Raw genomic sequence first — 500,969 nt, forward strand, 5'->3', positions numbered from 1 at the left:
CGCGGCTATGAGGAGAGAGGGAGAAACGTTTAACAGGTCTTGATTCCAGGTATGTTCCGGGGGAGCTCATCTGTCTCTAGGCCAACTTCGTGTGGACGCGGGAGCCAGAACTATGGAGACAGAGGAGCCAAGTACCAGGATGATCACAGCCATCAGTTACTGAGCAGTTATCTGTGTGCCAGGCAGCATGCTTTCCACTCTGTGTACTGTGGCTCCTAGATCCACATGGTGACCCTGAACTTGTAGGAAGGAAATTGGACACTCAGAGAGGCTGCGACTAGTCCTAGGTCAAGTCACTACCGAGCTGGGATTTGAACTCAGGCTGCTTACATAGAGCCTCTGACCATCCAGTTGGGGGCCAAAAAAAAAAAAAAAAATCGTAGGCATTTTCACAGACTTTCAAGCATTGTGGGGAAGAGGAGGTAACTGGAGGTTTCTGAGATTTGTAAATAGGCAGTTGGGGGAAGAACGGGCATCCTTCTATTTAAAAGTCCCTCTGACTTATAGATCTGCTCCCCATCATCCTGATGCCCTGTTCCTTCCTTGCCACACTCTGAACTCAGCACAAGCCCTGTTTCTATGAGCTCTTTCCCATCCCTCCCACCCCTCCCCTAAGCACACCAGCATCTGCTGAATTCTAGTGACTTCCTGAGATGATCTGTTCTTTTTCTCCACAAAGAGTAGGAGCTCTGCGCGCAGTAGGAGCACCGCAGTATTGCTGTGCTGACGATGAGGACACGCAGAGAGCCCTGGGTGGGGAGTGGGCAGGTGGTGTAGGGCCGAGTCCTCGCTCTGCATTGGTTTGCTGCCTGCGCTTGGGCAAGCCTCTGACTCAGAACCTTATCTGTGAAATGAGGAGTAGGTGGCCCCTGCAGCCGCTTCTACCTGGAGGGGTCTAGGTTCGGTGGCTCCCACATGCCCATGTGAAGGGCAGACACAGAGTCTGGACACAGACTCTGGGCAGGGCCTCTGCGTCTCTCTCCTGTGAGCCAACTTCCATCTGCCTGGTGAGGAAGGCAGCGGTGTTCTCTGTGGGCTCGCGATCATCCATGTCCTCAACAGAAGAAAACTGAGAAATCTCCTTTTAAGGGCAAAGCAGGAATCACCATTTCCTAACGTGCCAAGAACACTGCACAACTAATTAGAAAACTTGAGTTTCTCCCACAGGATGGCTCAGCGAGGCTCCCTGACATACGGCAGCCAGCAGTCCCTTTAACGGCTCCCCAACCACCGGTGGTCAGACTCTTCCAAGAGAAAAACTAGCTAATGACTAGAATATTCATGCTCGTATACAAATGGGGTCCTGGAGAGAACCACCCTCCATTCTCAGGTGGCGTGTGCATCGGATGGTGGCGCGCTATTGCTCTGGCCCAAATCAGAAGAGTCATATGGATGGTGGGAAGTTTCGGACAGATAGGCAGGCAGCACCATGGCAAGCCCAGGGGGAAGGGTTTCTGGGCAAATAGAGCCTGGCGATGGCCTCTGAGAGTAATGATGGGAAAGACCACACACTTTGCCGAGACAGCAGATCCATCCTCATGCAAAACACCGTTGAGAGTCCAGTCGGCATCCTGGATGTTATTTGGCCGGCAGGTCTCATGTTTGCTGCGCTATGGGGTCAAGAAGAGTGAGGGTTGGAGGATATCAAGGGCTTCGCCCAGTCAAACAAAAAAATCCAATTGGTGTTCCAGCCTCTGCCACAGATGCCTCACAATTACCCTGAGTTTCGGCAGCCACACAGATCTGAAAACGACCTCTCGCGTCTGTTCCTTGGCCAGGCCACAGTGTAACTCCCCAGGAGAAAAGAAGTAAAGAAACAAATTGGCCCTGGCCAGTGTGGCTCGTTGGTTGGGCATCAGCCCTCTGTACCGAAGAGTTGCCGGTTTGATTCCCGATCAGGGCACATGCCCGGATTTCCAGCCAGGTCCCTGGTAGGGGGCAGGCAGGAGGCAGCCAAATGATGTTTCCCTCTCACATAGATGGCTTCTCTCTGTGTCCCTTTCCCTTCCTCACTCTCTAAAAATTGGAGAGAAAAATAAAAAAAGGGACAAATTGAAGAGCTAACATGAACCAGAACAGCTGTTAGAAAGCATGTGGTTGGTTAATTATATGATTATTAAACAGAAATCCACAACCATCATTTAATCAGTACAACTTGACTCTGCGCATCAAATGTTTTTCAAGAACCTACAGAGGCCCTAGCTGGTTTGGCTCAGTGGATAGAGCATTGGCCCGCGAACTGAAGGGTCCCAGGTTCAATTCCAGTCAAGGGCATGTACCTCGGTTGCAGGCTCCATCCCTAGCCCTGACCAGGAAGTGTGCAGGAAGCAACCAATCGATGTGTCTCTCTCATATCAATGTCTCTCTCTCTCTGTCTCTCTCTCTCTCTCTCTCTCTGTCTCCCCCCTCCTTTCCACTCTCTCTAAAAATCAATGGGAAAATACCCTCAGGTGAGGATTAACACAACAACAAAAGAACCTACAGAGTATGCAACATCATGCTATAGGTGCCATGGGGGATACAAAGTTAAGCAAAGCATGTTTTTTTCCTTTAAGAGCCTCATAAGGCAAGAAGAAAACATGTCTGGTTTACAAAACACCTGAGCACCAGAAAGATTATGATTAGTGTTAGAAGGCAGGGACCTGGGCAGAAATGTAACCTGAGTCCATAGGCTCCCCCAACAAAATCAACTGTGAGATGTGTGTGTGCCTACGGGAGCGGAGAGAGCACCCATAGCTTCCATGAGATTCTCAAAGTGGTCAGTGATTTTTCTGGCCAAAACTGTTTGAATTTAAATTCACTGTTTAAGAAATTAGAAGATTTGGGCTGCAGGTGAGATGGAGAGTAGAGATGAGGCTTTGGGAGGAAAAGGTACATGAGACAAACCTCCAAGAGTGGGCAGAATTTCAGTAGGTGGGACCTAGAGAAGGCCTGGCAGGGAAACTTTGGTCATAGTCGGAAAGCATGGGGGTATCTTCAAGGAATCAGAATCGATCAGTCTGCTGGGGCATCAGAATAGGTCGAGGTGAGACTGCAAAGAAAGTAGAGGTGGATTCGAGATCACAAACTGAATCAATAATTTGCGGTTGATTCAATACTTGCCAGGGGCCTACTCTGCGCCTGCCTCAGAGCTGGACGATGTCTTCTATTTTAATTTAGAGGGGAAAGTATGCACAGGCAGGAAACAAAGTAATTTTAAGTACAACAGAAATTTTGGCTGGAGTGTTCCGAGAAGCTCCAGGGAGGAGGTGAACTTGGAGCTCAGCCTTGACGAGTGGGGAGGCGTTGGCCAGGTGAGCTTGTGAAGAAAAGGCCTTCCAACGGGAAATAGCACAGACTAAAGGGAGAAGATGGCCAGAAAGGAACAGGCAGATGGAGAAGACGGAGGAGAGGTGACTGGGAGGAACATGTGTGCTGAAGGGACAGGAAACATGAATTTGAGGAGGTAGGTTGAGACCACATTATGTAGGATTGTGACAATCAAGCTGAGGAATCTCTTGTGGGTTTTTTTTTTAAATCTCATTTTCTCTTCCCTAGAATCCAGCCCTCCCTGTAGAAATCATTATAACAAAAAATAATGTTTAAATTTTCTGTTATAGAGGATTTCAAATAGATGCCAAAGTAGAGAGACTGGAATGAATGTTTCCGTCCCCCCACATGCATGTTGAGCCTCTGGGAGGTGATTAGGTCCTGAGGGTAGAGCCCTCCTGAATGGGATTAGCGCCCTTCCCCATCCTCCCCGTCCTCCACGTGAGGACACAATTTGCCTTTGCAAAGATTGTCTTATTTGATTCTTAAAACAATCCCATTCGGTCTGTGCTGTCACCGTCACCATTTATAGATGAAAAACTTGGTCAAGGTCACATAGCTGTCAGTGGTAGAGCCAACTGACATTTACCCACTGTGCCTTCCTACCTCTGCAGAGGGCTCTGCGTGTCCTCAAGGCGCATTGTGAATATTGGGATTTCCCCCGAGCCTTCCCATTTATCTTGCTTAGAGATACAGAGCAAAGGCTCCTGAGTTCATAGAGGAATCTCTTTATCTATCAGAGTGGACCTTTCTAGGAAGGGCTATTCGCGAAGTTATATATGAATATAACTTCCAGTTTGCATTGCTTTTCTAGCTTATATTCTTCTTTATTTTTATAAGGACTTTGATGGCCTTAGGTGATTTTTTTCTGCAGGTTATGTATTTTTTGTGTATCATTTAAAACTCTAAACCAGGAACCACACTCTGATTAATATACATCTGTAGAAAATAACGGAAGAGCACTATAAATTTCCTGTGCAAGACTATGCATAAGTCCTTTTGAAAAGGGAATGATACTGATGATTAATATAATAGTGTTGATAAAAAGGAACACGTACTGATTATTAATTTGTGTAATTATTATCCCTGTTTTGCACACAATTAAATTAAGGCTCAGAGGGGTAAGGACTTGCCCAATATCATGTAGGAAGAACATATATATATATATATATATATAATTGATTTTTTACAGAGAGGAAGGGAGAGGGATAGAGTTAGAAACATCGATGAAAGAGAAACACCGATCAACTGCCTCCTGCACATCCCCTACTGGGGATGTGTCCACAACTAAGGTACATGCCCTTGACTGGAATTGAACCTGGGACCCTTGAGTCCGCAGGCCGATGCTCTATCCACTGAGCCAAACCGGTTAGGGCAAGGAAGAACCTTTTAAACAAGAAGAACCTTTGATAGAAAATACCTTTCAAGAATAGACTGATGTAGATTTTCAAAACAATGAGATACCCACACAATTTTTTGCCTGAAAAATTATATTTATTTTCAGCAAATCTAAGGCAACTTCTTGATTTTCTCTCCACCTGGTGAATAGAACTGATGCAAAGAAAAGCACACCAGCCAGACTCCTTAAAGACCAGGTGGCAACAGTGCGGTGTCATGTAACAACGGAGATGCTTGATTTGAACCTTGGGCCCTCTACGCCAACACATGGCTCTCCACGTCCCCACCGGGCCTGATCTACCAGGGCCAGCAGATACTCTGAGCCGGACAACCCTGCTTTCATTTCTAAACGCTGAGCGACTTCAGACTTCTCCGACTGTTTGCCTCCAATAACCTGTTCCTCTTTCCACCAACCACCAGCAGGGCGACAACCTGGATCCTATAAACTTTTCTATTGTTTGTTATTTGCCAACATTAACGCCGGGGATCGTTGACCGCTTTGCCAACATTTTCCTTTCTTTTTGTAATCCTTTCCTGCCTTCTGTTACCTTGTCCTCTTACTTCTCTTTTCAATTGTTCTTTAAATATTTACTGATGAAAATTACACTAGACGCGTGAGAATCCCCAGATGTATAGAGAGTGTGGTGTCAGCTTTCAGGAACCTCCAGGGTCACATCCCACCTTCTTTTCTGCGGCATGTATTCCATACTGTAACCAAACGTTATTTCATCTCACTGTTGCCTGGTATCCCTTTTCCTCGCCTTTGCCCATGATTTGGTTCCGTGCAGCCCACCATCCTTTATCATCACCTGTATTGTAATCCTGCTCACTTTTCAGGCTCAGCTAAAATGATGGAAATCTGGATGGGACCTCCTCATCCACCTACCCATCCAGCCATCTTTCTACCTGACAAACATTTGATGAGCAGCTGCTATGTATCGAGCACTGAGATAGTTCCCTGGGATACAAGTTGAACACACTGGCCTTGCCTGCAAGGCGTTTATGGGCTAGAACTCTGTGGTGGCCACCAGCTACATAGAGCTGTTGAGCACCAAAAATGTGGCCAGTCTGAAATGGGATGTGCTCTGAGCCTAAAACACACATGGATTTTGAACACGTAGCATAAGAAAAAGAATGTGAAACATCCTATTGATGATTTTTAACTGGTTACATGGTGAAACGTAATATTCCTTTTATGTTGGGTTAATATGTTAAAATTAATTTCAATGATTTGTCTTTACTTTTTAAATATAGCTCCTAGAAAATTTAAACCTATATATGTGGCTTGCTTTGGTAGCTCACATTCTATTTCTCTTGGACAGCACTGGTCTTAAAGGAGGTAAGAAAAGAGTGGGAAAAAAAAATAAAATGATGTCATGTTAGTCAAGCTGCTAAATTAGTGAAATCAAGTGGCCTGAAGCATGAGGAAATGAGTCCACTCTTGTTTTAACTAGCCTGGGAACTTGAGCTTTTGAACTCTCCAGCTATGCCTGGAAATGAATACGTATATGCATGTGTATATGTATATAAACCCTATAGTTAGCCCTCTGATTACCCCCTGAAGGACTTAGGGAAGAATATTCATGTATCCAGACCGCCTGACATCCATTATCCAGAACACCAGGGATCTGGAAAATTATCATTTTAGACCAATCCAGAAGTTAAGAATGTAGGACTGATTCTCCTTAAGAATGAACTTTTCACTATAAGAACTCCAAGCTTTTCTTTCTTCTTCAGGGCACTCTGGGTTTTGCCTAGTTGTGTTTCTGGTTCGAAAACCGTAAGACCCCCAAATAAATATCATTTCAATTCTAGCCAAATGCTCCTGATTCAGTTGCCATAGGACACAGGGATGGATTTGAAAATGTGTAAGGAATGTTTATAGGTGCTTTTATAAAAGTGTGTACAGGATACACTGAGGGATTTTTTTTTTTAAATTCAGGAGGCCATGAGAAGGAGGAGGAAGGGAATTGATTTGTACAGTGTCAAGCTTTGTGTTAGGCATTATAGACATCCTTACACACTTTACTAGGCACTTTACTATCTTCATGCATTGGTTTGGTACCTTACTCACTCCCTTAATCCTCGCAGCAGCAATCACCACGATCTGCCCAGGTCTTTCCAGCCTGCTGTCCCCTTCCTAGACCAAGTCACCGTCATCTCTCATCTGGACTGTTTGACAGCGGCCTCTTAACTGGTCTCTGCTGGCCTCACTTCACTCCGTTCTCCACATTATGACCAGAGTGATTCTTCTAAAACGCAAACCTGGTCATGTTACTCTGCAAATTAAAACTCTTCCACTGTTCCCCATTGTCGTCTGGATAAAATCTAAATTCTGCCTCCTGGTGAATACATACATCTGGCCCTGCGGACTGCCTCCAGGCCCCTCACCCTCCTTCATGCTCTCTCTTGCTCTCAACCTTCTGGCTACTCTGAATTTCTTTCTGATCTTCATTCTCCCTTCCATATCCTGTTTTTTTCTGAAAGATTTTTCCTCTTGTTTGTCTGGTTAATGTCTTATTCTTCAGATTATATTTTCAAGATAACTTTTTCTAAGATAACTTTTTCCGGAACCCTCTCCCACTCCTGCCACATTCTGGGTGAAGGGTCCTCTTATATGTCCCTGGATCTTGCTGTCCTTCCCATAATGTAGTACTTACCATATTGTATTGCATTCTCTCAGCCTTCTTGGATCAGAGGTCTTTATGAGAATCTGCTAAAAGTTGCAGATCTTCCAGAAAAAGAGTGCACCATGCATACAGTTTCAGAGGTTTTATAGAACCCATAGAGCTCTTTAGGTTTCCATGGACTCAATTTAAAAAAAAACAACCCTACTTTATTATAATTATCTGCACATTTCCTTATATTTCTTTTTTTAAAAAATATATTTTTTTTATTGATTTTTTACAGAGAGGAAGGGAGAGAGATAGAGAGTTAGAAACATTGATCAGCTGCCTCCTGCACACCCCCTACTGGGGATGTGCCCGCAACCAAGGTACATGCCCTTGACAGGAATCGAACCTGGGACCCTTCAGTCCGGAGGCTGACGCTCTATCCACCGAGCCAAACCGGCTAGGGCTTCCTTATATTTCTTGCTAGCCTGTATGCATCTGAGGGTAGGGACCCTGCTGTGTTGGTATCGGTATTTCCTCAGCACCTGGCACAATCCCCAGATATAAAGGATACTCAATAGGCATTTGCCGCAGTTATGGCTTGTTCTAAGACATGAGGATGCAAGGAGTATCGCACCTTTATTTTTCTAGATCAACTTAAATCTGACTTAGTCTTATCCCATATGGTTGGCAAGAGGCTTACATTAGTAATTTTCAGGAACTTCTTCTCATGGCTGTTTCCCCAGAACTCCAGAGCTTACAGGGTCCAAGGAAATTCTGGAAGGTTCCATGTTTCTCAGCTCCTTGAGTCTCTGCTTTAACCGTCACTCCTTCTATTTCGAGATTCCACAGTTGAGCACTGACCCTTCTGTAGGTCAGGTACTACTGTCCTGGGTGAGCTGTGAGATGCTTATCACAGGCTGTGCCCCAAGGTCCTTCCACATCCGGGAATCATGTTGAAAGGAGGAGCCCTGTCTATACTTCTCTACGACACTCCAAACCCCTGCTCCTTCACCACTATCAGGGAAACAGCTCTTAGACTCAAAAATACTACCTTTCTTCTTATCTTTTTTGGATCATCTGACATGAAACCCCTCAACAGGCATGACAGGGACTGAAAACGAAAATAAATGCCTAAAAAGATGAGGCGAAGAATGTCAACGAATAAAGCAAATGGGCTTTAAGAGACAATACGGCCCATCCAATGTGGCTCAGTGGTTGAGCGTTGACCTATGAACCATGAGGTCACGATTCGATTCCTGGTCAAGGCACATGCCCGGGTTGTGGGCTCATTCCCAGTGTGGGATCAATGATTCTCTCTCATCATTGATGTTTCTATCTCTCGTTCCCTCTCCCTTCCTCTCTGAAATCAATTGAGAAAGAAAAAAAGAGACACCAGGAAATAGGGGCAACTGAGGTATACTGGAGAATATAGGCCTTGTTTAAAAAGGAGCAGCAATTAAGGCATCAACCAATTGTTGCTGAATTTGCAGATCTTCCGATTTTTCAAGGGAGCCGGAATTCGGGAATTTATGTGATAGCTTTTTTCTTTATCTGAAAATGTACATTATCAAGGTATATTTTGTGAATCGTGTAATTCACAGTATAAAATCCAATAATTTCTAAAGTAAGTTTACCAAGTTGTGCCACCATTACCATAAATGGCTTTAGATTATTTTCCTCATCCCAATAAGATACCTCATGTATATTTACTGTTAATTCCTCTGCTTCCCTCCTCTCCAGGCAACTACTATCCCCCTTTCTGTCTCTTTCGCATAGACTTTATGGCCATTTCATATAAAAAAAATATGTGGTCTTTTGTGAGTGACTTCTTTGGCTGAGCACTATGTTTTCAAGGTTTGTCCATGTTTTTGCACTTATCTGCAGTTCATTCCCTTTTTTAATTTTTATTTTATTAAATCTTTATTGTTCAGATTACATTTGTCCCTCTTTTTTCCCCCCCCCATAACTCCCCTCCTCCCAGTTCCCGCCCCACCCTCCGCCCTCACTCCCCACCCACTGTCCTCATCCATAGGTGCACGATTTTTGTCCAGTCTCTTCCCGCATCTCCCATTCCCCTTTCCCCCCCAAGAATAGTCAGTCCATTCCATTTCTATGTCCCTGATTCATTATAATCACCAGTTCATTCTGTACATCAGATTATTTATTCACTTGATTCTTAGATTCACTTGTTGATAGATGCATGTTTGTTGTTCACAATTTGTATCTTTACCTTTTTCTTCTTCCTCTTCTTAAAGGATACCGTTCAGCATTTCGTATAATACTGGTTTAGTGGTGATGAACTCCTTTAGCTTTTCCTTATCTGTGAAGCTCTTTATCTGACCTTCAATTCTGAATGATAGCTTTGCTGGATAAAGTAATCTTGGTTGTAGGTTCTTGGTATTCATCACTTTGAATATTTCTTGCCATTCCCTTCTGGCCTGCAAAGTTTCTGTTGAGAAATCAGCTAACAGTCGTATGGGTACTCCCTTGTAGGTAACTGACTGTCTTTCTCTTGCTGCTTTTAAGATTCTCTCTTTGTCTTTTGCTCTTGGCATTTTAATGATGATGTGTCTTGGTGTGGTCCTCTTTGGATTCCTTTTGTTTGGGGTTCTCTACGCTTCTTGGACCTGTAAGTCTATTTCTTTCACCAGGTGGGGGAAGTTTTCTGCCATTATTTCTTCAAATAGGTTTACAATATCTTGCTGTCTCTCATCTTCTGGCACCCCTATAATTCTGATATTTGTACGCTTGAAGCTGTCCCAGAGGCTCCTTACACTATCTTCGTATTTTCGGATTCTTTTTTCATTTTGCTTTTCTGGTTGGGTGTTTTTTGCTTCTTCGCATTTCAAATCTTTGACTTGATTCTTGCGCTCCTCTGGTCTGCTATTGGGTGTCTGTATAATATTCTTTATTTCAGTCCGTGTATGCTTAATTTCTAGTTGGTTCTTTATCATAGCATCGAGGGTCTCATTAGTTTTCGTGAGGCTCTCATCAGGTCTATTGGCTGCTTCTAGCACATTATTGCAAACCCTCAATATTGCGTTTTTTAGCTCTATATCCTCCATTTCTGTCATGTTTTTTTGTCTCCGCATTTTTTATGCTTTCTTGGTGCACCCCCTTGTGGCCTTTGTGCGCAGTCTTGTTCTAGTTGAGCCTTGATTGTTGTAGTTAATACTAGAGGGATTTGACCACCAGGCCGACTGGCTGTGAGAATCAGCTGCGTCTGCCAGCTGGAAAACCTCTGTCCTCTGGAGAGGTGCTAATCTAGCCTTTGCCTGAGGTTATCCAGCAAATGGCTCTGCGCAGGGCTTGGGCGGGGCGGGATCAACAGGGTGGTCGGAGGGAGCAGTTATGGCTGCTCTCAGTCCTGTTCCCAGAGGCTCTGCTTCTCAGAACCCCAGCAAGGGCTGCAAACCTCAGAGAGAAAGCTGCCCTCACGTTTTAACTGATGCCAGACAATCCCGCTTCTCCCGTTTGAGTCTGAGTCCCTAGAGACTCGCCCGGATCTGGAGCTCAGAGTCTGAGACTCCCTCCTGATTGAAAACGACAACCATGCCCTCAGCCACCAGCCCGCGCCGGGCGCGCACCTCCTCACCTTTGTATTTTCCACACTGCGCTTCCTCTGAGCCTTGGAATGCTGTTGTCTTTCCTTCTAGTTGAAGAGTCTCTCCTCCGCCAGCCTTCCTGTGGTTCTGGGTGATGTCCATTCCATCTTTTAGTTGTATTTTTTTTTAAAATATATTTTATTGATTTTTTACAGAGGGGAAGGGAGAGAGACAGAGAGTTAGAAACATCGATGAGAGAGAAACATCGATCAGCTGCCTCCTGCACACCCCCCACTGGGGATGTGCCCGCAACCCAGGCACATGCCCTTGACCGGAATCGAACCTGGGACCTTTCAGTCTGCAGGCGGACGCTCTACCCACTGAGCCAAACCAGTTCCGGCTAGTTGTATTTTTGAAGTGGTTGTTTGCGGCAGCAATCTCAGGTGTTTACCTATGACACCATCTTGGTCTCTCCCAGTTCATTCCTTTTTATTGCTGAATAGTATTCCATGGTGTGGAGGTAGCACGTTTTATCTATCCGTTCAGCAGCTGATGGACATTCTTTTTGCTATTATGAATAATGCTCCTATGAATATTTGTGTGCAAGTCTTTGTGTCCATATATGTTTTCCTTTTTGTTTGATTTCTGGTAGATACCTCTGGGTAGAATTGCAGATTACATGGTAAATTTGTTTAACTTTTTAAGAAACTGGCAAACTATTTTCCAGAGAGGCTGTACCATTTTGTTTTTTAAAATATATTTTTATTTATTTCAGAGAGGAAGGGCATGTGACCTTGACCTAAACAAACCCAGGATCCTTCAGTCCGTAGGCCGACGCTCTATCCATTGAGCCAAAAGGGCTAGGTCTATACCATTTTAAATTCCCACCAGAAATGACTGAGGGTTCCCGTTTCTCTGCATTTTTGCCAACATTTGCTATAGTCTGTCTTTTTTTTTTTAAAGTATATTTTATTGACTTTAGAGAGGAAGGGAGAGGGAGAGAGAGATAGAAACATCAATGATGAGATAGAATCATTGATTGGCTGCCTCCTGCACGTCCCCTACTGGGGATCAAACCTGCAACCCAGGCATGTGCCCTTGGCCGGAATCGAACCTGGGACTCTTCAGTCCACAGGCCAAAACTCTATCCATTGAGCCAAACCAGCTAGGGCTATAGTTGGTCTTTTTTTTTTTTTTTATGCCCCTGATTCTATTATAATCATCAGTTTATTCTGTTCATCAGATTATTTATTCACTTGATTTTTAGATTTACTTGTTGATAGATGTGTATTTGTTGTTCATAGTTTGTATCTTTACCATTTTCTTCTTCTTCCTCTTCTTAAAGGATACCTTTCAGCATTTCATATAATACTGGTTTAGTGGTGATGAACTCCTTTAGTTTTCCTTATCTGTGAAGCTCTTTATCTGACCTTCAATTCTGAATGATAGCTTTGCTGGATAAAGTAATCTTGGTTGTAGGTTCTTGGTATTCATCACTTTGAATATTTCTTGCCACTCCCTTCTGGCCTGCAAAGTTTCTGTTGAGAAATCAGCTGACAGTCGTATGGGTACTCCCTTGTAGGTAACTGACTGTCTTTCTCTTGCTGCTTTTAAGATTCTCTCTTTGTCTTTTGCTCTTGGCATTTTAATGATGATGTGTCTTGGTGTGGTCCTCTTTGGATTCCTTTTGTTTGGGGTTCTCTGTGCTTCCTGGGCTTGTAAGTCTATTTCTTTCACCAGGTAGGGGAAGTTTTCTGTCATTATTTTTTCAAATAGGTTTTCAATATCTTGCTGTCTCTCATCTTCTGGCACCCCAATAATTCGGATGTTGGTAGGCTTTATAGTTTGTCTTTTTTAATTATAGTCATTCTACTGGGTGTGAAGTGGTGTCTCATGGTTTTGATTTGTGTTTCCCCAATGGCTAATGATTTTGGATAGATCTTGATTCTTAAATGTTGGAATTCATTCAGATTTTTAAAATGCCCTGTACAGATGGAACAAACCTGTTTAGAACAAAACCTGTTCACGGGCAGGACCTGCCCTAAGGGAACGAGTTCGAACTTCTGACCTAAATTCTGAAAAACAATGGTCTGTGAACTGTTCCTTTTAGGGGTAAAAGCAGCCGAGACTGCCAGCAAAAATTACTATAGAGAGAGGGGAAAATTTTCTCACTCTTTTGTAATGAACTCGTGGACTAGAAAAAAAGACAATTTTTAATCTACATATTCATAGTGCCACTTTTTCCTCCAGTAAATCATCCTGTTACACAGGCATTGAACTAGTCCTTTATGTACATATTTGTGTCCCTTTTTCAAAGATGAGGTTAAGAAATTTGTCAAAGGTTAAAGACCAAGAAAGTGTCAGGGATAGATTAAAGCCAAGGCCTATCTAGTTTTACATTCTAGTTTTTCCACATCAAAATGGCAACAGATTCTGGGATGGAGCTACATGGGGTGAGACTGGAGTCAGAGAAGTCTGGCTGAACGGATGATAGAGGTGGAGGGAGACATGATGTAGGAGCAAGGAGCCAAAGAAGTTTCAAGACAAAGGAAGTTGGGAATAGGGTTTGGGGGTGGTAGGATGTAGTGGAAGTGGGAAGAAATAAGGTTTTGGACTAGTTGCTTTTGCAGTTTCCCTCCCATCTAGGGAGAGATGTCTAGTAGAGAGTTGGATGTAGTGCTGGAGAGATGCCAGGGCTAGTGATACATTTGGGGACATTCTCTTTATTATTGCCTTCTCATCAAGCCTACCACCTTTGTGATGTTTAATTCTGGTGAGCTTCCTGCCCTCCTCTTCTGATGGTCCACTGAGTTTGTTTTAAAAATTATGAAAACCCACAGACGTGGTGGCTAATGGGGCTGTATTTGTACATAGATGCTCTAAGCACGGGACACCGCGTTCAGAAATGACTTTGGTGGCTCACAAAGCTGAGCTTCACGCCCTAGAGACAGTCTTTGGTCTTCTCTAAGAAATGTTTTTAAACTTATTTAAAAACACCATTCACATATTTTGTACCGTTCACTCATACTCCATTGCAGGCTGCACTAAGGACAGACCTCTTGATGGAGCCAAGTCACAAGACACCTGGACAAGGGGCAGCTCACCCAGCAGGCAGGCGGGGGAGGGGGTCCAGATGCGCTTGGACAAAGGACAATACAGGACCTGATTCGGATTTCCCCAGGAAGGACTCTGCACTTGGCTGCCCTGGAACCTTCTCTGAATTCCACCAACCCGCCCTTATCTTTTCCTGCCTTGTTTTGTTTATTGCTTTATTCCTTTTTTTTTTTTTTTTTTTTTTTTACTAGACTGGAAGTTTCCTAGGCTTAGCCACTTATATCACATCACCCGTATTAAAATGCACCCATATCCAACGTGAAGTAACTATCTCTTGCTGTAATTTTTTGGTGAAGAACCTTGATAATTTTGTTCTTGTTAAAGTAAGTCATTCACTTTATTTTTGTGACTTAAGCAATATTCTGTTTGTATGTAAGCATTTGAGTCGTGTTGAAGTGGACTAAATTCTGCAGACATTCCATGAAATGGTTATTAACTTTGATTTTTTCCAGTTTCCTCATTTTGGAGCCATTTTCTTTTTTCAGGTCTCAGGCCTCAGGTTTCTAAGGCTTTTGGAAAGCTGATCAGCCCGAAGGTGATGTAACAGCCCAGCAGCACCTCCTCACAGCCCCCTCTCACGTAGGAAATTCCATTTGGTGAAAGACGAACGGATGAATGAGGTGAACGAAGTCCTTTCTCCAAGTGTCCTCTCCAAGGCCGGCTGGGTTCACCTTCAGGAACCCAAGCCCAGCCTGGAGGCAGGGTAGGAAGGCCCCTCCCCTCGCACACACCAGAGCTGCGGCGGCGGAGGAAGCCGTCCCGCGTCGGCGCTCAACAGACCCGGGTAGGTTGAACCGGGGATCCCACGGCGACCACAGTGGCCCGACCGCAGAACGCACTCCCCAACGCCCTGTCCCCCCGCCCCGCAGAGCCAGTGCGCATGGGCAGAGCTGCACCCCGAGCGCGGCCTCTCCTCCCCCACTGCAGGTGAGCAGCGGAGCCCCGGTCCCCACCCCCCCGCAGCCAGGGTGACGTAAGGCCTCTGGACCGCGCTCCCGCCCCGCCCCTGCCGGCAGCGCTAGGGGCCCGCGACTCTGCGGTGGGAGCGGTATCTCTGCGGGACACGCCGGCGGCTACAAGCAGTGTGAGCATCAAGGCGCTCGAGGGGGTTGTCGCGGCGGCCGGACGCCAGGGCGAGGCGCGTCCAGGCGGAGCTCGGTGCTCCTGCGGCGGCACACCTGCCCCGCCGCCCGCACCGCCGCGGCCCCAGCAGGGCTTGCATCCGCTGCCCCGCGGGATCGCGGGGCGCGCAGCCAGCCTCAGCTGTCCATCTCTGCCCGAGCCAGCCAATCGCGCGCCACTGCTCCGGCCGCACCTCCCGGAATCGATGACGGGCGTGCGCACCACCCTATGAGCTTGGGGCCTCTGCGGGCCGGGCTGGGAGCGGGAGCCAATGAGCGCAGTTTCAGGTGGGTGGAGGGAGCGGACCTCGGGAAGGTAGCTTCGTTCGCGTTGCTAACGTCTTCCCCTGGAGATGGGCGCGCAAACGGACCAGTGGGTCTGGGGGCGGCGGTGACGGGCGTGGGGCTGGCCCAATGAGGGCGGGGGTGGGAGGGGCCGCCCGGAGCAGCAGTGCTAAAGGAGCCCGGCGGAGGCAGCGGTGGGTTTGGGACTGAGGCGCTGGATCTGTGGTCGCGGCTCAGAACGTGCGCCGGCGCCACCATCTTCGGCTGAAGGTGAGAGGTGCGGCTGTCGGGGGCCGAGGGACGGTTTGGGGGGGACGGGAGGATCCCGGGCCGGGCACCCGTTGGCCCCGGACGACAGGAGCGGAGCCCGCAGTGGGAACGGGGGAAAGGTGAGGGGCTCTGGGCAGAGGGCTTGTGTGCAGGGATCTAGGTTCATCTGGGGAAGGACCCAGGAGTAGGGGAACGGGACCCCAGTGGGTGGAGAGACCCCGAGAAGGGCGGGGAATGAGGTCCTTGAGCGTGAGACCCCTGCAGGGACCAGGGCCTGGGTGTGCGGGAGGACGACCCCTCGGGGGCTGGGGATGGAGACGTGGGTGTGGGAATGAGGGGAGCTGGTAGTCGGTCTGTGGGGTCCGAGCGCCCCGGGGATGGGGGTGGGGGCTGGTGCGCTGGTGCCCTGGTAGGGGTTCCGGGGGGTCCCGCGAGTCTCTGTCTCCCTGGAGGGGTGGGAGTCCGGGGCGGGCTGGGAAGCGCGATCCGGTTGGGGGTGGGGAGATGCTGGACAGGAAGGGCCCCTGGTGGGTTCCTGGGGGTTAGGCCGGGTCGGGCGGCGAGGGGTTCGCCGAGGGTTCGGCAGGCGGACGGAGCGCCCAGACCCGTGGGTTGGAGGGACCGGAGGCAGGGGCTCGGCGCCGCCGGGAAAGCGCGGGGCGGCTGAGGGTCGGAGGAGCCGGCCGCCGGCACGGGGCGGGTCGGGCTCTGTGGTTCGCGGGCAGGAGGGCGGGAGGGGGCGTCCGACAACGTGCTCTGCAGCCCGCGGGGGCCGAGGTGGACGCGGGCGAGGCCCCGGCGGTTTGGGGCGGGGGGCGGAGGGTGGGGGCGAGGCGGGAAATGTGGCGGGGGCGCGCTGCAGCAGGGCGGCCGGGGGGAGGGTCCGCCCTGGCTCCGGGAGCCCTTTATTGTGTGGGGGACCTGGCAGTGGCCCGCCACCGAGCCTTCCTGGCCTTGTGCATCTGGGGGTCACACCCGGATCCCCTCGAATCAGCCTGGAATGGGGTCAGAGGGAGTGCGGGGCTTTGTGGGCCTGTGGTGGGCGGATGCGGCCCGGGGACCTCGGAGGCCCCCCGGCCGGGCCTTCCCCGGGAACGAGGGCCCCGGGAAGGAGGTTGGCGACTCGGTGGGTCGGGGCTCAGCCCGGGAGGTTTGGGCAGCGCGGCCCCTGCCTGTGGCCTCTGCCCGTGACCGTTATCTGTTCGGCGGGGCCTCTGCAGCTCCCGTCCGGATCACTGCGGCTGGTGGAAGGGGGTGGGGTGGGTGGGGTAGGGGAGAGCAGGCGGGGAAGATCCAGGCTGCAAATGAAACAAAGACGGCTGTTTTCGCTGAATAATATAATACCAAATATAATACTTGGGGTTTGCCGAGATTTTGTGTGGTTTTTTTTTTTTTTTTTTTTTTTTTTAACATGGAAACTGAGGATTCTTTGAGGCAGGCTTCATTATTCTTGATATGGTATTCACTCTGGAAAACTTGAACCTATTTATTGTTTCCTTCCCTTCATCAGTCCGTCCTTATTCATTATTCTGTTTAGTCCCGTGCTTTTGGTGTTGATGTATATGCCCTGTCTGTCTCCGATTCTGGAAAAGTGGCCATTTTATGCTTCTCCTTACTTCTGCATCTTAAATTCAGTTCTTGCCCGTTTTCTTATCTGGAGAAAGCAGATGGTGTCATTGTGCGATATAGCACGAGCTCTTACAGCAAAGGGATGTGACCCGAGAGCCGGGCTTTTTATTTGGGCTCCTTGGGGAAATGGTTACAAATGAAGACAGGCTGGATGGAAGGTGAGATGGAGGAAATTTTGAAGGGCACGTTGTGTGGTGGAAGGCTATATGCGGCTGTGGTTTGATGTACTTTCTCATCATATAGAAATGGAAATTCCTGGTGTTGGGTTCACATTTCAGAAATAATGTAACACAAATATTAACTGAGAGATGGTGCAGGCCATGGCTAGCCATAGTGTCCTTTCGCGTTTGGTTTGTATCTGTGCTCATTTGATTAAGCAGAATATTGGTAAATTAACAGACTTGCAGGTCTCTGTAGTGCAAGTGACCTCTGAGATAGTGTTACACAAATTGGGACAATTTCTGTTTTAGTGTATCTGTCATAGAGGGATGCACTATCGTGGAAAATTTATCCATTTTTGTTTGGCTTTGTATGCAAGATACTCATAAAATTTAATTGTTTCCCTGTATTCATACTTTGGTACGTGCTGGATGGCAGTTGAGAAATGTTCTGGGTGGCGTTTTATTGGAAGTCAAAAATGGTCTAGTGGGAGGGAGTGCCCCTAAAGCCAATGAAGGACATAGGGCTTTGACTCTGTAGGGGGTTAATTCATACACATATAAATGATTTAACTATAATTAGACAGTTATTTCAAATGATACCAAGAACCTTTGTGTCTCCTGCAAAGTGGTTCCCATTTATTCGTTTTTTTCCCCTAAGTATAGTTATTTTTTAATATAAAATATAAAGCATTTCCCAGGTTGTGTGAGTGTGTTTATTGGCCGAGCCTGTACTCTTGAAGCCATAATCGATAGGGTTTTTATTTAGTAGAGAGAGGCAGTATATAGTGCACATCATGCCCTTCAAAATTCCCTCCCTGTCACCTTCCACTGTTGTAGAATGAACTCAGGAACTGAACTCTGGGTTTACGCCCAGCTCTGCTACTTGTTAGCTGGTTTTTGGCTTTCTCTGTGCCTCAGGTTCCTCATCTGTATAATGAAGATATAAATAGTACCTACTTCATAGGGCTTTTGTGAGGATTAAGAGTTGATGTATGTAAACTGCTTAGAATAGTGTCTGGCCATAATTAGTGATATATAACAACAGTATTTGCTATTTTAAATATTGTGATATTGTCCTTTCCACAAGGCAAAGCATTTGGGAGTGGTTCACTTTAAATACCAGTATTATCAAGATTGGGTCCCAAATGTACAATGGAATGAAAAAAAATACAACATATTTGGCAATCACAAGTGAAGAATTAAAGTGAACAAAAAAAATCCTCAGTGGCCTCATGAACACTATCAACTAAAGAATGATTTGAGTACCTACTGCCTGCTAAGTTCTCTTGGCCAATGCACAGGAGGGCAAGAAAAATGCCAGAAGAGCAGCACAAAATGTTAAGGGAAGGAGAAGGATTCAGTTGCCAGATTGACCTGAAAAGAACTTGTGAAAGGGTGTCATTTGGGTCAGGATTTGAAGGAATGGTAGGTTTTTGGTTGTGGAGGAGAAATGAGGGTAGGACCACTGATGTAATATTTGATCAGTAGGTATAGATTCCCTCCTTGGATCAGGGACTAGGCTGAGTGCTTACCATATAGTAAGGAATAGTGTTTAGTTGTAGAAAACTCTGGGAAAGTAAAAATTTTTAATCCTACTTCCCAGTGAAGACCCATGAGTAATTGTTACCTTTTTTTAAAGTATATATGTGTGTGTGTGTGTGTGTGTGTGTGTGTGTGTGTAACTTCCACCCACAAAACGGAACATTTTGTAATTACACTTTTGTGATGTATTGGATTTTTTGTTTTGTTAATTCTCACTTGAGAATATTGTTCCATTGCTTTTAGATAGAGTGGAAGGTAGGGAGGGGGTTGGGGAGAGAAACATTGATGTGAGTCACATCAATTGGTTGCTTCCCCATGCTGAGGATTGAACCTACAACCCAGGTATGTGACCTTGACCGGGAATCGAACCCGTGACCCTTCAATGTGTGGGCTGATGCTCTAATCACTTAGCGATATCGGTAGGAACTATTATAAGCACTTCCCCACCAAAAAAAGTACTAATACATTTAAAATGTACAATTCGATAAAATAATTCTTAAATACATAATTTACTTAAAAAAAAAAGAACCTGCTGTAGAAATGATCAGTTATTCTAACTTATAGTAAAAAATTTAAGCATACCCAAGGTAAAAGTAAAGAAATGTGTGTGTGCCAACTGGCAGCAAGACAGTTTTCCAAGTGTTATATGGGACATATAGTTAATACCTAAAAAGAATATTAAGAATAACATCATATTTTGTTAGAGTTGGATTTTTTTTTTTTTTTTTTTTGATAGACTGTCCTTTAGGCAGAGTGTGTGTCTGATTGTCTCTAAATTCATCTGGGTAAGTCCCACTTCAAAGCCATGCCTCCTCCTTAGCAGTATATAAGTTGGAAAGACAGAAAACTTGTTAATGATCTTATAGAGTAGTCCCTAGAGGTAATGGTCTTTTGAAACCATTCTTTATATATATATATAGTTGATTTCAGAGAGGAAGGGAGAGGGAGAGAGATGAAATCAGTGATAAAAATCATTGATTGGCTGCTTCCTGCACGCCTCCTACCGAGGATCAAGCCCATAACCCAGCCATGTGCCTTTGACCAGAATCGAATCCGGGACCCTTTAGTCTACAGGCTGATGCTCTATCCACTGAGCCAAACCAGCTAGGGCTGAAACCATTCTTTGGATTGTACATGTGTCCATGAATATTTTCTGTAAGAAGGAAAATGCTAATTAAAAAACAGGTTAGCAATTTTATTTATAGAAGTCTTAATGTTACATGTTTTGTGACGTTTTTTCATTTTGTGATTTTTGTTTTGTCCATGTCTATTATCCTTCAAACATTAGCGTGGTCTTTAAATCTTGGTATGAATTAGTCTAGAACATTGGTTTTCAACTTTTTTTCCTCCCCCCCCTCAAATACCTGTTAGTATCAGTGGCTCACCATGGCAGCCAGAGAACTTTGGAGCAATGATTCTCAAAGTGTGGTCCAGGATCGGCAGCATTAGCATCATCTGGGAATTTGTTACAAATGCAAGTTACTAGGCTCCACCCCAGATTTAACTAAATCAGAAACTCTGGGATGGGGCCCGGCAGTGTGTAGGTGCTGCTGGTGCACATGTCAGAGTTTGAGAACCACGTTCTAGACCAGTGATGGCGAGCGAACCTTTTGAGCTCGGCGTGTCAGCATTTTGAAAAACCTAACTTAACTCTGGTGCCGTGTCACATATAGAAATTTTCTGATATTTGCAACCATAGTAAAACAAAGACTTATATTTTTGATATTTATTTTATATATTTAAATGCCATTTAACAAAGAAAAATCAACCAAAAAAATGAGTTCGCGTGTCACCTCTGACACGCGTGTCATAGGTTTGCCATCACTGTTCTAGAGCATGGGTGTTCGTGATGCATTACTTTATAACAAATAATGTCTGAAGAATCTTAGCTATTTGATTCTAGTACATTCTCACTAGCAGTGAAAGGGGTAGTATCAGTGATTAATTTTTTAGGGCACAGAATCTGAAGGAAGTCCTGAGTGTTCTCCTTTTAGAATAGCACACATACATGTATAAAGTGAGTGTACAACTTTTTTATACCATTTGCGCTTGAAATCTGTCTACGGAATCAAGGTTAAGAACCTCTTTAGCAACCTTGGGCTTTTTTATGGTTAACCTTTCAGCCTTCTATCTTGCCTATAAAGAATCCCCATCAATTCGGGGGCTGGGAGAAGTTGGGAAGATTTGATAGAGCAAGGGTAGGTACTCAGTTGGCTCCTTGTCTTGATTTGGATGAAGTCATGGATGGAATCCATGCTTATGAAATTTGTAACCACCTGGAATTTGGAGTAATAACAAAAGTGTTTAATGATGGTATTGGATTCCAAAAAGATACTGTAAAGGAGATAAGTGAGTCTCATCAGAAAGGTGAGTGGTGAATATAAAATCTTGTCATTTGATTCAAGAAGCCAATTGCAGCCGAAACCGGTTTGGCTCAGTGGATAGAGCGTCGGCCTGCGGACTGAAGGGTCCCGGGTTCGATTCCAGTCAAGGGCATGTACCTGGGTTGCAGGCACATCCCCAGTAGGAGATGTGCAGGAGGCAGCTGATCGGTGTTTCTCTCTCATCGATGTTTCTAACTCTCTATCTCTCTCCCTTCCTCTCTGTAAAAAAAATCAATAAAATATATTAAAAAAAAAAAGAAAGAAGCCAATTGCACAAGTATAGGAGGGGAGGTAACTTAGAGCAGCATGTATGGAGGTTTGGCTGACAGCTCATTCTGAGCCAACAGTGAATGAGTACAAATGCACCGATTAGGTCTTGAAATACATTAACAGCTTTCCCTAGTGTGGCCCTATGGTTGTTAGCGCTTCCTTTTTCTGTGGTACCGGTGGAACTGTATCTGGAATATTATGTTTGCTTCTGGTCACACACTCTAAAGGGGCATAAGCACATGGAGTCTGTTTGGAGGCAAGAGCTCAGGGTAGTGGAATGAGTCTTGATGAGTGATGGAATGCTGAAGAGGAACAGAGGGAGTAGGAGCAGCTGCAGGAAGGGGAGTGGAGACCTGAATAGCTACCATCACATACTTGAAAGACTATTACGTGAAGCCAAGTTACGTTTTTCCTCTGTGGCCTTATTTGATCACATTAAGACCACACTGACCATAGACAAGCTATAGGGAAACTGGCGGGGTATTTGTAAGGAAGAACTTTGAATCTGTTGTCTGAGGATGGAATGGAAGGCCTGCTGTAGACCGATGCTTTCTCTTCTCTCATTCCTCATGTGTTCTGTAGCTATATCCTGGTGGTGAAACCAATTCTGGTACCACTCCATAGGCTTTTTATTATGAATTTTTGTTTTCTTTCTCTTCATTCTCCTTTCCCTTCTTAACTCTCTTTAATTTGTGGTGAGGGTGAAAGAAGAGATGAAGAGGGGTAAAAGTCAAACTAGAACTTGGCTTTGCCCTTCTGCTTGTTTTTCAGCCCTCAGTAACTGAGGGCGTGTCTTGAGTGGTCTTCAGACAACCAGTCATAATTTGTGGTCACCCCTGAAATTTACCTTGGAAACTCAGTTAATATGGCCATAAAGAGGAATACCCCAGCTTTTTAACTCAAAGTTTATGCTTTCTGTTTACCAAAGGAGTAAAATTTGTGAATTTTATATATAAATATAAGTAATTTTATATGTGTGTGTGTTTATTGAGAGAGAGGAAGTGAGAAGGAGAGAGAGAGAGAGAGAAACATCAATGGGAGAGAAACATTGGTCAACTGCCTCCTGCATGCCCCCTGCTGGGGATCAAACTCACAACCTGGGCGTGTGCCCTGACCGAGAATTGAACTGGCAACCTCTCGGTGCACAGGATGATATTCAAACAACTGAGCCAACATCGGCCAGGGCTCATCTATAATAATAAAAGCATAATATGCTAATTAGACCGGACATCCTTCCGGACGTCCTTCCGTCCTTCCAGACGAAGCCAGGGCTACGAGGGAAGCCCGGGTCCCGGGTGCCAGAGGGAAGGAAGGCCTACTCCTGCACGAATTTCGTGCATTGGGCCTCTAGTTTTATATGTTTGAGTATCTAACTTTACCCTCCTCCTCTTTCCATAGAGGCAATTGCTCTTGGATCCTTCTGTTTACAATGGCGCAGAGAAGTGGACTTGAAGATCCAGAGAGGTATCTCTTTGTGGACAGGGCTGTCATCTACAACCCTGCCACACAGGCTGATTGGACGGCGAAAAAGCTCGTGTGGATTCCGTCAGAACGCCATGGTTTTGAGGCAGCTAGTATCAAAGAAGAGCGGGGAGATGAAGTTATGGTGGAGTTGGCAGAGAATGGAAAGAAAGCAATGGTCAACAAAGATGATATTCAGAAGATGAACCCACCTAAGTTTTCCAAGGTGGAGGATATGGCAGAATTGACGTGCTTGAATGAAGCTTCTGTTTTACATAATCTGAAGGATCGTTACTATTCAGGACTTATCTATGTAAGTATTCCCTCTAATTACGTGAAGTGCGGTGACTGGGAATTAATGTAAATTATACATACTGTCCTAATCAAATGAGAATGTGGACTGTTCACATTCTCTGTTTAACACTGTTATTTCTATTAAAGATAGTCTCTTGCTTACCCTAAGTCTTGCTTTGCTTTAAAATTTTTTTTTAATGAAATATACTGAATGGTATGTGAAGACTTTTGTGGTGGTGCTCTGGAATATAATAAGATAGGGGAAGCATGTGGCAGAAAGACCTGGGAGTTTAATATGGGACTAAGGTGCATTAATAGTAGGAGACAGACAGCAAGTTGGTAGGGAATGCTGGGTAAATCCAGAATTGTAAAGTGGAGGGCAAGAACCAGTTCACTGGGTGCAGGGAAATGGGAAAGATGAGACTGAGGTTTTTAAGAGGAAACAGTTCAGGGTGAGATTGAGGCTGGGGTTGTCCTGTGGTTAGCAGTTGACACATCCAGATGCTGTAGTCACTGACCCTGTAAAAGTCATTGAAAATAATAAGGGGTAAGGAAGAGGGAAAATGCAAGCCAAGTCCTGAAAAAACCTAGAATGACAAAACAGGTTTGAAGGGATGGTAGATGCAGTTGGCAAAGATTTAAAGAAGGTGGTGTAGGTAGAACTTAGATTTAGAATGAAGAGAAGGAGACAGGAAAGTTGACATTGTAATGGTCTGAATTTGGAAAAGAATTTTATGCAAGAGGTGTGTCACTGAAGCTCATACACAGTTCAGAACTTCAACAAATCAGAACTAGCTCTACCATAGGAACTAGTTTATTGGGTGAATATGTACCGAGCACCTCCCACAGGGGAGAGTGTGGTGGACAGGATAGGTTCCTGCCTTTGTGGTACACCCTCTAAGGCAGTGGTTCTCAACCTGTGGGTCGCGACCCCTTTGGCAGTCGAACGACCCTTTCACAGGGGTCGCCTAAGACCATCCTGCATATCAGATATTTACACTACGATTCATAACAGTAGCAACATTACAGTTATGAAGTAGCCACGAAAATAATATTATGGTTGGGTCACAACAAGAGGAACTGTATTTAAAGGGCCAGAAGGTTGAGAACCACTGCTCTAAGGGAATGAAACGGGATAGAGTAAGTAGGAGACTTTCCACAGCAGGTCAGTGAAGGGCTCTGAGAAGGTAGCATTTGAGCTAGAATCTGACTGATAGGAGGGAGCTAGCCATGGGAAAATCTGAGAAATGAATAGTTCATTCATGACCTTTGCCAGAGAAATTTCAATGAAGCCCGAAGGTCTCTCTCTTACTCTCTCCCCCCACCCACCCCTGCTATGAGGTAGGATGGAAAGTAAGTGAGTAAGAGGCACCAGGGTTGGGAAGGTGGCTCCAGGAGAATGGGAAAGGTTTGGAAGATAAGCCACAGATAAGGAGACGATTGGAGAGTAGCACTGAGGATCTGGCTGAGACTGAATAACAGAATATGTATGGTGACCACATTTTTGTCTGGCTGTGTGGTTTTGCCATTATTTTTTTAAATCTTTATTATTGAAAGTATTACATATTTCCCCTTTTTCCCCCCATTGACCCCCTCTAGCCCACCCCCATCCCCCTGCCCACCCTATTGTCTGTGTCCATGGGTTATGCTTATATATGCATACAAGTCCTTTGGTTGATCACCTCCCACCCACCCACCCTCTCCAGCCTTCCCTCCAAGATTCCGCACTCTGTTCCATGCTTCCATGTCTCTGGATCCACTCTTTATCGATTTATTTTGTTAATTAGATTCCACATATAAGTGAGATCATGTGATACTTGTGATACTTGTCTTTCTCTGACTGGCTTATTTCACTTAGCATAATACTCTCCAGGTTCCTCCATGCTGTCTCAAAGGGTAAGAGATACTTCTTTGTTCACTGCTGCATAGTATTCCATGGTATAAATATACCACAGCTTTTTTATCCACTTGTCTATTGATGGGCACTTGGCTCTTTCCAGATCTTAGCTATTGTAAATTGTGCTGCTATGAACATAGGAGTACATATATTCTTTCTGATTGGTATTTTGGGTTTCTTAGGATATATTCCTGGAAGTGGGATCACTGGGTCAAGTGGCAGTTTCATATTTAATTTTTTGAGGAAACTCCATACTGTTTTCCATAATGGCTGCACCAGTCTGCATTCCCACCAGCAGTGTAAGAGGGTCCCCTTTTCTCCACATCCTCGCCAGCACTTGTCATTTGTTGATTTGTTGATGGTAGCCATCCTGACAGGTGTGAGATGCTACCTCATTGTCGTTTTAGTTTGCATCTCTCTGATGATCAATGACTTTGAGCGTTTTTTCATATGTCTCTTAGCCATCTGTATGTCCACTTTGGAGAAGTGTCTATTGAGGTCCTTTGCCACATTTGTAGGCTTGCCCCCAGGTCTATGAAGGCAGGAGAGCCTGACCACTGTGTGTCTCCGCTGCTAGCACAGTTCCTTTCTCTTCTCTCTCTCGTCAAACAAATCAAAGGGGTCTGGAGTGAAGGTAATGGCCATGAAGGAGAGAGAAAACTGGAAAACTAAGAGATTGTGGTCAGATCGTAATGGTGAGCAAAGATTGGAGCGGTGGGTCAATTTTGGATGATGCCTGGTGCAGTGACTTGCGAAAGGCTCCATGTGATGACACAACCAAAACGTTGTGGAATGGAGCCAGACTCTTTCTGCCAGTCTTCACTCTATTCCCCACATTGTACCCTGTAGGCTCCTGCAACTAGGAGAGGAAAGGGAACTAGAAAGGGGAAGATTGTGGGATAAAGAGAAGGGGTGAAAGAAAAGATATTTTATTTATAGCCATGCTTTATAATACTTCTGCAACTTTGCAAGAATCTTTTATTGTGTTTGAGTTTTCCCCACTTATCTCAGGTATAAATAACCTGAGTGACTTTCTGAGTTTCCTTTCAAACCATGGTCCCCTTGGTCTTTAAAGAAGGGAAATCTGAGTTTTTCTGTAAGTTTTAAGGTCACAGCAGAAGTGGGGGTCTGGGAGGATCTTGTCCACAATTTTCAAAAATTGATTACTCACAGGTTTAGTTTCCTTATATTTTCTTTGTATTTAATCTCCCTGACATACAACTTCTGATCCAATATTAATTTTTTTCCCTAGTAAAAACCATTTAAACACTGTGAATATCTCCCCTGGTACTGTTTTAGCTCACCTCGTACTTTTTTTTCTGTAGTATTTGTATTATTTAGTTCTAAATATTTTCTAATTTCTATTATGATTTCTTCTTTAATCTATGAACCTTTTAAAAGTATACTTTTAAAACTTCTAAATGTTGGTTTTTAAGTTATCTTTTTATTATTTATTTTTATTTTTTTAAAAATATATCTTTATGATTTCAGAGAGGAAGGGAGCGGGAGAGAGAGATAGAAACATCTATGATGAGAAAGAATCATTGATTGGCTGCCTCCTGCATGCCCCCTACTGGCAATCAAGCCTGCAACCTGGGCACGTGCCCTTGACCAGAATTGAATCCGGGACCCTTCAGTCTGCAGGCCGATGCTTTATCCACCGAGCCAAACCGGCTAGGGCAGTGGTCGGCAAACCGTGGCTCTTGAGCCACATGCGGCTCTTTGGCCCCTTGAGTGTGAGTGTGGCTCTTCCACAAAATACCAAGTGCAGGCGCGCACATACAGTGCGATTGAAACTTAGGGGCCTATGCGCAGAAGTCGGTTTTCAGCCTGGGCCAGTCTATTTTGAAGAAGTGGCATTAGAAGAAGTGGGGGTATGTTCACTGAGGTCGACCCCTCAGATTGAGGACGTTTCTAGCAAAGGCCAGCTTAGGTGTACCCTAATTAAGTTAATAACAATGTACCTACCTATATAGTTTAAGTTTAAAAAATTTGGCTCTCAAAAGAAATTTCAATCGTTGTACTGTTGATATTTGGCTCTGTTGACTAATGAGTTTGCCGACCACTGGGCTAGGGCTATCTTTTTATTATTTTTAAATTAATTGCATTGCAGTCAAAGAATATAGTCCATATGATACATTCTTTGTTTTTGTTGAGACTTGCTTTATATAGATATTGACAGTTCTATATGTGTTTATAAAGAAGGTCTATTCTGTATATGACTAAGATTTTTAATTGTTTAAATCTTCGATAGCCTTATTTTTGTCTGCTTGGTCTATCAATTACTGAGAAGTATCTTAAAATCTCTCAGTGTGTTTTATCAACAAGGTATACATTCCTAAATAATATAATTATATAGTTGAGTTTTACCTGTTTGTGAATGAATCATACCTAGCCTTTTCTGCCTCTTTTTTATTATTTATTATTATTATTATTATTATTTGCTCAGCATTACCTTTTAAAGATCATCCATATTGCTTTGTGTTGGAATAATTTAGTAGTTTTCAAATTGTGGTCTATGGACTCCAGGGTTTTCCCCCAAGCCTCTTTCCCAGGATCCGTGTGGTCAAAACTGTTTTCATGATTATTTGCCCTTTTCACTGTTAACATTGGTAGTGATGTCAACAGTGAAAAGACAATGGTAAGAAAATCCATTGACACGTTGTCATGAATTAAGATGGTGACCCCAAACTGTACCTAGTGGTCATTTTAATTCAGTTTCACTCAAGAATGTCTTTGCTAGTGCTCTCCCTCCTGGGAGCACGCCATGCCTTCCCTCTCAGACGTGCACCTCTTCAATTCTAAGGGTGCCCATGAGACTTGCAACCAGGAGAGCTATGGACAGCTCTGCCTGGCCCTGGGCTAACCCCCCAACCTGTCTCCAAGGCCCCCTTTTCTCCGACTTTCCAGAGCTGACAGCAGCCCTGCCTCCGCTCATTTTTTTCCTGTAACATTTCTGGAGACCCAAAGCAGCCCTGTCTAGGCTCTCCTGATGCTTCTTCTACCCTAAGCCCTTCCTTGTCTCATTGTCCCCAGCTTTAATAAAATAAAAAAGTAACAATAATAAAAGAAGAATGTCTTTGATAAAGCAGATAAATTATTGATTTTATTAATTCTCAACCCTTGTGTCCATGTCTTTTGAATATTCCATGTGATGAAATGGTGAGTATGTATAAAGCACTTCTGCTGCGTGTTGAACTACAGTGGTCGCCCTGAGGAAAGGCATGTCATTATTTAAGTTGCAGACTAAATTTGCTACTTTTAAAATAGAATACCGTTTTTATTTTATAGAGTGGCTGATAGATAAACTCTGGTTACTCCCACTTCAGTCTTTGGCAGATATTTTCTTAGAAATAAAGTGAGCCTGTCACTTCAAAGAAAACAACTGATTGTATTTGTTGCCAATGATAAAATTTAAATTTTCACATGAAAATTAAAATTTGGAGAAACTCGTGTCTACTACTGTGAACTCGATATCACTACTTAACCTTTCTGTTTCGATAGACAAATGTGATTATGACATAGAGTGGTGCAATGTCATCATTGAGAAGATTTGCATAATTCAGTGAACCAATGTTTTGCAAGTGATGTGTGTAGATATTACAAAGTCATGCATAGGTAATAGCTTTCATTCAGCATGCAAGATAAGACATTGGATTTTAATGAAAACAGTATGAAAAGTTCATTAATAGGGTTTCAGAAGCTACATTGCCTCTGATCTTTAAGAAATTATCACTTGTTGAGTTTGGGTATAGTATCAAAGAAGAATATCCACAATCACTTGAAAAGAGTGTAAGAATACTTCTCTCATTCCAACTATATATCTGTGTAAGGCTGATTTTCTTCATACTTCAACCAAAACAAAATGTCACAACAGATTAAACGTAGAAACAGATATGAAAATGGGGTTTTCTATTAAGCCAGATAAGATTTGCAAAAATATAAAACTGTCCGTCTTTTTACTTTTTAGAAAACATAGTTAATTTTATAAATGTTACTTATATTAACACATATTCATTACTATTTAAAATGAATACATGTACATTTTAAAAGCTCAGTTATATAAAACAAAAGATCTTCGTAGTCATTTTCTAAGAGTATAAAACGGCCCTGAAATAAAAAAGTTTGAATATTTTGTTCATTTTTGTTTGAACGTAATATTCCATTTCAGATTTTTGACCCTTTTCTTTAATCCAAATGTTTTTGGACATTTGTTTTTTCCAGTTTGGAAACTGGAACATCATGAACATTGATTGCTTCAGTGAACAGCTTTGGACATGTACCTACTGCACATAAGCATGCCTTTCTGTGAGGTATAGAACTAGCGGTGGGATTCCTGGATTAGAGAATATGCATATTTTTAACTCATATCTTGAGCTTTTTTAGATAATGCCTGATTTAGTCAGAGTCTAGCAGGAAACAGAAGGCCCTCAAACTAGGTATTTTGAGAGTTTACTAAGGGGACGATTTAGAAACACGTGGATAGAGTTTAGAAAACATGTTAGTTGTACAGTATCCAGCACTAGTGATGGCTGAGAGTCCTTGACACAGCTTGGTGTTTAAAAAAGCAATGGGAAAGCCCTGACCGGTTTGGCTCAGTGGATAGAGCGTTGGCCTACGGACTGAAGGGTCCCAGGTTCGATTCCAGTCAAGGGCATGTACCTTGGTTGCAGGCACATCTCCAGTAGTGGGTGTGCAGGAGGCAGCTGATCGATGTTTCTCTCTCATCGATGTTTCTAACTCTCTATCCCTCTCCCTTCCTCTCTGTAAAAAAATCAATAAAATATATTTAAAAAATAAAAAAAAGCAATGGGAAAGAACTTTACCTCAACTGGGAGAGGATAGTTGTATGGAAAGGGCTTCCTGATAGGAATTGTGGCCCCTAAAGAGGGATGCCCAAAACTCATGACAACTGGCAGGGAAGATCCTGGGGAATAAATTACCTGTCTTTACCTCCTCCCATCCTCAGTCTCCTGCTAATGTCTCCCATGGGTTGAACTCAGTTTGAAGCCAGAGGAGAGAGGAGTTTGATTTTATATATATATATATGTATAGAGAGAGAGAGAGAGGGAGAGGGAGAGGGAGAGGGAGGGAGGGGTGCCGGGTGCACAAAATTCGTGCACTCGGTCGGGGGGGGGGGGGGTCCCTCAGCCCAGCCTGCGCCCTCACAATCTGGGAGCCCTCGGGGGATGTCTGACTGACAGATTAGGCCCGCTCGGCCTAAGCTGGTAGTCAGACATCCTTAGCACTGCTGCAGAGGCGGGAGATGCTCCTGCCACTACCACTGGGCTCGCCAGCCGTGAGACCAGCTTCTGGCTGAGCAGCGCTTCTCCTGTGGGAGCGCACTGACCACCAGGGGGCAGCTCCTGTTGAGCATCTGCCCTCTGGTGGTCAGTGCACATCATAGCGACCGATTGTTCTGCAGTTCGGTCAAATTGGATATGAGCCTTTAATTATATAGGATTTTATGTTTAGATTTTTAAATTTATTTTTAGAGAGGAAGGGAGAGGGAGAAACAGAAACATTGATGTGAGAGCGAAACATCAATTGGCTGCCCCCTGCACACCCCCTACAGGAGGATCAAGCCGAAACCTGGGCATGTGCCCTGACCTGGAGGTGAATCGACAATCCTGCCATGCTTCATCCGTGCACAGGATGATGTCCAGTCAACTGAGTCACACTAACCAGGGCAATGATATATATATATTTTTTAATTAATTTTTTTTAGGTCAGCCTCAGATCCATTTGGAATTGAATTTTGTGGACAGTGTAAGACTGATTTTTATTTTTTTTTTCCAAATGGCTCCCCAAGTGACCAGTGTTGTTTACTGAAACAGTCCTATCTCACTGCTCTGAAGTGCCACCTTTGTTATAAACCAGGTGTTCATGAGTTTGTTGACTCCTTAGTATGTTTCATGGGTCTGTGTGCCTGTCCATGAGCCAGTAGATATTGTCTTGGTTTTTATAGTTTTATGTGTGTGCATACACACACACACACTTATTGGAAATTTGATTGGGAGTTGTTGATTCTATAGGTCAATTTGGAGGAAAATGAGATCTTGTAGTTTAGGGGTATACCTATTTATTTATTTTTAAAATTTTTCTCAATATATTTTATTTCCTTTGTAGAGACCATGTACATCTTTTGTTGAATTTATTTTTGTGTATTTGATTTTCAGGTACTATTTTAAAATGGTGTCCTAAATATTGCTTTTTAATTGTTACCATTATGTACAAATACAGTTGCTATGTTTTTTACAATTAATTTTTTAACTTTATAATCACTAACCTAATAGTTCAGCTGGATATTCTTTTGGATTTTCCATGAATGCACTCAGTGTTGTCTGCAAATACTGACAGTTTCCTTTCCAATTCTTATATAGTTCTTTTGTCAACAAAAGTAGGTCAGAACCTATAGATAAATTTTATAAGAGTTTGAGCCAAAAAATTGAGGACCGACCCACAAGCAAAATCTCAAAGGAGTGACACTCTGGAGAATGACACTTTTGCAGTTCTTTTTTCTACTTTAGAATCAAAGGAGAAGGCTCCATGCAATCCATTAGTCATTAGTGGTAGATTAAAGAGGTGGGAGAAAGCCAGGGGGAGGTGTCTCTAGGATTGGATGAAAAGCAAAGTGGAGAGATACATGCTTGTTTTACATCAGTGGGCACAGGATAGTTAGCATTTAACTTTTACAGTAAATAGAGATGGTACGGACAACAAGAAAATGAGTTTTGGGGTTGTCCTGTGAAGGTGGGTGGTTATAACTCTGAGAGGTCTGGAAAAGATGGTGACTGATATTCCAAGGGTATGTTATCTTAGATGCACAAAAGCAATAGACAGGGCTCCCTTAAGGCAAAGATTGACCTTTGATTAAGGAATCTATAACTCACAGTGTGACTATGCCTCATGACCTGCCCAGTTAGGACATGTATGATCAGATCATCCTATGTGGTTAGGTTACACGGTCCCTGAGCTTGTCAGGCTTGCTACAGAGCCCCTCTCCCATTCACACTTTAACTTGCTATATTGTGCTGTCCAGGACCTTCATTCAGTAAATGTATGTTGAATAGAAGTAGTGATTGGAGGCATCTTTATATCATTCCTGTCTCAGAGGGAAAGCTTTCAGCATTTCATCATTAAGAATGATGTTTGCAATGGAATATTACTCAGCCATTAAAAAAAAAAAAAAAGGAACTCTTGCTATTTGGGACAATATGGATGGACCTAGAGCAGCCGTGGGCAAACTACGGCCCACGGGCCGGATCCGGCCCGTTTGAAATGAATAAAACTAAAAAAAAAAAAAAAGACCGTACCCTTTTATGTAATGATGTTTACTTTGAATTTATATTAGTTCACACAAACACTCCATCCATGCTTTTGTTCCGGCCCTCCGGTCCAGTTTAAGAACCCATTGTGGCCCTCGAGTCAAAAAGTTTGCCCACCCCTGCGTTAGAGTCTAGAGAGCAATAGACTGCACCACATAGCCTAGGTGTGGAGTAGGCTATACCACTTAGGTTTGTGTAATGCACTCTATGATGTTTGCATGAGGATGCAGTCGCCTAACAACACATTTCTCAGGAGTATCCTTCTCATTAAGTGGCCACAGCGGTACTGTTAACCTAAAAATAAAGGCCAAAGCGAGAGGCAACAAGCATTTCTTTTAAGATCAAAAAAGAATAGCTATTTGGAAAGCACTGACTTAGGCATTAGCCCAAATAGAATTCCCGTTAGGAGACAAAGGCAAGGGGCATTTATTAGAAAGGGACAGGGAACAGTCACACCAAAAGGCGGAAGGCATTTCTGTAGGCGCAGATAAACTAACTAGTGGCTCTAATTCTAAAAATGTTTTTTACTTTTCAGTCTGGAAGTCATCAGTCTGGTAGTCATATCAGATTTCTTGTTATCTTTATAAACAGTTGTTGGAGATAAGTGCTGGTTATTTGCCCTATTTTAACATTCCAAAGGGTTGAGGCAGAAGACCTTCAGCTCCTCTGGGATGTAGCTGACGCCATTTTAAAGTGGCTCTGTTTATATTATACTAGGGGCCCAGTGCACGGATTCCTGCACCTTGAAAGGCACTGTGGGTCACAAGGCTGTGCTGGGCACAGGGGCAGGTCTCAACCCGTCCTCCGTGGCCCCTGGGTCCCCTGTCTGCCGGCAGGGCAGCCCTGCTCCCACTGCCACCACTCCCACGTGCTGACCACGTTGGCCCTGCTTGCACCTACTGACGGCGCAGAGCAATTGGGGACGGCACCAGCAACCGGGGTGTGCAAGGCTGTCATCATCAGTGGGTGCAAGTGGTGACTGCTGCCCCAATCCCCCCTCAGGAGCAGAGGGAGGTGGAGAAGCCCTCAAGGGTGATCGGGGCCAGCAGCTACTGCTTGCACCCTCGAGCGATTGGGACTGGCGCCGGGCACTGGCGGTGGGTGTGAGCAGCGGCTCCAGCACCGGCAGTAGGTGTGAGCGCCCAGCGGGACCATGACGTGCAGGAGCAAAGAATTTTCAGTAACCATCAGAGGTTTGCCCTGATGACAGCGACTGCCCTGCCTTGGTCTGGCACTCTCGCTCACCTGCTCCACCATCCCACCGTGGCTGATGCCCACCATGGTCCACGCTCTGCTGCCTGCTGCCGACACCTGCCATGTTCCGCGTGCACCTCCTGGTGGTCAGCACATGTCATAGTGACCGGTTGTTCGATTGTTCCGCATAATAGGGTTTTATATAGAGAGATTTTTACAATACTTTCTGTGGGTTTAATTTGTTCATTCTCATTTTTGAGATGGAGATTTAGATCATTTTTTTTTTCAGCTAGTCATTTCTAATATGTACTTTAAAGGCTATACATTTCATGCTAAGGTAAAAGCTTTAGCACTATTCTACAAGTTTCATTATGTGTTTTTATTGTTCATTCGGTTCAAAATAATGAGGATGTCTTTGTTGCTTCCATGGGTTATTTAGAAGTAAATTGCTTAATTTCCAAACATAAAGGGATTTTTAGGTTTATTCCATTATTTCTGATATAATCCCCCCTTGGTCAGAGAACATAACTGGAATAGTTGTAGTCCTTTGAAATTTGTTAGACTTGCTGTATAGTTCATCATATGATCAGTTTGTATAAGAGGTCATCATGCCCTTGAAAAACATGTATGCTGCAGTTACTGGATGCAGTGTCTCTTGTATGTGCAGTGTCATTCAATCTTGAATGTTCTCAGATTTTTTTATCTGCTTGTTCCTTACTACCGTTAAAATCTTTGCTTCTCTGTTTAGTTCTGTCAGTTTTTGCCATATGCTGTTGAAGTTACGTTATAAGATATGTACAAATGTAAAATGTTTATATCTTTCTGGTGAATCATCATGATTTCCATTTTTAGTAATGCAGCGTTGTCTGACATTAGTGTTAGCTTAGACCTCAGAGCACTTGAACTCCACTTACTCCTCCCTCACAAAATTATGTGCCACTGCTGTTTAATTCTCTGTATTTTATTTTATTTACTTATTTATTTTTTATTGATTTCAGAGAGGAAGGAAGAGGGAGAGAGAGAAAAACATCAGTGATGAAGAGAGAATCATTGATCGGCATGCCTCCTGCATGTCCCCTACTGGGGATCGAGCCCACAACCTGGTCATGTGCCCTGACCAGAATCCAACTGTGACCTTGGTTCATAGATCAATGCTCAGCCACGGAGCTGCACCAGCTGGGCTAATTCTCTGTATTTTAATCCCACAAGAGGCTTATTCCTTCTTGGTTGGCATCCATTTAGGTTTATTCACTTACTTCCTATTGCTTTTTTCTTTTTTCTTACGTCTCTTAGCTTCTATCTTCCTTTTAAAAAGGGGTCTCTCTTTGTCTGACTGTCTGTATTTCATCTTCATTTTTTAAGTTCTTTTCCCCCCTGGATTTGGAATTTCAAGCTGGCAATTATTTCCTTTCAGCCTATGAAGATGTTCTCCCTTCATCTTTTTTTTTTTTCTGTTGAGAATTCAGCTTAGAGTTTTATTGCTATTTCTTTTTGAAGATAATCTCTTTTTCCCCACTGGCTATTTCTAAAATTTTCTCTTTGATTTTGGCTTTCAGCAGTTTTACTCTCATGTGCTAAGGTAAGGTTTTTTTTTTTTTAACATATTCTGATTGGAATTCATAGCATTTTTGAATCTGTGGCTTGATGTCTTTTGTTAGTTCTGGAAAATTCTTAGCCTTTATCTCTTCAGATACGCTTCTGCTCCATTCTCTCTTTTCTTCTTGGAATCAGATACCTCGTCTTTCAGACCTTTTCATCATGTCCCATATATCTGTCACATTTTTCTATATTCCTGTTTTTTTCCCAGGCTTTCGTCTGGATATTTGCTTCTAAATAAAATGTCAACTAACTCTTTCTTCAGCTGTATCTCATTTGCTGTTAAACACATCTATTGAATTCTTTATTTCAGTTATTCTGTTTTCTAATTTTAGAATTTTCATTTGAGTTTTCTTTTAATAGTTTCCAATTCTCTGTCAGAATTCTCAATCATGTCTTAATTATTTGAAAATACATATTATTATCCAAGGTAATAATACACGGCAATAAAAATAGGCTCACAGGGGATCCAGATTTTGTCTTGTATTTTACTATAGTCATAATTGTTGCCTTCCCTGCCAGTTATTGTATAGAGAAATTGTGAAGGTAATTTGAGGCTCTGGAGGACAATAAGCTCATTCTAGAACTCTTTGGGCAGGCCACGGGAGCTAGCACCTGTAGACAATCAGTGATTGCCATCCTTCCCAACGAGGTGCAGGCTGGTCTGTTTCTGGTAACTCTGAGGATGTAGCCACCAGGACATGAGCTGAAAGCCCAGGTGTTCACCTTCCTCGTGGGTTACCCAAACTGCATTTTCTCCTCCCAGCCTTGCATTCTGCTGAAAGCTCTGCTCAGCTTCTTGCTTCTCAGCATTAGTTTTTGGGATTGGTGACTTACTAGCTGCCTAAAAAAGAAAGAACACTACTTCTGTATCATCAAATATTCATTTTTCAGATTTTCCTTATGTTTCATAAATGTTTATTATAGTTGGTCTATTCATTTCAGGATCCAAACAAGGTCAATGTATATCGTAATTGGTGGTTATGTCTCTTCTAATCTATATGTCCCCCCCCCCCCCCTTTTTTTTATTTGAAGGACAAGGTCAATTGTGCTGTAGAATTTCCCATATTTTGGATTTTATTGATTCATTCCTGTGGCGCTTCTTATAAAGTACTGATTGGTTCTAGAGGCTTGAACAGGTTCGGGTTCAGGAGGCAATAATGCCAGGGTGTCTTTCACTTTGTGATGTTGAGATTGACCAGTGAGTTAGTGGTCAGTTTGGATTTTGGCAGCCCTGTTTGTGTATTGGGAATGTCCTCGTCTGCCATTCACCTAAGGCTTTTAGTAGCCAGTGGTGAGCGCTGTCCAGATCTATTATTTTATTAGGGGCTGCAAAATAATGCCAGTGTACCGCCACCACTCCTTGTGTGTTTATTGTCTCAATGGATTCTTTTTAATCTATATATACACCCTTCCTCTCATATGCACACAGAGTTTTCTAGTTTATTATTCTTTTTACAGTTTTAACCTGTTTCCCTCCAAAGGAATGATAGTAATTAATATTTATTTATCCTTTCTCTTCTCTCCATATTCATCTGTCTTCTAAATATTTTTATTGGTTTTATCTATCTGCTTCTTTTTATTATTTTACACTTGTTCTATTTTTCTTTAAGAAAGACACCCTCTGAGGGAAGGCCAGGAGGGTGGGGGAGGGGCCAGAGACCAACCAAGGACTTGTATGCATGTGTATAAGCATAACCAATAGACACAGATAGTAGGAGGGTGAGGGCGGGAGCAGGTGGGAAGAGGTCAATGGGCAAAAAAGGAGACATGTAATACTTTCAACAATAAAGAATTTAAATTAAAATAATAATAAATAAAAATTAATGGAAAGAAAGAAAGACACCCTCTGAGAATGTGTCCATTCTATCACTTGATTTCCTGATATCCATTCGGCCCTTTTTTCTCCACTGTGAATTTTAACTTTTTTAAATTTCAGATTATTCCTTACAGTTCTTCCTTGCTTTAGTCACCTCTTTTTTCCTTATGCATTTCTGTTCCGGTATGTAGAATCCATATATATTAAATTTGGTTGCAGCTATAACACTGTTTCCTAAAGTTTCCTTTTAGCTGATTTTGTAGATAATTTCCACAGGTAATTTCTTTCTCTGAATCCTCTGGATAATGATCTCCTTATTAAATAGGGTTGTTTGTTTTCTCTTAAACACAGGTGAATTGTTTGTTTTCTCTTAAACACACCGGAATTTTATCTAGGTGCGATGTTTGACGTGGTGTGAGAGAATTGTTCTTCCTTTCTTTTCTGTGGGTGGTTTCTTCTGAGAGCTGCGGCTGGGGTGTAGGTTGTACAGTGCTCCCAGGTCAGTTCCCCATTCCTGACTCCTCTCCGCTTAATATCTTGTGTATGTCTTCAAAAAAATGTTTTTTTAAACAATTTCACTGACATGCTCCTGCCTCTTTTCCTGGCCCTCCAATACTCTGAACTATGAAATAATGTGTACACTATCCCTGCTTTCTTAAACAGAAGCCTGACACTGAAGGATGAGTGGAATTTCCCAGTACTAAACAAGAGGTGCACGTTCCTGGCAGAGTGACCAGCATATATAGAGGCCTAGAGGCATAGAGCAGCATAGCCTGTTTGAAAATTGCTAACTATTTTGTGCAAATATTTTTGTATTTCTCTTATGTATATAATGTTACTTGGTGTCTTAAAGACCACGCACACTTACCCCTCAAGCCTTTGCATTTCTTCAGGTTTTTTTTCATGGCTTTAGCAATTCAGTATTTCCAACTGCTCCTAGGCCAGTGGTTGGCAAACTCATTTGTCAACAGAGCCAAATATCAACAGTACAACGATTGAAATTTCTTTTGAGAGCCAAATTTTTAAAACTTAAACTATATAGGTAGGTACATTGTTATTAACTTAATTAGGGTATCCCTAAGCTGACCTTTGCTAAAAACGTCCTCAATCTGATTGAGGTACATTCGCTGAGGTCGACCCCTTCCAACTCTCCCATCCACACTCGTCTTGTATACTTGTTTCGTCTATCTCCTTTTGTTCATCCTCTCTATATGTCCGCCCCCCACTTCTAACGCCACAAACTGCAATCTCAAAATGTTAAAAGGGGATTCATTATTTTTCCCACAAATCAAATCATTTTTCTTGTCCAACAGTAACCTTTCCAGTCTCTCAAGCTTGGAGTCTTTAACTTGTATCATAAGTGGTTTTCCTCTATTCCGAGTTACTGAGTACATTGCCTTTCCATTCAGCTTTCCCTGTGACTCATACCCCCTCCGTTTTTATATTGCCTTTCTCTCATCTCGGCTGTTATCGGGCCAGGACTGTTCAGCAGGCTCCATTTCCTGCTTCTCACCTCTTCCCCCTTCACTCTTTCCCACATGGCTGCCAGGTTTATACGTTTTCAAAAATGCTTCTTTCTTTCCATCACTTATCTCTGCTGAACCTCTGGTACCTAATCATTTATAGAGGACAACATCTAAATTGTCCAGTTTGACTTTCTGGGTTCATGCCTCTCACCTTCTAGGGTACAAACAATTTGTAGCTAGACTGGACTTCTCACTCTGCCTTGGGTATATCCCCCCCACCTAGTTTTATGCTCTTAATATTTTAATAGGGACTCCTTTATCCCCCACTTTTGACCTAAAAGAACATCAAAGACCACTAGGTTTGATACAGTTTCTGACAGGATGGCCCTGACTTTCGGTGCCTGGGGCTAGTGTGTTCCACCTCAGTAGAGTTTCTCTACTATTTATAATGTCTCTAAATCTTTCTCTTTCTCTGTGCCACTCTCTTTTTTTAGTGCCATATATTGTCTTGTTTATTTAATGAATACTTACTGTCATCATGTCTAGAGTGTAAGCATCATGAAGATGCTTAATACTTTGTGTATGTCTTTAAAAAAATTTTTTTAAAACACACCTTTATTTGACGTTAGGGAGAGGAAGGGAGAGAAACATCGATTCAGTGTTCTACTTTATGCATTCAGTGGTTGATTCTTGTATGCGCCCTGACCAGAGATTGAACCCACCATCTTGATGCATCAGACAACTCTCCAACCGAGCTACCTCGCCGGGGCCTGTGTACGTCCTTAGATACTTCGGTGGCGTTTAATTTAAACTTTAAGATATCAAAGAAATTACTTTAACATATCGCCCTCTTACCGAGTGACTTAGGGAAGGACAAAAGTGATAGAGTATCAGTTCAGTTATCACTTATGCAGGAGCCCAACATTTGAGCTAATTTTCTAGATGTAAGTTACCTCTTTAAGCACTTAAATTTAATGTTTCCACTTAAATATTTATTACTGCCCTTTGGTAAGCACAGAACACTGATGACTATTTAACCTTGTTTTTTGATGACTTACTCATATTTGTGAGACTTACTCATTTTTTTTTAATCCTCGTCCTCAGAAACACATGGTAGACACATGTTGGAATTATTTCTTTATTTTTAATTTTTTAAAATATATTTTGATTGATTTCAGAGAGGATGAGAGAGGGAGAGAGATAGAAACATCAATGATGAGAGAGAATCATTGATCAGTTACCTCCTGCACGCCCCCCACTGGGAATCCAGCCCACATTCGCAGTCTGGGCATGTGCCCTGACTGGGAATCGAACTGGTGACCTCCTGGTTCGTGAGTTGATGTTCAACCAGTGAGCCACGCAAATTATTTCTGATTAAAAATGTCATTGTTATGATTTGTTACTATGTCATATATATAGAATGTATGTTTCTGGGAGGTTTTTTGTTTTGTTTGTTTTTTGCCAGTCTAATTATTTGCCTCTTATAAAAGTAAAATACATCATCTGTAGCTTCATGATAGACTATTATCTAATTTTGAATGAAAAAAATGAAGTTATATATTTAAAAATGCATTAAGATGTATAATTATGATTTGTTAACTTTATATAAATAAAACTCAATAACAAAATATTCGGATCACCTCTCCTCAGCTTCCTCACCCTTAGTACAATCTTTGTTTTTATTATCTCTCAATGCCTTTTTGTCATATGGGTGGCAGAGAGGCTGGGCTAGATGAGAGACTTGATTTGGGAGAAAGAGCCAAGTTGATGGTGTGAGAAGCCCAAGAGTTAGCCAGGGTTGTCTGAGCTCTGTGCTCTACTCTGAGAGCCAGCAGTCTGGGGACCTACGTGATCAGCAAGGGAGGGCAAGTGCTCTGGCTCCGGCTGTAAGGCAGACAGCCCAGATCAGCGACCTTAGGGCAGGGTCTTTCTGCCTTTGGCCCACCCCCTGTACCCCTGAGCCAGGTGAGGAAGGGCATTCCGTGTTAGAGCCTACAATTGTGAGTTTCAGAAAGAGAACAGCTACAGAGATAGTTCTGACCACTTAACCTTTTCTGGCAGGATTTCCTTCTCTTGTTTTAGCGCTAGTAACTGCAGTATTCAAAACAGAGTAGTCTCTAGAGTGCCTTCTGGTGGCAACTGCCAAGGGTTTCAGCCCTTCCCAACACAGCTGCTGGTTAGACGCTCCCTTAGGCTCCCTGGGGAGCTGAACACGTCAGTTCTCAGCCGCCTGTCGTGTCCTCTTGCCTTTGGATTTGGTCTACCCGAGTCACCTTAAATAAAAGGTCTGCTTCATAGTGTGACTGAGTGTCCTTTCCAAATACCTCAGTCCCTCAGAGGCTTGGAGCATTTGGCAGCAATCCTAACTGCTCTTGCTTTTCTCTAATTCCCAGGATCAGTTTTGTAGATTATTCTCAGAAATCATTCCATGTGAACTTAAAAACCCCAAAGTCAAAAGTGTTAGTATCAGTTTTGTGTACTGATTACTGATCAGGCAGGCCTGTGTCTTCTAGACGAGTGGCTTTAAACATTGAGGACCCCCAAGAGCTTTTGTTTACGTGGCTTACATTTATTGATATTTACTGTATTAGAAATTAAAGCAAAATTTTAAAATATTTATCAATTCATTTAAAAATAATAAACCATTTACTTAAATAAATTCACTTAAATATATAACAAGTTAATGTAAATTATTTTTTATGGAAAAAATATATTTTCCAAAAAAGAAAAATTAGAAGAGTGAAAAGTTTACATATTTGTAAATCTTTTTAATAATCTCCTTTTTAGATAACTGTGGCTATTTTTCTTTGATAGTATACTCAAACTTAAATGGTGTTTTCTTAAAGATTAGTTACACTGTGGAATCTGAAACTACATTAATGAACTTTTCATACCTAGTACTCTTGGGAAAGAATGTGTGAAAAGACAACATTGTTTGAACCTTACGGTAGCCCTGTGACGTCATGAGGCATATATTGTTATTTCCATTTTACAGATGAAGTGATTGATCCAGGAGAGAGCCACTTAAAAATCTCTCTGTGACAGAACTACTTGTGGTTTAGAATTGCCTCTCATGTGCTAGATTTAATTTTGGGACTAGACTAATTATCCAAAGAATAATTGAAAAGTCTCCCTGTTCAGATGACTGTGTGATTTCTATTTGTCCGATATATGCCTTTTTAAAAACACTGTATTTTATTTTTATTCTAGACTTATTCTGGACTCTTCTGTGTAGTCATAAATCCTTACAAGAATCTTCCAATTTACTCTGAGAATATTATTGAAATGTACAGAGGGAAGAAACGGCACGAGATGCCTCCACACATCTATGCTATATCTGAGTCTGCTTACAGATGCATGCTTCAAGGTAACTGGAAACGTTACAATACGAAATGCTTAGAGCTTCTTAAATGTCATTAGGTATCTTATTAGATGCTACATTTATCAAAAAAATATTAACATTTTTAAAAGGTTAGAAATTAAAGTAATAAATGTTTATTGTAAAAATTATGAATTCTTAAAATTAGAATGGGCAAAATGGACATTTTTATAGGAAGCTGGTATGTACCTTGCTTCATAAATACTCCATGTTAATTTTTATGTTCAAAAGCTCCTAGGCTGTATATACATCTGATCCACACCATAAGCCAGTATAAGCAAAGGTCTGTTGCACTAGGTTTTAAAACCAACAGGAAGAGCCAGCAGGAAGAATAATAAACAGAAAAGGTGAATGTTTCATTGGGGAAAGAAAGATTATAAAATATTTCTTCTTTAAATATGTGTAAAAGCGACAGCAAAAGTTAAAAAATGTGTTGAGTTGGTTGAGTTTTGTTTTCTTTTGGATTTAGAATGAAATATAAATGTAAGGAGTCATTCATTTGAATCATGGCTTTAGACACAATGGTTTGTGGAAGGACATGTTTTAAAAAACCAAAATGTAGTAGTTTTTAATGCACTTAGCATTGCTCAAAAAGACTACATTATACATGGGACTTGCTAGTGCTATGTGAAGTATAACTCCCCCTCTATCTACTTTTATTTTTTTTAATAAATTCGATAAGATATATTAAAATCTATATGGTTCTTATAAAGTAGTTCCATTATCAGAAAACAGGACATGCTATATCCACCTATCATCAAAGTTTGTAGGTCATGGAAAGGCTGCCTTGGTGACTGGGTCTGAAGGGGAGTGTGAGGGAATTAATAAATTACAATACCCATTTCCTCCTTCAGGTTTTGTTTGGATACTTTTATGTACCAGGTCCTCTGAGGCAAATAGGAAGTACTTCAAGATTAGAATAGTGTCATAGATTGGTAAGGACAGGTTCAATATCCAAAATCAGCTTAGGCTTAAAAAAAGATTCTATTTAATAACCTTTCAGAGCCAAAGAATACTGAGAATGGCTATGGCAGTGATAAATTACTACTAGATAATGGAGAAAGAAGAATTGTCAGCTTCTTTGTTTTTGGTTTTGTGTCTCTGTTAAGAATAATCTTTATTTACAGAAAAGCATGTAATGTATGAATGAGCAAACTTTGCCTTATATGGGAGAAGAAATTAGGGAAGGTACACTTCTTCCCTAATTGAAACCATAGTTCCTCATTTAGACAAATATGTTCTGCCCTAGCCGGTTTGACTCAGTGGGTAGAGCTCCGGCCTGCGGACCAAAGGGACCCAGGTTTGATTCCGGTCAAGGGCATGTACCTTGGTTGCAGGCTTCTCCTCAGCCCAGGCCCTGGTCAAGGCTCATGCAAGGAGGCAATCAATTGCTGTGTGTCTCTCACATCGATTTTTTTTCTTTCTGTCTTTCCCTCTCTCTTCCACTCTCCCTAAAAATCAGTGGAAAAATATCCTCAGGTGAGGATTTAAAAAAAAACAAAAAAACAAATACATTCTTACAATTGAGATTGTAACTCTGGTCTTTGAACTAAAAGGGGAGTTTCCAGAACACTGGGATGGGCTCACATATATAATTCTAATTTTTTAAAGGGAAGAAGCATCCTGGCCGGTGGGCTCAGTGGTTAGAGCATAAGCCTACACACCAGAGGGTCCCAGATTCAATTCCCAGTCAAGGGCCATGTACCTGGGTTGCAGGTTTGATCCCCAGCCCCAATCGGTCAGGGCACATGTGGAAGGCAACCAATCAATGTGTATCTCTCACATCAATGTTTCTCTCTCTTTCTCGCTCCCATCTCCCCTCCCTTCCACTCTCTCTAAAAATCAATGGAAGATTAACAGAAAAAAAGGAGGTAGGGGGAGAGACACTTCAGACTGCTGAGCTTAATACACCTGCCAGGAAAAATTCTGGACTGTATTGTTAACAGTCTAAAAACAACATGAAAATACCACGTTGCTTTAGCTTAGTAGGAAGGGAAATACAGTAGACAGTGTAAACAGAGAGACTCTACATGCATTCCATAGTCTGCCATGATATCCTTGTGGCTATAACTGAAAAGTTGCACTTGAAGTGCTTTTTTTATATATATATTTTATTGATTCTTTACAGAGAGGAAGGGTGAGGGATAGAGAGTTAGAAACATCGATGAGAGAGAAACACCGATCAGCTGCCTCCTGCATACCCCCCATTGGGGATGTGCCCACAACCAAGGTACATGCCCCCGACCGGAACCGAACCTGGGACCCTTGAGTCTGCAGGCCGACGCTCTATCCACTGAGCCAAACCGGTTAGGGCTTGAAGTGCTTTTAATGATTGAGGTTGGCCAGGTTTATCAGGGTGTGCACAATGGGTTTGTGCCCTTCCCAACATCTTTATCAGTATACTTAACGATGGGGGATGCATGCCCATAAAATTCGTAGATGACACAAAACTGGGAGGGAAAATAAATATATCTGATGAAAATAAACAGAATTTTTAAAATATCTTGACAGGTTGAATGGGGAATTAGAGCTAACAAAATAGTTAATGGGTAAATGTTAATGTCCCAGCGCAGAAGGAGCAAGATGTGGCTCTCTGACTGCAGGAGGCCTGAGGTAGATGGCGCCAGGACCCTGAGAGTAGGGGACTTGACTATCCTCATCTGTCAATAAAGCTGTTGTCTTTTAAAAAAAAAGAAAAAAATATGTGGCTTATCAGCACATCATAGTCTTAATACCATCATTAATGCTCAACGAACATTTATTGAATATTACTGTGTGCCAGGCACTGAGCTCATTGCTTTTATGTGTATTAGTTAATCCACAACAACAACCCTGAAAAGTAAGTATGATCACTTATCCCTATTTTATGTGGCACAAAAGTTAAAAATGTAACCAAGAAAATGTAACTAGTAAGAGGTATGAGCTAGGATTCAAAACCAAGGCAATGTGACACATTCTTATCCACAAAAATAAACTTCACTGTAAAAGTTAAAAGGAATTATAGTGATTTATAGCTTTTATTGCATAATAATTTACAAATTGATACAGGAAATTGAAAAAAATGCTAAACAGTTCTGTTGTATTCCATTGTGTAAGCAGGGGGCTACCTGCTAATGTACTACATACACAGCACAATTGGGTTGGGACATCTGATAGGAGTTCATTGCATATGCGGTGACTGACCAAGCTCAGGCTACCTTCCAATGCTGATCAATCCAGGTTTTCAATTACAAATGTGAGCAAGTAACTAAATGTAACTGGGCCTCTGAAGGATCTGCTGCTAGAGAAGAGGGTACCATGCAGAGGATTCAGAGCATGTGGTCCCACTCAACGGTTCGTTTAATGCAAAATAGAAGAAAACTTAATTTTTTTCTTAAGTTTCAATAAAATGCTCAATACGTATTTATTGAATGAATGAATGAAAGTAATGTTGTTAGACATAAAGTTTATTACAAAAATTACAAATTTAGTTTTTGTTAAATATATACCTAGACATGATATATACTCTAATAATAACTAGGCATTTCATGTTTTTAGTATTAAATGGAACTTAAAATTTTTAAGTTTCTAATTGTTCACTGTTAATGTATAGTAATATTCTTTTTTAAATATACATTATATTGACCTTGTATTTTGCAACCTTGTAAAACTCACTAATTCGGGGAGGTTTTTTGTAGATTGTTTGGGATTTCCTGTATTGACATTCATGGCCTCTGGAAATAGAGACATTGTTATTTCCTCCTTTTCAATCCTATGCTTCTAATTATTTTTCTTGCCTGTGATGCTGAAAAGCTATTGTGAGAACAGACATCCTTGCCTGCTCCTCATCGTAGGGGGACAGCATTGAGTTTTTCACCTTTGAAGATGATATCAACAAAAGGTTTCTTTGTAGGTGCCCTTTATCAGGTTGATGAAATTCCCTGTGTTCCTAGTTTGCTGAGGTTTTTTTGTTAGTTTGTTTAAATCATGAATGGATATTGAGTTTTATCAAATGCTTTTTCAACATCTATTCAGATGATTACATGGCTTTCCTTTTAGTCTGTTGATACAGTGAATTAGATTGTTTGCCTTTTGGATGTTGAGCTAACCTTGCATTTCCAGGATAAACACCACTTGCTCCTGTACATTATCCTTTTCATATATTGTTGGATTTGATCTGCCAACCTTCTGTTAAGAATTTTTGTGCCCTTGTTTATGAGAGATATTTGTATGTCATTTTCTTTTATTATAATGTCTTTTTCTGATTTTAGTATCAGGGTAAGGCTTGTCTTTTAGAATGGGCTGCGAAGTGTTTTTCCTCTTCGGTTTTTCTGATGAGTTCATATAGAATTGGTATTATTTCCTTAAATGTTTTGTAGAATTCACCAGTGAAGCTGTGTTTCTGTGTGGGAAGGTTTTTTTGGTTTGTTTTTTAATCATCACCCGAAGATATTTTTTTCTATTGATTTCAGAGAGTGTGGAAGGTTTGACTCCTGCAACCCAGGTATGTGCCCTTGACCAGAAATCGAACCTGTGACCTTCTGGTGCACAGGATGATGCTCCAACCCACTGAGCCACGCTGGCCGGGCTGTGAGGTTTTTAATTGCGCATTGAATTTATTTTTTTATTGCGATATAATTGACATATAATATCATACTAGTTTTACCAATTCAATTTCTTTCTTTTTTAAATTGATTTAAGAGGGAGAATTGGCTGCCTCCTACATAACCCCTACCAGGGATTGAGGCTGAAACCTGGGCATGTGCCCTGACTGGGAATCAACTGGTGACCTTTTGGTGCACTGATGACATCAACCCACTGAGCCACACCAGCTAGAGCTCAATTTCTTTAATAGATATAGGACTGTTCAGGTTATCATTTCTTCTTGAGTGAGCTTTAATAGTTTATGTCTTTCAAGAAGCTGTCCCTTTAATCTTAGTTATCAAAAGTTTTTACATAAAGTAATTCCTAATATTTCCTTATTATCCTTTTAGTATCTGAGATCTGTAGAAGTGTTGCCTCTACCTTCTTTTAAGGTAGGAGCTGAAGGCATTGATTTAAAACTATTTTCACTGTTGAAAATATGATTTAATTTGTATGGATTTATTGAGTATCTCCATAAATGGTATGTGATTTTGGGGAGGTACTTTGGAAAATATGAGTTATCAGATGAGTCCCTAGTCTTCAGAAGGCTATTTGCATTTTTTAAAATTAAAATTGTTTCCTTTAAATATCAATATACAGTCTAGCCAGTTTGGGTCAGTATTTGAGTGTCAACCTATGAACCAGGAGGTCATGGTTCAATTCCTGGTCAGGGCAGATGCCCAGGTTGAGGGCTCGATCCGCAGTGTGGGGAGTGTAGGAGGCAGCCGATCAATGATTCTCTCTCATTGATGTTTCTCTCTCCCCCCTGCTTTCCTTTCTGAAATCAATAAAAAATATTTTTTTAAAAAATACCAATATAAGGCTGTGTCTGGTCACATTTATAGGTTTTTCAAGATCAGTGTATAAATTGCCATAGTGCTGCTGAAGTTGGTCCTTGAAGGATGTAAAGAACTGAGTGAAGCAGAAGGGAGGAGTAGGGGTGGGACAGTCCTAGTTGGAGAGAATCTTGGAGATTATCAAGCCCCTCCCCTTACTGTACTGCTAGTGACACTGAAGCTTAAAAGTCAGACAGATGAGTAAGAGAATAAACAAGTCTCACTTAGAAGACAGTTGTTTTGTTTTGTTTTTGGCTGGGGGGTAGAAGCATGGGAAATGAAGGATTGCGCAGATTTGAAGGATAGATTTGGGTTGTCTAAGTCTCAAATTTCAGACAATGATAATAGCATGTACAGATGCGGGAAGAAAACCATTCTCATGGATTAAGGATGGAATGCAATTTAATTTTGGTTAATTTTTGTGTTTCAGTTTCTTTACATCTATAAACCAGTTTACAAAAGCCATTAAAAACACTTGGTGTAGTGGAGTTCTATAGAAATTGCTCAGAACAGAAGAATCTCAGGGTCTGACAGTTCATATTTATAGTGAACTAGAGGCCTGGTGCGCAAATTTGTGCATGGGTGGGTGGGGTCCAGCCGGCAGCCCTGATGGGGGTGGGGTTGGCCGGGGGGAGGGGCCTCAGGCAGTTGGCCAGCCGGCTCATCCCCTGGTTGAACTCCTGGTCAAGGGAACAGTTTGCATATTAGCCTTTTATTATATAGGATAAGCAAAGACCTGTTAAAACCTAGTTTTATAGGTAAAGAAGTTGAAACCAGCAGGGAATCAATGTGTCATCTATAGCTATATTAGTCCGTTTGCAGCAGAGCTGGAGTGAGAACAAAAGATTCCAGATCCCACTACAGTGGAGCCTTGACTTACGAGTTTAATTCGTTCCGTGGTGGAGCTCGTAACTCAAATTACTCATATATCAAATCAAGAAGTGAACGAGTGAGACACGTTATGCTGGGCTGATGTTGTGGCGTTCACTGTGACGTTTGCTGCGCCAATTAGCGGTGGGGTATCTGAAGCTGGCTCATAACCCGAATTTTAGCTCGCAACTCAAAGCAAAAAATCGGCCGAGAGACGGCTCGTATCTCGAAAAACTCGTTAGTCGGGACACTCGTAAGTCAAGGCCCCACTGTATTTTGCCAGTGCCCAGCATGGTACCCAGGCTGAATTTCTCTCAGCAGGCCTTACCATTAATTCTGTGGATGAAAAAATAAGAGTTTCTGACCTCGGGCAGCGCATTCTACTGGGCAGGAGTTGGCACTATTGTTTGTCTAACTTGAAAATATGGCTCAGAGAAGGAAACAGGGAGGAGTCTGAGGGAGTGTCTGGGTGGTTCCCAGAGGAGATACAGCGGAGCCGAGCAGGAGAGGATTCGTGGAGACGGCCAGGTAGTTGTGGATCTGGACGGAGCGTGTTGAAGAAAGGATATGGCATGACCTCTGGGAAAGTGAGCCGACAGAGGAGGTGCACATCAACTGTGTACTCTGAACGCTGCCTATGGCAACCAGAAGGAAGGGAAAACTGGTAGAAGCCACAGGCATACCTTGTTTTATGCACTTTGCTATGCTTCACAGATGTAGGGTTTTTACAAATTGAAGGTAAGACCCTCCACCAACAGAAAAGATTACAACTTGCTTAATTACAATACTCGCTTTATTGTGGTGATCTGGAATCTCTGAGGAGGTATGTCTATATTAGGAGGTAAGCTTTCTGGGCCGGGCAGTAATATAATTCAGTTTATACATAGAATATATGAATGGATTTGCTTATTTTACCAATAGAGGAAAAGGTATGGCATAGTGAATGAACTCTTTATTTCTCCTTCATGACACGAATTTATGCCTGAACTTCTGTGAGATTATCATTGGGCACCTGATGAGGGAAGCAAGCCCAGCATAAGGTAGTGACAAAGAAGCTGTCTAGGCAGGCCTATGATGTTGCGAAACAATGGTGAGCTTGGTCAGTAGTGTGGAGAACACAGGCACTAGAGGCAGACCTGGCTGGTCCTCACCCCAGCACCTTGCCCTTCAGTACTGTGTGACTTGGGAGGATTACCTGGCCTTCTTGGGGAACATTTCTCATCTGTAAAATAGAGACAGTGATGCTCATTCATAAGTGATCGGAAGTCATACTTCCTACACTGGTGGTTTTGTCCATGGGCCAGATGTGGATTTGAATTTCATCTTTTCATTTGAAAATTGAGTTGAATACTTAAATCATTGATCACTTTAAAATCATGTTAGACTGTTTTCATTGCTCTTGCTTTCCTTATTTTTGTTATATATAACATTTGACTTGAGACAGTGGCTAAACATCACATAGAGATATATCCTTCTTAAACCTTCTTTTCTATTCAGTGTTTAATGCTAGTTCTTTTCTCCTTTAAGGTCACATGGTCACATGGTCACGTTAATAATGGTTGTGGGTATTCTTGAAGCCATTCTGAAAGGCATTGGTTTTCCAAACTTGGCCTTGCCTCAGAATCACTCAGGGAATTTACTTAACGTGGGATTTTTCAATCCCTACAGCACTTGAAAATAATTTAGCAAAGATGGCGCTCCAAGAAGTACATTGTTATAAAACTTCCCAGCTGAATTTGATAAGCAAAAGCAGCTGAGAATCAAGGTTGATAGGCATATAAAGTTTGCCAAGCCTGGGCTGTTATTTATTCCCAGAGAATCTGTCGAAAGAGTAAGTGAACTTGACCGGATTTGGGACTGTCTAACAGGTTGGGGAAGTGTTAACTTGACCTGAGAGGTGTACAGTTACTATTTTAGAGGCTGTTATTGTAACTTTATTATATCAGATACTTTAAAAATCAGGCAAATGGTCACTTTCTGTTTGTTTTGTCTTATAGATCGTGAGGACCAGTCAATTCTTTGCACGTAAGTAAATGTTGCATGTTCAGATTCATTTTTTATTCTGTTGGAAAGTAAAGCAATTAATTTTTTTGTATGGAGGGCGGGGTATAGTAGAACGGTAATTTTTTGAGTTTGTTGTAAACCTTGTAGTTATTTTTAAAGCTAAGATTATATAAGTTGCTTAAATTTGGTATTACTGCAAACTGGGTTTTTCATACATTTCATAATGTTAATCTGTGAAACTTCCATCTTTAGTTGTATTTCCAAATGTTGATCTACTAAACGTTTCAGTAATGTAGCCATGCTCCCCAAAAGGCGTTATTGATTATTATGTGCCTGGTGTTCTGTGCTAAGTACGAGAGAGTCAAGGTTGAATAAAACAGTATCCATAGAAGGAAGTGAGTAGATTTGCACATTCGAGAGGCCACTTTGGCTGTTGTGTGGAAATGGGCTGGAGGAAGAGTTAAAAGAGGAAGAGCAGTGTGGAGGCTGGCTGTTCAGTTATCCAGGCAAGAGACGGTGGTGACTCCAGGTAGAGGGGTGGCCACGAGCCTGGAGGAAATGGACGAATTTCAGTGGCGTTCACTTCGGGAGACAGACTCGCCAGGATGTGGTGATTTATCCGCCTAAGAAAGAGCTGAGAGCAGAGGTGGGGTTACGCTGATTTCTGGCTGTTTCCTGACCTGGGACGATGAGAGAAAGAACAGATTTGGAGAGGAAGATAATGAGTTTGGTTGAAGACACGTTGACTTTGAGATGCGTACGGCTCATCTAAGTGGAGCTGCCCACTGGGCCATTGGATATGTGGGTGCAGCTCAGGGGAGAGAGCGAGCGAGCTGATGAGCCAGCAGCCTGGATGGTAATGGACGCCGTGCCCGTGAGTGAGATGCCCCAGCAGAATGTGTTGAGAGAGCAGGCCGGGGAGGCAATCCTGGGGAAAAGCGACAGGTGAGGGTCAGGCAGAGGACGAGGAGCTGCAGAGACGGCTAAAACCGTCAGATGTTGCTGAGATGCTTCCAGACCACACAGTCAGTCGAGTCAGAACCTTTTTCCTGGTGGAGGGTCTTGCCTTCAGTTTGTAAAAAAAACTCAACACCAGTGAAGTGCAGTAAACAAGGTCTGTGTGTAGTGAGCAGCTAGAGAGAGAACATTTGTTGTTGGTGGTGGTGTTTTTAATGTGGGAGAGATGAAATGCTGATGAGAGGGAGGTGGGGGCGGGAAGGAGGGAACTGAGGGGGGAGGAGGATGGTGAGACCAGAGCGGGGCTGGGTGTCTGGGCTGCGGGGGACCGGGACCCCTCTACACGCCCCGGAGGCAGACAGGTGCTGAGGTAGGTAAGTAGGGAAGGGGAGGCTGGGAATTGAAAAAGTTGTCAAATAGTCTTTCTCTTCCACGAAGTGAAGAGTATTTGTTATCTGGTAGGCAGAGTGGGTTTGAAGGGAGAAGAGAGGTAGAAATAGCTGACACCAGTCTGCTCTGTTCTGTAAACTTCTTTCCAGCATTGCTTAGCCTCTGGGTTATACAAATTAGCTCTTCCTAACCAACAAACCACCCAGGAATTCAATGCCTTAAAACCGTTTTCCCAGGGATTGGGTTGGGCTCAGCTGGTTGGGTCTGCTGATCCGGGCTGGCTGAGTGGTCCCAGGTGGGGCTCACTCCTGCGCCTGCAGTCACCTGCTGGGAGCCGTGCTTTCTCCTCCACCTGTCCCCTCGGTGTGCAGCTGGCTAGCCCTGGTTTAACCTGGTGGCAGGGTTCCAGGAGCAGCGTGAGAGCCAGTGTGAAACGAAGTCCAGGTTTCTGCTTGTGTCACATGTACCTCTGTCCCATTCCCAGGCAAGACACAGGGCCACGGCCAGGGTCCGTGTGGAGACACGGCCAAAGGGAGTGGACACAGCGAGGTGGGACAGTTGGGGCCATTGCTTAGCCACCACGAGTGTGTGGAATGGAACCAGATCCAGTCCACCCAAGTCCAATCCCAGTTTTTGCAAGTGGGTGCAAATGGGCGACAGTGGAGCATAGGAATTGGGGAGATTGGCAAGAGAAACTGTCTTAATGGACCATGGGAAGTGGGCAAAGAGGAGGGGTTTGAGAGGGAGGAAGTAGCTGCATCAAAGAACTAGAGGTCTTGATGAAATGGAACAGGTAATCTTGGGGATACTGGAGTGCCAGGCAGAAAGCGTAGGCAGTGTGGCCGCAGAAGGTGAGATGGGAACACCTCGGGTGTGGCAGCAGGAGTGGGTAACTGAAGAGAGGAGGAGGTCATCGGAGTTGAGGGTATCACGTTGCCAGGTCCGGGATGTCAGTCACATGAGGAGTGGGACTTGGCAACGTACCCAGCCCCTGCCCCAGGCCTTCACCACACTGTGGTCTGAGAACATGGGTTATGCCTGTGTGCAGATGTCTTTTCAAAATTATCTGTTGCAGTGCAATTCTGACACTGACTTCTCACCTGGTGCCCACACTATAGACACCAGCCACAAGCTCAGGGGCTCCCAAGGCCTGGGGACTTCTGACAAAGTAACACAAATTTGGGTGTTGCCACTACCCTTCAGAGGGTCCCAAAGACACAGCCTCCATGTCTCTGGACACTTCCTTCCCAGCACACTCTTGTCTGTCACCAGCCAGGAAGCTCCCCTAAGTGTCCAAGTCCAGGGTTTTTATTGGGATTCATATGTCGGCGTGATTGAACCACTGGCCACAGGGTTGAATTCACTCTCCAGCCCTCTCCCCTCCCAGATCTGGCTGGTATTATGTGATTCAGGAGCCCAAACCTCTAATCACCCTTTTGGTCTTTCAGCTTGGCCAGTTCCCATCCTGGAATGATCTAGGTGCCCACTATGAGTCACCTCGTTAGCATAAACTGTCAGGGCCCACGTGAATAGCACAGACATTCCAAGGACTTAGAGGCTCCCTCCCAGGAACCGGGGACAAAGACCAGCCAAATTCTTTGTTATGCAGCATGAGTTAACAAAGCCGCAGCCAGCATCTAGTCCCTGAAACTCTCCCGGAACCAAGCATAGAGAGCTGCATGTTTCTGCGGGTGAGCTAGGGAGGGACAGAGCTGTGTTGCCCATCTGCAGGGCTGCAGTCGGTAACCCTGCAGACAGAGCAGGGAGTCAGGTGCAGGGCATGCACTCTCTTTGATTGGGGGGTTGGGAGCTTGGATGACGTTTGCTGATGACTTTGGAATGTCTGGCAGCAGGAAACACTTGGGGAGAGAATGACTGCTGTTTGACCTAACGAGAGGTCAGTGAATACTAATTTACTTCCAGCACCAGAGTGACCATTACAGGCACTAGCACTTGTAATTAGATGGTTATTTCCATTTTAGACTGACGGCTGTCATCGATTAATAGGCTTGGGTATGAGGTAAGTCTCCCTAGCAGCTGGCTACCTCTTGGGCACAGAGTAGCAATCAAGTGCCATGTCTGTCTGTTTTGTTTTTCTTTCCCTCCCTCTCTTTCCTTCTTTTTTCTTTCAACTTTTCTGAACATCTTATTTATACTTTTACACAAAGCTGCAGTCAAGACCCATATATCGACCACCTACATTCTTTCATTAATATTGTTCTGTACTTGCTTTATTATATATATCTATATTAACGGGTTCATTCTTTTATTCATCCATTAATCTATTTTTATTTTTGTTGGGAGGAAAACTAACTTTTCCAACTTGGGTCCAGAGTTTGGAGGGTCTGAAAATTAACTGATAACAGACAAAGCTTCTTTACACAGGCATGTGATGAGTAAGTTGCTGAATAGCCAGAAATAAAAAGGCTTATAAACTATACTAAACTTCAGCAAAAAGGGGAGAGTAGGAAGATTAGGGCTTTCTGGGGAAAGTATGGAAGGGTCTATTCGGCTTTGTGATGTTAATAGACAGCTGAATTAACACTCCTTGGTGCTAAGGGTCAGTCTTTTCCCATCAGGCAACTGCCTGGGTGGGGTCAGTGGCAGCTGTATTTTCAGGAGGCTCTGTTAAGGTTAGAGAATGTTTCTTTCTGTGGCTGCTGATTGTTCAGATGTTTTCAGTTTAAGTTTTTATACCACTTTGATGAACTATTAATCCCTAAATTTGATGCATGTCAGTACATTTCCCCTTGAATAACGTCAACATATATAACAGTTAATAAAGTCCAGAATTTGCATCTTTAACTTTTGAGACAATTTATGTGTAATAAAATGCATACATCTTAAGTGTACATGTGCTGAGTTATTTAAGTAACCAAAATCCCTATCAAAATAGAAAACATTACTATCACCATCACCCCAGAATTCCCCCTGTGTACTTGCAGCAAATCCCGCCCCTCACTTCTTTTAGCATCGCCACATTTTCTTAATTCTTAGATACCTCTAGTTATGATCATTAATAACAGCTTTTCGTATTTCTATCTATTATAAGCTACATTGTGACTTGAGAAACAGGAAAATGTGAAACAAAGTATCCTAGGTTTAAGAAAATATTATATGTTCCTTGGTGCCTTTGAGAACCTACCAAATGAAGAATTCCACGAGTGTATAACGAGGGTCTTCTTAAATTTAGTGCACAGCCAACCTAATGAACTTTCTGTATAAGAATAATTGTTCAGTCACGTTTATTTAATAGTTATTTTATACTAAGTATCTATGTCTGCATTGTATCATAAAGAAAAAATATAATAGGAAGCAGCATTTCCTTCTGTTTAAGTTTTGTTTTTTTAGTCATTTACTCTGTAGTTTACTTTTTCTCCCCAAAATGATGAGCATGTAATTTACCCTCTGGCCTCATCTGCCTACAGCCCCCAACCAGCCTTTATTCCTGCAGACTCGGGAGGCAGTGGGAGCTCCCAGTTAAGGACCCCGGACCCCTGCTCAGTCTTAGTCTAGTATCCTGACAGTCTTTGGTGAGGACAGTCATGATTTCCTTTATCCTCAGAGAGCAAAGTCCTTCCCACATGCCCTCCATCTAATTGGAAGTGAAATCCTGTTGAGAGGATAAGCCTCGGGCTGACTTTCCTTCTTGTTAGAATTAAATTCACACTTGGTGAGGAATTGACTTTGTTGTCTAAGCCTCCCTTTTAAAGAATTCTGTTTACGTTTATGAATAACTCTGGTTAACCCAAGTTTTTTTTCCCTATAAAATATTTTTAAATATAATGCAACAATTGTAAAGCAATGGTTACTTCAGCGTTCTAGCAGGATGTGACAATAGATTTCTTTTGTTAAGGAATTTTATCTATCATATACAAGTATTACACTAAATGGTGATGACCAACCCAACCTGGATTTAGAACAGTTGATTCTTGCTATGAGAAACATGCCTTAAAAATGTTAAGATAATCGATTCAATAGAATTGATTAAATAGCTACGGCAGCCGAGAAATAGGCCCTATAAATGTAGGCCAACTGATCTTTGACAGAGGATCCAAGGCCACGGAGCAAAGGTAGTCAGTCACTTTAACAAATGGTGCTGGAACAACAACAAAAAATGAATCTAGACCCAGATCTTACTCCCGTCACAAAAATAAGCTCAAAATGGATCATGGACCTAAATGTAAAAGACAGAACTATAAAACTCCTAGAAGGTAACATAGGACAAAACCTAGATGCCTTTTTACATACAACACTAAAGACACGATCCGTGAAAGAAATAATTGATAAGCTGGACTTCATTAAAATTAAAAACTGCTCTGCAAAAGACATTGGCAAGACAATGAGATAAGCCACAGATTGGGAGAAAATATGTGCAAAAGATAACATCTTATAAAAGACAGTTATCCAAAATGTACGAAGAACGCTTAAAATTCAACAGTCAGACTCCTCACCAAAGAAGATATGCAGATGGCAAAAGAGCATGTGAGGAGTTGTTTCACATCCTGTATCATCATCACTACACACCCACTAGAACGGATGAAATCCGAAACATTGGCAACAAATGCTGGTGAGGCTGGAGCAACAGGAACTCAATTGTGTTATAAACCTAAAACTGCTATTTAAAAAATTTAAGTCTTAAAAAAAAGCCAAGGCAACAGTGTGGTGTAGTTGAAATATTATGTTGTCAGATAGGAATCTGGAATTCTTTCTTCCCTAGCTCTACCATGAACTAGCTCTGTGACCTAGGCCAGACAGCCAGTTTTTTTAGACCTCAATTTGCTTTTCTAGGACTCTGTTAGCTGTCCTCAAGTCTCAACTATAGGAATTTTTAGGTTATTGTAGCTGTGTCTTACTGGAGGGGTGGGGGGCGGAGAGTATGCAAATCAACTTGTAATTCTAAGTTTAAAATGTTCTAGGCAAATCTGCCAAGGAACTGACTTTGCAAATATCTCCATTAATCTTTGCCCTGACCGGTTTGGCTCGGTGGATAGAGCGTCAGCCTGAAGACTGAAGGGTCCCAGGTTCGATTCCCGTCAAGGGCATGTACCTGGGTTGCGGGCACATCCCCAGTAGGAGGTGTGCAGGAGGCAGCTGATCGATGTTTCTCTCTCATCGATGTTTCTCTCTCATCGATGTTTCTAACTATCCCTCTCCCTTCCTCTCTGTGAAAAATCAATAAAATATATTAAAAAATATATATATATATATATTTTTTTTATTGATTTTTCACAGAGAGGAAGGGAGAGGGATTTTTTATAAAATCAATAAAGTATATTAAAAATATATATATATTTTTTTTAATTGATTTTTCACAGAGAGGAAGGGAGAGGGATAGTTAGAAACATCGATGAGAGAGAAACATCGATCAGCTGCCTCCTGCACACCTCCTACTGGGGATGTGCCCGCAACCCAGGTACATGCCCTTGACCGGAATCGAACCTGGGACCCTTCAGTCCGCAGGCTGACGCTCTATCCACCGAGCCAAACCGGTTCCGGCAATAAAATATATTTTTTAAAAAATCTTTGCAACACCCCTGTTACATTTACATGTGTGATGGAAAACTTGAACACAAGCCTCTTTTAAAAAAAAAGTCTTTATTGTTGAAAGTATTACTTATGTTCCCTTTCTTCCTCCATTGACCTCTTCTAGCCCACCCCCGCCCCCTGCCCCAGCCAAACCTATCTTGACCATAAAATGTCTGTTCTTCCTAGTAGACTACTTTCTAACAGTTTTGAAACTATAAGAAATTGACTAATGTTTTATATATATACTAGAGGCCTGATGCACGAAATTTGTGCAAGAGTAGGCCTTCCTTCCCTTGGCTGCTGGCACTGGCTTCCCTCTGGCACCCGGAACCTGGGCTTCCCTCGCAGCCCCAGCTTCATCCGGAAGATCATCTGGAAGGACATCCAGTCCAATTAGCATATTACGCTTTTATTATTATCTATATCTTAAAAGGCCTGTGGTTGTGACGCCGTAACAGCAGAATGACCAAACAACCAGTCACCAGGAGGTGCATGGAGGACCTCTCACGGTTCGGGACTCAGGCTCGCGAAGGGCTGGCGGAGCTCTTGCGAGGCTGGCGTGGCTGGCGTGGCTGAGGCGGTACCTGCGGCTCGCGCAGGGCAGGTCTGGGGTCCTGCCAGTGCGGCGAGTCTAGTAGATTGAATAATATAAATGTTGTTTTTCAAATTGAGATCATCTAAAGCAAGAACTTCAGGCAAAGGGTGTTTTTAAAGCTAGGCTAAATTGAATTTTATAAATAGCCAGAGAGAATAAAAACAAAACTAGTGAAGATCTGGGCAAGGGGTTTCTCATTGGGGAAACACCCCTGGTCTAGAGGGAATCAGAGAAAGATCCTGGAACTGATCATTTATCAATGATCTGCTTTACTGCTTCCTTCCACTCTTGGTTTTTAAGCCTTTGTTTTGAATTGCACATCCTTTTGAGGAGCCGAGAAAGCCATAGACCTTTCTAGAAAACACAAATACCTTCAGATTAGGAATTCCTGATCTTTTATGTCCGGAAGCGCTGCAGCAGACACAGGCACCCCACCCAGCAGGCTCCTTGTTTTGTTCTGTTAACCTTGCCCTTGAACCAGGAGACCAGCACAGAAACAAGCAGTCACTCACAGCACAGAACTCCTGGGTCAGCAGACCGCGTGTTGTTGGTGGAAATGAGGTCAGATTCCCTTTGTCCTCCTTCTCTTTGAGATCTCGTCCTGTTGTTCTCCTCTCAGAATTCTCATTTTCTTCAAGAGAAGTCTGCTGAACTATCTGGTTGGTTCCCTTTCCTGTGACTTTTGTTCAAGCGGCTTTATTTTCTTTGCTTCCATCTAGGACAGATGTGCCATTGCCCATTTAAAAAAATCTTTTCCAAGAATTCTATTCCTTTGACCCTCCATCTCTTTCATATTCAAATTGAAGGTTTTTATAAAACTTGGTAATATATTTATCATCATCATTATTGATCATCATCATAGCTGTTACTTCTACTGCAGCCATTTATTGAGAGACTTTGCCAGGTGCAGTGTTCGGCTCCTACATGCATTCTCTCAGTCCTGGGAAATAACTCTCTCTTTTTAAAGCAGATAAACTGAGGATCAAAGAGCTCAGGAACTTGCCGGAAGCGCCATAGCCAGGAAGTGGTAGGTGGGATTTGAACCCAGGTGGGTCACTTTGACACCAGAGCCACACTCTTACACTATCGATTCAGGGATTCATTTGGAGGTTAGTCATTCACATGACCTCTTGTATGGTGGGTGAACGGTTGTGGGGCCGGTAATGGTAACGATTATTGAATGCTAATCACGTGCTTTAGATGGATGGTACTTTTTCTTCACAACCACCTCACACAGCAGAGGCTGTGGTCCCCTGCTAAGATGGAGGATGTAAGGCCCATCATCCCCCCTCTTGGTAACTCAGCAGGCAAGTGTTGAATACACCCAACTTTGAAACTATTTTCTACAGCGAAGTTACCTTAAACTGAAGTGTGTGAAATGTAGCAGAGTTCCTAAACAGTTGTGTTTATGCTAATAAACGGCCCAGGAAGTGTGACGGGAGGGGAGAGTGCTTTAAGGACAAACTGAAGCATGTCCAGGTGAGAGGGGTTCGCTGAGAAACCAGGGGCAAACTGAGCTGAAAAGCCCCAGTCATAACTGTACACACGAGTCATCATCGGTCAAATGAGACGCTCATTTCTCAGCATAATAAACATTGTTTGAAACCGACAGCCAACATCATGATTAACCTTGAAACACTAAGTATGTTGAATAAAGTTAAGAACAAAACAGAATACCTCTACCATAGCTACTAAGAAATTATACTTGAGTAAAACCCACATTTTTTCCCCTGACTCCTGAGCGCATACATCCACCTTGTTCCTACATCGTCAGTGTCTCCTGCTGTTCTCTGCCTTGCTGGTTAGTTACATCAAATCCTACACACAGGCTGCTGGTTCCTAGAATTTAACAAGCTTTTTCCTACTTTGGGGCTTTTAAAAAAACAACAAGAAAACATTTTTATTGATTTCAGAGAGAAAGGGAGAAGGGGAGAGAGAGAGAAACATCATTGATGAGACAGAATCATCAATCGGCTGCCTCCTGCAGACCCCCTACTGAGGATCAAGCCCGAAACCCTGGCATGTGCCCTGACCGGGAATCAAACCGTGACCTCCTGGTTCATAGGTTGACCCTCAATCACTGAGCCACGCCGCGCTGGTGGGGCTTTCGTGTTTGTCTTTCCATCTGCCTGAACACTCTGCCCCCAGCTCTTCACTTGCTAGTTCCAGCTCATCTTTCAGGAAGCTCTTCCCAGATCCTCATCCTTTGTAGCATTCCTCACATTCTGTAATCATCTTATTTTTCTTGCTTATTTTCTGTCTCTTCTCCTAAACTTGAGCTCCATAAGGACATGTATTTTTTTTCACAGCTCTCTAGCACTGAGAAGAATGCCCTACACGTTGAAGTAAACTTGTAAATATTTGTGGAGTGAGTGAATGAAAATTATTAACCTTATCTAGGTACCAGTGGTAGCCAGGTAGAAAATAGAATGGTGATGAAAGGACATTAATGACAGGAACAAAAAATATTTTCAAAGAGCCTAGGAGTAAACTTAACAAAACATGCGTAGGACCTGTATTCAAAGGCACTTACTGTGCTAGGCACTATGATTTAAAGATGAATAAGATAAATGGTCCTTGCTTGTTATGAACTTAGAAAAATACGAAGTTACCTGAGAGACAGAGGTGAAAACATCATTTCTCCTAAAAATAGCATACATGTTAATATTATTATTATTTAATTCAAAATTCCACCTGTTAATTTGTGGGAGCAGGAGATGGGGGAGACATAGCAGAACAAAATTATTTGAAGTTTATCTGACAAAACAAACCCCGGAGACAACTTGGTTTGTGTGCTTTTTTAAGAAGAAAAATGATGTGTAGTTTGATTAGTCATATTTCAAAACGACTGCAATATGGTACCAGCTTTGGAATAAGCCATATGTGTAAGAAGTGAGTATGAGATAAATATAACATTTCATATCACTGGAGAATTAATGTCTTTGTGAACCATTGATATTGGGATATAGGTTGAGTTATTTGGGGGGAAATTAGTTTAAATCTTTACCTCCAACCATAAATTATTTTTTCAGGTTGATTAAAGATTTAGTTATAAATGAGAATATAGCATGGCTGGTGTCGCTCAGTGGTTGAGCATCAACCCATGAACCAGGAGGTCACGGTTTGATTCTCAGTCAGGGCACATGCCCAGGTTGCAGGCTCCATCCCCAGTGGCGGGTGTACAGGAGGCAGCCGATCAGTGATTCTCTCTTATCATTGATGTTTCTCTTTCTCTCTTCCTTCCTCTCTGAAATCAAGAAAAATATATATTTTTAAAAAATGAGAATATAGATGGATGTAATCTTGGTGCAGAAAAGGCCTTACAAGAAAGGTTATCAATTTGAGTACCTAAGATTTAAAACTTCTACATGGCAAAACAAAGAAGGGGTTGAATTTTAATATAACAACAGGTGGTGATTAATATATTCTCATAAAGTAATAAGTAGGTTATATCTAGAATTATCGAATCTTGGAGCTAGAAAGGATCTAATCCAATTCCTACGCTTTACAGATGGTGGTGCTGATGCCCAGAAAAGATAATTGCCTTACTCAAAGCCATACAGCTAGTTGGTCACCCCCTCTGAGATTGTGGGGATCTGGGTACAGAGAGGTAGGAAGATAATGCAACTAGTAAACCTACTGAAAAATTTAAGTTGTGGATAGTTCATAGTACAGCCAAGAAAGGGTCAAAGTTTGTTGGAACAAAACAGATTTTTCATGCCTTAGATAAGACAGGAATCTTAGTTGGCAATGTGTCAAATAACATTTTTGAGTTTGGTTTTTTAAAAATAATCTAGCCCTACCCGGTTTGGCTCAGTGGATAGAGCATCGGCCTGCGGACTGAAGGGTCCCAGGTTCGATTCTGGTCAAGGGCATGTACCTTGGTTGTGGGCACATCCCCAATGCGGGGTGTGCAGGAGGCAGCTGATCGATGTTTCTAACTCTCTATCCCTCTCCCTTCCTTTCTGTAAAAAATCAATAAAAAATATATTTAAAAAAATACTAATCTAATTATATATTAAATTTTACATATTTATTTAAATTGATATTTTGATTGTCAAGGTAGGTTTGCTTTGATTATATCCTAGGGAGCCTTAAACATTTGAGCAGAGAGACCCCAATTCAGGAGTCACTGCATGCTAGCAGCCTTTACCTGACTTTCAAGTTTAGCACTGAGTAGATATAAGCAAAATATGCCAGTCTTGTTTGAACATATACATCATATAAAGTGATGGCTTTTGTCTCACCTCCTTCATAACAAAAATCAGACTATTCAGTTTCTCTACAAATTGTGTACTGGCCATGTATCAACACAACACAAGGCTATGAAAATTCAAAAGAAGCAACACAAATAAATAAACACATATGTACAAATAAACAAATGCGCAGACTCTCTGAAGGTGTGAGCTGAGAGGTGCACGGTGCTGTGTACTGGTACCCGGGAGAGAACCATCATTCACCTGCGATGAGGGATGAGCTCAGAACACTTCGGCTGGTTTAGGAAACGAATGTCAGTAATCGGTGGGCATCCCCGAGTTCACTCAGTTCCTTCAGATTAAATTACCTTCATTTCATTGTTTTAGGAATTCCATCTCCAGTGCTGGGTACGTTTCTGGTGCTAAGGGATTTCTTTGCGAGCGTTCTAATAAATTTCACTTCCATGCCAGAACCCTTGTGCCAAGAACAAAAAGTGCTGTGAGCATTTTCCTATGGCCCCTTACCAAAAAACATTTGGGTTAATTTAATGCCATTTAAAAACAATAACTTTCTAACTACCGCTGATAGATTTTTTTCCCTTTACTTATTTTTTTATTTTCTAATTCTTGTTTCCGCTCAGTTTAATTTGTTGAGTGTAATTTTGGAATGTGAACTGTGCTTCCTTCAAGGCGGCCTGTGTTACTTTCTCTTCCAGGGGCGAGTCGGGTGCCGGGAAGACGGAGAACACTAAGAAGGTCATCCAGTATCTTGCTCACGTCGCTTCCTCACACAAAGGACGCAAGGACCATAATATTCCTGTAAGTTCTTGCTCTGTGGCTGGTGTTTTACATCTTAGATTTATTCTTTCATAATTTCAGAAACACTGAGGAAGCGGGTCCACCCAGTGTGCTGCTCTCTGACAGCGCCCTTGTCCCCCCTCCCCGCCCAGCAACTCTCTCCTTCACTTAAAAGGGAGCCGATGATCAGGAAATGGCTGTCAATCATGGCTGTGGCTTGAAGCCTCATTCCTTGCAAAGATTTGGTGAGAATTGTTAAAAACTGGTGAGCAGTGCCTTTGAAGACTTATTTTCCACCAAAAGAAGAGCCCCAAATATTTTTAGCAGTTCTTTCTGAACTTTGCAAAGCAGCCGGTTGCTACTGCCCATAGCAGCTTGACGGGAGGCTAGGAATTTGGGAAGAATTAGAGATAGAAAAGGGGTAAGGATATAAATGTCCTTTATCCTTACTTTGTAGATTGCAAAACTGTTAGTTAATGTGGCCTGAAAGAATGCCAGCCATCCCAGCCCTCCCAGTTCTAACTGCAGGGACCGGGCGCTGTGGAGGTGGCTTACTGCTCTAGGGGAGAACCACTCTTGCTAACATTTGCATTTGTCTGTTTGTAACGAGCAGCAGGAATCGCCTAAACCCGTGAAACACCAGGCAAGTGCTTTTCTTTATGCTTCTTAGTCTTGAGTGTGCGCACTAATTTCTGTCTTTAGATTGAGTCTCTACTAGAAACAATACCGTTAGTTCTGAGTGAAATCTATTATGAAGAACATTTTGATTTTGAAAATTTCTTGCTTAGAGGCTTGTTCTTTTCATCAGAAGCAGCATGCCGTTTTGCTTTAAATTTGTTTTCTAGATGAACTTTAGTAATTACTCTTTTATCATGACATTGAATCGCACATTTCTGAAGCCTATAACCTCAGGGTTTCATATGCCAGGTACTAGGTGGAATTATATTAATGCTTTTTCAACACATGGAAGCCTGGCCTTGTGCCATATATTAAATTTTGAATCTGGGGCTGCAGCTTTAAATTTCAAATCTGTTAAAATGTTATGGCCATATGTGTTTTAACCTAAAGGTCTGCTTATATTTTATAAAATTAGAATTTTCTGTCTGTGGCATGTCTTCCCAGCTCTCAGATGCCACCTCTTTAGCTCCGCAGAGCAGAGCAGTGAACACACTGCGAACCGGAGCACTTGCTGCCCCGGGGATGAGGGGCGGGCAGAGCCGAGCCAGGGCCTCAGGCAGAATGGGCCATCCATCCTTGGTCGGAACCTTTCCTAGCATGGGAATGGTCTTGATTTGTCTGTCTCCCCCAAACATAATGCTACAAAGCTCATATAAAGCAAGAAAGGGTATCGCGTTATGGAAATCAACTATTATTATAAAGAAACCGTCACAAGTTTCTATTCTAAATAGAACAGAATAGAAATAAAGGAATAGTCACAGATACTAAGATTTTTAGATGTCTTCCTTAAAAATGTAAGAAATTCTCACATCCAGAGCTGTACTATACCTCTGAAGGCCTATGGTGCCTTTCAGCTCTCTTAGCTGCAGACCAGACCATTCAGACAAATTGGAGGGTTAATGAAATGATCATCATCCTATAGGATATTTAAAGAAGGAACCACTAGACCAGAAACCAGCTTTTGTCCTTTTAATAGGTACTTAGATCCCTACTTAAACGAAGTACAGATTTAGGTTTTCCAGCCCTCTATGGAAAACATAAGTCATGGTTGTTTGCATTTTGTTTCGATGTCATTTTAAACTACCGAGTGGATCCCTGTTGTATGTGAGTAGCATGCCTCCCCCCAGATTTAACTTTGGGTCAAATCAATCCCCGGGTAGCAAGTTCTCCCAAAGAAGGCAACCGCTTCTCTAGGCCGCGCTTCGCTGTCGTCATTGATTTGCATGTCTTCCTGCATGGATTTCCTGTGCACCGCATCGTCAAGGCTGCTTTTCCCAAGTTATTTCATAATAGTCTAGTCGAGGAGTAGCTGCGATTATGTTTTTAGAAACATGAGAACACTGGTTCTCTATTAATTTTTCTTCCCCAGCACACTTAAGGGATATGAGCTACTCGTGAGTAGTAGGGAATGCACACACCCTGGAGAGGGTCCTAGCAAGTAATTACTTCTCAGTCCACACTCCCTTCCCCCTCCGGGGGTGCCCCTAGTTGTGATTTCCATGCCCCATTTTGAGGGTGACTGCCATAAAGTAACCATTATAATGTTGAAAGTCTAGACTTCTCAAGTCAGTGTTTCTTTTGGCTTGATATCACTGGTTTGTTAATTTACATTGATGAACTTCATAGGCAAAACTTAAGTTCCCAGGAACCATTTGTATAAATTTCTAGCATATTATCATTAGTATGATTTCTAAGCTCCTGATTTTGTGAGTCTATTATTATTTGTCTATTTGCTTATTCTTAAAAATCAGCTTTATTTATTGAGGTTTAACGCATGTACCATAGCATTCACTCATTTAAAGCATACTGTTCAATTTTTTAAAGGATATATAATTATCACTGCAGTTAATTTTAGAACATTTTCATCGCTCCAAAATGAAGCTCCAGCTCCGTACCTATTCGGAGTCACCTTCCATTTCCACCCAGTCCCTGGAAATCACTAAAATACTTTGTCTCAAAGAATTTGCCTGTTCTGGATATTTTATATGAATGGAATCCTATAATATGTGGTTCTCTGTGACTGTTCTTTCACATAATGTTTTCCAGGTTCATTCGTGCTGTAGCATGTACAAATATTCCAGTCCTTTTTATGGCTGAATAAAATTCCGTGATATTAAATATGGCGCATTTCGTTAATCCATTCATCAGTTGATGGAGATTGGGGTTGTTTCCATTTGGGGGCCATGACGAATATGCTGCACTGAGCATTTGCAGACAAGTTTTGTGTGGACATAGGTTTTCAGTTCTCTTGGGTGTATGCCTAGAGTGGAATTGGTGAGTTGTGGTAACTTTCTGTTTAACATTCTGAGGAACTGCCAAACTATTTTTCAGAGTGACTATACCATTTTTGTACATTTTCACCAGCAGTTTAGGAGGGTGCCAGTTTCTCTATCCTCACCAACACTGTCAATGTCTTTATTGTAGCCATTCTGGCAGAGCAAAGTGATCTGTCCTTTTTATATATGCCTTTGAAACTACGGAAACATGAACAAATACATGACATCAATTTTTAAAATTGAGCTCACAATATTTAAATAAACGTCAAACATTTGCCTATAAACTTTTGATAGAGTTTTTATAATAAAATTACATCTTATTTGGCTTTGCCCCCCAGCCAACTGAAAGTACAGTTTCCACCCCCTCTTCCCTCGTCATCGGTCGCTGTCATAGGCCTCAGAGCCTCCACGGTGTTCAGTGCCACACCAGAGGCGGAGCTCAGCTCAATTTCAGAGAAGGTTTAAAACAACCAGTTTCTAAAACTTGACCATTCCCTAAGGGCGATCCATCCAGCCCGCTCACCTGCCCCAAAGCCAGGCAGCATCTCAGGCTACCATTATATTTACTGGTCTAAACGGCCTTGAACTATAGGACACAAGGTGATAGCAAGTACAGAAATTAGACCTGCCAGCTGTGATTAGAGTCTGTTTCTCAACATTGTGACTAGCTGCTGCCACCTCGTTTCGTCCCTCCTCCTATGGTCAGTGCGACACCACGCCTCTGCCCTCTCAGCCTGCAGGTGCAGGGTGATCTCAGCCTGAGCCCCCTTGTTGGCTGAACTGAAATTTTGAAAGGGGGATATAGTTTTACCGATTTAAAGTCATCCTCTATCTATCATATAGCAAGTGTATATTATACACTATGTAATAAACAGGGTTTTCATCACCATTGGTAAATCTTTAAACCATACAATTCTAAATACTTAGAATTTAAAAAATAATGTCAATAGCTAATGCGGCTGTTTTCCACATTCCCAAAAACTCCACTTCTCCTTATATTGGATAGAAATAGGGGCCACTGCCCATCCAGTTCTAGCAGAAGGGGTAACAGCTAGTCACTGCCCCGATGGTTTACCAGTGGCTTTGACATTTGGTTGAGAGATCTTGGCACTGTTTAAATATGAAATTGCTCAACACAGAAATGATCAAATTTAGTGGTAACTTCTTAATGTAAGACCATTTTTGTATGTTTCGTGTCACGTTTTTTGTGATTCATTGATGAGTTTTTGAGGTCTTTGCCCGGACTCACTGAAGCCACAAATCCATCAGGTCAGAAGTAATACCACAAGGCTATTACGGTAGACATGGAAGAGGGACATGGAAGTGCCAATGTCTACAGCTACTTCCGTGACTTTGGGGACCCTTACCCAAATCTTGTTACCACCTTTAGCTCACCACCATCCCTTCCCCAAATACTATTAGAATGTTCTAGGATCTCTGATTATACATTTACTCGGGAAATAGTCCCGGTGCATCATTTTGACTCGTTACTGACTGAGCTAGGTGCAGGGAATACAGTCAATGACTGTAAGCCAGCCATTTTCAGCCGGTGTGCCACAAGAATGTTTACAACATGCAATACCTGACTATATAAGTCAGGGGCTCTGAACTCTTTTCCCTTAGGTTATCAAATTTAAAAAGTGACAACAGCCAACAGAACAATAGTGGTCCATTGTGAATGAATCAGAATTATACTTTTTGTTTTTGTTCAGGTCAGGGGAAAAATCCATGTTTTTTGGTGTACTGCAGGATTTTGGTAATTAGTGTATATGTGCATGAGATGAAAAAGGTTGAAAATTGCTGCTATAAGCCAGCAGGAGAGAATCTCTCTCTCTCTCTCACACACACACACACACACACACACAAGAAAGGAAAAGAATCAATAAACTTAATCCAAAGAATTCTTGTAGCCATGCCTAGGAAATATTAAAATGAAATATGCAACACTTGTATTACCTCCCAAGTTAGGAAAACATTTTAAAGGTGCATTACTTCTTAAAGTATTTTCATTACGGTTTTATTTGGCAGAATAGTGTGTAATTTTGAGGAATCTATTCTAATTCCTTGATCTAACAGATGTTCGGTGTTGTAAAGGTAATGCCTCACTTATAAAAAGCTGGTTTTTTCTAACAGTTTCTACATTCTGGTTACATGTTCTGAGTGAGGTCAAAGGATTCTAGAGCCCAAACAACTACTGCAGAGCCAGCATATGAGGGCTTTTGTAGGATGTTAGCCCTGGGCACACTGCTAGACGTGACCTCAGGAGAAGGGCACTCTGTTATTCACAGAATGATACTAACAATATTTTAAAATATATTTTAATTGATTTCAAAGAGGAAGGGAAAGGGAGATAGAAACATCAATGATGAGAGAGAATCTTTGATCAGCTGCCTCCTGCATGCCCCCTACTGGGGATCAAGCTCACAACCTGGGCATGTGCTCTGACCAGGAATAGAACCGTGACCTTCTGGTTCATAGGTTGACGCTCACCCACTGAGCCACACAGGCCAGGCAGATACTAACATTTTTAATGATGACTCTCAGTCATTAAAATTGGCTCAGGATGCCATGTTTAAGAAATTTTGGTAGCATATAATATTTAGAAAGGTTTACATCAGAAATAATCTGGTGTTTTGAAGTTAATAAACTAGATGATTCACTGTACAAAGAGCATATCATCTAGTGCCAAGAAAGTATTTCAGTACTTGGTAGCATGAAATTCATGCAGCTTGGGGTTCTGACAAGGACTGGTTCCTGACTGGTCTCAATGGGACACAATCGTAGACTGGAATTAGCACCTGTAAAAGTCTGAACAATCCAGATAAGTGCTGCAGAGTAGACATAAGGAGCATATTTCCTCACTGTGTCGTGTGCCTCAGAAAAACGTCCTCACCCTTTCGGCTGAGTACAGGAGTCTATTTGGCATATATTTGTTCCTGGTTTTGGATTTGATTATTGTATACTTAGTCACATAGCAACTGACCATTACGTAACAAATCTTATGTGAGGTTCCTTATATTCCTTTTTTCCCTTGCAGCGGTTCTCAACCTGTGGGTCACGACCCCTGAAAATACATCCTGCATATCAGATATTTACATTACAATTCATAACAGTAGCAAAATTACAGTTATGAAGTAGCAACGAAAATAATTTTATGGTTGGGAACCACCACAACATGAGGAACTGTATTAAAGGGTCCCGGCATTAGGAAGGTTGAGAACCACTGCTTAGAGAATCACATTTGCTAGTGGTTGTTTGTTTTTTATTGATTTTTGGAGAGGAAGGAAGAGAGAGAGAAACAGCAGTGTAAGAGAGATACATCAATCGGTTGTCTCCGGTACAAACCTGCAACCTAGGTATGTGCCCTGACGAGGAATCGAACCTGTGACCTTCTGGTGCATGGGATGACGCTCCAACTAACTGAGCAACACAGGTCAGGGCTGCTAGTGGTTTTTAGTCCTTTCTTAGGTCTAGAGTGCTTGTGGGTATTTTAAAATATAGGGGTGAGATTTGTGTTTGGAAAAAGCAGAGTTACTGAAATCATACAATATAATTCTGAAATTACATTCCAGGAACAAGCATAAAAACTTTCTAGAGTTTTTATGGTCAGAAATGACATTATGCTTTCTCATACAGCTTTCTATTGTGTTTCATGATAAAACACATATTAATATACTCACATCTTTTTGTAAAATCTGTTTTATTTGCATATATGAGTAAAACATATCCAAAAACCCCACATACATTATATCAAATACTCTATACTTAAGTCTTTTACATTTGAGCAAGAAGTCAATAGTATCACCATCTCTGATCATGGAGATGGATGAGGATATTGCCTGGTCTACATTATTAAAATATTATGTGAATATTGGGAAAAATGGCAAGCTTTATACCAGTAATTATAACATGTAAGTAAAATATTGGGAAAATGGCAAGCTTTATACCAGTAATTATAACATGTAAGTATTAATATGTTCTTAATTGAAGTGTCCTGCTAAATTTTATTTTATGAAAACCAGTTACTTTGTTTTATTTTCAGAATTCTCTGCCTAATTTATGTGCCCTGTCCTTAAATGTGTCTTCTCTGACCACTGTGACATTTTCTTCTTTATAGATGCTAACTCTTTTCCTTCAGTAGAGCCTCTTATGACCTAGAATAAGAAGCCAACAAAGGTTGCTGATGACAAACTAGATGAGAGGACTGAGGGAAAGAGGCAGTTTTTTGTTTTATTTTGTTTTTCCCCCTGAGGACTGGAATAAAGACACTAGATTAACACACATCTGCTTTTATTTGTGTGTATGTGTGTATACATGTGTGTATGTAAATGTCTTTTAGGGGGAACTTGAACGGCAACTTTTGCAAGCCAATCCAATTCTGGAATCGTTTGGAAATGCGAAGACTGTGAAAAATGATAACTCATCTCGTTTTGTAAGTTGAAAGTATCAGAAACTTAATTCCTCAGATTTCTAGTTAAGTGTCTATTATGATTCATTATACAGCACTGTATAGATTTTCGGAAGAGGCTAATCAATATAATATAGAATAGTACTATCAATAGAAATAAAATGCAGGTAACCTGTAATTTAAATTTTTCTAGTAGGCACAATTAAAAAAAGCAATTGAAAAATTGTGAAATTAATTGTAATCATATACTACATAAATAGATTAATTACATATTATTATATGGATATATAATTCTGTAACTTCTCTGAACTTATTTTTTCATCTTTGATTGGGGATGATATGTAATACCTGTTAGGGGGTTGGTATGGAGACTTAAAGATGCGTGTTTGCTATTTAACACAGCACTGGGCATAATAAATGCTCAACGCATAAGGTTGGTATTCAATATAGTAAATTATCCTTCTCATATCTTGCTGTTCCCATGTCATGGACTTCAGAATAAGTTGTCATTACTATTATTTCTCTTTAAAAATTCTTCCGTTCACCTCTCTTGATTCATTAAAAGCTTTACTTTCTCCCTCAGTTGGATCAACTGTAACAGTTCACCTGAGGATATTATCGTAAGTGGTAGCCAAATTAGTATTAGTATGAGGATCCTGTCCTCCCCATTCCACCTGCTCAGAGTCAAGACTTTCATGGCAGATCATCTCTGAACCCATATTCAACAAAGTGGGTGTTCCTTCAGCAAATCTTTTGCCCTGGATTATAGTCATCAAGAGTCTGTAACCCTTTCCACAGTCATTTTGGAGAGGGTCTTCGGTTCCATTATATTTCTACTTCAGTGGTTGGAGTTAATTGTTTCTTCTCCCTCTTCCGATATTAGACGTGTTGTAAAAGTCAAGAAGGCCAGGATAAGTGAGGCTTCAATTCAATGGCTAATTTGGGGGAATCTGAAAACATTGTCACATACTTTTTTATTCTGGGAATGTAAAGCCATGGTCTGCATGTTAATTTTCTGGTGACATGGTCTCTGCGATCAGTGGAAATAATCAGACTCAGGGTCACAGAGGACCTGGTAAACACGAAGGCAGCCAGCCAGGTGGCCCTCCGAGTTTGCTAGGGCTGCCATAACAGACTGCCACCAACTCGGCGGCTGAAACCACAGGAATTAACTGCCGCACAGTTGGAGGCTAGATTCTGAGATGAAGGGGTTGGCAGGGTTGGTTTCTTCTGAGACCTCTCTCCTTGGCTTGTAGATGGCCGCCTTCTCCATGTCTTCACATGGTCTTCCCTCTGTGTGTGTCTGTGGCCTATTTTTCTCTTAAAGGACACCCATCATTTGGGATTAGGACCCTCCTGGTGACCTCATTTGAACTTAATTACCTCGGTAAAAACCCAGTCTCCAAGTATCATGTTCTGAGGTGCTGGGAGTTAGGACTTTGGCATATGAACTGGGGGGATGGCACAGTTTAGCCCATAACACCACCAGATATTTTAAGTACAAGAGGCTTCCAAGTTAAGTAAGAAATAAGCATCTATTTGCTTAGAATATTGTTTATTCCGAATCACTTAATCCGCATTCACTTAGTAATTATTTTATTTGTTTACGTACAAAGTGGGACAAGAAATGTGCCTATGGCAGTAGGAAGCCTGGCTGAGACTTGGCTATACAAGACATCTGGGGAAACTGAACTTTGTTTGCAGAGTTTCTGTCATTCCATGGATCATCACCATTGACCCTGAGCCACAATTAAATCTTAAATTCTTCCTACTGAAAGCCCTGTGTTTAGTGGCTGTATCATGGGATAGAAGACACTGAGCTACCAACTTAGGTATGCGATCTCTGAAGATTTTCAAGGACTTCTTAGTGGAAAATATTTTATTTTACCACATAAATCCAGTTACCCGTCTGTTCTGATGTTCTCCCTTAAACCACACTTTAAATTCAGGAGAAACAGTTTTGAGCCCATTTGTCTTATTTTTGCTTAGAAAAGATAAATTGCTACGAATCAGTCATTTGTGTCCTTGATAAACAATGTAGTGATTCTGTTACTAAGCAGTAAGGGTTCGTATACTTGCCAGGGTTTTTGTGTTTGAGACAGAAGTACAGTTCTGTATTGGTGACCTATTGCTATGTAACAAGTTGCCCTAAAACCTAGTGGCTTAAAACATTGATTATTTCATCATTTCTGTGTGGTGGGTGGCTCTAGCTCAGGATCTCTCATGAGGTTGTCATTAAGATGTTCTTGGCTAGAGCTGCAGTCATCTGAAGACTTGAGGCTGGAGGATCTTCTTCCAAGCTTACTGTCAGGAGGCCTCACTTCCTCCTGGTGGCTGCTTGGAGGCCCTCGTTCCCCACCTCAAAGGCCTCTCCATAGAGTTGCTTGCTCCTGACTTGGCAGCTGGCATCCCCCCAGAGCAAGGGATCCAAGAAAGAGCAAGACAGAAGCCACACGGTGTTTTTTATGACCCCACCTTGGAAGTCACATACCATCCCTTTGATATATTTTATTGGTCACACATAATGACGTATCAAAAGGTGGGGATTGTTGAACTCATCTTGGAAATTGGCTGCCACAAATCATTAATAAAATAATCATGCTGACGTGTGGGTTATAAGCTGTAATTTGCATTACTTTAGACCAGTGCTTCTCAATTAGGGTGCCCCCAGGGGACATTTGGCCGTGTCTGGAGACAGTTTTGGTTGTTCAGCTTGGGCGATGGGTAGTGATGTGCCGCTGGCATCTGGTGGGTAGAGGCCAGGGATGCTGCTAAACACCCTGCAGTGTACAGGACAGTCAACGAATCATCCAGCCCCAGTGTCAGTTATGTTGAGGTTGAGAAACACTGTTCTAGCTTGTTCCTTACTTTTTGAAATTAATTTGCAAAGTAAATACTATACATGAGTCTCATTATTTATACAATGTTTAATAATTCTGGTAGGAACTTATAAATTCTACTGGTAGGAAGAATGCCTTAGATTGTTTGCTAGCAAGATTGATTCTAGCAGGAATCCGCCATCCAATCTAAATTCTCAGCAAACCCTGTTTCAGCTGATATTCCACCTTCCAAAGTGCTTGTGTTACTGTATAATAATCTTTATGCTTAATCTAATACATTAAAAGCTAATCATTTTAGAAAAAATATTTTGATGAAAGCAATACTCTTAGACATAGCTATTCATTCAAACAAGAAACAAAAGTATCTTTAATTACTGGCTTTTGGCTTTTTTATTTTTATTTTCATTTTTATTTTTTAAATATTTTTTATTGATATCGGAGAGGAAGGGAGAGGAGGAGAAAGAGAGAAACATCAATGATAAGAGAGAATCATTGATCAGCTGCCTCCTGCACGCCCCACACTGGAGATCGAGCCCACAACCAGGCATGTGCCCTGACTGGGAATCGAACCGTGACCTCCTGGTTCATAGGTTGATGCTCAACCACTGAGCCACGCTGGCTAGGCTGAGCTTTATTTTAGAAAGTCAACTTTACAGTCTGTTCAATGCTGCTCTGCCGGGGAGGGTTGGGGAGGGGGGGCGGGCGGTAAGAGATCAACTGAAGGACTTGTATGCATGCATATAAGCATAACCAATGGACACAAGACACTGGGGGGTAGGGGAGGCTGGGGGAATGTCAAGGGAGAAAAAAAAAGGAGACATATATAATACTCTTTGTAATACTTTAAGCAATAAAACAAAATTTAAAAAAATAAAAACAATACAAACCAAAAAAAAAAAAAAAACTACTGTACAAACCAACAATCCTAATTCTGGGTATATATCCAAGGAAATGAAATTACTATCTCAAACATAACAAATGATCAAGCACAGTCCACCCCTTTATTTTCTCAGCAATTTTATGCACCACTGTTAGCCACATTTAACTCCTGAATAAAGACAATAGCAACATAAAAAAAAGTCAACTTTATATTGATAGGTATAGTATCTTTTTAAAAGAAATAGTTTATTAGCTAGCTACTACTATCATAAGGCATTACACAATACTGTAAGTAGTTGATTTTAGTGGTTCCATAAAATAGCAAAGTGGTTAGTTCCATTGATTGATTCATGTTCAGTTCAAACATCCCGTTAGCAGTTGTCTGTGGGTGTTGCCAACACTGGTTCTCATGGGTTTAGAGAGTAGCCAGTATTGGCTCATTTTTAAAGTAAATTTTATATAATTTATATTTTTTGTTGTGTAGTTAATTATTAAGTACCTATTCTCTGCTAGGCACTGTGCTGCTTACCTGTTATCTTCATTTGGATGTCTAATAGATTTCTCAAATTTAACATATTCCAGATGTAATTTCATCTTTTCTGTTCAAAATCTAAGTCTTAGGTCAGTATATGGTATCATCAAATCATCCACCTGCTTAAGCATAAAATAAAATAAAAACAACCAAAAAAAAAACCTAGAGAAACAAAATATCTATGAAACATCCTGGATTCAGCTTTTTTTTTTCATGGCCCAAGTCCAGGTCAGGAGTAAACCCTATTGGTTATTTCCAGCATGTATTTCAGATCTGTCCACATTTCTCTTCTGTCTCATTTAAACACCTAGTTAGTCTAACACCCTGTCTCAGGAATTTCCTCTGTTGTCTATCAGTGTCCTATTGATTTCCCTCATAGCATTAATCACAACGTATAGTTAATTACTCTGCTTACTTATGGTCTCTCCTGCTAGAATGTAAGCTCTCTGACAGTAGGGACCTCATCTACCTTGTTCTCTGGCTCCTTAGTCTCTGGCTGTGCCTTTCACATGTAAGTACATAGGAGGTGTGTGATCCCTTTATTGAAAGGTGGTTGCCTACTAAGTGCTAAACACACTCTAAGCCCTGGGAATATATCAGTGGACAAAAACAAAGTCCCTGGACAAAGCCTCAGAGAGCTCACCTTCTTTTGGGTTTAACTTTAATATACTTTCAAAGACACGCCACAACGTACAGTTGAGCTCAGGGAGCGAATGGCGTGTGCTAGACCCCCTGAGAGTGTGCCTGCCCCAGTTTCTGAAGGATGAGAAGAAGATACATGGGAGGCGGTGGCTCCGTGGACGGGCCAGGCCTTGGGTTGGTATTAGTGTTGTACCTCATACTGGAAGAGCGATGTGATACTAAAAAATGAGTTGGGTGTACAGTGGAATTTCATGTAGTCAGTATTTACAAACCACATGCTCACAGTGAAAAATATTTGAAACTGTAAACTCCATAAGCTTTAGAATCCTTTTGTTTCCATTTCTTTGATCTGAAATAGACAAGTAATTTCCTGAAGAATATCTTTTCTTTCAAAGATGCTAACATATGGTTTGTGTTAAAGGGGATTCTTTAGAAGAGCATTACCCTTGTGAAAATAATCGTTCACAGTTACTCCAGTTCGCTGTTTATGGAGAAGTAAAATGTGTTCCAGATGGGGGAGGTTTTACGTAAAATGAATCTCTTGTAATGAAACTTTAAAAACAGGGATTTCAATTTCAAAATGATCGTATCAGCAGATACATCTTCCCTCAGAAAGTTTTAGTAGGAAGCACTTTCTGTATTTGCTCAAATCGTTTTTTTCCCCAAACTTATTTAACACGTTAAGCGCCCAGCTTGTTTTGTCTTCTGGACGGAAAGTATAGTGTCAGTCACTGGTGACTGACTGGGCGCTTAACGTGTTAAGCCAGTTTGGCAATTCCCCAGTTGATGTACCTTTTGGTAATCTGCTTCCAGTAGTTACAGATAGATAAAGACTCTGGGTATGCGCCCTCCCACCAGGCTAGCAGGTTACAATGAAAGCAAGCCAGAGCCTGCGCCCTTGCAGAAATAGTGAAGGCAGCCCCTGCTGTCTGTCTTTACTCCTCGCACCTACCTGACCCTAAAGATGTACTGAGGCAGATGTGACGGTCAGAGACAGAACATGGTCTGAACCAGGCCACCAGCTTCTTCAAATAAGTGGCTGCACAGAGTCGTTTACCATAGAGTCTTCTTTCTTTTTCCATTTTAAGTTTCTAATGAAAGTTGTGTATAAGATTACTTTATTCCTGCATCTTCTCAATTGTTTCTTCCTTATACTTGCTCTTCGCCTTTCCTACTTGGCGAGATTTGGCTTTACGTTCAGGGTCTTTTTGCGGCCTTTGTCCAGCTTTAATCTTGGTAACCAATGTGTTGGGGGTAAATACACACATGGAAGTTGTACTGTTCACCTTCTTCGCTGCACTCGTTTAGTGTCGCTGGCATAGTTCTTCCTGTAAACCTGGACGACTGTTAATTTGCTGCCCTTTGTAATATCCTTGAGCAGCCTGAACCTCATTGTCCTTGCGGTGGGCATGGATCGAACGTTGTACTCCTGTCTCAGCTTTTTGGAAAGAGGAGACATAATCTTGCTGCGAACATGGGAAAGTGCATCGAAATGCCTTTTACGGATCTGGTCAGAAGTCAGAGTGATTAAACTTCATTTTGACCGCTGGCACTTCTGCGGGGACCACCACTAGAGTCTCAAATACCTTGTTCACACCAGAGTGGGGGATTATCTGTGTATTTCCAATCGGTCCATGTCTCCTAATGCCACTCATTTTATCCCAGGAATTTCTAATATCCATGATTCTAAGTAACAAGGCTGCTTAGTTTACATGCGGCACAGTGATGGCGAACCTATGACACACGTGTCAGAGGTGACACGCGAACTCATTTTTTTGGTTGATTTTTCTTTGTTAAATGGCATTTAAATATATAAAATAAATATCAAAAATATAAGTCTTTGTTTTACTATGGTTGCAAATATCAAAAAATTTCTATATGTGACACGGCACCAGAGTTAAGTTAGGGTTTTTCAAAATGCTGACACGCTGAGCTCAAAAGGTTCGCCATCACTGGCTAGAATAACTAAGCATGTAAAATAGCCATCTGGCTTGTAGGTCAAATCGTAGCTTAATTACTCCTCGAATGGGTTTTCCCGCTTAGGTTCAATAGCGGTCTCTAGAGGAGGGGCGAGGAACCTTTCTTCTGCCCAGGGCCATGTGGATATTATAACATCATTCGAGGGCCATACAGCATTACCAACATTAGCTGCTATATTCGGTCATTTTATTAACTCACCCCTAATGCCTTGGCAGGGCCAGAGCAAATGATTTCTCGGGTCTTATAAGGCCCGAGGTTCCCCACCCCTCCTCTAGAGCAGGGGTCCTCAAACTACGGCCCCCGGGCCACATGCAAATACAAATATTGTATTTGTTCCCGTTTTGTTTTTTTACTTCAAAATAAGATATGTGCAGTGTGCATAGGCATTTGTTCATAGTTTTTTTTTAAACTATAGTCCGGCCCTCCAATGGTCTGAGGGACAGTGAACTGGCCCCCTGTTTAAAAAGTTTGAGGACCCCTGCTCTAGAGTGTAGATTTTTAGTGGAGTAACTAACACACATACATAGCACACTGTACTGACGTGTCTTAAAGTAAATTACAGATTTTATAACAACTTTAAATATCAAGTTAGGAAGGGGAAAATATTTTCAAATGAAACAAACCTGTACCCCTGTAGTAAATTGCTAACCATCTAGGTGTAATTACTACAGATATATTGTAAACAGCAGAGAAAGATCTAGAAAATCAATGTCGATTCACAAGGAATAACATTTTTTAAATAAAACATTTTTCTTATTACTTTCTTGATAATATCAAAATATCCAAGTTGTCCAATTGCACCTTTTAAGTGAAAATGTACGAGAGGGGATTTTAGTCTTTGCTGCCCAGAGCTCGTGCAAGAAGTGTGGGGTCTCGGTGGTTCTTGGATTGGTATTGAACATGTATATGGCATTAAAGCGCATGCTCTATAATCCATACGTAATGTACTGGTCATATTTTGAGGGGTTTTCTTTGCTTTTGTTTTTATTGGTGAAATTCGGGTTCAATATTCTGAGTGCCATAATCTGACATGGAAATCAAATATGGAGTGGGCATTTTTACAAGTTTCTTCACATAATGTTTTAAAGATTAGAGGACCACTTGAAAGTAAAATTCTTTTCCACTTTAGTCTAGATTTGTATTTTAATAAAAATGTTAACTCTGAAAGTATTTATTACTGTGAGAAAAAGACTTTTTAACTTAACAGATTTTATTCCGTCCCCTTCCTCCTCCTCCCCCCAAGACTGAAGTGATTTCATATTTCATGGCCTGCTGCTTGCCTAGTTTTTCAGGATATCCAGCATTAAGGAGAATCTGTGAATCCTGGGCTGTTGGGGGATGTGCAGGGAAGTAGTTCTCTTTGGTTCTGAAATTTCACTTTGTCATGTTGGCAACATGTGTGGGTAGATCTTGTAATACAGCTGAATGTGAATGTCACTTAGCATAGAGAGTTGATAATTTTCAACTTTGTAAGGTTTTTGTTTTGTTAAAGTGTTTTCAAAATAGAATCAATGCTAGAGCTTTGGATTATAACCAGTATTTATTAGTGACTAAATATGTTTTCAGAGATACTAGTTTCTTTGGGGTGTGTATAAGAGAAGTCGGTGGACGGGGGTGGAGAGGAGGGGTGGAGGGACACCTAATCCACTCTGCCGCCTCCCCCCACAGCAGGCTTCTACTGCCCCATCTCTTTCCTCATTCTGTCCCTTTATTTCATTACTTTTTGCCTAACCATTTTTATTTAGCCAGAAGATTTCTCTGCGCTAGCTATACTGGCTAGAACAACTATGAACACCAGTTATGAGAAAGAAAGGGAACTAATTTGACCAGGGAACTGATGAGACAATTACTAGTAAATGTTGTATGTTGTGGTTTTGTTTATCCAATTAAGGGACCACATGCCTAAATTATTTTGAGAAACTTCTTTTTAGGTTACCTGTTCAGAAGGCCAAAAACCTTTGTTTCTTCCATTTCTCCTTTACTTTCTTTCCTATTTTATAATTTTCTAAGAAGTAAGGGCAAAATAAGTTTACTAAATATACAGTGGGTAATTTTCTGTTTTATATTTTTAAGTTATTAGAGTTTAAAGTTATCAATATAACAATTTTACCTTATTTCCCAAGTTAAAAAAATACCTTATTTAATGAATATGAGCTTCTATTGGGGTGATCAAGAAAAAGAATAGGAAATAGCATAAGAAACTAAAAGCTTAAACAGCACGTTGATATAGACATAATAAAGAAGTTAAACAGACATGTTGAAATCTGAAAGTTTGTTTTTCTATGTAACGAGTTTTTTGAGTGAAATATTTTCTTCAGTGAGAATGACGTGATACCATATGATTTTGATTAAACTTTCTGCAGTGTTACAGTGAGAAGGTTGAGAAAGTATTTTCTTGAACAGTATGTTGGCAGCGTATTCTCTGCAGCTTTGAAGGAATAACATTGTCTTTTGACTACTGTCTCTAAAATAGCAATTTTTTATTAACTCGATGAGGTATTGTATAGATAATACAGCTGTTTAAAATTTGAACATCAGGACCCGATTTTAGTTTTTTTAGTTTCTTTCTTGAGGCATTCCAACTATTTATAAGGACTAATAATTTTTTAACTTTATTCCTTCTTAGGGTCTTCTGAAGAACAAAGACACAATTTCCCTTTTTTGGGGGGTTAAACAATAGATTTTAGATCTCTAAGGTAGCTTCAATTTTCTCACAGTTATGGAGGCTGGGAGTCTGAGATTCAGGTTCCGGCAGGTTGGTTTCTATGAGGACTCGATTCCTGACTTGCAAGCAGCTGCCCTCTCACTGTGTCCTCACACAGCCTTCCCTGGATGCCCAGAGAGCAGGCGCTAAGACGGTGGTTGGGAGGGCCAGGCTCTGCCCTGGGGGTTATAGGGGTCTGGTCATTGGCAATGGCCCTGGATATGGATGCCGGTGAAGAGCCCGGACGCTGTGAGATGGGGGCAGTGGGCAGAGGTCCGGCACTGGACAGGCATCCGGGAATCCAGACAGGGATGTGATGACAAGTGCAGGAAGGAGACCCCAAAATTTACTTATTTTAAAAATAAAATTCATTTTCTCTTATAATTATTATGTGAGTCCATTGGATAATTTTCTAGATCTAAGATACATTATATGGGGTATCAGTGATCATACTGCACTATCTTTCAAGAAGGTATGTCAGAAGACTAGAGACACCATCTTTGTGGTCTACTTTTAGCTTTTCAGGGAACATAATTGGAAAGTCAGAAGTTTGTGGGGTTTTTTAAAGACTAGTTTATTGGTTTTTACACAGGAAGAGAGAGAGAGAGAGAAACATTAACGTAAGAGCGAAACATCAGTGCTGAGAAAGAATCATCGCTCGGCTGTGTCCTGCACACCCCCTACCGGGGAAGGAGCCCACAACCCAGGCACGTGCCCTGACCAGAATCAAACCTGCTACCTTTCGGTGCATGAAACAATGCTCCAAATAACTGACCGGCCAATGCTTTTTCTTTTTTAAATCCTTACCTGAGGATATGTTCTTGTTGATTTGAGAGACCAAGAGGAAGAGAGAGAATGAGAGAAAAAACATTGATGTGACAGAGAAACATCAATCAGTTGCCTCCCTGAAGCGCCCCAAGCAGGCATTGAACCCACAACCTGGGTATGTGCCCTCACCTGGAATCAAACCCGAGCGTTTTGGTGTAAACGGGATGACACTCCAACCAACTGAGCTACACCGGCCAGGGCAAAGAGTCAGAAGTTTTCATTTTCTATCCATAATGTCAAAGAGAAGAAAAATAATAAGGGAAAGCATTTAAAAAACATTAGGTGAGCCGTGGCCGGTTTGGCTCAGTGGATAGATCGTCGTCCTGCGGACTGAAGGGTCCTGGGTTTGATTCCGGTCAGGGGCATGTACCTTGGTTGCGGGCACATCCCCAGTGGGAAGTGTGCAGGAGGCAGCTGATCCATGTTTCTCTCTCATCGATGTTTCTGACTCTCTATCTCTCTCCCTTCCTCTCTGTGAAAAATCAATAAAATATATTTTTAAAAAAACACACAAAACATTAGGTGAGTCTGAAGATGAATGCAGAGGGACAGGTAGCGCTATAGACTCTGATGATGACAGTGGAATCGATTCTGTAAGAACACGTTTCTGAGGACAGGAAGCATGGCGTTAGCATTCAGCAGGAAGGACTTCCTTACTCATTGTTTTGCAACAAGAACCTGGACCGTTGTTTTGTTAAATGGACATGTAACAGTATTCTTATGTGATGCTTATCCACCACAGTTTATCTGATGTGGTTTGTAAGTGGACCAATGCTGAAGGCAGATGTGTATATGAAAGTTATTGGAAGGAAAGAGATGATATAGAAATGAAATTCATTGGATTGGCCATTCTAATTGGTGATTGTAAATCTAACAATGAAAATATCTTACAGTTATGGAGCAAAAAAGTCCTTCCACTCTAATAAAATTATGAGCTGTCAAACGTTTCAAATATTCTTCAAGTATCGCATTCTGACAACACAAGGACAATAGTGAGAACCTATTGGCAGAAGAGAATATAGGTGCCACTTGGAACCGCTGTTAGCCCAGAATGTTGTCTCTCTTGAAAATAATGTCTCACACCTTAGGGGTTGAAATCAGATTGCAGTATATCGAGGATGACTCTTTGTAGTAGTTTTATTTTAAGAACTTAGAAATAAAGAAGGAGTTACACTTGAAGCCTACATAATTTTATTAACCAATATCATCCCATAAATATAATTTTTTAGAGAAAAAAGACTCATAGAACCTCCCTTTAAATTACCAGTTAGCTTGCAGCAAACTAATATACTTGATAAACCGTAATCAGCTTGAATGGCATTCTTCTCTGCGATGCCTTCCTGTGTGTGCCCATCCCACCTCGTCCTTTGGAAGCACCCGCACCACTGTGCTCACGTGTTGAAAGAACACAGCCTCACAGTTTGACTAAGTTTGGGGGCGTTAGGTCAGCATCTCTCAATGTCACAAATATATTATATTTATATGGTTATATGTATAAAACTTGTGCTTATATGACATCACGAGACCCTATCTCAAAAGAGAAAATGTTTCTCCCATTTAAGAAAAAATGCAAACAAAACTTTTTTTTCTCTCCCATAATACAAAACTAACCAAAAACCCCACATAAATTGTCATTTTTGGTTTTGTGCCTCTTAATAAGTTCTTTATAAAAGAAAATGCTAAATGCTTACTACCCATTGTTAAGCAGCCTCGTAAAGATACATTGTCATCGATGGAATTTAAATTGTTCAGGAAGTTTGGGTGGTCTGAGAGCTTTTAGACTAGAGGACATGGCAGGGATTGTGACTGACACCATCCTAGTTTCCCAGATATGTTCCATTTTGGTATATTCTGTTCCACTCACATACACTCAGTTATAAATGTAAGACCATGTCCAGAGATTTTTTTTTGGTTTAGCCAATGTTTTGATCATTTATTATGCAGAGTGTATACATGCCTGTGTCAGAGGTGATAAGAGGCTATTTGTCACAAAATGCCTTTTCTTTGTAGTCATACTCCCTTTTCCCTCTAAATTCTGAGGTTTAGTGGCATCTGAAACAGGTCTGTAATGGAATGCATGTTTGTTGTTATGATGGCATGACACCTTAGGTGTATCAAACTAGCTATGCATTTTCTGTCCAGAGCAAGGCTTTATTGATTTTTAGAGAGAGGAAGGAAGAGGAATAGAGACAGAAACATCAGTCGGCTGTCTCCTGCATGCCCCCTACTGGGGATTGAGCCCACAACCCAGGCATATTTCCTGACTGGGAATCAAACCCATCACCTCTTGGTTCATGGATCAACACTCAACCACTAAGCCACACCACCTGGGCTCGGATGAGTATCTACACTAATAAAAGAGAAACATGGTAATTAGCGTATGACCGCTACCCTTTTCATTGGCTAATCAGGGCGATATGCAAATTAACTGCCAACTAAGATGGCAGTTAATTTGCATATGTAGGCACAATGCAGGGAGGCGAAAGGGAAAGCAGGAAGAAGCCCTCTGCCACTGACAGTGATCGGAAACCCAGGGGGGGAGCTAAGAGCCGGGGGGCAGGGCAAAGGTGGCCCTGGGGGCCGCCTTTGCCCTGCCCCCTAGCCATGATCGGAGAATCGGGCGCCTTTGCTGCCCTGGCCAGTGATGGCGGGAAGTAGGGGTGGAGCCAGTGATGGGAGCTGGGCATGGGCGAAGCTGGCAGTCCCAGGAGCTAAGGGTCCCTTGCCTGGGCCTAAAGCGGAGCCCGCGATCACGGGGCCGCTGCCCGGGCCAGACCCTGCGCAATCGCGGCGCCGCTGCCGCTGCGGGTCCCCGCTGCCCGGGCCGGACGCCTCTGCCGGAGGCCTCAGTCCTGGGCAAGGGGCCAATCCAGTGATCGGCGATCAGAGGGTGATGAGGGTCAATTCCTCTGGCCGAGGCATCAGGCCTGGGCGGGGGGCGGAGCCAGCAATCAGGGGGGGCTGGGGGTCCCCTGCCCAGGCCTGATGCCTGGGCCAGAGGCATCAGGCCTGGGCGAAGGCGGAGCTGGTGATTGGGGGGAGAGGGGGGTCCCCTGCCCAGGCCTGAATCCTGGGCCAGAGGCATCAGGCCTGGGCGGGGGGCAGAACCAGTGATCGGGGGGAAATGAGGGTCCCCTGCCCAGGCCTGACACCTCTGGCAGAGGCATCAGGCCTGGGCAAGGGGTCAATCCTGCGATTGGAGGGTGATGGGGGTCAACCCCTGAGGGCTCCCAGTATGTGAGAGGGGGCAGGCTGGGCTGAGGGACCCCCCCCCCCAACCCAGTGCATGAATTTCGTGCACCGGGCCCCTAGTATATATATATTAGAGTCCAGAGCATCACATAAGAATATTGTTACATGTCCATTTAACTAAATAACGGTCCAGGTTCTTGTTGCAAAACAATGAGTAAGGAAGTCCTTCCTGCTGAATGCTAACACCATGCATCCTGTCCTCAGAAATGTGTTCTTGCAGAATCGATTCCACTGTCATCATCAGAGTCTATAGCGCTACCTGTCCCTCGGCATTCATCTTCAGACTAATATGGATTCATGCACCAGTGAGGTCCCTTGGCCTGGCCTGCACCCTCTCACAATCCAGGACCCCTTGGGGGATGTTGGACTGCCGGTTACAGCCTGATCCCTGCAGGCCAGGCCCGGGACCCCACCAGTGCACAAATTTGTGCACTGGGCCTCTAGTCCTATATAATAAAAGCCCAGCAACTAAACAGCAGAACAACCAGAATGACTGGTCAACCAGTCACTATGACACACACTGACCACCAAGGGGCAGACGCTCAATGCAGGAGCTGCCCCCTGGTGGTCAGTGTGCTACCACAGTGGAAGCGCCACTTGGCTGACCGGAGGCTGGGAGGCGGGTTTGTGGCCACTGTGCGACTGAGGCCTACTCCACTGTCTCTCAGTGCTATTGTCCCTGGCCTGGCCCTGACCGGGTTCCATGGAAAGGCAAGTGCTCCAGCTCCATGGGAGATGCCAGACCAGGGAGCAGCCGCTCGGTAGACCAGGATGAGCAACACTCCCACAGCAGGCCATGCCCCCCACCAGTGCATGAATCCCATGCACCAGGCCTCTAGTATGCATGTAAGATATTTGGTTAATCTCTTCCCTCCTCCCCCACTTCCCTCGAAATTCATCAGTCTGTTCCATGTTTCCATGCCTATGCATTAAGCATCTCCCCACTGGTGGACAGTGCACATCATAGCTACTGGTTGAACAGTCACTTAGGCTTTTATATACATAGGTGTGTGTGTGCGCTCGCGCGCGTGCTTGTCTGTGTGTGTGTGTGTGTGTGTGTTGATTTCAGAGAGGAAGGGAGAGGGAGAGAAAAACATCAGTAATGAGAGAGAATCATTGATCAGCTGCATGCCCCACACTGGGGATCGAGCCTGCAACCCGGGCATGTGCCCTGACCGGGAATTGAACTGTGACCTCCTGGTTCCTAGGTCATCAACCACTGCGCCACGCCAGTCAGGCTTGGATGAGTTCTAATGAATGCTCATAAAATTAGACAAAAAAATAATAGATCATACATTTTTAGTAAATTACCCTCTTCAGTTTTGAAAAACAGTATTATTGAGGAACAATGTATATGTAATAAAATGTAGTTCAAGTTTTTCTGTGGTAGCATTCCAGTACTGAATACTCATCTTTTTCTACTTAAAATATTTCTACACTAAAACAACATTGAAAAGACGAGAAGGGGCCTAAAGTAGTGGATATAAGAATAAGCAAGTTGAGTGGAGAAATAAGTACAAGAGTGTAAGCCAAGATTTTTCACTTTAGTGAGAAAGTAACATGCTTAATGTTTGTAGTAAATACAAAGAATAAATGATTAATTATATTTTTAAAATTGGCATTTATTTAAGGGGTCCTAAAGTATCAAGATATCTCCCTTGAGTAGTTTTCAAAATTAGGTTTATTGAGTTATATTTTATATGCAATAACATTCACCCTTTTTAAGTGTACAGTTCGATGAGTGTTGGTGAGTATTTAATATAGTGGTATAACTAGCACCAGGATCCAGAGAGAATATTTCCATTACCCCAAAAAGTTTCCTTTCGCCTAATGCAATCAGCCCCCTCCTCCTGCTTCTACCCCCTAGCCCTGATAACCATTGATCTATTTGTCTCTATAGTTTTTCTTTAGAATGTCAAATAAATGGAATCATATATTGTGTAGTTTTTTTATGTCTAACTTCTTTCACATAGCATATCACTGATTCCTTTTTATTGCTTAGCAGTATTTCATTGTGTAAATATACCATGATTTCTTTTTTTTTTCTTTTTTTTAATATATTTTATTGATTTTTTACAGAGAGGAAGGGAGAGAGATAGAGAGTTAGAAACATCGATGAGAGAGAAACATCGATCAGCTGCCTCCTGCACATCTCCTACTGGGGATGTGCCCGCAACCCAGGTACATGCCCTTGACCGGAATCGAACCCGGGACCCTTCAGTCCGCAGGCCGACGCTCCATCCACTGAGCCAAACCGGTTTTGGCATTAAGATTAATTTTATAAGAAACTAGCAAACCATTTTCCAAAGTGGCTGTATCATTTTGCATTCTTACCAGGGTTTTGTGAGAGTTCTAATCCTATATCCTTGCTAATCTTTCTTTAAAAATGTAGCCATACATATCGTTGAAATAATTTGTTTAAATCTTTTATCCAACTTTTTAAAAATTTGGTTGGTCGTCTTATAATTGAGTTGTAGGAGTTCCTTATGTATTCTGGGTACAAATCCTTTATCAGATAATGTGTTCCACAAATATTCTCTGCTAGTCTGAAGTTTCTTTTTATTTCTTTACAGTGTCTTTTGTAGAACAAAAGTTTTAAATTTTGATAAAATCAATCAGTGCTTAATTTATGGTTCCTACTTTTTTGCATTTTGTCTAAGAAATCTTGGTCTAACTTAAGGTTGTAAAAATTTTCTTCTGTTCTTATAGAAGTTTTATAGTTTTACCCCATACGTTTAGGTCTGTGATCTACTTTGACTTAATTTTTGTATATGGAGTGAGGTAAGGGTCCAGTTTTGGCATTTATTTTGTTTTATTTTACATCTTTTTAAGCTTCATTTGTTGAAAAGATCCTTTCACTGTTAAATTACCTTGGCACCTCAGTTGAAGATGGATTGGCCGTACATGTCTGGCCTATATCTGGACTCTGTCTCTATCCTTACCACACTGTCTCAATACATTTGTAGCTTTTTGAAATTGAATAGTTTGAGCCCTTCAGCTCTGGTTCTTGTTCTCTTTCTCAAAATTGTTGTGACTACTCTAGGTCCTTTCCATTTCCCTATAAATTTTAGAGTCACTTTGTTCATTTCTTGGAAGAAAGCCCTTCAGTCCCTTGACTACTCATGTGATGAATGATAGTATGTATATTAGTATCAGCCCTTCTTAGCTGTCGTGGAATACACCATTCTTGATCATTGTTGTGTTTCTTTGTTTTGCAGTGTTTAATTTGGCATATATATATATATATATATATATATATATATATATATACACACACTTATCAGTAAGATATTCGGTTTTATTTTGCTTTCCTTTTTTTAGTCTATCTTTACCTGTTTGGGTATTCAGTGTTGTGATAATTTTTTAAAGTGAATTATGAAATAATCACTGGGTTCTGTTTCCCTAAAACAGTTATGTAGTAAGGCAATTACATATTCCTTAGGAATTTGCCAAATGACTTCATTACTTTTTGTGATTATGGTCCATTCAAGTTTTCTCTTGTTTTTTTCTTAAATGGATTTCTATTTTCCTAGGAAATTGTCTATATTATTCAGTTTTTCAGGTCTATCATTATAAGGCTGGGTGTAGTGTTCCTTTTATACTATTGAAATTGCTTATATCTCAGGTTATTTAGAAGAGCTTTTTAAAAGTTCTAAATGATTAGGGTATCATTTTTATTATGTTATAGTCCAAGAAGGTAACCTATCCTATTGCTACAGTTTTGGAATTTATTGAAGCTTTTTTTTTTCCCTTTCTTTTTATTTGAGGCAATATTTAAGGTTCATTTTTATAACAAATTTATGGATACTTGGCAGGACACATTGGCTTATTTATGATGGTGCTCAGATCCTTTCTGCCTTATTTATTTTCAATTTTTTCTTTGTAATTTATTTTCAGGGCAAATTTATTCGGATCAACTTTGATGTAACTGGCTATATTGTTGGGGCCAACATTGAAACATGTATCCTTTTTCAGAATAATATAATCTAAAATAAAGAATCATTTCCTCTTCCTATGGCCTCAAAGAAACCCTTTGTGATATCACTCCTGTTATCAAGATGGTAAAACTTGAGTCCCAAGAGATTGTGACTTGGTCTTATAATACCAGGTCACAACCTGATCATGTGGCTGGGGAAGTGGAGAGTCGCACTGAGGTGAGGATCACCTGTATGTCATCAGCCCAGGGAATGTTTGTGTGGTGTAAGGACCGTTAGGTGAATACTGTTAAATTGAACTACTCTTCAATTATGGTTGTGTTAACTTACTTATTTTTTACCACCTATTTCTGCCATTTGTAGGATGGGCGTGTACCCATTGAAACAAGCCTCATAAAAGTACAGTTAAAGCCGTTTCAGTTAGTTTTAAGCAGAACAAAACTAGAGGAAAATGTCAATACATACACTAGTCCTAAGAAATGGTAGGTCTATATGGAATGAATTTGGGTACAGATAATAAAATAGAAGTGTTTCTGAACTGGTAGTGTGCCAGTTAGGAAGGTTACAGATGACAGTTCTCTGATTCTTGTTAGAATAATCTCCAGTGATAGAAATACAGTTCTTCGTATAGTGCTGTATTCTTTGAATATAATCCAAGTTAAGAAGGGGGGGGGGAGGGGGCGTGAGGAAAGCACTCCGAGGTTTTAAGTTCCCTACTAGCCCAGTGGATCTAGCAGATTAGTGGGAAACATAAATCGCATACATTTTCTTTTCTCTCTTACAAAGTTTAACCATTTAGAGTGGTTAATAGCAGGATACCTGACCTATATCAGAGAGAAAAAATGTTTTATAATTAAATAGACATGGAAAAAGGACCAACTTAATCCTTAACCGTCTTTGCTCAGACCTTCTGGAAAAATCTCGTGCTGTTCGCCAAGCAAAAGATGAGCGTACTTTTCATATCTTTTACCAGCTGCTATCTGGAGCAGGAGAACACCTAAAGTGTAAGTTACAAAACTCTAGCTGGTCAGATGATGAAAGTGAAATGGAATTTCCATGCCAATGGGATAAATACTTTTAAGTGGTAGGTGCATGGGTGGTGTTATATTATCTCTATTTCTTTTTTAAATTAGAAGGCAAATGGTGTGTTTTTATAAAGTTTTGTTTCAACATTTATAAATATACAAGTAAGAAAAAATAAACTTACTTAATAAAATTAATGAACAAACATTTTTATTTCTAGATTAACAACTAAATATATATGTTATGTTTCCACTAGTCCTGGGAAAAGCCTATGGTGGGTTTTTCTTGAATCACAAGGACTGGAAGCTTAGGCCTGGGCAGGGTAAAAGCACGTTTCTAAGTATATGAGGGGGGAGAAGAGAAACAACTTTCCAATTTCTCAAACTCAGTGCTTCTGTGTGACTATTATAAACATACTCCGTAGATCTCACAAGAAATAATACATGCACAGTAATGCTTTTCTCACTGGGGTATAGACTTTTGCAATGAAATGCTTTTGCTGTGAAAGCATTGAACCCAGAAATTGATTGGAAATGACCTGCAAGGAAAAAAATAAGTAACAAAAATAAAGAGAGCCAACAAGAGACTGAAAATTCAGGCTTCTGCACATACAGTATGTGATGCTAACGAGAAGAAAACTCTCAGGCTTCCCGACTGGCAATAGTAATGATCAAAAAACATAATATCAACTTATTCAAGATAGAGAAAAAGAAAGCAGTCAGTACCCAGTAGAGTTAAATGTGATGTTGATAAGAATTAAGTAAGGGATAGGAGTGATCAGAAATTCTCTGCAGGCTGGGAGCATGTGATGGCATCCTTTCTCGGGATAAGTAGCCCTGTCTGTTTTGATCCCTCCTGAGAAACAGCCTTCTGCTCTCAAAGAACAAACACATTTATCGAAAGAGGGAGTTAAGTTGTCTCTAACTCACGGCCCCTAGGGTACAAGTAGGCAGTGGGGGTATTATCCATTATAATATTCTGTCATAATATTTTATGTTGCACATCACTCTCAAAAGCACATTTACCACTAAATAGACTGCCTTGGAGAGAGGTTTCGGGGTGGCTGGGCTGAGCACACACCTTCTACATCTGGGTGTTTATCTTAGGTCCACTTAGTCTTCATATTGACCCCATAGTGTTTGCTCTAAACTACTTGCTAAGAAAGGAATAGAAGATGGGTTTAAAAGCTTTCTAAAATATTTAAATCTGAAAACAGTAAGGTTTTAGTTCTCTGGAAAAGTTACATCATTTTCCCACGATCCGATTTAAAATATATAAACCACTGTCCCCAACGCCCGTTGAGATTTGAGCAGTTTACATTATCATTTTCCTTCCTGGTTGCAGACGATGGGAAACTGTATGTGTTTGTGTATTTAGCATGAACATATAAAGAAGGAGAAAGTGTGGGGATGAGAAGTATGTGGGATGATGGTTGGTGGGGAACCACTGGCCTCCTGGGGCGTCTGTGCCGCCTGGATGTGGGCATGCTCAGTCTGCTGAGGAGTGTTGCTTGAAGGCATTCCGTTCTGTTTTCTTGTAGCTGACTTGCTGCTTGAAGGATTTAACAACTACAGATTTCTCTCCAACGGTTATATTCCCATTCCGGGACAGCAAGACAAAGATAACTTCCAGGAGACGATGGAAGCGATGCATATAATGGGCTTCTCCCATGAAGAGATTCTGTGTATGTGGGATTTCTCTAAGATTCTGATACTCATTTAAATAAGACACACGTTGGGGGGTCAATAGCCTAAATTAGAAAATGATCGAGGAACTGAGAACTGCCTGTAATTTTATGAAATCCTGAGAGATATCCTGAAAAGTTTTGTCCAGCTAATTTTTAGTCAAAATAAATTAGAATACATCTCTGCTATATGTCGATGCAATATTCTTATTAATTTTTTTCTCTTTAATAAAGCTATGCTTAAAGTAGTGTCTTCAGTGCTTCAGTTTGGAAACATTTCTTTCAAAAAGGAGCGAAACACTGATCAAGCTTCCATGCCGGAAAATACAGGTAATTGACGATGCTGATTTTATTTCCGTTTAAGTGGTTGTTAGTTGGTGCTCTCCAAGAACATGTTAGCGCAGGCATAGACAGTACTCCCGACGCAGTGCCACAGACTCAGGAGCAGAATGCGTGAGGGCCACTCTGGTGTCACCTGAGGGAAGAGATGTGTGTAGGACACAAGGCAGCACTGGAGACCCCGCCGTGGCCTGGGGAGGCCCTGGGGATGGGGGCATGCGGAGACCTAAGCTGCAGAGACCACACAGCTCATCGGAAAGGGAGCTGCAGCTACTGAGACCTACCAGTGTTGACCTTACCAGGAACATAGGCCCAGTCTCTGTCTTTCGTGGCCTTGACTTTTGAAGAAGAATGCTGGCCGGTTGTTCTGGAAAATGTCCCTCCATTTGGGTTTGTCTGAGGTTTCCTCCTGATTAAATTCAGGTTACGCGTTTTTGGTAAGACTAGCACAGAAGTGGTGTGGCCTTCTCGTGCATCATATCGGCAGGCCTATGTGAGTTTGTCTCGTTGGTGAGGTTAACTTGGTTAAGGAAGTGTCTACCGGGTTTCTCCGCTACCGGATTACCTTCTGCCTTTGGAACAAGTATCTAGGAGAGGAGGGAGACACTGAGACTAAGGAAGTCCAGGCTCTCATCAGGCTCTTGGGCTACTAGTTGTAGCATCTGTTTATGATTCTTACCTGAAATGAGTCTTGCTTGTGGTGTATGTCAAGTGGTGACTTCTGTCTACTTCGTTCTTTTATATTTACTCCCTGGAATTCTCCTGTAAGGAAGGGCTTTCGCTTTTTCATTCCTATCAGTATAGACACATGGGCCCTTCTTTAAATAATGGTATGGTTTATGATCCATTCCATGATTATTTATTTATTCCTGTCCTGGATGTGGCCATGAGGAGTTGGAGTCCCTTCAGGCTAGTGCTCAGGTCACTTTGACATGACTCTGTCACTTTTATTTTAAAGCAATTTCTTACTTTATGGCAACACAAAATGTTCAGACTCATTTTGTATTTGTCCAGCCCTGGCCCTGGAATTGGCTGTTTCGCTACCGTTTCTTCATATTGAAGAATGGGATTTAGCTGCCAAAACCTGGTTGTTCTAGGGTCTCATTGGTTTCTGACTTCTCTCAGAGGACAGAGCAAGGGAACATGCACACACATGTACTCACTCCTATTTTCATTTCTTTGTATGTATATTAAAAACCATGGATTTATACTGATACCTCTAATTTTGATCCGACACTACAGGTTTTATGCTAGCCATTTCCTTTTCTTTATTTGAAACTCCTTTCTCTGACAGTAAGAAGTCTTATCTACGGTATATTTGTCTATTTGTTCGATCCTAGAATACCCATAAAAGAGCTTCAGAATTACTCACCTGTACTCCTCCGGAAAACAAACCTGCTAATTAATAAACACTATTTGTGTACGGTTCTTTAGCATTAGAGTATAGAGTCAAAATACTGTGGGTGTTTGTTTGTTTGTTTGTGTTGTTTTTTTTTCTTTATTGATTAAGGTATTACATATGTGTCCATATCCCCCCATTGCCCCCCACCCCCCCACTCATGTCCTCACTCCTCTGGTGTTTGTGTCCATTGGTTAGGTTTATATGCATGCATACAAGTCCTTTGTTTGATCTCTCCCCCTTACCCCCGCCCTCCCCTACCTTTGCTCTGAGGTTTGACGATCTGATCAATGCTTCTCTATCTCTGGATCTGTTTTTGTTCATCACTTTATGTGGTTCATTATATTCCACAAATGAGTGATATCATGTGATATATATCTTTCTCTGACTGGCTTATTTCACTTAGCATAATGCTCTCCAGTTCCACCCATGCTGTTGCAAATGGTAAGAATTCCTTCTTTTTTACTGCAGCATAGTATTCCATCGTGTAGATGTACCACAGTGGAGAACAGTATGGAGTTTCCTCAAAAAACTAAAAATGGAACTCCCATTTGACCCAGTAATCCCACTTCTAGGAATATATCCCAAGAAACTAGAAACACCAATCAGAAAGGATATATGTAGCCCTATGTTCGTAGCAGCACAATTTACCATAGCAAAGATTTGGAAATAGCCTAAGTGCCCATCAGCAGATGGTGGGTCAAAATACTGTTTTACTCTTCCCTCCTTCCACCTTCGAGTGGCTACGCTTTCATTTGTAATGTAGGTAGCTTCATTTATTTCTGTTTGTATCGCATTTTGCCCCCCCCCCCCCCCGCCATTAACCCTTTTTGCTTATATTTTAGTATATGCAACATATAAATAATTCTAAAAGTCAGAACTACAGAAAAATGTGTACTTCTCTGATTTTGTTCCCACCCACCCCATCTCTTCCACTCTGTTCCCTTTCCCCATTCTTTCTGCCCTGTTTCCACCTACCCCTGTCGGAAATCAGTCTCACCCGTTTCTGTTTTATTCTTCCTTGAGCAGCACTCAGCCCTGCAGTGAGTGTTTGCCACCCACGGTGCCAGCTCTCCATAAGATAGATGAGTTCTAATAGGTCTGTTTAAACATTTAGCCACATTTCTTTACTGTAACATCATAAAACCAAAGTTGTACTTGCCATGGCTAGATGGCCAGTAAGTTTTCTATTCCCTAGCTTTAATTAATTACTGTGTTTTATTTAACTTCTGGAACTTTTGTACTAAGCTTGGCTCTTTGAAGTAGTCTCAGGAAGGGGAATAAGAGACAGACAGAACACTTATCACACAGAAAGATGTATGCAATGGCAACAAGGGAGCTACCTTAAATATCCAATAGAATGAAGTAAGCCAAGGTATAGCCCCACTATGAAGTATATATTTTAGCTGCTGAAATGATATTTGTCATGGTACAAAGCAAAGGAATGTGGGTAATTTGCCTTTTGTACTTCTTTGTATTTTCTAATTTCCTATCCAATACCTACACTCATGATCCACTCATTAACTAAAGGGAGCCACGACCTAGCAGCTGAGGCAGAGCCATTGGTAAGAGCCAGTGAGAAGAGCCCCAAAGCACAGGAAGTACTCTTGAGGCACGGCCTGCCCTGCAGACAGGGCTCCTGCAGGCGGCCAGCCGTTGGCCTGGGTTAGGGCGGTAGGATGCAGGTCTTGAAATGACCTTGGTAGGTTATACCTGTAACATAATTCAAAATGTGCTTACCCTTAGAGAATATTATTGTTATTTTTAACACTCAGTTCAAAATTAATTATAATAATTCGTATACTTGTTGGACCTTGGGGGATATTAGACAATGAACTTCTAGTGAGGCAGGTGCCCTAATGCTGCTGAGAATCAACAATAACAAAAGCAGCAGTTATGTATTGAGTGTTTCATGTTAGCCATGTAATCAAATAACTTTTTTTAAGCTCATAGATTTCTTGCCCATTAAAATATTATTAGGATCATTATATGATCATGGCCAGTTATCTTGGTAGCACTGTTTTTCTCATTCTGTGTGTTATGGCTTCCAAGACTCAGTAACTTGCATTGTTAGCCATAATAAGTAATTGCTGGCTAGCCGTCTCTTATAAATAACCTCAGGAGGAGTGCTATTAATTTGAAGGGGTTTTCCATCAGACCTAAAACTTGTTATTTCTTAATACAATTTAATGATGACTCAGGGTTTTCCAGTGTTTATTGCATGTATTGTGACTGGATCATAAGGAGGAGTCCACTATTTAGGAGATTTTTCTACACTCTAGTTGCCCAGAAGCTGTGCCATCTTCTTGGGATGAATGTGATGGAGTTCACTCGGGCCATCCTTACCCCCCGCATCAAGGTCGGCCGAGACTACGTGCAGAAAGCCCAGACCAAAGAACAAGTACATTTACCATTAATTATTCTACATTTGTTTGAATGATAAATTGTGGTCATAAGACCTTCTGATTGGTATGTGACAAACTGAATCAGATAAAGCTTGATAATATGGATGTTTCCTGGGACTAGTTGAGTGGGGGTTTTCTTGTGTAGTTTTTTAAAAAGGAAATTTGAGTTTTCCCCAGTAGATAGATTATCCAGGAGGACAAAGTTATGTCCTTGTAGAGCCCACCCGCCAAGAATATAGGAGTTGGGCTCCCCTGTTTCAGGGTGGACTCCTTTCAGACTCTAAGCCAGCCGTGGGCAAACTACGGCCTGCGGGCCGGATCTGGCCCGTTTGAAATGAATAAACCTAAAAAAAAAAAAGACCGTACCCTTTTATGTAATGATGTTTACTTTGAATTTATATTAGTTCACACAAACACTCCATCCATGCTTTTGTTCCGGTCCTCTGGTCCAGTTTAAGAACCCATTGTGGCCCTCGAGTCAAAAAGTTTGCCCACCCCTGCTCTAAGCAAATAGGCTCACAGAACCCCCAGGACATAGGGAGGGGTTCTTCTTTACTGGCCACCTTCACCCTTCCCTTAAATTGATTATCTCTAGTTTACATTTAATTGTACTAACACCCTTTGTTGATGTGTAAACTTGAGACATGACTAAGCAGTACATGCTATTTCAGGATTTTTGTAGAACATTGAACTATATATAATAGCCATGAATGCCTCCTTGAGATCATTCCCAGAATAAAGCATGGTGTTGTGTAATTACAGGCGGACTTTGCAGTGGAAGCATTGGCAAAAGCTACCTACGAGCGGCTCTTTCGCTGGCTCGTTCACCGGATCAATAAAGCTCTGGATAGGACCAAGCGTCAGGGAGCATCTTTCATTGGAATCCTGGACATTGCTGGATTTGAAATTTTTGAGGTGTGTCTCTCCCTCCTGCTCTTCCTTCAAATTATTATTTCTTTATTTTTATTGATTTCAGAGAGGGAAAGGGAGAGGATAAGAGGGATAGAAACATCAGTGATGACAGAGAATCATTGATTGGCTGCCTCCTGCGTGCCCCCAACTGGGGATTGAGCCTGCAACCCTGGCATGTGCCCTAACTGGGAATCGAACCCTGACCTCCTGGTTCATAGGTCGATGCTCAGCTGAGCCACGCCGGTCGGGCTCGTCTTATTCTTTTAAGATATTAATGAAGGCTCACAATGTACACTCACTGCTGTGCTAGGCACGGGGACATAGTGGTAGAGAAGCAGGGATAATCCCTGCCATTCTAGTGGAGAGTCAGACCATAAAAGAGCAAGAGCCACTACATTCTCGGAACTGTGAGTGCTGCTGTGATGGAAGACTGGGGAGGCCGGCTTTAGACACCTGAGTCTTGGGAGGTGTCTCTGCAGTGCTGACCTTACTGGTACATGAAGGGGGAGAAGCCCAGCCTCCATAAGTTCTCCAGGCAGCAGTCCTGTATGGGAGGGGATTTGTTAATGTTAGAAATTGTTGGAAAGCCAGAGTGACTAGATGTAGCTGCCCAATGGGAACTGGAGTGTGGTGCGGAGCAAAAGCAGAAGTAGGGAGACCGTGAGGCCACTGGCCTTTGTCGTGGCCCAGGGCCCAGGGGATGGTGGCCGGCTCAGGAGTCAGGAATAAGCAGTGTGAGATGGAGAAATGAGGAAAGGTAATGATCTCTGTTTTGAAGATAAAGCCATAGGATGGATTTCAATGTCTTTTATTCTTGATCTGACTAGATTTTTCCATGTATTCAACATCAATCCATCAAAAGTTTGTAGTTATACGCCTGCAAAAAAAGTTGATAACATTTTGATCTCTTAAATATTTATATCTTTATCTCTCCTTTGATAGGCTAACTGTGTATATGTAAGGAACAAATAATAAAGTACTTCTTGGGATCAGTGTGCTACTTTGGCCACTTTAAAATTACATCTGTTTCCCTGCAGTCTGAACTGGTACCGTATACGCTGTTTTGCCTGCTCAGCTGCAACTGCCACAATAAGAAATTACTTTAATGTGCATTGATTTGTAAATAACTTGAGAAATCATGAAAGGTGGCCCGGTAAATGGGCAGAGTTCACAGAGAAGGACACAGAAATGTCTGTAACTTAAAGTTACATTTTTAAAATCATTTGCCACCCTATATATAAACAATCAGAAGATGTAATAAAAGAAAAGAATTATAGTCACAACTGCAACAAAAGCAGATGAAATATCTAAGAATAAATTTAAGAAGAAATGGGCAAGATTAAGTTGAAGACAATTTTATAAGGCTACTGTGAAAACATAGACTTGAACAGTTGAAAAAGCATACCTTGTTTTTGGATAGGAAAATGTAGTACTGTAGAGGATAAGTCTTCACGAGGGTATTAAAGGATGTAAAAGAAAGCTATACATGTAAGTACACGGACAGTAGAAAAATGTGTAATGCTAAATATGCAAGGGTGGTATTGATCGTTATTTATCATGGGAAAAGCTAAATACCCACCATTAGGAGATTGGTTCAATTACTCTAGAGATACCCATAGAGTGGAGTGCTTACGCACCCATTATAAAGAGTAGGGTGGCTTTATTTACTGATATGGAAAGACTCCAAATACATTATTGAGTTAAAAAATAAAACAAGATAACACATTTATAAGTGCATAGACTATTTCTGGAAGGATCACAAGAAATAAGTGATAGTAATTGACTCTAGGGAATGAGACAGTGCAATTCTTTGTACATTTTTAATTTTATACCATGAATTACCAATGTAAATATTGCTTATTTTAACATATAGTTGATAGCTTGAATATGGAAGAGAAATAAAAAAATTATTAAAAAAAAAATACCACCACACATACTAGTAAGGCTAAACAGAAAAAAAGGTCTCATAATCCTAAGGCAGAGCAATGCCATTGACACAAACATGAATAAGCACCATCGAGCAGTCTGTAGATGTTCATGTGGTTCACTAGAAATGTGTTTGAGCAAGCAAACACTGCCCCTGCCTTCCTAGCCTGACCTCATTCCAAAATGGTGAGTGTAACACCTCCCTCCGTAAGGGGTGGGGGACTAGAATGTCTCTCAGACTATAAATTTATTCCTCGGAGATTGATTGTACCTGCCCTACTTGAGGATCACTTTTTATAACGAAAGAGGTTATTTATGGGCACTTGCTACTTGTGAAGGCAGGGAAAAAGGTTCAGTGCCTCTAATATAGAAAGTGATCGCTTTAAGAATATTGTGGCTATTAATTCATCCATTTGGTCGTTCACCCCATCAACAGCAAAATAGAAAAACAGGCAGAAATCGCAGAGAAGGAAACGAATGTCTGTAACTTATGCAAAGATGCTCAAGTTCACTTCCTGGGAGCAATGCAGTGTCACTCTTAGTATTGGCAAAGGTCAGACACTTGATAAGAAGGGATGCCTCGGGAAGCAGCCTGGAGCCTCACACTGGGTTTAGTGCATTTTGCTCGTGAGGCCTGGCTAGGATCTCAACAACATCCCTGTGAAGTACACATTCGTTCTTTCTGAGCCTCCTCTGAGCTGGCAGCTGAGTGAAGAGTAGATGGGACCGCACCACGTCCATTCTCTAGACCCCTCAGAGCTTATGGAGTGGTGCTTGCTTCCCCAAGTCTCTTTGTTTTTCTTCTCTTTCTCATTTATTTCATAATTTATACTCATTAACCATTCACTAATAAGCTTTGTTTTATTTGTAGATTATTCACTTAGCATACTGAGTTTATTATTTTCTCACTGTAGCAGTTCAGTAATGTATATATATGTAGTGTGTGTGTGTGTGTGTGTGTGAGAGAGAGAGAGAGAGAGAGAGAGACCCCCCTCGGTTCAGTCGCTATCATTAGCTACAAGCAATAATATAGTTGACACCTAATTGACCTTAATGAATTGTTTGATAACTAGATGACTATTTCTGCTTTTCTGTCCCCTCCCCATGTTTGGAAACCTGTTCTCTCAACCTTGGCAGCTGAACTCCTTCGAGCAGCTGTGCATCAACTACACGAACGAGAAGCTGCAGCAGCTGTTCAACCACACCATGTTCATCCTGGAGCAGGAGGAGTACCAGCGAGAGGGCATCGAGTGGAACTTCATCGACTTCGGGCTCGACCTGCAGCCGTGCATCGACCTGATAGAGAGGCCTGTGAGTGTTTCCCTGCCGTTGGCTGTCAGAGCTGCTGCAGGCGGTGCCTTGAGTTTTTCTTGGCTTAATCTGATCCGTGTGAATTATCCTGTCTGCTCAGTGTTAATTTTCTAATCTAAATGTTCTAGGAAGGTGATACTGTGATAAAGTACCTATTGAAAAAGTAAGTAGCATGCCATTCAGACCCTTCTTTGGCTCATGTACCCGGTCTTCCCAGGCTGCAGGTGCCCCGATGGTGGTGGCAGTCACGTTTACCTCCAACCCTCTGCACCTCGGGAGGGTGGAGGGCTCCACCTGACTCGCCTCCTAGGCCCGTGGTCAGCAAACCGCGGCTCTCGAGCCACATGCAGCTCTTCAGCCCCTTGACTGTGGCTCTTCCACAGAATACCACGTTCGGGCGCGCACGTACAGTGTGATTGAAACTTTGTGGCCCATGCGCAGAAGTTGGTATTTTGTGGAAGAGCCGGTATTTTGTGGAAGAGCCACAGTCAAGGGGCCGACGAGCCGCGGTTTGCCGAGCCGCAGTTTGCCAACCACTGTCCTAGGCAATACAGGGCACTTCATTTGGCCAAAACTAAGACTTGGCGTGTAAATCTATTTTTCAGATAACTAAAGTTTATCCTGATAAGTACAAGGATGTTTTTATTCTGACAGATGTTTTTAATTAGAAGTTTTTATTTTTAAGGTTGAGGCAGGTATATTTTTATAGCAATCTTAGACCATTTTCTTTTGGTTCAGTATCATGTAGAAATAATGGAACATGTATAACTCTCGAATGGAACTGTATGATCCCAAATGAATGTTGATTGGGCTGTGTATTCCCTGGAAGCTACAGCAAGGTCGTAGCTTTGCTTATTTTACTTTGCCAACTACCAGAACCTAGGAAAACTAAAGCGCAGTTAAGCACCGATACCAGTCATTTAGGTCAAGGTCTAATGCTGGTGCAGTAGGTGTGTTCCCACGAGGTGTGTTCTGTGAGGCGCTCTAGGCTGTGGAGCAGTTCTTGTGCTACTCAGTCTGCACCCGTGTTCCCGTGTTTGAGGGGTTGGAGGACCAGTGCCTAAGCCTGGATGCTCAGTACCTGGTTCCGAACGAAGGACAGGAGCCTAGAGGACACGCACCTGTTAGAGACGTACTTGTCGCACATTAGAAGTTTGGGTTTAAGGGAAGGAACATTGTTTTCCTTTGGCTCATACATGAGAGATCATTTTACCTTTCAAGGCACTGCAGCCGCTTGTTTGGGGCCGAACTCTCAAATTACTGCACTTGGGAGGACTCTGCTCTGTGTACCCTGCAGCATTGTTGAGGAGTAACATCGAAGGCATTACTCATAGTAACTTCCAGTGTCCACACAGACGTGTGACTCTATTTCCTTACAGTTTTGTTGCCCAAAAAATTGTTTGGGAATTTATATAAATAAGGGAATAGAACATTTAATATTGATATTGTCAGCAATCATATGATTTGAGATGCTCGCTTATGTGTATCTGTAACACTGGAAGCTCTATGTGTTAAGAAAGTATTAACTATGTATCTGCACTTTCAGTTGTTTTGTTGACTATTATTAGATTAGGATAAGATCAAGGCCACAAAATTTTATTAACTCCTCTATTACAGCCTGGAAATAAGAAGATTGGGGTGCTCTGTGGGTGTGGGGAGTAGATAGCATGGCCCTGGTCCTAGGAGACCTGATCTTAAAGCCAGAGAACAGAACAGAACAGAACATGGTGGTAGTTCACTGGGTAGTGGTTCCTGGTCAGTGACGCTCTGAATTTGGAGACCAGGACGGCAGTGGGAGAGCGTTCCAAGGGCCACATTCCAGAAATTGGGAGGATAGTGGGATTTTAGGAAAATTGTCCAGTCAGGGTGTTCAGAAGCTATTGGCATGGGGAGGATATGCCAGCTTTGTCCACATACTTAAGGACAGTGAGCAGAATGAATTCTTCCTTTTTTCCTCACTCCTTCCCCGCTCCCTCCCTCTACCCCTTCCTTCCTTCCTCCTTCCTCCTTCCTCCTTACTTTTTGTACTGGCATCTCTAGGCTCTTCCCCAAAAGACTTTAGAATGTACCATTTTATTTCTTGCCTGACTGGTCCCAACTTAAAGGAGAGGCGGCTCAGAAAGGGGAGGGAGGGAGTTTAGGATTGAATGCTGACTCACTCTTTAAGTCCATTGTTCTTTAGGATTACCTTTTTCCACTTATCCATAGAAACACAAAGATTTTATAACAGTAGGAAATTTAACTATGGCCAGTACAATATGGGATAATGATGCTATTGATGGTTCTTTCAAAATGAAGAGTGAGAACATTTTCCAGAAGGAAAATAAATACCTCGAAAGCTACGGGCCAGTCTTTGCCTCCTCTCTCACAAACCCAGCCCCACCCAGCGGGGGTAGTTGGGGGGGTGGAGGGCAGTGGGTGAGCCTCTAAGTTCAGAAAGCTGCTTACAAACCTTTGAGAGTGCCTCTGGCCTTAGGCAGGAAATGGTCTCTCATACTTACAGCTCCAATTAAAAGAAGTGCTAACAGTGAACTTGACGTTGAAGGATGACGCAGGAAAAATAACAAGGAGACACCATAACGGATATTCATAATTATGCTGTCACTGAGTCATTTAGAAAAGATTACATTATATTCGGGATCCTATTTCAGAAGTTAGAGATCCCGGTCTCTTGGATCACAGTCTTTTTTTAGCTGCTCGGGAAAGCTCTTTCATGTAGTTCTTTCAGGGGGAGGACGTGGGCTTAGCAGCGTGGGCTTAGCAGCGTGGAGGGAGGGCTCAGTCTGGGCTCACTGCAGAGGAGTCTCAGCTTCTGCTGCCACCTGCCCCTGACCATGTTATTACAGTATTTCACTCACATTTAACTGTAGCCTCTAGTTACTCTTTCTTTATTTATTTATTTATTTATTTGCCCGACGGCGCGACTTCGCCTGGGGCGCACTGGGGACAGTCTGCCCTGTGCCCCCCCCCCCTCCCCCACCCACACCCCATCGTGGGGGCCGGAGCGGTGGGGGAGCGGTCGCGCCGTGGAAGAGGCAGCCCGCCCCCCACCCCCCACCCCCACTAGTTACTCTTTAAGCAATATTTGTACACAGCCTTCTCTTCCCAAGTAAATAGAAAGGCCTTATGAGTTGAAGAAAACTGATCCTAGAGATTTATTCAGGAAACTGATAGGCCCTGGAATTGAAGCATTCAGTCTTGGATCACAAGTTGCTGTATTTGCAGAGTGGCAATGACTGCTGATCCAGAAGCTATATAAAATAGACCACCGAGAACCCCACCTTCCTCCAAGAAAGAAGTCAGGCCACTGAATTTTGAGCTCCCAGAGAATGGCAAGCTGTAGGCACAGACCCTAAAACTCACTCTTTTAAAGTATACAATTCTTTACACTCATTTATGGATAATAAAGAACATTACAAACTATTGAACAAAAATAGACAGAGGCAAAGAAGCATCGAACAGACTGTCAAACTGCAGCGGGAAGGTAGGGGAGGGTTGAGGGGGTGGGTAAGAAATCAACCGAAGGACTTGTAGACACGCATATAAGCACAACCAACAGACACAAGACACTGGGGGCAAGGGGATGAGGGCAAGTGCGGGGCGGGGGGGCGTAGGGGAGGCCATGGGGAGGTCATTGGGGGGGAAAAGAGAGACATATATACTATTTGTAATACCTTAAACAATTAAATAAATAAATAATAATAATAAAATATACAGTTTAGTGGGTTTCAGTATATTCACAAAGTTGTATAGCCATTACCATTGTCTGATTCCACATGCTCATAATCCCTGAAAGAAACTCCCTCCCGTTAGCAGGTGCTCCCTGCTCCCCTCCCCCAGTCCCTGGCCACACTAACCTACTTTATGTTTCTGTGTCTCTTTTCAGGGAATTAATTGTGTGAAATAAAATAGGCTCTCAAATGTTTGTTGAAACAGATATATAAAGTAACTGATAAGTTTTTTCATCACCTTCCATCTACTCTACTTAATAATAGTTTAAAATATTTCACCAAGTGTGAAGCAGTACATTTTATTTCATCGTTACTTAACCAGAAAAATGGATTAGGATATAAAATCTCTGAAGCATTCCACCTAGTGGGGGTTTTGGGGGACTATCTGCTTGGAATTCGTTCACCTACAGTTTACACGTGTGTGTTTATGAGAAAGTGACCCACCCGCTGTCTCCCCTGTACTTGCTTAGCACTCGGAGACCCGGGTGCTTGGGGCCTAGGGTTGGGCTGGGCATGGCCTCCTATCCCAGCAGTTGGTGTCCGTGGTCTGGATCAGACCCGATGGGATTACATGCAAACTCGCCATTCTCGTTGCCTCTCGTTATCAGGCCAACCCTCCCGGTGTGCTTGCCCTTTTGGATGAGGAGTGCTGGTTCCCGAAAGCCACAGATAAAACCTTTGTTGAAAAACTAGTTCAAGAGCAAGGTTCCCACTCCAAGTTCCAGAAACCCCGGCAGCTGAAAGACAAAGCTGACTTTTGCATCATACACTACGCAGGGAAGGTAAGAGCTGGAGAACTGGATTACCTGGTAAAAGTACTGTTTGAAACTTTGCTTCATGTGATGGAGTTTATAAGAAAGGTGCCGATAAACATTTGTAAATCCCTAAATATAGTGTGCATTGCACTTGAGGGCCTTTAAGACAACCCACTCCTTAGGTTGCTCTGTGAACGTCTGGGTAAGGCTAACTGTTTCTGGGTTTTGTTTGTTTTTCCGTCTCGCCTCGTTCGGCTCCGGGCGGGCCAGGTGGACTACAAGGCGGACGAGTGGCTGATGAAGAACATGGACCCCCTGAACGACAACGTGGCCACGCTGCTGCACCAGTCCTCGGACAGATTTGTGGCCGAGCTCTGGAAGGATGGTAAGCGCGCCTTACGTTCGTCACTCGGGTTGGCCAGAGTCGTTTACGATGAAGGATTGCCTGTGGTTCTCTTACATATCTATGTGCACATGTATTTTACTGTAAATCTCTTTCCCTAGAGCAGGGCTGCCATTATCTCGGGATTTACCCACTTTGAGAATACTTGGGTCACAAGACATCTGCCCTCTTGGTCAGATGCTGTGGGGAGTGTGGGAACCTTCTAGGCTCAGAGCCAGAAAGAACTGCATATCCTCGGGCCACCCTGGCCTAGTTAGACTATAATCCAAGGGCTAGGGGACATGAAACCCGAGAAGCCCTGTGCATTTTCTCTGTGCCACACGCAGGTCATGCATCCTAGCCACTGCCAGCCTCTCTCTCTCTCTCACACACACACACACACACACACACACACACACACACAGGGGCTGGTGAGCACACTCAGATCCCCTGTGTGTAGACCACTTTCTGTTCCCATCAGTCCTGAGTGCTTTTCTTTACATGAGCCTCAGGGAAGGTCTTGGCGATGTTGTGTCATAGACTAGAAAGTTGCTAGTACAGCACACCTCTGTGTACCTATGCAGTGGGCACCATATCTTCTAGAGCTTAGCTCTCCCTCCTGCATCTCATCCTGACTGTGTCCTACCTCTGTGCTTGGCCTCAGGTCATGCAGCACCTTAGCCCTGGACCTGCCCCTGGCTAGGCCTTGAACCCGAGGCCGTCTTGTTCAGGAACCTGGCTCACCTCTGCTTTTCCTGTAGCAGATCAAGAGCTTGTGATGCTGTCTTCTCAGAGGCAGAGAGAAAGAAACAGAAAGAAGGGTGTAGGCAGTTTGAGCAAAAGGAAAGAGGTGGGAAGAGCAGAGTGAATGCAGAGAAAGTGAGCAGGGGAAGATAACCGTATCAAAGCTGATCTAGTCAGGAATGATCACATACATCCGCCGGAGATGCGAGGAGCCCCAGGGCTGGCGCGCTGCACACATGCATGCACGTGTCCTGGGACAGCAGTGCCTGGGACAGACTGTGTAAAAGGCGGGACTCGGAAAACAGATCAGGTTCCCAAAGCGTAACACGGAAGCTTTTGATCTTGATGCCTTTGGATGAAAGTCTTCAACCAATGTTGCATGTTCCCTGATGCTTGCTGTGACCGGTCAGCCAAGGGTGCTGCGTGAGGGCTGAGAGCAGAGACTCAGTGGTATTCGCAGTGCCATCGCTGAGGGACTCCCAAGCCTGCTGCTGTGAAATGTTAGATGGAAGATGAGGAACTAGAACCGGGACTGTGAGCTCCAGTTGTGCTAAACAGCGTGTCCACGGTGCTAGGAAACCCAGCACTGGAGCTGGAACTGCACGTGGGAAAGGCCGCAGAGAGAGGAGAGGAGCAGAGCTGCCCGCCTGGACACTCGTGTTCTGTTAGGAGTCAGTCCCGCTGTGACTGTGCTGGGCACGACGTGGGCCAGCATCCCGTGGCCCCTCCTCCCGGCCCTCCTTAGGTCTCAGTGCACCGGAGCGGGGCGGGATGAGTAGGCGGAGGTCTGAGGACCAGACGTATCTGGTGATGCTGTGTGAAGGGGACGCTACAATGCCATGAAGGAGGAGGCAGTTTTCCTTGTCCTTGAAGGAGAATGATTTGTTAAATAAATAAAGAAAACTGACGTTTACCAAATAGTGACTAAGTGCCGGGCAGTTCTCAGCACTAATATGTGAGCCTCCGTGTCATGATTGGGCCTTAAACATTGAGCATGAGCAGGTTTGCGTTGAGCTAGCTCACCAGGGGAGCGGAGCGTTTCGGAAGTGAAGTTGGCATGGGAGAAGGAGGCCGAGCAGGTGGAGTGAGTGAGCAGAGGATAGAAGTGAGGGAATCGCAGCTCAGGACTCATGGTGCCTTTGGGCGTTAGAGTGGGGCTGGGGTGAAGGGTACAGGCAGGGAACGAGGCCAGGTCACAGGTTGAGAGCAGACGATGGAGAGGCCTGATTGCCGGTCTCAGTGGACTTGACTCCACTGAGTAAGTAGCTCCCGTAGGTTGTGAGCCAGGGCAGGTGAGACATGGCCTGAAGTAAACGCAGTGTTTGGCTGTGGGTTGGTGGGAAAGAACCTCGAAGTGGGCATGGAATGAACAGGAAGAAAGGAACAGAGGAAACTGGCATTTTTACTTTCCTGAAGCCTCAAAGTCCGATGTTCTCTTCATTTTGAAGGAGAAGAGAAGCAGGTATTTGGGAATTAATGACAATAGTAAAGAAGAGTGGGTCCTGAGTTACATACTAGTTCTGAGATTGTGAACCACTTTGACTCTTTAGTTTCTTAACCGAAAATGATATTGTGGGGAACACCTAGTGAGCACCTGACCATTCATATAACAAACGCACATGTGTAACTGTGCACCATGGTTACCATCTGGGAGAGTCTCAGGGGAGTGAGGAAAGATGCAGCCCGGCCCCAGGAGCTGGTAATCCAGTGGGAAACGCAGGATATGCAGATGCAGCCTGGGACAGAGCCAGCCTGTCTCGCCTCCCGGATGTGGGAGAGCCTCTGGCAGCAGTGGGTCAGAAGTTGCAAGAAAATAAGGTTTGGCCGGCAAGGGTGGAGGTGGGGGCTCAGTGATCCATGTCACAGGTGATGTGCCTTGTGGGCGGGGCCATGTCTAGAGCGTGCTCCCTGCCTTTTTTTTTTTAATCCTCATCCATGGATATTTTTTCCATTGTTTTTTATTTTTATTTTTTTTAGAGAGTAGAAGGGGGAGAGAGAAGCATAGACTCGAGAGAGACACAGTGATTGGTTGCCTCCCAGGGCTGGGGATTGAACCTGCAACCAAGGTACATGCCCCTGACCTGACCTGACCTGACCAGGGGATGGAACCCGCAGCCCATAGTTCACAGGCTGGTGCTCTAACCACTGAGCAACAGCGGCCAGAGTTCCCCTGGCTTTTTGTGCTTTCCATAGCCACAAAGAACTTCCTTGGTTCCAGAAACGCTGAGAGAAAACGCTTGCAGCCTTGCTGAGCTCCTTCAGTCCTGGCCCGAGGCCTGTGCGTCTGGATTTAGTCCACAGCTCGGACCCACAGCCCGCACAGCCCCGCTGTGACCCTTGCCTTTCTGCAGATAGGCGCTTGGGCGCACGTGTGGTCCCTTTTGTCAGAATGGGCTGCTGGCAGTCTCACCAGCCCCGGATCTGACTCGGCTGTGCTGGCATCCACTCTGGAATATTCCCCGAGTCTGCTCTCCTCATGATGCTGCTGTAGGAAGGCCTGTCGTCCATCAGCGTAGTGGACAGTTATTCAGTGTGATCTGAGAGCCAGGATCTCAGAGGTCACCCACTGTCAAGGGAGCGGCAGGGGGAGCAGCAGGACTGAGTTTCATCCAGAAAGTCAGGGCAGGCCCAGGAGTTGGAAGAGGGTGTGCGAAGGTGGAGAATTTGTCGCTGCTCACTCTGGGTGTAAGAGATCTCTTGGGATAAGGGTAGCTTTATCTCCAGGAAAAGAAAAGAACCCTGGAAAAACATGTATTTTTCTATTTTTTCTATTGTTACAGCCACATAAAGGCAAAAGCAGAAAATAATAAGTGGACCAAAAATGTATGAATATGTGTTGTATGAATACAGTTTCCTGTGAAGGTGCAATATCTTGACTAGGAAACACTATGTATTAAAATAGACTTTGTGTTAGGGTGTTAAAGATTTTTCTCAAGGCCAAACCCGGAGAAATAAGATTTTTGGTGGCAGCCCTGCCCTAGAGACTCATAGTGCCCTACTTTCTGCTAAGAGATGTTTGGGGATCTCTCTCCCAGCTGCACGGGACTTCTCAACACATTTCGGGGCTTATAGACCAAAAGAGCCAAAGATTGCATTTCTTATGTAAATGTGCCTCGGGGTACCAAGTGTCATCTTACTTATGATTTGAAGTTATTTTTAACATTTTGCTAAGCAGAACTTGAATTTTGTTTTCCTTAATGGTAATTACCTATGTATTAATAATGTGTATTTGGAGTAAATTATATTTCCAGAATCTGTATTGGAAGTAAAGTTGCACAGCAGTGTATGTTTTTGACAGTAAAAGTTACTAATGCGTACACTTATCAGAATGTAACTTACTGCCCCTTGTCCTAATGAGCTAATTGCAAGATGATTTTATGAAGGACAACTGGAGTAGTAGTACCTTATTACTCTTAACATTTCATCCTGCATTTACTCGGGGTGGTCATTTAACACTGTGTGATAAAATGCTCACACCTGGAGTGGGGAATAGGCATTTTCATTCAGATTAAGTCTATTTTATAAAGAACTTTGTCCAAATGTGCAGATTCTCTAATGAGTAATGTTTGCATGGGATCTTCCCAGGATTAGTGACTCTCGTACCCGATTTCAAAGTTTACTTGTGATGTCGAATGTCTTTCACACTAACTGAAGTGTTTGTGTATTTGCTCTTCTGTCCTGTTTTTGCTGTTTCTCTGCTTTAGAGATTCAGAATATTCAGAGAGCTTCTTTCTATGACAGTGTTTCTGGTCTTCATGAGCCACCAGGTGAATGTATAAAGCCTGTAGGTCTTCCAAAACGGAAGGGTCCTAAGCCCACAGGAAGAACTTGCGGGGGGCTGGCAGGGCGGCCGGGCGGGCAGGGTAGAGGGATGCGGCTGGTTTCTGTTTTTGTTTCGCTCATAGACCTGCATGAACCTTTCATTTCATGCTCAGTTTTATTCTACTTCAAGGCAACTGTTTGAGTGCATAAACAATTCAATTGCTACTGCCTACACATTGCTTCTTATTTTATGCATAGCACTTGCAGCACTGCATATAAAAGGTATGTCACTACCTTTTCCAGTAGTGCCGTTTTGATACACAGTCCTCCAAGGGAATGGTTAGGAATTGATCTATTAGTAATGTCTTCTTTGTCTCTGAGTTACCGTTAAGTTTTCAACTCTAAGAAATTCCAAAGAGGAGTTTTTTCTGTAAGTCATTAACATTTATGAACAAATAAGTGCATATTTATCTCACAGGTGTTGGTCTCATCGTTATGCCTCTTGTTTGAGATTTATGTGCATAGCTAGCTAGTTGGCTTCTTTTGAACTGGAGATCGTGAAACTATCCACCAGGCTTGATATTTGCAAGGCGAGACTAAGATAGAGTGCATCGGTGGTAGAATTTGTACCTTGAACGTGAAATTGAGCTCCAGATGGGCCTTGTGGTCTGAATCCTTAGCCCTGTTTTAAAATACTGCCTAACCATGCTAGAGGTCCCCCAAAACCACAATATAAAATGAATATTATCCAGCCTTCCAATTATTTAGTGATGTTACATGTAGTGAAATTAAAAAATACAGTCAAATTCATCTTATAAAATTTCCTTTATACTTTTTAGAACATAATGCTGAGATCTATACCCAAAAGGTTTTTAGAAACTATGTTGAAGGAATTTGCCCATTTTTATCCAAGCCCAGATTCCTGCCATCAGTTCTAGTTGATGAAAAAAGTAGATTGCAGTGATTGAGAGATGCAATCTCTCAATCTTCAGGGGGGGAGGGGGGGTGGGAAATCATGCCAAAGATGATTCCCTGAGTTGGAATGGATATTCCACAGAACTGCAGAGGAAGAAGTCCTCCGGCAGCCTGGGCCTTGGGGGTCCTGACCAAGTTGAGGACGTGGGGGAGGAAGAGAGCCAGGAGGTAGTTGTCAGCCGTGGCCTGCCTGAGACTTGAGCTTTGTTAAAAGGTTAGCGCTTGATCTCCTGGACTTCCTCCCAAGCTGGAGTGCCGTCTCTAAATCCATTTCCTTTCATCTTTGGGATTCCTGATATTTAAAGAGAATTCCAGGTGTGAGCTCTTTGGGAGCCGGGACATTGCCTGTTTGTGCTCACTGTCGTTTCCTCAGCACTTGGCACAAAGGTGGCCCCATCAGTACGTCCCCGAGGGAGGGGGCTGGTGGGTGCGTGGGGACTCCACGCCCACTTTCATGCACAGCAGCTTTGCCCGCTGGGCCTCTCCTCCCCTACGGTGCGCATGCTCTTCCTGTGGACCAGGTGTTCTCTGTGCCCACAGGACAGGGATAGAGCCACTTCGCTGGCATCATTCTGGCGGGGAGTAAGCGCAGTCACCTCCCCACATTCTCACCTGAAATGTGCGGTTCTCTCTCATGCCAGGTGTCCTTTGTTTGAGTTACGCAGCTGAACCAAGTATCCGGGGGGTCTCCGTCTCTGCCTCTCCTTAGAGGGCCTCCTTCCCCCACAGCTAAACGTGGTCTTGAAGTTGTGTATCGTGTTTCTACAGCAAAGCGTTTTTCTCCTCAATCTGTGTTTATGGATTCGAACCCCCGATAACAGGTTTGAAATGAAAATGTGAGGCTTTAGCATTTTCCGTGATTTCTCAGAAGACAGTGATGACGGGGTTCCTGGGGATCCAAGTTGTGATGGCCTCTGACATGCTACCATGCAGTGAGCATCTCTCTAAGAAACCACAAAGAACGTTCATACTGTTAGGAAAACGGCATTATGGGGGACTGAAGACTTTTGAGGATGAAGATGAGAGCCTGGGATAAAGAGGGGTTTCCAGAAGCATCGGGGACCAGTGCAGAAGAGAGAGGAGCAGAATCCCTAGAGACAAGATGAGGAGGCCATACAAGTTTGTGCTGCCAAGCAAAGGACTGTTTTCCTCCAAATATAAGATACTTTGGAAGTCTGGACCTCTGAGATAGCTAGTCATGGAAGATGCAAGCACAGTAAACCAGCAGAGAGGGATGGCGACCTCAGAGCTGTGGGCAGGGTTCTCAGATTCACAGGGTCTGTGATAGGGCCTCTGAGTTTAGTTCTGAGCCTGGCTGTGCTGGAGGGACAGCGTGAGCTCCCCCGCGGGTCGTACCTGCAGCCTCCAGAGTAGGACCAGCTCAGTTTCTCTGATCACTCGCCAGTGCTGGGTGGCAGCTGACATCTGAAAGGTGCCACCAGAGAAAATGTGAGAAGTCCATGCAGCAAATGTTAATTATTGATAGAGAAGTCCCTCACTCCTTTCGGTCCTTCATAGAAGCAGGACTTGCAATACAGTAGCAGCAGTTGAGACAGAACCACCAAGGAGGGGCTGGTCACTGCTATAGGAGGGTTTCCTCAGTGTCACACACTCTTTGGGGTCTTCCTTCATCTTCTGATGCCCACAGAGTTCTTACCTGCCTCCTTGTCATTCGGGGGAAAGGCTTTACTTTAGCCGTGGTTCACACTAAGAAATAATGAAGTTCTGACTTCTAAAACTTTGAACCAGTCTTCCTTTTTTAAAATATATTTTTATTGATTTCAGAGAGGAAGGGAGAGGGAGAGAGAGAAACATTAATGATGAGAGAGAATCATTGGTCAGCTGCCTCCTGCACGCCCCCTCCTGGGGATCAAGCCAGCAACCCAGGCATGTGCCCTGACTGGGAATCGAACCGTGACCTCCTGGTTCATATGTCGATGATCAACCACTGAGCTACACCAGGCAAACCAGGAAGTCCTACTTAGATTCAGGTAGCATGACTGATAAAATGATAATTGTGTAATCTCCTTGTAGATTATTATGTCCGTTGGTCATAAACCTATTTTTAGTGCCATTTTAGGAGCTGTGGTTTAGTGCTTTCACATGGTTTAGTGCTTATTTCAGTTGTCATCCCTTCAGTAGACGAAGGTTTCATTGTTGCAGTGTGGTCTCCTCCTCCATGTTTTTTACCTGGAGTCTCAGCAGCAGTTGGGAGCTCCAGGAGAAACAGCCTTGGGGACTGCAGCTGGAGTTCCTGAGGTCAAATGGGGACAGTGACACTTGGTTCTCAGGGCTCTTGTATCAGACGAGGCAACCTGAGCCTGCGCCTGGCACACGGGAAGTGCCCGAATGCCTGGCGTCTGGCACTGCACTTGCCGCTGCCTCCGCAGCTGCTGCAGTGGCTGGTGCGCCCTTGTGCTGGTGCAGTTGGAATGGTGCAGAACAGAAATCGATTAGCGTCTACCTCCTTGGCTAGTACTTAATGCAAGTCCACTTTTACTCATGGTGCCCCGAGGCCAAGCTGGTCAGCAGCCCTGCTCTGCTGCCCAGTGCAATGCGTTAAACGCACGGGCCCTGCCCAGGGGAGACACAGAGAAGTGCGGTAGGAGCTCTGCAGGATGAATGGGCTTCCTGTTTGCCCAGCACTGTGGTCGGCAAACTGCGGCTCGCAAGCCACATGCGACTCTTTGGACCCTTGAGTGTGGCTCTTCCTAAGCCTTAGGAGTACCCTAATTAAGTTAAAAACAATGTACCTACCTATATAGTTTAAGTTTAAAAAATGTGGCTCTCAAAAGAAATTTCAGTCGTCGTACTGTTGATATTTGGCTCTGTTGACTAATGAGTTTGCCCACCACTGGCCCAGCAGCTTTGGCTTCTGTGGGGGTGGGAAGTACAGAGGAGGCAGGTAGAGGAGGCAAATTCAAGTTCAGCTTGCACTGGTGCTCGGAGAAGGAGCAGTGCTGTCACCCTCTGGACTTTCTGCAGTTTCCCTAAAAATTCCCAAATACTGTAAAATAACTTATGTAGCCACTGTAAATTTGTTATTACTGGGGATATAACAAGTGGAGGTATATTATGAAGGTATACTAATTGATGTTAGGGATATTATGGAGGTATACTAATTGATGTTAGGATGGTTGCTGAGAAGTCATAGCAGTTACATATCTGTGTCTGAATTTGTTTTTAACTGTTAGTATCATTTCAGTGTGCATCAGTGTGGAATTGTCTCAATTTGTTTAAATGAGCATTGAGAACATGCGCATGCCTAGCCCGAGGCATGTAACAGTGCCAGGTGCCCGAGGCCTTTTGCGGGAGTACCTGATAGGGTTCTAATTTATTACCATCTGGCTATTAAATTAACATTAAAATAAGTTTCTCCCCTTACTGTGGTTTTTAGCCGTATTAACTGCAGTGAGTTTCTAAAGTGCTGGCCTAAATAATTAAAGTTAAATGTAGCGACACCAGTGTTTGGTCCGTGCACAGACTGGAAGAACGTGAAAATCTCACATGCCTCTCGTCTCCTGAGGTTGTCCCCTAGAAGAAGGGCCGGTTAAGAGTTCTGGCACTAGACAGTGTCATTCTTTTATCTTAAAAAATTATTCATGCAGTTTTATGAGATAGATGATTACAAATTGCATTTTTCTTCTCTTAAATAATAAATATGCCCTTACAGATGGCAGCTCTGTGGAGCTCATCTCACTTCTCACTGTCCAAGTAAGCTTTTAGAGTAATAAATTGTCTGTGAAAATACTTTGAAATCTTTTCAGGCTACTGGGCAGCCAGCTGGCAAATTACAGTGCCCACGCGCAGCCTGGCCAGGCTCTCCTGGCACCTCGGGGAGGAGAGTTTGTAGCAAGAGGATCAATGGAGACCAGAAACCTTGGGCTCTGCACGTGGAGATTTTGTTTTAGTGGCTGTGAAGGTCTTAGAAGGAGCAGAGATGCTCATTTCAAGGAGCTGCTAGAATCCTGTCTTCCTCATTTTCTGCCTTTCTCTGATTCCTGCTCTAACCATTTTCAACAAGAAAATGTCTTTGTAAAATGGAGTTTTTTATAGGTCTTGATTGTTTAGTGAAATTGTATTTTATTAGTGTGGCCCAAGTCATTTAATGCAGTTCCCAAAGTGTCTCTCTTACAACATAAATTTGTTCATTGGTGGAAGCTAACCCTGATTTTAAATTTTTGAATTAAGGGAAAAAAAAGAACTGAAAGTCCGAAGCATGCTGAATGTTTAGCTTTGGATTACCTTTATTAAAAAGAGCATCAGCCTGCGGACTGAAGGGTCCCAGGTTCAGTTCTGGTCAAGAGCACATGCCCAGGTTGCGGGCTCGATCCCCAGTGGGGGGTGTGCAGGAGGCAGTCGAGCAATGATTCTTTCTCTTCATTGATGTTTCTGTCTCTCTCTCCCTCTCCCTGTCTCTCTGAAATCAATAAAAATATATTTTAAAAATAAATAAATAAAATAAATTTGAAAACTAGTTCATTATGAGTGTTTTGGGGTTGTTTGTGTCAAAGGGACTCCTGCTGGGGACAGCACTGTGACCGCTGTCACGCGTGTAAAGAGCAGCTCAGAAATCTGGGGGCCAGTGTGTGGAGTTCCCCGCACAGTGAACACCGCGCCTCCTCTTTCCTTGTTTGAGGTGTTGTCTAAGCCGGTGGTCAGAGGGGTGCAGCGACAGCAGGAAAGGGCTCCCCGGGCCTTGCATGTGTTAGACGCTGGACAGACGTCCCTGGGGAAGCCCAGCCCGAGAGGGGATACACAGAGTAGAGGGAGGTGCCCCAGGGATCTGGCCGTGGGGAGTTGAAGCCTGGAGGAGGGAGGAGCCTATTTAGTCTGGAGGCAGGTAGGATCCGGAGCCTGAGAAGCACCAGGTGAGGAACTGCCAGGCTGCAAGCCCCAGCAGAGAGAGCAGGACAGAGACTCGAGGACCTGCGTCTCTCAGAAAATGCACCCGGTCTGTACAGCTGGAGCTTCGGTGTGTGTGGGAAATGCCAGGGAGGCTCCTTCATTGGGCACCTGAGTGTTTCACAGGCGCCTGTAGGGCAGGTCACACCACAGAGGGGACGCTGAGGCTGGAGGAGTTGGGAGGCTGGGCTCCAGATCACGCTCAGGGTGGGCAGTGCTTCTGCCTCTTGGAGCGGAGTTCCTATCACTGTTACTTGACTCCTTGGACCATATCCTATAAGCGGTAGGAGAAAGTGATCTTAAGTGGAGGTATAGATAACTCGTTTAGCTTTATCTTTCAGAACTTCTTGTTAGTCATTACACATGGACAGAGGCATAGCAAGAACCTGTGTGGCAGGGGGAGAGGACACAGGGAGACTGGGGCCGAGGAAGGAACCAGGTAGGAGGTTGCAGAATCCAGGTGAGGGGTTAGAGCCCCCGCGAGGGCAGCGAAGAGGAGGGATGGATGGAGGATGTTTGAAAGTTTGGTGAGCAGCTGATGTGAGAGGAATGGAGTCTGACCCCTGGTTTCTGGCTTGAATAAGTTGGTCACGTCTGTGGGAAACACAGGAGGGACAGGGTAGCAGCGGGGACAGAGAATGTGCTTGCATTTAGGATATTGATCTCTGCCGCTCCTACCGCCCATTCTCCTCACCCAGCTCTTCCTCCCCAGCGCTGTGGGGCTTGCTCCCCTGCCCTCACCTCTTCTCACCCCCCCTCAGATGGTCCATCCAGTCTCCTAACTGTAAACACTAAGTCAGCAATCCCAGATTTACCTCGCGGTCCAGACCTCTCTTCGCAGCAGCCTGGGATGTCCACTCAGCTTCTCAACTCCACCTTAATGTCCCACAGGCACCCCAGCCTACACAGTTTGGACCCCATTTTCCTACCCACAAAGCCCACCTCTCCCCCATCTTTCCGATGGCACCACAAGCCACTCAGTTCTCAAGCCAAACTCCTAGGAGTTATTCCTGACAGGCCCCTTTCCCTTACTTTCTGTCAAGTTAATCATTAAAGTAAGTCACGTCTCCCACCAAAATAGGTCCTGAATTTTCCTCCTCTGTCCCTCTCCTCTAAGTCTCACAAGTTCAAGCTGCTGTCATCTTTCTTAGAACCTGGACCCTACAGTGGCCCCTGTCTGGTCTCCCGGGCTCCTCCCCACCATCTACACACAGTGGCCAAGGGAGGGTCCCTCATGCTGCTTCACTGGCACTAGCCTCTCGCACTTCTTCCTGCCCCTGGTCCTTAGCAATGCTGTTCCCCTCTCTGGAATATTCTCTCCACTGGCTCGTTCTTTCCCTCTTGGCATTAAGTGTAGTTTCTCCAGAGAGATCTCTAACCACCCATCTCTCTCACAGCATCTTGTTGTTTTTGTCAGTGCATTTCTCACTTTGTAGTTGTAAATGTTTTTTATTCCATTTATTCACTAACATCCGTGCATCGAGCCTGTTATGCCAGACATCATGTTAGGGGCAAGGGTGCAACGTTGAGTAAAAGCACACATGACAGGCGCTTAGCGAGAATGTGGAAGGCAGAGGGGCCTCTGTGACTTCTGGGTGGAGAGGAGAATATAGGTGTTTGGCGACTGATGCTGGGAGTCGGGTATAGGTCATTGAAGTCACAAATGAGATCACCCGGGATGAGGCTATGGCTTGGGAAAAGCAGGTCAGTGTGTGCCTGGACTTGCATCCGGCCTTATCCTAGAAAGGCTTCCAGGGGTGTTGAGTTTGCACCCCTTGTGAGTGCCCCGGTGTACGGGAAAGGCAGAGAAGTCGTCATCGGGGAGACTGGAGTAGCTAGAGAGGTCGATAGAGGTCACGGACAAGGTGGGGTTCATGAAAGGAGCCAGGAGTGAGGAGAGGCTTTAGGATGCCGCTCTGTGGTCAGCAGGAAAATACTAGTATATCAGGGTCAAGTAGAACAGATGTTGGACAGCCTGCTCTTAACACTTGACCGGTGGTTGCCTGAGTGTCAGGTGGAGGAAGGAGGGCAGGCTAGCAGCCAGGGCGCTGGGCAGCGGGAAATGAGTGGAGAGGATGCGGAGGGGTCCACGGATGAACTACTCGGGAAAGAAGCTTGGCTCTGAGGAGACAGAGAAGTGGGCGGGCGCAGGTTAGAGGAAGCTCATTGCTTCGTGGCACACGCAGGGGTGGGGTTCGGTGGGGTTTTTGCCGGAGCGAGTAAGAGGGACAGGTTGAAGGCCAGGGAAGAAAGGTGGCCTCCGAGGTGGATGGAGGCAGAGTCCTGAGCACAAACAGGTAGCTTTGACCTGAACCCCTGAGTCTGGTGGCTTCGCTAGGAGAAATGGTGTGTGCAGGCTGGGCCTGGGAATCGATCCGACTTCAGCCCCCTTCTCCCCACTTCCATGTAAGACATGCATGACTTGAAAAGTTGCCTTACCTCCTGGGTCATGGTTTTCTCTTCTGCACAAAGCTCATTGAGATCTTGAGGTCCCCCCGTACCTTCTATTCTGGGGAACGGATGAAAGAAATGCAGGTGGCTGTTAAGATTGACAAGGGCGTTAACAGGGCAATTAAATCGATATTTTGATTAAAATATTTCAGTAGTGTGTTTCATTCATGTAACAGTTTTTTCAAATGAGAGCGTATTGTGCACCAAGTGTGGACGGTGCCCTGTGTTGGACTTCTGTTTAGAATCCCATCATTAGAGGTGTTAGGTCTGTGTGGACAATGTGGACCCTCAGCTGAAGGATCTGACAAATATAACCATCATTAAGCGTAGCTTAGGCGCTGATTCTTTTTAGGAGGCTCCTTCCAAGTTTGTGTTCTTGCCCTTTAATAAGTTTATTCACGCTTTGAGGAGAGAGCTGAAGTTTACTCATTCCCACAAATCTGAACTAATGCCATCTCTCCCTGCAACTTGAATGACTTTTTTACTAAAATCCTAATGACTGATGAGAGATGGCTCTGGTCCCTAGTTCCTGAGCCATATTCGTTAAGTGGATTTGCTTTGTACAGTCTTATATTTTTACGTATATCTTTATAAGCCTTTCCTGTTTTGAGACTTGTCATAATATCCATTTGTGTATCAATAATGCCAGCCAATGATCTCTCATATACCAAGTAATTGTGTATGTAACAGGCAAATGTTATCGGGCAGTGAGTCCCTGAAAGTAGCGCAGCGGAAGGCATCTGCTGGTATGTGGTCTGAAGCTGTCAGAGCTACACTACCCGCCCTTGAAGTGTGTGGCTGTTGGTCCCACGGCTTGTGCAGTGTCTCCGTATGTGACTGCCTCCCTAGATGGCATCTCTCCTCATCTGTCCACAAGCTTGTGCTGCTGCACTCACTGTGTCTTGTCTTCCCTGCGGGAGAGTGGGTTTGACTCGTTGTCCTCTTCCTCTTTATGTTCACCAGTGGATCGTATTGTGGGCCTGGATCAAGTCACTGGGATGACGGAGACAGCCTTTGGCTCTGCCTATAAAACCAAGAAAGGCATGTTTCGTACCGTCGGCCAGCTCTACAAAGAGTCTCTCACCAAGCTGATGGCGACCCTCCGCAACACCAACCCCAACTTCGTTCGCTGCATCATTCCAAACCACGAGAAGCGGGTATGTGTCCAGCACGTGCTGGGATCGGACACTGAACGAGGTCGGGGTAGAGCGGTTCAAAGATAACACTCTCCTTTGCTGGTCAGGCTGGGAAACTGGACCCGCACCTCGTGCTGGACCAGCTGCGCTGCAACGGTGTGCTGGAAGGCATCCGCATCTGCCGCCAGGGCTTCCCCAACCGGATCGTGTTCCAGGAGTTCCGGCAGAGGTATGGGCCGCGCGCTCACCTTTTCCACGTGCCTCACAGCATGAGGGTGGGAGGCATTCTTTTCCTGTTCCCTGCAGAGTCCGATTTCTTCACATGTAGGAAAGGCTAATCCTTATTACCTTCACTTTTGGTCAAGACTATTGAGGGCCTGCTTCATGGGGAGGTCGTGCTGTGACTGCTGTGGTGCTTCAAAAACTGCTGTCTGCAGGGTCCGCTGAGGCTTACAGTTGCTCACTTAAACAGTTCTATTTGGGGCTTGAACTTTTTTTTTTTTGGTGTTTTTTGTTTGTTTGTTTTTTGTTAATCCTCACCTATCAGTATTTTTCCATTGATTTTTAGAGAGAGTGGAAGGAAGGAAAGGAGGGAGGGAGGAAACATCAATGTGAGTGAGACACATCGATTGGTTGCCTCCCATACTCACCCCCACCAGGGCTGAGGATCGAACCTGCAACCCAGATATGTGCCCTTGACCTGGAATTAAAGCCGAGACACTTCAGTGCTCAGGCTGATGCTCTAATCATTGAGCAACACCTACCAATGCTAAACATAATTATATTTTTTAATATATATTTTTTATTGATTTCAGAAAGGAAGGGAGAGGGAGAGAGAGATAGAAACATCAATGATGAGAATCATCGATCAGCTGCCTCCTGCACACCCCCTACTGGAGATGGAGCTCACAACCTGGGCAAGTGCCCTTGATCGGAATCAAACCCAGGACCCTTCAGTCCACAGGCTGATGCTCTATCCACTGAGCCAAACCAGCTAGGGCCATAATTATTTTTTAAGCTGATATTTTAAAATACAGTCATGCCCCCATAACAATGTTTTGGTTAAAGACAGGCCACACCCTAGTCAGTTTGGCTCAGTGGACACAGCATTGGCCTGCAGAGCAAAGGGTCCCAGGTTCGATTCTGATCAAGGGCACGTACCGTGGTTGTAGGCTCCTCCCCGGCCCAGGCCCTGGTTGGGTCACGTGCCAGAGGCATCCAATCAATATGTTTCTCCCTCTCTTCCACTTTCTAAAAGATCAATGGAAAAATATCCTCAGGTGAGGATTAACAATATATAAATAGATAGATAGATAGATAGATAGATAGATAAAGACAGGCCACATATATGATGGTGGTCTCATAGATTATAATGGAGCTGAAAAATTCCTGTCACCTGGTGACCTCACAGCCATTGTAAGGTCACAGCACAACGCATTCCTCATGTGTTTGTGGTGCTTCTGGTATAAACAGACCTGCTGAGTTGCCATTCATATGAAAGTACAGCACTTAAAATTATGTACAGTATATAACAGTGGTTGCCAACCGGTGGTCCGTGAGGTCCGAAAGGTTGGCTACCGCTGGTGTATAACACTTGATAATGTAATAAATGACTACAGATTTATGTATTTACTGTACTACACTGTTTATCATTATTTTAGAGGGTACTCCTTCTATTTGTTAAAAATGTTGTTGTAAAACAGTGTGCCATTTTTTATTGGCAGCAGCCTCACTATCTCATGTTTCCCACATGTCTGATTACATCATCTTCTCTGTGCTTCATTTAACTCATGTTTTGTACAGTAACATGAATAGGCTTATAGCCTAAGAACAACAGGCTATACCATACAGCCTAGGTGTGCAGTGGGATATACCATCTAGGTTTGTGTAAAAATAGCAGAAATGGATGCAATAGAAATGAATGAAAACTTATGGTGGGAAATTGGTTTTTTTAATGTATTGCATAATTTTCTTTAATATTTAGTTTGCTTTTTTCTCCTGGAAATTGGATTTTCAATTATGGCAGCCTTTGTTGTTCCATAAAATAAACAAGCTTGCCATCATAGGATGGCCCTTTCTCCCACTGTTCCAGAGGGAATTCCGTTGAGCAACTATTCCAGCTCTTATGCATTTGGGGGAACCTGTATTGTGGCCTCATTGTATGATAAACAGTCGGGTAGACTCCTTTTTTATGGGTAGGAGAAAAAGGAACATAATTGACATCCAGAGGACAAAGTTGATGGTGTAGCCAGGATTCATCTTTAATATAGCCAACTACCTATTTGCTCCACTTTATTTTTATTGAGGTGTAACTACATAAAGCGCACAAATCTTTTTTTTTCCAATTACACTTTACATTCAGTATTATTTTGTATTAGTTTTAGGTGTATAGCATAGTGGTTATGCTCTACCAAGTGGTCCCCTGATATATCCAGTACCCACCTGGCGCCATACATTTACTAATATATATATAAAAGCTTAAGCAACCATTCGACCGATTGCTATGACATGCACTGACCACCAGGGGGGCAGATGCTCAACACAGGAGCTGCCCCCTGGTGGTCCGTGCGCTCCCACAGCGGGAGCAGCGGTCAGCTGACCGATGGGCGCCAGTCGCAGGGCTCACGGCTGGCCGCCACAGCCCAGAGATTGCATCGGGCCTACCAAGCGGCAGCAGCAGGTGCAGTGGGGCCTGGATGGGCAGGAGCGGCAGGCGGCGTTGCACTGCCAATTTCAGCCCAATCCCCGCAGGCCATGCTGAGGGACCCCACGCACCAAGCTTCTAGTAGTTACTATAAAGTGCACAGTCTTCATTGTGCAGCTTAGTGAATATATGTACACCCAGACCATTGCCATTTTGAATGTCACCCTGATGCTTTCTCTTCTCAGTGGAGGCCTCTGGGCATTGTTGTCACGGCCTTTTCTATGATCCAACAGATGCCCACAAATCGGGCACAGAGAGCCGATTCTCCTGCATCTTGGGCATGTGAACATTTTGGGGAAATAAAAAGCAAAAGGTTTTTAAAACACCATGCTTTTATTCTGCTCTGCCACAATTAGCCTTATGTTCATTTGTTTAAGAAATAGAAAATCTGATTATCACTTGGTTACTCCTTTACGCTTAATTTGACATGATTACCTATCATATTGCCTCGTAGAGAAAGCAGAACTCACAGTTAGTAGGTAAACATTTTCACAAATTTTTACCAAAACCTTTTGGCTGCTTTTCTTGCAGATACGAGATCCTTACTCCAAATGCTATTCCTAAAGGCTTTATGGATGGCAAACAGGCTTGTGAACGAATGGTAAGCTTTTCTTGATTTTCCTGCTTTGTGGACTATTGATACAATCTTTTCCCACAGCAAAAAATAAATGAACTCTTTCGCTTTTAGATCCGGGCTTTAGAATTAGACCCAAACTTGTACAGAATTGGACAGAGCAAGATATTTTTCCGAGCTGGAGTTTTGGCACATTTAGAGGAAGAACGGGATTTAAAAATTACCGACATCATTATCTTCTTCCAGGCCGTTTGCAGAGGTTACCTAGCGAGAAAGTAAGTGGGCAATCATAAAGCGGGTGGGAGGTGTCTCTTCTGTGACAGATCAAAAGAAGGACATAGTTAATAGAGCAGGACTACAGACCGCCAGCCAGGGAACGGGAGGGACCCTGTCGCACTGTCGGCATTGTCTCAGACCCGCGGTGTGGGACGTGGGCAGCACGTCAGGCAGCATCTCTGAAGAAAGGGGAGGGCGTCCGTGATGGGTGCCTGAGGCTGGCTGCGCGGCTCATGAACTGACCTGGGCTCCAGCAGCAGCCAGTTCCCGTGGTGTCACTGAGGGCTTGATTTGATACATGGACCCACTCCGTGTCGTAGCCAAATAAGAATGGTTGCCTTTAGGAAGTGGTCTCATGACAACCACCGTTAAGACGGGCTTTTCTTTATGTGATGAGTTTTTCCTGCTGTCCTTCAGGGCCTTTGCCAAGAAGCAGCAGCAGCTCAGCGCCCTGAAGGTCCTGCAGCGGAACTGCGCCGCGTACCTGAAGCTGCGGCACTGGCAGTGGTGGCGCGTCTTCACGAAGGTGGGTGCGGGCTCTCCACGGAGCGGCCGTCGCCCAGGGACCACCCTCCGGCAGGAGACGTGATGATAAACTGCTTAATTTTGTCCCAGGTGAAGCCGCTCCTGCAAGTCACTCGCCAAGAGGAAGAACTTCAGGCCAAAGATGAAGAGCTGCTGAAGGTGAAGGAGAAGCAGACCAAGGTGGAAGGGGAGCTGGAGGAGATGGAGAGGAAGCACCAGCAGGTGTGTGCGCTGGCTTCTTACAGGGGCACACGTCCCAGCTGACGTGAGCGCCCCCACTGGCAGGAACTCACACACGTTTTATTGTGGTCGCTGTACCCGCATACCATCTTAGTTGATGCGTATCTTTCACTCCTTTCCAAAGCGTAGGCATTCGAGAACAGACAACACATCCGTTATGCCATGCATTTGTCTTTATATGAACCAAAGTCAGCCTTGCCTCTTGCATTTTGTCTTTGTCGTATTTGGACACGCAGATGAGCATGTCTGCTTATCGGACATGTATTTGCACCTGTTTTCAATGAGACTCCCAGTGTTATCACCGTCCTGTCACTGCTCATGGGGGAAATAGAAAAGGGTGAAAGGATGAGATGGTGCAAGGTCACCACCTGCCTCTTGGCAGTGACAGTGGTCTCCAGTCCATGTCCCTTCCCAGGCAGTGGTGCTTCGTGACAAATAGAGGCTCAAGAACTGTTTATAGATGACAGGGATAGAACTGGAGTGTTCAAGGCCAAAAAGATTAACAATAAAGGCCAAAATGTCACTTGATACCAAGCAGCTTTCGCAGTCACCATAAACTTTATTACACTTGAGTGTTTTCCCTCTCCTGTTTTTCTGTCCCTTCATAAATTATCTTAATAGAAGAATGGGAGTTCTTAAAATAGCATGAGTTTAATATGCTACAACTTGAGACAGCAGAAACAACTAAAGTGTTTTCATCTGGCTTATTTTGCTACAGCCAAAAACATACTTGGAAGTTTTGCCAGTGGCGGTAATATATTTGTAACTTTCCATTTCTTTGGTGTATTGACCACTGAGATCTCAGTGACTGTATCTTGGGTGTGTGCTGAGGGCAAGTCCTAGTCCTGGGCGCTGTGTTGTGATTGCAGCTCTTAGAAGAGAAGAACATCCTTGCAGAGCAACTGCAGGCGGAGACTGAGCTCTTTGCTGAGGCAGAAGAGATGAGAGCCAGACTCGCTGCTAAGAAGCAGGAGCTGGAAGAGATTCTGCATGACTTGGAGTCGAGGGTGGAAGAAGAAGAAGAAAGAAACCAAATCCTCCAAAATGAAAAGAAAAAAATGCAAGCGCATATTCAGGTATCTGTGATCGCTTTTATTTAGAATTCTATTTTGGGTTTTCCAAGTGAATCTATTGAATGAATAGAAGCTATGGGTTTAGATTCTTAATGTGTATTTTTTTATTGTTAATTCTCACCCGAAGATATTTTTTCCATTGATTTTTAGAGAGCGTGCAAGGAAGGGGGAGAGACAGAGAGAAACACTGATACGAGAGAGACGCATCATTTGGTTGCCTCCCACACGTGCCCTGACTAGAGTATATCCTTGACCAGAATCAAACCCAGTACCCTTCAGTCCACGGGCCAATGCTCTATCCACTGAGCCAAACAGGCTAGGACTTTTAATGTGTATTTAGGGCAAGAGGAGTCTAGGTTATAAGTACCTACTCTTAAAAGATGACCATCGTTCGGAGTACACAAGTAATAGATTTTCTTCAAACACAGATTTATTGTTTTGAAGAATCTTTTTCACGTTCTGATGTGGCATCTTACAGTATGTAAAGTGACTCAGAGTAGAACTCCCAAGGTGTGTAGCCTTTTGTAGGGAACATAATTTGTCCTTTGTGTTGTCATTAATAATTGTGCACTCACTCCATTCATTAGATAGGCATCTATGAGGTGGTTTGGCTCATAAGAAATGCTTAGCACTGACGTAGGAGGTGGCCAGGAATCAGAATAAAATACTCAGTCCTTGCTGGTGGCTACTTTCTTACAGATACAAACTGTACAGGAAGCACAGCTATCGCTGTGGGTGAATTCTCACACAGATGATACAGACAGTAGTTGCTCTGCGCGTGCCCTCGGACACACCCCCCTCTCTTTCCCCTCCTCCCTCCCTCGGCCTATCCAACCTGCTCCGAGTGTCAGGGCATCTGTATCTGCCACCTTCGCTTAAAACTAAGCTCCCTTTCCTCCATGTCTTCCCCTTAATATTTTCTTACCCCATAACTTATTACAAAACACAGATAATTCAGATGTTTGTCAAAACCACAAAGGATATGTTAGTTCCTTGGCAGATACCCCATACAGTAAATCATCGGGACACTTTCCATTCTTCAACGTACACAGCTTTCAGATATCCCATAATAAGTTAAAAGAATATCACAAAAGCTGTAAAAAGTGAATAACCTTTAATTATCAAGTCTAATCCTAGACTTTATTCAAAGAATCAATCAATGGAAGCCATCTAGTTACCTAACATTGGGGGGTTATTAAACCAGGGCAATGCTATGCTGTTCTAAATGTTAAGATGTTTATTTTCATGGGCACTTACAATATCTTGATAGAGATAGCTGCAAAATAGTATACACAATGGATCTAATTTAAGGTATTTACGTGACATAAATTTATATGTAGGATTTTATATGGGAATATGCAGATCTAGAATAACATCAACAACAGTGTTTCCCTGGGGGCATTACCAGCAGTTTTGATTTTCTGTTCTCTTTGTTCATTTCAGTAATATGTTTTACTCATGGGGGAAGGACCCCAAATTCACCTCTAATCCCCCCAACCTACTTTTTAATATAAACTCTACATTTTAACAACTTCTAATAAAATACTTGCATTTCTCTACTTTACTTAGAAAACAAATAGGTCCTTGTAGAAATAGGGTGTTTTTATTTTGGTTTGGTTTTTCAAGGCTTTTATCTTTCCGTTCTTTACCAGACTCTCTTATAATTCTAGGGTTTTGCACTGTTAACCTATTCTCTCCCTTTGTGACATGTAAACTCATTCAAACACATTCTAAAAATATTTACGGTAATATTGTTAAGTATTCCTGTTTTTCCTCATGAAATACCAGAGGTTCATGCTATTAACTGCATGAGCCGTGGGAAGATCCAACCTTGTTGCCCCCTTACTTTTCTTTTTTTCTCTGAGGTTTGGTCCCATTGTGCAAACCTTATTTGGATTTTAATTCAAACAAACTACTGTATGTTTAAGTGGCCTTTATCTTTTAGTGATACCTACCGCCTGGTTTTCCAAATGAAATGTGTTTGGGATTTGCTTCAAAATAATGCTAAGGGAGAAGGTGGAGGCAGAGAGGAGGTGAGGTTGGCCAAGAGCTGATGCTTGTTGAGGCTGGGCTGCTGCATCTGTGGGGCTCACTGTGCTGCTCTGTGTCCTTCATATCTGTGTCTGAGGTTTACACAATAAAAAGTTCGTCTTTCGCAAGGGTTTCGTTTCAGAATCAACCATGAGTAAATTATTTAACCAAAGTTATCCTTGACACTTTCTTAAATTGACCGTACATTGCTTTGTATGTACAACCTTGTGCAATCAGGTATATGTTATTGCGTACAATAATGTCAGCATATGAAATAAAGAGGAGCCTGTTATGATAAAAGTGTGTGTAAACACCAGAAGCCCACCCAGTTTGGTGACGTGCTTCTGTGGTGAAAGGAGACAGCCCACTGCCAGGCCCTCTCCTCTTTCAATTGTTCTATGCTGTTCTCAGCTTGTGGCCAAACATATAGAGTAGAAACAGATAAGTATGTGTTTGATGTAGTTCTATATTATTCATATTTCCCTGTGTTACTAATTCAGAAATAGGAAGTTTAATTACTATATGTTATCCTATTTTATAAATAAAATGCCAACTTTTAATTACCAAGACTTTTATGTAGTATGTTCATAGTTCCTCAATATTACACATATTTAGCTCTGGCTGGTGTGACTCAGTTGGTTGGAGCATCACCCCAGACTCTCTTATATTTCTAGGGTTTTGCAAAAGGTGGCGTTCAATTCCTGGTCAGGGCACATACCCAGGTTGCAGGTTCCATTCCTGGTCTGGGTGCATATGGGAGGCAACAGATCAATGTTTTTCTGTCAATGTTTCTGTCCCTCTGTCTCTCTCCCTTCCTCTCTCTCTAAAAATCAATTTTTTAAAAAATTTCACTTTTTTATATGAATCACATCTGTTACTATTTCCTGACATTGCTGGCTTAACAGAAATGCTTGTTTTCAAAGCTTGCTGCACTTTCTCATGCTGGCTTCCAGAAGGGTTGACCCAGTTTGTACGTTAACCTGTGGTTCATACAAATGTCTGTTTCACATAACTGCATTTCATATTTTTAAAAATATCCTTGCCAGCCCTAGCTGGTTTTCTCAGTGGTTGCAGGCTCATTCCCCAGCCCCAATCGGGGTGCGCACGGGACGCAACCAATCGATGTGTCTCTCTCATAGATGGTTCTCTGTGTCTCTACCCTGTCCTTCCATTCTCTAAAAATCAATGGAAAAATATCCTTGGGTGAGGATTAACAAGTAGATACATATGTATACATATATATCCTTGCCATCTGAGCATCACAAATTGGTGTTTGTTTGTTTGTGGGTTTTTGTTTTGTTTTTTCACGAATCGGCATTTCACGATGCGTCCCTTGGTTATTCATGGCCGGGTTTGGTGGGAAGATGCAAGCTGACCATGTGTTCACAGGACCTGGAGGAGCAGCTGGACGAGGAAGAAGGGGCCCGGCAGAAGCTCCAGCTGGAGAAGGTGACGGCCGAGGCGAAAATCAAGAAGATGGAGGAGGAGATTCTGCTTCTTGAGGACCAAAACTCCAAATTTATCAAAGTGCGGATGTTTCCCTCCCAAGCTGCTATAGAATACGGGAATGTTTCTGTGGATGCTGTCATGAAAGGGGCTTTAACCAAAAAATTCTACAAAGATTTCAGATTCGTTCATCTTCTCCCTCAGTCTCTACCTGTATAGGTTTCTAAAGACACAGGCACAATGTAATGTTTTAAATCCACTCAGCATCCTTATAGTCCTGTAGACTTTCACTTGTGCCCTTTGTGCAAGTCGATCATTCATCGATGACTTGTCCCCTGGGGCCCAGCATTCATTCGTCAGCGCTGGTTGTGGGAATCTGAAGGCGGGCCGGCGGCTGGGCCAGCCCTGAGGGGTCAGCACCGAGATGATGAGCCTCCGCCTCTTTGGAGGATGTGACCTGTTGGGAGGCAGGGCCGGTTGTGTTCTAAGTTATACCAAACCCGAGTTGTTACTTTGAATGCCTTTTCTGAGGCAGTTTTTTCTGTTCAGGAAAAGAAACTCATGGAGGACCGCATTGGTGAGTGCTCCTCTCAGCTGGCTGAAGAGGAAGAAAAGGCAAAAAACTTGGCCAAAATCAGGAATAAGCAAGAAGTGATGATCTCGGATTTAGAAGGTTAGTGTTTGGGGCTAGAAAAATGTAGGACCGGGACATAGGAATGTTTAGATTTTACTTTAATCAGAACATGATAACAGAGGATGCATGGTGATTACTAATAGCCTTCTGTTTGTGTTTATTAAAACAGATCTAGTCACCACAATTTGTGATAGAATAGCAATAGATTATTCTTTTTAATTCACTTTGTAATATTAGATCCCGTGGTGAAACACGGTGCCCTTTGTGGCCATACTTGGGATCAAAGACATGTTTGAGCTGTTCAGGCCCTTGGACTTGGTGGGTCTGATCCAGAAAGTGCACCTGGGCTCCGCTTCACGACGGGACCGCTTCCTGCAGGGACAGAAGGGCCGAGGGTGACAGTGCCCATGCCAGTGGCAAAAGATAGTCAGGAATCCTGGGGGTTTTTGCAAAATCAGTCATGGCTTTCTTCAAAGAGAGAGAGAGAAAGAGAGAGAAAAGGGTGGGTGTTGGGAAGAGCATAGGAAACCTTCCCTTCGGCGAGCAGCTGCGGGCGGTCTCCCCACGAGGGGAAGAGCCGACGCTTAATGCCCAGCATCGTGAGGGCCGTGGGTCCTGCAGGGCGTGATCGCTCTTTCCAATGCATTGCTTCTATAAGGGGGAGAAAGGAGTTTGTTTGTTTGTTTTTAATATTTAGGGCTTTGCGGTCTTTTTTTTTTTTTTTAAGTATAGATCAGAGGTTGGGGAACCATTTTCCTGCCAAGGGCCATGTGGATATTTATAGCATCATTCACGGGCCATACAAAATTATCAACTTAAACATTATCCTGCTATATCCGGTCATTCACTTAACTAACTCACCCCAATGCCTCGGCAGGGCCAGAGCAAGTGATTTGGTGGGCCTTTCACGGCCCGCGGGCCAGACGTTCCCCACCCTGGTATAGACACAAGAAGGGCTGCCGTAGGAAATTACTTTCAGAGGCCGTTTTCCCAGTGTGTGGTCCCTCCTGGGGAAGGGCACCCGCAGCAGAGGTGCTGCTCCCTGTGTGATGGGCCAGCGATGCTCGGTCTCACCTCCTAGCATTGGGTTCCCGCTGCAGAGCACAAAGGCTTCCAGGTTCCGTTGTTGTGAGAAGGCATCCGAGTGGAACAGGTCGCTGCTGTTGATTAAGGAACCATTGCCAAGTCCAAGAGGGGAGGGCAGAAAGCTGCAGAGCCCTCTGCCCTCTCTCCCTCACGCGTGGGAACGGCTGTCTTGGTTCAACCAGGGATTCCCCATGAAAGGGAGTGGGTGACAGGCCGTTGCCCACACTGCCAGCCTCGGCCGGGCCCCTCTGCAAACCTGGGCACAGCGATGGGCGCACCATGAGAAGCTTTCTGATCGCTTCGCGCTAATAGCGTGCCCACTTCCCATGAAAGGGCGTCCTTAGAACCCACCCAGCTTCTTCCTTAAAATACCTTCCTCCCACCAGTGATCTGCCTTCAGTTGGGTTTTGAATGACTCATTGGTACAGTGTTATCAGTGTTATCAAGGCAAGGACATGCTTTTAAATAAAATAGGTTCTTTTCGACTTTAATCCCTTTGATTTGGAGTTTTTCATGTGGCGTGTCCCTCAGTGTGTTGAAGGTCTGTGTCTTGCCTTAAAGAACGCTTAAAGAAGGAAGAGAAGACCCGTCAGGAGCTGGAAAAGGCCAAGAGGAAACTGGACGGCGAGACGACTGACCTGCAGGACCAGATCGCTGAGCTGCAGGCCCAGATCGACGAGCTCAAGGTGCAGCTGGCCAAGAAGGAGGAGGAGCTGCAGGGCGCGCTGGCCAGGTCCGCCCCCCAGAGCCCGTGGGGATGTGCTGTGTGGGCTTTCTGTCCGTGTCGGTGCAGACCCAACCCTGGGAGGGAGCACGTCATTTCCGAGTTGTTGGGTGTGGCATCCGAACCTAAAAACCCAGGAGCACGTCATTTATGTCAGGGCAGCAAGAAAACCTAAGCCGTTCTCAGAATCCACACTGAAACTCACTAGTCTCCTCAGGAAATCCTTGGAAATTCACAGCAGAAAAAATGACTGTGTCACAGCAAATGTTTGGTTTCTGTCCACGTCGGTGTGTTTGAGAAGTTTAGAGAAATCACGTCAGAAAGGATACCCACCCCATACACTTGAAGCATGATTTGCTATTCAGTTCTAGACCATTAGAAGCCATATGTAGTAAACATATTTATATCTGATACTTTCATTTCGTTATAAAGAATAACTATTTGGCTACATGGTCATAGGACTTAGAGTTTATAATTTATTCTTTTTTTTTCTTTTTTTATCTTTAAATTTTTTATTAGTTAAGGAATTACAAATGTGTCCTCATCCCCCCCCCCCCCCCGCATTAACCCTCATTATAATTTATTATAATCAAAATCTATAACAGACATTTTTCTGTCCTCTACCACTGTTACTCTTACTTTGGCCAGATTTCTGCCTTTTCATTTACAGAGGTGAGAGCTAGATTCTAAAGTTAAAGTTCTCACCACTCACTGTCATGGCTGTCAGCTTCCCTTCGCTCATCACAAACATCCCAGCTATGCCCAGTCAGGTATCTACCACATCCAACCACACCAGCAAGAAGATGCGGATGGGAGGGCGAACGTAGGTGGGAGGCCTGGCGGCGGCGTGTCTCCTCTGCTGTGTGTTCTAAGAACGTCTTTGAATTTGCCGGTTAATCATGAAAGTGATTGTCTTATCTCTTAATGGAGATAGTTAGCCCTTTGCAAAGGGGGCTGGGCTCGATTCTGATTCTGGCTTTGCCAACCAGCTTTCGGGCCTGCAGGTCACTGCCTGTGTGCCTCTGTGCCCGCCGGGCAGGCCCTGTGCCGCGCCAGGCTCGTGCCAGGGCAGAGGCTGGGTAACCGGGTCTCCTGTGGAGAGGTGCCGGGGCGCCCCGACTGAGTGCAGCCCCCAGGCCTGCTGTTCCCCGGCTGAGTGCGGCCCCCGGGCCTGCTGTTCCCCGGCTGAGTGCGGCCCCGGGCCTGCTGTTCCCCGGCTGAGTGCGGCCCCGGGCCTGCTGTTCTCAGGGGCGACGACGAGACGCTCCACAAGAACAACGCCCTGAAGGCGGTGCGGGAGCTGCAAGCCCAGATCGCCGAGCTCCAGGAGGACTTTGAGTCCGAGAAGGCTTCACGGAACAAGGCAGAGAAGCAGAAACGGGACCTGAGTGAGGAGCTGGAGGCTCTGAAGACCGAGCTGGAGGACACGCTGGACACCACCGCCGCCCAGCAGGAGCTTCGGTGAGTGGGGCCGGCGCCCGCGGGGCTCCGCACGAGAGCAGGCTGACACGGCGGGTTCGCTGGCCTCTTCAGGAGGTGGTGTGCATTCTTTAGGTTGTATTGTAAGTGTCCCCTCTCCGTCCTGGAAATAATGGCAGGTAGAACAGTAACAAAGTAACAGAGGTTAGAAGCAAGCCAGCCAACGCGGGTAGGTGGATGGACCGACAGACTGAGGTGCCCAGGGAGCCGTGATCAGAAAGCCTGTCAGTGCTGGGTATCTAAGGGAAAGACGGACAGACACACCCGCCGAGGCTGGAAGAGACTGGCTTAGACCACGTGAGAGAGAGAGGATGGAGGACTAGCTGGGACAGACCCAGAGGAGGAGGTACAGGGGTGGCACGCATCTGCTGGCAGCGCCACTGGTGAGCGAATAGATGGGGGGGAGGGAGGTACGTGTTCAGGACAAGGAGAGGAAGGTGAGGATAGGCACTCGGGGCAGGGGCTGTCACAGATGAGCCAGCCGCCAGGTGCGGGCAGAAGAAAGTGACAAGCACAGGCGAGGGAGCACAGCTGGAGACGTTGCACGCGGCCTCCGCGTGTCAGCCAGAATCGCAGAGAGCGATAGCCGCGAGCTGTGAGCAGAGGCAGCCTGTGGCTCTTGCTGGCGAGAGAGAGAATTCTCCTAGAAGCCGAGGTGTCGTCTCCCAGATGGCTGTCTTGGCCTCTTTCTGACCATCTGCTTCCCCCTCAAGACTCACGCGGCCAGGTGCAGGGGCCCAGCTCAGGGAGCCCCAGCTCACTGTGGCTGGCAGGTTTGGCTGGCTGCTTGCAGTGTGCACGCGTGCTCGCACACACACACACACACACACACACGCACACGCCTGCCAGCTGTTCCAGGGTGTAGGAGCCCATCGTGCTAAGGAGGAGGCTATGGGCAAAACAAGGACAAGGAATCGTTGGTGAAGTCGGGCTGTCAGAGAGGTGGGAGGACCCGAGGACCTGGGGAGGCGGTGTGCTGGGGGAGCCAGTGGTGCCCTTCCCTGGAAGACGGAGCCTGCACCGTGCTCGCCTGGGTGCTGGGACCCGGAGAGAACCACGTCCCCATGTCTGCAGAGCAGGCTTCCTGGTCGGGTTGCAGGCGACAGGAGAGGGTTCAGGGGTGGAGAAGCAGTGGTGGGCCTCGAACACGCCAGGGACCTGCCACGGATCCCTAAGACGGCAGCGAACGGAGGCTGTGTCCCCAAAGAGGGCCCTGTCTCGGTTGGAGCCCATCTGAGGCTGGAGGCTCCCTGCCCAGCTCAGCGAGTGACCCTGCTTGTAGGAGTTCTCAGTCCCGGCCTTCTCTAAATGTCTGCTTCCTTTAAATTCGGAAACCACAGAACTAGACTTGGTTGAAATATTTCTTCTCAGCTAGTCTTTTGAGCACAATAGAAAAAGGCGTTCTGATCACTTCTTCCATTCAACTCTTAGAAAAGACATATTTTTAAGACAGTACAATTGATGCATGCATGTTAATTAAAGCCATGGCTATCCTCAAATATAGATTCTGCTGTGTGAGGAATGACCGCGGCCTGCAGCTCAGATGTGCTAGTGTTCGTGTCCTCCTCTCTGGCTGAGGCCCCCCACGCCCTGCCTCTCCAGCTGTGTATCACATGATTGGCATAAAGGGAACGGGCTCAGCAAGTCAGGACCGTCACTGGGCTCCATCTTCATTGGCATTTTAGCTCTTTAGGACTTAGGATGAAGATTGGCGGGGCGGGGGCGGGGGACATGCCACACAGATGCACATTCACTGCCAGGCACCGTGGCTGAGCGAGGCTGGACCACAAGGAGTCTTCGCGGATTCCTTTTGTCTGGCTACCTGCCACCCCAGAGCTGGCAGCTGCCTGGGCCCTTCTCTCTCGGCCCAGCTGACCTCCGCCCTCCAGATCCCACCACTCCACCAGCAACGACAGGACAGGGTGTCCACACGGGAGTCAGCGTGCAAGTCACTGTTCTAACTGTTCCTGGTTTAGTGTGGAGAGTGAAATGGTTTTAATATAGAGCAAGGTTGCCAGAGCTGTGCTTCAGGATGATTGTAAGTTAAATTCTTGGTGTTAATATGGCACTTAGCTTAGTGGTTTCAGTCGTTGACAAGCTGTATGCTCAAAGACAGCGTTCAGATCCACCCACTTAGAGTGACTTGGGCCCTAGTCGGCTCAGTGGACAGAGCATCGGCCCGCGGACTGAAGGGTCCTGGATTCGGTTCTGGTCAAGGGCATGTACCTAGATTGCAGGCTCGATTCCTGGTCCTGGGTAGGAGGTCACCAATCGGCGTCTCTCTCACATCAATGTTTCTCTCTGTCTCTCCCCCTCCCTTCCACTCTCTCTAAAAAATCAATGGAAATATATCATCAGGCGAGGGTTAACAAAACAAAAAAAGAGTGACTTGGGGTGAAGGCTTTTCTAGTTGGTGAAATAACATTGGTTTTTCAAGTTACCCAAATGTTATAACAAATTATAAAAAAGTCAGAAAGCCAACTAAAAGCATTTGATACTAATGTGACCTTCATATGGTAGCTGCAGGTTGGATAAAGCCGCCGGGCCTCTCGGGCTTCCCAGGTCTGTGATCTGGGACCTGCTGTATCTCCTCTCAGCTTCCAGAGACCCTTGAGCCTGGCGTGCGGCCTCCGCCTGCCTCCTGCCTCCTGTCCCGCCTCAGCGTGGCCGTGCCGGGCGGACGGGAGGGTTAGTGACTGCAGTTCCCACGCTGTCAGAGAGGCTCCTGCTTCTCTCAGGTGCAGCGTCCGGACTGATTTGACCTCCAACCCCCTGAGCCTTCGAAAGCCTCTTGGACTCACCTTTCCAGCCTCACTGAAGTGTGGCTGGCGCTGCAGCAGGCAGCCTGGCGCCCGTGTCAGCCGCTCCTGCCCTGTCTTGCGGCAGGGCTGCCGGAGCACCGTGGAGCCCTCAGGGATGTCCACTGGGTCTCCAGCGCAGTCAGCTGTGGAGGGGAGCAGGCCGCTTCCGGAAGGTTCCCCACACCACAGTTAGGGGCGCACCAGCCTATTGGAAAATAGCGCCACAAATAATAATCAAAGTAATGGATGTAGCATTTTTTTAAAGCGTCACTTCTTTTTAATGTTTTCTTGATTTTTTTAAAAATAAGTTTGTATTGATTTCAGAGAGGAAGGGAGAGGGAGAGAGAAAGAAACATCAATGATGAGAGAGAGTCATTGATTGACTGCCTCCTGCACACCCCCCACTGGGCATCAAGCCCACAACCTGGGCATGTGCCCGACGGGAATCACCATGACCTCCTGGTTCATGGGTTGGTGCTCAACCACTGAGCCACACAGGACATAACAAATTAATTTTTAATTTAATTAGCCAGCTAATTCTGAGCTGCTTTCTCTAAAACACATTTCTCCAGTACAAAACGTGAACAGGAAGTGGCAGAGCTGAAGAAGGCTCTGGAGGAAGAAACTAAGAACCATGAAGCTCAGATCCAGGACATGAGGCAGAGGCACGCGTCGGCCCTGGAGGAGCTGTCGGAGCAGCTGGAGCAGGCCAAGCGGGTGAGGGCGCCCTGCCCCCGAGAGCCGGGCCGGCCAGACCCCCTCCTCCCCACCCTCCCCTGCAGTGTCCACTCCCCGCCTCTGTGGGCGCTGGGCGGCTGCTTTCTGACGGCACCTGCTTTCTTCCCAAGAGCGGTGGGCCCAGCCACCATCTCCAAGCACATTTCCTCCCAGGGCCACCTCTCACTCACCATCCTTCTCCGACGTCTCAGCTCAAGCACCTGAGCAGTTTGAGGTCTTCCTCCCACTCATGTGCTGCCAGCGTGTCATCGTGTCCATCTGCCCCACCCCCACCCCCACCCCCACCCCGATATTTCACGTGTTCCTTATTCGTGTCTCTCCCTTGGCCCCCCTGCCTCTGACCTCAAGCCGCTGTACACATTGCTCCCTCTTGTGTGTCTCTAACACAGGCTTTCCCTCCTGATGAAACTAATTTCATTTACCCTCTGACTCAGCCTCCCTGGGCAGCGTTTCCCAGTTGTCCTTTCCTCCACGCTCTGTGCCTTTGCCCGACTTCCCCAGTGCTCTCTCCTCCCGCCCACATACCACCTTCCAGTTTATACAGGGACAACAGTAGCAGGTACTGACATTCCCCTCAGTATGTGTCCGTCGCTGCTAAGTGCTGTCACAGTGTGCGTCAGTCACGTGCACTGCCTTCTTAACCTTCATTACTGTCCTATAGGTTAGTCTCTGTCATTTTCACTCAAAGAGGAGGAAACTGAGGCCCAGTCTTGTTAGAAAGTTAAGCCAGGATCACACAGCTAGTAAGTGGAAAGGCAGGTGGAGGCCAGGCAGGAAGGCCACAGAGCCCCATGCCACCCCCAACTAGAGGGCTTTGAAAGCCTATCCCATGTCCCATGTCGTCCACGAGACACCAGCCTACTGTGACCACCTTGCACCAACACACACTGCTCACTCGTTTGAAATAACCACCTGAGACTCACTGAGCTCGCTTCAGACAAGGAGGACGTGAATGACTCGTTACTCTTTGGACAGGATGTGCTCAGGGTGTCGCCCCCCCAGCCTGCACTGACAAGGATAAATTACACAGTGCAGTGAGCCCCTAAATATCTGCACCCACTACCCCAAGCAGCGTGCACACGTGTGTTCCTTCTACAGCACTCTCCACACAGCACAGCGGATGTCAGTCATTCATTCAGTGTGGACTCAGGCTCACTGTGTCAGGCGCAATCCGACAAACCAGCAAGCGGTGCCTCTCCTGGCGTGTAATGAAGATACTGTTTTTCCCTCCCCCCTCCTAGTTCAAAGCAAATCTGGAGAAGAACAAGCAGGGCCTGGAGACAGACAACAAGGAGCTGGCGTGTGAGGTGAAGGTGCTGCAGCAGGTCAAGGCCGAGTCTGAGCACAAGAGGAAGAAACTGGATGCCCAGGTCCAGGAGCTCCACGCCAAGGTCTCCGAGGGGGACCGGCTCCGCGTCGAACTGGCCGAGAAAGCGAACAAACTGCAGGTGAGCCCCGGCGACCACCGCACATGTCCCACATGCCCCAGCTCGACACACAGCTACCCCGCACCCCGCGGCCCTGAGAGACCGCAGCCGATGTGCTGTTCAGAGCCTGGCGTCGCATCACCTAAATGTCCCAGCGTAGGTCCCTCGGGTGCGTTTCTGTGGTTGGGTTAAACTACTTAGGAATGAGACGGCATGAATTGGCCTGAGCCTAGTGAATTCACAGTGAATCATGGACATAGTGCTTTCACTGGTTTCAGGTACAACTTCAGCTTCTCCATTGGTCTAGTCAATAAGAGAGCAGGAACAATGGGCAAAAAAAATTGCACCTAGTCTTGGGGAAGGCTTGTGAAACTGGGATTTTTACACTGTGGTTAAGTGAACGTTAACACAGCCTTCTCTGGAGGACAGTGGCAGTTTTGGTGCCAGGAGCCTTGAGAATATGATACCCCTGCCCAGGGACTTCACAGCTAGAGGTCTGTCCCAGGGAGACCATTAAGGATGTGCACGCAGACTCCAGTCAGACTGTCCACTGCAGAAGTGTGCATAGAAGAATATAGCTGGAAGTCTAATTGTTTTTATTGTTTGCAAACAATAAAAACAATTCAGTAGGAGTGTCTGTTGGTGCGAAAGATGTAATTACGTGTGCTGCACTGCAAACAATCAGAGCGTGTGGCGTGGAGACCCGGGGCCCGGCGTGCGGCCCTATAACAGCGGTGACTGGCCACGGTGAAAGGGCACAGGAAGGAAAGGGACGGGTCCCTGCGAGGCCCTCAGAGAGCAGTGCTGGCCCCTCAGCTGCACGGGAGCCCAGAGACAGCGCCCGGGTGGTGACTAGGGGCCGGGCACGGGCGCCCTCTGCCTGGCACAGACCAAAATGCCAGAGCCAGAGGGAAGCAGGTGTTCGGCATAGACCAGTGTTCACACGAATGTGTGAAGTGGGAGGCCCGCCCGCCTCACAACTCATCACAAGGGCCGCCTCGCGAGCGCCTCTCTGTAGCGGAGTCGGGAGTGATGCTCACTTAGGTGCTCACAGACCCACGCTTTCCTCCGAGATGTCAGAACCGCGTGTGGTGGGGAGGCGAGGCGAGGGGCGCTCCCGGACCAGTGCTGCGCCAGGCATGCATCCGGCTCCTGTCCGTGCTCTCGGGTCATTGCTCCATCACCTGGGCCGGGCCAGTCCATGAGCAATGAATGTGAGGCTCAGGGAGGCCGAGCTGCCTGCCTGCCTCGGTGGCTCCCCTCGCAGGTCACGGGCGGGCGGTGTGCTGGGACCAGAGCCCTTCTCCACGCTGTTGCCAAGACTGATGGCGTGTGGCTCTCTGAAGGACGTGCTAAGATGAGAAAAATGGAAATGCCATTCACTTAGGAACTTGTTTAACTTGTCCCTCGGCTAATCTGACTGGAGGACCAGCTAGAACACAGGGGCCCTACTGTCCCTTCCAGATCCCTCTTCCTCTTTCTTACACCCCCGTCCCCAGACCTGTGGAAGGTCTTACACCGAGGGGACTTATAATGGGGGGAGGGGTATTTTAGAGCTAGCATTAATTGATGAAAAAATTTTTTTGACCACATTATTCATAAAATTTGACCATAAAAGGTAACTAAGTATTCATGATAAATATATAATACCAATTAATACCAGTGTTTTAAATGTATTAAGGTATGGTTCCATACAATATTATATTTGTTTCAACATGCAATACCTTAGGATGTCATCGCCACACTGAGTCTGGTAGCCATCTGTCACCGTGCAGTCATCACAACCTTATTGACTGGATTCACGGAGTGAATACCAGATGTTTTAAAGCTTAAAGAGAACTACTAGAATCTAAACTCTGAATCTCTATGATAAAACTTCCAAGTTCTGTAAGAATAGTAATTATACTGCCCCCCGCCCCTCGCACATGGTCACTGCTTCTCAGTGTGAAAGAGGATGGAGTAGCCGCCTGCTGCCCTCAGGCCCCTCACAGGCCGGCAGCCCTGGGCAGCTTGTAACTGCCTGTTCACTATAAACCGGGCAGTAGCGGCTGGGAGAGCCCCCATGCGTGCGCCCTGCAGTTCCAGGCTCCCTGTCCTCTCCGTGGGGAGAGACGACGTCCTTGTGTGTGGCGGCTGGGACAGTGCCTGCCCACGTGGGCACTGTTGGGAGGTGACAGGCTCTCGGTGAGAAAGTCCTCCTTAACCGAGTTGGCGGTCCTCCCCCAACGCTGCCTTATGCTCATGTGAGAGGTGGTTCTGGGCTGTTTATCTCCTCACTGACAGGTTGCATGTAACTTTGCTCCTCCTTGCAGAATGAACTGGATAATGTCTCCTCTCTCCTGGAAGAAGCGGAGAAGAAGGGCATTAAATTTTCTAAGGATGCAGCTAGTCTCGAGTCTCAACTGCAGGATACACAGGTATTCCAGGGGGCGCGAGGGGCCTTTAATAACGCGACCATTTCCGGAATCGATGTGTGAATTGCCTTCGGGTTTCCGGTGACTTCTGTCTGGAGCCACTTGCACTGTGACAGCCATGACATTCGGGAGCCCCTGAAGCTCAGGCTCAGTGCAGAGCCCAGGTTCTGGCGCACGGGCACGCAAGCCAGGCGGGGGCGCTGCCTGGGGCGTGGCTCGCCCGCAGCGTCCTGTTGCACACACGTGTGTCACTGGCCAGTTCAATAGGTGGTTTTGTTCTAGTTGAAATGTCAATACGCTGACCTCGGAGAAATCCATTTTGTAAAAGGGTGTGTTGAAGCTTCTTATCGTACTTTCATAAGACTCGTGTTAAATTACTGGTTAGGATGGCAGTTAGGTTAACGACCATGATAATATGAACATAATGTAGCAACTTTCTTGGAGTTTTACATCTTATTTTTGTTAAATTTTCAAACTTTCTATGGAGCGTATTTGCCAGGTTCTGGGCTGGGTGCTGGGGATACAGGTTAAAGATCGAGACACACAGGAGTGGCATCCGGAGGTAGTGGGACAGGGCCATTGTACTTGGGGCTTACACCAGTGATGGTGAACCTTTTGAGCTCGGCGTGTCAGCATTTTGAAAAACCCTAACTTAACTCTGGTGCCGTGTCACATATAGAAATTTTTTGATATTTGCAACCATAGTAAAACAAAGACTTATATTTTTGATATTTATTTTATATATTTAAATGCCATTTAACAAAGAAAAATCAACCAAAAAAATGAGTTTGCGTGTCACCTCTGACACGCGTGTCATAGGTTCACTATCACTGGCCTACGCTGTGCCAAGGCCCCTCCTGGCTGGTGAGGGACAGAGGGCCGCTCACAGAAAGCTGCCTGTGCCTCTGACGGTGTTAAGTGGGAAGGACCTGTTTGCCCTTACATTTTAGAAAAATTACGCGGGCAGAAAGTATAAAGGAGAAGCAATTGAAGGGTTGCCCAGTCCTGGAGGTAGTCATCCTCCTGAGAAATGCCATTGCCGGGGCGGGGCAGGGCATGGACAGGAAGGGGGTCTAGAAGTGAGGAGGTGCCGGAAGGGGAGGCGTCTTGGCCACGTGCAGGTTCCTGGCCTGGGCTCTGGGTGGACAGAGGATGCTGCCATTCCTCCTGAATGAGTTTGAAGCAGAATTTGTGTTAAGAGCTTTTATAACGTGATCACGCGTGTCTTTAAATCTTTTCTGTTTGTTAATATCACTGGGTATTTCTCATACACTGAGGCTCTCTGTGCTTTATGACATGCATTTTTAATGAGGTCTTTTGTGAGGGTGATTAAGGTAACTGAAGTATCGACCTTTTATAAAATAAACAGGAGCTTCTTCAGGAAGAAACACGCCAGAAGCTGAACCTGAGCAGCCGGATCCGGCAGCTGGAGGAGGAGAAGAACAGCCTGCAGGAGCAGCAAGAGGAGGAGGAGGAGGCCAGGAAGAACCTGGAGAAGCAAGTGCTGGCCCTGCAGTCCCAGGTGTGTCCTCAGGAGGCGGTGGTGGCCTGGAGTGCGTGTTAGCAGCTCGTGTCCCCGCTGTGCTGGATTGCTGCAGCTCACGTGGGACCGTAATTAGGTTGCACTAAATAAAGCCCATTAAGTGGTTTTTCTTTGACCCAGCCAAATGCCGATGCTGTGCTGGCTCTGATATTGGAAGCATTTAAATTAAAGACACAGGCCCTGGCCAGTGTGGCTCAGTTGATTGGGCGTCGTCCGCGCACCAAGGGGTTGCTGGTTCGATTCCTGGTCGGCACGCCCATGTCGCAGGTGTGACCCCAGTGGGGGCCGTGCAGGAGGCAGCCGGTGGATGTTTTGCTACTGTATCTGTGTTTCTCTCTCCCCTCCACTTCCTCCCTCTGAAAATGAATAAAAAATATTTTAAAATAAAATAAAGACACAGGACTGTGTCAACTATGTAAGGTTTTAATCCCATCATCACTTTGTAGATTATTAGCTAAGAAATTAAGTTACAGTCTGAGATTAATTTGCTCAAAATCCAATAGCATTGATTTGTTATTTCTTCCCACAAAATACTGAAAACACATTTTTTCTTTTTTCCTCAAATGTGAAAATCAGTTGACTTCTTTACTATTGATCTTTTTTTCTTGACGTAAAACCTAGTTGACTGACACAAAGAAGAAAGTGGATGATGACTTGGGAACGATTGAAAGTTTGGAAGAAGCCAAAAAGAAGCTTCTGAAAGACGGGGAGGCGCTGAGCCAGCGCCTGGAGGAAAAGGCGCTGGCCTACGACAAGCTGGAGAAGACCAAGAACCGCCTGCAGCAGGAGCTGGACGACCTGATGGTGGACCTGGACCACCAGCGCCAGATCGTCTCCAACCTGGAGAAGAAGCAGAAGAAGTTTGACCAGGTGGGCTCTTGCTCTGCGTCCCGTCTCCCTGACTCCAGAGCCAGTGCCACCGTCCTTTCCTCCGGGCAGAGCTCTCGGTCCTATTTTAGTTTAAAATAATGTTTTCCTATTGGGAAGCAATATACACTTACAGCAGAATTGGAAAAAGCGGAAAAGGAAAAAAGGGAACACCCATAATCTTGCAGCAGTGTTCTCAGCACCAGGTCAGACATGATGGGTGCGTCCACGTTGCTTTTGAACTTGTTTTTAACCTTTCCCGATGCCATTCCGTGCAGTTGCTGGCAGAAGAGAAGAACATCTCTGCTCGCTACGCGGAAGAGCGGGACCGCGCCGAAGCGGAGGCCAGAGAGAAAGAAACCAAAGCCCTGTCGCTGGCCCGCGCCCTTGAGGAGGCCCTGGAGGCCAAGGAGGAGTTCGAGAGGCAGAACAAGCAGCTCCGGGCAGACATGGAAGACCTGATGAGCTCCAAGGACGACGTGGGCAAGAATGTGAGTCCCTGGGCTGGTCCCTTCACAGGGGAGCAGGCAGCTCCTTGGGGGGCCGGGGGGACCTGCGAGGGCCTGGCCCATGGCTAAGCACGGGGTTAGAGTCTTCTGGAACAAACGGCCAGGTTTCCTGCCGCCCGTTCCTGGTGTGGCGTTCCTGTAGCAGCACCTGCGGGTGGTGGAGACTTGTTGATTCTTGTCCCTTTCACGGGCCCTCCCGCCCTGACCTGCTCTGGCGGCCCTTTCACTGGAGGGGCTCGGTTCCTGAGTCAGCAGGTGGGATCTCCGCCCCGAGCGGGGCCTGGAGGCGAGCGACTGGGCCTTCCCAGTGAGCCCATGTCTTCCCTGAAGACCTCAGGTGCACCGGGGACTTGCTCAGTCTGGGAATCTCGGGGAACTGTTTCTCCTCCCCCCACCACCTCGCCCACAGGAGCCACGCTGGATCCTATCCCCCTGCACACCCCCCCCATGCCCCCCAGTGTACAATGTGAGGACAGTCAGCGAGCCTGGGCCCAGGAATCAGAAACAGGTTCGGGACGTGGCTTTCCCGCCAGCGTCCGTCTGCCCAGCAGAAGCCAGAACCTCTCTCAGCCTAAGCTTCCTCACCTGTCAAACGCACATCACATTGCCCGGTTGAGTGAAGCGACTGCAGGTGCTTCGCAAAGCACCATCCTCTACAAAGTCTCCTTTCCATGGGGTATGGGCTCCCCGCCACAGCGGAGGGGAGGGAGACTGTCCACCTTTCTCCCGGGTCTCCTACAGCCTCGGGCCCAGGGACCAGGAGAGGCCACCTGGGGTCGGAACGGCTGTGGTCACAGTGAGGCGTGGAGAGAGCTCCACAGTGACTCCCTTTCCTTGCTCCACATTCGCTTTCTCTAGACCAGTGGTTCTCAACCTTCTGGCCCTTTAATACAGTTCCTCATGTTGTGACCCAACCATAAAATTATTTCCGTTGCTACTTCATAACTGTAATGTTGCTACTGTTATGAATCGTAATGTAAATATCTGATATGCAGGATGGTCTTAGGCGACCCCTATGAAAGGGTCGTTCGACCGCCAAAGGGGTCGCGACCCACAGGTTGAGAACCGCTGCTCTAGAATAACTGACGGTCACACATTTATTCCCAAAACATTTCTGTTGAGCCTGTGACGGGCCAGACTCTGCTGAGACCGAGGCCCCCGAGGTGTAGTCTCCTCACCGGCCCCCGAGAGCGGCATAGCACGGACCCCAAAGCGGGGAGGCAGGACCTGCGCTTGCCGGTCTGCGGGGAAATCCCGTCAGAGAAGGGCGGCCTCTAATGGTGCCCTGCCTCCCGGCCTCACACCCCCTCAGATTCAGAAGTTCCCACGTGAGCGTTTTCAGTACAAATGACCTTCCCCAGCGGGAGTGCTGTAGGGCCGCTCCCAGACGCGGGGAGGCAGGCAGCGGGCTGGCGTCTCTGGCCCGTGCGCTCTGCATTGTTCTTTGGCTTTAAAGACCTCTCAGCGTCCAGGTCACCAGAGAATCAAGTGCTGGTTACCAAGCAGGTGTGAGCAAAGGCGTCGGTGCTGTCCCTCACATGGCAGACTGGCCTGAGGACTGGCAGCAGCCCAGGGGGAAGGGAGGGATCGCGGGGGCCCGGCAGCTGGCCCGGTGCCTGCCGTCCACCACGCCGGGGGGCCTGGAAGCAGGAAGGCACTGGCCGTGCTGCGCCCCTGCTGGGGGTCAACTCTCGATGCCGCCTGTGGTTTAGGTCCGTGGTCGGCAAACTGGCTGGCGAGCCACATGTGGCTCTTTGGCCCCTTGAGTGTGGCTCTTCCTAAGCCTTAGGAGTCCCCTAATTAAATTAATAACAATGTACCTACCTATATAGTTTAAGTTTAAAAAATTTGTCTCTCAAAAGAAATTTCAATCGTACTGTTGATATTTGGCTCTGCTGACTAATGAGTTTGCCGACCACTGGTTTAGGTTCATGAACTTGAAAAATCCAAGCGGGCCCTGGAGCAGCAGGTGGAAGAAATGAGGACCCAGCTGGAAGAGCTGGAGGACGAGCTCCAGGCAACGGAGGACGCCAAGCTGCGCCTGGAGGTCAACATGCAGGCCATGAAGGCCCAGTTCGAGAGAGACTTGCAGACCAGGGACGAGCAGAATGAAGAGAAAAAGCGGCTGCTGATTAAGCAGGTGGGTGGGGGCGTGGGGCCATTCTGAAGCCCCGCTCTCACGTTAGAGCACGTTAACTGGAGTCAAATCGTCATGTTTATTCTTTACAATTTAATGTAATTAAATTCGTTCTCAGGCAGTATCGGTGCTGCTTACAAGGCATAATCATCGATAGAAAGGCCCTCCCTCAGTGAAATCTCTGGGGAATATGGTGTAAATTCATGTTCTGTGGGTCTTAAAAGTACGGGTGAGGAAAGAATCTAAACGCATTGACAGGTGGTTCAGCTCATTGCTGACGTTCCAATCACGTGTCCTCATTAAACCACTCTCTAAAGGAGAAAAAACAGATATTTACATTTTTTTAACTAAAATAGTGGTTAGGCGCTTATGATTTATGTTCTTTTTAAAATGTACATTAAATTTCTAAAAATTTACTTTAAAAAATTTTTGTGAATATTGTGACACTCCCTTGGAGTTCATGGTATCAATTCTTAGATATTTAAGTTGTTTATTTTCATTCCACTAATTTTATTACATTAGTCACTTATTGATAGATAACAGATTAGCTCAGATTTAGTGGCTTGAGACAACACTGTTACAGCCTCTATAGGTGGGGAATTCTGGACTCGGCGGGTGCATTTCCTGGGGGCCTGGTGGGGCTGGGGGACCCTGTCCGACAGGCTCACCCCCGTGGTACTGGCCCGAGACCTCAACACCTGGAACCTGGGCCTCCCCCAGGCTGCTTGAGTGTCTGTCCCTGGAGGGAACTCCCCCAGGAAATCGTCCTGTCTTTCCATTTTGTTGCATCACCTGGAACATGAACTTGGGATCAGGGACGCAGCCCTGGTAGGTGCCTTGTAGCAGTCGGTGGAAATGGTGTGTGCCAGGTGGTGTTTTTTAAAGATCTGTGAACAAGATGCCACTACTGTGGCTTCCTGTTAATAACAGTAACTGCTTGGTGGCAGGGGACCTGTGCAGTCACCAGAGCCCTGTATGGCGCCAGGCTGCCTGTCCTCTGTGCCAGGATCCGGGTCTGACCGGCACACGGTGCTGTCTCTTAGGTGCGGGAGCTCGAGGCAGAGCTGGAGGACGAGCGGAAGCAGCGTGCGCTTGCTGTTGCTTCAAAGAAGAAAATGGAAATAGACTTGAAGGACCTTGAATCTCAAATTGAGGCTGCAAACAAGGCTAGGGATGAAGTCATCAAGCAGCTTCGTAAACTCCAGGTATGTGCAGCCAACCAGAGGTGCTCGGTGGTGTCGTCCTGCCCGGGAGGAAGGCCTGTGCGACACCCAGCCTGACATCTTACCGCCAAGAGCCGTCACCTTGGCTGTGGGGGTGCAGCAGCCCCAAAGGTGGCACGCCGCTCTCAGCACTCAGCGAGCTTGGGCAGAGCCGGGGTGGGGTCAGCAGGTGGAGCACCCACCAGTAGGAATGCTCTTCGGGCTCTGAACAGCTTCTGTTGGTGCTTCGCCAACGGGGCCGAGGAGCCACCAGAGCGGAAGGTGGTGTTGACTCCCCCGCTGGGTTGCCGTGAGCGTTAGTCATCTTCTCAGTCTGGTTCAGTCATCACTTCTGCTGCTCCCAAGCCGTGCTGGTTTCACTATCACATGACCAAGTCGTTTCTGCAGTGACCTGGTGCGGGCAGGATGTGACGGTCCCTCCTATACCCAGGCACTTCTTGGTGGGTATTTGTTGTGACGAAAAGCTTTAGAAAACCTCCTTCCCTTTGACCTTGGTGATTCCACATCTTGAAAATGTGTTCTAATAAAATATACAGATGAGAAGAAATGTTTATACCAAGGTCACAGCTGAAATGTTCCTGATAGCAAAACTGGAAACAACATAAATGTCAGTGGACTGACAGCCGTTTAAATGCTGGAGATGTGAATGCAGTGATAGCAGGGCTCACATGAGCACAGGAAGATGCTGTGGAGAGCAGTTTAGTTTATAATCCTGCACGTGTGTGTAGATGTTTGCATACCGTCATGTAGATACACATTCTTAGAGAATTTAGAAGGAAAAGTCATCCCTGGATGATATTATGTCTATGAAACCACTGCCTGACCAAGGTCATGTTTTCTCCTGAGAGTTTTAAACCTTAGTCCTATACTAGTTATTGTTATGTGGTTTTATATATAAACTCACCTTTATTCATTTGGATGTGGGTATCTAGTTGTCCCAGAACCATCTGTTTAAAAGACTATTCTTTCCCTCACTGAATTAATTCTATCCCACTGATCTGTGTGTCTGTCCTTGTGCAAATGCTACATAGTCTTGGCTACCGTAACTTTGTAAAGTGTAATTTCTCCAACTTTGTCCTTCTTTTTCAAGATTGTTTAGCTATCCAGGTTTTTTGCAATTCCATATGAATTTTAGGATCAACTTGTCAATTTCTGCGAGAGAGGGAAAAAAAAGGCCAGCTCGGGTTTTGATATTGTGTCGACTCGATAGATCAGTTTGGAGAGCATTACCATCTTAACAATATTGTCTTCCAGTCCATGAACATGGCCATCTTTCCGTTTATTTACCTATTCTTTACCTTTTTTCAATGATGGTGTATAGTTTTTGGTGTATTGGCCTTATACTTCTTTAGCTAAATTGGTGCCTAATATTTTATTCATTTTGATGCTATTTTAAGTATAATCATTTTCTTAATTTTTCGAATGTTTATAATTAGTGTACAGAAATAAAATTGACTTTTGTGTATGGATCTATATTCTACAACCTTCCTGGACTTATTTGTTCCAGTGAGTTTTTTTAATGAATTCCTTAAGATTTATTGTACACACGATCTAGTTTTATTTCTTCCTTTCCAATCTGGATGTCTTGAGTATCTTGTTCTTGGCCTAACTGCTTTGACTAGACTCTCCATTACGATGTTAAACAGGAGTGGCAAGGCCAGATATCCCTGTCTTGCTGCTGCTTTTGGGTGGAAAGCATTCAGTCTTTGACCATTAAGTATTATATTATCATAATAGCTGTCAGTTTTTCCCTCATTGAATTAATTCTATTCCCTTGATCTATATGTCTGTCTTTATGCAAAGATTGTAGTCTTGATTGCTGTAGCTTTGTAAATTTTGAAATTTGGAAGTGTGACTTCTCCATCTTTGTCCTTCTTTTTCATGACATATAGTTCTATGGGATAGAATAATTCAATGAGGGAAAGACTAGTCTTTTTAACAAATAGTTCTGGGACAACTGGATGGCCTTTCTCAACGTTGAGGAAATTTCTTTCTATTCAGCTTACTGTTTTTATAATGAAAAAGGGTGTTAGATTTTGTCAAGTACTACTTCTGAATTTTGAGATGATTATATGACTATATTAATTCTTTTTCGTTATCAAGCCAACCTTGCATTGCTCATATAAATCTCAGTTGGATGGTGGTATATAGTGGTGTATAAATTATATGTATGGTTTTTTTATGTTGATGGATATTATTTTGTTGAAGATTTTTGCATATATACTCATAAGGGCTATTGGTTTGAATGTGTTCTTGTGATATCTTTGTCATTTCTATATACTTTTATTTTTTAATGAATGTATATTATTTTTATAATCTGGGAAAAAAAAACTGTTTAAAGACAAAGAATGAAAACTGCCCAAACCTGCTTCCTATTTATCTTTAGGCTCAGATGAAGGATTACCAGCGTGAGTTAGAAGAAGCTCGTGCCTCCAGGGATGAGATTTTTGCTCAATCCAAAGAGAGTGAAAAGAAATTAAAGAGTCTAGAAGCGGAAATCCTTCAATTGCAGGAGGTTTGTTTGCTTATTCATCCACTTGTTCAACAAATATTTGTCCTTGCAATTCTCTGAGATCAGATAACTATCTTAATGTCGTCGTAGCCGTGTGTAATTTCTGTCCATTTTTACTATGACTGGACCATCTTATTGCTTCAGTTCAGTAGAGTGGTCAGACTTTGATGCTGTTCGTATCTCCCTCTACCTGGCTGAAGGCAGAGGAGCTGACTACTAGCTTTTCAAGTCTTGTCTCCTGTGTAAGAAACAGGAGTGATGTGTACTTAGTGCTGGCAAGCATCAGGACCACGTAGCTGAACTCTGACCTCAGTGATAGAAGATTGCCTTGTTTTACACAGAAGCACTATGTGTGAGGTTATGTTTCATTGAATTTCTAAGTGAATCATCTTGTAATCCAACAAGTGTTACCAAGAACAAATAAATGCGGAGTTGAGCTTGCGAGAAAGAAAGGGCGCTAACTCCCGAGGTGTCAGAAAAGTAGAAGGAAAGGAAAATCCGTAAGTAAACACTGAGCAGATCCTGAGATTACCTGAGAACCAGCTTCCGGGCTAATCCTTCTTGGTTTCTATTCTGTTCATTTTTGCTCGCACCTTTATTTCCTTTGGATTTTTTCTTGAGTTGGGCACTCAATAATTTCCAAGCTTTCCTCTTGTCTAATATGTTCATAGGACACTATAAATTCCCCTCAGGGTACTGTTTTCACTGTATCCTTCCTATTTGTTGTCATTTAAATTCCAAATTTTCCTAATTTCTATGGTTTCTCTATCCTATGAATAGTTTAAAAGTGCGGTTTAAATTTCCAAATGTATGGCATTTATTTTTTCTTCGTTGATTTCTAGTTTTATGGTTAGAGAACACTGAGAGGCGAGCAGCTCTAGGGCCATGTGTGCTTAAAAAGAAAGTGGATTTATCACTGAAGCAGCATGTCAAGCTCTATGTACGTCATCATGTAGTTGACCAGTGATGCCGTCCCCAGAGGTGATGGGCTCTGGAAGCCGGTGTCCTGGAGAGCGCCTGGCATGGCCTCAGTGTCCACACACCCTGCAGGCCAGCGCTCTGTGTCTTCAAAGCTGCAGGTCTTTAGACCTTCAGACAGGGGCTCACTACCTCGTGGAGGGGACTGACTGGAAAGCTAGCCTGTCCTCCCGTCTGTTTCTCTGTTTTTCCTTACCTCCGTCACCTTTGTTCATTAGGTTACAGGCCCTCGGGTCCTCCCCTTCCTCCCCGGGGCCCCACCCCTGTCTGTCGCACACCCAGCCAGTGGTCGGGAAGGAGCCCTTGCCGGGCCCAGGAAACTCGACTGCAGAGGCCAGATGGCAGAGCTGCGCTTGCACAGTGTGTTCGACAGAGGCCTTCGGGTCCGGCCCTGCATTCCACCTGCTGCTGTCACAGCTGGACTCGTGCCCTGCCCCACGTGCTAGTTGTGTGTGCTGGAGCCAGGCCTTTCGGGGGGCCTGCGTCCTGTGCTCTAACTAGACGCAGGTGCCCTTGCACAGCACAGAGGAGCTCTTTATGCAGCCCTGCTCACAGGCATCCTGAGACGTGCTCCTCCAAACACAGCACCATGTGGAGGGGCAGCTGGTGGGAAGCGGCTCTGGGCAGGGAGGGTCAGGACCCTGAGTGTCTGCTGTTGGCCAACCTTGAGGCTTTGGGCAAGGCCCTTCATCGACGGCCTCGGTTTCCTCCATAAAATAAGGGTTCTGATCTTGATCTTGACCCAGGGGGGTGAGAAATGCACACGGGCACCTGCCTGGGGGAGATCCGCTCCCCAAGGAAAGTGCGAAAGCTGCCATCGGGCAGCTCTACCCCAGAGGCGGCGGCACCGGCGGCCCCTTGCCCTGCCCAGTTCTCCGAGGCCCTGCAGAGCCCAGGAGCCTGACGGCCAGGCTCCCATCTCCTCAAGGAAGAGGCCCTGCGCACCACCCAGGCCCTGCCTTGAGCTGAGGTCATACCCCACCCTTCCCAGGGGGCTGTGCTCCTCACTGTGCTGCACCAGGACCTTGTTTTCGGTCTGTCTGGTTAGTGTGCTTTACCTCCACACTGTACTCCTTGTGTGTGCAACAGATACTTCACGACCATGAATTGCCATAGTCCTGGGTTTGCATAAAGCTTCGCTCAGTTCATGATTAAGAAACACCAGCTTTCTCAGGAGGGCAGGAACATAGCCACCTCTGACACTAGGGCAGCCACGCCCTTACAGAGAGTAGGCCTTCCCTCTGTGGGCACCTTTGTGTCCGGATGGTGACACGGCACAGCACCTGGCTGACCTGCACCCAAATACTCCCTCAGCAAACCTCCCAGTGTTATTCCTCAGATCTAATTGCAGTTTCAGGCACACACAGATGCCTGAGCAAGGTGGCTGCAGCCTGCGGGCTTCATCAGATTTCACATTTGACGAAACATTAACAGCCAGAGCTTAAATCCTATCTGACTTCATTTAGGAACTTGCCTCGTCCGAGCGAGCCCGCCGACATGCTGAGCAAGAAAGAGACGAGCTGGCGGATGAGATCGCGAACAGCGCCTCTGGCAAGTGAGTCTCCTGTGGCAGTGGGAGGGGCAGGCTCTGGAAATGAGTGGCGGCCCACTGGTTCTCTTGGCACCTGGGCCTGCTGCACCGAGAAGGCCGTGGCGGGGTCCGGCAATCAGGGGTGAGTAGATGCTGGGGCTCCGGACTGCCTGGGCTACAGCGGCCGCCCGCCCCAGGCAGGTCCCACTATGCCAGTCATGCCCACAGGTGGGGAGGAAGTACATTCAGAATGAACCCTGTTCCGCAGACTGTACATACAGCCTCTCAATGCAATCTTCACTCTTAAATTCACTAGGTTTGGCAAGTAGATGCCTTTACTTACCTTTTCCTGAATGAGTTTTCATTAAAAGATCTTTCTTTTCCAATTAGGAAGTTGCTTTCTCTATTCAATTACCATCTGCGGGTCCATCACGGTCACTTTGTAGGTGCCATGAGGAGGAGTAGCGTTTTATCTCAATGCACTGGGAAACCAGTGGAGTTTAAAGCAGAAGTGCCAGGGTCTTTTTGCCCTTTGAAAGCTGCTGGCTGTGGAGAACAGATGGAGGGGCCGTGGGGAGGCCACTGGGAGAGGGGAGGGGCCTAGAGGGGGCAGGCGCAGGGCACAGGCAGTGTGTGTGGAAGTGTGATCAGCAGGACTTGACAGATGCGGACGGGTGCAGGGGACAGAAAAGTCGAGTGGGGCTGTTTGTAGCCTCCAGGTGGGAGGAGGAGCCCTCTGAGCGTGCCCATGCTGCACGGAGCTGGCGTTGAGCTGTCCGCCTCCTTGCCCCACAGGTCTGCTCTGCTGGATGAGAAGCGGCGCCTGGAGGCACGAATCGCACAGCTCGAGGAGGAGCTGGAGGAGGAGCAGAGCAACATGGAGCTGCTCAACGACCGCTTCCGAAAGACCACGCTCCAGGTGGCTCAGGCGGCAGCCCGTCACCTGGGAGGGGCCGTGCTGCCCGTCTGGCACGAGTGACTAAACCGTCTCTCCTCTCCAGGTGGACACACTGAATGCAGAGCTGGCGGCCGAGCGCAGTGCTGCCCAGAAGAGCGACAATGCGCGCCAGCAGCTGGAGCGGCAGAACAAGGAGCTGAAGGCCAAGCTGCAGGAGCTAGAGGGTGCTGTCAAGTCCAAGTTTAAGGCCACCATCTCGGCCCTGGAAGCCAAGATTGGGCAGCTGGAGGAGCAGCTTGAGCAGGAGGCCAAGTAAGAGGTTTTTGATGCACTAAACCAAAACTCACTGCATCTCTGCGGGCCAGGGCCAGGGCCAGCCTGCAGCCAGGCACTTGCCCTAGAGGGAGTCCCTGTGGCAGGGGAGGTGGCAAGGACACATGTCATCAGAGAGAGAGAGAGAGAGAGAGAGAGAGAGAGAGATGGTGTGAGCCTCCAGGAAGGCTGGGCTCACCTGTCCGCTGTGCCAGGATTCAGCTGGTCAAACTGTGCCTAGGATTTTCTAGGTGCCATAGTTTAATCCTTTTAGCTAACTCCACCACGGTCCATTTCTGTATAACATTTGTCCAGGAACAAATGGACTTTTTGTTTGTTGGGGAAAAGGTCAAAAAGTCTAAAATTCGGGACTCAGACCAGACACGATTCAGAAGCACTGACACGCGGCCTTATTCAGACTCATAGGAGCTTTAATAGGAGAAACATACACCAAGAGTCACAGGTTCAAGAGGCCCACATTTCCCAGGCGCCTTTACTGCTGGACATAGTGCATCTCTGAGCTCCCGCACGCTGTTGTCAATGGGGTTCACCCAATAAGCTCGCTCTCCTTCCTAAGGAACAGTGTAGGCCTGTCTAGAAACATGGTGATTTGCCTTCTAACTAAAGGGTGAGTGTGGGCGGTCCCCTCCCCCATTAGCTGCCATAGCCTGAACATCACAATGGGTCTTTGTTCTGGTCTCCAGGCTAAGAAGTTAGGTGATTAGAATAACCAACCAAGGTTTTTGTCTTCAAAAAGTCCGCACTCCGTATGGCAGGTAGCTTGCGTGTAACGTTTGATCTTTAGGAGATCCCTCAATTAATACCTGCATGTGAAGGAATACGCTTTATCTACCCGTCAGTGTTAGAATACGTTATTAAGGCCCCTCATGACCAGAAGGGAAAAATTTCTGGGCCGTATTTTCATAATTTATTCTCGTCAGAGAGGCCCTGGAAAACACTCCCAACATTTGTCATCTTCCAGAGAAAAGGGACTTTAAAAATTATTGCCTCAATTCGAATTATCATGTCAAGAATTACAAAGGCTAATTAATGGTTGATCATCTTCACAGGGAACGAGCAGCAGCCAACAAACTGGTCCGACGAACGGAGAAGAAACTGAAAGAAATCTTCATGCAGGTCGAAGATGAGCGTCGACATGCAGATCAGTATAAAGAACAGGTAAGGGAAGAAAAGAAGGTGGGCCAGGATGAAATGTCTTCCATCTTAGAAATGCTTTACAAGGAGACGATGCAAATGAGCCACGTGTTACCATTTGGTGACTAAATTAGGAACATGCTCTCTGAGGCCCGGGTTGGGTTAGCACAGTTGGTTAGAGCATCGTCCTGATACACCAAGGTTGGGAGTTCGATCTCGTCAGAGCACATACAAAAACAACTGATGAGTCCATAATAAGTAGAACAAGTCAATGTTTCTCTCTGCAAATAAAAAATTGAAAAAAGAAAAAGCTGCCCTAGCCGGTTTGGCTCAGTGGATAGAGTGTTGGCCTGTGGACTGAAGGGTCCTGGATTCGATTCTGGTCAAGGGCACATGCCCAGGTTGCGGGCTCGATCCCCAGTAGGGGCTGTGCAGGAGGCAGCCAATCAATGATTCTCTTATCATTGATGTTTCTCTCCCCCTCTCCCTTCTTCTCTGATATCAATAAAAATACATTTTTTAAATGCTATTTTAAACTCTTAAATTCTAATATTTTAACACACTTGGGCTGTTCCTGCCAGGCACTCCTGGGTGCTGGGGACACAGGTAACTAAGACTCAGTCCCCACCCCTCGGGCTCCCCCAGCACCAGAAATACAGAGGAGGGGCGGGTGAGAGCACACTGAGGGCTTTGAAGTGTGAGGCCGATTTCCTCCGCGAGGTGCACCTTCATGAGTGCAGTGATCTCTGCCTCGCTGTCAGTCTCCCTCCCCAGCACCTCAGATGCCTAGAGTAGTTCCTGGGCAGTGTTAGCAGTCACTGTGTGTCGGCTGAAGCGGGGTGGATGCAGAATAGAAAGCAGAGAGAAAACAAATGTACTGCATGCAGGACCTGAATGGTTTTCCTTGTCTGCATCCAGGCATCTTTTTTTTAAGTATCAGGAGAATCTAATAAGACTGCGGCCAGGTCTGCATAGACAATAGCCTAGGTAGCTGAGGTGGACGGAGGTGATTCTACTGCCTTTGGCCCCAACCCCCCTTCCCTGTTCTTCCCCTGCTCATGAGGCACCCAGCCTTCCCTTCTTACCCCCGCCCTCAGCATAGAGCATGGGGCAGTTCTGGGTGGGCGTGAGCTGCACGAGCGTGACCAGGTCAGGTCTTCACGTGAGGCTTTGAACTTGAAACACCCATATTGAAAGGAGGCATAAACATGAATGTGCCATCTCCTGGGGTTGGAGACTCACGTTGCTGGCTCTCCCACAGGTTTAATACCTTATGTGAAGATACTGCACTCATTTTCTGTTAAAAACTCGGGGAGAAAATAGGGTTTTAAGTTTTTAGAGATTTCCTTTGGCGTAGTTTGCTCTGTACACACTGGCTTTGCTGACAACAGCAGATCAGGCCTGAGACCAGCCCCCCTTGTAAGCACACGCACTCACGTGGCTGGCGGGCACTCAGGATGCGGTGGGACTGTATCTGGACTCGCCAGTTTGGTTTGACTTGATTCATGTAACTTCCCCAAGATGGAGAAGGCCAATGCCAGGATGAAGCAGCTTAAACGGCAGCTGGAGGAAGCGGAAGAAGAAGCTACACGTGCCAATGCATCTCGGCGTAAACTCCAGCGGGAACTGGATGATGCCACCGAGGCCAACGAGGGGCTGAGCCGTGAGGTCAGCACCCTGAAGAACCGGCTGAGGTGAGCGACCGAGGGGACTCGGAGGCGCTGGGTCTCGTGAAGTCTGTGCCCAAAGCTCCCCAAAACAGCCGGATTTCTAGGCTTAGGGCTTGATTTTTCTGGTTTACTTAGTTCATGTAGAGTTACTCGTTCTTGCTCTTAAGTTTATCCACTCGGGATTTCTGACCTTTCGTAGTCCTTAAGGAGAACAGGAGGAACAACCCCCCCACCCCACCCCCCACACACACACACCAAGCTGGGACCAGGTCGCATCCATCCATGTCCCAACATCCATGTGAGGAAAGGTCCCAGCCTCTTCTCCCAGGACCTGGCACCATTAGCCCCTCCCCGTCCTCACCCCCACCAGGGAGAGGCCCGAACATGAGCACTGAACTTCCTCCCCCAGAGGAGCAGGCTGGCACAGAAGCTGACAGGCTGGCCCATGGCCAAACTCTGATGTGCCCTGCTTTTGTCCAGCAGTGAGCCAAGAATGGTTTTTACATGCAACAGAGACCTGATATGGCCCACACAGCCTAAGTAAAATATTTACTATCTGCCCTGGGTGGTGTTTCTCAGTGGTTAGAACACTGGCTCAAGCACCAAAGGGTTGCAGGTTCAATTCCCGGTCAAGGGCACATACCTGGGTTATAGGTTTGATCCCTGGCTCCGGCCGGGGCTCGTGTGGGAGGCTGTTTCTCTAACATCAGTGTTTCTGTGTCTCTCCCCCTCCCTCCTTCCCTTCCGTTATGTGCCCTTTATGGAAATACCCTTGGTTAGCAAGCACAGCCAGCCATAACTGGATCAGGTACACTGAGGACCTCCTGCCCACTGCACGCTTGTGCTGGCCAGGATGGCAGTCAGGCGTGGTGACAGCAGAGGTGGAAGGCCCAGAGCCTGTCCTGATCGTGCCACTCACACCCCCAGGTGGTGTGTCCTGAGGAAGGGGTGGAAGTTTGGTGACTGGACAACTTGACTGCCACATGTTCTTACGTGTTTACCCACGTGTCTACTTCCTATTCTTGCCAGGCGAGGCGGCCCAATCAGCTTCTCTTCGAGCCGATCTGGCCGGCGCCAGCTGCACATCGAAGGGGCTTCCCTGGAGCTGTCAGACGATGACACCGAAAGCAAGACCAGTGATGTGAATGAGACACAGCCACCCCAGTCGGAGTAGGGTCACCGGAAGCCAGTGGAGGCAATACAGTGGGACACGAAGGAACGCACCCGGCACCAGCCTGCCTCGGGCCTCCTACAGATGAGGAAGTTGGCAAGCCACGGGACTCCTTACTGCAAGATCAACTGTGTCTTAAGGCTTTCCAGCCTACACATACTGTATCCTGCTTCAGATTTAGGTACAATTGCTCCCCTTTTTATATATATACATACACAGAACATGCACATATTAAACAGACTGTCTCATCATTGCATCTATTTTCCATATATTCATCAAGAGACCATTTTATAATACATGTTAAGAAGAGAACCCTTTTTCAAACCAACTCCAGACCCTTGTTGCCAGTCGCTGGGTATTGGGGCAGCCCCGTGGTTGTTGCTCGGTCGCTCTGCATGCTCTCTGTCATACAGACAGGTAACTTAGCTGTGTTCATGTGGCCCCCGACTCCTCAGCCACATCAATTCTCTTAGGACATTGTGGAACCTAAACTGCACTTGTATCTCATTTCCTTCAAATAACGATCAACACTATTTCAGCGAGCAAACTGTGAAAGGGGCTTTTTGGAAAGATTAGGAGGGGTGGGATGGATTGGGGAAGCAGCATTCATTGGGGATTACCATGCCGTCTCGCTCGAGTTGGTGGTATCCCCTCGTCTCTTCGTGTGAACTGTCCTTGGCCAGGGCTGGTCTGTGCATAGAAAGGATAGGAGCCGCCATGCCGCTGAGGCCCCAGTGGCAGCAATCACGTCGACGCCCGGATGGTCTCCTGAACCCCTGGCTCTGCCAGTGTGCGCCTCGCTTCAGGAACAAGAGCTGTGGGCGCCTAAGCAGGAGTCAGTGGGAGGCCCTCCCTTGCCAGCCAGGCCCCCGTGCTGACCTTACAAATTCAGCCGCTGCTTTGAGCCCAAAATGGGAACATTGGTTTTGTGTCCAAGACTTGTTCCAAGTTTGTTGATGAGGTTACCGACCCTCAAGAACAGATGCCATCTGCCTGAATGTTGACATGCCAGTGGATGTGAATCCCTTTTCATTTTCCCGTTCCCTCCCCTCTGGACAGTGTTAACAGTGAACATTTAACATTCTGTTTTTGGTTGATAGGTAAGCAAACTGACATTACAGAAAGTGCCTTAGACACTACAGCACTAAGACAACGTTAAATATATTATTTGCCTCTGTAACAATTTAATGTATTAAGTTTTGACTGTGCTTCATATCATGTACCTCTCTAGTCAAAGTGGTATTACCAACATTCAGTGACAATGAATCAGTGTTAAGTACAAATCCCTGATCCTCTGCAATGTGCTTGAAAACACAAACCTTTTGGGTTAAAAGCTTTAACATCTTTAGGAAGAACTTGTCATGTGGGTTTGGAACCTTTGATTTTACCCCGTTATGAACTGTACTGGCTGTTGACCACCAGACACCTGACTGCAAATATCTTTTCTTGTATTCCCATATTTCTAGACAATGATTTTTGTAAGACAATAAATTTATTCATTATAGATATTTACGCCTGCTCTATTTACTTGGAGGAAAAAGCACCCATTAAGAATAAACAGACCTCAATAAATGAGAATAATCATGTGAATGTGGAATCTGTTTTCTTACCTTCTGTTCTCAATTTCCCATCTGTGATCTGATTGGCAGCTGAGAGTCCCACAGACTTAAAAGGCCCCCTTTTTCTGAGGGCGCTGCGCTCCCAAGTGTCAGGTGACAGGCTAGTTCTCTGGGCAGTCGGCTACAAGTCGCATCCTGCCCAGTGGCCTCTGTGTGTAGCTGCATTGGGGAGGAAAGGGCCCTGGGCTGGCGACCCGCTCGCTAATAGAAAAGGGCTGAGGATGAAGCCGTTGGAGGGTTTCGGTCACCAGCTGATGGAGCTGTTTGCTGGACTGGAGTATTTTAAGAAATCCAAGGTTCAGACTGCATTTTCAAGCAGTATTCACACTGAAAATAATTGGGGGGGAGGGTGGGATTCAGTAATAAGACCCAAGGGAAGCCTCACTAGTGTGGGTCAATTAGGATGGGCTGGAGAGGAGTAACTAAGGGATCACAAAATCACGTAGGAAATGCTGGCTTTTTTGTTATTATTCCCTAATATTCATAGTTCAGGCTGGCCCTGGGGGCACACGGCACATACCCAGGCTTCCTGGCAGGGAATGTAAAAAATGGACAGACGTACTGTACTCCTTTCCTCCCTGTCACTACCAAGGGAGAAAAAGGTGAGTTACCACATTCCGTGTGTCCACCCTGGCATTCAACTATCTTAGTTTGGTCCAGGTGCGTGTGGAATTCAGAGGCTGGTTTTCCTCAGAAGGAATGCTTCCCGCCTGGCTGGTGTGGCTGGTGTAGTCACTGTTGCTGACTACTCAGCTATCGGGAGAAACTCAATCTCCACAGCCTGACTCCAGAGATGCCAGCCATAAGGAACCTTTCCTTACTAAACAAGCCACCGCTGCGTAGTCTCAGGAAAGGTAGTTCATAAAACCTTTGACGGGCACTGACAGCACAAGGAAGACAGTTCATGGGAGCTGGGCTTTGTGTCAAAGACTAAAGCTGCTGGCCAGCTGCCACCCAGGAGAGGGTTCATCGTGAGGAAGAGACCAGGCGAGACTTGAGAAAGCCTGTCCTTTTGTTGAGATGAGGCGGGGGTTTTAACACATTTCGTGCCGCATAGAAATCTCGAAGACATACGCCAGGGACCGCATGTTTTGGGGCAAACTGCACGTTATTTAAACCATCATAACTACAGATCATAATGCACTTTAGGTGTTGTTTTGCAATAATTATAACATTTTTATTTACAAAAACAAACAATTGAAGTTCCTAGTACTATTTAACGTATGGTACTGCGTAAAACATTTTCCTCTATGAAGAGGGACCAAACAAAATTTACATAAGTATCTAGATTCGCTCCTTTTTCCATGGGCGGCACAAACTCTACAGGCTCTCGTAGGAAACTTTTTCTTTCCACTCGTTGGAATACACGTAGGTTCATGCTGCTTCATATCACCTGACAGCCTTTTGGGTGGATCTTTACGAGGTGCTCCCCTTGCACCCCCAGGGGAAGGGCTGGACAGATTTGTCTCTGGTTCCGGAGAGCCTTCATTATTGTCATCCGTTATCCAGTCTCTCACCACCGATAGCAGAAACTGTTTATACTTCATTTTTGCTTGTGGATTGAGGACGTTGTACACTCTAAATGAATTGAAAAGTCCACAGTTTATACGGTGCAGCACTACTTTTTTTGTCCATTTCATCGTTTTCCTTAGAATGGAACAACACGAAAGGAAGTGTATCCGTTTCGTTGGTTTCCTTCCTTTTTCTGAGAGAGGGCATTTCTAAAAGCACCAGGAACTTGAAGACGAAGACTATTCGAATGACCAAAATACAATGTAACTGCAATGCTTTATGGGTTCGTGCAATCATATAGTTTTTCGTAGATTGACCTGCACGGTTTCCACCAATGAGATCGCTTCATTCGATGTGGACAAGACAGTGTGTTGACATCTAAGGTCCATAACAGATGGCGCGTGAAAAACGAGAACACTCGTGAGCGGTCCTTAACAGATGGCGCGTGAAACACGAGAAAGCTCGTGAGCGGTGCGAAAGGTGTTAACATGCAGCTCTTCACGCTGTCTGCCCTTGCCACATCCTAGGCTTTCTTTTTTAATGCATCCACTCGGGAATTATTTTAAACCGCGTCAGTAGGAATAGCACACCTATAGTCCTAGTGGGACTGGCCTGAGGGTGTAACTGATGTCACCTTTCCTTCCTGTCACCAGTTCCCCATCCCTGGAAACCGCGCTAAGATGAAGTGTGAGCCTGAAGACAAGCTGTGGCATCCTCTCACAGGAGCCCCCTGTGGCTCTGGGCAGGACTGACCCATGGCCCCTGCCTCCTGAAACCAATGCTCTGTGTCAAGCCTGGAGAAGAAAGAGCTCAAAGCTGTCAACCACCACTTCCTGTCTCATCCTCACCCCCTTAGAAAGCCCACACAGGAACAGGCCGTAGGCTGGGATCTAGAAAGTTCCAGGCAGGTCTGAGAGGGAAGCCTGTGACTGAGACCCAAAGGGAGTCCCCTGCACCATCGGTTCTAGTCACTGGGAACTCATATCTGTACCAAGTTCTGAGCACCTGCTAGAGTGCTGGACCCTGTGCCAGCTGTCAGGACCAGATGGGGTGCCCACTCCTAGTGGAGCCTCGTATCGTTTGGGAATCTAGCAAATCTTGTGACGTGTCTCATACAATTGACAGAAATCTAATGCAAAACTTTCAATAAGGGTATATGGGCATGATGCCAGCTTTCAAAGACAATGTTAACGATAATTCCAGTACCTGTGTACCACACACGGAAGTGTGACCATGTCCTTCAACCCTTCCCAAGACTAGAATTCCATGTTTGACTCATTACAACACAGATCTATTTGTTTTTTTCCAAGTAGCCCCCCAATAATGGACTTCATCCCCACTGACAGGATGTCATGAAGCCTCATTCAAGATGTAAAATGGCATCTATTAAACTCGAGTCTGACAAGCATCCAAGCAGAGCCACTGCCTCCTACAAAATGCCATCCTGCATAGGCCCTAAGACACCCGTGTTCTCACATGTGAACTCGTGCGTCTCACAAGTGCCACCAGTAGGTGGCAGCTGTGATGTGGCTGTCAGAGGAAGGTCAATAAACCCCAAGCATCAGATCCTGCAGAACGGATACCAGCAGCCTTCAAGAAAATTCTGGAGCCATCGACAGAACATCTTTTCAGAAACACGGCATCACCAGCGCTCACCGGGACCCAGAGGACAACACTGCTTGGAAAACTGCAAGGACAACTCGTCAGAAGTGGTTCACAACATGAAGTCGTAGCCACGTCTCACAGTTTCCTTTTTGTATATGAAGTGTGATGTGATGAAAACCTGTCTAAAATCTTAAAGAATCCTCAATAAATATAAAAAGTCAAAATGATAAGCATTTTCACAGTTCTACTGGCACATTTTTTTTTTAAATATATTTTATTGATTTTTTACAGAGAGGAAGTGAGAGAGATAGAGAGTTAGAAACATCGATGACAGAGAAACATCGATCAGCTGCCTCCTGCACATCTCCTACTGGGGATGTGCCCGCAACCCAGGTACATGCCCTTGACCGGAATCGAACCTGGGACCCCTCAGTCCGCAGGCCGACGCTCTATCCACTGAGCCAAACCGGTTTCGGCATACTGGCACATTTCTTAACGGTTCACAAAATAAGGTGCGCATAATTGCTGGTTTGAGATTCTGTGAACTGATGTGCGCTCCCCCCGGGGCTGGCGCTGGGGTGGAGCCTGGGCCTACTTGTTCTTAGTGCCATGAGACGTCATCCCTAAAGTAGAAAGAGCTTGTATAGCTTATGTAAGACTCGAGACTTAAAGAAAATAATTTAGTGACACCAAAAATGCAGAGGTGTATGCCCTAAAGTCTAGATGACAGTGGGATTCGCTGGGATTTTTTCCTAGTTAAAACAATCACCTTTTTTTAACCAGAAAAAGTGTTTCTCAGTTCCATCATGAACCGACAGGGAGCAACAGGGCCCTAGCTCATTTGGATGACACTCATCTGACTGTTTATCCAAACTGTGCCAGGCCTGCTTGCCCGGCACCCTCCAGACCTCCACCAGCACCCACAACCAGGCAGGACCTCCGCGTTTTAATGGGCACTAGTCAAACTTGACACCTGATTACAAACTCCCCAAAAGTAAACAAGCTAAATTCCTATTCAGTTTGCATCGCGTTTCGCTTGGTGAAGGCTTCAGAGCTGACAGGCAACTAACATAACTGCAAACCATAACCCACATGGCACAAACCCACCTGGTCCCCCAGCCAGCTCTCTACGCTTTGCTCTGTTCTCACATTTGCCTCTTCACATGTGCTATCTTACCAAGGGAGTCTGTTAAACTAATATTTACTCCAGGTTATTGTTTGTCCTTAACATTTAAAAAAGGTGACTGTAGCCCTAACCGGTTTGGCTCAGTGGATAGAGCATCGGCCTGCGGACTGAAGGGTCCCAGGTTCGATTCCGGTCAAGGGCATGTACCTTGGCTGCGGACACATCCCCAGTAGGGGGCGTGCAGGAGGCAGCTGATCGATGTTTCTCTCTCATCAATATTTCTAACTATCCCTCTACCTTCCTCTCTGTAAAAAATAAATAAAACATATTTAAAAAGAAATAAATAAATAAATAAATAAATAAGGTGACTGTATTCCCACAGGTCCTATTTTTAGTCATAGGACCAGTTTTCAGATAAGATGCTTTAAGTCATAAGAAGATTTACAAAGATGCCTCCTCCCCTACTCCCATTTTTAAGAATGATTCAAGTAACAGCTAAATTTTGAAGGCCAAGCTAGCGTTTCTCAATTTGTTTCAACCTTTGGGGCAAAAGTAGAGAGAAAACTCCTTGAAATAAATATTGGAAGGAGGAAAAGGCTCCTTTAGCATCTTCTAATCTAGGCAAACAGAAAACTGACTGCTTGGACCCATCCCCTTTCTGGGCTCAGTCCCACCAGCAGCCGGACTGGCTGTTTGTGCTGGCCAGGCAGGACGACGTGGCTTTAGCACAGTGGTTCTCAACCTTCCTAATGCCGCGACCCTTTAATACAGTTCCTCATGTTGTGGTGACCCCCAATTTCATTGTTACAAATTGAACATAATGAAAGCATAGTGATTAATCACAAAAACAATATGTAATTATATATGTGTTTTCCGATGGTCTTAGGCGACCCCTGTGAAAGGGTCGTTCGACCCCCAAAGGGGTCGGGACCCACAGGTTAAGAACCGCTGCTAGCAAGATGCTCCCTAAAGCTGAGGCTCCACGCCAGGACACCTCCCCTGCCCCAGAGGCACCATTCCCACCTTGGCTCTCAGAGATGCTAATGGCCCTTCTGCAACAGCTGCTGAGAGCAGCACAGTCAATACTCAAGTACAGAATTGGAAGCGGAGGGGGTGCATCACATTCCTCCTGCTGCAAAGGCTGTGCCTGCCCCACACATTTCCCAGCATCCACAGCAGCTCATCTCGAGGCACAAGACAGAGTCAGGGCAACGAGGCCTCAAGTCTGGGAAAGCGGAGAACAGAGCAGAAAGAGAGCTCACTTCCAACCCTGGCTTTGCTATGGACTAGCTGTGTGAGTTCAGGCCAGTCACCAACACTCCGGGCCCACCTTCCCTTCTGTAAACAGGTAAGCCAGCCCACCTCCTCTCAGGCTGCCTACCTAACTCGCATACGCCCAGCTTTGGCTTCAGACCTCAGCCGAGTTGGTTGGGCGTAGTTCCTACCCTCCGGGTTGAAAGGCAGTGGAGCACTCACTCCTACTCTCATGCATTTCAGGAGCGAGGGATGGGACGGGTGGTGAGAGAACAGTATCTGGAGGCAAGAGGACTCACCACCTGAAGATTCACCCCCTCCAAGCAGGGGGACCACCCGTGGACCCAGCTCAGGGGAGGGATCACCCCTAAAAGTTTCAGCGAGGGCCAGGCAGACCTAGGCATGGGTCGGCCCCAGGAAGAGAACCCACTCAGAGGCAGGAGCCTGCTAGGCAATCTTTAGCTAGAAGAGCAAACAGAATGTGGTAGCTTTCGTGTCAGCAGCAAATGTTCTAGCTGAGCATTTAACCAAATCATCCAAACAGCTGAAACTGAGGCCAGGGGAGTCATCCAGCTTCCCCATGGGTCATACGCCGAGGGCAGCTGTTGCTATAAAGCCCAGCAGCGTGTTCCTGCCCTTTCACTCGCCTGGCCCTTGCTCTCCTGGACCCGAAGCAGAGATGACATCCGGGGATGACACTGGGCCTCTGCAGCCAGGGCCTCCCCTGCCACCACCTGACTGAACTGACAGACCATCGGGATGAGACGATTCCAGGGGTGCTCAGCTAAGAAGGAACCGGGAAATCACTGGGAGCCAGGGACGACGACTCAGGGCTCCAGAACTCATCGCTGCTTTCACCAGAGTAGCTCTGCTCTTATGTGTTAGATCTGGGGTCCCTGCATTAACAAAGGTCTGGCTAAACGTTTCAGCCTCTGGTCTAATCCAATTGCTTCAATGATAGGGAAAGAAGCTGCGAGTTGCCGCCCATCAGAAAGAAGCCTGAAGTTCTCCGTTCGCCTGCTCCACAGCTCAACTGGGCACAGCACACCCCCCTGGAAACATCTCTCGGGAGGCAGCTCACAGCAAAACCTCCAGGAACAACTAACAGAAGTATTCCTGCCCACATATTAGCAGGCAGAAGAAAGTTTTTAATGTATCCTCCTTAAAGTTCAGTATTCCCTTAGGAACTTGATTCACTTACTTTTCACTTATTTAGTTTTAAAACTACACACTATCCTGGTTTTGCTCTGTTATAAGCAATGTTCAGAACGTGATACATTCGTACTGACTCCTATGTCTGTACATTTCTCAAGTCCAGTCACCTATGTCTTGCAAACATCGGGCACCTCCTTTCACTTGCCAACATCAACCTGAGGGATAGGAGAAAAGCCCAGGCCCGAGTAACCTCTACTCCCAGGACACCACACACATCATGACAGGCAGCACAGAGAAGGGCCAGCGCCTGGCTCCATCGCAGTTACCCTGTGACCTTGCGAGTGGCCTCCCTCAAAGTCCAGGTCCTCCCTCCAGGTTTGCATGAGGCGCGGGGCCATCTCAGGCTGCCCCGGAGACTCAGCTATGAGGACCGGCCTGAGCACACCTGCTCGAGCATCAGACTTCTCCGGAGGCTGCTGAACTGCCTCTGCCCACTCCGCGCTGCTGTCCACCCACATGTCCCATGTCGGAGCAGAAGCGACATCGGAACCTGGCTGTGTAACTCCAGCTCTTCTCCCACAGGATGGCGGGGACCCAATAACGCAACCTTGATACTTTTTTGTGTGAAATTTATTGTTTCCACATTAAAAGATTTTTTGGAGGGGAAGTACTTTCTCTTTTTTTTTTTTTAACCACATGATGATTCTATACAGTCGCCCAGAGTAGGACACCATCATAAGTCATTAACATGCCGTATGAGTTCTGAATAAATAAAAGCTACAAAGCCCAAGTTATTTACAAATATCTTGGGCAATAATGTTTACAAACCTATGTACAAAAAAACAAATGTAAACAGTAAATGCAGCATGAGAGTAATCAAAGGATGCACAGGGATAACCACTTGGGGTCAGTCTGCCCCCCAGGAGCTGGCACCAGCCAGCCCCCGGCATCAGGCCACTCAGTCCTTCCTAACACAACTGGAGAGGCCTGCAGAACAAAACCAAAAAGCTGTGAAGCTGTCATTTAACTGAAGGACCAGAAAGCTGGTAGGTGGCTGCCACCACCTCCACCCTCGTCTGAGGCACACGGAGGAGAAGACAGCAGAGGCCCAGCTGTCTGTCCCAGGCCCCACAGGCTCCTGCTCTGGGAGGCCAAGCTATGGAATGCTAACTGCTGAAGTAAAATCACAAGGCGCAGTAATGAGACTGGAGAACTCAGTGGTCCTAGGGTAATGAGACTGTGTTCCCTAATTCAGTGACCTTCCTGACTGTCTGCCAGCAACAGGCCCAGCTGTGTGGGGTGGAGCTGGGGACAAACACATGATCATGAGCACAAAGGTGCTTGGGTGGGAGCTCAGGAGGGCACACGTTGACCTGATTTGGGAGAGAACGTCTAAAAGATTTGCAATGTCCTAAATACAACTAAATCCTATCAGTACAGCAGGGTGGGCTATGAGGCAGGTATGATGAATGGGTACTTCTGCATCCAGTGACCAAGTAATACATGTACGTATCACTTTGTGACCCACAAAAGTGCAATCATGTGAAACCAACGGCACTACGGCGAGAAGAGAAAATAGCCAGTATTGATATCGCGCAGTCCTGGGGCTGGGCAGGGCCCAGCAGCCACCACTGCATGCAGCCTGCCCTCTCTCTGCCAGCCCTAGGGAGGCAGACAGAGCCACGGGCTGGGCCCAGGCACCGAAGGGTGAGGCGTGGGTGTCCTGGGTTGTTGGAGGAGGGCAAGAGCCCCCATTTGGAAGCTGGGCACTCACACACTGAGAGGCAGCATACCTGGTGCCGACGAGGGGCGCGAGGAGCCCAGACCAGGAGGAGAAGGAGCTGGGTCAAAGCCGTTTACTGCCCTGTGGGGGTGACAGAGCAGAGAAGGGAAGGGGAAGAAAAAGAGAGACTGTCATTTAAAACCACTTGACACACAGCAAGAAATTCATTTGCTCTCTAAAACTATCCCTCTTCCCGGCCCATAGCAGAATCCCGACGGCCCAGGGCAGAGTGGCTGCCTCGAGCATCAGTTGGTTAGACTTGAGAACTCAGTGGTCCTACAGTAATGAGACTACGGGCAGCTTCATCACACGGGCCACTGCAGCCACAACTAAATGATAAAATAGTATACGACCATTAACAATCCATTTCCCCACGCTCGACCAGCATGACTCAATGGTTGAGTGTCAACCTATGAACCAGGAGATCATGGTTTGATTCCCAGTCAGGGCACATGCCTGGGTTGCAAGTTTGATCCCCAGTAGGGAGCGTGCAGGAGGGAGCTGATCAATGATTCTCTCTTACCATTGATGTTTCTATCTCTCTCTCTGTCCCTTCCTCTCTGAAATCAATAAAAATATTTTTAAAATCCATTTCCACAGTTCTTTAATAGCATGGGAAAATATTCAGAATGTAATTAATGGTGAGTAGGAAAAGGTTACCAAACTGTATATGTTAAATGATGTGAAGAAAAAAGAAAAAGTGTAAGTAATATATATTCTAGATTCTAGACCAGGGGTGGGCAAACTTTTTGACTCGAGGGCCACAATGCGTTCTTAAACTGGACCGGAGGGCCGGAACAAAAGCATGGATGGAGTGTTTGTGTGAACTAATATAAATTCAAAGTAAACATCATTACATAAAAGGGTACGGTCTTTTTTTTTTTTTAGTTTTATTTATTTCAAATGGGCCGGATCCAGCCCGCGGGCCGTAGTTTGCCCACGGCTGTTCTAGACTATAGCCCCTTATATAGATAGGCATTACTACCTGTGTAGCTAATTCTAGAATGTGTGGAGGTACTCACACATACATACATCCACACACACACACACACACACACACACACATATGTACATAAAATCATATATATTGTAGAAATAAAATTTAACAAGTTACTTTTCTTCCCTCTGGGTTATGGGTAAATTTTGTTTACTACTTTATACTTTTTTGTTGTTTTCCAAATCTCCTACAATATACATGAATATCTTAATAAAGGGGGAAAGTAACTTTTTTACATTGTTAAGCAAGCAAAGCCAGCTGGGGAGGCTGCTCTGCAGACTCATGAGCAACCAGCCCAGCACAGGATCTACAAGGAGGGCCGCGCACCTGAGCCCAGGGATGCAGAGCGCCCACCTCAGCCCACCCATCTGGCAGCACAGCCGCGGGAAGCAGTGAGGCGTGAGTGCGAGGCCTGGAACCTCTCAGGAAGCCACTTCAGCCTCTCCGTCCTGGAAAACTTCCCAGGAAAGTGTCCCACTAGCAATTTGGGAAATGCAGCGAATTGCAAAAGGCCGCACTCACCACACTTGCCCACCACTGCCCCCCGCCATCCACTCATCAGAGGGGTTTAGGGAGTTGAGTATAGACTCATTCTTCACATTCCCCACAAAGATAAGTGCTACATACACTGAAGAGGTGAGTATAATCTCAGAGAAACAGGCATGCAAAAGAGACTTGACTAAATGACCCCACGTTACTCTGAAGAAACAGTTAATGCCTGAGGAAATAACCTCAGAGTCCAGATTTCGAGTTTGAAGTCAAGCTACCCACACAGAGCTACAGGGCTCTACATGTCGTTTCTCCCTGCTGTACACCCGTGTTCTGTTTAGGGCTAGGGGAGGCCTGATATTTGAGCCTCGTCGTATGTGAAAACTTGAAATCATCCCTCCTACTCTCCCAAGGCTATCCGCCTGTGCCTCCTCCGGGGGTAGGGGCCCCATCCTATATGCCACTGCAGCCCTCACATAGTAAGCCCAGCTGTCACTTGTCTGACTAGTCCCAGAGCCACCAATGCCCGCCTCTCCTCAAAGCCCAAGGAGAACCAGGCAGGCCTCACAAACCTCAGCTTTACACAGGTGAACACCACATTCTGCAGGCTGTACTACAGACACCCCCAAAACCAGCAGAAAGGGAGCACTTTGGGTGCCAGGAAGAACCTGGCACCTGCTCCACAGGGGTGTGCAAAAGCAGCGACCATAAGGATGGCTCCACGTGCAGGCTTAGGACTGAGATTTGGCATTTTCAAATTAGATCTTTAAAGAACATAAAGTCCATCCCCATTGTTGTTATTGCTCAAAAAACCAAAGCAGGAGAAGGTCCAGCCATTCACCTGAGTTCACCTACGAGCCCATCAATGGGGAAGCAGGGCTCATAACTTGCCTCCAGATGGCCAGGCCATTCTCCTTTCCCAGCATCCTCCTGGCCAGAGGAGACCTGACAGCCCTCAGTGAGCAACCACTTTGGTGCTCCCACCCCAAGTCAGCTCTAGTGGGAAAAACAAGCAGTGCGATCAGAATACAAAAGGACAAGAAGCTAGGTGAGTCGTTCTCAGTATGAATGGGAATGGAAATTCTGATTTGCAAGTTGGACAGAATAGAGAGAGAATAACAAGGGCCTCACCTAGCACTTCTTTCCTGAGCCAAGAAGTGGGACGCAGAAGACCAGAGGGAGAGAGCTGACCCTAGAGGTAGGATTGTGTCTGGTGAGGCACCTTCAGGAAACTGCAAAGCTGTGAAATGGGGAAAGAAACCTCCATATTCACATTTGGTTTCAGGAAGCAGCAAAAGAGCTGAAAGGAAATGTCCCAGTGGACACCACAGAAATGAATGGAAAGAGAGCAGGCAGGGGTGGGACACAGATCTTGGGAATTATCTATGTGAACAGGTTACAGAAGCTATGAAGTCTCATGGCCTTACCACCAAAATCTAGTTAAAGAGTCTGAAAAACAGAGACTCCAGCTGAGAAAAGAAACTAAGGTGAGTTGTAAAATGGCAACAGAAGTGAAAAGGGCACCTTTATAAGCTAGTCAGGAGGACAATAAATAGAACACAACAGTGATGACGTATGGACACTAAATCCATCAAAGCAGCAAGTGGAGGACACCTGAGAGGGCGGGAGAGAAAGGCCTGAGAGTGAACCAGCGCTCATGCAGGAGGCAGCAGACACACTCCAGACCCGTCTTCCTAGTTAGATGGTCCATGGGAGCCTCGCAGCTCAGCCAGCTCGCAACCTTGCCCCAGGCCCTACAAACTGAAATGTGCCTTCCTGAAAACTGAGAAGAAAGGCAGATCTTATACACGTCTCCATCTATCATTCCAATGTTTCTCAGAGGGGAGAGTCCCCCCAGCAAGGCTCCGTAGTCATTAGTGCCTGCTTTGAAAAAACAAGACACACTGGTAACAGGAAGAACCCAGTCCCACAAAGACATTCAAATATGGTCCCAGGACCTGCCCGTTACCCGTGCCCCCACTCGAGTCCTGCATCATCTCTCAGCACCTGACCACACAGCGAGTGCCTGCTATTCACAACTGCCCCAGCACCACTACAACTCATCAGTTTGGTTTTGCAAAGCTGAACCAACTTTGGTATACAGGTGAGTCAAACAGGAATTTGAAGGCTCACTTATGGGCTGTAAGTTGGTTAAAGCAGTCAGCCCCATGCAGTTAGTGAAAACAGTTTGTTAATGGGTCTCCCACCACACATCATGATTGAAAAAGAATAAGAAATAGCACAGCAAACAAATTCAGTTACCCATGAACAACGTGGGAAATATGACTTTTTCTTGCCTAATAAAAAAAAGGAAAAAACATTAAACAGTAATGCAAATTCTATTTTCATACTGTGCCCTAAAATTAGTGTATGCCCACCTACCTACACATACCCCAAAAGAAATCTGACTGGCTTACAAAATTAGGGTAAGTGATACACAGAAAACTAAATAAACGCTATGAAGAAAAAAAGAATATTTTTGAGATAATATAAATGACTATACTACACAGAATTTGTATCTTTTCAGATTAAGGGCTCCTAGTGGTTGGAAGAAGCAGAGCAACACCTGGGAAGTAGGTCCAGCGAGCCATATTTTAGGAACTTGCAGAGGTGATCACAGACTAGATAAAAATCCTGATTCCAAGAAGCCCTCAATAACCAGAACTTACAGAATATTTTCAAGTCCTATAAAGTAAATGTAATAATAAGGTATACTGTTTTATGTAGCAAGGCCTCACTGCGCATGACACACATGCACACTCACACACAAACTGGCTTTGATTAACCTCCCCAAACAATGCTCCTCCAGGATCCTAGGAGGCCGGTAAAGCTAGTGCCAGTGCTCCAGACACTGCCCAGGAGCAAGAGGTAGAGCAGGCACATCCTAGAGCCCAGACTTCAAAATGAAGAGCTTTTCTCACACTGAAACTGCAAGCTGCAGTCTGTAAGAACTGGCATTTCTTCTTTTAACCTGACATTAATCATGGAGCAGAGAGTTAGGATACTTCCCCAATTCCTCTCGCAGCTGGTAAATACCATCCTGGTTTTTAATCTAGCCAACTAGAGGCCCGGTGCACAAAATTTGTCCACGGGGGGGGGGGGGGAGGACGGGGCGGGAGAGGGTCCCCTCAGCCCAGCCTGCACCCTCTCCAATCCAAGACCCCTTGGGGGATGTCCGACTGCCAGTTTAAACCCGCAGTCGGACATCACTCTCAATCCTGGACCGCTGGTTCCTAATCGCTCACCTGCCTGCCTGGTCGCCCCTAACTGTCCCCCCGCCCCATTGCCGGCCTGATCGCCCCTCACTGCCTCTGCATGCCGACCTGATCACCCCTAACTTACCCTCCTGCCAGCCTGGTTGCCCTGACTGCCCCCCGCTGCCAGCCAGGTCGCCCCCAACTGCCCCCTCCCTGCCAGCCTGGTCGCTCCTAACTTCCCTACCCGCCCCCCCCCCCCCCCCCCCCCCCCCCGCCGACCTGGTCACCCTTTACTGCCCCCTCTCGCTGCCGGTCAGGTCACCCCTAACTGCCTCCCCTGCTGGCCTAGTCGCCCCTCATGACTCTCCCCGGAGCCTGGTCGCCCCATGCAGCCTACTGTTCAGTCATTTGGTCGTCCTTCACTAACCCCCCTGCCGGCCTGGTTGCCCCCAACTGCCCCACCCACCGGCCTAGTCACCCCTCACTGCCCCCCTGCCAGCCTAATCGCCCCTAACAGCCCCCCGTGCCGGCCTAGTCACCCCCAAGTGCACCCCACACCAGCCTGGTCGCCCCTAACTGCCCCCCCCCCACCATCCAGGTCACCTCTTACTGCCCGCCCCCCGCTGGCCTGGTGGCCCCCAACTGCCCCCCCCTCTGCCGGCCTGGTCACCCCTAACTGCCCCCCCTGCCAGCCTGGTCACCCCAACTGCCCCCCCTGCCGGCCTAGTCACCCCCAACTGCCACCCCCCTGCCGGCCTGGTCGCCCCATGCAGCCTGCTGTTCAGTCATTTGGTCGTCCCTCACTAACCCCCTGCCAGCCTGGTCATAGGCAGCCACCTTGTTTATTACATAGGATAGGTCTGCAGGAAGAAAGGCCAGAGGTAAAAAGCCAGGTGGGTCAGAAGGAAGCCAGAATCAAAGTAAAGCAGCAAGGAAGTAAGAACACAGCAAAACCCCACAAAAGAGAGCTATAGGAATATGGCAACTAGACAAATGCAACTTAAGCAATAGGTTAATATTTGAGTGTGTATAAGCAACCTATTTGTCATATAAACTAAACACCTGAGGAAAGACCAACCCACAAAAGCATACTGAATTCTTAATAGAAACAATAGTTAAAAATGTGTACTATTTAAACCAAAATTAAATATCATCTGCAACTTTCTATCGAGCGGTACATTTCCAGGTGCAGTGCAGGAATAAAGCCTGCACTGCATCCAGGATGCTTCTCAGAGGGCGGGAGGCGGAGCTCCACATAGTGCCCAAGGCCCACGCCTGGTTCCAGGTCACCTGAAGCCTCTGCATCTGCCTAAGAATGGGTTCACCTCTGCGCAATCACTGTGCTCTGCATCAGGGGTCAAATGGAAGCCAGTCTCTAACGAAGACCGGAGTAGTGAGCCTGAACTGACTGTAATTCCTCCTTCGTCATGACTGTTCTAAGGACTTTCTACATGCAAAGCTATCTGTCCAACCGACCTGTTTCTAGTCCATGCCTATTCTCACATCATAAGGTGCCCAAGGAAAGAAACATGATTCCAGGTAGAGACTAATAACTACTCTACTGGAGGTAATTACAGGTTACAGAAAAAAATAATTAGGCACCCCTAAACTATCCCTGTATTGTTTGGGGCAAATGGCAATTTAATGTCAAATACCTCTTTATTCCACTTATCATTATTGTATAAAAATGAGCATTCCTCAAGGTTGCCTGAAACTCCTAAACCTGAGGAAAATTAATGTTATACTTACTCCCCCTGAGAAATCCCAATGGTTAAAATAAAGTTCTGATTTATATATTGGTATTTTAGAATGCTCTCCTTGAAGAAATATGTATACATGAAGGTAGAATCTCTCAGGCCCTCTGGAAAAATGCCACAGTTACATAGGAAAGCAGAACATACAAGCTCCTTTAAGAAATTGGGAAAATTTCTAGAGTTGTATCTGTGTTGCTTTCACAGGACAAGAATGAGCAGCCTCTACGACTCAAAGCAGAGACAGTGCCAAGGGATGGCACTGCCTCAGTCGTTGTTCTAATAACAGCTACCTTGGGTAACGTGGTCAGCATCCCCAGACCACAGGTCTTAACTATTTAACTAGTTCCCTAAATTAAGGCACACCCATAAAATCGTATAACCATGCAATGTTTTAGTTTTTTAAATTGAGGTAGAGTAGTATGTACTGACATGAAAAGATACTGGCAATATAAATCATATAAGGCATGTTAAAGAATATCTGAAGTATAATCTCATAAATCTTAAAAGCTTATAAAAGATACATATAATTGTACATAACTAAAAATAACTATAAAAATGTAAAAATAGTGTGAAAACAAAAAACATTTACTTTTTATTTTATGTACTTCTGCACCAATTGAAATTTTTTTGCATTAAAGATATATCACACCCTAGCTGGTTTGGCTCAGTGGATAGAGCGTCGCCTGCGTATTAAAGGGTCCTGGGTTTGATTCCAATCAAGGGCACATGCCCAGTTGCAGGCTTGATCCCCAGTGGGGGGCGTGCAGGAGGCAGCCAATCAATGATTCTCTCTCATCATTGATGTTTTTCTCTCTCCTTCCCTCTCCCTTCCTCTCTGAAATTAAAAAAAAGGATGTATCATGGCTTCAATCCTAACACAATTTTTTTAATTTCTCAATTCCCTAAAAACCATCTTCACATCATACAAAATGTGTATCTCCTAAACTATATTTGATCCAGTGGTTTTATATTTTTCTAAAATCTTCAGGCAGAACGTTCGTTACCGAGTTTGCATGTATACATAACTAGTGTTCTCTTCTACCCTTAACAAACACTGGGGTGGGGGGGGAGGGGAGGGTGCAAAAGTAGGTTTACAGTTGTGAATATGCAAAACAGTTTGTTCTTGTATTATTATTGTCCATACAAACAACTGTAAACCTACTTTTGCCCCATTCTATACTTGCCAGAAAAGTCTATGAGCCTGTAAGTGCCTTGAGAACAAGGACTATATCACAGGCAGAGCCTAGCACTGCTGCCTTCCAAGCGTCTGCTTCCAGGACAGATGCTCAGAGTCAGGGTTCCCAGGGCAACAGACTCCATGGGGACAGAAGACAGCAACAGATTTCATGTCCTGTGAGATCTGAATGGTAACAGGCTTCAGGTAGATTTGTCAAACTGAGTTTATCTTTTCAAAGCTTCAGTAAGCTCATTTAATAACGTGTAACTTTAATACTTGAAATTATTTAAAACTTTCAAAACTTACCCTTTGTCGAAGAAAGACGTATGCCCTGATCTAGAGAACTTTGTGCCGTTGCTATTCATCACCCCGCAGTTAACATTCCCTGAAATATAGGATTTTCGTGATGCTTGGTCCTTTGCAAAATTCCTGCAAGCTGCTAATTTGGATTCTAAAGCCTACAAAAGAAAGAAGGAATGATTTGGTTGTCAAAACAGTAGCTGCACATAAAAATCTGCATTTCAAACCATTTCTATTTTGAGACTCAAACTTTACTCTCTCCGTTGATACTAGTGGCTACTTAAGCCAGAATCAATCACCTTTCTAGCAGACAAAGAAAATGTTCATGCTGACTCCCTTTCTAATGAGCTCAGAACATTTTACTTATTCCTCTCACTGTTCCGAGGGATACAAATATCCTCACTCACATAAGAAAAATGTGGCACAAGCAGACCAAGACAGACCCCAGGTCTCTTGACCCCATCCATTATGTCTTTCTGAGTTTTGTTAGTTGGCTAGCTAGAGGTGGATGAGTATGGAGGAGGGCTGTTTTGGGAGCAAATGCATAAAGAATGCAAAAATATCATGAGAATTTTTTAAAGCAGCCAATTATTTCTACAGCATTTCAGTTTAGTTATTTCTAATGCATTAAAATGGATAAGAGCATTTACAACACTTCACATGACGTTAAAGACTATTCCTACTTCTTAGAACACAGTATAAATGTCTGATACCCTTTTTCAATAATTAAATAATTCACCGGAAAATGACACCAGACCTTTAGAGCATTTACCTCTAAATTGGGTGCCTTTTTTGGCATCTGGCACTTGCCAGGCTCTACAAACAGACAACATGAAGAGAACAGGACTTCCTCATCTATTTCCATCACACACAGATATCACCAACTCCCCCTTCCCCACAGACACTCTGACCAACTCAAACCCCTCTCCGTGACAAAAAAAAAAAAAAAAAAAAAAAAAGGAGGAGGGCAAAAAACAGTCCATTCCTATTATCCATGATACTAAGGAATTAGGAATGCATCAGTAAATTAAATCCACAGATAACATATGCACTTTCAAAATCCTCCCCCATAATTCAATACAAGCTGTTAAGAAACAGAAATGAAAACAAATGTCTTCTATCTTCCTTTCCTATAACAAAAGTACAATGACCTATAAAATAAGAACACACAGAAGAGAGGTAGTGACCTTGTAGGATAAGCTTTACATAAGCATTATTTCAGCAACTTGTTAAATGTACACATACACAGTAAAAACTGAGAGTCACTAAGCTCCTATATTCAAGACACTCATTCGTTCCTTCAAATACTGGTATGTGCTAAGCACCTACCATACAGCTGGCACAAGTTCTATCTGAGATGTCAGGGAGACATCCAAGTGCAAGTACTGGGGTCTGGCACTCAAGTGAATAAAGTGGTCTAGATACCAAGATTTAGAAGATATATATATACCAAGAAGTAGACAAAATCATAGTTGTGAATAAGATGAGGAAATTAAAGACAGAGCTCTGAATAAAATCAACAATGAAAGGGTGGGCGGATTAAGACCTAACAAATGACAAAGAGAAATGGGCAGGAAGACAGGAAGCAGACATGACACTGCATCAGAGAAGCAGAGGAAAGAAGGCATTCCAAAAAAAAAGTGGTTTTGAATGTTTCAAGTAAAATCAGGACAAAACAGCATCCATTCTAGCTGACAGCACTGAGATCGTCAAGGAGCAATTATACCGGAGTGAGCAGGGACAGAGCCGAAACAAGGACGTCTGGGGAAGTGTGTACTAATATACAGTCAAAAACGCTAACAATAGCCCCAGCCAGTTTTGCTCATGATTAGAGCACTGGCCCTCGGACTAAAGGGCCGCGCGTTCGATTCCAGTCAAGGGCACATACCTCGGTTGCAAGCTCAATCTCCACCCAGGGTCGGCGTGCCGGAGGCAACCAATCAATGTGTCTCTCTCGTATTGTTTCTCTCTCTGTGTGTGTCTCCCCCTCCCTTCCACTCTCTCTAAAAATCAATGGAAAAAAATATCCTTGGGTGAGGATTAACAAAAAACAAAACAAATAAAAAATGCTAACAATAAATGGAGACATGCTTTCAAAAAGCTTGGTTGTAAAGGAAGAATTAGAATAATAGCTAAAGAGAGAGATAGGGTAAAAGAAAGAATAGCTGCTTTTATTTTTGCTTTCTAAGATTAAAAAAAGTATGTATATAATATCTAATATTACACATACATATTAACATATATAGAGTAAAAAGCTGAAGATACAGGAGACATAAAGATGACAAGGCTAGAAGGAATGGGATCCAAAGCACAGAGGGACAAAATTAGCCAGGAGCACGAATATGATACTTTTACCACTGAAATAAAAAGGAAGAAGAGCTACAAACAGAGGTAACAGAATAATAAGAGGAGAAAACAAAACTTCAAGTCAGATGGCCTTGATTTCTCAGTGGAAGAGGATGCAAGCGTGGGGATGCGGCTTACGAGTAGTTCTAGTCAGTGGACAAAGGAATATTCATAGAAGCACGCCAGGAGCTGGCGGATAAGCAGATCAAAGTTTTATGACATCTTGGGAGACAGGTAAACAGGTAAACCATGCAAGGACTCCAAGTTCAACTTGAATGCACCATTTCTGAATAATTTATTTATGGTACTAAAACAAAATACACAAGAACAAAGAAAGATGACAACGTGGGGTACAGAAATAGACAGTGCTGATCCAATAGCATATAATGAAGAGAAATTCAAGGACGACGGTGGTGCAGCAGCCCTACAAGCGTATCAGAGCTTTCAGCAAAGAGTGAGGGTAAGAAGCTGGAAGGTATGAGATATTGCAAAGAGTGAATTTTTTTCTATCTACAAAAATAAAGGGTAATTAGGAAGACTAGGTAAAAAGAAAAAGGCATACAGGTCAGCTCTCACACAATACAAAAAAATCTGATATGATTCTGAGTAAGTGATAAAGAACAAAATGCTTGAACCATCTGTTGAACAATATGAATAAAATGACCCAAGAGCCAGCTGTCCTCTATGATTATACAGTAGCACACATGGGCATGATACTCTAGATACTACTGACTAATTTTCAATCTTCAGAACTAACCAATGGAGAGTAAAAGAAGGTACAAAGACACACACACACACACACACAATAAGGAGTTGCAATATAATCTAATAAATTCAGAAATAGAGGTTTTATATTTAAAATTACAAAAAACACTGACAACAAAAAATAAAAATTGCGAGAATGTGAGTTAAAGTCCTCATCTTTTTGCTTAAAATTGGTTAGTCAAGATACAGAAAAATAAAACATTATTTTATCAAGTTACAGAGGTAAATACCATAACTCTTACAACAAATTGGATAAAAATGGTTATTTTAAAAGTAAGGAAAAACTATGTACTGTATGAATGACTTAAGCACATTACTATTTATAGCAACTTTAAATTGCAGTTTAGAGTGAATCTGATGGTTAAAATAATTCCATAAGCTAGAAAAGGTAAACAGCGGACCCTGTATCTTGGCCTCCCATTTCTTCTTCAAAGAAAGTATAATGCAACTTCTACTTTTATCAGAAAGTGTCTTACACACAAAAAATAAGTAAAGGCATGCTGGATAGTGGGAAGTTTCAGGGGTAGATTACTGAAAAGAGAGGTTCAAGTCACTGAGGGAAATAAGAAAAGCTTAAATCCACACAATCATATTATTGTTTCCAGTGATCTGAAGGAAGGAAAGGAGAAGTCACATTTCTTGATTGATCCAGACTGCAGGTCTCCTCCATGGCCAAAAACACTATGCTCAACAGTAACAGAGTAAACCATCTGTGGGATCACATATGAATAGGAACAAAGTTAAAGCAAGAGAGTGCTAAAAAAAAAAAAAAAAAAAAACAACTACTCTCTTGATAAGGTCCAAGAGTATTATACAGAGTAAAAAAACTGAATAAGCGCCTGGCCTGTATGGCTCAGTGGTTGAGCATCAACCTATGAACCAGGAAGTCACAGTTCAAGTCCCAGTCAGGGAACATGCCCCAATGCGGGGCATGCAGGAGGCAGCCGTTCAATGTTTCGCTCTCACACTGATGTTTCCCCTTCCTACCTCTTTAAAAATCAATTTTTAAAAAGCTTAATTTTTTTAAAAAAAGGACATACAGCAGGAAGTATTTTAGGAAAAAATGGAGGACTCATTGTCCTTTAGAAACAGGCATGGGGAACATGCAGAATTCTCAGTGGAGACTTAGGAGGTCAGCACGCTGGGCCTTCTGCAGAGACACCAGCAAGCCCAAGCCCTGGAGGTGATTATCTGGACCAGCCTCAGCTGATCACCGGATGCTTTTGCTTCTCAGTTTAATTACCACAGGAAGGTATTCTTTTTTCTTCCCTGACTTCAAATTCAGAAATAATTCAATACCTTTGCAACTGAAACACCTAGTGATAAATAATTGAATACTTACCCCTACTTTCCGTAAGAGATCCCCCACAATGTTTAGTGCTGATATCCTAGCTGAAGGAGTCAGTGGACTGGTACCAAAACCGTTTGGTATAGCTACAGAAAAGTAAAACACAAGTGATTATACATGCAATTTGGGTTTTGTTGTTATTGCAAAATAGTATACATTCAATGTAAAAAAATCAATATAGTATTCCAAACTACAGATAAAGTGGAGATTCCATAAACATGTTTAACAGTTCTATAATTGATGAGTATTTAGATTACATCCAATTTTACATCATTACAAATAATGCTAAAAGGACATATAGCCTTAAAACATCCAGATGAGTATTTCTGAAAAAGAGGAGATTCCTAAAAATAGAACTGCTGGGTCAGAGGATATGCTATGCCCATTTCTTTCACCTTAACAGGTACTGACTGCCAAAATGCTCACCAAGAAGATTATGTCAACATCAGCAATGTGTACAGTGGTGTCATCAATAATATTAGACATCTTTTTATGCCAATTTGATAGTCATTTTGTTTTAATTTTTATTTCCTTAATAACTAATCATTTGAATCTCTTCCGGAAATTATCTGCCTATCCTTTGCATTTTTTTCCTACTAGGTTGTCTTTCCTTTAACCAATTTGCAAGGGAACAATAATTATATTCACCCTTTCTCTTTTATGTTGTATTTCTCAGAGTGACATTTATCTTTTTTAAAAAATATATTTTTATTGATTTCAGAGAGGAACGGAGAAGGAGAGAGAGATAAAAACATCAATGATGAGAGAGAATCATCTATCAGCTGCCTCCTGCACGCCCCACACTGGGGATCGAGCCCACAACTCAGGCACGTGCCCCTGACCAGTATCGAACCTGGGACCCTTCAGTTTTCAGTCCAACACTCTATCCACTGAGCCAACCGGCCAGGGCTGACATTTATCTTTTAAGCTTTGTGTTTTGGGGAGGAAGCCTTTGGCTCCCTCACCTCAATATTATAAAAAACGTTCCCCATATTTTCTCTTAATTGCTTTCCTAAAAATTTTTTTGCCCTTAGATCACTTATCAAATATTTACATATTTCCCCTCCAAAAAGATAGCCAATTAGTGGAAAAGTACTAAAATAGTTTTAGCACTTGAAATAGTACTAAAACCATATACTGAATTCCCTACATATTTCAAGCTCCATTAAATTATTAGTCCACTCTGCCAGAAAGATGCTGCTTCAGTTATTATAGTATTAAAATAAATTTTGGTATCTTGAAGGGCAAAGCCTCTTTTTGTTAGTAAACTATTTCAAACTTTTCTTGGCTATTCTTTTTTTAAAAAATATATTTTTATTGATTTCAGAGAAGAAGGAAGAGGAAGAGAGTGATAGAAACATCAATGATGAGAGAGAATCATCCATCAGCTGCCTCCTGCAGGCCCCACACTGGGGACTGAGCCCGCAACCCAGGCATATGCCCCACCGGGAATCGAACCATGACCTCCAGACTCACAGGTCCAGGCTCAACTATAGAGCCACGCCGGCTGGGCTCTTGGCTATTCTTACACATTTACTCTTCAAGAGTAACTTTAAAATCAACTTGACAACTTAAAAAAAAATCCTAAGACTCTTATTAAAAATTTAAATTATTGATTGATTTGGAGAGAATAGATATTACAACAAAATTAAGTCTTTCCATTCAGAATCATAGTATTGAGCATGCTATTCATGCTCTTCTCCCATGCCCTTCAGCAAAGATTTCCAACTGTGCACCTTTCTCCAATTTATTTTTGACAAAAATAGCATAATGGTTAAGAGCTCTTGAGTGGAACTGCTAGATACAAATCCATCTCATCATTTGATACCTGTGTGACCTTGAGTAAGTTACCCATATGCAAAAGAAGCTAATAATTAACTTACCTCATAAAGTTGTTGTGAAGTTTAAACTAGTTAACATGCTTTTAAAATGCCTAGCACAGTAAGTATTTATAATAAATGTTAACTATTATTTTTTGTTTTCTAGAGTGCTGATCAGCATGTAAAATGCTTTTGCAGCTGCTGCTGTTGTTTACCATTCTGTCCTTTAGAATGTAATCTCACTGACAGTAGGGACTTGTCTTATTCACCACTATACTCCCAGAATCTAGAATGTGTGGCACATAATAGGTGGTCAATTGATATAAATAAAGTACTAGACTTTCCTTGGCAGGGAATTCTGAATCTCAGCTTTCCCTATTCTCCTCAAATTTTGTACTTTAGGTATTATATCTGTGCTTTAATGATAAACTGTATTAAGTGCTTTTTGGAAACGGGCATTGTATCAATACAATGCAATTAAAAACAGACCATTTCAGCCCTAGCTGGTTTGGCTCAGTGAATAGAGCATAAGCCTGCAGACTGAAAAGTCCTGGGTTTGAATCCGGTCAAGGGCACATGCCCCTGCTGTGGGCTCAATCCCCAGTAGGGGCGTGCAGGAGGCAGCCGATCAATGGTTCTCTCTCATAACTGATGTTTCTCTCTCTCTTTCCCTTCCTCTCTGAAATCAATAAAAATATTTTTTTTAAAAGACCATTAAACAGAGATGTTCTTCAACCTTGTCACTGATTTATCTAACCTCCTGCTTCTACTAGTATGTCTGTGCTGATCTCCTTGTCACAAAACTGCCATGATCCAGCATACAGCAGCTTTTAGGTGGGTTTACACTGTCAGTTCCAGTCTAAAAGTGTGTCTATTTGGACAAGATTACAGCCTTTGGGTTGACCTATCTTAATTCTGTGCCAGAGTAAGCTCTAGATCCTACTGTCACTCCCCTACCCCAAGTTCTCACATGAAAAATCTAATGAGCTGTAAAAGAATGTACACCTCCCTCTGGGTGTCACCTTGATTTCAGCTCCTGATTATTCTGATTAGTACTCAAATAAAAAGTTTTCAGAATTCATCTGCATAATTCTAATGAGTAAAAGCAAACCTTTGTTAATTTTCAAATGTCAGTCATTCTGAGGGCCTCAAATACACAAGCACCATTCTGAAAAATGAACAGTAAAAGCTTCTGAGGACTGCTACAACCTATATACTACTGGGTCTATGCCCTCAGCAAGACACTCAACACATACTAGTACAATGAGTAACACCTTTTGACTATTCAGCATTTTCACATACTTTATCTAATTTCAACTCAAGAACAGGTGAATTATCTATTCAAGGGCTACTGAACACTTGGAATGTGACTTATGCAACCAAAAACTGATTTTTAAATTTTAATTCATATTAAATTAGTAAAAACTTAAATTTAGTCACATGTGGCTAGTGACTACTGTATTGGACAGCACAGATATAGAGAGCTTACTACACTAATTGCCCAGACAGAAAATCTTATATCACTATGAAAGATATAATCCTGTATTTAAAAAAGGGGTAGGGCCGAAACTGGTTTGGCTCAGTGGATAGAGCGTCGGCCTGCGGACTGAAAGGTCCCGGGTTCGATTCCGGTCAAGGGCATGTACTTTGGTTTCGGGCACATCCCCAGTGGGAGATGTGCAGGAGGCAGCTGATTGATGTTTCTCTCCCATCGATGTTTCTAACTATCTATCTCTCTCCCTTCCTCTCTGTAAAAAATCAATAAAATATAAAAAAAATAAATAAAAAAGGGGTAGGAAAATCCTTCCATAGGGGAGTAGGAGTAGCTGAAATATGATCTGCAAGCTGCAAAAAACTAAATCTGAACTGAGAGCATCAGGGTTCTATTCTAGTGGCTACTAAATGGCTTTTCTACTTACCAGGATTAAAAAACACATTGGCTGATGGCAAAAGGAATATTCTCTATGTACTACTCAACAGTTCCTCTGAATGTCACTTATGACATTCAGCATGCAGCTACAGAGGCATGTAATAGACTGGACGTGCCTATCCAAGCCAATGGTACTCGAGTCTCTATATATCCCATGTACAATTCTCAAATGTTAGCATAAAGGCTTCTAGTCTACCCACGATATGTTAAGTGGCAAAAGCAAGAAATAAAACTAGACTTAAATATGATCCCCCAAAAATGTGTGTAATGAGGTAGGCACAAACACAAATAAGCATACACAAAATAAGAAAAAATCGAAAGTGTTAAGAGTAGTTAACTTTAAACGGTAAGATTACAGATGGTTTTTCTTTTTTCTTTTCTGTTTTTAAAATCTTCTGCATGAACATATATTACTGCTACAATAAAAAAATAAACTTCCTTTAAAAACTTTCCAACTTTTCAAAATCTCAATTTATTAAGTGGCTTTTGTCTTAAACCTAGCCAGCATTCTCATTGTTTCCTATGGCTGAGTGGCTTAGGAAAATAATTCCTTCTTCTTCACACAGATTTAACCAACTTTTAAGCTGAAATTTTGCTTAAACTTTAGCAACTACTGCTTCATCAGCAAATCCTCTAAGTTGATAATCTACCATAGTTTCAAAAAGCAGACCTAGCCCATGTGGCTCAATGGTATGAGCATCGTACTCACATCTAAGGGTTGCAGGTTCAATTCCCAGTCAAGGAGATATACCTGAGTTGCAGGTTCAATCCCTAGCCCCAAGTTGAGCCTAGCGGGAGGCAACCAATGAGAGGCAACCAAACGATGTCTCTCATCTCCCTCCCTCCCTCTCCCTTCCCTTCCACTCTCTCTAAAAATTAATGGAAAAAATATCCTCAGGTGAAGAGTAACAACAAAAGAAAGAATAGCAAGAAACAAAAGAAAAGACATTACAAACCTTTTGGTGAAGGAAAACTGTTCTCTGTTCCTTTGCCAACAGGAGTTGCTGGCAAAGAAAGTGACGCCTGGACAGCAGAGTCCATCTTTTCACAATCTAGAGTTGGAGAACTGGGAGCCGACTTTCTGGTTACTTCCTGTTGTCTTTCCCGAACTGCTAGTTCTTGTCTTAAATCTGTAAAACGTAGCAAAGGTAGTAATACTCACTAGAAAAAGCAAATACGTAAAGCAAAGTCATCTAAAATAAAATAAAGACTTTCTTCCTAAATTATTATTTCTCAAATATAAATTTCCTTATTTGAGAAAGAAAGAGAGATGAAATGAGAAGGGGAGAGAGAGAGGGAGAAAGAGAAAGAAAGAAAGGAGAGAAACATCAATTCTTGTATGTGCCTTGACTGGGGATCAAACCCACAACCTTGGCATATCGGGATAATATGCTAACACAGTGGTTGGCAAACTGCGGCTCACAAGCCACATGCGGCTCTTTGGCCCCTTGAGTGTGGCTCTTCCACAAAATACCACGTGCGGGTGCACACGTACAGTGCGATTGAAACTTCATGGCCCATGCGCAGAAGTCGGTTTTCGGCCTGGGCGAGTCTATTTTGAAAAAGTACTGTTGATATTTGGCTCTGTTGACTAATGAGTTTGCCGACCACTGCGCTAACCAAATGAGCCATCTGGCCAGGGTTAAATGATGTTTTAGAATTGAAAAATGTAACTTAAGAAAACTGTTATTTATGCCCATATACAAAAAAGGAATAGAACATGCAACCAATCAATGTTTCTCTTTCTCTCTCCTTTCCTCTCTAAGCATGTCCTCAGGTGAGGACTAAAAAAAACATATATATATGACACAAAATTATCATTTGCTTTTATTTTGAAACTAGGGGCCTGATGCACGAAAATCATGCAAGGGGCTCAGCCCTCGCAGCCCCTTGCAGCCCTGGCTTCATCCAGAAGGATGTCCAGAAGGTCATTCGGCTGTTCAGTCTAATCAGCATATTAGCTCTTTATTATATAGGATGATGTAGTTTGGGGATCATTGCAAAAATCAATAAAGTGCATTTTTATAATTTTAAATGGGCTGGTATTGTTCATTGTCACTATGACATATTTTGTTTTAGAAAGGAAGTAGTCAAAATAGTTGCAATTTTTTTCTTGCATTCAAAGTTGAATTTTCAACTCAAAATTAATATCTTCTTTTCCAGTTAGCAACAGACCTACAAAATACTTGCTTATGTTAAAAAAAGGATACAAAGTCATCCCACTTCTGGATACATATCCAAACGAATTCAAACCAAGATCTCAAAGACACATTTGCACATCCATGTTCAATGCAGCATTATTCACAATAGCCAAGAGGTGGAAGCAACCCAAGTGTCCAGCCACAGATAAATGGATCAAAAAGTGAATATTATTCAGCCTTATAACAAAAAGAAATTTTATCACATGGATGAACCTTTAGAATATTATGCAAAGTGAAATAAAGCAATCACAAAAGGCAAACACTGTGTGATTTCACTTATATGAAGTATCTAAAGTAGTCACACTCATAACTAGCAACTGAAAGAGAAATGTGATTGCCAGGGGCTGGGGAAAAGGGGAAATGGGGAGTTGTTGTTCAATGAGTATAGTTTCAATTTTACAACATAGAAAAAATCCTAGCCATCTGTTGCATAACAATGTGAATATAGTTAACACTACTGAACTGTATACTTAAAAATGGTTAAGATGGTAAATTTTAGCCCTGGCCATTGTGGATCAGTTGATTGGAGTATCTGTCTGTACACCAAAAAGTCCAGGGTTCGATTCCCAGTCAAGGCACATGTCTACATTCCAGGTTGGACTCCTATCAGGGAGAGTTCGGGAACATCAATGTTTCTCTCTCTCTCTCTCCCCCTCTGTCCCTTTCTCTAAAAATCAATGAACATGTCCTTGGGTGAAGCTAAAAATATATATATATATATGTGTGTAAATTTTATGTGTTCTGACCACAATTATCTATAATAATAAAAGGGTAATATGCTAATTAGACCAGATGTCATTCCAGATGAAGCTGGGGCTGAAAGGAAGCCTGGGTTCTGGGTACCAGAGGGAAGCCGGTGCCGGCAGCTGGGGGAAGGAAGGCCTACTCTTGCACGAATTTCATGCATCGGGCCTCTAGTAAACAAATAAATAAGAGTTAATATTTTATAATTATATAAATTATGAGAAGTTCTTCAGATGAAGTTCTTGAAAAAAGAGCATGTAAAACTAGTTTTAAACATTAGATCAAATGTTTCATAAGTAGTAATCAAAGAATTACAAAGCCTAGATGGTTTGGCTCAGTGAATAGAGTGTCAACCTGCAGACTGAAGGGTCCTGGGTCTGATTCCAGTCAAGGGCACATGCCATGGTTACAGGCTCGATCCCCAATAAGGGGCGTGCAGAAGGCAACCAATCAATGATTCTCTCTCAGCATTGATGTTTCTATCTCTCTCTCCCTCTCCCTTCCTCTCTGAAATCAATAACAATGTATTTTCTTTTAAGTAAAAGAATTACAAGTTGCTTAAAAATTAGATATCAGCTTTCAACTTTGCAATGGATTTTTAAATAATTTTTAATCTATTTTTACTATTCACAATGCTAATTAACAGTGAGAAGAACACTCTCAATCACTGCCATAGGGGGTGTAAACATAGCAATTATCTAAAAAGTAATTTAGCAGTGTCTTTTATGACCATTAAAACACTTATATCCTTTGCCACCTTTAAGAATCTATTCCAAAGAAATTATCAAAGATATTCCTAAATATTAAGAACAAAAATCCTATTCACAGCACTATTTATAGCAAGAAATTAATCACCAATAATGAAGAATCCATCAAATAAAATATATATAATAAACATTATACATTATTAAAACCTGTTTTAAAAGATGTTTTAATGGCATGAATTATATTCACTATATTAAGGAGTGAAAAAAGGGGAGGACAGAAAAAAATACATATGTACATATTGTGTGGTTCTTATTATATATATATGTATACAAATAAATATATATGTGTGTGTATACATATACATATACATATACACTCATGGAAAAGACTGGAAAGAAACACACCAAACTGCTATTGGGTTCTCTCGAGATAAATGGATTGGCATTGATTTTTATTTTCTTCTTCGTAATATTTCGCATACTACAATGCATTTTAAAAAGGGGGAGAGGGAAGGAGAATTTTAAAGTATATATATATATATATATTCATTAGACATGCAATATATAAACAGCAATGTACACGTTATTATATGCATAACAAAATTCATTAGGTAGAAGGAAAAACCCAAACTAAGCAAGCAGTATATGCACAGTGGTAGTGATTAAGGCTTTGGAAAACAGACCATGGTTTGAATCCCAACTGACAAGTTATAAGACTCTGGACAAATGCAAACTCTCTGTGCCTCAATTTTATGACCTATAATATAGGGATGGTAATACCTACCTGCCTCCTAGAGTTGATGATGTAGGTATTAAGTAAGTTAAGATTAAAAGTTCTTAGCATAGTGTCTGATAAAGTATATAAATCTATAGCTTTAACAAGTTGATCCTGAAGCTAGCTTAGAACTCTGGCTTAGGGACAGCAGAATTTCATTTAAGTTATAAATTTTACCTCTTGCTTCATCCTTTAACCTCTGAACAGAGACCAATAAAGATTCCTTTTCATCAAGTTCACTTTCTAAAAATGCATTCCGTTCAATGGCCTGATTTAGCCTTTGTTCAAAGTCTTCCAGTGAAACTATTGTTGCCCTAAAAAAAAAAAAAAAAAAAATAGAATCCATGAATTAAATAAATAATGTGCAAATAGGTAATACAAAAGGAAACTGTCAGTTTATCTCATATCATTTCCTGACCTAGAAAGCCTGGCCCAGTTGAAAGACACTGATCTCACTCCTTCTGATCTCTGGTGGCATTTAGAGTTTCTGCTATCATTTAAGGCCATTAAATATATTCTTTTCTCTTAAATTACCATCTAAATTCCTTAAAGTTCTCCCCACTGGATTTTTCAACACAATACAATCAAGTTCAGGAAAACTTCAGTAGTTTTAGAATACGAAAGAACTAAAAATTTGTTTAAGACACAAAGTCCCAGGTCCCACTCCATTTACATTCTTCCTACCAACCCTTTTCTTCTTCCTGCATTTCTCATCTTACTCCTTTATTCAACAAACATTAACATGTATCTACTATGTGTCCACTAGCTGCTATGTGCTTACCTGCTAGATATAAAATTCCCTAACCTCATCAGAACTCATAATGCAATGTCCAATTTTATCATATCCTGTCAACTGTCCAAATATCTCTCAATTCCATTTGCTCTCCTTCAATCTTCTGCCCCCATCCAATACTCCATCCAATACCTGGATTACTCCTAAATGGTAGTGATGAGAGGTCTTTACATCTCCTTCTCTCTATTCCAATTCCTCAGTACTATCTGCTGAAATCATGGTCTAAAATAGTACTCCTTTGTTTAAAAATTATTAAAGAGGCCCCCATTGCCTATAGAATGACATCAAACATTGCACACAAGGTTCTTCACAACCTGGCCTCAACCACCTTCCAGCCGCATGTTGTTCAGCCATGTCTCTATATATTTCAAAGTGAAATATTAATACCTCACACACTTTCCTGCCTCTCTGACTTTGCATCTCTCTCTTCACCTGGTTAGCTTCTATTTCTCCTTGTACGTTCTGCTTCCCCAACTCCCCCAGGGTAACTTCAGCTGCTCCCTGCTCTATGCCCTGGAACGACTTGTACACTCTTTCTACTAGAGAATTTATCATATCAAACGTCCACACCTGTTATACCCAAGGGCAGTAGCTAGTTTATCTTTGTATCCTCAACTCTAGCATCATATCAGGCATTTAAGTCACTCAACTATTAAGGAAAGAAATACCAGATAATAAAGTAATAGGAATAAAATAAGAGGAATTAAATTTTGAATGGTTAAGAAACAACTAATTTACAGATATATGAAAGCTGGCAATAGTAATAGCAAGCCACTATAGGTTATTCAGCAAAATCATAATTAAAGCAATATTTTGAGAAAACTCATTGGTCGGTATTAAAACAGAAGAGAATAAAAAGGAGTAAAAATTTAAAGATAGATTAGCTAGAAAATAACTGCAGAATTCAGGTTTAAGATGTGAGGACCACCCTAGCTGGTCTGGCTCAGTGGATAGAGTATCGGCCTGCAGACTGAAGGGTCCCGGATTCAATTCTGACCAAGGGCAGATGCCCGGGTTATGGGCTCGATCCCCAGTAGGGGGTGTGGAGGAGGCAGCCAATCAATGATTCTCTCTCATCATTGATGTTTCTATATCTCTCTCCCTCTCCCTTCCTCTCTAAAATCAATTTGAAAAAAAAGAAAGAAAGAAATACATCTGAGTTTTTTATTAAAAAAGAAAGAAACACAACTGATTTTTTTTTTTTTTCAAAAGGTGTGAGGACCTACTAAGAGTGTGGTGGTATTGAGAAAGAGAGGGAAAGATAGAGGAATGAATGATACATATTTTAATGAAAAGCCACAGGAACAAAAGCACATGAAAGAAGGAAAAAAGAAAAGTTTAGAAGGGAATTTTCTGGGAAGATAAGAATTTTTGGTTAGTTTCAATGCGATGAGTACCAAAAGGAAGTGTTCTGGGACTAAGATCTAGGTGATAGATTGAACCTAAAGACATACATTTTAATCACTGATTGCCAACTTTGGTTATTCTAACAAAATGCACATCATTCACCTTTTTGCTCGCTCTAGGTCGTCATTGGCCTGCTCCAGCTCTCTCACATACTTATGCAACTGCTCCTTAATGGCTCGAGTCTGACTTAAATCATCTTCTAATACTGAGACCTGCTTGTAGCTCTGTGCATATTGATGTTCTAGTTTCTCCTAAAGGCATGGATATAGGAAAAAAGTATGTGTCATTAATATGTAGTTTTCTTTAATGAAGGATGCAACCCAAGTTAAAGAGGAAGGAAAATCCAAAGAATTCACCCACAATCCAAGTTGATGGCACCCCTTCTCCTTTTTACAATATTTAAAAACAATCACACATTCATTCCAACTGACTTGACTCATATAAGGCTTAAATAGTCACCCATTGTCCTCTTGAAATCTAATAATGGTCTCTCTGAAAACAGTAAAATAATGAAAACCCTAAACATGGTGGGAGAACTTCTGAGTTCTCAGGCTACATGCAGTTCAGGGTGAGCACAAAGAAGTAGACTGACAGAGTTCAAATTCCCTACCCCTTACCTGCCCACCCCCACCTTCCCAAACCCACCTACTCCCCAGACACGGAAAGTCTCTAAGCATCTGGCTAAGGCAGGTGGTTAAAGAGCAACAAAAGCGGCTAAACCTTTCACTCCTGAAAATTCCTTTTTAGAAGGCAATTTTTAAATCCAAACTAAACTCTAAAACTAAAGGGACTATGAATAATAATGAAATAAATGTGTATGTTTCATACAAATATAATTTTTAAGTGCCACAAAATGAGGTGCCTTATCAAAACAATCAGGCAGCTTCTGAAAATTATAGGGACTATAAAATTATATCTAGGAACATGATCACTAAAACACTGATGGCTACAGGCTTTCTAAGTGAGCTCCTAAACTCTAAATCTCCTCTCCCTTAGTTCCATGAAAGAAAACTTAAATTCACTTTAAGCCTCCTTTTATATTTTTTGTTGCCAGCTGCTCTTAAACTCCTCTTAAAAAAAGTACATTTTTCATTTGAATAAAGCCCAGTACATTAGACACCATGCTCCTACTGCCACAATTACCTTTAATGCTTCCACTTCATATTTCAGTCTTTGGTTATCAGCTTGCAAGTCTCTATTTCTTTGTTCAGCCTGTACTAATTGTGCCTCCAACTCTGCTTCTAATTCTCTGCTTCCTTCCTGAAATTCAACTAGCTCATCCCGAGCTTCCTGGAAGCTAATAAAAAACAAAGTGGGAAAGATAAGTTGTAGTTAGTAGGAACCATAAGGATCATCTTAAAGATGATTACATACCAATTCAAGAATTTATGCCTGAATGCCATGCTATAATAAAATATACTAAACTAGAGGCCCGGTGCACAAACATTTGTGCACTCGGAGGGGAGGGAGGGGGCCCCTCAGCCCGGCCTGTGCCCTCTCGCAATCTGGGACCCCTCAGGGGATGACAACCTGCTGGCTTAGGCCCGCTCCCCGGGGGATTGGGCCTAAGATGGCAATCAGACATCCCTCTGGCAGCCTGGCAGCCCTCGGGGGATGTCCACTTGCCAGCAGGGAGTAGGCCTAAACTGCAGTCGGACATCCTTAGCGCTGCTGAGGAGGCAGGAGAAGCTCCCACCACAACCGCTGTACTGGCAGCCATCAGCCTGGCTTGTGGCTGAGCAGAGCTCCTCCCATGTGAGAGCGCCCTGACCACCAGAGGGCAGCTCCTGCATTGCGAGTCTGCCCCCTGGTGGTCAGTGTGTGTCATAGTGACCAGTCATTCCCAGTCATTCTGCTGTTAGGGTCAGTTTGCATATTACCCTTTTACTATATAGGATAGAGGCCTGGTGCACGAGTGGGGGCCAGCTGGTTTGCCCTGAAGGGTGTCCCGAATCAGGGTGGGGGTCCCGCTTGGGTGCCTGGCCAGCCTGGATGAGGGGATGATGGCTGTTTGCAGCTGGTCTCACCCCCTTTAGGGTGGGGGTCCCCACTGGGGTGCCTGGCCAGCCTGGATGACAGGCTGATGGCTGTTTGCAGCTGGTCACACCCCCTTCAGGGTGGGGGTCCCCACTGGGGTGCCTGGCCAGTGTGGGTGAGGGGCTGAGGGCCGTTTTCAGGCTGGCAGGCAACTGAAGCTTCCAACCTCTCCTTTTTTTCTTTTTTTTTAATTCTGGGATTTATTTACCTTCTATGGCTGTCACTGGAGCTGAGAACCAGCTTTAGCTCTGAGGGTTGGCTCCAGCTCTGAGACCTCGGCTGCTGAAAGCAGGTTTCTGGGGATTGTTTAGCTTCTATAATTGCAACATAGTTGCTTAGAGTGCAGCTCAGAGCTGGGCGGCGGCAGGCGGGGAACCTTGGCTTCCTCCATCACTGAAGCAAGCAAGCCTCCTGTTCACTTCAGCTGCCTGGCTGCCGGCCACCATCTTGGTTGGCAGTTAATTTGCATATCGCCCTGATTAGCCAATGGGAAGCGTGTCGGAGGTACAGTTAATTACCATGTTTGTCTATTATTAGATAGGATAATAAAGACAATGTTTTACACATCTCTTACTCTATATTCAAGGCTCAATGAAAAAAAGTTATAGGCCCTAAAAGGACTCACATTTTATACACTCACTGCTAGCTCTTCCTTGCTTCATCCTATATAATAAAAGCCTAATATGCAAATCGACCAAACAGTAGAACGACTGGTCAGCAGGGGGCGGGGCTGGCAAGCAGACAGTGCCAGCCAAAGCGGGTGCCAGTGGGCAGAGGAAGGGGACAGCAATTGGGGGGCGGTGGTGACCAGTGGTGGCGGGGCGATGGCTGGTGAGCACAGCAGCAGTGGCGGGAGCCTCTCCTGCCTCCACAGCAGCGCTAAGGATGTCCGACTATGACTTAGGCCAACTCCCCGCCATCAGTTGGACATCTCCCAAGGGCTCCCGGACTGCAAGTGGGCACAAACCGGGCTGAGGGACACCCCCTCCCCCCGAGTGCATTAATTTTCGTGCACCAGGCCTCTAGTGTATTAATAAAGAAGCACATATTACTATATTGCAAGTCAGTTTATTATTAGATAAGTTTTTCAATATAATTGGTTTCCTTTGTAATTCTATTATTTAATTTTATGCATTTAAAAACATTATTCAAGAAGGGGTCTGCAGGTTTCCCCAGCCTATTAAGGAATCTATGGCACACAAAAAACAAGAACCTCTGCCATAGCCTGGCTAATGTGCCTCAGGGGTTGAGCGTCAATCTATGAACCAGGAGGTCACAGTTTGATTTCCGGTCAGGTCACATGTCCTAGTTGTAGGCTTGGTCCCCAGTAGGGGGCGTGCAAGAGGCAGCCAATCAATGATTCCCTCTCATCAATGATGTTTCTATCTCTCTCCCTCTCCCTTCCTCTCTGAAATCAATAAAAATACATTTTAAAAAAGAAAAAAAAAAAGAACCCCTGCCATAGACACCCACCTTTTATATCCACTGGCAAAATATAACTAGCTTCAGCAATAGCAATGAAATAGCAATAAAAGGTTTAATAAGACTTAGAAAACTCTGCTAATCAAAGTATGAAAATGTATATTTATTTTAGAAAAATTCCATTTTAAAAAGAAATTTAAGCCAAGTCTTGGTGCTCACAAGATCATGTAAAAATTCTCCCAACTAATTAAAATAATTGAGATTTTATAAAATGCTCCATACACCTGAAGCTCTTCTCCCCTCCCTCAAAGCTTTTCTGACTGCAGACACTGATAGTGTTTGCCTGAGGAGAACTCAGGTCTGCTGTCTGAAGTCTCAGGCAGCCTATCAGAATCTCCAAAAGACGGAAATGATGAGGCAGCAGTGCACCCGCACCGCAGCAGGCCAAAAATGGCCAATTAGAATAATAAGCATAAAAGGATTTAAGCTACCAGAAAAAAAATCAGTGACACTAAGTTTTCTTACTATTTTAATAACTTGAGTAATATAATAAGGATTAATGGCATTTTTGTACTATTTAAATACAAGCAATGTTATGACTAGCTCTAGAATTCCAATCCGAAATCTGAAACTCTTCATTTTAGCTTTATGTTTAAAAAAAATGCACATGCTAGAGATGGTGCATTCCAAATGCCATCCCCTATTTTTAGGATGTTTTTCAACATTACCTTTGTTTATACTTTAAGGACAGTTCCTTCCAATAAGCAATTTCCTCCTTTAAACTTGAAAAATCTGGTATATCTTCACCATCCATGATCAAGAAAGCCTGTGAAATATTAAAAACACACTTATAAATCTGCAGCATTTTGGAGGAAGTTAAACATGGAAGATTCTAAGAGTGGTTAACTCTTTATTGTAACTCAGGCATATAAATCACTTCACTACCCACTATTGGGGACCACCAATATTGTGGGTGAGGTCACGATAGGACAGGAGATCAAAAAAGTTCTTAGGTATAAAGCATTTCTGGTCACAGCAGCCCTAGGTTCTGGTGAATTGGCCCAACAGAATCATCCTGCACACTGGGCTCCAGCAGTTGGCTTAAAGCCAACTGATCTTCTGGAAATCAGGTGACAGTAACAAGCTTATTGTCAGAACTAATTCTACTGCATGCCTTTCTCTGTTGTATAACTGCTTCAAAACACCTGCTGGAGACACTAGGAGATCATATACCATGTTTTCAATAAGTTACTTTTATTGCATTTCTAAAACCTTCCTGTTAATTCTCTTTTAAATACAAAGTTTCTTCCATTAAATCCACTAATCCTCCAACTTTAATGTTCTTTCATTTGGTTCTTCTCCCAAGGCGTTCAGAGCAGGTAGGAAAAAAATGCCTATTTAATTAACCTTGCATTTGGACTGACTACCTAAAACTCCCAATTGATTGTCAAGGACAAATGGAATACCAAAGACAGTGAGCGCCATACCATGCCTAACTTTAAGAAGCAAAGTTCTGTAAGAGTCTTACCTCCTATAATCCCCTCCCCAAGCATCCCACTTTATATCCAGCAATCCTGTTCAAAGTTGTCTTAACACACCATTCTGTTTCAGTTCGGGATGTTTTCTCTACCTGGAATGGCTCTCCCTTCTTTGTATATTTGGAGAGCTTCTATTTATACTTTAAAACCTGTCAGCCCTAGCTGGTTTGGCTCAGTGGATAGAGTGTCAGCCTGTGGACTAAAGGGTCCCAGGTTCAATTCCAGTCAAGGGCACATGCCTGGGTTGTGGGTTTGATCCCCAGTAGGGGGCGTGCAGGAGGCAGCCAATCAATGATTCTCTCTCATCACTGATGTTTCTCTCTCCCCTCTCCTTTCCTCTCTGAAATAAAAAAAATTTAAAAACCTAGCTGTCATCTTTCCCAGAAAGCCTTTCTCACCCTCACCCAGGTCGCACTAACATCTCCCACACTCTTGGCTACCTCTATACGCTCACAAGCTTTCATGAATATATTTACCCACACAGCTTACACTTCCATGTCCCCTTATTAGGCTATGCATTATTCTGACTTTTTTCTACCCGGGCACACTGCTTACACATTAGCAGATACTCTAATACTGTACTTACTAAATTAAACCAAAATTGATTCAACCTAATCCATACCAGGCAGCAAGAATTCAAGGCCAGCTTTAAAAGCAAATTAATAAAAACGTATAGAGTTGTAGAATGCTATTCATGAAGGTTTAGCAAAAAGTCACAGACAAGAACAAATACAGAACTTCAATTTCAAAATGGTTTCCAGTGAGTAAAATTAGCATGTAGTTATATGCACTTACTTTCATTCCTTTGTGGCCTACTGCAATTTTTTCTGTTTTAGTCAAGTCTCTCCTGACTACACCATCTATTACTTTTGACATCTGTTAGTCAATCTTCCAATTATTTTAAATTACCAATCAGCCTAAGAGTTCTTTGAAAAGAGATGGATCCTTTCCGTATTTTGCATCCCTTCATGGCATCAAGCATAACATGAAAGTACAGAATGCTTGCAAATGTTTATAGAAAGTACAGAATGCTTGCAAATGTTTACTAAGCACCTACTATGTATCAAACATTAAGTACTGGACAAATATTTAGTGCACCACACGCACCCCTCCTGTAATCTGATTACCCTTACACTGGCACATTTTTGTTTGTATTATTCTACTCTCAAAGATATCCTTAAAATATGATAACACATTAAAATGCAAATCCCCCCCAGACTTGGGACTGCTGTTGAGACTGGAGTCTAGGGTTCCAATTCTACCATTAAAATCTCAAACCTGCTAAATGTCTTTTAAGTAACAGTTTTTTTCATCTAATGAGAGTTTGGACTAGACTATGTTTTTTACAAGTATGTTTCTGATTAGTAAATAATACTGATTAATTTTATAATCCTATTCCTTCATCAAGGCTCCCAATTCCCACTCTATTTTCCCAAATGTAGGAATAATCTTATTTGTAACTGTAATTTAATTTGTAGTAAGGTAAGACTGAGGGTGAGGCTAATCCGGCAGAAAGAGGTATTTGTATTTCAAAAGAAAATCCAAAGCACTTAAAGGCATCACCTTATAGTATCAATAACTTCTGAGAGTTACTGCCTAAGTACCCTTGAGGAAAGGGACATATTAACAAGCCAGATGAAGATATAATTTCAGGTCATGAAAAGCATCTAAGGGTGAGGCAATAATCACTATGTCCCGTGTATGCTCTAGACAAGATCTTTCCCCAAAGTGCCAAAAAAAATATTGATTACAATTAAAATCTACAGCCCTAACCAGTTTGGCTCAGTGGACAGAGCGTCGGCCCACGGACTGAAGGGTCCCAGGTTCGATTCCGGTCAAGAGCATGTACCTTGGTTGCAGGCACATCCCCAGTAGGGAGTGTGCAGGAGGCAGCTGATCGATGTTTCTCTCTCGTCTATGTTTTTAACACTCTATCCCTTTCCCTTCCTCTCTCAAAAAAATCAATAAAAAAAATTTTTTTTTAAATCTATGAAGCCAGTCCTAAATAAACTATTGGCACTGATTCTCAAATTTGGATAAATGCACTTGCCATTTGAACACTGCCAACCATGTATCAATGTGCAGCTCAAATATTCAGTTTCTACTACACAATCCGAAAAATTATGTTTTTGCAAAATGTAATGAAGATCAGAATAACACAAGTAAAGTTTAACTTAAAACAAAAAGGACAGCCGAAACCGGTTTGGCTCAGTGGATTGAGCGTTGGCCTGCGGACTGAAGGGTCCCAGGTTCGATTCCGGTCAAGGGCATGTACCTGGGTTGTGGGCACATCCCCAGTAGGAGATGTGCAGGAGGCAGCTGATCGATGTTTCTCTCTCATCGATGTTTCTAACTCTCTATCTCTCTCCCTTCTTCTCTGTAAAAAATCAATAAAATATATTTTTAAAAAAAACAAACAAAAAGGACATAAAGAAAAGTGAAAGATTAAGTCTCTCCAGCTAGCTCCTTGAAGGCAGGACCTCTGTCTTATTTATAAACTAGAGGCCCAGTGCACAAATTTGTGCACCAGTGGCGTCTCTTGGCCTGGCCTGCAGGATCAGGCCAAAACCAGCTCTCTGACATCCCCCAAGGGGTCCCGGATTGCAAGAGGGAGCAGGCCAGGCCGAGGGACCCCACCAGTGCACTATCGGGCCAGGGAGGGACACGAGAGGTTGGCCAGCGGGGGAGGGCTCCAGGGCATGTCCAGCCCATCTTGCTCAGTCTTGATAGGCCAGACCCCATCAGCAAGATAACCTACTGGTCTGACCTTCTGCCCCCTGGTGGTCAGTGCACGTCATAGCAAGCAGTTGAGCAGCCTTAGCATATAATCAGCATATTACACTTTGATTGGTTGAACGGATGACTGGACAACCGGGCACTTAGCATATTAGGCTTTTATTATATAGGATACTTTCTGCATCACCAGAAACATGAAACACACCAAAAATCCAACAAATATTTGAATTGACTTATAACCTGTCATTATTCCTTCTTTACTTTCAAGGTATCACTTTATTAACATCTAAATTCCTATTTCAGAATTAAGTAAGCAAAATGATTTGTGGGTAGTTTATTTCTACCTCACAATGCACCACCATATATTAAACAAAGGTTATAAATCTATTATTCTCAGCTAGACAAAATTATCAGTCTGATGCATGCCAAGCCACATTCACAGGCACTTTTAAAGTTCAGTATAGGCTCCACATCAGAGTAGGGAGCTGATGGGACCTGTTGGGGAGAGCCTTGCTACCTAAAATAATCATCGTCAGCCCTTCCATCTTAAATATGAATGGGCAACCAAGAACCATCCAGACAAATGAGAAAACCCAGTAAGTAGCATGAATACGAAAATCCTAGGACCTACTGAACTGAGGGGAAACAGATAATTCAGGAAATGAGAGAACTTTTTTCTCATAGAACAACTCAGGAGGGTTACCTCCCACACACTTCCTGAGACAGTTACAAAAGAAGAAACAAAACCAAGACCTAGAAGCACAAGGTACAAGAAATAAGGGCTCCAACTCAGGATTGCAAAGAAGATCTCACAATGAAGCCTAGGTCATCAACCAGCTGGATGGCTCCAGGAAAAGTGAGGAATCCCACATAACAGAGAGCACGACTGGGAACCAGGTAAATCTGAGGTTGTGATGAAAGCACATCATTCTTGTCAGTAAGAAAAAAGGCAGCAGCCCTAGCTGGCTTGGCTCAGTGGGTAGAGCGTCGACCTGAGGACTGAAGGGTCCCAGGTTCGATTCCAGTCAAGGGCACATGCCTGGCTTGTAGGCTCCATCCCCAGAAGGGAGTGTGCAGGAGACAGCCAATCAGTGATTCTCTCTCATCATTGATGTTTCCATCTCTCTTTCCCTCTCCCTTCCTCCCTGAAATCAATAAAAACATATTTTTTTAAAAAAGAAAGAAAGAAGGCAGCAGAAACTTCAGAGAAATCAAAATGCAGTATACGAATGTCCTGACCCTTACGTTTAAATAGGACAAGGGTCTCAAGGTCTGGGCAGTTCTAAATGTTATCACTAAATGTTATTTCTTGCTAAATGTTAAAATGCAGCTCAGAATTTTGCAGCTGCAGCTGTAAACAGGATAAACCTAATAAAAGTATAGCCAACTGCCAAGGAGAAATCAACATGTAATTAACCAAACAGCGTACATAAGCAATAGCTAAGCCTCCTTTGAATATGATTCCCATCTCCTTCACTTGCTGCAAGAAAATGAAGCTACCTTGCTCCAACCACTTCTCCTTCTTGAATAGAGCACCCCAGCAGCAAACCCCTTGAGTTCAGTAACACTTACATATAAAACATTTTTTAAAGACTTCAGCCCTGACCAATGTTGTTCAGTGGTTAGAGCAACACCAAAAGGCCGCAGGTTCAATTCCGTCAAGGTCATGTACCGGGCTGTGGGCTCTCCGCCCCCAGTGCATGCAGGAGGCAACCAGTGGATCTTACATCGATATTTCTTCCTTATCTCTCTGTCTCTTCCACCCTCCCTCCCTTCCACTCTCTCTGAAAAGCAATGGAAAAATTTTCCTCTGATGAGGATTAACAACAATTTCAAGTCAAAAAATTTTTATTTGCTGATTTTATATTATTGTATGTAATGGAGGTAAGTTCCACAAGTTTATAGACATCAGTGAATTTCCTACATTTGGTTTAAATTTACCACAAGTTTCCCATGTTGCTATCTTGTAAGGGTCTAGAATTTTTTGAACAAGTTTGTATTCTTTTTAATGCCCTTTCTAATTTTGTAGACTATTTTTAAATATGTTTTTATTTTAAAAAGAGAGGAGAAGGGAGAAGGATAGAGATAAAAACATCTATGAGAGAGAACCATCGATTGGCTGCCTCTTGCACACCTCCTACTGGGGATGGAGCCCACAACCTGGGCATGTGCCCTGACCAGAAATCGAACCAGTGATGTCTCGGTTCATGGGTCGACACTCAAACACTGAGCCACAGTGGCCAGGCTAATTTTATAGACTTTGATGATAATACTGCTCTCCTTGGTCTTCTCAAAGTGAATATTTGTCTTTTTAGCTTATCCATCTCAGTCCCTTAATATTTTCACGGTCATGCTTTGGACCTGCTCTAGATTACATATATACCTTTCTGGAGCAACATTTTATTCATGGGTAGGGTACTTTTCTTTAAGTTTTCAGCACCCCTTCTGTTATTATAAGTGACTGGTGGTCAGTGCACGTCATATGTACCAGCAGGTCGACAGTCACTTAGCCTTTTATATATACAGACTAGTAGCCCATCGCACGTTATCGCACACAGTAGGCCGCCCGCCACTTCCACAGGAGCCAGTGGGAACCCCAGCACGCCGGCAGGAGCCGCACTTCTTCCATGAGAGCTGTGCGGCTTCCACTGGAGGCGGAAGCAAGCCACCAGCGCCACGGGAGCCGGGAGGGACCTGCACTGCTTCCGCGGGAGGCGGGCCCACCATTTCCTCTCTGGGCCTGCACTCGGCCCTGGAGGCTGCGGGCCGGCCCCCCTGTCCCTGTCCATCTCTGCTCGAGGCCTCAACTGCATGCGCAACCTCCTCCTGTGGTCGTGACCTGTTACAGCGTCCCGACCTAATTTGCATATTTCCTCTTTATATAGATAGTGTGGTTCATGGGTCAGTGTCTTTATAAAAGGTCATAATGGCAATTAGATGCCTTCCCTGGCATTTAACATTTATTTGAGTGTATTTCTTTTAAATATATTTTTATTGATTTCAGAGAGGGAGATAAATAGAAACATCAATGATGAGATAGAAACATTGATTGACTGCCTTCTGCAGGTCCTACACTGGGGATCTAGCCCACATCCCAGGCATGTGCCCTGACCTCCTGAGCCAAGCCGGCCGGGCTATTTGAATGTATTTTAATATGGAGCCAACCCTTCTACAAATAGGGTTAGGGTTGTTTTTATCTATAAATGTTATTCTCACGCCCAGTTTGAAACTTTCCTGTGTGAAGCTGACTTTTGTTGTTGTTACTGACCCATTATTACAGTATCAGAGGACCTACCAGTAGTTAATACTTTGAAGAGAGTTTAGCTAAGTATTGTCCCGATAAATCTCACTGTTCACACCTCTAGGTGTACAATAAAGTATCCATTTGTCCCTGATTTGGGGTTTTTCAAAAGGGCCTTATTTTTTTTATATATATATATTTTATTGATTTTTTACAGAGAGGAAGGGAGAGGGATGGAGAGTTAGAAACATCAATGAGAAAGAAGCATCGATCAGCTGCCTCCTGCACACCCCCTACTGGGGATGTGCCTGCAACCAAGGTACATGCCCTCGACCCGAATCGAACCTGGGACCCTTCAGTCCCCAGGCCAACACTCTATCCAGTGAGCCAAACCAGCCAGGGCAATAGGGCCTTATTTTTAATACAACTGCCAACTTTTCCAGTGTTCCCTGGTGACCCAGGTTTTAAATAACCCTTCATGTGAAACTTCCTGAGAATCTAGTTCTTTTTCTTGTATCCTCCTTATTAACTACTTAGTTAAGGGTCAAATTCTAACAAAATTATTTCAATGTTTTCATATACACTTCTCCATTTTCTTGCTGAATCTTATGTGGACTGAAAGTTGACAATTTTTCTAATTAACAGGCTACTTTTACAGCTTGTTTACTGGCTCCTCAAACAGTATTATAATCTACTAGAGGCCCGGTGCACAAAAATTTGTGCACTGGCGGGGGAGTGTCCCTCAGCCCCACTTGTGCCCTCTCACAGTCTGGGACCCCTCGGGAGATAACCACCTGCTGGCTGGCCCACTCCCCGGGTGGCAGATGGCAGGCCCGATCTCTCGGTGCCTGCCCCGCCTCCCCAGGTCGTGCACACAGCAGGGCCGATCCGGGGGTTGGGGCGCCGCCCCGGGTCAGGTCACACACAGGATGCCCAGATGGAGGCCGGGCGGGCTGGCCGATAGCTGCTGCACCACCTGGCCGCCCCGCGTCGGGTCGCACACGGACACCCGCAGCCCCGGGTCGCAGATAGCAGGCCCGGATAGCGGCAGGACAGGCAGGATGGCGCTGTCCCGCCCTGCCAGCAGTATGCAAATTAGCCGCCATTTTTGTTGGCAGTTAATTTGCATATCGTGCTGATTAGCCAATGGGAGGCGTAGCGAAGGTACAGTCAATTACCATGTTTGTCTATTATTTGATAGGATGCCAGAAACCTTTTACTAAAATGACCATCATCTTTTCCAGAATAAACCAATTAAAAACATTTAATCAAGGGAACAAGGTGGTAGGAGCAGCACAGCATAGTGGTTTAGAACCTAGACCAGCCGTGGGCAAACTATGGCCCGCAGGCCGGATCCGGCCCGTTTGAAATGAATAAAACTAAAAAAAAAAAAAAAAAAAAGACCGTACCCTTTTATGTAATGATGTTTACTTTGAATTTATATTAGTTCACACAAACACTCCATCCATGCTTTTGTTCCGGCCCTCCAGTCCAGTTTAAGAACCCATTGTAGCCCTCGAGTCAAAAAGTTTGCCCACCCCTGACCTAGACCCTGAACCAAACTGCCTGCATTTGAATCAGATTCCTCTACTCTCTAGTTGACCTTGGGCAAGTTACTAAACTACTCAGTGTCCCATTTCCTCACCTATAAAATGAGGATAATTAAAATAGGGTTGTTATGAAGATTGAGTTAATATTTGTAAAGTACTCAGTACAGAGCTTGACACATAGTAAATGCAGCAAAAATTTCATTAAATTATAAAAAACTGGTAGTTCAAGCCCTGGCAAGGTAGTTCAGTTGGTTGGAGCATCATCCCATAGACCAGTGGTTGGCAAACTCATTAGTCAACAGAGCCAAATATCAACAGTACAACGATTAAAATTTCTTTTGAGAGACAAATTTTTTAAACTTAAACTATATAGGTAGGTACATTGTTATTAACTTAATTAGGGTACTCCTAAGGCTTATGAAGAGCCACACTCAAGGGGCCAAAGAGCCACATGTGGCTCGAGAGCTGCAGTTTGCCAACCACGGCCATAGACCAAAATGTTGGGGGTTCAATTCCTGGTCAAGGCACATACCCAGGTGAAGGTTTGATCCCAGGTCACATATGGTAGGCAACCGATCAATGTTTCTCTCTCACATCAATGCTTCCCTCTCTACTCTCTCCCCCTTCCTCTCTCTCGAGCAAAAAAAAAAAAAAAAAAAAAAAAAAAAAAAAAATCCTCAGATGAGTATTTAAAAAACAAAACAAGCCGAACCGGTTTGGCTCAGTGGATAGAGCGTCCGCCTGTGGACTGAAGGGTCCCAGGTTCGATTCCGGTCAAGGGCATGTACCTTGGTTGCGGGCACATCCCCAGTAGGGGGCGTGCAGGAGGCAGCTGATCGATGTTTCTAACTCTCTAGCCCTCTTCTCTGTGAAAAATCAATAAAATATATTTAAAAAAATAAAAAAAAAAAAACCTGGTAGTTCAGTGTAGTAGATCTTTCAAGCCTGACCACAAAATAAATGTGCTTCAGGCTCTCCCAGCACTGGCATCACGGCTGCTCCTTCCCTTGCATCAATGCTGGCCACCAGGCTGCTCTGGCCACACACAGAATTGCCACCTCCACCATCATCCCTTCCACCTCTCAGCAGTTGGAAATGAAGCTAGTGTCATATCTGGAAGAAAACTTGCCAAGCAGGAAGTGTGGCAGGAGGTGGAAGAGTGGGTGGCATCGGACAACAAACAGCCACACCTGAGCATGATCCGGTTTGGTGAGAATCCTGAAGTCATTCCTATGTCCTCAACAAAACCAGGGCTGCTGCAAATGCCGGAATCAACAGTGAGACAACTGTGAAACCAGCTTCAATTCAGAGCAAGAACTGTTGAATTTAATCAAGAAACGATGATAATGTAGACCGCCTTCTTATTCAGCTATTCCAAAGCACACTGATGAAAGATCTGCAAAGATCTTTGTCCAGACAAGGATGTTGACGGCTTTGGTATAATTAAGGTAGGGTGATTGTGTTTAGCCCAGTATTCCTTGTTACCGGCTACCCATGGGATATGTGGGAAATAATGAAGAGAGCTAACCTTCCAACCCTAGGGAAGAATGTGATTGTAGCTGGAAGGTCAAAAAATATTAGAATGCCCATTGCAGAGAGGAGCACACAAATGTCCTGGAGATGATGTCACTGTCACAATGTCTCAATCACTCCCAAAGAGCAGCTGAAGAAACATACAATTCTTGCAAGTCTTGTGGTCTCCACTGCAGGCATTCCAAATCTGATCACAGCAGATATGATCAAGGAAGGAGGAGCTGTGATTGATGTGGGAATAAATAAAAATTCAAGATCCCATCACTGCTTAACTGAAGTTGGTCAGAGAGGTGGATTTTGAAGGAGTCTGGGAAAAGCCAGTTACATCACTCTAGTCCCCAGTTACATCACTCCAGGCCCCAGGGGGCACTGATCCCATGGTGATGCTAATGAGGTGATCCCATTATTGCAGAAAAAAAAGTGCTGAGTCTTTTAGATCAAGTACTGAATTCGCCCTAGCTGGTTTGGCTCAGTGGATAAGGCGTCAGCCTGCGGTCTGAAGGATCCTGGGTTCAATTCTGGTCAAGGGCACATGCCCGGGTTGTAAGTTCGATCCCCAGCAGGGGGCATGCAGGAGGCAGCCCATCAATGATTCTCCCTTATCATTGATGTTTCTCTCTCCCTCTCCCTTCCTCTCTGAAATCAATAAAAATATAAAATAAGTTAAAAACAAAGAAGTACTGAATTCTAAGGAGTTTATAGTGACAACTAATTAACTATTGCATCTTCTGGGTCAAGGAAAGTACTCCAAGCCAATTCATGAGGCAAAACAGGCCAATAGAAATGCAGTATTTCTTAATTTATTCTACTGACATGGTTTTAAATGTTCTGTTACTGAAAACTTAACTGATGGGTGTTTGCACACATAGGTCTGTAGCACCTTACCAGGGAGCACCCATTATCAAGCTGGATCATGTCATCTAGCCATAAGAGAAGCCATTATCCTAGTTACTGACATGGGGGACATTGTCACATTGAGAATGGCTGCTGAACTTTATCAGACCACTTCAGTTACACTTTGCCTTTTCTAAGACTGCACTTCCCAAGTGCTATTCTAATTGGTACTCACTTTAGGTTCCAAACCTTTTGAGTTCAACTGGTGTGAGAAATGACTCACCTGTCCAAATTTCAAATGACAGACTGGGAAACAGAAACATGGCGAAAATGAGACTTTTAGTAATATTCCCGAGAGAGGGCGCCCATTGTACAGGAACACATGTGGGGCAGGGAACACAGCCTATTTATTTAGTCCCTCCTCCGGCTCCTCATTGGTTGAATCCTGTGAGATCACCTGCTCTCATACAGTGCCTAAGTCTTGCTGTCTCCCATTGGGGGGCCATTAAAATATTGGGCTGAGACCTTTCTAGCTGTCTCCATCTCCCTTTGTTTAGGGGAATCACAGCTCTCATACCCTCTCCCCACCCGCCACATCCTATTTGCTCTGGGGAAATTCAGTAACAGCCTGGCCACATGCTAACCTGACAAGCTCAGGGAAGGCCTGCATGGCGGTCTTGCAAACTCAGAGACCTAAAGTAACCACAAAGGATGGTCTGAAATTAAACTTTAAAAGCAGTTATGGTGGCTAGTTACATTCTAGGCTGGTATCTTCACCGACAAGGTCAACCTTTACCTTAACTGAGCCTTGTCTATTTACATCTATAGTAACATACCCTTAAAATGTCTGGGTAACTTGAAACTTCTTTTTCTGGACCCCTTAGGGCACAATCTAATGGGCCTGGGCGCCAGGACAGATACCACAAATTCCTTCATTGTTATGTTCATTTTTCCTGCACCCACCTAAGTATGTGTCTGTTATTTTACTTTTTATCCAATCCCAGGGGTCCCTCCCGCCCCCCACCTTTGCTTTCTCCTGCCTTTCTAGTCTATCACCAATGGGTTTCATGTAACCCACCTTCATCCCTCCTTTGATTGCAATGTATAAATACAGATGTAACCCGCCATTCTCCGGAGCATTATCTCAATCCTTGAGGTTCTGATTCCTGGCAAATGTCGACAGATTGGCTCAAATAAACTCACAAAAATTCTTTACAGGTTTGAATGTTGTTGTTTTTCACATTAACACGATGAAGATGAATCAGAGGCATATTTCAAAACAAAGGAAAAATGTTGCTAAAGGAAATTAGGGAAAAGGTAAAATGAAGAAATGATGGTAATTGAGCAGAAAAAAATTTATCCAAATTTTATACATACTGACTGATAACCAGAAGAGCTACATGTTAACAGTATCCTGAGCTATTTTATAGCTTAGTCAGTCATTGGGGAAACATCTCCGTTTGTTCCATACACTTTTAGCCCTTGTCTTATGTGTGTCACCATTCATGAGGTTTCTCCACTAGGATTGAAAGGCTTATTTTATAAATAATTCATGTGTATTGTCACACTTGATTTGTCCCATGTCCTTAAACTTCAATGTTAAATTTTTGTACTGTTGGGGATGTCTGTATGGCTTCTTTGATAGATCTTGAAACCAATTTTTGAAAAACAAAGCTTGAGCCTGGTCGGCAAGGCTCAGTGGTTGAGTGTCAAGCTATGAACCAGGAGGTTATGGTTCGATTACCGGTCAGGAAACAGTCCCTTGTTGCTGTCTCAATCGTGTGTGTGTGTGTGTGTGTGTGTGTGTGGCGGGGGGAATGTCAATGATGATTCTCTCTCATCATTGATGTCTGTCTGTCTGTCTGTCTCTCTCGCTCTCTTCCCCTCTCCCTCTCTCTTCTTTCCTCTCTGAAATCAATAAAATTATATATTTTAAAAAATAACAAAAACCTTGGGCAGCTTGTATAAGTATGCAACTTACTTTTCCATCAAAGAATTGTCAGCAGCTGCCTGCTTTTCTCTGGTACACCTGTTAGCTTTCCCCGATAGATTTCTGAGAGCTTAAGTTAATATTGAATGTAATCAAACTTTCTTTTCTTTTGTTTTGAATAAAAACACTTCTGACTGGAAAAATATAAATGTGTTTTAGAATTTATAACATACAAATGACCCCTTAAAATTAATCACTTCCAGAAGTTATATGCACATTCCAATGATATCACCATTACTGAAAACATTTCTAAAACCTTTTTTGGAATAGTTTTGAAGAGCCAGATTAAAAACTAAATAAGTTCTCCATGGTACCACCTCATTTTACTGGACAACTGGTATTATCCAACTTTTTTACTCCAATTTTATTCATCAGACTTACCCTTTCCAAAAATTCAATTTTTTACAAATGACAAAAGTTTGCTACCCCTGTGGATATTCAAAAGACCTTTCCAAGGGTTGCAAAGACAGTCTGTTCAGTTTGCTTCAAGTTACAGTGAGAGGATATGTTCACTGTGTTATTTGAAACTATGTAACTAGAGATACTAAGGCTATAGACAGCCAATATAGAAAACTATACTGGTAAAAAAAAAAAAAAAAAGCTTTAATGATTCATCTATAATCTCCTGAAGCTTAAATGAAGGTAGATAATTATGTTCTCTCCTCTGCTACCCAAATCGTCCCTCAATACCATGTCTCATGGATGGAGTTATGAATCTCTAAAGTATGACAACTTTCACATGGGGCATTATCATACTGTATATGACCTTCAGGTTTCTAGCAACTGACAAATCAACTCATTTGGGTATAAAACAATATGTCTAAAATGCTGTATTTACAAAGGAACTACTCTTTGTGCATTGGTAAGAAAATCCATTTTATATGAGATTGCTGTCTTCTTGTTTATAATTGTAGAATGCACTAATGAGATTAGAAGTTCTTTTGGACCTCACTATAGGTCAGCGATTTTCAACTTTTTCATCTCATGACACACAAACTAATTACTAAAATTCTGTGACACATCAAAAAATATATTTTTTGCAGATCTCACAAAAAAATATGTGTAATTTTGATTCATTCTCACCCGACAGCTACTGTTGTGTTGGCTGTCATTATTTTATTTGACAACCTAAGGGAAAACAGCTCCGCGCCCCTGACTAAATAGTCAAGCATTGCATGTTTTTTAAATTCTTGCAGCACACAGGTTGAAAATTGATGCTGTAGGTAATACGTGTCTTTTTACCAAAATTCTCCTACTTCTCCCCAAGGAAACATTTACAGAACGTTTAACTTTTCTAAGTCGATCTAAATATGGCCTCCCTTTTGGTCCTGAACTTCTTTTTTCTACCTTACGAAGTGCTCAGAAACTTATCTCAGAAGTAATTTTAAGCTTTAAGTGACTAAATTTATCTCAACATGGTTCAAAATGAGACTAAAATAAGTTTTGCAGATGTCATGAAAGCAAGATCTAAGTTTTTACTGAGGTTTCTACGTATTTTAAATGTTCCTTATCCAACTTCAATTTATTTAATTGTCTCAAAACAGAACTAAAAAAAAAAAAAAAAAAAAGAACAACTTCTTTAAGAGTTAGCAACTTCTATCTGAACTAGGTCAACCTCTAACCAGGGCTAGCCAACGGTTTTCTCTGTTCCTTAGATCGCCAATTTTAACAAAAATTCAGAAGAGTTATCTTACTCGGTTCCCCTTTACTTCTCTTCAACCCATGACTTAATGCTATACCAACAAATTCACTATTTAGCAAAGCCGTTACCTAGATAACGAGCCAGCAACCCGTGAAGGACCTTTCTTGTAACTGAGTAGCAGTTCCAACCCTAGGTGAGTCTGCTCACAATATCTGAATAAGTCTTCTACTAGACTAGCTTCTGGTATATTTTTGGCAAGTCAAGTTTTCTGCTTTGCTTTCTAGCAGAGAAACGTATGTTTAAAAAAAAAAAAAATCCCACCAAGAAAAATTCCCAACTCCGAACCTAGTAAATTCCGAACCAAGCGAACCCATTCACCAGCTGGTGGAATCCACAATCCCTGTTAAATCACTGAAGAGCTCCCGCCCCGCCCGGGCTCAACCTCCCCATCCGTCCAAAGGCGACGACAGAGTTAGGCACCACCACCGGGCGATGAGGTTCAAAAGCGATAGCAAAAGGGGTCTCAAATGTGTGAAGGTGCTGGGGGCGGGGGGGGGGGGGGGGGGGCGCGGGGAGAAGAACCTACGCTTCCTTCGCAAAACTGAAAGGACTGCTTCGTTGCTAACCAGCAAGAGAGAGGCGCGCACGAGCCACCTAAACCCGCTTGATGGCACTTCCCTGAACTCCAAAAGGGGTGACTGGCAGTTCGGGGCGCAGTCACGGGAATGCCACTGCAGCCCAACGTGGGCTGCTTCCGCTCTCGCCCCCGACGGGAAAGCGAAGGAAGCTCACATTCAACCGGCTCCAAACTAGCCTCCCGGCCGCAGGGATGTCCAGTGGGAAGGGGCGGGGAGAAGGTTGGACACGCCGCTGCCACTTCAACGGAGCCACCCCTTGCGCCACCAGCGCCCCAGGCCCGCGGTGCCACGTCCCGGCCTCCGTCCACCGGCACATCCTCGGGAGGCCGCCCGACTCGCTCCCCTGCAGGCGCCCCTCGTGGACCACACCTCGGGCCAGGGCGGCGAGGGAGCAGTTAGAGCGGCTGGAACCCTGGCCCCCGCGCTGGCCGCCCCAGAACCCGGCCCGGGTCCGGCCCGGCGCGGCCTCAGGCTGCCCCAGGGCCCGGCAGGCTCCCCGGGGACAGGCCTGGGCGCCGCCGGCCCGGCCCGGCACCCTCGCGGCCGCCGCGCGCCGCAGGCTCACCTCCGACGTCTCAAAAGCGCATATTCGCCGCCACCCGACCGGCGTCTCCGCTCCGCTGGCCTCCCCAGGCCCGCCCAGCCGCTCAGCTCCGCTCCCCTCCGCAGCCTGAGCTCCACTGCGCGCACCCCACCGCCCGGCTCCTCCCCGACACGTCAGGAGCCGCCTGGGGGCTCGAGGCCATTCTGTGACGCACGGGGGCGGGGCTCGGAGCATGCGCGGGAGCGTGCGCGCTGCGGGGCGGGGCTGTGGGAATGATGGCGTCACAGGGGCCGGGCCCCGCCCCCGCCCCCGCCCCACGCTGACGTCAAGCTGCCGGCGGCCAGTTCGCTGGCGCCCCCAGACGCCGCGAAGTGCGAGAACTCAGCCTTCAGTGTTCCCCAAAACGCGCAGCTGTTCGGGAAGTGGCGCCGCGTGGAGGAGAACCGGTCTGCCAGTTTTTCAGCCTCCAAGGTCCTTCAACTGTACGTTTCAGTGTAAACGTTTATGAACTGAATCTCGGCTCATTTCACCTCCGAGTCCGCCCTGAGCACCCAATAGAATAGCAGGGGTATTCTAATCCTCCTCCTCGCTCACAAATGCCGGTGTTGTTTGTTTTTAGGGCACTTCCTGTAGCTGAAATTTTATATTTTTCTTGTGATCCTCGGGAGAATGTAGGTTCCATGAGAGCTAGAACCTCTATCTTAGGCTGTTCGTATCCCAACAGATACCTTGGTCCGGACACAAAGCGGGCACTCAACTATTGTTGAATTAATGGATTCCTTGAGGGCAAAGGGAATATAAATATATACTTTATATATCTAAGCGTATATTTATTTATATAAATATGTGTGTGGTCATTCCCCTGGAGTCCCCAAGGAATGGGATCCATTTTGTATATTATACATATTCCCCCTAGGAGACTTGAGAAAGAAGGGGGGGGTGTGTAGCTCAGAAAGGGGAGAAGCAACATTTTAAGGGGTGGAAACGAAGAAATCGCGCTATTTTTTAAACAAGTTTAGGAGCCTTTGCTGTGTAATGGGCAATGGTTCTCTGATGTCAGTGCTCGTGGGATTGGATCTGTGGGGTTTGGGGACACGATAATGATGTGTAAGACAGGCCTCAAGGTGAGAGCAAGGTGAGCCTGGGAGGTCCAGTTGTATTGTTGAGGGCACGGTCATAAGCAGAAACAATGCAAGATGGATTGTAAGAGGTATCCCAATCAATGAAGATCAGAGAAGTGATTAATGGGGTTTGTGGAAAGGATGGTACCTTGAGCTAGAATAGGGTTGAAAAGATCACAATAATAATAATGAGCAGTTACTTTTGTTGTACCGTTTGTATGTACTGGCAATTTTGCTAAATGCTTGGTCTGCATAATTCAGTCCTCAGAGTGATCCTGTAAGATAGGTACTATTAGTGTTCTCAGTTTATAAATGGGGGATGGAGACTCAGCAAGATGAAGTTGTCCAAGTTGTTCAACAAGAAAAAAGAGAACTCAAGATTCACACCCACCTCGTCTGGACTAACCCAGAAAACACACTGTGAATCACTACTATACTGTTGCTCAAGAAGGAGGACTATTTACCATAATTACTCAGCCCTGGCCGTGTGGCTCAGCTGGTTGGAGCATTGTCTGTGCACCTAAGGCAGTGGTCAGCACACTCATTAGTCAACAGAGCCAAATATCAACAGTACTTTTTCAAAATAGACTCACCCAGGCCGAAAACCGACTTCTGTGCATGGGCCATGAAGTTTCAATTGCACTATACGTCCGCCTGCACGTGGTATTTTGTGGAAGAGCCACACTCAAGGGGCCAAAGAGCCACATGTGGCTCGCAAGCCGCAGTTTGCTGACCACGGGCCTAAGGGTTGCAGGTTTGATTCCCAGTCAGGGCACATGCCCAGGTTTTAAAGGCAACCTATCAATGTTACTCTCTCACATTGATCATTGATGTTTCCCAGTCTCTCTCTCCCTCTCACTACCTATCGAAAAAATAATAATAATCTACACTAATAAAAGAGAAACATGCAAATTGGTGTCACTCCGCTACCCTTCCCATTGGCTAATCAGGGCGATATGCAAATTAACTGCCAGCCAAGATGGCGGCCGGCAGCCAGGCAGCTTGAAGCGAACATGAGGCTTGCTTGCTTCAGTGACGGAGGACTCCAACGTTCCCTGCCTGCCTTTCTGGCCTCTGAGCTTGCAGTTTGAAACATTGTTACAAATATAGAAGCTAAACAAAACCCCAGAAACCTGCTTTCAGCCAGCCAGGATCTCAGAGCTGGAGTTGAAACAGTGTTTCGATTATAGAACCCAAACAAACCAGATACCTGCTTTCAGCAGCCGAGGCCTAGGAGCTGGAGCCAAGCCTCAGAGCTAAAGCTGGCCCAGAATAAAAAAAAGAAAAAAGAAAAAAAGGAGCAGTTGGGAGCTTCAGTCACCCGCCAGCCTGAAAACAGCCCTCAGCCCCTCACCCAGACTGGCCAGGCACCCCAGTGGGGACCCCCACCCTGATTCAGGACACCCTTCAGAACAAACCAGCTGGCCCCCACCCATGCACCAGGCCTCTATCCTATATAGTAAAAGGGTAATATGCCTCCCAGCACCGGGATCAGCGTGACAGGGGGCAGCGCCCAAACCCCCTGATTGCCCTGTGGCTCTGTGTGTGACAGGGGGCGGGGCCACAACCCGCCCCCCACGGGCCCTGCTCTGTGCGTGACAGGGTGGCGCCGCAACCTCCCCATCGACCCTGCCTTGAGTGTGACAGGGGGCAGTGCCCCAACCCCCCAATTGGCCCTACCCTGAGTGTGACTGAGGGTGGATTGCAACCTCCCGATCCGCCCTGCTCTGTGCATGACAGGGGATGGCGCCCCAACTCCCCAATCAGCCCTGCTCTGAGTCGGACCAGGGGCTGCACCTAGGGATTGGGCCTGCCCTCTGTCACCCGGGAGCAGGCCTAAGCCAGCAAGTCGTTATCTCCCAAGGGGTCCCAGACTGCAAGAGGGCACAGGCCGGGCTGAGGGACCTCCCCTCTCCCCCCGAGTGCACAAATTTTTATGCACCGGGCCTCTAGTATAATAATAAAAGACATATCCTGCCCTAGTCGGTTTGGCTCAGTGGAGAGTGCATTGGCCTGTGGACTGAAGGATCCCAGGTTCAATTCCAGTCAAGGGCACATGCCCGGGTTGTGGGCTCTATTCCCAGTAGGGACCATGAAGGAGGCAGCCAGAGACAACCTATCAATGATTCTCATCATTAATGTTTCTATCTCTCTCTTCCTCTCCCTTCCTCTCTGAAATCAATAAAAATATATTTTTTAAAAAAGACATATCCCCAGGTGGGGATTAAAAATAACAACAACAACCACTTAGTGAGCTAGAGCATAGTGCTAAAGTAAGTACTTTACATACATGCCTCCCTCAGACTCACAAGCAGCTTGTGAGGCTGAAATTATGTCCTTCATTTTTTATGTTGAAAAACTGAGGATCTGGGGTTTTAAACCCCACGCAGGGCTTAGTCCAAGCCTGGCGACCTGGGACATCATGGAAGCTCCTCTAGGCTCTGGGGCTCTGCTTCCCTGACTGGAGCTGTGTTCCGGCTGATGAGATGACAGGCAGAGCGGTAATTAGATAGGGAGGCCTTCCTGTGGACCTAGTGCCAAAACAGAACAGTCCATCCCAAGAGGAAAAAAGGCTGCAACCCTTGTCCCTGCCCCCTGGCTGAGTCCTAGGGAACACACTGAGTCACCTAATGGCATGCCAGGCCCTGCAGAAAATGCTAGTGTCACCTTTCAGTCCACCACCTTTCCCACCCAGCCTGGACCCAGACTGGTATTTGTTAGGACTGATAGGCTGGCCCTACCTTAATGAGTAGGCTTTGCTTGGCAGAGTTCTCAGACATATCAAAGCCCTGTGCTAATCTCCTTCCTCGTGCTGGTTGAGCTTTCTCAGCAGACTTTGCCCCACTCCCTGCTTCCGGTATGCCCATCCTGGGAAAATAAAGTGGAAGTGAAGACTGAAGGCAGCCCCTAAGGGAAACAGAAATGACGAAATCAGCTTTGTGAAGGTAGAAAAGGTGAGTGATGGTTGCCCTACCCTCTGCCTTCATAAACCATTAGGAAGGGTTTGCTGAGGCCTGAGTCCTAGTACAAGGTCTTTCTTGGGTAGAGCCAAAGGGGTCAAAGTCACAGTCCCTGAGAGCATGCACAAGCATTCCAATGTCTTTCCTGGCAAAAAAAATCCATTTCCCAGTATTTCCCCCGTATCTCCCCAGTCCACAGTCTTCCATTTATCTGTCCCTCACTTCCCAAACGTCTCTTCCTTAAATTTCTTCTTGTTCCAGCCCACAGAGTCATCAGAATAATCTCTCTAAAATCCCACTGTACAGAGCATCACTGGTTCTAAAACTTGTTTTGGCCTCCTGTTGCCTATGTGATGAAGTACAAACTACAAAGTCTAGCATTCAAGGTCCTCCCAAAGCACCTCCAACACACTTATCCAGTCTGCTTCTTTTTTTTTTTTTTTAATATATTTTATTGATTTCAGAGAGGTAGGGAGAGGGAGAGAGAGAGAAACATCAATGATGAGAGCAAATCGTCCATTGGTTGCCTCCTGCACACCCCCTACTGGGGATGGAGCCCATAGCCCAGGAATCTGCCCCTGACCAGAGTCAAACCTGAGACCCTTCAGTCCGCAGGCCAATGCTCTATCCACTGAGCCAAACCAGCTGGGGCTCCAGCCTGCTGCTTACAGTCCACCCATCTGGGTCTGAACAGAGTCTCTACTGCATGCCCCAAAGAGACAGTCCCCTTCCTCTCTGGCCTTTTATTAACTCCCACTGTCCTGTGCACTGCAGCTGCTCCCTAGGTTTGGCCAGCCCTACTTTCGCTCTGCCTTTTGAAGTCCCACACATACGCTACCTCTTCCAGGAAGCCTTCCCTGTTAACTAAAGCCCCAAGTGAGTGCTCCGTCCTCTGAGCTCAGGTAGAGCTCCGCATAGTTCACAGGAGACTTACTGAACACAGCCTTTTGGTCATGGAGGTGTCTGAACTCCCCAGGGAACCAAAGCTCATTGAGCACAGGGACGCTGTTGACTGTCTTCATATCCCCAGCAAAAGGGATGTAGCACACACTTGTGTAATATGCTTCAGTGAAAACGAAAGGATGAATCAATGATCTAGTGCAGGGGTCCTCAAACTACGGCCCGCGGGCCACATGCAAATACAAATATTGTATTTGTTCCCGTTTTGTTTTTTTACTTCAAAATACGATATGTGCAGTGTGCATAGGAATTTGTTCATAGTTTTTTTTAAAAAAAACTATAGTCTGGCCCTCCAACGGTCTGAGGGACAGTGAACTGGCCCCCTGTTTAAAAAGTTTGAGGACCCCTGATCTAGTGGCTAGAACTCCAAATACAAGGACTGACAGCACTTTCTGGGAAGTGACCCAACTTGTGAGAAAAATTATCTCATAGAGAGAAGATTTTCACTGCTATGAATGGCCAGCTTAGGTAACGCCAGGTGATAAAGGGACTGGGATTCAAGTCATGGGCAGTTACGACTGTTCTCTAGCCCAAATCTTAAACCCAATCTATAGCACCTATGACACCCAACGCAACATCTTTTGCTTTTGTAATAAAAAATACTAGTAATAATAGTTTTTTAACTTTAAAAAAGTCTATACTTGGACCTAGAGGTGGTGAGTGGTTTTATGGAGGGAGGAGAGTCTGTCATTCAGCAGCTATGAGTTTAGTGCTTGCTCTGTTCTAGGTCGTAGGGACTCAACCATTGAACTATAAAAGGCACACCTCACCCCAGCCCCAGCCCCATCGAGCCTATATTCTAGTGGGGAAGGCAGACAATAAGCAAATAGACATGACAGGTCTGTCCGTCATAACAAGTGCTATAAAGAAATATAACCAGGGTAAGAGGATAAGGTGCGGCAGGGCTGCTCCCTGAGTGAAAATAGAGCTTAATGTTCATGGGATTCCCTTCCTTTATAAAATAGTTTAGGCCCTTAAAATACAGGTCCACCTCATTTTATTCACAGATGTTGTATTATTTACAAATTGAAGGCAAGACCGGCCCCCCAGCAAAACGATTATGACGTGAATTATTGCGATGGTCTAAAACTGAACCCACGACATCTCTGAGGTATGCCTGTGAAGGGCTGCTATACAAAATGCAACAGAGCCCTAGCTGGTTTGGCTCAGTGGATAGAGCGTTGGCCTGCGGACTGAAGGGTCCCAGGTTTGATTCTGGTCAAGGGCACAGGCCGAGGCTGCTGGCTCGATCCCCAGTAGGAGGCGTGCAGGAGGCAGCTGATCAATGATTCTCACTGATCTTTCTTCTTTGTTGTTACTCCTCACCTGAGGATACTTCTTCCATTGATTTTTGTTTTGTTTTGTTTTTTTTTTAGAGAGAGTGTGGAAGGGAGAGAGAGAGAGAAAGAGAAACATCAACATGAGAGAGACACATCGATTGGTTGCCCTTGCACACACAGCGAGCCTGCAAACGAGGTACATGCCCTTGACCAGAATCGAACCCAGGACCCTTCAGTCCCCAGGCCGAAACTCTTTCCACTGAGCCAAACTGGCTAGGGCCCATCATTGATGTTTCTATCTCTGTCTCCCTCTCCCTTCCTCTCTGAAATCAATAAAAATGTTTTTAATAAATAAATAATAAACCACTGTTATTTGGGTTTTCAAAAAAAAAAAAGATGAGCTTTCCCACGATGATTATTCTTTATTTAAAAATAATAAAATAAAATGCAACAGAGTTGTGAAATTAAGAATGTTGAAATACATGCAGATGCCTTAAACAGAGAAGTGTATCAAAGGGCCTGGCACAGTGGGCATTCAGTAAATACTGGTTGGAAGAATGACTTGCTAGGAATGGTAACCTTTCATGTTTGATACAAAAATGCCCACTTCTGGTTAGTCCCTGACCCTTGGCCCAGCCAGCCATGAACTGCCCAGCCTAGGGTATCCCTATACCCCCTTGAAGGGAGAAGAAGGTTCCATTTATTGCCTTTATTGCACCCTCAGTAGCTTCTTGAACAAACAGTGCCCACCAACTACCCACAGCACTTCAGGCTCCCAACCTCAGCTCTTCTGTCAGAATTTGTCCCCTAAATTGCAAACTCCAGTGGCTGTCAGTCAACAGAATGGCAAGAACTAGGTATGGTGACTTTTCCTTGAGCTATTTTCAGTTCCAAACCTCCCTCTTGTCCCTTCCCATTTCCTGCGTGTCTGAGAATGCAGCCTGCTTCTGGCCCTGGGTCCACTGGCCAGCAGGGTGCCTCACTCTGTCCAGTGCTACACTGTCTCCAGGTGTAACTTTCTCTGCAAAGTGGCTCTTGCAGATGAGAAAAATGAGGCCAATTAAGGTTAAGGCTGTAAAAGACCTTTCCATCCGGGTCCTGCTCTGGTTACTGGTATCTGGAAAGAAAGGCCCTCATACTCATCCAGGGGGTAAGCAGGTTTTAAGAGTTTCTGCTTAGCCCTTTTTCTCTACATGATATCCTGCCTTGCTCCTATGAAGCTCTCGGAGCTGCCCCAATTTCTTCCCCAGCAGCCTCCCTGAACTGTTCGGGAACTGTCTGCAGCCTCTTGGAGGTCTTTGTGGCCTCAGAGCCTCCACTCGCCCAAACTTGAGTCTTCACGGTCAGCCCTGGTCCCCACCCAGCCCCTTGACTGTCACGACCCACACCCCAGAGTGACAGCTACCTCCACAGAAAAGGGTGGCATGACAGTGTTGATTGCTAATTTGGTTCACACCTGGCAACCCAACAACTGTTGACATCACACCTCCATACACAGTGTGACTCTCCCCGGACAAAAGCAGTATCTGCTCGCGCACCTGTACACAGACACGGTGGCACCAGTGTTACCCACTCCCAACCCACTGTAATGAAACGACAGGGCTTAAAAGACATGGAATGTTTCTTACCAACCTGAGCTGATCGCATCTGGCCATTTTCAGCCACATTCCCATCACCAGGTAAGCCAATGAGTCAAAGTTACCAGGACTGAAGATCATGCATTCAACCATTCAGCAAATATTGCTGAGTGCCTTGCACTGTTCTAGGCGCACAGATAGAACTGCTAACAAAACAAGCTGACAGGAAAGAAGGAAACGGAAAATAAAGAAATAGTATGTTGGACAATAGGTCCTGTGGAGAAAAAAATTAGCCAGGACTTTTCGATACTTTATATTTAGGGTGGCATTTAGGGCAACGCCTAGCTCTAGCAGGTAATAGGCACTTAACATTTGTTGAATAAATAAATACCTTGCAGTAAATGTCTTTAACTTTAATATTTTCATTGCTCTCTTCTTGCATCAAAGCACTTACATCATCTAGAACACTAATATAGAACTCCCCCATAAAACAATGAACAACAAGCAGCAAATTAGCACAATTTAAAAAATACAGGTGGCGGCCCTGGCCAGGTAGCTCAGTTGATTAGAGCGTGGTCCTAATACACGAAGGCTGCAGGTTCGATCCCTGGTCAGGGCACATACAAGAGACATCCAATGAATGCTCCAATAAGTGGGACGGCAAATCAATGTTTCTCTCAAATCAATAAATTAAAAAAATTTAAATACAGGTGGCTCACAATCACAGTATATTCCACCTTGCTCCTAATCAAAAACATTCCAAATACAACAGCAGAGGTTCCATATTTCATCGAACAAACATGTGAGATTTTAAAACAGATTACAAAGTGCAGACACAAGCACAGAGAAACCAGCACTCCTGTTAGGGCACCACGTGGGTATCGCTAGATGGAAGTTTCCCTGATGGGCAGTTGGGCTGTGTGAACCAGACACTTGAAACCCTGCCAGCTCTGCCCTCGCCGGTTTGGCTCCGGGGTTTGAGAGTCAGCCCACAGACTAAAGGGTTGCTGGGGTTCACTTCCAGTCAGGGAAGCAACCAATCAATGTGTGTCTCTCACATCCATGTTTCTCTCTCTGTGTCTCTCCCTGCTCCCTTCCACTCTCTCTAAAAACCAATGGAAAAATATCCTCTAATGAGGATTACCACACACACACACAAAGAAAACACGCAACCCCAGCGATCAGCCTCTCCTAGGAATTGACCTGAAGAGAATTAAGAATGCATCCAAATTTAACAAAGCAAGATAATGTCCTCGAAATTCTTGGCCAATTATTTTTCTTGGCTTTAGGACCTTTTTAAAATCCGTCCTTTCAGCCAAGTCACTCCAGCAGATGCAAGAGTGGCCCAGACACTGGTTATGGGTGAGCTTCGATAGGAGGGCTCCCAATTCCATGGCACAGATCACAGAAATTCATTCCTTTTTCTTTCCCTAATTAGTCCAACCTGATATTATTACCTCCTGTAAACAAATGCAGGGTGGGGCAAAAGTAGGTTTACAGTTGTTCATGTGGAAATTAATAAATAATAAAAATAAACTATTTTGCATACTCATAACTGTAAACCTACTTTTGCCCCACCCTGTGTATACTGCTTCTACAGATAAAGTTTCCACCCTACAATTTTTGTAATTTCACATCCTCTGAACCCCTGTTTATTGGCAATATAGTGATATTTGGGGCTTTGAGTGGTAGAAATTCAACTCTAGGTAACCTGGGTTGTGAGGATTGCTTCTCTTGGGGTGACTTGTCTGGTTGTCTAAATAAGGGAACTATACCCTGACCATTTATAGTTACACCCTAACATGGGAAACGCCAGTCCATGGGATCTCAGAGGAGATTTCTCACGACCTTCCATCAGCTCCTGTACAACACAACACAGGTCTTCAGGGCCACTTTGAAAATCACAAGGAGGTCCTGTGGCCTTTATATGGAAAATATTTTCTGCTTAAAATTAGGAGATTGGGCTTTATTCAGGAGTGTCCAGTCCCCAGAGGCCAGTTCTGATTCCGATATGCAGAAATGCAGACAGGAAACATCGGGTTCCCTGATCACCACCCCTTCTATGAAAAGAAAGTCTGCGTCCCTTTGGAGAGGGGGCCAGGCAGACAAGAAGACAACTTGTGCTGAAGGCGGGATGAGGGGGCAGCTGGGGACCCCTTTCCCCCAAGCACGTGGCTCTTTCAGCAGTTTTCTAAAGCCATGTGTTAACAGAATGGTTATGAAAACCCTGACCAAAGATATTAGAGGAAGCAGCGTGAAAGCAAGAGGCCTGGCTGGTTTGGCTCAGTGGGTAGAGTGTCGGCATGTGGACTGAAGGATCCCGAGTTCGATTCCGGTCAAGGGCACATGCCCGAGTTTTGGGCTTGATCCCCAGTGTGGGGCGTGCAGGAGGCAGCCGATCCATGATTCTCTCTCATCATTGATGTTTCCATCTCTTTCTCCCTCTCCCTTGTGCCGAGCCAGCTCAGCCAAGGGTTTGGTGAGCCTGAGTGAGGGCGGCGAATGGATGAAGAAATGACAAAGAGAATAAGCTGGATCTAGGTGGATCTTCCTGTGCCTGGCTGAGCCACAGAGAGAGATCCAGAGGCAAACTGAGCCTTTATTTTATAGTCAGAGGTAAACAAGGTAGTGGTCACCATAGTTACAATGTTCTTGTGAGTTTCACTTGTTTTGGCAGCACTTGCTATATCTCCCTCAGCCCATTAGCTTCCCAGATAAGATCTAGGGAGCGTCATAAGGTCAAGCCTAATTATGCTAAGACAGTGGTTCTCAACCTTGGCTGCACATTAGAATCACCTGGGAATCTTTTTAAAATCCTGATTTCTGGGCCTCATAATTACTGTGCTAAGAGGACTGTGCCCTCTAACCTGGGACTTGTTTGTGGCTTTGCCAACAGGTCAGTCCGAGCCTTAACCCTATAGCCACGCACTACACTCCCTTCCTCTCTGAAATCAATAAAAATATTAAAGAAAAAGAAAGCAAGAGGCCCAGACACACGGAGAAGGTGATCAAAAGGTGGCAAGATCCACCTCCACTCCCAGCAAAGATGCCGGCCCCACCCCTCCTCAGGGCTCCCCACCCCACTGTGAGAACCCGGTCAGGCCTCTGCCTGCTGGTATTCCCTCCCCCGCCTGAGGAATCCAGCTGTCAATTCTTCTCAGCCAAATCAGCTTCATCACAGGTGATTCTGCTGGTTGCTTCCTTTCTCTGAGCCTCAGTTTTTCCATCTGTAAAATGAGCAGGTTGAACCAGTTCCTGTGAGTCAGGACCCATGTCTCCTAGATGCTAAGCACCCTCCTGGGGGCCCTGAGAGCCCTGCCTCTCCTCGGCCAGTTTGCCCAACGTGATGGCGGAGCCAGCCCTCACCTAGATGGGCGGGGACAGGTGACAAGGACAGCCTTATTCATGCCAGCGTTCCTCTCCTGTATCCCGGGGAATCGCTGAACATGCAGAATGCCGGGAGCCGGTCCATCCTTGCTGCTTGACACAGTCGCTGCAGAGAAGAAACATCTGCACAGCATATGTTTCAAGGGACCTGGGGTATATGGCATCCTGTTCTTAATATGTTTGCTCCCTTTAGCACTATGTGTTTTAACCAAGGTCACCTCTCCTCCGAGAAAGGTTGTTTTCCCAGGTAGGGATTTTTCCCTGAAGTTAAGGAGGGGATAAAACCTCTTAACTAAGTGCCAGGCAGATAGTTAATCACTTTAACTACAAACAATCACCCTTAAGCTACATAATCTTTACTCCCTGGAATGGAGATAAGAAACGCCCTAACCTTTGCAATAGAAATTGACAGGATTAAAATCAACTGGTATAAATACAGATGTAACAAGACAACAAGACAGAGAACCTAGAGAGAGAACCAAGAGACAGGACTTGGCTGGAGATCCTACACAGAACCCAGAGACAGAACCTAGACAGAGAACCTAGAAATAGAACCTAGCGAGAGAACCTGGCTGAAGAACCTAGACACAGAACCTAGAAACAGAACCTAGCAAAAGATCCTGGACAGAACCTGGCTACAGAACTTTGCTGAAGAACCTAGACAGAACATGGCAAAAGAACCTGGCGACAGAACCTGGCGACCGAACCCGGCTGGAGAATTTGGAAACCCTGGCTGGAGAACCTAGCAAGAGAACATGGCTACAGAACTTGGCTGGAGATCCTGGCTAGAGAACCCAACTCTGCTGATGAACTGAACACTGCCTTCATGTCATTCCTTCTTCGCCGACTCCGTCCACACCTTTGGGGACCCCTGGACCTGCTGGGGTTGGACCCCAGCAGCAGAATGCACCAACTTCAAGTTCGTCTAATGTCTGGTGTGTTCATTTCCTGTGGCTGACATAATACCAAAAGCTCAGTGGCTTAAAACGACACATTTATTCTCTTAGAGTTCTGGAGGTCAGGTGTCCAAAATGAGCCAGGGCTAAGATCAAGGTGTAGGCAGGGCTGGTTCCTTCTGGAAGCTCCAAGGGGAAGATCAGTTCCTCACCACTGACGTTATAGGCAGTTAGACATGAGCAGAGCAAGGAAGATGGGCCAGGTACAGGTCACCAGGATGGAAAGCCCCAGGTGCCTAGCAACGAACAATCGACTGTAGGGCGGGACCTCACCCCCACCCGCCGTGACCTATCCTCCTCTAGCATATCCCTGGTCTGAGGTTCGGACCCCCTGACCTTTCCTCTCTAAAGAGAATATCCAGGCCTCAGTAGTATTTCAGCTCCAGGTCCAGATAAGCAACAAAACCAGCCATGGCTGATGTCAGGACCAGCTGCGTTGAATGATGACCCCCTGCCCCGGTGCCTGCCAATCAATCCATGGAGACCAAAACCTGAGGACACACCTGGAAAGCTGCTGACTATTCTATTGAGATCTTCCCCTGGGGTCTCCCCTAAACTCTCCACCCTTAAACCCTTAGGAGGGAGGACCCAGCTCGCACTCCCTCCTGGGAGCACCCCTGTCCCTTTCCCTTCCCTTCCTCCTCCCTCCTCCCCCCTCCCCCTGACTCCCCCACTCCCCCATCCCCAGGCAATTTACCTGTAGCTTCCTTGATCCCAAGCTCCAAGGGCCCTTTCTTTACCTCTAGAACAGTGGTTCTCAACCTTCTGGCCCTTTAAATACAGTTCCTCATGTTGTGACCCAACCATAAAATTATTTTCGTGGCTACTTCATAACATAAGTAATGTTGCTACTGTTATGAATCCTAATGTAAATATCTGATATGCAGGATGGTCTTAGGCGACCCCTGTGAAAGGGTCGTTCGACCGCCAAAGGGGTCGCGACCCACAGGTTGAGAACCGCTGCTCTAGAACTTGTCTGCTAAGCCCATTTCTTCTAGGAATGACTTTTGCTCCCTCTGTAATTTACCCAGTAAATGTTCTCTTACAGTTTGGGTCTTGCTCTGAACTCTTTCCTACCTGGAACCCAAGCACTGCAGTTGCTGAAAACCATGTTTGGTCTGATAACTGGTGCCTCGCCCGCCTCCTGCACTTCCAGCTTCTGGAGTTTGCAGCGCTCCTTCGCTCACGGCTGCATCCCTCCAGCTTCTGTTATCATGCTGTCTTCTCTGGCTGTGATCCTCCTGCCTCCCTCTTATAAAGACCCTTCCGATGATATGGGGCCCACCCACCCAGATAGTCCTGCCAGCAGCTGGAGGAAATAGGTTTATTCCCTGGACAAATTAAACCAGGGAAGCTCTAGACCTGGGGACACTGGGCACACCAGAGGGCAAGGCTAAATCACTGCATTATAAAGGGAAGCAGGACAGAGGGAGGGGCATTCTTCAAAGGCCACATAATAAATGATGAGACACCAGCTTCTGTGCCCTGATGGCCTCCCAGAATGCTGGCTGCCTGGCTTGTACCTTCCAGGCAGGAGATCAGAGAGTTTTTCTCAACAGAATGATCTCCCCATCTCAAAATCCTTAACTTAGTCACATCTGCAAAGTCCTTGCTGCCATATAAGATAATACACACCGGGCCTGGGGATTGGGACACGGACATCTTTCGGGGGCTTTACTCTGCCTACCACACCTGATGTTCCAGTTTACCACCTTCACAACACGTGTATTTGTCATGACTGCGTATCATCTTTGATTTTTTTTCTTTGAATTGACCCACTTTTTAAAAAGTGAATTTAAATCCAACATTGGCCTTATCCTAAACAATCCTATATAATAAAGAGCTAATATGCTAATTAGACCGAACAGCAGAATGACCGTCCAGACGACCTTCCGTACAAAGCCAGGGCTGCGAGGGCTGAGGCTCTTGCACGAATTTTGTGCATAGGGCCTCTAGTCATATCTATAAAATCATTAAAGTGATTGCTAGTCATTTTTCCCTGATATTCCATAAATTAAATACATGACTATTAAAATGTCAAATGTTTATCTCTGTACCATATAACATCACTTTCCATTCTACCAGTAGTACACAGAACATCCTTTGGGGACCAAAAATAGAACCCAGCCTCCTGATTTTACAGAAAAGGTCAATTTGTCCAAGAATACACAGCAGCAAAGAGCAAAAACTTCAGCTGTCTCCACTTCTTCCCCTCGTCTCCATGCTCATTCATCACAACTTACATGTCTGCCTTTTTTTCTTTAATATCATCCTACGTTGGTGATTCCTATCATGGAGGGCTCAGTTCCCCTTCTGTTACACTCATGGATATTGTATGTTTGAAAAGTGGGGTTTCCTATTGCTTCCCCTGCAGCCTACTTATCTGTGGTAAACAGTTGCCTGTGTACTTGACCCACATCTGGACAGCATCCAAGGCCCGGGGCGAATGAACTGAAAGGGGAGGTCCGAGGCTGGGGGTGACTTTGTACTATGCTCCTTGGCTTCTCTCCCACCTACAAACTGACCTTTGAAAACCAATTTTGAGAAGACGGAGTTCCTGCACAGAGTGTGAGATGATATAATTGTCCTCCTCTTACATAACCCCGGGCATGCAATAAAAATAGCTTTCATTCATTGGATACTCCGTATGGGACAGGCCTTGCGACAGGTGCTTTACACACACCCAGTCACAACAACCTTACGGAGTAGCTATTAGTGTTCTCACTTTACAAATGAGAAAACAAAGTCTGGGAGCGGTTAAGCAACGTGCCCAGGGTTACACCGCTGGTGTGACAAAGTCTGTGTTCACAGAACCTCAGACGATATAGGAGAAATGAGAAATCCACTGCAGATGAGGAATGACAAGGACAGCCAGAGAGGTTGAGCAACCTGCACAAGGGCATAGTGGCAGACTCGGGGATAGAATTCATATCTTCAACTCTTAGATCAGTTTGTTCTTTCAAATTTCCTCTCTCTTTTTAATATGTTTTTTAAAATTTTATTTCAGAGAGGAAGGGAGAGGGAGAGGGAGATAGAAACATCAATGATGAGAGGGAATCATTGATCAGTTGCCTCCTGCACGCCCCACACTGGGAATGGAGCTCACAACCTGGGCATGTGCCTGATGGGAAATCGAACTGTGAACTCCTGGTTCACGCTCAAGCACTGAATCACCACCATCACCACCACCACCACCACCACCATCCCCCCACCCCCATCAGGCGATTTCATCTCTTTTAAGCTATTGTTTCTTGGATGATTTCTTCAGATGCCTGCCTGATCTGCTTATTTTTTTTCTCATCCTTCCGTGCATGACCCTTCACTGGTGCTTTTGCCCTTCATCGTGTTCATGCTAATCGAGAACTGTAGAGGAATCTAATGAAAGTGACCCTTCTCTCACTCTGACCCACAGGAAAAAAAACAAAAACACAAGACTAAGTGCTAAAAATCTCCATGGGTCTGTATTCATTAATTTGGAATTAGTGATAATTTAACCAGAAAAGCATTAATGTTTACCTTTATCCTTTCCCTCCAGAAAAAAGAGATTGCTAAGCAGATATACAGTGAAAACAAGGTCAGATGGGTTAATGATCAAAAGAAACTTGTAAATTAAAATTTTAACCCAATAAGAACCTACTGATAGATGGCCATCAGTAGAGTATTCACTAAATAAATGATTGTATGCAATGGAATACTATGGAGCCACTAATGATGATGCCATAAAACAATGTATAATAATATGAGGACAAATTATGGTTTAGTAAATAAAGACCATGAACACAAAATAAAACGACTGTGCTTTTATTTTTATAAGTACACACCCACAGAAAAAAAGACTGGAAGGATATATTAATAACCAGTGGTTGTCTCTGGGTGATCTATACCTTTTTGTGCGTTGATCTGTTTTTTCAAATTTTCTATAGAAAATTTCTACAGATACTTTTGTAATCCAAAGGAGGAAAAAAATCAATAAAAATGTTAGATGTCATCATTAAGAACTGCTATTTTCACCTGGCCAGTGTTGCTCAGTGGTTGAGCATCGACCTATGAACCAAGAGGTCATAGTTCAATTCCCAGTTAGGGGGTGTGCAGGAGGCAGCCGTTCAATGATTCTCATTATTATTTTTTTTTAAAAAAAATACATTTTTATTGATTTCAGAGAGGAAAGGAGAGGTAGAAAGAGAGAAACATCCATGATGAGAGAGAATCATGTATCGGCTGCCTCCTGCACACCCCCTACTGGGGATGGAGTTCAAAACTCCAGGCATGTGCCTTTGACCAGAATCATACCCGGAACCCTTCCGTCTGAAGGCCAGTGCTCTGTCCACTGAGCCAAATCGGCTAGGCCGTGGTCGGCAAACTGCGGCTTGTGAGCCACATTCGGCTCTTTGGCCCCTTGAGTGTGGCTCTTCCTAAGCCTTAGGAGTACCCTAATTAAGTTAATAACAATGTGCCTACCTATATAGTTTAAGTTTAAAAAATTTGGCTCTCAAAAGAAATTTCAGTCGTTGTAGTGTTGATATTTGGCTCTGTTGACTAATGAGTTTGCCGACCACTGGTAGGGCAATGATTCTCATTATCGATGTTTCTATCTCTCCCTCCCTCTCTAAAATCAATAAAAATATATATTAAAATAAAAAAGTCTAGAAGTTTATTTAATTTGCAGAATATATATAGAACTCAAACACCACCACCACACCAATAAAAACCAAACAATTTGATTTAGAAAATGGGCAAAGAACTAGAATAGACATTTTGCCAAAAAAGTTATACAAATGCCTAATAAGCATGTGAAAAGATGCTCCACATCACTAATCATTAGGGAAATGCAAATCGAAACAACAATGAGATACCACTGCATACCCATTAGGATGGCTACAATAAAACACACACACACACACACACACACAGAAAAGAACAAGTGCTGGCGAGGATGTGGAGAAATTGGAAACTTTGTGCAGTGCTGGTAAGAATATAAAATGGACCCTAGCCAGTTTGGCTCAGTGGATAGAGCATTGGCCTGTGAACTAAAAGGTCCCAGGTTCGATTCCGGTCAAGGGCACATGCCCAGGTTGTGGGCTCAATTCCCAGTGGGGGACTTGCAGGAGGCAGCGGATCCATGATTCTCTCTCATCATGGATGTTTCTATCTCTCTCTCCCTCTTCCTTCCTTTCTGAAATCAATAAAAATACATATTTTTTAAAAAGAATGCAAAATGGTGCAGCCACTATGGAAAGCAGTAGGAAGGTTCCTCAAAAAATTAAAAATATAATTACCATATGATCCAGCAAATCCACTTGTGAGTATATTCCCAAAAGAATTCACAAGGACTCAGGTATTTGTACACCCATGTTCATAGCAGCATTATTCACAATAGCCAAAAAGTAGAAACAACCCAACTGTCCATCAGCGGATAAATGGATAAACAGAATATGACATATACATACGATGGAATAGTATTCAGCCATGAAAAGGAAGGGAATTCTGACGCATGCTGCAACACAGATAAACCTGGAGGGCATTACGCTAAGTGAAATAAGGCAGTTGCAAAAAGACAAATACTATATGATTCCACTTAAATGAGGTACCAAGAGTGGTCACATTCATCGAGACAGAAAGTAGAATGGTGGCTGCCAGGGTCTGGGTGAGAAAGAATGGGGAGTTATTGTTTAACGGGCACAGAGTTTGTGTGTGGGAAGGTGGAAAAAGTTCTGGAGGTGGGTGGCAGTGATGAACTGTACGCTTAACAATGATAAATTTTTTTAAATTGTATGTTATGATTTTTACCACAATAAGAATTTTTTTGAATTATATGAGTCTATATACTAATGTGTCAATAGTAATCGTTGGGGAAGGAAGTATGTAAACTTCCACTTTCTCTGTATTGTTTGGATCTTTTACAACGATCATATTCTCATTTTAAAAAGTCTAGTGCCCTTTAGAAAATGAAATAAAAGTAACCTCAAACCCTGAAGCATATCAGCGCACAATTTACGAAACACTTTCACAATCATTGTCCTGCTTAAGCATCACAAAAATCCCACAAAATAGAGATATTCTGCCATGTTGTCGATGAGAAAACAAGGTCAGAGGGCAGCTGAGTGACTGGCTGGTAAGTAAAACCAGGAGCCAGGACATCATCACAAGCCCCTGACCTGCTCAGCCCAGCCCAGCCCAGCCCAGTTTCAAGCATCACACCAACGAAAGCTCAGTCAGTCCCAGGTAAACCTGTCGGAACCCAGGAAACTCTCTCTGCACCCCCAGAACAATGCTCCCTGGGCAGCCTCGGAAACAGAAAGCCACATCAAGGTGATGAGATCTTGGGGGGATGTGGGCAGACAGTCTGACTTGAGGAAGCCACCAAAGCAAACCCTGGGTGTCACCCCCACAGGGGCAGAACCAAATTTACAAACCAACCTTAGCCATTGACAGCCCCCCACCATGTGGGGAGGGAGGGTCCTCAGGCCACCAGGAGCCCCCACTCTGGTGTGCCCCAGGCCTGGCCTCACCTGGCCCTGATCTTCTCCCAGAAGACCCCCCACCGACCCAGTGTACCTGGTCCCGCGTCCCAGGCCTCACGGATCCGATCAACAGCAGCTCACGGGGGCCAGCTGAAACAGAAGTCAACAGGAAGCGTGAGAGTCACCTCTGACAAAAGAGGCACAAGCACAGGAAGTGGGTTTGGGCCAGGAGGGCTGGGGCTTGCCGTCTAGAAGTGAGGCAACCCTGCCAGCCTCACCGCTCAGCTGGAGTTGAGCAAGACTTCAGTGCCCGGGAAGGGAAAAAAAATGCAAATCTATCTCCTTAGCCAGGTCTTCAAGGTTCCCCACTGCCACTGCAGGTGTGTGTGCCTCTGTCCTGTATTTGGAGGGGAAGGGCTCGGGAAAGAGCTTTCACTTTGTTGTTTGTTTGTTTGAATGTATTTTTTTTATTGACTTCAAAGCAGAAGGGAGAAGGGGAGATAGAAACATCAACGATGAGAGAGAATCATTGATCAGCTGCCTCCTGCACACCCCACACTGGGGATCGAGCCCGCAACCTGGGCATGTGCCTCAACCGGGAATCGAACCGTGACCTTCTGGTTTGTAGATGGAAGCTCAATCCTGGCTCACTCAGGGGAGGAGATGCACAGACCCTGGCATAGCACATACAGGGCACCTGAAAGAATAAACAGCCCTGACCAGTTTGGCTCAGTGGCTAGAGCGTCGGCCTGTGGACTGAAGGGTCCCAGGTTCGATTCCGGTCAAGGGCATGTACCTGGGTTGCGGGCACATCCCCAGTAGGGGGTGTGCAGGAGGCAGCTGATGGATGTTTCTCTCTCATCGATGTTTCTAACTCTCTACCCCTCTCCCTTTCTCTCTGTAAAAAAATCAATAAAATATATCTTTTAAAAAAAGAATAAACGAAGTCAGATAGACTCCAGCTACCACTTTTAGCTGTGAGACCTTGAATGAGCTGCTTTCATCCCTGAGTCTCCTCATCTATGAAAGGGAGGCAATACCAGCACGGGCTGCACTGCACTGTTTAAGCTGAAATGAGATATGGTCCAACTGGTCCCTTTACCAGTTGGCGGTGAATCGCCACCTTTCTGCCTCTCCAAATCGGACCCACTCCTTCAGTCTTCTCAGACCAGACCTCCCTGGTCTGACAGTCACCCTGAGCACCTGTCGCCTCCGCAGTGGCTCCAGGTCTCGTGGGTGATTTCGTCTCACCACACAGAAGCACACGGTGAGGAACCGCTACTGAGGCCCTTCGCTGATCATTCCTCTCCCACGGTGATGCCACCCAGCGAGGGCGGGGGCAGCATGGATCTGTCTCTGCATCCTCAGGAGCATTCCGCAGAACGCTGGAAGTTAGTCTATAAATGTTCGAGGGCCTTCGTGATGCTATGAAAGTCCACCATCTTTAAAGCACAGAGGGAAACTGAGGTACCTGGGCTGAGGGCTCCGTAGCAGCAGCGCTGAGGTTGTGCAGGCTGTGGGCAGGAGGGCAGGGCCAGGGTGATCCTTGGCTCCTCTCACAATCCCCTAAAACCCCTAAAGATGTGAAATGGGGCGGGAGGGGGCTGCTGAAAGCTGAAGCTTCATCTTCCTGAATCCTGCTCGCCCACACCCTGTGCATTGCCAGAAGGAAGCCTGCGTAGTCTGCAGCATCCTTAAATCTATGAAAAGCAACCCTTAGTTGGCGGTGACTCCCCACCTGACAGGAGACCTCCCCTCCTCCTGGCTCTCTGTCCTCACCTCGCTAACCTCCTGCTTTTCAGGTGATGGCACCTTCTTAAAGATTGTCCCTCGCCCTAGCCGGTTTGGCTCAGTGGATAAAGCATCTGTCTGGGGACTGAAGGGTCCCGGGTTTGATTCCCAGTCAGGACACATGCCAATTGCAGGCTTGATGGCAGCCAATCAATGATTCTCTCTCATCATTGATGTTTCTATCTCTCTCTCTCCCTCTCCTTTCCTCTCTGAAATCAATAAAAATATATCTAAAAAAAAGAAAAGAAAAAAAAAGATTGTCCCTCAACACGCCTCCCTCCAGTTTACCACCCCACCAGGGCTGCCCGCCTGGCTCCATACTGTCTGAGTGTACCCCAAGCCTCTTAGTGTTTCCCAAGCCTTGTTGAGGCTTATTATGTGCCAGACCCTCCGTTTTATATACAACATCCTGCTTTACCTGCTTTAACTTTTTAAGGTAGAAGCTGTTACTATTCCTATTTTACAGGTAAGGAAACTGAGACCTAAAGAGGTCATGCAACTTGCTCCAGGTCACACAGTAAGGGGATCCACACTCTAACTTGTATCACAGACATCGCTGTGGGATTCTACTCTAGGGAGCAGAACCCAGGTCTGCTTTTCTGCCGGAAACGATCTATCGTCTTCACTAGCAGAGAAGAGTAGAGACCCCCAGAAGCTAGTGACCTTTGAAGCCCCAGCAAAGGGCGGAGCTGTGCACCACCCAGTTAATCTAGATAATGGTAGCTGAAGCATCCTCCCCACCTGAGTTCACTTAATTCCTTAGATATTCATGTAAATCCTTGTTGCTTATTGTTGATTAGATATTCTGCCTATTTCTGGAAATTGTCTGCTGATGAACTAATCTGTGTGTCATTGAACTCTCCTTACCTAAGGGCTACCCCAGATCAACAAAAGGTTGGAGCGGCCTGAGCATCGGTGGAAGTCCTTCTGGACTTGCCCACCTGGTCCCCCAATATTTCCAAATTGTCTCTTGTCTCTTTTCTCTCTCATTTGTGTGCGGCCCCTCTTTTCAGATCCCGAACCCTAATCCACGCGGGACGTGGAGGGAAACACACTCAACACTTTTCTCCAACCTCCCACGTTGCACTGAGATGGGGACCTTGCAGGCAGCCGTGTTATGGATGTCGGAATGACTGAGTGCGTCATCGCCAGGGAGCTTGTTAGAGATTCAGAAGCCCAGGCCCCACCTCAGTCCTACTGAATTATCATTTACATTTTCCCAAGAGAATCAGATTGATTTGCTCATCAAAGTTTGGGCCACACTGTCTGAGTTGAATTGAATGGATGTTGCTATACAGGCACTTATGGGCAAAGCAAGCCTAGAAAATTAAAAAAAGGGGGAGGGGGGCTCTTGAGCTCTGGGATTTCACCCCTGGAGGAAGCGCGGGTCCCAGAAGTTGGGTCTCAGACTCTCACCATGCCTCCACCAGTTTCCACTCCTTCAGTTCTCAGGCTTGGCCCTGGCAGTCTGGGTAGCAATGGGACGTGGTTAGAGCGCCGCCTGCTGGCCTTGATTAGGTATGTATCACACATTTTGGCCTTTGGCAGATTCCGGTAGTTCTTGGCAGCCCGGTTTATTTCTGCTCCCTTTTCGGCCTTAAACATTCACTATTCGCTACTCCTGCCATGGGTTTGGATAAGTCCTTATTCTCTAAGTGACAATAATGTAGAACCCATGTTTGCTTATTAGCCCCTTGACCTCCTCAATTCAGTTCAATCATTAGGCATCGGTGAACACCTATCGGGCTTTCTCACAACGGACCTCTTCTCACTAATGTCAAAGCAAGCGGTCAAACCAGGCCCTTAGTGTTCGAACCACGGCATAAAGATTTAACACTGATTATTTGCAACATTCCCGTGGACACAGTTTTATTTGCATATATTTATATCTATCTGAAATCAACAAGAAAAGGAAAGCATCTAAATTGAAAACTGGGCAAAATATACAGGTAGAAGAAGGATACAAATAGCCAAAGACATTTTAAAGAAATGTTTTCATTTTTTTAAATTAGATTTTTGTTTAAATCTTTACTGTTGAAAGTATTACATATGTCCCCGTTTTTCCCCCAATTGACCCCTTCTAGCTCGCCCCCCTCCTGCCCCCACCCCAGGCCTTCACCACCCTATTGTCTGTGTCCATGGGTTATGCTTATATGCATACAAGTTCTTTGGAAGATCACTTCCCATCCACCCACCCTCCCCCGCCTTCCCTCTGAGATTTCGAACTCTGTTCTATGCTTCATTGTCTCTGGATCTATTTTGTTCATTAGACTCCACATATGAGTGAGATCATGTGATACTTGTCCTTCTCTGACTGGCTTATATTGCTTAGCATAATACTCTCCAGGTCCCTCCATGCTGTCTCAAAAGGTAAGAGATAAATTAGATTTTTAAAATTATTCTATTTCTCCAATTAGCTTCTTAGTTATATATTATTTTGTTATTATTTTAACGGTTATCAAGAAATTACAGCATGTGTGCTTGAATTGTTAGTCTACTACAATTTGTACATTTACCACTCCCCAGATAATGCAAGAACCTTACAATTTAACTCCACTTATTTTCCTCCTGCCTTTTGGCTATTATTGTCAAATATTGTAATGTTTCATGTAAAAATAATATATTAGGATATCATTACTGTTCTATGCAGTCAATATTCACATATTTTCCCACACATTTACCTCTTATCATTCATTCACTCCTGCATTTCTTTGCTTCTATTGGGATTATTTTCATTCAGTAAAGAACATCCTTTAGTATTTCTTTTAGTGCAGCTGTCTTGGCAATGAATTCTCTGTTTTCACTTGTTAACCTCTTAGTTCCAACTTCATTTTTAAAGAATATTTTTCTTTGTGTAAAATTCTAGATTGGCAACTATAGTCTTTCAGTTCTTAAAAGTTATAACATGTACCCTTGACCTGTCTCCTGGATTCCATCATTTACTAGTATCTTGAAAATGAACTGTCAGTATTATTGCTCCTCAAAAGGTAATGTGTCTTTTTTTTTATCTCAGCCAAATTTTAAAAATTCTTTTTTACTTTTACTACAATGTGCCTCTTGGGGATTTTTAAATTTTTATTTGGCTTAAGATTTGTAGAGTTTCTTAAACCTATAGTTTAAAGCATTTCAATAATGTTATAAATATAACTAACTCTTCATCTGAACATCACTTACCCTCTTTCCTTAAGTGACTCCAATTAAATGTATTTAAACTTTTCTACCACATTCCATATTCCTTATGCTCTTTTCTGTATTTTCCATTCTTTTCTTCCACTTCATGCTTCAGACTGAATATTCTCTAGTGATTTATCTTTCCGTTTGTTTTTTTAATCCTCTCTTCTGTTGTATCTAATCTGCTGTTAAATCATCTATAGAGTTTTTCATTTTAGTAATTGTATTTTCCAATTCTAGAATTTCCATTTGGTTCTTTTAAAAAAAAAAATTCTAGTTCTCCATCTACTTTCTTGAATGTGTTAGACTTCATGTACAATAAACGAATATCTTTTTTTCCTTTGGGTCTGATGCTGTCATCTATTTTTATCTCTTGGTTTTTGTTTATTTGGTCTTGTCTCCTAGTGTATCTGTTAATTTTTGTTAATTTCTGGATGCTGGGTAAATTGAAAAATTGCAAAGACTCTGGATGATGTTATTTTTCCACACGAGATGTAAATTTCTGGGTGGTTTTTGTTTATTTTTCAGGCTGCTGGAGTAAGATCAGATCATTTGACCCATTCAGGAACTGAGATGCAGCAGGCTTTGCATGGGCTGGTCTATTTCTGATTGCCCTTACTCATAGGTCATAGCCCTTCGGTGAAATCCTAGAGTGTTTATCAGATCCTTTTTTCTTGTCAGAAACTAAATTCAAATTTTTGAGCCTTGTGATAATACCAAAACTTTTAGGCCACCATGTTCTGCTCAGCTTCAATGCCTCCCAAGCAATCAGCAAAGTCCTTAAGGAATTTCCTTAAGAAACGAAGTGGAAGAGATCTCCTCACCTCAGTGTTTTCTTTCTTTTACAGGATCATGGTGACTTCAGTCCTGCCACTCTCTGAAGCCTTAACACAGGGGTGTGTGTGTGTGTGTGTGTGTGTGTGTGATCTAATTTTACATTTTTCTCTAAAGGAATCCTAGTCTGATACAAACGACTCTGTCATGACCAGAAGCAAAAGTCAACTAATGTACATTCTTGAAATAAGTGAACTCTGACTGTTCTGTGGAAAACAGACCAGGGGGGCAGGGTGAGGGGAGAATGGACGCAGGAAGGGAGTGGTGGAATTCCAAACAAGGTGCTGATGGCGCCTTGAGCTAGGATATTGACAGTGAAGACAGAGAAGTGGAAGGTTTCGATTTTGTTTTTGGTTTGTTTTTTGTTTTGTGAAGATAAAGTTATAGTAATACCCAGGCACCCTGGCTGGGTAGCTCAGTTGGTTAGAGCATTATCCCAATATGCTAATGTTGAAGGTTCGATCCCCAGTCAGAGCACATACAAGAATCGACCAGTGAATGCATAAATAAGTGGAACAGCAAACCTTTCTCTCTCTCTCTCTCTCTCTCTCTCTCTCTCTCTCTCTCTCTCCCTCTTTCCTTTCCACTCTCTATATAATCCATAAGTTTAAAAAATATATTAATAGGGCACATGCCTGGGTTGCGACCTTCATCCCCACTGTGGGGCATGCAGGAGGCAGCCGATCAATGATTCTCTCTCATCATTGATGTTTCTCTCTCTCTCTCCCTCTCCCTTCCTCTCTGAAATCAATAAAAACACATTAAATAAATAAATAAATTGGTACTACCTTTATGAAAAGACATTTGACAGTATTTATCACTCACCTTTAAAATTATACTGCACTTTGACTCATCAATTCCATTTCTAATAATTATTTTAAGGGAAAATACCAAGATTTTGCAATAAAGGCACTGATTGCAGAATTTTTCTAAGAGGGGAAATTGGAAACAACTTAAATATAAATCAGTAAATTAATTACATAAAATGTATGTCGTAAATGACCACCTCCATTGAAAATGATGGTGAAAAAGAATGTTTATTGGTGATCAAAAGATAACAACGGGAAAAAATCAAGTCCTAAAAGTATTTATACAGTGTGATCCCACTTATCTTAAAATAATTATATATTACTAGAGGCCCGGTGCACAAATTTGTGCAGGGTGGGGTCCAGCCAGGGGGAGGGGCCATGGGGGGTTGGCGGGCCGGCCCTGCCCCCTGGTTGAACTCCCAGTTGAGATCCCAGTTGAGGGGACAATTTGCATATTAGCCTTTTATTACATAGGATAATTATGCATTATGTAATATGTAATTATTTTTAACATAACCATATATAGTGTACATACATATTATCATAGAAAGAGTCTGGAAGATTGAACACCAAAATATTTATGATAGTTATCTGTGGACGTGGTACAGAACTTATGATTTTGTTTTTCACATATGCTTTTATGGATTTTCCATGCTTTTTTCAACACGAGTGCTACTTTTCGTATCAGAATTACCTATCTCAAGCACTGAGGACTGTCAGCTTTCAAGGAGGCTTTTGGTTCTGGGATGAAGAGTGAAGATTCAAACCCTGGCCGGTGTGAGCGTTGGCCCAGGCCTCGATCCTCGCCCCAAGCGGCAACCAATCGCTGTGTCTCTCTCACATCGCTGTTCCTCTCTCTGTCTCTCCCCCTCGCTTCCACCCTCTCTAAAAATCAACGGGAACACATTCTCTGGTGAGGACTAACAAAAAGAAACAAACCAACAAAAAAGAACGAAGATCAGCAAATCCACGAAGGGCTTGTTTCAGTCACTCTTCATCCTGTGGCTGCCCCACCCCAGGGAGGGGAAGGTTCCCTGCACCGGACCGGACCGCCCTGAGAACAAGCCTCCCTGCTCTCTTCCGATTCCGTCTCCCTTCCCCTACCTGCCTCAGAGCATCTCTGAACCTGCAGTTGACGACTTTAAAGGCGTGAGAGGGAATCAGGGCCGGGCTCTCCGGGGCTTGGGGCGTGACTCAGAGCCGTCCTGTTCGCCGGGTGCCACACCCCTGCCTTCTCCCGGAGCCTTCAGCTTTGGGTCACTGTCCGTCCTTGCCAGTTTCATCCTCAGGTCTAAGCTATCTGTGTCCTTTTCTTTGCTTTTAGATCCTCACCATATATATGTTTTTATTGATTGGAGAGAGAGAGATACATCGGTTGCCTCCCGAAGTGCCTGGACCTAGGACCGAACCTGCAAACTTCCGCCGTACCAAAAGATGCTCCAAGCCACTGAGCCACCCGGCCAGGGCTGCTTGTCTCGGATTCTTTTCATCTGTCCCGTGTGCTGTGGGTTCCCATCCAAAAAGCTCTCAAGCATTCAAACCCCGCCTTGGGCTCAGCCGTGGACATTCTGAAGTGGCCTCGTCCTGGCTCTAAGATCCCAAACTTCTAGAGGTCCGCTCCTTGTGCATCCTTCATCCGTCCAGGCAGCGTGCGCCGAGGCCTGGCCCAGGACAGCTTCAGGAGGCTCACAAGCAAAGCTTTTGTAACATCGTAGTATGTATTAATTTCGCTGTTTATTACAAACATAATTAGAATGTCAGACCTGTGATGTCACAGGTATGGATGCTTAGAATGAGGTGAGACGAAATACAACAGTTGTCTGTATGGAAAATAATACAATAATTAATAAATAATAATACAAGAATAAATTCTGGGCTTCACCTACTCACAACTGTAAACCTACTTTTGCCCTGCCCTGTAGTTAAGTTAAAAATGCAGCTCCATTTAAAAAAAAAATTTTTTTTTCTTGATTTCAGAGAGGAAGGGAGGAGAGAGAGAGATAGAAACATCAATGATGAGAGAGATTCATTGATTGGCTGCTTCCCGCACACCCCACACTGGGGATCGAGCCCGCAACCTGGGCATGTGCCCTGACTGGGAATCGAACCATGACCTCCTGTTTCATAGGTCGATGCTCAACCACTGAGCCATGCCGGCCTAGTGCAGCTCAACTTTTATTTATTTTTTCTTTCTTTTCTTTTTTTTTTTTAATTATTCTTTTTGTTTGCAGCTAAACTTTTAAAAAGAAAAATCAAGCCCTAGCCGGTTTGGCTCATTGGCTAGAGCGTCGGCCTATGGACTGAAAGGTCCCGGGTTCAATTCCAGTCAAGAGCATGTACCTTGGTTGCAGGCACATCCCCAGGGGGAGATGTGCAGGAGGCAGCTAATCCATGTTTCTCTCTCATTGATGTTTCTAATTCTCTATCCCTCTCCCTTCCTCTCTGTAAAAAAATCAATAACATATATTAGAAAAAGAAAAAGAAAAATCAAGTAAGTAGTTGTACATGTGATACGTTGATATTGCAAACATTACCCAGGCAAACTACTAGAGTAAGTTTGAAGGAGGGGCTTCCTCCTTCCCACGCCCTCACTCTCCCCCAGCCCAGCGTCCCTCCCCTTCCCACACTCACCTTCTGCAGAACCTGCCCCAGACCATGCTTTCTCACCGACACTGGCGCGCAGCGGCTCAGGCAAGGCTGTAACCCAGCGGTGGCGCCTTCTCCCCTCTCCAGCCAGGCCCGAGCTTCTCGGTCCATTATGACTTTGAGGAGGGAATTCTGGTTTGGATTCCAAAGGAATTTAGAATAGACAGTCGAATGGTTGTGTCCCCCAAACTTCCTTTGCACACCACCCCTTCCCCCAGGACCCGGGCTTGAGCAGGTGGATTTATTCATTTAACAAACGTTGATTTGTTGAGTTCTAATGAGACCAGGCCCTTGTGCTGGAGCCTATAGAGATAAGTGATGATCCCTTCTTTCAAGATCCTAAAAGATGGAGCCTGGCCAGCGTGGCTCCGTGGTTGAGCAGCGACCTGTGAACCAGGAAGTCACAGTGTGATTCCCAGTCAGGGCACATGCTCGCAACTCGGGCTCGATCCCCAGTGTGGGGCGTGCAGGAGGCAGCTAGTCAATGATTCTCTCTCATCATTGATGTTTCTCTCTCTTCCTCCATCTCTGAAATCAATAAAAATATATATTTTTTTAAAAGATCTTAAAAGATGGAGATGCTAGGGGGACATCTAGGGGGAGGTGATAAGGTAGAAAGGCATTCAATCCAGAAAAAAAAAATGAAGAAAACCCCTTGTCCTCAGCTTCCTTATCTGTAAAATGGGACCACACAGCCCCCCTGGCAAATTCCTGTGAAGGTGAATTACAACCCCCACAAGTTAAGATCTTGGAGGGATCCGAACTGCAAGCTGGGACAGCCAAGGGGGAGGGGAGAGCTGGAGCAAGTCTCGGAGAGGCTGTGCGGCCTCCTCCGCTGGCGGGGGTGTGGGCTTTGTACCACTGAGGGCAGCAGGGAGCCATGGAAGTCTTCAGAGGAGGGGAGGGTGAGGCGAGACCTGTGATACTCTGTGGCAACTGGGTCCTGTGGTGCAGGTTGGGTTAAGGGGGTTGCGGGCTGAAGGGCAACGAGTTGGGAATGAAAGGCAGCCCTCCTGGCACCCACCAAGTCGTGTGCCCTGGCAGGGCCCGCAGCAACCTGGAAAGGGGCGTCTTTCTTTTCTGTCCAAAGGCCTCAGGTTCCCCCTGCACTACCAGCAGCCTCGGGCTATGTGACAATGGGGTGAGTCCAAGGGAGTGGGACCAGGGGAACAGGTAAGACAGAGATGTTTCAGAGGTGTGTGCAGCCTTGGGGTGAGGAGGTGAAACCAAGAAATTCACAGGGGCACGAATGAACTGCCCCCAAAAGCAGGCCTCAGGGCTGGTGAGAACGGGGCCAGGGCCATACAGCTGCAAACGAGTGAGGAGATGGTCAAGGTTGATCCCAGCTCAGTCCTCCCTGGTCTCACTGCGGGAGTGTGGCCCCACCTGGGAGGCCCGCCGCCTGGACTGTGCTGGTGGCAGGGAGGTGAGCAGGGCATCTGAGGGGTCACTGAAGCCGCAGCCTATGTGTGGGCTTCCCCGGGGACCAGAAGACACTCCGCTCCACACTTTGGGGTCCTTCTGCCTTCCCTGATTAGGCTTCCCATCTGGCCACATTCCTCAGGTCAATCAAGAGTAGAGGCGGGAGTCCCTTCTCCCCCACAGCAGTGGAGGTCCTACGACCTCTCCTAAAGCTGTGACCCTTTTTGACAAAAAAATAAAAATAAAAATAAAAGAGTAGAGGCAGGTGGGAGGAGGGTCAAGGGTTACATACACACTGGTGGCAGGGAGGTGGCCACCTGCTGTCCCATGGATGTCATTTAACTGCAACCACCAGGAGTGTGCACAGGTGCGCCCCCCCCCCCCCCCCCCCCCCCACACACACACACGCTTCCTTGTCTGACTCCATCTCATCCTGAGCCCGGACTGACTGGGGCTCCCCTGGCTGATTATGGACGGTCAGTGCAGCGGCTTCCTGTCTCCAAGCCACACACAGCCCTCGGTCGTCCCCGCCTGGGCCCGGGTCAGCGCGTCCCACAGGAGCACACGCAGGTGGGAAAGTCTTTGTCATGTCTTTTCACAGACGGCAGGGATGGAAAAGGACCAGGAGCCTCTGCCCCAGCAAAGGTCAGCATTGACCCGTCCTCACACTCTCCCTCTCTCCCTTCCCCACCTCGGTTGCCCTCCACTGCCTCGGGGCCCAGCCTGCAGTGTCTGGCTCCACATTTGTTCCCCTGCCCCACCTTCCTCTGCCTTCGATATTTGGGGTAACTCACTTTGACCCTTATTAAAGAGTTGGCCCTGGCACAAGGTTCTGAATGCATGAGTGACTCTATGCTCTTAGGGTAGTCAGTCCTGCCTGCTGCCCCACCCTGTCCCCACAGGGGGTGGAGGGAAGTGGAGCAGAGAGCTGTGGAGGGCCCCTGCTGCTGGACACTGAGAGCCCCTCCCTGGGAGCAGGAGAGCCAGGACTGGCGGGGACCCCCCGCCCCCGGGGATGCTGGTGCGGAGAATGCTACAGGGGGACACTGTAAGATGGGGGGGTGTCTCTGTCTGAAGGAACTGCCTCAGATTCTGGTCCCTCCTCTGCCCCGCCTGGAGGAAGGAGCAAGTATCCCAGCTACCCCAGGCCCCAGCCATCTCCCAAGCCAGACCCGGGAGGATGCTAACCACTTGGATTAAAAAACCTCAGACCGCCATGGGCTGATAAAGGAGAAAGCTCCGAGATGTGGCGTCCAGCAGGCCAAGCAAGAGGCACAGGGCGTGTGCGGTGCACTGCCTTTCAGTAAATACACAGAGAAGTAAAATGCACAAGAATAGCCACCAGTGGCAGTGGTGACCTTTTTTAAATTTTGTGATAAAATTTACCATCTTAACCACTTTTAAGAGTACAGTTCAGTAGCACGAAATGCATTCACATTGTGCAGCCATCACCACCATCATCTTCAAAGCATTTTTCTTCTTCCCAAACTGAAACTCTGTACCCATTAAACAATAACTCCCCTTCCCTCCTGGCGACCACCACCCAACTTTCCGTCTCTATGAATGTGACTACTCCAGGTCACTCAGATAAGTGGAACCATGCGGTATCTGTCCTTTTGTCTCTGCCTTTTTCACTTCGCATAATGCCGTCGAGGTTCATCCATGTGTAGCAGGTGTCAGAAGTCCTTCTCTTTCATGACTGGATAACATTCCAGTATATGCATATATCACATTTTGTTTATCCATGTATCTGTCGATGGGCACAAATTGCTTTCACCTTTTGACTACTGTGATTAACGCTGCCATGAACCTGGGTGCACAAATATCTATTCAAGTCCCTGCTTTCAATCCTTTTGGGTCTGTACCCAGAAGTAGAATTGCTGGCTCATATGGTAATTCTATTTCTAATTTTTTGAGAAGCCGTCATAATGTTTTGGCGGCTGTACCATTTTACATTTCCACCAGCAGTGCACAAGAGTTAGAATTTCTGCACATTCTCGCCAGCACTGATTTTCGGATGGATGTGGGCTAGTGGTTGCCTTTGGAGATGCATAGGAAACAGGCAGACAGGGGAGCAGGAGGGGAGGACAGCTTCGCTGCAGGTCTTTTACCACCTTTCCTTTTTCTTTTTTTTAATCCTCACTCGAGAGTATGTTTTTGCTGTGTGTTTTTTAAACTTCACCTGAGGATATGTTCTTACTGATATCAAAGAGAGAGGAAAGGAGATGAAGAGAGAGAGAGAGAGAGAGAGAGAGAGAGAGATCAATCAGTTTCCTTCCATATGCACCCCAATAAGGGATCAAACCCACAAACTGGTTATGTGCCCTGACCCGGAATCAAACCCTCAACCTTTCGGTGTACAGGATGACACTCCAAGCAACTGCGCCACCTGGCCAGGGCCTTTTCATTTTTTAAATATATATTTTTATTGATTTCAGAGAGGAAGGGAGAGGGAGAGAGAGATAGAAACATCAGTGATGAGAGCAAACCATTGATCGGCTGCCTCCTGCTGGGGATCGAGCCCACAACCTGGGCATGTGCCCTTGACTGGAATCAAACCTGGGACCCTTCAGTCCACGCCAACGCTCTATCCACTGAGCCAAACCGGCTAGGGCGGCCCTTTTATTTTTTCAATCACCTGAATGTATTACTTATTCAAGAAATTAAATTGTTATTTCAGTATTTACTGTGACAATTTCTGAACATACAGCCAAGTTGAAAGAATTTTACGAGAATGTACATATCCAATACTTCATTTCTGCCTTTAACATGCAGTTATTGCATTATCACATATCAATCCACTCATCGATCCATCCAATTAAATAAACAAATATGCATAGAGTTTCTCAGGCCCCTCCCAAGGCCTGCTAAGTCCTGAGACAGGGCCTGGACATCTGCCTCTTCCGTCGGTCCTGCAGGTGGTCGTGGATCTGGGAACGTCTATCCTGGCCCGGCCGTTCAGCCCAGGCAGGAGGCAGGCCTGCAGTCAGCCGGGGGTCAGCCCGCCTCCGCCGGTTCTCCCCTGGCCTGGCGCTCCCCCTTCAGAGAGGCCTTTCTTACCGTCCAAAATGGTCTCCGGACCATCCCCATCCCGGCTGGCCTCACGTCCAGCACACGCTGCAGGGCCTCAGCAACACGACCTCTACTGTGACCCCACAAGTGGACACAACGCGCAGAGTGGCCTGAATGGGGCCCCCAGGAAGCCCTAGGCGGAGTCATGAACCACGCCGTCAAGGGGGCATGGTGCTAATGGAAGGAGAGAAAGTTGGGAGTTCTCTGGGACTAGAGTTGCAAAATAACATAGGATGCTCAGTGAAATTTGAGTTTTAGATAAAACAACAAATAATATTTTAGTGTGATTACATCCCAAATATTGCATTGGGCATACTTATACTAAAAGTTATTTGTTGTTTTTCTGAAATACAAATTTTCCTGGGTGTCGGAGTCTACCTATCGTCTTCACTAGCAGAGAAGAGTAGAGATCCCCAAAAGCTAGTGACCTTTGAAGCCCCAGCAAAGAGCAGAGCTGTGCACCACCCAGTTAATCTAGATAATGGTAGCTGAAGCACCCTCCCCACCTGAGTTCACTTAATTCCTTAGATACTCATGTAAATCCTTGTTGATTGTTGTTGATTAGATATTCTGCTTATTTCTGGAAATTGTCTGCTGATGAGCTAATCTGTGTGTCATTGAAATCTCCTTACCTAAGGGCTACCCCAGATCAATAAAAGGTTGGAGCGGCCTGAGCATCAGTGGAAGTCCCTCTCCTTGAGTTGGACTTGGCCACCTGGCTCCCCAACATTTCCAAATTGTCTCTTGTCTCTTTTCTCTCTCATTTGTGTGCGGCTCCTCTTTCAGATCCCGAACCCTAGTCCACGCGGGACGTGGAGGGAAACACACTCGACACCTGGGCAGCCTGCATTTCTTTTTGCTAAATCTAGGATGGTCTGGGACTTCTCAGATTCAGCTCCTGGGAAAAGCACATGAGGGACTGTCACAGCAAAGGGTACCCAGCCACCTCCATGTCCTGAGCGAGGTGGCTGAGTGCGCTGCCCTGACTGCCTCCCCTACCAGCTCCAGGCAGCCATGGTAGGTGGGCGGGGGGGGGGGGGGGGGGGGGGCAATCCTGGGTCACCCTATGGGGTCACACTCTTACTTGGCTGTGCCTTGGATCCAGGAACCTCCTTTTTTTTTTTTCCGAAGAAAACCAACTTCAATTTATTTAATTGATTTCAGAGAGGAAGAGGCAGATAGAGAGAGAGAAATACGTATCAATGATGAAAGAGAATCATTGATCGGCTGCTCCTACACATCACTGGGGATCGAGCCCGCCACCCTGGCATGTGCCCTGACGGGGAATCAATGACCTCCTGGTCCACAGGTCGACACTCAACCACTGAGCCACACCAGCAGGATAGAAGACCAATTTCTTGATGACGTGGCCCCCAGTGCCCAGAGGACTGGGAGAGAATCCCCCCAGATGGTTTCCAGCCTGCCTGGCTTTGCTCCTACCCTTAGTCTTGATTATTTTTTCTTTTTCTGATCATGAAAGAAAGACACATTCAGAGTGAAAATTCAAATGTCACAGGAATGTTTAAGTTAGAACATCCTTTTAGAGATAACTAGTATCAAGTTTAATGCGTCTTCTTCCAGATTTGTCTCTATAAAAATGATCATGTTATTATCTTCTCTATAAATAGAATCATATTATACAGACTGTTCTGAAACTTACTTCTTTTTCACGTGACACCAGGGACTTCCTGCCATGCAGACGTGCGTTTCTAATTCGTTGGTCTTATTCTGCCTCATTCTTTTTCTTTTTAAAAAAAAATAATTCTGGGTTTGTTTGTTTTTTGTGTGTAAAATATATTTGTATTGATTTCAGAGAGGAAGGGAGAGGAAGAGAGAGATAGAAACATCAATGATGAGAGGGAATCATTGACTGGCTGCCTCCTGCATGCCCCCCACTAGGGACAAGCCCGCAACCCAGGCATGTGCCTTGAATGGAACACCACACCGGTCAGGCTCTGCCTCGTTCTTTTTTTCTTCTTCTTCTTCTTCTTTTTTCAGTGTCCATAGAGACCATTAAAAAATTGCCAGTGCTGACTATATTTCACGTCGTCACAGTGGAGTATTGGGAAAGTTTTCAATTAGCAATAATTGCACCTTGGATAAACCTCATTGGCTACGATACTGCTACTGTGCAAAGCTCTGCCCTATTCTTTATCTCAGTGGTGTTTGGTCTTTTAGAGCTCAGAGCCTCTTCGAGCGTTAGATGAACGGCAATTACACATAGGCACATCACCCAAATATTTGTATACTAGGGGCCCAGTGCACGAATTCGTGCACCTTGAAAGGAACTGTGGACCGCGAGGCTGCAGTGGGCACAGGGGCAGGTCTCGGCCCATCCCCCACACCCCTGCCCGGCCCCTGCCGCCGTGGCCCCTAGCTGCCAGCATTGGGGCTGGCGCCAGCAGCGGGTGCAAGCGGGGCCGGAGCTGTCAGCGGGTGGGAGTGGTGGCTGCTGCCCCAATTGCCCCTCAGGAGCACGGAGAAGTAGAGAAGCCCCCAGGGGAGATCAGGGCCCGAACCTGCCGCTTGCACCCACTGATGGCACCAAGTGATCAGGACTGGCACCGGGCAAAGAATTTTCAGTAACCACCAGAGGCTCGCCCCGATGACAGCAACCGGCACCCCACCTTGGTCTGGCACCCCCGCTCACCTGCTCCACCATCCCACCGCAGCCAACACCTGCCATGTTCCACGCATGCCCCCTGGTGGTCAGCGCACGTCATAGTGACCAGTTGTTCGGTTGTTCCACCATTCGGTCTATTTGCATCTTAGCCTTTTATTATAGGGGGTGACTTTGGGTATCAGAGCCTTCCTGGGGTTGATCTGACCCCTTCACCCTGGGCGGGGAGGGGGGTTGAGGGGGGAGGACCACTGAAATGAGTCCAGGAGAGTGGAAGATTGCGAACGAGACTGGCTTATTGTTGGGATGGGAAGACCCATCAGGGGAGCCTCCGTCAAAGGTCTTGGGTCGCTGCCTCCTGTGAGACCCTCTGCCTGTCGGAGCTCCCATCCCCGGGCTCCTCCTCAGCCAGGGGCTCCCCTCCTCGCTGCCTCCAGATCACGTGACTCCAGCGGCTGCCAACCCCCTGGGCAATGCCAAGAGCCTCCTGGCCTCAAACGGGTTGGGTGACATTCACTTCCTGGCGCTGTCCTCCCGGCCTGCTCAGTCCTCAGGAATGCCTCGGCGGCGGCAGCTGTCACAGTGACAGCAGCAGGAGGACGTGCTGCCTGCCGGCACCTCTGGGCGCTGGATCTGCCTACAGGGGCCCCGGGAGAGTGGCTGCTGCTCCTCCTGGCTTCGGCCACAGTGAGTCTGGGGACCCAGCGCAGGGTTGGGGGGGTGGGGGGGGCCGATGCCGGGGGTGGAGGAGCAGGAGCCAGGTGGAGGTTGGCAAGGTTTCTGACCGAACTGGAGTGATGCAGGGTGTGGGAGTGAGTGTGTGTGTGTGTGTGTGTGTGTGTGTGTGTGTGCAGTGTCTTGGGATGGGAAGTGGTCATAGCTGAAACTATAGGGCCTCTGCCTCACAGGCTCACTGTCTCAAGGTGGGGAGGAGGGGGTCCGGGGGCTGATGACACCCCAACCAGTCCTCACAATGGGCTGCCGCTGTGGGTGAAGCTGGGCACGGGGCCTCCTGAGGTCAGCTCCCCTGGGCCGGCCCTGGTCCTCCCCTGGCCCCCAGGGCGCTGGAGTGGCAGCTCCGTTCAGAGTCCCTCGGAGAAGGGACCTGTAGGCAGCCTCTTTCCCATGGATGCATCTTCTTCATCTATTCGTTTTTTAAAACCACTTTACTGAGTGAGGTCTGACTGACATGCAACAAAACTGTACCCATCTAATGTACACAGCTGGGTTGGGAGGCTCTGCTGGGGGCTTTCACCCCTGGATACTCGTTACATCGGTGTCTCTGTAGAGGCCTGAGGGCTGGGACATCCTATTCTGCCATCTTGCTCTCCATTCTTCATCTACTCCCTGGATCAGGGTCTGGAACGCCCCCCACGGAGGCACATCCAGGCCCTTGCGGGGGGGGGGGGGGTGGCAGCGGTACACAGCAGGGCTGCCCTGAGCTGGCAGTGTGACTCTGAACCAGCTGCTTAGCCTCAGCCCTGAGCCTCCTTCCCTCATCTGTGACATGGAGATAATACCCACCTCCCCTCCCAGAGTTGTCAGGACTAAATGAGGAAGGAACGCAAGATGCCAAGCACATAATTAGTGTTCAACAAACAGTCGCTGTTGTAATTATCTATTATTAGCTCCGCTCTGGGCCCACCTCACCTGGAGACTCCAGCCTCCTCTCCCGCCGGTTCCTGAAGCGCCGCTGGGAGAGCCTGTGGCGAGGACGCCTGGCATTGTGACCTAGGGAGCTGTGCCCGACCAGAGCCGCCCCTGCATCTCTGCTACCCTCTCCCCTCCCCGCCCCAGCACCCAGACAGTCAGCCCCTGAGAGGAACTCCAGGATACAGTACGAAGTGAAATGAAGGGAAGGGGAGGGACCCAGGAGGGAGAGGCCAGAGAGAGACTGAGGGAGGGAGGGAGGGGGTGGGAAGGAGGGCGCAGCGTCCGGGGAGAATGACACGCCCTCCTGCAGCGCACGGAGGAGGAAGGATGCCCCAGAGGCCGGCGGTGAGAAGGGACGTCTTTCCCATTCTGTGAATCCCTTTCACAAACTCACATGGAAGAGTCTCTTTTCCCACCGCTGCTGATCCCAAGAGGATAGTGTTCCTGACGCGTCTAATATCTATTCAATCTATTAATTGATTCTAATAATGCTCTCTATCTCATCTATGGAATCTCCTCTCTCTCTCTCTCTCTCTCTCTCTCTCTCTCTCTCTCTCTCCTTCCCTTCCTCCCTCCTCTCTGCCATCTCCCTCTCCATCACCTTTCCAAGTCACTTCCTCCTCTCTGCACCTATAAAGCTAGATTTGCTGTGGCCGGTTTGGTTCAGGGGTTAGAGCGGGACCTCAGGCTGAAGGGTCCCGGGTTTGAATCCAGTCAAGGGCATGTACCTTGGTTGCAGGCTCAATCTCCGGCACCAGTCAGGGCAGTTGTGGGAGGCAACCAGTCAATCTCTCTCTCTCTCTCCTCCCCCCTCTCTCCCCCTCCCATCCACTCTTTCTCATCTCTCTGCATTAATTCTCTTGCTTATCTTGATCCCTACCTCTCAGTTACCCAAGCAAGTTAAGCTATTGAGCATCATTCCTCCTTGTTTTTTTTTTTTGAAAAAAGAAAATATTTTTCCAAGAAAGTTTATAAATGTCCATTAGGCTCTAAAGCTTTATGAAGGACTTTCTTGATCTCTGCTATCGTCAGTGCCTAGCTCAACACCTAGCAAGCTGCAGGCATTCAATAAGTATTTGTTGAGTAATTGGGTAGATGGAAGGGGACTAATGTCATTGATGAAAGGATATACCAGTGAAGATGGGGATTGAGCCCAAAACCCAGTCACGTGTCTTTGACTGGAATCGAACCCTGGCCCCTTCAGTCCGCAGGCTGATGCTCTATCCACTGAGCCAAACCGGCTAGGGCAACACTGGGGACTTTTCAGTGAGGACACCTGGGCCTCCCCACATGCCCAAACGGGTGTTTCCCTTCAAGATCATCATCTCGGAAAGCTGTGCACTTAATCCAACAATTCGGCCATTGCTGAAAACATTTTATAAAATATATTTTTATTGAGTTCAGAGAGAAAAGGGAAGAGAGATGGAAACATCAATGATGTGAGAGAATCGTTGAAGGGCTGCCTCCGGCACATCCCACACTGGGGATCGAGCCCACAACCTGGGCGTGTGGCCTGACCGGGAATGGAACCGTGACCTCCTGGTCCTTAGATCAATGCTCAACCACTGAGCCACACCGGCCCGCCCTGAGGACATTTTTGGAGCCTCTCCTTTCCTCTCAGATAATATTTAAAACCCACATTGTACCTTCGTGGCGACTCGGGCCTTTGGTTTAAAACAGTTCCCTGCCACTTAGCGCTCATGTCCTTCCCCACCAGGCTTGGCTCCCAGGGGCTTCGGCCGCCTTCACAAGACCAGACACACTCGCAGGACGAACCTCGGCCTCCGAAGGTGCATCAGCGGCTCCGAGGCCCCCGGCCCGCCCGGAATTTGAACGACTGAGCCGTGGCAGGCGGAGGATGAGCCCACGGCTCCCTGACGCGACCACGCAGACGGCCTGCGGGCGTTTGGATGTGTAAGTTCTGCGCTTTTATTTTCAAAACAGCCGCACGCAGCACAGAGGAATGCCACCCGGGGCTGGACACAGACCAGCGGATCGGGCAGCCGCTGAGCAGGAGACCGAGGGGCAGCAGAGGCTTTTCTGGAAAACAGCCCCTCGGGGCACAGGCCCACACGGGGGCCTGGACTGAGGCTGGGGCAGCGGCCACGCAGCCACCCGCTTCCCCTGGGCCCTGGGTCTCCTGCCTTCACTTCCTGGGAGGAACCAGGAAGGTGCGGTGACCTCACCCTGTGTGCGTGTCAGGCGGGAGGTGAGGGGCCAGGGAGGCTGCGCCTTCATCACACTCCGTGCCTCCCTCCAGAGTCCGCGGTGGCTGGGACCTCTCACTGTCTCCCAGTTCCCCTTCCAGGAGCGCCCCGGTCTCCTCCCCAGGGTCTCAGCTCTCGGTCTTGGTTGGATTCAGGCAGGCCACTGAGGAGGAGCAGCAGGAGAGGATGGGGAAGGGGGGGAGGAGAGGAGAAAGGGAAGGAGCAGGGGTGTAGCAGGGATGAGGAAGGCGAGGGAAGGGGGGCAATGGCACTAACGCCCACGGCTTTTCCCGCCCGCAGCTGAGGCCCTGCCTCCCCGGAGCGGCCATGTCCGAAGGGGAGAGCAAGGACAGCTCGGGCAGCGAGTGCCCCGTGTGCTACGAGAAGTTCCGCGACCTGGAGGGCGCCAGCCGGACGCTGAGCTGCGGCCACGTGTTCTGCCATGACTGTCTGGTCAAGTACCTGCTCTCCACCCGCGTGGACGGGCAGGTGCAGAGGACCATCGTCTGCCCCATCTGCCGCTACGTCACCTTCCTCAGCAAGAAGAGCTCCCGCTGGCCCTCCATGCTGGACAAGAGCGCCCAGACGCTGGCGGTGCCCACGGGCCTGCCCCCTGGGCCGCCGGCGGCCAGCGCCCGGGGCCAGGCCCACCCCACGGCCGGCTCCCAGCCCGTCTGGAGGGCGTCCCCAAGCCAGAGTCCCCAGCTGCCCTTGGACTTACTGCCCAGCCTGCCCCGGGAGCCTCAGATCTTCATCATCAGCCGCCACGGGATGCCCCTGGGGGAGCAGGACAGCGTCCTGCCGCGCCGCAGCCTGGCCGAGCTCTCGGAGGCGTCCCCGGCGCCCCGCTCCACCCGGTCCTTCTGCTGCCGCTCCCGGGCCCTCCTGCTCATCACCCTCATCGCCGTGGTGGCGGTGGTCGCTGCCATCTTGCCCTGGGTGCTGCTGGTGAGGAAGCAGGCGTGAGAGGAGGCACCTGCAGGGCCACCCAGCGAGGCTGGCCTGAGGGCGACTCTGGAAGCTGCCCCATCCACCCCTCCGCACCGGCTGGCCGCGGCCTGGGCGGGGCAGGGGGCCCCAGGGCAGAGGCAGGCCCTGAGGTGCGGTGGGCAGAGGGGAGACGTCAGGATGGTGCTCACTGGAGGTGTGGTGGCATCGCCTGGCCTCCAGCTCCCTGCTCCAGGGTTGGGCATGATGGGGAAGCCAGGCTGGCGATCTCCGAGGCCGGAGCTGAGCTGAGCACCTGCTCTAGACTGAAACGGAAACTGCAGGTTCTGGGTCAGGGTCACACGTGCGATGGAAGCCTCTGCCCAGAAACAAGCCCAGGAGCCTCCGCAGATGCCCTCTCCTCCCTCCAGGCCGGGGCTGGGCCAGGTGGGAAGATGGGTGTGGCCCCTTCCGCGGGGTGGCCAGCCCTGAGGTGTTCTCACCTGCCAGTGACCCACCTGAAGCAGGTGGGGCTCCCTCACGGGGACAAGGAGTTCTGCTGGACGGGGGCCTGATGGCAGGACGCGGCCGGGTCAGAACTCCCACCCAGGAGTCTCTAGTCTGTTCTCACAAACAGAAGGGGCCCAAAGCACACGTGCTCCCCAGAATCTCAGCGCCCACCCCTGACCCTCACAGCTGGACCCCCAAATCGCCAGCCTGGAAGGTGACCTCCCCGAGGAAGTAGCTGACCTCCGAGGCTGGGGCCCAGGGTTTCTGGGGGAAGGAACAGACGAAGGTCTTCCTGGGAGCAGGGGCCACGCTGGGAAACAGGCGTTTGCTGACAGCGGCGAGGCCAGCGGAACGGCCCGCGCACACAGCCGGAGGGCCCCCCACGCCTCCCGGGCCCAAGGAAGGGTCCGCATGTGGAGTCTTGGGTTGTCAAGGATGGACAGGAAGACGGGGAGTGCAGAAGCCTAATGGCCAAGACTTGAATCAGCTACGAACTATGCGGGCAAATTAACCCTTGGGGCTCGCACCCCTCCCAGCCCAAGGCCTCCTCCTCATGACCCAACCACTCATCAGAGGCCACACCAGCTGGGCCAGTTTCCGAGGTGGATTCATTCCCAGGCTGGGCTGGGTGAGGAAGGGTGGGGAAGACAACAGATGTGCTTGTCAGGGACACCACAGCCTCGACTGCATCCTGAAACGCAGGTGCTGTCAGCCACTGGGCGAGGCCTTGTCACCTGGGGACCCCACCCTGGACGGCGCTGGGGACCCCTGATGAGGACCACTAGGGAGCAAGCCATTCAGGAACAACTATTTTCTGTTTACAAAGGCCCAGAAGTCACTGGGCCGTACTCTTACATTCATTTTAAGATTAAAACAAAAACAACCTCCAGCTATTTGCTCAAACCGGTGGTTGTTTGCAGTCCAGGTGTGCCGACAGCTGAGCCCTCCACAACCTATACCTCTCTGGGCAGTTTGCTGCCTGTGGGGAAAGAAATAGCACGCTGCCTCTGACCTGGTTCCCAAACCCCTCCAGCGGTTGTCCTCTGGGACCCGTCGGGGTCGGGAGCATTCGGGACACGGGGAGGGCTGGCCTCAAGCACCTGTGGGCTTCTGGACGCCCTTTTCAAGACCCGATAAGAGCATAGTGCTGTTTGGGGAAGACAGCGGGATCCATGGGGAAAATATTTATTACAGGAAAACAAATGTTACATGTACAAAAGACTCTAACGAGTCTGTTTTACCAAACTCAGCCAGGCTGCTTTAAACAGTGTCGTGAATTTCTGGGGACCGGATTTTAGATTCTGTTGTTTGTCAAAACTTAATTTCAAAATACCTGTCGTGTTTTCATATTGTCCAGCAGTGGCTTGTAGATGGCACTCCTCTTATTTTCAAAGAATGTCAAAAGCTATTTTTAAAAATAAAGGTATATATTTTCTCAAAGGTTCCAGAGACATTGCAAATGCAGGTGGGAAGCTCCGAGCTTGGGCTTTTAAGATAATTCACTTTAGGTGGGAAAGACAATCTGAAAACGCGAATGCAAATGGTTCCTGTTTATTCCGCCATACTTGTGAAGGAGATGCAAATGAGCATTCTCCGGGCATGCCCGTTCTCACCGATTAGCTTGTCAAACCCGGAAGTCTCAGAGCCCACGCAGCTGACCAAGCTGAGAAGCCGTCGAGGTGGTGGGCATGCATTCCCTAGGATGGGAAGTTTGACATTATCTGTCAAAATGTCCAGGTTGACCCAGCAATTCCTGATCTAGGAATGTATCCTACAGACATAGGTGCATACATGGGCAGTGACAGAGGCACAATGTTATGTAATTGCAGTTGTTCACAATAACAAAGCGCCGGGGAAAGCCACATGCCGATCAATGGAACTGGCTGTAAATCTTAAAAAGAACAAGGAAGACGTCTATGACCTGACAGGAAAAGGCTCCAGGACACAGTGGCCGACGGGAAAAAGCAAGGTGTGGAGCCCTGGCCATCAGGTCCTGCAATGTGTGTAGAAAGTGGGGCAACGAGAAGTTTCATTCCCACTGGCTTATTCCTGCATAAAGAACTTAGGGAAAGACACAAAAACTATGTGATGAGTGGTAGGAGGGTTAGAGAAAATGATGCAATGAGAGGGGGGATTTTTCCTTTAACACTTGGTGATTTTTGAACCAAGTAAACATATCACTTATTTGAAAATTAAATTGAAGCATCATATGAGAAGCCAAAGATCTCTGCAGTGAACACACCCACTGCCTGGTGGGGAGCCGGGCCCAGGAACACTGAAAGCTGCACACGGCTGGTGCTTTGGTTCCAGAGTGTGTGCGGCTGGTTTGTCCGGTTAAGGCGTGACATCTTATGCTTACCAGGCACCCCAGGAACGAGGTAAAAAGTTTAATGTTCTCAGTGTTCCCAAGTGCCGATGGATTCCTTTGGGCCCCATCATTTAATGTGCTTGTGTTTATTCTTCTCTATCCTCCCTTCCCTTCCTCAAATAAAACCTTTTGCTTTAAGCAACCACCCTGGGGTCAGGGCACTACAGGAAAATACCATTAGATGGAAAGACAGACAGATGGGTGGAGGCCTGCGGCTAAATGTAGACTCTTACTCTTCCCTTCCTCCCCTACACACACACACCACAGCCACCTCCCATTTGATAAGGAGAAGATTCTGAGCTGTCCTAAATTAAATTACAACAGGGTGGAAGGTAGAGAAAAGAAGGGGTTGATCAGTTAACAACTGCAGGGCAAAGCAACAAGACGGCTTATCTTCCCGAGTGCATGTTGGTGTTTAACTCCCAGGCGGCTATTTCTGCCAGGCACCACTGCCCCCACCCCAGGAGCCCCCATTCTTGCCCACACATGAACTTTGCAGACTGTTGCCCATACTTCACTTTATTCCACCAACCTTATCTGCAGCCAATGTGAATTCTTTCAAAGCAACTTACACCTTTCTCCCCCCTGCCTGATGTCTTATTCTATTTTTTAATACACTTTTCTTTCTTTATTATTTTTTCAATATATTTTTATTGATTTCAGAGAGGAAGGGAGAGGGAAAGATAGAAACATCAGTGATGAGAAGCATAGATCGGCTGCCCCCTGGGGATCCCACGCTGGTGATCAAGCCCACTACCCAGGCATATGCCCTGACTGGGAATGGAACTGTGATCTCCTGGTTCATAGGTCCACGCTCAACCAACCACTGAGCCGTGCCAGCCGGATGCCACCTGATGTTTTAAAAAAGTCAGCAGCCCTGGCCAGTTTGGCTCAGTGGATAGAGCGTCAGCCTGTGGACCAAAAGGGTCCCGTGTTCAAATCTGGTCCAGGACACGCACATAGGTTGCAGGCTCCTCCCCTGCCCAGGCCCTGGTCAGGGCGCATGCAGGAGGCAACCAATCAATGTATTTCTCTCTGTCTTTCCCTCTCTCTTCCACTCTCTCTAAAAATCAATGGAACTGTGGTACATCTACACGATGGAATACTATGCTGCTGTTAAAAAGAAGGAACTCCTACCATTTGCAACAGCATGGATGGAACTGGAGAGCATTATGCTAAGTGAAACAAGCCAGTCAATGAAGGAAAAATACCACATGATCTCACTCTTTCATGGATAATTAAGACCATTACAAACTTTTGAACAATAATAAATACAGTGGCAGAGCTGCCTCAAACTGATTGTCGGACTGCAGTGGGAAGGCCAGGGAGGGTTGGGGGGCAGGAGGGAGGGGAGTAAGAGATCAACCGAAGGACTTGTATGCATCTATATAAGCATAACTAATGGACATAAGACACTGGGGGGTAAGGGAGGGCAGGGGCTTGTCAAGGGCGGGGGGGGAAAAAAGGACACTTATGTAATACCCTTTGTAATACTTTAAGCGAAAAATAAAAATTAAAAAAAAATAAAAAAATAAAAAAAATAAATAAATAAAAATCAATGGAAAAATATCCTCGGATGAGGATTACCAACAACAACAAAAAGTCCTCAACTCCAGGGCTGCGGACATGTTGTCTTTCCCACCTGGCACTGCTACTGGTGGTTTAGACTTCATGCCCACCCCCTGCTTTTTCTTGTTAGCAATGGCCCAATACATTCTTTTTTAAAGACAAACAAACAAACAAGAAAACTTTCAGCAGTGGAAGTTAAAATTTTTGTTTAACGTATCACAATAAACTTTACGCTAATATATATTGCACAGTCCAGAGCCAGGGGTCCTCAAACTACAGCCCGCAGGCCACATGCAAATACAAATATTGTATTTGTTCCCGTTTTGGTTTTTTACTTCAAAATAAGATATGTGCAGTGTGCATAGGAATTTGTTCATAGTTTTTAACTATAGTCCGGCCCTCCAACGGTCTGGCCCCGTTTAAAAAGTTTGAGGACCCCTGGTCTAGACTGCGGAGTGAAGGAGCCATTCATTGCTGGTGGGGTCTGGGCCAGGGCCCTGTGCCTTCCCTCTGACCGCCTCTCACGCCGGGACCTGGAGACAATGTGTGGTCACGCTGCTTCGCACCGCCATGCCTTCCCTAAAGCCAGTCCCACCGCCTGGTGAGCTAATGTTACGTTCCTCAAAACCCAGGCCAGGATGACCTCACCCCAGAAGCTTCCCTGACCCCAGCGCTCCCTCCCGCTCCCGGGGCACAAGCACGGAAGCACCCAGGGCGCCCAGGGCACCCTCCTGGGATCCTGGGACTGTGGATTTCATTGCTTATCTCTGCCTTACACAGGAGCTTCCTGCAGGCACGAACTTTGGCTAATTTCCTCGTGTAGCTCCAGAGTCCAGTTCGAGGCTGGCCCGTGAAAGATGCTCCATAAACATTTGTTGAAACGAATGGCAGAGTCATTCCCACTGAATTCTTAAATTATAAGTAAAATCTGCGACTATTTGAAGTCATGAAGACACATGTTCTCTACTGACTACTCTGGGCCTCACGTGCATGGTTCCTCACTCCCTGACTCGACCTGATGGGTTCCCGCAATCGGGACTTTATAGTTAGCAGAGGGGCTGGGAAGCCAGCCTGCACGGGTTCGTCTAACCTGTGGCTTCTGTATAGTCCCGCGCAAGTCCCTCCCGGTTTCCTGTGGCTCAGTGTCCCCATCTGTAAAATGGGGACAATGCCAGCATCACGCGGGTACTTAGTGTATTAAAGGACCTAACAATGTAAAGAAAGTAGAAAAATGGCCCCAGCGCTCGGCAAGCTCGTCTCCTGTGATATGAAGTCGGCCTCCCCGCGGCACACACCTGTGTTATTCACGCAAAAGCATCCGGGCCCCTGCAGGTGCGCGGCGGGCTGACTTCGCTCGGCACTGCAATTCCTTAGCCTCCAGGAGCGCCCCTCTCCCCGCCCCCGCCCCCCCCAACCCCTCCCCCGCCTCCCCAACTTCCATCCGATCCTGAACTGAACGACAGGAGGTGAAGTGCAGAAAGGGGCGCAGCTCGCGCACGGAGAGGCTTCCGCACAGCAGGCTCCTTCCAAGTGCGGTCGAGGCCCGGCACCTCGGCATCACCTGCAGGCTGGTGAGAGACGCTGGTTCTGGCCAGTTGAGCGGAGTGGGAGGCTGATCTGTGGCCCCCGGACGGCCCCTCGCCCGCCCGGACGAAATCTGGGGCGAGCCGGGAGGCACCTTCAGCACCCGCGGTGGGCTGTGGGCGGCAGCGGCGTCCGCTCCGGGCGTGTTCAAGGACCAGCGCACTCGACACGCCACGCCTTTGGCTGGGGCGCGGACGGTGTGGACAGGTAAGCGGGGTGACCGGCCAGCTAGAGTCCCAGCGCCCCCTGGCGGTCAAAGATAGCACCTGTCCTTTGCGGAATAATGGAGTGTCCGCTGCCCGGGCGCTCAGGAGTGAAGGGACAGGGGTCCCCTGGGGCCGTTCGTTTTCCCAGCAGCCGCTGCGGTCCCCGCCACTCGCCGGGGAACGATCCTCCCCAGAGGACGCAGCTGCAGAACCCAGAGCTCCGAAAAAAGGACCCAGGACCTTGAAAAGGGAGTTTTGTAGTCCTTCGCAGTTCCCCTCCTAGCCGAGAGGTGGCACTAGTCATCAATTTCCCCCCAGTTTCCTCTTCTCGTTCAAACTCCGCGCCTCTCTCGCTCTAGACCTCGGTCTCGCGAGAGCTCTCGTGAACTTACAGAACCGGAAACAGCGTGTGGGTCTCTTCCCTCTTGCGGCCATCGTAGGAGCGCCAGCGGGTGAGGATATGCGGGGAAAGCGCGTGTAATCCGCAGCCATCCGTGGTTGGGCGCGGGGGCTCTTGACTTCGGGATCCCCAATACTCTCTCAGCGGCCGAGTAGCAGCCAGGGAGAGGGTCCAAGATGGTTTCCGCCTGTTTTTCCACTAGCTCCGGGGCCGTCTGGCCGGGGAAGGGAAAGAGGATTTTGGGTTTCGGAAACGGAGCTGGAGGGAGAGGGCCTGTGGATATGGAGTCAGGTCCAGGCAGTGTAGTTTCTAAAGAATGGTCTCCAAGTAACTGTTAGTAAAGCCACGGAATTTCAAGCCGCGCCCGCCCGCTGGAAGGTATTTTGGGCCTGAGATCTGCATTTTCCCGGTTCCGGGTGGGTGGCCTGGTTCATTCTGGAGGAGCTGAGTGTGTTCATCAAGCCCGTGTAAGGTTATCGCTGGTTGGTGTTTCTCAAACGTGATTTTTGAAGAACTGAGTTGTCAGCTTTGCCCCAATGCATTAGAAATGAAAGCCCTGTCGCAGGACTTAAGGAGTTGGAGAGTGTAAACAAGAAATTTAGTAACTAAAACAATTGTGTTACTAATGGAAAATATTTTATTGCATAAACGTTGGAATTGCCCTGACCGGTTTGGCTCAGTGGATAGAGCATCGGCTTTCGGACTGAAGGGTCCCGGGTTCGATTCCAGTCAAGGGCAGGTACCTTGGTTGTGGGCACATCCCCAGTAGGGGGTGTGCAGGAGGCAGCTGATTGAGGTTTCTCTCTCTTTGATGTTTCTAATTCTCTATCCCTCTTCCTTCCACTCTGTAAAAAAATCAATAAAATATATATTTAAACAAAAAAACAAACGTTGGAATTGTATCAGTAAAGCAAAATATTTAGAATTTCAAGCCTCAGTTGATGGCCCGTTGAATTAAGTGGTTTGTGATGGAGTTAACCCGACAGTTTCTGTGAGCATTCTCAACTTTCAGGGTGAAATGGTTGCCGTTACTTGTTTGGAAAGTGACTGGGGTTTTGGTCATTTACCCCCCCCCCTTTTTTTTTTAACTTTTTATTTAGTCAAAATGAAGTTCAACCCCTTTGTGACTTCTGACCGGAGCAAGAACCGCAAAAGGCATTTCAATGCACCTTCCCACATTCGAAGGAAGATCATGTCGTCTCCTCTTTCCAAGGAGCTGAGACAGAAGTACAATGTTCGGTCCATGCCCATCCGAAAGGATGACGAGGTCCAGGTATGTGCTGTGTTGGGGTCACTTGGCCTAGAAAAGGGACTGCGTCCTGAGAGCGAGGCATCGCAGACTGTTGTTCCCAAACAGGATCACAGAAGCCGAGCCAGGGACGGAAAACGAACAAAAGGGATGCCGCCTTTCACTCTGTGGTGAAAGTCAGTGGAGCTGAAGCCGGTTTGGCTCAGTGGATAGAGCGTCGGCCTGCGGACTGGGGGGTCCCGGGTTCGATTCCGGTCAAGGGCGTGTGTCTGGGTTGCGGACACATCCCCAGTGGGAGATGTGCAGGAGGCGGCTGGTCGATGTTTATCTCTCATCGATGTTTCTCTCTCATCGATGTTTCTGGCTCTCTGTCTCTCTCCCTTCCTCTCTGTAAAAAATCAATGAAATATATTTAAAAAAAAAAAAAAGAAAGAAAGTCAATGGACCCACGCATCAGGTCCAGCCACGGTTCAACAGAAGAGCAAGGAAGATGGTCAGAACTAGAACATTTGGGTTTATCTTTTTCTCGCTATGTTTGGCCATGGAAGAGGCTTTTGAGGACCCGTAATCACAATCCAGATACCTGTCACCCCAATAAATTTAATGATTTTTTAAAATTGAGAGGTTCTAATCTAAAAGAGCCATGGCTTCGTGTGATTGATAGTTTGCTAGAAAATATGTGTCAAATCTATGCAAGTGGAAATTGCTATGAATGTTTCTTAGCAGTAACCTGCAGCAAGGCTTTACGCGGTCTCTAAAGTGGCTTGCGTGTGGGCAATAATATTTCATGAGGATGGCGCCCAGTCAAGTAAATGAAACTGGTTCCCACATAGTGGTAGGGATTGAGAACAGCCATCGGCAGGTGCAAGCAGTGCCATTAGCTTTGGGAGTCAGCCTTCTGCTTTCAGCATCTCTTAATGCAGGAAAGTGTGCAGTTGGAAAGACGCGTCTGTCCAGAAGCACTGTGGGTTGCCTCCTGACAAGCTGGGGCTTCCTGGGTAAAAGACTGTCGGTTAACCTTTGGGGAAGAAGTGGTTTGTTTCCTTAAATACTTGCTGCTGCCCACCCTTTGGCTGGCACTAGGTTGGGCACTTGGATGGGTTGTGAATTACTATACGTGTTCCTACTGCTCCCTTTGAGATGGAATAACAATTTCCTTGTTTTCCACTTGCTACAAATAGCCAGGGGCTTTTAACAAGCCCACCACTATTGGTGAACCATCAGTTACAAGGGTGCACAGTCCATCACTGTAGATTTCTCTGGGGGTGTGGTTTATTTGCAGATTAATTAAAGCTAGAGATAGAATTACTAGCTCATTTCTATTTAAAGCTTTCAAAATGGAGAGGTCCTATAGATCTGATAGAGTGATTAATGTTTACACGATTCATAGTTTCCTGATTTACAAGGTTAATCTTGTTTTTTATCTATATTACATATTTCTGTTATTTTTGAATCTGCACTCAGGTTGTTCGAGGACATTACAAAGGGCAGCAAATTGGCAAAGTAGTCCAGGTTTACAGGAAGAAATACGTCATCTACATTGAACGAGTGCAACGGGAGAAAGCTAATGGGACAACTGTTCACGTGGGCATTCACCCCAGCAAGGTAGGTGTTTTTGAGAAAGCGTGAGAGGGGAGAAGGGCGTGAAAGCTATTGCTGCCACATGTGAGTGCTTGTTTATAGAGCAGTCCCATGGAGATAGGTTTTAGATGTGAATTGAGTATTCTAATAATATCAAGGTCTTTAACCATCATTATATGTGTATATTTAAAGTACTTTGTCCTCAAAAGCTTAGTAACCTGATTGGCCAATAACAACAATGAACAGATCTTAAAATGTAGGAAGTGGGGTAATTTTTAGATGAAATAGAGCTTATACCCTGCTTGCTTTGGTGTATTAAACTGTTGAGTGAGCAGCAAGGCAGCTTTACAACCCTGCAAAGTAGCTACTAAGCCCTTTGCTAATGGGGGGAACCTGAAGCTCAAAGATGGATCAAATTAATAGTGAGCGATAATCTAAGCCGAGATAGAAAGTGTGGTCGGACTCCCATAGCAGGTGCCTGTCCTGGACTTTAATACGAATTCTCCAATATTACTCTCTAATTTCTCTCTTGCAGTTTTTTAAAATTACGTTTAATATTAAGGTAATGGCACCTGGTGAGTGTTTAGATACTGAAGTGTTTATTTTGTAAGATGTTAAGTTGGTACCACAAATCTAAATTTTACACTGCAGAAAAGTCAGACTATACAGTAAAACACCTGCATATCTTTCACCTACAATTCACTATTGGCATTTTGCCATGTTCTTTACCCCTGGATTACGAGTGTCATGATACTGCCTCAGTTTGTGCCTTTGTAGTCATCTCTTATTCCAGCCTTAGGACTTGCAGATGATTCCAACCTAGACCTCCAATCCAGTTGTCTATTTTTCAACTTGGGTATCTAATTGTTATCTAAAACCTAACATGTTCAAACTCCTGATGGTATCCTTAACCTCACAGTTTGCCACCATCACAGTGTATAACAGCTCTGTGCTCCTAATTCCTCAGGCCAAAGTGCCATTTTTAAATATATATATATATATATGGTTTTTTTACAGAGAGGAAGGGAGAGGAATAGTCAGAAACATCGATGAGAGAGAAACATCAGTCAGCTGCCTCCTGCACACCTCCCACTGGGGATGTGCCCGCAACCAAGGCACATGCCCTTGACTGGAATCAAACCTGGGACCTTTCGGTCCGCAGGCCAATGCTCTATCCACTGAGCCAAACCGGTTAGGGCCAAAGTGTAATTTTTTATTATATGCCCCACATTGATCAATAAGACCTGTTGATTGCTGTATGTTATATACAGAATCCTGTCTGCTTGTTAACCGTCAGAGTGACCTATAAGACCATACCTGATCACCCCTCACTGGCCACTTGATGTCATCTTCCATTCTCCATGTGTCTACTTGCCTTTCTGTTCCTACAACCATGCTGTTCAGAGTGTATCCACTAGTTAGCAGGGTGACCTGGCAACTTGATAGAACTGCAAATTCTGCTCCCAGTTCTATTGACAATTTGGGGATGGGACCCAGGTAGCTGTTTTAACAGCCTTCCAGTGGGTTCTTAGACATGAGTTTGAGAAATGCACACCTACAAAACTTCAGTTCTCCTGCCTCTGGCCCTTTGTACTTGCTGTTATCTGTGGGGCGCTTCTATACCCAGATAACTTTTACCCCTTCTTTTACTAGTGTCTTGTTGAAATGTAGCCCTGTCAGTAGCGCCTCACCTGATTGCCCTATGTGATTTAGCACCTGTTCTCCATCATTCCATCTCCCCGGACTAGAATAGAAGTTCCATGATGGCAGAGATGTTCTTTTGGTCGCCATGCTATATTTCCAGAACTATTTCCGTGCTCTCTACCCTCTTACCTCACCTTTCTTCATAAGACTAAAATTCTAGAGGTCTTTAGTGATGAGTTGAAATAAGATCTGTACTATGACTTCATTGAAGGTTTTGCAGGTTGAAGCATGAGTGTAGGCTTTCCAATGTTATGGCTCTAAAGTTGGTATCGAAACAAAACTAAGATTTGGTTAGCTTGTAAAACTAGGAGAGGAGTGGATGGTATATTCTGCAATAGAAAAAGAAGCAGATTTTCTAATAAAGCACAGAAGAGGAAACGAGAAATTCACTGACATCACATTGCCTCTTTGTTGGTAGAACAACAGTGAATGTTTAATGGGTTTGATTTGGGAGCTGAAGAATCATTTTTTTTGGCACTTTTGAGTTCATCATTTCATGTTTTGGTGTTTATTATATAGGTTTGGTAAATGCAATTGAATGTTGGGCCTTCCCATGTGATCTGTGTTGTTTAGAAGTGTCTTTATTTTTCTGCAGGTGGTTATCACTAGACTAAAGCTGGACAAAGACCGCAAAAAGATTCTTGAACGTAAAGCCAAATCTCGCCAAGTAGGAAAGGAAAAGGGAAAATACAAGGAAGAAACAATTGAGAAGATGCAGGAATAAAGTAATATTATATACAACTTTCATTAAAAACTTGAAATGAAGAGCCTTTGTTTTATGTGTGGTAATTTGGGATACTACTTGGTTCCAGTGGGTCAGTTTTCAGGGAAGTTCAGGTGACATTTGCTGTCTGGATGGAGGCCACACCCCTACTTTGTGGCTTTCTAACAATTTTCTGCAATAAGAAGAGTGGTTGTTCTTGTTTTTATAACAGACAGCAGCATTAGGGGCTGCATCATGGCTCATTGTGAAGAAGGCCTAGGTGAAAAGCTAGTTGGGAACACTGCCCCTCGAACCTGTCTTACTGCCTTCCTCCTAATGTGAACAGCATGTTGTTGTTTGTTTGTTTGTTTTTTTTCATTTTTTTGTATGAAAGTTTTATATAGCCATTGTATAGAAAGTTTTAGACTAGAGTTGCTGTGACTTGCCAGTAGCATCTAGACCACTGCTTCAGGTCCTGGATACTCTGAGAGCCTCAATTTCTATGGAATACCTGAGGGCCTTCACTATCTTGCCTTATGCACCGGTGCTGGGTGAGTGCCACAAAGTGCTCATCTAAAACGCAGGTTCTCAAAGGATTAGGTAAAGTGGTGTACGTTGTTGACAACATAGGCACCCTGCCCTTACTCCACATTAAGAATCCAAACAGTGATGAATGCAGCTCTCCCTGCCCGCCCTCTATGAAGGCTTTACAGCAACGGAAGGAAACAGGCAGCCAGTTAACACCTTTACAAACCCTGTATCACTAACCGCGGCTTGTGCAGGGCACTGAGCAGCCTGCGGTCTGGGCAGAACTATTCCCAACGAGAATAGATTCCCGCCCTTCCCGCCCGTGCTTCGGAGGGTAGCACCTGGCGGCAGGGCTTCCTGTTGGCGCGGAGCCCTTTCTGCCCGCGGGCCCTTGGGCGGGCGGGGCCGGAGGTGAGGCGCCGGGTGGGGGCTGGACAAGGACTTGTGGGTGGAGGGGCTCCTGACGCATCCTTTTCCACTTCCGGGCCTCCCTTCTCTGCAAAATGACGTGTTTGGTCTCCGGCTCTTCCCTCCCACCCCTGCCCGCTCATTGATTTCAGCCCTGAGCTGGCCGCCCTCTGAGGAGTGGGCGGGGGCGCCAATTAGCCGGCCCAACGGGTATGGAGTCCGCGAAGTCGGGACAAAGGTAGCCAAAGAAGGGGCGCCGGAATCAGGTCTTCAGGAATAAGCGGGGTTTCTGTGTTGGGGGGGTGGGGGGACACTAATGCTTTATCTGCATTATCGCTGCGTCGTCATAACAACCCTCTGTGATGGAAGCTGAAGCTTCAGTGCCGTTGCCGTTAGTCACAGTAAACGGTCAATGGAATTCCCAAGCCTAGACTCTGCCATGCTCTGCACTGCCTCGCTAAACGGGGAGCAACGTGTTTGACAAACGCCCTTGGAACATATTTTGTCTCAGCTCTAGACTCCTCTGCCCTCTGAGGGGACACAGCGAGGTAGAAGGCTCAGCCCCTGCTTTCTAGGTTTTGTGCACTTAAACCAGTCGACTAACAGGGCAAAGCAAAGTACTCCAGTGAGCAATGCTGTGCAAGAAGGCAGAAATAGCAATCGGCTGGAGTTGCTGATGCATTAGGAAGGAGGAGAATTTGAGCTGGGTGTGATTTGGAAGATGAATGGAAACAATTGAAGTTGGGGAAAACCAACGCAAAGAATCACAGGTGAGTTGAACAGATGTTTCCAGTTTTCTCTAATAAAGCTGATTTATCTGTTCCCCCACTAGCACAGGTCACACCACGAAGCTGACCATATTTATTTTATTCTGCTCTAGAGCAGGTGTTAAAATTTCAGATAACTACAGGGATGGGCAGGTAAGGTGAGTAAGTTAGTTGATTACTTGGGGACTATGGGAAACAGGAGTGTACCCTATATCTGAAGGGTGCTGCTACCTCTCCACTCCAGCCAAACTGGGAACTCCAGCAAAGTTCCCGGTTTGGCCAGACCTTCCCATTTTTCAAAAAAGTCAGAAATCTAGATTTTTACATGAAATCTCCCAATCTAAATATAGGTAAGTCATTCTTTAAAAAAAAAAAAAAAAAGGCACTGGATGAACCAAACTAAATAATAGGTCTATTAGTCAAATGTGGCTCTTGGGCTGTGCTTTGGGATCTTATGGTATAGACCAGTGGTTGGCAAACTCATTCGTCAACAGAGCCAAATATCAACAGTACAACGATTGAAATTTCTTTTGAGAGCCAAATTTTTTAAACTTAAACTCTATAGGTAGGTACATTGTTATTAACTTAATTAGGGTACTCCTAAGTTGGCCTTTGCTAGAAACGTCCTCAATCTGATTGAGGTACGTTCGCTGAGGTCAACCACTGGTATAGACCATACATAACTCAAAGATTGAGAGTATGCACCTTTTTTGTTGTTACTAATCCTCACCTGAGGATATTTTTTCCATCGACTTTCAGAGAGTGGGAGGGAGGGAGAGAGAGAAGCGACTCTGTGAGATAGACACTTTGGTTGGTTGCCTCCCACACGTGTCCAACTGGGACTGGGGATCGAATATGCAACCCAGGGAGTGCCCTTGACTGGGAATGGAACCTTTGGCGTTCTGGCTAACGCTCTAATCTGGCCAGGGCATTATGCATCTTTTGATTACAACTTATTTGCAGCCCTAGCTGGTTTGGCTCAGTGGGTAGAGCGTGGGCCTGCGGGACTGAAGGGTCCTGGGTTGATGCCGATCAAGGGCACATGCCCAGGTTGCGCACTCAATCCCCAGTAGGGGGCGTGCAGGAGGCAGCCAATCAATGATTCTCATTGATGTTTCTCTGTCTCCCTTCCTCTCTGAAATCAATAAAAATATATTAAAAAATAAATTATTTTCAGTCTATCTTTAAATTCTTTTATGAGATAGAGGTGAGGCTTTTAATTCCTGTACAGTCCCCTAAAGGCCTTCAGATAGTGGCCAGTGCAGCCTCTCTATTTCTGAGGAATGCTAGTTTTTAGTGAGGAATCTGGAAGATGCTTTCCTGGATCTTACTGTGGTTTCAAGTCTTTCAGAACCCTAGGACTGTGAGATGATAATAGCTATTCCTTCAGAAACAAAGTCAATAATTAAATGGCACTGGTGGGTGAAACAAACTGTTCTTTAGGTTTATTTGTTTACTGGAGGACTTCTCAGAGCTTTTAAACTGTCCGTTTGCACTGAAAATCTTGAGCTCCGGCTCAGAGTATATTGCGCAAGCATTCTATTCAGTTCTGACGTGTGTTTTTCACATTTTTAAATTTGGATGTGTTATTTAATGTAGGTTCTCTGTTTCTCCTCTCAAAAGAAAGTTGTCATTACGTCAGTGGTCCTACAGTCAATAATGTCTTAGAATCAGGAATGTTCCATGGTTAACTAGTGATGCTGAGCAAGGGAATTTGAAGCTTTTTTACTGTGGAAACTTCAGGACCTTGGAAGTATGCTCAGCTTAACTAAGAATTTCGCTGAGAGTTTTTAAATGTTTCTATCTTTCTCTGCTTCTTGGGGTTCTGCCCTGCCCCTCAGCTCTGCATTTGATGTCTGAGAACCCAGGGATCTTGTTTTCCTAAGATTGTTAGGATGCCTGTGATCATCTTATGAACTTTCCCCCTGGCCTCATCACCATTGCATATCCTGGAGTTGTTATAACTAAGGAAGCTTCGTTTACACACCTGAGTATGAAGTTCTCTCCCTGCGGAATTCTCCAATCTTGGTGGAGTGTGAACTCCATTTTTGTCAAAGGGTATCTCTTTTTTGGCATGATAGCCTCCTGACATTCCTGGAAGCATATCCTGCTACCTCTGTTCAGAGTCATCAAACCTTTGCCCAGAAGTGTCTCCTGGCCTTGGAATGTTCAAGTTCACTTAGAGACTCTGCTTGGTTCTGGAAACGTGTGGACTCTAGTTCAGGGATACCAAAACAGGCCAGGCCCACAGACCTCTCAGGAGGGCAAGACCTCTTTTTCCCACCACCAGGTTGGTCTCATCTTGTTGAATATGAGACCTTTTCTTTACTTCTGTTATCTATGCTGTTGTGTGATATTCACATGACTCCTATTTAGAGTGGTTTATGTTGGCAAACCTGTGTTCCTGGTACCTTTCACTGTCTGTTCCCCAGTCCTGCTGCAGCTGCTCCTCAGCCCTAGCTCCCCAGGCAGAATGACACCTCTGGCAGCAGCTGGTGTCATTTCAGGAGGCAGCAACGTTTGAGGATATGACCAAAGACTGGGAGTATTTTGAAGCCTCTCAGAAGGACTGTTGCAGGGACAAATGCTGGACAGTTACAAGAACATGGTCCCTCAGGGTAAGGACTCAGAATCTTCATTTATGAATCGTATGTACAGCTGACAGGGAAAAAACATCATTTAAAAATACCTCACTACTTTCTCCCTAATTCTCCTAAAATGAGCATAGACTCTTCAGCCACAAGAAATTGATTGTTTATGTTCATTGTGGTAAGGCTAAAATGCCCTTCCTAGTGCTAATTTCAGGTTCAAAGTTTGTTCTTACAGTAGGAATCCCTCCCTTATTTATGGAGTTACATTCCAGGACCCCCAATGGATTCTTGAAATCACAGATAGTCCTGAACCCTACATATACTAGGTTTTTTCCTGTACGTACATACCTATAAGATTTAATGTATAGATTAGGCACAGTAAGAGATTAACAACAATAACTAATAGAACAATTATAGCAATATGCTGTAATAAAAGTTTTGTGAACGGCTCTGGGGCATTATTAAATAAAATAAGGGTGACTTGAACATAAGCACTGTGATACTGGGACAGTCAATCTGATTACCTTGGGGGCTACTAATTAACTAATAGGTGGGTGGTTATATTCAACATGGATACATACTGGACAAAACGATGATTCAGGTTCTAGATATATATGCAATATGCAGAAATTTTAGAGTTTAGGCCAGTGGTTTTCAACCTGTAGGTCACCAACCTATGGGTCGCGACCCCTTTGGGGGTCGAACGACCCTTTCACAGGGGTCGCCTAAGACCATCAGAAAACACATAAATAATTACATATTGTTTTTGTGATTAATCACTATGCTTTAATTATGTTCAATTTGTAACAATGAAAATACATCCTGCATATCAGATATTTACATTACGATTCATAACAGTAGCAAAATTACAGTCATGAAGTAGCAACAAAAATAATTTTATGGTGGGGGGTCACCACAACATGAGGAACTGTATTAAAGGGACGTGGCATTAGGAAGGTTGAGAACCACTGGTTTAGGCAAACAAAAGAAATAATGAAACCATTAGCTTATACAGGAGACCATTAGAGATTTTTTTTTTTTAATTAATCCTCACCCAGCCCTAACCGGTTTGGCTCAGTGGATAGAGCATCAGCCTGCAGACTCAAGGGTTCCAGGTTCAATTCCAGTCAAGGGCATGTACCTTGGTTGCGGGCACATCCCCAGTAGGAGGTGTGCAAGAGGCAGCTGATTGATGTTTCTCTCTCATCGATGTTTCTAACTCTCTATCCCTCTCCCTTCCTCTCTGTAAAAAATCAATAAAATATATATTTTTTTTTAAAAAAAAGAAAGAAATCCTCACCCAAGGATATTTTTCCATTGATTTTTAGGGAGAGTGGAACAGAGAGGGAAAGACAGAGAGAAACACATCGATTAGTTGCCTCCTGAAAGAGCCCTGACCAGGGCCCAGGTGGGAGAGGAGCCTGCAACCAAGGTACGCGCCCTTGACCAGAATCGAATCTGGAACCTGTTGGTCCACAGGCCGACGCTCTATCCACTGAGCTAAACCAGCTAGAGCTGGAACATTAGAGATTTAATCACACTATTCAGAGTGGTGCACAATTTAAAACTCATGAATTGTTTACTTCTGTAATTTTCCACTTAATATGTTTGGACTGAGGTTGACCACAGGTAACAAAAACTGGTTAAGAAACCATGAATAAGGGGAAACTACTGTAGTATGAGGTACTTTCGAACAACATTTTCTCATTTATATTATTTTTAATAGTACGGAGGGTAAGATATGAACCTACTGCTTTAGGGATTCCATTTATCCTACAATTTATAAAGAACTAGAGGCCTGGTACACAAAATTTGTGCATAGGTAGGGTCTCTAGGCCTGGTCGGCAATCAGGGCCAATCTGTGAGGTAACCAGTGGGATGATCAGGGAGCCCCTTCTGGCATCTGTCTTGGCTGCCCTCTCGCCAACCCACACCCCGCTGCCACCGGTCACCTCCCTCTGTGGGGCGACTGGCAGGGCGATCGGGGCAGCCCCCGCTGGCATCTGCCTTGGCCTGCTTGGGGCCTGCAGGTTGGGGGCAGCTCCTGTTATCAGTGCACGTCACAGCGACCGGTCATTCCACCGGTCCTTCCGCCATTCGGTCTATTTGCATATTAGGCTTTTATTATATAGGATAGTTAGGTTTCACTGTATGAGCTAATGGCTTCATTACTTTGTCTAAAGTCTAAAATTTCTGCATATTGTATATATATTTTACTGACTTGAAATTCTGTCGACATGCTCTGGTTGTGAATGGTCCTAGTTGGCTTTCTAGTTGCTTTATTCTGTTGCAACATTATACTATTATTCTGTTGTCTTTCTTCTGTATATTAGTCATAAAAATCAGATGAAAGCCCTAACCGGCTTGGCTCAGTGGATAGAGCATCAGCCTGCGGATTCAAGGGTCCCAGGTTCGATCCTGGTCAAGGGCATGTACCTTGTTTGTGGGCACATCCCCAGTAGGGGGTGCGCAGGAGGCAGCTGATCGATGTTTCTCTCTCATTGATGTTTCTAACTCTATCCCTCTCCCTACCTCTCTGTAAAAAAATCAATAAAATATATTAAAAAAATAAAAATAAATCAGATGAAAAAAATTAATAAGTAACTTGGGAGGGAAAGTCTTCCAAATGGAATATCAGCAAATTTAACTTTGTTCTATTTCTTTTTCTCTTTCTTAGGATCCTTCTTGCAGTTCTCCATGACATCACAGTCAGCTGGAAATGATATTCCTGGTGTTTTAAGTACAAGTGAAATGGAAATAAATATGAGAGGAAAAATCCCTTATAAGCGTGACAAAGTTAATAGAAAGCAAAAGTTACAACAGCAAGGTATTTTCCAAAGAAAAGTCAAGAGGCTAAGGAGAAGGGGAAGAAGTCATGCATTATCACCGTGCAGCAAAATATGATGTGATATCTGTACAGGGCATAGAGAAACTAATAGAGCCTACTCACGGAAAATGAGATCGAATATGATATTATGTCCATAAGGAAGAATTGTTTGATATTCTTCATGATATGCATCTCAGTATTGGACATGGTGGGTGGACATGCATGCATGCATGCTCAAGGAGCTGTAAGAAAAATATGGGAATGTCACCAAAGAAGTCATTGTCTTACATGTGACTCTCTGTAAACAGTGCCATCAGAAGAACCCTGTATCCAAGAGAGGCCTTGAACCCAAGCCCATGACTTCCAAGGACATTGACTCCATATGCAAAGTTGAAATACTTGACATGTCGTCAAATGCTGATGGAGAGTTCAAGTTTATTTTATTCTACCAGGACCACTTAACCAAGTTTATTATTTTACGGTCATTAAAAGCCAAACAGGTCCATGAGGTGGTAAGTGTTCTATCAGATATTTTCATGATTCTTGGTAAACCCAGCATATTGGAATCTGACAGTGGCATAGAGTTCACAAACCACATTGTTATTGAGCTCAGTGAGGTATGGTCAGACCTAAAGATTGTCACTGGTAAGTACCACCCTGGCCAAGGCCAGGGCTCCCTGGAGCAAGCACGCCATGATGTCAAGAACATGCTAAGTGCCTGGATGTAAAGTAACCATTCACATCACTGGGCCAGGACTTACACTTCATGCAGATGATGAGAAATCAGGCATTTGATGTTTCCTTGCAACAAAGTCCTTCTAAGGCAATGTTTGGTTGTAAAGCCAAACTTGGACTGTATTCCTCACACTCCGGGAAATTGACTGTTTTACAAACAAAGGAAGAGCCAGAAATTGCTGAAGAAGAGCTACAAAACAGCCTTTGCCTCAGGCAGGAAGAAAGGGCTGAGATTGGAACAGAGAGATCTGATGTAGATAAAGACATTCATCCCACTCCTCCCAAAGCTACTGAGCCCAGCACCTCACAAGGCCCCAGGTCTCTTCTGGTGAACAGGCACCTGCTGCATGGACACTCATGGTGTCTCTGGGCCTTATTCAGTCCTTTGAGAACTACTGCCAAAGGCCCAGGAGAAAGGAATGAAGGCTGCACTCTCAGGTCAAGTTGTCCATGGTAGTCCTTGGTCAAAGGGAAAAAGCGAATCATGTCTGTGATATAGGGCCATAAACTTGGTGCCTTAAAAATACAGAAATTTATTCTCTCACAGTTTTGGAGGCCAGAAGCTCAAAATCCAGGTGTCAGCAGGATTGATTTCCTTCTGGAGGCTCTGAGGGAGAATCCATTTCATGCCTTTCTCCCATGACAACCGGCAATTCTTGATATTCCTGGGCTTATAGTAAAGTCCAGTTTCTGCCTCGTCTTCATGAGGATCTTCACATGACCTTCTCCCCTCTTCCTGTGTGTGTGCTCCTTGTCTGTCTCTTATAAGGACACCAAATCCATGTCATTGGATTTAGGGCCTACCCTCATTAAGGATAATCTCATCTTGAGAACCTTACCTAACTACATCTGCAAAGGCCCTTTTCCCAAGTAAGGTCACATTCATTCACAGGTACTTTGAGTTCAGATTTAAACATATCTTTTGGGGGAGACAGTTCTACCCACTACAGTCAGTGGAAGAGTATGTTGGCCTGTAAAGCATGAACTGATGGGGGTCTTAAGTATGTAGAGCTAGTGGACTACCCTACATGTATCTAGTACATATGCCTTCCCCTGCTTATTCCTGCACCTCAGAGGCATTCCCCAAAGGATGGGGGCATCAGAGGAGAAGATGTAGGCGGACAAGTTTTGAGAAGAAAAGAGATTGAGGCCCTGGCCAGTGTGGCTTGGTTGGAGCATCGCCCCATGCACCAAAGGATCATGGGTTCTGTTCCCAGTCAGGCACATGCCCAGGTTGCAGATCCAATCCCCAGTCGAGGTACACATGGGAGGCAACCGATCAATGTTTCTCTCTCCCTCTTCCTCCCTCTCCCCGTAGAATCAATGAAAAATACATCCTCAGTGAAGATTTTAAGAAAAGAGAAAGAGATTGATCCACCATGGCCTCACCAACTGAGTTCTCTTTCCTGCTTCGAGAGAAACTGTATATGCCATCCCTGCTCTCAGGCATTGTGTGACCTGCCTGAAATTTAAAAGTAGTTAAGAATTAAAATATGGCTGGAATTTGGTCTGAGTCTATCCACTGTCTATGCCTCAAGCATAGAAAAGCATGTGGTATCCCTGGAAAGGATCAGTGCATTCCAGGAAGTGACCAATAGCCAGGGAAAACACAAAGGACTCCGAAGCAAAATGCAAAAGTTGGCCTGTGGTTACTGCTCCAACCAGAGAAGAATAGAGCAAGGACCAGTCTGGATCATGGTTCAGAGTAAGTATAACTGAGCCAGCCAAAGGGAACAATATTGCCCAGGCTCCGCATATTGCTATAATTCCAAGGCCTGAAAGAATGCCTTGCCCATTGGAGGTGTTCCATAGGATTTGTTGATGAGTAAATGATTCTGCAGAGATGAGCAGACCGAAGGAGAAGGGACCCGCAGTCCTTCATTCTCTCATATATCTTTCTGCATATCCCAGAGTCATCTTTAAAAACATCCTAAAAATAAAGTGTTGTCTCTTCCCTGTGCCTAACTCAGGGTTGTGAGAGAGAGTGAGAAAATGTATGTGAAGAGGTTTTATCTGGAAACACTGAAGTTCTACCGTGTGACTTGTCCTTGCTGCAGGCAAATCCTATCTTCCATTGAGAGTTGGAGTCTTCTGTCCATTTCCATTACACAATGTTAAGTTGGGTATCCAGGGAGGCTAGATTATTAGAAAGGAGATGACATCACTTTCCAGCTTGTTTTGGAGGAACAGAATCTTGCTTTATCTTTGGCAGCACCTTACTTTGTATTTCTCCTTTGTCACTCAGCCTAACAGGCTCTGGGAGGCCCAACTTGACTGATGCAACCATCCCTCCCCCCATGCTGACCTACTATCTCCTGGCTGCTGGGCAAGGCAGGAACAAAAGCATCAACTCATGTGGGTGAGAGGTGAAATGAGGTACAATACTACTGTCTCCCAAGGGGTGGCTACAAATAACCTCGGTTTCCGGAGCTGCTGCATCACTCTTCCTCTCTGGCGTCTTCATGTTGGCAGTGGAAGAGAGTTGGGGTTGAGCACCTAAATTCATTCCTGCCTTACTCTTCGTTATCACATTTCAGCATCTGGAGCAGAGGTTGCCAAGTGGTGCGTCACTGGCTGCCTTCAGCATGTAAATATATTTTGTCCATGTGATTTTTTTTTAATTTAAAAAATGAATTGACAGCCCTTCTAAAACTATAGATTCCATATAAAACTCTGATGTCTAGTACCGCTTGAAAACTTGAAAGACCTGGTCACATTAGGCCTACATTTCTACATGGTAACCCCAGAAGGCAGCCATGCTTGCATTCTTTAGTTGGCCACCATTGGACCACTCAAAATATATGCATATGTGTTTCTGTGGCCCATTGCTAAACAAAGCAAGTGAAGTCAGAATATGAATAAAGGCCGGAAACAGAACCAAATATCTTTAGGAATTTATGATAAAAGTGGCATTTCCCATCAGTGGTGGGGGATGTATTCAGTTAATGATGCAGGATCAATTCGCTATCCATCTGGAAAAAAATGAAGTCTGATCCCTAAACTTAAAAAATAAAAATGTGAACGTATTAGGAAAAAATAGATTTTTGTGATCTTGAAAGTAATAACATGAAATTCAAAAGCCAAAAAATAAAAGGTTAGTATACTTAGTTACATAAAAGTTTAAAATATCTATTGAACATAATACCTCTAAAAATGCGAAAGATAAATGACAGATTGGGAGAAAATATTCGCAACATTTAAAATGTAAGGTACTTAATTTTAAAAAGACCACTTACAAATAATGGGAAGAGCAATCAATAGAAAACAAGCTGGGTAAGTTATGCTTTAGTGCTGTGTTCATGTGGGGCTGTGGTGTGGTAGGAGAGCATTGACTTGTAATCAGATCAGGGCTATCAATTTAAATGAAACACTCCAATTTTATGAGTTTTATTTTTTCTATCGTGTGTGTGGGAGAAAATTACCCAGTGATCTGTTTTGATTTAGCAAGTCGTACTTATCAGTAAGGAGATATTGTAATTGCTATATTATTTCAGGGCAGCTATGTTAATTTTCTATGGCTGTGAAAACAAACTGGGTGGTTTAAGCAACAGAAATTCATTGTCTCACAGTTCTGGAGTCCAGAGGCATCTGGAACAGGCGTGTGTCAGTAGGGTTGGTTCCCTCTGAGGGCTGTGAAGGAGAATATGCTTCATGCCTGTCTCCTGTCCTCTGATAGCCTCAGGTGCTCCTTGGCTTGTAGATGACATTCTCTGAGTCTTCACAGTGTCTTCCCTCTGTGCATGTCTGTCCTGTTTCCAAATGTCCCCTTCCTAAAAGGACCCCATCATATTGGATTAGAGCCCACCTCATCTATAATAATAAAAGTGTAATATGCAAATTGACCGAACAGCCTAACAGAACGACTGTCTGGACAACCACGCTATGACACGCACTGGCGCAAGGCTAGCCAAGGCAGGTGCAATGTGATTGGTCTGAGGGCGCCATCACCCCACAATCACCCCGCAGAGGGAGGCCCAAGGCCACTAGCCAGTGGGGCGATCAATGGAGGGGGAGGTTCCACAATCACCCCACAGAGGAAGGCCCAGGCCACCCTCTGCAGGGCGATCGATCAGGGGCTCCAGGATTGATTGCCCCACAGAGGGAAACAGGCCACTGACCAGCAGGCTGTGGCAGGTTGGCAGGGCCTCCGTCTGTGGGGCGATCAATTGTGGGGCAGAATGACTGGTTGCTATGATGCGCACTGACCACCAGGGGGCAGATGCTCAATGCAGGAGCTGCCCCCTGGTGATCAGTGCACTCCCACAGGGGGAGTGCCACTCAGCCAGAAGCTGGGCTCACAGCTGGTGAGCGCAGCAGCGGTGACAGGAGCCTCTCCCACCTCCATGGCAGTGCTAATGCTGTCCTACTGACAGCTTAGGTCCTCTCCCCACAACATCCCCCGAGGGCTCCCAGACTGCGGTGAGGGCACAGGCCGGGCTGAGGAAGCCCCCTGAGTCTACAGATTTTGTGCACTGGGCCTCTAATTTTAACTTAATCATTTACAAAGACTGTTGTTCTTCTTTTTTTTTCTTTCTTTTTAAAGGTCATATTCACAGGTACTAGGAGTTAAAACTTCAACACCTTTGGGAGCAACATTGTTCAACTCATAGCAGCAGCTAATCAGAATGACATTTTTTTTAAAGAGGTAATTTTTATGAGGCATGGCAACAGTTTTAAAGTCTTAGAAGACTTACTCAATCCTTCTGGTCAAATAACACAAGGGCAGGTTTATTTTAAGAGAAAATAGAAGAAATTGGTACCAGAAGAAAGCATATAAATCTCCATTTTGCACAAGAGAAGCTAGTTGATACTTTTTTGTTTTGTTAATCCTCACCTGAGGATATTTTCCCATTGATTCTTAGAGTGGAAGGGAGGGGGAGAGACAGAGAGAAACATCAATGTGAGAGAGAGACATTGATTGGTTGCTGCCCACATGAGCACTGACCAGAGCTGGAGATTGAGCCTGCAACTGAGGTACATGCCTTTGAGTGGAATCGAACCCAGGACCCTTCAGTCTGCAGGCTGATGCTCTATCCACTGAGCCAAATCGGATAGGGCATACTCCTTTTCTTTTTTAATGTTTTTATTTATTTCAGAAAGAGGAAAGAGTGAGAAATAGAAACATTAATGAGAGAGAAACATCAATTGGCTGCCTCCTGCATGTCCCCTACTGAGGATCAAGCCCACAACCCGGATATGTGCCCTGAAGGGATTCTAACTGTGACCTGTTGTCCCTGGTACACCTGGGACAACACTCAACCAACTGAGCCATACCTGCAGGGCACAAGTTGATATTCTTGGGGGGGTGGGGGGAACTTTGTCCAACTAAACTATTTGGCTTAGTTTTATGATACAAAAAGATGTTTCCACATCTGTAGGAGACGAGGAATGTTGCCATATCTTTCTGAGCCTCCTTTTGTTAATTTATGAAGACTTGTATTTTTTTTTTAAGACTAACTCTGGAATTCTGTTATGAGGCCCATGGAACTCAGCTTTATAGGAAAAATAAATGGAGAGGAGGCTAAATAAGATTTTACTTCAGTGAAGCAAGGATCCTATAGAATTTTTCTTCCATGGGGTTCAAGCTCTGCCTCTGCATATAAACTAGATATGTAACCTTAAACAAGTCCCCTGCACTCCAAGCTCATCTGTGAGATGGGAAGCTAATAATCCAAACTTCATAGAGCTATGATGAGATTTCTTAGAGAGGATGTGGGCATGGGGGGAAGAGGCACAGAGTTTAGTCTCTACCAAGAATGACCAGCCACACCAGGGCCAGCCCTTTCTTCCAGAAAACAGAGCTGGCAGCACCGTAGCCAAACTTGGCCAGTCTTATCTGGGTCCCTGCTGGCCTGGGTCCACCATCCTGGCTTCTGCCATTGGCACAGCATTCACTGCAATGCCCTTGGGCCACGCCACTCTGTTCACCTGCTCAGCCACATTCCAGCCCTGGAACGTGTCAAGGCCGAGTGCACTGTTGCCATTCTCCACCTGTGGGTGGAGTTCAGGAAAGCAGTGGAAAGTACTACTTCAAACACATTTCTGCTTTAAAAAAAATAAAATGTGGTAAGAACACAACATAAGGACCAACCTCAATAGTTTTTTTTAAATATGTTTTTATTTTAGAGGAAGGGAGAGAGAGAGAGAAATGTCGATGAGAGAATTATCGTTTGGCTGCCTCCTGCAGGCTCCCTACTGGGGATCGAGCCCACAACCTAAGCCTGTGCCCTGACCAGGAATCAAACTGTGACCTCCTGGTTCTTAGGTCGATGCTCAACCGCTGAGCCATACCAGCAGGGCTTAACAATTTTTAAGTGTGCAATACAATACCATTAACTACTAGCAAAATGTTGTACAGTAGAGCTCTAGAATTTAAACATCTTGCATAACTGAAACTTTACACCCATTGAATTGCAACTGCTTATTTTGTTCTCAGTGAGGTGACCGGACCTCGGTTCTTATCTTCTTGAAGGAAATATTTAAATCAAGAGACAAAGTGTGCCCTAGCCGGTTTGGCTCAATGGATAGAGCTTCGGCCTGCGGACTGAATGGTCCCAGGTTCGATTCCGGTCAAGGGCATGTACCTTGGTTGCAGGCACATCCCCGGTAGGCAGCTGATCGATGTTTCTAACTCTCTATCCCTCTCTCTTCCTCTCTGTAAAAAAATCAATAAAAAAATATATATTTTTAAAAAGAGACAAAGTGCAGCAAAGTAAGTAAGAATGTATTGGCCACAGCAAAAACACACTCAGGACAGTGAAACAAGGAAGGGCACAGATGAAGCAACAGGAGAATCTACGCTGGGCTGCTTTGGCTCACTGAGAAGTCAGAGAAAAGGGGGCCTTGGAGACGGGGTCAGGGGGTTAGCCTGGAATGAGCTGCCACTGCCCATTGCTCCCCTGGTTGCAAGTCTCTTGGGGTCCCTTAGAGGAAAGAAGCGGGGAAGGGAATGGCTCAGTCATGCTCCCCTGGAAGAGAGCTCATGCTGGGTCCTTTGTGTTGAGGGTATTTCTCTCTCTCTCCGGCAGGTGCGAGTCTTCGAGGTGGTCTCGGGAGGATCTCAATAGAATATTGATTAGCTTTCCAGGTGTGATCTTTCAGGGTCCCGGTCTCCACTGATTGGCAGGGTGTCATTAGTCAATGCAGCTGGTCCTGAGGCAGCTACGGCATCACTTGTCTGATTTTGCTCCTTTTCTGATCCTGGAGCTGAACGAAATACAACTGAGACCTAGATGTTATCTTTAGAGAGGGAAAGGTCAGGGAGCTAAGCCGCATAACCAGCGTGTGGAAGGGCAGGGGGTCCAATCTGCATGACCAGCAATATGTAAGGGAGGAAAGGTTACCGTGGGGGCTAGGTTCTTGTTTTCCCGGTTTTGCCCCTTGCTAGGTATCCGGGGCTTCCTGCCCTGGTGAGTTTCTGTACCTGTTCCTCCATCTTGCTCTGCTCGTGTCTGTCTCACTGCCTATAATAAGTTCCCTTCCCCCAGCATCTGGCAACCAGCATTCTACTCTCTGCTTCTGTGTGTTTGACTATTTTAAGTACCTCATGTCAGTGGAATTGTGCAGTACTCGTCCTTCAGTCACTGGTTTATTTCATTTAATATAATGTCTTCAAGGTTCATCCAAATGGCAGGATTTCCTTTTTTAAGGCTGAATAATATTTCATTATCTCTCTATATAAAAGCCTAAGCGGCTGTCTGACTGTTCAACCGTCCAATCAGTAGTTATGATGTTCAATGACAACCAGGGGGCAGACACTCAACGCAGGAGCTGCCGAGCTGCAGTGACTTGGCAGCTGCAGTTCTCAGGTGATGCACCCAGAATGAGAGAGGAGTGAGCCCGATTCCAGGGTATGTCACCCGAGAACCACCCTCTCCCAATCTGGACCCCTCGGGGGATGTTGGAGAGACAGTTTAGGTCTGATCCCCACAGGCCAGGCTGCTCACTCCACAGATGCCCTTTGAGCCCCAGCAATGCCCCAGGTGTGGCCAACCTGGGAGGGACTGTGGAAGGTTGGCTCCAGGACATGTCCGGCCCCGCTCGCCCAGTCCCTCCCCACCGGCCACCTTCTAATTAACTTCCTTTTAATGTGCACGAATCCGTGCACTGGGCCTCTAGTGTGTATATAATACTTATCATTCACCCTTCAATGGACACTTAGGTTGTTTCCACATCTTGGCTATTGTGAATAATGTTGTAGTGACCATGGGTATGCAAATGTATTTCTAGATCTTGATTTCAATTTTTTTTAGATAAATATACAGAAGTAGGATTGCTGGATTATATAGCATTTCCATTTTTAATTTTTTGAGGAACCTCCAGGCTGTTTTCAATTGCAGCTGTATCCCACCAACAGTGTACCAGAGTTCCAATTTCTCCACATCCTGGCCAACACTGTTATCTTTGTTTGTTCATTTGTTTTTGATAATTCTATTCCTAACAAGTGTGAGGTGATATCTCATGGTGCTTTAATTTGCATGTCCCTGATGACTAGTAATGTTGAGAAATGTCCAAGTCCTTTGTCCATTTTTTAAGTGATCTGTTTGTTTTGCTATTGAGTTGAAGAAGTTCTTTATATATTTTGGATATTAACCCCTTACCAGCTGTATGGTTTGTAAATATTTTTTCCCATTCCCATTTCACTCTGTTGTTTCCTTTGCTGTGAAGAAACTTTTTAGTTTGACGTAGTCCCATTTGTCTGTTTTTACTTTTGTTATCTGTGCTTTTGGTGTCATATACCAGAAATCATTGCCAATGTCATGAAGCTATTTTCCTATGTTTTCTTCTAAGAGTTTTATTGTTCCAGGTCTTAGATCTTACCAGGAAATGTTTAATCCATTCACTTCTGCTATTAACAGAGAAAAAAATAAGTTTATTTTCTAGCAGGGCATTCCACCCCATGTGTAAAAGTGTTTTAAAAACTACAAACCGTGGACACAGACAATAGGGTGGTGAAGGTCTGGGGTGGGTATAGGGGCAGGCTAGAAGGGGTCAATGGGGGAAAAGAGGGACATATGTAGTAGTACTTTCAACAATAAAGATTTAATTAAAAAAAAAAAAAACTACAAACGGCCCTGCTGGTGTGGCTCAGGGGTTGAGTGTCCACCCAGGAACCAAGAGATTTTGGTTCAATTTTGGGTCAGGGCACATGCCTGGGTTTTAGCTCGAGCCCCAGAAGAAGGCATGCAAGAGGCAGCCAATGGATGATTCTCCCCCATCACTGATGTTTTTTTTCTCTCCCTCTCCCTTTCTTTCTCTCTAAAAAACCATAAATAAATAAATAAATAAATAAATAAATAAATAAATAAATACTACAGCCCTAACTGGTTTGGCTCAGTAGATAGAGCGTCGGCCTGTGGACTGAAGGGTCCCAGGTTCGATTCTGGTCAGGGGCATATACCGTGGTTACAGGCACATCCCCAGTAGGGGGTGTGCAGGGGGCAGCTGATCGACGTTTCTCTCTCACTGATGTTTCTAACTCTCTAGCCCTCTCCCTTCCTCTCTGTAAAAAAATCAATAAAATAAAAATAAAAACTACAAAGGGCTACACAGATGCTAGGTGGTACATTTATGTATTGCTCTCTGAAAAGTCACCAGGGCACCCCATTTGCTAAACCCAATAGCCTTTTCTCAGTCCACATCCAGCTTGACTTATTTGTGATGTTAAATGCACTTCAACCCCCACCTTACCTTCTTTCTGGTTTCCATGAAACTGAACTCGAGGGGTTTTCTTCTACTTACGGCCGCTCATTCCTTCCCCTCTCACTGCAACTCTCTCCTCCCTCCATTGAGATACTGTTTTCGAAGCAAACAGGTCTTTTTTCCTTTCTCATCGTTGACCATTTCTTCTCGTCTATTTCAACTAAAAGACTTTTTTGTTAAAAACCCCCTTACCCCTCTCCCAAGCTCCAACCTTTTAAGTATTTATGGGCTTCTCAGTGCCAATAATTACCCTAACATACTGTTGCAAGGTAAACTGGAGTTTTTGAAGAGTTTATTTGAGCAAACATTGCTTCACATTGGGCAGTGCCAAACTGAAAGTGGTTAGGAACACCCCGCTGGCAGGAGCTGGGGCAAGGTTTTATAGAGAAGCTGTGGAAGCAAAGCAAATAAATTATTTGATTGGAGCCCCAGCCGGTTATGATCAGTGGACAGAGCATCGGCCTGCGGACTGAAGGGTCCCGGGTTCTACTGTACCTCCAGTTGCAGGCTCAGTCCCCAGCCCTGGTTGGGGTGCGTGCAGGAGGCAGCCAACGGATGTGTCTTGCGCATCAATGATTCTCTCTGTCTCTCCCCCTCCTTTCCACTCTAAAAATCAATGGAAAAATATCCTCAGGTGAGGATTAACACACACACAAAAATTACTTGCTTGGCAAGGCTAGTTAGCTATTTATGATTGGTTGTTCCTAAGTTTTATTTTCTCTGGTTCCAGTTCGTTGACTTTGGCTTAGTTTGGGTTTGCTTATATAATCTACCAAGGCGTTAGGGCCACCTCAGTCTGACGGCCTGCTTGTTTAAACACTTTAACAACACCTGTACTTCTCTGTTTCCTAATCCTAGGCCACCTTGGAGTCACCCAAGCCAGAGACCTCAGCCATCTTCCGTGCCTCATTCTCCCTCACTGCCCATAGCCAATCACTTGCTAAATCATGCCATCTCTACCAGTGACAGATTATATTTTTCAGACATGGATATACCCTATATCTATACCACATGTCCTCCTAGAACCCCATCAAGAGGTACTTGTCCGCTAGAGTCCAGAAGTAATGGTATTTATCTCCTGAGCCTAAATCATAAATATACCACCTTTCAGTCTTGGAATGCCCACTCTTGGGGGACCCAACCACCATGTATGAGGAAGCCCCCAAAGCTTGTGAAGAGGCCCACATGGAGAGGAACCAAGGCCCCCAGCCCTCAGGCCTCTGTAAGCTGTTAGCCAACAGCCAGAACCCACTTGCCAATCATGTGAGAGGACCCTCCAGCCCCCAGTTGGTTTCCCCAGATGATGCTGTATGTGAGAGAAGTTAGCTCGAAATGCAGGCAGGGCCGGGGTCCGGGGGGAAAGAAAGACAGGTGGAGCATACGCAGGAGCAGACACTGCAGTTTGAGCAAGCCTAGTCACAGGAACCAACCAAGCAGAAATAATAAAATGCTTCTGGACTCAAAGCGGGAGGCAGGGGAAACCCAGGGAGGGCCTGAACCCATAAGGTGCACTGACACAGAGACACAGAGAAAGTTCAGTGTAAGAACAGAGAACACACAGAAAAAGTTGAGGTCCGTTGCTGGGCAAGAACAATTGGAATCAACCAGGAGACAACACAGGTAGACATAGAAGCAGGCTGGTAGCAAATATATACCCTGGGCTACAAGGCTTCAACAGGCAGCCCGTTACTGGGCCCCCTCTCGTGAGGAGAGTCTGAATCTGCTTGTAATAAATTCTCCACACTTTTGCTTAAATCTTCTGGTCCATTGAGCTCATTCTTCAGTGTCAAGAGACACGACCCTGGGAAAAACCCTCAGCTCATCAAATGGACTAGAGATAAGCCCTGACCAAGTTGCAGATTCATGTGAAAAATAAATGAATGTTGTTTTAAGGTACTAAGTTTGGGGGTGGTTGGTTATGCAGCAGTAGATAACTGGTACGCTGACTCAGAAATGTCTCTTAAATCAATTATATCTCTTAATTCTCCCAGGTCAGGTCCTTGTCACCTTGTTTAACTGCCTATGACTCTTCTGGAAGTAAAACTCTACTCAAAATAATAGTTAACATTATTGAATGCTGATTTATCTACGGTGCTAGGTGTTTTAAATTCATTATGCTGTTTAATCCCTACAACTCTACTAAGTCATTTGAAGCTGAAGAAATGAATTTAAATAGGTGAAGTAACTTAAAGTAACTTAAGGACTTAATTTCCCTTTTTGAAAAAATATTTTTACTGTTCTAGCTGGTTTTCTCAGTGGATAGAGCATGGACCTGTGGACTGAAAGGTCCCGGGTTCGATTCCAGCCAAGGGCACATGCCCGGATTGTGGGCTGGATCCCCAGTAGGGGGCATGCAGGAGGTAACCAATCAATAATTCTCTCGCATTGATATTTCTCTCTCCCTCTCCCTTCCTCTCTGAAATCAGTAAAAATATTTTTTAAAAAATAAAAATATTTTTATTGATTTCAGAGAGGAAGGAAGAGGGAGTGAGAGAATGAAACATCAATGATGAGCGAGAACCATGGATTGGCTGCCTCCTGCACGCCCTACACTGGGGATCCAGCTCACAACCCAGGCATGTCCCCTGGCCAGGAATCGAATTGTGATCTCCCGGTTCATAGGTCGATGCTCAACCACTGAGCCACACCAGCTGGGCTTAATTTCCCTTTTTTATGGAGGAGGAAACGATGCTCAGGAAGTTACTAACTAGCCCCAGATTAAAATCTAAGTCTCTCTAAGTTCAAGGTCAGTCCTTGTAACCACCTTTTCTGCTCATGAATTCCCAGTGGCTCCCATCGCTCACAGGATAATGACTTAAACCTGACTCCAACCTGATATCCAGCTGGGACACAGTGTGGTCCCAACCACCTTTGCAGCTTTGGTGTTGTGGCCTCCGGTCTAGGCACATGAAGTTTTCGGTTCCGCTTGTTTTCTGTGGGTCGTAGAAAGAAACTCAGGCTTTCAGTTCATCTAGGCCAGTGATGGCGAACCTATGACACGCGAACTCATTTTTTTTGGTTGATTTTTCTTTGTTAAATGGCATTTAAATATATAAAATAAATATCAAAAATATAAGTCTTTGTCTTACTATGGTTGCAAATATCAAAAAATTTCTATATGTGACACGGCACCAGAGTTAAGTTAGGGTTTTTCAAAATGCTGACACGCCGAGCTCAAAAGGTTCGCCATCACTGAGCTAGCTCCTGCCATGGTCACTGATGCCTTTCAAGCCTTGGTTTCCTTATCAAAAAATGAAAGTTGAACCAACTCATATTAAAATTCTCTTCCAGCAATAACTGTGTAGCATGGAAACTGTCCCCTTGCACTTTTGTTTTCCTGCCTCTCCTGGAACCCCAATGCCAGAGCTCCCCATCAGGACTCATGTCCCCACTTCCAGGAAGGGGAGAGATGATGGGAGACTCAAAGATCCATGCTTTAGCAAGTGTCCTCCATGGATCCCTTCATCTGAACTAGTTTTATGTTGTGGAATAGAATCTGCTTTTCTGCAGCTCTAAGAGAAGAAGGAACATTTTCTTCTGATGTTTCTGAGATTCTGTTCCCAGTGGGTTTTTGAGGCTAAGCATTGGAATGTCCTTAGTTAGCAGGGAGGGAGGAGGTGGAGGCACCTGAGAAGCTAAGATTTACACTCTTGTTTCCAAAATACGTTGCATGTTTTCTGGGCATTGGTGCAACAGACGGTTAAGTTGTGATTTGCTAAGTGCCTGGGCCAATTTCCTTAACCTTTTCAGAGTCAGTGGCTTTGAGTTGTATTTTTTTTCTTTTTATTATTGAACTAGAGGCCCGGTGCACAAAATTTGTGCATGGGGGGGGGGGTCCCTCAACCCACCCTCCACCCTCTCCAATCCGGGACCCCTTGGGGGATGTCCCGGGGATTGGGCCTAAACCGGCAGCTGGACATCCCTCTCACAATCCTGGACCGCTGGCTCCTAATCGCTCACCTGCCTGCCTGCCTGGTCGCCTCTAACTATTCCCCCTTGCCAGCCTGATCACTCCTCACTGCCTCTGCATGCCAGCCTGATCGCCCCTAACTGCCCCCCGCCCCCCGCCAGCCTGGTTGCCCCCAACTGCCCCCTTCCTGCCAGTCTGGTCGCTCCTAACTTCCCCCCTGCCAGTCTGGTCACCCTTTACTGCCCCCCCTGCTGGCCTGGTCATCCCCAACTGCCCCCTTCTGCCAGCCTAATTGCCCTCAACTGCTCCCCCCGCCGGCCTGGTCACCCCCAACTGCACCCATCCCCATCGGCTTGGTTGTAGGCAGCCATCTTGTGAGGGTTAATTTGCATATTACCTCTTTATTATATAGGATTTAAAGAGAGAGGAAGGGAGAGGGAGAGAGAGAGAGAACCATCATTCAGTTGCCTCCCATGCTCAGCCCAACCAGGGATTGAACCTGCAACCTGGGTATGTGCCATGACTGGGAATTGAATCCGAGATCTTTTGGTGTAAGGGACGACATTCCAACTGTCTGAGCCACCCTGGCCACTGAGCTTTGTAAAATTGAAAGGTCCGAAGTGGGCCTGCGTCAAGCACCTATGACATGAGGCCATAATGTATCAAAACAGATTTTATTTCCAACACCTGGGTGCAGGTGGGCTGAGACCGAGAAAGGCATCAGCGAAGAGAGCAGGGAGAGAGAGGTTTTTATTAATTTTTGCTGGCTGCAAGCCACTCTGCTGACGTAAGGGTCTGGCCCGTCCTTGGTTCCTCCCATGCCAGGTGTCTTCTGGTTATCTGAGCTATGCTGTGCTCAAGGCTGCAAGCTTTCTGCAAGATATCTGCTAAGCACAACAAGTCTTTCTCTGCCCCATTTTATTCTCTTCAACCCTTTCAAACATTTTAAGGCAGAAGCTTTTGGGGGTGTTTTTAAATATGTGATTTACACATCTTTCCATTATTTTGTGGAAGTTTTACAGAAATTGATTTGAAACATGTGATACTTTTAAATATAAAAGAGCAAAGCCCTCCCAGGACCCTGTTGTTCAAAAAGTTAACTAATGGCAGAATAGTTTTCCCTGGAATCTCCTGAATTTTGTCCAGAATTCTGTTCCTTTGAATTTATTGGAACTTGGTCTCTTTTTTAGTTCCTGGTTCCTCTTCATTATTGTTACTTTGTTGCTAATCTTTGTTTACCCAGGTTCGGACCTTTTTACCCCAGAATTAATAACCCCAGATGGTCTGCGCTACTGTGTGTTCCAAGCAAACAAAGTAGACAGGAAATATGAACTTCCTGAGCAAATTGACTTTCTGTTTTAATACGAGACTGCTTTTTAGGTTGTTTATGTCTACTTTTCTTATTTCTAATTGATTACAGATGTATTTTTACCGTTTGGATATATTTAGATTTTTCTTTTATCCCATTTAAAATTTGGTCCTGATGTTTTTGCTTTTTGCTTCCCCAAGTCGCCTTGGTAGAATCTATTGTTCTGATTTCATGTGAGCTGCTGAGTCCTTTCTGTTGGCTAGCTCCTTGCTCAGAGTAACTTCTCCACACATGGACCTTTGGCCTAAGATTTCTTTTCACTTTTAGGCACTTCCCTCGACATTACCACTAGCAGATGAGCCCTTGTGAGCCTTTCCTCTTTGGATCTGGCGAACTTTAGTGAGTCAGTCAGTGACCAGATGTTTGTTTCTCTCCTCCCCGCGCTCCACCCCAGTACCGAGTGTGCTGTTCTTTGAAGGACATCTCCTCTCTTTATGCCTTTCTCCTGGGAAATGGCTCCCTTAAAAATAGGAACCAGTGAGATCTTGCCTGAACACATAACCCAGATCACCAGTAATCACCCAGCCGCTTTCCAGTCCTGAAACACCGCCTCTCTGCTTGAAATGAGGTGGAGCAAGTCCAACCAGGTAGCACTGAGGGAGGAGGAGGCACCTGAGAAGCCCCAGTACTATCCGTATGGGGAAGAGAGGCTCCTTCCCTCATGAGATGTCTATGGTCAGTCTTGGCTTTTCCTCTTCCATCTCTCCTCACCACCACCTCCCACTTCCCTAGTCTATACCGTCATTCATTCATTCAACATTTATAAACACCACCCGTGTGCCAGGCATGGTGCTGGTTATTGGGAGTATCAACAAGTAAAATGCTGCAACAGGGCACAAAGCCAAGACTTCCAAGTCTGTAGAGGGGTGCTCAGTGAGGACTCTGCACACCGGTCCCTTAAACTGAGTTTTGAAGGGTTGTTTGCTGTCACCGGTGAGCAATCTCCATTCTGCGGCCTTTGTATTAGAGGACTTCTTTTTTTTTTTAATAATCATTTTCTTTTTCTTTTTAAATATATTTTTATTGATTTCAGAGAGGAAGAGAGAGGGAGAGAGAGGGATAGAAACATCAATGATAAGAGAGAATCATTGATCGGCTGCCTCCTGCACACACCCTACTGGGGTTGGAGCCCGCAACCTGGGCATGTGCCCTTGACAGGAATCGAACCCAGGACCCTTTAGTCCGCAGGCTGACGCTCTATCCACTGAGCCAAGCCAGCTAGGGCTGTATTAGAGGACTTCTTGCAAGGGAAATAGACTTGGCAGGATCCTCAGCAGAAAAGCCTGGCGGACACCACCTTAACCCAGTGATCAGATTAACCTCCCCAGTGTTGGGGCCTCCTGATATGATGCACCAAGAGCAACACATTCCTGTGAAATAATGCATGACCCGGATCTAATTGTGAAGAAACAGGCGACAAACCCAGATTAAGGAGAATCCAATAAAAGTAATTGGCTGGTACGCTTCAAAAAGTCAATGTTATAAAAGGCAACTGAATGCAATGCATGATCCAAGATTTTCTTTTGTATAATGGGAACCATTAGGACAACTGGAAATCCCTGAATATTGTCTGAAGATTGTAGTGTTGTACCAATGTTACTTTCCTGATCTTGAGAATTGTACTGTGGTTAAGGGACTGTCCTTGTTTTTAGGGAATGCACATTGAAGTATTTGGGGTTAAAGGGGCATCATGCTGAAACTTATTCTCAAATGGTAGGGGGAAGGTGTGTGTGTGTGTGTGTGTGTGTGAGAGAGAGAGAGAGAGAGAGAGAGAGAGAGAGAAAGAGGGAGAAGGGGAGGGAGGGGTATAAAACAAATGCCGTAATGTTAACATTTGGAGAAATTTGGGTGAAGAGTAGACTGTTCTGTAAGTCTGAAATTATGTCAAGAGGAAAAAAAAAAAAAAAAATTGGCAGAGTCCCACCACAGAGGACAGCCAGGCTTGCCTTCTTGTAACCAGCCCCTTAAAACAGTGGTCGGCAAACTCATTAGTCAACAGAGCCCAATATCAACAGTACAACGACTGAAATTTCTTTTGAGAGCCAAGTTTTTTAAACTTAAACTATATAGGTAGGTATATTCAACTTTAAATTCAACTTTAAATTCACGGTTTTTGTCTTCCGTTTTTCTTTGCTTCTTTGTAGCCATCTCAAACAGGGCACCTAAAAAAATGTTTCATTTTATAATAATAAAGCCACCAACACAAAAGAATTACAATTCTTAAATTGGTGACAAAAATTCCTGTAGGATTTGCAGCTGGTTGGAAAAATACAGGTAACTTTATGCTTTGAGTAGGTACTTTTGTCACCCGCAACTAGCACTAACCACTGCACATGAGACTGCTGACTGGCTCACTCAACTCGCTCATGAATCACGCGCCTCCCCCGCTGCGTATCCCCTGGCCCGCCTGCGCCACGTCTCCCGTCGTCCGACCGACCGACACCCCCCACTTCTTCTAACGCCACTTCCTCAAAATAGACTCACCCAGGCCGAAAACCGACTTCTGCGCACGGGCCACGAAGTTTCAATCGCACTGTACGTGCATGCCCGCAGGTGGTATTTTGTGGAAGAGCCACACTCAAGGGGCCAAAGAGCCGCATGTGGCTCGAGAGCCGTGGTTTGCCAACCACTGCCTTAAAAGCTTCAGGACCTGTGAACGCGGGAATACAGGGCAGTAACTTGCAGGTTGCTCTTGAGCCTGCAGAGGCAGGATTCCATACACGCAAGAATCTATCTTCAAGCCCTGGCATTGCCCATGTTGCAGATTTCAAAAGGTGCTGAGAGTTCCCCATTCTGTGCTGTTTGCCTGTGTGTACACGGGTATATTTCAGGGACCCAGTAGAATATAGTCAGTAGACTTGTCTCTGCTCAGCTAAAGACACACGGGGCCCCAATTTCTCACAAATACCGAGGACAGTGTCTGTCCATTGACTAGCCTCACCCCAGACAATGGTCCCATCCTGAGAATTCTTCTTCCTTCCCATTAGTTGAATCCCTCCGTGACATTCCTTGTGGCAGAACAGGGATGCTTAGCCTGTTGCTGCCTCGTGCTCTGTGAAGGCAGAAAATTATATGCTTTGTGTTTTCTCCATTGCAAAAAAGTGAAGCTCTCCAGTCTCTTTCTTGGCCCTTGTTTTTTAATTAATGGAGTTTATTGTTGAGAGCAGTTTTAGGCTCACAGCAAAACTGAGCACAAAGACAGAGGATGCACGTACCCCCACCTCCACCCCACCACATGCACACACAGCCAACCCCACCGTCCCCATCTGGCATTTGTCAGCACCGACCACATCGTTATCACCCAAAGTCCATAGTTTTCATTAGGGTTAACTCTTGGTATTGTACGTTTTATGGGTTTGACAAGTGTAAAATGACATGTATCCATATAGGATAGTTTCGCTGCCTTAAAAATACCCCCTGTGCTCCACCTATTCACCCCTCCCTCCCTACTCCCAAATGCCTGGCAACCACTGATCTTTCCACGGTCTCCATAGTTTTGCCTTTTCCAGAACGTTATCTGTTTGGAATGATATAGTATGTAGCCTTTTCAGACTGGCTCTTTTCACTTAGCAATGTGCATTTAAGGTTACTCCATATCTTTTCACGGCTTGTGACAGCTAATTTCTTCTTTTTTTTATCTTCATCTGAGGATATGTTTTTATTGATTTTTTTCCTTAGAGAGGGAAACATCAATGTGAGAGAGAAACATTGATCAGTTAGTTGCCTCCTGTATGTGCCCTGACCAGGGATTGAACCCACAATCCTTTGGTGTACAAGACAATGCTCCAACCAACTGAGCCACCAGGTCAGGGCTACCTCATTTCTTTTTATCACTAAATACTATTCTGGGTGGAAGGAGGGGGACACTGTTAAGATCAACCAAAGGACTTGTATGCATGCATATTAGCATAACCAATGGACACAGACACTGGGGGGGTGGGGGGTTGTCCTGGAGGGTGGGAGTGGCTGGGGGTGGGGGGGATCAATTGCGGGGGCGGGGGGGGGGGGAGACATAATGTAATACTTAAAACAATTTTTAAAAGAATAAAAAATAGTAATATTTCATTATATGGACGTGCCACATTTTATTCATTCACCTATTGAAGAATATTTAGGTTGCTTTCGATTTTTATTAAAATGTTATTTTATGTTAACGATTACTCATTTATTTCAGCCCTTTGTATTCAGCATGTCTCTATTGAAATCAAGTGGTAGTAAAAATAAATGAAAAATTGCTGACGAACATCAAAATTTCTTAGAAACGTGGGAATTGGAATATTTTTGGCTGTGAAGTAAAAAATAAAATAATCTGCTTGATATGTAATAATGCTATTAGCATACCAAAGTTACACAACATTAATCGTCACTATGAACAACATAAGTCAAAATATGATAATTACGAGGGATTAATGAGACAAGAAAAGTTGAAAGAGCTCAAATTGGGGCTGAATAAACAATAGTTCATGGTGACTAAAGTATCACATGAAAGTGAAGCAGTGGAGCATGCAAGCTACTTCTTGTCAGAATTGATAGCTAAACCCTCGAAACCTTTTACTGAAGGTGGTTTCATCAAGGAATGTCTCATTAAAGCTGCAGAAATTATTTGTCCTGGAAATGTGAAGTCTTTTCAGAGAATCTCTTTGTCTCAAAATACAGTTGCGGAAAGAGTTACTGATTTGGCCGACAATTTAAGTATTCAGATCAAAGCAAAATCACCTAGTTTCGAAGCTTTCTCCATTGCCTGTGACGAGAGTACGGATATTGGAGGCGTAGCTCAGTTAGCTGTGTTTCTTCGTGCTTGCGACACGGATTTCAACATTTTTAAGGAATTGTTGGAACTCGTACCGATGCATAACACTAGTACAGGACAAGATATATTTAATTGTGTTTTTAAACTTGCAAATATACAATCTTGCAAATACACAATCTACCTCTCTCAAAATTAACTTCTGTAGCTACAGATGGAGCTCCTTCAATGACCGGAAACAATGGTTTCGTGGAATTACTGCAAAAAAAACAAAGTGAAATTTATAATGGATCCAAGATTTATCATACTCATTGCATAATACATCAAGAAGTATTATGCGGCCGAAACCGGTTTGGCTCAGTGGATAGAGCGTCGGCCTGCGGACTGAAGGGTCCCGGGTTCGATTCCGGTCAAGGACATGTACCTGGGTTGCGGGCACATCCCCAGTGGGAGATGTGCAGGAGGCGGCTGATCGATGTTTCTCTCTCATCGATGTTTCTAGCTCTCTATCTCTCTCCCTTCTTCTCTGTAAAAAATCAATAAAATATATTTAAAAAAAAGAAGTATTATGCGTAAAGAAGGTAATAAACATGGAAAGTGTGTTGACATCTATCAAAAAAAATTATCAATTTCATAAAATCTCTAAGTTTAAATCAGCCACAGTTCTCTGCTTTCTTAAGTGAATTAGACAGCGAATATTGCAGTTTGTCCTACTATACTGAGGTACGTTGGCTATCCTGCTCCAAGGTTCTTAAACAATTCTGGGACTTGACAGAAGAACTATGTCAGTTCTTAATAACTAAAAATCAAGACACAAGCCTGTTTTTTGACAAGATATGGTTGCAAGATTTATCTTCATGGTTGATATAACAAAACACATATATGTTTTGTTATAACTTAAAAACGGCAAGGAAGAGATCAGATTATTACAAACATGTGTGACCAAGTCAAAGCATTCAAATGTAAGCTAGTTCTTTGGGAAAAGCAGTTGAAAAATGAAGATTTAGTGCACTTTCTGGCATGCAACATGAACAAATCAAGTTTAGGTGAAACTGCATCGTATCAAAAATACGCAGAAGAAAATTTAAGCCTTAGAACTGAATTTGAAACAAGGTTTGCAGATTTTAAATATTTGGAAGACAAATTTTCTTCAATTTTTTCAATAAATATAGAATCAGTACCTAATCAAATGCAAATGGAGGTAATTGAGATCCAGTGTGATTCAGATTTGAAGGCAAAATTCAGTGAAGTTGGCGTGCCTGAATTTTACAAATATTTACCTGCCAGGTTTGAAAATACTCGAAAATTCGCATATGAAATTATTTCTATGTTTGGAAGTACTTATCTGTGTGAGCAGTTATTTACAATTATGAAAGGAAATAAGTCTCCTGTCAGATCCAGAATTAGTGACGTTCACCTTGGGTCAGTTTTGAAAATAATCACTGCGAACAAGATTTCCCCCGAAGTAGGAAAGATAGTAGCAGAGAAGAGATGCCAAGTGTCAGGAAGAAAACATTAATTTTATCATTGCTCTTGTGCTTTTTTTTTTTTTTACACTTTACTTTTCGAAATAAACCTACGTTTCTATGAAAATTGAAGCTTTTGCTTTGTTGCGGTCCACATAAACTTAAACCTTGTTTATTTGGCCCGTGTTAGCCTTTGCGTTTGACATGCTTGCTCTAGAGCAGTGGTTCTCAACCTTCCTCATGCCGCGACCCTTTAATACAGTTCCTCATGTTGTGGTGACCCCCAACCATAAAATTATTTTCTTTGCTACTTCGTAACTGTAATTTTGCTACTGTTATGAATCGTCATGTAAATATCTGATATGCAGGATGTATTTTCATTGTTACAAATTGAACATAATTAAAGCATAGTGATTAATCACAAAAACAATATGTAATTATATATGTGTTTTCTGATGGTCTTAGGCGACCCCTGTGAAAGGGTCGTTCGACCCCAAAGGGGTCGCGACCCACAGGTTGAGAACCACTGCTCTAGAGGATTTTTACACTGGCAATTAAATGCTCTGGTCCAAAAGAGGAATGTGTCTCACAATTCATTGGCCAGAACTAGTCACATGACCCTACCCAAAAACAAGGGAGTCAGAAGGTGAAATCTTAGCATATTCCCAGAAGGCAGAAAGCTAGAAAGATTTGGTGAACAGCATTCATGACTACAATATGAAACTAAATGGCTACTACTGAATCCATCAGACTCTGGCTTAAAATTACACAGATGAGATTTATACACCAATGTTCATAACAGCATTATTCACAATAGCCAAAAGATGGAAACAACACAAGTGTACATCAACTGCTGAATGAATAAGCAAAATATGGTCTGTACATACAATAGAATATTTTCAGCCTTAAGAAAAATTAAATTCTGATACATCCTACAACGTAGATGAACCGTGATGATGTTATGCCAAGTGAAATAAGCAGACACAAAGGACAGATGCATGATTCCACACTGGAATTCTCTAATAAGAATTTTAAAGCAGCTATCACAAATATGCTTCAATGAGCAATTACAAACGTGATTGAAACAAATGACAAAAAAATAGAAAGTCTCAGCAAAGAAATAGAAGATATATAGAACCACTAAGTGGGAATTTTAGAACTGAAAAATACAAGAACTGCCAATGCTGGTTTGGCTCAGTGGATAGAGCGTCAGCCTGCGGACTGAAGGGTCCCAGGTTCGATTCCGGTCAAGGGCATGTACCTGGGTTGCGGGCACATCCTCAGTAGGAGATGTGCAGGAGGCAGCTGATCGATGTTTCTCTCTCATCGATGTTTCTAGCTCTCTACCTCTCTCCCTTCCTCTCTGTAAAAAATCAATAAAATATATTTTTAAAAAAAAAGAAAAGAAAAATACAAGAACTGAAATAAAAAAACTCAAAGGCCCTGGCCGAGTTGGTTAGAGCATCGTCTCCATATGCTAAGGTTGCAGGTTCAATCCCCCCAAATTCTAGCAAGAAGTAGGCTGTGAAAACTACACAGCGCAAAAAAAACGGGCTGCCTTTCATAGAAAAGGGTGCTTCAGAAGGTAAAATCAAGAGCATAGCAGGCAGAGCCATAGAGGATGTACAAATTGTCCGTAAACACATGAGATTACCTCTTGGAGAAATGCATTAGGAAAATGCTAGTCAAAACCACAGGGAGAGAGGACTTCACATTTATTAAGAAATATTGAATCAATAACATGTACGAAAACGTGTGGCAAGGATGTAGAGAAATTGGACTCTTCTCTCATTACTAATGGGAGTGTAAAATGGGACAGTTGCTTTGAAAAACATTCTGGCAGTTCGGCCAGAAGTTGAACATAGAGTTACCATGTGAGTCAGTAATTTCACTCCTAGTTATATATACCTTAAAGAACTGAAAACTTTTGTGTGAAGACTTGTTCATAGCAACATTATTCATAACAGTCAAAAGGTGGAAACAGCCAAAATGCCCATCGATTTACAAATAGATAAATAAAATATGGCATATCCATAAATGTGATATTATTCAGCCATAAAAAAAGAAATGGAGTGCTGATACTTTATACAACATGAATGAACCATGAAAACTTTGTTAAGCAAAAGAAGCTAGACACAAAAAGCCATATATTTTATAATTTAATTTATGTTAAATGTCAGAATAGGTAAATCCAATGAAACAGGAAATAGATTAGTAGGGGCCAAAGGGAATGGGGAGTGATTAGGATGGTGAAAATGTCCTGGAATTGGATGGTGGTGATGGTTGCACAACATTGTAAATATACCCAAACCACTGAACTGTATACTTTAAAAATAGTAAATTTTATGGTATATTAATTATATCTTTTTAAAAAAGATTTAAAAAGATCCATGGAGACACTCCTGGACCGAAATCAGACTGAGTTTTAATGAAGGAAATGTCAACATTTTCCCAGCTGGATTTGAGAATTGCTATGGACCAGCGACTCTTGTGTGCCTCTCAATTCCCTTTTTATTCCTTTTCTTTTTTTAAAAAAATATCGTTTTATTGATTTCAGAAAGGAAGGGAGGTGGTAAAGTTGATTGTGGTGGCCCTGACCGGTTTGGCTCAGTGGATGGAGCGTCGTCCTGCGGACTGAAGGGTCCCGGGTTCGATTCCGGTCAAGGGCATGTACCTCAGTTGTGGGCATGTCCCCGGGGGGCGGCGGGGGCGGCCAGGGCGGTGTGCAGGAGGCAGCTGATTGATGTTTCTCTCTCATCATCGATGTTTCTAACTCTCTATCCCACTCACTTCCTCTTTGAAATCAATAAAGATATTTTTTTTAAAAAAGTTGATTGTGATGGTAGTGGTGAAAGTGGAGGTGGAGGTAGAGGTGGAGGGGATGGAGGAGGTGGAGGTGGTGGTAGAAATGGAGGTGGTGATGGTGAAGGTGGAGGAGGTGGTGGAGGTAGGGTTGAGGTTGGTGCTGGTGTTATCTAGGCAGACTGCTCGTGAGTTCTAGTCATTTGAGCTGGACAGAGGGTTGGACTGCTGTCCAGGGCACATGATACAACCCCCTATAGTGCTCTCACTGTTTAACCCGCCTCTTTCCAAATGCCATTTTGCTCTTGAATTCTTCACTGTGAATAAATTAAGCCAACAAATTCATAAGTGATATCTCTTTCCTGATCATTCCCCCTATCTCCTAACGAACAAAGTTTGAGATGGGGGTAAAAAAGTGTAAAGAGGCTTAATTCTTGAGAGGTATTTGCCCGTCCGTGTACAGGGTGCTGTGGGAGAGGTTGGGCAGGTGTGGGGACCAAAGGGTGCCAAAAGGCTCCTAGGTAGAAAGAATTCGGAAACAAACTTGTTCTTTCTCCCTTCCTCTCCTTCTTCAACAACTGCCAGAGATAATAAATAAAAGACAATTTATTCCACGTTACCCAAACTGCAGGCAAAGCGGGTCCAAAATCCTTGCTTTCGAATGATTTGCAGTGAGGAGGGCTGAACTCCTTAAGGGTTGTGGGGAAGAATGAGGAGGGTGAGCCAGATCAAAGACAGACTTGGTGCCAGGGGTTCAGAAAAGCTTACAGAGATCCCTTGCCTTGTTCAGATCCCAGGCTTCTTCCCAGTCGACACAGATGTCTGAGACCCTATACTCAGCGAACCTGACCTGCTGCTGCTGCTGCTGAAGGACAGGGTGGAAGACGCGCTGCTCAGAATCAGACTCCAGAACCTTTTATTGTTGAAGTAGCAGAGGAACGCTGGGAAAAGACAAGGGGATGGGGGAGAGGAAAGTCAGAGAGTGGAAGGAAAGTGGCAAGCAGGGTGAGCCCCAAAGGAAGTCCCTGAGAACCCATCCCTGTGACGGTCAGCCACCTCGCCACACTTTCTCTGCCCTGACCCGCACCCACGTCCCCTCCTTCCCAGGGCCCTCCAGGACACTCACCACAGATGAGATATAAGATAAACACCGCCCAGCCAATAAAATAGCTCCACCCGATGTGGATTGAAAAATTCTTCTCCACCTCGTAGAGCCAGACATCAATCGGAAACAACAGGAGGCCAGAGAAAAGTAAGGCAACTAGGAGACAGGAAGCAGAAGGGTCATTGCCACCCGCGGATCCCATAGGGACTCTTCCTCATCTGCGGTGCCACAGCCACAAACCACGACTCCCATGAGCGCACACAGAGTCCATGGCCCCAGAGGTTCCTGGGAGTCAACCCCTCGCTCCCACCACTCTAGTGACCAGGAAGTGATGGAAACCCATTTCCAGCCAACAACTACCAGTTCTACCTGTTCTGTGTTCCCACCGCCCACCAAGCCCCTCCCCAACGGCCAGAGAAAGGACGGGGGAGCAGTGCCGGGGAAGGTGGGGTTCGGAGACACTGAGGGTCTTTCCCAGAACGAAGGGGCACCTTCACAGACGCTGATGATGCACCCGACCAAGCCGAAGAAGGGCACTCGCTGCAGCCCAGGGATGTACGGCAGGTACAGCCAGATGGTGAAGAAGAAGCCCAGCATCAGCGACAGGCTGAAGGTGATCTTGGCCACCCCGAAGAACGGGTGCTCTGTCCACAGCTCCAAATTGTCTGGAGAAAAGGAGGAAACAGGATAAACTTAGGGATCCGCAAGAAGACACGCCATCATCCACAGAGCCAATCTGAGAAAATGCTCAGGCCCGTTAGTAACCAAAGAAACACACACTTGCGATAACAAGGAAATATCGCCTCTGAGACAGGCAACGGTTTTTTTTTTTAAATATATTTTATTGATTTTTTATAGAGAGGAAGGGAGAGAGATAGAGAGCTAGAAACATCCATCAGCTGCCTCCTACACATCTCCTACTGGGGATGTGCCCGCAACCCAGGTACATGCCCTTGACCGGAATCGAACCTGGGACCTTTCAGTCCACAGGCCGACGCTCTATCCACTGAGCCAAACCGGTTTCGGCTAGGCAACGGTTTTTGATGGAGGTTGTTTGGCGATCCTAACCGTATAAAATCAAATCCCTCAATAGAAAAAATAGGCAAAAAACTCGAGCTGCCATTCTCAAAGAAGAAAGTCCAAAAAACACAGGAAGCTCAACACAAAGAAATGCAAATTAATTGTGATTGTTGCTGTTAAGCCTCACCCAAGGCTTATTTTTTCCCACTGATGTTTGTTTGTTTGTTTGTTTAAGAGGGAGTGGAAGGAAGGGAGGGAGAGAGAGAAACAGACTCATCGATTGATTGCCTCCTGCCCTCGCCCCAGCCTGGGGCAGGGAATAAACCTGCAACCCAGGTATATGCCCGTGACCAGGAATGAACCTGTAACCATTCTGTGGGCAGGCCGTCGCTCTAACCACTGAGCACACCACCCAGGGCAAAATGTGATTTTAAAAATCTATTAAATTAGAAAAGATCAAGACAAAAGTGATGGTATCTAGTGTAGGAAAGGATTTAGAAGAAAGAAGTACTATCACATACTACTAGTAGGCGGCATTTCTAGTAAGTGATATGGCATAAAATAAAAAGAAAAGAAAAGAACAACAAAAAAAACACCCTAAATTGGTAAGCCCTTTGACCCAGAAATGTTTCTTTTTTTTTTTTTTTAATATATTTTATTGATTTTTTACAGAGAGGAAGGGAGAGAGATAGATAGTTAGAAACATCGATGGGAGAGAAACATCGACCAGCTGCCTCCTGCACATCTCCCACGGGGGATGTGCCCGCAACCCAGGTACATGCCCCTGACCGGAATCGAACCCGGGACCTTTCAGTCCGCAGGCCGACGCTCTATCCACTGAGCCAAACCGGTCTCGGCCAGAAATGTTTCTTTTCAGAATTTACATTAAGGCAATCATCCAAGATCACACTATAAAGTATATACAGAGCTCTTCTTTGCAGAGATATTTAAATGTACAAGAGATTTGTTAAATAAATTAAAGTGTACCCACACATTGGATTATTATATGTTCATTAAAAATGATGATATGGCCCTAGCCTGTTTGGCTCAGTGGAAAGAGTGTCAGCCTGCAGACTGAAGGGTTCTGGGTTCGATTCCGGTCAAGGGCATATACCTCAGTTGCAGGCTCTATATCACAGCCCTGGTTGGGGAGTGTGTGTGCAAAGGTAAGCAATCAATATGTCTCTCTCACATTGATGTTTCTCTGTCTCTCTCTCTTTCTCTCCCTTCCATTCTCTCTAAAAATCAATGGGAAAAAATCCTCAGGTGATGATAAACAAACAAAATGATGATAAGACAGCTGATTGTCTCTGAATAGAGTGTTTCTAGGAAGAAAGGAGAAACAGGAGGCTCATTCACTATATAATCTTCTGCATGTTTTGAATTTTCACTCTGTTTATATACTACCTAATCAGATAAATTGTAAACATAGGTGATGCTATAGAATAATTATTTAATGATATAAGTAAATGCTCACAACTGAAAAGTGGAGTTTGCAATACAGGGCATGTAGAATGATTACAATTTTTAAAAATAATAGACATTTATTAAAATAACATAATACATGTAAAACCTATATAATTTTATTAACCAATAAATGCAATAAAAAGTAAAATAAAAATATATCTATATTTCTGTATTTATTTTATGTATACATACACACAAAAGGCTGGAATTAAATCCATTGTAATGTCATTGTGATTATATCTGTGTGGGGAATTTTAGGTGATTTTTATTTTATTTTTTAAACTTTCTGTATTTGTCCCCAATAACTATGCAATTTTTTTTCTAATTAAAAGTTACACATTTTAAATTTAAATATATATATTTAAAGAATAGTGTATTGATTTTTAGAGAGAGAGGAAGGGAGAAAGACATAGAAACATTTATGTGAGCACAACATTAATCAACTGCCTCCTGCACCACCCTAGGGTGATCTAGCCTAAAACCCAGGCATATGCCCTTGACCAGGAATCAAAACAGCAATGTCCTGGTACTCAGGACAACACCCAGTCAATCGAGCCACACCAGCCAGGGCTAAATATATATGTTTAAATATATATATATTTAAAGTTAATAGTCATTGCTAGCAAAGATACAAGGAAACAAGACTTCTCATACATTATTAGTGGAAGTATAAATAGCTATCATACTTTTTGAAAGCAACACGGAAAACATTATTAAAAGCCTTAAAATATTTATACTATTTGACCCAGTAAACCCACTTTGGGAAATCTATACCAAAGAATTAATATTGCCGAAACTGGTTTGGCTCAGTGGATAGAGCGTCGGCCTGCGGACTGAAAGGTCCCGGGTTCGATTCCGGTCAAGGGCATGTACCTGGGTTGCGGGCACATCCCCAGTGGGGGATGTGCAGGAGGCAGCTGATTGATGTCTCTCTAATCGATGTTTCTAACTCTCTATCTCTCTCCCTTCCTCTCTGTAAAAAATCAATAAAATATATTTTTAAAAAAAAGAATTAATATTAAACACAGAAAAGCTTTATTTTGTTGCTTCCATTTTCCTCAAATATAAAGTTAGAAATGCATTTGCCAAGAATAAGAAAATAAAATAGTTGAGTAAGAGGTGATAAATTTATTAAGTTGAACACTATAGTTACTTATAATAAGAAAATGTTTATTATATTGCATAAAGATAAATTTTAAAATAATATAAATTAAATAAAAAAATAAAAGATATAAAATTATTTAGAAGAATAAATACATCTAGGTACGAGTCATGTAAAATGTGTTCAATTTTTTTTTTAAAGCCTAGAAAAAATTGAGTCTCAACACACTGCTACTAGTGGCTGCCTTTGAGCAGCACTATAGAGCAAGTTGGGTGCTTACATTAGTTTGGGAGCCAGACACACCTGAGTTATAATTGTAAACATGCCATTATTAGGTTGATCCATATGAATTTGCTCTTTTTTGTAGGTGAAAAGCAGTCAAATATTGTCCATTTCATGTGGTTAAACCTAATAGCTTTATGACCCTGAGCAAGGTTCTTAATTTGAGTCTCAATTTTTTCATCTATAAAATAAGAATAATTGCCCCATCAGGGTTGAGGATTCAATTAACTAAATAAAATAAGTGTATAATAAATAATAGCTTTTGTTTCCCCAAATGTATCGTAATGAGGGTGTATTACTTTCATAATGGAAGAAAATAATAGCAATGTGACTTTAAAATATATATGTGTGTGTGTGTGTGTGTATATATATATATATATATATATTGACTTCAGAGAGGGAAAGGAGAGGGAGAGAGAGACAGAAACAGCAATGGTGAGAGAGAATGATTGATTGGCTGCCTCTAGCACACTCCACCCTGGGGATCAAGCCAGAAACCCGGACATGTGCCCTGACCGGGAATCGAATCATGGGTTGACGCTCAACCATGGAGCCACCACACCAGCCGGCTACGTAACTTTTTTTGAAAATGTTAATGACAATGAAGAAAAGGAAATGGGAAGGTCAAAGGTTCTGGTTTTCCAGGAGATCTGAGAGAGGAGGCCCAAATCTCCAGGGGAGAGGACAGCATGCTGTGAGATTAACAAGCACGGGGAATGAGGCACCTGCAAGAAGCCAGGACAGGACGGAGAGGGCAGGGAAACCAGATGTGGAAACCCGGAACTGGCCCAGAAAAGCAAAGCCTGAGCCAAAGGCAAGAACAGCTGCTGGGACCAGGGCGGGAGGGAGAGCGTTCTGGGGACTCCTCCCAAAACTCTGGGTACGCAAGCCTAGAGAAAGGAAATCTCACCCTGATGGGCTCTTCTCCCAGGATCGTGGTGAAGGATGTGATTGATGGGTGATTCACATGCCCTGCGAGTCCAGGCCCCTCACAACATCTTTCTAAGTACAGACTTGACTGCAAGCCTTAAAAGCATGAACACTTTCCACTGAAGGGCCAGGTAAGTCAGTCTGGCCAGGCTGGGGGAGGAAAAATGATCCTTGGCAACCTCAGGGCCAGTGGAGTCATCTTGTGGGCCAACACAGTGAGGATGATAGAAGGAAGGGAAAGAATACCAGGGTGGCGCTAACCGGTTTGGCTCAGTGGATAGAGCGTCGGCCTGCGGGCTCAAGGGTCCCAGGTTCGATTCCCGTCAAGGGCATGTACCAGTAGGAGGTGTGCAGGAGGCAGCTGATCCATGTTTCTCTCTCATCGATGTTTCTAACTCTCTATCCCTCTCTCTTCCTCTCTGTAAAAAATCAATAAAATATATTTTAAAAATAAGAAGGAAAAAATAAAAAGTATACCGGGGTGTAAATGGAGAGGCCAAGGCAGACTGGAGGCCTGGAATGGGATTGGGGGGGTGGGGGGGGTCTCACCTTCCTCATCCCTTGAGGAGAAGCAGGTCTGGAAGATGCAGATCTGCAGGAGCCCCCGGGACATGACGTGGGTAGATGTGTAGATGTGCTCTGTGACATCCGCAGGCCAGCGCTTGAAGAAGCGGATGGTGGAGGGGTACAGCCACGCTTTGGAGAAGGCCATGATCAGCATCAGGGACAAAGCGATGAGGCTGAGCACCGAGGCGAGCACCTGCGCCTTCCAGCGGGAGGTGTGTGCAACTTTCCATTTCAGGGGCAACAGCGAGTCCCGGTGGCGGTACAGCACCCTGTTTCTGCTGGGGAAGACGGCGAAGTCCTGCACCCCCTCTTCTTGTTCCGGGTTCACCTCTACCGCATCTTCCTTTTTAAGCACCCCCTTCCTTTCCATGTTTCTGAAGTTTATCACTTTCTCCTCACCCCTAACGCCCCCTATCCCAATCTTGAGCCTCCCCTGACTCCCCTTCTCTCCTCCACCCCATGTGGCCCCTTCCCTTCCTAGGCTCAGTTGTCCCTCACGTTCTAAATAATTTCATCAAGCGGAGCAGGTGCCACCATAGGGCCTGGCATCTGGGAAAGAACAACCCATCTGGCAGGACAGGGCCCCTAACTGCCATGGAATATTCCTGGGCGTCCGTTAAATGGGGGAGGGGCCCACGGCTTCACCCCCAGCTCCTTCTCCAAACACTGCTCCTCAGGTCTCAGCTCAGAGCTGTGGCTCTGAGGCCTCCCTTCACCTAAGAGCAATGGTCTCTGAGGGTCTCCTTTCCCTTCCCATTTCGCCTGCCCTGACACCAACCTCAGATGCTCACTGATGGAGCAGGAGGAGGGAGAAGAAGTTTGTCCCCAGGAAAACATTTGGAAATGTCTTCCAGAGGTGTAATCAACCTCACTACTTACCCTACCCCTCTCCCCACCGCTCCTCACTTCCAGTCAACAGTGGCCATTCCCTTCCCTCTTCTATCTTTCTTTTTACCTTTTTTTTTTTTTTTTTTGCAGCCTCAGAAGGGGGAGGGTAGGATAAGGACAGGGTATGTGGGTGTCATAAAAAAATCTGAGAAGATTTTTCTAATCTCTCGTTTAAGTTATAGGAAAAGAAATCTGAGTCACCCGTGGCAGCCCGGTTGGTTATAGGGGCTCCGGACCTCACTTAGCTCCTGGATTCTCATGAGGAGAAAGCCTTTCACATTTGGGTGTGAATTTGAATCCCGCCAGAGCTGGTTTGCTTTGTGGAGACAGTGACACGTGGTGAAGCACACAGGCTGTAGGGTGTGAACGCTGAGCTTTCCTCTTAACAGCCTCGTGAACCTACATGAGCCAGAGCTTCTTTATGCCTCCGTTTACTCGTCTGTAACACAGGGACAATAATACTTGTCTTGGTTTGAGTGTTGAATGAGAGAAGGAACAAAAAAGCACTCGTTGGTTCATAGTAAATTCCCAGAAAGTGGTAGTTATTGTTGTTAAATTATCGTTTTAATTATTTTTGTGCTCTTTCACTAGAGAAGGAAACAAAAACACAGAGGTTTTTGACAGACTTCCTGGCGTATCAGTGGCTGTAAATGAGGGAACAGAACCTAAATGAAGTAAAAGGTGAGTTAATCATGAATCCTGAGGTCATGTGCAGAGCTGCACGTTGGGGACGGTTGGAATCAGGAAATCACATACTGGCAGTCCAAGATCGCAGTGCTGTCATGGTCGTCATGGTTGGGTGAGGCCCCACTTCCAAGTCGCAGACTTCTCGCTGTGTCTTTACGTGGGGATAGGGAGCTCTGTGGGGTCTCTTTTACTAGTGTAAGGGCACTAATCCCATTCATAAGGGCTCCACCCTTATGACCTAATCACCTCTCAAAGGCTCACATCCTAATACTATAAATCTTGGGGTAGTTTTCCAACATATGGATTTGGGGGTGCACAGACATTCAGGCCATAGCACTCTGACTCTGGTCTTCCTTCTCCCACAATATCTTGCTCTTCCTCTGCAGACCAACCTCCTTCTCTCCTCTGGTCCATGTAGTGAGAAATGTGGTCCTGACACCTGCGGAGAGCAGCCACAGTGTTTGGACAGGTTCAAGCCTCGGACTAATGAGAGGGCACAGTCCTCTCATGGCCACGTGCAAGCCCCAGCTTGGAGGGCAAAGTCCTCCCAGCACAATGATAGCCAACAGCTGTAGCTATAAGCTTGAACCTATGGTCCGAACACGTGGCCCCATATGTCTGAGTGATGTGGGCTTGATAGAGTTCAGGTGCATGTAAATGAGTAGGATTGAAACCCACGAGAATGTTGTAAACATCTTGACCACGTCCTTACTTTGCCTCGTGGAAACTGGCTATAAAATAAAGACACGGCTTGTAGTCCATGGCGCTGTCACTAGCTCTCCATCAGAGAGGCTCTCCATCAGAGGGGACAGCGTCCCACCCAGACCCAGCTTTCTTCTCTTGTCTGTCTTTTCTCTATCCTTCACCGCCCCCACTCAGGCTCACCGAACCTGGCTGAGCTGGCTCAGCACATAAGGCGCCCAACATGGGGCTGAGTATGCCATGGCCGTGCAGGCTCACCACAGACACTTAAGCTATTAACCTTTGGTTGTCAAAGAGAAGACCTCTCAGTCTTTTTTTTTTTTTTAATATATATTTCTTTATTGATTTCAGAGAGGAAGGGAGAAGGAGAGAGATAGAAACATCAATGATGAGAGAGAATCATTGATTGGCTGCCTCCTGCACACCCCACACTGGGGATGGAGCCCGCAACCCAGGCATGTGCCCTTGGCCGGAATTGAACCTGGGACCCTTCAGTCCGCAGGCTGACGCTCTATCCACTGAGCCAAGCCGTCTAGGGCGAAACATTCTTTGGCCCTGCCAGGGACAAGTGCCATCCCTAGAACAATCAGCCATGGTCAGGGACACCCGGATGTGGAGGCTGACCCATGAACTACTGACAGAAAGGGAGTTGGTGAACAAATTCCCTAGCTTCCTTGCTCATGGGTCGGGATAACTCTCTTCTACACTAGTAGGGGGCAGTGATGGACGAAGGGGGTGCTGGGCCTACTGGGACTGACATTCATATAGAGCTGGTGACCATCAGGATTGTGTTTCCTTCTTTGGCTCTGTTTCAGTTTTTCCTGGAGTTCCTAAGAGTTTCTAATCATAATAAACAGTTCCAATAGCAATGCAAAACAACATGGAAGAATCTTGGAAATACGACGTTTCCTGAAAAACAGAACTCCCAGAAGACTACATTGTAAACATTTTTATAGAGCTCATAAACAAACACAACTGAACAGAACATTGTTTATGCATACATGCTATTATGAGTGCATGGCTTTTTGTAAAAGCAGTGGAATGATAAACACAAAAAATAATATTGCCTCTCTCTCAGGGGGAGCAGGGGAATGGGACAGGGAGGATTACATTGGCACATGCACATTACTGGCACTAGGTTCCTGGTGCCTGATTTGGGTGAAAGGTACATGGTATTATCGTAGAATCATTTATAACTAACATATATTTCATATAATCCTGTGAATCTATCCAATATTGTTTCTCAAAAGGTAATTAAAACAGTTCAAGAAAGGAAATGTAATCTCAATGATTACTAGCTCTGCATTGAAAGATATTTATAAGTCACAATACATAAGCTAAACACTGTTAATTGAGTTTCAACTTTTAGAATCAACAGATGGACAAAGCACGGAAGGCTTAACTATTGCTACAAAGGTAAACATAGCTGTTATCAGCTTTGATGTTGCCCAAGTAAAAGCCTAGCCGAGGTAAACGGAAGGTGGAAAGAGGAGAAGAGAGCTGAGGGGAAGGGTGGGGGGCCCGACAACAGGGTCTCTACGTAAGGCTGTGTTACCTGTGCTCTGCACAAGAGCACACGGCTGACGGGGGCAGTGAGAGCTGAGCTCCAGGCTGCATGTTGCTTGACAAGCCATGGCCCCGATAGGAGGGCTCCACTGGAAGAGGCCTTTGGTTCTCTATTTACCCCACATCTATTCCGAGGGGCTGTCTTTTGGCCACAAGGTGAAAGGCACAAAGGCGCCTTCCTGGCCAACTATCTTACAAGGCTGTGTAATCAGTGAGAATTCTTTGGTTGCCAACACAAACACAAACTAAGTTAGGAAAAAAGGAGTGTATTGGGGCGATGCTGAATAAACACAGGCTCAAAGAGGAAGCGGAACACCCAGGCCTAGAACTAAGCAGGAACCAGAGGAGCATGGGAAGGTGGATGCTCGCACTGACAACCAGCAGAACCACGTGGACTTTCGGAGGAACCGTTTTCCAAAAGAAAGGAAGCCAAGCATTCAAAAAGTAATTGTTGTGTCATAAATCATCAAATGAGATACAGGACGCCTTCATAAGCCAGAGGGAGGTGTCTCTTCCAAATCTCTGAGCCCAGACATAGAGGAAGTGGCTTGTATTTATACCTTTTGAGCGTCTTTGTTTGCAGGTTTCACTAAGACCTCCGTGTAGGTTATTGTTACAGTTAGTTTGTAACCTTGAATACATAATGAGTTAGTAGTTGGAATTATTATCAGTATTAGTCTATTTTAGTCTATTACATTAGACGGCTAGCTTGCAAGGTCAGACAGTTAAGTTTATCTTTTTCTATTATTTGAACTAAAAAACAAAGTCATTTTACAGAATAACAGACTGTCTTAAAGAGACAGTTTATTTATAATGACAGAGTTTACAGGACTAGGGACTATCTAGCAATAGCAGAGAGTTTTAAACAGCAGGTTTTTGTTTTTTTTATACCAGATGGAGGTTACTATGCTTCATAATAACTTGCTCGCACAGGTGGGGAGGACAGCCAGAATGGAGTGCAAGGCTAGGAGGTTTCTGAAAAGGAAACTGCTCACCATCCCATCAGTGAGGACAGGTGCCTGGACATCCCTTATGGCAGCGGTTCGCAACCGGTGGGTCGCGACCCCTTTGGGGTCAAACGACCCTTTCACAGGGGTCGCCTAAGACCATTGGAAAACACATATATAATTACATATTGTTTTTGTGATTAATCACTATGCTTTAATTATGTTCAATTTGTAACAATGAAAATACATCCTGCATATCAGATATTTACATTGCGATTCATAACAGTAGCAAAATTACAGTTATGAAGTAGCAATGAAAATAATGTTATGGTTGGGGGTCACCACAACATGAGGAGCTGTATTAAAGGGTCGCGGCGTTAGGAAGGTTGAGAACCACTGCCTTATGGGCTGTAGCCCCTCAATGACTGTGGGCAAAGCCGACCTGGAGAACATGGCCTTGGGCTTACACAGCCTCATCAATCACTCCTTGACTGTCCATGTGGACTTGCTTTGCTGCCTGCATGACACTCAGAAACAGTCCCACTCCAGGCCAGCTCACCCCAATACACATGAGTGTGGCTCTCCTGGCCTCGAGCTCCCAGGCCCCCGGCATTCTGGGATAATTCAGTGGCCAGAGACCACACGCTGGAATGTTCCCTCGCCTTTGCATCTGTGAAAGTATGCACCCATCTTTCTGTGGCCTGGTGGTGATGGTGTGTTCCACAAACTCTAAAGTGTGTGCTGATGACTGGGCAGCTCCTTAAAAGGCAGATGCCTCGCCTGTAACAAGGTCCCGGGTGATGCCCAGGCTGCTGGTCCGAGGCTCACTCGCGGAGTGGGGAAGCTGTAGAAGACCCCCCACAATGTCTCGTCACCTACAGGGTTTGGCACACGGGGAAATGATGGGCAGATCTGCTTGTCAGTGTGTGTCCTGCTTGCTTGGCTCTGTCTCTACCTCTGCGGGAAACTTCGTTGCCTTTTATGTACCAACTGAACAGAAGTGGGAAGAAAAACAAATTACTGCGGGAACAAAAAAGCAGAAAGTGACTGCAAATTAAGAATTCCTGCCCTGACCGGTTTGGCTCAGTGGATAGAGCGTCGGCCTGCGGATGCAAAGGTCCCAGGTTCGATTCCGGTCAAGGGCAGGTACCTTGGTTGTGGGCACATTCCCAGTGGGGCGTGTGCAGGAGGCAGCTGATCGGTGTTTCTCTCTAATCGATGTTTCTAACTCTCTATCCCTCTCCCTTCCTCTCTGTAAAAAATCAATAAAATATATTTTAAAAAAAGAATTCCTGGGCAACCCGCTTGGGACCCCTCTCTGCTACAGAGAGCTTTGTTGCTTTACCTTCTCTAATAAAATCCTGTCTTGCTAAAAATTAAAAATAAAAAGAATTTCTGCTCTGAAAAACACAGTTAAAAGGATGAAAATACAAGCCACAGTCTGGAAAAAAATGTTTTCAAATCACATATCTGCTAAAGGAATTATCCAGAATATATAAAGAACTCTCAAAACACAATAAGAAAACAAACCACCCAGTTTTTAAAAGGCCAAAGGATTTGAACAGACACTTCACCAAAGAAGATATTCAAGTGGCCAATAAGCACATGAAAAGATACTAAGTACCATTAGTCATTAAGAAAACACAGATTAGCCCTGGCCAGTATAGCTCAGTGAATAGAGCGTCGGCCTGCAGACTGAAGGGTCCCAGGTTTGATTCTGGTCAAGGGCACAGGCACAGGTTACGGGCTCAATCCCCAGTAGGGGGCATGCAGGAGGCAGCCAATCAATGATTCTCATCATTGATGTTTCTATTTCTCTCTCCCTCTCCCTTCCTCTCTGAAATCAATTAAAATCTATTTTTTTAAAAAAAGAAAGAAAACACAAATTTAAAACCACAATGAGAAATCAGAAACATCAATCAAAAAAGGATATATGCACCCCTATGTTCATAGCAGCACAATTCACCATAGCTAAAACAGCCTAAGCGTCCATCAGCAGATGAATGGATTAAAAGACAGTGGAACATCTACACAATGGAATACTATGCTGCTGTAAAAAAGGAGAAATTCTTGCCATTTGCAACCATATGGATGGACCTGGAGAGCATTATGCTAAGTGAAATAAGCCAGTTGGAGAAAGATAAATATCACATGATCTCACTCATTTGTGGAATATAATGAACAAAATAAATTGATGAACAAAAATAGATCCAGAGACACAGAAGCATCGAACAGACCCTCAAACCTCAGAGGGATGGCAGGGGAGGAGGGTTAAGAGATCAACCAAAGGACTTGTGTGCATGCATATGAGCATAACCAATGGCCACAGACAGTAGGAGGGTTTTTGGGTTTTTTCTGAGTTGTCTTACATTTAATCGATCAATATTACAAAGTGTTCATGCTACATACAACCTCATAACATCCAGGGGTGTGGGTGCCTATAAAAGGGGGGACTTCCGACCTCTGTCCTACAGGGGGGCTCGCCGGCCTGGCCTCCTGCGAGGTCAGGGGCTGTGGACGCTTGACCCGCAAGCTTCCGAGTGCTGAGCACGGAGCCCAGCTCCTCCAGGCCTTCCCGTGAGCTGCGCGTCAACCTGCGTGGCAGGTGGGGCCTTTGCGGGCATAGCCGTGAGCAGGCACACGCCACGAGAGAGCTGACTCAGGGGCGCAGGGCCTGGCCTGGGCTCAGGCGTGTTGGCCCCGCTGCCTGGCAGCCAGAGGCGCACAGAGCTGAGGGAGGAGAACGAGAAGCATATAACATGAGTGGCTGGGGAGGGAGGAGCCGGCAGGGAGAGGTCAATGGGGGGAAAAGGAGACATGTGCAATACTTTCAACAATAAAGAATTTAAATAAAAAAATAAAACCACAATGAGATACCACTACACACCTATTAGAATGCCCAAAAAAAAGGAAATAAAATTATTTTTTCTTTTACATTGCTCATGTTTGTCAGCTTTTAAAAATGATTTATTATTTTTATCATTCTAAATAAAACTCACTTTTGTACCCAATTTTTAATTCATGTTTTGTATTCTTTTTCTTTAGAAGAACCCCATAAAATCGGAATTCAACCCAACCCCTTCCCACACAAGGCAGCTTCAGATTTCCAAAGGTGGATCGAGTGGGAGATTTCAGCAGTGAAGGGGAGGGTGCTTCCGGGGGGCTGGAGACCGGGGGGTAAGCAGACGAGTGGAAAGGAGAAAGGAGAAAGTTGGGGCAAAGGAGAAAGGAGAAAGTTGGAGATGCGGCTCCAGGTGGACTGCGGAGCCGTTTGGGCTCAAGCACTAAGGCCAGGCTGAGCTCCCGCAGACAGACGTTCTTGCAGAGAACAACGGGAAACGTCTACCCCACCTCCGATGCTGGGGAATTGGGATCGGCCAGCTACACGCCGGCCCTGGACCTCGGGGAGTTCGGGGCCACCTGGAGAGATCGCGGGCGGGCGAGTGGGGCGCGCTGGCCGCAGTGGACCGCAGGCGCAGGACCTGCGCCTCGACGTCTGAAGGACTTCTCGGTGGGGGCGGCCACCCCAGGTCCTGCCTCGCGTGGGAGGCGAGCGCTGAGAACCTGCAGACCCAGCTCGGCCAGAAGACGTGCCAAGGCCGGGAGCTGGAAACCAGTGTCGCCAAGTAGGTCTGGGTGCACCGCGGACCCGGCCTGGGCGCGGCGGGGCGGGGGGGCGGGGCCTGACCTGGAGGCGGGGCCAAGCCAGGAGGCGGGGCCACAAGGGGCGTCCACGTTAGAACCCAAGGGAACCTCCGGGAGTTGTCTCCCTTTGCTCCCGTAGCTCCCGTAGCTCCCGTTGCTCCGGCCCGAGACTTTCTCGGGCCGCTGGCGGGTGGAGAGCCGCTGGTTTGCAGAGGGCGTGCTGGGAGCCAGGTCGGGCGGCCTCCGGGGTTTGTCCGGCCGGTGGAGGGACGGTCGGAGGAGACCTACTCCTGCACCGGGCGGTCTGCCTGGCTGGTGACTGGCCAACCCGAAAGCGGGAACCAGCAGGTACCCCGGTAGCTGAAGAGAGAGGCGAGTCCTGCGAGGAAGGAGGGAGGAGAGAGAGAGGAGCTTTCGGGAAGGGACAGAACCAGGCTGCAGGGCTGGGAAGGATCTCAGCAAGTGGGCTGGAGGGCCTGTGGGGCAGAAGGAGATGGCAGGGGGCTAGCGAGCAGGCTAGCGCCTATTGCTTGTGGTCACGATTGCGACCCGCCTCCGCTCACCGGTCACAATGGCCACAACGATGCGGACCCAGAGGCCATAGAAGGGCCAGTGCAAAGAGAGGTCAGCGCCCTGTCCTATCTGCATTATCACTGAATCCCCATATATGGAGGCCACAAATATGAGGAGCAGGACTGTGGGATGGAGAGAGCACATTCTGACGAGAGAGAGAGAGAGAGAGAGAGAGAGAGAGAGAGAGAGAGACTCCCAATGGGCCCGGCTTCCCACCCTGTCCTCCCAGGCACCCCACCTCCCAAGACACAGCTGTGCCTCCCCGGAGCCTATGAAAATATGAGTTTCTTCCACCTCCCCAGCATGATAGAATGTGAAGGCACGGAGTGATGGCAGCTTCAGGACCCCCCAAATGGGTCAATGAACCTCTCTACCACCTGGAACGTTGGTACTGACCCCTGCCACCCCCACCACCATGCCTGGAACACCAGACGGGGCAGCACTGGGAGACGTCTCCCATGAACCCTCCTCCCACACCTGCGAGGAAGCTGCAGAAGGTGACTCAGAGGGGCAGGAAGGGTGAGGAGCACCACAGGATGGAGAGGGTGCCGGGCCAGCAGGAGTAGAACAGGTGTATGACAGAGAGGTACATACCTGGTGGAGGTGTGCAGGGGGTGGAGGGAGAGGATTCATGACTCGCCAAGTTACCTACAGCCCCCGGTACCCCCTGTACCACCCCATCATTCCCCCTCTGTCTTCCTTACCCCAGCCCCAGCCCTTTGCCCATCCACTTTCTCCACATTCATGGTGGTCTCACTGCCCCACATCCACCCCTCTCCCACATAGCTGTTCTTCATGCCCCTCGCCCTCTCCGACAGGCCTGCCGAATGCACACCCCTCCCGGACTGCACGCACTCACTTGTCACCCCAAAGGGGCTCTAAGATAACAGAAACAGACTGTCCCCTCTCCTTCCTGTCTTTCCCGTCTCTTCTGGAACATGTGGTTGTATTTTATGTGCCTTTACATCCCAAAACAACTCTTACCTGGTCTTTGTCTTCTAATTACCCCATTACTAGGACACCTAAAGGGGGGCCTGGGGGCTTCCTCAGTGGCAGGGCTCAGGGAGGGGTTGAGAAGGAAGTACCATAGATCGGTCATATGTGTAGCTTTGTGTGAGCCTCCGATATCTGTCTGTCTGTCTGTCTGTCTGTTCCTCTGAGTATCAGAGAGAGAGAGAGAGAGAGAGAGAGAGAGAGAGAGAGAGTTTGGTGGAGAGAGGCTCCCCAAGCAGGAAACTTGAAGGAGCAGGTGCACCCCCCCCCCCCCACGGCCACTACCTTCATTTCCTGGACTTCAGTCCCTTTGATGCTCTTTGCACAGATCTTCCCAGGGCTGCTTCCTTCTTGTCATTTGGGTCTCAGCTCAAATGTTACCTCTAGGATCTTCTCCAAAGCCCTTCCCCCCCACCCCCCCCGCCCCCCCCACACACACACGCACGCACACGGGGTATTCTATATCACAGCCCTTGCTGTATTTTCCCCATAGCTGCTGCCTGGTTTTATCTTGCTTATTAAATTGTTCACAATTGGAAATTGTTCTTTCCACCTGGCCCCAAACCCAGAATGTCCTCCTTGAGGACAAGGCCCTTGTGTTTTCATCCCCGTATCCCCAGGTCTTAGAACAATGCCTGGCACATGGAAGGCATCAGGAAACAGGCGTAGAATTGATTGAATTAAACACAGCGATGCTTGGCTGCTCAGGAAAGACCTTTATTGCCGACTGCCCTCTTTGTCCTGCTCCCTGCATCTTCATCCCCTGCTGGAACCCTGGCGCTGCCCTATCTTCTCCCCCCACCTGCAGGAGCCTTCCACCCCAGCATCTGCAAATCCACCACCACCGCAGCCTTGGATCCCTGGGCAGGGAGGAGTGGGCTGACACGCTGGAGCCTTGAGCCTAGTCTCCAAGCCCAGTTCCCAGCAGAACTGACCTCTGCTCTGGAAGAATCCCTTTCCAGCCAGCCCCACCCCCCTTATAAAGCCACAGTGGGAAACCACTGCTCCTTTAAGCACACAGTCCCCCAAAGAGCCTCAATACAGCTCCACCAACATTTATTGCAGGTTTCTCATAGGCCAGGCACAGCGCTCGGTGAATCTCCAAAGTCACAGACATGCCAATGCCTGTGCCTGTCTCCCTCTGAGTCTCCGAGAGTCCCTGCGCCTCCTGTGGTCAGCGTGGCAGTTTCTGTCCTGGGCAAGTTTCTGTGCACGAGTGAAGGGAAGGGGTGATGGCCTAGCTCAGAGAAGGCCTTGTGCTAGACCTGGGCCCCACTCGCCGGCAACTGTCTGCTCCATCTGTCCGTCCCTCAGCTCCTTGTGGCATCGCATGGGGGCCACTTCTCATCCAGAAGCAGACCCTCTCCATTCTCTGCCCACGGCTTGGCCCCACGTCTCTGTGAGAGGACCAGGATGAAGGCAGGAAGGCCCAGCGGCTCACCAGCAGGCCCATGATCCACAGCTTCCGTTTCTTCCGCTTCTTGGGGTCCAAGGCCAAGGCTAGACGCTGATTACAGTTCAGTTGGGTGCTTTCCCAGCAAAGATTACAGACGCCAAGCTTTGGGGCAAGGAGAAGGGCTTGTGGGCTTCAGGGGCCCTCGGGCCCCAGCTACTGGCCGTCTTCAGAAGTCCCTTGGGCTCCTCTGCCAGGCTGCTTGTCTGCTCCATAACATCACCCTCCAATTGTCATGGGACTCTGGCCTCCAAGAGTCCCAGATCCCAGGGCTCTCAACCCAGCTCTGGCCTCTGGCTGCCAAGCCACACCCAGCTCATTCTCCTCTGGCACTCAGGCCTGGGGTCTTTCTCAGAGAGAATAATAGTTAAAATGGGGCTGAGGGAAGAACTGGGGAAGTCAATCATCTGGGAGAAGGCAAGATCATACACATACCACACTCACAGATACACACACACACACACACACACACTCTCCGAGAAAAACACACTGGACTCTTCTAGAAGAGAAAACCTGGCTTGAGAGGACATAGGAAACACCCTGAGAATGAAATCTAATACTTCTTCGATTCAAAGGGCAGGACTGGCTGTTGCTCTAGAACCAAAGAGAGTCGCTACTGATCTCTTGGGTCCAGATCAGCCGCTCTGTACTAAGCCTCTGTCTCCACTGGCCACACACTCACACCAGCCTCGTTCTCCCTCACTGCCTGGGCTCTGACCATCCTGTTCTCATTGGCTGCCTTGTCCTGAAGCTTGGTCCCTATTGGTTGGCACTAGAGGTAGTATTTCCACTGACAGCGAATCCAATAGATAGATGAGCTTTGTCCTCTCTGCGCCACGCTGCCAGCTGTCCCCTCCTGCGCCCCCTCCCCAGCATGCATTAGGATTGGGGGGCACTGGTGTTTCCTGAAGAGGGTCCAGCAGCCTCCAGGAGCCTCTGGTGCTGGCGAAGGTGCCTCCTCCTTTCATGTTCCCCTGTGACTTCACACACCAGTTGGGCAGGGAAGGCCCCGGGAAGGCCCTTCAGCCAGCCTGGAGAAAGAGAGAAGGGGCCCCAGGGGAGCCAGGGAAAAGGGCAGTTCAGGAGGGAAAGGAGGCACCATGGGGTCTAGTGTCTCAGGGTCATGGTGAGAACCAGGAGCATTGGTAGAAAAGCCACTGGAGGTGACAATATCCCCAAAGAGGGTCAGGGGCACTCCTTTGTCAAGCCCTGCAGTGGCTGCTCATCCCACTCAGAGTGGAAGCCCGAATCCTTGCAGGGCTCTCTGAGGACCCACAGGATCTGGTGCCTGTTATCTCTATGGCCTCGTCTGCTTCTCTCCCTTCTCCTCGCTCCCTCTAGCCACACATGCCTCCTTACTGTCTCCTAAACACATCAGCCACAGTGCCTTCCGCTGACTCTAGTCTCTGACTGGAACCTTCTTCCTCTGGACGCCACGTGCCTTAATTGCTCAGCTCCATCAAGTCATCGCCAACACGGTGCCTCCTCGTGGAGGTCCACCTCAGCCTTCCTGTCTAAACCTGTAACCCATCCAGCCCTGGGACGCCTGCCCTCCTTGACTGCTGCACTTTGGTTTTTGCCATACACTCATCACCTTCAGACGCACTATATGCAATTTACTTTTTATCTTGTTTGTTCTTTATTGTTTCTCCTCCACTAGAACGCATGCTTTGCAGCACAGGGATATCTGTGTGTTTGGTTCACAGCGCCTAGAACAGAGAGCAGCCCCTCCCAGGTGCTTAATACTTACTGAATGAAGAAATAAAAGACTCGCTCACCTTCAGGGCTCTTGTGTAGGTGCTTGGGGGGAGCCCTGGACTCCAGACTCTGTCCCTCAGTCTTGGCTGGTGTCGAAGGCTCTGAACACAGATCCTGGGAACATTCTGGTTGGGGTTGGGTGACATTACAGCAGGATCAAGACTATATTTAGTTTCTCCCCCATATTTCCCCTTAAGATTCACTTTTCCTTCCTTCTCCCTCTAGGGGTTACTCACCACAGTCCTCATAGATGGTGTCTGGGGAGCAGGGAAGGGGGCCTGGGGTGGGGAAGGCTCCCAGCCAGCGCTGCATGTCTGATCTGGTGGGACAAGGGAGAGTCCCAATTGACCCAGGAGATCCTACCGGGGGTTAGGCAGGGGCCACAGAGGAGATTGGGGAGGAGGTGGTAGGCTCTGAGAGGTCAGGTCAAGGCCCCTTTAGGAGACACAACTCACAGGGAGGAAGCTTGGAGTAGCCGTTGGGTGGGGCGGCCCTGGTGGTTGCTGAGAAGGGAGAGGCGGAACGTCGGGGGTCCAGATGGGTCCGGAACCTGCTGGGCCTGGACCAGGGAGCGATGGGCATAGTCCAGCACCTGTAGCCGCTGCCCACTGCCCAGTGGAGAGGAAGTTCAGAAGGAGAGCAGACTCCTCCTCCCCACCCCTGCCTGGCCTCCCACCCTCCCTGGAACCCACCTCTTAGGCTGTGTGATGAGCAGCAGGTCACTAAAGAGCAGCAGGCAGAGGGGAGTGAAGCGGGGGCGCGAGGTGAAGAGCATGCCCCCTCTCCGGCACCCTAACTCCGTCAGCTCCCCCTGCAACTCCAGGCGCCTCGACCAGGAGACCAGGGGCAGGGCCTGGGAGGGAGCAGGGAGGAGGTTCTGGCTTCTTCATCGCAGAAAATGGGGAAAGGGATGGTGGGGAGTCTAGACAGAGGCTGACCTTGACTTTGTGGAAGCGCAGCCTCTGGGTGAGCCGGATCAGCTCCTCCGTCTGCTTCATGCGCCCCACCTCAGCACTGCAACGCTCAATGATCTGGGTGAGGGGAGCTCGGTCACTCACCCCTACTCCCTTCCTCCCTTCCCTCTCCCTGACCCCCTCCTCGCCTTCCCGGGCCTCAGCATCCCCCGCAGCCCACCTTGCTGATAGCACCCAGGGCCTTCTGGGCATTCTCCTGGCGGCTGGACCCCTCCTCTGTCTGATGGAGGATGTTCTGAGGACAAGGAGGAAGGGTGACTGGGCCCCTGCTCTGCAGCCCTGGGGTTCAGAGGGGCTGCAGCTCAGAGGCCCCTTGCCTGGCTTGGGAACATGCTCAGTTTGGGGTTCACAGGGCTGAGGAACCAGCCTCAACAAGGCTGAGAGACCTCACCACTCACTGTCTGCCTAACTCTGAGCAAGTCATGTTACCTCTCTGAGCCTCAGTTTCTGCATCTGTAAATTGGGGGCAATACCCACCTAGCCTACCAATGGAGGATTCAGCAACGTAATATATGTAAAGCACTTAACAAAGTCCTTGGCACACAGTGAGTGCTGAAAAGAAGGGTGCTGTTATTTTAATAATTACTAACCACAACTATTAGTAAAAACAATGAAGCACAGTGGTTAGAGTGCCTGGAATTAAACTTTGTCTCCATCAGTGATTATCTGGATGACCTGGACAAGTTATTTAACCTCTCAGAGGAAGGGAGAGGGAGGGAGAGATAGAAACATCAATGATGAGAGAGAATCATTGATTGGCCGCCTCCTGCACGCCCCCCTACTGGGGATCGAGCCCGCAACCCAGGCATGTGCCCTTGACCGGAATCAAACCTGGGACCCTTCAGTCCACAGGCCGATGCTCTATCCACTGAACCAAACCAGCTAGGGCTCAACCTTTTATCTTTTAATTCAGTATCACACCCAGCTCAGGAGCCTTTTTAGAAATGTAATACCACAGATATGCTGTACATCTTTTATGTACCAGGGCCCTTTGAAGTACCACAACCATTGGAATATTTAGGATATTTTTTACCTCCCAAAGAATGAATTTTGCCTCCTTGGGCGTGATATCACCCCACTGGGGAGGTATGCAGTGAGAGGTACAGCTGAGGTGACCACCACATTCCCTCTGAGACCCAGAGAGGGAAAGGGACTTGCCCAAGGTCAGTCAGCCAGTTCCTGGCAGAGCCAAGCGGAGAACTCCTGCCTCTAGCCAGAGGTCCATTTCCCGCGCCCAGCCTGCTCCCTGAGACCTGTGAGTAGCTCCAGGCAGAGTCCGGCGGGTCCTGGACTGAGAGGCCCCGATTGGGTCTGATTTAGGGAAGCCCCGTGCTCATGGCGGGGTGGGAGATGGCGATGGCGGGGCAGGAAAGGCCCGGCCCACGGTACCTGCAGCAGCATGCGGAGCCGCGTGATGCGCTGAAAGGGCAGCAGCAGGAAGGACGGCAGCGGGAGCCGCTCGCACTTGGGGAGGCTCTGCAGCCGGCGCAGCTCCGCGGAGAAGCGCACGTTCGTGTCCCTGCAGAAGCAGCGCAGGCCGCTGGAGTGGGCCTGGAGGCCCGGGTCCCCCCGCCTGCCCGGGCCGGACCCCCCTGCACCCCGGGCTCCCCACAGGTGTGACCCGGCCCCTGCCCTGGAGCTCACATAAGGCGGCTGTAGGTCTCCTCCTGGTACTGCTGGTTGCGCACGTAATCCACGTACACGGAGAAAGGGCCCACGGCGTGGGCGTGCACCACGTCGCAAAGGTCGTTGATGTGGGGGGAAGAGCGTACGCGGGACAGCAAGGCCTCCAGAAACCTGCAGGGGAGGGGAGCCGTCAGCGAAGGGGGGCAGAGAGCCAGGGGCCCTGGGACAGGCTGCTAGTTAAGGGGCGCTCCGTTGGCTGAGAGGGCAGCACCCCACTGACCACTCGCTGACTTCCTGGACCCTCTGCACGTTGGAGAAGAGGGTGTGGTGGTCGCGGGGGGTGAGCGTGTCCCGGAGCGCCTGGCTCAGCACGAAGGTGTCGGTCAGCAGCTGCAGGGAGCGGAGGTACGAGGCCTCGGAGGTCACCACCTCGAACAGGCTCTGCGGGGGAAGGGCAGGGGGGACGTGGAAAACTCAGTGCCCTGCCTGCCCGGGGCCCAGCCACCCTCCTGCCCGGGGCTGCCCCCCCCCCCCCGCCCCCCGTTACGCCACCTCCTGCATGCGCCTCTCCTGGGGGCTGAGCGTGTCCAGGAGGCCACTGGCTCGCACCGCCGGGAGCTCCTGCCACAGCGTGTTTCGAGGGCCAGGGAGCCCGGCGAAGGCGGGAGCGTCTCCAGGGTTTGTCGGAGAGGGACTCCCCTCCGCACTGACCCCCCACAGCTCCTCTGACAGCACGGCTGCGCGGTAGGTCTGGTACAGGGGTTCTGGAGAGCAGACAGCACATCAGGCAAGTCCAGTGCCCCGGAGCCCTTCTCCCAGCCTGCGGGTCACAGCAGGGACCCCCAGGCCCAGAGGCCTCACCATCCTGCAGGGGCACCTCCCAGTTCTGCTCCTTCAGCTCCTTCAGGCCCTCATCCCTGTGGAGAGAAGAAGGGATGGAGTCCCCCAGAGCCAACCCTGCTGCACACCTCCAGGGGCGCTATTCACATGCTGGTGTAAGGTTGTGTGTGGGGACCCTAGCGGCTCCCCAGACGAAACCCCAGATATTGTTATGTGCCTGTTGTATGGGAGGCCCTGACTCAGCGGGCTCCATTTCCTCCCGTTATCTCAGTGCTGTGTACCTGAGACTTCCAAGCCTTTACCTTTCCAGCCCTCTCACGTAGCAACCACCATCTGAAATGTTCTCTCTGTGGCTCCGTGAGACTCAGCATGATAAACCCAAACTCACACCTCCCCTTCGCCCGCCCGCAGCTCTGTCCCTCCTGTTCTGGTTACCACATACCCATTCCCCCAAGCTAAAACCCCAGGAGAACAAACACCAGTAAATGCTTGTTGAATGAATGAATGGGCTCAGATGAACTCTGATAGTGATGGGGAATCTAAGATCATTAACCAGCCCAGAGGACACTGAAGAGATCATTACAATAGAGGCTTAAGGTGGGGAACTAAAATGGAGCACTTACTAGGGACCGGTTCTTCACCAATGTTATAGTCTATGAAGTCGTTGGTATGCTTACCCCCATTTCACAGATGAGGAGCCTGAGACCCGGAAAGGTTAAGTGACTTACAGAAGGCCACATAGCTGATAGGGGACAGCGCTGGGATTGCTTGTCTCTAGAGCCCCAGGCCGCCTTCACTCCACCTTTGTGGAGGTGGGGCTTAGCAGGACCTGCAGAGTCGGCCCTCAGGTAGGAGTAAGGCGGGGAGGGCTGTTGGTACCTGCCCTCCATGGTTGCTGGAGCGTCATTCTGAGGGGCTTCATCTGGACTGTTCCCTAGAGAGCCCAGAGTGAAGAGAATAAATCCCCAGAACCCCCACCCGACTCCTGACTCCTGCCCCAGCAGAGACTGTTACCATAAAAACTACAACTCCCATCAGCCCTGGAGCTGCAGCTGGCAGAGAAACAAAACAAGCTCATCTGTAGAGCAAACTACCCCTCCACCCCTTCCCCTCCCAGCCAAAGGACCCGCTCTCCCAGGCCCTGTACCTGTTTGGCTTCCATCTTCAGAGGGCAGGCGGAGATCTGGCTGCGGGGGGTCCCCCGAGATGGTGGGGTCCTGCCTGACCCGAGTTGGTTTTGGGGGTTTGAGAGGTGGCAGGAGTTTGCGCTCAGCAGTGGAGCGGTAAGACGTGAGGACCACTGAGGGGTGACTGATGCTGGGAGGGTTGGGGCGGGAGCGGGAGGCCCGCAGTGGGGAGGCTCGGCAGAGGGCCTTGGGACCATCCTCACAGCCCCCCACGGGGACCCACCGGAGCTCTAGGCCAGGCCGGGCTACATGGCAGACACAGGGGCAGCAGGGCGGGCAGGCCTGGGCCGCATCTGTGGGAGACGAGGTGTCCTAAGGAAAAGACCCTTGGCCCCACACTGCCCCGGGTCCTTCCCCTTAACCTGCCCGGCAGCTGAACATGGCCCAGCCCCAGGCATCTACTCTTCATCACGGACTCTCTTCAAACTCCCAGAAATATGGAAATCAGATCTTCCAAACGTAAAATCCAGTGTTTAAAACGTAGCCCCTGAAAGGACCCAGCCTTAAACCATTGAAAACAATAAAAGATGAGCTGGATTGAGCCCCCCTCGCCCCATGAGATGCTTACCCGGTGCGCCATTCTCCTGGGATCCCCTTCTCCTGAGGCTGCCCCGGGGAGTCTCTCTCTCCCCATTCACATCCACGCCCCCCTGGGGAGCCGGCTCTGGTGCAGCCTGGACCCGGCCCTCAGTCCCCCATTCAAATTTGCCAGCCAGTCTCCGCACAGTGCCTGGGGCAGAGGCAGGGCCGTCCTGGGCTTGGCCCCGGGGGGCTGGGTGCGGCAGGGGCAGAGGTGTGCGGGGTGATCCGGAGGGTTTGGGTGGGGGGACTGGAGACCTGGGTGCGGGTTCTGGGGAGATGGAGCGCCGGGACACTGGACTGGGGGTGCTGGAAGGGGAGTCTGGGGAGGCCTGGGAGTCGAGGCTGGTTTTAGAAGCGGAAGGGGGCAGCAGGACAGGGGGCTTGAGGGAAGAGGCGGGGGGTTCCCAGAAGATGGGGGAGCACATTGGGTTGGGTGCATCATTGGAGGTGCCAGAAGGTTCTTGAGGAGAAGAGCCGTTGTGGGGGGGCCCAGGGGACTGGGCAGCCCGAGGTCGAGAGGGGGGGCGCGGGCGGATGATCCGAGGGGGCTTCTGCATAGGGGGTGTTGCTATAGGAAGAGACTGGTCTGACATCTTCCTTTGAGCTTTTCAAAGGAGTGGGGGGCTCTGCTGGAGTCATCCCCTGAGGAAGAGGGGGGGAGAAGAGAGAGAGACCCTCAGTGGCACCCCCTGGCCTGCCCTGGGTAGACGACGCCTCAAGGCAGCGGTTCTCAACCTGTGGGTCGCGACCCCTTTGGCAGTCGAACGACCCTTTCACAGGGGTCGCCTAAGACCATCCTGCATATCAGATATTTACATTACGATTCATAACAGTAGCAACATTACAGTTATGAAGTAGCAACAAAAATAATTTTATGGTTCGGTCCCAACATGAGGAAACTGTATTTAAAGGGCCAGAAGGTTGAGAACCACTGCTCTAAGCAGAGCTTATTTGAAAGCAAGTCAGCCATGATTTTGGAGTCAGGAGGGAAGGCTGCTGCGCTTCCTCTCCTTCCTGCTCATTCCCAGTCTTCTCTCTTCACCTCGCCCCCTCGCATTCCCGAGGCCCCTCGCAGGCAGCCTTGCTTGGCCCTCCCAGCCTCCCTTTCTCTCTGGCCTGTAGCTTCTGCAGCCACAGTCTGGATGGAGGAGACAGCGAGGCTGGGGTGGGGGTGCCCCAGCAGAGACCCAAGGCAGGGGAGGGGGCACAAGAGAAGGGGATCGGGAAGGGGAATTGAGCTTGCCAGTCTAGCCACACCGCCTCGGCTTGATGAGTTGTGTGTGTGTGTCCATAGAGTGTGCGTGCGAAGGTTTGTGAGTGTAGTTTAAGTGTGTGTGCTGTTTCCAGTGCTGTATGAAGGGGTGGTATGCAGGGGGAGAGTGGAATGCCGGGAACGGAGTGTGGTGGGAGAGGGTGCGAGGGTGGATGTGCTCCGAGCTGTCTGTGTGGGGACGTTCCCGTGTGTGAGTGTCTGCGCACACGCACGCCCGTGCAGGCGGTGGGGCTGCATCACTATTTCCCTGCTCCCGCTGGCCCTCCGCCCCCCATTTCCCAGTTCCTCTCTCCGGACTCTCCCTTTCCGGATTATTTTTAGTCTCCTTTTCCTGCCGTAAAGATTCCTGGAGCCTCTGACCCCAAGAGACCAGGAGGCCCCGGACATGGTCTCTCCTGCCCCGTCCTCTTACCCCTGCCCGCCCCATCCCGCCATCGGGTCACAGAGAAAGAGGCCCCAGTGGGAGCCTGGGTCCTGCCGGGATGCCTGAGGGTGGTGAGGAGGCCAGACTGAAAGCCAGAGCATGGGGACCTGGGCTCCACTTCCTCCCTCCGGGAAGGAGGCCGTAATTCTGAGAGGACCACAGGGTCAGGGCTGGGAGACGGGGGTGAGCCCCAGGAGTCAGCAGGAGAGTCAGACCCCCCCACCCCCGCCCCAGGCTCCAGATTGGGTTCTTGAGGAACGAGGCAGGGTGGGGGCCGGGGCCGTACACTGTGAGCCTTGCCGCTCAATGGCCTCTGTATCCTGGCAGGAAGCCCCTTATCAACATGACCCAGGCAGTGGCCTCCCCGGCCGGCCGCTCCTCCCCAGCTTTGCCCGCTCGGGGGTCTCGCCCCTTCTCAGGTACCTTTGTTTGCCGTTTACTTCCTCTCCCACCCCCCACACAGCCTCTCACAGGGACCCAGGTATTGGGCCCGAGCACTCACCCTCGAGTCCTCTCCACTCTCAGTCACCTCCTAGGGCTGAGTGAGTAGGAGCAGGAAACAGGAATCAAATCCTCCTCCCACCGGACACCCCCCCAAACCACACCACACTCCACATGCGCACACCAGGGCTCTGGAAGATGTGATGGACCCGTGTCCTGGGGTCCTGAGGTTCACAGGGCCTGGGGAAAGGCTGAAACCGGGGTGTGGACAGCCGGCTATTCTGTATGTGCACGTCCTGTCGGCATTGCTGTGCAGATGGGGGCTCCCGGGCTGGAGGTGAACAGGGGTGGGGTGAGGATGGGGTGAAAATGGCACGGGGCTGGGCTGACACCTCTGGCTCAGCTGAGGGATGGTGCGTGTGCTCCTCACGGCCTGTCTGACCACCTCTCCCACACCTCGCCCGGCTGCCTGTCACCATCGCTTCCAGCCTGTTCCCCGGGTGTGAGCCAGCCCACTGTGTCACACCAAGGGGCCCCTCCCCCGTGTCCCCCCCCCCCTGCCCCAACTCTGCAATAGCTCCCCCTGAATTTACCTTTATCTTTTTGGAAGTGGTTTCTATTTTCAGCCTGTCCTGCCTGCCCCTTGGAGCAAGGAGTGCGGGGCCAGGTCTCGGAGTGTCTGTTCCTGTGTTTCTGGGGCGGGAACTGAGGGCCCAGATTGAGATCTCAGCAGAGGAAGCCAGTTCCTCAGCCCCACCCGGCCATTGTGTCAGGCGTGAGTGTGTGAGTGTGTGTGAGTGTGTGTGTGTGTGTGTGTGTGCGCGCGCGCGGAGAAGGGATAGGGGGCGAGGGTGGAGGTGGAGAGGAAGATCTGAGATCTGTCTCTTTCAGGAGGATATGACTTTGCTGGGCCCCCTGCCTGTTCACCATTCTCCATCACTGTCCCTCTGGTCCCAGCCTCTGACTTTCTCTGTCCCACTGGGAGGCTTTGATTGGCTGGCAGTCAGTACCCCTGGGGGCGGGGGCGGGGGGCGGGGTGGGAAGAGTAGGGTCTCTCTCACCTCTAATTTGCTCTATGATTGAGCAGCTGAGTTCCACGGCTGGGGGTGTGTCATAAAAACAGCTGAGGGCGTGGAATGAGCCGCACCCCGGGCTGAGAAGTAGGGTAATGGGAGGGAGATGGGAAGGGCAGTTATGAACTGCCCGTGCCTTTGCCCACACCCAGGTGCCTGCCTTTGCCAGACCTTCACACACATACACACACACTAAACAAGACACAGGGAAAGAAAGCCAGAAAGCTGGGAAAAACATGTTTTAACCCCTTTTTCTTCAGAGTAAAAGCCAAAGTCCTTACAATGACCAGCAAGTCCCTGGACTATTTTCCCTCCGACCTACACTCTCCTCTCCAGCACCCTGCTGCCTCAGGGACTTTGCATGGGCTGTGCCTTCTGCATGGAACCCTCCTTCCCAAGACATCCACATGGACGAGTCAGCCCCTCACCTCTTTTAGGTCATTGCTCAAAGCTCACTTTCTCAATGAGGCCTGCTGCCCCATTCTTTACGGTTGCAGCCCACAACCTCACACCCCATTTTGGACCTCTCTTCCCCCGCAGAGCTATCATTCATCGTAACATACCACATATACTAGTAGTTCATTATTAAATTGTCACATATATAGTTAATTGCCTTTTACATTAGAAATTGAGCTTCCTAATCTTTATCTGTTTTATTCACTAATACACCCCAAAGTTCTGGAACAGGGTCAGGTTATAATAGTGCTTAATATTTGATGAATTGAACTAAATTGAACCCCACAGTCTACTCCTTCCCTGACTCCCCTTCTGTACCGATCATTTCCATAATTCCATTGATCCCACCAGTTTCCCATCACATACACACACACACACACACACACACGCACACACACCCCAGGACCAGGCACCTAACCTCCGAGCCTTTATGTCTAGATCCTTTTGTGTTTCCTAGGAAAGTAAATCTCTCTCCAAAAGTGCCTCAGAGACCCTATCAAGAAAGCTAGATACACATGTGTAGCCAACAAATCCTGTTTTGTATTGTTTTTACTGAAATGGAAATATCTTTATTAGTTTTGCTACTTACAGAAATATCATTGAAAAAGATACCTGGCCCAACTGGCGTGGCTCAGTGATGGAACGTTGACCTATGAACCAAGAGGTCACGGTTCGATTCCTGTTCAGGGCACATACCCAGGTTGCAGGCTCTATCCCCAGTGAGGGGAGTGCAGGAGGCAGCCAGTCAATGATTCTCTCTCATCATTGATGTTTCTATCTCTCCCTCCCCCTCCTCTCTGAAATCAATAAAAATATTTTTTTTAAATAAAAAATAAAACACACACACACACAAAAAAGATAACTAACCAAAAGTGGTGATTGTCAGCTACGAACATGAGTGGCACTTGGTCCCGCGTGAACCACCCCAAGTTTGAGTGGAAATGTGCGCAGAAGAGGAATTAGATGGGTTGGGCTGCCCTGGACCTTTACCTGCCCTCCCTGGCGGGTCTGAGCTCATTTCATTTTCTTCTTTCTCCAGACAGACCCACCTGGAGGCTTTTTACCTGTCAGGGCAGCATGTTTTGAGGAACAGAAGCTCCTTGGAGCTACACTGAGAACATTCTAACACGCCTGGCAAAAAGTTCCCATTGGACCCTAACCGGTTTGGCTCAGTGGATAGAGCGTTGGTCTGTGGACTGAAGGGTCCCAGGTTTGATTCTGGTCAAGGGCATGTACCTTGGTTGCGGGCACATCCCCAGTGGGGAGTGTGCAGGAGGCAGCTGATCGATGTTTCTCTCTCATCGATGTTTCTAACTCTCGCATGTGTTTCTCTCTGTAAAAAAAACAATAAAATATATTTTAAAAAAAAGTTCCCATTGGGCTCACTGCTCAAAGCAACCACAAAGATAAAAACCATGACTTCTCAAGTCTATGCAAATCACCATCTATTTAGTTATGCCCCATCCAATTCCAAAACAAAACTGAGCTCCGTAGATGGCACTGGGTTGTCATTGCTGCTGCCACCACCGCATTGTGCCAGCCCCTCGAAGACCTAAGGGTCAGAGAAGGCTGATGCTCAGTGGGCGAGTGGTGATCAAGGTCATTTCTGCTCTGGGACTAGCCTGGCCTCAGCCAGCCTGCAGACTGTTGAGGTTTGAAGCAGGAGATGGTGTGGCCAGCGTCCCTCTCATTAGAGCTGTAGGAGAAGCCATCATGGTCTCAACAAGGCCCGGTGACGCTCTAGAATGGGAGGCAAGCCAATTGGGAGCAGATTAGATCCAGCTCCAATGTTGCTACCTTTTCCTGGAATGTAACCCTGCATCAGCTACACTTTGCCATCCTAGTAACAGCAGCAAACGTCTTCTAGGAGACTCCCCATCCCCGACCCAACTCCATATGGTTCTAGTGGGACAGCCAACCACAACAGCCGCCTCCTGGCCACCTGGCCAGGTTTGGTCAATCACAGAATCCCATTGCTCCGGCCACAGACACTGGCCCCGGAATGAGCAAGTCGCCCACGCCAGCACAGCCTCCTGCCCCGAGCCTCTGGGAAAGAGCAGCTTTCTCTTTCCTCCAAGGTCACAAAGCAGGAATAATGTAAGTCTGCAGCAATCTGTGCCTGGGCCCCTCTTCCCTCACAATAGAGGAAACCCGTCAATAGTGGGAGAAAATGCGCCCCATACCCAAAGGAAGCTGAGCCAAGAGAGGGTGGGAGCCCGACTTCATTTGAGTCCCTTGGCTGTCCAGGTTCCTAAGCCACTGAATTCACTTTTGTGCTTAAACTAGTTTGAGCTGGCTCTGTCACTTACCGCTGAAAGAATCTTCATCACTGCAATGCACTCCCTACTGCAGGACAGGTGGGTAGCTTCTCGTTTTTGCTATTACAGTTAATGCTGCCATGAACACCTTTGTGTCTCCAATTTGAAATATGACACAGAGTAACCCTAGAAGGGTCACTGTGATTGATTTTGATGGTGCTTGAAGATTTTTCTGGAAGAATGGAGGAGTCCTCAGGTCTTTCTCATCTCTTTACCTCCGCATCAGGTGGCCTTCACCCTTTCTCAGTCTTCCTTATGTCACTCTCTTGGAGTTTTCCTTGAAAATCAGGTAGAGTTTGGACATGCTGATGGGCAAGGCATGACCGTTTGGGGAGACCATCCAAGGGCAGGCACATTGAAGAAGAAAGCAGGCCTATCTGGAGAACTGTGAAAGGGAAGCTCAGATAAAAGTCAGAGGGGTATGAATGAGGCTGGAGGAACAAGTAGAGTCCACACTGTAGGCAACCTGACAGGGCAGAACAGGCACTGAAGGTTTCTGAGCAGGGGCTGGGGAGTGGATAGCAATTGTTTTAACCAGTTTTATACCCAATTTCCCCTCTTCCGGTACCAGCACCTGGTGTGTTTTGTTTTGTTTTGTTTGTTTTTTTGGGGGGGTCACCCCTCCATCATTCTAGGTCCACATGAACCATCCTGGGGGAATGCATAGCCCAGAAGCAGCCAGTCAGCACATTCTTTCTTCCCTAGGTACTGAGATTAATTCAGGAATAAGCATGTGACACAACCAGGGCCAAAGCATAATCCAGCACGCCTTACTCAGATTATTGGAAAAGAAACTCTTCTCTCTGGTGGGTTATTTCCATATATATAATTGATTTCAGAAAGGAAGGGAGAGGGAGAGAGAGAGAGAAACATCAATGATGCGAGAGAATCATTGATCGGCTGCCTCCTGCACGCCCCCTGCTGGGGATCGAGCCTGCAACCTGGGCATGTGCCCTTGACTGGAATGAAACCCGGGACCCTTCAGTCCGCAGGCCTACGCTCTATGCACCGAGCCAAACCAGGTAAGGCTCTGGTAGATTATTTTCAGAGATGGCCGCAATAGTCCCTCCCATACAAATGCCCTTTTGCAATGTGGCTTTACCACTCCTCCCATTAAGAGGCGGAATCTATTTCCCCTCCAATTCAATCCGGGCCGGCCCTGTGACTTGCTTTGATCAAGAAAATGCAAAAGAAGTGACACTGCCTATTTGGGGCCCCGGCCTTAAGAAAACTGGCAGCTTCCACTTTGTTCTCTTAGAAGCTATCTACCATGTACAGCAGTATGGGTTAGACTACTGAATGGTGAGAGGCCATGTGAAGAGAAAAGCCACTTGGAGAACCAGGATGCCCCAGCCATCAGCTAGGACTGAGGTCTTAAGACATGTGCGCAAGGACATCTTGGATCCTCCAGTCCTAGCCAAGCACCCATCCAACACCATGCGAAGCAGTCCTACTGAGCCCTGCCCAAATTCTTGATCCACAAACTCATGAGCAATGAAATGGTTTGTGTTTTGGGTTGGTTCACTATGTAGCAATACGTACCCATAACACACTCTTCCCACTGCGGGTGCTAAACTGGTAGAATATAGACCTGGAGCTGCTGGTGGCCAGCAATGAGGTGGCTTGGAAATAAAACCAACAAAGGGGAGAGACTGAGAGAGACAGATTGGAGTCCCTGATCCCATTGGCCTAAAGTCACATCTGTGTTTGTACCTTTCAGTAGTGGAAGTCAATAAATTCCCTTTTGGTAAGCTAGTATGAGTTGGGTTTCTGTCACTTACAGCAACAACAGCAACAAGCCCTTGCAAGGGGAGAGGAGCGTTGAGTGCAGCTGGCCTCTGGTAGGGCCAGGACCTTGAATTTCAATAGAATCCTTCATGGAACACCTGGGCCCTCTTTTCTGTCTAGAAAGCCATTAGTAGTAGGTGGTCTGCACATGATGTGTGATAAATAAGAAATAGGCCGTAAGGAGAAGCTGTCCCACTCTGGGAACCAGTACAGGTCATACGGCCCAGCTGGTGTGCTCAGTGATTGAGCGTCAACCTATGAACCAGGAGGTCACGGTTCAATTCCTGGTCAGGGCATATGCCTGGTTTGTAGGCTCAATCCCCAGTGTGGGGCATGCAGGAGGCAGCCAATAGATTCTCTCTTATTACTGATGTTTCTATCACTCTCTTCCTCTCCCTTCCTCTCTAAAATCAATAAAAATGTATTAAAATTATTTTTTTAAAAACAGGTAACGCAGGTTCTCATCTAGGTAGGGATAGAGGAATCTGTCCAAGTGGCAGCAGGTAGAGTCATAGCACTTCAGGTGTAGGGCCTGACAGCCAAAGAAGGGCAGGAGAGGCAGAGCCGTGTGCCCACCAAGCCTCTACCTCAACTTCCCTCCACTCGATGTGGTTACAAACTTTCACTCAGACTCCTGGGGCCCATCTTTATGTTCCCCCTCCACTCCTCTCACATTTGTTTCAGGAAATTCATACCCAGGAACAAAAGGGTAACAGCTTACAATAATCAGGACATGGTGGTACTAGCGAAAGAATAAACACGTAGGTCAATGGAAGAGAATAAAGGGCCCAGAAATAGTCCTACGCAAATATAGCCAACGGATTTTTGACAGAGGAGCAAAGGCAATGCCATAAAGAAAGGACAGTCTTTTCAACAAAAGTTGCTGGAACAATTGGATATCATATGTAAAAATAATGAGTCTAGACACAGACTTTATATCATTCACACTCAAAAAAGATCAGAGACCTAACTGTAAAATGTAAAAGTATAAAGTTTCTATAAGAAAATATAGGCGATAATCTAGGTCACCTTGAGTTTGGCAATAAGTTTTTAGATATAATACTAAAAGCACAATCCATGAAAGAAAAAAAATGATGTTAAACTTTATTATAATTTTTAAATTCCGCTCTGCCAAAGACATTGTTAAGAGAATGAAAAGTCATAGATTGAGAATAAACATTTGCAAAAACACATTATTTGGTAAAGGACTGTTATCCAAAATACACAAATAATTTTTAAACTCAACAATAAGAAAACAACCCAGTTTTAAAATGGGGTAAAGTTTTGAGCAGACACCTCAATAAAGAAGATACACAAGAGTATAAATTTCCAGCTATAAGTTGAATAAATTCTGGGGATCTAATGTAGAGAACGGCAATAATAATTAACAATACTATATTATATACTTGAAAGTTATTGAGTTATCACCATCCATCTTGCCGAAACCAGTTTGGCTCAGTGGATGGAGCGTCAGCCTGCGGACTGGGGGGTCCCGGGTTCGGTTCCGGTCAAGGGCATGTGCCTGGGTTGCTGGCACATCCCCGGTGGGAGATGTGCAGGAGGCAGCTGATCGATGTTTCTCTCACATCGATGTTTCTAGCTCTCTGTCTCTCTCCCTTCCTCTCTGTGAAAAATCAATAAAATATATTAAAAAAAAAAAGTTATCACCATCCCAACAGCTGTGGCTCAGTGGTTGAGATCAACTATGAACCGGAAGGTCACAGTTCGATTCCTGGTCAGGGCACATGCTCAGGTCGGGGGTGAGCAGGAGGCAGCTGATCAATGATTCTCATCATTGATGTTTCTATCTCGCTCTTCCTCTCTGAAATCAATAAAAATATATTTTAAAATAAATAAATAAATCAATAAATAGCTGTGGTACTGTTACACAATGGAATTCTACTCAGCCATAAAAAGGAAGGAAATCTTACCTTTTGTGGCAGCATGGATGGACCTGGAGAGTGAAATAAGCTAGTCAGAGGAAAACAAATACCATATAATTTCACTTATATGTGGAGTCTAATGAACAAAATAAACAAGTAAACAAAATAGAAACAGACTCAGATATAGAGAGCAGACTGACAGCTGTCAGAGGGGAATGGGGTTGGAGGACTAGGTGAAAAAGATGAAAGATTAAACAAAAAAAGAAAAAGAAGCAATTTATGGACACAGACAACAGTCTGTGATTATCAGAGGGAAAGGGGGGAGGGAGGAGATAGAAGAGGACATGGGAGGAATAAATGGTAATGGAAGGAGACAGACTTTGGCTGTTGAACACAATACACTATACAGATGATGTATTATAGAAATGTCACTTGAAAGCTATATAATCTTATTAACTAATGTCATCCCAATAAATTCAATTTAAGAACACTTAATGAGCTATCGAGCCACAAAAAGACCTGGATGAAACTTATATGCATTTTGATAAATCAAAGGAGCCAGTCTGATAAGGGTATACGCCTTATGACTTCAACTATCTAATATTCTAGAAAAGGCAAAAATATAGATACAGCAGTTGCCAGTGGTTGCCAGGGAGGGTTGAATAGTTGAAATACAGAGGATTATTTTTTAGGCTAGTGAGATTATTTTGTATAGAACTATAATGCAACGATCTTCAACCTTTTTTTATCTCGTGGCACACATAAACTGATTACTAAAATTCTATGGCACACCAAAAAAAATGTTTTTGCCAATCTGACAAAAATAGTTATAATTTTCATTAATTTACTACCACTACTACTACTAATAATAATAATTACCTACCCTTTTTGCTCCAAAGTTACTTTTTAAAAAACCAGGTGCCTATACTTGTATATAAGGATTTCTGGTACCAAGAATTAACCAATCAGACACAACCTTATTATGTGATGTGACCAATAAGATGCAACTCCACTATATGACCTATCTATTTATGGTTCTATCTAGACAGAGCATTCACAACAGAGGGCTACTGTAGTCATCTTTTTTTTTTAAATATATTTTATTGATTTTTTACAGAGAGGAAGGGAGAGGGATAGAGAGTTAGAAACATCAATGAGAGAGAAACATCGATCAGCTGCCTCCTGCACACCCCCCACCAGGGATGTGCCCGCAACCAAGGTACATGCCCTTGACTGGAATCGAACCTGGGACCTTTCAGTCCGCAGGCCGATGCTCTATCCACTGAGCCAAACCAGCCAGGGCTGTAGTCATCTTTTTACTTGTTAACCTAAGGAAAAAGAGGTCAGTATCCCTGACTAAATAATCAAATATTGCATGTTTTAAAAATTCTTGCAGCACAAAAGTTGAAAGTCACTGCTATAACGCATTTGCCAAAACTCTTAGAACTTTACAGCACAAAGAGTGAACCTTAATATATGTAAATTTTTAAAAAATCATTTAGGAGGTCAAGGGATCCCAAGAAAGAATGCAGAATGTGACTAAACGTAAGTGCATTACAAATGTATGAAATGGCTTTACTAAAGGGAGTGAGGAGGGGGAGTGCTGGCCTAAATAACTTCAGAAATGAGTGGAGTCTCTAAGACTAAAGGCAAAAGGAACTGCACGTAAACACTGTGGTCTATTTCATAAAGTACTTTCCCATGGAGATACGGGTTAATTATCCTGAGGCTCCTATATATGTATACTGGAATTGAACAATTAAGCAAATAGATGGCAGATGGTAGGAGCCAAGTTTCTCTTTTTTTTTTTTTTAAAATATATTTTATTGATTTTTTACAGAGAGGAAGGGAGAGGGATAGAGAGTTAGAAACATCGATGAGAGAGAAACATCTATCAGCTGCCTCCTGCACACTCCCTACTGGGGATGTGCCCGCAACCAAGGTATATGCCCTTGACCGGAATCGAACCCGGGACCCTTCAGTCCACAGGCTAACGCTCTATCCACTGAGCCAAACCGGTCAGGGCAGGAGCCAAGTTTCTCATTGTTAGAGAGTTTACAGATGAGTATAGAGAGGTGGCTACAATGATCCATGTAGTAATAGACATCTAGTAGTATGAACTCATATTTAACTTAATACACAGATGCTTACATATAGAAATATCTATAGACTAAAGGCCTGGTGCACGAAATTTGTGCACTTGGGGGGAGGGGGTCCCTCAGCCCGGCCTGCACCCTCTTGCAGTCCAGGAGCCCTCAGAGGCCTAAGCCATCAGTTGGACATCCTTAGCGCTGCCGCGGAGGCGGGACAGGCTCCTGCCACTGCCACTGCGCTCACCAGCAGTGAGCCCAGCTTCTGGCTAAGTGGAGCTCCCCCTGTGGGAGAGCGCTGACCACCAGGGGGCAGCTCCTGCATTGAGCATCTGCCCCCTGGTGGTCAGTGCATGTCATAGTGACCAGTCGTTTTCCTTCGGGCTGAAACCAGCTCTCTGACATCCCCCAAGGTGTCCCAGATTGGGAGAGGGTGCAGGCCAGGCTGAGGGACCCCACTGGTGCACCATCAGGGCCGGGGAGGGACCTGGGAGGTTGGCCAGCCAGGGAGGGACCGTGAGAGGACCCCAGGGCATGTCCAGCCCATCTCGCTCAGTCCCAATCGGCTAGACCCAGCAGCAAGCTAACCTATGGGTCAGAGCATCTGCCCCCTGGTGCACATCATAGTGACTTGTCGACCAGTCAACTGTCTGCCCCCTGGTGATCAATGCACGTCATAGTGAGCAGTTGAGCGGCCTTAGCATATCATTAGCATATTATGCTTTGATTGGACAGACAACTAGATAACCGGACACTTAGCATATTAGGCTTTTATTTTATTTTATTTTTTATATATTGTCTAAAGTTTTACATATGTCTCCTTTTTCCCCAATTGACCCCGCCCCCCTCCAGCCATTCCAACCCCTCCACCTTAGGCTTTTATTGTATAGGATATGTATACATACATGTGTAAGTATACACAAATATATTTACTTGCTCTCCCAGCCAAGAGGGTCTAAAAGCAATGACAATCCAATAGCAACAAGCACACCCAGTGCCCAGATTTTGGTTTCAATAAAAGAAACTAGGGCTCCTTGGAGAAATGACTGGGGAAGCAAATATACAACATGAGCTTAGAGCAGCGGTTCTCAACCTGTGGGTCGCGACCCCTTTGGCAGTCGAACGACCCTTTCACAGGGGTCGCCTAAGACCATCCTGCAAATCAGATATTTACATTACGATTCATAACAGTAGCAACATTACAGTTATGAAGTAGCAACAAAAATAATTTTATGGCCCTGACCGGTTTGGCTCAGTGGATAGAGCATCGGCCTGCAGACTGAAGGGTCCCAGGTTCGATTCCAGTCAAGGGCATGTACCTTGGTTGTGGGCACATCCCCAGTAGGGGCTGTGCAGGAGGCAGCTGATCGATGTTTCTCTCTCATCGATGTTTCTAAACTCTCTATCCCTCTCCCTTCCTCTCTGTAAAAAATCAATAAAATATATATATTAAAAATAATAATAATAATAATAATTTTATGGTTGGGTCACAACATGAGGAACTGTATTTAAAGGGCCAGAAGGTTGAGAACCACTGGCTTAGAGTGTCATATATTGCCAGAAAGTAAGAAAATGCTTTAAATTTTTTTGCTTAAAAAATTATGGACAGGAATGTGCCAAAGAAACACAGGAATCAAGTAAAAGAGCTCCCAACCTGGCTAGCATGGCTCAATGGTTGAGCATCAACTTATGAATCAGGGGGTTACAATACAAGTCCCTGTCAGTGCACACGCACAAGTTGGGGGCTCAATACCTATTGTGGGGAGTGCAGATGTTTCTGTCTCTCTCTCCCTCTCCCTTCCTCTCTGAAATAAAAAATATATTTTTAAAAAATATATATTTTTAGAAAGAGCTTCCAAAGCCCATAGCTAGAACAATTTGAGAACAAAATAAAGTATGACTGATTATAATCTAAAGTATAAAATAAATATCGATTAGTTAATACAGATAGAAATGGTTGGATAAATAAACAAATGAGGCCCTGATCGGTTTGGCTCAGTGGCTAGAGCACTGGCCTGTGAACTGAAGGGTCCTGGGTTTGATTCCAGTCAAGGGCATGTACCTTGGTTGCCGGCACATCCCCAGTAGGGGGTGTGCAGGAGGCAGCTGATCGATGTTTCTGACTCTCTATCCTTCTCCCTTCCTCTCTGTAAAAAAATCAATAAAATGTTTTTTTAAATATATAAATAATTGAGGGAGACGAATCTCCCATGCAGAATCCAAACAATTTAGATACTTCTTCACTCCTAAAATGTGGGCTGTGCCTAGTGACTTCCTTCCAAAGAATACAATATGGAATGGAGGAAAGAAAAATAACTTTACAGTGGAGAAACCTGACAAACTACCTTCGGTGATCACAGTCAACATCAACAGTAACAAGTCATTTTGCTATCGTGTCTCTAGTAGTAGTTCCCTTCACATGACGTGATAAGTGGCAGTTACTTTACTTCCATGGTCTTCCTCCCCCAAACCCATGACCTCAGTCCAATCATGAGAGAAACACACACAAAAGAGAGGCATCCATGAAATACTTTACCAGTACTCCTCAAAACTGTCAAGATTATCAAAAACAAGGAAAACCTGGGAAACAGTCACAGATAAGAGGAGCCTGAGGAGCTATAACAATTAAATATCATGTAGCATCCTGGATGGGATCCTGGAACAGAAAATAACTTTAAGCAAAAAATGAAGAAAACCTGTATAAAGCATGGACTTTAGTTAAAAATAATGTATCAATATTGGTTCATAATTCTAACAAAATATATTAATACAAGATGTTAATAACAAGGGAACTGGATTGGAGTACATGGGAACTCTTATAGTATCTGTACCAATTTTCTGTAAATGTCAAACTTCTAAAAATTAAGCTTTTTTTAATTTACAAGGTCAATTTTTTAAAAATATGCTTGTAATGACTTCAGAGAGGAAGGGAGAGGACGAGAGAGATAGAAACATCAATGATGAGAATTCTTGATCAGCTGCCTTCTGCATGCGCCCCCCTCGCCCCCACTGGGGATCGAGCCTGCACCCAGGCATGTGCCCTTGACCAGAATCGAACCTGAGGCCCTTCAGTCCGCAGGCCAACACTCTATCCACTGAGCCAAACCAGCTAGGGCAATTAAGCTTATTTTTTAAAAATAACACTTTAAAAACTATCTCTATGCCATCTGGATATTACAAATAAAACTTTAGCATTCATCAGAATAACCTAGAGAATTTGTTGAAGCATATTGTCAGGCTTCACCTCCAGAGTTCCTGGTGTCGGAGGTCTACAGTGGGACTAGAAAATGTTCACTTCTAATAAAGACCCAGGTGCAGCTGCTGCTTCTGTTCCAGGGACCACACCTGAAGAACCACTGGTGTAAACTCAAGGATTAAAACAATGAGGAACTCCCATCCTGTCCAGCAGGTGGAGGCATCTGGGGAGCACTCCTTGGAAAATTTTCAGGGATCCTTCCAGAGCCCAGAAGAAGCCCCATTATCTACTCTACCTTCCACCCCATTATCTACTCAACCTTCCACCCCTCCTGCTTCATCCTAAGGCTCAATGACTTAGCAGTACATTGATGAGGTAGAAATGCTTCCGACCAAGTCAGCAAGGTACCCAAGAACTCCCCCTGTGGTGAGGGACTCTGAGAGTAAACAATTGCTAAACAAAATGAGAAAGAGCGATAAATGCTTGAGGAACAAAGCAGGACTGGGAATGGCTTGAATGTGGAGAATTTGAAAAGTGTCCAGGGTCAGGAGATAAGGAATGATTTGAATGGTTTGGAGATCACCAAAAGAAGGTGGCAAGGATATGCTAATCCGGCCGTGGGAGCAGGACACACTAGGGCACACGGGTCTAACAGCTCTTGACGTTTCCGGAAATCTGTAAACTGAACTCCAGGTGCAAGTCCAACAGTCCCACTCAGGTGTGTGCAAGAGGTAATTATCATTCCCATTTTACCAAAAAAAAAAAAGCTCTGAAATGTTTGAACTGTTAAGCAACTTGCCCAAGGCCATCCAACTAGTAAGCAAGAAGAAGCAAACTGGCATTTAGAAGGCCGGCTCAGTCTAAGTCTGGCGATGGCCTCGCACACAGCTGTGCCCCGGAGCACAGGTCCTATCCTCCTGCCTTTTCCCAGCTAGTAGTTTCCCTGGTCCGCTTTTCTCAGAACTTTTTCCGTGACTCATGAGCAAGGGCAGGAGGCCAAAATCTCAGGATCTTCCCACCACTCGCAGGCACTGTGTAACCTGAGCCCGGAGACCTCTACTTTGGCAGGTCCGGCTTCCTCCAGGTTTCTGAGGGCAAAAGAGCCCAGCAAAGAGACTACGCTCCCCGGGCCTCCACCCCTGCTCCCCCCCCCCCCCCCCCTCCGCGCCGGCAGCCGCACCCCGGAGCTAGAACCCACAAGTCCGGGCCAGTAGGTGAGTCTCACATGCCCCGCGGACACAGCCTCAGCTTCCAGGCTGTGCTGGCACCGGCACCCACCAGGGCGTGGACCTACAGGTGCCGATTCCACTGGGCCCAGCCCCGGGACACAAGGGAAGAAGGACAGCCCCGAACACCCCAAAGCGGGACTGCTGCCTCGCGCTCCGCCTCTGCGCCCGTCCAGTAACCCGCGGTCCAACCTCTCCTCCCCACCGGTGATAAGCCCTCGGCCCCGCAGACTCCCCGACCCGACCCGAGGCCCTGGCACCGGCCCGGGCACCGGCCCTGGGGCAGAGCCGGGAGAGTTAACCCAACTGCCTCCCGGTGGTTCCGGGGGTCAGGTCGCCGGGAGCGCCTCCCATTGGCCGCGGAGCCGGCGCGGCGCTGATTGGCTGGGGCTCTCCCAGGCTCCCCATTGGACGCTGCGCGCCGCGACTGGAGGTGGCGGTCCCGCCTCTGCAGGTTACCGGGGGAAGCGGCTGCGACTCTCGCAGCTCCCGGGGGTCGCTCAGCCCCGGCCTGAGTCCCGACATACTTCCTCGATCCGGATCTCGTGGCTCTCCCGGGACGTCAGCGGATCTCCTCCCGGATCCTTTTCCTCCATAACCTGCTGGGGTTATTTTTCTTCCTCCCCGGCTTCCAGCTCCCAGCCCCGCGTTTCCCTTCCCTGCTCCCGGGCCCCCAGTAGCCTGCGGTTCTCAGCATCCCACCTGCCATCGTCCTATCCTCCCGGCTTCTGCCCCTTCTTGATTTCAACTCCTTTAACCAACTGAGCCCTATCATAACCTTCTCGCCAAACTCTCCTAAACTCCTCTTTCTTCTCTCTTTGCCAGCTCCTGACTTCCAAATTCCAGCTATCCTTGCCCTGACATTTGGCCCTGACACTTGGCTCCAGAACGCTACACTCCTACCTCCTGCAGCCTGTTGAAACTGAGGTCTTTCCTGATTTCTGACCTCGTTTCAGAAGCTGGTTTTGACTTTCTTACTTCTGGGCCAGTTCTCGCTACCACTGCCCCACCATGGACTTCTTGATGAGTGGCCTGGCAGCCTGCGGGGCCTGTTTGTTCACCAACCCCCTGGAGGTGGTGAAGACGAGGATGCAGTTACAGGGAGAACTGCAGGCCCCCGGCTCCTACCAGCGGCACTACCGAAACGTCTTCCATGCCTTCATCACCATCGGCAAGGTGGACGGCCTGGCTGCCCTGCAGAAGGGCCTGGCCCCTGCCCTCCTGTACCAGTTCCTGATGAATGGCATCCGGCTGGGCACCTATGGGCTGGCTGAGGCTAAGGGCTACCTGCACACAGCTGAAGGCACCCACAGTCCTATCCGAAGCGCAGCAGCTGGGGCGTTGGCTGGGGTCCTGGGAGCCTACTTGGGGAGCCCTATCTACATGGTGAGAAGAAGGGTCTTGCCTGGGGCCTTCAAGGCAGACATTTGGTGTAGGGTGGGGACCTGGGCCTTCCTTCATAATCTGATACTGAGGTTGGAAGTGGACTTGTGTAGGGGAGGGTGAGGAATTTGAGTAACGTACCTCAGTAAGTGTGAGGACCAGGGGAAGTCCTGGATATCACAGAATTACAGTCTCACAGTCAGCCATCTGGTATAGGTGAAGGGTCTGTAGCCTGAGGCCCAGAGAAGGGAGGTGACCAGCTCAAGGTCACACAGCTGCTTATTGCCAGGACTAGGTCCTGCTTTGTGCTCCTCCTGGAAAGACCGAAAGGCAGGGTATGAGATTCAGGACAGTGGCCTCTCCAAAGTAAGCTGAGCACATGCCCCCATGAGGCTTTGGGGTCAGAGAGCAAGTTTTGTTCATGATCTCCCAACCTACCCCAGAGTCTGATGGGGAAGCTTGGTCGTGCTGGTAGCTGGAGATCCCGTTTGGGAATAGGAGCTGGCATGAGAGACTAGACTCCCGGTCTTGCCCAAGATAGCCTTAGGAAATATTGCCATTCTTCAACTTCTCCATTTCCCCTCCACCCCTGGCCCACAAAGGGAAGGAAGAAGTAGAGGGGTGGAGTGTCGGTGGTGCTAGGAGATCCATCACCCCAGGGGACTGGAGCCAAGAGACAGAATCTCATGACCAATTTGTTAAAGGAAAACAACAAAAATTATCAGGTCAAAAGGATATTCATTGTTGAACACCCCCAGTGGTTCTCAACCTTCCTAATGCCGCGACCCTTTAATACAGTTCCTCATGTTGTGGTGACCCCCAACCATAAAATTATTTTCGTTGCTACTTCATAACTGTAATGTTGCTACTGTTATGAATCATAATGTAAATATCTGATATGCAGGATGTATTTTCATTGTTCGCGACCCACAGGTTGAGAACCGCTGCGAGGAAGTATGAGGGGTTCAGGCGCTTGGGTCTCTGGGGTGAAAGAATGGTCCCTGGGCCCTAGGTTGTGATACTCTCTTGTCCCCAGGTGAAGACACACCTACAAGCACAGGCAGCCTCAGAAATTGCTGTCGGGCACCAGTATAAGCATCAGGTAAGATGTTCCCAGCCCCGCTGGAGTGTCTGCTGTTCTCTCCCATCGGCCCCCAGCTTTCTGTCTGCACCCAACTACTCCAACCCAGCCAAGGCTCTGCTCGGCCAATCAATTCAGCCTCACTCTGCCCCTAAGGTCCACCCAGGCCCTCTTTCCCACCCATTCCCCAGATCCTCTAGTCCTCTGCACCTGTTTCTCCTGCCCTGTTCTCCTGGTCTGCTAATGTCCTCACTTCCATACGCCCTAGTCTGGGATGGCAAGGGAGGGAACAACGAGGTGGTGGACAACGGAAGGGCCACATTCTGGTGTTAAGCTCACACACAACTGGTTGTGCAGACATCAGATGCCTGTTAAGGACCCATCCTTAGCAGTGTTAGGAGATGGCAGCCCCTGATGCCAGGGTGACTAAACCCCACCTCATGGTCTTCCCCCTCCCAGGGCATGTTTCAGGCGCTAACCGAGATTGGCCAGAAACATGGTCTGGTGGGGTTGTGGCGTGGGGCCGTGGGCGGCCTTCCCCGAGTTATCGCCGGTTCCTCCACCCAGCTGTGCACCTTCTCATCCACCAAGGACCTTATTACCCAGTGGGAGGTACTGCCTGGGCAATGGGTGGGGCCGCCCTGGGAAATGTGGGCAGGGGGGAGTCCAAGCTGAACTGAGCCCTAGAGGGGTGAGGGCGTGGCAGGATGGCTTGGGGGTCAGCTGCTACACCAAGCATGTCAAACTCAAAGGCTAACAGGCCAAATAAACAAGATGTAAGTTTATGTGGGCCACAAAAAAAACCCAAAAGCTTCAATTTTCATAGAAACGTAGGTTTATTTCGATAGAGACATGCTGAATACAAAGGATTGAAATAAATGAGTCATCTTTAACATAAAATAATGGGACATTTTAATAAAAATTAATATATTTCCTTGAACATTAACTTACCACTGAATAACTGCACAAATAAGCAAATAAACCTATTTTTCTCGTTCTCTGAAAGTGAAATATTTCCTGTTATGCACACCAAACAAGTCAGCCCAAGACTAATGACATGGCCAGCGGCTGCTAAAATAATCGCTGCTAGTATTAGTGGAGAGAAATGGTGCGCTGTGCGTAAGGCGTGTAAGAAACATGAATGCGACACGATGATAGTAATGTCATTAGCGGATGTTGTTCGTTATTAATAATTATGTATCACAGGATATTGTAAAAATTAAGTTATGAATTTTTTATAAAAATGTTTCTTACATACCGTTATATTGGCTGGGCTGCAAAAATATTCATTGTGGGCCGCGAGTTTGACATGCTTGTGCTATACCCTTCCCACAGCTTTTGTCACTCCCTCTCAGGCGTACCTGAGCCTTCACAGTGTTATCACACTGTATTAACTGATAGAGTGGAAGCTCCCAGGGTTACCAGCTCTACTGTATTCCTAGAGCAGGGCCTGTCCTTTCCTAGGAGTTGAATGATTGACTGACTGACTGGCAAAGCTCTTCCTCCCTCCCCTTAGATATTTCCTCCCCAGAGCTGGAAGGTGGCTCTGGCAGCTGCCATGGTGAGTGGCATTGCGGTGGTCCTGGCCATGACACCCTTCGATGTGGTCAGCACAAGGCTCTACAACCAGCCCACAGACACTCAGGGCAAGGTAAGGGAGTGCTCTGTGGTTCAGGCAGGGAAAACTGGAGGGGGGCGGGGGGGCGGGGGGGAGCAGATTGCAGAGCCAAGTGGGACAGCCTAAAAGGTAGCCTGCAGAGGTGAGACCCCTGCTGGGCTCTGACAGACTCCTTCCCTGTTCTCTCCCTCCTTCTCCAACCTGCTCTCAGGGCCTCATGTACCGAGGCGTGCTGGACGCTCTGCTGCAGACGGCTCGGACAGAGGGCATTTTTGGCATGTACAAGGGTATTGGAGCCTCCTACTTCCGCCTCGGCCCTCACACCATCCTCTCCCTCTTCTTCTGGGACCAGCTTCGCTTCCTCTACTACACGTACACCAAATAACAGCCACTCCCCCTCACTCCACCAAGTTGGCACTCCCTGGACACTTCTGCCTCCATTACTATGTCCTGGTGACTTACCAGGCGACCTCTTATCCATCAGAGGGGGACAGCCAATCCCACTCCCTATCTGTTTTCTCAGGGTTGAATCACTACAAGAGATAGTTTCCCTCCCTTCGTGGCTGTCACTTTAAACTTTCTCTACCTGTCCCCCTGTACACTTCACTCCAAAGTTTATGTCCCCCCCCTTTCTTCACTGCCAGCCTTGGGTCCCTTCTGATCACACGTACACCTTTAAAATCCCCCTCCAAGACCAAAGGGAATTGGGGGGACCCAGGTGTCCTGTTAGATTCAAAGGCACAGAGATTATATTGGTTATAAAGCAATTTTATTTCTGCAGAGAGGTGTCTTATGTTTATCCACAGGGAAGGAATCTGGGGAATATATCCACCCCTTTGTTCCCCTTGCAGAATGGGGTCCCCAAGTCTTCAGCGGCATCATGTAGCATTTCAGCATCTTTACTGGGGACCAAAGATGTTGGGATCATGAAGAGTCAGACTGGTCACCAGCTGTTCGAAGTCACCCAGGCTCCAGGGTGGAAGTGACAGATTTTCAGGGTCAAGAGATGACCTATTGTCAGGGCTTGGGAGCGGGGGAACACATGGGGAGAGAACATTATCCAGGCCTCATGTGTGGAAGTTACCCTTTCCTGTTCCTGGGACGACCTGGGTATCTGTGATCCCAAACCTCTGGCCCACTCCCACTTCCTTGGAGAACCCCACCAGCCCATGCTCCTGAGGACCCCACCCTTGAGCCATGTGCCCACTCTGTCCTCCTTACGGGGGCTGATTGAAGGTGAGCAGGAGATCAGTCTGGTACGGAGTCAGCCTCAGCAAGGCCTGGTGCAGGGTCACGTCCTTCGCTACCTAAAGGGGTCGGTGTCAGGATGTTCTCGGCCCCCCCTCTTCGCCCCTCCGGGCCATCTCACTCGCCCTTACCTGCTGGTTCTCTTTAGCCACCTGCTGCTTGCCCGAGAGGACCCAGGCTTCTTCACAGCAGCCCCTCAGGGCCAGGTTCTCCAGGAGGAGGGGCTGCACAGCCTCCACTTGAACAGTCCTGGCGCCCTGCACCCCACCAACGTCCTCAAAGTGGTACCTGGAGCGGGGAGGGGCAGGGTCAGGAAGGGGCACCTCCCACCGTCGTCCCACAAGCATCTTGAAGTCTAGGCTTCGCTCACTCTGCGTGACACGTGGCTGCCCTTGGAGTTCTCGTCGCCCAGGGGAACCGGCCCGCGCAGGCCCCGCCCACTCCGGGCCCGGCCCTCCCATTGGTCAGCCGCGGCCCGGCCCGCTCACCGCGCGGCCTCCTCTCCCCGCACGTGGGCCTGCAGCTCCAGAAGCTCCACGATCAGGCTCTGGTCCGTCACGCGGTGGCAGAAAACTTCCTGGTTGTCCGGGACCGGTCGGAGGTCGCTGGAGGGAGGGAGGCGAGGCAGGCACGGGTTGAGCCCGGCTCCTCTCCGCAGCCCCACCCGGTCGGCTTCCATCCGCGCGGGGGCGTTTCTCACCTCACGTCAATGGCCCCGGGAGGGAGCGTGGCGGAGAAGGCGCCCCCGAACAGTGGGTAGTCTTGCGTGGGCTCCATGGGCCAGGGACTAGAGAGATTTAAAGAGAAATCGACACGGGGCCACGTGGCGTCCCGACCCCGCGATCCGCCGCAGCCCCCCGCCCTTACCGGGCTGCCTCCGCTCCGACCCTTTAAGATGCGGCCCCGCCCCTGCGATCGCGCCGGCCAGTGGGCGCCCGCGCCTCCCCCGCGGCCCGCGGGGCGCTCCCAGAAGTCCGGTCCCTCCGAGGGCGCGGGCGGGGCCGCGGGGCCGCCTGGGAGTGAGACCCGGTCCTGGGTTTGTGACGTCCGGTGGCGGCTAACTCGTGCCTGCCCGTCTCCTCCTCTTAAAGGGGCCGCACGGTCTAAGACCGTCGCTGAGACCCTGAGTCTGGAGGGGTCGTTGCTCGTCCGAGTGACCGGTGTCTGGGTCCGGGGAGACGGTTCTCCGCCACCCAGGCCCCTCCAAAGGCCTCTGGACAGCGAATGAGCCGCCAGATCGCTAACTCCCGCATCGGTGGATCGGTTGCAGGGAAGTAAGGGAACAATGGGGCCAGGTTTGGGGCCGGATTAGGATTCGGGCCTCACCCCTTCCTGGAAGCGAGACCCAGCCCGGGGATTATATAGCTAATCCTTCTCAAATCTTCGCCTCGGAGGGCGTGGGGAGGAGGGCCCATACCGCCCCCGCACACCTGGACCAAAGCACAGGTTAAGCCTCCTGTTGTTTTCCTTGCGCAGGTTTGTCCTTAAGTTTCTGCTCAGTTGCATCCTCCCAGCTAATCTCTCCATTCATCTTTGATCCCCAACACCTGGCCCAGTGTTTAGAGCATAACAGCCCCATTGTGCACTGAGTGATTACCTGGTTCTGGAACCCAGGGAACGGCTCCGGCCCTCAGCCAGGAGCTGAGCTAGAGGATCCTCATCCTACGGCCATCCCTCCCACGGGATTCCAAGTGCCGACCATCCCTCCCACGGGATTCCAAGTGCCGGCCATCCCTCCCACGGGATTCCAAGTGCCGGCCATACCTCTGGACCCGAATGATTTTGTAACACGGGCCAGAGGGCACATGTATTTTGGTACCTTACTCTGCCAGGCCCTGTGTGAAGGGCTGGAGACACAAAGGCAATTAGGACACAACCCCTGCCTCGCCGGAGGTATACAGGGAACTGTGGACTCAGAAGTCAGGGTGGCCTAGTGTGGAGAGCGGCCACAGCGTTTGGACAGGGTCAGCCTGGGACCAATGAGAGGGCACGATCCTCTCCTGGCAAAGCCACGTGCAAGCCCTCCCAGCACAATTATAGCCAAAGGGTATAGTTGTAAGCTTGACCTTATGATCCGAACTTGTGGTCCCACGTGGCTAAGTGATAAGGGCTGCAGGAGGTGCAGCAAGTAAACAAAGCTTGATCAGGTGCGTGTAATTGAGTAGATTCGAATTATAGAAATCTGAAACACTAATTCAAAAGAATATGTACACCCCTATTTTCATTGCAACATTATTTACAATAGTCAAAATTTGGAAGCAGCCCAAGTGCCCATCAGTAGATGAGTTGATAAAAATGATGTGGTGCATTTACACAATGGAATACTACTCAGCCGTGAAAACAAAGGAAATCTTACCTTTTGTGACAGCATGGATGGACCTGGAAATTATGCTGAGTGAAACAAGCCAGTCAGAGAAAGACAAGTACCATAAGATTTCATTTATATGCGGAAACTGACAAGCAAAATAAACTAACAAAACGGAGACAGACTCATAGACACAGACAACAGACCGACAGTTTCAGTGGGGAGGGTAGTTGGGGGGTGGGTGAGATGGGTGAAGGGATCAAGCAAAGAAAAAAAATTCTCATGGACACAGACAACGGTTGGTGATTGCGGGAGGGGAGGAGGAGTTAGAAGTGGGTAAAGAGGGGATAAATAGTGATAGAAGGAGACTCGACTTAGGGTGGTAAACACAAATACAATATACAGATGATGTATTATAGGATTGTATACCTGAAACCTATATAATTAATAAAGTAAAAATAAGAAAGAAGCAATCAATGAATGCATATATAAGTGGAATAACAAATCAATGTCTTTCTAAAAAAAATAAATAAATAAAAATAACAGAAAAGTTAAGAAATGTTGTACAGTAAAGAACTTGACTGTCTATGGTTCCTAGGAGGGAAATTCTAAATCCTTGGACTTTCCCTAGCTAGCAATAGAAGTTCTTTGTTACTCATAATGGGCCCTGATAGTTTTTACTAATGAGATGATTAGATAGTTTATGCAAAGGAAAGAGTCAGGATGGGGGAAGGCCACATCAGAAAAAACAACCACGTGATTAAAGGGTTAGCACTTTGAGCCACTTGTTAGCAAACCAATAAAACCCCAATAAAAATTCTGGACACTGAAGCTCAGGGAAACTTCTTGGTTGGTAAACACATCAATGTGCCAGGAGAGTGGTGCACCCTTACTCCCGGGGAAAAGGGCATGGACGATGTGCTTCTGGGACCCTTCCAGAAGCCGATGTATATTCTTACAATGAAATGGTAATCATGGGTACAGCACTTCCCTGAGTTCTGAGAGTTATTCTTGCAATTACTGAACCTGTGAGGATGGCAGGAACCCGTGAATATGTGGACAGCCTGGGAACCCATGAGATTTCTGGCATCTGAAATTAGGGCAGTCTCATAGAAAACTGAGTCCTTAACTTGTGGGATCTGATGCCAACTCCTGATGGTCAGCACCAGAATTGTATAGTAGTAGTATGTCTAGTAGTGTTAGACCAGTTGGGGGTGAAATAGAATAAGAACCCATTATAGCCCTAACCGGTTTGGCTCAGTGGATAGAGCGTCGGCCTGCGGACTCAAGGGTCCCGGGTTCGATTCCAGTCAAGGGCATGTACCTTGATTGCGGGCACATCCCCAGTAGGGGGTGTGCAGGAGGCAGCTGATCGATGTTTCTCATCAATGTTTCTAACTCTCTATCCCTCTCCCTTCCTCTCTGTAAAAAATCAATAAAAAATATATTTTAAAAAAAAGAACCCATTATACTATCCCAAGTTCAAGGTGGTAGAGGGTCTGCACTAACCCGGTAGAGGAAGAGTTCCCATCACAGTTCTTCAAAATCTGATGGATCCTCATGGAGAGAAGGGAGACAGGTCATATTCTCAAGGGTAAGGCGGGGTTTTCTTGGGCTGCAACCCAAACTAGGATCCCTGTGTCTCCAACCTAGTTGGAATGTCCTCTGACCCCAGTCCCTTCCCTTGGAACCTCCTAGAAGGTGCCACCAGGAGTCTGAGGGGTCACAGACTCCAAAGTGCCTTTTAATTTGGCTCTTTTCACCTGCTTTACATTTCCTTATATAGGTGAGGTATTTGGGAGTGGGGAGAGCTGTCTGTACTATGTTGGGAAAGGATCTAGGGAAGAGAGGTCGGGTGAAGACAAGGTCAGCAAGGCTAGGATTCAGTGGTCAAGGAGAATAGGCTGGCCTCTCTAGTGTCTTCTGTTGCCCTGGATACCTTCCCAGGGGCATCCCAGGATACTCCAGTGACTCACGCAGTGGGAAGCTAAGCCAGTCAACTGGTTAGACTGTAAAGTTAGCAGTGCCCTTTCTTCTCAGTCTCCCTCTTCTCTGCCAACCCCTTAAATGGGGCGTTACCAGGCCCTACACACTCCTCCTAGATAACCTTACCCATGCATACGCCAGTGCCTCCCAAACCTTCATCGTGTCCACCCAAGATCTCTTTTTTTTAATGTTTAATATATTTTTTTATTGACTTCGAAGTAGGAAGAAGGAGATAGAAACATCAATGGTGAGAGAGAATTATTTTTTTAAATATATTTTATTGATTTTTTACAGAGAGGAATAGACAGTTAGAAACATTGAGAGAGAAACATCAATCAGCTGCCTCCTACACACTCCCCACTGGGGATGTGCCCGCAGCCAAGGTACATGCCCTTGACCGGAATCGAACCTGGGACCCTTCAGTCCGCAGGCCAACGCTCTATCCACTGAGCCAAACCGGTTAGGGCGAGAGAATTATTAATCGGCTGCCTCCTGCACACCCACTACTGGGGATCAAGCAGGCAACCCCGGCATGTGCCCTGACCGGGAATCAAACCTGGGACCCTTCTGTCCGAAGGCTGATGCTTTATCCACTGAGCCAAACCAGCTAGGGCCCCAAGACCTCTTCTGCCTCCTGGAGGCCCCTAATTCATGCCCCACCAATGCCTCAAACTCAACACATCCTAAGCAAAGCACATCTTTCTCCCAAACATGTGCCATCTACTGTGCTCCTATTACAGCTGATGGAATGATCACCCACCAATGAACCCAGCAAGTAGTCTGGGCATTGGCTCTTTTCTTTCTCTCCTCACAGCCAGATCCTAAACATTCTTCCTCCGAATGTCTCTCAAATCCTTCCATTTCTTTCCATATCCACTGCCACAACCCCAGTCCTGGCCAGCATTATTTCTACCTGGATACTGCAAAGCCTTCTTACTGAATTCCCCACTGAAAGGGCGAGGACTAGGCCCTCCACCTTGCCCCAGGGTAAGGGCTACGTCCTCCATCTTACCTTGGCCACGTGTTTGGCAAGGAGCTTCTTCCCGCAAGTCTAAGACTCTGCTAGCCACACCCAGGAACAAGACATCGACTTGCGCCTGGCCAATCGGCAGAGCACAGTCCTTTCTCCAACCCCCGCTATAAAACCCATCTCGGCGCGGGGTTCTATCTCTCTCAGCCATTTGGTTTGCCGTTGTGTCGGTGAGTCTGGTGGACGGGAGCTCAAGCTAGCTTGAAATACAGATTCTTATGCTTTTGCATCGGATTGGCTGGCTCCCTGATGTGGTTTCTTGGGAATCTTGAAATCTGGGCATAACACCCACATCCTCTCCTTTCTCCTCTGTAGCTGGAGTGATCTTTCAAAAATGCAAATCGAGCCTGGCTGGTATGGCTCAGTGGTTGAGTGTTGATCTCTGAATTAGGAGGCCATGGTTTGATTCCCGGTGAGGGCAGATGCCCAGGTTGCAGGCTCAATCCCTGGTGTGGGGTATACAGGAGGCAGCCGATCAGTGATTCTCTCATCATTGATGTTTCTCTCTCTCTCCTTTCCTCTCTGAAATCAATAAAAAAATATTTTTAAAAAATGCAAATCTACATGTTTATCCTCTATATATAACCCCCTTCAAAAGGTTTCCCATTGCTCTTAGGATAAAGTCCAGATTCCTTAACATGCTTGCTAGTGCCTGTCCCATTTATAGTGTTCCAGACAGACCCATGTCTGTTCAATTCCTTAACTCACTATCATTCACTTCTGAGGCTTTGCAAATATTCTTTCCTAGGGTACCTTCCCTTCCCTTTCTTGTAATAGTCTGCTACCCATTCCTCAGGTCTCAGCTAATACCAGGAATCCTTCCTTGATCCTAAAAGTTTGGGCTGCATTCCCTGCTATGGGCTCCCACGGGACCCTGAGCTTCCCCTAAAACAGTGGTTCTCAACCTTCTGGCCCTTTAAATACAGTTCCTCATGTTGTGACCCAACCATAAAATTATTTTCGTTGCTACTTCATAACTAATGTTGCTACTGTTATGAATCGTAATGTAAATATCTGATATGCAGGATGGTCTTAGGCGACCCCTGTGAAAGGGTCGTTCGACCGCCAAAGGGGTCGTGACCTACAGGTTGAGAAACGCTGTCCTAAAAGATACTTCATTGAAATTGCTTGTTCCAGCCCATGTGGCTCAGTGGTTGAGCATTGAGCTACGAAACAGGAGGTCAAGGTTTGATTCCCAGTCAGGGCCCATGCCTGGAGTTGTGGGCTCCATCCCTAGGAGGGGGTGTGTAGGAGGCAACCAATCAATGTTCTCTTTCATTATTTTTTTAAAATATATTTTATTGACTTTTTACAGAGAGGAAGGGAGAGGGATAGAGTTAGAAACATCGATGAGAGAGAAACATTGATCAGCCGCCTCCCGCACACCCCCACTGGGGATGTGCCCGCAACCAAGGTACATGCCCCTGACCAGAATCGAACCTGGGACCCTTGAGTTTGCAGGCCGACGCTCTATCCACTGAGCCAAACCAGCCAGGGCTCTCTTTCATTATTGATGCTTCTCTCTTTCCCTCTCCCTTCCTCTCTGAAATATATATATCTATTTTTTTAAGGAAGAAATCCTTGTTCCAACTTTCTCCCTCCATGTGTGCCACCTGGAGGCCCTTGGCCATTTTCTTACCCAAATGACAGATTGGGTGTCATATCCTTTGTCCCCTTCTATAGTCACAGACTGCTCCTGCAGCCTGACCAGGCAGGTGAAGCTGCGCAAACCCACCCTTCCCAGGGGAAAACGGCCCTGCTCACAGAGGAAGGTCTTTCCTGAAGCCCGAGATAGGACCCAAGACCCAGGCTCCATTATTTCAGTCCACAGGGCTCCACCCGGTGGCTGTTTGCTGCCCTCAAGTGCCCAATGACAGATTTCTTTGATTTCGCCCCAGGGTCTTGAATACCACAGGTGCTGGGGAAATACAGCTCATGGGACTGGGGGACGCTGAAGGCTCAGCTGCTGTGAGACCCCCGCCTCCCACAGGCTCACAAATGTCTGGTCCCACCTCTTCTCCTTGCAGTCAGTTCCCGTGTCCATGTCCTGGTTGTGTCTGGTGTCCCAGGTGCTGTTTGGAGGGACACTCTGGAGAAAGTAGCCTCCTCCAGGTAGCCCCATGTGGACCCCCTGTACTCTCCTCCCTGTCCTCAGCCTCCACCAGCAGTGCTCTTTCCTGCACCATGTGCGCCCACAGGAGACTATGCTTGCTCAGCTCAGTGCTGTTTCTTTTGTCCAATTAAGACAAGACTTACTGGTTCTCTCTGTCTCCTCACCCCATCAACCCAGCAGGAAGCAAGAATGAAGAGAAGCAAGCACCCGTCCTTTAAGGACACTTGGAAGTTGTACACACCACTTTCTCTCCCGTTGGCCAGCATCTAGTCAGGTGTAAGGGAAGTGGGGAGAGGTCTTTATTTTGAGAAGCCACAGCCCCTGCTAAAATACTGGAGGATTCTGTTTCTAGAGGGGGAATCGGATATGGGAGCATTGGGCCGTCTCTTCCACAGGGAGTACTGGGTAAGTAGGCAGAACACAAAGAAGGGGTGAAGGTGACATAGGAAGCCATCAACCTAAGATGGGCACGATTTTCTTCGAAGAGAGTGGAAGTGCTACAGGGAAGACCCAAATTCCAACTCCTTGGCCTGAGGACGGTGAGGTGAGGTGTGAGAATAAAAGCCATCACTTGGAGAGGTTTTCAGAGAACTGGTTTTCCATGCAGTGAAGAGGTGCAGAGAAGAGAAAGCCTGGAGGAGTTTGCTAAAGGGCCTTGAGAGAGGTCAGGAAAGACAGGAGCTGGGACAGGGGCCAGAGTTGTGTGGCTACTGGAGGAGAACAGATGAGAAGCTGGTCCTGGCAGTGTCAGAGGGTCGGTCTTGTGTGGCCAGGGTGATCCACGCCAGAAACTGTTCCACCACCAAAATGTATGAATTTACCCATCACAACCAATCAGCAGGTAATCACACAGCATCCTCTTTGTGCATCAAGCATTTAGTAAACTTGGTATCGAAGCCTTGCTATCTGCCCTCAAATTGTACATTTGAGATTATCTAAACATTTTACATATACATACACACTGCTTCCCAAGGGCAGGAATACTCAAATGCGCAAAATAATCCATATTAGCCCCCACACTGCTCAGGGTGAGTCAGTTTGCAAAACAAGAAACAATTATTTTCTCCATAGCCCTCATTTAAGTCTCATTGTGACCAGTCTCTTCGGAGAAGTGTGATCCATCTCCCCACTCCCCATACACTCTAGGATCTGAGATAACAGTCTCCATTCTCAGGGATACATCTTTCATCAAGATGCTGAACTATGTATGCCTGGCCGGGTTGGCTCAGTGGTTGAGCATTGACCTATGAATCAGGAGGTCATGGTTCAATTCCCAGTCAGGGCACATGCCCGGGTTGTGGGCTCAAGCCCCAGTGTGGGGTGTGCAGGAGGAAGCTGATCAATGATCTCTCTCATCATTGATGTCTCTCTCTCTCCCTTCCTCTCTGAAAACAATAAAAACATATTTTAAAAATAAATTTTTAAAAAAGATGTTGAACTATTTAGGGGCAAATGAACTTGAGTTGTATAACAGAGAAGTCACAGGAAGTGACTTCTACACACAGTCCTGTGAGTAAAGGAAGCGACGGGTAGCTGTCAGCAGGAACTCTTGATAATGCTGATGCCAAGAAATGTGACTGCAGGACAGTAACCCGCAGATGCAGCACGAGGGAGCATGGGCCTGGCTCTGCCACTTATAGCTGTGTGACCTCTAGGCAATTTAACCTCAATTCTTTCTTCCTTTTTTTTTAAGAAATAGGGCTAGTACCTTGCTGAATTCTGTGAGAAATAACTTAGATACATATAAACTGCCTAGCACATGCTTGGCTCATGGTAAATGACACATTCAGCTACTGTTTTAAATTCCGTTAGACATAAATTCCCTGGGGCAATGACAGTGCTTGGCACTGCAACTGATCACCCGATATTAATAGAATGGTTAAGGCTCAGTTGTAGGAATGAAAGTGCTGACCACTTCTGTCAGGAAGGAAGCTGTTAAATTAGAAGCAAAATTAGGAATATTGAGTTCAGAGGCCAGAGACCCTATCGGAGAAACTTCTGCCAACAAAAGCTTACATGTACACAATGCTGCATTTTTAATGAGGAATCCAGAAAGCTTCTGCTGTTTTCCAGATAAGAATGCTGACATCCGGACTTGCATGCTTTTGTTTGGCTCCACCCTCTAAATCTCAGTGATGAGCAAAGGGCCGGAAAACATCCCTCCGAGCCCAGGTGAGTGACATGAAGCACCACGTGGTGAAGGGAAGTAGGTCAATGAAACCTTCCCCCTCACCCCACTCCGCTCCGTGAATTCTAATTTTCTACTGCAGATTCTTTTCTCTGAACCACATGTTGCTTCCTGGGCTCATGAAGGATAAAAAAAAAATTACAGCAGAAATACTGCAAACAAACCCAACAGGGCATTGGAAACTAAAGAGAAAATAAACAAATGGGACTACATCAAAATAAAAAGCTTCTGCACAGCAAAAGAAACCATCAACAAAACAACAAGAAAGCCCACTGCGTGGGAGAACATATTTGCCAATGTTATCACCGATAAGGGTTTAATCTCCAACATTTATAGGGAACTCATACAACTTAACAAAAGGAAGATAAACAATCCAATCAAAAAATGGGCAAAGGACCTAAATAGACACTTTTCAAAAGAGGACATTCAGAAAGCCAAGAGACATACGAAAACATGCTCTAAGTCACTAATCATCCGAGAGATGCAAATCAAAACAACAATGAGGTACCATCTCACACCTGTCAGAATGGCTATCATCAACAAATCAACAAACGACAAGTGCTGGAGAGGATGTGGAGAAAAAGGAACACTCGTGCACTGCTGGTGGGAATGCAGACTGGTGCAGCCACTATGGAAGACAGTATGGAGTTTCCTCAAAAAGTTAAAAATGGAACTCCCATTTGAGCCCGTGATCCCACTTCTAGGAATATATCCCAAGAAACCAGAAACACCAATCAGAAAGGATATATGCACCCCTATGTTCATAGCAGCACAATTTACCATAGCTAAGATCTGGTAACAGCCTAAGTGCCCATCAGCAGATGAATGGATTAGAAAACAGTGGTACATCTACACGATGGAATACTATGCTGCTGTAAAAAAGAAGGAATTCTTACCATTTGCAACAGCATGGATGGAACTGGAGAGCATTATGCTAAGTGAAATAAGCCAGTCAATGAAAGAAAAATACCACATGATCTCACTCATTTAGGGATAATAAAGACCATTATAAACTGATGAACAAAAATAGATACAGAGGCAGAGCAGCATCGAACAGACTGTCAAACTACAGCAGGAAAGCTGGGGAGGGTTGGTGGCGGGGGGGGGGGATGGGGGGGATGGGGTAAGAGATCAACCAAAGGACATGTATGCAATGCATATAAGCATAACCAATGGACACAAGACACTGGGGGGTAGGGGAGGCCGGGGGAAGGTCAAGGGGGAAAAAAAAAGGAAACATGTAATACTCTTTGTAATACTTTAAGCAATAAAACAAAATTTAAAAAAAAAACAAAAAAAAAACCACCAACATAAGGCAAAAGTGGGTGGGGTTTTTTTTGAATTTTGGTCCTTATCTGTCCAAGACACATTTGAAAATAACGAGGGTGCTTCTGAAGGTGACGAGGTAGAGAGCAGCTGCACCCCAGGGACAAACCATGAGGCCAGAGGAGTCTCCTGGCGGCTCAGCAGCCTCCTTCCCGGGTCCAGTTCCGGGCGTTGATGAAGAGCTGGAGCCAGGGGGAGGTGGTGAGAGTGTCGAACGGAGGGGGCTGCCACGCCCACTGCCAGGGCCTCACAGCCCGCTCAGGGTGAGGCATGAGGGCCAGGTGGCGGCCATCAGGAGAGCAGACACCAGCCACGCCCCCTGGGGACCCGTTGGGATTGAGGGGGTACTGTTCCGTGGGGTTCCCGTCATCGTCTGCCCAGTGCAGTGGAGCCAAGCCCTTGGCCTCGATCTGGGCTTGGAGTTCCGGAGAAGAAAACGCCATGTAACCTGGGAGGGAAGGAGAAGGGGAGCAAGAGCAAAGCTGCTTCATGCCCTCTCCCCACCCCTGCCCCCCGACACTTCCCCCTGCCTTCCCATCGCCTCACCTTCACCATGGGCGCTCCACACAGGCAGCACGGCCCCCTCCATCCCTCGGAGCATCAGGGCTGGCCCGGGCCCCACACGCACACTGGCCCAGCGAGACTCAAAACGCCCAGACAGGTTGTGGCGAAGCAGGAGGCCGGGCTGGGCTGCCCAGGAGTCGGCGTCGTGGCCCACCTCCTCTTCCTCCTCGTTGGGGCTGCCTCCCACCCAGCCCAGCAGAGCCAGCAGCTGACAGCCGTTACACACGCCCAGGCTGAAGGTGTCTGGCCGCTTGCGGAAGCGCCTCAGCTCAGCCCCGGCCTGTGGATGAAAGGTCACGGCAGCTGCCCACCCTAGGAGGGAGCAGGACAGGTGGGGTGAGACTTGGAATGAAGGGAGAAGGCTGCTTTCCCCACTAACATGCACTGTTACATGCCCTCAGGCCCGCCCCCTCTGCAGAGCTCAGGGCAAATGTAGGGGAAGAAATGGGTTCATCTGCTTCATTCATATTGCCAATTCCTGGGCCAGACATGGCCCATAAGAAGTCTTTTGCTGGACCAGCAGAGCATTTTCAAAAATTTTTTAGTTGCTTGACATTTAAAAATAAGATTTCATATGAAAATCTGGATTTCTGGCTTCTCTTAAAAAACAGAAGGATTGAGCCATGCTGAGCCAGCTCTCCCACAGCACCATCTGCTGGAGGTTAGACAGGGCGCACGCCCTCCAGCCCAGGGGGCACTGCCCCACAGGCCACCTGCCTCATTTAAGTGAGGCATCTGGCCCAGAATGAACACCCTCTCTCCTGGCCTGTGGAGGTGCGAGGCCAAGGCCCAGCCTAGGAAGAGTGGAGCTAAGGCACCTTCTCAGGAATGTGAGGGGAGGAAGTGGGCAGAGCCTGCGTGCTGACCTTTGGCAGAGCCCAGGACATCTGCGTAGCTGAAGCCGCCCACGAAGGCCACACCGCGGAACGTGTCCAGCTTGATTGCCCCCGAGCAGAGGTCTTGCATGGTCACGTCCCACACCTGGCAGGATGGGGGGGGAGTGTCAGAGGACACAGTCTGAGGCCCATCCCCAGCTCTGCCAGGCTCACTGCTCACCTCGAACCCAGCCAAGTGGAAGGCATCAGCCATCTCTCGGTCTCCGTTACTGCCCTCCTCTCGCAAGATGGCGACTCGGGGGGTGGGACCACCTGGGGGGGAGAAGTGTCTCTTCTAGAGGGCCACTTCCCCCCCAACACCTAGACACCTTTTTATCTCTAAATTTTTATTTATTAATTTGAGAGAGAGAAGGTAGAGATAGAGTGAGAGAGAGAGAGAGAGAGATTGATTTGTTTTTTCACTTATTTATACATTCATTGGTTGCTTCTTGTATGTGCTCTGACCAGGAATCAAACCCGAAGCAGTGGTGTGTCGGGATGAGGCTCTAACTGAGCTCCCTGGCCAAGGCCCCCAGACTCCTTTTGCAGAGCAGGCCTGGGCCTCCAGGACCAAGGTGCCCAGGAAGCCAAGCCTCTGCACACACTTCCTCACCAGGCTCTCGGGGCACGGACGCTTTGGGAAAGCTGGGGGGCAGGCAGTAGCGGGGCCCTGTCCGCTCCCTGAGCCCTTGTTCCTCCTCTGCCACACAGCTCGGCTCTGCCTGCAGCCGGTCCAGCTGGAAACTCGTCTCTTCCCAGAGGGCTCGCAGCTGCCCAACAGGCTCCTCCAGAGCCACAGCCCCGTTCACTGACACCCGGACCTAGAGGGGGGCGAATCTCTCAGAGGCCAAGGGCAAAATGCCCAACCTGAGGCTGGAGGAGGTGAGCCACACCGCCCTCCACACCCGCTCTTCCTCACCATGGCACGGGGCCCGACGCGACCCGTGTGGCCCAGCTCCAGGCAGTGGAGGCCAGCATCCTGGTAGCGCTTTAGCACCTGGGCCAGGTCTGTCTCCTGCACCTCCAGGACCAGGCCTGGCTCCTCAGCGAACAGCACAGGCAGCACTGGGAGAGCAGCGGGGGCGTCAGGGGGACTCGAGTACTGATATGACTCGGGTAGTCAGGGGGGCATGACTGAGGATTGAGGGAGTGGAGGCAGGGACTGGGGTGGGGTGAGGTCTATGAGACTGGGATACAGTCAGAACAGTGGGTGCCACCTGGCTCAGTGGCCAGAGAAGACAGCAAGGGACTCAGGGGAAAAGGAGTTGGGGACACTATATTCTTTAACAGGACATGGGTTTGCAGGGTGGGACAGGCAGCTCACGCCTGAGTCTGGACCCTGTGCTCCTCACCATCGACCTCAGAGGCAGGCACGTCCACCTCTATCCCACAATTCCCAGCAAAGGCCATCTCCAGCAGGCAGGTGATGAGACCCCCATCGCTGACATCGTGGCCTGAGCAGAGGAGGCGGTCTGGAGGAAGAGGAAAAAAGCTCAGCAACCTCCGAGGCCAAACCACGCCCCCGCTCATGGGTAGAGAGTATGTGTGAAGATGTGGGCACACACAGAGCCAGAGAGGAGAGCGACTGCTCCCTCTTGCCCACCCTCACATGCTCAGCTGGGGAATGCTGCCACTGCCGGCCATACCCACCCCCTGCACCAGGGCCTCGCTCACCTCTCAGCAGCCCCTGGGTGATGCTGAAGGCACGCACCAAGTTTCCAGGAAGGTCCAGGTCGGGAGGGTGCTCACCAAGCTGGGAGAAGCACTGGGCCAGGGCTGTGCCCCCCAGCCGGTGCTGCCCAGGACTCAGGGGCACGTACAGCAGACGGCCTGGAGGGACAGGGAAAGGTGAGGGGAGATGGATGGCTCACGAGCACCCAAGTTCCCACAGGTGCCGGGACACTCAGACCCAGTCCCAGAAAGCACCGCAGCCCGTGCGGACATGGGGCAGGACGTGGCGAGGGCTGGTTAGCATTCACGATGGAGACCCAAACAAAGGACCAGGCTCTGAATACACAATGCAGGGAGAGGGCAAGAACCCATACCTCTCCCTCCAGGACACTTGAGGTCTGGGGTGACAGTGGCTGTAATGTCTGGACAGACAGCATAGGCTGAGATGACCAGTGACCCTATGGAGCAAGGAGTAAGAGAGTAAGGTGCCAGCCCGGACCCGCAAGGTCCCATCCCTCTCCCAGTGGCCCCCAGACCTCACCAGGAGCCAACACAGTCTCAGAGCCAACCCGGGCAGCCATGCTGAGGGAGTCCTTGCCGCCGTCCACTGCCACCCCCAGGGCCGCCATCACTGCCACCATAGCCTCACAGGCATCGGCCAGAGCCGCCCCCTCCCCTGGGAGCTTGGCTGCCCACATCCAGTTCGCACTGCACTTCACATCCTGGGAAGTGGCAGAGACTTGGCATTAGAGGGGAAGGGAGATGGGGAGCCTGGGCTGGGAGGCCACAGCATGAAGGGCAGCGGGGTAATTGAATGGTGGATGTGGATGTGTCCCAAAGGCCAGGGCTCCAGGCAGAAGCTGTGGGGGACTCACCCGGAGGTCAGTGACTAGAGCAAACACCAGGTTGGTGAGGGCCTCGGCCACAGCCAGCCGGGCAGCAGCCTTGGGGTCCAGCAGGCTCTTGACCGGCTGCTCTCCCAGGGCTGTGGCAGCCCCTACGAGCTCCTGGTGACTCAGTGCCACAACTGCCACGTCTGCTAGAGGAGTCTGCAGGGGCCCGACACACTGCTGCTGGGCCACCAGGCCACCCACGGAGCGGTCCACCTGTGGAACCAGGTGGGGTTGGCAAGAGCACAAGGGCCAGGGACACAGGGGTGGTGGGAGGCCTGGCTTGCCTTGACCATGCAGACCAGAGGCCATGAGGGTGGCTGCCCTGCCCCTTCTCCCTTGGGTCTGGTGAACCCCACGGCAGTCCCCAAGGATGGGAGGCCAGGGGTGGGTGAGCTGGGGGAAGAGGGCAGAGGGCTGAAGGCCAGGGCAGGAGTGCAGGGAGGACCTTGTTGGTGAGGTAGCGCTTGCTGGCCACAGCAGGCAGCCTCAGGACCCGCTCCAGGGCCTGGTGCACGCTCAGCCCCGGAGGCAGGACCAGAGGCTGCAGCAAAGGGACAGTCCTCTGGAGGAAGAACTCCTGCAACACAGATGGCAATCGGGGTGTAAGCACCTGGGGGAGGGCTGGCACCCAGGTGACAAAGCACAGGCAGGGCGACAGGGCCAGGAGAGGAGAAACTCGGCCTCCTCCCCCACCCCACGTACCTTCCGAGGCATCTTGCCCAGCACCCAGTCCAGCTCCAGGTCCACAGGGGTTGTGTTAGGGCCATCTCCCTGGCCCTTTCTTCCCATAGGACACTGCCGATCATCCACCAGCACTATCTGTAGGCCACAGGCACGGTGCCCAGAGGGAATGAGACGACGACCACCGCAGGGGGCGCTTCAGGAAGCAGGGCAGAAAGCTCTTCCCCCCTGGCTGGTTTCCGCTGGTGAGTTCCTAGCCCTTTCTGCCTCCCACATCCTGCTCCCCATAACACGTTTGCCACCTGCTGTACCTAAGCAGCTCAAGCCCACCCACAGTGTCTGCTTCGGGCGCCAACTCACTCTCCTATCTCCAGTGATGGTGCCCACGAAGCAAGCTGGGCAGCGTTCCCGGGCGCCGACCCGACGCAGGAAGTCCCGGTCTGAGGGCCTCAGCAGAAGCGCATTAGACTCCTGGTACTCAGCCCCCCAGATTTCCAGGGCGTTCAGGGTTGGGTCCCCGAGCTGCACACCATGGAGGAGGAAAGAGAAGGGTCAGTGGGTACTCCCAAGATTCATGTGGGTAGGCTGGGCTGGAGAGACTTTGATGGCCAGACTTCCGGGAAGAGACTCGCCTGGAAGCAGCTGGTGTAAATAATGGCTCCAGCCGGGTCGCTCAGCTCCTTTAGGACATTGCCTGGTGAGAGGGTTGCAGGAAGAGGTGGTGAGCTGGGTCTGGTCAGCACCAGGCACACAAAGGGCAGTCCCTGGCCTCCAAGTTCTGTGTGTCCCTGTGTGAATCACTGCTACACCTGCACCACCCACTGTCGCATGGCAACAGGCTTCCGTGCCCCAACTTTCAGCCTGTCCACACAGTATATTGGGGGTGGAGACCAGAGCTGCATGGTTTGTTGCAGATTCCTGACGCCTCTTCCTAAACCAAACCTGGCAGGAGACCAGGTAGGCCAGCCCCTTCTCTCACCATTGCCACCAGCACCCTGGTCATGGAGGCTGCAGATGGGGTTTCCCCTGGGGGCCTCCACACAAGCCCGAATCACACGGTTCATCTTCTGTTCCATCTCCGGGTCTCCCCGCTGCACAGCCCCGAAGTCCAGGTCACTGGCGTTGTCTCCCTGCACCTGTGGGAACGTATGGCATAGCTCAGCTCAGGGGGCTTAGGAGCTCCCACTCCCCATCCGCACACGGGGCCTGGCGATATCATGGAGTCTGCATCTGCAGCTATTCCTACTCACCTGTACAGACGAAGCAGCTCCGCCCCCCACTCCAATCCTGTAGACAGGACCCCCAACCTTTACAACATCCATGCCTGCAAGGAGGGAGAGAAGACTTAGAACACTGAGGAAGTGATTAAAAGAAGTATGAGTATGAAGAAGTGTGAGGACAAAGGATAGCTGATATTAGGATAGAGCAATCAAAATTACAAACATAGCCCTAACCGGTTTGGCTCAGTGGATAGAGTGTCGGCCTGCGGATCCAAGGGTCCCAGGTTCGATTCCAGTTAAGGGCATGTACCTTGGTTGCGGGCACATCCCCAGTGGGGAGTGTGCAGGAGGCAGCTGATCAGTGTTTCTCTCTCATCGATGTTTCTAACTCTCTATCCCTCTCCCTTCCTCTCTGTGAAGAATCAATAAAATATATATTTTTTTAAAAATTACAAACACACATATTCTTTGAATGGATAAATACACTTAGAGGAATTTATCCTCCAGATTTATTTGCACAGGTACAGAATCACCTATGTCCAAAATTAAACATTGCAGCATTATTTGTATTACCAAATTTAGGAAATAATTTGAATGGTAACAATAGAGAACTGATTAAATAAAATTATGGTATATCCACACAATGAAACACTAAGCCACCAAACAAAAGAATTACATATGAATATAATGAAGTAATATGACTGCATCGGTATGAAATGATCTCCAAAATATATTGCTAGGTTAAAAAAAATCAATGTATAGAAGTATGGCCCTAACTGGTTTGGCTCAGTGGATAGAGCATCGGCCTGTGGACTGAAAGGTCCCAGGTTCAATTCCGGTCAAGGGCATGTACCTTGGCTGCGCGCACATACTCAGTAGGAGGTGTGCAGGAGGCAGCTGATCGATGTTTCTCTCATCGATGTTTCTAACTCTCTATCCCTCTCCCTTCCTCTCTGTAAAAAAAACCAATAAAATATATTAAAAAAAAAAAAAGAGTATGCACACCCATTAACAACAGCATCAAAAAGAATAAATTACTTAGAAATAAATTTAACAATAGAAATGTAAAACTTACTCTGAAAATTATAAGATAGATTTAAATAAATGGAAAGGGATCTCATGTTCATAGAGTGAAAAAATTGATATTGTTTTGATAGCAATACTCCCCCAAAAGATCTGTAGAATCAACACAATCAGTCACCTTTTTCACAGAAATTGATCAGCTGATCCTAAAATGCCTATGGAAATATGAGGGACTTCAAACAGCCAAACAATACTTCCGCTTTTAAAATTCAATACAAAGCTACAGTAATCAAGATTGTGGTACTAACATAAGGATAAATAGATATAGATATACAGAATATACCTGGTATAGGTCAATGTACTAGAACTGTTGAGTCCACAAACAAACCCATACATTTATGGCCAACTGACTTTTAAAAAATATATATATTTTTTATTTCAGAGAGGAAGGAAGAGCGGGAGAGAGACAGAAACATCAATGATGAGAGAGAATCATTGATCAACTGCTTCTTGCACGCCCCACACTGGGGATCAAGCCCACAAACTGGGCATGTGCCCTGACTGGGAATCAAACCATGACCTCCTGGTTTAACCACTGAGACAGAGCGGCTGGGCACTCTGGCCATTTTTTTTTAAAAGTTGAATATAGTTACCATGTGACCCAGCAATTCACTCCTAGTTATATACCTAGAAGAAAGAACATAAGTACACAGAAAAACTTGTACACAAATGTTTATAGCAGCATTGTTCATAATAGCCAAAAAGTAGAAATAACCCACTTGTCTCTCACCTGATGAATGAATAAATTGTGAAATGTCTATACAATGAACTATGATTCAGCCATAAAAAGAAATGAAATACTGAGACATACTGTAACATGGATGAACCTTGAAGATATCATGCTAAGTGAAAGCCAGACACAAAAGGTCAAGCATTAGATGATTCCATTTATAGAAAATGTTCAGAAGAGGCAAATCCATAGAGACAGAAAGTAGATTAGTGGTTGCCACAGGCCATGGGTGATGTGGCGTGACTGCTAACGGGTGCAGGGTTTCTTTCTGGGGTGATGAAAATGCTCTGGAGTTAGTGGTGATCGATGTACAACTTTGTGAATATACTAAAAACGAGTACATTTTAAAAGGGTAAGCTTTTTGGTACAAAAATTACATCTCAATAAAATAGGTAATAAAAGAAAAAGAAGTGCATGCACATACACTATTTATTCTTTTTAAAAGGGGCAAATAGCCCTAGTCGGTTTGGCTCAGTGGATGGAGCATCAGCCTGCAGACTGAAGGGTCCCAGGTTCAATTCCAGCCAAGGGCACATGCCTGGGTTGTGGGCTTGATCCCCAGTGGAGGGCGTGCAGGAGGCAGCCAATCAATTATTCTCTCTCATCATAGATATTTCTATCTCTCTCTCCCTCTCCCTTCCTCTCTGAAATCAATAAAAGAAGTATATTTAAAATAAATAAATAAATAAAGGGGCAAATATACATACGGTTCTGTTTACATATGCAGAAAGCACCTCTGGTAGGGTACAAAAGTTACTAATTAATACTGGTTATTCTGAACCATGTGACTAGGTCACCTAGTCATAAATGGGACCTAGCCTTTATCTTGATTCTATTATAGCACCTGGCACAGACCTAGCATGGAATGGGTGTTCAATAAATGTTTGCTCAACTAAACTGAGCTAGCAGATAAAAGCCCGTGGCATGTAACAGGCACTGACTAAACACTGGCTGCCTTGACCTAGCAGCGTGGGCCCCTGCCATGAAGAAGTAAATTGGGCAGGAGACAGGGGCAACACAGACTGAGGCGGCCCGTTGCCTAAAGCCCTGACCTGCCTTGACCACCTGTACTGTGAAGAGGAGGCATGGGCTGGGAAATGAAAAACTGACCACGGAAGTGTCCTCTCAATTCCCCTCCGCATCTGCCACGTGCTGGAGAGAAAGCTAGCTGGATCTGGAAAACGTCGGTGGGCTCTTACCTGACTCTGGGGGCTCCTTGCTCACGTGCTCAGCTTCCATGGAACCAATGCCCCCACTAAACATGATGGGCTTGATCCACTCACGCCGCTGGCTGTCTGGGAGCTGGAGGCCCAAGGAGCGGGCAAAGCCTGGAGTGTGGACGTCACAGGGAGAGGAGACAGGATCACCACCCAGTCTCCTCAGCGCCCACTCAGTCGCACACCCCGTCCCACCTCCAGTACTAGGTATCTATTATCCCCCGCGCCCCCCGAGCCTCACCGGCCAGCACTGGTTCCCCAAACTTGTTGCCATAGTCAGACGCCCCATTACTGGCCTCAATGGCAACCTCGAGGGGCCGGGCAAAGTTCCCAGGATACTGGAAGCTCGGATCCTCCCAGGGCAGACTGTAACCTGGGAGGAAAGAGAAAGTTGGGTGGACTGTAAAAACGGAAAATGGAGGAGCCAGGCCTCTGGGAAGAATCTAAGCCACCAAGGACTACCTGCACCTGTAGAACGTTCCATTTTAGGAAGCCCTATTTTAGGAAGGTGCAGAGTTTTCCTAAAGATTGGTCTTATTTCTCACCTCCCACACCAGCCTTCCCTGACTCTTGGGACCAGAGTTAAGCCTTTCTAAGTAACTGGATTTGGGAGCAGGTGATGGTCATAAATCTGACCCAGTACCACACTTTCTTGATGAATGGATACTAGTTTATAAATCAGTGATGGCGAACCTATGACATGCGTGTCAGAGGTGACACACAAACTTATTTTTTTGGTTGATTTTTCTTTGTTAAATGGCATTTAAATATATAAAATAAATATCAAAAATATAAGTCTTTGTTTTACTATGGTTGCAAATATCAAAAAATTTCTCTATGTGACACAGAACCAGAGTTAAGTTAGGGTTTTTCAAAATGCTGACACGCCGAGCTCAAAAGGTTCGCCATCGCTGTTATAAATTGTGGTTCTACAAAGCCAGAATGGTGACCTGAATCATCCTCCCCGCACCACCCCCGGCATATAGTCCTCACAACCATGGTTGACGAAAAGCCAATTACTCTAGAGTCCTCCATCCCATGATGACCCAGAATGTAAGAGATATAAGTGTTCGGCGCCTGCCAGGACAAGGAATCTGGAAGCAGAGATGTCTAGAAAGGAAAGAGATGGGACCTGGGATGTGCAGATTTCCAAAGCAATAGCCAGCAGTGCCAGCCACCACGTGGGCCCCACGTCCCGTGCACTGGACATCTCGGATCCGGCCCCCTGTGCCCGTGGTTGCACCGCTGAAGGGGGCTACTCCTGTGAAGAGAGGGGCAGAGGTCTGAGTACTGAAGAGACAAGCCCAAGCTCTGACCACCCCATTGAAAATAAAAACAACCATCCTGCTCTATTGTTTTTCCCAGGCCCAGCCCAGGGGCCTGGGAGCTGAGCACTCCCCAGCATCCTCTGCTCTACCCCTCCCAGGACCCAGCTCACCTGTGGGGAAGTTGTGGGTCTCTGCTGTGAAGACAACGTGTCTCAGCCCCTGCTGCTGCCGGAAGCAGCTTGGCTGTGTGGGGTCCTCGGGCCGCAGGAATCGGACTTCCTTCCCCTGGATTGCACTGTGGACACATCCGCTCTGGACTTTGCTTCCTTCTTGGGATCTGTCCTTACCCGACCAGGGTCTAGGGCCTCCCCTCCCCTAGGCCTGAAGTTACCCCAGCCTTGGGCGTACCCACCTGCTGTTATCACAGAACTTGAGGACGTTGTTGGGATTCGAGAATGCCTGGGTGCTCATGATGGACTCGAAGAGAGACTGTGCCAGCTCCTGCCCATCCACGTGGAGTCGGCCCTTGAAGAACCAGTGTCGGCTGTGCTCGCTGTAGGGGATGACATGGGGAGGGGAAGGCAGGGTGGAAACCTGAGGTCATTTCTCAGGCCTTGCCATGCTTCTCACCAGCAGTAACAGCAGAGTTACAGCCAACTCATACTTAGATAATATCAAAATATATCCCCATAATCTTCAAACATTGTCATTGTGGACTGTCCAGATCCAAAGTGAAGAGAAAAACCAAGATTTGAATGTAGACTACTGGGTGGGTGGGGAGCCCAGACTTCAAACAGACTCAGGGAGGCCCCATAAAGCAAGAGAGAGCCATGAAAGCAAGTCCCTGTGGTCTTCCCTTCCGACCTCCACAGGCTCAGACATCAGGACATACCTCCCCGTTCCTCCCTACCTATTGGACTGAGCCAAGTCAAAGGCCTCCACCGTGCTAGGGTTCCGCTGCAGCTCCTGGAAGCGCTTGGTGTAGAAATCCAGGTCCCAGGAGTCTAGGGCCAGACCTAGCAGACAGGCCCGATCAGAGTTGACTATTGGTCTCAAGCTGCCACTTCCCAGGTCTCAGCATCCCTACCAGCCTAGCCTGGGCCTTCTTCCCTGCTTACCTAGCTCCTGGTTGGCTTTCTCCAAGGCAGGCCGGCCCTCAGCCAGTATGTTGATTGGGCCATCGAGGGGTGTTGGGGTGCACCCGATGGAGAAGCTCTGGATGGGACGGGGGAAGTGCTGCTCCGTCATCCGGTCATACAGGGTTGCCAGAGCAATGGCCTCCATCTCAGCTGAAGGGGGGTGGGCAAACTAGGGGTGGAGACACACAGAGTACAATGGGTAAAGAGCTGAAGAAGAGATAAAATAGTCCACCTCCCATCTTCCAAGCCAGGCAGGGCCAGCCCACTGCTAGCCTATATGGCACCTCTGTTCAGATTAGAAAAGTAGTTCCTTTCCCAGCATGATGTAAGGATGCAGGTTAGTGAGGGGAGCAGAGGCTGGAATTTCTGTCCCATTCACTCTTCAACCAGGTGCCCTCAAGCAGTGAATAACCTGCAAACAGGGCAGGCCTAAAGCCAGGAGCTCCTCCCCCTGTCTCTGCCACTATTTCCCTAGGGTTTAGAACCCAACCTCTTATCCCTGACCCATCTCCGCCTGATACCCCATCCTGATGGCCTACCACCTCACCGAGAGCAGGTAGCGCCGGGTAATCTCCACGCGGTCCCCAGCCCCCAGCCCAGAGGCCCGGCACACTGACACGATGTTGGTGGACGTCGGAGTGGAGAAGTTCAGCCTGAGGAGTGGACCACACGGTGAGGGCCTGAGAGCCCCAGCTGAGAAGACAGACCCTACCCACTGCTGTCCAGCAAATCTCCCATCTCTACTACCCCCACCAATGGCCTCCAGCCTCAGACCCGGGCACTCATAAAACTGTTTTCAAAGGTCACTCAAAGCAAACCCTAATAGTCCTTTTTGCATCAAAATGCTTTGATTTCAATTTCTCAGAACTCAATCTGTTTTATTTCCAGAACATGCCTGAGAGCTAGCTCAGTCTTCGGAGACATCTTCCCACACGGGGACGGCATAAGCATGGCTTTCTAAGCAGGGAGTAGGATGGAGCAAAGGAAAAACAAATCTCCTGAGGATCACAAGAGGAGGAAGCAAAGGAATGGAAGTGGGAGGGGTGGGCAGTATGTTTAAAAGAAATCGTGTGCCTGATCATGGAAGGAGTTGCCCCAGGGGAGACACCTGCCTGGGCCCAACCTCCAGCAGCAGGTCACTAGAGCCAGGAAGGAGCCAGGACTCCTGGGCGACATCATCTAGTAACAAGGGGCAGCCAAACAGCCACATCAGCTTCTTCATCTCCTCAGCACTTGGGAGGGACTCAGCTGCAGGGAGACAGGGTAAGGATCCTTGAGTCACTGCCTGGGCACTGGGGTACCTCCCTCAAGAGTCCGATACTTGGTCCAACCTGTCCAGTTCACATTGTAGCACAGCTCGGTCTTCACGCTCTGCAGCTCTGGCAGTTTCCCTTGCAGTTTCCTTCGAGTGTGGCCGGCCACTGCATCTTCGTGGCCAGAGGGACGGACATAGAAGTGAAGGACGGAGGACATCTCTTCAGATGTCCCTTGCTGGAGAGATGAGTTAGGTTCCTAAAAAAATAACATTCACTGTAGCCTATCTGCTGAACCTATTTCCAGTTTTAAGGACAGCTGAGGCTTTGGAGGCATTAAGGATTGATGGGGAAAGTGATAGGGGCATTCAGAGAAACCAGGTAACCTGAAAATGTAACCTTGGGGGTTTTAACTAATTCTGCAAAATGCGGGCTTTAGCGGTCTGGGACCTGGGTGTAGATACATCCGTGACACTTGGTCCCTGTGCACCTGCCCTTTGCTGGGTCCCAGGTAAGTTCTTAGGAACTCTCCTTCTCACCCATAATGTATCAACACTGGCTTCTCTTCTATTCCTCTAACTCACCAAGTTCAGTTCTGGCAGGCATTTTTCTCACCCGGATATGTATTTGCATGGCCAGCTCCTTACCATTTAGACTTCAGGAGAAATTCACTTTCTTGGAATGGATGTCTTTGACAAACCGGGCTGAAGTAGTCACTATCAGATGGCCCTATTTTAATTTCCTATATTGCACTTATGGCTGACTTTTTTTTTAGCTCTACCTTCCCCATGAGAACAAAATCTCCATGTGGGCATGGACTGTAGCTGATTTTTCTTCATTGGTAAACACACTGGATTACCAAGGCTTAGAACAATACTTGGGTCTTAAAAAGAAAATAAATAAATAAATAAATAATCAATCATCCTGGCCGGTTTCTCAGTGGTTAGAGCATTAGCCCATGGACCCAAGGCTCTTGGGTTCGATTCCCAATCAAGGGCACATACCTCAGTTCAATACCTGGCCCTGATCAGGGCGCATACGGAGGCAACCAATGTGTCTCTCACATGATGTTTCTCTTTCCCCCTCCCCCACCTCCTCCCTCCCTTCCACTCTCTTTAAAAAAAAAAATCCATGGGATTCGGTGAGGATTTTTTTAAAAAAAGGGAAAAATCGAAAACGTGTAGCCTTGGCCCGTGTGGATAACTGGTTAGAGCGTGGGGCTGCACGGAGGGACTCGGGTTCCATTCCCAGTCAAGGACAAGTAGCTGGTTTGCAAGTATGATTCCGCCCTGGGGGCGCGTGGGAAGGCAATCGATCGAGATTTCTCTTTCCCCCTCCCTGCCTCCCTTCCGCTCTCTCTAAAAATCAATGTGAGGATGAATTTTTTAAAATTTTCAAATAAAACTTGTTGACGGACTGAACTCGATTTCCGTCACTCACCAGTATCTCCCGCCACTCCCCTCTTTCGGGCCTCATTTCGGTAAAGGGCGCTTCTGCCGAGTCAGTGCTGACGGCCCCTCCACCCCGTGCTGACCACCCTTGGTGAAGTGGGGCCCTCGCCGTTGTCCTCCGCACCCTAATTCCTTCACAGGGACTGTATCACACCACTTGACTTCCGTCCTGGTGAAACAGAAGCCAGGACAGAGCTGTCTACATCGGGGATGCACCCCCAACAGCTGGCACAGCGCCTGACACAGTAGGGGGTCGGCAGGTGTGTTTCTGCTGCAGGGCGAGGCGAGGGCGTGAGTCTACGTGGAGCCCCTGCAGCTCGGCGTCCAATGGACGCCCGTCCTGAAGCCGGCTGGCGGGCCCAGTGGGCGCCGCTCGGCTCGGCTCGGCTCGGTTCGGCTCGGGGGGTAACCAGGCCCGGGGAGGGTCGTGACGGGTGCGGCAAGCAGGGATATCCCTACGGCGCGCGCGAGCCATACGCACGTGGAAGCTGTTCTCCCGGCCACAGGGCTCCTCAAGTGCTGGCGCGCTCGGGCGTCATCGGCGTGCGCGGGAGGGGCGGGGCCTCTGGGCGCCCCGCCCTCCGGCCACGCCCCCGGCGGAGCCGCCGCCCTCGGCCCCTGGGGAAAGGCCTCTCCCGCAGGTGGTTTACCCCACACATCTGTGTTGAGCTGCCGTGGACATCCACTCGGCCCCACACCCCGCCACTCTGGTTCCCGTGCAAACTGTGCCGGAGGCAGATCCTCTGAGAGCAGGAAACGGAATGAGAAGCATCATCCATGCCAGGACTCTCTCCCTACCTTACTCCTTGGTTTTCTGTCTCTTAATGTAGTGCACTAGGCTTAAAGCAAACTTAAAGTAGCAGTGGGAAAAATTTTAGACTTAGCAAAGGTTGAGGTGACCTGTTCCAAGTTACCAAGGATATGGCAAAGGATGGGTGGCCATGCATGGCCCTGGAAGTTCCTGGTCAGCACACCTGTGCGTGAGAACCCTGAATAGAGTATTGTAAAAGGATGTCTGTGGCTTGTAGAGCATTGTAACAGTTATGATGGATATTTGTGGTGGTTATGATGAATATTTGTGGTTTGTGCAAATAAAAGCTGGCTTGACCCCAAGGCTGCTACTGCTGTTTGGGCTCGCTCTCTGCGTGGAGAAGTCCAAGGCAATCACTGGCTAGTTTCAATAAATCCTCGCTTGCTGTTTTAGACCTAATTGGAGTCGGTGGTCTTACTCTCGAGAACGTTGGTCCACAACATTATTTCCTTCCTGAACGACTGAAATTATTTGATTCCTAGCAGAATGGGGGGTATATGTTTTCAATTTTAGATTTTTATTTATTTATGCATTTTTAGACGAAGGCTACTTTGTTGAATGACTGAGCCATGTAATTGCCAAGGCCAGTATATACAGGTAAGAGGTGGAGCTTTATTTCTTGGTCTCCTCCTCCTTGGACAGAGTGTTGGTGATTTCTTCCTTCTTGCCTGGATCTGCTCTTCACGGCGCTTGCAAGCTTCCTTGGTCTTAGACCTGTGGGCCTCAGCCTAGTCAGCCAGAAGCTTCTTGCGAGTCTTGTCTGCCTTCAGCTTGTGCATATGACCCATAAGAATCCGCTTGTTTTTGTTTTTTTAAATATATTTTATTGATTTTTTACGGAGAGGAAGGGAGAGGGATAGAGAGTTAGAAACATCAATGAGAGAGAAACATCGATCAGCCATCTCCTGCACAAACCTCCCTCCCCCTGGAATGTGCCCACAACCAAGGCACATGCCCTTGACTGGAATCGAACCTGGGACCCCTCAGTCCGCAGGCCGACGCTCTATCCACTGAGCCAAACCAGTCAGGGCCCCAATGGTCTTTTTAATGAGTCAAGCAACACAGAAATGTTCAGAGGAAAAAGTGAAAGTCTTTATCCTCACCTCTCCATCCCATTTCAGTCCTCTCTCCAGGACAGGGCCAAGACTAGAGTAAGGCAAGTGAGGCACCTTGGGTGCAAAATTTAATAACTTGTAGGTGCCTCCCCCTAATTCCAGCTCTGCTGCTGGTGTGAGTTATTACCTGTTTGGTGTGTAAGATTCCAGGCTGTTGAAATAGTACTCTCTGGCTCCCTCTGACAGAGGCCACATGTTGATCCTTGGCATCTGCTCACTCCTGGGTTTCTTTCACTCCAGGTACTCCCTGACTCCATCTCTTACCTGCCTTCCAGCTCCTTCGGAGGCCCTAGTTTGCTCAGCCCTCTGTCTGTCTGGTTCTGACTCCTCCACATTTTACCACTCCCAGTGCACCATGCCATTTCAGCTTTCGCTTGCTTCCGTATAGTGACTTCCAGATTCATCCATTTGGCCCTGATCCTTCCTCTGACTTTGGTCCCGTATCTCCAGCTGTCCTTTGGACAAGCATAGCCTGTTAAAAAATCACCAGGTCTGAGACAGTTCCCAATCCTCCCACTTCCCTCCCTCTGTGACAAACTAACTAGTCTTCTCCATGCTTCCCTAACACCTTCCCACCACCACTTTCCTTTAAGACACTTATTAAATCAAGCCTTATTTATTCGGCAGCCTCCTGTTCTCTTGTGCCCCTCCCATTTGGTCCTGCATGCTGCCACCAGATTAAGCTCCTAACCTGACATTTAAATCACACCAATGGAGGTGTCTAGTACCACTCTCCCTGATCACTATGGCCTACCGTAAACTGAACTCCATCTTCTATAAACTACCAAAAGTAAATCCCAGGACATAGGGCACATCTTCATGGATTTAACAAGAAGGGGAGTCTTCCAAAGTTGAGAAATGCTAAAAGCAAAAGGAGTAATTTAGTTTGGGAGTTTAAGTAGGCTTTGACTAATATTCTAACAAGAGGGTCAGTGCAGCAAGAGTGGAGTTAGAAGAGCTTTCAGCTTCTCCTGGGGGGGTGGGGGAGGTTGTTGTTGTTCTGGAGGAAAGGCAAAGAACACAAACCTGACATAATGATGGAACATAATTGCAAACAAAGATTCACTTTATAAAGAACTTGACATCAGAGTGCATAACTAGTTCATGCAGTAGCAGTAGAAATGAAAAAGAGTGAAGATGGGAAATACATAAAATGAGTCACTTTAACCAAGCTGCTAAAATTATTAACATTATGACGTTTGAGGCATGAGGAAAGATTCTATTCTTGTTCTAACTAGCCTGTGAACCCTTTGAACTTTTCAGTCCTGTGTCAATGCCTGGATATATCTGGACACACACCAGACCTCCAGGTAACCCTCTGACTACCCCACTGAAGGACTCACATATCCAGACCAGCTAACATCCGTTCTCTAGGCCTCTGGACATGACCAGACCTCCTGGCACCCATCTTCCAGACCACCTGACATCTGACTGATAACCATCCTGACAACCCTAGGGTTTAAAATGCAAAACTGATCATTCCCAGGAATGTTCTTTTTACTGTAAAAACTCTTAACCTTTTTTTTCTTCTTTGGAACACTTCTAAGTTTTTGCCTAATTGTGTTTACAGTTTGCAAACACTGAGGTCCTTGAATAAATCTTTGTCATTTATTTATAGACAAAGCCTCCTGACTTTTTGAGTACGTTTGACAGAGGTCTTCCATCAGAAGTTGAATTAAGGGATACCATAATCTGTAGAGTTACAGTCTTTATTTTCCTGTTACATGACTAGAGGATTTGTATTGTCTACAGTGTTTATACTTACTATCTCATAATCAATGTTTATTCTATCCTGTTCCAAAAATGTTTTGAAGCAACTATAAGTGCACAATGGCCTTAAATGCCCCTCTCTCACTTTACCTCTTTTTTTAAAATTGATTTCAGAGAGGAAAGAAGAGGGGGAGAGAGGTAGAAACATCAATGATGAGGGAGAATCATCTATCAGCTGTCTCCTGCACACTCCCTACTGGGGACCGAGCCCGAAATCCAGGGATGTGCCCTGACCGGAAATCCAACCAGAACTCCTGGTGCATAGGTCCACCCTCAACCACTGAGCCACCCCAGCTGGGCTATTTTAAACAAATTTTAGCAATAGGCCATGTGCTGGAAAAAACACTGGTAATTTCACCAACATAAATATTACAAGTCTACAACTATAGTCTACATATTTAAATCCAAAACTCGCTGCTTCTAACAATGTTCAGGAATGATTAGCATGTGAACATAGCACATCAGGCACAGTGACTGGTTCTGCTGTCACCTGAGATGACTTTCTGCAGCAGTTTTTATTTATTTTATTGATTTTAGAGAGGAAGGGAGAGGGCTAGAGAGGTAGAAACATTGATGAGAGAGGAGCATTGATCAGCTGCCTCCTGCACATCCCCACTGGGGATGAAGCCCGCAACCCAGGCTTGTGCCCTGACTGGGAATTGAACCAGTGAACTCTTGGTTCAGGGGTCCACGCTCAACCACCGATCCGCCCCAGCTGGGCTCTGCAGCAGTTGTAACCGCTGTGGCCTGACGGTCCTTGTTCCCAAGTGCGTTAAGCCACGCCCAACCATGTGTATTTGTTTACTCTCAGTGAAGAGTGAATGCTCGCATTTACTAGATCTATTTAGTGTACATTTAAAATTACAGTAATACATATAGAAATTTTTTTCTGCGAAATTAAACTTTTCATATAATTTTTTCAGACTTAATTTTAATTACACAAATGTGTTAACGTAAGTAGAAACAGGTAACTAGCTAATTTAGTTAGCATACGCATTCAGAAAACCAACTTTATTATATAACGGACTCTGGGCTTTAAGGGACCATCCCCCCTCCCCCCCCCCCCCCCCGAATTAGTCCGTTACGGCGAGGTTTTGCTGTACTCTGGCTGCATTAAGGAGGAAACACTTCTCTCTGCTTGGTACACAGACCAGGGGAACCTAAAGACGCTAAGAGTTACCGACCAGGCCGCTACGTTTCAGGCCCCGAGCTCCCCTGCCCACCCGGGGAAGCCAGACGGGATGAAACGGCGGGAGATCCTGCGACCACGGGCGGGGCAGAGGTGGGCGTGGCGCTGGTGGGCGTGGCGCTGGTGGGCGTGGCACTCTCAGGTCGCTGGGTGGGGGAGGAGCCGAAGGTGCAGAGGAGAACGCGCCCGCCGATGACGTCACGAGCCGGCTCTCCCGTGAGCACTCGCGCCGACGCCGGTTGGCTCAGCTCTCGGAGCAACGCCTGGGGCGTATCATGGCGGCTCGCCGCGCTCAGGCTGTTGGCTCCGTGAGTGCTGTTCCCCTACCCTCGTCCTTTTTTTCTTGTCTGTCCTGGGTTTTCTTTCTCTTCCTGTTGCCCCCACCTTGCCCCTTTGCCTCCCTGACTCCGCTGGCCGTGCCCAGCGAGGGGGAACCTGTGAGGCTGCCTGTCCTAGCCCTCTCACTGGTTCTGGGAAAATATTTATTTATTCCTTCACGCCCGTGGCGCCGCTGTGATCCCTAAACACGTGTCGGTCCACTCTCTAGACTTCCAGCCCGGGAGCAGACTGGTGGCGAACTGTGCACTGTGGGTGTCTTGGGGAGACCCCTGCCGCGGCGGTAACTGATCATCAGGAAAAGCTTTTGAGACCCAAAGTGCGTGTAAAGAGTTCGCAAAGCAAAAAAAAAAAAAAAAAAAATCACTGAAGTGGGGTTCAAGGCGGAGAAAAAACATGGTTAAAGGCAAGAGGTAGAGAAGGTGTCCTTGAAAAACAAGACGTTCAGTTGCGTGGTGATGGAGGAATCAGAGCCGACAGGCTTGTGAGTCTTGCTAAGCGGCGACTCGAACCTGAGGCCAGTTGGGAGTTACTGAGGGTTTTAAGAAGAAAAAGAATTGGATGAGATTCGTGTTTTCACATCCTGAGGTGGCAGCGTGGACAGTGGACTAGAGAGTACCAGTTAGAAGGCTGTGGTTGCCAGGCAACCAGAGGGGATGGTGATCCTGGCCGAGGCACTGATGTCGAGGGACCAGAGGTGAAGGCAGAGTGAAAAGGGAAGGGGGATGAGGACATCCGGGTTGCAGGGTCGAACTGTGTGCTTGGGGGTGCTATTTGCAAGGTTTGTGAGCCCTGGAAGAGGAGTGGATGTTGTGAAAAGTTGAGCGGTGAGCAGCTGTGGTGCCTGCAGGTTGGCCAGGTGGAGAGTCTGCTAGGTGCATGGATAGAACTAGAGCTAAAGTAGAGGTTTAAGGAACCATCAGCATCTATCCATGGCATCCAGTGGGTGAAGTCATTGAGAGGAAAATATCCAGTGTTGTCAAACTTCAGCCTATATCACTATCAATCTGGGGAGTGTATTTAAAATACTACCCCCTCCCATTCTGTCTCAGTAGATGAGGTCATCTACAAATCACCTGCATTGTTAATGAAACTGATGACGCTGAGGTACCACTTTGAGAGAAACCGTAGTGTTCAATGTGCCAAGCAATGGACAGGCTTTCAGAGAAACAGGGGCTTAAAAAAAGCAACCAAGAGAGGAAGACGCAAAAAGTCTGAGAGTCTGGGCTTTGATTATGTTGATGCGGAGCTCTGAATGAAGACCTGGTCCCGGTTTGACAACCCTGACCATGCATGAGAGTGGCTGAGATGGAGTGAAGGTGAACGTCAATAGGAGGGCTGTCCACAAGGACACTGACAGTGATGGCGAACCTTTTGAGCTCGGTGTGTCAGCATTTTGAAAAACCCTAACTTAACTCTGGTGCCGGGTCACATATAGAAATTTTTTGATATTTGCAACCATAGTAAAACAAAGACTTATATTTTTGATATTTATTTTATATATTTAAATGCCATTTAACAAAGAAAAATCAACCAGAAAAAATGAGTTCGCGTGTCACCGTGTCATAGGTTCGCCATCACTGGACACTGACGTCATCTAGAACTTGAAGACTGGTTTTTGCTAAAGATGAACTGAACCTGGACGTTTGGCCAGAAAGCTAATCAAGGAGCATTGAGGGACAGGGATAGAACTGTAATGGTTTAGAATTATCACTGAGGATCAAAAAGGATAAAGGTCCTTCTCGTAAGTATTGTGGAACTCTGTTGGAATCCTATCCTATATAATAAAAGGGTAATATGCAAATTGACCCTAAGGTTGGAATACTGGGAGCCACTGGGAATGACTGGTTGCTATGACATGTACTGACCACCAGAGGGCAGACACTCAACACAGGAGCTGCCTCCTGGTGGTCAGTGCTCTTCCACAAGGGGAGCTCAGCTCAGAAGCCGGCTCATGGCTGGCCAGCACAGCTGCAGCAGGCCTAAGCCATCAGTTGTACATCCCCTGAGGGCTTCCAGGCTGCCAGAGGGATGTCTATCTACCAGCTTAGGCCCCATCCCCCGGGAAGCGGGCCTAAGCTGGCAGGTGGACATCCCCCGAGGGCTCCTGGACTGCGAGAGGGCACAGGCCAGACTGAGGGACCCTCCCCTCCCTAAGTGCACGAATTTTCATGCACCAGGCCTGTAGTTATAAAATAAAGCTGCCTAGCACTGGGAATAGGCCAAGCTGGACTCATGCCCTAGAATTATCTACATATAGAGGCAACTGTGTTCAGACTCTGTGACAAGTATGTAAAAATAGTTCATGTCCTCCTTAGAAAGTCCACATCTTAGATGAAAAGATAGTACAAGAAACAAATGCAATGGGGTTGTATTATATATGTATTTAGCTTATGGGAACTCAACTGTATAGATGACTAAACAATGGAATAATAAAAAATTGTACTCATGTCGTTTTTTATGTACTGTTCATTATTAGGCACATTTTCCTTTATATTACTATAAAGTACTATGTCCTATTTTTTTTTTTTTTTTGGTACTCTTCACCTGAGGATATTTTTCCATTGATATTTTAGAGAGAGTGGAAGGGGAGAAGGAGAGGGAGAGACAGAGAGCAAGAAGCATAGATGTGAGAGAGAGACATCGATTGTTTGCCTTTTGCATGCGCCCCGGTTATGTGCCCTTGACCTGAATCAAACCCAGGACCCTTCAGTCCGAGGCCTGATACTCTATCCACTGAGCCAAACAGGCTAGGACCTATGTCCTATTCTTTATGAGCAATTTAAAGGATTATTTTCAAGGGTGATTTTGAACAATCTTTTTTTCAACCTGCTGGCTTTATAGCTAGACTCTATATAAAATGGGACCCGCTATCTTTATTGATCATTGCTCTTAATAGAGGTATGTGCAAGGTGCTGTGGGAGCCCCAAGGAGGGAGCAGCATTCTACCTGGGATGGTTCACAGAGGAATATAGGTCCCAGTTGAGCACTTTAAGGGTTGGTGCAGGTTTGTTAGAGAAAGATGCAAGACCAGAGCTGGATTGCCAGCTGTCTGAGTTGATTGTATAGCTGGACTAAAAGACTTGTAAGGTTTCTTTAAGCTCTCAACTCCTTTACATTTCCTCTTCATTTACATGCCCTCTTGATTTTTTTTTTTTCTGTTGCTTTATTCTTCCCCAAATTTCTTGGTGGGCAGGATTGTCATGAAGTTGTTTTAACTAGATTCACTTTTCTCAGGAGAAAACCTGGCTTGAAGCTGCCCAGGCCTTCATCCAAGAGACCCTGTGTCCACCTGGCAAGGAGCCTACTATCCAGTTCACTCAGTTGGTAATTGACTGTGTGAAGACGACCTGGTTGTCCCAGGGAAGGCACCAGGGTTTTACACTGCCCCTCAGCTACAGGTAAGGAGAGTTGGGGTTCAGGGGGAAGTTCGATTTGGAGTTGAAAAGGAAGGACCAGAGAAAAGTGAGGGGAAACTTGGTAAGGGGAGGGAAAGGAGTAAACACACCCCCTTCTGCCAAACATTTCCATTCTTCATCAAGCTGCTTTGCTTTTCCCACAGTTCTCCAAAGCAGGCTTAAGTTAATTTTAGAGAAGAAAAGGAAGGGAGAGGTCGAGGAGAAGCCTGAAAGAAGGTTTGGAGAAAGAACTCTCAAAGTGGGGAGGAAAGCTGATACTATTTCATTTTGTGTGTTAGGAAGCTAAGATTCACCAAGTGCAGATAGTTGTGTTTAAGAACTAAGTGTAAGGTCTCCTGAAGGTATTTTGTTGTTATTGTTTTTTGCTTAGTACCATTTCCTAAACTGTTCTAGGCAATATTAATAAAATAACACAAGAAAAGGGCTCCATGGCTAAATAAACTTGAGAGACATTGGATATGATAAACTATTCTAAGAGAGTCATAAGACTCATTAACATATTGAAGGCTCTGAAATATCCTGCAAAAAGAAACCTTATAGAAGTATTTTGAAAATAAAGTATATTATTCATGTGAATATTTTTATATATTTACTATATATGCAGTTATCCCTAATCAATATACAGTAGAGTTTTGCATACCTTTAGACTTTATATAAATTATATATATATATATATATATATATATATATATATATATTTTGCAATTTGCTTTTTGTACTTGACATTATGCTTCTGAGATTTATTCAGATTGATAGCTCTAACTCATTTATTTTAGCTACTTTTATGGTATTATTGAGTATACACATCACTGTATATATATCTTTTAAAAAATAAAAAAGGTAGAAATCTGTTCAGCTTTGTTTAATTTGTCATTTACCAAACTTAATCGAGAGCAGGATATGTTTTCCCTGACACTCCCTTAACCTGCATATAGTTTGGGAAACACTTCAATCAGCTTGGCAATCTGTCTCAATCAGTGAAGGAAGGGGATCTTTGCTGAGAAGACAGTGTAATTGTACTCCGTGTTATCTAAGATACCATTTTCAAAATTCTGTGCAATTTCTCATCCATGGACTTCATTATACACCAATGGAAAATAACAAGTGTTGGAGAAGATATGGAGAAAAGGGAACCCTTGTACACTCTTGGTGGGAATGTAAATTAGTGCAGCCACTATGGAAACACTATAGTGATTTCTCAAAAAACTAGAGTAGAACTCCCATATGATCCAGCAATTCCTCTTCTGAGTATTTACCTGAAAAATATGAAAACACTTATATATAATGATATATTTACCCTATGTTCATTGCAGCATTATTTACAATAATTAAGTCATGGAAACGCCCTAGCCAGTTTTCGCTCAGTGGATAGAGTTGTGGACTGAAGGGTCCTGGGTTATATTCTGGTCAAGGGCACATGCCCAGGTTGGGGGCTCCATCCCCAGTTGGGGGCATGCAGGAGGCAGCCAATCAATGATTTTCTCTCATCATTGATGTTTCTATCTCTCTCTCCCTTCCTCTCTGAAATCAATAAAAATATTAAAAATAAATAAATAAATAAAATGATCGTGACTTTCTAAGTATTTGGAACATCTGAAAAACTAAAAAAAAAAAAAAAAAAGACATGGAAGCAACCTAAGTGTCCACTGATGGATGACAAGATAAAGAAGATACGGTACATATACATACATACACAGTGGAATACAATTCAGCCATAAAAAAGATGAAATAATGCCTTTTGCAATAACATGAATAGATCTTGAAAGTATTATGCTAAGTGAAATAAGTCAGACAGAAAAGGACAAAAACTGATGATTTCACTCATGTGGAATATAAAACAAAAAGTAACAAATAAAAACTCAAAGACAACAGAAGGTAATTACCAGAGGAGAACAGGGTGCAGGGAGGGTGAAATGGGTAAAGGGGTCACATATATGGTATTGGAAGGAAATTAGACTTCGTGTGGAAAGCCCTTCATAAGAGTACACAGATCTTAACTTATAATCTTGTACACCTGAAAATTTTATGTTACCCCAATAAATGTAATTTAAAAATATTAACATTGCTGAACCGGTTTGGCTCAGTGGATAGAGCGTCAGCCTGCAGACTCAGGGGTCCCAGGGTCGATTCCGGTCAAGGGCATGTACCTGGGTTACGGGCACATCCCTACTGGGGGCTGTGCAGGAGGCAGCTGATCGGTCTCTCTCATCAATGTTTCTAACTCTCTATCCCTCTCCCTTCTTCTCTGTAAAAATTCAATAAAATATATTTTTAAAAAAATAATAAAATAAAAATATTAACATCAACAAGGATGGGAAATTTTCTAAACTGGAATACTAAGAGAAATATCTGTATTAAAATGTTATTCAGCCCTAGTTGGTTTGGCTTAGTGGATGGGGTGTCGGCCTGCGGACTAAAGGGTCCTGGGTTCGATTCCAGTCAAGGGCACATGCCTGGGTTGCAGGCTCGATCCCCAGTAGGGGGTGTGCAGGAAGCAGCTGATCGATGATTCTCATCATTGATGTTTCTATCCCTCTCTTCCTTCCTCTGTGAAATCAATAAAAACATATTAAAAAAATAAAAATATAATGTTATTCATAGCCCTGACTGAGTGGCTCAGTTGGTTAGCATCATCCCAATATGCCAAAGTTGCAGGTTCGATCTTTGGTTAGGGCGCACCAAAGAGGAAGCAACCAATAAATAAATGGAATAACAAATTGATTTTTTTTTCTCTCTCCCTCTCTCAAATCAATAAAAAATGTTATTCATAACTACACAGAAAAGGAAAATATATACTTCAACTGGTTAGCTTCAGAATAAAGACAAGAAGGATTGCAAATCAAATAAACAAACCAGTGGTAACTAACATTGCTGGCCCACCAGAATGTAAATCAGCACCCTCCTGTCTTCATTGAGAAAGTGTTGCCTGCAAAAAAGAGCTGAACTAAACAGGGAGCTTATTGACATTGTGGTTAGCCAGGTACTTAAGGCTCAATTTTTAAAACCTTAAAATTTGCCATATTTGATTCAGTTCTTTTTTATAAGAAGTAAAATGTTACAAATTGAGTGAAGTCCCCTAAGTGCTCTATCCTGATCCAGTTCTCCCCTATCCCTTCTCCTTAAGCAATCTCCCTCCCTCTCTCCCTTCATCTTTTCCCCCTTCAATCAATTGAACTTTTCCCTTAGTCCATTTTCCCATTGACCTTTCCTTGGGATATGGGGAGATTTGTCGGGGTTGAGTGTAACTTCCTAGGTTTGGACACAACTTCGCTCCCTTCCTTCTGCAGCTTTGTCTCAGTGCAGGACCTCAGGAGCCACCAGCACCTTCCCTGCTGCAGCCACCTGTCCTGGAGCAGTACTGCCTATCAGGCCTGGGCCCAGGAGGCTGGACTCGGTGGGACCGCCCTCCCCCGAGAGCGGCTGTTACTTTTGGGGACACTCACAGACTTACCGGAGGACTTGGAACAGGAGTGCAGAAATGGAAGCCTCTATGTGAAAGATAACACGGGCATCCTGGGCTGTGAGGTGAGTAGGAAGGGGGATGTCAGCTGCCTCAGATCCTAACAAGAATGGTGTCCAGGGAGTGAGGCAATTAAGTGTCGGGGAACAAAGGTGGAGGCAGGTAAAGGGATGCTGATTAACCCTTGATGTTGGTCTTTCCTAGCTCATAGATCTGGACCTTTCTTGGTTGGGCCATCTCTTTCTGTTCCCCAGTTGGAGTTACCTTCCTCCTGCCAAGTGGAATGCCTCAGGAGAAGGGCACCTGGAGCTCTGGGGTGTCCCTGTGCCAGTGGTTCCCCTGACCATCAGTCCTGGCCCTCCGACCCCTATTCCTGTTCTCTACCCAGAGGCTGCTTCCCGCCTCCTCAGGCACAGGTAATTCTTCGCTCTCCAGGGGAGGAGGGAGCACTATGAAACCGGGAGGAGGATGGTGAGTCAGTGGAAAGAAGGAGAGAAAGGTATTGAGAGTAATATTGATGAGATGCTCCAGATAAAGGGAATAATATGGCCTCTTTGGAATACCCATGGGAAAATGGAAATGTTTAATCATAATTGGATTATTCTTTACAGGGAAGGGGAGGAATTTGCAGGGGAAAAGAAGAGAAATAATGACTTCTTCCTCTCTTCTTTCTCCCTTCTTTAGAAGCAAGCTCAGAGTTATACAGCCAAATCTGGCTGGGAAGCTGGTTCGATTGAGTGCTCTGGTGAAAAGTAAAAAGAAAGCTTACTTCATTGCGTCTCTTGGTGAATTGTCCCCAGCTGGCAGCCAGGCTGGCAGCCATGTGTCCATCATTGTGCAGGTGAGGATTAGAGTCAATTCAAGCTGTTTACTTTTACTAGTATTTTCCTACTTTGATATTTCTCATTTTTCTATGCAACTGCCAAGAACATTCCCTTTTCATCCGGGCCAGTGTTTTCATTGCATAGCTTGTTCTAAGTTCTGAACATTTCTATGATGTTGCCTCTTATTAAATTCTTCTTCTCTCTCTCTCCACTTCAAGATGTCCTTCAAGTTCCTCTTCTTTCACTTGGCCTTTCTAATCATTCCAACCCATCCTTAGTAAATGTGTATTCTTTGTGCCTCTTGATCATACGTGGCTCCATATTATTACTTGGGTTTGTGTCTGTGGTTTGAAATATGTTGGAGAAGAGGGAACAGTCTATTATATTTCCCATAACATCTATCCTAATACTGGATACATACGTACCCAGTGCGTATTGACTAAATAAATAGAAGTTGTTTATACGTTATAGGGTGAGAGAGGGGAAATGCAAAAAGGATATAAGTTTCTGAATGGAATATTTATGTATTTGGAAGGAAGTTTTAGGGATGGTTTTTATCTTAGGGGAGGGATTTGGAATCTCCTAAGAGAGAAAAGAGATCCTAAAAGTTCTATGGCTTAAGATTTAATTGGCAAACAAGGAAGATGAGACAAGGAAAGCTCCTGAGGGCAGGTCTTTGCAGTTAAATTATGATGGAAAGGGACAGAAGGATAGCTTGTGAGAAGCATCTCGTGTCCCATGTTGCCTGCCTCTGCACAAGCCAGGTCCCCGCCCAGCTGGTTTGGCACCGAGCCCTTTGGCCTGGCAGGGCCTATGTGCTGACAGAGCTGCGCGCATCCAAGATTCATGGTCACCGTTACCGTGTTTGGACCACCAACCCCTCCTCTCAGCTGTTGCCGCTGAAACCAGAATGCGTGCGAGAGCTGGACCTGGACCTGGAGTTGGGCAGAACTCTCCTGGAGGCTGACCCCAAGCCACTCCCCGGGACAAGCAACATCCAAGACAGGCAGGAGCAAAAGGGTCTTGCCCGGGACTCCAGGCTCCTGTCATACACGGTGAGCATAAGGGAGAGGTCCTAGAGCCTGAGGGGCAGGAAACTGGGTCTCCAGAGAGAAAGGAGATGGGGATCAACGGGCCCTTTGGCCTCTTCGCAGGGCACGGTCACCGGCGTGCTGAATCAGCCCGCTGGCCTCTATGAGCTGGATGGGCAGCTGGGGCTCTGCCTTTCCTACCAGCCGTTCCATGGCCTCAGGCGGGTGGTGCGACCAGGAGTCTGTCTGGAGGTACGTGAGGGATCGGGGCTGCTGACCAAAGAGGCTCCTCAGCAGCTTCTTCTACCTTCTAGGCTGGTCTTTTCTGGCAGCAGGGTGGGGACCTTTACAACAAAAATATAAAAACAATACGTGTGTATTGGGGGTGGGCATGTGCGTTTGTTAAGAATGATTTGGACGAGAGCTCAGATCAGAAGGTAGAGGCTGGGGCAAAAGGAGGAGGGCTTGGGACCAGAGCATCTCCTTCACAGAAGGGCATCTAACTGGAGGAGGAGATGTGGGAGCTGAAGCGCAGGTGTAGCGAGGGCCAGAATGAGGTCAGGCAGCCTGCTGAGTAGGGAAGCCATGCCAGCCGGGAGCCCCCTGGCCCACAGAAGGACTGAGTGGAGCTGATGAGAGATGAAGGCTTACCCAGGGACGGTGGGTTGTGATGGAAGGTGAGGCGTGGAGGGTGAGAGGAAATGACCTGTGTGGGAGAAATGGGAACCCAGGCAGTGGAAAACTGCAGTCAGCTCTGCGTGGGGTCACTGAGTGACCTTCACCTCTGCTTCTTCACCCTTTCTGCTTTCCCCCAGCTCCAGGATGTTCACCTCCTCCAGTCAGTGGGTGGAGGGACAAGAAGGCCAGTGCTAGCCGCTTGTCTCCGCGGTGCTGTTCTACTTCGGGGCTTCTCTCGTCAGAAGCCTGAGACTCAATCTTCCCTCCAAGCCTGGGGGGCCTCCCTGTATGAGCAGCTGGTATGGGAGCGTCAATTAGGGCTTCCCCTCTACCTGTGGGCTACCAAGGCCCTGGAGGAGCTGGCCTGCAAGTGAGGAGGATGAGGGTCTGGGCTGGGGTGGCACGGGGGGTAGGGCACCACCTCTAAGGGAAGCAGGATCCTGGAAGAGGGGAAGGTGACTCAGCTCCTTTCCCAAGGCTGTGCCCCCACGTGCTGCGACACCACCAGTTCCTGCAGTGCTCCTGTTCCGGGAGCCCCAGCCTGGGACTGCAGCTCCTGGCTCCTGCCCTGGACGTTCTAGCTCCATCGGGCAGCCCCAGTCGGAATGCACACAGGGAGATCCTTGAAGAGCCACATTGCTGTCCACTCCAGAAGGTGTGAGGATGTGGGGGAAACGGGGTGGCGGGGGCGTATGTGGGATGCCCAATCTGATTTTTCTTCTCTTCTGACAGTACACTCGGCTGCAAACTCCTTGCTCCTTCCCCACTCTGGCCGCCCTGAAAGAGGAAGGGCAGTCCAAGGCCTGGACTTCCTTTGACCCTAAGACCCTCCTGCCTCTCCCAGAAGTTTCTCACCTGACCAGTTGCCAACTCAATCAGCGCCTGGCCTGGTCCTGGCTCTGTCTGCTGCCCTCCACCTTCCACCCGGCCCAGGTAAGTGGGCTCCAGCAGGGCTCAGGGCACTTCCTCTCTTTGCCATTCTCACTACCACTGTTGTAGTCATTTCTCATCATGTTGACTGACTAGCCTTCTAACTAGACCACCCCTCCCTGCAGCAACTAGAAAGAGGGAGGTAAAATGCAGCTTGGATGACAAAACTCTCTGCTTTAAATCCTTTTGTTGTTTTCCCAGTGCACGTAAAATAAGACCCAAACTTCTTCTTGTGGCTGCTGAGGTTCTCTAACTTTGATTTGAACACTTTCTCTCCTACTACCAAGTGTGTGAACGCACGTGTGTGCTTTTTCACACCTGTCTCCCCCCCTCAAATAGAAGTTCTTTGAGGTTAGAGACCATGTCTTTTTTACTTTGTAGCTAACCTTTAACAGTACCTCGCACATAATAGATGCTCAATGTGTGCTTAACAAATACTTGACACCTTGGCTTTCATCTCCCTGCAGGTTTTACTTGGGGTTCTGGTGGCTTCATCTCATAAAGGTTGTCTGCAGCTTCGGGACCAAAGTGGCTCCCTCCCCTGCCTCCTCCTGAATGAGCACTCGCAGCCCGTCACCGACCCCCGGCTCCTAGGTTTGGAGGCCAGAAGTAGAGAGAGGGTCGTCGTGGAGTACAGGGTCTCAGCACATGGGTTTGAGAGGAAGCACCTGCTGGGATTCTCTAGAGATGCCGAAGTGGCAGGCGTTCATCGCGTTTGGGGAGAAGTTTGGGAGACTGGTGTCAGCAAGTAGAGAAAAGGAGCAAGGGGCTCCCTAGCCAGACCTCCAACCCCTACCTCGTGCCTAATGCGCACACCAGATGGCCGCTCCCACTACCATATTCTTAGTTTGGAGGAATAATGGTCTTATTGGACCCACTGAGATTTGTAGACAAGGAAATTCTGGAAAGCAAAGTTTTCTTAGATCTGGGAACAGGCAGGCATTGTATGGATTTGTGAGAAAGGAGATCGATGCCTTTCAGCCTCGGAGGCCAGGGCGGGACGACATGCGGGGGGAATGGTTTCCCTTGGAGTGTCACCCTCTGAGGTGGGGTCCGGCAGGATGGTCTGCTTTGCTTCCCACTCCACGGCTCTCTCTGTTGCCAAAACAGAAAACATCTTTCCTCTAGGCTGCTTGGTGCGGGCAGAGCGGTTCCAGTTGGTCATCGAGAGGAATGTCAGGAGCAGCTTTCCTTCCTGGAAGGAGCTGGGCATGGAAGGCTTCATCCAGGAGCAGCGGGCCAGGTTGGCTTCTGGGGTAGTGGCTACCCTCCAAGTCTCTAAGGGAAAGGGGAAGGGCCTGGAGCAGGGGTTGGAATGCTGGGGCCACAACACCCAATGCCTGTCTCACTAAGAAACCTGTTCCTTTCTCCAACAGAGTCTATGTCCAGTTCTTTCTGGCTGACGCCCTGATCTGGCCTATGCCCAGACCTTTCCTTCACTCAGCCTCCTCCTCAACACCTCCGCCAGAGCCGGCCCTCCCCGAGGGCCCCCTTACAGGACAGAGCCGGCTGTTCTTGCTGTCCCACAAGGAGGCACTGATGAAGAGGAACTTTTGTGGCCCCCCAGGAGCCAGTCCAGAGGTGGCCAAGCCCACCCTCAGTTTCCACATATCAGGGAGCTGGCTCGGGGGTACCCAGAGGAAGGAGGGAACTGGTTGGGGCCCACCTGAGCACAGGGGAGATGAGAACAAGGATCAGAAGGTGAGCTGGGACTTCAGAGGTCTAGGGCTTGACCTGTGTGCCCCTGGCTCCTGCCTGGAACCCAAGGACCCCGCTGTCCTTCCTCACAGGTTCTCCTCATCTTCATTGGCCCCGCAGTCCGCTGGTTCGAGTTCTTGCACCCCGGGCAAGTGTACCGACTCGTGGCTCCTGGCCCTCCCGTGAGTGCCCGACGTCATCAGACCCTCCCCCAGAAAGCTTTTTTGGCTTGGGATCTGGAGAGGAAGTGCCAGTGCCTGGCCACTCTCTAGGTCTCCTCGCAGAAAGGTAGATCTCGATCAAATCGAAAGATTGTCTATTTCTAAGTCACTTCCTTCATCAGGCTCCAGAGAGAAGTCAAAATGGGGTCATAGTATTTTGTGAACCTTCCTCAGGACCAGGGCACACTCGAGTCCATTGTCTTCCCATTTCCTGGCAGACGCCAGCGTTGTTTGAGGAGGGCGGTGCATCCTGCATATCGCAGCGTCCTCTGGAGTTGGCCGGCTGTACCTCCTGCCTCACTGTCCAGGATGCATGGACCCTGGAACTTGAGCGCTCCCGGGACATCCCAGATGTGCCGGGTACCAACAAGGCACTGCCTGAATCCTCGCTGACCGACCTGCTCAGTGACAAGTAAATGTCTGCCAGCTTCTCCAGCTCACTGGGCTGCTCTCTGCTCCTCTGCCGTGGTTAGATATGGTGAATGGTCCATTCTCTGCCACAGCGTGTTTCTTTCCTGTGATTTAGAGCAATGGTTCTCAACCTCTGGCCCTTTAAATACAGTTCCTCATGTTGTGACCCAACCATAAAATTATTTTCATTGCTACTTCATAACTGTAATGTTGCTACTGTTATGAATCGTCATGTAAATATCTGATATGCAGGATGGTCTTAGGCGACCCCTGTGAAAGGGTCATTCAACCGCCAAAGGGGTCGCGACCCACAGGTTGAGAACCGCTGTTCTACAGGAAGATGTCGGTGTAAGATGGAAATTGTGTTTCATACCTGATTTCCCCCCAGCATGTTACTGTTTTGAAGTGATCATGAGCAGTCTTTCTCACAAGTCAGGAAAAGCCTCAGCAAGAAGAGGAAATGTAAGAAACATTAAAAAAATGTAAGGACAAACGCTGAGAATCTATAGAGAAGAGCCTTCCTTTAGTACAGGGAGTGGCTTATGCTTCAGGAACAACTATACTTCCCTCATGTAAGCTTTTCGGGGTGGCTGCAAGTGCAAATGAAGAAGCTTCAGAGAGCCCAAGCCAGTTTGGCTCAGTGGATAGACTATCAGCCCATGGGTCCCGGTTTTGATTCCGGTCAAGAATACATACCTTGGTTGCAGGATGTGTGCAGGAAGCAACCAATTGATGTGTCTCTCTCACATCTCTCTCACATTGATGTTTCTCTCTCTCCCATCTCTCCCCCTTCCTTCCACTCTGTCTAAAAATCAATGGAGCCCACCTGGCTGCATGGCTGAGTGGTTGAATGTCAACTCTGGACCAAGAGGTCACAATTTGACTTCCTGTTGGGGCACATGCCCAGGTTCCAGGCTCGATCTCCAGTGTGGGGCGTGCAGGAGGCAGCTGATCAATGATTCTCTCTCATCATTGATGTTTCTCTTTCTCTCTCTCTCCCTTCCTCTCTGAAATCAATTAAAAAAATTTTTTTTAAATCAATGGAAAATATCCTTGGGTAAGGATTAATAAAAATAAATTTAAAATAAGAAGCTGCAGATATTTCTCCTATATTAAACAAACGAACAAAACCCTACTGAATTGTAGGTGCAATTTTTATGAAACTGGTCTCTACTAGAAGTGAATTTTTTTCTTTAATATACTTTTTATTGATTTTAGAGAGGAAGGAAGAGAGAGAGAGAAACATCAATGATGAGAGAGAATCATTGATTGGCTGCCTCCTGCAAACCTCCCACTGGGGATAGCGCCTGCAACCCGGCATGTGCCCTTGATCAGAATTGAACCCAGGAACCTTCAGTCTGCAGGCTGATGCTCTATCCACTGACCCAAACCAGTTAGGGCCGAAGTGAATGTGTTCAAGGATCTATGATTTGAAGGAGGGGGCATGAGCTCCAGCATATAAACTGTAGATAATGGACTGACTGAAATGGAAGTGGAGATTTAATTCTGCTGGTGTACTTCTTGGTAAGACCTCTGGTTACAAAGTTGTATAAGTTTTGAGTTATCTGCCACAACCTTATTTTTCCCATAAGCCCTGTTGTTTTTTGTTTTTATTACCCCCCACAAGCCCTGTTACTTTTAGTGTGTGATTCAACACAGCATGAGATTTTTCAGAACCTTATAGATGACTTTCTAGCAGAGACTCTGGCTACTTTTTCTGTCCTTGGACCTGACTCTCCATTCTCTGCTTTCTTAGGCCTCCATTCTCACTATATTTTTTTGACCCTTCAGCTTCACCGATTCCTTGGTGTCTTTCTCAGCTGAGATCCTGTCGCGGACTCTGTGTGAGCCACTCCCTGCTGCTATCTGGACAAAGCCAGGTAATGACACCTCCTTTGGGGGAAGGTATAAAATGGAGTGATGGGACCTTGTGATCCAGACAGATACCACTGGCCCCTCCCCTTTCCTTCCGTAGGGAGCGCTGAAGCCAAGAGAGGGTGTGTGAAGATAACTGTAGCTGTGGAGACTGCTGATTGTGAATTCCGCCCTCACTTGGACATATATATCGAAGGCCCACACTTGCCTCCCCCACTAGGACTCCTTCCAGGAGCCCGGGTCTACTTTAACCAGCTGGAGAAAAGAGTTTCCAGGTAAAGATCTACGTAGCTGGCTTTGCCTCCTCTCCCTACTGATGTGGTTTTCTTGAATGTTCACCGCTACCTAACTATGCTCCAGCGACACCTCCATTTTGATATTATGTTCGACATGTTACTCTGGAATTTATGCCCTCTCCCCTCATGAGATGTTCCAGACCAGTCCTTCCCTCATTCTCCCTCCTTCAATAGAGCCTGGGCGAGGGTGCATTCCTCAGGGGAGTGGCCACGCCTGTTCCCCGTTCCAACCTCAAATTGACTTCTTTCTCCTCCTCTTCTACTTGCAGATCCCACAATGTTTACTGTTGTTTCCAGTCATCCACTTACATGCAGGTCCTGAGCTTCCCCCCAGAAACCACAGTCAGGTCAGTGCCCCGGGTCCTGATCCCCAAACTTCACAACCTCACATCTGCATCCCACACATGTTCCCGGTTCTGGAATTTTTGCCATAACTACAGTCATTTCCAAGCCTAGCAGAATGTGTTGAGTCAGAGTCCCAAATAAAAATGCCCAATACCTGTCATTCTACCCAGAAAGATGTGGTGTTCTAAGCTCTTAAAGGCTTTTCAGGCTAAAATGCAACTATCTTTTCTGGGCTGACATCTTGGTTGTTCAAGCCTGAGAAATAATTGATGGCGATTTGAGATCAGAAATCAAAATGGGGACCATGGGGCTTCCAGGAGAGCATGGGCGCCACTTTTACCTCCGTCCCTACGCCTGCTGAGTGCTCCCAGACAGACCAGCCTTCAGAACCCCTGTGACTGTTTCTTGACACCCGTCTCTCTCGCCTTTAGTGTTCCTCTGCCCCACATCTACCTGGCTAGACTGCTGCAGGGTGGCCAGGCCCCATTCCAGGCCGTTGCCTCTTGCCATATCGTTTCTGTCTTCAGCCTTCAGCTCCTCTGGGTGTGTGCTCACTGTACCAGTGTCTCCATCCAGGTATGGGAGGGGCAGGCTGGGCTGGGTGCTTTGGTGCAGAGGGATGTGATGGGACCAAGAGGATGTTTCCAACCACTTTCTTCATCCCAGGGAAGGTGTACTCATCAGGGTTCCACTTGCCCCACTCAGACATCTGTAAGCCAGGCCAGCATCAGGTGAGAGTGCAAAGTGGGCACCTATCACCCCATTTATTTCCCTGTTACATGGCTTTGCCTGTGTGCTGTCTCTGTGTTAACATAATTCTTGGCTTGTGGGAATTGCTTGGATAAATATTTTTGAATGAATAAGGGTGAGTTAAAGATGACACGGTGGAGAGGGAGGCATGTTGGGTTCAGGTGACTGGCCCTGGGTTTGCTCTGGGAGTTTCTATTTCTACCCCAGGCTCCTGGTGGAGGATGGGACTGCTGAAGCTGTGGTGACCTGTCGGAACCATCATGTGGCAGCAGCACTAGGGCTGTGTCCTAGTGAGTGGACCTCCCTCCTCGAGCTTGTCAGAGGGCCAGGGAAAGTGGCCTTGCAGTTTATAGGGCCTGGAGCCCAACCTGAGGTGAGATGTGGCTGGGAGGTGGGGCTCAGATACCCAAGTTCCTGAGGGTTTGGTAGAGAGTTTAGGAATTTTGAGTTCTGATTAATCCTGAGCTTCCCTTTCTAGTCCTCAGCCAAGACTGATGAGCCCTTGACCCTCTTCCTCCGGACCCTTTGTACCAGCCTCTCTGTCCTCCGCCCTATTGTACTTTCTTTTGAGCTTGAGAGAAAACCCTCCAAGATCATCCCTTTAGGTAAGGAAGTAAGGATGGAAGGGTGGGGGTGTAGACAGATGGGTCCCAGGAGGAAGAGCGATGAGGGATTGATGGGGGATTTCTGAGGTTGGGGAGGAGAATGGTGGATGGGGAGTAACAACCGCATGCATAGGACATACATTTTCCTCTCTTCCTGTTTCAGAACCTCCTAGGCTACAGCAGTTCCAGTGTGGGAAGCTCCCTCTCCTGACTCATGTGAACCCCAGGATCCAGTTGTCATGTCTGTCTATCCAGGAGCCTGAGCACTCCAGCTCCCTGGGGGCCTTTGCTTCCTCCTGCACCGGAACTACAACAATGGCCTGAAAGGTCTTCCTGCCCTGCTGGAGCACTGAGGCCTGGGCCCCTGCTTCTCCCACTCGTTGTGGCCCTTACCTTCTTGGTGATTGAACTAGGACTCCAGATCCCTGTATTCACTGACTGCTACCCTACTGTAATTTCTCCTCCATATTCTTTCTTGTGCCAGCCTGCCTTGGGGAGATAGGGGAAATAGGCAACTCATGGCACTGTTGATATTTCCTCTCTGGTTGGGCTAAAGCCACCTGCACTCATTGGCCCTGAGCACTTGGGTTCTGTCTTTGTGGCAGGGGCTAGAGGAACAAGACACTTGCCCCTTGTGGGGGTACTTGTGACAGGCCCCTTGGCCTGCAATAAAGCTCTAGTGATGTTTTACATTTGTGCTGTCTGTGAGGTCCCAGGTCTCCTGAGCTGGCAGCTGCCCATTGTTCGCCATCATTTCCGTCCTTGTTTTCCACCAATGTCAAAACTGGTTTTAAGAGCTCTGGTCCAGCAGAAGAAATGACACCAAAAGTCAGACCCAAGGGCAGTACATTGGGGAATTGGAGGCAAGTTAGACAACATTTCTGATGGTGTCAGTCAGCATGATTGGAAGAAGTCAGGTATGCAAGCCTAGAGTTGTTGGAAAGTACAAATGGGAATAAGAGGGTGGAGTCGAGGGAGCACCAACGTTAGAAGAGTCATGTGAGGAGCCTATCCTCTGGAACCTCAGTGAAGAGGTCAGTGCTGTAGGTTTCCCATAGGTCAGGCCTAAGGCAAATTCTTGAACCACACCTTGAAAGCAGTAGGAATTCCTAAGTCAGAACCCAGACTTAGGGGTTGCAGGATCAAATTAGTTGGGGGTACTCATACATTTGGCCCGCATTCTCCCATTTCTTCCCTGGGAGCTGCTTACTCAATGAAGAAGAACCTGACCACACCTCTTAAAGTCATTCAGAGGGCATTTCTTTATGGTTTTTTAAAGATCACTTCCAATCAGCATTTGGGAAGCTTTTAGAAAGCAAAGCTAGTTCTGCACAAAAGTTTCTTGTTTAGTAATGTTGGCTACATTATTTACAGTTGTAGATATGTAGATTCAAGGTTCCAGGGGCACACTACTGGCCGGTTAGCTCAGTTGGTTAGAGCGTGGTGCTAATAACGCCAAGGTCGCGGGTTCGATCCCCGTACGGGCCAGCTTACTGATTTTTCTTTTTTTTTTCTTCTCCCTTCTCACTTTGTTGCAAGGAAGTTCTTTCCCAGAACCAGTTGCTTTCTGACCGCAAACAACATAGGTCCCACTGCTCTTCAAAACTCGAATTGTAAGCGCACTTCAATCTTTGGAAGGGTGCTCCCTCAGCTAGGGCGCAGGGAGCGTTCCCCGGAGGCTTCCGCCTCTTCTCTTCCCTGGGAGCGCGTTGTTGGAGGCGGGTGGGAGAAAGGGGAAGGTCTGGGACAAGGATTCCAGAAAGGCGGAGCCGCGAGCAAAGGGGTGGATCCTTATTTGTAACCTGCTCTGGTGTTCACTCTCGCCGGTCTCCTAGTCCCGGAGCCATAAAATAGTGATGTTTGCTGGGCATAGGAACTAACAAAGGTTTCCGACACGAAACAGCTGCACATGTGTAGTCGTGGCCGAGTGGTTAAGGCGATGGACTAGAAATCCATTGGGGTCTCCCCGCGCAGGTTCGAATCCTGCCGACTACGTGCTGCTTTTTCTTCCCCTGCCTCATTTCTTCTGCCTAAATACACATTGCTGTTTCCCGAAGTCAAACTTTCGGTCCGAGTTTCAGAAATCCTCCCATTACATGAATCCTCGATTCTGGGAGGCTCCCCAACAGCGCATTTTTGGCGTAAATCTTTTAACATTATGGAGATTCCATGGATGGATGTTTGATGCCAAACCTAGCTGATAAATCAAAATTAATGTTAGGTCTGAAATTGATGTGGCCAGGCTCCAAACAATATTTTCCTATAGTGTAGTATCAGAGGTGTTTTGAGTGACTTCGGCGCCGTGGCTTAGTTGGTTAAAGCGCCTGTCTAGTAAACAGGAGATCCTGGGTTCGAATCCCAGCGGTGCCTTTGGCTCTAAGTCTGAAGACAGTCCCGTTTTTTCGCTGAATCCATGTCTCCTAATGGAGTCATCAATTGCTTTTATTTTCGAAGACTCAAGGGTTTTACATTTTCGCACTCGCAGCATCCAGATTTCCTTTTGAGTCGAGCTGTCAGTCCCGTGAATTCCTACACCTTCCTTTGTTCAGCTGATGCTACACCCGGCCGGCACTGGGGGGAGGAGGAGCGCTAGCCAGGCCGGCTCCTCCAAACACCGCGGGAGGGTGCATCTTCTATGTGCAGCTCCCGTACCAAGCCCTTCACATATAGTTACGTCCATTCTCCACAAGCTGGCATTCTGTGTTAGGACTTAGCAGAGGTCTGGCTTAGCACTATCTGGTTTCTTGCAAGAGGGCGTTGAAGAGCTGGGACCCTGTGGACACGGTGGGTAGAGAAAAGTCTCCAGAGCCTGAGGAAGGGCAGGGCCCATTTGTGGAGCACTAAAGCGAGGCTGGTGAGGGTAGAAGTACACGCTATGGAGAAGGAGGCAAGAAGTAGGTCGTTGGCAGGGCCTAAACGTCCTTGGAAGATAGGCAGAAAGGTCTGGACGCCATTCCTTGGCCCAAAGCACGGGGGGGCGGGGGGGGAGCAAAAAACTAAACCCTTCATTGAAGTCGGGCCCTACCAAAGTATCTGTGGGCTGGCAATTAGGAAGGGCCTGGCCACACGGATCGGGTATGGAACGAGGTGGTTCAGCTCAGAGATGCTACCAGGGTGTCCAGTGGCCAACAGATCCGAATCCTGCTGGGAATACTCCCCAGAGCTGGTGCTGAGCTGAGGGAAGGCAGAACGCATGGCCTGCAGCTGAATCATCAGGTGCTACCAGAACTCTTGGCAGTCCCCAGGTGAGAGCACAGCCAGTGTATTGAACAGTCCGTCCGGGTCTACGGGCTTTGGCCATACCAAGCAGGCCCTTATCTTCTGGGGGTGTTAGACAGCAGGTAAGAGGGTCTCCTTCTGGGTCACCCTAGGAGAGAACTGGAGAGTGGAGGCTGCACGCGAGGGTAGGAGTGACCTGATCTAACAGAGGGGAAACCCTGGGGCCAGGCTGGTATGGGTGTTAGAAATCAGGGACCGTCCTCAAGGCCTGACGCCCCGCCCCACTCATGCGGGTTGGAAAGCCGATTTTCCCTACCTCACCCCACCATCTCAGTGATGCCTCTTCCGTAGGTCGTCTTGGCCCCAGGAATTATTCCACTACCACACGGTCTGGGAAGACAGTGGGTTACTAGACAAAGGGTTTAGCTTGGGGCTGGTCCGGCCCGGATACACAGATGCAGGGACAGAATAAGGGACTGGTGTTCACCTAGGGATCTCGGGGCTCATTAATTGTCCCCAACCAGGCAGCTCCACGTTTGTCTTCAAAGTTCTGCGCGGGGGCTCTGGATCCGAGGACGGCGGGCGGAAGCGGGAAAACTCGAGACTCCAAGTTATGGAATTTCGGCGAGAGAGGGACTGGTGGGAACGGGAAGTGGGGTGCTCGGGGCAGTCCTGGAGGGCTGCGCGGGAGTGAGACCGAAACCCCTCTCTTCCACTTCCCCTATGTTATTTCCTGGGGAGAGTCGGAGCTCGCGGACCCGGAGCGGAGGGGGTTACCCAGACCCTTGTATCCGAGTATTCAGTGTCCCGGGGAAGGGTCCTGAGCGCACGTCAGGGCGGTTCCACTGAGACTTGTGGCCCCAGAATTGAAGCAAGCCTGATACAACTTCTACAGACGTCTGCGGCTGACACTTGGCGTGGGCTCGTTGGTCTAGGGGTATGATTCTCGCTTCGGGTGCGAGAGGTCCCGGGTTCAAATCCCGGACGAGCCCTACCTTGAGTTTTGCGGAGACTAGAGCATTCCGAAGCATTTGATATTTGAATTCCGCTGAGGTGGCTTTGGAGCGGAGCAGATATGCAGAGACCACTTTTGTAAGCGGACACCCCGGTGGCAAGAAGCCGCTCGCGGGATGAAGTCCTTGACGAGCTAGGAAGAGCGCAGGAACTTTCGGACGTGATTGGGCAGCACTTAGGATCTGCTCCCTCCTTCCTGCTTGGCACCTCTCCAGGGCCGCGAGAGCCAGCTTTTGGCTTGATTGATGCCGGCCAACCTTTGTCTGTGGATGACAGTAAAAAGGGGTGCGACCTATTCAGGGATGTTTTTGCGAGAAACCAGGTACTTAGATCTCAGGTCTCTGCAGCCTTGGAGGCCTCTGTGTCGGTCCCTTCTGTACATTTCTGCTTTTCTGGGGATTCGCGCTCAGTTGTGGTTTGGAATGTGCATAGGTTTCAGGTCAGTATTTCTCAATCGAAAGGACAGAATCCTCAGGAACTTCACCTGACCATGCTGAGTTCAGTGAAATAATCAGATCAAGGCCTTAGAAAGGCCGGCCTCCGTCTTCTTCCTCGTTAGTATAGTGGTGAGTATCCCCGCCTGTCACGCGGGAGACCGGGGTTCGATTCCCCGACGGGGAGAAGGAAGTAACTTTTCTTATTTCTTCGATCATTCTGTTTTAAATCCTATTTATTTAAGACATACCCATCCTGGGCCCTGGAGTGGAGATAAAAAGAAAGAGGGGGAAAAATACAGAAGGATCTGGGGCGGTCCTTGGTACGGTGGCCGCAGGGGTTGGAGGTTGTTGGGAGCAAGCTGCGCTTGGTGCTACTCCGTGGAGGAGAAAGCGCGCATGGCTGCAGCCCCCAAATGCTCGCACCTTACACTGGACCGCGACGAAGGTGCTGGAGAGAGCGGCGCATGTGGCCTGTGTGAGGGTGTGTGCGGAGGTGACCAGAGCGGAATAGCGGAGGGGAAGACTGCATTATCTTGCCTCCACCACCAGCATTGTCTCTCCTGTGATCAATTGGGAGCGGGTGAGGTGGCCAACTTTGCAGCGTATACCTTTGCACCAGCCACCCTAGAGACAGCTCGTCCTCTCGATGAAAAGGGGTCACGGAGAGTTGGTGACATTAAGCAACTGTCTGTGTGTGGCACTGGGGCCAGATTCAAGGAACGTAAGGAGAAAAAAATGTTTAAAAGAACACTGCGTTGGCCGGGAATCGAACCCGGGTCAACTGCTTGGAAGGCAGCTATGCTCACCACTATACCACCAACGCTGACGACTTTTCCCGCTCCTCCGTGTTACCTAAGACTTAGATACCTCGGCACGGTTGTGGCTTGTGTGAAGTAATTGCGGACCTGAACTGGGGTGCAGCCAAGGGTCGACAGGAACGAAACCAAAGTAGAAGTAATGTCTGTTGTTTTCGGAGCACGTCTGTGCGAGAGGCTCGGCTCCCTGCACCGCTAGTGCGCTCCCCTTACCCCAGGAGAGACTGGTTATGCTCAGTCTACAGACGATAGACCTACGTAAAGGGAGTCTAGATAACGGAGCTTTCAGTAACTGGCAGGCCGGAATTAAGTCTAAAGTCCATCTAGGGTGCCAGAACCGCAGGGACACCATAATGGCTTTATTATCCCCAGAAATAAATCTCAAAGACATATAAAATCGCTTCTATATTGCGTGAGCTCAGTGTGTCTCAAAGTTAAAGAATTGGACCTTAAACCAAATGTGCTTAAGCACAATTTGTCCGGGGGAGGTTTAACTCCTAAATGCGCGCTCATCTAGCCCACTCGCGGCTCCGAGAATCAAACCGACAAAATCTTAGGGGCGTGGCTTTCAGTGTAAACCCCGCCCCTTAGTGCTTACACTGTTTCTGTTCTCAAAGCCCGTCAAAACCCCTTACTCTCTGGGCCTCTTGGCGCAGCGGTCATGCATCTGCCTGCAGATCGGAAGACTGCAGTGTTCGAATCAAGTCGAGTCGAGGTCACACAAGTCAGATGTGTACAGTATCTAGTAAGTTTTCAGTGACCATTTTCCGGAAAGGGGGCGGCGGGGGGGAATGGTTTTATTAGATAAGAAAAATATAAACCTCATTGTAAAACTGGCTTTATTAAATAAGTAAAATAGAGAGCAGATTTTTGTGGATGACCTGCTGCTCTCCCATACTGCCAGCAGTACTGGAATAAACCTCATATATGATTCAAAAAAAAAAAAGAGAGAGAAGTAAAATAGAAATCTCCTTGTTTCTGTAACTTTCTTTACTAAAGTGTCTGAATTTTCTCCTAAATACAAATTTTGGAACTTTCATTTTCATCTTAACTGTTTCAAGCAATTACAATAGTAATACCTTTAATCTCATAGATATTTTAGGAATTCTAACACAGAAATTGTTCATGAATAGGCCCCAATTCTTGTTCACAAAATATAGTTGGAGCAATAAATGTTCTATATTGGAAATAAATGTTCCATATTGGAAAGAACATAACAATAATGAATAACTTTAAAGTAATAGTAATTTATACACATTGTGCTAAACCAGATTTAAAATTCGGCGATTTAACTTCCACTAATGTCCATAATCTTACAGTCCAGTATTTTTAATTATCATTGTAATAGAAATATGATTCCATCATCCTTATAATTTTAATGACCACCTAATATTCTATGACCTCTGTCAACCACAGGCATTCCCCTTCTCCGCAGTTTTGCTTTCTGAGGAAGGTTATAGATACCCACAGTCAACTGTGGTCTGAAAATATTAAATGGAAAATTACAGGAAAAAATTCATTTTTTAAATTGCCCACAGTTCTGAGCAGTTGAATGAAATCTGGTGCCACCCATTTTATCCCTTGGGGGTGTGAATCATACTTTGTTCTCCCTTGGTGTCTGAGGGGGATTGGTTCCGGGACCCCCTGGGAAACCAAAATCTTCAGATGCTCAAGGATATAGAAAATGATGTAGTATTTGCATATAACCTATGTGCCTTCTCCCATATACTTTAGACCATCTCTAGATTACTTATAATACCAAATATAACAGAAATGTTTTGTAAATAGTTGTCATACTGTATTGCTTAGGGAACAGTGACAAGAAAAAGAAAGTCTGTACATGTTCAGTACAGATACAGCCATACAACCATCTTGGGTCTAACTACATAGTGCATGTCAGCAACGACATAACTTTTTAAAAAGATATTTTCGCTTTGCTATTGGTTGAATCCATGGATGTGAAGCCTGTGGATATGGAGGGCTGACTGTATAGACTATGTTTTTTTCCTTACATACATACATACATATCGTTTTCGCTTAAAGGAAGCACTTTACAGCTTCTCTTTGGCATATCTGAGTTGATGACATCACTACTTTTATGCTTTGGGGCCATTATTAAGTACAATAGGGGTTATTGGAGCACAAGCTCTGTGACACCACAACAGTCGATCTGATAACCAAGACAGCTATTACGTGACTGACTGGTGCGTAGCATACACAGCTGGCCCTCTATCCAAGAGTTTCACGTCACAGATTAAACCAACTGCAGATTGAAAATATTTGGAGGGAAAGAAAGCTACAGTTTTGCTGATGTGTACTATAAAGTTAGGCCTACAATGGTTGCATGGTTGTGTCTGTATCGGACATTTACACATTTTTTTCTTGTCATTATTCCCTACTGTATAGGATTCAGTACTACCTGAGGTTACAGGCATCCACTGGGGGACAGCCTGTCCCTGGTGGACAAGGGGGGACTACTGTATTAAACAATCTTCTAAAGGTAGACATGCTGGTTGTTCAACTGTCTGCACTTTCATTCTTATTACTATTTAAAATGTGACCACGAACATCTTTGTACGTTCTTATTTCTTTGTCTCTTCTGAATTAGGTCCATGACATAAATTCCTGAAACCCCAGCTCCAGCGTTAAAGATTCTCCATAGCTGTACTGCTCAATGTACTGCTGTCCAAAAGGCTATGTTGCTTTTTCAAGCAAAAACAATCTTTCTTTTGTTTTCTTTTAAAATTAGTTTTTGTTCTATTATAGCCTTGTTTTCACGATTTCGGTGCAAAATTTCTTTTTATGTTTTAATCACCGCTGATGTTCTCTCCATGCGAACTTGAAGTAGAACAAAATGCTATTAAACACAAATGCTACAAGACTTCTCCGTAGTCACTAAAAGCCCAGAGCCATGTGCATTTTTGCTGCTTGCAGTAAATTGGAAAAACAAAAACAAAAAGATCCAGTCCAGCCATTGACCTTGTCTTTCCCAGTGGGAAATGTCTTCCTTGCCATCTCTCTCCTTAACTAACAGTGCCTTTGTTAGTGTGAAAGGCTTGAACTGCTGGAGAGGAATTTGGGTCACCTGCACCAGCAGACACCCACCTGACCAGGCTAGAATCTGTGCCTCACCCTCCTCTCTGCTCAGCTCCCTGGCTCATGCCCCACTTTCTGCCAGAGTGGTCTCTGTGTCACGTGTGCCCAGATGGAGACAGACAATCACCTAGCCATTTCTGAAGAAGTTGCGTGCTAGACTTGAGAACTGTTGATGACTTAGTCAGGCGACTGCCCAGGATTTCTGACAATCTAAAGAGGAAGGCGTGTGAGGCATGCAGTTGGCAGGAGAGTCCTGCACCCTTTTGCTGCCCACCCAAACTAGAGCACCTTGCCTGAATTTATATTTATATATATATATATATATATATATATATATATATATATATATAAAAGGCTAATATGCTAAGTGTCCAACCGACCGACTGGTCACTATGATGTGCGCTGACCACTAGGGGGCAGACACTCAACACAGGAGCCGCCATGACACGCATTGGCCATTTACAGAGAAATGGCACCATGGACCTGGCACCCACAAAGCAACACTCAGCTACTCCCAAGTGGGACACCAGCCCCGCCACCACCCTGGAGAGACACCCCACCAAATCGCAACCAACTCTGTCAAGAACCCATGGTGCAAAATGCAGTTCACAGCCCAGCCCAGCTGGGAAATGGTGGCTGTGGGCGCCAGGTAATGACCTCACATAGCAACACCAGGTTTCCTCTCCCTAGTGACTGGCCTCCTTGGAGTTTCTTTAGCCCAGAAACACAACTTGCTTTACAGCCAGGTGGAAACATTTTACACTTTAACCAAATGTCTGTGAAGCGTTTTCCCGTGCCTCATCTCATTTGATCCTCACAGAAGTCCTGGAGCAGGTAGATAGGAGACTCAGTGGAATCCTATTTTCTTTTCATTAGCCTGAAAATGGAGATTTAGAAAGCTTAGAAACTTACCCGACTGGAAAGAAGTAAAAAATGGTAGACCTTGAAAATGATTTCAGGTTTTGTCACTGCACAGAATATAGTCAAACACTGCTACAGTAAAATATTTTACCCTTTGTTCTCCCTACGTGATCTACAATAATAATGTGCTTTGTGTTGATATTTACTGCTGTGTTGCTGACAATTACCTGAAAGAGAAGTTGAGGTGCTTCACTGGGCTGGAAAAAGTTTAGCTAAATCAGAAAGCAGGTCTAATTAAGCAAGTAGATTTTATATATATATATATATATATATATATATATATATATATATAGCTAAGTTACTTGTGCATACACAATACATATAAAGCTCTCACTGGCACCAATCGCATGCATGTGTTTCCATCTGTCACTGTGGATTGTGAATTTGGTTGACACTTTTATTATAGAGAAAGGGCAAATAACAATATTAAAATATTTCTTCTAATTGATTTCCTTTCAATGTGCATGAATTCATACACTGGGCCACTAGTTATTTTATAAGGAGATACAAAACAGTAAGTTTCTAACTCTGTCTTTGCTTCTACATTTATTAGTTGACATTAGCTCATGAAGAAGATCCTTTTCTCATCCACTGAGGCCAGCTGATTTATTAATAATAATAAATCATAATAAGTCATAATAATGATAAACATTGAGGGCTTACTGTGGTAGGCCCTGTGCTGAGTGCTTTAGCGACCTTACTTCATGAAATGCTGACAGCAACCCTGCAAGGCACTATAACTATGCCCATGTTAGAGCTGACACGCAAAAGAATTGAGCATTTTGCCAAGCAATGCAGATTGTAAGTGGCAAGGCCAGAGGCACCCAAGCCCACAGTCTTTCTGCTACATCCTGCTGCATGCTGTCCCCTCATAGATCATCTGATGAGTGACTACGGGAAGGTCAGGGGCCCTGGGAGAGAAGCATGGTTGTCAAGTGTGGTTTATGGTCTAGGAGAGCTCTGGGCATTATTAGTGATTGACCAAATCCAGCCCACAGACTTGTTTGGTGTCTTATTTGCCAACATTTACAATTCAGTAAAGTTCACATGTAAATCTAGTTTTCTAGCTTCTCGTTAGAAACCGAAAGTTCTGTCCATACTTAGGCTACACTTTCATATAGTAACAATCAACTAGTGCCGCATTTTCCCTTCACCGTTCAGGATGTACTTGGCCGCATTCCCCATCATCACTCTCTGTTGCTTTCCCAACACTAAGAACCTATTGTGCGGCATTGTGCCTGGGTAGAATACGCTTGATAAATCCAATACAGTAGCTCTGTCCCCTGGAGTCTTTAAATTACTGCTTGCACATTATGTCAGAAGATATTGGGCCTTTCAGGGATATTGGATGGGCCAGCATAAAGTCTGGATTTGCAGCAGGGTGGTCATGATCCTCAAATCTCTACAGATACCTCATCATGCACAGATCTTTGACTATTTAAATTAATCATGGGCTCCCCAGAATGCAACTGGAAATAACTGTCACACACCTATTTTTACCACCACGCCCGCTTGCTGCTTTACCAGTAACTGTGCCACCTGGCAACCATAAAGGAAATGTTAAGAGAATCCCAGAGAGGACGATCCAGATCTCTGACATTGTTTGGTTCCTGAGCCAACTACCTACTTTTTGATTTCTTGTTATGAAAGAGAACATAGATCCCTATCGTTTATGTCATTGTTAATTTAGTTTTCTGTCACTTACAACCAAAAACATTGTGAACTGATCAAGAAACCCATAAGGATTTATTTGGTTTACATTTGGTTGAATCATATGAAACTGGTATTTTTATAGGCCAAAATGATAAAACTAGCAGCAGTTTTGCATCATTCAACCTGTAGATGTGTGTCTGTTAGTATGCTTTTGAAAGCAAATAACAGAATTTTTAATTCAGTGCATTAGGGAAGGAGACCTGGACTCACTTAAGGAAAGTGCTGAAATAGGCATCCAGAGACTCAACAATATCATCAAGGCCTTAGTTCTGCCCAGGTCTCTCTTCTGCCTCCTGTAACATCAGCTTCAATGCAGGTTGCGTGGTTTCTTGTCCACATCTAGCAAGAGAAAAGGAGTTTTTGCCCAGCATTCTGGAAAATTCTAAAACTCCCACTAAAATGGCCCCCATAGGTCACATGCTTATGCCTGAATCAGTGACCATGATCCTGGATGATCTCGGATGAAAAGGTGTTGACTAGTATAAATCGAACAGAGTCCACTCCTGAACCTGGGGTAGGGTCGCATCTTTCTCCCAAAACTCTAAGTACTTTCAGGAAGTGGGGATCACTCAGAGATGGAGGCTGGTTACATAACCACAGTGTCCACTCCAATAGGTCATCCTCAATTTAGGAATTTGGAGTTGGCAGCAACAGAAGCAGACAACAGAATGGGAGACAGGCAAAATTAGGGTGTTATTATTTGAAGAAAGAGGAAGGGTGCTGGACAGGCAACACCACTTACAAATATCCACTGGTTATTTGACAGTCGGACCCCAAATGAATTTATTTAACCCAACAACGAAATTTGAGGTCGTAAAGAGCAGAGAAAAAGGGGTGTGTGACAGTAAGGTGAGAAGTGAGAGTGGGTCCAAACAATGTGGCCTTCATCAGGAGACGCAGAGAAAGGTCTGCTGGTGGGAAATTCTTATTAGGAATGTGAGCGACGACTTTAAGAAACAAAATAGTAATGACACAAGAATAAACACACACACAAACAAGCAGTATAACAATAAAGAGCCCAGAAGTAGATCCAAGTATTTATGATGACTTCATATAGCAAGGATAGCATTTACTTACTTACTTAATTATTTTAATCATTTATATATTCATTCATTCATTCATTCATTCATTCCAAGGGTAGCATTTAAATTCCCCTGGGAACAGGGTAGTTTATTTAGCAAATGGCCCTGCATAACTGGCTCTCCATCTGGCAGAAAACAAAGTTAGACCCCAGTTCATATACACACAAGGCTACGTCCCAGCAATATTAAAGTTTTAAATTAAGAAGAAGAAAAAAGGACATGAGAATATTTGGTTGGGGCATAAGGGAAACCTTTCTAACGCAGAACCCAAGCGCGCTACCGCTCTCATTCCGCCGCTTCCATTGGTCCCTCGTGGGCAACGTCCCTGGACATCCAGCCAATGAGAATTGAGCATGGGCGGCGCACTCGGCCAATAGGGCCAAAGCAGGAGATTTGAAAGGGCCTCGGCGGGAGCGCGGAAGGGGCGATTCAGTCGTTCGCCGGCGGCCGGGAGGTTGCCTGTGCCACGGGCCTCGGGTGAGCAGACCTCCTTTTGCGCCGGGAGAGGGCTGGTGATCGGGAGGATCTGGGGTCCGTTGGGCGCGCATCCGACCGGCTACTGTGCGCCCCGGGGTGGAGAGAGGGTCCTGGAAAGGGGTGGGGCGTGGAGCAGGGCAGGGCTGTCGGGGCCAGCGGCCCGGCGCGCCCGGAGCGATCAGCGTGTTATACCAGCCCCAGGCAATCGCTTCCGGCTAGATCAATCCGACCCCTCCCTTTCTCTCTCCCTCTGGTTTTCTGCTTCTCACGGCTCTGTTTCCCTTTGCTCAGCTCTCCTCCCCCTTTCCCTCTAAGGATGACTCAGAAGGAGAACGCCTACCCGTGGCCCTACGGCCGGCAAACGGTAAGGGCATTGCTACTTACACCCTCCCCCTACCCGCATGGCGAGTTCCTGCCTGGAGAGCTGAGACCCTGCAGAAGGCGATCTCCAAGCCCTTTCTTTGCCACTGTGCTCCCGGAGTTTGCTGGCGGCACTTGGTCTGCTTATCTGCAGCCACATCCCGCCAAGGGTTGCCAGCTTGAATCTGAGGACCTCTGGGCTTAACCTGCTTGTTATATACAAACGGTAACTGAGACTGAGCCGCCAGGGTCGGCCCTTTAGGCCACGATGACCAGCCCTTGTCCTGAAAGTAACAGGCTTAATCGTTTTTGGAATTTATTTTAAAGACGGGTGTGAGATAAGGATCTAAACAGATTTATTTTTCCGGTTGTTCCAACACCTTTCATTGAAGAGTCTACCCTCTGATTTGAAATGCCACCTTTATTATTATATTCAGTTCCCACATCTATGTGAGTCTATTTCTCGACTCTGTTTTGTCCAACTGGCTTATTTGTAAATTCTGTACCCATGTTTGTAAATTCTATACTCATATGTTCCCTGGGAACAGGCGTTTAGGGCCCCTGAGACTTTCTTCCTCTCTTGGCTAAAGGAGGAAGGAAGGCAGGCGTCACACGAGCTTTGCTCCATGTGTAGGGCTTGGGTATCCTGGAGGGTCCATCTGTCCCCTGTCCACCGGCTCCCTCCCTCATGGAGTACTGAGTGAGTCTGTGAGAGTGGAGGCTGACTGAGAAACCACTGTCACTTCTACAATGGTCACTCCCAAAGGACAGTTTTGTATATTTCCCAGAATCTGAAAGTGGGAAGTGGTCCGAGGTCATCGGCGTATTCCCGCAGTCAGTGTCCCTAAAGTCTGTTGCTGCGAAGGGGTAAATACTGGCATTTGCTGAATAGTCAAGGCCTCCAGGACCTTATCCAAGCCTTAATAGACTGAGATTTAAAAAAATATATATGTTTTTAATAAATGGTACAGTATATATTTTTATTGCATATATCAGAAGTTTATTCTTTTCCATTGCAGTGTAGTGGTCTGTTAATGTTTATATGCCATCGTTTATTTACACATTGGTAGATATTTCGGTCGCTCCCAGGTTTTGACTGTTATGAATTAAGCTGTTGTGACATTTTTGTGCATCTCATTATTGACTTTGAGAGAGAGAGAGAGAGAAACATCTATGTGAGAAATGTCTCTTGGTTGCCTCCCACACATGCCCCGGACCAGGGATCAAGCCCACAACTTGGGTATATGCCTGACCAGGAATCGAACCTGTCACCTTTTGGTGTACAGGACGATGCCCAACCAGCTGAGCCACACTGGCCAGGGTTGAACTGAGATTTTTAGGGGACTGAGAATGTCTCTCTGCTAAAACTCCTTGAATTATGGATGTTCATTACCCCAGCCTTCTACTGCCCCGGGCGGTGGAGAGCTGGGTGAATCGGTCAAGTTATGAGGTTATGAATAGGACCATAGAGGTTGGACAGCTTCATGCTTGAGAATGTGGTGTGGGCCAGGCCCAAGAGGTGAAATGTTAGGTATTGGGGTAAGTCCTTTGCTCCGTATCTTAGGCTGACTTGGCTTGTGTATGAATAACCCATTAATATGGGGTTCTGAGCAGATTATTGGGGCTGAACAGCAATAGTGTGGTCTCATTGTTCCTCTCTGAACTGGGGTTGGGTGGGTGGGGGTGGCTCCATAGCAAGTACTGAAGTGCTGCTTGCAGCACATTCCAAACCGGTCACTGGGACAAAGGCATCCTCAGAGCCCCCTCTGCTCCTTCTCAGGCTCAGTGTGGCCTGAACACCCTGCCACAGAGAGTCCTCCAGAAGGACCCCACCACCCCGTCTTCGCTCGTCCTCATGAGCCGCTCCAATGCCCAGCCCACAGGTAACTGGGACTCAGGGGAGGAGGATTGCCTAAGGCAGTGGTTCTCAGCCTCCCTAACGCCGCGACCCTTTCATACAGCTCCTCATGTCGTGGTGACCCCCAACCATAAAATTATTTTCGTTGCTACTTCATAACTGTAATTTTGCTACTGTTATGAATCCTCATGTAAATATCTGATATGCAGGATGTATTTTCATTGTTACAAATTGAACATAATGAAAGCATAGTGATTAATCACAAAAACAATATGTAATTATATATGTGTTTTCCGATGGTCTTAGGCAACCCCTGTGAAAGGGTCGTTCGACCCCCAAAGGGGTCGCGACCCACAGGTTGAGAACCGCTGGCCTAAGGGGACTCGAGTCTGGGAGGGTGCAGGGATGAAAATGTTAAAGGACAGCCTCAACTTTCCGGCTCTTTTCTTAGCTGCCCCTGGCCAGAACAGCAATGGGACACCCAACTTAATGTAAGTGCCCAAGCCGGGGGGTGGCCAGGGTGAGGGGGGGGCAGGGAAGGGTGGGAAACGAGGGAGGTGGAAGCTGAGGGCAGGAGGAACAGGGATGCGGCCGGAAAGCCTGGTCTAGCTTCAGCTCCCTTGGGAGAGAAGCGGGGCTGAGGAGCAGAGAGAAGGCAGACACCTCAGGTGGCCCACAAACCCTTGCTCAGCTGCCTTCCCCCCACTCTCTGATCAGGCGGTCCTTCACAATCGATGACTTTGAGATTGGGCGTCCTCTGGGCAAAGGCAAGTTTGGAAATGTGTACTTGGCTCGGGAGAAGAAAAGCCGTTTCATCGTGGCGCTCAAGGTCCTCTTCAAGTCTCAGATAGAGAAGGAGGGTGTGGAGCACCAGCTTCGCAGGGAGATCGAAATACAGGCCCATCTACAGTACGGTCACTGCCCTCGGAGCCAGAGCCCCTCTGCGCCCCCCCGCCCCCCAGCTCCTCTCTCAGCCCCACCTCATCCAGACTGTTTTCTCTGCGGCTGTGGCCACGCAGCCCCACTGAGCTCTCGATTGCAGCCAGACCCTTGAACCCAGAGCCCTGTCTCCAGTTCTCCCTTACCACCTCCAGCCCTGGTGTCCCCAGCCTGGCCCAACTTTGACCTGTCATCTTCCCCATTTCCTTATGCCCGGATGTGGCCTGAGGCCTCTATTTCTCTTCTCCCAGGCATCCTAACATCTTGCGTCTCTACAACTATTTCTATGACCGTCGAAGGATCTACTTGATTCTGGAGTATGCCCCCCGCGGGGAGCTCTACAAGGAGCTGCAGAAGAGCCGCACTTTTGACCAGCAGCGAACAGCCACGGTTGGGAAGGGGTGGGCACCTGGGACGCCCACAGTGGGCCTGAGGCTGGGGGTGGGGGCGGTGCTGCTGGCAGCCGGAGGTCCGTCCTGGTCTGACCGCCTGTCATTGGCCTTCCCAGATCATGGAGGAACTGGCGGACGCTCTGATGTACTGCCACAAGAAGAAGGTGATTCACAGAGACATAAAGCCAGAGAATCTGCTCCTGGGGCTCCAGGGGGAGCTGAAGATTGCGGACTTTGGTTGGTCTGTACACGCCCCCTCCCTGAGGTATGTTGTGCTGGGAGGCCAGCCCTGGTGAGGCCGGGAGGTTCAGATCTTGTTACCTAGAAACATTGGGGTTTGTCCTCGTGTAAATATATAGACAGACAGCACTATCTTTTCTTTTTTTTTTTAAATATATATTTTATTGATTTTTTACAGAGAGGAAGGGAGAGAGATAGAGAGTTAGAAACATCGATCAGCTGCCTCCTGCACATCTCCTACTGGGATGTGCCCGCAACCCAGGTACATGCCCTTGACTGGAATCGAACCTGGGACCTTTCAGTCCGCAGGCCGACGCTCTATCCACTTGAGCCAAACCGGTTTCAGCCATAGCACTATCTTCACAAAAACAGGAGACTCGGTTTTGTTGCCCAGATTTCTTATTCAATATATTGGGGCCCTCCTGCCATATGAGAATACTCCCACATCATTTTGAATGGCTCCTGCTATTGCAGAGGGGAGCTACAATGTGATTTATTTCAGTAGGACATGCTTGATGGGCATTAAAGTTGTCTCCAATTTTTCCTTTAATTCTAAGGTGAGCGTTGCCCTCTCACCTGATTAAGACACATCCCTCAATTTGGAAATGTTGGGGCAGGGAACAAACCCACCTCTGGGGCTTTGGTTTATGGCTTCACCCACTGCTACCCCACAAGCCCTGTCGGACCAGGGTCTGTTGCATCCCTGTGCATCCTGGGGTCTTGGCTCAGTGTTGTCAGGCAACTAGGAAAGGAGAGGCCATTTGTCTCTGGGATCCCTGCCCACTGCCCTCCTCCCCCAGGAGGAAGACCATGTGTGGCACCCTGGACTACCTTCCTCCAGAGATGATTGAGGGGCGCACGCACAATGAGAAGGTGGATCTGTGGTGCATCGGAGTGCTCTGCTACGAGCTGCTGGTGGGAAACCCCCCCTTTGAGAGTGCTTCACACAATGAAACTTATCGGCGCATCGTCAAGGTGCGAGGGCTGACCCAGGGGTGGGGCTGGGAGTGTGAAGAACATCCTAGTAGTTGTGGGGCCTAGCCCTCCAAATAGAATGAGCAGTCAGGGGAAAAAGCAGCCAGGATGAAACCAACGGGTCCTTTCTTCTCCTTTCTCTACCTCTGCAGGTGGACCTGAAGTTCCCCCCTTCTGTGCCCGTGGGAGCCCAGGACCTCATCTCCAAGCTGCTCAAACATAACCCCTCAGACCGTCTGCCTCTGGCCCAGGTCTCAGCCCACCCTTGGGTCCGGGCCCACTCTCGGAGGGTATTGCCACCCTCGGCCCTTCAGTCCGTCCACTGAGTCGTCCGTCCTTTACTCGGCTGCGTCTGTTTGTTTGTCTGTATATAGTATGTGTAGTTGGAAGGAGGGGTCTCTGGCTTGTTCCCTTATCTGTCTCCTGCCTCCTTTTTATTTAATAAAGGCTGTAGCTTTTTGTAATGATGAGTGCAGGTGTTATAGGTGGAGACTTTGCTGGGGATGAAGCTGTCCCCTGTGGGAATAGTTGCCCAGGGATGCCAAGGATGGGTACTGGGTTACTGCCCCTGGTAGCACCCTGCCCTCAGCTCTGATACCAACCTGGTCAGCTCCCAGCCACCTTGTCCCCACTGTCTTCTCTCTCCTCTGACTCCCAGGGTCTCGGGGTGCTGGGAGCTCGGCTGTACTCTGCTAAGCCTGACCTCTGCCCACCTCTTACTTCTCGCTCTCAATTGTCTGACCTCTAGTCTTTCTCCTGGTTCAGCCCCTGCCAACCTAGGAGCCACTGGACAGTGCTGTCCCTAGCAGTGGTGTTTTCTGTGTGCTTTACTGCTCTGGCCAGGATCTAGTATGAGAGCGAAGAGAAGCAGCACTGATGGTGTCTCATTCCTGACTAAGGTTTCACTGTTAAGGATGATGTTTACGGTAGATTTACCCTCATTTTGCAGTTAAGGCAACTGAGACACGTGATCTGCCCAAAGTCACACAACTAGCGAGTGGGGTAGCCCAGTTTTAAAACTCCGCATTTAATGGAGTAATGGTGTAATGCTGCCTTTCCACAGCAAGCACATTTATTATGTATATATGATGTATATGTATATATACACACACATACATATTTCACAGAAGTGGAGCAAGAATTCGTTTTTGCTTTTACTAAGTATAGCTTAAAACCTTTATCAGGTTAAGGTAGGACTAGTCTCTCTACTTTGAAAAGGGTTTGGTTTTTTTGTATCAGGTGTTGACTTTCATCAAATGTTTTTTCTGTATTAATTATTTGCTCTTTCAATCAATGTGGTGAAATACATCAATAAATGTTCTAATTTTTATTTTACCTCAGTTTTTCGTGCTGTGTTCGATTCCCAGAATTCCCAGAGCTAGAGTAACAAATGCCACCAACCTGGGGATCTAAAACAACAGGAATTTACCTGGGCAGCTCTGGAGGCCCCAAGTCAAGGCACCCATAGTCCCACCCTCCCTTTGAGGGCTCGAGGGGAAAATCCTTGCCTCTTCCAGCTTCAGGTGGCTCTAGGCATTTTTTTTTTTTAAATTCTCACCCGAGGAAATGTTTTTTTCCATTGATTTTTGATTTTCAGAGAGAGGGAAAGATAGAGAAAAATACCGATGTGAGATTGGTTGCCTCCTGCATGTGCCCTGAAGGCCCTGGTCGGGGAGGAGCCTACAACTGAGGTAGCTAACGTGATCTGAATCAAACCTGGGACCCTTCGGTCCCGTCTGAAGACCAATGCTCTATCCACTGAGCCAAACCAGCTAGGGGCTCCAGGCATTTCTTGGCTGTGGTTCCATAACTCCAACCTCTGCTTCCGTCTTCACATGGCCTTCCCCTCCTCTGTCTGTCTCTCTTCTGTGTCATAAGAACACTACTCATTTGATCTGTAGCCCACCCAGAATGATCTCAAGGCCCTTAATTACATCTGCAAAGACACTTTTCAAAAAAACTGCACGTTCATAGGTTCATTAGGGTATAGACACAGCTTCTTGGGGGCCACCATGCAATCTGCTACACATGCCCATAGAGGAACAACTGAATGATGTTCTAAGGCTTCTTTTTTTTTTTTTTTTTTTTTTTTAAGCAGCCTGCTCATTTCTTTTTTCCCTGAGATAGCCAATTCCAAATCTTTCTTTAAAAATATATTTTATTGCCGAACCGGTTTGGCTCAGTGGATAGAGCATCGGCCTACGGACTGAAGGGTCCCAGGTTCGATTCCGGTGAAGGGCATGTACCTTGGTTGCGGGCACATCCCCACTGTGGGGCGTGCAGGAGGCAGCTGATCGATCTCTCTCATCGATGTTTCTAACTCTCTATCCCTCTCCCTTCTTCTCTGTAAAAAATCAATAAAATATATTTTAAAAAATATATATATATATATTTTATTGATTTTTTTATAGAGAGGAAGGGAGAGGGATAGAGTTAGAAACATTGATGGGAGAGAAACATCGATCAGCTGCCTCCTGCACACCTCCTACTGGGGATGTGCCCGCAACCCAGGTACATGCCCTTGACCGGAATGGAACCTGGGACCTTTCAGTCCGCAGGCTGACACTCTATCCACTCAGCCAAACCGGTTAGGGCCAATTCCAAATCTTTTTGCTATTTTTTGTTTTATTTTGCTCTTAGTATTTATCATCTATTTCCAAATCACATGCTTCTGTTGCTATTTCATAAATCTTCAGTTTTAGGTACTTATTACCTATTATTTACCAGCTATAAAATTTAAGGATTGAACTTCTTTACCTCTGTGCCACTATGTATATGTTCACAGGGTCTGTCCTTGCATCCTTCTGATGTAGTTACATCATGCTTTTGGTTAGATTTACTCACTGGACAATAGTTATTGAGTGCCTTCACATTCCAGGCTCTCTCCTAGAGGCTGGAGGTAAAGCAACGAATAAAAGAGGAAAAAATCCTCTAAGCTCATGGGCTTTGCAAATCTAGAGGATCCACGTCCGGTGTTTGGATTATCATGAGATGCTAGCCAAGCTGACTCATGTGGCATTCTAGTATTTTTCTTTCTTGTACAGCTTTTGACTGTCCCTGAAGTTGTCTTATTTGCTCATTTTCCTATGTATAGGTCACTAATGCATCTCCAAGTTCTCGTTCAGTGTGAGCACTTTAAAGCTATCAACATCCATCAAAGTGTCCTTTTACTGCATCACACAGGCCTGATATGGAGTACAGTATTCTGTGTTTTTCAGGTCTCAATATTCCCTAATTACCATTATGACTTCTTCTCTGATCCAAAAGTATTTCAAAGGTGTTTCTAAAATTCCAAACACACGGGCTTACCCCTCCCTGTGCTCTGCCCCATTTCTCCTTTGCCCTCACCACCACGCCTGCCAGGCAAATGCCCTGTGCTTGCGACTCCTAATTCTTAGGCTCCAGGCTTCACTACCCCAGGGGTTCGGTTTGAGTCCTGTATTATCTCTAAAAACTTTTAACTTACACAAATTAAATGAGTTCATTCACATAAATAATATGAGGTGAAATTCCACTACTAATACCAGTTTGGTAACATCTTTCTAGTCTTCTTCCTTTGCATTTACATTCATATCCATATACTTCTAGAAAACAGCATTTTTGCCTTTGGCATGTGAGATTTCTTTAAATAGTATTGACCTGTATGTATTGTTTTGTCACTTCCTTTTGGCCCTTATGATGCCTTAGAACAGGGGTTCGCAACCCCTTTGGCGGTCGAACGACCCTTTCACAGGGGTCGCCTAAGACCATCATGCATATCAGATATTTACATTAATGATTCATAATAGTAGCAACATTACAGTTATGAAGTAGCAACAAAAATAATTTTATGGTTGGGTCACAACATGAGGAACTGTATTTAAAGGGCCAGAAGGTTGAGAACCACTGCCTTAGAAGGTTCTCTATGACAGTTCAGATAGATGTTTTGTAAAATGCGGTTTATAACAATATGCAGATTCCTAGGTTTTTAAGAAAGCTATTCTGTTGATGGAAACGCAGACTATTTTCAGTGTGTTGTACTACAGCCGTGTCTTTTACGCCTGGGAAATGTCCAGTAGATTTTGCCCAGTTGCTCTCCAAAGTGGTGGGGCAACTCACGCTCCCACCAGCACTAATGTAGTGTGCCCACTTTCCTGCACCCCCCTCAGGGGTGTTGGCTTTCCACTCCCCAAGTTACCAAAGCTCCTTAGGCATTCCATATTTGTTCCCATCTCAGGGTCTGTCTAGAATGCCATTGGCAGCCTATTTTGAGCTTGAGTCCATGATGATTTTGTTGAGTTACAAAATTAATCAAACTTGGCTTTAGAGCATCGTCCAGTACACACACACACACACACACACACACACAAAATTGCATGTTTGATCCCTGGTCAGAACATCTCGATGTTTTTCTCTCACATTGATTTTTCTCTCTCTAAAAAATCAATAAAAAAAATATCCTCAGGTGAGGATAGAAAATAAATGAATGAACCCTGGTGTCCTTGGCCATTTTTCTAATATATGTGTCTACTAGTTTACTTGTAAAGACAAGGGGTATTAATCTGTCATATACTTTGCCAATATTTTTTCCCCTTTGTCTTTCAACAAAAAGTTTAGAGTGGTTTTCTTTGTTGGTGTTTTCAGTTTTATGTTGTCAAGTCTACCATCTTTTTCCCTTATGGTATTTGACTTTTGGTTTTTCTTTTAAAAATCTTTATCACCCCAAACATAAAATTGTGATCAAAATGGAAATTCTTTTGGTGTAAGGAATAAAATAATTGGTTTTTGTTTTGCTTTAGTTCCAATACCTGGTCTCATACTAAACTCCCATATACAGGAATTGCAGTTTGTAAGAAAAAAAATATGGCCCTAACCGGTTTGGCTCAGTGGATAAAGCGTTGTCCTGAAGACTGAAAGGTCTCAGGTTCGATTCCGGTCAAGGGCACATGTCTGGGTTGTGGGCTCAATCCCCAGTGGGAAGCATGTAGGAGGCAGCCTATCGATGGTTCTCTCTCATCATTGATGTTTCTATCTCTCTCTCCCTCTCCATTCCTCTCTGAAATCAATAAAAATATTTAAAAAAAGAAAAAAATATGTTAATTTATGGGGTAGCAGGGAAAACATGGGCCTTTAACAAAACACTTGTCCCTGATTGCAGCAAAACTCACCCTTCTCTAGCTCCTGGCACTGTGTAGTAGTACAGGCCTTTTAGGTAAAAAATATTTTATAAATACTGAAAAGAGTATCCCAAAGCCTCATAAACAGTGTGCATATGTGTGGAAATATGCGTCCCATCAGACACCCAGGAGTGACCAACAGTGTGTGACAGTGACAGGCAAACAGGAGGAGAGAGCCCTCCTGGGAGGTGAGCCACTTTCCAGCAGCCTGCAGGCAAGAAGTGGCAACCTTTACCTTCAAAGTCCGGGAAGGAAGTAATTAAGGCTTTGCAGGTCACACGGCCTCTGCTGACACTACTAAACTGCCACTGTGGCACAAAAGCGACCACAGACAGCACGTAAATCAGTGAACATGGCTGTATGACAAAATTTTATGGACATTAACATTTGAATTTCTTATAATCATACGAACTTTCATATTCTTTAGATTATTTTTCAACCATTTAAAATGTTTTTAAAAACCCTCCCAAATTACACTTTGACAACAAACACGTGTCAGCCGCCTCAGTATTGTAAATACCCTTGAATGTAATACATATGGCAAGAAATAACAGGACTTGTCATTAAACTTTAGCTACATTGAGTTTTAAGAAATAAGATTGGAAAAATAAGAACCTTAACACTTAAGCATGGAATAGAGCTTGCCTGTCTTTTTCTCCATTACAAGGTAAAAATTGTCTCTTGATATTTCTGTTTACTTAGCTTAGGGAAGTTTTAACTTATTTAAAAAAAAAAAAGCAAGAGCAAGTGTAAATCCCTGAGCATGGGAGCATGTCTGAACCGTGAGGAGGAAGCCAGTGTGGCTCCAGCAGGACCAGTAAGGGGAAGAGAGGAGATCAGAATGGTACCAGGGCTCTGGCCTGCATGTAGGGACATTCACTTACTGAATATGTTATCCAGCGGCAAAATCCCACGCCATCCTCCAAGGGAAGAGACTCAAACCTGGAGGGAGCCGGAGAAAGGACAGCGGCGAGAGCACAGGAAAGCCCTTAAATCGGCCTTGCTGTCCACCATTGGTCGCTCTGAATGGTTCATCTGCTAGGTCTGTGAGCCGAGGACGGCGGAACGAACCACTCATGTTCTGCTGAAGTTGTTTTCATCCTGATGCACTAGAGGCGGTTCAATCCCGATGGTCCGAGCAGAACACACTACGTATTTCCATCCCAACAATCTCAAGTCCTCCAAGTGCGGTTGCTAAGCAACGGCTGTGGGCGTGGCCCTTTGGGCATAAAGAGTCGGAGCCCCGCCCTTTGAGGACGCCGGTATTTCAGGATCTTGATCTTTAAAGTCCTCCCCCTCAACTTTCAATGGGCGGGGCTACGACAGCAGCTGTCACCTCCTCTCCGCCCCGCTGGCTCTCACTTGTGTCTGGGTCTTCGCTAACAGCTCTTTTTCCGGGACTTCCTGGTCGCCGTGACCAATCAGAGTGTTGTTTCCGTCCTTGCCGTGGTCTGCCCGCAGGCCTCGGCGCTCCTCTACCTACGCCTCTTAAAGGCGCCGCCGACGCCTCGGGAGCCCCGGCGCACCAATTCCTCGGTTCCTGTCCCCAGCTGCAGTATGGAGGCGTCCCACGGGCGGCCTGGGCCCGAGTCAGACCTTCTGACTCTGGGGAGACAGCGAGCCGCGGTCTTCGGCGGCGGGCCGGGCCGACCGCCTTCTGAACCGCCCTCAGGCTTCCGGGTGTCGGGAGAGGAAGAAGCCGAGAACGTTGGAGGCTCGAGCCGCCACGCCAGGGCGTCCCCTAAGACTTCGAGCTACGGCGTCGTCCACTGGCCGGGACCGGAGGCTCCGGAGAACGAGGTCGGCCGCACAGCGATGCTGTGTGGACCGGGGAGCCACCAGGGAGCGCCGGATCCAGGGCACAACCCGCACGGGTCTTCCATCCGCCAGGACCCCGAGCCGCCCGAGGACAAGTCTGTGTCCGAAACGATCAGCCGTCGAGGAGGCCCGGGAGGCGGCGGGATGGATGTTGAGCAGGAGGAGGAAGACGACGAGGGGGCGGACGGCCGCGCTGGCAGATCGTTCTCCAGCCGTCTCCAGGACAGCCGCAGCCTGGACGGGCTGAGCGGGGCGTGCGGCGGCGGCCCTGGGTCTCCAGCGGCTGCGGAGTCCGGCGCGGGTGGCGGGCGTCGCGCCACCATCTCCAGCCCCCTGGAGCTGGAGGGCACGGTGAGCCGCCAGGGCGACCTCACCCATTTTGTCGCCAACAACTTGCAACTCAAGATCCGTCTGAGCAGCACCTCTCAAACCCCGCCCCCTGCCCCTGCGCCGCCCTGTTCAGCGCCCTCGTCCACCCCGGCCATCCCCCCCATCGACCCGGACGTGCTGCGGGACCTGGAGCGGCTGAGTCGGGAGCTGGGCGGCAGGGTGGACCGTCTGCTTCGCGGGCTGGGTGGCGCGGTGCAGGAGCTGACGGCCCTGAGCGTGGGCTGCATCCAGACCTACCGCGACGCCGTGGACTCCCTCGGCGAAGCCGTGGACATGAGCATCAAGGGGATGTACACCCTGCTGGCGCGCTGCGAGGAGCTGGAGAGGGCTCTGCAGCCGGTGCAGGGGCTGGCGCGCCAAGTCCGGGATATCCGACGCACCCTGGAGGTGTTGGAGGCTTTGTGCAAGTGACCAGGAGGGCAAGAGAGACCAGGCCAGGGCCCAGTAGGATCCTAAGGACTCTTCAAGATGCATTTAGCAGGCCGGCGTCCACTCGCTGGGCCGTATGCAGGTGTATCTGGGAAGTTCCAAAGGCTTTCCTGGTGGGAGGTGATAATGCTCAGCTTCTATTCAGCTGGCCATCTGTAGCTACGTTGTTTTCCTCAGCTCTTCTCTAACTAAAGCCCCGTCCCCGGGAACCCAGGACTTCAGGCCTGGGCTTGAGAGACATGCTAGGTGGGATCAAGAAAGGGGAACAGAGGCCCCAGCCCCCACTGTGCCCACTCTGACTCCAGTATTACATCTCAGGTGCCAGGAGCGATGGGAGTTTGAGTGGTCCTTGGTCACACACCGTACAGACAGGGATGCACACCTGTAGATGGATGACTTCCTGCTTTTGCCCACTGGCCCCCCACCATCCCGTTTCAGCCAGACCAGGGTGGAGCTAGAAGGAATGCATTGCATGGTAGACGGGGTGAGTTGGGAGTGGTCTCACTGCTCTCAGGATTCAGTAGAATTGTTGCTGGTTTTGAAGCCCACCTGTTGTGGAGTGTTCTAATCAGTTTTAACGTTCTGAGTTTTTGTGGAATTAAAGTGCTGCTGCTGCTGCTGCTAAGGCTGAAGCTGTGTCTGTGTGGCGTTACACGGATTGATGAGCCAAAAAGAATGGGAATAAGGGTCCGTCTTTTTCGTGGAGCTCCCTTGGGGTCGGTGCTGGGAGTGAGGTGGGGGACCCAGGCTACGTGGGGAAGGATATCGTTCCGGCTCTTAGGCATCAGGTCTGAGGGGAACTGCAGGACACAAACATGACCCAGAGATCCGATAAAAGCAGAAACGAAGCAAGGTGCTCCAGAAGAGAAAAGGAAGGGATTGTCTTCTCAGATGCTAATACGCCTTAGTCCGGGAGGGACTGGGCGAAGTGGACATTTTATCTGTGGAGAAAAATGGGGGAAACTTGTTAGCTCCATTCCTGATCCCATTTCCCACACTGCACTGATCAGTGCCACGTGTATGGTTTGAGACAATCTTTGTTCCAACCCCTGGCGCCCTTCTGTTTACAGTTCACATAGTAAGTTCCAGCAGCCACCATGTTATGGTCAGGAGATTTAGAACGAGATCACAGAAAGACATCCAGTTTCGTTTAACTATAATCCTGTTTCAGAACACACTAGCGCTTTGGACTGTGCCTCAACAAGTTTCCCTTTTGAATGTAAAGAATTCCGGGGGTGGAAATGTTCTACGAGCCTTTTTAAATTCAACCAGTGAAAACTGTTAAAAAAGAGTACTAAAAAAAAAAAAAAAAGTACTTATTGGCCCGTACGGGGATCGAACCCGCGACCTTGGCGTTATTAGCACCACGCTCTAACCAACTGAGCTAACCGGCCAGCGGTGCTTTGAGCTGCCATATGATACTATATAGAATTCAAAATGCGTTCTGCTAGGAAAATTAAAGAATGGGTAAGAATAAACAGAATTCGAAGACTGAATTCCCAAGTATTACAAGAAGTATGAGCTACTCTTTTCGCAGTCTTAGCAAAAGACACTACCCACTGAGGCACCGCTGGGATTCGAACCCAGGATCTCCTGTTTACTAGACAGGCGCTTTAACCAACTAAGCCACGGCGCCTAGTGCTACGGTATGTGGGAACCTCATTTCTTGGCCAGGTCAGCTCCAGAGCAGGTAAGTTAATGTCCAGTGCTATTTTAGAACCAATTTTGCCCATACCGGAAAATGCAGAAGGGACGAAAACTCCAACTGTTAGCGAGAATGAACGATTGACAGGCAAATTGAATGGCAAACGGAAAATAAGAGAAATTCTTACTTTCGGATTACAAAATTTGGCATAAATGACACAGGCCGACGAGGATGGGATTCGAACCCACGCGTGCAGAGCACAATGGATTAGCAGTCCATCGCCTTAACCACTCGGCCACCTCGTCCACGACAAGTTACCCTCGTCCGCTCCCTCTGAGGTCTGAACTCTTACTCCGCAATAAATAAATAAAAATGACATGTTGCGAATTCATTCCTTGAGATCCTGCCCAGCACTGCGGAGCCGATACGCAGAACGTTGAACTGACTGAGCTACATTCTCGCCTGCGCGAGCTCCCGACTCTGTTCTGGGTTGAGCGATCGGGAACTTGCGCCGTCCCTACGACCCTGGACCTGCCGCAAAAAACACGCGAGATTGCTGGGCTCTCTCCACGGGACGGCGCGAGGCTTCGCGTCAGGAGACCTCCCCTTCCGGCCCCTACAAGGTGCTGCTTCTCCTACTTGACCGCTGGAGCTCATAGTTGAAAATGATGGAAATAAAGAAAAAGCAATCAAAAGCTTGACCCCGACGTGATTTGAACACGCAACCTTCTGATCTGGAGTCAGACGCGCTACCGTTGCGCCACGAGGTCGACCGGCCTCTGGGCTGGTCAGGTCTCCTCATAACCACTGGATGATGTTGTTTCCAGGTGGCCGGGGTCTCAGGGATCGAAGAGCAAGAGCCTAAGGCCTGCCTGAACTTCCGGCGTCAAACTTGCGTTGTAGGGCGAGCTGGGCACACTGACCCGGCAGTGGCTTTTCGAGCTCCAGGCTCAGCAGTCCCTCCGACCCCTCCCGGGGCGACGGTGGCCCAGAGCTGGTTACCTGGGAGACCCAGGACTCACAGCACATCAGGAAAGGACATGCGCAAAAACGGATGATTAATAAAATCAGTGCGTGAAAAAGTGATGGGCACTTCATACTGGTTGCCGAAATCTGAGCCCACTACTCAGATTTAACACCAGAAAAAGAGAGAGGAGCAGGCATTACGTCTCTCCTGCTGTAACGGAGTAAGTACAAGCCACCACTCATGATGTATTTTTACCAGAAAGCTGAACGTGAGACTGATCTGACAACCAGTTCACAGGAAACACAGAGCACAGAGGAATAAGTCAAATGACCCGATCAGAACACAGCCCATACGTGGCCTGGTGTCTCTAACAGATGATTGCAAGAAAAGAAAACTAGGAGGAAGGATGAGTGAGGAGGAAGAATCTAAGAGTAAAAGAGACTTATGGGGTGCGGGGGGACACATATGTAATACGTTCAACAATACAGATTTTTAAAAGAGAGACTATGAGACACATTGACCAAGTACAATGTGTGAACTTTATTTGGACCCTGATTCAAGCAAAGTGTAAAAATCAAAAAACAAAATATGTGTGAGTGGGCAATTTGAACCTATCTGGTGATATCTGGAATTTACTTCAAAATAATCTAATAGGGCTGAGAGGAAAAGTATAAAGGAAGCAAGGTAGGTCTCAAAGGGGATGTTATACTATTTTTACTTTTACATATGTTTACATTTTTCCATGATAGATTTTTTTCTAAGTTCTTTTATGACCAGTTCAAATGGGAACATGTGGGTTGGAGAGTGAAGGACACCCAGTCACCTGCAGTACCACCTATGACCACAGGCAGGCTCCAAAACTCAAGTTTTTGAGAAGATTTCTCTAGGGCACTTTCTGTGAACCAAGGTCATGGAAAATCACAGGACAGACCTAAATGCCTGCTCACTGTTAATTCACAACGTGAAATGTGACTACCCAATCCTTACTATCTAGCAGTTCCTCTAGGCAGGAAGCCTATTATAAGGCGAATAACTCCCCAAACTTCCAGCTTGCTGGGTCCCCAAATTTGTCATCCTTGTACCCCTCCCGTTTTCTCACCTATTCACAGCCCCTCGGTCAGACCTTCTTATCTTCTTGATTCCTTCCACTTCATTCTACCTTCATGACCCACCCTGGTCCAATCTCATCCTGGCCTTCCTGGATAACTTTATGGCTTCTTCACTAGCCTTCTGCTTAAAATCTTAAAATCCACTCTCCAGTCTGGCTGGTGTGGCTAAATGGTTGAACATGGACCTATGAACTAGGAGATCATGGTTCCATTCCCGGTCATTGATGTTTCTCGCTCTTCCCTTCCTCTCTGAAATCAATAAAAATATGTGTTAAAATCCACTCTCCATGTTGCAACCAAAGTTACCTTCTAGAATACAAATCTGACATGTCCCTCCCCATGGCTGCAAGGCTGGAGTGATCCGCCCCTCCCACCTCACCTGGGTCTTTTCTTCCCCTTCCATTGCTAGGCTTCAAACACATTAGCTTCTATTCTGTTCAACAAGCTGGGCTTGTTCCCACCTAAAGACTTGGGCACTTGCTGCTTCTCCACCTGGAATGCCCTTTCCCCAGATTTCACACCGACTCCTCTTCCTTTTCTTTGTTCCAGGGACCTCACATTTTAAAAGTAGGTCCCAGTCTCTTCCCACTTCCATCTTGTGGTTGTGCTTTTCCTCTGTGAACAGTCCGACTCGGTGAACTGTCACTGAGGGAACTTGGCTCTGAGGGCCTGGGCTTTCTATTTCCAGGAGAAAAAGCATGTAAGTTACAGAGGGAAGAAAGGCAGGTTCAGGTATGGGGTCCTCGGAAAAGCAGGGGCCGGACAACCTAGGGACACCCACCTCTCCACGTTCGGTTCCCTACGTCTCCCCTGGCCCAGGGTAGAGGGAGGCCAGAGGGATGCGGAGGAGTGAAGGGGAGAAAGTGTCCATGCCTTGGGCATGGCGGGGCCCTAAGTGGCGAGGACAGCGGTCGGCAGCGAGCAACCCTTACACGGAGGCATCCCGGGCCACATAGTGGGGACTGGGGGCCGGAGGGTGGGGGTGGGGCCGGGTGCCGGGGGGTGGGGGTGGGGACTGGGGGCTGGGGGCTGGGGACTGGTGGTGGGGGTGGGGGCTGGGGGCCAGGAGCCGGGGGCCGGGGACTGGGAGTGGGGGTGGGGGCCGGGGGCTGGGAATGGGGGTGGGGGCTGGGAGTGGGGGTGAGGGCCGGGAGCTGGGAGCCGGGGGCCGGGGACTGGGGGTGGGGGTGGGGTCCGGGGGCTGGGAGTGGGGGCTGGGAGTGGGGGTGGGGGCTGGGGGCTGGGGGCCGGGAGCTGGGAGCCGGGGGCCGGGGACTGGGGGTGGGGGTGGGGGCCGGGGGCTGGGGGCCGGGAGCCGGGGGCTGGGGGCTGGGGGCCGGGAGTTGGCGACGGGGAAGAGGAGGTGTCCCCGGGCTGGGACAGGGCGGGTTTCCGTCCGCCGCCCCCTGCGGCAGATTTGGCGGCGACGGGTCACACCGCAGACACCGACAGCTCGGCTGCCCGCGGGGAGTTGGCCGGCCATTGGCGACCTCCTGCCCCCCGCGCCCCCCGCGTCCCCCGCCCCGCCAGCGGAGCCCAGACCTGCCCTGACCCGGAGGCTCCCAGCGGCTCGAAATTCACTGCTCTCGCGAGATCTTCGAAGATCCGGTCCGAGCGCGCCGCTTTCGTTTGTTGCCACGGCAACTGGGAGGTGAGAGTGCCCGCGGGAAGGAGGCGCCCACATTCCCCCCCGCGAGCCCAGGGGATTGGGAAGTGGCCATCCCTGAGCTCCCAGCCCCGGAGGCCTCGGGGCCATGGGCCGGATCTCGGGGCTCGTGCCCTCCCGTTTCCTGACGCTCCTGGCGCACCTGGTGGTCGTCATCACCTTATTCTGGTCCCGGGTAAGACCTACCACCCCCTCCTCCCTCCGCATCCCCACTCGGGGTGGTCCCTGCCCGGCCCCGCCTCTCCCCCAGGACCTGACCCGGTCGGGTCCTCACACCCCTCTTTTACTTTCCATTCTCTTTGTCCGGCTCGCTCTCCAGGACAGCAACATCCAGGCCTGCCTGCCTCTCACGTTCACCCCCGAAGAGTACAGGAAGCAGGACATGCAGTGAGCGCTTTGGGTGGGAGTGGAGGGGCCTTAGGAGAAGGCCAGACGCCTGAGCCCACCCCCTTCCTCCCCGCAGGCTGGTGGTAGCGCTCGCTGTCACCCTGGGCCTCTTCGCAGTGGAGCTGGCCGGTTTCTTCTCAGGAGTTTCCATGTTCAACAATACCCAGAGCCTCATCTGTATCCTTTCCCACAGGGCCCATTTCCATCACGCACCCCTCAGCCACCTAACGAGCACTTTGAGGTGCAATAGTGTCTGCCCTTGCAGGCAAATAGAATCTCTCCAGTTGAGAGATCGTCTTAGTCAACGCAGATTGAATACAATCCGCAATCATTTGTCAAGCTCCTGCTATGCACCAGGCAATGGAGATCCCCAAATGAGAGAAAGCACAGTTTTCTACCTTGAAGAGGAGGCAGACCCTATAATTCAGTGTGATAAGCACTGGGCTATAGGAGTGTGTGAACATATAAAGTGTGGGGAGCCGGCACGGCCATGGCATACTCATGCCAGCTCAGCCTGGTTCAGCGACCCTGAGAGGGGGCGGTGAGAGGCTTAGAAACGACAGACAAGAGAATGAAGGCTGGGTCTCGGTGGGACGCTGCCCCTCTGATGGACAGCGCCAGTGCCCACAAGCCGTGTCTTTATTTTATAGCGGATCCCAGGAGGCAAAGTAAGGGCGTGATCAAGATGTTTACAACATTCTGGTGGGTTTTAATCCCACTCCAGTACATGCACCTGAACTATATCACTCAGGCACGTGGGGCCACGTGTTCGGACCACAGATTCAAGCTTACAGCTACAGCTGTTGGCTATAATTGTGCTGGGAGGGCTCTGCCCTCCAAGCTGGGACTTGCACGTGGCAACGAGAGGACTGTGCCCTCTCATTAGTCGGAGGCTTGAACCTGTCCAAACACTGTAGCCACGCCCCATAATAAAGCACTATGGGAACTCAGAAGAGACAGAGGAAGTGAGGAAGATGGATCAGAGAAGGCTCTTGACAATTGAATTGTGGGCCAAGAGGACCAGGGCGCTGGTGGGTGATTCCAGCAGAATGTATCAGGTCACTGTGAGCATTCTTGTGTGGCCTGGGGTAGAGGGGAAGCCTGTTCCTACCTCATCTGAAGAGTCCAGGCTGGCCCCTGGCTATGCAATGAGGTACCCTGGAGGCCCAAATGTGCAAGCTCAGTTCTGGCTTCATGGCTCTCCTAAAACTCAGAAGGCAGGTCTGCTGGCTCTGGCCTTTGCAATTGTTGAGGGAGCAAGAAGTGACCCTGAGAGAAAAGGCCTTTTCTGGCCCATCACCACCTGTTGATTCAAAGGTTTTCCTTGACTCAGGTGCGTTACCAAGCCATCGGGGCTCACTGCAGTGCATCTGTGGCCCTCTCCTTCTTCATATTTGAGCGCTGGGAGTGCACCATGTACTGGTACATTTTCGTCTTCTGCAGGTACAGTAACAGTCAGTGTTTGGGGGTGAGGGAAGAAGGTTTACTTTAAATTTGAAGGCTTACTCCACAGGTGAGATACCAGATCCACTCAAGCTCCTGTAGTCTTTTGAAGTCCTGCCCCACCTATACTTTGGGCGCGGGGTGTTTGGCGTTGGGATTTGGGGATTTTTATTGGAAAGGGCCCTAAACCTACCACCTACTTCCCACAGTGCCCTCCCGGCTGTCACTGAAACGGCATTATTCATCAGCGTCTTTGGGCTGAAAAAGAAACCGTTCTGATTACCTTCATGAGAGCATGAAGAAAGGCTGGAGGAGCATTCGCCGTTCCTGAAAGGAGGAACCCCGCCCCCCCAACTCCCCCTAAAATGGCATTTGGTGGAGGATATTACTGTTAGAGTAATTAACTGTCGAGTCTGGGATTTATTAGCGTTTTATTTAGAGCTTTGTAATTAAATCCTATTTTAGAGTAACCTCAAAACTTATAAAAATTTCAGGGGAGAATTGGGGTAGCCAAACTACTAGAGAAACGGAAGGCTGTTTTTCAGCCTTGCAGACTGGGAGATAATATGTACCGCTTTTATCGTGGTTATTACGGTAAACGGCGGAAGGGAGTGGGCGGAGATATGTAAATCAGTGGTACTAACGGCTAAGACTGCATGCTCGCAAGCGGAGCATTCTGGGAGAATTTAGTTTATTCCTTTTGGTTGCCAAATGGAAAAAACATAGTATTTAGAAAGATCTGAAAATAAATGTAGCAACAGAAAAGGAGGGATCTGAATAATTTTAGTGCTCAGGCTAACGTGTTATTACTCACCCTATGTTTTCGTGGGATCCCTTTCAGGGAGTCCGGAGTGAGCAGAGCCCGCGTTTATCGTCAGGTAGGATAATCCTTACCTGTCCCTCCTTCTGGAGGGCAGATTGGAACATGATGATTGGAGATCGCATGATTCGTGATTAACGTCTCTGCGTTATCAGGACTTGCAACACCCTGATTGCTCCTAATCTGATTCTTCCTGACGATCTTCCCCCTTTATGCCTTCGTGGTAGAGGGCTACTTGCTAGGGTGTTAAGCGTTTGATTCCCACACCCTTGCCTTGCTGTGGTGTTTCACAGCTTATTTTGTATCTGACCTCCAAGTTTTTGCTATTAATATTTAAAAGAAGCAGCTTTGGAAAACTTGAATGAACAAAGAATCATTTTGTGTTTCTTTGGTGTTCTATAAAACGGTAATGTTGATCGTCCTTGGTGTCACAGTCGGTCTATTCTCTAACCTTCTACCTCACTATAGCAAGAAAGGCCACCTGTTCAACGGGGGGAGCAATATCCCACCTCTGCATACCAGCACATGGCAAGGACATGTTTAAAAGGTTATTAAAACACATATACCGATTAAGTATTATACATACAAACTACAAAAGTTGTAACTTGTCACAAGATAGATGCTTCCTGGTTTGGTGTATGTAGGGAAGATGGAACCAGGGCATTCTAAACAATCTAACGGCATCCTAAAAGATGCTTTCTGGTGTTGCCTCTCAGGTGCTGCCTCACACATACATAACCTTTCGCTGTCCATATTTCCTTCCCTGGCAGCCCTTCATCTTGAGCATGCAGTCAGTGAATACTTATTGAGCACTTACATGCAGTACACTGTAATAGGTACTCCTGAGGGAATCCATGTAAATATGACCATACTCAGCCTCAGCCATCACAGCTATTAAGACTCATGGAGACAGAAAAGAAACAATATCCTATAAGTCCAGAGTCATTTAATAGCAATTAGTTGTAAGTGCTACAAAGGAAACTTACTCATGCTGAGGAGTAGGAATCAATTTGCCCACAGTAGCAGGTGCTGCTTCTATAGCAGCAATTTGAGTGAGTCCTGGCTGGAGCAGAGAGGTAGGGGAGCATATTGTGAGAAGAGCTGGACATTGCTGGCAATGGTTAGAGAAGTCATATCCCCCTGCCGTCTGGCTTTCATCCCCACCAGGGGTGTGTTCTACTAATTGGTGAAAGATAACTTTTTGTTTTACAGAAACATTGTGAACCAGTTGTTAAATGCAACTATTGTAAAAAATTAAATTATAGCCTGGCTAGTGTAGTTCAGTGGTAGAACATCAGCTCATAAACCAATACACTGTTTTGATTCCCAGTCAGAGCGATGTTTCTCTCTCTCCCTCTCCCCTCCTCTCTGAAATCAATAAAATATATATATTTAAAAACAGAGATGTTATCAAAATCCAATACTTTATTTTACATTTTACTATCATACTCTTTTTAAAATTTTTATTTAGAGAAGGGGGGTAGAGAGAACCATGGATTTGTTGTCCCACTATGTATTCACTGGTTGCTGCTTCTTTAATTTAAATTCTTTATTGTTCACAGTATTACATATGTCTCCTTTTCCCCCCATTGACCTCTCCCTGGCCATTCCCACCCCCCAGCACATGCCCTCACCCACCTACTGTCTGTGTCCATTGGTTATGCTTATATGCATGCATACAAGTTCTTTGGTTGATCTCTTACCCCTCTCTATCCCCCTTCCCCTGACTTCCCTCTAAGGTTTGATGGGGTTGCTTCTTGTACGTGACCTGACTGGGAACCAAACCTGAAACCTTGGCATATCAGGATGATGCTCTAAGCCAGTGGTCGGCAAACTCAGTCAACAGAGCCAAATATCTGGAGCATTCTGGGAGAATTTAGTTTATTCCTTTTGGTTGCCAAATGGAAAAAACATAGTATTTAGAAAGATCTGAAAATAAATGTAGCAACAGAAAAGGAGGGATCTGAATAATTTTAGTGCTCAGGCTAACGTGTTATTTCTCACCCTATGTCTTCGTGGGATCCCTTTCATGGAGCCCGGAGTGCGAAGAGACCACATTTATGGTCAGGTAGGATAATCCTTACCTGTCCCTCCTTTTGGAGGGCAGAGTGGAACATGGTGATTGGAGATCGCATGATTCGTGATTAACGTCTCTGCGTGATCAGGACTTGCAACACCCTGATTGCTCCTAATCTGATTCTTCCTGAGGAGCAATCCCCTTGTCTTACATGGACCTTGGGGAGGTGCTTGTTAGGGTGTTAAGTGTTCGTCTTCCCCGCCCCCCCATGTATAATGATTGAAATTTCTTTTGAGAGCCAAATTTTTTAAACTTAAACTATATACATAGGTACATTGTTATTAACTTAATTAGGGTACTCCTAAGGCTTAGAAAGAGCCACACTCAAGGGGCCAAAGAGCCGCATGTGGCTCGAGAGCCGCATTTTGCCGACCACAGCTCTAAGCAAATGAGCAACCAGGCCAGGATCACTATTATATACTCTTAAGATTATTTACATTTATTGTACCTGTATGGTAGAGATACTATGTAATGTTTTACTACTGCGTATCTCTCCTTTTTTATTTAGTAACATCTGATTGACAGTTTGAACTTGAGCCTTGGCCAGGTTGCTCACTTGGTTAGAGCATGATCCTGATATGCCAATGTTTCAGGTTCTAGTCAGGGCACATACAAGAAGCAACCAATGAATGCATAAATAAGTGGAACAAAGACCTCTCTCTCTCTCTCTCTCTCTCTCTCTCTCCCTCCCTCCCTTCCTCTCTCCCCCCCCCCCCCCCCCCCCCCCGCAACAAGAAAGAAATCGAGGAAGAAAGATATAAATTGGCCTTGGTGGGAATATTTACACCACAGAAATTGGCAAACACAACATACCAATTGTTGATTATGTAGATTTAAGAAAGCAATGGAGAAATGTTAATAATGCAGATTCTATTTAGAAGTGTCATGTCTATAACTGTTGCATTGTGAATAACACAAAAATTGAGGAAATATTCTTCCAGGATTTATAAACTATTATCAGATTTGTCTAGTGTTTTCTCATGTTTAGATTGAGATTATGCATACCAAAGAAGTGACTCAAGTCACTGAGGAACCAGAAGTTTCAACATATCTTCATTGTTTCACTTTTTGTCTTACTTGAAAATGTAAATAAAAATATCAAACAACATTCATGTTGAAACTACATAAATGGATACAACTCCATTTATGAAATCATGGATATGAAAGTGGAATATAGAATAAAGAATATTGTATATTTTATTTGTGCATTCTGTTACATATCCGTTATATCAGTGAAATTTGTAATAAACTTATGTACATCCATAAATGGACACTTTTTTTGAAAGTTGGTTGTTAACATTTGCCAGCACACTCCTGCCCTACCATCCCACAAAACTACTCATCATTAATTACTCCCTTGTGTCTAAAACCAGAGGTCACTTTTCAGACTTTATTTTTTAAATATATTTTTATTGATTTCAGAGAAGAAGAGAGAGGGAGAGAAACATCTGATGAGAGAGAACTGTTGACCAACTGCCTCCTGCACATCTCCTACTGGGGATGGAGCCTGTGCCCTGACATGACCTGGATGGAACTATGACCTCCTGGTTCATAGCTCAACCCTCAACCACTGAGCCATATGGGCCGGGCACTTCTTAGACTTTAGCTTGACCTCTTTCAGCATATAACATGTTGACTACTCTTTTCTTTTGAAAAGTTTTTCTCCCTTGGCTTCTGAAAATTGATTCACCTGGTTTACTTCCTACTGTTCTGGCTGCTCCTCAGACTCATCCAGTGAATACTGATTGAGGACCTACAGTGTATCAGTCATTGGGGACATAACACTGGTTTGTCTCTTTGCTTGTCCCTTAAATGTTGGTGGTCACTACTCCTTGGTTGACTTCATCTGCCTCTTGTCTTCAAACACCAACCAGATGCTGCAGGTTTCCAAGTGTAAAAAGTGGGATTATTCAATAAAAGAACAACTGAGTAACCATCTGGAGGAAAATATGGATCAATACCTTACACAAATATTACAGGTAGATAAATGATTACGTGCCCAGCTGGTGTAGCCCAGTGGTTGAGCGTCAACTTATGAACCAGGAGGTCACGGTTTGATTCCCCATCAGGGTGGTTTCAGACTCGCCCCCCAGAAGGGGGTATGCAGGAAGCAGCCAATCAAAGCTTCTCTGTCATCATTGATGTTTCTATCTCTCCCTCTCCTTTCCTCTTTGAAAAGGAAGGAAGGAAGGAAAGAAGGAAGGAAGGAAGGAAGAAGATTAAAGTATAGCCCAAGCCAGTGACTTAGTTGGTTGAGCATTATCCCGAATACATCCAGAGGTCACGGGGCACAAGCCCATATTGAGGGCTCGATTCCCCCACCAAGGTTCCTCTCTCCCCCGCCCCTCAAATCAATAAGAAAACATACTTAAAACAAAAGATTACAGTGTAAAAACTGATGAACTCAAAGAAACCTTGACGTTTTTAACCTTTTTATTGTGAATAATTTTAGAACTACAGAAACTGCAAAAATGGTACAAAGTTCCTGAGTACCCTTTACCCAGCTTCTCCAAATATTAACAGCTTGTGTAGCCATCCTATCTAATAATAGACAAACATGGTAATTGACCGTACCTTCGCTACACCTCCCATTGGCTAATCAGTGTGATATGCAAATTAACCACCAACAAAGATGGCGGCTAATTTGCATACTGCAGGCAGGGAGGGTCAGCGACATCCTGCCTGCTCCATCACCATCCGGGCCTGCTATTTGCCACCTGGGGCAGTGGGGCAGGACAGCGCCATCCCGCCTGCCCTGCCGCCATCCAGGCCTGCTATCTGTGACCCGGGGCAGTGGGCGTCCCATGTGCGACCCAACCTGGGGCGGCCGGGCGGGGCAGCAGCGATCCGCCGGCCCGCCCAGGCGTCCCGTGTGTGACCCGACCTAGGGCAGTGGGGCGGGACAGCGTGGCCACACTGTCACCCCAGCTTCCTCATCACAGCTCACTTGGGGGCCTAAGCCTTTAGTCAGACATCCCCCGAGGGTTCCCTGGCTGCCAGATGGATGTCTGACTGCAAGCTTAGGCCTGATCCCCCAGGGAGTGGGCCTAAGTCGACAGGTGGACATCCCCCAAGGGGACCTGGACTGCAAATGGGCGCAAGCCAGGCTGAGGGACACCCTCCCCCCCCCAAGTGCACAAATTTTTGTGCACCGGGCCTCTAGTATATATATATAAAAGCTAAGTGACCAGAAGGAATGGAAGGATAGGTCACTATGATGCTCACTGCAGACAGTCAACCAGCCCAATGGGGGCGGGGCCGACCCGCCAACCTCCCGCAGCCCCTCCCCTGGCTTGCCCCACAGATGGGGCCCCTATCAGGGCGGGTCAGCCGGACCCCAGCTGGACCCCACCCGTGCACAAATTCATACACTGGGCCTCTAGTGGTATAGTAATTGAAACAGGAAATTATTGATACAATACTATTAACTAATCAATAGGTCTTATTTAAATTTTGCTAGTTTTCCAACTAATGCCCATTGTCATTCAGGATCTAATCCAGGGTTTCACATTGGATTTAGTTGTCATGTCTCCTTAGCCTTTTCCAATCTGAGACAGTTCCTTGGTCGTTTTTTTTTCCCCCCCTTGACACACTTGAAGAATACTGGTGAGTTATTTTGTGGAATGTCTCAGCTTGGATTCGTCCAGCGTTTCCTCATGACTGGGTAGGTTATGCATTTTGGGCAAGACATTTCTAAATATGAAAACAAAACACAGAAGTCATAAAAGAGAAGACATACATTTGAATATATATTAAAATGGTATAGGCATGCATGGCAAAAGTTAAAAGATAGATGACAATCAAGGGAAAATAGAATTCATATTGCAGAGAAAGGGCTAATGTTGATACATAACTATCTCCTACAGATCTATAAGAAAAATACCAACCCAATAAAAATGTACAAAAATATGTATGGACATTTTACAGAAAAGGACACATAAACAACTCTCAAATATATTGAAAGATGCCTAACCTCATTCACCATAAAAAAATGCAAATCACCCTGCCTGGTGTGGCTCAGTGGTAGAGCCTCAGCCTACACAGCGAAGGCTTGTGGGTTTGATGCAGGTCAAGGGCACATTCCTGGGTTGCAGGTTTGTTCCCCGTGTGGGAGGCAACCAAGTAATGTGTGTCTCTCTCAGACCCATATTTCTCTCTCCCTCCTTCCCTTCCTTTCCATTCTCTCTAAAAAAAATAAAAGAAAAATGCCAATCATGTTTAATTTATATTTGTAATGACCAAAAAGTTTCATAGAAAGTTGGAGAGGGTATGGGTTTAAGTAAGCAGGCCTCGCCTGTTTGCTGGTGGGAGTAATACTTGGAAATATATCCACAAAAAGCAATTTGGCCATATCCATCAAAATCAATAAAAATTACAAAGTACTCATACCCTTTGACCTAGGATTTTCATTTATAGGAATTAGCCCTACACATTTGCGTATAGGTGAAATGGGAGTGTGTGGATTATTTATTTATTTACTTATTTATTTTGTAGTTTAGTTTGTATTGGAAAAGATTGGAAACAATCTAAATGTCGATAGGGGATTGGTTAAATCATGTCACAGTGTAATACTGTGCACCCAGGCGGGAGGAAAGCAAACTTTATGTACTGTTATGGAATGATCTCCCAGTCACCTGACTAAACTAAGGCACAGAAGAGTTCATATGCTGTAGTTTGCTTCCCTTTGTGTAAACGAGTGGAGAGCTGTGGGCACAGCACATCTGCGGAAGGAGGCACAGGGAGAGGGAGGCCTGTTGTTGGGTGGCAGAAGGTGGGTAGCTGTGAGACAGGGTTGGAGAGAGACTTCTTCCATCTGCTCTTTGAACTTTTGGAATTTGAACCACATAAATTAAAAAAAAAAACAAACAAACATACAAACTATAATATTTAAAAATAATATGAGCCTGCAGCTGCTTATCTTCCCTGTTCGGAAATGAAGCTGAGTCAGAGGCTAGGAAAGGAGAAACAGCCTTGCTGACACGTGAGCACCTGAATCCTGCCTTACGTGAGCCCTCAGTCTTTCTTCCTTTTGGTTGAAGTCTGTTTGAGCCGTTGTCACCACGCAGGAACTTCGTGTCTTTAATACGAGCCTTTCTGAAAGCATTTAAGATAATGATATGGTATATGTTGTCAGTTTGACTCAAACTCTTATTTTAAAAAAGACCCTTTCGCCCTAGCTGTTTTGGCTCAGTGGATAAAGCGTCAGCCTGCAGACTGAGGGGTCCTGGGTTCCATTCTGGTCAAGAGCACTTGACCCGGTTGTGGGCTCGAGCCCCAGTAGGGGGCATGCAGGAGGCAGCTGATCAATTATTCTCTCTCATTACTGATGTTTCTATCTCTCCCTCTCCCTTCCTCTAAGAAATCAATATATATATATATACCCTTTCTGTCCCCCCCACTCTTTTTCTAATCATTAAGCCCTTAGAACCTTAGGTTCTGGTCAGCATCAAACTCTCTTAAGAACAAACAAGAGTTTGGTCTAGCTACAGATAACATTGTGGCTTCGGTTGTGGTTCACCCCCAGGCCCGGCAAACCACACCCTCATGAAACCAGGCAGAACAAAGCCAAGACTGTATCAGGACCCGATACAGTGATTACTCCTCTGGTCCCAACCAATCAATAGAGCCCAAGACCCCATGATTTCCCCCTATATAACCCATCACCTGTGACTCCAGTTGGGGCGCCATTTCCTTAAAAATAACCCTTTACTTTCTTGGCTGCAAATTCCTGTTCGTGTTTGATTGGGCTTTGATGCACACAGGCAAACAGGACCCTTTAGTCCAGTAACACTGTGTTGGCAAGTGTCTGGATGATTATGTCCATCAGAGATCTCAAGGCTCTCCCTCTTGGGAGCAGGCCCTCGCCTTTCCCGTGGCCTCTTCTTCCCTTGCTCTCTCTTAAGCTCCAAGGGCCTTTCTTGCTTCCGTAACTTGTTCCCTATGCAGCCCAGCTGGCTCACTTCTCCTACCTCTATAACTTTCTAAATGAACTTTCTCTTATAATTTGAAAAAAAAAAATTAAAAAGATCTCCTGGTGTGTTTTTTCTTCAGCTTTACTGAGGTATAATTGACAATCACACTGTGTTTAATAATCTCTTTTCTTGGGTGTTACTGCAACTCCTGGTGCCACAGCATGCCTAGCATTGTAGAATGAAAGAGCCCACATTGAGCAAATGAGGGAAATGAGGCCCAAGGAGAGAGCCATTTGCTTCAGGACATCATGCAGACAGGACGAGCTGGGATTGGAACCCTTGTCTCCTGGCTTGTCAGGCCAAATCAGCTGGCTCGTTATTGCAGGAGTTGATCGAGCACCCACTACCAGCAGGCTCCGGCTTGGCAGGTGATATGGAGGGAAATTAGGAAAACATGGCTTCTTGCCAACAACACCATTTAGAGGGGGACTTCCCCCCCCATCCCCCCAAATAGAGGAATTTGTCAATCCCAGTGAATCTCTAATGAATGGAGGTTGAAGAGTGAGTGGGACCAGGAGGGATCCCCATCTCCTAGTCCCAGCAGACTCTGATCTGCCTGTCTTGTCCTGCCCACACGGGCTCTGGCTTGTGGTTCCCCCACTGCCCATGCCCACACTACCCAGCCTCACAGTGGCCTTGAGGGCTGGGCCTGTGCTGTCCAGCTGGCTCCCTGGCCAAACTGGTAGCAAGTGATCAGGGCTTTGTGAGTCTAATCAGGGCTGTCCTTACAGGAACACTGGGCAACGGGTCCTGCCCAAACCCATCCTCCCCAAACAGGTGCCCAGGAGTCCACTATTTAGCCAACTTTTTAAAAAAGACACCCCAAGGCATTTCTCTAAGCCTAGGTTTCCCTAAATGTAAAATCAAGATAATGCCTTGCTCATAGGAATGAAGGCTGATCATGGTAGGTATTTACAATGGTCCTAAGAGCACTGTTGTAATAGCAAGAAAACTGGAAACAACCTAAAAGGCTGATCCCTGGGGGGTTAAATAAACGGTGGTAAAGCTTCTGGATAAACATACGGGTCATGAGCATTCGTCTTCCCTCCTTTCCAAAGGTTAACCAAATAACAGGAGAGCAGTCACAGTGGTGTAAAACTACTGGGACTTCGAGATCAGGAGAGAAGACAGCGGCAGACCAAGGATTTCAGCAAGACTTTGGAGGCTGGGCGTCAGCCAGAGTGTGGTGACAGACCAAGCAGGGCAGTGGGCGTCAGGAGGACATGATGCCCAAAGATCCTGCAGGTCCCCGGGTTCTGGGTCTGGCCACGCTAAACACAGGGGGAGCTGAGAGTCTGTGTCCAGTGATGAAACCCCTGGCGCTGTCTCACTTCACACCTGCGTCACACATACCGCCCCTCCCTCCCCACACTCATCTTTGAGGAGGCTTTGAATTTGGGGACACTAGGCCCAGGCCCACAGAGCTGAGGACTGAGACTAGAAACAGGACCCCCATCCTACTCCAGATCCACTCCCTCATCAAGGACGGGATGAACAGAAGATATTGTTCTCTCAAAACACTCAGTGGACCAGAGAAAGCCTGTCACCGCCAACACTGGGAGTCCACGTGAAAAAGCTTCCATTGTTCTATGGCAATACTAATAGCCAATGAATGTCCATTCACCCCCACCCCCACCCCAACACACACACACTTTCCAATCATCCTCTCGGTGGCTCCCTATTGAATATGAACAGAGAGCCACAGATCAGCAGACATTTGAGGAAAGCCTCTAAAACAGTGGTTCTCAATCTTCCTAATGGCGCAACCTTTTAATACAGTTCCTCATGTTGTGGTGACCCCCAACCATAAAATGATTTTCGTTGCTACTTCAGAACTGTAATTTTGCTACTGTTATGAATAGTAATGTAAATATCTGATATGCAGGATGTATTTTCATTGTTACAAATTGAACATAATTCAAGCATAGTGATTAATCACAAAAACAATATGTAATTATACATGTGTTTTCCGATGGTCTTAGGCGACCCCTATGAAAGGGTCATTCAACCCCCAAATGGGTCGCGACCCACAGGTTGAGAACCGCTGCGAGGCACTCTCCCATCCATATACAATATTAAAAAATGGCTGGTGTGGCGCGGTTTGGTTGAGTGTGGTCCCATGCACCAAGAGGTCACCAGTTTGATTCCTGGCCAGGGCACATGCCCGGCTTGTGGGCTCAATCTCCAGTGGAGGATGCGCAGGAGGCAGACAATCCATGTCCATGTTTCTCTCTCCCTCCCTCTCCCTTCCTTCTCTAAAATAAATTAAAACATATTTTTAAAAAGCTAAAGAAATCTGGAAGAGACAGAGATACTAGGGAGCAATAATAAAACAATAACAAAACCCCCATAATTAGAAAAAAAATTTTAAAAGTGGAACCCTGGCTGAGTAGTGGTTGCAGGTTCTATACCAGGTCAGCACACATACAAGAATCAACCAATGAATGCATAAATAAGTGGAACAACAAATCAATGTCTCTCTCTCTCTCTCTCTCAAAAAAAAAAAAAAAAAGAAAGAAAGAAAGAAAAAAGAAATAAAAAGAAAGAAGAAAGGGGCAACTCAATACAGATAGTCTGTTAGTATTTGTACTTAAAAAAGAAAAAAAAGTATCTACAAGCATTTACAAGACTGGATACAGCAGCTGTGTCAGGTAGGAATCCTGGGCAGCTGGAAACCAAAGTTCACTGTACATTCCTTTGTAACTTTTGAATTTTGATCATTACCTATTACCTAGTTTAAAATCTAATATTGATCTCACATCCCTCCCACAACCACATCAAAATTGCAACTAAATTACAGAACAGCCATCACTGAGAACGGCTTGAAATCTAGAACAGAAGTCGTATAACGAAGGATATGAAGAAGTCATGTTGAGACAGGTAGGAGGAGTGGAGATGAGGAAAGGCTGGTCCCACACCCACATGTCTTGTCTGTGGAGGTCCCCCTGGAGGAGGAGGGGCCCCAGCCCAGGGTTCCAGTGCCAGGAAGACGAGTTTCCATAACGTCTGGCTGTGAAAACTAGCTGGGGTTATGGCAGAATGAGCTGGAAGAGTGCTGTAGTCCCAGGTGTTTCTCTTAAAGGGACCCACACATGGACTTACTGTGACTCACTCACTCTAAGTTCCAGGGCAGGGGCAGCAGCTTGAAAGGTCGAGGGACATATGGAGAGGAACTGAATTGTCTCACATCAGGACTAGGGCTGGAGGGGCAGCTTTCTCCAGACAGAAGAGCTGGCAGTAACAATTGTTTCTTTGCTGAGCCCTCCCCTATAGGTGCTGGTGGGCACCATAGCTGAGTCTCCATCAAACTGTCTAACACTGTTTACCCTGCCCTGATGATTCCCTGAGACCCTGCCCCAATCAACTTGTGGGTCACCCAAGCCATTTCCAGGGGCTTTTCCATAAAAATTGCCTCTTTTGGCTTATGCTTCAGATTTTACTAAAATCTCTCAAACAAGCCACATCTGGCCTTGGCATGCCATGTACCTTTCACTAAGTGGCTCTGGGCCTGGCACTAGTGGCAGCCAGCCTTGGTTTGCAGTTTGGTATCTCCTGGTCACCTCCAAGCCCAGCACAAGTAGCAGCTACCTATAGATTGCTCTGTAGCTCATGTTGGGTGGCCGGGTAGCCAGGTGGTGGCCCCAGACAGGGCACAGGTGGTGGCTGACCTTGGCCTGCACCTCCTAAGAAGCCCTAGAGCCAGCATACCTAGTGGCCAGCTTCAGACCATACCAAAGCACCTCCATGAGCGACACACTGGAGGGGTGGACTCAGTAGGCACCAAAGCCCCACTGAAGCGAGTCCTGCTCCTTGGGATTGGCTCCTCTACATGGTGATGGCTAGTCCTCATAGCCAATTGGCCTGGGGGCAAATCCCTCCCATTGCTGTGCCAACAGCAATCAAAGCTCAACTACAACAGGAGGGTCCACACAGCCCCATAGGGAATGCACCTGGAGCACCGGCTCAGGTGACCAGGGAGGCTGCACCACTGGCCCTAGAGGACATCTACTACAGAAGGCCACTCTACCAAGACCGAACTGGGAGACACAGCAGCTCTAACTAATACACTGAAACAACACAGGGAGGCAACCAAAAAGAAGAGACTAAGAAACATTTCTTCTTTAAGAAAAAGAAGAAAGATTTTTAAAAATATGTACAATAAAATGGCAATACATATCTATCAACAATTACTTCAAATGTAAATGGTTAAATGCTCCAATCGAAAGATATAGGGCCCTGGATGGTGTGGTTCAGTTGGTTGAAGGACGTCCATGCCTGTTTGATTCCGGTCAGGGCACATATCCAGGTTGCGGGTTTGATCCCTGGTCAGGGTGCCTATGAGAGGCAATTGATTAATGTTTCTCTCTCCCTCCTCCTTCCTTTTACTCTTAAAATAAAAAAACAATAAAAAACATATTTTAAGCCCTAACCGGTTTGGCTCAGTGGATAGAGCATTGGCCTCTGGACTGAAGGTCCCAGGTTCGATTCTGGTCAAGGGCATGTACCTTGGTTGCGGGCACATCCCCAGTAGGAGGTGTGCAGGAGGCAGCTAATTGATGTTTCTCTCTCATCGATGTTTCTAACTCTCTATCCCTCTCCCTTCCTCTCTGTAAAATATCAATAAAATATATTTTTTAATTAAAAAACATATTTTAAAATAAAAGATATAGGGTGGTTGAATGGATAACAAAACAAGATCCTTCCTTACATATGCTGTCTACAAGAGACTCACTTCAGATAGAAAGATAACACAGACTGAAAGTAAAGGGATGTAAAAAGATATTTCATGAAAATAAAAACAAAAACAAAAAGCTGGGGAAGTAATACTTACATAAGATAAAATAGACTTTAACACAAAGGTTATATAACATGAGGCAAAAAAGGACCCAGCCGTTCTACTTCTGGGTAATTATTTGAAGAAACCTAAAACACTAAATTGAAAAGACATATGCAGCCCTGATGGGTGTGCTCAGTGGTTACAGCATTGATCTCATGCACTGAAGGGTCCTGGGTTCAATTACTTGTCAAGGGCACAAACCTGGGTTGCAGGTTCGATCCCTGGCCAGGTCAGAGTGCCTGGGGGAGGTGATTTCTCTCCCTTTCTCCCTCTTTTCCATTCTCTCAATGGTGGAGGGAAATATCCTCAGGTGAGTATTAACAACAACAAAAGACATATGTATCCATATGTTCATTGCAGTATTAATTACAATGCCAAGATATGGAAGCAACCTAATTGCCCATCAATAGAACAGATGAATGGATAAAGAAAAAAATGGTGCATATACACTGAGGGGCCAGATTATTATGACCACCTGATGTTTGTAGGCAAATTAGCTATAATTTCGCGCTGAAGTTGCTAGAGGGCCAGACCATTATAAATAGGGAAGCAGGTTGTTTACCACGACAGTGGAAGTTATTTTTTTCTGAAGATAGGGGTATACAATGTGATTTAACAGCCTTTGAACGTATACAGTATATATAATGCAATATGATTCAACCATAAAAAAGAATAAAATCTTGCCATCTGCAACAACATGGATGGACCTAGAAGGTATTGTGCTGAGTGAAATAAGTCAGATAGAGAAAGACAAATACTACATGATTTCACTTACACATGCAATCTAAAAAACAAAATAAATAAGCAGAACATAAGCAGATTCATAAATACAGAGAGCATTTTGACAGTTGCCAGATGGGAGGGAGGTTAGGGGAATGGATGAAAAAGCTGACGGTATTAAGAAGTACAAATTGATAGTTACAGAATAGTCACGGGGATGTAAAGTGCAGCATAAAGAATATAGTCAATAATATTGTAATAATTGTGTATGGTGTCACTTTGTAAGTTGTATAAGTGTCTAATCACTTATACACCTGGAAGTAATATAATATAGTAAGTATGTCAACTGTAATTTATTTTTTTTAAATATATTTTATTGATTTTTTACAGAGAGAAAGGGAGAGAAAGATAGAGAGTTAGAAACATCGATGAGAGAGAAACATCGACCAGCTGCCTCCTGCCCATCTCCTACTGAGGATGTGCCCACAACCTAGGCACATGCCCTTGACCGGAATCGAACCTGGGACCTTTCAGTCCGTAAGCCGATGCTCTATCCACTGAGCCAAACTGGTTTCGGCGTCAACTGTAATTTAAAAAGAAAATTATTTTAAAATATTTTTTTGTTGATTTCAGACAAGAGGAGAGCGGGAGAGAGAGATAGAAACATCAATGCTGAGAGAGAATCATTGATTGGCTGCCTCCTGCTGGCCCCACACTGGGGATCGAGCCCACACCCCAGGCCATGTGCCCTTGACTGGAATCGAACCTGGGACTCTTCAGTCTGCAGGCTGACGCTCTCTCCACTGAGCCAAATCGGCCAGGGCAAGAAAATTATTTTAAAAGTAAATAAAATCTAATATTGAATTTAAAAAATATCATTATCCTCAGATAAGATATTGCATTTTTTTTTAAAAAAATTTTTCCTCCAAAAAAGGAGGATATATGAAACCTTCCAGAAAGTTTTTTTAAAAAAATGACAAATGAGTTGGGAGGTGACCAGGGAGCCTCAGCTTTATGTATAATATTTTAATATTTTGCAAGGAGATTGCAGTCACATTGTTTTTGTAATTAGGAAACTGAACACATGTAGCAATCTCCGTAAAGCCTCTGGCATACAACAGATCCCTGGCAGTTTCTCTCCTCTCCAGGAACCCAGGGCTTGGCAGGCAGCTCCAAAGCCTTCCTGATGGAGGAGGGCTCAGCCAGAGGTCACAGAGTTTGAGCAGCTCCTGGGTCTGTATTCCAAGCACTATTCCTAACTAGAAGGCCTTGATCTACATGCTGTGTTGAGGGACACACAGGGTCTCTGAAATGAATGCCTATTTTGGTCTGGTTTGACTCACGTGGATGGAGCAAGTTCATTAGTGTGGAATGGCCCAGCCCCCTTTCGTCCCATCTTCTCAGCCAGTTATGTTAGGAGAGGGGAAAAAACAAAACAAGAAATGAAAACCTTTATTAAGCGTCAACTACATCTGAGTCACCAGAGGTGCTTGTTGGAGGTGTTCTTGGGCCCCTCCCGCAGTGGGGCCCAGAGATTCAGCTGACAGGCCCTGAAGCAGGTAAATGTAGAAGCCAGATCTCATTATACAAATATGTTACCTTATTTTCCTTTAGTTCAACTTACCCTTATCTGCATCTCCATTCTACCTGCTCATTCCCTCACTCATTTCCAGGTCATCCCACCCCTCCCCTCCTCCTGCCTCCACCACGGATCTAAATTTGGGGAGTTCCTTAACACCACAGCACAGGTTTGGGGCCGGGGAGGGGGGGTGCTGCTCAGTGAGAATTGTCCGAGAGAAATTCTCCCAGTCCCCGACTCCATGGATCACACATGCCCTCATTTCTGCTCTGCGGCTGCTCCCACCGGGGTCCAGTAGCAACTGCCAGCTCTCCACGCCACACCCGCAGCAGCCCTGCCGCACGGAATTTATCTCAGGTTCTGTCCCTTTCATGTCCCGGACTCCGCCACAAGGGGAAATGAGACCAGGCCTAAACCAGTGTCTGCCTCCTTGTCTCGTCCTCGGCTAGCTTCACAGCTGGTGCAGGGAGGGCGTTGGGGCAGAGCTGGGAGGGGATGTGCCCGTGTGTACCTCCTTCCAACTCCCCTGTCTCACCCCCAGGTACTGTGGCTTTTGAACTTAAAAGCTTACAGTTTGGTATTTTTGTTCACTGGCTAGAGAGTGGAGTAGTTTCAGGACCAAAAAGCAAGAGCTAGCCCCCCACAGTGGGATCTGAGGCCATCATGGGAGCCACTCTTTTCTTCCTTTTCACATGGGTTGAGCCACTAGCCGTTGTGAGTCAGTGCACAAGGATCAGGGAAGGGGCTGCTCCACAGAGGAGGGCGTTGGGAGCATTTTATCCAGCTCTGCTGAGTCCCCACGCCCAACACATGGGCTCCCTCCCGCCCCAGCGAGGAAAGGACCCCTCTGGTGACACAGCCAGTCCCCAGGCTCCTGCTGGGAGGGGCGGGTGCTGCCTGGGGGAGGTTCTCACACCTGGAGGCCCTGGGAAGCCTGCGGGGGAGGGAAGAAGCTGGCTCCTGTTTGTCTCAGAGGCCAAGGCCACCAGCCTCCCCTTCTCCTCCTCCAGGGGCACAGTGACCCCCACTAGGGCTCCCCTAAGATGCCCCCTTCTGCATCGTGGAACCTGCCTTCATCCACTCCACTGCATAGGCCGTTCCCTGCTCCCATTTCCTCCCGGCTGAGTGCGGGGCCTGCGGGAGGAGCTGGGGGGCCCTGTGCGGCTGCAGGGTCTGTTCACAGGATCTAAGGAGCGATCAGTCAGGCATGGAAGGGGCGATCATCTTCTGCACCATGTTCCAGCTCAAGCCATTTAACAGACACATACTTAGTGCTTACACAGCTAATGTATTTTAGGTGCAGAGACCGGGCCGGGAACTGCCCAAGGTCACACCTAGGAGACTAATCCGCGCGTAAAGTAGTTCCACTAACCCGCGGACAGCAGGCGCCCCCTTTGCCTATTATTCTCTTTTCCACCAAAACAACAACAAAGCAAAACAAAATAAAAACCTTGTCCCTTCTGGCCCAGCCCTGTGCTCAGGAGAAAAGGCTGAGCCCCCCTCTGCTGGCCAGTCTGCAGCCACCAATGCGGACAGCAGCCCCATCGCACGGCCTCCCCGCTCCTCCCTGGTGCTAAGCTGGCCCATCTCCACCGGCCTCGCCTGCCAACTACCCCCGGCTGCACCCCGGTGTGAGCAGGGGTAACTGTCACACTCCATCCGGGAACCCGGGATACGTCCGCCCCGGCAGCAGAGGGTCCCAGCCACCCGCATGGCCGGGGCCTGCACCTGCCCTTCCTCCTCTCCCACCCCCGGCCCAGGCCCAGGGCGGGACCTCGAGCTGCGGGGGCGGCGGTGCGGCTCCGGTCCGGCCGGGCAGGCGGGCGCGGGGCGGGCCGTTGGAGGGAGGCGCGGGGACGCACGGCTGCGCCAGGCCCGCCGCCCCGAGGCCACGCCCCCCGCCGCCCGCGCCCCGCCCCCCCGGCCCGCTCCGGGCCAGTCGCCGCCGCGCCCCACCCCCGCCCGCAGTGCCCGGATGTGGGTGACGCGCGGCCGCCATCTTCCCGTCCCCGGCAGCCAGCGCCAGTCGGAGCCAGCGCGAGCTGCCGCTGCCGCCGCCATCGCTGCCGCCGCCGCCAAGTCCTGCGCCCGCTGCCCGCGCCATGTGAGTCGGCCGCCCTTGCCCCTCCCGGGCCGGCCTGAGCCGACCGCCGCCCGGGCCCCGGCCCGGGTTCGACCCGCGCCCCTCGCGCTCCGCACGCCCGGAGACCAGGCCAGCGCCAGTGACGGCGCGCGGGCGGTGGCCGCCGGAGGGAGCGGACCCGGTGTCTGTCCGCCCGCCCCGCCCCTGTCATCGCTGCCGCCCGTCCTTTCGAATCGCCCCGGACCATGTCTGCGAGGCTGCCCGCATTTGACAGGCGGGGAAACCGAGGCCTGGAGGGGGAAGGGGGCTTCCCTCAAGGTCACGCCGCGTCTCGGCAGCGAGGCCGGACGGGATCCGGGGCCCGCCGCATTGGGTGGCCTTCCTCCCGGGAAGGAAAAAGGGAGGGCGGGCGGGAGGGATGCACAGGCGGATGGGCGGAGCCCTGACTGCGGGGCCGGAGGATCCGGGCCCTGGGTCTTAATCCGTCTCCGCCCCTCAGGTCGGCTACCGCAGCCACCGCCCCCCCTGCCGCCCCGGCCGGGGAGGGGGGTCCCCCCGGGCCCCCTCCAAACCTCACCAGTAACCGGAGACTGCAGCAGACTCAGGCCCAGGTGGACGAGGTGAGTCGGGGCGGGGGATGCCCACGGCGGTGGGAAGGGAGGACCCTGAGGGTTGGCTAACTAGTGTGGGGTCCCCTTGGACGGGGTGGGGGACAACAGTTCCTATGGGTGAGTTTTGGAACAAAGACGCCAGGCCCCCTTCCTGCCCGCGTGCGCTCGGAGGGTTAGCCTCGTTAGCCTGGGGCGTTTCAGCCAGGGGCCGGCCGCTCGGACCGCCACCAATAGAAGAAGGTGCTGCGAGGACATCCGAGGTGGCTGCCGGCCTGCCGCCCCTGATGCGTGCTCCTTGCATGTCCCCAGGTGTGCCAGGCATGTTCTGTGCGCGCCCTTGGCATGTTAACCTGGAAACGTCGGGGTGCATGTTCTGTATGTGGGCACATGGTCCGGGAGCGCCCTCATTGAGGTGGGCCTTGGCACACCCCCTGCCTCGTGGGGCTCCCCTCCCAGGTGGTGGATATCATGAGGGTGAACGTGGACAAGGTCCTGGAGCGGGACCAGAAGCTGTCGGAGCTGGACGACCGCGCGGATGCGCTCCAGGCAGGGGCCTCCCAGTTTGAAACAAGTGCAGCCAAGCTCAAGCGCAAATACTGGTGGAAAAACCTCAAGGTAAGGGTGGAGCCAGGTCGGACTGGGGGTGAATGGGGGTGTCACGGTCTGTCTCGCTGACCCTCCCCTCTCCCCTCCAGATGATGATCATCTTGGGAGTGATTTGCGCCATCATCCTCATCATCATCATCGGTGAGTAGGGCGGGAGTAGCTAGGGCCCTTTGGTGAGATGTGCCCTCTAAGTTCTGGGTTTTGAAGGTCATTAACCTAGGTTTTACGATTTAGCATAAAGCATATAAAGCTGCCAATGGCAGTTCTGATTCATCTAGAGCCCAGACCTTGATGATGTTTAGTCTGCACTTTTCCTGGTTGTGGGCAATTTCTATTAAGATTTTTGGAAACAGGAAAGCTGGTGGATCCCACTGCTCTCTTGAGAACATTTTGGACCTAAGACCCCAGTCTGGGAACCCTGGAATTGGGGGGTAGGAGAGCAGGAAAGGCCCTTGGGCTTGGACATGGCTAGGAAGCCAACCACCCAGTTCTTTAAGAGCTTGTGGTCTCAAGAGGCCCAGAGCACTACCGGTCTGGTCTGCCCCAAGGCCATACCGTGCGGTTGAAGAGACCTGGGAGCCCACCTGTCCAGCCCCCTTGCTTGACAGGTGAGAACCTGAGTCCAAGAGGGGAAGGGTTGTCAGCCAGCTGGGGAGTGGGTAGGGGGGGAGCAGGGCCAGGCCTGACACACTGCTTTCTCTCTCCTCTCTTTCTCCCCTCTCCCTCTTCCTTCTCTTTCCTTCTCTATAGTTTACTTCAGCTCTTAAACCCCTGAGGAGCCAGCCCAGAGAAGGGCCTCTCCCCCCACCCATCCCCAGCCGCTCCTCCACCTCTCAGCCATATCTTCCAGCCCCCCATCTGTGTGTGTGTCCGTGTGTGTGCCCTCCTGTAAATAGCCAGCTGTTATTTATACATATATAATATTATATATATTTGGTCTGTTTGTAGTTTTATTACTAGAAGATTTTTCCGGTTGTCCTTAACACCCCTTCCTCAGTTCCCATTGCCTTTTTCTTTCCCTCCTTCCTCTCCCCTCTTTTCCTGACCAGCCCCAAGTCCCTTCATTTGCATCTGCTATGCAATAGTCCCTCTTCCTCTCCTTTCCTTAGATTTAGCTGATCCTTCCTCCCACCCTGTCCTTCCCCATATCTTCACCCCCCTACAAAACAAAACAAAAAGCAATTGTCCAGGCCTCCCTAGGTGCATCTTCTTTGCATTATTTGGGAGGCTCTGAGACTGGCCCCACTTGGTCCTGAGAATCCCAAGGTCTGGGAGTTTCCAGCATGTTAATTAGCACTCATGTGCATACTGGCAACCCTTTTGGTTTTGTTCTTTTTTGTTAACATCACTCTGTTCATTCTTTCAACCTGTGTTTTTGTGGGTTTTTTTTTTTCACTGAGGAGTTAGTCCCCACTGGTCCTTGTATCACACTTTCATTTGCATGACATTAATTGTAGGTGTTGGGGAGCCTGGGCTTTTGGGAAGCCAGGCTGTTCTGGCCCCCAGAATCATCCCTTCCGAGCCCCTCTAGTCCAGTTTGCCTCTGCTCCCCCTCTTTTCCAAACCTCTTGTCCCCTCCTCTCCCTCCCCTGAGCTGGTGTGTAAGTGTCTTGGAGTTCAGTATGTTATGATGGACCGATATTTCTGCCACTTGAAGTTTCTCCCCACATTCCTGATCCCCAGTTTTCATGTGGGGCGCTCAACTGACATTCCCATGGGGTCTGCCCCCCCTCCCATCTGCCTGATCTTCCCCCTCCTCCTCCCACTAGGAGAGTTGGGGGTTGGCCACAATCTGATCTCTTTTGGGAGAGGTGGCTGCCAGTGTCTGAAGGGTCATCACTGCCTTGGAGAGGAGTGGAGCAGGGCAGAGAATCTCCCCAATTCCTGCTGGAAGTCTCCTCTGGCCCCACCCCTGCTGGGGATTGGACTGAAAACCCTCCTCCCCAGTTTGGAGGGTGTTGCCTCCTTCACTGCCCAGCTCCTCTGACTGCCCCCCCTGAATTCAGGGCGGGGGGGTACTAGTCACTGCCAATGTGTGGGATTTGCTGGAAGATGAGGATTCTTGCCCCTCTCCAGGGTGGTCAAGCCCAGAGAGAGAGACCTGTCTTCTCCTTAGGTGAAGTGATAGAGGAAGGATCTAATGTCTTTTTAAATGGCACAATTTTGGGGGGGGTCTGAGGGTGCAGTCCCTTAAACTGTCACTGGAGGGGACCCCCCCAAAACTTTTTCCCCCCACACTCAAGGTTTCTGTGTGGACAGGGAGCAGGGAGATCTAAACTGTTGTGTGAAAGGGTAGGGAGAGATGCTGGGGGTGGGGGTGCTGTGCTCTAGATCCCCCCATACTATCCCAGTGTCCCCTGCCTCCCCCCTTCCCTCACTCCATGGCCCCAATTCTGTGCGCATCCAGATTGTGAAAATGTACAATAAATGTGTAATGAGTAAGTGGTGTCTGTTCTAAGATTTTTTCTTAACCAGTAGGAAAGGTACTGGGTCTTCAGGTTTAACAGGAATGTTAAGAATATACATTGGGCCCTAACCGGTTTGGCTCAGTGGTAAAGCGTCGGCCTACAGACTCAAGGGTCCCCAGGTTCGATTCCGGTCAAGGGCATGTACCTTGGTTGCGGGCACATCCCCAGTAGGGGGTGTGCAGGAGGCAGCTGATCGATGTTTCTCTCTCATTGATGTTTCTAACTTTCCCTCTCCCTTCCTCTCTGTAAAAAATCAATAAAATACATATTTTTAAAAAAAGAATATACATTGGGAAGAAACTGAGCTTTATTGGAGGGCCTGACCTTGGGCAGGGCAAAGTGTGGTTCCCAAAGTGTCCATCAGGGGGCACCAAGCTTTAATGGGAAGTGTTGATGCTTCCCTTGTCTCACCCTGGTGAACCCTGAGGTCTAAGTTGCCCAGTTTTCCCTCTTCCCTTGCCTGAGGGTATGCTCTTGTCCTTTGTTGGATTTCTTTTACCCCTTGATTTAACTCCCAGATGCTGTGCAGTCGTCTTCTGGAGTCATTTACTCCTAGGCCTCAAGTAAATGGCCAACTTCTATGAAATATCTCTTCCCCTTTGTGCCTAGCACAGTGCCAGCACCCAGAGAGTTAATAAATACTTATTGAACAAGGCCCTGGCCTGGTAGCTCAGTTGGTTAGTGTGTCCTCCCGATATGCTAAGGTTTCAGGTTTGATCCCTGGTCAGGGCACATACAAGAAGCAACCAATGAATGCAAAATTAGTGGAACGACAAATTGATCTCTCTCAATGAACAAATCAGCCTAAGGAGACCCAGCTGAGGGTGGTGTGGAACTGGCTAGAGATGGCCTATTGCCCCTGCACTCTGGTCCCTAATGTGGCACCCTAGCATTCTTGTCCTCAAGTGCCATTAACAATGGGTGGAGAATGCTAGAAGAGCTTGTGGGGCCGGACTTCTCTGGGCTGCAGGCAACCTAGATAGTGTTTCCCAAACTTGTTGGCTCCTAAAAACTATCAGGAATGCTTTTTAAAATTTTATTTTTTGTTATTTTTTAAAAAAATATATTTTATTGATTTCTTACAGAGAGGAAGGGAGAGAGATAGAGAGTTAGAAACATCAATGAGAGAGAAACATCGATCAGCTGCCTCCTGCACACTCCCTACTGGGTATGTGCCCGCAACCAAGGTACATGCCCTTGACCGGAATCGAACCTGGGACCCTTGAGTTCGAAGGCCGACGCTCCATCCACTGAGCCAAACCAGTCAGGGCTTTTTTGTTATTTTTTTAGGAATGCTTTTAAAAATATTTTTTATGCCCTGGCCCCTGTGGTTCAGTGGTTAGAGGGTTGGCCTGCACACCAAAGGTTCCTGGGTTTGATTCCCCAGCATGGGCAAGATCCCCCACCAGTCTATGTGTATCACATTGATGTTTCTCTCTCTCCCTCTCCCCCCTCCACCTCCCACTCTAGGGAGAGCAATGGAAAAAAATACCCTCTGGTAAGGATTAACAATAAATAAATGATAGATTTTTTTAAATAAATATTTTTATTGATTTCAGAGAGGGAGAGAGAGTTAGAAACATCAGTGAATGAGAGAATCATTGATCACTGCCTCCTGCATGCCCCCTACTGGGGATCGAGCCCACAACCGGGGCATGTTCCCTTGACCAGAATCGAACCCAGGACCCTTCAGTTCACAGGCCGATGCTTTATCCACTGAGCCAAACCGGCCAGGGCTAAATGATAGATTTTTAAAAATATATATTTTCATTGATTTCAGAGAGGAAGGGAGAGAAAGATAGAAACATCCTGCACACCTACTGGGGATGAGCCTGCAACCCAGGCATGTGCCATTAACAGGAATCAAACCCAGGACCCTTCAGTCTATAGGCTGTTTCCAGTGAGTCAAACTAGCCAGGACAAATAATAGATTTTTGGGCCCCTTCTCTGGAGATTCTGATGCAGCAGTTCTAAGGGCTGAGGTGATTCTTATAATTAGGTACACAGTTATCATTTATTGAGGGTTTATTATATTCCAGTTAGTCTTCAGGGCTTTTTCGCATTTCATCTACCGAATACTTTTCAAGGTTTAGGGCTCTCATACTTCGTAGGATCTGCCTTCTTTATAGTGCTAGGGCAGGGGTGGGCAACCTTTTTGTGAGTGCATGCCAAAACCAGCAAAATCTCTGACTCAAAATTCTTCGTGCCAACCCTAATTTTTTAAGAACATGTTACGCCTACTTGATATCGCTTAAGGTGTACATATGTGAAGAACCTTGAAGAAATAATAAAATTCATTCGAGCGACAAAAACACAGTATATGATGATGAAAAATACATTTATTTTTTAATGTATACATGTACACTGATAGTCCGACAGAAAACTTTATGACTCTGTTTGATATTATCAATGGGACTTTTGCTGCTGCATCACTGATGACAGAGATTTTACATCAGGTTTATATTTCGTGACCTTCAGAGATATGCATGAGCTACTACTTTCATCCGTCAGGCTACTCCTATTACAAGACTTAACAAAATTCATAACTGAGAACAAAGATTCACAAGCGTATGTGAATGAAACCAAAACACTGGTCGGATCTAGGAAGGCAGGGAGAGTTAAGGCAGAGGCATAGAAATTGCTCTTCCCCTCTCGTCAATCCATGTCTATGGTGTTTAAGATAACTTGTTATGTAAAATTATGTATCTAAGATGCACCTACACTGAATTTATCTGAAAAATAAAGTCAATATTTTTTTTTGAATATATATTTTTTATTAATGTCAGAGAGGAAGGGAGAGGGAAAGAGAGATAGAAACATCAATGATGAGAGAGAATCATTGACTGGCTGCCTCCTGCATGCCCCCCACTGGGGATCAAGCCCGCAACCCGGGCATATGCCCTGACCAGGAATCGAACCAGTGACCTCAACCGCTGAGCTACACCCGGCTGGGCAATAAAGTCAATATTAAGAAAAAAACTGTAAATGGAAGATTATAAGTGAGGATTTCACGTGCCAGCAAAAGTTACTGGTGTGCCATGGGTTGCCCACCCCTGTGCTAGGGACATGGGTTCAAATCTGCTGGCTAGCGTGCTAACCCGAACGGATTATGTGATCTTTCTGGATCTCAATCTCATTTGTGAAGCATGGGTAGTAAGTAAGCCGGCCTGCTCTGCGTTTGTGAGAAGCACCTAGCCTGGTCCATAGGAAATCTAGGAGCCTGCTATCATCATCAGCCTCATATGCGGCACTGATCTAATACCTCTTCACCCTAAACCTCACACCTTCCAGCTTTTGGGAGCCCTCCCAATGCTGGGGAAGGGGGCGGGGCGCTCTTTTCACCCTGGGACCTCTCATGGGGTCTCGGCACAGAGTGCCCCCATCAAAGCCATCGTTGCACCCAACAGCGCCTGCGTGCAGGTCACACTCTTTGCGCCTGCGCAGACTCCACTGCCTTGAGTAAGCGTGTCAAGGAAAATCCCCAGCTTCTGGGTAAACAAGTTGCCGCGTGAGACCGCCCGCACGTGTTCTCTACAGCTCCAAGACCTCTCAGCCTATGAAAAAGTTTGGAGGGCGGGGCTAGCATGTGCATCACCGACCCAGGCAGGTTGCTACAGCCAATAGGAACTTCGGAAGTGGTTGTGGGCTCGGCTTTCTGTCAATCAATGCGCGCCGGGTGCGGCCCCTCCCGAACGTGAATTTGTCACTGGATTGGTAAATTGACCAATGAGATGATGATGGCGGCGGGCGGCGCCAATGGTGGCTGAGCGGAGGCCTGGCGAAGGCACGAGGCGTTGGGCATGGATCCGCGCCCTTAGGCCAATAAGCTTGAGGGGCGTGGCATCCCAGCGGGTGGGCGGGCCTGGCGGAGCGAGTCCCAGTCTCTGTAGTCCTAGTTGGGAAGAGACTGGATTCGGCGTGCTTGCCAAGCGGTGAGTACTCAGGGTTGGGGGTAGAGGAGCGGTGGTCAGTTTTACTGGGGTGGTCTGTAGGGGTGTTAATGGAGTGTGTGGGGAGGATCCTGCAAATGCATGATCGCAGCGGTGGGAGCCCTGATGGTTGTGGGGAATAGAGACCAGAACTCAACCTTAGAGGGGCTGGCTGGGGGATCGGGGGAGTCACTGACATCAAATCCTTCACCGCTCTAAGGCACCTGGACCCCAGACTGACTGGGAGGCGGGGCTCGGAAGCCCTCAGGGACATGAGGGTGCAGAGACCCCTGCTCCCAAGGAAATAGAGGGTCGGGATCCCTGAGAGTGGACGGGGACGTTCCAGTGTGTGGCTGCTGTTTGGGTATGTGTCTTAAGCACTTGAAAGAGACAGAGGTTCTGAGGCTGCAGGGACGCCCTGAGGGGGAGGTGAATGGGCTGGAAAGGTTCGACATGGTGATTTGTGTGACCCTGCCCCCGTCACATCAGGGCTCTGAATGTCCTGTGTGTAAAGGGAAGGGGTTAGGCCTGGGAGCCATCCTTGGGAGTAAAGGTGAGGTAGCAACTATTGGATCCTGAGAGGGACGGTGGTTTTGTACAGTTTGGCTGTGCACACGTCTTCCTCAGACCCTGGAGATAAAGAGGAACCAACAGGGTGCTCTGGTAACTGTACAAACAACTAGGCCTGTGGTAAAGGGACCTGGGGTAAGGAAGTGTGAGGAAAGGGGTTCCTAGGAAATCACTGGATCTGGTAGCTGCTAGGATGACCTCAAGGGCTTAGTGCGCATGTGAAAACTGGGGCTGTGATGACTTGCAGTGTGTGGGGCATGCAAACTGAATGTCCCAAATGGGAGGAGGGTTTGGATGGGGTCTGTGTTCCAGGCACCAAGCTCAGAATTGGCTAGATATTTGAGAGGTTCAGGTTCCCCAGTGCTGACTAACCGCTCACAGGTTCCAGAAAGCCAAGAAGCCAGAATCTCAAGCCGTTGTCAGAGGTCACATTTGAACTCTGGCTCTATTTGTTAAGAGCCTGAGAACATGTTATGAGACAATTTAGTCAAGTTTAGTAACTTATGAGCTTTAGTAGGTCCTTGTGGAATGGTGATAATAATACCCATCTCACAGTGTTACTATGAAGATTAAATAAGATAATGTATATAGCCCTAACCAGTTTGGCTCAGTGGATAGAGCGTTGGCCTGCAGACTCAAGGGTCCCAGGTTCGATTCTGGTCAAGGGCATGTACCTTGGTTGCAGGCACATCCCTAATGGGGGGTGTGCAGGAGGCAGCTGATCGATGTTTCTAACTTTCTATCCCTCTCCCTCTCTCTAAAAAATCAACTAAAAATATTTTTTAAAAGATAATGTATATAAAGTGCTTGACAAAATGCCTGGATCGTGTTTTAAAAATTATTTAGCTAAACTATGCCTATAGGATGACAAAACAGTGAAAGGGCGAGAGATTTATGTGAATGCTGTGGTTAGGAACTATTCTCATTCTCGAGTTTTTCTGCCAGTTTTGGTGACTCCCTCCCCCTTTCCCTCTTCCTGGTTCTGGTCTTCAGGCACCAGCCCAAAACCCTCTCCCAGGATCCAGGCCCTAGGCTGAGCCACTTGCTTTCCCAGTTTGATTTCTTCATCCCAGACCCATTCTCCTCCCTGCCCCTCCTTCTTCTTTGCTGCCGTAGTAACGAGAGAGTCCGGCTCTGTAGGGGGCCTCGCAGAGAGCAAAGGTGTGTGTGTTCTCTACAGAACCCGGGCCTCCCTGGCTCTTTGTGATTGGGCCAGCAGATGGGAGAGGGGAAAGCCAGTGCCAGGAGCTGTAGGAACAAGCCCAGGGGCGGGCGATGCGTGTCTGGGAAAGAGCAGGGGAGGGGGCCCCTTCTAATCCTCTCTCCAGGAATCCCTGGCTGTGGGACAGGACGGCTGTCGTTGGGCTGTGGGAGGCGCTCGGGCTTGGTGCATGTCCTGGGCCACCAGCCAAAAGAACATGATGTTCCCAAGTGCGCTGGCCGCCGCCCTCTCGGTCTGGCCGCCATCCAAACCGCTGCCTCTCAGCCTCCCTGCCCCACATTCCCCGGCTTCCTCGCCCCGCCCCGTTCCTCCGCTTTGACGTCACCGCTGCCTCCCGCCCCCTCTCCTCCATTGACGGCAGCAGGGCCTGGTTACTGTGGGGACCATGAGCTGGACAACCAGGGCTGTGGGAGCAGGTGAGGTCTGCTGGAGCACGGGGCCCTTTTGTCTATGCAAAAAATAAATATGGAAGTGTAGGTGGGAGAGCAAGGACTGTCTGTGTCAGGAGAGATTGCACCTTTACCCTGAGGAGAGCTGGGGAGGAAGAAAAATGTTTCCAGAGAAGAGATGTCTGAAAATGAGAGAAGGGATGGGGCCACAATTTGTGAGTTGGGGGGTACACTTTCAAGTAGAGAAGACAAAATCCAGGTGCTTCCTGTGTTTTCTTGCTTTGGTTTATCTAGGTTATTTTATATCCCCCCTCCCAGCTTTTCCACAGAGCCTTCCCCCTGGCACCCAATGGGGAACACTGTTGTTAAGGAAAGCGTAGGCCTGTGACAGCGAGGAGAGTGATTATGTCAGCATCAGCTGGGGGTGGGGGCTCTTCACTTGCCACCCGCATCTTCAGGGAGCCCTGAGAGGAACTATACTCATCACAGTCCTGGTTGGAGGGACCCTGTGTAACTGCAGCTCTCCTGGCCTAGCCTGGTACTTTATTCCCCAAATCAGGCCTCTGTTCTCTTTTAAGACTCAGTGTTCTGCTCCTTCTTTTAAAAAAGTTGTAATTTTCAGTCCCTCTCTGGTGCTGAGTCCCTTTCCCCTCCCCCATCATTGTTAACAACAAAACCATGGTTTCTATTGATCACCTGCCATGTGTCAGGTTCTGTCCTAGGGTCTGGGGAATACAGTGAAGTAGAGAGATGATGTCCTTGGCTTTCTCTTTTCCTCATGGGGGAGCTCTGAAGCCCTTGCCACCAGACGTTTTTTTCTCTAGGGTCCCAGTTGGTCTTTTTTCTCAGGTATCCCTTTTCTTTCCCTGTAACCCTGGGTTTCTAGCCCCCCACTTTTGGGGCAGCCCTAACTGTGGGTGGCTGCATCCTGAGTAAAGAAGCACTAGTCACCATGTAGGCTGCCTAGGCCCTAGAGACCTTTTCTCTGGCCACAGAAGCACCTACCATTGTTTCCCTTCACACCTCCTATTGGCTCTGGCTGCCCACTGTATTGTTTGTATCCTCCTCCACCACCACCACCACCACACTTCCTAATATAATATCTGGATTCTCAATTGCCTTCCTCCTAGCTGTGTAAGGATTTGAAGTGTCAGAGGAAGGAGTTGGGTAAAACAGCTTTATTATAATGACAAGGCTGAGAAAGGGAACCCAGGAGAAGTCAAGCCGAGTTTCTGTTTGTCCCCCTCCTCTCAGGGACCAGCCATCTCATCCAGTTTGATCCTCCTCCCAGGGTCTGCATTCGTTTTCCCCACCCCTAGCAAGGCTAAGGCGTCCGGCAAGGCTGATCAGTTCAGTGAGTGAACGTCTCTTAAATACCTAATGTGGCCTGGGCATGTTCCCGGAAGAGGGACAGCTGACCTCCCTTTCCTTTCAGTATTCACTGTACAAGGCGTCCCGCGCCCATTGGCTGGTCGGTAACGTCTGGGGCCCTTCAGCTCAGTGCCAGCACCCAGATCCACGTGCACCCGCGTGTGTGACACAGCCTTGACCTCAGTGGGGGCCAGTAGCCAATCAGGTGCCAGGACGAGATCCTCAGCCAATCGGGGGCGGGGCCTGTGGCTCCGTCGGCAGGAGGCCAATGAGGGGCAGTGCCTGGCATTATGCAACCCACCTCCTGGCCCCGCGGAGCTTCCATTCGGCTGCGGGCTGCAACGGCGGCAGGCAGGCGGCTGAAGGACGCTCGCGCGGACAGGTAGGCGTCTCCGTGGCCCCCCCTCCCCCCGGGAGCCGGTTACCAGCTCCAAATCGGATCGCCCCTGCTTTCAGCCTGATATGCTGTTTCCGGCCCAGGAGTTCAGACAGCACACCAATAATCCACCTTCCTTTACCGCTGTCCACGCCCTCTCAGCCCCCCTGGGGGCCAGGTGTTGTGCCTTGCAACCCTGCACCGGCTGTCTGTACTCCTGACCCTCTTACCTTACCTTACCTCCCGCTTTGCCCCCCCTCCCTGCTCCGCTCCCAGCTCTTCCGGTCCCACGCCCGACCCTCAGCAGGCACGACCCCTGCCGTCTTTCTTGTCACTCGGGGGTCCCCGGTTTTGCCGCGGTACCAGGACCCCTTCTGGGTTTCTGTGCTCTCCGCACTCCCCCCTCAACCCCTGGCCCAGCGCCGGCCGTGATGTCAGTCCGTTTCGGCTGGAACATCCCGTTCCCGGTGCTAGTTCTTGCTGTTGGCCACAGCCTTCCCTTTGCGCCTGGCGCTCAGAAAATGCTCGGGGTTTGGGGGTGTGGTTGGACCGGGAGTAGGGGAAGAAATATCCGCTGGCTGTGTGCATCCCGTGCTCAGAGCTGAGTGTGTCTGCCTCGGATTGGGGCGTGGGGGGGGGGGGGGCGGGGAGCGAGGCGGTAGGTGTCTAGAAAATTCGCGGGCTGAAGTGGAAGGATTCTGGAGTCCCTGACAGTGGCAAGTGCCAGCTTCGGTTTCGGGGGTTGGATGAGGGTGTAGGGGCCAGAGAATGTAAGGCTGAGTGGTCTTGACCAGAATGAGTGGGATCCAGGCGAGTGCCAGGCTGTGGGGAGGGCAGTGGCAGTTGTGTTATGCCCTGGGGAGCAGGGCCAGCCCGCGGAGTCCCGATAGGCTACATCTCTCAGGAAACTAGGGCTGTACTAGAGGTGGGCGAACCCTGGCCACACTCGCCTGTGTGCCTGTGTGGGAGTAGGTCCATCCCCTGCTTCCGCTGGGAAATGGGGGAGGGTCGCCCTTCCCGCCCTCCTGTGGTCCCTCCAGCAACCGCTGAGCTCAGCTGCTGACGTCGGTTTCCCTGGTGACCGCTGTGGTGGCGGAAGCGCAGTGGTGGGGCGGTACGGGTCTCCGCGCATGTGCAGCGGAGGTGGCACCGCCCACTGATAAAATTAGCCGGGAGACCTAAATATAGGAGGCGACGGGCTCACCGGGTGCCCAAAGGCCTTGGAGTCCTAGGCAGAGTGGGAGCCAGATGGGAATTTGGGGCTGGAAGGTGTCCAGTTTGGCCCACAGCCGGAGTTTTGGTAGACTGCCCAGCCTCTACTTACCCAGGCCACGCTGGCAAGGGTAGAGGGGAAGGCCGAAGAAAGGTCCCTTCCCACCTCCACCTCCCTACCAGGACAAGAAACTGAACTTACCTAACCTCCTACTAGAAGCCCGGGTCCCGGGAGCCTGGGGGCAGGCACGGGGAGGATCTGAGTGTAGGGGTTACTGTCAAGTTAACAGCCCAGCTTTCTCAGCCCTCCTTTCTGGTCTTCCTCTTCAGGTACTGGCTGTGATCTGTGACCGAACTTCTCAATCCTCAGAGACTTGAGTCTCCCACTTCACTCCCCAGTCAGGCCTCCTGGCCCCTTGTGCATCCGTGGTGGCCTCTCCATCATCGCTGTTTTCCACCTGCCTTTCCCATGGCTCAGACATGAGTAGTCCCCCAGAAGGGGCTGATGGGGGAGGGGACCCCAGGCCAGGAGAATCCATTTGTCCTGGAGGGGCGCCTTCGCCTGGGCCTCCACAGCACAGGTCCTGCCCTGGCCCCAGCTTGGCTGATGACACAGATGCCAACAGCAATGGCTCAAGTGGCAATGAGTCCAACGGGCATGAGTCCAGGGGTGCATCTCAGCGGAGCTCACATAGCTCCTCCTCTGGCAATGGCAAGGACTCAGCCCTGCTGGAGACCACTGAGAGCAGCAAGAGGTGTGTACATGTGTGTGACGGTCTGGGAGTGTCTTGTGAACAGGCTGAGCTAGGAGAAAGGCCATACTACTAGTCACTTTCTCCTCAACTTGGGCCTATTGCTTTTCCCTTAGCACAAACTCTCAGAGCCCATCCCCACCCAGCAGTTCCGTTGCCTACAGCCTCCTGAGTGCCAGCTCAGAACAGGACAACCCATCTACCAGTGGCTGCAGGTTAGTGGGGTAAGGGCTGGGAAGAGGCTGGGGGTTGGGCCATGCTTTGAGGCTAATGACTATACCCCCTCCCTTCCTCTGGCCCTTGCAGCAGCGAACAATCAGCCCGTGCAAGAACCCAGAAGGAACTCATGATGGCGCTGCGGGAGCTCAAGCTTCGGCTCCCGCCAGAACGCCGGGGCAAGGGCCGCTCGGGGACCCTGGCCACACTGCAGTATGCGCTGGCCTGTGTCAAGCAGGTGCAGGGTGAGTGGTGCTTCCTAGGAGGATAGTGGCCAGGTCCCGGGTTACTATGGTGGGGCCATCTCACTGAGTGTCCCACTGCCCTCACCTTGTAGCCAACCAGGAGTACTACCAGCAGTGGAGCCTGGAGGAAGGTGAGCCATGTGCCATGGACATGTCCACCTACACTCTGGAGGAGCTGGAGCACATCACGTCTGAGTACACACTTCGCAACCAGGTCAGCTGCAGCCCTGCCTCTCCCTCCTAACTCACCCTCATTCCCACTCCCATGGCTTCTGAATCCGCTCTTGTCTTCACTCTCCTGCCCAGGATACCTTCTCCGTGGCTGTCTCCTTCCTGACAGGCCGAATCGTCTACATTTCGGAGCAGGCAGGTATCCTGCTGCACTGCAAGCAGGACGTGTTCCGGGGTGCCCGCTTCTCAGAGCTCCTGGCTCCCCAGGATGTGGGCGTCTTCTATGGTTCCACGGCCCCATCTCGTCTGCCTACCTGGGGCCTGGGGGCTTCGGCAGGTGAGGTCCCCAGGTGCTTGGGGGACGGATGAGCAGTTGCAGGAAGCTCATTCTGTGAGGAACCAGAAGCCCAAGATTTTCCTTACTGGGTTCTTCCCAGCCCAGGAAGGGTCTGGGGGCCTGTGCTCACCTCTCTCCTGGTCTCTCTCAGGTTCAGGCTTCAAAGACTTCACCCAGGAGAAGTCTGTCTTTTGCCGTATCAGGTAGGTGGGAGCAGACCCCTTCCACCTTCCACACATATTCCTTCTTTACTGTGTGAATCCTGACTTCGAGGTGGAGGGGGGGTGGCCCTTCATTGATAGTCACTAATGCCTTTTTTCTCCCTTGCCAGAGGAGGTCCTGACCGGGACCCAGTGCCGCGGTACCAACCATTTCGCCTAACCCCATATGTGACCAAAATCCGGGTATCAGAAGGGGCTCCCGCACAGCCATGCTGCCTGCTCATTGCAGAACGAATCCACTCGGGTTATGAAGGTGGGCAGGCCAGGAGCCTAGCCTGGTGGGGGTGGAAGGGAAGGTACCTTCTCTGGTTTGGGGATGAGGCAGGACATGAGTTTGGGAGGCATGATTCAGCCCCTTGGAATTTTGGAAGAGAGAAGGTATAATAAAGATGAGGGTTTGTAGCCTCCTTTAGAGGTAGAGTTGGCTAAGAGCCCCAAACCAGGAGAGGGCAAAGCAGTGTGCTTTGTTCTCGTTCATTACTAGTATGGGTCACAGAATGTTCCAGACCATCTTTGTAGGCCAGAAGGCCTAGGGCAGAGCTGTGGGGAGGATTGCCAATCAACCTGGGCCCCAGGCAGCATGGAGGGCTGAGGACTTGGACCATTTTGGATGAAACCCATCGGCCCACATTTTCTGTGCTCAGCTCCCCGGATACCGCCCGACAAGAGGATCTTCACTACACGGCACACACCCAGCTGCCTCTTTCAGGATGTGGATGAAAGGTGAGGTCAGGACCTGAGGAGAAGCGGGTGGCCAGGGCTGAGGCCAGGGCCAGGCTCATGCCTCCTCCCGTTTCAGGGCTGCCCCCCTGCTGGGCTACCTCCCCCAGGATCTCCTGGGGGCCCCAGTGCTCCTGTTCCTGCATCCTGAGGACCGACCCCTCATGCTGGCCATCCACAAGAAGGGTGAGTCCTCACCCTGCTCTTCCTTCCCGCTGCCTCCAAGGCTTCTTAACAGATGCCAGTCTCGGTGCCTTGCTCTCCTGAGTCTCCAGCGGGGTGGCTTTCGCCTTACTCAGCGCCCCCTCCTGCTGACCCTCACCTTATTTCCCTTCAGTCCTGCAGCTGGCTGGCCAGCCCTTTGACCACTCTCCCATTCGTTTCTGCGCACGTAATGGGGAATATGTTACCATGGACAGCAGCTGGGCTGGCTTCGTGCACCCCTGGAGCCGCAAGGTGGCCTTTGTGTTGGGCCGCCACAAAGTCCGCACGTAAGTGGGTCGTGAGCCAGAGCTGGCACTGGGAGGTGAGAGGCTTTGGAGGGGGTAAGGTTTGACTCGCCCTTCCTCATCCCACAGGGCACCCCTGAATGAGGACGTATTCACTCCTCCAGTCCCCAGCCCTGCTCTTTCCCTGGACCCTGATATCCAGGAGCTATCTGAGCAAATCCATCGGCTGCTGTTACAGGTGAGAGCTGAGGAGAGGAGGCTTGGGAGAGGAGGTAGGGGTGGGCTGTACGGCTATAGACACCTAACCTGTTCCTCTCTCTCCCTCAGCCTGTGCACAGCCCCAGTGCCGTGGGGCTCTGTGGAGTCGGCCCTGTGACTTCCCCAGGCCCTCTCTTCAGCCCTGGCTCGTCCAGTGACAGCAACGGGGGTGATGCCGAGGGGCCTGGGCCTCCTGCCCCGGTGAGTGTTCTTTTCCCACTACACTCCTCTAGTCCCAGTCCCCTTGCTTTTTGGAATCAGCATGGCCAATCCCAGAGGAACTGCCTCGTTCCCCCTCCTTTCTTCTCCTGCTCTCGTCATGGCCTCCATGCTTCCCCGCTGGTACCTCTTGTTGCGCTGTGCCCTGCACCCCTGACATTGGCCAGGCCCGCCTAATGCTGCCCACTGCCCTGCTCTGCCCCACAGGTGACCTTCCAGCAGATCTGTAAGGATGTGCATCTGGTGAAGCACCAGGGGCAGCAGCTTTTTATCGAGTCCCGGGCTCGGCCTCCTCTTCCCCGGCCCCGCTTCCCTGGTGAGTGGGTCGGGATGTGGGCGTGGGTGAGGAATGAGACTGCTGGTCTCCTGACCTTCACCCCAACCCAGAGAAGCTTTATTCTCTTTTTTTTTCTTCTAGGCCCAGCTATAGACACAGTCAAGGCCAAGACCCTTTACTGCCAGTCCCCAGACCCAGAGCTGGAGGCAGACCCTGCTCTAGTCCAGGCCCCACCAGCCGTGGCCCCTGAGGAGGCTGAGAGGAAAGAAGCCTCCAGTTGCTCCTACCAGCAGATCAACTCCCTGGACAGCATCCTCAGGTAAGGCTAGTCTGGCACCTACTTCCACGTGGACACTGGTCTTGCCCCACTCTAGGCCCTGCCCCCATGTCCTCTTGTGCATTGCCAGGTACCTGGAGAGCTGCAACATCCCAGGCACCATCAAGCGTAAATGTGCCTCCTCCTCCTCTTCCTCCTGTACCGCCTCCTCGGCCTCTGATGAAGACAAGCAGAGGACAGGTCCAGTCCCTGTGGGGACCAAGAAAGGTAAAGACCAGTGCATGTCCCGCTCCCACTGCCCTGTGCTGGCCTGCTGGCCCTGTGTCTTCCCCCTTCTGCCTGTGGGGCCCCCACCTTGCTCTGCCTGTCCCCTCCCAGTCTCCAGATCTCCAGATCCTCCCTACCATCCATCCCTCCCCCTCCTCCCTGGGCTTCCTCTCCTGATTGGTGGGGAAAGCAGTGGTAACTGGTGCCATCTCTCTGCACAGATCAGTCGGCAGTGCTGTCGGGGGAGGGGGCCACCCCTCGGAAGGAGCCGGTGGTGGGAGGCACCCTGACCCCGCTCACCCAGGCCAATAAGGCGGAGAGCGTGGTGTCCGTCACCAGTCAGTGTAGCTTCAGCTCCACCATCGTCCATGTGGGAGACAAGAAGCCCCCGGAGTCGGGTATGGGCTTGGGCTTGGAGTAAGGGCGAGTACCCAGCTCCCTTTGGTCCCCTAGCCAGAGTTCCCTTCCACCTGCCTTTTCCGCCCCCTCTGCCCTAATGGAGAGAAGGAGGCCTCCGTCTCAGCATGGGGCTGCCGCTCCTTGCCTCCATCCCGCCAGCCTTTGCTGGTTTGTCTTTCCCCCACCCTGCTTCCTCTGTCTTACTGTCAGTTCACAAAGTATGGGGTGGGGGCCATCCCCAAGGTGCTGACCACAGATGGTCAGAGGCAAGGACTTGAAAAACCCTGAGGGATATTGGCCTGGGAAATGTGGAAGAGAAGCGCAGGGGGTGGGCTTCCCTTCTGAGAGTCGTGGAGGGTGTCATCCTCTGTCCTCCTGGGACAGCTTTGCATAGAGAAGAGGGCCCAGAGCTAGTCCTCAGCGGGGAGGAGGCCAAGACATACACACAGGGCCCAGGTTCGTGGAGCAGAGGCCAGGGGTTGGCTAAGCTATTGGGCAGGGAAGGTGTGGTGAGGTGTTAACTGTTGAGGTGATTCTGATGATCTTTCTCCCATCTCGCCTTCCTCAGACATCGTCATGATGGAGGACCTGCCTGGCCTGGCTCCATGCCCAGCCCCCAGCCCCACGGTAGCCCCTGACTCAGCCCCAGATGCCTACCGCCCCGTGGGCCTGACCAAGGCCTTGCTGTCTCTGCACACACAGAAGGAGGAGCAGGCCTTCCTCAGCCGCTTCCGGGACCTCGGCCGGCTGCGCGGACTCAATGGCTCCTCCATGGCTCCCTCGGCCCCTGGAGAGCGAGGTAGCCAACCTTTACCTCTCTGAGCTGCCCTCTGCTAGTCTAGGATCAGACTGTTGCGGGGAGGGGATTTTTGAGGGGGATGTTCCTGCTCCAGAGACCCAGGTTGCTGTTGCCCGGGCCCTGGGCCCTGCCTAGGGACGGGCCCTTCGCTAGCGTCTCCCCACTAAGCCAGGGAACCAGGCTGCAGCCAGAGGAGGGCAGCCTGGGGGGCTGGCACTGAGCCAGGCGGGCAGAAGTGCTCTGCTTCAGGTAAGTTACTTCAGGTCCAGCCAGGGGACAGGGGCAGAAAGTGTGCCCCCTTAGACGCAGTTATCACTGATTAAGAGATGTATATAGGCCCTGGCAGTGTGGCTCAGTTGGTTGAATGTTATCCTGTGCATCACAAGGTCGCCAGTTCAATTCCGGATCAGGGCACATGCCCAGGTTGCAGATTTGGTCCCAGTCGAGTGCGTATAGGAGGCAACCAATCAATATTTCTCCCACATCAATGTTTCTCTCTCTCTCAAATAAATAAAATCATATTTTAAAAGAGAGAGAGAGAGATCTATACAGACTCAGGGCCAAATCTAGGCAAGGAGGCTGGGACCACTCCAGGTGGGGTCAGGCTTCAAGGGGCAGGCGGCAGTCCAGCAGATGCCTGAGGGAGGCCGCCTATAGGCGGACACAGGGCTCAGGATCCGGCTTTCCTGCCCATCTCTTCGCTTCATCAAGAGCTAGGCAGAGCATGGCCTTGACTGGGAGAAGGAGCGCCAACACTGGCAGTGCCTGAGGGAGTTTGACGCATGGACCGAAGCCTCCCACCCATTCGTTATGGACCACCCTGCTCCTCCCATCTGCACACCCCCAGCTCAACCCCTCAGCCCCTCATGTACCCTTTCCTTTCCCCGCTCCTTTCTCAATAAACCCCCCTGTCCCTTTCTCCTGTGATTCTTTTTTTTTTTAATTTAATATATTTTATTGATTTTTTACAGAGAGGAAAGGAGAGAGATAGAGAGTTAGAAACATCGATGAGAGAGAAACATCGATCAGCTGCCTCCTGCACATCTCCTACTGGGGATGTGCTCACAACCCAGGTACATGCCCTTGACCGGAATCGAACCTGGGACCTTTCAGTCCACAGGCCGACGCTCTATCCACTGAGCCAAACCAGTTTTGGCTCTCCTGTGATTCTTGCCTGGAGGCTCCCACCTCCCCAGAGCCCCCTCTGTTCTGTGCAGGCTGAGAAGCCAAACTCTCTAGGGCCTTCGCCTGCCCTCTCCCTGGTTAGAATGGCAGGGCAGTAAGTGGCAGGGGCACTAAACCTAGGTTGAGGCCCTTGCTAACCCTGGTCTCTCCCCACAGGCTGCCACCATGGCCGCACCCCCCCCAGCCGCCGATACCACTGCCGGTCTAAAGCCAAGCGCTCACGTCACCACCAGATCCCTCGGGTGGAAGCCCCCTGCTATGTGTCCCACCCCTCATCTGCCCCACCCTCTGCCCCCTGGCCCCCACCACCAGCCGCTACTCCCTTCCCAGCTGTGGTACAGCCCTACCCCCTCCCAATATTCTCCCCCCGAGATGGTCCCCAGCCTCTTTCCCCGGCCCCCACATCTGTGTCCCCTGCAGCTTTTCCTGCCCCCCTGGTGACCCCAGTTGTAGCCTTGGTGCTACCTAACTATCTGTTCCCTACGCCATCCAGCTATCCCTATGGGGTACCTCAGACTCCTGCCGAGGGTCCTCCTACCCCTGTGTCCCACTCCCCTTCTCCATCCCTGCCCCCCCTAGCCCCCAGCCCTCCCCACCGCCCAGACTCTCCACTGTTCAACTCGCGGTGCAGCTCCCCACTCCAGCTAAATCTGCTGCAGCTTGAGGAGTCCCTCCGTGTTGAGGGGGGTGCTGCTGCAGGGGCCCCTGGGAGCAATGCTGGGCCCCTGCCTCCCAGTGAGGAGACTGCTGAGCCAGAGGCCAGACTGGTGAGCACAGGTCCCCCCCGCATCCTCTTGCAGCCCCACACAGCCTTCTCCCCTTGCTCCTCCTCTACCTTGTGCTGCTGCCTGCACCTCGTCTCCAGAAGGTGGTGTGGCGGGTGGGAGACCCCAGCTGAATTTCTGAATAAGGCAGAAACCAGCTGCCTATCGGTGAGGGGGACAGTCCTGTCTGCCTGACAGGTGGTGCGGACGTCTGAGAGTGCATCTGCCACTTGGACATGGTTCAGCATCATGTCCCTACTCTTCGCCCGCTCTCTGCTCCCTCATTCTGGTCCCAGTGTCGTGGAGTGGGATCAGAGACCACTTGGGTTGGGTGTGCTCCCCAACCAGTGGAAGCAGTTGAAGGGAAAGCCAGGTGTTGATCCCTTAATTTTCCCCGGTCCCCCCACCAGGTGGAGGTAACTGAGTCCTCCAATCAGGATGCACTTTCGGGCTCCAGTGACCTCCTGGAATTGTTGCTGCAAGAAGACTCTCGCTCGGGCACAGGCTCTGCTGCCTCCGGCTCCTTGGGCTCTGGCTTGGGCTCTGGGTCTGGTTCAGGCTCCCATGAGGGGGGCAGCACCTCAGCCAGCATCACACGTGAGTGCCCCCCACCTATACCTCCTGAGGTAGAACAGTGACTGGGGGGTTACGAGTCCAGGCCCCACGTTAGCTGAGCAGCCTGGGCCGTGCCCTGCTGAGGTTCCTGAGGCCAGTGGGCTGGATATGTGGCCTTGAGGGAGGTGGGAGTACCAGCTGGCCTGACCTCGTTGGCTGGCACCCTGCTTTATAGGAAGCAGTCAGAGTAGCCACACAAGCAAGTACTTCGGCAGCATCGACTCTTCTGAAGCTGAGGCTGGGGCTGCCCAGGCCAAGGCTGAGCCCGGGGACCAGGTCATTAAGTACGTGCTCCAGGATCCCATCTGGCTGCTCATGGCCAATGCTGACCAGCGTGTCATGATGACCTACCAGGTGCCCTCCAGGTGAGGAGTTTGAGGCCTCCTTGGCATCCTTTCAGAGAAGTGGGGAGGCTGGCCCAGCCTCACTCCCCAGCTAACTTGGGGTTTTCTTTTCTGGGGCTGGCTCTCCTCTGTGGCTCTCTGTCCCATCCCCTGCCTGGTGGAGCCTCTCATTAGCTTCTCCCAGGCTGAGGGCAGCTCTCCTGGTCTTACAAGCCCTGAACTCCTCAGGGGAGGAGCATGGGGCAGTGGGTGGGGAGTTGTGGTAGAGGAAGAATGCCAGCCTCATGGGCCCTGCTTCCACCTCCCAGCTTTACCTTCTGAACCCCTTCCCTGGGCAGGGACATGGCCTCTGTGCTGAAGCAGGACCGGGAGCGCCTCCGGGCCATGCAAAAGCAGCAGCCTCGGTTTTCGGAGGACCAGCGGAGGGAACTGGGTGCCGTGCACTCCTGGGTCCGGAAGGGCCAGCTGCCTCGGGTCCTTGATGTGATGGTGAGAGGAGAAGTCTGGGGTAGGAGGGAGAAGAAAGAATTGAACTCAGGTCAAGAGGATAGAGGCTAAGGGCTGATTCCCTTTACTGTCATTGGATTCTTCTAAAGGATCTTAATTTTACTGAGTTTGCTGCTAGGTTATATAGTATTAAACCGCATGAGTTTTTGTAGTCATGCTACTGAACATTGTGACTCTCCCATAGTGAGGTCTGGATACAGGGTACAGTGGATTTTCCAATCTTGGCCCACGTGCATCTATGTGGACTAGTGTTTTCTCGGAGTACATTTTGGGAAGTACTCAGGGAGCTGGGGTACTGGGTCATCAGTGGGAGAACCATGCCTGACTCACCCCCTCTTTCCCTCCAAGGCCTGTGTGGACTGTGCTAGTAGCACCCAAAACCTTGGCCACCCTGAAGACCCACTCTTCTCAGGACTGGATGGATTGGGGCTGGAGCCCATGGAGGAGGGTGGAGGCGAAGGTGGTGGTGGCAGTTGTGAGGATGAGGGCAGAGATGAGGCCCAGGCCCAAGCTGGGGCTGGGGTCTCAAGCTCTCAGGACCTGGCCATGGAGGAGGAGGAACAAGGTGGGAGCTCATCCAGTCCAGCCTTACCTGCCACAGAAAATGGCACCAGCTAAACTACATCTGGAGGCCACCGCTAGGAGGACATGAGAAGCTTCTTCCACATCCAACTGTCAGAACTCAGACGTGGCTGGACCAACCAATAGCAATCTGTCCCGCTTCTCCCACTATAGGGGCTGGACCCCGTCACCATCCGCCCAGGATCCAGGGGCTGCCTCTGGCCTCGAGGGAACAAAGGGTGGAACTCTCCAGAGAAGCCTCAACTCCCACCCTGTTGGGTCCTTTCTTCCCTGGACAGGGTTGCTGACAGGCTGCCAAGGTGGCCTCTCCAAGTCCCAGCTGAACCCTAGTCTTGGGAACCAAGGGTGGGGGCTGCACTTATTTATTGGGGGAGGCATCCTCTCCTACCTCTTCCCCAGGTGGGAGAAGGAGGGCCCCAGGCTCGAGCAGGAGCCAGTGGTCCAAACCTCTAGCTGCTCCAGGGTGGGGGAGGGTGGTGGACCATGGGGTCCCTGGTGCTGCCCCTCAGGGTGGGGGAGGTTGGTGGACCATGGAGTCCCTGGTGCTGCCCCTCAGGTGGGACCCAGGCGTTCTCAGCTGTACCCTCTACCTATGACATTTGTGTTTTTGATATTGTGTCTGTTACTATTTTTAATACAAAAAATAAAAATAAAACCCAGGGCTTTGTGGAATAAAGGTTGGGGTTGGGTAAGAGGAGGTCTTTGTGAGGAGGTGTGGCCCTGCTCCCAGGAAGGTTGTAGTGAGAGTGAGCAATTCCTGTCCCTCTTCTCCCACACCCTTTCCCGCTGAAGGGCTGTGCTGAGCCTGCTAAATCCCCACCTAATTCAGACCCTGCTCTCACCGCCAGCATTACCTCGGCTGCCTTTGTCCCCGGAAGGAGACATGAGAAGCAACCTGTGGCTGGGGGCTTGGGCAAGCACCGCCGGGGGTCAGCCCCTGAGGCGGGAAACTCAACCGGCTGGTGTCCTGAAGCAGCTGAGGATTCTGACTTCCGTCACCGCACAGAAGGCCTGAAGGTGTTAGGTGGCTAAGGGAGGAGGAGTCACAAACCCATGCTGGTCAAGTTGGCCCCCAAAAGTGTGGAAGGAGGAGGGGCGGAGCACTAGTTTTGTGGTTCAAATCGCAAAACCTTTGGGAAGGGAAACCTTTGAAAGGGCTGAATCCCTGCGGACTTGGAACAGCCATTGTTCTGCAGTTAGTTTTCGCTGGCCACAGTAACAGCTCGTCTGTCTGCAGAGGTACCAGCTTGGCATCGGCGCCACGGCTTAGCTGGTTAGAGCTCCGGTCTGGCTCTGGCTGGGTAGCTCGGTTAGAGCATCACCCGGGTACACCAACGTTGCCCTTGGGTCCCTAGTCAGGGCACATACAAGAATCTACAAATGAACGCATAAATAAGTGGAACAACAAATCAATGTGTCTCGCTCTTCCTCTCTAAAATCAATAAAGTGCCTGCGCAAAAAGGAGGTCCTGGATTCGAATCCCAGCGCTACCTGGCCCAGCTGCCAGTAGTACATTATTGCTGAGGGGCGAACGCATTTCCGCCTCCTCCAAAAGTCTTCTCGCAATCGGGCATCCCTTTGCTTTCAAGGGTTTGGGGCCGATTTGGGCTTATTTCGATGGAGCCATACTTGGCTCCGTGCGAGGAAGGAGAAAAGAAAAGTTGCGCCCACAGGGCTGCTGATGCCTGATGCAAAGCAGGCGCGGCCAGCAGCATCCAGTCCAGGTCCATATGCAAAACATCTCGAGATAACCGGGTGGAGGCGGGACAGGATCGCCAGGGGCAAACCTCTTTATAGACAGCTATAGTTGTGCGGAGGTAGGGCCCCTTGTGGCTGTGATGGCCGAGTGGTTAAGGCGTTGGACTCGAAATCCAATGGGGTCTCCCCGCGCAGGTTCGAATCCTGCTCACAGCGCCAGTAGTTTTGGGAATGTGAATACTGCCTTCCGAAGAATAATACGTTTTTGCAGTCATTTCTTTCCTTGGAGAAGATCCTGCATTTATTCTCGAACTCAGAGACTCAATCACCCGTGACCACTCCATGAACGCCCTCTTGCAGGCTTTAGAGTCCTTCCTACGTTTCCGAAGGTTGTGTCCCGCAGAAGCCTTTTAACTGCCAATTTGAATTCATAATTCCACCAAACTCAGGTGATTCCTCAAGTCCATTGATCAATCGTATTACATTTCCATAATTCATTCACCTTGCAACCCTTCTATACTATTTTGTTTCCTTTCCTTTCACTCCAAACCATAAATCCCTGCATCCCCCCTCAATTTTATTTCCTGTTTCCCTGAGAAAATAAGGCATTCTGAAGAGATTTTACCATCGATATCCACAATCGCACCCACCTGCCTACTTACCTACCTACCTGTCTGTGGCCACATACTCTCCCTTCCTTTCCCTCAGTATGTAGACGAATCCTTCCACTTACCACCAACCTCTACACTTACTAAGTAGATCTCCATTTCCCTCTGGCCCACAAGGGCTCACGAACATTGCTCTCTTTCCCATACCATCAGATTTTCCCTCTCTAACTGGGTTATTCCCACCAGCCTATAGACTAAAATGTATTCCAAGTTAGAGTAAGCAAGACAACAAAAGCTGTCTTGACCTCATGTTCCCCTTCGTCTATCCCTCCATTTCTCTGTTCCCCTCACCTGCAACATGTTATACCCACTGCCTCCAATTCCATTCTCCCAGTCTCCTTTAACTCTCTCCAATCAGGTGCTCCTGCCCCCATTCATCAAAGCTGCCTTCGTTAAGGTTACCCAATGACCAATCGACACAGATGCTTACTCCCTCTGAGAAGCACTCTCTTCACTTGCCTCCCAAGACACCACACTCTTCTGATATTCCTTCTAGGTCATTAGCAGTTCATTCACAAACTCCTTTGCTGACTCATCATCTTCTGGATCTCTAAATGTTGGCTTGTTTCTAAGGCTCAATTTTCCAACCTCTTTTGTGTCTGTACTCACTCCTTTAGTGATCTCCAGTCTCAGGGATTTACATATCAACTAGTAATACATGAATACATCCAAAATTCTCATCTCTAGCTCCAGCACTGTTCCCTGAGTTACAGATGCATATATAGTATTGCCTACATATCATTTCCACTTGAATATCTAGTTGGCAATAACAAACTTAGAATGTCCAAACCAAACTCCTGATGTGTCTTTCCAAAGCCTGCTCCGCCTGTCATCTTTCCATCTGGGTTAGTGGACATTCCATTTCTTCAGTTGGTCAGACTAAAAACCTTAGGATCCTCTCTGATTCTTCTCTCACACACTGCACGTTGAATGTCAGCAACTTCTTATTTAAAATATGTAAAAAAAAAAAATGACTACTTCACCACTACGCCCTGGCCCAAGCCACCCTCATCTTTCACCCCGATTATCTGCTCTTGTTTCTTGTTCCCTTACAGTCTATTCTGAACACATTGAGCAAAGTGATTTTAAAAAAGTTTTTTTGGTTAATCCTTACCCGAGGATATTTTTCCATTGGTTTTTAGAGAGAGTAGAAGGGAGGGAGGGAGAGAGGGAGAAAGAGAAACATAGATGTGAGAGAGCCATATTAACTGGTTGCTCCCTCCCCCTGCACTTGCCAGTGGAGCGGGGATTGAACCTTCAACCCAGGTACATGCTCTTGGTCGGGAATAGAACCCAAGACCTTTTGGTGTGTGGTCTGATGCTCTAACCACTGAGCACCAACCAGGGTCAAAGTGATTCTTTGTAAAAAATATAAATGATTTTCATTCCTCTCTTCTTTCAATGGAGTATCGATGAATTTCTTGCTTTTAATATGTAGATAAAGAAATAGCTGAAGCCGGTTTGGCTCGGTGGATGGAGCGTCGGCCTGCGGACTGAGGGGTCCCGGGTTCGATTCCAGTCAGGGGCATGTGCCTGGGTTGCGGGCACGTCCCCAGTGGGGGATGTGCAGGAGGCGGCTGATCGATGTTTCTCTCTCATCAATGTTTCTAGCTCTCTGTCTCTCTCCCTTCCTCTCTGTAAAAAAGTCAATAATATATATATATATATGAATCACAGCCCTAGCCAGTTTGGCACAGTGGATAGTGTCGGCCTGTGAACTAAAGGGTCCTGGGTTCTATTGGTCCTGGGTTCGATTCCGGGTCAAGGGCACATGCCTGGATTGCAGGCTCTATCCCCAGTGGGGGGTGTGCAGGAAGTAGCTGGTCAATGATTCTCTCTCATCATTGTTGTTTCTATATCTCTCTTCCGCTCTTGAAATCAATAAAAATATACTTAAAAAAAGAAATACATGCATTTGCGTATGATCGAAGACAACATACATATATTTCTTAGCTCTGTCCACTGGGAGAGCCTCAAAGGAATGATACACAACTAGTGATAGTGATAAGTACACCAAGTGTCCAGATCTTGGTTACTGAATATCACTCTATTAAAATGAATCAGAGCTCCTTGGGGAAAAGGCTGATTTCAGGGCTGGGGTTTCAAAATTATGAGATTATCTTTTAAACATTTTGTTGCCAGAAAGTAAAGAGATACTCAAAGAATATTGGGTATATATAAAAAGACACAATAGCTAGGGACAGAAGTCAAAATCTGGGACAATCTGAGCATAAAATAAATAATGATTGTGGTGGATTACAGATCATTGAGTCAAATAAGAATCTAAAGTTCATATCAGTATAAATAAATAAAGGAGAGGAAAACTGAAAGCTCTTTTTACAGTAAATTGCCAACTAATAAATATAGAGGGAGTACTGAAGTTGGAAATCATCAATGGACACTAAATTAGTGGGCGTTAAGGAATCTCAAAGTGTCTTCCCACAAATTACATGTTAATTACTACTATAAGGAAATAATAACTTTACGGTGGAGAACCCAGGCAAACACCACTTTAACCGTATGATCGAAGACAATATCTCAATATTGGGACAAACTGACATCTGTCTTCTGATGGAATGCTTTGAGAAAGACATAACATCGCTTCTGGGTGACATTTCTGCCAAAAATGCACAACCTGAATAATTTGAATTTAACCACGAAGAACCATCTGACAAGCCAAACTGAAGGACTTTCTACAAAATGACGATCCTGAACTCTGCAAAACTGTGAAGCTCGAGAACAACAAAGATTCTTCCAGATTAGAATTTGATAACCAAACTATCAATTAAATTAGGTGAAGACATTTTCAGACATGTAATGTTTAAAAGGAAAAATCCCATCCACTCCTTCTCAAAGCAAACTAGAGACTGCATAACACCAAAACAGAGGAAGTAAGGCAAGGGGACATGACTTACAAGAAACCCAGAGCCTAACACAAAATAAAAGATGTGAAGGGAATTCTCAAGGTGATGATGAAGAAAACCCCAGGAGCTGTGGAGCAAAGAGAAGCAGAAACCCATCCAGGTGGGAGCAGTATGCTGATCAGTGATTCTCTCTCATGATTACTGTTTTATTTATTTTTTAAAAAAATACATTTCTTTATTGATTTCCGAGAGGAAGGGAGAAGGAGAGAAAGATAGAAACATCAATGATGAGAGAGAATCATTGATTGGCTGCCTCCTGCACACCCCCTACTGGGGAATGAGCCCACAACCCAGGTATGTGCCCTTGCTGGAATCGAACCTGGGACCCTTCAGTCCACAGGCTGAACCAAGCCAGCTAGGATATGATTGCTGTTTTAAATAATTGTTAAAGCTGAAATTGATGGGTTATGTGACCAGTTTGCTCACACTTGAGAGTTTAAGTTGAGCTTGGATAGAGAATTAATAATACATTACAGAAAACTAAACAAACCAAAAACACAAAGCAAGTATTGACTCTAAGAAAAAGGAAACTACACAATAAAATTTTGTCATTTCACTTAGACCTAAGTTTATAGAATAAAACTTACTTCCCAAAGTTACTCACCTGCTAATCAATATTCCACTAAAATCTCCAGGTTCTAAAGTAAATAATTTTTCCTTGTTTGAAGAAAAACATATGATTAAAATAATATTCTTTAAATGTTAAAAAAAAAAAAAAGATTCTTCCAGATTAAATAAGACTGAAGAGACATAACAACTAAATGCAACATGTGACCCTGGATTGGGAAAAAGAGCTTAAAGGATGTCATTGAAACACTTGAGGAAATCTGAATATGGATTGGGGATTAAATAATAGTATTATATTAATTTTCATCTCCTGATATTGATTTTTGTCCTATTACATACGATTATGCTAGAAATGTCCTTGTTCTTAGGAAACACACACTGAGTTTGTGTTCAGAAAACAAATATTTTCTATTTAGAGGGCAGTGATAAGGTGAAGGGGACAAATGTAAATAGTTAATAGACCTGGGAAAAGAGTATACAGGCATTCTTGTATTATTATTATAACTTTTCTTAAAGTTTAAAATTATATAAAAAAAGCAAACAGAGAAAAAGCCCTTCACTGGCTTCTCATCTCACTGCGAGATGATTGAGTTCTGACAAAGTCTTCTCAGGGCCTAGATCAGTGATGGCGAACCTATGACACGCGTGTCAAAAGTGACATCCGAACTCATTTTTCTGGTTGATTTTTCTTTGTTAAATGGCATTTAAATATATAAAATAAATATAAAAAATATAAGTCTTTGTGGCCCTGACTGGTTTGGCTCAGTGGATAGAGCGTTGGCCTGCGGACTGAAGGGTCCCAGGTTCAATTCTGGTCAAGGGCATGTACCTTGGTTGTGGGCACATCCCCAGTGGGGGTTGTGCAGGAGGCAGCTGATCAATGTTTCTCTCTCATCGATGTATCTAACTCTCTATCCTTTTCCCTTCCTCTCTGTAAAAAATCAATAAAATATATTTAAAAATATATATATAAGTCTTTGTTTTACTATGGTTGCAAATATAAAAAAAACTTCTATATGTGACACGGCACCAGAGTTAAGTTAGGGTTTTTCAAAATGCTGACACGCCGAGCTCAAAAGGTTCGCCATCACTGGCCTAGATGGTCCTTCATAACCAGCCTTCCCATGATGGCTCCAATCTTACCTCCTACAACTTCTGCACTCGCTGCCTCCATTCCAACCATGCCTATGCAGGCCCTGCTGCTCTCTGTTCTTCTGACAAACCAGGCACGTTGCCCCTCAAGGCCTTTCTGTAGGCCAAAGCCCTCTGCCTGGAGTGTTCTTCCCCCAGCAGTCCTGTAGTTTGACTTCTCACCTTACGTTTCACCTCAATGCGTCCTTCCTTGACATACCGTCTAAAATTGCAGTTCTCACTCTCCACTTCCCTGCCTCACTTTCCCCCCTAGCACTTATCATCATCCAACAAAAGGTAAGTTTTGTACAATGTTCATTGGACTATTTCCCCCACAAGGAGTGTATGACTCTAAGAGCAAGGAGTATTGTTTGTTTTGTTTGGGGATATATCTTCTATCCTGGTTCTTCCTTTGGCCCAGAGGCCTGGTCCTCCTACTTCCCAACCCCCAACCCCCAGGATCCAACCCTCTACACTCCCCCTACCCAGGACCCAGGGGGGTCCTAGGAAGCCAGCTTTCCCTTTGAAGAACAAAGAGGGAGGAGCTGAGCCTTGGAACCCAGGCCTGGGGAGGTATCCCAGCAGGGAGGGGAAGCTCAGACAGCTGGACCAGCTGTGCTGTCTCAGTTCCTCCCTGCCCCTGCCTCTCTATGGACCCAGCACGTGCGGGACACGAGCTCCCCTCTCCCAAGCCCAGTGGCCCAGTGTCAAGAGCATGGCCAGGAAGAGGCTGGAGACCCAGATATTCATACATATGCCTTGTGCACAGACACAAACAGACATACATATAGGCCCACACTGACATAGAGGTAGGCCAGACCCACAGAGACCCTATCCAATACCCCCATAAATGCGGGGGATGGGGGTAGGAATGTCCTCAGAGCCACATCTGCACAGGAACAGTGGCTGGAGAAAAATCACTGGGCCCCAACAGCTCCTCTCAGGTTTGGGGGGCCTGAAGTGAGTGTGTGTATGTGTGTGTTTGGAGTGAGAAGGGCTTTTTAAAAAATATATATATTGCCGAAACCGGTTTGGCTCTGTGGATAGAGCGTCGGCCTGCTGACTAAGGGGTCCCGGGTTCGATTCCGGTCAAGGGCACGTACCTGGGTTGCGGGCACATCCCCGGTGGGAGATGTGCAGGAGGCAGCTGATCGATGTTTCTAGCTCTCTATCTCTCTCCCTTCCTCTCTGAAAAAAATCAATAAAATATATAAAAAAATATATATATATATATATTTTATTGATTTTTTTACAGAGAGGAAAGGAGAGGGATAGAGAGTTAGAAACATCGATGAGAGAGAAACATCAATCAGCTGCCTCCTGCACATCTCCCACTGGGGATGTGCCTGCAACCAAGGTACATGCCCTTGACTGGAATCGAATCCGGGACCCTTTAGTCCGCAGGCCGACGCTCCATCCACTGAGCCAAATTCAGTCAGGGCGAGAAGGGTCTTTTAGAAAAATATACAAAATTAGGCACAGAAAGTATTTAATATATTTTATTGATTTTTTACAGAGAGGAAAGGAGAGGGATAGAGAGTTCGAAACACCAATGAGAGGGAAACATCGACCCTTCAGTCCGCAGGCCGACGCTCTATCCACTGAGCCAAACCAGTTAGGGCCAAAGTGATCTTTTAATACAAAAGTCAGTGAATATAACTTTCCTATTAAAATTTTCCACCAGTTTCCCATTGCACTTAGACTAAAATCCATTCCTTCCATTTTTGCAGCTAAAATTCTCCCTCCTGGGGACAAGGACCCTCTTTCTCTAGCTCCCACCAGCAAACCCCTTTACTGCCCAAGAGCCTTTGCACTTGCTGGGTTTCTTTTCTTTTCTTTTCTTTTTCTTTTTTTGCTGTTGTTGTTTGTTTGTTTGGTTTGTGTGTGTTTTGTGTGTGTGTGTGTGTGTTTTGTGTGTGTGTGTGTGTGTGTGTGTGTTTTTGTGTGTGTTTTTTTGCCTGGTCTCATGGTTGGCTAAGCCCGGCTCAAATGTCACCTCCTGATAGAGGCTGCCTCTGAACACCCAGACTGAAAGTAGCACTTCCCTCACTCTCAAGCCATTGCCATATCCGGTGTTCCTCGCCCGCCCCAGCCTCAGGGCATCTGAATTTATATTATTTTCTGCTTTCTTAGTTATTTTCTGTCTCCCCTGCCCACTATAAGTTTCAGGGGAGACCAGATCCAATGGGTTCCCCCAAAGTCTAACCAGACACACAGATGCTCAGATGTTGTACAATTTCCTTCTGGGGGCCACTGTCCCACCTTAGAATCGAGAAGAGAGCGTTGCCATTCACTGACACAATCCAGAGACGAGAAAGACCCAGACCGGGCCCAGATGAAACAGACAACTGAGAGGGACAGGAGACAGAAACCAGCGGCAGGGACCCGGGCCCAGGCCGAGCTCCAGAGAGAGTGACCGAGGCAGGCAAGGCCGAGACGCAGCCTCAGCACAGCCTAGGCAGCTGCCGGAGACAGATCCAGCAGGAGGGGCGCGGGGGGGGGGGGGGGGGGGGCAACCCGCCGGAAGACCTGAAACCCGCGGGGCCAGTGGGGGGACCCAGCCGCCCCGCCCCCGCTTAAGAGTGGCCGCGGCAGCTGGCGGGGCGCTGGGCCTCCCGCTGGCGCGACGCGTGCGGGATCAAAGCCCCCGGGAAGGGGCGGGCGGGGAGGTGGCAGGATCCCCGAGGTGTGAGCGAGCTTCCCAGGGGATGTCAGGAGCGTGGGAGCGCAGAGTGCGGGCAGGGGACAGAGACCCCGAGGGAAGCCGAGAGATCGCAGAGACACCCTGCCACCGAGATGCAGACGCAGAGAGAGACGGAGAAGCTGGAGAGACCCTGAGTCAAAAACGCAGAGACAACTGAAGACCCAGAGAGGTGAGCGCAAAAGTTGCTAAGAGACCTGGAAAGAACGTGAAATAGACAGAGACAGAGACGCCAAGAGGCACGCAGCACAGAAAGAAAGACTGCAAGACACCAAAGGCCGAGACCCTTGGACTTGGAAAAAGAAAGGGCGCTTCAGAGAGAACAGGAGGTAGGGCAGAGAGAGCGAGCGAGGCGGAGAGATGGAAAGAAGAGCAAGGGAATTAGATAGAGCGCACGGGGCGGGAAGACCTCGCCCCTCCCCCGCGGAGGGCCCAGAGGACCCCCGGGGCAGGGATCCGAGCGCCGGGCCCTTTCTCAGGGTCACGCCTGCGGAGGTGCGGGGGCTGGGGGCGAAGGGAGTGGTGGGCAAGGCAGCAGGACCCCCTGGTTGGGAGGATGGACGTGTGAGGAGGTATGGAATCAAGATCTCCACCAGAGCCTCAAACCCTTCAGTAGAGTAAAAAGTAATATATTAATATGTGGTGAAAATATTAATGAAAGGTGCTTCTCAGAGAAATATCAAACTTCTTTCTGTTTTTGTTGTGAAAAAGAAAAAGGAAGCATCGTTGCATTGGCCGGGAATCGAACCCGGGCCTCCCGCGTGGCAGGCGAGAATTCTACCACTGAACCACCAATGCGCACTCTAGCTGTCCTTCACCAGAGCTTATAAGAGGTCAACCTAGCGGTGATCAGGCGGTTGTGTCAGCTAGGGACCTAGGGAAAGAGTGGGTCTGAATAGTTCAGGTGGGTGGAGCAACCCAGCCATCCTTCCTCTCTCCCGGATACGGCCACTGGGCCATAAAGTCGCCCCATATGGCCAGGGGCGGCCCCACACCCGGGTGCGAACAGCCCGGGGCCCCCAAACCTCGCGTGCAGGTGAGAAAAACTCAGCCTGAGCCCAGGTTCCCAAGGAGGGGGGCGGCGGGGGCTACTGGGGCCACACATCTGCGTTCCCATTTGGCCCAGGTACGGGGAGGTGGGATTGCTGGGGCCCCTGAACCCAAATGGGCGCGCCCTCCCCAAGGTCTGCGTCGCTTCGGGCTCGGGCTTTGGCAGGGTAAGCTCCGTGAAGAATATCAAGTTGAGGAGGGGCACGGGGAGGGCCAGGCGGAGTCCCATCCGCTCCCTACTCCGCGACTATCTTCCGACCTGGTCTCCAACCTTATCTTGACGTCTCCTTGTCGCTAGCACTCTCGCTGTCCTGTTAAATCTCTGATTTTACCTCATCGATCGTTTCCCCCTGAAGTCGCGTCATTCTGCAGAGGGTCATGGTCTTGGTTTGGGGTGGGTGTAGGTCCCTTTTTTGTATCCCTTTCTTGTCCCTTTAAGAAAACTGCCTGCTGCCTGCTCCCTGCTCCCCTATAGTTGCCAGGAGGTTCCTGGGAGCGGGCGCACTCGTGTCAGGTGTCCTGGCAGCCACGCGCCCGAATCTCCCACCTTTTTGAATCAAATACTTGTAAATGGAAAGATCTCTCCACCTCCTGCCCGTGCTTCGCTTCCTCTTCTTTGAGGTTCCCCTCGCCCCAGTACAGACGCCCCTCAGGATGGGCTTCTTCCCGGTTACCTACTTTGATTCTGTAATAGCTACTTAATAACACGCCGTGGTGTTCCCCCCCCCCCCCCCCCTAGAACCTGCAGGGATGAGCTGGACCTCGAGTGCATACCTCAGCGCAAACGGTCCAGGCCTAGACCAGTGCGCCGAGCGCGGGCCCCCGCCGCCCTCCGGGCTCCGGTGCGGCCCCAGCCCCTCCCCTGTTGGGGAATTAAATAGGACCGCCTTCGATCTCACAGAGCGTCTCTTCCCCCTCCAGGCAGAACCCCAGCTGAATTAGATAGATCCACCCCACACACGTTAGGTCTCTTCTTATCTTAAGCAGGATAATTTGGGGTGAAGATGTATAAGATCCAGCCTAGGGGTCGAGGGGTGCTCCCTTCTTTTTTACTGTCAGCGGGGGTACGGTGACCGCCCAAACAAGCTGCGATTCTGGTGGCAAATTCTGACCCCAAATCACCTGAACTCTCTCCCCCCCTAATAACCTCCTCCCTTCAGCTGGGCCCGCCTCATTATACAGCCTTATGGTCCTTAAAACAGCTGGTGCTCCGCTGACCCCTCATTTCCCACACTCCCAGGCCCGTTCCACGCCTCCCCATCCCCCTAGCGCTCCTCCCCTTTCCGGGAGCCTCGTGCCGGGGGCCCAGCCGGAGGGATCCGGGTGCCTAAGAGGGCGGGTCCTGGTCCTCCTCCCCCACCCCCCGGCTCCCGGGAGCCTGAGGCATATAAAGCGCTTCGGGAGCAGGGGCTCGTCCACACCAGGGTCCGGAGGAGCGATGGTCACCCGGGATCGAGCCGAGAATAGGGACGGCCCCAAGGTGAGCGGCGGGAGAAGAGGGAGCCGAGATCCCTGGTCCGGGCAGGGGACCGTGTCTCTGAGCGCTGGGCTGCAGGGGGGCGATGTGCACGGGAGACCCGCGGAGCCAGGAGCTGGGGAGGGAGCTGCAAAGCCTGAAGGAGGGGGACAGGGTCAGGCAGGACCTGCGTGGGCGCCAGAAGCACCAGGCTGGGGTTTGGGTCACGGGAGTTGGCAGCTTGCGGTCGCGGGGACGCGGGCGGGGGCTGGTGTTTGCGTGAAACCACCGAGAGGAGCACAGAGCTCCGGGAGGAGGGAGGAGGGCGGGAATGAAAGGCGAGACGCGCACTTGCTCCGCGCGGGCTGGCCCGGTGGGCACGGGCTCCAGAGGCCCGAGGCGGGGCGGAGGATTTTAGAACCAGTTACGAAGGGTGACCGCTCAGACGGGTTAGAGGGAGAAGAGGAGGTGCGGTCGCGCGGGGTATCTCCCTTTCTACACTCAGGGCCGCCAACTCTGAGTCCGGCACCTTGTGGCCCACGTGTCTGGGCGCAAAGAGGGCCCTCAAAGTTCTCCACTGAGACAGAGACACTGCACGATGCGGAGAAGTAGAGAGAAAAGAGGAGGAGAGACACAGAGAGGGGAGGAGGGAGGACAAGACTGAGAGAGGAGAATGCAGAAGACCCGGGAGAGAGAGGAGGCGAGCTTCAGAAATTGGCCCTAGGGGCGCTGGGAGGGGGAGCGGAGAGGGGTCGAGCGGGTCGGGCCCTCGGCTCTCAGGAGTCTTGGGGAAGGGGTGGAGGCCGGACTGTCCCAGCGGCGGGGCCCCCACGCCCGCGCGGCCGCGCTGAGTCTTGGTCCCGTCGGCCCGCTCTCCCTTTCCTGCTGGTCCCAGATGCTGAAGCCGCTAGTGGAGAAGCGGCGCCGAGATCGCATCAACCGCAGCCTAGAAGAGCTGAGGCTGCTGCTGCTGGAGCGGACCCGGGACCAGGTCAGTCCTTCCGGACCCCCAGGCACCCCGTCCTCGCGTCCCAGGGCTTCCCACTTGGGTGGGGACAAATGCTGGCTGCACTGGCGACCCTGGCCCCGAGGCACCCTCACCTGAGTCCCGCCCTTGGAATCCCATCCCAGACCCCTTCTTGCTCTCAGAACGCGATCTTCGTGGCCGCCTCTCGGGTCTGTAAGTTTCACACCTTGCTCTGTACATTTCCCTCCAGGGTGGGTCTGTTTCAACCTCCGGGTCTGCAGATTCTTCCTCTGCCTTCCCTCTCCGCCCCCAGCAGCCAGCAGGGTGGTTCATTTCACTCACTGGGTTTGCTACTTTAAATGCCCTCCTCCCAACGCGGGGTTGGTTTCCTCCCCTCGGGTCGGACCGTTTCCTCGCAGGGTGGGTGAGGACCGTTCTTGGTCATCTCCACGCCGCATTCGGGAGCGTGCTCTGCGGTCAGCGCGCACACGCGATCCGGGGGCACCCCCAGCCCCTGCACCCTCCCTCCTTCCTTCCCCCTGCCACTTTCCCCCTCTCTCCCCACCCCTCTGTCTTTGCGCCCTCCCCTCCTGTCTGTAGAACCTCCGGAACCCGAAGCTGGAGAAAGCAGAGATACTGGAGTTCGCCGTGGGCTACTTGAGGGAGCGAAGCCGGGTGGAGCCCCCGGGTACAGCGCGGGGGTGGGCAGCGGAGGGGAGGGGGGATCACCGAGGCCCGGGCCGGGGTAGATGGGCGGACTCTGCCGTGGACGGTGGGCTTGGGGAGTGGCAGGCTCCGCCCTGAGGCGAGGTTAATAACACCCGCGCGTGTCTGTCTCTGTGTCTCCCTCATTTTCTCTCTGTCCGTCCATTTGGTTTCCTGTCTCTGTGCGCCTGTCCGGCCTTGGTACTTCTGCGCCCCGCCCCTTCCCTTACCCCTGCCGGGCCCCTGCCCTGACCGCCCGTCCTCCCGTCGGCCGCACCCGCCCCGCGGCTCCAGGGGTCCCCCGGTTCCCAGCCCAGGACGCCGAGGCGCTCGCCAGCTGCTACTTGTCCGGTTTCCGGGAGTGCCTGCTTCGCCTGGCGGCTTTCGCGCACGACGCCAGCCCGGCCGCCCGTGCCCAGCTCTTCTCCGCGCTGCATGTCTACCTGCGCCCCAAGCCGCCCCGGCCGGAACCCATCGATCCGAGGCCCCAAGCATCGCGCCCACCGCTGGACCCCGCCGCCCCGGCGCCTGGCCCCGCGCTGCACCAGCGCCCCCCAGTGCACCAGGGCTCCCCTAGCCCTGGCTGCGCCTGGTCCCCGTCCCCTTGCTCCCCCCACGCCGGGGATTCCGGCGAGCCGGCACCCCTCACCGGACTGCAGCCGCCGCCTCCGCCTCCTTACAGACAAGACGGGGCGCCCAAGGCCCCGCCGCTCCCGCCGCCCGCTTTCTGGAGACCTTGGCCCTAAGCTTTGGGGGGTGGGGGCGGGGCTGGGGGTAGGGTAGAGACTCCAGCCGAAGGGCAGCAGAGGGATCCGGGAGTCCGGGCGAGGAGGTGTTGGGGAGGGCGGCGGGGCGCGCGGGCGCAGCGCGCGGGTGAGATGTGGTCTATATTAGAGTATCTATATAAATATATATTTTCCTGGTTCCTGTCCCTTTCCCCTGCCCCCTTTGCGTCTAGGATTGTACCCTCTCTGTCCCAGCCCAGCCCCAATCCCTTCTCGAGTCCCTAGTGCATGGAATAAAGTGGTTATTAAATCCCCGTGTGTCCCAAAGCCAGGGGCCTGCCTTTATCTCGGCGTCCACGCCTACTTTCCCTCCCCTTCTGTCTCCCGTCCCCCAAGTCCTGCTCTCCGAGGCCCAAGTCCCAGGGCAGACAGGTAAGTAAAGAAGAGAGCAGAGCAGAGACTGAGGCTGGAACTGAAAACAGATGGAAAACAGAGTTAGGATAGGGGGAGAGGGACGGGACCTTTAGGAGAAAAAAAAAAAAAGGAAAGAAAATAAAAGTTGGAATAAAACCGACTCTGGTGGGATTCGAACCCACAACCTTTGAATCGCTCTTTCGTCACTAGAAGTCCAATGCGCTATCCATTGCGCCACAGAGCCCGCTAACCAGTGGTGGCGTCTGACGGCATACGGGAGCTGGATGGGGGAGGGGGAGAGGGAGGGGCGTACCAAGAGCTCGCGGTTAGGACCTGAGGCCTACCAGGGAGAGGTAGCGGGCGCAAAGCTGGTGAGCCAGGTGGGAGTGCGGGAGCACACGGGTGGAGGAAACAGGGAGAGAGAGCAACATGAGTGAGGGGACGAGCACAGAGCTCCAGCTGCCTGCTTGGAGGATGATGCTTCCAGCCCAGGCGCACCCCACTCCCAGATGTGGCCCCACTCATCAAAATAAACTTATTTCGTTGTAAATTTCTGTGTGTCTTTGTTTCCTTTGGCCTATCTGCTTTGCGATCCGCTGCTCTGCAGTCCTAAATCTAGATGGTTTCCAAAGAAGACCAGGCAATTTAATACAACCATTTCTAGCTTACTTTTCTATAGTCTCTTAGGAGGAGTGTGGAGGAACCACTACTTCACGCAGGTAGCGTGGCCGAGCGGTCTAAGGCGCTGGATTTAGGCTCCAGTCTCTCCGGAGGCGTGGGTTCGAATCCCACCGCTGCCAAACTAGAGTTTTTTTTCGCCCCCCTCGTGGTTCATGCATCCTGTAACAATTCATGCAGGACCTTGTGGGATCTTCCTCAATTTTATGAGGACTCCTGGTAGAGGTCTCACCACTGTCATCCCTCTCTGGTATTCAAGACATATCCTACCTAGATCTGCATCCCAGCCCCAAACCAAGACCTGATGGAAACTGCCGAAGTAACCTTTCTTAGTAACTGATCTCCCCATTAACATGTTCTCAAATAACATTCTTATCTCTCAAAATTAGCGCAACACGTGTTCATATACATATTCAAGTGATTGACTGTGTTTTCCTCAGAGTGTGCTAGGGGCCTCAATTGCCTAGTGTGAAAGCTCAAAGAACAGAATTGTAGTTTTTCTTTTTAAATGCTCTTCATAAAAGAACCTTATATATAAAACCAATACATAATGGAACATATTGATAATTGTGAAAAACAAAACTTTAGGTTCCACCGAGATTTGAACTCGGATCGCTGGATTCAGAGTCCAGAGTGCTAACCATTACACCATGGAACCAACTGGTGAAAGAACCTTCTGAATATTTATGTAATTGTAAACTCTGTTCTTATTGCCCTGCACTCTACTATTTACAGAGGACAAAACAACACAAAAACAATTGTTGGATAAGGTAGACGCCGTTATCAAGCATCTAAAATATGAATTGAAATGTACTGTAAATGTAAAATGGAAACCGTACATAGAAGACTTAGTACAGAAAAAGTTATAATTTCATTAACATTAAAATATTGATTATATGTTAAAATGCTCAGATTTTGGATACTTGGGGTTAAATAAAATATGTTATTAAAATTAATTTCAACTGTTGCTTTTTACTCTTTTAAAGAAAATGACAGGTTTTATTTATTAGAGCAGTTTTAGGTTTACAGAAAAATTGAACAGAAAGTACAGAGATCTCCCATGTACTCCTGTTACCCCCCTAGTTTATTTTTCTATGATTATTATTCCATTTTTAGTTTTATTGAAGTATAATTGATATACAAAAACTTCACACACTTAATGTATACACATCTTGATTAAACTTTTTATTCTTTTTAATGTGGCTACTAGAAAATTTAAGTTAGCATATATGACTCGTATATGTACTACTCTAAAGCATCTCTACTTTCCTTCCCATTATTCGTTCTATCTTCTGAAAACTAAAAACTTGGCGTTTTACCACTTCCTTTTAAATACCACTTCCTTTTAAAACTAATTAAGAGAATTTTTGTTATTCTTTTCCTTTGTTTTGTTTGAAGGCACACAAATATTAATTGTACTTAGAAATGAGTGTTTAGTTAGAAAAAAGCTGAACGCCCGAACAGGGACTTGAACCCTGGACCCTCAGATTAAAAGTCTGATGCTCTACCGACTGAGCTATCCGGGCTCTGAGGCTTTTTCTGCTCTGGCATCTTTAAGAGTATTAGACCTGTAAAATTTCACGCTCGCAAAACCGACGGGGAATTGTATGCAAGTGCTCCGAGGGTGCCGGCACAGGCCCTAAGGAAGCTGGAGCACCGGGCAACTGCTGGTCGCGCTTCTTACCGGCCTCCCTCGAGTAATTTCCGCCGTTAGGAAGCTAGGGCTGGAGGCCCGGGGGCTGGGATAGCGCGGTGCCGGGACTGGCCGCGCGGGGCCGCTGCCGGCTGCGGGCTTTCCTCGCCGGGAGGTTTCTCCGGGGTATGAATGACCTAAATCTTAGGCACTCGGGCACCCCCGCTCCCGCCCACCGGCCCGAAGGTCCAGGGCGGGCCCGAATGCCACATGGGACCTTCAGATACTGTGCGTCGGGAGTCCACTTCGATACCCTGACGAGCTCCATTCCAAGGGAGAGATTGAGATCTGGCATGCCAACGACAGGGGTCACGGAGGGCCGGGCGTGGGACGGCGGTGCAGAGTGTGGGGTGACAGGAGAGCTGTTTCTGACCCTCACGCGAGGTGCAGGAATGCGCGTGAGACTCGCCTGCGTGTGGCTGAAGGCACGTGTGATTTTTGGCTGAGTGTGTCTTACTACTGTACAGTGATTCACGTGGATGATTCACAAGTAGGAATGTGGGTGCTTTGTCCCCGGTTGTGGCTGAGAGATGAGGAAAGGGTCTTGGGGAGGGGAAATTTGGGAGTGGCCGGGCGGACAAGGGCCCCAGAGCATCTGTAGGGCCCCTGACCATGTCCCAATCATACAGGCGTCACCTACTCGCTGTCTCTCTCTGAGCATTTGGTCCCTCCCTTCCCAGCGAGGCTGGGGCTCCTGATATCCATCTGGGTGAGCCCTGTCCTGCCAGCCAGAGAGACCGGCTGCGCCAGAGGCAAGCAAACAACTATTAGAAGACAGGTGTGGGCGGGGAGAGGGAGCCGGCAGTGAGCAGAGGCCCGGGCAGAGGCCGGGAGCTTCAGGACAGAGAAAACATCTCAGAGGGAGCTGGGCCTTTCCTCCAAGGCCTTTCCCCCTACCCCCCACCCCCCCCCGCCCCCAGACCTCCCATCCAGCGGCTCAGCATCACAGCCGTCCAGTCCTGCTCGGCCTGCTGCTCACCTCCAGGCCGGCCCGCTGCTGGGGCTCACCTTGTCGGGAGGCATCCCTCCTTCCCTCCCATCATGGCCGTGTACCGCGTGTGTGTGACCACCGGTGCCTACCTGGGGGCAGGCACACTGGACAACATCTCCGTCACTCTGGTGGGCATGTATGGTGAGAGCCCCAAGCAGCTGCTGGATCGCGTGGGCAGGGACTTCGCCCCTGGATCGGTGAGTACAGAGGAGAGAGGGAGGAGCACCCCTGAGGGGCAGGGCCAGCAGGGGACCCTGAAGGAGGGGACCGTCTTCCTTCAGGGCTCATCACCTCCTGCAGAACTCTGGCTGCTGGCTCTGTCTGTTTCCTGTCTTTCCTGGGGATGATAAACCCTACCCAGGCGGGGCTGTGAAGGAGTCCTGGGCAAGGGGGCAGAATTCCAATGGCTTCCCAGCTTCTCCTCTCATAACTGAAGGTGGGCTCTGGGCAAGTCGCTTGAACTCCCAGAGTCTGGGTTTCTTCTTCTCTGGGGGGCGTCCACCTGCCTCTACCAGGCCCAGGATTGTTTGTTGGTGGGTCTTGGGGAGAAGTTGGCCACCAAGGGGGCTAGTGCAATCCAGAGCCTACCCTGCCTGTGGTAGCTGCGGTTGCTTCTGCCTGGTGAAGGGGTGCTTTTTTTCTAACTCATACAAAATCGTCACATGGGTTAGCGGCAGCTCAGGTTTCTATGCCAGAACAGGTGTGGGTTCAGACGCACCTTGCAAGGTGCAGGACAGCTCCGGCAGTACCTCGCCTCTCACCTGCTTCCTCTGTTGGTCCCCTCAGGTGCAGAAGTACAAAGTGCGCTGCTCAGCAGAGCTGGGCGAGCTCGTGCTGCTGCGTCTACACAAGGAGCGCTATGCTTATTTCCGCAAGGACTCCTGGTACTGCAGCCACATCTGTGTCACTGCCCCCGACGGTGCCCTTTTCCACTTCCCCTGCTATCAGTGGATTGAGGGCTTCTGCACTGTAGAGCTGCGACCAGGAACAGGTGGGCCAGAGGCAGGGGCTGGCCTTGTGCTGCAGAACGCACCCTTTGGGATTAGGGGTGGGGTCTCCCAGAGCCCAGGGTGTAGGGGACAGGCTTGGGGTTAGTGGCACAAGTTCAGGGCTCCCAAGTAGGTGCTTTCTGCAAAAGGTGAGCCTCTAAAGCCTTGAAATGCAGGGGCTTCTCGGACAGTATTTACCCCTCTGGAGACCGACAGAGACTAGACCCGCACTGTGTACACTCACACCACCCAGACACAGACACAAACACGGGCAGATGGCTGTTTGCTCTCCGCTGACTCCCTCTGCACTTCCCTAAGTGAACTCCTCCAGGACCCCAAAAAGGAGCTATCCTGCAAGTGGCGTAATTGCATTTCAACGGGCGGGCGGAGAAGCCCTGAGTGTTGAGCTGGAAAGGCCCTGTCCACCACTCCTGGCTTTTCCAGTGTGCCGGAAGTCCCTGTGGGCTGCGGTTAGGATTCCTTTTTGAATTTGGATGACCTTTCAAGAATGCCGCGGTCTAACTCCCTCAGCCTCTGACCTGCCACATCTCCTGAGCTGTCTGATCTAGAAAAGCAGGACTAGTTTGAGATGAGTCTTAGGGATGAGAGATGCTGTTCTAGGTCAAGGTAAAATAAGTGAACATGACCCCTCGGCCCATAGTGAGTTCTTCATAGACCTCACTCTGAACCCCATCTATCATCATAGCCATCTATCCACCACGTTACAAAATATATGTGCTCATCTCATTTATCAAATGCATGCTATGGGCACTGTGCTAGGCACCATGCCAGATGCTGGGAATAAAAATGAATACAATGTGATTTCTGCTCAGAAAGAGTTCATAGTCTTGGAAAGGAAACAAACGTGTAAGCAATAAGGAAGGTTGTTAGGATTTGGGGGCGAGGTTGTCCTGAATCTCTGGTGAATGCACAAAGAACATGGGGTGTCCACATTACTGAGGGGTTGGGTGCAAGGGTTAGGGGCTCAGGCAAGCTTTGATGGAGAAGTTGTTGTTTGAAAAAGGACTTAAACGATGAGTAATTTCATTCCCCACAGCGAGAACTATTTGTCAAGAATCCCTTCCCTTCCTTCTGGACCACAGGAAACGGGAACTCCAGGCCCGACAAGAATGCTACCGGTGAGGGTGACCTAACTTCACTTCTTTCCCCATTTTTATTCTGACTTCAGAATTAATCACACTGTTACTAATTCTGACCTCTGTCCCCATCTTGGGGACCAACTCCAATCAGGACCACTATTTAAACCTAACCGCAACCTACTATTGACCCGGAGTCCAGACCCAGAACGCCAGTACCAATCATTGTCCTGATCCCATCAGTGAATCCACACTCAGCCCCTGATGTGACTGTGGTACTGACAGATCTCAGCCTATCCTCAACCTCACCCCCAAACGGGCTGTGATCTTAATCTCAGCCTAAACCCGACTCTAACCCAGCCTGGACATTCATGTCGCCCTCAAATGCTACCCTGATCTGAAGCCCAGTGCCTTGGGGAGAAAATCCCAATTCTTTGTCCCCCAGAAAGTGGGAGTTTTGGGGAGTTTTAATTTCAAGGCATGTCTTTAGAAGCTAAAGTTTCTGTACCCTAAGTTTGACTCACCATCTCTAACCTCTTTCCCCCGGAAGTTGGAAGGTCTATGCCCCTGGCTTCCCAGGCATCGTGGATGTCAGCACCTTTGAGCAGATGGAGTCAGACAAGAAATTTACCTTGACCAGGACAACAACTCGTGCGAATCAGGACGACAGGTGAGGAAGGACCCAGGCATGGGAAGAAGGTGGAGGGCTGTGAAGTGAAGGGTCTGTTGAGAGGATGGGCCCAGACAGCCTGGAAAGAGAAGTTGTGAACTACAATAAGGGCAATTTAATTCAAGTGCCCGGAGCAGAGTAGGCAGGGGTGGCCCCTGGGATATGGCAGAGAGGAGGAGGTGGCTTCAGGCCTGATGGGAGAGGGCAGGGGAGGAGCCCAGAGTGAGGGGAGGCCTACGAAGTCTGGGGGAAGAGAGAGGGAAGGAATTAGAGAGGTGAGCTGTAGGCCTTTCTGACTGTTCTCTGTTCTTCTGCCCCCACCTTCTCCTATTCCCTAGCAGTGGGAATCGGTACCTGCCTGGCTTCCCCATGAAAATTGACATCCCCTCCCTGCTGCACATGGAGCCCAATATCAGATACTCGGCCACCAAGACGACCTCGCTGATCTTCAATGCCATCCCTGCGTGAGGCACCTGCACTCCTGTCACTCTTCCGTCCGCCTCTGCCCCTGATGCACAGCCACATCTCTGCCTCACTTTCCCTTCTCCCCACCCCTCTTCACTCTCTTTGTCCCGTCTCCCCTCTCCCTGCCCCAGTCACCCCTTCTATGGCCCCAGTCTCTTCTCTCTCTGCCCCTCAGGCTCCTCTCTCTCTCCTTAGACTCCTCCATGCCCTATATCCCCGTGGGCTCCGCTTTGCTCCTTAGTCATCCATTGTTTTTCCATCCCTCCAACGAATACAATGAATTGTGCACAGCATGGTTCCAGGCACTGCTGGGACCTTGTTGAGTAGAAAAGAGAGGTCTGGCTCTTAAGCTTTAAGAAAGTGGTCAGACCACGTCATTTTCAATTCCCAGAACCAATGCTTTCTAGCTGTGTGGCCTTGCTTTTCACTTAGCCTCTAAATCAGCGGTTCTCAACCTGTGGGTCGCGACCCCTTTGGTGGTCGAACGACCCTTTCACAGGGGCCGCCTAAGACCATCCTGCATATCAGATATTTACATTACAATTCATAACAGTAGCAACATTACAGTTATGAAGTAGCAACGAAAATAATTTTATGGTTGGGTCACAACATGAGGAACTGTATTTAAAGGGCCAGAAGGTTGAGAACCACTGCTCTAAATGGTTTCCTCATCTATAAAATGACAATAATATTCATGCCTACCTTATAGGTTTGGGAGAGAATTTAATGAAGTAACACCCAGCACAAAATAATGTCTCAGTAGATGCTAGTAGTGTTAGGATATACTCTTGGCTGGGAGGAACTCAGTATCATTAGGGAACAGAGTTAATTAGCAATCGAAGCAGCTCAAGGCAACAGCTGAAGCTGTGAGTGACATGGCTGGAGGGGGTACAGTGGACACTCGGGTGTCTAGAGGAGGCAGAGGCTGGGGGTGGGTGGGCAGGAAGTGGCGCCTGGAGTGGCAGGTGGGATGGAAGCGGGCTTTGAGCCAGGGAGACAAGGAGAAGGGGAAAGTGGGGGGGGGGGGGGTGGTTCTGGGCAAACCTGGGTAGGTTTGGCAGGAGAGAGAGGCTCAGCGAGCCATTTGTGCAGTGGCTGCTCTAAGAGGCCCAGTGGAGGCCAGAGCAGTAAGCTGGCTCCTCATGTCCAGGCCTCCGAGCCAGAATGATGCTTTTGGAGAAGGACCGGAGGAGGGTGAGAAAGTGGGGTGGGGCTCCAGAAGGTCTGTGGGGCGTTGGGGCAGGCAGGCCGCACAGGCAGCTCGGGCTTCAGGGCTCAGGACAAGGGCCTTGGCAGGGGACCTCTGCCAGGGACCAGAGGGGCATTCGGGAAGGGAGAGGCACCTGAGTTGCTCCCCAAATGGCTATGTGGGTCTAGGCAGGGGACGTCCCAGGAGACCACAGGACAGCTGGCGCGGGGCTCAGGGAAGGCTTGTGGGAAGAGGGAGCTGGCCGTTGGCAGCTCAGCTGCTCACGGAGAGGAGGGGACAGTGGTGGGGCTTTGAGTGCGGGGTTACTGCAGGGCGTTATGGAAATGCCTGTGGCAGGCCCTTGGAAAGAGGAAGGCCTTTTCTTTCTCCTTTATCGCCTCCTCCCACCCAGTTTTTCCCATCTCCTGGGCCCTGGTGGGCAGGCACTCAGCAAGTACATGTGGCAGGAGGAGTGGCTTTTGAAGTTGTTCTGGGCTTATCAGGCCACTACTGCCCCTTGCCCCTCCGCCTTCAGTTATCCTCACCAGCGTCCTTACAGAGCCTACCTTATTGACCAGTTGCCACAAACCTGCCTGATCTGTGTTGTATTCCCTTTGGGACTTGGCCCAGGTAGCGAGTGATTATTATGAACTGGGTATGTCAGGGCAATAAGAGCCAAGTCACAGCCCTGAGAGCCCATGGTACAATGGGAGATGATCTGAGTGAGTACCTTGTATTCACAAGGCAGTGAAGGGAGTGATGAGCGTTTGGGAAAGATACGGAAAGGCGTGTGTTTGGAGACAATCGGGTATGCTTCCTAAAGGGTGTTGCATCTAAAATGCACACAGAAGAACAGATGGGTTTGGTGCTCGGTGGAGATGTAGGAGATGGCTTTCTGGGAGAGGCATAGTTTAATGAAAGCCCAGGGGGGAAAGCAGACTTCATTTCAAGCACTTCCCCCCCCCCCGTCCCCCCCGCCCCCCGGTTATAAAATAACATATGCTCATTGTAAAAAATATCCAAACAGTACAGACATCCACAAAGTGGAACGTGCACGCCCCTCAGGTTGCCAAGCCCACCTTTATCAGTCCTGTGCACAAAATATAGTTTTGGTGGTGGTAGCTGCGTTGGCTCTCTCTAGTGCCCCTGGCAGGAGAAAAAACTGCACAGGTTGATAGAAACCGGCCGGCGGGGCGTTTCCCAGCCTGCCTTCGCAGCTGGGGCTTTGTCCTGTAGGAAGAGGGGTGCCAGTGCATGTCTGCGACAAGATGGGAGCTTGCAGAAAGCAGGCCAAAACCACCAGTGAAGGCGACTTGCCTGCACCACGTGCGCCACCTTTGCATCCACATACGGAGTCGCCCCTACAAAGCCTCAGCTGGCCATTAGGCGTTTCTTCCATGAGGATTGTTAGGCACCTCTGCTCTGGACATTGATCTTGTCAGTTCCCTCCAGACCTCTAGGCTGGGACACAGGGCCCCTGGCAGCCCCAGACACCGTCTCCCTCCCCTCCCCCCTCAGGTCCTTGGGCATGAAGCTTCGAGGGCTGCTGGACCGAAAGGGCTCCTGGAAGAAGCTGGATGACATTCGGAATATCTTCTGGTGCCACAAGACCTTCACTTCAGGTGTGCAGAGCCAAGCAGGAGCTGTCCCCCCTCCACCCTGTCCCATGCTCAGGCCCAAGTGCCCGTCCGGGAAAGCCCCTCCAGCGCTCAGAGGGATGGGGATTCCCGTGGGGGGAGCTCGCGGTGTCACTGGAGGCAGTCTCACAGATTCCCCTCAGGAACCCACGCATCTCCACTCCTCTCCGAGGGGACAAGAATGTGGGCGTGAGGATGGAGAGAGACTTTGCTTGCCCGGGAGAGGGTCCAGAGTAAGTGAGGGAGTCCCGATCCTGACCAGGGGCCCTCGCCTCGCTTCCTCTACTCCCGCCACCAGGAGTTCTGGGCTTTGGGGCCAGACTTAGGTTCAAAGCCCGATTATGCCACTCAACTGAGCAACTCACTCTCTCTCTCTCTCTCTCTCTCTCTCTCTTTGACTGTCAGGGCCCAGTGTTAAATGGAGATATAATTATGCCCATCTCATAGGGTTGCTGTCACGAAATCCCAAACCTTCGTGATGAGCAAAGGTCTGGGCAAAGAGCAGGCTCTGGGGAAGCAGTTTCCAGACCAACCAGTTCCTCCCCCTCCTGCTCCCTAGACTATGTCACGGAGCACTGGTGCGAGGACTCCTTCTTCGGGTACCAGTACCTGAACGGCGTCAATCCTGTCATGCTGCACTGCCTCTCCAGCTTGCCCAGCAAGCTGCCTGTCACCAATGACATGGTGGCCCCCTTGCTGGGCCCTGGCACCTGCCTGCAGACAGAGCTAGAGGTGGGTGAGTTGCCCCCAGGGACAAAGGATGGGTGTGAAGGGTAAGGAGGAGATGGCCAGGAACAATCATGGAGAACTAGGAGCTTCGCAGCCACATCCTCGGGTCTCCCCCAGAAGGCTGAGGTGTTTGGTGATTTTGCTTTTCTTGGATACACCGAGGTCATCTGCATTAAAGTAGGAAGAAGCAGGTACGGGGAGAAGGGAGAGGATGCTGGCTTGTCCAAGCTGGGAAGCCAGGTGAAAGGTTGCAAAAGGAGGGACTCTGCTGGACCTCATTCTGGACATTCTGGGATGGGGGGGTACCCCACATTGACCATTGAGGCCAGAGGCGAGGGGGGAGTGGGCAGAGAACAGGGAGAAAGGCGGCGCGCGGGTGGGAAGTGTATTGAGGCTCCGTGCACCTTCCCCAGAGGGGGAACCTCTTCCTTGCCGACTACTGGATCCTGGCGGAGGCCCCGGTCCACTGCCTCAACGGCCGCCAGCAGTACGTGGCCGCCCCGCTCTGCCTGCTGTGGCTCAACCCGCAGGGGGCGCTAATGCCCTTGGCCATCCAGGTGAGCCCGGGGCAGGGCTTTTGGGGGTGGGGCCTCCGGGGCACACCGGCAGGCTGGAGTCTCACCCCCTTATGATGCCTGGACGCAGCTCAGCCAGACCCCCGGGCCGGACAGCCCCATCTTTCTCCCCACGGACTCCGACTGGGACTGGCTGCTGGCCAAGACGTGGGTGCGCAACTCCGAGTTCCTGGTGCACGAGAACAACACGCACTTCTTGTGCACGCACTTGCTGTGCGAGGCCTTCGCCATGGCCACGCTGCGTCAGCTGCCGCTCTGCCACCCCGTCTACAAGGTCGGTGTGACCCCCCGGCCGGGCCAGGGGGGGCGGGGCAGGCGGCCTCCTCCCCTCGGCTCCCGGGACCTCATTCCGTTCGCAGCTCCTGCTCCCCCACACGCGGTACACGCTGCAGGTGAACACCATCGCCCGCGCCACGCTGCTCAACCCCGAGGGCCTGGTGGACCAGGTGCGGCCCCCCGCCCCCGCCCCCGCCCCCCGCCCCCGCCCTCTCTGAGGCCCCGCCCCCTCTGAGGCCCCGCCCCGGAAGACGCTTTGCCCCGCCCACAAGCTCGTTGGGCGTCCAATCTCATTCCACGGTTTCTGCCAGCCCCTCCCCTCCAGTCTCCTACTTGCCCCGCCCACAAACCCGGTCTCCGCCCACCCACCCCACCCACGGACCCCCCCCCCCCCCCAGACCAAGTTCCAGATGCTCCTTGCGCTGGGTGGGGTACCCCACCCCCATCTAAGCACAGCCCCTCGCTGACCCTGCGCCGAGCCCTGCTCTCGCCTCCCTGCCTCCGTAGCAGCAGTTCATTCATTTTTAGTTACTAAATACCTAAGGATGATCTCCTGTGCACATAGTAGGGCCGCAACCTGCGCCGCCAATGTCAGGCCCCCCATGGGGGTTTTGATCCGTGGTCTTTGGCTGCTTGATTAACTGAAAATCCCCTCTGCTGCGTCACTAGCCACGTCTGTCCCCAGGCCCTGGGGGAGGGGGAGAGGGAAGGCCCGGGAGCTGAGCTGTGATGTGTCCTCAGGTCACCTCCATCGGAAGGCAAGGCCTCCTCTACCTCATGAGCACGGGCCTGGCCCACTTCACCTACACCAATTTCTGCTTTCCGGACAGCCTGCGGGCCCGCGGGGTTTTGGCTATCCCCAACTACCATTACCGGGATGACGGCCTGAAGATCTGGGCCGCCATTGAGAGGTGTGGGCCTGGGACCCTGAAGCCAGTCTGGCCCCTCGGGGCCTCCTGGGCCAGGGGCAGTGTGGGTCTCTACGTTCATGCAGGCTGGGGCGCTGGGTGCGGGGACTTCCGGGTGTTCTCAGGCCCAAGCATGGGGCACTCCGAGGGTGAGAGTTGGGATTGGGGTCCCCTATGAAATGGCTGATAGCTTTGGGCTGGGGAGAGGTTGGGCCGTGTATGAACACAGTGGAGGAAGGGAAGGACCGGGCGTCCAGAGAAGGTGAGACAGCGAGGTGTAGGCTGGGGCCTCCTGTCTGCTGGGTGCTGAGTGGGGAGGGGATGTAGCATGAGCCTGGCTCTCCTCTGTGTACCCCCCCCCCCGCGCCCCCCCCCCCCACCCCTGTGCAGGAAGGAGGCCCAGAGCAGCTGTGACTCAGGAGTGGAGGGCGAGACTCAGGAGTGGAGGGCGAGACATGAGGGAAGCCTGGGCACTTGGGTTCCAACTGCATCTGGCGGGAGGCGGGGTCTCCACTGAACCCCCACGGGCTCTTGTGGACTCTGACCAGCTGGCTCCCCCCTCAGCACTGGACCTTGGTTTTCTGGTCAGGCCTGAGCCCAAGGTCACTGCCATGGCATGGGCATCTTTTTCCTGCAGCTTTGTCTCAGAAATTGTGGGCTACTACTATCCCAGTGACGCGTCTGTGCAGCAGGATTCGGAACTGCAGGCCTGGGTCGGCGAGATTTTTGCTTGGGCGTTCCTGAGCCGGGAAAGCTCAGGTATGCCTTCTCCATCCCCGCGCCCCCCCCCCCCCCCCCCCAGGCTCCCAGTGACCCAGTGCTCTCCCGGCCCACCATTAACCAGTTCCTATTTACTGATCAACTGTTGAAGTGCACCTACTAGCCCCACTGAACAGATGAGGAATAGGCACAGAGAAGGTTATACAATAAGTGGCAGGACCAGGACCCAGAGCCAGCTCCTCTGGTCTGCAAAGCCCTTGCTTTCAACTATTACCCTGTGCCCATCTGGTCCCTTCTAGACCTTTCCATGAGCCTGAGCCCACCCATTCACTTCTCTTTGCTGAGCTGTATGGATGTGTGACATCATGTAGGGGGAGTAATCTTTGGCTTCAAACACAAAGGATTCTGGAACCTTCTCTCATACTCTCTTATGACTGTGCTGCCAGGTGGCCCCTCCAGCCCTCAACCTCTCTCACTTCCTTTGGCTTCAAAGGGTGAGTTGGTCCTGCTGCTGCCTAATTCCCCCTTATTTACTCCAGTTACCTAACCCTAACTCCTCCCTCTCTCCTGACACTGCCTGAGAGGCCTCTGAGACCCGCGCCCTCCGTAGACCTCTGCTTACCTCAGCGCCAAGCAGATGCCTAGCACACCCTCCCTTCCTTAGTCTTCCCTTAGCTCCTGGGAGAACAGGTCCTTCTGAACCTCCCGCTTCTTCCCAGGTCCCTGCTGTTGGCTTATCCTGGATCTCTGCCTCCTCTCTACCCCTCCCTCTTGAAGGATCTTGTCTCCTGTTTCTCCTCTGTAGCTGATTCCAGGCTTGGAAATCCCCCACTCCGCATTTGCTGAAGGACTTTCCTTGTTGGCTCTTTCATTGTCCCTCTTGAGACCCAAACATGAAATGACGTCATTCCAAAGGATTCTGGCCTCACCCGGGTTATATGCCCCATTGCGACTCTTCAAAGCCTGTGTCCCTGGTGCCGCTGTATTATGGTCTGTACGTCAGCATTGGCAAATGCAGAGGAGACTTCTATATCTGGGTGTAGTGGAAGAGAAGGCAAAGCCCAAAGTGGCACAAATGTCCATCTCCCAGTGCCCCCAGCCCTGGCCTGATCGGGGAAGACTCTCACCGCACAGGACGCCTCCTCTCAGCAGGGATGTGGCTTTCAGCTGACTTAGAACTTCCAGTGGCCGCCCGGAGAGGTTCCTGTGTGTGTGCGCGTGTGTGTGCATGTGTGTGCTTGTGTGTGCGTGTGCGTGTGCGCGCGCGCGCGCGTGTGTGTGCGTGTGTGCGCGCGCGCGTGCGTGTGTGTGCGTGTGTGCGCGCGCGTGCGTGTGTGCGTGTGCGTGGGTGTGTGTGCATGTGCGTGTGCGTGTGCGTGCGTGTGCGTGTGTGTGTGTGTGTGTGTGTGTGGACCCAGTGAGGAGGAATGGTCTCACATCACCCACAAATAGAATGAGCAGCTCTTGCAGCTTCAAGGCTTTAAAAAAAATCCTCCTGAAGATACGTTTTTATTGATTTGAGAGAGAGAGAGAGAGAGAGAAACAACTGTGTGAGAGAGAAAGATCCTGAAACCCCCAGTAACCTAGGTGTGTGCCCTGACCGGTAATCAAACCCACAACCTTTTGGTGTATGGAATGATGCTCCAACCATCCGAGCCACCCAGCCAGGGCTTGAGGCTTTTTTAAGACACAACATTTTAAACATGTAGAAAAGTAGAGAGTATAATGTAATGAACACCCATTTACTCACCACCCAGATTCAGCAATTGTTAACATCTTTGCTATATTTGATTAATCTGTTGCTTTGTTTATTGGCAAAATCTTTTAGAGCAAATACATATCTTTCATATTTCACCCCAATCAAGAAGCCTCTAAAAATGATGTTTTTCTACACAACTACAATACTGTCATCTCACTAACAAAATTGATAGTAATCTCCAATATCACCCTTTTCTCTAGTCCATATTCAAATTTCCTCACTTGTCCCATTTCCCCTCATTTGATCCTGTTGATTCTGGAGCCAGTCAAGGACCCCATGTGCATTTGTTTTGACTCTAAAGTGTCTTAATTTAGGATTGCACTCCCCTCCTTTTTAATAAAATCACAGGGCATCTGACAAAGACTATGAAAAAGCCAGAAGCAGTTTTGCACAATGTCTCACCTTCTGAATTTATCTAGTTGCTGCCTCACGCTGTCATTCAGCTGGTTCCTCTATCCCCTGTAATAACTAAAGGCTAAATATTTTTTGGCAAGAATATTTCTCAGGTGATGCTGTGGTCTCCTCGTTGCATCATCTTGGGAGGCTCATCATGCCAGGCTGTCTCACCATTAGTGATGCCTAGAGTGAGTTCTGAGTAAAGGTAGTGACAGCCAGATTGCCTTGGGATCTTTTCAAGGGCGACGCCTCCCCGAGCTTTGCCAGCCTGCTGTCAATCCGGGGCAGTCCTGGTTCGGATTGCTCCTCTTCCGGAAGGCAGTTGCCCTTTGGGATTATCTAATTCCTAGTTAAGACCCAGAGGGGGATATAGTTACTGTTAGCTCAACTCTCCTCTCTTACTTTATTAAACTCTCTGATTTAATACATCTGAACATTCTTCAGACTGAACAAACAGCTCTCCTGACAAACTTATTCTAGATTAATATGTTTTAAGGTAAAGGCTCGTTCATTAACCTCCGTCAGTATGCCTTTTGTTCCGTAGTTCAAGGGGAGAAAATAAACAGTATGAGCTGCAGAAAAATTCCCATAGATAATCTGACTGCTTTATTTTTATTTTTTTAATAGCTTTATTTTTTTTATCTTCAGCCCTCAAGGTTAGACTATCAACCAGGAACTGAACATTCAGAAAATTCCCACACACTCCCAGGCAGATACCCAGGCCTCCCTCCCAACCTCTCTGTCTGCTCGGTTGCATTAGTCTCTCTCCAGTCATCCTGACTCCAAACCTCGGATCCATCTTTGACTCATGTTCCCCTCTGCCTTCCTCTTCACCTAAAGCCAGTCGGGTAGCTAACCCTATTGTCCCCATCATTTCCCACTGTCACCACCCTCGTCCCAATCCTCACATTGTTCCTGCATTGTGGCAGCTGCTTCTTAACCAGACCCACCTCTCCCAGCCTTCTGATGCTTGTCTGCCAAGCCTGTGGGGCGCTGCCCCGGTAATCCTCTGAAATAGCACCCAGAAACCACCTGGCCTGGCCACTGCTGCAGCCCCACCCCCATAACCCTTCACCCTGCTTGCACCCCATTCCTTTCCACTCTGGCTTCTTAGCCTCTCATGTATTCACTTCATTCAACCAGTCATCACTGGGCTGCTAATAGGCGTTAACTATTGTTCTAGGTGCTGGGGTTTAGCAGTGAACGTGACAGACAAAAGCCCCAGCCTTCATGGAGCTTAACATTCTTGTGGGGAGACACAGATAACAAAAAATTATGTTAGGTGGTTACAAATGGTAAGAAGAATGAAACAGCATCCGAAGTCACTAGTGTGTCGAGGTGGGGGGATAATTTTAGATAGGTGGTCAGGGAAGGCTTCCCCGAGGAGGAGGTGATGTTTGAGTAGGGATGTAAGGAAGTGAGAGAGCTGGTTCTGTGGATAGCCGGCGTAAGAGTGTGCAGGCAGAGGTGGGAGGACAAGGCCCTGAGGTGGGAGCATGCTGGGAGTTTTGAGGAATATAAGGAAGGCCTGCAAGGCTGGAGTAGAGTAAGTGAGAGGGAGAAAAGTTGGAAAGGAACTGAAGTCCGAGAACAAGCCAGAGCCAGATCAAGTAAGATCATGGTGAGGTAAGTGAGATGGGAAGCCCGTAGAGCAGTGGTTCTCAACCTTCCTAACGCCGCGACCCTTTAATACAGTTCCTCATGTTGTGGTGACCCCCAATTTCGTTGTGACAAATTGAACATAATTAAAGCATAGTGATGAATCACAAAAACAATTTGTAATTATATATGTGTTTTCCAATGGTCTTAGGCGACCCCTGTGAAAGGGTCGTTCAACCCCCCCAAAGGGGTCACGACCCACAGGTTGAGAACTGCTGCCGTAGAGGGTTTTGGCCAGAAGTGACATAACTGAATTTAGGATTCTAAAGGATCACTTACTCTAGCTGTCGGGGTCATGGCAGAAGCAGGCAGATTCATCCAGGAGTGAGAGGATGGATACTGGGTAGTGGTGGAGACAAGGTGGTGAGACAATTGGCTTCTGGAAGTGTTACTGATATGTGCGGGGCGAGATAAAAAGAGTCAGTGTACAGGACAAAGAGTGTCCACATGGGATGACTGTGGGAAGCACAGGTTTGGGGAGTGTGTAGGGTAGGGAGTCAAGCATTAGGTTGTACAGATGGGAAGTTCAGGGGCCAGGGAGAGCCAGCCAGAGATGTGAACTTAGGAGTTGTCAGCCGGGGGAGGTGGTTAAACCAAGGACTTGGATAAGACCAGTGACGTACAGAGAAGAGGGCCAAGGGCTGAACTGCTTCCTCTGTCATCTTCTTTCTATTCAAAGCTCACCCACTCGCGCAGGGAGGCCTCTTCCCCAATGATGTGCCCCTGTGCCTGCCTGCCTGCCTGCCCTCTCTTCAAAGAGCCAAGCCCTGGCCTGAGAGCTTCCTTCCGCTTCCATCTCTGTGAGCTTATTGGTAGCACATTCTAAGCCCAGTGGCAGATGACCGGCTACTGGGTGCTTGCTTGGACAAATCTCAGTGAACTGGGTAGAATTTAATCACTAAATGCTAATATAGGCTGCAGACAGAGGTGCCTTGGTGGTCTGCTTGAAACTGGCTCTTCCACTGTGAGCTCTGCTGACTGGGCATTTTCTGGTCTGACCCCAGTTTCCAGCTCCTATCCTGACCCCCTTCAGAGACCACAAACCTTGGTGATGACCATCCCTAACCTCAGCCTAACCCTAACCCTAGTCTAAAGACCGTGGTGGCCAAATGTTCAGCCCTCCCTTTCTTACTCTCCCCCTGTGCTGAGCCCCAGCCCCGAGCTGCCCCTAGGAATCCAGTCCCCTCCACACTCTCTTCCCTCCCTCCCATACCCAGGCTTCCCATGCCAGCTGCGCACCCCACAGGAGCTGCTGAAGTTCCTCACATCAATCATCTTCAACTGTTCCGCCCAGCACGCTGCTGTCAACAGTGGGCAGGTGAGGCTGCAGAGGGCAGGCCAGTGGGCGATTTGGCCGGGGAAGTTTAGGCTCAGCAATGCAGCTGAGGCCAGAGTTCCCGACGAGAGCCTGGGTGGGATGGGTTTATCACTGGGGATGGGATTGGAGTGGTGACTGGGTGGAGTGAAGGACTGGTGTTGGGTGATGACTAGGGTGGAGTTGGGTCCAAGGCTATAATGTTGACTTGAGTTGGTGTTGCATAGGGAGTAGAACTTATGGACTTCTGTCATGGTTAGGATGCAGTCAAGTGGAGTTTCAGGTTGCTGTGTTTGGCATGCTAGCCCCAGGCCCATTTCTAGGGTTACCTCCCCTCTGAGTCCTCCTTGTTCCTTGGTGATTCACCCCACCCAGTCCTGGAACATTGGGTGGGGAGTAATAAGGGTTGAGGCAGGCTCCTGCCTCACTTCTGGAACTTTCTGTCCTACACCACTCCCTCACCTCCCTTTCCACAATCCCCTCATTTCCCAAATGCAAGACCTGGGATGGTAGGGGGCAGGAGCAGGAATTATGATAAAGGAGCTGGTCCTCTCCCTCTGGCCAGTTGACTCAACTGGGGCGGGGTCTCCACAGCATGACTTTGGGGCCTGGATGCCCAATGCTCCCTCATCCATGAGGCAGCCCCCACCGCAGACCAAGGGGACCACCACCCTGAAGAGTTACCTGGAGACCCTCCCAGAAGTGAACATCACCTGTAACAACCTTCTCCTCTTCTGGTTGGTCAGCCAAGAGCCCAAGGACCAGGTTTGTGTGGGGGGTGTTTTTCGGTGGTGGATAGAGGTTTGCAGGGCCTGGGCAGTGGAGGTGATGGTAGCTGTCCCAGGGGGACTTGGGGAATGACTGCTGGCATTTATGTCCACTACTGAACTGCCCTGGGTTCTTTAGTTTCTTCAGGAAATTATACTTGGTCCCAAGAGACATATATTGAAGCAAATACCTGTTAGTGGCTGGGATACAACGTCCATCCAATTCACCAGTTTACCAGACCACCCATCCATCCAACCATTTATTCTTCCATCCATCAGCCATTCAACCATCAACCACTCATCCATTCATCAAACATTCAACAGACAGTTTTTGAATACCTCCCATGTGTCAACACAGTGTTGGGCACCAGGCATATAAAGATGAGTCAGGCCTGCCCACAGGAATCCTACTGTCTAGCTGAAGAGATACACAGATAAATGAAAAAGGGTACCACAGTGTTGTAGGAATTATTTAGGTATAATTCCTCCATTTGAACATGTACTTCTTGAGTGCCTGCAATGTGCCAGACACTGATGGGCAGATATGAGCCCTGTCCTCATGAGCTTGCTATAGTCTAATGGTAGAGGGCCCTGTGGAACCTGACTGAGTCTGGGTGAACCCAGGGAAGCTTCTCGGAGGAAGGGACATCTAAGCTGAGATCTGTGCGACAAGCAGGAATTTGGCAGACAAAGCAGGGGCAGGGTTAATTTCTAGGCAGAGGGAAGGATGAGACCAAGTGACATGAAGGGAAGCGAAGGCAAGAGTTCATTGGCGTGTCTTGAGGATCCTAAAAGGTACAGTGTAGGCACAGTATTCATTCAGATACAGTGGGGAGATACTGAGGAGGCTTAAGACTGGGGTGACATGGCTAAATCTGTGTTTTAGCAAGAGTGCTTCTGTGGCTGTGTAGATAGATGGGAAGGGCTATTTTGGAAGCAGGAATGACAGGGAGGAGGCTGTTACTTAGGCTAGGTTTTATGTAGGGGAGCAGCCCTTTAATCACCAATTACCATAATCTTCACTCACACATTATCAGTCATGCCTCTGCCCTCCTGGCATTGTTCACAAATTCTCTGACATTACAAGAATACCCTCATTTATCATGCTGGACTCCATTTGGTGTAGCTATTTTATCTCCTTAACAAGTTTTAACTTAACCATCTTATAGCCTTGGGATGCCAGAAACTCATGCCTGCATCCTGATCCTTTCTGGTCCCATCTCCCAAGGATTCCAAGATGTTCGTTTCTGTCAATTTAAAGGAAAAACTCTCTCTTGTTTTTTGTCTACTCACAGAATACAGTGAGGCCTTGATTTATGAGTGTCCTGACTAACGAGTTTTTTGAGATACCAGCTGTCTCTCGGCTGATTTTTTGCATTGAGTTGACAGAGTAATTTGAGTTAACGAGCTCCTTAATGAGCTCGGTCTTGGAACGAATTAAACTCCTAAGTCAAGGCCCCACTGTAGTCTATTACTACTCTCAGTCTCTCACTCAATGCTTCTGGCCACCAAATGCATGGGGATTGTTCCCACACCAAGCAATTCTCAGACTCTAGCTATATGTCCTGTAATTTAGCTCAATTCTGACACCACCTGGAGATAGTGTCAGATCCCTTAGGTTAAGGGCTCAGACCCACAAGACTGCCCTGCCCCTGTTCAGGTGCCAATTGCCGAGCAAAAGTCCAGGTTGTCAGCTGTGTTTCTGACCAAACAACTATCAATCAGAGGTTTCTACGACCCCCTCCTCAGCTTCATTGATTTGCTGGAGCAGCTCACAGAACTCAGGAAAACAGTTTACTAGATTACTGGTTTATTATAAGAGGTTGCAACTCAGTCATTGATTGGCTGCCAGATGGAAGAAATGCACAGGGAAGGTGTGTGGGAGGGGTGCAGAGCTTTAATGCTCTCTGGGTATGCCACCCTCTCAGCATCTCCACACTTCCCCAACCTGGAGGCTCTCCAAACCTGCATTTTAGGGGTTTTGATGAAGGCTTTGTTACACAGGAATAATTGATTAAATTATTAGCCGTTGGGGACTAATTTAACCGCCAGCCCCTCCCCCCTCCCCAGAGGTTCAGAGGTGGGACTAAAAGTTTCAAGTCTCTAATCAGTTGGTTGATTCCCATGGTCTCCCTTCCTTAGGGGCTTTCCAGAACTCACCTCATTAACATAAACCGAGGAATGGTTGAAAAGGGCTTATTTTGAATAACAAAAGATACCTTAGCACTCTATCATGAAATTATAAGGGTTTTTAGAAGCTCTGTGCCAGGAATGGGAGGAAGGCCAAATATATATTTCTTTTTTTAAGAAAATAATTTTATTGATTTTAGAGAGAGAGAGACAGAGGGAGTGGGAGAGAGAAACATCGATGCAAGAGAGAAACATGAATCAGCTGCCTCCTGCAAGACAGCTTGGCCAGGGATCTAACTGGTAACCTTTTGGTTCATGAGATGATACTCAACCAACTGAGCCACTCCAGCCAGGCAAAATCATATTTCTTATAAATTACAATATCACAGTGGAGAGGGATGAGTAGGTAAGAGGATGAGGGTGAAGGATTCCCTCCTCATGAAACAATGGGAAGTTTAACCTGCACAATTATAACAGCCACCACAATAATAGCAGCTAACCCTTCTTGAGGATCTGTCATATCTTAGTCACTAAATTAGATACCATATGTCCACCATTTTAATATACAAAATAAATGAGTAGCTATATTTAAAATGCTTAATACAGTGCCTAGTATATAACTGTTCAGGAAATGGTAGTTTCATTTTATTTTTTATTTTTTTAAAATATATTTTTACTGATTTCAGAGAGGTAGGGAGAGGGCTAGAGAGATAGAAACATCAATGATGAGAGAAAAGTCATTGATTGGCTGCCTCCAGCATACCCCTCACTGGGGATCAAGCCCGAAACGTGGGCATATGCCCTGACCGGGAACTGAACCGTGACCTCCTGGTTTATAGGTTGATGCTCAACCACTGAGCCACGCTGGCCGGGCAGTAGTTCCGTTTTACAGGGGAGAAAATGGAGATTTAGAGGCACTAAGCAATTAGTCCAAGGTCACACAGCTAGTGAAAGGGCTTTGAACCCAGTCTCCTGTTCTTCTGTGTTCTGCTTTTTAAACAGCTAAACTATAGTTTTAGAAATCAGATGTCAATTTAGTAAATAAGACATAAAATTGATTCTCTGAAATGACCAATAAAAGCAAGAAAGCAGAAACAATTCTAATGAAGACAAAAAAGAAAGAACATAAATGTGCAACATTAAGAATGGGAAAGGCATACAGCCACAAATGCAGAGAAGACTGAAGAAATTAGAAAAAAATTCTAATTACAGTTTTATGCAAATAATGTGGAAATCTAGATGAAATAAATGATTTTCTAGGAAAACATAAACAAAACTTAACCCCAGAAAACTATACATAAATGGAAAACGTTGTAAAAGATCTGAACCCCGTCCTTGCAAAGTGAGATTCTAATAAACCTTCAAAAAACAAGTAATTCCTAAATTATTCAAACTGCTTGAAGGTATAGAAAAAGTTTAAAGTTATAGAAAAAGTTGAAAGTTTCCAAATTACTTTACTGGGTTCCGTTTTACTGGGGACCCTGATACAAGCAACTAGCAAATGTAGTGTTCTTTTTTTTTTAAAATTAAATCTTTATTGTTCAGATTATTACAGTTGTTCCTCTTTTTTCCCCCCATAGCTCCCCTCCACCCGGTTCCCACCCCACCCTCCGCCCTCACCCCGCCCCACTGTCCTCATCCATAGGTGCACTATTTTTGTCCAGTCTCTTCCCGCACCCCCCACACCCCTTTCCCCCGCAAGAATAGTCAGTCCACTCCCTTTCTATGCCCCTGATTCTATTATAATCACCAGTTTATTCTGTTCATCAGATTATTTATTCACTTGATTTTTAGATTCACTTGTTTTTGTTTTTTTTAAATATATATTTTATTGATTTTTTTACAGAGAGGAAGGGAGAGGGAGAGGGATAGCAAGTTCGCAAGTTAGAAACATCGATTCAGCTGCCTCTTGCACGCCCCCTACTGGGGATGTGCCCGAAACCCAGGTACATGCCCTTGACTGGAATCGAACCTGGGACCCTTGAGTCCGCAGGCCGACGCTCTATCCGCTGAGCCAAACCGGCTAGGGCTAGATTCACTTGTTGATAGATGTGTATTTGTTGTTCATAATTTGTATCTTTACCTTTTTCTTCTTCTTCCTCTTCTTAAAGGATACCTTTCAGCATTTCATATAATACTGGTTTGGTGGTGATGAAATCCTTTAGCTTTTCCTTATCTGTGAAGCTCTTTATCTGACCTTCACTTCTGAATGAGAGCTTTGCTGGATAAAGTAATCTTGGTTGTAGGTTCTTGGCATTCATCACTTTGAATATTTCTTGCCATTCCCTTCTGGCCTGCAAAGTTTCTGTTGAGAAATCAGCTGACAGTCGTATGGGTACTCCCTTGTAGGTAACTGACTGTCTTTCTCTTGCTGCTTTTAAGATTCTCTCTTTGTCTTTTGCTCTTGGCATTTTAATTATGGTGTGTCTTGGTGTGGTCCTCTTTGGATTCCTTTTGTTTGGGGTTCTCTGCGCTTCCTGGACCTGTAAGTCTATTTCTTTCACCAGGTAGGGGAAGTTTTCTGTCATTATTTCTTCAAATAGGTTTTAAATATCTTGCTCTCTCTCTTCTTCTGGCACCCCTATAATTCAGATGTTGGGACGCTTGAAGCTGTCCCAGAGGCTCCTTATACTATCTTCACATTTTTGCGTTCTTTTTTTCATTTTGCTTTCCTGGTGGGGTGTTTTTTGCTTCTTCGTATTTCAAATCTTTGACTTGATTCTTGCGATCCTCTAGTCTGCTGTTGGAACTCTGCATAATATCTTTTATTTCAGTCAGTGTATGCTTAATTTCTATTTGGTCCTTTTTCATAACCTCGAGGGTCTCACTAGATTTCTTGAGGGTCTCACTACATTTATCGGCGGTCTCACCAGACTTTTTGAGGGTCTTACTAACTTTATTGGCAGTTTCTAGAAAGTTCTTGAAAAACCTTAAAAGTGTGGTTTTGAACTCTATATCTAGTTGTTTGCTTTCCTCCATTTCTGTCATTTGTGACCTGTTTCTTTGTCTCCGCATTTTTTTATGCTTCCCTGTGTTGATAGAGTGGCTTTCTGTGCTAGGTGTTCTATAGGGCCCAGTGGCTCAGCCTCCCCAATTACCTGAGGTGGACACTCTTGGTGCACCCCTTTTGGGCTTTGTGCACAGTCTTGTTGTAGTTAAGCCTTGATTGTTGTAAGTATCACTGGGAGGAATTGACCTCCAGGCCAATTGGCTGTGAGAATCAGCTGTGTCTATGGTGGGAGAACTTCTGTGCTGAAGACACCCTTATGAGGCAAGACTTGCTTCAGTGGGGCTTTGGTGCTCACTGAGTCTGCCCCCTGAGTGTGTCCCTTATGGATCTGAGGAGTTGTAATCTGGATGGTCCCACTCTGATCACTGGGTACACTGGCTCTTGGATCTCTAAGGAGGTGCCAATTTAGCCTCTGCCTGAGGCTACCCAGCAGGAGCTATGAAGAGATCTGCAGATTCCCCTTCCTTGTTTGGGGTTTGGAGGTGCCCAATGAGGCCTAGCTGTGAAGCAATGCAAGCTGCTGTGGGGCCTTGGGCCTTCTCTTGGAAGTTCTGGGTCTGTCTTACCCAGCTGCAGTTTGTTAGGTAATTTTCAGGGCCAGGGCATTCATATGCAAAAGCCTCTGCCGAAGCTTGGGTAGGGCAGGGTCTCAGGGGATCAACAGGGCGGAGCAAGCAGCTATGGCTGATCCCCAGCCCTGCCCTAAGGGGCCCCTCGTCTGTAAGCACCTTTGAGAGAAAGCCGCCCTCGAGTTCCGAGTTCTGCCCGCTGCCAGACAGTCCAGTTTCTCCCTGTATGAGTCTGGGTCCCCAGAGACTCACCCGGAACTGGAATTCAGAGCAGTCGGGGGCTTGTGACTCCCTCCCAACTCAGAAAGACAGCCGTGTCCTCAGTTGCCAGCCCTTTCCACGTGCGCCTCCGTACCTCTGCACTTCCGCACCTCCTCTGAGTCTCAGTGTGCTTTTCTCTTTCCTTCTAGTTGTAGAATTTCCACTCAGCCAGTCTTCCTGTGGTTCTGGATGATGTCCGTTTTGTCTTTTAGTTGTATTTTTTAATTTGTTGTGGGAGGCAGCCATTTTCGGTGTTTATCTATGCCGCCATCTTGGTTTCTCAAATGTAGTGTTCTCAAGAGAGGTGGGCTCTGGCCAGTGTAGCTCAGTTGGTTGGGTGTCGTCCCATACACGGAAAAGTTTCAGGTTTGGTTTCCCATCAGGGCACATGCCCCAGTTTTGCGCTCACACGGATGTTTCTCTCTCTCTCTCCCTCTCCCTCTCCCTTCTTCTCTCTCTCTTAAAAAAAAAATCAATGACCTATTCTTTTTTAAAAAATATATTTTATTGATTATTTACAGAGAGGAAAGGAGAGGGATAGAGAGCTAGAAACATCGATCAGCTGCCTCCTGCACACCCCCTACTGGGGATGTGCCCACAACCAAGGTACATGCCCTTGACCGGAATCGAACCTAGGACCCGTCAGTCCCCAGGCCGATGCTCTATCCAGTGAGCCAAACCGGTTAGGGCAATGACCTATTCTTAAAAAAATAAAAAAGAAGACAGGTGGGTCTCAGGTAGACATCACAGATCTACACCTCCCACCCATGTGAACTTGGCTATATAATTGGGCATCTCCAAACCTCAGTTTCTTTTTTCCTTCCTTCCTCCCTTCTTCCCTTCCTTCCTTCCTTCCTTCCTTCCTTCCTTCCTTCCTTCCTTCCTTCCTTTCCTCCTTCCTTCCTTCTCCTTTTCATTGAGTTTCTTGCAGTGACACTGGTTAATAAAATTATACAGGTTTCAGGCGCTCAATTGCACACACATCATCTGTACTGTATTGTGTGTTCACCACCCAAGTCTCCTTCCATCACCAGGTATCCCCCATACCGCCCTCCATTTCTCCCCACCTCCAAGCCTCAGTTTCTTTATCTGTAAAATGATGATGATAAGAGGACCTGTCTTACAGGATTATTGTGCCATTGTGATAGCCCATATAAAGTGCTTACATCATGTTAGCTGTAATTAAAAAAATAAAATTGTAAACTTGTTCCACTTAGCTGCAACAATCTTAAAAATATATCATTAGCCAACGAAGGCCAGTAATACACAGTAGAACAATAATACACCATGACAAAGTCTAATGTATTCTAGGAATGAAAGATGGGCTCAACCTTATGAAATCTGACAATATAATTTTTACATCAATAAAGAAACTTACCATAAAATCATCTCAATATAGGCCAAAAAAGCATTTGGTAAGTGCGAGCAGCCATTTACTAATAAAAACTCATGTGAAATGAAACTCCCTGATGCAGTTTTGATAAAAAGTATATTTTAGAAAACAAAACATCGTCCTTATGGTGTAACAATAGAGGTCTCCTTACTGAAGTCAGGGACAATAAAACGATGCTCACTGTTACTGCTGCTACTTAGCACTGTTCTGGAAGGTTTACCCATGCAATAAAACAAGACAAAGAATTTTTTTTTAAATGCTGTCTTGATCTTTTTTTTTTTAAATATATTTTATTGATTTTTTACAGAGAGGAAGGGAGAGGGATAGAGAGTTAGAAACATCGATGAGAGAGAAACATCGATCAGCTGCCTCCTGCACATCTCCTACTGGGGATGTGCCCGAAACCCAGGTACATGCCCTTGACCGGAATCAAACCTGGGACCCTTCAGTCCGCAGGCCGACGCTCTATCCAATGAGCCAAACCGGTTTTGGCAAGAATTTTTAAAAATCAGTATTATTGGCAACGGTTCTATTGTCGAAGGTTGTATTGGACAAGAAGTGTGTGCTGTTTGGGAAGAGGACCCCATGAGCTCTGATGGTGAATTGGTTGGGTGGTGTGGTCATGGAGAGAGGGGCAGCCCTGTCCTGCCACAGGATGCCACTGACTGAAGTTTATCGGGGTATTTCTTTTTTAAAAAATCAATTTTTATTGTTTTTGAAAAATATATTTTTATTGATTTCAAAGAGAAAGGAAGAGGGAGAGAGATAGAAACATCAATGATGAGAGAGAATCATTAATCGCTGCCTCCTGTAGGCCCCCTATTGGGGACCGAGCCTGCAACCCAGGCAGGTGCTCTTGACAGGAATCAAACCCTGGGACCCTTCAGTCCGCAGGCTGATGCTCTGTCCACTGAGCCACGCCGGCCAGGGCGGCAATATTTCTTGACTGCAGTTGGCCATGCTGTGTGGTGTGACAGGGTGTGGTGATGGTGACTGTGTTGGCAAAAGTTCCATGAAATTGGGTGACTGGGAAGATACCTCAGGCCTGGTTGTCTTCAGGGTCTGAATTTTGTTCGGTTGTGAGGTCATAGGAGTATAAATAGGCATGTTTGCTGGAGCGTGTGTGCCTGGCTTTCGGTTGTGTTGTGAGTGTGGTTGTGTTCTTTTAGTTCACAGAACATTGGCCCCGGCACTGGAAAGGACCTTTAAAGATTTCAGTCCAATCCAGCCATTTCCAGATGCAGGAAGAGTCAGGGTGATAGGCAAGGAGTTACCAGCAGGGGGAGCACTGGCTTTAGGTTGTCTGGCTCCCAGGTCCCCTTCGGGCCGCACTCCCTGCGCTGTGAGCGCCAGTGTCCGGCTGGTCTGTGCCAGTTCGGTTGCGGGTGCGGGTGCGGGTGCGGGGAGAGGTGGTTGCGGGATGTGGTTTGAAGGGCTTGAGCCTAGCTTATGCCCTTGGAAGCAACCTTGACTGTGTTGGCTGGCAAATGTGGTCCTTCGTTATTCTCCGTGCTGCCCTGAGCATCAGGCTGACCCGCACCTGGTTCTCTCCCAGAGGCCCTTGGGCACCTACCCGGACGAGCACTTCACCGAGGAGGCCCCGCGGCGGAGCATCGCTGCGTTCCAGAGCCGCCTGGCCCAGATCTCCCAGGACATCCGGGAGCGGAACAAGGGCCTGGCCCTGCCCTACGCCTACCTGGACCCTCCCCTCATTGAGAACAGCGTCTCCATTTAATCCCTTCCTCCTCTCACCCTGGAAGAAGGGCCCAGGCAGGGGGAGGGCCCGCTTCTCCGCGTCCTCCCTGCTCTCCATCAGCCTGAAACTTTCCCACCAAGATGGCTCTAGCACCGTGTGAAGGGGCCCTGAGCTGTATCCAGGGTGAGAAGCTGCTGGTTAAAGTCAAGTGCGCAATAGACCCTCAAAGGAAGGAACCCCATCCCCCTCGCCCTACTTTGGGCAGCCTCCTACTTCCCGCTCCTGTCAATATCTACCTCCTCCCACTGGGATCTTAAGCTCTCCTTCCCAGCCTCCGCCATCCCAAAACTTTCTCCTACTTTGCCTCTTGGTTTCCACTTTCCTCTAAAGCTGGGACCAACGAATCCAACTTTTTCTCTGGAAGAGCCTGGAACCTGGGCAAGGAAGGCTGTGTGCCTCAGACCTGCCATCGGGACCCCCTGACCCCGGCATATTTAAGGGGAGGGTTAGGGTTAGAGCCCCGCTCACCGGGGCCTGTAGCCGTAGTTCTCCGAGGGCCACCTCAGCAGCCTGGATGTGTACGAGTCTCTCCCCAGCTCTCATTTTCCCATTGCCATGCCCCCTCCTTTTGTTTGTCCTCGAGCCCAGTGAGTTCAATAAAAACCAACATATTTGACCCCCATTTCATTTTTGTCTTGATATATGTGTGTGCATATCGGTGGGTCGGGTACCAGGGGATTGGAGAAGGACGGAGCAGCTCTGAGCCCCTGGATCCTCTGTTCTGGAGACAGGAAACCTCCCAGTGCAACCCACCACCTAGCCAGGCCCTACACTCCTGCCTTCACCGCCCAGAGCATGTCATCCATCAGGAAGTGAAGGAATATCCACACTCAAGGGGCTGATAGGAAAAATGTAGGTATTTTGCAAAGCCTGCGGATCCAGCTTCTGGGTGTGGGTGTTACTAGTGTTGCCACTGAGATCTGGTTTCTCTCTTCAGGACTCACTCACTGGAAGACTCAACTTCTAGCTCTTCTGTGGGTGGGTGGAGTCATGGATGAGTTTTGGCCAATGAGCTGTGAGCAGAAGTGATACAGGTCCCCCAAGGGCTGGGACATTTATTACTGGCACGAGCCCCCAGAGTTCTCTTCTCTTTGCCTCTGCTGTTCTAGAAGCACATGTTGAGATGGCATTCCCATCAGCTTCTTCCTCTGAGGGACTAGAGCAGAACCCCCTGCCGACCTGACTTGGACATGATGCTGAGAGAGAAATAAACTTTTGTTGGGTTAAGCCATTGAGATTTCAGGATTGTTTGTTGTTGCAGCATAACCTAGCCCAGTGGTCGGCAAACTGCGGCTCTCGAGCCACATACGGCTCTTTGGTCCCTTGAGTGTGGCTCTTCCACAAAATACCACGCGTGGGCGCGCAGGTACAGTGCGATTGAAACTTCGTGGCCCATGCGCAGAAGTCGGTATTTTGTGGAAGAGCCACACTCAAGGGGCCAAAGAGGCGCATGTGGCTCAAGAGCCGCAGTTTGCCGACCACGGACCTAGCCCATCCTGACTGAAACAGATGGCAATCTGGGGAGTCTGATGTTCTTCCTTCAAAATAGATATTTGTATCTTTCTCCGTAGCCACTCAACACCTTCCTGTTTCCTGCTTCCCCGGACCTCGAATCCTGCCCCCTTTACCTACTCTGCTTCTTGAGTCAAATTCTGTGCCTAATCAAACTCTGTCTCTGGCCGAGACACAGTGCAGGGAGTGGGAGGTGGGAGGGGGAAGAGTGTATGTGTGCACCTTTGGTCATGGCAAAGG

The 500,969-nt window shown here is 47.2% G+C and overlaps 17 protein-coding genes, 2 long non-coding RNA genes, 19 other non-coding genes and 1 pseudogene across 63 annotated transcripts; 23 read left to right on the top strand and 16 right to left on the bottom strand.

Moving 5' to 3' along the window:
• The first annotated feature begins 15,541 nt into the window (after positions 1 to 15,541).
• Positions 15,542 to 155,855, top strand: MYH10 (myosin heavy chain 10). 4 transcript variants are annotated; one of them, XM_070395551.1, is made up of 43 exons: positions 15,542 to 15,657; positions 23,042 to 23,417; positions 41,909 to 42,065; positions 50,404 to 50,431; positions 62,794 to 62,896; positions 63,489 to 63,518; positions 70,169 to 70,261; positions 87,792 to 87,855; positions 88,735 to 88,833; positions 90,393 to 90,536; positions 90,771 to 90,866; positions 94,557 to 94,675; positions 95,442 to 95,594; positions 98,655 to 98,828; positions 103,168 to 103,341; positions 103,585 to 103,699; positions 108,145 to 108,207; positions 117,497 to 117,690; positions 117,777 to 117,898; positions 120,905 to 120,974; positions 121,062 to 121,222; positions 121,641 to 121,749; positions 121,839 to 121,970; positions 122,858 to 123,064; positions 126,482 to 126,619; positions 127,088 to 127,211; positions 128,820 to 128,991; positions 130,231 to 130,443; positions 133,835 to 133,979; positions 135,242 to 135,448; positions 137,740 to 137,844; positions 139,211 to 139,363; positions 140,006 to 140,254; positions 140,530 to 140,742; positions 142,688 to 142,900; positions 143,941 to 144,102; positions 146,507 to 146,635; positions 149,077 to 149,165; positions 149,937 to 150,060; positions 150,143 to 150,351; positions 151,422 to 151,530; positions 153,028 to 153,200; positions 154,206 to 155,855. In XM_070395551.1, exons 2-43 carry the CDS (start codon positions 23,073 to 23,075, stop codon positions 154,348 to 154,350), a joined length of 6,024 nt encoding a protein of 2,007 aa, XP_070251652.1. In that variant the 5' UTR covers positions 15,542 to 15,657; positions 23,042 to 23,072; the 3' UTR covers positions 154,351 to 155,855. The 4 variants fall into 4 exon arrangements, with proteins under 4 accessions (XP_070251652.1, XP_070251653.1, XP_070251654.1 ...); XM_070395552.1 differs by lacking the exon at positions 63,489 to 63,518; XM_070395553.1 differs by lacking the exon at positions 108,145 to 108,207 and having other exon boundaries at positions 15,543 to 15,657.
• Positions 127,408 to 225,688, bottom strand: NDEL1 (nudE neurodevelopment protein 1 like 1). Of its 9 annotated transcripts, none has more exons than XM_070395558.1 (11): positions 206,878 to 207,028; positions 191,339 to 191,436; positions 188,295 to 188,448; positions 187,254 to 187,402; positions 185,129 to 185,265; positions 181,481 to 181,654; positions 176,769 to 176,860; positions 172,322 to 172,473; positions 164,412 to 164,482; positions 133,263 to 133,467; positions 127,408 to 130,564 (listed from the first exon to the last, which is right to left on the bottom strand). In XM_070395558.1, the coding sequence occupies exons 2-10, from the start codon at positions 191,422 to 191,424 to the stop codon at positions 133,319 to 133,321; spliced, it is 1,164 nt and encodes a 387-aa protein (XP_070251659.1). In that variant the 5' UTR covers positions 191,425 to 191,436; positions 206,878 to 207,028; the 3' UTR covers positions 127,408 to 130,564; positions 133,263 to 133,318. The 9 variants fall into 9 exon arrangements, with proteins under 9 accessions (XP_070251659.1, XP_070251661.1, XP_070251664.1 ...); XM_070395563.1 differs by lacking the exons at positions 127,408 to 130,564; positions 133,263 to 133,467 and adding exons at positions 136,766 to 136,779; positions 168,150 to 168,184 and having other exon boundaries at positions 206,878 to 207,025; XM_070395560.1 differs by lacking the exons at positions 127,408 to 130,564; positions 133,263 to 133,467 and adding an exon at positions 136,634 to 136,779.
• LOC138994650 (bifunctional methylenetetrahydrofolate dehydrogenase/cyclohydrolase, mitochondrial pseudogene) lies at positions 199,187 to 201,543 on the top strand (annotated as a pseudogene).
• A 15,614-nt stretch (positions 225,689 to 241,302) lies between the features above and the next one.
• LOC138995288 (U4 spliceosomal RNA) lies at positions 241,303 to 241,442 on the bottom strand. The gene has a single exon (XR_011468602.1). It is a non-coding gene; the product is annotated as a U4 spliceosomal RNA (small nuclear RNA).
• A 4,668-nt stretch (positions 241,443 to 246,110) lies between these two features.
• RNF222 (ring finger protein 222) lies at positions 246,111 to 246,749 on the top strand. Its single transcript, XM_070395232.1, has one exon. It carries the CDS (start codon positions 246,111 to 246,113, stop codon positions 246,747 to 246,749), a length of 639 nt encoding a protein of 212 aa, XP_070251333.1.
• Positions 246,750 to 253,306: 6,557 nt separating this feature from the next.
• RPL26 (ribosomal protein L26) lies at positions 253,307 to 258,646 on the top strand. The gene is made up of 4 exons (XM_070393735.1): positions 253,307 to 253,399; positions 254,448 to 254,620; positions 256,061 to 256,201; positions 258,477 to 258,646. The coding sequence occupies exons 2-4, from the start codon at positions 254,453 to 254,455 to the stop codon at positions 258,603 to 258,605; spliced, it is 438 nt and encodes a 145-aa protein (XP_070249836.1). The 5' UTR covers positions 253,307 to 253,399; positions 254,448 to 254,452; the 3' UTR covers positions 258,606 to 258,646.
• Positions 258,647 to 259,895: 1,249 nt separating this feature from the next.
• On the top strand, positions 259,896 to 269,299 carry LOC138994052 (uncharacterized). The gene is made up of 3 exons (XR_011468376.1): positions 259,896 to 260,290; positions 265,556 to 268,145; positions 268,686 to 269,299. It is a non-coding gene; the product is annotated as an uncharacterized lncRNA (long non-coding RNA).
• A 21,564-nt stretch (positions 269,300 to 290,863) lies between these two features.
• ODF4 (outer dense fiber of sperm tails 4) lies at positions 290,864 to 309,084 on the bottom strand. The gene is made up of 9 exons (XM_070394670.1): positions 309,046 to 309,084; positions 308,352 to 308,468; positions 307,713 to 307,770; positions 297,626 to 297,671; positions 296,892 to 297,187; positions 292,033 to 292,206; positions 291,563 to 291,697; positions 291,287 to 291,377; positions 290,864 to 290,903 (listed from the first exon to the last, which is right to left on the bottom strand). Exons 1-9 carry the CDS (start codon positions 309,082 to 309,084, stop codon positions 290,864 to 290,866), a joined length of 996 nt encoding a protein of 331 aa, XP_070250771.1.
• ARHGEF15 (Rho guanine nucleotide exchange factor 15) lies at positions 307,607 to 318,156 on the bottom strand. Of its 3 annotated transcripts, XM_070393856.1 has the most exons (17): positions 318,062 to 318,156; positions 317,653 to 317,799; positions 315,317 to 315,972; positions 314,709 to 315,041; positions 314,441 to 314,495; positions 313,583 to 313,638; positions 313,274 to 313,485; positions 313,002 to 313,162; positions 312,740 to 312,892; positions 312,485 to 312,614; positions 311,256 to 311,330; positions 311,060 to 311,152; positions 310,814 to 310,974; positions 310,577 to 310,729; positions 310,358 to 310,440; positions 310,142 to 310,246; positions 307,607 to 309,394 (listed from the first exon to the last, which is right to left on the bottom strand). In XM_070393856.1, the coding sequence occupies exons 3-17, from the start codon at positions 315,921 to 315,923 to the stop codon at positions 309,243 to 309,245; spliced, it is 2,529 nt and encodes an 842-aa protein (XP_070249957.1). In that variant the 5' UTR covers positions 315,924 to 315,972; positions 317,653 to 317,799; positions 318,062 to 318,156; the 3' UTR covers positions 307,607 to 309,242. The 3 variants fall into 3 exon arrangements, with proteins under 3 accessions (XP_070249957.1, XP_070249958.1, XP_070249959.1); XM_070393857.1 differs by lacking the exon at positions 317,653 to 317,799; XM_070393858.1 differs by lacking the exons at positions 317,653 to 317,799; positions 318,062 to 318,156 and adding an exon at positions 317,530 to 317,563.
• A 13,783-nt stretch (positions 318,157 to 331,939) lies between these two features.
• Positions 331,940 to 336,201, top strand: SLC25A35 (solute carrier family 25 member 35). Of its 2 annotated transcripts, XM_070393840.1 has the most exons (5): positions 331,940 to 332,884; positions 333,918 to 333,983; positions 334,422 to 334,574; positions 335,479 to 335,613; positions 335,792 to 336,201. In XM_070393840.1, exons 1-5 carry the CDS (start codon positions 332,510 to 332,512, stop codon positions 335,963 to 335,965), a joined length of 903 nt encoding a protein of 300 aa, XP_070249941.1. In that variant the 5' UTR covers positions 331,940 to 332,509; the 3' UTR covers positions 335,966 to 336,201. The 2 variants fall into 2 exon arrangements, with proteins under 2 accessions (XP_070249941.1, XP_070249942.1); XM_070393841.1 differs by lacking the exon at positions 334,422 to 334,574.
• Positions 336,202 to 336,310: 109 nt separating this feature from the next.
• RANGRF (RAN guanine nucleotide release factor) lies at positions 336,311 to 337,865 on the bottom strand. Of its 2 annotated transcripts, none has more exons than XM_070393843.1 (6): positions 337,716 to 337,865; positions 337,529 to 337,615; positions 337,317 to 337,433; positions 336,960 to 337,116; positions 336,802 to 336,887; positions 336,311 to 336,603 (listed from the first exon to the last, which is right to left on the bottom strand). In XM_070393843.1, exons 2-6 carry the CDS (start codon positions 337,603 to 337,605, stop codon positions 336,480 to 336,482), a joined length of 561 nt encoding a protein of 186 aa, XP_070249944.1. In that variant the 5' UTR covers positions 337,606 to 337,615; positions 337,716 to 337,865; the 3' UTR covers positions 336,311 to 336,479. The 2 variants fall into 2 exon arrangements, with proteins under 2 accessions (XP_070249944.1, XP_070249943.1); XM_070393842.1 differs by having other exon boundaries at positions 337,696 to 337,865.
• Positions 337,866 to 347,647: 9,782 nt separating this feature from the next.
• Positions 347,648 to 362,328, bottom strand: PFAS (phosphoribosylformylglycinamidine synthase). 2 transcript variants are annotated; one of them, XM_070394187.1, is made up of 29 exons: positions 362,303 to 362,328; positions 361,811 to 361,990; positions 360,449 to 360,629; positions 360,230 to 360,365; positions 359,665 to 359,770; positions 359,097 to 359,286; positions 358,889 to 358,994; positions 358,391 to 358,531; positions 358,149 to 358,273; positions 357,843 to 357,971; positions 356,952 to 357,083; positions 356,693 to 356,821; positions 353,711 to 353,784; positions 353,440 to 353,596; positions 353,093 to 353,154; positions 352,821 to 352,982; positions 352,482 to 352,598; positions 352,225 to 352,356; positions 351,762 to 351,992; positions 351,428 to 351,608; positions 351,261 to 351,344; positions 350,890 to 351,045; positions 350,568 to 350,687; positions 350,135 to 350,280; positions 349,829 to 350,036; positions 349,397 to 349,488; positions 349,207 to 349,321; positions 348,323 to 348,652; positions 347,648 to 348,224 (listed from the first exon to the last, which is right to left on the bottom strand). In XM_070394187.1, exons 2-29 carry the CDS (start codon positions 361,844 to 361,846, stop codon positions 347,914 to 347,916), a joined length of 4,089 nt encoding a protein of 1,362 aa, XP_070250288.1. In that variant the 5' UTR covers positions 361,847 to 361,990; positions 362,303 to 362,328; the 3' UTR covers positions 347,648 to 347,913. The 2 variants fall into 2 exon arrangements, with proteins under 2 accessions (XP_070250288.1, XP_070250289.1); XM_070394188.1 differs by lacking the exon at positions 361,811 to 361,990 and having other exon boundaries at positions 362,303 to 362,317.
• A 4,634-nt stretch (positions 362,329 to 366,962) lies between these two features.
• Positions 366,963 to 384,275, top strand: CTC1 (CST telomere replication complex component 1). The gene is made up of 23 exons (XM_070395626.1): positions 366,963 to 367,014; positions 370,280 to 370,443; positions 373,749 to 373,986; positions 374,126 to 374,337; positions 374,606 to 374,762; positions 375,510 to 375,800; positions 375,900 to 376,028; positions 376,592 to 376,824; positions 376,932 to 377,109; positions 377,187 to 377,387; positions 377,852 to 377,978; positions 378,513 to 378,627; positions 378,761 to 379,085; positions 379,175 to 379,264; positions 379,522 to 379,715; positions 381,506 to 381,594; positions 381,690 to 381,864; positions 382,155 to 382,232; positions 382,662 to 382,806; positions 382,897 to 382,961; positions 383,188 to 383,353; positions 383,459 to 383,585; positions 383,749 to 384,275. The coding sequence occupies exons 1-23, from the start codon at positions 366,982 to 366,984 to the stop codon at positions 383,907 to 383,909; spliced, it is 3,693 nt and encodes a 1,230-aa protein (XP_070251727.1). The 5' UTR covers positions 366,963 to 366,981; the 3' UTR covers positions 383,910 to 384,275.
• A 724-nt stretch (positions 384,276 to 384,999) lies between these two features.
• Positions 385,000 to 385,073, top strand: TRNAI-AAU (transfer RNA isoleucine (anticodon AAU)). The gene has a single exon. It is a non-coding gene; the product is annotated as a tRNA-Ile (tRNA).
• A 425-nt stretch (positions 385,074 to 385,498) lies between these two features.
• TRNAS-AGA (transfer RNA serine (anticodon AGA)) lies at positions 385,499 to 385,580 on the top strand. Its single transcript has one exon. It is a non-coding gene; the product is annotated as a tRNA-Ser (tRNA).
• A 301-nt stretch (positions 385,581 to 385,881) lies between these two features.
• On the top strand, positions 385,882 to 385,955 carry TRNAT-AGU (transfer RNA threonine (anticodon AGU)). Its single transcript has one exon. It is a non-coding gene; the product is annotated as a tRNA-Thr (tRNA).
• A 1,769-nt stretch (positions 385,956 to 387,724) lies between these two features.
• TRNAP-CGG (transfer RNA proline (anticodon CGG)) lies at positions 387,725 to 387,796 on the top strand. Its single transcript has one exon. It is a non-coding gene; the product is annotated as a tRNA-Pro (tRNA).
• A 571-nt stretch (positions 387,797 to 388,367) lies between these two features.
• TRNAD-GUC (transfer RNA aspartic acid (anticodon GUC)) lies at positions 388,368 to 388,439 on the top strand. Its single transcript has one exon. It is a non-coding gene; the product is annotated as a tRNA-Asp (tRNA).
• A 567-nt stretch (positions 388,440 to 389,006) lies between these two features.
• TRNAG-UCC (transfer RNA glycine (anticodon UCC)) lies at positions 389,007 to 389,078 on the bottom strand. The gene has a single exon. It is a non-coding gene; the product is annotated as a tRNA-Gly (tRNA).
• Positions 389,079 to 396,305: 7,227 nt separating this feature from the next.
• Positions 396,306 to 401,587, top strand: AURKB (aurora kinase B). Of its 4 annotated transcripts, none has more exons than XM_070394200.1 (9): positions 396,306 to 396,359; positions 396,651 to 396,723; positions 398,500 to 398,602; positions 399,029 to 399,068; positions 399,295 to 399,486; positions 399,768 to 399,906; positions 400,025 to 400,173; positions 400,949 to 401,123; positions 401,276 to 401,587. In XM_070394200.1, the coding sequence occupies exons 2-9, from the start codon at positions 396,676 to 396,678 to the stop codon at positions 401,447 to 401,449; spliced, it is 1,020 nt and encodes a 339-aa protein (XP_070250301.1). In that variant the 5' UTR covers positions 396,306 to 396,359; positions 396,651 to 396,675; the 3' UTR covers positions 401,450 to 401,587. The 4 variants fall into 4 exon arrangements, with proteins under 4 accessions (XP_070250301.1, XP_070250303.1, XP_070250302.1 ...); XM_070394201.1 differs by having other exon boundaries at positions 396,336 to 396,359; positions 396,675 to 396,723; XM_070394202.1 differs by lacking the exon at positions 396,651 to 396,723 and having other exon boundaries at positions 396,330 to 396,359.
• A 6,047-nt stretch (positions 401,588 to 407,634) lies between these two features.
• Positions 407,635 to 410,344, top strand: BORCS6 (BLOC-1 related complex subunit 6). Its single transcript, XM_070394205.1, has one exon. It carries the CDS (start codon positions 407,837 to 407,839, stop codon positions 408,896 to 408,898), a length of 1,062 nt encoding a protein of 353 aa, XP_070250306.1. The 5' UTR covers positions 407,635 to 407,836; the 3' UTR covers positions 408,899 to 410,344.
• On the bottom strand, positions 410,237 to 410,310 carry TRNAI-AAU (transfer RNA isoleucine (anticodon AAU)). The gene has a single exon. It is a non-coding gene; the product is annotated as a tRNA-Ile (tRNA).
• A 134-nt stretch (positions 410,345 to 410,478) lies between the features above and the next one.
• On the bottom strand, positions 410,479 to 410,552 carry TRNAT-AGU (transfer RNA threonine (anticodon AGU)). The gene has a single exon. It is a non-coding gene; the product is annotated as a tRNA-Thr (tRNA).
• Positions 410,553 to 410,784: 232 nt separating this feature from the next.
• Positions 410,785 to 410,866, bottom strand: TRNAS-GCU (transfer RNA serine (anticodon GCU)). The gene has a single exon. It is a non-coding gene; the product is annotated as a tRNA-Ser (tRNA).
• A 393-nt stretch (positions 410,867 to 411,259) lies between these two features.
• TRNAW-CCA (transfer RNA tryptophan (anticodon CCA)) lies at positions 411,260 to 411,331 on the bottom strand. The gene has a single exon. It is a non-coding gene; the product is annotated as a tRNA-Trp (tRNA).
• A 717-nt stretch (positions 411,332 to 412,048) lies between these two features.
• Positions 412,049 to 414,218, bottom strand: LOC138994134 (uncharacterized). Of its 2 annotated transcripts, XR_011468391.1 has the most exons (3): positions 414,180 to 414,218; positions 413,017 to 413,315; positions 412,049 to 412,886 (listed from the first exon to the last, which is right to left on the bottom strand). It is a non-coding gene; the product is annotated as an uncharacterized lncRNA (long non-coding RNA). The 2 variants fall into 2 exon arrangements; XR_011468390.1 differs by lacking the exon at positions 414,180 to 414,218 and having other exon boundaries at positions 413,017 to 413,569.
• A 65-nt stretch (positions 414,219 to 414,283) lies between these two features.
• Positions 414,284 to 417,374, top strand: TMEM107 (transmembrane protein 107). Its single transcript, XM_070393811.1, has 5 exons — positions 414,284 to 414,478; positions 414,623 to 414,690; positions 414,767 to 414,867; positions 416,037 to 416,133; positions 416,343 to 417,374. Exons 1-5 carry the CDS (start codon positions 414,392 to 414,394, stop codon positions 416,410 to 416,412), a joined length of 423 nt encoding a protein of 140 aa, XP_070249912.1. The 5' UTR covers positions 414,284 to 414,391; the 3' UTR covers positions 416,413 to 417,374.
• Positions 417,005 to 417,141, top strand: LOC138995213 (U8 small nucleolar RNA). The gene has a single exon (XR_011468543.1). It is a non-coding gene; the product is annotated as a U8 small nucleolar RNA (small nucleolar RNA).
• Positions 417,375 to 419,014: 1,640 nt separating the features above from the next.
• LOC138995214 (U8 small nucleolar RNA) lies at positions 419,015 to 419,151 on the top strand. The gene has a single exon (XR_011468544.1). It is a non-coding gene; the product is annotated as a U8 small nucleolar RNA (small nucleolar RNA).
• A 14,976-nt stretch (positions 419,152 to 434,127) lies between these two features.
• VAMP2 (vesicle associated membrane protein 2) lies at positions 434,128 to 437,880 on the top strand. 2 transcript variants are annotated; one of them, XM_070393490.1, is made up of 5 exons: positions 434,128 to 434,242; positions 434,721 to 434,841; positions 435,289 to 435,447; positions 435,528 to 435,579; positions 436,189 to 436,391. In XM_070393490.1, coding segments are annotated over exons 1-5 (351 nt in total). In that variant the 5' UTR covers positions 434,128 to 434,240; the 3' UTR covers positions 436,206 to 436,391. The 2 variants fall into 2 exon arrangements, with proteins under 2 accessions (XP_070249591.1, XP_070249590.1); XM_070393489.1 differs by lacking the exon at positions 436,189 to 436,391 and adding an exon at positions 437,208 to 437,880 and having other exon boundaries at positions 434,129 to 434,242.
• A 3,864-nt stretch (positions 437,881 to 441,744) lies between these two features.
• On the top strand, positions 441,745 to 457,988 carry PER1 (period circadian regulator 1). Of its 4 annotated transcripts, none has more exons than XM_070394818.1 (23): positions 441,745 to 441,838; positions 447,306 to 447,730; positions 447,844 to 447,942; positions 448,034 to 448,188; positions 448,281 to 448,402; positions 448,495 to 448,696; positions 448,848 to 448,899; positions 449,028 to 449,170; positions 449,562 to 449,640; positions 449,717 to 449,823; positions 449,975 to 450,128; positions 450,216 to 450,324; positions 450,414 to 450,545; positions 450,771 to 450,879; positions 450,982 to 451,159; positions 451,248 to 451,384; positions 451,606 to 451,782; positions 452,352 to 452,582; positions 453,924 to 454,534; positions 454,942 to 455,128; positions 455,322 to 455,511; positions 455,829 to 455,979; positions 456,346 to 457,988. In XM_070394818.1, the coding sequence occupies exons 2-23, from the start codon at positions 447,456 to 447,458 to the stop codon at positions 456,613 to 456,615; spliced, it is 3,870 nt and encodes a 1,289-aa protein (XP_070250919.1). In that variant the 5' UTR covers positions 441,745 to 441,838; positions 447,306 to 447,455; the 3' UTR covers positions 456,616 to 457,988. The 4 variants fall into 4 exon arrangements, with proteins under 4 accessions (XP_070250919.1, XP_070250922.1, XP_070250920.1 ...); XM_070394819.1 differs by lacking the exon at positions 441,745 to 441,838 and adding an exon at positions 441,847 to 445,769; XM_070394820.1 differs by lacking the exon at positions 441,745 to 441,838 and adding an exon at positions 446,445 to 446,479.
• A 423-nt stretch (positions 457,989 to 458,411) lies between these two features.
• On the top strand, positions 458,412 to 458,493 carry TRNAS-CGA (transfer RNA serine (anticodon CGA)). Its single transcript has one exon. It is a non-coding gene; the product is annotated as a tRNA-Ser (tRNA).
• Positions 458,494 to 466,995: 8,502 nt separating this feature from the next.
• TRNAG-GCC (transfer RNA glycine (anticodon GCC)) lies at positions 466,996 to 467,066 on the bottom strand. Its single transcript has one exon. It is a non-coding gene; the product is annotated as a tRNA-Gly (tRNA).
• Positions 467,067 to 468,706: 1,640 nt separating this feature from the next.
• Positions 468,707 to 471,234, top strand: HES7 (hes family bHLH transcription factor 7). The gene is made up of 4 exons (XM_070394076.1): positions 468,707 to 468,798; positions 469,670 to 469,765; positions 470,342 to 470,429; positions 470,741 to 471,234. The coding sequence occupies exons 1-4, from the start codon at positions 468,757 to 468,759 to the stop codon at positions 471,190 to 471,192; spliced, it is 678 nt and encodes a 225-aa protein (XP_070250177.1). The 5' UTR covers positions 468,707 to 468,756; the 3' UTR covers positions 471,193 to 471,234.
• A 508-nt stretch (positions 471,235 to 471,742) lies between these two features.
• On the bottom strand, positions 471,743 to 471,829 carry TRNAR-UCU (transfer RNA arginine (anticodon UCU)). Its single transcript is given in 2 exon segments — positions 471,743 to 471,778; positions 471,793 to 471,829. It is a non-coding gene; the product is annotated as a tRNA-Arg (tRNA).
• A 474-nt stretch (positions 471,830 to 472,303) lies between these two features.
• On the top strand, positions 472,304 to 472,385 carry TRNAL-UAG (transfer RNA leucine (anticodon UAG)). The gene has a single exon. It is a non-coding gene; the product is annotated as a tRNA-Leu (tRNA).
• Positions 472,386 to 472,849: 464 nt separating this feature from the next.
• TRNAQ-CUG (transfer RNA glutamine (anticodon CUG)) lies at positions 472,850 to 472,921 on the bottom strand. The gene has a single exon. It is a non-coding gene; the product is annotated as a tRNA-Gln (tRNA).
• Positions 472,922 to 473,716: 795 nt separating this feature from the next.
• Positions 473,717 to 473,789, bottom strand: TRNAK-UUU (transfer RNA lysine (anticodon UUU)). The gene has a single exon. It is a non-coding gene; the product is annotated as a tRNA-Lys (tRNA).
• Positions 473,790 to 474,912: 1,123 nt separating this feature from the next.
• Positions 474,913 to 499,830, top strand: ALOXE3 (arachidonate epidermal lipoxygenase 3). Of its 2 annotated transcripts, none has more exons than XM_070395607.1 (15): positions 474,913 to 475,144; positions 475,734 to 475,938; positions 476,994 to 477,075; positions 477,584 to 477,703; positions 478,042 to 478,167; positions 480,876 to 480,979; positions 481,554 to 481,726; positions 482,137 to 482,280; positions 482,369 to 482,572; positions 482,658 to 482,744; positions 483,316 to 483,485; positions 484,120 to 484,241; positions 489,234 to 489,334; positions 489,926 to 490,096; positions 499,017 to 499,830. In XM_070395607.1, the coding sequence occupies exons 1-15, from the start codon at positions 474,998 to 475,000 to the stop codon at positions 499,194 to 499,196; spliced, it is 2,136 nt and encodes a 711-aa protein (XP_070251708.1). In that variant the 5' UTR covers positions 474,913 to 474,997; the 3' UTR covers positions 499,197 to 499,830. The 2 variants fall into 2 exon arrangements, with proteins under 2 accessions (XP_070251708.1, XP_070251709.1); XM_070395608.1 differs by having other exon boundaries at positions 478,045 to 478,167.
• The last annotated feature ends 1,139 nt before the right edge of the window (positions 499,831 to 500,969 follow it).

This window comes from Myotis yumanensis, unplaced genomic scaffold (assembly GCF_028538775.1).
Source record: "Myotis yumanensis isolate MYYU_CA2020_CCGP unplaced genomic scaffold, mMyoYum1.0.hap1 SCAF_16, whole genome shotgun sequence".
Lineage (NCBI taxonomy): Eukaryota > Metazoa > Chordata > Mammalia > Chiroptera > Vespertilionidae > Myotis > Myotis yumanensis.

Excerpts from the sequence above, each read along its gene's own strand:
- MYH10 (XM_070395551.1), top strand. The coding sequence starts at position 23,073 with ATGGCGCAGAGAAGTGGACTTGAAGATCCAGAGAGGTATCTCTTTGTG. Across the intron at positions 128,992-130,230 it reads CTGCAGGGCGCGCTGGCCAG|GGGCGACGACGAGACGCTCC; the intron begins GTCCGCCCCCCA and ends TGCTGTTCTCAG. Across the intron at positions 140,743-142,687 it reads AGGACGACGTGGGCAAGAAT|GTTCATGAACTTGAAAAATC; the intron begins GTGAGTCCCTGG and ends CCACTGGTTTAG.
- NDEL1 (XM_070395556.1), bottom strand. The coding sequence starts at position 191,424 with ATGGATGGTGAAGATATACCAGATTTTTCAAGTTTAAAGGAGGAAATT. Across the intron at positions 188,449-191,338 it reads TCCTTAAAGTATAAACAAAG|CTTCCAGGAAGCTCGGGATG; the intron begins GTAATGTTGAAA and ends GTTTTTTATTAG. Across the intron at positions 172,474-176,768 it reads ATCTCTTACGGAAAGTAGGG|GCTTTAGAATCCAAATTAGC; the intron begins GTAAGTATTCAA and ends TTTCTTTTGTAG.
- RNF222 (XM_070395232.1), top strand. The coding sequence starts at position 246,111 with ATGTCCGAAGGGGAGAGCAAGGACAGCTCGGGCAGCGAGTGCCCCGTG.
- RPL26 (XM_070393735.1), top strand. The coding sequence starts at position 254,453 with ATGAAGTTCAACCCCTTTGTGACTTCTGACCGGAGCAAGAACCGCAAA. Across the intron at positions 254,621-256,060 it reads GAAAGGATGACGAGGTCCAG|GTTGTTCGAGGACATTACAA; the intron begins GTATGTGCTGTG and ends ATCTGCACTCAG. Across the intron at positions 256,202-258,476 it reads TGGGCATTCACCCCAGCAAG|GTGGTTATCACTAGACTAAA; the intron begins GTAGGTGTTTTT and ends ATTTTTCTGCAG.
- ODF4 (XM_070394670.1), bottom strand. The coding sequence starts at position 309,084 with ATGGTCAGAGCCCAGGCAGTGAGGGAGAACGAGGCTGGT. Across the intron at positions 297,188-297,625 it reads TCAGAGACCATTGCTCTTAG|CAGAAACAGGGTGCTGTACC; the intron begins GTGAAGGGAGGC and ends CGTCTTCCCCAG. Across the intron at positions 291,378-291,562 it reads TATCTTATATCTCATCTGTG|CGTTCCTCTGCTACTTCAAC; the intron begins GTGAGTGTCCTG and ends GTCTTTTCCCAG.
- ARHGEF15 (XM_070393857.1), bottom strand. The coding sequence starts at position 315,923 with ATGTCAGACCAGTCTCTTCCTATAGCAACACCCCCTATGCAGAAGCCC. Across the intron at positions 314,496-314,708 it reads TGAAGATGGAAGCCAAACAG|GGAACAGTCCAGATGAAGCC; the intron begins GTACAGGGCCTG and ends TGGGCTCTCTAG. Across the intron at positions 310,730-310,813 it reads CTCATCACACAGCCTAAGAG|TGGGCAGCGGCTACAGGTGC; the intron begins GTGGGTTCCAGG and ends TCCACTGGGCAG.
- SLC25A35 (XM_070393840.1), top strand. The coding sequence starts at position 332,510 with ATGGACTTCTTGATGAGTGGCCTGGCAGCCTGCGGGGCCTGTTTGTTC. Across the intron at positions 332,885-333,917 it reads TGGGGAGCCCTATCTACATG|GTGAAGACACACCTACAAGC; the intron begins GTGAGAAGAAGG and ends TCTTGTCCCCAG. Across the intron at positions 335,614-335,791 it reads CCACAGACACTCAGGGCAAG|GGCCTCATGTACCGAGGCGT; the intron begins GTAAGGGAGTGC and ends ACCTGCTCTCAG.
- RANGRF (XM_070393843.1), bottom strand. The coding sequence starts at position 337,605 with ATGGAGCCCACGCAAGACTACCCACTGTTCGGGGGCGCCTTCTCCGCC. Across the intron at positions 337,434-337,528 it reads CCCGGGGCCATTGACGTGAG|CGACCTCCGACCGGTCCCGG; the intron begins GTGAGAAACGCC and ends CCCTCCCTCCAG. Across the intron at positions 337,117-337,316 it reads CGGGGAGAGGAGGCCGCGCG|GTACCACTTTGAGGACGTTG; the intron begins GTGAGCGGGCCG and ends TCCCCGCTCCAG.
- PFAS (XM_070394187.1), bottom strand. The coding sequence starts at position 361,846 with ATGAGGCCCGAAAGAGGGGAGTGGCGGGAGATACTG. Across the intron at positions 351,046-351,260 it reads CAAGTGTCCTGGAGGGAGAG|GCCGTCTGCTGTACGTGCCC; the intron begins GTATGGGTTCTT and ends CTGTCCCTCCAG. Across the intron at positions 348,225-348,322 it reads GTGGAGCGCCCATGGTGAAG|GTTACATGGCGTTTTCTTCT; the intron begins GTGAGGCGATGG and ends CTTCCCTCCCAG.
- CTC1 (XM_070395626.1), top strand. The coding sequence starts at position 366,982 with ATGGCGGCTCGCCGCGCTCAGGCTGTTGGCTCC. Across the intron at positions 377,388-377,851 it reads CCACCTTCCACCCGGCCCAG|GTTTTACTTGGGGTTCTGGT; the intron begins GTAAGTGGGCTC and ends ATCTCCCTGCAG. Across the intron at positions 382,233-382,661 it reads CCCCCAGAAACCACAGTCAG|TGTTCCTCTGCCCCACATCT; the intron begins GTCAGTGCCCCG and ends TCTCGCCTTTAG.
- AURKB (XM_070394200.1), top strand. The coding sequence starts at position 396,676 with ATGACTCAGAAGGAGAACGCCTACCCGTGGCCCTACGGCCGGCAAACG. Across the intron at positions 399,487-399,767 it reads GAAATACAGGCCCATCTACA|GCATCCTAACATCTTGCGTC; the intron begins GTACGGTCACTG and ends CTCTTCTCCCAG. Across the intron at positions 399,907-400,024 it reads ACCAGCAGCGAACAGCCACG|ATCATGGAGGAACTGGCGGA; the intron begins GTTGGGAAGGGG and ends TGGCCTTCCCAG.
- BORCS6 (XM_070394205.1), top strand. The coding sequence starts at position 407,837 with ATGGAGGCGTCCCACGGGCGGCCTGGGCCCGAGTCAGACCTTCTGACT.
- TMEM107 (XM_070393811.1), top strand. The coding sequence starts at position 414,392 with ATGGGCCGGATCTCGGGGCTCGTGCCCTCCCGTTTCCTGACGCTCCTG. Across the intron at positions 414,868-416,036 it reads CAATACCCAGAGCCTCATCT|CCATCGGGGCTCACTGCAGT; the intron begins GTATCCTTTCCC and ends TGCGTTACCAAG. Across the intron at positions 416,134-416,342 it reads TACATTTTCGTCTTCTGCAG|TGCCCTCCCGGCTGTCACTG; the intron begins GTACAGTAACAG and ends TACTTCCCACAG.
- VAMP2 (XM_070393489.1), top strand. Across the intron at positions 435,448-435,527 it reads ACTGGTGGAAAAACCTCAAG|ATGATGATCATCTTGGGAGT; the intron begins GTAAGGGTGGAG and ends TCTCCCCTCCAG. Across the intron at positions 435,580-437,207 it reads CATCCTCATCATCATCATCG|GAGAGTTGGGGGTTGGCCAC; the intron begins GTGAGTAGGGCG and ends TCCTCCCACTAG.
- PER1 (XM_070394818.1), top strand. The coding sequence starts at position 447,456 with ATGAGTAGTCCCCCAGAAGGGGCTGATGGGGGAGGGGACCCCAGGCCA. Across the intron at positions 448,403-448,494 it reads AGTACACACTTCGCAACCAG|GATACCTTCTCCGTGGCTGT; the intron begins GTCAGCTGCAGC and ends TCTCCTGCCCAG. Across the intron at positions 449,641-449,716 it reads TTTCAGGATGTGGATGAAAG|GGCTGCCCCCCTGCTGGGCT; the intron begins GTGAGGTCAGGA and ends CTCCCGTTTCAG.
- HES7 (XM_070394076.1), top strand. The coding sequence starts at position 468,757 with ATGGTCACCCGGGATCGAGCCGAGAATAGGGACGGCCCCAAG. Across the intron at positions 468,799-469,669 it reads AGAATAGGGACGGCCCCAAG|ATGCTGAAGCCGCTAGTGGA; the intron begins GTGAGCGGCGGG and ends TGCTGGTCCCAG. Across the intron at positions 469,766-470,341 it reads TGGAGCGGACCCGGGACCAG|AACCTCCGGAACCCGAAGCT; the intron begins GTCAGTCCTTCC and ends TCCTGTCTGTAG.
- ALOXE3 (XM_070395607.1), top strand. The coding sequence starts at position 474,998 with ATGGCCGTGTACCGCGTGTGTGTGACCACCGGTGCCTACCTGGGGGCA. Across the intron at positions 475,145-475,733 it reads GGGACTTCGCCCCTGGATCG|GTGCAGAAGTACAAAGTGCG; the intron begins GTGAGTACAGAG and ends TGGTCCCCTCAG. Across the intron at positions 482,573-482,657 it reads TCTGCCACCCCGTCTACAAG|CTCCTGCTCCCCCACACGCG; the intron begins GTCGGTGTGACC and ends TTCCGTTCGCAG.